Genomic DNA, 548,130 nt, shown 5'->3' on the forward strand with positions numbered 1-548,130 from the left:
AACAGATTTTTGTATAATTGATAAGAAAAGTTGTATTTTGTTGTATGAAGACTTATCAGTCAGCTATAAAAATAGCTCACAATCCGGAGCATCATAAAAGAATGAAGCTTATAGACATAAGATATAATTTTATAAGAGAGAACGTTTCCGACGGCAACATTCAAATTAAATCTTTGAAAACCAATGATCAGATCGCCGATATATTTACAAAAGAATTATTATTATAATTACAATAAGAATAATTTTATTGGTCATTTCATTGAGGGGGTGTGTTGATTGACAATGAAATCAAGCACCTAATGATTTGTATGGCACTGGTTACTTTTGGGCGCTCATTCTGTCTAGGTCTCTGGGTGTATAACTAGTAGTGCATTTTGTATTGTTTATTTGAATAAAAGTAAAATAATATTCAAGTTGAATTATTCATTCACCAGAAGTAAAAACTTTCAACACATTTCAAAGACATTTGAGGATATTGTTAGGTTAGTAGGAATGCATTTGAATCAAAAACCTTCATTCATTGCAGAGAGGTACAAGTTTAGTATGAGTAATGATCTGGAACATGAATCGATAGCTGATTATATTGTAAACTAAAAAGAACTCTCGATAAACTGTGAACTTGAAGATAACTGGTCAGATTGTTTACGAGATCGGTTAGTAAGTGCGGAGTGATACTATTAAGAAGAGTAACCTATTAACCTATGATGCAGCGGTTGAATGAAATTGCTTTGAATTTGAATATGGAGTTGAGAGACAAGGAGGCAGCTACAATGTCACCAGTTCCAGTAGGCCTACAGAGGGATGAGAAGATTGCACAGCTTTAGCGCCATGGAAGAGTAGGTAGCAGTTAGAGTTGGAGGCCAGTGGAGAGTGAAGGACGTGGACAGCAGGGTTCCTGTTACTGTTGTGGCAAGGACGGTAACCACTCTGGAAATTGCAGGTTTAAATATTACAAATGCTACTGTTGTGGCAAGGAAGGTAACCACTCTGGAAATTTCAGGTTTAAATATTACAAATGCTACTGTTGTGGCAAGGACGGTAACCACTCTGGAAATTGCCGGTTTAAATATTACGAATGCAACAATTGTAGAAAAAGTGGACATTTAGCTAAGGTATGCAAAACTAAGGGTGCGTCTCCTTTGAGTTCTTGTTCTAAAATGAATCTTATTAAAATGACCCTTGTAGCTGATATAAGGTGACCATTCGTCCCGATTTTTAGGTTAATGTCCCGCTGTCCTCAGATTTACCCGGACGCTATTATGCCCCGCTTTGGCAGGATAAACAATCGAACGTCCCGTTTTAAATATCATTTAATATTATATGCTAAAATAAAATGTTCTTGACTAACTCTTTCACAATCTATACAATTATCTGCTAATAGAAAAATTGAATCTAAAGGTGACATGGAAACTAAGTTGCCAGTACATTTTTGGAAAAAATACAAAGATCTGTTTGATGGTACTCTATAGGTTGTATTCCTCACAAATATATCATATGCATAAAGGATAAATTCTAGGGCTATTTTAGCAAAATCCCTTTTGCTCAAAGGGAAAGAGTAAAAATTAGATTGGAGTCCGTAGAAGTGATTGAAAAGGTTGATGAGCCTGCAGATTGGGTATGTGCAATTGTCAAAGAAACCTAATAAAGATTTACGAATTTGTTTGGATCCGAAATATTTAAATTAAAACAAGAAAAGGTCACATTATGAAATGCCTGCAATTTATGTATTTTCTACTACAATTGTTAATGCCAAGTATTTTAGTATATTAGATGCTAATGTTGGAATTTAGATGGTTCCTTTAGATAAGCAGAACTTATATTTTATGTACATTCACTACACCTTTGTGGGAGGTACAGATTCTAACTAATGACATTTAGTATTAGATGTGCACCAGAAGCATTCTATAAAATAGTATTACAAACCTTATAATGATTTTCAATTCAATGCTTTATTGCTTGGGGATCTGCATCCGCTGCCAATCAAGACTGACTACTGCGCATACAAAAGAGATCTCTATGAACAATATTAAGAAAGAGTATGCTGGAGCACTGTCAGACCCTGTCTATCAATTGCAACATGCTTAGTGTAGTATCACTGTACATCTTGGAATCAATAACAGCAGCACTATCAACGAGATCCAACTCTAAGATCCGGGCTGCACACACATTATAATACAAGAAACAAAAGGAACATGGACCTGCCACAACATAGACTTCTAAAATACAGTGAATCACCAGGTTATGCAGGAGGTATGAGTTAGGTTGGTTTAGTTTAAATCCGCAAGTTGAGGAGGTCTACCAAAGCCAAAATGATATCACGTATTATAGCCCCCAGTCCGAAACGGCCATTCGGCGACAGACGCCGTCGCGATGCAAGAAAGTGGCCATTCCAATTGTTCCACCCCTGAAGTAGCAGCCTGACCCAAAGCCTATCACCAGGTTATGCAGGAGCTTACTACGTTGGAGCGAATTAGTTGTCCGATGACACTGATGATAGTTCATGTAATGGTGGACCTTTTCATAGAGTTGAAGGTCGGCAAGACAATAATGAGTTGTTACAATTAATTTCTCAATATTTTGTAAAATTAGCAACTATAATTAAACCGACCAATGCAAAGTAAAGCTACTACTAGTCAAGAAAAGAAAGATGCTGCTGAAAAGACCTTAGTTTGCAATGTTTCATCATGGGGAATCAAGCTGTGGGTATTGTGCGACTCGGTATCCAATTACTGCATGTCCATGAAGTGCTACAAGGGAAAAAAGGGACCTCTGAAGAAACTAAGAAGTATGGCTTGGGATATGCAGTTGTTACAGCTCTGTTACATGCATGCAATTATTTCAACAAAGGATTTCATGTCTTCACAGACAATTTTTTTACAAGTGTACCTCTAGTGAAAAAATTGTATGAACTGAAAACGTTTTTCACTGGTACTGTTAGAAAAAACAAGAAGGGATTACCTGATGGAGTGAAACAAAATCTTCAAGTGGGCCAAAGAAAGTACTTCAAACAGGGAAAAGTAGTGGCATTTGCTTATAGGGAGAAGAAGTCACAGAAGAAACCTGTTGTATTATTGTCTAGTAAAACAGAAGTGAAAGATATGGAGTCTGTAAAACGACGTCATGGTAGGGTAACACAAGAGAAAAAACCATCCATTATATTAGATTATAATAAACATATGGGTGGTATTGACTCTTTTGACATGATGCTGTACTCATATCTTGATGAGCGGAGGACTGTAAAGTATTGGAAGAAGGTGGTGTTCAACCTTTTTTCTAGAATGGTGACAAATTCCTACATAATTTACAAAGAAAACTGTAGGAATCATAACAAAAAACAAATAATGTCAAGATATAATTTTGTTGTTGAAATAATACAGGCTATAACTGAAGAATGGATAAGTCATCGTGAGGGACTTGGGGGTCTAGAGCTTCAGGCTGTTGGGAATAAGGCAGGGTTAGAGAAACTTCCGGGCAGAAAAGAAAAGACTTGTTTTGTATGTACACAAAAGGGCCCAAACTTCAAACAGTCAAGGAAAAGGTGACGAACTGTTTGTGTAGTGTGCAAGGAAGGATGCCATGGACCTTGCTTCCCAAAGCACAAATGTAAATAAGACAAAGTGTAAATAGTTAAAAGTGTAAATAGAGTGAATAATTGAGTATTACCTATAAACAATACAGCTCAAAGACTCCATTCTCCAGACTGGTGAGTAGAATTTTGATATAATTTATGAATACTGAGCATGTAAAAATTAATGATTATGCTTGGTATTAGAATCCACCAAAAAGTTAAATTTTGAAAAATCTATGTCAAGAGAAAAAAATTTTATCCTGCTTGATTTTCAACCAATAACTTTCAAAATTTGCATATATCATAAGAAACATTTTTAGAATATAATAAGCATACTTCCCACAGTAAAAATATTTCTTGCTCAACATGTAAAATGAATTTCATGTAGCTTTTCTAATCTTCATGGAAAAAATTATGTACTTTTAGTTTAAAAAAATTTTCCATCCAAATATAAAACATTTTTGCACATTAAGTCTTGTAGGCCTATCTGCATTTAAAACAAGCTTTTTGAGATCAAATTCATTAACATATCTTGTATAGAACTCAAACTATGATTTTTTTAAGAAAATCAAGCAAAACAGTCATTTTAGCCCTGGCACTATTTAACATGAGACCGGTTTTTGGGCGAGGCATTTTTCAAAAAAAGATTTTTTTTCCACTGTGGCACCCAAAGGGTTAATAAAGAATCTATATGCAGAATTTCAAGTGAATAAAAATTCACGTTTAGACGTGATGATGCATGAAACATGATTTTCATAACCCATAAAATGTATAAGCCAATTCTTTCCTCTATAATAACGTTAGTTATAACTAACTTAATAAGTTAGCATAGATAGATGATAGATATTGAATTTCAAAGAAACTGAAGTAACCCTTTAGAATTGGGAATTATTCTCAATTCTGTAGGAATGCAGTCAAGCTTCTTGCTTATAAAGCTCAGAATATATTCAGTTTGTCATTGATTTTCATAATGTTCTACATTTTATTTTTGATCACCACCCATTGATTACAAATTGGGTTCCTGAAAACCTGACCTCGAGCAGAGCATCGATAAAGAAAGAAAATATTAGGAGCTGGTTCCAGAAAAATAAAACGTGCCTCAAAGAAATCCTTCTATTTTAAGTACTATTGGATCCCAAAATAGTGTTTAATGGTAACAAAACCGTGTTTTTCCTGAATCCTAAAGGAACGAATGTTTTAGCTCCTAGAGAAGTCAAAAATGCTCATCTCACAGTGTACAATAATGGAAAAGAGTCTTCTCCTCTATTATAATAAAGGTAGATGATAAATATTGAATTACAAATAAACTGAAGTAACCCTTTAGAATTGACAATTATTCTCAATTCTGTAGGCATGCAGTCAAGCTTCTTGCTTATAAAGTTCAGAATATCATCAGATTGTCATTGATTTTCATAATGTTCTACATTTTATTTTTGATCATCACCCATCGATTACAAATTGGGTTGCTGAGAACCTAATTTCAAGCAGAGCATCAATAAAGAAAGAATATATTAGGAGCTGGTTCCAGAAAAATAAAACGCGCTGCAAAGAACTCTCTTTATTTGAAGTACTATTGGATTGCAAAATAGTGTTCAATGGTGACGAAACCGCGTCTTTCCTGAATTCTAAAGGAAAGAATGTTTTAGCTCCTGAAGGAGTCAAGAATGTTAACCGCGTCTTTCCTGAATTCTAAAGGAAAGAATGTTTTACTCCTAAAGGAGTCAAGAATGTTTATCTCACAGTAAACAATGATGAAAAAGAGTTCTTTCCTCTATTATAGTATAGATGGATGATTATACTGAATTTCAAAGAAACTGAAGTAATCCTTTAGAATTGGGAATTAATCTCAAATCAGTAGGCATGCAGTCAAGCTTCTTGCCTATAAAGTTCAGAATATCATCAGATTGGGACTTCTGGACTCGTTCCTACTGTCCTTTAAAGTTTACATGTTATCCTTATGTCATTGATTTTTATAGAGGTCCAAGGCGCCTCAAGTCAAGAATATACTTGAGACTTGATGAGCAGGAAGAAATAATAAGTGCAAAGGAGTTATGGAGACTCAGATGGTTACAGGGAGAGGTTGGGAACAGAGGTCTTGTGGATGACCCTAATGACATTGTCCCTGGCACCCAGCTGAGACGTAGAGAGTGGTGTGGACTGGTTCAGGATGCAGGTGGGGTGTGCTGAGCTAGCGACAACATGGGGATACCTCTGACACTCTGTACCAACGTGGTCAAATTCAATCAATGAATCACCTGATATCTGAGTGTCCACAACACTCATATCATGGAGGGCTGAAAGTTTATGCTGCTGGAGAAGAGGGTGTCCAGTGGCTCCAGAACTTACTTGAGTCTATTAGTTAGTATTCAACATATTAAGTGTAAAATCATAAATTAACCTTGGCCTATGAGTGCATATGCATATGTATGATATATAATGTTCCACATTTTACTTTTTGGCCCCCTTTTTATTTCATTGATGATTTATCAGTATCTTTGGATGAGAATAACTTTTGAACTTTTTGAGATATTGATGAGTGGTTTTCACCATTCATTTTCTCTTGAAATTCTGTAACGTAATCATGTAGGCCTATCATGTTATAACCTTCCAATTAAAAAAAAATTAAGTTGGATTCAAAATGGCGGTTCCAAGATGGCAGACCAAAATTTTGATGAGACAGAAAATCAGTTATTTTTATTTATAGAACCTGAAAGTAGCCCTTTAGAATTGGGAATTATTCTCAAATCAGTAGCCATGCAGTCAAGCTTCTTGCTTGTAAAGTTCAGAATATCATCAGATTGGGACTTCTGGACTCATTCCTACCGTCCTTTAAAGTTTACATGTTATCCTTATGGGAGAAGATTTGTGATCTGGCCACACACAGAAATAAAATTCAGCTGTTATAACCACTCCATCATACTACAGCCGTCGGTAGATAGTAGACAAAAGTGTGTGCTGCTCCATAATCGCCCATGTATTTTATTCTAAACGCCCCGACTAAAAACAAAATGACTGTTCTGTGTATAACCATCCAGTAGTGCGGCATCAGGTTAATGACATACATGCTCTAAAGACATTGCTTTGTTTCAAATAATGAACTGTCTTCGGTGTTTAGAATTAATTGATTTTTAGTAAATTATTCAGTTACAGTTATCACATATTTTAGTTATTAGCCACATATATTCAGTTACTTATTCAAACTTATTATTAATTGATCTGTTTTTCAATTTTCTTTCTACTGATCCACAACATTTTAATTCTTAATAATGCCACGGTATGAACAATGTCCAATATTCAGTCATAGAACTCGAAATGCTGCAAATTTAGAATATGCATGGGAAAATCAGCAGCAAGGAGATATATCATTAAATTCCCAGTGAGCTGCATTCAACTATAACTCGGCAATCGAGTACAGTTCACTGTCAATTGTTGCTATTGGCACAATGAAAATTGTGTGTCAGTACTGTGGGGCATATAAGTGAGCCTATTGGTATCAAAACATGCAATCTCCACTTTTTATCGAAAATGAGATCTATATGGCATATGATTCTTCATATAATTTTCCATCAGTTTTCATAGTCATTTGGCATCAAAACTTACATTTTACATGTTGTTTTACACTGTAAAGTTTAAGGTTGGTATCAGAGTCAGCATTCTCCATTGCTGTGTTGGGAACATAACCAGCAATATCCAGTTAGCCAATGAGCAACGCTGGTTGAGGTCATGTGACCATGTTTTGTTGAACACATTCCTAACCTATAAAGTTGCTTGTTTGTTAGTATCCGTAAGCCTGCTTCTTGTATTGTAATAGTGACTCAATAATATTATTAACTCAGTTATCAGTTATGAATAATATGAATTATTATTCCTATTAGAATTATTTCAATTCAAAAATGAGTACAGTTGAGTTAAGTGTAACTTCAGAAACGACTCCAAAGAGTCCATCAAAATCAAGGAAAAGAATTCGACAGCCAGAAAAATGGAAATGCAACATTGCAAAAAAGCTGAGGTAAATACTCATATATCAATAATATTTAAGTTAATTAGATGATTCTTTTCAAAGGAATACTGTAAGAATATGCTTTTACAAATGCTGCCCCTGAAAAACTCACTTAGTAGAATAGTAGGATACAAAAGTAAGTACTACTGAATCACAATTTCATTCACAGGTTTTCTCCAAATGGGCCACCCACTTATCCAAGTTGCAAAAATCATCAAAAAGGAGCATTCAATTGTTCTTCATTAACAATGAAGAATGTCATGGATTTTCATTCTCTATTCTATAGTTGCAAGGAGCACACTTTCCAGGACTCTATAATATTGAAATTCATAAAGGTTACACCAGTTAAATGCAAAAGGTCTAAAAACAACAAAACAAAAGGGAAAATGTTTCAAACAAAATTTTTCGGGTGCTTCCTGAAAAATTAGGTAAAGTGGAGATTGCATGTTTTGATACCAATAGGCTCAAGTATAAAAATGAAGCACCCAGATTGTGTTGCACCAGTGGTCAAGTCAAATTGTTACGATTGACTCCATCATCAGAACCACTTCATTCAATAGTTTCCGGGAATGGGGCAGACTCCAAAATTTTTTTTTAATATCCAGCAATACAACAATTGCTTTCAAATGACAAAATTTGGGACAACAAAAATTGTTCAGGATCGATTTATGCCTACTTTCAAAATTCAGGGACAAATTTATCACCGAACTGGTTCCCTATTGCCAACGACAGATAGTGACTACAAATTTTTGCAAATTTATTATATGGGCGATTCAGAAAAACAAGTCAATCAGCATTGTGCACACAACACTTCAGTAAAAAGGCCAATTGTTGAACATCTCCAAATATTTTTCCATCAACACAATGCATCATTCAAGACTGCACTAGACCGCATGCCATCTGATTACCACAAAATTGACATCAGATCTGATAAGACACCTGCCAAACAACACCCAAGACGTTTCAATGCCCCTACAATTGACGAAGTTTGTGTGAGTGCATCTGGTTTGCTGGCTCCTCCCTTGGTGGTGTTCAAATATGAACGTGTTCCAAATGCTTTTGTTGAAATGTGTTCTTTCTGGTTGGGGTTTGGGGAAAACAGAGAGTGGCTGGATGACAAGAGCAATCACATCACATTAAATACATCACAAAATACATCAAATACATTAATCACATTGTGAATACATCACATCTTCATATCTTCCATCCTTGGCTCATCAGAAAACAAATAACTCTACCAGTGATATTATTTGTGGATGGACATACTTCCAAATTGACCCTCCAGTTGCATGAATTCTGCGAGCAAAATGGGATGATTCTAATTGCTCTGCCTCCAAATACTACTCACTTGCAGCCAATGGATGTTGCAGTATTCCGTGGATTGAAAGAAGCATGGAAAAAACGAACTCATGACTGGAGAGTGAGGAATATCGAAAACCCCACCATCAAGAAAGAACATTTTTCTCCTCTCTCAAAACATGTATTGGATGAAAAAATTACTGTGTCCATGGTAAGCAATGGATTCAAAAAGTACGGGTTTGTACCCTGGAGAATTGAAGATTTCTCTTATTTTGAAACTATAACACAAAATCCCTTGACACAAAAAAACTCGAATCAATGAGGCAGATTTAAGAAATACAGAAATTGCACTTTCAGTTATTGAACAGCACATTGAGACAGAAAAGCCTTCGTCTTTCAAAAAGGAGGAGAATTGGAGTGGACCAACAGAGGATACATCACTATTCAATTTTTGGGAAAATTTGACAACTGTAATAGACAAAAATCATACTGGAATTGAAACACCTGTAATTGAGCAAGAGAAAACTATTCATGTCAACTACAAGTGAACCAGATGATGCATCAGTTCAACCTGACGTTAATACAGATCTTCCAGTTCCTGAAACTAACTCCAGATAAAAGCTTCTCTACTAGTGTACTGGATCATTCAGTTGGACACAATGAACCCAAAATAGAGATTCACAACAGAAAACTTACTTTTATCTCTTTCCTGTATAGTTGTGGTGAAACCGCAACTGGTGAAGCTCACCCAGCAGGGCCTGATGAGTGCCTTGACAGGCAATCAACTCAGGGTTTCGCCCGTCAGGTTAATGCCGCCAAGTAGTATCCTGAAGAATAGGGCCAACATACCCACTGTACCCGGGTACTCTCTGTTGGGTCGTCCCCAGATGGGTTTATTTATCTATTTTCTTTATACAAGGTGACACACGGGAGACGGACGGTTTTGAACTGTGTAGTACTGAGAGTGCGGCGGTGGGAGGTGGTTGTGGTGGGGATAGTTCTGCTCGACATAAGACGCCATTTTGTTTACTCAGTCACTATGGAGCAGTGGGACTTACAACGTCGATTGTTTGTCTATGACAGTTTCGTGAAAAGTGGTGAGTCTATTACAGCTACGCAGCGATTGTTTCGTGTGCGGTTTAATGTTGGTCGACATGGAGCTGTTCCAAGTCGTAACACAATCCTCAGATGGGTGAAAAACTTCAGATCGACTGGAAACATACTGGATAAGAAGCATCCTGGCCCGATACGCAGTGTAACAACACCAGAAAATGTTGAAAGGGTAAGGGAAGCAGTAGTCAGAAGCCCAGGACGGTCAGCTAGACGTCATGCTAATGAGCTACGAATTAATCGTGAATCGGTTAGACGAATTTTGCATAAAGAATTAAAATTCCATCCCTACAAAATGCTCATTGTCCAACAACTTAAGGCAACTGATTTTGCTGTACGCGAAGACTTTGCATACAGAATGCAAGTGATTTTGGGATTGAATGAAAATGCAATTTTATTGATGAGCGATGAGGCTCATTTCCATTTAAACGGGACTGTGAATAAGCAAAACCTGCGTTACTGGGCTCCAGAGCATCCACACCTTATCCATCAGCGTCCTCTACACTCAGAAAAAGTAACAGTATGGTGTGCTCTTGGCTCTGTTGGCATTATTGGACCTTATTTTTTCGAAGAGAACGGGGCCACAGTTACTGTTAATTCGGCTCGATACATTCGTATGCTTGAAACTTTCTTTAAACCAGAACTACGAAGACGACGAATCCCCTTAAAACGTGTTTGGTTCCAGCAGGATGGGGCAACATCACACACTGCAAACAATTCAATGACAGTTCTTGCACGCATGTTTCGTGGAAAGATTATCTCACGTTTTGGCAATGTTCCTTGGCCTCCCAGGTCTCCTGACTTATCAGTGTGTGACTTTTTTCTGTGGGGGTACCTTAAGAGCTGTGTCTATAACCACAAACCACGAACTTTGGATGAGTTGAAGAATGCAATCATTCAAGAAATTGCTGCCATCCCTGTAGAGATGTTAGTCCGTGTGATGGAGGATTTTGAGAAGAGACTTGAGTCCTGCATTCGAAATGATGGACATCACCTTGAGGACATTATTTTTCACAAATGACTGAAATTATTCTTATTATTATATTAGACTTGATTGAGTTAGGTTGGGTAAGCTCCATTTTCATTGTGTTGTAATAATACCTTTAGTTAATGTACATTTAGAACATTTTCATCAATTGGAACACTGACTTTTGTTTATGAGTACAAAAAGTAAACTCCTCCATCAAATTAAGCGCACTTCTTATTTTCAAGTTTGCTTTTACACACAAAGCATGCAGAATTTTTATAAAAATTTTTTTTAGTCCCTATAATATTATTCTACATGACTTACTGAACATTTTGATTACCAATTTTATACTCTTAAGGCCATTCTACACATCACGTGGCGTGCATGGCTGGACGCACGCTAGCTACTTTTCAAAACATCGCTTCCCAGCTAATCAAATGAAGCAATTCACATAGCAGCCACGGCCACGCAGCAACGCTCGCTATACTAGGCACGCGTGGCTACCGTGGCTACCGTGTGGCTACCGTTCGCTCTCCGAGCGATCTTTTCAAACGTGTCCGGCCACATTTTGGTCCGAGCATGCGCAGAACGTATACTAGACCACGTGGAAACAGACAGTTCACTTGGAACGGCGGTCCAACACACATGCTTCTCTGTATTCCCGACGAGATAGACCTATTTTTTGCGAGTGCAGCGCAATCTGTCCGAAAACTACTTTGCCGGTTCCAGAACAAGATAAAAGCAGATTTATTGAACAGTATCTGCAGTATTTGAAGAGGAATATGAAATGAACTCTAATTATGCTATTGAGCCTACATCATACACTTCATCTGCAACTACCCCATCTCCAGCTACCAGTATGTTTTCTCAAACTTCTGTTTCGCCTTTGTCACATGAGATATCTCCATCTACTTCCGGAGCTTCACACCTCAGCAAGCACACTGATTCATCCCGTCCTGGAACTGGATATTCATTTAATCCCATTGACCAAACCGTGTGGCAAAATATTTGAAATTTAAACAAAAATTTATTTTGCTGTTCTTTCACTTTCCATTTCCAATTAATTTGGATAATTTTTTACCTCAAACAAATTGCTAGTCGCTCTCTGCTACTAATTGCCTCCCTGTTAGGTGGTATTGGTCTTCCTTATGTCACTATCAACCATCACCAACACTTCATTAAACTGGTCACAACTTAACCTAAAATATGTACAAAATTTATCATTGTCAGCCTCAAGGTCGCGCATTAAATGATGGAATTTGCCATAGGTCTTCCTTTTTTATTGATTGGATGTATCCACTGGTCCCGTGCTGTCACCGAATACAATAAAACCAGCTCATTATCATTACTACTGCTGCTGTTAGAGTCATCAAACCAAGGTAAGCCACAAGAAAATCCAGATTCACACCACGGGACCGTCGGAGTTGACATCTTCCTGCATACTGACGGGAAACGTGGCCGGTATAGCATCGCAACAGTCGTGGCGGTGTGAATTGGCATGTGGCTAGCGTGGCCGGCGTGGCGTGCGTCCAGCTACGCACGCCACGTGCTATGTGGAATGGCCTTTATCTTCGAGTATGTGAAAGCTATGAATTTTTCAATACTAAAAAGTTTATGGCCAATTTCCCGCATATTGCAAATTTGAGCAATGGATTTTCAAAAATTCATATAAAATTCATTTTTTAACGTCAGTGTTGAATTGTTCAGAATTTTGTGCTCTATAAAAAAACAAAAATTCTGAAAATCTGACTTAAGGCATGTTTTCTCAGGCTGCATCACAGATAAAGAATAATCCAACAAAAAAGAGAATGAGGAAGCACATATCTTCATCCTCAGAAAACGAAGAAGAGTGGGGACCAAGTGAGTTAGAGGAATTGAGTGATGGAAATTCATCTCCAGTTGAGGAACCTAATCTTCAAAGCACTGATGGAAATGAAATTTGTGATTCATTTTTCATTAGTCAAATTACAGAGAATGAGGGAGGAGCTTGAGAATCAGGTGGATCAACAACCCTTGATGATGGGATGGAAATGGAGAGCAAAATATTGAAGAACTTGAGAAACAATTGGATGTTATAATGTATGATGACTACAATGCTCAAGAAGAGTTGGGAGAACTACCAGTAGAAGTGTTGGATAATTATGCTGATTTAGGTTTCGTTGTTCTTCCAGAGAATTCACCATTTGCACCACAAACCAACAAGATAAAAATTGATGATCCAGTTGACAGTAACTGCAATGAAATAATAGACGATTTACAATCCTATTTCGCAATTATTCAAATTCAGCGAAAAACTAAGATCATGAGAACAGCATGTGAGATTGTAAGTACTCCTAATAATTATTGTGATGAGTCTACAGCTACAGTGATCCCCTTGATAAACTGTAATAGAATGAAGGATGTCTTTGAATATGGTAAGAGAAAGTTTAATGTGAGAAGATGATTAATTTTAACTAAACTTCCAAAACCTGACATTTTTGGAGAAGGAAAACTTAAATTTCCTCATAGATTGGAAGTAGACTAATTACTTAAAAATAGACTTCGGCTATGTGAACTAAGTCCTATCCACTTTAGATGTTTTGTAAATTTTACTATGACTTCCTGAGATCATAAGACTTTGAACTATCATAGCTTCCTCGTTTGTTGATCGATTTTGCTGGGTTTAAGCTCAGATCAAAGTGGGAATCAGTGTCCTTTTTTGTATCCTCATCATTTTCCATGTAGAATCAACAGCTTCTACAAAAACGTGAGTTGAATGGAACTACCTCGACTTCCTGAGATCATAAGACTTTGAACTATCATAACTCACTCAATTGTTGATCGATTTTGCTGGGTTGAAGCTCAGATTAAAGAGGGAATCGATGTACTTATTTGTATCCTCATCATTTTCCATGTAGAATCAACAGCTTTCACGAAAATTCAAGTTGAATGGAACCACCTCGACTCCCTGAGATCATAAGACTTTGAACTATCATAACTCCCTCGTTTTTTCATAGATTTTGCTGGATTGAAGCTCAGATTACATTATATCTGGTTGAGGAGAAGATTACATTCTATAGAATGTAATTACATTCTATACTCACTGGGTACAGCAGCAGTTCAGATGATGAAGTGTTCGAGTTAATACCTGTGAGAAAATATAGGATTAGGCTTAACACATTTAATTATTTTTCGGACAGTGAATTCATAGCTCGATACAGGTTTAGTAAAGAGACAGTGATCTACATTGATTTCTGAGCCACTTCCCAATTTTGATAATTTGAACAACAGAGGTGAGCCGTTGTCGAAAATAGACCAATTACTTATTTGATCCATAAAAGTACGGTGTGCAGAATAGTGAAAAATGTCTTCTCCAATCCATCATAGAGGGACTTTACAGTTTTCAACTTCCTCAAACCGGTGATTTGAATAGAATTATATTCTTCTCTCACTGCATCCCATGCATTGTTCTTATCTTTTATCGAATATTTATCTGTCTTTTTATTTTCTATTGAATTTTTGTACTTTAGGCAGATCTCTACTAATTGTTATTTTCCAACTTCTGCAAAATTCTTGCCTTGGTCTCGTTCCTCTGCCATAATTATAATAATAACTTAAGAAAAATGTCAGTACCATAGGAAATAACCTTCAACTTGAACTTTACAACAAGCAGCAAGGAATAAACAACCAAGATTTAGTTGGTTACCATGGCTACCATATAAAGTTTGTTTAAGAAAGTGGTTGGTTGTGATTATTGCCGTGCTGCCAGATTCATTGAACAGATGAATTGCTATGGATTCTATAATAATATGTTTAAGGAACCAATAAAAATTTATTGAATCGATAGAGTTATTGAATCAATAGCTATAGCGTTGTTTATTGAACGACTGAAAAACCGGGTGAGAAGGACACAACAAATTGGCGCAGTCGGTAATTCTATGTGCTTAACGAATTAGTTATACCTACAAATTACAGTTTAATTTAATTCTGATGACTTGAGATTTTCGAATAAAGAGGTTATTCAATATTTTACAAAAACCCACCACCGGAAATATGAGAAGGACACAACACCGGGCATTATAGTTTTATATTAGTCAGGAGGATTCATCAATTCATTTTGATCCTCAACTCTCCTAGTTCTCTGGAATTTATAAAGCAACATTATAAATATTGGTAATTTTAAGGTGAACTGAACAATAATCATTATACTGTATATATATTTTGTTACATTTTCAATTTTTGTATAGTCTAAGGCTAGGCTAGGCTTTGAATATCTGTGTGTAATAATTGTATTTAAAAGCTACAATAATTAGAATATTTAATATTTTTGGAATGGTGTTATCATTACCTTTTCTATGAAAATTGATGACTATATAGTAGATTTTAATTATATCTATGAGGTGAATATAAAATTTTAAAATTATTATGTGACTTTGAAATGTATTGACTTGAACCTCAGCATAATGAATAAAGTAGATGCCTACTTTTGGTACATTTCCCTGCCTACTACTAGATTTGAGGTGCTTACTATTGGTGTAAAAACATAACATGAAATTGAAATATTTAAAAATTTACTATAACTCATAGCTTATTAAATATCAAGTGAGATAGCTGAAGAAAGTTTAGACAAATATGACAAAAGCAAAAAATTTAGAACTTTCTAAAAAACAATACATTGATGCCTAATCAAGGCAGAAATTTTTGTTATAGCGCCTTCTACTGGTGCAGTCACCCAAATTGTTGATTTTCATAAAGTTCCACATTATACTTGTGTTTGCCACCCATCAATTACAAGTTGGGTTGCTGAGAATCTGACCTCGTGTCTGCTGATTGAAGCCAATCTGACTGACTCCAACGGGATAAGGATTGATCCAACGGTATCAGAGGAAGCCCTAGGAATGGCTGATGGTCATAAATTGGATGGCATTATGTATGATGTGACCAATAATGATCCCGGTGCCTCTCAATTTGACCCTGCTCCTGGTGGAAGGACCAATATTGGCAGAGTCTGGAGCATGGGTGTGAATGCTGTTATGGAGGTGACTGAGAATGAGGAGATGAATATCAATGGCAACCATCAAGAAGAGTTGGCCATCTGGTGTTAGAGTATTGCCATGGGATCCATTGGAAATGAGGCTGGAGGGATCAGTGAGGAAATGAGAGCGAAGATTAATGAGGCTGATACCATCTTGAAGGCAGTCTTAAGATATGGAAGGTTTGATGCAGATGTCTTTGAGGTATTGATGAGTGGGGTGCATCTGATGCTGGCTGACAGCAGACCCTCCGTAAGAAGTGGTAGGTCTGGGCGACATAATAACCAGGGTGAACAAAAGGGGAAACTGAAGAATAACATTGGCAGAAGAATATTTGCACGAACTCAAGAGCTCTTCAGGAAAAACCCAAGGAAATTAGCGGATTGTGTGGTAGAGAACAATTTTGCACTGCTTCAGGATGATGGGACTGAGAAGGCAAGCCTGCCCATTGCTGATCTACACTGTGCTTATACTGAGCTATGGGGCACTAGCAGTGACTTCGCCTGTGAGGATGATCTGCAGGACATTCATCAATTGCATGATGACCGTCACACCTGGCAGGCTCTCACTCTGCTCAAGCCCAATGAAATTTTTGCGAGGATAAACCATCTGAAAACAAATGGAGCACCTGAACCTGACGGGATAACTAAAAAGAGTTTACTGCAAAACCAAGATGTTGCCTTTCTCCTGGCAAAAATATTTGCAATTGTCCACAATCAAGGCCTACATCCCGGCAGCCTGGAAATAAAATAGGACAATATTCATACCTAAACCTCAAAAGGGCCTGAATAAGGCTGAGTCCTGGCGGCCATAAACAATCGGCTCTCTTATTTATAGGGTAAATGCCAGGATGCTAGAGAAGCAGATCAGAACGTATAGGATACATTCAAAAAGTAAGGTTAGGATTTGAAGTAAAATAGCGTAAATATTAACGAGACCAAGTTGAAAACGAGATCAATCAGGTAGTAGAATTTCTCATTCTATGTCATTAAAAATAGATTTAAATTAGCATTCAATTACACAATATTTTAAATAAGTGAAGTTGAAAGGTCTGATAAACTGGTTTCTGCGACAGGAGTCGTACGATTTGAGTTGAGGTAGTATGAGTAGTGCCTAAGTGTTTTATCCTTACTAACTACTTGATATTTTCATAATATTTTTAGCGAGTAAGAGATGAAGTGGATGATAAATATCCTTTCTATCCAAAAGCCTATCCTAATGTACTCCAGTACCCCTTCCAGCCTATAGCACATGAAATGGACTCTCAAACCTACGAAGTGTTTGAGAAGGATCACGTGAAGTACAGCAAGTATCAAGAGGCTATTTACCAGGCCGTGATGGACCGCGTCTCCGAGGAGGAGGATGCCACTGAAGTGAGTACCCTTTTTAATGGTGTACCGTTTTACCCTTCATAATGATGTGAAACCTACTACAGTATACGGCAGAGGGGGTTTCAACCTGGCCAGGGTTGCCAGATTTATTGTGCAATACTTGATCGAGCGCTGCGTGCTGCAAGGAGCGGGAAGGCATTGTATGGTGCAATTCTTGACCTGATGCTGCTTGAATTGATCCCCAATAATTGGGGAATGAAAACATTGAAAGAGTGATAAACCATATAAATTCTTTGTCTAGATATAAATCCCACTAATTTATGCTCAACTAGTGATTCTGAGTATTTGGCTCCAGACATAACGATTGGAAGTATGTTCGATCTATATAAGGATCAAAATAGTGAAGCAGTCAGTATGTCTACGTATAAAAAAATATTCTACACTAAATTTAATCTTCAAACCAAGTCTTTGAAGAAAGACACATGCAATCTATGTGATTCCTTGAACATTCAAATCGATAATACATCAGATGTCAATGACAAGCTACTGATTGCAAAGAAACGAGATAAACACATTGCTGTGTGGACCAATGCTCGAAAGAAAATGAGAGCAGATTTAAAGTTGGCATCAGATGATGACTATGTGGAATGTTTGACCTTCGATCTTGAGAAAACCCTACCACTCCCACATAACCCAACAAATTGATTTTTTATAAGAGGCGATTGTGGGTGTATAACAGTGTTATAAATACAATGTTAAAATACAATGTTAAGTACATTGATCATGACTTTTTCATGGATTTTACAAAATCCATAATATACAGCACTATAAAACCTTGCATTGGAGCAGGAAACTCATACTTTACAGATATCACTGCTTCAAAGCACACTCCAAACAAAGAGGTGTACTATAAATTGAGTTTCGATGAAGAATGGACATTGCTTACACAAAGAACTTCTAGAAAAAAATGTTATTTTTGAAAACCCAACAAAACTTTACAAATAATCATTAAAGTTCAAGCCACACAAGTATCAGCATTTGCGGGAATTGAAAATCTTGAATCTTATCTAAAAAAGTATCTTCATATCAATATTTTTAACCATTATTACAATGTTCAATTAACTCAATATTAATTTCACTCTAAGAATTTGAATAAACAAGGGTTCGATTCTTGTAAATGTCTTTATAATATAAAAATTATTTTAATCTATTGCACCAGAATCAGAATCCAATTGTCTGGAATCTTGTTGAAAACACAGCTTTGTTTCCCAAAAATATTTTGTGGTGGACCATTTGGGGAAGAATACAACTCATCATGATAGGGCCAAGTCAGAGTATAGAAGAGTTGATAGGCGATGATGCATTCCTACATGAGTACTATTAATGGCTAAGAGGGAAATATAGAAACAATGTTTAGCTAACATAAATGTTTGTTTAAGGAAATCGAAGAAAAAAATAGGAGATTTGATGGCAAAGAATTTGCTGAATGAAATGTTTGTTAATAATTTGATAAATGTTGATCAAGGCTATAGAGTCTGAAAATACTCTATTACTGTACCAGCGCAATCCAAAAGGTTCAGTTAATGACAAAAAAGCATATAAAGCCCCCAGCTCTGACAAGCCGAAATTTCTGGCTGAAAAAATAATAAAAAAATATCGTGTGACCTGGCTGGCTCAGGTCTGGTGTCAAGAGTTTTCAGGTCGCAACTGATCAATTTCAGGGCCTCTGACATGACCTAACGACTGCTTTTCAGGCAGCCGGGACCAATAAAAAATTCACATCCATTCACAAACCACTGATAAGAACTCTCAATTGCTTCATAAAAACCCCAGAAAAGTGAACCAGACCACATAATGCAAGGAATCACATATCTACTAACCAAATACAATAATTATAGAAAAAACCCAGCCAACTACAGACAAATAACCTGTATAGACCCACTTATGTGTGAAGAAAAAGGATTCCACAGTAGCTCGAAAGAATGTAAGGAACAATTATAATAATATTATTGATGCTGAAATCACCTCAAAAGGGAACACAGGAGCTTACCATACACCTACACCAATTATAATAAAGCCTATGACAGCGTCCCACATTCCTGGTTGCTCTATGTATTGCAGATATACCATGTAAATCCACAAGTTATAAAGTTTATCAAAACTGTAATGACAAAATGGACGACAACCCTTAGTATGAATGAAAATGAAACAAAACCAATTAAAATAGCACGAGGAATCTTCCAAGGAGATTCACCAAGTCCTCTATGGTTCTGTTTGCCCTAGACCCTCTTTCTAATCTTCCGGACAAAACGAAATATGGTTACAAATTGAATGGAAATTGCAAAATAACTACACCCTTCCCCACCTCTCTAGGTTCAAACTGTTTGCGTCCAACATATAGAAACTGTATTACCTCCATAAAACTACAGCCATGACATATGCATGTAGTTTAGAATAGAGAAATTAACAGTATTAAATAGAACATATGACCCAGGGTGACAACATACAAATACTATCATCAAGGAGTAAGCACAATACAAGAAGAAATAAAATTAATCTAAAGAACAGATATACCAAACGCCTGAAAACTATTCTCAACACTCAACTATCAGCTAGAAATAAAGTTGAAGCAGAAAACTAGTGAGTACAAAACAATCACACCAACAAACACAGTGAGAAACTACAGTGAAAAACAACTGTAAATAACTAGTACTTCAATACTATGAACTCTCTATGAACTTTAATAGAACACTGATATATTCCAGAGTCGACAAATTACTACTGTTTTTTAGTGATGAATGTATGAATGAATGATATGGACTATTTCTAATAGACAACAAATAATTATTCAATAGTAAAGCGCGCTTACTTGATTTTAGGTCCGCAAGCACTCTAAATACCAACCAGCTGGTTATGAAGGAGCAAACTAGCAAAATTATAATAAAGCCTATGACAGCGTCCCACATTCCTGGTTGCTCTATGTATTGCAGATATACCATGTAAATCCACAAGTTATAAAGTTTATCAAAACTGTAATGACAAAATGGACGACAACCCTTAGTATGAATGAAAATGAAACAAAACCAATTAAAATAGCACGAGGAATCTTCCAAGGAGATTCACCAAGTCCTCTATGGTTCTGTTTGCCCTAGACCCTCTTTCTAATCTTCCGGACAAAACGAAATATGGTTACAAATTGAATGGAAATTGCAAAATAACTACACCCTTCCCCACCTCTTCTAGGTTCAAACTGTTTGCGTCCAACATATAGCAACTGTATTACCTCCTTAAAACTACAGCCATGACATATGCATGTAGTTTAGAATAGAGAAATTAACAGTATTAAATAGAACATATGACCCAGGGTGACAACATACAAATACTATCATCAAGGAGTAAGCACAATACAAGAAGAAATAAAATTTAATCTAAAGAACAGATATACCAAACGCCTGAAAACTATTCTCAACACTCAACTATCAGCTAGAAATAAAGTTGAAGCAGAAAACTAGTGAGTACAAAACAATCACACCAACAAACACAGTGAGAAACTACAGTGAAAAACAACTGTAAATAACTAGTACTTCAATACTATGAACTCTCTATGAACTTTAATAGAACACTGATATATTCCAGAGTCGACAAATTACTACTGTTTTTTAGTGATGAATGTATGAATGAATGATATGGACTATTTCTAATAGACAACGAATAATTATTCAATAGTAAAGCGCGCTTACTTGATTTTAGGTCCGCAAGCACTCTAAATACCAACCAGCTGGTTATGAAGGAGCAAACTAGCAAAATAATAATAATATTAATAGGAGATGCATTACAAGGCGCGTAAATTTTGATGATTTGAGAAAACATATTCTATCTCTAAAAGATGAGCAAAAGCAATTATTTATCATGCACCTTTTGCATAGGTACAAAACCGATAAATTAACGTTCAACATTTTCCTGAGTGGATCTCAGGAAAAAAGCACGGCGATTAGAGCGGTGTATCAATTAATTATAAATTATTTTGATGAAAAGCCTGGATGTTACAAAGATAAGGTGGTTGTTCTGCTGTGTGCACCTTCTGTGCTGTTAAAGCAGCTTTTATTATTAATTGAGTCCACACTCCACACAGAATTTTCTCTTCCAGTAGGTAGCATAATTCTCTGGGAATATGCAACGTCTTTCAAATGACATTGCCAACACCCTAAAAGAGATGTTGATCAATATGAAGCTCTTAGTAATAGATAGACTCGTGAAAGTAGAGAGAAGGCGTCAATGGACATGGAGCAAGAAGATAAGAATAAGTGTCATTCTGAGAAAAGGGAAACATTTCGAGCTATATCATTAGATTTGCAAGCATTGCTAAGTGTACCCTACAGTAATGACAGTCAACTGTACTAAAGGCGCAAATTGAGTGTGTATAATTTCACAATATTTGACTGTCACAACTATGGCTACTGTCTTTCATATGGGACGAATGCAATGGCAGAAAAGGTAGTTCAGAGATAGGTACTTTTATTCTACGATACTTGAGCCAACTATCTCCATCTCCGTCTAATATATCATCATTTTCAGACAATTGTGGGGGTCAAAAACAGCAACAAGTATGTTGTTGGAGCAATGTTGTTTGCAGTCAACAAGCTCGAAAATATGCTCTTAAAATATAAAATAGTCAACCAGCTTCTTAAGTTTGCCTATTTCACAATTTCACAGACTTGCAATTTCAATAAGGTTTGGATTTTTTTTAAATATGGACGTCTTCGCCGCTGGTGGCGACACTGGCAATGAGACGCCGACAGGAAATATTGAAAACCAGTATGTGAAAATATCAATACAATTGATCTTAAATACATGGAATCTGGGCATTCTTATTTGAAGGCAGATTCCATGCATGCAACAATTGAGCGTGCACGAAAAAATATATACGCCACTAGAGAATGGGCTTTTTGTTGATGTCCACTGCCACTGCAATAAAGAAGGCTTACACTGTGGAAACACTTATCCACTCAGACTTCCACGATCTGAAACAACTTTGATATACAATGTTACCCAATATAACACTGAACACAGATAAAGAGAAGATTAAGTTGCTGAAGGTTAAATGGTTGAGATTTGAAAAAAATGGACCATACAGTATCAAGTTCAAGTATGATTTGAATAACACATTCATGGAAATCAACATCCATCATAAGAGAAATTCAGGAAGAAATAAATTATGGGCAGGAGTGAGTTTGGTATCAAAATACCCTCAGTGTCTTCCAGTCAGGAGAGAGAAGAAAGCCAACCTGGAGTCAATAGTAAATAAAGTAAATTCGTATGGCTTTTGTTGGTGGGGAGTCCCTTGCGGGAAGGTCCCACCGCCTGAATATATAATTTGAGCCGTCAATGGGCCTTACGACTGTCATACTTCAGCCGGGACCGACAGTTTAACGTGCCCATCCGATAACACGGGAGTGATCTGGTTAAAAAACTTTTGGTTGTGAGTGGGTTCGAACCCGGGATCTCTATGCTGCTACGCAAGCACTCTATCCACTAGACCACGGATCACTCCGGAGTCAATGATACTACAGAATATACATATGATATATTAACATATGTTCAATAATTAAGTACATAGAATAATTAACATATATTCTAATAACTAATCAAGGCTTTATGGATAACATAATTGTAAATGTATGAGTAGTACTTTTATATAACACACAATTGATTTACTTTCCATTTGATTATATTTCTTAGTATAATACACTTGTATTTAATAAGTTTTTGGAGGCACTTCTTAAGAGTGTAATGTTTTCTAATTATGTGTAGTGGTGTATTATTAACTTCTTTATCATTTATTTGTTTCTTAATATATGAGTTGTAATCGTTATTATCATGGCTGACTCCTCTTACAATTCGATCCATTTTGGGATCCAAACTGAAGTGAAGGCTATGCTCACACAAGCAAGGACATCAGCTAAAGCTACAGTAGCATACTCAAGCCATCATCAAGAACCGGATAACATTGAAATAATTCCTCTTCTTGTAAGAGAAGTTCAATATGACACCCAAAATCCTGCTGAAACAATGGCAATTCAAAAATTGATGGTATGCTTAGGAAAGAACTTGGACAAATGCACTCAAGAGATGGCACTTGAGATATACCTAAACTTCTTCAAGACTTTCCATATCAACATATTTCAACAAATGACAGATGACCTCTCTGAAAATTACATCGATATTGTTCAAACATCTATGGCGGAGTATCTGGAGAGCGCATTAACAGTGATCACAGCTGAAGATTTGAGGAAGTATGATGATTTCAACAATAAGCATGCGGGGAGAATTATTGCTTGCTTCATTGGTAAGTTCTTGGGAGACAAAAATCACAAGCAATGGTACGACAATAGAACAGCTGCTTATTGCACCAGGTGTGGAATCGCAAAGGACGATCCCCTAATAAGAGAGATGTGATTCAGTCTCTCATGCTGTAGTAGGATATATGAGGCTATTTCAACAAAACCAGGATTGCGCAGGAGACTCTTCCATTTCTTTAGAGGAAGAGCCCTTTAGAACAGCGGACTGCTTGGTAACGCTCTGACAGCTACAAAGAGGCGCTGAAATGACTAATTTTGTATACATATTATATTACATTGCAAACTTACATCCCATATTGATTGGATGGAATGAACTGGGGAAGTATTTACCAGCATATCTTGCAGCAGCGGACAAGTATTATAGTCAACCATCAGAGTTAGCTCCTTACCTCAAACTGTAATTGGATCAATCTGAGACAACAGAATTCCGGGCAGAGAAATAGGGGTTCTGTACACCGTTGCTATGGCAATAATCAATTTAAGCAATTTAATTTTATCAATTTAAGCCATCTGAATTCAAAATTTATAGTTTTAATGTTTATTTTGAACCAAAATTTCATAAAAATTGTACACGTGAAATTCTAACCTTATCTTGGACTTTGTCACCTATAAATTTGGAAGAAAAATAGCACAAGGACTACCATTTTATTTTATATTTCAATGTTATTACATTAGTGTCATTTGTATTGTAAATAGAATAAAAATAAATAGCGGAAGTCCAGGGGTCCAAAACAACAGAAAATATCAGAGGGTATCTTGAGATCAATGATCTACCTTGTTAGATTTCGTCTCATATTTTAGCCAGTCTTATGGTCGTCCATCTTGTTTTTGTAGCATTTGAATCTACCGCTGCTACAGTCCGCGGACAACTTTCTCACGTGTCATGCGATCTCTGACGTCACAGTTTCATTGATCGCTTGATCGATAGTAGCGCTAGTTGTCGTCTGCTTCTTTCAATGTTTTCTAGTTTAATATTCGTCTATAAGTATTTTGAATTGTATTTTCATTGTTTTGAACCTCCATTGGTATACTTCAACAGTCACTTCAACCTCAACACCTTCAGTTCGCTTAATATCGATTTTATATTTTCACTTCATTCGTTGAGTTTGTGCTCATGACTGCCGTTCACGTCATGTTTCCGCTTGGGCAGTTCCTGTTTCTTCAACCAGTTTGGCAAGAAGGGTCACTCTCTTTGTACAGTCATACGATGTAACATCTCAGTTTAACGCGTCCATCTTTGGAAAACTTTATCCATTTTCATCATTCATTATGTCTTAGTTTGTGTGCTTATTCGAGAACCATTCAACACATTTTTCATCAGTGAACGTTTTTCAACCATAATTTCTATGAATTTAACTTACCTTTCGGGACTTTTCTACTAAGCGTCCTTTTTGCAAATCACGCCATGCTTTCTGCATACAACGTTTTTCAATTATTCATCATATTAGTATTATGAACTGTAAGTAATTTCAACATGAATTCCACATGAGCTTTCAACAATCCTAAATATGAACTTTTGATTTATTATTTTTCACTTCAATTTTACTGAGCATCAGTACACATTTTTTAGCGGTTACATTCATTCATCTTGTATGCTCATAGGAGATACATTTTTCAACTTGGGAAGTCTTGTGCAAGTGCAGCTTACCTTATTCAATATTTCATCTCGGGAAATTCGCGCAAGTGCAGTTTGCCCTTCATCATCAACCGCTACTCATTTTTAGCTACTCATCATTTATTCATTCATCTTGTATGCTCGTAGGAGATACATTTTATTCAGGGAAGTCTTGTGCAAGTGCAGCTTACCTTATTCAACACTTCAACTCGGGAAATTCGCGCAAGTGCAGTTTGCCCTTCATCGTCAACGCTACTCATTTTTAGCTACTCATCATTTATTCATTCATCTTGTATGCTCGTAGGAGATACATTTTATTCAGGGAAGTCTTGTGCAAGTGCAGCTTACCTTATTCAACACTTCAACTCGGGAAATTCGCGCAAGTGCAGTTTGCCCTTCATCGTCAACCGCTACTCATTTTTAGCTACTCAGTCTTAGCTACTCATCAGTTATTTAGTCGAACTTTGTCAATCTCAATTTTTACTGATGCCAGTGATTTCATTCATCAAGAACATTTTATCTCCTTTTTCAAATATTTATTCACTGCAATTTCATCAACTTTAGGACATAACCTCAAACATTATTCTACTTAACTCATGGTGGAACCTTTTTTCCAATTAACATTCAACCAGTGAAACTCATTCAATTTGTGAAGTGCCCATTCGTCGTTATATTCATTATCAATTTTAATATTGGAACAGTCTCAACTTTCAATATCTCAACGTATTCAAGTCAAGTTCTCTTCCACATCGGTCATCGTTTATCAGGATATAATCAAGATATCTTCATCGTTCAACTTCTATTAGCCCAGCAGCTGTCTGCAACTACAATGTACTTGACAGGAGTCAAGTTCCATCCTCGGATTTTGAGTCACCGTAGGCCTATCACTTCGGCAACACATCATTAATTATTCAGGGAAGTCTTATTCTATTATTCACATTTTTGTACTTACCCTCTCAGAGGCACTGTGTTTACTGGTAGTCTTCATCCCATCAATTTTGTTCCTGATTAACTTTTATTCCTAAATAATAACTATTTAACTACTATCAATCATTCAATTTTTTATCTTCTATTATTATTACTTATGTGTTCTACATATAGTAATATTCCCCATGTAATTTGACATGCGTTAAGCTGTCATTTCCCAGCCCGCTTATGTAATACAATATGCTGAGCTTCGTCTCCTTTCAATATTGTATTTGGTATTTTTCAACCTTTTCTATTTTTAATTATTAATCAAACCTTCAGTTCTGGACAGACTTTCTGCTCCTTCTGCTTACATTATAGCCAAGTTGCTATATTTGTCCTCTTTCAGTGTTACATAGTCAACAGCTTGAAAGCTTCAGGTACGATTGGATTCTACCTAAACTGAATTCCTAGTTTTCATTTTTTGTGAAATTAGGTAATTGTTCATATTCATATAATTTCTGTATTTTCATACCTTTAAGATTACTAAGAATTTTGCAGGACTTTTATCTAGGATTTTTGTCTCTTGACTGATTTTATTAGTCAGGTTAAGATTCTCATATTTACTATCATTTTTCAAGTATTCTAAATTTTATTCTTTTAAACATTGCTAAATTTTGTACGTTCAATTCAATCATTACTCATTGTCATTATTATTCTATTATTAGTTTCAGCATCAATATACTCTTTTGTGTATTTCAACATTAACATTGATATCCCAACTTTATCTTTGTATTACTCAATCTTTTGCGCTCACAGAGGTAACATCATTTTGAAACATTGTATCAGTATTCTTAAACGTACTAGCAAAAAGTCTAGGTACAATAAACATCTTGAGTGCATTCCTAATTCTTTTTATTTTAATTACAACTACATTAATTTTAAGCATTCCAATAGTTACATTCAAATATCAGCTTTACATACGGATAATAAGAAACTTATTATCTATCATTCTTCAATTATTAGTCATCATTATTGCACTACCTTTGTGCATTCTACTTGTGCTCAGACGCACAGTAAACCAGAGGTATTTTTTCGGATCTACACATTCAAGGTTTGTAAATCCGCTCATAGCAAATAATGAAAAGCTGTCAGTGCCTAGATCAGATATAGATCTCATCTACACACTTCCACACAGTCCACTACTTTGCAGATCGGCCTTACAACCCAATCTACTGACAGTCAACATTATTTCTTGGTCCTCTTCCAGGCACGGATCGTCTGGCATCCTGTGGTGATTCGTAACTATTTATTGGATTGCTAATTTTCAAGTTTCTCTTTGGGTACCTTAATTTTTTTCAAGTCCTCTGTAGTTAGTTGAATATACCCAATACAGGTAGAGCAGTCAGCGTCCATGTTTATCAACTGCATTCTAGCATACATTAGTCTTACATCATTCTAATAATACTCGTATATATTTCAGTTATCAAAGGGTGAACCAGCACTGCGGCCAGAAAGGTACACTACGTTGTATCGGCGCAGTGAACCAGCCAACCTGTAAACTGTTCGTGGACCCAGACCTGAGCGAGAGCCGATTCCAAGCACAGAAGCATTCAGAACACTGCTGCACCTCGCATCTTGCCAAGTCTAAAGGCAATTCATCTGGGGACCGAATCAGTCGCTGGCTATTCAATTTGTAAGACCGAACCATTTATCAATTCTGTAAATTCATTTTACTGACATACCTTTTGTAATATCTTTTCTCTGTGAGCGTCATAAATTTTTTAGGATTACTAATCAATTCTTGCTATTTCAAGAGACTTATCTATTCATCAATTTACTTAATATTTTTAAATGCATTGAATTCATGCAAATATTAATACTTACCACGCATTTGGTGCTATCTTGACAAGCAATTTTCATTGTGCAATTATCATTAATTTTTACGCAATTAGTCAACAAACCATTGACGACATTCATTTATTTCAAACAATCAACCGATTAGTTTTCATTGACAATTTCTACAATCAACCATTGTGTACTTATTGCGCTAGTTATTGTGTTACATCGTTTTATTACGTCCATTCAACATTATATTCATATATCTATTCTTATATTACTCAAATATTAATTAATTTTTTTCAAGTCTATATATTTTGTACAATTCAGTATGGAGAATCCAAACGACTCGCTCGTCACCCTTGAAGGTGAAGTTTCTCAAGGTGAGGTCAGACAATGTCCGTCTCCCACCATTCCTAACAATCTTGACACTATCAATCAGCAATTGATTCGATTAATTCAAGATGGTGTTATCAAAGAAATTCAAAATCGTAATGACTATTTTTTTGCTGAAGATCTCAAACAAGAGATGTTAATGCTTAAGAAAAATTTTCATAGTACTACTGAAAATTTTTCCAACAAAGGTTTGCCTGTTGACATTGAATTGTGTCACCAAATTCGCCAGAATTTTGGTACTGTTAATTCTGTACTCTCCAATGCCATATATGAATATGAATTGAAAACTAAAAGAGTAAGTGAAGTCAGCTCCCCATCTCACTCAAATCACGTTGATTCTCCTCACATGGTGAGCGCTCGTCTACCGGACATTCCATTGACAAAATTTGACGGTAGTCTCAGCACTTGGCTCAATTTCAAATCGACCTTTACAAGTCTTGTTATCAATAACCGTAACCTTGATAATACATTGAAATTTCATTACCTGCATCAAGTCCTTTCTGGAGAAGCACTTAATAGAATTTCTAATTCTCCTTCTGGAGATTTTGAGTTAGCTTGGGAACTCTTGACTCAACGTTATGATAATTCATTATTGATTGCCAAAACTCATATTTCAGCCATACTCAACCCTCCTAAACTTGACTGTAGATCATCCCAATCGTGGAGATTATTTATTGACAATCAAAAGACAAATATCTCTGCTCTTGAAGCCCTTGCGCTCAATATCAGTGTGAAAGATCTCATTTTTATTTTTCTCACTGTGTCACGATTTGACAATGCTACGATTAGAGATTGGGAGAGATTTTGTTCTACCAAATCTCAACTTACCATTGATTGCCTTTGGGACTTTTTAGAGTTGCAACATAAAATCGCACAAGCAATGTCGAGCTCATTCAACAACACATCAGTGCAACGCAATACGCCAGCTAATAACCAGCCTAGCACCAGTCCACAACCATCACAGCCCAAAGCCAATATCATGAATTTCAACACTTCAAATTCACCAAATGTTTTCAACAGAGCATCAACTTCTGAGTGTTATTTTTGTCGCAATGGCTCTCACAACATTTTCAATTGTAATCAACTTCTCAAAATTCCAACTTCAGAGCGAACCTCTGCTGTATTGAAAAAATCCTTGTGTGTCAACTGTATTCGGCCATGGGATCGAGCTCACCAATGTCAAGGTTCCTGCAAGACGTGCAATTTACGACATCACACGCTACTTCATGGGTCAAGTCCTGTCCCTAAGAGGTCCAACTATGTCACAACATCGAACCATGCGCGCAATCCAGTGAAAAATCTGTCGCAGAGCATGCCGTACTGTGAGTATAACATACCTCATCAGTCACAACAACAATTAAGGTATGATAATCAATACAACCAGCCATCGCAAATGTCATCAGTGCATCCAGCATCAATGAACTCCAATTCAGCAGTGCCAATGACACACATGGTTTCACCTGCGCCGCAAATATCAACTAGCCTTGTCCAGCAGTTGCCGACTTCTAGTGTTGTTGTCAATTCAATTCCCTCTAGACCTCAGTCATCAAATTCTGAGGGAAGTCGTCAATTTGATTCATCTCAATCCAGTTTGCAGCCTGCCACAAATGTTGTTGAATCTCACAATCAGACAGTCAGCTATGCCCACAGCGCACCACAAATCAAATCCATTGATAGCAGACGCACTTGCATCATGCCTACAGCCCAGCTGATCGTCTTTGACAAGAGTGGTCAAGCTGTAATTTGCCGCGCACTCCTCGACAGTGGCTCTGACAGCTGTTTTATTTCACGTCAATTAGCTACTCAACTTCAATTACCCACTATTTGTACTGGCAGCACAGTTCACACTGTGTCTGGCAGTAATGCTACCTTATTGAATTTGTCATCTTTGAGTATTCACTCACCTGACCGAACTTGGTCAACTCACATTGATTGCATTGTCACAGAGAAAATTGTTCCTAGTGTTCCACCATCTGGACTCAATTTTTCAGATTTCAATATTCCCCCCAATGTTGTTTTAGCCGATCCTACCTTCTTCAGAATTTCAGGAGTGGATATACTCTTAAACGTTGATGTCTACGCCATGCTTCATTTACCTGGTCAAATTCGCCTGTCCGAAAGCTGTATTCTTCAGAATACCAAGTTAGGTTGGATAGTCTGGGGCTCCATTCCTGCTTATAAATCATCTGTCACCCATCAACACATTTCCAATTTCGTTTCTAGCATTGAACATGTGTCCAACGCAGACATCTCTAAGCAATTTGAAAAATTTTGGCGAATTGAAGAAATTGATACTGAATCCAGCACGCCAGCAGAACACACACAAATTGAGCAGCACTACATTGAGAATGTTCAACGTCAAGATGATGGCAGATTTTCTGTAGCCTTGCTGGAAAAAGAAGCTACATGGAATGACATCTCCTGTAATGTCGCAATCATCCATCCTATCTCATCACATGCCACTAGAGTCACAACTTCAGTGTTGAACAATATCATTCATAAATTGTCTGATTATCGCATCATCCGTTCAACAGCATACGTTCGTCGTTTCATCCATAACATCACTCGACGTCATCATCCTGATCAGCGCAGATGTGGTCTACTCACAGTAGAAGAAATTCAAGAGGCAGAAATTGCGATCATCCGCACGGTTCAAGCAGAAGCATTCACAGAAGAGATTCGTCTTCTCCATCAAGGCAGAGAATTGCTTCCGTCTAGTTCCTTGAAAGCGCTATCGCCATTCATTGACAATGACTCATTATTGAGAGTTGGCGGCAGATTGAGTCAATCGGACTTGCCATACGACTACAAGCATCAAATCATCTTGCCTTCTAAGCATCGTTTCACTCGTGCGCTCATCATGTCATATCATCGACGTCTTTCTCATGATGGAGTTCAGAGCACCATGACTTCATTACGTCAGCGTTATTGGATACTATCTACTCGTTGTACAGTCAAATCAGTTTTGAAATCCTGCCATTTATGTTTTCGCTTCGCCAAATTTCGTTCGGAACAAATCATGGGACAACTTCCTCCTGTCAGAATACAGTCTGATTTTCCATTCTATAACTCTGGCATAGATTATGCTGGACCGTTTTCATTACTTGTTGGTTCCAAGAAATCACGCACATATTTGAAAGCTTATTTAGCTATCTTCGTCTGCATGGTCACGAAAGCAGTACACGTAGAAGTCGTCTCAGAGTTGACAACGAAAGCCTTTATTGTGGCACTCATTCGCTTCTCATCACGTCGTGGTATTCCACACTCCATATTTTCGGACAATGCAACCACGTTTGTAGGTGCAAACAATGAACTACAAGATCTACATCAGTTTTTTGAGTCATCTAAAACTCAACAAGATATTCATAACTACACGTCGGTTCTCAATATCAAGTGGCACTTCATTCCACCTCGCGCCCCATCTTTTGGAGGTCTATGGGAGAATGCTGTCAAGAATTTCAAGAAAATTTTCAAAGTCGTCACATTCAATCATATTCTTAATTTTGAAGATATGACTACATTCGCAGCTCAAATTGAAGCTATCCTTAACTCTCGTCCACTCGTACCTCTTACAGAGGACCCTCAAGATCTTCAGTATCTCTCGCCAGGTCACTTCTTAGTTGGTCGCCCATTGACTGCGTTGCCTTTCCATTGCCCACCCACCACCCATGTCGATAACAGGTGTCGTTGGAAACTTCTTCAAAAAATCACTCAAGAACTTTGGGACAGATGGTCTAAGGAGTACTTAGTCACACTTCAACGCAAGCACAAATGGCTTACTGAATCGGACAATCTCACAGTTGACACCATGGTTCTTCTGAAAGATCTCAATTCTGCTCCTTCCACATGGAAGTTAGCTCGCATCATTGAAACCCATCCAGGTGCTGATGGAAAAGTTCGTGTTGTTACAGTGCAGACTGCACATGGTAGGTTCAAGAGAGCCATCTCTAGTCTCGCTCCGCTTCCAGCATTTGAAGATGATTATTTTGGTAGTCTTTCACTACTTGTCCTTTTTGTATTAGCATTTATTCATCTTGTTATCCACCTATTATTCGTATTGCTCGTGTATTTCTATTCGACTCATCTAACATATATGTATTTTTTCGTACTCATCATTTTTTTGCACTCGCTACGTCTTGGTTGACAAGACTTGTTCCTGCATCGAGGGGGGAGCTTTATGTTAGATTTCGTCTCATATTTTAGCCAGTCTTATGGTCGTCCATCTTGTTTTTGTAGCATTTGAATCTACCGCTGCTACAGTCCGCGGACAACTTTCTCACGTGTCATGCGATCTCTGACGTCACAGTTTCATTGATCGCTTGATCGATAGTAGCGCTAGTTGTCGTCTGCTTCTTTCAATGTTTTCTAGTTTAATATTCGTCTATAAGTATTTTGAATTGTATTTTCATTGTTTTTGAACCTCCATTGGTATACTTCAACAGTCACTTCAACCTCAACACCTTCAGTTCGCTTAATATCGATTTTATATTTTCACTTCATTCGTTGAGTTTGTGCTCATGACTGCCGTTCACGTCATGTTTCCGCTTGGGCAGTTCCTGTTTCTTCAACCAGTTTGGCAAGAAGGGTCACTCTCTTTGTACAGTCATACGATGTAACATCTCAGTTTAACGCGTCCATCTTTGGAAAACTTTATCCATTTTCATCATTCATTATGTCTTAGTTTGTGTGCTTATTCGAGAACCATTCAACACATTTTTCATCAGTGAACGTTTTTCAACCATAATTTCTATGAATTTAACTTACCTTTCGGGACTTTTCTACTAAGCGTCCTTTTTGCAAATCACGCCATGCTTTCTGCGTACAACGTTTTTCAATTATTCATCATATTAGTATTATGAACTGTAAGTAATTTCAACATGAATTCCACATGAGCTTTCAACAATCCTCAATATAAACTTTTGATTTATTATTTTTCACTTCAATTTTACTGAGCATCAGTACACATTTTTTAGCGGTTACATTCATTCATCTTGTATGCTCATAGGAGATACATTTTTCAACTTGGGAAGTCTTGTGCAAGTGCAGCTTACCTTATTCAATATTTCATCTCGGGAAATTCGCGCAAGTGCAGTTTGCCCTTCATCATCAACCGCTACTCATTTTTAGCTACTCATCATTTATTCATTCATCTTGTATGCTCGTAGGAGATACATTTTATTCAGGGAAGTCTTGTGCAAGTGCAGCTTACCTTATTCAACACTTCAACTCGGGAAATTCGCGCAAGTGCAGTTTGCCCTTCATCGTCAACCGCTACTCATTTTTAGCTACTCAGTCTTAGCTACTCATCAGTTATTTAGTCGAACTTTGTCAATCTCAATTTTTACTGATGCCAGTGATTTCATTCATCAAGAACATTTTATCTCCTTTTTCAAATATTTATTCACTGCAATTTCATCAACTTTAGGACATAACCTCAAACATTTATTCTACTTAACTCATGGTGGAACCTTTTTTCCAATTAACATTCAACCAGTGAAACTCATTCAATTTGTGAAGTGCCCATTCGTCGTTATATTCATTATCAATTTTAATATTGGAACAGTCTCAACTTTCAATATCTCAACATATTCAAGTCAAGTTCTCTTCCGCATCGGTCATCGTTTATCAGGATATAATCAAGATATCTTCATCGTTCAACTTCTATTAGCCCAGCAGCTGTCTGCAACTACAATGTACTTGACAGGAGTCAAGTTCCATCCTCGGATTTTGAGTCACCGTAGGCCTATCACTTCGGCAACACATCATTAATTATTCAGGGAAGTCTTATTCTATTATTCACATTTTTGTACTTACCCTCTCAGAGGCACTGTGTTTACTGGTAGTCTTCATCCCATCAATTTTTGTTCCTGATTAACTTTTATTCCTAAATAATAACTATTTAACTACTATCAATCATTCAATTTTTTATCTTCTATTATTATTACTTATGTGTTCTACATATAGTAATATTCCCCATGTAATTTGACATGCGTTAAGCTGTCATTTCCCAGCCCGCTTATGTAATACAATATGCTGAGCTTCGTCTCCTTTCAATATTGTATTTGGTATTTTTCAACCTTTTCTATTTTTAATTATTAATCGAACCTTCAGTTCTGGACAGACTTTCTGCTCCTTCTGCTTACATTATAGCCAAGTTGCTATATTTGTCCTCTTTCAGTGTTACATAGTCAACAGCTTGAAAGCTTCAGGTACGATTGGATTCTACCTAAACTGAATTCCTAGTTTTCATTTTTTGTGAAATTAGGTAATTGTTCATATTCATATAATTTCTGTATTTTCATACCTTTAAGATTACTAAGAATTTTGCAGGACTTTTATCTAGGATTTTTGTCTCTCGACTGATTTTATTAGTCAGGTTAAGATTCTCATATTTACTATCATTTTTCAAGTATTCTAAATTTTATTCTTTTTAAACATTGCTAAATTTTGTACGTTCAATTCAATCATTACTCATTGTCATTATTATTCTATTATTAGTTTCAGCATCAATATACTCTTTTGTGTATTTCAACATTAACATTGATATCCCAACTTTATCTTTGTATTACTCAATCTTTTGCGCTCACAGAGGTAACATCATTTTGAAACATTGTATCAGTATTCTTAAACGTACTAGCAAAAAGTCTAGGTACAATAAACATCTTGAGTGCATTCCTAATTCTTTTTATTTTAATTACAACTACATTAATTTTAAGCATTCCAATAGTTACATTCAAATATCAGCTTTACATACGGATAATAAGAAACTTATTATCTATCATTCTTCAATTATTAGTCATCATTATTGCACTACCTTTGTGCATTCTACTTGTGCTCAGACGCACAGTAAACCAGAGGTATTTTTTCGGATCTACACATTCAAGGTTTGTAAATCCGCTCATAGCAAATAATGAAAAGCTGTCAGTGCCTAGATCAGATATAGATCTCATCTACACACTTCCACACAGTCCACTACTTTGCAGATCGGCCTTACAACCCGATCTACTGACAGTCAACAACCTATAGTGAATCAGGCTCTAAATATCGTGAAGACATATGGTGGGTCCAACACGGTCACTACTCAGTCTGTTAGACAGTGGGATTTGGACAGCCTGAGCAACAAGGGTTTAATAGACAAATTGAGTGAAGGAGCAGTCGACATGGAATTCGAAAAGAACCTTGAAATATAAATAAACATAGTATAAATAAAAAGGAATGTAAATTTAAAAGTGTAATTCAAAGCATTAAAATTATTCCCGATGATTATAGACATTTCTATAGTGGAATAAGTTTTGTCCAACATACAGCTGGATGATGAATGAACATCACGTAGAGTGAACACCAATTCAGATTCCTTAAATCGGCGCAAGAAATAATTGTCTGGGTAGTGTTAGCATCAGTCGGGAAAGTCAATAAATACCTTACTCAAATTAGCTTTTTTTTCAAGACAACCCTTATTCCAATTCTAATATTGATAGAATGTAAATTCCAATCATGAAATTCCTAGAAAGTGATCAGTAAAAACATTATGGATTTGAAACAGCTCTTTCTGCACTTTGTGGTTGGTGAAATTTTCAGTGCACAAATGTGGTGAGTATGAGGTATTCATAACAACCCTGGAGAAACAAGCTCTGGTGAGTTTTTTAATATTTCTATAGATTTTATATTGATAATTGTTCTAATTCTGCGATTTGACTCAGTGGTCGCGCTGATAAGCTATCGATTAGATAAGTTAAGAATCATGCACCTGGTACTCCCGTTGGAAGGGTGAGCGCTTGAGCCAGCTCCTCTGAATAATGCATTCTCAAGTTGTAAAATCGCTTCCCGGTGGTCGGAACCCACCTAAACCTGTAGGTTCATTCATCTCTCATTTTCATCTACCTCATTACCTACGCACAAGCCTAGAGCTCTTATGGGCATCACCGTCAGCAAAAAAAAATATTTAGGATATACTGATGATCCACATGATTTGGATGAAAAATTTACATTTTCCAAATGCATTGAACTTTGAAATTTCTCTCCTGTGAAAACAAGAAATAACTACTTGACACATGTATGCATAAATAACCGGTTGCAGAGTCCACACATAACTCCACCCATAGCTATGTAAGACATAAACTAAAATCAAACACATAAACTGTTGGCCGTTGCTCAGTCGTTTTGTAGAGGCCTTTTGCGCTATAGGCGCCTTTAGTAAAACACATAGGTCACACTGCTGCTCTGTTACGAAGCGTGTGACCCAGTTGCCATATGGCACCTAACCCGCTATACGAGGTAAAGTGCAAAAAGGAATAGCTGTGAACAGATCTAAAAGCGCTCACATAAGTTCCTCAAAACAAGATGGCGAACAAAACAAGATTAACTCTTTAAAGTTATAAAGTTTGTTGTGCGTGTGGCTTGGGCTTGTTTCTTGTTTGTGAAGGATTTATTGATCGTATTGTTTCGATTCAAGATTTTCTCCAATATGGGTAAGTTGAAAAACTATAATTATATTATTATACATGATAAATAGGCCTGATAAGCAAAATTATTATTACAGACAATACCGTATTATTTATAAAAACTATTCAATGAAGAAAATGTCTATGCAGAGGCCATCTGATGTATTGTATTATTAGCTGATGGCACTGTTGATGTATATTTTACTTTATTTTTTAAATATACCCAAACCCCCAATAACGTAAAGTAAAACACAGCTCAACAAACAAGTGAAAAGTACAATAATTAAATCCATAAAATGAAACTTTATACTCGCGTCGCTTAAATTCTAACAACACGTATCTAGAAATTTCGTGGTTTTGACATTTTTAAGAGAGTTGGAAGCTCGTGTCATTCTCTACCCGTATCAAGCAACGCGTATTTTCTAAAAACAGGGGAAATTCGTAAAAATCGGAGAAATTTCAACCGTGTATATTAAAGTTGGTCAGCATGAAATTCAACAACATTGTATGATTGTATGTTGGATGTTTGTGCATTAAGAGCATGCGACTGGTCTAAAGTGGCAAATTCAAAGCAGGTAAGTGATTGTTGTTCGAATTATTAGTAATGTTTTATTGATAGAATTTATGCTTATTCATCTGGTAAATTATAAGATATTAATGAATTACTCTGAATCAGTTTCATTCCCATTAAAAATAACAACTAAAGTAGGATATCAAGATATGTGGTTTCAAACTTTATGATTTTATTTTACAGATCTGAGATACGTGGAGTTGGAGATACTGAGATACACAATGAATTATCGAATCATGGATGTGGATGAGCCTGGCAGTGATTCTATTGAGGATTCTATTGATGATGACGATTTTATTGATGACATCTTCAATAAAACAATTCGTTAGTGCCCTAAAAATATATAAGTTATATTCCAGTACCATGTTTCAATTTTTGTTCAATAATCAAGTTAATTATCAACTGTCTTCCCACAAGACCAACGAATTGAATAATTTTTGATTTAGGTATCAATTATTATAGTCTAATAACGAATAATATCTTCTCAAGCCTGATTCAGACACTTCAACAAATTCATCAATTTTGTGTTGGCCAACTAATTGACGTCGTGTTTACAATATATTTAATTATGGATGAGTTATTGATCATCAATTTTACCGAGTTGGCCGACGAAGTTGGCCTACTAAATGGATTTTTTAATCCATGATAGAAAATCGAATAGCGAGATTTGTTGGAGTGTAAGTTTAAAAGTTTTATAAAGTTTTAGTGCTTCATTGTGTAAGGAAGGCTAAGGCCATATCGTTCATTCATAAGAAAAATGTCACAACTCAACATTTTTCAAATTTGTTTTTATTGACTCTACGAACTGAGAATATTTTGAAATGTTTTCAGTGCAAAAACGTCAGAAGTCTAACTGTGCCTGGTTCCGCTAGAATGCATTAGTGTCTCTTTTCTCCCGGAATATTCTAGGCTATGTTGTACTGGAAGAACGACACAACTCAGTACCTCATTAGTGACGGAGCTGTCATTGAGTGAGTTTCTACAAGTTTCCATCAAAAGTGATTTTTTTAGTTGTATCGTTTTTCCTGGAAGACATCCAGTGAGCTGTTCAATTTAATTCGATTGAAAATGACATATTCTGAGTTATGTCATTATTGCCTGGAATATTACAGATAAACTCTTATTGCAGATCCACACAAAAGTGACATTTTGAGTTGTGACGGTTAAGCAGTAAAACTCTAATACAATATTTAGTTTTGTGTCTTTCTTCATTCAAATATTTTGAGTAATGACTGTTTACTAGTAAAACTTTTCATTAGTTTGGTTTGTTGTCACGTTTGTATCAAGAATGAATAATAGAACTGCATTACTTTTGAAGTTAGCTAGAAATTATAAAAATGAGAATCTTAGTGATAGATAGCGTAACTACTACAGATTTAGGCAATGTTTGGAAAGTGATTAGAGAAGAAGAGGTAGCTGAAACTCTTATTGTTGGTCAAGCACCGTTTGAAGTACAGCCAGAACAAGTCGCTCAATGCTGTGATGAATTCCAAGTTACTACCCAAGATGACACTACAGAAAATAATTCAAATGCTATCGTTGACCCAGCACAGTTTGAAGTACAACCAGAACAAGTAACTCACTGCTACGCTGAATTTCAAGTTACTAACCAAGATGACACTCCAAAAAATAATTCAATTGCTATAACAGCTATGGTTCATGACAATATGGAGGCCAAATTTGCAAATTTGGAAGAAAAATCAATCTCACAGAATAATAGTCGGCCAAACCAAAGCAATATTTCAACAAAAGTGATTTATCTAGTGACTTAGAGGAATCTGACTCAGATAGTGATCCAATGTATGCACCTGATGAAGTTGATGATTTAAAAATGCAAAAGAGGAGGAGGCTAAAAGAAGTAATGGCTCAAACAGCTGTTCAAAGAATTGAAAGGCAAGAAGAAAAAGAAAGACATTTTGATGCTATTGAAGTAATGGAGGAAGGCTCAGATGGAGATGACAAAAATGCTGAAAACAATAATATATTTTTGGAAAATGCTGATGGTTCTGTTCAAAAGAAAAAAGTGGAAAACAATCTTTGAATAAAGATAATTGGTCGAAAAACAAATCAAAAAACTTAAGAAACAGTGGAGAAGCTTATGTATCCTCATCAAAGACAAAAAAGGAATTTCCCAAAAAAGAGCTCAAACCACCTTGCAAGGATAACTGTAGGATCGGCTGTAAAACAAAAATAAATGAAAATGAGAGGTTACAGATTTTTAAAAATTACTGGGCACTTGCAGATTTAACTCGTCAAAGAGACTTCTTAGCCTCACACATGCTAGCAATAAAACCAACTTACCAATACAAAAAAGAAGAAAGTAACAGAAAGCTCAACCATGCCTTTTATTTTGAAGTCAATTACAAGAAAATCCGCTTGTTTTACAAGTTTGTAAAGAGGTTTTCAAAAATACATTAGATATTAACGACGGCCCATCGGAACAGTTATTTCTAAAAAAGACACTGCAACAGGGGGTTTAGTATCCAATGATCAAAGAGGGAAGCACAATAAACATCAAACAGACAAAGAGAAATCAATTAATGACGGGATCAGGCGTCACACTGAATCCATTCCTAAGGTAGAAAGCCACTACTTAAGGGCCAATACCAGCAGACATTTTATTGAAGGAGGGAAATCTACATGAAAAAAGGGGTTCTGTTTCATGTGGGACGAAACCAAAGGACAAAGAGGATCTAATGAAATTGCAACGTGTGTGAAGAAAATGATTGAAAAGAAAGTAGAGGAGGGTAAGAAAGAAATGTGTTTTTTCTCCGATAACTGCGGGGGGCAAAATTTAAACAGAAATGTTGTGGTAATGTATTTACATTCAGCCATAAACTACAACATAAAAATTACACATTGCTTTTTAGAAAAAGGGCACACCCAAAATGAAGGTGATAGTGTTCACAGCTCGATAGAGAGGGCATCAAAAAATGTTGCAGTGTATGCCCCAGACCAGTGGTATCTACTGGCAAGGTCTGCCTGCAAAAAATCTCCATATAAAGTGATTGAAATGGATGAGTTCCAAGACTTTGTGGGTTTGAGAAGTTGCACTTGCAATAATATGGACAAAGATGAGTACGGTGAGAAAGTAAAATGGCAAAAGGTAAGAGTTTTGATGGTGGACCCAAATGAGAGCAATTGTGTTTTCATCAAATACAACTACAATGATGAGTTCATTCGAATGAATACTGAGAGCAGAACAAGAAAGAAGCTGTCATCACTATTACACAAAGATATAGAAACAGCTTATGCTAGTGAATTGCCCATAAACACGAAAAAGTTCTTGGATCTGAAATATTTGTGTGATACCTTGCTGATTCCGAAATCCTATCACAATTTCTACAGAAACATAAAACATTGTAGTAGAGTCCAGAACCTTTCAGATGAATCCTAAGTACTTAGTTCTGTTACGCTTTTGCATTTTTCTCTTCAATAATTGTTCTACTCTTTTAATTCTTAACTTTTTGTGAATATTAAAAATTAACATACAGTCATTTAAAATACTAACTTATTGACTTATTCCGATTACTGGGGGATGTTTGAACTTACAAGTCCTGTAACACAGGAGAATCACCAATAAACATTTATATCAAAATAACATGTTCAGTTTCAGTATACTGATTTCACAGTAAAATCATCTTTTCTTGTATTATAAGTGCTTTTAAATCCCATGAAACAGCCTCTGATCACCTGAATTATGAGAATAGTAGGCCTACAATACAATGAATCTATTACAATTTATGCTATTACTTTAATATTGTGATTCTGTTTAAAGAAATATTCTTGAGGGTAGTTTCTATTTTATTTTGATTTGAGAATTAATTTACAAACCATAGTATGTTGTATTTGTTGATTTGTTGTAAATAATATTTTCCTCTCTTCTGATGCTCCTGTATGCAGACATAATTTCTCGTGAAATTATTTGCATACAGAATTATTTTCACTAAGATTTATTGGTGCAATAGCATGTTATGTTATGTCTATATACAGTTTTTCTTTCTTATTATTGGATATATTGTTAATAAATTTAATAATTATTATTGAATGGACATCCACTTTGTTCCTTCATTTTTGTTCATCTGTTATACTAATTTTCTTTTACTTTTGCTATTCTGTTAATTTTGATGTTTATTTTAATAGAGGCTGTTTGTATTTTGAAATAGGTAATGTACGATATAGACATTTAATTTTTATTTTTACTTTTAATTCTATTGCCAACATATTAATTCATTTTCTTTTTCTTTGCATTTTTTGTGATTATTGTTTGTGCTTTCTTTGCGAGAATAAAGTTATTATTATTATTATTATTATTATCAGTATTATCATTATTATTATTTTTATTATTAATCTATGTTGAGTAGATGACTGGGAATGGTCTTTATTGATGTGCTATAGACTTACATTAACAAGAATTTCGTTTCACGAATTTAGATTGAGACCGCTCACAATACTTGTTATTGAAAACAGCTGAGAGCTGAATAATTATTTAAGAATTTCATATTGGTCGAGATGGAAATCCTCATAACTAGGGGTCTGTAAAGACCAGGTAGATGCATCATTCACCATTCTGGGCCAACAGCTTTTAATCACCCCACACGGTTGGTTTGTGGATAATTTCTCACAACAATTGTTTCACTGTCCAAGTGCCCATTAATTTATTTATTATGAATTAAAATTTGGGACTACTATTTTTTATACAGAATAGCTGCTGCGTATAACCCCTCTTTGTAGATCCTTACAACAGCTACTTGTTATTTTGCTGAGTAAAGTGTCTCAACCTACGATCTGAAACGAAAATTACACATTAATGAGAGCATATAGCACAGACTTAAGAGCCAATTACATAATTGAGCCACTTTGTGTGCTTTGCTCAAAATACTCAACATTAATATACAACATTAGATAATTATTATTCAATAGATTGGAAAAGAATATTGGTGCAGAACTATTCGATGTCCAACTTACAATAGTTCTGCATCAATTATGTTTAGTGCAAAACTATCTTAAGTCCTCAAAAAATTGGAAAAACATTTTTTTTCGTAAATAACTTTTAAATTATTGAAGAACATCGATAAAAACCCATAAAAATGTTCTTCACTTTCAATCAAGATATTTTTTATAGATGTCAGATGTTCAAAAGCAACTTTGTTTTTGCTCTCCTGTGAAATTGTGTTTTTGGACTTGAGCTACTTCTGCTCCAGACCAGCGAAATATAAGACTACTTTTGATGAAAATGAACAGTTTGAAGAAGTTTTTATTCAACGGGCTGCTGGACAAAATGAAGAAACTGGAGCTAAGAAGACTCGAAGTGCCAAAAAGTTTAAAAAAGTGTTCAGATGTTCATCTTAAAAAACTTTATAATGCTAGAATAGAACTTCCTACAAACAAAAAGAAAGACTTGAAATACTTGGTTGATAAACATATTATTCCAAGTACTTATGCACAGTTCTACCAGTCCTTGCAATAATGTTTTAATTACTATCGAAACTGGTGAGTTTGTGATACTTTTTCATGAATAAAAATTGTTCAATAACAATACTTGTTTCTCTAAGTCATTTTCACTATCAGAATATAGGGTAGATTTAGGCACAATATAACAAGAAAAGAGACTCAACTCGAAGTATGTTAACAAAAAATAAAAATAGAAAAAAGGGATGGTGATTTTTGCATTTTGTGATATTATAAACAGATGTAAACATGTTTTAAGCCATTATAATTTTAATTATATCAATATATATAATAACCTACTAGGTAAAATAAAGTATTCAAAAAGACCAAATTTTCAACTGGCTCTCCTGAACAATTTACATTTTTTGAGTTGTGACATTTTTCTTATGAAAAATATTACAAGGAGAGTCACTTGGTGCTAAGAGTCAAGTGACTCACATAGTGACTGATCTTAGTGAACAAAAGCATTGCGTACTATTGCAGATGGCCACACTGCAACCGCTTAGTGACTAATGAAGCTCCTACCTTAGCACGTTGCTTGAATTGTGGCCATCTGCAATAGTAAGCAATGCTTTTGTTCACTAAGATCAGTCACTATGCGAGTCACTTGACTCTTAGTAGTGTGGCCTTAGCCTTATTAGCCTATTGAGACATCACCACACATCATTGATTCCACTTGAATTCAAAGTTATTGCAAAAATAAGTCGTTCACAATCAGATGAGTCTGAAATATATAGAACAACAGCAAATTAATGCAATACATTACATGAAGAATAATATCAAAAAATACTGTACAAAGATTAATTGTCTCTTGCACTGCCAACAGAAGATAATCTGAAGCTACTTTTCTACTTTCAAAACACTTTGCTAAAAATTGACTACTCAAATATTATACTGTCATACTTTATCTCTTTCCAGGAATTGAACCAGTTGATTCGAGGCATTTAATCCCCAGGAAGACAGATCAACAAATTGTGACACAGATCTCCAGAATTGAGATGGATTCTTTTGAGCTTTATAAATTTCGCAGATGTACTTTTGGAAGATGGTTTATGTATTAGTGATGTTGTTAATGGAGAAGTGATTTCGGTGGTCGAAAATGATGGACTGTTGAATGCTGAAATTGATGGTAGGCCTACAGTTACTACGGATATTGACAACAACATTCAACTGGATCAAGTTACTTCAAATATTGACAACAAAATTCAACTGCTGGATCAAGCTACTTCAAATATTAACAACAAAATTCAACTGCTGAATCAAGTTACTACGGATTTTGACAACAGCATTCAACTGGATCAAGTTACTACGGATATTGACAACATTCAACTAGATCAAGATTCAAATGAAGAGCTAGATGACTCCAACGACCCAGACTTTGTGTTGACAGAAAGCGTTTCATTGAATGCTAGTATGGAAAGTGCAAATAATAATACATTGAATGATATCTCCAATGAAAACAATGATTGCAGTGATATTGCGGTACGCGAAAAAGGAACAGGAAACCTGATAATTCTGCATGGAATGTTTCACTTCACAAAAAACTACGTATGACTGGAGAAAAGTATGTTGGTTACAAAAAAGTAAAAGAAGATGATAAGTACAAAATAGTGAGAATGAACGTGAAGAAAGAAAGATGGGTCCTGAAAGTCCCATCAAAATCAAAATTATGCAAGGCAAACAAAAAAAGAAAATGCACTGAATTTTCAGAAGAAGATAGAAAAAAATGATCAACTATTTTTGGCCTTTATCCTGGAAAGAGAAGATAGTGTATATCACTGATCATGTGAGAAAATGTGTAATGTATCATAAAACTGTTGAAGATGAAAATAAAAAGAGTCATAGATCGAATTCTTATAAATATTTTTTGAATAATGAAAGCCAATTCAAACCAGTCTGTAAAACTATGTTCTTGAATACTTTTGGATTAAATGAAATACTTTTGGATGGTTCAAAACTGGGTTAAAAATAATGAAGGCACAGAAGATCCTGAGGACAATAGTGAAGATGCTGACCAGATGCTGGAAGATGGTGTTCCAGGAAATTCTAATCAGATGACAAAAGGTAAACATGCACACAGTAAAGAAAACTCTGAAAAAATAAAGTAATTTCCGATTGGCTTGACTCATTGCCAAATGTTTCGTCACATTATTGCAGGGCTTCATCTTCTAAACTGTATTTAGAGCCAATTTGGGATTCAAATCAGGACTTGTACAGAACATACAAGGAGTTTTGCACTATTAATGACAAACCATGGGGATCCATAACAAAATTCATGGACGTTTTCAAAGATAAAAACCTTTCTATTTTTGCCCCTAGAAAAGACCAGTGTGATACATGTTATGCCTTTAAAGCAGGAAATATTACAAAAGAGGTTCATGATAAACACATTCATGAAAAAGATGATGCCAGAAGAGAGAAAGAGAAGGATAAAGAACTTGCCTTGAGAGGTGAGATCTATTGTTTGACTGCAGATGTGCAGGCAGTCAAACTGACCCCAATGACTAAGGCGTCTGCAATGTACTATAAAACTAAGTTATGCTCTCACAGTTACACAGTCTATAATCTAGCTAGCAGGCAAGGTGATCTATCGGCCAATATCTTTGCCTCCTGTTTGTGGGCGTACTTGGAACAACATTGTTGTAACCCATCTCTTCCTATTGTTGTGTACACAGTTGGTTGTACAAACCAAAGTAGGAATCAATTTGTGTCAAACGCATTGCTTCATTTTTCAGTGACAAGAAATGTAGAAATTACTCAGAAATATCTTGGTAAAGGGACATACACAAATGGAAGGCGACTCTCTCCTACTCCAAAATAGAAAATAAAATAAGAGGCAAAGACATTTTCATGCCATATGCAGGCTAGACCGACACCATATCCATATCCATACGAGGCACTTTATCAGAAACATACTTTTCTAAAGGACTTTTCAAAAATGATGTACTATGACTCAATCAGACCAGGTAGGAAGAAGGGTGATCCGTGTGTTGTGGATATAAGATGTTTAAAATTCACTACAAATGGGAAAATTCAATACAAACTTACATTTGAGGACAATTTTGCTGACTTTCCAAGAAGGCCCAACAAGATACAAAAATAGATTGAACCATCGCCTCTCTCCAAGGAAAGTATCAAGCTCCCTTTCAGCAAGTGGAAACACCTACAAGACTTAAAATTTGTGATCCCTGAAGATTATCATAGTTTTTATGATTCTCTGCCCTATCAGAAGTGATTTTCAAGTTTAACTAATTGCTCAAATAGTGATTTTAAATTCCTATTAGTGATTTCAGCAAAAAATTAGTATTATGTCACCTTGACAATGAATATTTCAAGCTAAATATTCAGAACAAAAATGTGCAATTAATTACTGTATTTATATTACATTACAATATAATTGCATCAATCTGCATTATCCCTTCGTTTGGCATGTATCCTTTTGGATACATTGATTTCAAAGATCAAGTGATCCAGTTTGAACCACTTTTATGAGGTTCTGAATGCGCATGTGTCAATTTCGATACATTGTCTGATTGCTAGAACCATCTAGCGGTCACTAAGAGAACTATTCCGACTACAATATCAAAATGGAGGACTGTCCACCCAAACCAGGTGTACATAAGGTGAGTAAATTTCGTATATTTCTCACTTTGTCAACTATGTAGCATTCTAAATTGATAAATAATGTTTTGAACAATTATTTTCAGCATAGATTACTGATATATCAGTAAAAATAACCTCACAACAAGAAGTGCAAATTGAGTGTATCCAAATAGATACATCGCCAAGCCAACTAACTAATTCTGCTTGTTGAAGCTGTATCCATTTGGATACATTGTGAAGTCCTCGCATTGTTATAAAAATTTTAATTCAATCATATATTGATATTTATCATTTTTATTCACATTGCTGTTAATTATCTCTTTTCTTTTCTAGACTTTTATGTTCATTATTATAATTTTTACATGAATCTGTTCTCATTTCAGAGGGAACCACAGTACAGAGGACGCACGCATAAAATCGTCGAACTGGCTCAGCTCACCAATGTGTTCATTCCTGATCCAGCTATTTCCGAAGAGAGTGATGTGGAGGATATTGGAGAATTGCAAAATCAATTCCAGGACCAAGATTCTGACAACAGTTCAGTTCCACCATCATTGACTTCATCTGTACAAGATTCATTGGCTCAGTTGGAAGAAGAGGATCAACAAGGTAATGATTTATTATCCAAACTCAATATTCATGATATTTTGGAAGAGGAACCCTTCGAAATAGTTCCTGACAACGTGCAAGCTTCATCTAATTCCAACCGTAACAGTAACTTTGGAATGAAGCTCAACAAAATAATTGGGCCACATGATAAAATGTCAGCTTCATCCAGTTTCAATATAGGTGACAATAGATCCATCACAAGTGCTTCTACATCCACCTCTTCATCTCTCAAACGAAAAAGGATAAATGGCAAAAAAGCAAAAACATCAGCTAAGAAAGGGACAAAAAAAAGAAAGGTGCCACCAAAACAGCCTTGCAAGAATACTTTTAACTTTACCAAGGATCCATTCACGGGGAATGTTGATAATATTTTAGTAGATAGATTTGATGTGCCACAAAATATTCTCTCAGAGACAGAATATTTTTGTAAAATGTTCTCTGAAGACATATTTGAAGTTATTGTTTTGAGAACAAATCAGCGGTCTGTTCACGAGACTGGAGTTTCAATAAATACGTCAAAAGCAGAGATCAAGGATTTTTTAGCAATTCACTTGTTTATGGGAGTCATTAAATTGCCAGTTTATGTGGATTATTGGAGCAGGGCATTCCGTGTTTCCAAAATTGCAGAAATAATGCCTCTAAGACGTTATCAGAAACTAAGAAAGTATATAAGATTTGTAGACCCTACTGAGACTTCGAATGAAAGGTACTTCAAGATAAAACCAATTCTTGATATAATTAGGCGGAATTGTCACAGTATTGCAAATGAAAAGCACCAGTCGATAGATGAAATGATGGCACCTTTCAAAGGAACACGTGCTGGATCACGAAAACAATACATCAAATCAAAGCCCCATAAATGGCGGTTTAAAATATTTGTTCGATCAGGTGTTTCTGGAATCGTCTATGACTTCATTGTTTAGGGAGAAGAAATTTCATTGCCAGCAATAGAGGAAAACTTTGGACTTGGAGGGAAAGTTGTACTCAAATTATGCAAGACCATCCCTGAGCCTTGCTTGACTGCAATCTATTTTGATAATTTCTTTACTTCTTTGGAACTATTGTACTACCTGAGAGAAACATATGGAATCTTAGCACTTGGCACAATATTAGGAATAATCGACTTCGTGGATGTGAGATTGGCATGAAAGAGAAGAAAGCAGAATGAGGATCTTCTATTGAAGAGGCTGACAATGAGAAGAAAATTGTTATTGTAAAATGGACTGATAATAAAGACGTTCTACTGGCAAGCAATTTTGTTGGGAAACAACCTCTTACTACTGTAAAACGTTTTTCAAAAGCAGAAGGAAGAAAAATCGATGTCTCTTGCCCAAAAATTGTGAAAGAGTACAACAAGCATATGGGTGGGGTTGACTTGTCTGACATGCTTATCTCACTGTATAGGTCAGGCATCAAATCCAAACGTTGGTACTTATCTCTTTTCTCTCATTTATTAGATCTATGTGTGAACAATGCTTGGTTGCTGATGAGGAGAGACTCCACATTGCTAGGAAAATCATGCATCCGATTGAAGGAGTTCAGGGCAAGAGTAGCCGAAAGACTGGCAAAAAAGGACAAGCCTTCTAGAATGACGACTTCACCTCCAGCTCCCAAAACTTTTATCGAGACACCATCTGTACCTCGCCCAGAACCAGAAGTCCGAAATGATGGTCTACATCATTTTCCTGAGCGGGTAAAGAAGGGAAGATGCCGGCTCTGTGTAGGTGGACAAACAAGAACAGCTTGCAACAAGTGCAATATGCACCTCTGCCTCACGTCAAAGAAGAACTGTTTTCACATTTTCCACAATAAAAAATGATTGCTTGAATAACAAAAACATTTATGGAACTTCCATTATATATGTTTTAATGATTTTAAATATTTCATTATTCAGAATATGAACACTTTTCTCACATTTTTATTTTTTTACAAATATTGTAGTTTTTTATTCTCGCTGTGCAATTTTATATTTCTACAATTTTACTTTTTGTAAAAGATATAACTTGAATAATGTATTAAATATTATTATTGGTTTTTATAACCATTGGCAATTGATTTACACTTATTTTTACCTTTTAGTACACTTGAAGAATATAAATTGTATTCAATTGAATACATACTTAGCCGAGACTTTTTTCTAGCAGTATTGGCAATGTATCTATTTGGATACATACTTAGCCGAGACTTGGTAAAGTCCCTCCTTGAACGGCAGTAATTCATTGTCATATAAATGGGATTACATCCTCGTAAGCAAGTGAATTGTGTAGCATCAATATAGCATACAACTACAGTTTGATATCACTTACCCTAAATCATTATTGGAAACGTTTTTCCTTGACGAAATGAAACATTCCAAAATAATTCAAAATAACTGAAACTTTACTCTATTTTCTCTTTTATTTTATTCTGTGTTCAATTTTTACTGTTTTTCGAAATTCAATTTAAATGCGGACAACGACTACGCCCCGTTTCGGAAAGCCAATTTTCTGTTTAAAGTCTACAACTTGACGAAATCCCTAGCTCGGAAACCGACCCTTACTGTTTTATAGTAAAGCTTTCCGGCCCTAAAAGTCTTGATGGTTGGTCTTAATTTGTAGCTAATACTAAACCTATTTTTGCACTTGAACTACACTTGTTTCCGTGTGAGCAGTGGGCTGACAATATCCACTAACTTTCCAGCACTCCATATTATAACACACAAGTATCAAGAATAATACTTCTGGACATTAATTATTTATTATGAAGTCATTGCAATTACCTTTGATCATTGATCAAAACATTGTGACAGTGTAAAAGGGCTTCATAGTGATTTCTTCTTTTTACAGCTGATCAAAAGAGAGAGAGAGGGGAGGAATTTCTCCGAAATCGAATAATCTCAATTAGTGGAAATAGTCTTGAAGTATAAAGATGTCATAGAAAATAAGAGGAGCGATAAAATATCTCTTTCCACAAAATCGGATTATTGGAGTAAAATAACTGCAGAGTTCAATGCCTTGCAATCAACTGGTGTAAGGGCAGCAAGGCATTGAAGGCGTTATATGAGGCATTGAAAGCCAAAGTAAGAAAAGAGAAAACCAACGAAAGAGTAAGTAACTAGAGTACTTGTCATTTTAAAATAATTTCAGATAATATTTTTGTGCAAAGCTATCCAATTTAGCATTTTTCAAATACTGCTATAAACTCATCCAATTCTCTATTCTTTTTCATTATATCATGTAAAATTTACTGGCATTCCAAGACACATTATTATGACATATTTTCACATATAATAATTTATTTTTGAAGAAATGATTGGTACCGTAAATGAGGGCTACTTTGGCCCTGGGGTCCTTCTTTGGCCCAAACTGAGAAATTAATTCAAAGTTCTCTGTTTACCCTAAGAAACCAGTTTCAAACTGATTCCAGTTTTTTTCAGCTAGGGTGCAGTACTAAGAAAGGAATGATGCTTTCCAAATAGTTCAATAGTTCTCCACTTGGCACAGCACTAGTGGTTTTGTCTTCTTTGTTGAACCACATGATTTTTACTTTATTAAACTTTCAGTCCATGTGTCCAATATTTTGGACACTAACTTCTTACTTTTTTTAATCTCTATGCTCCGTCTTCAGTACTAATCCAGACCTTCTGTCCTTTATAATGGACACTGCTGAACGACTACGAATTTTATGAAGGCTGTGGAATACTTTGTTTAATAACAGCTGTATCCAGAACAAACATTGAATGCAAGAAACATGGCTGCTTCACCAGGTTGGTATTTTTCAAAATAGATATTATTGCTAAAATTTTAATATTTTAACTGATATATTAGTAAAATTGAATAGTTTAAATATTAATATATTTGATCTCATGATTACTTTCTTCCTAAAACGAATTAATTTTTGAAAATATTAGCAGGAATCACTTGGATACAATGAAATCACTTGTAAGTTTTTTGAATTTTGTATTCAAATAAACTTTTAGTTTATAAAAACCCAAGTATCTTTTTGGTTCTTGTAAATTAATTGTGGTATTAATATTAGCTTTGTTTTCGTTTTCTGTTATTCAGGGGGCTACTATGCTGATAAGGATGCTGACATGATCCTCTCAATGATTGAAGATGGTAACCTGCCTGAGATTGATCTTGATGAAGACGATGAGGAATATGCTGAAGACATTCCTGGTCCATTAAGTGGAATTCGTGTGGGTGCCTCTACTATGACTGAAGCAGACGAAATTGTGGTAAATAATCATGGTTTCATAGGCTTTCCAGCAGAAGACCAAACTCTTCAAGTTCAAGTTGACAACCAAACAGTAAGTGATGATAACAGTGATGAGTCTCAACTAGATGACTTTTCTAACTACAATTTTATCACCAATCGAAAGGACATTCAGTATCGACGCCGACCATACAATGAAACTGCCATCAATTTTGAAAATAACAATGCCTTGAAAGACTTTTATGATGATGGGCACTATCCCATTGAATATTTCATGAAATATATTACAAATGATGTATTCAATAAATTCCAAGAATTCACTAACCTTTATGCAGTACAGAAAAATGTTTCGAGGTTCAGACCTACAAGTATTGCTGAGATCAAAACCCTGATTGGGTTTCATATTGCTGTGGGTGTGTTCAAATTCCCTCGAGTAAGAATGTATTGGGATTCATTCTCAGGTCTTGATTTGTGCCTACTGAAGAAGAACTGCTTCTTGAAGAAGACCAAGAACTTTCCTTGATTGAAGATTTGATTGATCCAGAAGCAACTAACAACAACTGGATGGAAGTTGACACACAAAAACTTCCAGTAATAATTCCATTCACTGAACAGGAAGTGTACAAATACAATATAGACTATCCACCTGATCCAGACGATTTGACTCCAATCGAAGTTTATCGTAAATTTTTAGACAGTGACATTGTAGAGTTAGTTGTTCATGAAACAAACAGGAATAAGGCTAACTACATACGCGAGGAAAGACGCAAGAAACAAAAACTTTCTTACAGAACAAAACAGTGGTCAGACACCAACAGCGATGAAATTTGGAAGTTTTTTGCTATTGTTCTCTACATGGGAATTGTGAGGCACCCAAAAATTGAGAACTGTTGGGAAAAAAGTGTTTTGTATAATAATTCTCTTGTTCCTACAATAATGAGTAGAAATCGTTTCCAATTATTGTTGAAATTCATACTCTTTGCTAACAATGATTTAGCTGGAGATGATAGGATCCACAAAATCAGAAATTTGTATGCTTTGATGCAAGAAAGATTCCAAACAGAACATGTTCCCGGTAAAGTTATTGTTGTAGATGAGTCCATGGTCCCATTTCAAGGGAGACTGCTCTTCAAGCAGTATATACCAAACAAGTCACATAAGTATGGGGTGAAAGTATTCAAAATTTGCAATAATATAGGGTATACATTACAGTTGTCAATATATGCTGGGAAAAATCAAACTGAGTCAGCAGGTGTAGGGCTAGCAGAACGAGTTGTAATGCAACTTGTAGATAAATATACTGATAAAAGGCGTGTTCTTGTCACTGACAACTTTTATACATCCATCTCTTTAGCCACATCTTTGTTGAAAAAAAAACACCCATCTGATAGGTACATTGCGAAAAAATAGGAGAGACTTGCCAAAAGATACTATGAACAAAAAAATCAAGAAGGGTGAAATAGTAGGCAAACAAAACGAAAAAGGTATTGTTGTTGGCAAGTGGAAGGATAAAAGGGAAGTGTTCTTTCTAACTACAAAGCATGACTTAGGTATGGTAGATACTGGGAAAAAGAATAGGAGAAGGGAAAACATTATCAAGCCAGCTGTAATTATTGAATACAATTCAGGGAAACAGGGGATTGATAAATCTGATCAAATGGCAAGTTACTTCAGCCCTCTGAGAAGAACAATAAAATGGTATCACAAAATGGCTTTCGAGATTTTATTGAACACTGCTGTTGTAAATTCCTGGATTATATTCAATAAACTTACTCAAAGAAAGGTACAAATAATAGATTTCAGGGAGCGATTGATCATGAATATTCTAGGTAGCCTATTCAGAAAAAATATGACACTCCTCCAAGCAAAAGTAGGCCAATCGATCCCATCCCCGAACACTTCTTGGAGGAGACTCAGGATAGGGACACCCGTAACAGACGGATAAAGAGAAGATGCGCCTTATGCTACTCGGAAGCCTCTAGAATTCATGGTCGGCAATATGCCCCAAAAAATGTAATACTTGTAAAAACGATTTGCAATGCTTGTAAAAAGTTCATCTGTTTGAGTTGTTTCTCAAAACATATCCAAGCTTTGGAGAAAAAGAAATGAATGCAACTCTGCAAAGTAGAAATATTTAGTAGATAGGCAATATTATAGTGGAAGTACATTTTGAATTATTATTATTATTATGATACATTACTGCATATTTTTACAATATAAATGAAATATCTTTACTGTTATAATTTCAAGGTTGTAACTGTCGTAGAGAACTGTTGTAACAGTAAATGTTACGAGAAAGTACCATTTGAAAACTAAGTCGAAGCATTTGATGCTTTTTATTCCGGTCAATCAAAAAGCCTTCAAGATGCCTATTTGGCTCGTTCTATTGAAAAGTGTTATGGTCCTAAAAAAAGAACTGTTGAAAACGTAAAAAAACCAAGAGAACATTCGTGGAATTATTCAATTTTTGTTGGGGCACTTAACCTCCTGAGACCTGAAGCTCCATATGATTCTGTTCGATTAGAGACCGAAGTGACTAATACTAGTACATTGGGAAGGTCAGGCTTGAGACCTGACCTTTTTCGTTATCAAACTAGAAGTATGACCGAAGTGCCTAGTATTAGTCAGTCAACTTCAAAATTCAGTATCACACTTAATGTTTGCAAAAGCAAGCACTAGGTAGCACCACTGCATAGCTGGCCATCTACTTTACCGTTCTAGTTTGCTCCATCGCCACTAGAGCACTTTCAATAGGAGACACAGCCACGTTGACATCATGGCGTCAGGTGACAGGGAAGCTTCTTCGCCAATATTGAATTGTAAGTACATTTAAAACTATTCAAATGATAAATTATTTGGTTATATATTGTCTACTGATGTTAGAGCTTGGATTGTATTGATTTATAATAGAAAATAAAATGTAGAGATTAGTGTAAAAATTGAGTACCGTACCTAGTATTAGGCACTTCGGACTCAGTGCCATAACTCTTGTTTTTAATAGTGCCTAATACTAAACACTTCGGACTCAATTACAGTAGAGTCCCTCAAACCCGGACTAAATAGTGACCAGGTTACTGAAAAGTCCAGGTTATCTGGTTTAGGTTATCAGAGTCCGAGTTTTGCAGGACACAAATGTAGGTACTATAAATATTATGTTCACTAATTTTTATTTGTTATGATTTTTTCAGTGACACCAAGAAAACTGAGTTGTATCCTGCAAGAGCTTGATCAATCAGATCTTGAAGAAATAGATGACGACGATGAAAAAGAGCATTTTGCTAACCAAGTTTCCAGAGAAATCGATGGAAATTGGAGTGACAATACGGATATTGACCCCGATTATGTTCCAGAGTCAGAAGAGGTACAGTTACTATTGATACTACGAATATTATTGTCATTCTCACTATTCTCTAAATTGTTCAGACTGGAGCTTCTCCATGCAATCATAACATAAATGCGTCTTGTTCTTTTCCACAGATGGAAATTACTGAGATATTGCAATTATTCAATTGCTAATGAATTAATAATTATTATTAAACGAAAATCCAAATTAAATGCTGTAATTCATCCCGAAGACTTCTGCTACTGCAAATATATTTTTGCAAATTGAATAATTGCAATATCTCAGTAATTTCCATCTGTAGACTGGCTGGCTGCTATGGCTTCGAATAAAGTGAGCGCTGCTATCCAGAGATTGTCAGTTTGGTGTAAGGGTAAGCATACCTGACCGGAGATTAGGAGGTACTGGGTTCGATTCCCGGTCTGACAAATAATTTTTGAATAGTAGCGCTCATCGAATTTCCATCTAGCTGTTTACCCTGTTGTTAATATTTGCAGTAGCAGAAGTCTTCGGGGTGAATTACAGCATTTAATTTGGATTTTCGTTTAATAATAATTATCTTGTTCTTTTGTTAACATTTTCATTAAAAAAAATATGTATGCTTACAAATGAACTGTAGCACATAATTTAACAAACTAACACATAAGTTGGACAAGGAACAGATTTAGAAAACTTATGCTCTTTGTAATTGTTGCAGGCATTTAAGAAGCAAAAAAGGAAGAGCACGAGCAGTACAGAAGAGCAGCCTGGTATGTCAAAGAACAAAAAGTTGAAAAAGGAAAAACCGGTAAATTCTCAATGGACATGAGGTAAATTTTCTCCTGAAACTATCAGCCTACACCAACCTGCTTACATTGTACAGAACTGTAATGATTGGGATTATGACAAATATGTCTCTCAATATTTTGATGATGAGTTTTTATAGACTATTGTGGAAAAAAGTAACCAAAGTTTCTTACAACGAAAAGGAACACTTTTGAATTTAACCTTAAGAGAATTCAAAACTTGGCTAGGAATTAATTTTGTTATGGCGACAATACAGATGCCAAAAATCAGAATGTTTTGGGAAAAGCAATGGCGAGTTTCTGTTATAGCAGATGCAATGGTGAGAGATAGATTTTTTCAACTAAGAAGCAACATTAAAATCGTATATGATGATGATATTTCTAAAGAACAAAGAACAAATGATAGGCTGTGGAAGTTGAGACCTCTTATTGATAGAGTTTTGCAAGGTTGTCAGAAACAAAATAAAAATCAGGAACTTTGCGTTGATGAAATGATGGTTCCATTTACTGGTACATGCAATCTCAAACAATACATTCCAAATAAGCCGAATCCTCTCGGAATTAAGATTTTCGTGCTAGCAAACCCAAATGGAATCATATGTGATTTCATAGTTTATCAAGGAGGAAATACTTTCCATAAAGATCTCACCAAAGATTTCTGGCAATGTGAATGTGCTGTGCTTTATCTCAAACCTTAGTTCCTGGACATGTACTGTATATTGATAGGTACTTTACTACTATAAGACTAGCAGATGAACTTTTGAAACGTGGAATTCGTTGCAGTGGAACATTAATGAAAAGTAGGATTCCTCCAGAAGCTAATGTTCCCGATGACAAAGCATTCAAGAAAAGTGAGAGCAGGGGATCCTCAGTCGTTTCTGTGAGACCGGATGGACGTGTAGGAATAACAAAATGGTTAGATAACAATCCAGTCGCTATGCTATCTACAAATGAGTCAGTAGAACCATTGTGTACGGTGGAGAGGTGGTCAAAAAGAGAAAGAAAATATGTAAGCATCAGCCAACCCCGAGTAATTCACTCATATAACCAGAAAATGGGAGGGGTTGATTTAGCTGACAGGATGCTATCCTACTGCCCCTGCAGAGCCAGAACTAAAGGGCACGCCACACCAAGCTCGCTACCGCGGCGGTAGCGAAGTTTTAAAAATCGCTAGCCATGTATTCAGGTTGATCGCGCCACACCGAGTTCGCTACCGCGGCGGTAGTACGGCGTACTACCACCTACGACCGCCTGCTAGGCGATTCAACAAAAGTTCGCTGAGAGGTAGTACGGCGGACAAAGCGAGCTCAGTGTGGCGCGCTCAACCTGAATACATGGCAGGCGATTCGAAGAGGTAGCGCATGCGCACAGAGTGCGCATGCGCTACTAGACTCACTACTCTGAGACTACCGCTAGCGGACGTTTTTCGGTGTGGCGTGCTCAGCCGAGAAAACTACCACCAGCGGTACTACCTCGGCGGTACTGGCGAGCTTGGTGTGGCGAGGCCTTAAGAAGTGGACTCACAGGTTCATCATGCACCTTTTTGATTTATGCATTAGTAATGCTTGGCTCCAAATGAGACAAGTGAAACAAGAGATGGGTACTCCAGCTAAGAACATACCACAGTTTCGAACCTTCAAATTGGAGTATGGGAAGTTTTTGATAGGAAAAAACTGTATCCAGAGTCAGAGTGACAATGAAGAAGATGACGGAGAAGAGCAACTGGCAGAAGAGTTACAGTTTTTAGATCGGAGGAAATCTCTCGATCCATCTTTGGAAAAAAGGACTCAAGGTGCACTCCATCTTCCAGATGTAACGAAAAAATACCAAAAAAGATGTGCTTTTCCCAAATGTACAAAAAAGTCAACAGTTTATTGTACTCATTGTAAAGTATATCTATGCCTTGTTGATGGAAGAAATTGCTTTATGAAGTACCACACAAAGTAAATCATGTAACATTTACATAACATGTCGATATCAATAATATGTGAAATAATAGAAAGTAACATTTTGATTAATAAATAATATTCTTGAGAAAATCTAGTCTTTCTCTATTAAATGAGACCGAAGTGCCTAGTATTAGAACATCGAAAAAATGCATTGGAAAATATTAGATATTTTTTTGAATATTTTTTCCATCATAAGTAACATGTGGGTAGACACTTCATACCACTTAATCATAGAAATACGCCAAAAAAACTGTCAGGTCTCAAGGCTAGTTTTTGTAAGTGACTATTATTAGGCACTTCGGTCTTAATTCCTAAATATCCACAAAAATTCCAGGTCTCGAGTACTATATTCTGTAGTGACTAGTATCAGGCACTTGGGTCTCAGAAAGTTTTTACTTGTAGAAAGTTTTTACTATATTTGTTCCAAATTTCAGAGAAACGATTACGTATGATACAAGCTAAACTCCTGTCCAATAGTTCTTTTAAAGAAAAGCGTGGTTCTCATCAAAGTAGACCACGTAATGTTCCTGAAAATGTTATTTTGCTAATGGGTGAACATCTGAAATCAATCCCACATGATGAAAGTCATTATTGTAAGGCTAAAAGTAGCTTGTTATACTTTGGCAACTGCATGCTAAACATTAAAACACTATATGATTTGTTCAAGGACTTCCATAAATTGAAAACTAATGTGAATTTAAAAATGACATATAAAACATACTATAACACTATTATAAAACTAAATTTTCTTATGCTGTACAAAAGAAAAAAACCGATGTTTGTGACTTTTGTACTGAATGTAAAAATAATTTGAAAAGTGATCCAAATGATCCTTGCAAACCCTTGCTTGATTTACATCAGAGGAAGGCAATTAGGAGGAAAACCGTGATGATTACATTGCTTAAAGCCAGATGGAAAACTCAAAAGTACTCACTATTGAATTCGATTACTCCAAGAATAATCCAATCCCAAAACTGAATGTGAACAATCAGTTTTATAAAAGGATGTTCTGGCTATATTGCTTTAATATTCATGTGTTTAATGATAATTCAAGCTATTGTTATGCATTTACTGAATGTGATGGAGTAAAAAATCCTAATTCAGTTATTAGGAATTATTCCTCAGCTCAAAAATATACAACAAAGTTCCGGCTAGCATTAGAAGCATAGAGAGAGAGGACAGATTCAAGAGAGCATTCAAGAGCTATCTGTCAGCCAATCCATACCAAGGATGGTATACACTATTCTTGAATCCATACTACTCGGTAGAAGAGTATCTACAGAGTGACGACCACGACGCAGCAGCGTTTCCAGTGGGATAACTACAAGTATCAAGTAAATTTCAATTTATACTGCAGCAAACATGTAGCAAAGGATCAAATACAACTATCCAATCAAGGAGGAATTTGACAGAACCAGAGTTTCAGCCGCGCAATTTTTACAAGTGGATTACTTCTAATAACAAAGAGGCTAACCATTCTGCAGGTAGACAAGCAATTACCGCCCTAGAGCCAGTGGGCAGCCGATCGACGACCCTGTCACAGTGCCTCCTGTAGCTGGGTGGCGCCGTCCCCAGGGGCCCGCGAGGTGGATGGAGGCGGTGGGAAGGCGAAATTAATTTATAATAACTGGGCTGGACGAAATACAAAAGCAAAGCAACCTGGCTCGACAAATTGCGGGTAAGTTATCATTATACTCTATACAATAACATATTTTAGAACAAGAATGTTTTATTAGAACATAGAATACAAGTGGATAGGCCTGGGCGTAATTTTTGGAAAAAATCTAAAATTTTATAATCAGTAGCCTAGAAGGCTGAAACATGATGTTTTTTCAGTCATAATAATAATAATAATATGTATAAAGAAGTAAAGCTTTGGTCAGTAATAGGCTTTGGCAAATTTATTGAGTCATTTTATTCAAAGTAAATCTTATTGAACCTTTAACCCAACCCACGGCTACAATATTCCTATCCCCAAATTTAGTTAATAATTTAGTTAATTTTTGGATCAATGAATAGGCACATTCCTACTATCAATTGGAATACTAGACCTACTAATATATTTTTTTATTTTGTTATGCTTCAGATTCCGCTATAACTGCTTAAAGGGTTTCACAGAAGACAACATGCTGGATAACTTCAATCATCTCCAAACTCAAACTCAAATACCGAACAAGATATCTTCATCCAGTCGCTGATGGAGTTGGAGCCAATTGCAAGAAAGCGGCCAAGATCTGATGGTGAAAAGTCAAAACCAAAGGCTTTTAATGTTAAGTATTTTATTCAACTGAATGGGGTACGTACCAGAGTTTGTAAGAAATCATTTATTCAGACCTACAACTAGGCCTACTCAAAAAATCAACTGGAAAGGCTTTCCCATCTATTACAACAAAATAAAACTGCCAAAGATGAAAGGGGAAAATGTCAAACTGCAAATGCAATACCTGAATAACTGTACAAATAAATGTACTTTTTGTACACTTTATTGCATTCTTATTTACTATGAAAGTTAGGGTTGGTATCTGCAACTTCCAAACTATATTTACACCAGTCGCAACTGGAAGGTGGTATCAATAACTCAAATTTGTAATGATGATCCAAAAACAGTCTGAATATCCATTGACTTCATAGCTAATGTTTCTTTACCATGCATTCCAGTCCAAGACATCTACTACTTTCGGCAGCTTACTGTTAATGTTTTTGGAATACATGATTTCAGCACACAAAAAAATACAGCTTTTGTGTACCATGAAGGAAACGGTGGGAAAGGCTCTAATGATGTTTGTACAATGGTGAAGTGGTACATTGACAATGTAATTAACAGTAAAGTTGAAAATCTCTACATTTTTGGAGATAATTGTTTTGGTCAAAATAAGAACAATACTCTTATTCGATTTGTAATGGCATTGACCGAAATCAAGCGTTTTAAGAAAGTGACTCTTTACTCTCTCCAGAGAGGCCATGCCACACTTTCATGCCGAATGATAGGGATTTTGGAGTTATCAAAAGAAAACTCCGCAAAGTAGAAAGGTACTACACTTTTGATGAAATAATTGAAGCTATAGTCAATGCTTCAAAAAAATGAGAAGTTGACTGTAGTCAAAATGGAGAGTGAAGACTTTTTGAATTTCAGTTCTTGGTGGTCTAAATACTATAAAAGGAGTTGTTTGAGTGTAGATTCTTTAGGTAAAAATGTACCAAAAGAGCAAAAAAGAATGTTTAATTTTAATATTATTCCCAAGTATTTTTTCATTTTAATAATATCCTCTCCCTCTATATTATAGAGGAATTGGATGCAGAATATGGGGACGTATTGTATTTCACTGACGTACGCTGGCTATCACGTGGGAAAATGATGGAGAGATTTTTTCATCTGAAAGATCACATACTAAATTTTTGGCACAAAAAGGCAAGGAAGTACCTGAATTGAAGGATCCTCAATGGTTAAGCGACTTTGCTTTTTTGACTGATATGACTGGTCAGCTCAATGATCTTAACACCTGCCTTCAGGGGAAAAACAATCTAATAACGACACTTGTTCAATACATCCAAGCTTTTGAAAGAGTAAACAGACTTTGGGAAAGTCAGTTGAATTAATGCAATCTATCTCACTTTCCTAAGCTATCAACTGTACATCCAACAAGCATCGGAAGATATAGTACCGCAATAGCTGAACTTAAAGGACAATTTGAAGAACGTCTCCGTGACTCAAGGAGCAAGAAAAATTTATTAATCTCTTTTCAAGTCCATTCACTGCAGTTGTTGATGATTCCCCGCCACCTATGCAGATGGAACTTATTGACTTGCAGTGCAACTCAACACTAAAGGAAAAGTTTGACAGTGCTGGACTCCATGAATTTTATTCTAAATATGTCACAAAGTCGGATTATCCTGCCATCCGTCAACATGCTCTAAATATCATGTCAATGTTCGGTAGCACTTACTTGTGTGAACAATTGTTTTCAAGAATGAAAATTGTGAAGTCAAAATCAAGGAATCGCATGACTGACAGTAATCTGCAAAATAGTTTGCGCATTGTGACTTCTCAGTTATTGAAAATTAGTTACTGAAAAGCAAGGACAATCTTTCCATTGAAAAAAAAAACACAATAAATAGTAGCAGAGAAACGAGACCACGGCAAGAATTTTGCAGAGGTCGAAAAAGATCAATTAGTAGAAATCTGCCTAAAGTACAAAATTGTAATAGAGAATAAAAAACAGATAAATATTCGATAAAAGATAAGAACATGGCATGGGATGCAGTGGGAGAAGAATATAATAATAATTCTATTCAAATCACCGGTTTGAGGGAGGTGAAAACTTTAAAGTCCCTCTAGGATGGATTGAAGATGAAGGCCATTTTGGCACTATTTCGTTCAATAAACAAAGCTATAGCTATTGATTCAATAACTTCCTGTATTCAATAAATTTTTATTGGTTTCTTAACCCTGGATGAGTACTGTGGGGTGCAGGAGCACCCCAGGGAAATTTTGGTTTCCCATATTTCGAAGTTGGTTGCACTGTCATGGCTGACATTCCATGACTTTGTTAGATTTCATAGAGGCTTAGTAGTGAGTCAGTGGAGCATCGGCTGTGCATTGTTGTTTCTCCAGTACATTGACCTTGGGGTGCAGTTGAACCCCACCTTACTCATTCTGTGATTATTTTTAATCAGATTATTTTTCTCAAATTGAGCTATTTCCGTATTTGTGTGAGTGAATATTGTTTTTTTATTTTATTTTTGGTATTATTTCTCTTTTAACAAATACTTTAATAAGTATTATAAACTCTATTACATAATAATATGTCTGAAAAGCTCACTGAGGATGAAATAAGAGCAGTGCTTGATGAAGATTTTGAAGATGGACAAGTTATTAGTGATGAAGAAGATGAACTTTTTTGTGATGATGTAGAAGCTGATGTAAATAGTGCAGAAGATGAATCCTCATCTGAACATCAAATTCAACCAGTGGAAAGTGATGGACAAACCGTTTCAAAAAGACGGAAAAATATTCAAGACATACCTACAGAATCTGAGGAAATCACTGACAATTCACCAGCATTGAACACTCGATTTTTATGTTTTCCCACAACAACCAGACTGAAAGGAAGAAATGGTCATCCATGGTCAAGTAAAGCAGCATCTAGGGCTGGACGTACTCAGCAACGCAACATAATCCCAGACTATTCAGGGAAGGTGAAGTTACCAGCACCAATTTCTGATGGAAGAAATGTATGTAATGAACTTCAGTCTTTTTTTCTATTCATGGATGAAAGTATTATTGAGACAGTACTTGCACATACAAATGTTGAAATTGAGCGACAAAGGGCTTGCTACTCAAATTTAGGCGTTCTGGAAAAGGACGAACTACTGGCTCTTCTTGGCTTATACATATACTTGGGAGCTCATAACTCCAATCACGTGTCAACTGAATTACTATGACACAAACTCAGAGGTCTGCGTAACTCACAAACTGTGATGTCTCAGCGGCGTTTTCGCTTCCTCACAAACTGTTTACGTTTTGAAGATCGCAGCACAAGAAAGGAAAGGATCAGAGAAGATTCTTTCAGTCCTATTCGCGATATTTGGAACAGATTTGTGAAGAATTGTACTATGAACTTCAGTGCAGGTGATAATTGTACAATTGATGAACAATTATTAGCATTTAGAGGGAGATGTCGTTTCTGTATGTATATCCCCAATAAACCGGCAAAGTACGGCCTCAAAATAGTTATGATGTGTGATTCATCCACAGGATGCATGCTGACTGCGATACCATACACTGGGGAAAGTATGAAATCCAATGGTAAACCTCTGGCAGACTTTTTTGTAGAGGAGCTTTCAAAACCAGGACATGGAACTCACCGGAATATAACTGTTGACAACTGGTTCTCAAGTGTTCCTCTCTTCAAGAAGCTACTGATCGAATACAAACTGACAATGGTAGGAACTCTCCGCAAGAACAAACCTCAAATACCACCTCAGCTATTAGATGTGAAAAGGAGGAAAGAAAAACAAGTATGTTTGCTTTTGATAACGAAATGACAATTGTTTCCTATGTTCCAAAGAAAGGAAAGGATGTTCTTCTCCTGTCAACCATGCACACAGGAACAAATGTAGATGAGGAAAGTGGCATCCCAGAGATTATTGAGTATTACAACTCTACAAAAGGTGGTGTAGATACATTCGATCAAATGTCTCACACATACAGCTGCAGTCGTAAAACCCAATGATGGCTAATGTGTATGTTTTATGGCATGCTCAACAGTGCATGCTTGAATGGATTCATCATTCTCCGCTACAATGTGACATCACAAGGAAAGTTCTCAATCCAACGTGATAATTTTCTTCTATCATTAGGAGAAAAACTAATGATTCCATGGATGGAAAAAAGAGTACAGCTGAGGACACTACCACGGAACATCAAAGCAGCATTGGAAGATCAGCTGGGAAGATCACAGCAAACCAACCAGACCGCTGTTGTGCAGGCTCAGAACCCCGGAGCTCAAGGAAGATGCCACCTTTGCCCTAGGAGCAAGGACAGAAAATCTAAAGTTTTTTGTCATAGCTGTTCAAAAGCTGTTTGTCAAGAGCACCAACTGTGCAAAGTAATTCTCTAATTAAGTTCATCATTTTCAAATTAACAACAAAGAAGGTATTGAAAATTTTCATGCCATATTTTTTCTTATAAAGTTTTCTCATATCATGTAATATTTTCTTATTTAGTATTTTGGAATGTATGAATCAAAAATAAACTTGATAAAAAACTATTTTCAAGTTTATAATACATCAATAATTGAATAGTTGCTTTTTCAAAAAACATTTTTCCTTCTCGTCCTTGTGGGGTGCACTGGCACCCCACCGTACTCAATAAGGTACAAAAATTGTACCATACTCATCCAGGGTTTTAAACATATTAGAATTTTTTAACATTTATAGAATCCATAGCTATGGAACGATTTATCTGTTCAATGAATCTGGCAACAATGGTTGAGTTCAAAGCCACTAATCGGTGAGTCAACGATGAGATCGGTGAGTGAACGTGGCTCTGAACGAAGCACTGATCGTTCTAACTCATCAGGAAAAAAAATTACGTCACATCCGGTTCGTTCACTGATCTGTTCATCGCTTTTTTCCACCGATTACTTTTTCTGTTCTTTCTGAACGTAAACAAACATCATGGATGAATTTGAAGTTCTTTATGAATCGAATGGACTCTATTATAATGTTATTGGAACCAGAGAATTACATGATTACTTAAAGTCAAGTAAGTAGTACATTGTTTTTTATCTCTACACAAAATATCTCTATGTTTTTCAGTATCATGTTATTTTTTATGGTTAACAACAATGTACGCCTATAAATGGGGTTAAGTGAGGCTATAGTCTGTTAGACCTATTTTATTATTTTAAAACCCATGGTAAGACATGGACTGTGACCATTAATAACATCTTAATATTAAATAAAACTGTTTTATTTTATTTCAAATAATATTAATTATTATTAATAAATATTAAACTTAAACTCATATAGGTCCTACTATTCTACTTATTTTACAACAAAACTTATGACCAATGTTTTTTGGGTGAAATAATATTTATTATTATTAATAGATATTAAACTTAAACTCATATAGGTCTATATGAGTTCTATTTATTTTACAACACAGCTTATCGCTAATTTATTTACCATGTTTAATCTATGACGATCTTGAATGTTTTTTGGGTGAAATAATATTAATTATTATTAATAAATATTAAACTTATATAGGTTCTATTATTTTATTTCTTTCACAACACAACTTATGGCTATGGGTATAAGAGAAGAAAAGCGCAGTTTCGCGATCCGAAACAGAAGAAAAATAACCTTTGGAGGGACATTGCCGGAGAATTCCATGCTCTTGGGCACACTTCGGTGACCCATGACATGGTCGACAACAAATTTCGGAATTTGAAAACAACTTTTACACAGATAATGGACAATCAAAACAAGACAGGACGAGGTGCGATTAAGTGGGAATTTTTTGACATGTTTCTAGAAATTTTTCACGAGGACAAGTCTGTCAACCTGGATAGGTCTTTAATAATTTCCACATCACCCTTTCTATCTTCCCCTCATGCTGCATCCATAGACCGACAGACTCACCCAACTACATCATCATCATCTAAAACATTCACAGTCCTTACACCATCAACCCCAGCAATTCCCCCCTCAACCTTCATCACCACCTAATAAAAGAGCACACAACAATTTGTCTCAAGAAGATGATGTGCAACCAAAAAGAACAAAATTCCAAAATACACGGCGGGTACGCTTGGAAAGGCAACGAAGAGATGCACTGAAGTTGGAAGAAGAAAGGGTGAATGAGTTAAAGAATCTTACGCTGGCTATTAAAGAAAGCAACAGAATCCAGTCTGAGAGAAATGATTTGTTGAGAGTTTTTAAATAAATTAGGCTGATTTATATTTTATAAGTTGCCTCACTCAGTATAATTTAAACAGAAATCAGCTAATTGGAGTCCAAATCAATGGTACTGGGTACTTCCCTTGCAAACCTGATTGCATCAATAAATTTGTTTTTGATTGAAAATTTACTATTTTAAAACTGTCCTTCCTCTTTGCCGCACCCGTTATCATTGATTTGAACTTCAATTAGCTGATTCAGTTGAAAGTATACGGAGTAAGACGAATCCCCGAGCAATAACAATTTCTAAAATAATTATTTCATCTCAATTCCAGTTTCAAAATTACGCTAATATTTTTCCCCCATTCGACAGTAAAGACTTTCTCTAAAAGCTATCCTGGTTGACAGACTTGTCTTCGTGAAAATTTATAAAACATGTGAAAAATCCCATTTAATTGTCCCACTTGGTATTAAAGAAGATTAAACTTTATAATTTTAACTTTTAAAAAGCATGTAGTATGGAAAATAGCTCGAATAGTTTGACCAGATAAATTCACCAAGGCCCTAAATTGTAGAGTGAGTTAGCAAATTCTTGTTCAAATATTAATTATGAATCATTGTGATAAAGTCTTAGTTTGAGGAATATTAATTGGAATTGCTGTCTAATGATGTAATTTTGAAACAAGTAATTGAATAGGTAACCGGATTGTTTACAGTGAATATTATGAAAAATCCGGCCACATCATCAATTGAATGACTACTGCGATCTTCTAAGCGAGCATGGGCTCAGACTCTGGATTAAGCAAGAGAAACTTCATGCCACAATGCTACCAACTCCAGGGATGATCTTTTTCCAAAAAAAATCAAACTGAAGCAACAAGAAACATGAACCAGTTGACCAGTTGACCAGGAATATACTGGATTATGTGGTCTAGTTCCTGTTATTCGAGTGAAATTTTTTTATTATTTTCTTGAAGAAGTTGAGTCTATTATTTTATTATTTCATATTAATTTATGTGCAATATATCATACAAGATGGTATTGCAGCCTACTATGATACTAGTTTCTTTTTTGATTTTGAAATTTTTTGTAATTGTTCAAGAAAGCAATAAACGGGTTATTTATTTATTTATTTAATGCCCTCCAACAAATTTCAGGCTTCTATGAAAAATAATTAGTTTCAATTATAGATGATTTCACTCAGCTACAACGCACTCATATGACATTAAAATACTAATATCCAAATAGTTTCCATTTCAGTGCAATAGTAAATTTTTGTTTTTGTTTTTTGTTGTTTCAGGATGCAAGCTGTTGAATTGGTGACACCAAAGAAAAATGTTCGCAAACGAATGCCAACTCCTGGGAGCTGGAAGTGCAATAAAAGAAGAAAAGCTCATCAAGCTGGCAAGCTGGTTCCAACTACACAATCCGGAGGGGGAAGGAAGTACCCAAAAAAGTGATAAAAACGGTAAAAAACTGTGTTTTTAATTGCAAGTTTGAGTGCGCCAAAAATGTATCCCAGGATGAAAGAGATGACATTTTTGCATCATACTATTCATTACCTTCTTCTTCTGAAAAAGACACTTTTTGATTTCTACGACGACAGAACGTACAATGACTGCCAGGCCAAAGAGAAGAGGACATGATAGTGAAGCTAGTGATGAAGGAAGTGACTATAGTAATTCAGAAAAAACCGGATCAAGACGAATTTATTCCTATAAATATTTTTTCAATGTAGAAGGAGAAAAATTCCGTGTGAGTAAAACTTTTTACTTGACCACTCTGGCAATTTCCCAAAAACCAATTTACACAGCACATAATACAAAAGATGTGAAAACAATTATGCCTGCACCAGATATGCGTGGTAAGAATGAAGCCAGTAAACGTAAACCCATAGGTGACCCTGACTCGGCAAGAAACCATATCAGATCATTCCCCAAAGTAGAATCTCACTACTGCCGTGCAAACAGCAATAGAGAGTATCTAGAGTCTCATTTGAATTTATCTAAAATGTACGATCTCTACACGGAGCAATGTGGGGATCAAATAGAACCTGTCAATGTACAACCACATTTTTTGTACTGAATTTAATCTAAGTTTTCACTCTCCCAAAAAATATAGGTGTAACGTTTGTGAGAAGTTTCATGTAGCTCATTAAATGTAGTTAATTAAATTAATTTTTTGTAATTTTACCCAGGGGTCCAGTTTATGCAACCTTTTTGAAAATCACAAAAGTGTAAGGTTTTTTTTTTTAAATTTACTCCAATAATTTACATATATATTTGTCATAAGTGAATTACAAATAGTAGATAGCATGATAAAGTAAATATTACATGTGTTTAAAACAGATTTTTTGAATGATTCAGTTATGTTATAATGAAAAAACAAAATGGGGGTCTGGCTTTGGCTACTTTCCTCTACTTATTTAAATAGCCTACTTATCTTTGGCCTTTTTTTATTCACGCTCTCTGCGGCGTTCTTTATTCTATTATATTTTTGTTTATTTCTGATTTTTATTTTATTTTATCGTTTGGCCGCAGCGCCCTTGACCACTTCGGTCCATTAAATAGAATTTCAAAGAAAGATTGTCAGTTTCAAAATGTCAATGTCAGTAAGATCAGACAGAATAAAATGACTAGAGGCGAGTTTGATGAATATACCAGAAATGATAGCAAGTTGGCCTTGGTATTGTGGAAGGATAACAAAGGGATAATCATGGGTTCAACAAGTGATGGAGCACAACCTATTGCCAGTGTGAAACGCTGGGACAAAAAACAGAAGAAATATATAGAGGTACAGTGTCCTTTAGTGGTGAAAAAATATAATGCCAACATGGGTGGGGTGGGTGTACTCGACCAGATGATGGAGTACTGCACATCACGCTCAAGGACAAGATGTACCAAAATGCAACGAGAACCTCTGTTTGTCGAAAAGTTCTAATTGTTTTATCAAATTTCATAAGAATGAATTATAAACATTTCATACATTTTTTTCATTCACAATGAAAGTGATTTTATATCTCATCATATTTCAGCCTCAACTCAACTTATCAACCGTATCTCAACTTATTGATAAACTTTTGACAAAATATGAAATTCATCTTTTTTAATAATTTTTATCATTTGAATATTACTCTATTATGTATAATTATTTTCTTTTTTTATTGTATTGTCATGCAATTTTTCTCATAATAAATCAGCAAACAATGAACTGTCACAATAGTTACACTTTTTTTCTTTGAACCATTCAGACCAATGTCTCACAATTGAGACAGTTCTCACACAAGTGGCTCAAGTGTGGCTCACACAAGAGCCATTACCCACCCTTCCTTCCACCGTTGTAGAACACATTATCTCCACTGACCACACACACCCTCGCATAAATAAATTCATACCTTGAATTAATCCAATTCCCACAAAAACAGAAAATTAGATGTACTGGAACAGTTTCAAATATACAAGTACACCAAACAACAGCCAAACAATATTCTCAATGACCAAATCAACTTTTCCTCCCACCCTGTTAGAAAAAATCATTTAAATCCTCCTCCATCAACCGCCAAAACTCCCCTCCCCCACCCTGACCAAATACTCACCCTCATAACCTTAAATACTTTAGTTTCTGTTTGACTTGAGTATGTGCAACAACAGCACGAAACACGTCGCCACACCAAAGAATGTGAGCGTTTTTTTCACTTTCAAGTTATATAAGAATACAATAATAATAATTCCAGTGAAAACAAGATGGATAACCAACAGCAAAACGTTAACCGCGCATGCCCAGCTATTGGCATTTGGATCGAGGGGAGTCCGGTCCCACTAGACGTCAAACCTGCACCTGAAGACCCAGAATTTATGTATACAACAAGCTATCAACGCGATTACATAACCGTATCATCGCATCGCATTTGAATCGCGCTCGCTGGGCGCCCTACGAACTCGCCAAGCTCTGCACGCGTTCTGTTCTTGCGTGTCCTGTGATCATCTTGCGAACTGCTCGTGTAACACTCATTGTTATCGGTGCAGCGCGTAAGTCTGTATACACCTTTAAAGAGCAACGGGTGTACTTTTGCTGCGTAATTCGACTACGGTCGAACAGACAATTTAGCCCTTGAGTGCGTAATTCGACTTTAGTCCACATCATTGAAAAAACTTCTCCTTTGGCAGCGTTATTCGACTACAGTCCCAAGTGATGAAAATGCATTCATTTCATGCCTGTATCGTGCTGCAACCTAGGGAGATGCTTCCAAAGTAGGAGAAGTCACATGGCTTTGTTTACGTTCTCAAGACAGTTTACAGTGTACAACCGCGGCGTGTTCCGATATATTTCTAACAATTGCTTTGCTCTTTAGTTTCGAAATTTTTCTACCAAGTTTATTGAATTGTAGTGTATAAGTTCCAGTAGTGAAAATAGTGTTTAGTTGATTGTGTAAGGCTTAGTAGTAGTGAATTTAGAAACATTTCAGTAGTAGTGAATGTAGAAACATTTTTGTTAGGTAGGTTATGTAGCCTACAGCATTGTTATTAGGTTATTTTCATTCTAAAAATGACGAGTCCTTTGTTAGAAGATGACATTCTAAACTTTCTTGAGACCAATGACGATTCAGATTTAGATTTTGAACTCTCATCTAATGATGAATCAGACGATTCAGATGATGGAGCAATAATTGAAGAAAATATCCCTGCAGCAGGTACATCGTCTTGTAGTGGTAGTCATAAGGATATTACATGGAGAACTGTGAATGTTTCTGATGGACCTCATTTCAAATTGGACAGCATTGCACAATATTCTGGACAATCTTGTATAAAATTCCAGAAACACCTAACTCCCACCGAAACATTTCATTTATATTTTCCAGAAGAAATTTATGAACATGTTGCTGAACAAAGTAACATTTATGCCTTGCAATGTGTTGATGCTACCTATGACATACCTAAGAGGTCTAGACTCCATAAATTAGAGGAATTCACTGCAAATCAAATTCAAGCTTTTGTTGCAGCTCAAATTGGGATGGGTCTAACAAAAAAACCAGCTGAGGACTCATTTTTTCAAGATAGCTTTTGGTTGACAAAAACCCCTGGTTTCAGTAGAATTTTCAATAGAGACAGCTACCAACTTCTAAAAACATTCCTTCATTTTAATGATAATGCTAAACAAATTCCCAAAGGACAGGTAGGATATGACAAATTGTTCAAGATCAGGCCTCTGCTTGACATTACATCAGAAAAGTATATGGAGAGCTACACTCCTGGTACAGCCATTGCCATCGATGAAAGCATGGTGAAATTCAAAGGCAGGCTTTCATTCAAGCAGTACCTCCCTTCTAAACCCTCTTCCAAATGGGGAATAAAGGTGTGGTCCATGTGTGACTCTTCTAATGGTTTCATGCTGAAATTCAGGATTTATACAGGTAAAGAGACAATAAATACCGATGATAGACTAGGAGCAAGGGTTGTGAAAGACTTGATCTCAGACCTCACATTCAGTGGTAGGACCATTTTTATGGACAATTTTTATAGTAGTGTAGGGTTGTTCAATGACTTAAAGGACTTGGGGCTTGGTGCATGTGGGACAGTAAGGGCTAATAGGAAGCATCTTCCTGCCAGTATGAGATCATTGAAACAAAAAAAAGGGGATTTGCCAGCTATGTGGATAAACGACGATAAATCCATTATTGCATGTACCTGGCAGGACACAGGGAAAGTCAATATGTTGTCCACTGTGGGGGATACAAATGTAACAGCTGTGACCAGTCGCTCAAAAAGTGGGGATAGGAGTCAGAAAACAAAAACAAAACCAAACATTCAAATATTGTACAACAAGAACATGGGTGGGGTGGATCTTTTTGATAAGTTCTGTACTACATATCGTTATGGCCACAAGAGCATGAAGTGGTATCAACCAATATGGCACTTTTTGATTGAAGTTGGATTGGTGAATGGTTGCATAGCCTATAATATGCAAGAGAATATAAAACCACTATCACACAAGCAATTTCGTGAAGCAGTTATTGATGGACTACTTGAAAATCACGAAATGATTACCCCCAAAGTTCGCCGTGGGAGGAGGTTGAGCAATCCACTTGCTATTGAACGGCTTTCTGGTAGAATTCATTTTCTCGATCAATTTTCTGATAAGTCACACAAACCTAATTGTGCAGTGTGTGCTATAATGCCATCATCTTGCAAGATGAAGGGAAAAGGTCTGTGTAAGAGGAAGCAGACAACATACTTTTGCAAGACCTGTGTTGATAATCCTCCTTTGTGCATTGTTCCATGCTTTGAAACATATCACACCAAAAAAGATTACAAAAAAATTTGCAAATGCTAAGAAAGAATACAAAAGATGTAAATATTGTTTTTATAGTTGGAATAAGCAGTTTAGGATAAGGCTATTGATAGGAATTAGACAGTGATTGGGAATAGGAAATTTGGATCAATTTTTAGGGTTAGGGTTAGGGTTGTTTATGATAAAAATAAGTAGAGTAGGTAGATAATAAAAATGTGTTGTCAGCTGAATTAGAAAATAGTGAAACAATGTGATAGTGCTGAAAACAATGTTAGTCAAATCTCCCATCTTGTGATGCGTCCAAAATCTGATACTGTATTGCTGATCTGATGCAATGGTGAGTTATAAAATTTTTGTAAGCATGCAATTACTTTTTTTGTTAGGAAATATACAGTATGAATAATTTATAATACTATTGCTTACATTTCTGAACGATTCCAGAGAAAAACAAAATTTTATAATCGAAAAGGTAAATTTTGAGAAAAAAATAATGAAAATGTCAAAAAACTCATAAAAAAATATATTTTATGCATTTTTTTCACATAATATGATACTCTATGAGGTAGCAATGCATAATAATAAGAGAAAAAAAATAAAAAAATTTAACCCTTCATAATTGCAATTTATGGCAGATAGCTTTAGAAAAATTACGCAGCGAAAAGGTTAATATTGAAACTAAATTCTAAATTAATTTCAGTATAGTAGTTTAGACGTGATGATGCGTCAAACATATTATAATTTTCCCCGACAGAAATCAACAGTGCTTCAAGTGACGTTTCTGGTGAGTTGACATTCAACCGAAGGTGGACTCAAAGCCAGAGTTTAAGTCACAGTCCAATGAGTGTAAAGGTCCATTATCTCAACGACCAAAAATATGTCGATAATCACAATAAAAGGTCCAACAAGATATGAGCTTTGCATAAGATTGCCAAGCTATCAATATTATATGATCATAATGCCAGTAGTACAGTATCTGTTTTTTAGATAGATGTTAGATGTAGATAGATAGAAGAGACAAATCTCCGGTTGTTTCAATGAATGAATTGTGACAATATCTAGCCTTTTTATACATTACTAGCGGGTAACCCGTGCTCCGCAAGGGTCTATTTTAAAACTTGACCGAGTGGAATCTTGAAGAGTTTGAAGTAGGCCTACAACCATCCTCGGTTAATCAAGAATCTATATGCAAAATATTAAGTTAATTTCAGTATAGTAGTTTAGACGTGATGATGCGTCAAACATATTATAATTTTCCTATCCCGTACGTGTTCTTTCCTTTATTATAGTATAGATAAGTTTTTCAACTTGGTACTAATATAATAAAGTAACAGAACTCAAATCTTATTTTGAAACCTTCCTCAACTTAATGTCAACCTGACATAACTGGACTGGTTATTAATTTAGTTACCAATTTTAACCATCTGTTTCGAAGAGGTAGTCTCTCTAGATTATAGCTCTATATTAACATTCATATGGTATGTAAATTTCAATTATAATATATTCATGTCCCATGAATGAAATTTGAACATTAATTCTGAAAAATCTAGAAGGAAAATTGAAATTTGGGCTTCGAGGTGCACGAGATTGATATTTTTATATTTAATTATAATATATTCATGTCCCATGAATGAAATTTGAACATTAATTCTGAAAAATCTAGAAGGAAAATTGAAATTTGGGCTTCGAGGTGCACGAGATTGATATTTTTAGAATCTATATGCACAATTTGGAAATCTAAATCATTCCCGTTTTCCCGGTATGCAATCCACAAGTTGACAAGTTTTGATGCGAACAAACGAACAAACACAACCCTATTCTTTCCAACCACCCTAGGTATTGCAAGCTACTCACCATCAGTTACTTTTTGTTTTTTGACACAGTTGCTGATCCACGATCGTCTCGACTCGTTTATGTTAGAATTTCGCTGGTCCATTGAAGAAACATTCCCAAACATTATTTACGTAGCCTTTTACGTACTAGAGTAATTGAAAAAGGTAAAAGTACTAGGGTGATTCATTTTACGAAACTGAGCTACAATTACTTTTTAATGCAGTTTTTTATAAAACATAATTGTAAAGGGAAATTTTTCCAGTTTGAAATTAGAAGCTGGTTCTAGCTTGGGTAGTGGTATGATATGCTAGACTACATTACATTCAAAAACTCTTTTGGTAAATTATGCTGCTTCATCTTTGATTTGAGATCATCATTAGTTGGGAGCTCTACTATTTCTACTATCTCAACTTTACAACTATTCCCTCCTCTTTTCTTATCTCATAGGTATCTTATAGTATCTACCCTTCATCATCTTATGATCATCTTACGTATCATCTTATCTCATAGTATTTACCCCTTGATGAACTTTCCTCATTCTAACTCATACATTGTCCCTTCCAATCATATTAGTTACTGGAAATTTTTCTGGATGTAGTGGAATGCGTTGTATTTATTTTATGTTTCCCCTTTTCATTATGTAATTTTATGTTACTGGAAATATCAAAAAGGCTCGTAATACGAGGACTTAGTCCACGAGCATTTCTATGTATGTATCGAAAATCGGAATTTTTTTTCCAAATATTGAACTAAAATTACTTTTGCAATTATTTTATGAAATATACTGATTAGAAATGTAGCTTTTCTATGTATCAAATATAGGAAATTTCTGGAAATTGAACTGAAATTGCTGAATTTTGATTAGAAATTAACCTTTTCTATGTAGCTAGAAAAGTAATAAGGGAAACGTAATAAGGGACTTTGTCCACGAGCTCTTCTATCTATATAATATCAAAAATAGGAAATGTTTTCTAAATATTGAACTAAAATTACTTTTGCAGTTGTTTATGAAATATACTGATAAGAAATGTAGCTTTTCTATGTGTCAAATATAGGAAATTTCTAGAAATTGGACTGAAATTGCTGAATTTTGATTAAAAATGTAGCTTTTCTATGTATCAAATATAGTAAATTTCTAAAATTTGAACTGAAATAGCAAACTAATGCAGTTACTTATGATTAGGAAATGTATGGAGTCTAGAAGTTGGTCCTAGCTCGGGCAGCGTTGGCGTCTTCGTGCGCCTTGACGGCGAGCGTGGTCCTGGGTCCGGTGTTCCAGATGTTTCCGTCCTTGTCGAGGACTGCAGCCTCGACCAGCACCTGGTGTTGTCCGCCGCCGGTCAGCGCCAACAGGAACTGCGCCGCGAAAAAGTCCCTGTGCGGCACCACACTTTGTCGCAGCGATATGCTGTTGTCCACCATCTGCAACAATTCAATAACCATTGAATAAAGGCAGCAATTTAAGCACAATAATACATCGCGCCACATCCACTCCATCCCGAATTTCAGTTGATCTCGAATCAGCTGGAGGGTCTCAGTTTGTCGAAATGTCAGTTCGTCAAGTGCCCGTTGCTTTCAGAAAGTTCAGTGGATACAATATCATGATATTCAAATTCAATTTTATTAAGCCAAAACACTTTACAACTGGCCATGTCAACAGGTATTGAAAAATACATTGAATAGATAGAATAACAGAAGCTTACAAAAATATAGCACGTCACTTAAATTATAACATTCTTCTACACTTTACATACAACAAATAACTGTAATTTTACAGTTGAACAAATTATAACACCCTATCATTTAAAAGCTCTTCAACACTATAATATGTCTTGTCAACCAGAAATGCATACAAATCACTCTTAAAATTAGGCCTTATTATTCTAATGATATTTAAAATATTTTTTTAATATCAGATAAAATCTTTCTAATGTGAAATTTTCAGCTTCTATTTACTATTCAATTGAAGCACAATAATCGAGTCACAGTTACTCCATCACGAATTTCAGTTGGCACAATAATACATCGGGTCACAACACTACCACCTAAATTTATGCAAATGTAGGTGGTAGTGGTCACATCCACTCCATCACGAATCTCAGTTGATCACGAATCAGCTGTTTGGTAGGGTCTCAGTTTGTCAAAATCTCAGTTCGTCAAGTGTCCTTACTTTCAGAAAGTCCAGTGGATACAGTATCATAATATTCTAATGATATCACTAATATTTTTCTAAAATTAAAAAAAAAAATATCTTTTGACTGATACCAGCATATTGCCATTGAAAAGCAAAATCCTATTTTGCCCCTAAATCCCATTTTGGGCGTATCTTTGACGTTATTGCAAATTCCTTCTAACACAACATTATTACACTCAAGCTGAGCTTCTGTACTAAATTTCAGCGTTTTCTGTTCATTTGTTCTCGATAAAGCTGAGAAAACGCTAGAAAAAACGCTGGGAAAAAGCAGATTTTGGGCGTATCTTTGGAAATTTTTCCAAATCCGTTCTTAGTGCGCCTCTAAGGGGCCAACTGATCATACCTACCAAATTTAAACGTTTTCGGTCCGGTAGATTTTTAGTTCTGCGAGTGAGTGAGTGAGTCAGTCAGTGAGTGAGTGCCATTTCGCTTTTATATGTATAGATTGTTGCTATGAATGATTACCTTGGCGTCGTGATTGGTGGAGGGTGGCCTGGCAGTCTGCTGTGAGTTGAGGGTGAGGAGGACACCGTGCACTTGGCGGAAGGGCGGCGGGGAGGAGCCATGCACGATTACCCCCTCTACTTTCACGGCAAGCTGAGCTCCACTCGCCACGCTGATCCATTCGCCGTTCACGCGCGGCTGCGGCGAAACTGCCAACTACACAATTCATTAATAAATAAAATGTCAACAATTCATTCATTATTGAATTAATTAACATAATTTACTTCAAATTAATGAAATACAATACAGATTAGAAATTGACAATGATGTATTAATGTTTTCTTAGTAATAAATAGCCTTGTAACAACCTTAAACAACATTACACTTAATATCGGGGGACCGAGCTTCGCTCGTTATTTTTATTTATTGATAAACAGAACACAATTCTCTAAAATGATCGTGTTTATATTTTACAGCTAGCTATAAGTCAGCTTATGAATTTCCGGGATGTGATATTTTTATTTTCCACAGAATCACTCGCTCACTTTTTACTATCCACAGACGACCAAAGTCTCAGCTGTTTCAGCCAAGGATGAATTATCCTTTTAATGTCGTTCAGCGAGTTCCCCCAAGGATGAGACCTAGTGCAATAAAATTTTTATATCATAAACCTACTATGTTCCAAATTTCGTGAAAATCGTTAGAGCCGTTTTCGAGATCCGTTGAACATAAATAACCAGATAAAAAAATAAAAAATATAAACAGATATACAGAAATTGCTCGCTTAATATAATAGGATTCCTATAAATAAGTGGTTCTAGAAAATATAATTGAAGTAGTTTTTTATTCAATGCATAAATATTCACCACAATATCACCTTCTTTACTATATGGAGAGTAGAGCGGCTATGGAACTAAAGCCCAAGACTTCCTTTCCAAGGGAAACTGATTTCTCCTTCCACAGTTTGTAGCATGGACAGAGTAGTGGAGAGGAGCAAGCATGCTACGCACAATTGGATGCTGACACAAAATTAGGGAGAATGATGTTAGGTAGTGGCAGTGATTAGTGAAGGAAAGAGCATCGGGCCTCTCTGTCTTCGAGGGAGAGTCATGTAAAAAGTAATATCTCTCGGACTTTAGTAGCCAAATTAGAGGGTTTACAAGGGCTGTTGAAGAACTACAGCCATGGCTATGAACCTACAGTGAACCTAGCCTTTTTCAATCGACTATAACTTTACATCTGTTAGGCTGGCTTCTAACGACAGAACATGTATGATGAACATTTGTGTACACACATGAACATCATGCACACTAACACATGTTCATCATGCATGTTTTGTTATCAGTGAGAAGCTTTGAACAAAAAACAAAAGCTGTTTGACAGCAGATAAACCACTGGAAAATTACAAGTTATAATTATACAGAGATAATAATTTAACCACGAATAGAGTAGTAGCGAGGAGAAAATAAACAACAAGAAATACAAATTTCAAAGACTTTCGCTGTAATGACACAAAAATAATGTAAGACACGTATGTACACACATGTTCATGATGTATATATTCTGTCGTTAGTGGCCAGCCTTAGACAACCAGTTTCCGGAAGAAATCTTCATCTTTCCAATTAAAGAACGTGATAGAATGAACATCACGTTTTTTTTAATTCACGGTATATAGAAGTTGACGGTAGTGGTCATGAAATGTATACCAATTGATGTCTATAAATAAAAATAAAAATCTAAGTACCCTTTTTAAAATTGTTTACTCACATGTTTCAGCTATATGATGCCATCATTATCAAGTGATAATGATTCTTATAATAATAATAATCAATAATGATTATCAAGTAATGATGATAAAGGCATTATATAGCCGAAACATGTTGTGACTAAATAATTTTAAAAAGGGTACTTGAATTATATTTTTGCTTATATTCAAGAGTAGCCCTAACGGAAAAATCATGTCTTTTCCGAACTGATGTTTCAAACTCCAATTAGCCAGTATTTTGGAGTCGTAATGTAAAACAGATGATCACAGGTTGAATCACCCGCAATTTAGTTCAAACATGCAAGTGGTATATAAAGTCATAAATAAAAGATAGCATGAGAAGGTATCCCATGGGATAGGGTGTTCATGTTCCAAATTTCATTAATCAAGCCGATAGTAGTTATTTTTCGTGAATTTATGAGACGCTGGTAGTCTCTCATAACGTACCGTGCCAAAACAGTAATAAAAGACAGTAGTCGACAGTAATCGGCTTGAAATTTGGATCATAAATTACCTATGTCATGAGATATCTTCTGATAGACAGTCTTCCATTTACTATGGCACCTCTAAATCTTTTCGCATAGCTTATAATAGCTATGATACAGCTTCTATCTATGATACAGTCTTCTATTTACTATGGCTCCTCTAATATTTTTTCATAGCTTAGTGTAAAGCTGCGTACATATATTCGCGCTTCCAACCCGCACCGAGCACGCTCCTCCCTCGTACCGCCCTCGTACCATCATCGAACCACAGTCGCTCCGCCCACGCACCCATCATGAACGTTACGGAAGATGTTAGATCATCATCAATCGCTCTGCTGGAGTGACGTTCGGTTGCGGAGCAGAGCGAAAGTCTGTACGCACCTTAAGATTTACTAATGTAAAGCCATTGGAGATTCACCATATCTCACAGCACAAAGTTTGCTTGAGGAAAAAAAACTCATATTTCTAAAACTAGTCATTACAATATTAGTACTGAATAGAATAGGTTGTTAAATTCGATTGTTTATTTTTGAGCACACATAATCTTGACAATAAACAAAATTGAACCGTAAAGTAGGTAGTTAAAAAAATAACAATAATTGAAGTACCTAGTGGTAATAAAACACTAATAGATTTAATTTAATTAAAATTAATAATATAGACCAATCATTTCATTAGAATATACAATAATTTGGTCTACAATAGGTAGCCAGAGTCAATAAAAAATTATCCAGTCTCTTTGTTCGGCAAATCGCTATTTGATCTTCTGCGAGCAAACCCTTCTACTCTTTTCACACATTGAGGAGTTTTTCACACATTCTTTATAATAAATAAATCAAGTGTCAAGTGTTATGAATATTTTATTGACGTTGCTGATGACACTGTATGGTCCGATAGCAAAAGAATTGAATCTATCTATCTTTGAGTTGAACTGAAAAATGCTGCCATATGAAAACAAAGATACATCTTCGAATACAAAACGATAAAATAGGAAAAAGGAAAAATAAATATGGCAGCATAAGTAAATTATATGGCAGCATAAGAAGCTGCCATGAAAATGAAATAACGGAAAACATCGCAATTAAAAACAAACGTGCACTGTACCTTGACACTAGTGGACTGCAGAACTTGGAAGAAGTAGCGTGGTAGGCACAGAGGACCTTTGATGAGGATTTCGACCTGTTTGGTTAGGACTTCTATGTGATGATGGGTGATGGGCTTCAGACTGGGATCCATTGCTCTCCTAAGGCTGCTCACTGCTTGACAACTGTAGATCATTAGCTGCGTCTCCAAACAGCTCGTGGCTAAGCTGCAATAATCACACAAAACAAATCAATTTATACAAATAGAAAAATTTATTGTCTTTATTTCCGTTAGGGCTACTCTTGAATATAAATAAAAATAGAAATCTAAGTACCCTTTTTAAAATTGCTTACTCACTATTATGTACTAAATATTGTACATTTGTACAATTGTACAATTATAAATTGTACTTTTTAAAATTGCTTACTCACTATTATGTACTAAATTGTGAGTAAGCAATTTTAAAAAGGGTACTTTTATTTATAGAAACTCTATAGTTTGATTTTCAAGATACTAAATAAACATGTAGCGTTCAGCTATAGAGAGAAAGACTAAGGCCCGGTTGCACAAAAGCCGGTTAAATTTCAACCGTGATTAATTTCACGAAAACCAATCAGAGAATACTTTTTTGAAAAGACGTCAGTTGCACAAAAGCTGGTTACATTTCAACCGTGATTAATTTGACGAGAACCAATCGGAGAATACTTTTTTTAAAAGACGTCAGTTGCACAAAAGCCGGTCAAATTAATTTCAAGAGAACCAATCAGAGAAGTCTTTTTTGAAAAGACGGCTTCTCTGATTGGTTCTCGTGGAATAAATCACGATTAAAATTCAACCGGCTTTTGTGCAACCGGCACTAAGGCTAACTAAAAGCCAAGAGTCTTAATTGAAAAAGTCAAATTGTCGATATAATGTATAGCATAAATCCAATATATTTTTCATTGAAGTAGTTTTTATCAGCATTGAATTTTATTAATCATAATGTTTGTTAGACCAAAAGTGAATACAAATTTATTCTTTATCCACCTTCTACCTTGAATCTAAAAGTCCAACTATTGGTCTTGATTCAATTACAATATTACTTTATAATATTGCAATCAAGACGGCTTTTTATACAGCTGCACGTTAAATTGTTGGTCACGGCTGATATATAAAAGTTGTGAGTAGTGGAGCCCGGCTTACATTATATATTCAGGTTATGAGGGACCTACCAGTTAGGGACTCCCCACCAACATGGGAATTTACTTTATTTTAAGACTTTGTTGGTGATAAAAGTATTTTAAACAAAAACCAAACTTGTGATAGGAAAGGAATTCAACTTACTCGATATCCAATGAAGGCTCATCACCTTGATGGTTGGGCTGTGCTACACATTCTATTTGGTAAGCCATCAGCATACACATGTGTTGCAGTCTGATGAAGAGACAAAGTTTCGAGTAAAGGAAATAATTATTTTCGGATGATCAACGTAGGATTAGAAAATAAAATAGAGTTCTTTCAGTAATAAATTAGCAATATTATCTTTTCCAAGGACCAATAAAAAATGTCTATCCAATCACTGAAATTCTTCACTATTGTGTGTCATTTTTAGAAATGCTGTAAATTGAATAGTAAATTTTTTATAACGAGTTAAAATTTCAATGTAAATTTGTGAATAGCTTAATTTCGACATGTAGGCTACCTTACTGTATGATTTATACAACCATAAAATAAATGATAAAGATATGGCAGATCAATTTTACTAACAGTGTTCTATACTTTTTGCTTCAATTGAGTCTGAAAAGGATACATTTGAAGATTCGTCAACGTCGAGGGATCAGCGTCGAATGCAGACTGGTACAGTTTCCAATACATTTCACCGACCGCTCGAAATTCTTTGGCACTTTTTCTCAGCTTCAAAAATAAAATAAAATATACTAATAAGGGAAAAATAAGTAAGAATAACTAACACAAAATACACAAATTGATTGAATTGAATTAAACTGCCAATCTGGAAATGATAGCCTTTAATACAAATTATTGATTTGCAAATCAGTTCTTGGATAATGGTTTAAAAACTCATTCACAACTGAAAAAAACAACAGGCTTTTACCTGGAAGTGTTTTCTACCAAAAATTAGAAAAAGGCTTTTCTATTTATCCGGGAGTGGCCGTAGTCGAGTGGATCAGATGCTGGCTTTATGATTCAGAAGCCTGGGTTCAAATCCCGGCCCGGGCAAGATATTTATCTCGGGCCACTCCCGTGTTTCGGATGGACACGTTAAGCCGTTGGTCCCGGCTGCCTAAAAAGCAGTCGTTAGGTCATGTCAGAGGCCCTGAAATTGATCAGTTGCGACCTGAAAACTCTGACACCAGACCTGAGCCAGCCAGGTCACTCGATATTATTATTATTATTTTTCCCAAAATACTTTCATCAATTGAATCCAAACGCGAGTAGTTCTGTAAAAGCCATGTTATTCACATACTGCTGGAGCCTGCTGTATAGAAGAGGTTTCAGTTTTCAGCTAGAGCACCTTCATGTTCATAATTTATTCCAGAATTATATCCAATATATGAATTTGTTTTGAACTATGAGCTGATATCCACCTCTTTTCAAAATCGTACAGTAGTTGTATGGGTTCAACGCAGACACAACACAACACTTGAAGCACAATATAATTTCAATTTCGAACAAATTTATCTTGGAAATGAATTCGAAAACATTCAACGAACTCAATGAGTTTGTCAGGCCCAAATTATTAGCATTCAACAAGAAGTCTACAATACGTTTCAATTCATTGTCATTCAAGCTAATCGGGATTCAATATGATTTCATTGAACACTTAGAATAAAGTTGAACCTATGCTACAGTTTTTAAATAGCACTCGCGTGCTCATATGCATATGAAGAACATCGTGCATGTTTTATGAAAAAATAGAACAACTGTAAAAACTAGAAATAATATAGGAGAAAATTGTATACAAACTATCGTATGAATTATTTATTGTAAATTGCATGTACGGTATCTCTTATTTTTCTTACTAACTTGCTTAATACGATTGTAAATTGTAGTGAAGACTGTTTTGGACTTAATGCCTGTAGTCTTCTTTGCTCTATAATGGATAAATAAATAAATTATACAGGACGCAGTACTAAGCCCGACTAATACTATGAATATTTAAACTAAAATCTCACATTATTCCTGTTTGACAGAATAATGAAGAGCTATTATGAATAAATAACCGCCCATATCTCTTCTGTGAGCATAATGCCATTTTTTACATAGGAGAGACGTGGAAGGGACAAAATTGCGCATAACATCCCTGCCGACATCCGTTCTATGAATTGGTTCTACGACGTCCATATGTATCTCGTCAAATCATTTCAATCTGAATATATTTCGTAAGGGGCAGAATCGGATGATCATTGGATCTTCTCTTCAAGTACTGACATCAATGAGTGGAATAAAGTTTTATTGAATAATTTCTCAACAACTAACAACATCCATTGGCGAAATAAGTATGATTAGATCATTTACCTGATTAGTGATGTGCCCAAACCTCTGCAGCTCGTCCCTGGTGGCCTGCACAATGGCGGCCGTTATGGCGGGAGGTGGAGCCGTGCTCAGGCTGTTGCAGGCCGACACCAATTGTGCGCATGCTTGCAGCATCTCCCATCGCAGCTCAATGTATTCGGCTTGGAACACTAGTGATGACGTCACTGTACTTGTTGCCTGCAAACAGCCTCATTTTTTATTCCACCATCAAGACAGTATTCCAGCATCAATCAAACTATGATATTGGAGTCAGTGATGATACTTAAGTAGAAAATGATACCTTTCCTTGTTTTTAATGTTTCCTACAGCAATATTATGCAATAACCCTATAGCAATCACTTGTCTTAACTATAGCTTGAAATGAAACAGAAAGATTTTCATACCAATTATAAAATTCTCTCTTACTGCAATTATCAAATTAATATGTAGACTTTCAAATATTTGAATTGCGACATAGCAGTAACTATTTGCACCCCGATGTGCCAAGACTTTAACATGGAGAATTCAAATGGTTTCAACTCAGTATAAATCAGACTGCTATCTTGTAATTCAAGTATGATTTGAAAGTGGTCATTAACAAGCAGTTTGTGTAGTATAGTGTCACGTATATCCCAATGAATACATAAGTCTGCATAAAGTATCATCATTATCAGTAGTATGGAAGCGTGATATCGTTTAGTATTTCATTTGTTTAATATATGATCAAAACAAACATAGCCTATTCAAAGGATTCAAATTGATTAATTATTGTAATATTAGTATGATATAGTTGAGGTACTTAATTTATATTATAGATTCAGCAAATCCTATGTGGAAACACCCACCTTGATAGCAGCCAATGCTTTACTGTAGTGAACAATAGCCTGGCCCAATCTGTCGAGTAGATCAATAGAGGAGAGTAGCACCGCTTCGCCGGTACTGATTTCGACCAGTGTCACCAACCAGAAATGCAGATTCTCTGATGAGACCTGCTCTGAAAGCTGCGACATTATACTTGCGCAAACTCGAAAATGGCCGTATCTGAAACAAAACAATGAGTTTAAAATCCCATTAAGGAAATAATATAAAATATTGCAGAATGGTAATAAAATGTTATTGTTTGCTTTATATACGGTACACTGTTTTTGACATGAGAACGAAGGTCCAAATACATAAAAATCCAAGAAGTTGGGAGTGATTAGCAAAAAAGTATTTCATTAGCTAAAAGTATTTGGGGAGCGGGATTCTAATCTACTATGCCACCAAAGTATTATGACTGATACAACACTGGAATTGAATACTTGACTAGCTAGATTAGATTAGTTTAAGGTTATTTATTTATGTATGTTACAATAGGCCTATATACTGGCTTATACACTAATTAACATTAAATTACACTACTGATAATTATTCAACGAATTTTAAGTATAGAAAATTAATTAATGAGAATAAAGATTGAATGCAATTTGAATAACGATAATATAATATTGTAATGTAACTACATAAATCGGCGGTGTTTCAAAGAATAATAATTGTCGATTCTCTGGAAAGGATATAAAATAATATTCTTCCCATTAACACAACCGGGAATCGAGTAGTGTTACATAGGGTCACAGTGAGTCAAATTAGTAATCACCAACCCAAAAATAACTGAGTTCTGAAAAACGTTAATATAAAATCAGGTTGCTTATTTTTTCATTCTGACCTTATTATTGAAAAATAAATAAAACCTGCTCATACAAGAACAATGAAGTATGTTTTGGCGCAAAACTGCATCACAATTAACTCAATTTCAATTTACAGGCTCACATAATTTTTGCAAAATTTGTTAAATATAGAAATAACATTTACATAGACATAGTGATTACCTTGCTGCAGAACGGCCCAGTCGATAGCTGGCCCAGAGGTTCGTATTTTTGACAACAAGATCGATGGCCTTCTGAGCTTCATCAGTCCACTGCGCTGGAGTCAACGTTTGAAATACCAGTGTACACAACATTACCTACAAAATAAATAACAAGTTTATAGCGCCAAAGAAGGGGTTTATTCAATTAGCATGGATTGCATATTGCATGATAATCAAGGTCAAGATATTCATTTGCTTTAAAATTCATTGCTATGTACAATGTTATTCATTTCACAGCATTTAATTTGGATTTTCGATCAATAATAAGTATTCAATTTGAAATTAATTTATACGAGCTAAAATATCAATGCTTATGACAAATTCAGTGCTAGATTAGAAGTGGGCGTGACTCTTATTATGTATTTATAGGGTCATTTGTTTTCAACCTCCGACTGTCAAAACATACTTTATACACGAATGTATAAAAAATTCACAAAAAGTTACTTACACTTATGATTATTGAATGAAAAAGACTAAGAAATTGTCAAAAAACCACTGATTTATTAATAATTAGAAAGACCGGTTTAAACCAAGTTTATCAGAGATTGACAATGGTGTAATAACCGAAACTGGTCTTTCTAATTATCAATAAATCAGTGGTTTTTTGACAATTTCTTAGTCTTTTTCATTCAATAATGAATAATTACCACAATATCAACTTCTCAACTACACAAAAAAAAACTTATGATTATTCTTCAACATAATAGCCGTGAAGGTTGAGGCATTTGTCATACCAGTGGACCAGCCTACCAAAGCCCTATTTTCATCAAATACTGTCGCCAAATGAGATCAAGTGGGCTATGACGTTAGTTTGAGAGCTCTGCCCTAGAAGTCAGGTTTTGAGTTTGGGGAAAAGGTTTAAGCTAGTAGTAGGTAAGACAGGTTTGTATTGTGGGTGTTATTATCCCATTTGATTTGCTGGAGGAGTCGTTTAATTGCACCGGCACTGTGAGGCTGAGTTGTCACAATGATTCCGGAAGTCATTACAACTTCCGACATGTCTTCCGACACCGGTCCGAGACTCTTTTCCGACACCATTCACGTACAATATAATCACTTATAATGTTTCCTGCGTAAACTTGAATATGGCCTGGTTAATTGTTAGATTTATGCTGAACTTTTGCCTTTTTTCGAATAGCACATGGTGGCAGACTCAAGTGAGGCGGCCATGTTTCAGAGTCCATAGCTCGACAACAATATTGACGATCTGGTCGCACCGATCACAGGGCGTTTGGTGGGGATGAAAAGCTGTTCAGATCTGTGAAAATCATCCATCTACCGCTTGTCAGTATCTCATTATATATGTGATCGGAAGTTGAGAAAAATGACCCCTGTGGTTCTGATTAAATACATTGAAACCTTCATTCAAGTGATTAGTGTGTTAGGCTAGGCGCTCACCAGTTAGTCAAGACAAGACAAGACATGATCAGACACGTTCAGTCACAATACTTCACATAGTTGCTTATGAAGACATGTCTAATTGCAATGACTAATCAATGTGAGTTGCGTCTTAAGCAACAATGTGAAGTATTGTGACTAAACGTGTCTGATCATGTCTTGTCTTGATTAAGTGGTGTGCGGCTAACCTTATGAAAATTTAACACACCTTTGATCTGTATAAATGGAAATTAAGAATTTTGCAATAATTGGCTTGAAAGTAAGCTGTGCCGTAATGAATCAAGAGTTGAAGGTTAAAAATTATTTTATTTTAACGGTTTCATACCTTGGAATGAGCTTGCATTGTATCCGAGAGCTTACTAATTTTGTTGAGAATATCAGGTAGGAACATAAATAAAGCTCTTGGTTCAAGTCCTCCAATAGCCCCCAACGCCTCACATAGCAAAGCATTCGTTGAATCTGTAATATTTAAAAAAAAAAATGTTGCATTATAATAATTATGGAATAGTAAATACCATGAGCCTGTTTTTTCATTCTCAATCATTTTATGGCGTATTTTTATTATTGCTGAATAAATAAATATACACATTGTAAAATACATTTACATGAATGTAATTAAGATCACAGTTCTAAAACTTAAAAAAAAGATTGACTTCATGCACAAATTAGTATAATATAAAGCTCATGAATACAAATAAAAAGGATTGAAATCAATGTTTTTTTCATTTTATTATGAATCAAAACTAAAGGAAAAAGTGTCTATAATTATTACTGTGTAACGTGTCAATACCGTGTCGTATAACCAGTTCTACATAGTGCGTGAAGTTTTGGTTAGAAATTTTCCATTTTTATTCAAAATTCAGGCTTTTTGAATAATTTTTTTACATTCTGTGAATATTAGTTATTAATAATATAAATTTAATTGAAAATTTGTTTCATTTTTTAAGTGTATTGTTATTTCAACAGGTGATAGTAACTTACCCTAGATTTTGATTTGGACTGCAGTATAAATTTGAAAAGGGACATTTTGGGCCTGTTGTACATTATCATATAAGTGTAATAATTGTACATGACTGAATAAATAAATATATTAAACTGTTGTGTATGATAACATTAACAAAACTATTTTTGGATTTTTTCTATCGAAAATATTGGGACAGTTTTGAGCTTTAAGCCTGTTGTTCCTGGTCCAATCATTCATAATTAGTTGAGAATGAGTTAAGAACTATGAATGTATACATAAAAAAAACATACTCTATCAACATCAATAATTGAGTAATTTAAAACGTTATTTTAGAACTAATGTCTAATATAATGACCAGTTATTCCCGTTGAAAAAAATACTCCTTCCACCAGTAGTTCTACTACAGATTATGCTATTTACAGTTGCAACTCACTTGTCGCAGTAGAACCGATGAGACGAGGTGTAATATTTACACCGATGAGGTGTAGTATTTGTTCATATCTGAATAAATACCTTAAACTGGTGTGTATGATAACATATTCTAACAACATTAATTTAATGCGATATTTGGAACTATTTCAAATACGGTTATTTCCGTTGAAAACCTACGGCTACCATCAGTAGTACTACTGAAAATTGTGTTGCATTGCAACTGACTTGTGGCAGTAGAATCGATGAGACAGGAGCCAATGAGGTAGACGAATCTGGGACACAGAGGCCGGTGACACTGGCACAGGCTGACGGCGCATTTGAGACACACCCGCAGCACCGCTTCGCTCGCATCGTCCTCATTGGCCGCAGTCACCGCCAGAAACAGGCTCTCCACCATCACTATGTAGCCGTCCACGTCTTGGATTTGCAGCTTCTCTTTGTAGCTGCCAATCAGAGCATTCGTCACTAATCAACATTGTACCAAATTTCTTCTAAATGCTACAGAGGTGTGTAGAATCTATTTCAAAATACTTCAAAGTATCTAACAAAGTTTTAGACTAGTTGGGATGAATATTAAATAATAGTTTTCTTGAAACAAGCTTTGACGAGATAAATAAAACTTCCAATGCTTTTAAATTATGTTGAATAATACTTGGCTATTTGGAATTGAAGAGAAGCACAGGTCAATGTACGCCTTTAGCAATAAATTTTTCCAACGTTCTTTCACAATGTGAAATAATGACACAGTGTTTGGTGAGATTTAGTGATATTGTGATGATTGACTATTACTTTGTGTTTTCATGTCGAATAATATTTTTTCCTACAGTTACCTTAAAAAGTGACCATTCCTGCACTGATTACAGAACGCAAAGAATCACTTTTCCGCTCTAATGCGCAAAGTATTACTTTGCGTACTCTTAATACTTTGCATCTTGCAGCCATCACAATCAGCTGTTGACAGTGTTGGCGTGTATTTTGAATGCGAATTTGTTCTATCTATATTTTTTTCTGATTTTCAAATAAATAAAAATGAGAACTCATTAAATTATACATTTTGAATATTATTAATTATTTCAAATAATATTTTTTTCAATCATAAATTGATTGGTTGAAAAACATATTTAGAAATTAAGATTTACTCAAAATTATTCAAATTAATTGAATTAATTTAATTTTTAATTTGAATAAATTATCGATTATAAATTTTCAATTGGATTATCAAGTTTAAAATAAATTAAAGTTGTTATTAATAACAAAATTATACAGACAAACATTTGATGGATTTCAGCCATCATTTTACCCATAATCAACCACTTTTCATATTCAATGGTAACTGTAGGAAAAATGTAATGTGAAATACGTGCGCAAAGTTCCTCTGCTGCACTCAAGAAACCATTCCGCCCTCGCCTACGGCTCTTGCGTGAACGATTCTTTCGGTGCAGCAAACTGACACTTTGCGCACTAGTTGCACAAATAACTAATGTGGTTTGAAATTAATTCACAAAAGAAAATATTAAAACATGAGATGTTACCTTGGAAAACTCAACTACTAATAAAAGGAATATGGAAATTTATCAGCATATTTTAAAAATAAATGTTTTACAAGAGAACATGAATGTAATTTCTCAATGGGAATATCTTATTTTTAAAAATTGTAGATGAAACTCATAAATATTTCTCATATAAAAGTCTTTGATAATGTGACTATTAATATGCTTTTCTCATAGATATGTCACAGATAAAGTTTTCACAATTCAGCAGTATTTACTAGACAGATTGACCCAAAATTGTGTTTTGAAATATATTATGAATAATTAGGATAGTTTATAAATTTCTAAATTCCATTCAATTGTCGCAAACATACCAAATGGTGTGAATTAAGATAACTCATAAACGTGAAGTTATTATGGATCTATACTGGTAAGTTATTAAAAATGATGTATTTACCTTATACAGACTAGCTGAGTAACTACTTGAATAGCTTTTGATGCCACCCTCATTTCACCCGAATACGACATCTCTCCACAGAAGTCCATCACAGATGATCCTGTAAGAGTTCAAACATGCAAGGTAAGAAATCTTGAAATTGAGTAGTCCCAATAAAATATTTTCTTTTAATAATTGCCTATACTTAGCAAAACAGTTCATCTACTATTATTTAATGAAAAAGAGTTGATATTATCAAAACCACTGTTTTTTTTAATAATTTGAGATGCTAGTTTCTATTATTACACATTTATCAATCTCTAGTAAACTAGTCTTCTTAGTTTACACATTTATCAATCTCTAGTAAACTAGCCTTCTCAGTTTACTTGACTTTGATAATGATGTAAGAACCGGAACTAGTACATCAAATTGTTTTCATAAATCAGTGGTATTGACAATATCAAATCGTTTTCATTTAATATAGGATATTTCCCACATCACCTTTACAACATCACATAAATTTTTTTTGTCTGTGGTTTTTTGACAATTTCTTAGTCTTTTTCATTCAACACATAAATTCATCCACTATTCATATATACCCAATTGATAGCGAAAAGCTGTATTTCTCAAGCGATTTTCTAAAATCACTATGCTTAGTTGCAACTAGTTTTAGTTGCTCATATGCAACTAAATCATTATTCAACGGCAAATTAATAAGATTATTACAATGGTCTTTCTTTTGACAAATAGCATGCCAAAATTGATCTAATATATTTAAGTTGCACTGGCTATCATGTGTTCCGCGATTCAAGTCTTTCGAATAAGTTTTTCAGGATAAGAACAAAAATGACGAGACTTGAGACACATAGATTTACCTGTTTGAATACATGTATGGCAGACGGAGAACGATTTGGTGAGCTGTATGAGCACGTCTAGGACGCAGAGGACGACTTTCTGGTAGGGTGAGTCTCGAGCCACCTGCACCAGCTGATTGATGCACTGTTCGGGCCAGATCTCCGGTGCCAGTGTTGCCAGCTCGTGCAGGCCGCGCAGTGCTGCCAACTGCACCGCCCAACGCGGGTCCGATGCCAGGTAGGTCAGCAGAAGATCCACCTGTAATCAAAATCACAACAATCAGTTCCAGAGGCAACTAGTTGAACATAATTAAAACACTAGAAAAAATATCAATTACATAACGTGGCAGTGAGGTGGATAATATTATAATTCTAAACATGAAAATGATTTTAAAACAAAGAAATCATTCCAATTATACCGAAGTACACAGGTTAGAGGAATAAAATTTGTAAGTTATGTATCAGGTTGCATGGAACTGGAACGTGAGAGTATAAAACTGGTCAACAGAGTCAAAAGAGCATTGAGGTGTTTCCTTGCATTTTTTATTAAAATTGAATTTTTATTAAACTTTCAATTGATTTATTGTATGAAAACAAACTTATTGTCTTTAAAAAATCTTAAAATTAATTTTAGTGAATTCAACGATTGAATAACATAGAACTAAGTAATAGCAGAATAAACCAAAGTATTTCTTGGTCCGCCTCTACAAGAACAGTAGAAAAAGAGGTGAAGAAAATGTTAAAGAATGAAGAAATTGAAGTAATAAAGGGGTTATAGAGCAGAAAGTCGCGAATCAGAATAAAAAGAGATAAAGTTGGATATGAGAGAAGACAAAAATAGAGAGCAGACGGAAGAAGAAGAAGCTCGTGGAGAAGTGGGAGGAAGAAGCTGGCAGAAAAAATAAGAAAGGAGAGTAGGATTAAAAGGATGAAGGAAGCTGATAAAAGCAGGAGAAATACATAACAAGAACATTAAACAACTACTATAGAAGAATGGATAAGGAGGATTTAAGAATGATGATGGAAAGAAGTAATACCTGATCAGGAATTTCCACGAGAGTAGCCGATGTGAGTCGAGTTAGCGTATTCAAAGTTGTGACAACAAACTCTTGAGCAGGATACTTAGGTAACAAATCTGTACATAGTTGACGAACCTGAAAACGCAGAAGATTCCGTATATAATCACGAAATAATGAAAAGAAAATATTAATTTTCAAAGTAATAATGAAAGTACAAATACAATTTGAAAGCCTTGACATGAAATTTTCATTTTTTTCTATTCAATAAATTTAGTATGATTGTCAGTTAATATGAGCTTGAAGAACCGGATTGTCACCAAGATGATATCGTGTGTGACTTACCATGGCAGCAGTTGATGTGTCATGATGCATATGCTGCAGAATGGGAATGAGCTGCAGTTTCATATGAGCTGGCGTTTCTATACCTTGAATCATGTCTGATATCTTGTTGCACATGCTCAGAGCGAAAGACCTGGAATTGAAAGAAGCTTATTCAAAAAATTTAATAGAGATCTGCAATGCACCTAGAATACAAATGTATCTAGTTACATTGGAAATTTCATGATAGATTGGACACAGCCTAAAAACCAACTTGCTACGTTAAGGGCCTCATTACACAGTCATATGTAGAATCATTCTATCTGGTTCTTATGCTTGTATCTAGCTAACTATATGTACTATCACATGCTAGCTCTTTTATCGACTTGTATCAAGCTTTGATACAAGATAGCAACTACATGTATAATACTACAAATTTTCATTGATTTTACACAGAAATTTTCAAGTGTATCCATAGATCTTGTCTGAGAAAATACCAAGAACAAAATTCGTACTCATACATTTATATTTTAGTTGTTTCTACATTTCAAGAAAATTTCAGAGGCATTACTTCAACTATTCAACCTAAACAACTTCAGTCATAAAAAATATTCTATTAGCTTTTTGTTAGAGAGACTATTTTATGGGAAGGTTCCACCGTAGAGAAACAATAGTATAAGTAGATATCCCATGGTATAGGGCGTTTATGTCGCAACTTTTACTGTTATCTCAAGCTGATAGTTCACGTAGTTCTTTCCTGTGAAGCTTTATGACGCTGGTAGTCTCTCATATTGTGCCATTCATACACTCACCCCAACAAAACAGTAAAAATCGACAGTAATCGGCTTGAGATAACATTAAAAGTTGCTACATAAACGCCCTATACCATGGGATATCTACTTACGCTATTGTTTCTCTATGGTTCCACCTAGCCCTGAATAAGCTGTCAATGGGCCTCACGTTTGTTATACTTCATCCAGGACCGATAGTTCATGGCAGTGTGAGGGATCCTAATGAGGATTTATTGCCAGTTGCACAAAAGTCGGTTACATTTTAATTGTGATTAATTCCACGAGAACCAATCAGAGAAGCCGTCTTTTCAAAAACGCCTTCTCTGACTGGAGCTCGTGAGATTAATTACGATAAAAATTTAAACGACTTTTGTGCAACCGGGCCTTAGACTATGAACTACAAGCGATGATCAAAATGGGCTATTCTGAAACAACTGAAATCGATTTGGAATTGAACATAAAGTAAAAAGCGGCCCATAGACTTGCAATATTATACAATACAGTATCTACTCATCACATCAGGCCACACACAACTGTAAAGGTTCGAACCCACTAGAACGTATCATACCATGACCGTGCCCGTACCGACACATGCAAAAAAATATTCTTTGCATCATTTGATATGTAATGCACCCATTAGACCGTTCCGTCACCGGCCAAGCACGGAGCGTGCCATGCACGTCCAGGTCAACATTTGTCAGCCAGTATATTTTGTCTGTGACGGAACGCTCCTTGCATGGCACGTGACGCCTGCAAACCCCGTTGTAACCGCGTATGCACCGCGTTGCTAACCAGTTCACCGCTACATTCTCTTGCTAACTGACGCGTTCCCAACAACTTCTGACCGGGCATCATACGCGTATCATACGCGTATCATACCCGTATCATACGCGTACCATACGCGTAATGTACTGGCATAGACCGCTGTTGATCCGGTGTAGTGGGCATAGTTGTTATTTTACGTGCCTGGCATGGTCTGACACGGTCCGTGTCTGATACGTTCTAGTGGGTTCGAACCTTAATGCCGCATCCACATGTTGGCCCAATGTCGACCAGTGCCAGTGTGTGGATTGGTGGTTTGCCAGCACTGGTCTTCATTGACCTACGCGGGTTACTAGGCTAGGCCAGTTTAGGTTCAACTCACACGCGACTCAAGTCGAGAAGGGACTGCGACTCTAGTCTCTTCTTGACGCAGCATGTGTTTTCAAATGGCGACACTCAGACCAGTCGATTCTAGTCTCCGCGACCTCACGACTGTGAGACTGAGTCGAGCGTCGACTCGACGTGATGTTGGTCGAGCCTCGACTTGAGTTGCGTAGTACCATGCATTTTTAATGAAAATGAGGTTATGTTGTATGAAAGTGTTGTTTTATCATTTTAGACAATAATAAGAATTAGATAAGACATATATTTATAATAATTATTATAAAATTTGTTACATGCGAAGTAGTGACGAATTGGATCTTATTTTTTTAATAAAGTAAGGTTAGAAATTGAGTAGCATGGAATTGAAGTAGTGACAATGAGCAAAAAAGTTGTAAGGTCGAGAGACTGGAGTATCCTCGACTGGAGTCGCACGATTTGAGTCGAGGTAGTGTGTGTTGAGCCTTACTGGGCAACATGTGGACAAGGCATAGTAAAATTAATAAACAATGCGGCCTGATGTTATAATTAGGTATATAATAATATATATAGATATATATTATTGTACAATAATATTTTGTGCATGATGGATAATACTGTAGTTCACAAACAACATCAAATTTGTGACTTACTTGGACTGAGCGGCAAACTGCATAGCGGCCTGAATGCCGGCCTCCACCTCGACCGAGTCGTGCGAGTCGAGGCTGCGCCGGATGCTGTGGTGCACATGCTGGCGTTCCGGGATGATGCCGGCCATACTGCCCAGGGTGCGCAGGCTCAGCGCCCGTGCCACTGGGTCGTTCGAGTGGATCACGCTGTACACTCGGCGCACAAACTCGTCCACATTCAGGATCTTGTCCAGATGTTTCTCGCTTTGCTGACACACCCGCAGGACCCATAGGCGCAGAAAATTGTTCCTGAGAAATTGAAAGGGACAATACTTGTTAGACACAAGAAAAATGAATACATTTTTTTCTTTGACGACACTAGATAGAGATTTCGTGGAACTATCAGTGGAAATTACCTTCTGATTGAGACAATGTAACAACAATTCACTGTGATTATCTTGTTTTGTGATTTTATATGTATTCTGCAATAGCAAGTGCTTGCTTCACATTGAAATCATTTACTGGTCACTTATTTAGCTAGCACATTCTTCAAGAAGAGTAATGGTTATAGGCTAATTATAATTAGTATGACAACTATTTTTTGAAACCAATACAGTATGTATAATATTGGTGCGTATTAAATATTTTATTGTTCTTATATAGATTAAAATTTAAGCACTAGTTTCCCACTTCCCATAGGTTTTCAACAATTCAACATTTAACAAAAAGCTAATATAATAGCTCTATAGCCATTTGGATTTTTTAAAAATACAAAGATATTGCCAAATTTTGTCTTTTTATTTTACCACAAATCGACTCCACGAGGATGCTAAGTGCCCTACGAGAGTGCTTCGACTGAACTTCAAATCAGCTACCATAACAACGTGTGCAGATAACTAAGGCGATTTCTATGCTGTTAAGCTGTACTAGATAACCTTTCAAAAAACTAATTGGTGTATTACATATCTTTGTGAATCACGTGTTTTTTGTTCAAATAAATAAATATCACCGAATTAAGTGATATTTTACAAAAATGTTATGTTTCCATTATGAAAAAGTATTACTATATTTCGCCTAACATAATTATTATGGATAACTTCAAAACTGGTGTAAGTTTAAATAGGATTTAAGTGCTTCATTTTTCTTATTTTTCATACTTAAAAGAATGTTACTAAACCTACAGTCAGCTAAATTTTTTTGTTGAACATTAGCCACTTTGGAAAAGCTATAGCTACCATTTTTTGAATGTGAATAATATTAGTAACGAGAAAATAATTTTAAAACTATTGTAAAATAAAACCATAGGTTTGGTGAATTAACTATGGTTAGTTATTAGTACCTATAATATTATCTCACAGCATGTATACTGTGCTAGATAGTAGCATACTCACCCTTCTCTGAATACATCCGCTAGCTTCAGGAAGGAAGAATTTATAAGAATTGGGAATGGATACTTTTCAAACAGACGTGGAAAACGAACGATTGCCTCGCACTGCTCGCCAACTCTTCCTGAACGTAAACCTGAAAGAGAAAATACTCATAGTTGAAATATTATTTTGTAGTTCGGAATAAATAAAATTCATTATAGGCCTATTAAAATATATTTAATAAATTATCACAAGGTGAATTTATGTGAAGGAAGAGATTATACAGTGTTTCAGAAGTAGTGTCGAACATTCTAGGGTATTGTTTCTAATTGATAGGAAACTACAAATGTCGTATTTGAAGTGCCCAAAACTCAGCGGTTATCCTTATAGCTACCATTTTGTTTTTTTCACTTAATAATTTTTATCTCAAGAAAGAAATGTTGTATTGATCTGAAATTGGCATGAATGTTTATGATATAAAGACTCAACTTTAAAAAATAAAAAAAAAATTTCTATGTGAATTTTCAAAATGGCGGCCGTTTAAAATATTGTTTATTGCAAATTTCACGAAATCGTTCACTTTACAAAAAATTTACAAAAGACAAAAAAGTTAGCAAATTTTATCAAGATTTCAAGGATACCTCATTTATTGATACTGATCGAAGAGAATATCGAAGAAATTAATTCTTTTCGTACTGCATGCATGACCACTTTTCACTATTTAAACATAAATATTAAATTTTCAATACCAATTATTGTATTTAAGATGATGCTTTGAAACTCGGTATGGCTACATATGGCCATCCAGCTAATTTTACAATGTTTTTCAGATGATCCATGGTCATGGATGCAGTAAGAAAATAATTAATTTCTCTGTTATTCTTTGACCAATCTTAATAAATAAGATATCTTTGAAATCTCTGAACTTTTTTGTCTCTTGTAAATTTTCTGTAAAGTGAACGGTTTTCGTGAAATTTGCAATCAAAAATTCAATATAGCCGCCATTTTGAAAATTCGCATCGAAATTTTTTCTATTTATTTTTTAAAGTTGAGTCTTTTATAGCATAAACATTCATGCCAAATTTCAAAATGGCAGCTATAAGGATAACCACTGAGTTTTGGGCACTTCAAATATGACATTTGTAGTTTCCTATCATCTAGGAACAATACCCTAGAATGTTCGCCACTACTTCTGAAACACTCTGTATATTATCCAATGCCGCTTCCATACTCTTGCTAAGTGCGTACTATTGAGAACGAGTACGAGAGTGTACGATGGCTACTATGTCACAGCTCGCCATCACTCCGCCCGTATAGATGTATATACTATAGTAAGCCGCCTGGCAAGCGACTTGGCGAGAGAGTGGAGCTGGCTTAAGAGGGCGGCTATCTATTGATTTCGGGGTTTTCCTTGACATTAAACAGCATGTATTTACTGACACATACTCATGGTTTGGCAGAATGAATACGAGACGGCAATCGGTTATTGTCCTTTTGCACTGACAGCTCGGAACATTCTAATAAACATGGGAGATAAGCTACAGTGATCCAATATCCAATATCTCAATCAAAGACCAGGCCATTCCAGGATGGATTGCGTCATTCCGTATATTTGTACATGAGAAAAAACACTGGTCACACTTTACTTGATCATGATGGCAGTGTTACAGATTACAAGTATCTTCATTGAAGAAGTCGCTGATATTAAATAGAAACTCTTTTCAATCAGCCACTTAGACAAGGAGGACCTGAAGATGTTCACCGAACGCCCATCACCGGCTCTGGCAAGTGGTTAAACATCCTCATCGCCAGCACGGGGAAACAGTCCTTCACCTTCGACAAACGACAGTGCGGCACATCAAAGTTTGTCCTCCGGGTGTTGTAGGAGTGCACTTGCTCTCTTCGATGTAGCGTTGTGATGTTTCCTCACATATAGCAATGAAGCCAAGTCCACAGACTGTGTGGATGCCCAATCTGCGGAAGATTAGCTGGCAATGTGCATCATACTTGCTATATGTGATGATTCGGAGAGCTGTCTTTTGGAGCAGTAGAATGTCTCTGGCATGTGGCGATCGCACGTGTAGTACAAAGTTCTTACACAATACCATATCATTGCATTTCGCCTTAACTCACCCTAAACCAGCAAAGGAATTGGGACGTTGACATGCTAATTTATCAAACGAAATAAAGTTTACGTTTCAACTCAGCCGCATTTGCTTTCTCTATGTGAATGTTTGTAACGCAGTCTCGGAATTGTTTCATGGAATTTTGTGGCTGTGTTCCTTTGTGAAATTCTTCTTGTGAATGTGTAAGGTTTATTCGTTTTTCATTTCAAGAATAATTATAGGACAGAATTTTTTTTTAACGTTACGGGGCGTCATAGGGCCTGTACACATGACGACGTTAAACGCTGCGTTTAATACATACATAGAAAAAATGGAATTGTACAATCATATGCAAACGCACGCTTTGAAAAAGCGTCGGCAAAACGCGGCGCTTGTAGTTTCCACATCAAGCGCCACGTTTGCAGCGCACATCGAGCTTCTATATTGGGCATTGGAACGTACACATTGAAATGCACTCAGTCGAACGCGCGCTTTTGTAGTGAATATGTCAATAGGTCATGAAATAGGTGATCGTATGTGTCAAACGCAGTGTCTAAAGCCGTCATGTGTACAGGGCCATAGACGCGCTGATTGTTTTATCTTGTCTCTGATGCGGAAAAATATAAGAGCTTCAAGGCGTGCCCCATAAGAGGCCATGTATTCTGAAGACGCACCGAATAAATTCAGTGCGTCTATTACACTCGTAGGCCTATATTATAGGGCTAGGCTATACCATAGCCACCTCTAATACAAGGCCTCATGTTTAACTATGATATTACTAGATTATCTACTAGTAAACATGTGGTTTGACTATAAATATAACAAAATAAATTTTACATACTTCATAGTATCAGATAACGCCAGATAAGATAAAAACATTTCATTTTGGTCCTTTAACTTTGTCAAGCGAGTCACTCTGTCAATCTATGTAGCCTACATGAATGAGCGAAGCGATTTCTATGTTTCAAGTCAATTGGCGTTCGTTTGTACCGCAGTTGTGGTCCGATTTGGATAAAATTTGGTATACGAGTACTTTGAAACGGTGTGCAGAAACGTATATATTTACATTTTTTAACTCATACTCGTTTCAAGATGACGGTCCTTTATTCAGGAGCTTTACCCTAAAAATCAACCTAACTTTTCAATACGGTACTTTATCGGATCAGGTTCAAATTTGCTTATTCTTCTCAGCGGTACTATTCCATGTATCACATGTTCAATTTTTTTTTTAATTTTAGGAATTCGATTTTTTCAAGTCTCAATCCAAGTTCATCAAGTTTATCTTTTCAACCGTGCTTCCGAGCTCAAAAGTATAGAGATCCTTTATTCATTCTTTAGCGCTCCAAGGTGGTCTTCATATATCAAAATTTGATATTCAAAATTTAGAATTACCAATTTCAAGTTTCATATTTTTTATCTCTTGAACCGTGCATCCTAGCTAAAAAATGTAAGAGACTTTTATTTTTTAGCGCTCCAAGGCGGTCTTATTTCATACATCACAAGTTGAAATTTTGATTTTTTTTTATAATTCGATAATTTTTTCAAATCCCACATTTCAAGTTTCAGATTTTTTATCTCTTCAACCGTGCATCTTAGCTCAAAACTGTAAAGAACTTTTATTCCTCGTCCTTCATCGATCCTTTTTGCATAAATGCATATAATATCATCGTACTCTAAATCTAATTTGTATGTGTTTGTGTGTGAATGTGGATAGGCGGGCGTTAGTGCTGTTTGTGTAGCCAATTCTACTGTTTTCCAAACTACTAGTAAGATTAAAATAACTGCGTGAGACCTGCAGTTTACAAAATGACTGATAAACTAACCTTTATCCAATTCTGTAAGGGCAGAGTTAGCATCTTGTTCTGGCTCACCAAGACCGGATTCTCCAAATGAATTTGTACGATTCAACATCATCGGGTAGAATATCTCACATTCACAAGTCCAGTAGTAAGGCTATATCAAACATGAATAGCCTATCACGATTTCTATTGCCGGTTGACAACAAGAAAAATACTCCAAACTGCGGTTCGAGAGAATTGATATTTTAATCCTCTTTATTCATAAAGCAACAATGCAGTTGCAGTCAGTTTCCGGAATCGGAAAGACCAACAAACAAAATGCATGCAACGAACACCGACTTAACCTAAAAATGGTTGGGCTTGGGCGCTTTATGATTTGATTGCGTATTACCAACGTAACTTATCTATTATTCTCTTTTGAATGAGGTGAGATGTTGACAGACCTCGCACCCAAGTAAGACAACCTCTACAAACTACAAGATTGCTCGAAAAAAAGTGAAAGGTTTTTATTTACTCGATAAAAGATCAAACTTCAGTTTGGTTGAAATACATTATTATTCAGTTTGTTATTGAACCTTTCTTGGTAGGAAAATTCGCTGTTTTCTAATAATATGGAGCAACAAAGTTTTTAATTTCATCCCGAATAGCGTAGTCAGCGTAGACATGTAGAGGGGTACAGAAGTTGACCAGAAGGGGTCCAGAAGTTAGTCAAAATCAAAATATGAACTAAGCATGAGACTCTCAATCCTTGTTTATAATGTCAGAGAATGAGAAATGTTGCAAAATAAAATCAGTTGAATAAACCCATTCAAAACCCATGAAATGTTATTATTAAAAAGCAATACTCTACTTTGAGGAAAGGAAATTTTTTTAGAATGTAATCGAGTATTCAATATTTTTAAGTACCTACAGAGATGGTTAAAAGAAAGGTTATACAACATGAAATGTATAAAATGTAGATTGCTTAGGTAATCATGGAATATCAATTAAATTTTAGTATTTAGTTTTCCATAACCAGCACTTGCTGGATAGATTGCATCAAAAATAAAACTTTATAACAAAAACTGAGATCAAAATGGAAGGTCAGTAATAGATCTCAAAAATCATTGCCTCTTCATCCAGGGAGTTGAGTGCTAAGCTTCTCACGAATTGAGAGTGTTTCCCTCCTACTCACGGAAATACATCAGCATCCTGATGCTTGTAAATCTAAAGTGTATAGACAGGGATCTACTCAGTCGGATCGAGTCAGCCTGGCATGAGGCAAATTGTTGTGTTGTGGCTATGTACATGTCCTCTATGCTGGAAGGTATGTTAGCCTCTTCTCAACAGTAACAGCAAACTAAAAAGATGCTGACTATAATATACAGTCTCCTAAAGATTGACGTACAGTGTTCCAGACAAAGAGATGAGGTGATGATACAGAGAACCTTATTTGCAGGAGCAGGATCCTTCTATAGCCGCATGTTTGACCCCAAAGCACTATGCCATAATTGATAGGGCTGTGGAAGAGGCTATAGTATGCTGTAACCACTAACCAGGTACTCCAAAGAAACATGACCTCTCAGCTTGCGCATCAAATATGTGACTCTTAACAGTCATTGATGTTTGATTGATCTTTGCAGATCATGTCAACATGCTTCTCTCATGTCAATGTGGCATCCATCATGTATCCATGGAGATTTAAACTGCAATCCCTGAAGATTGGTGGATTCCGCCTCAAAGTGCAGTAGTGCAGAGTGGATTTTTCTTCAGTACAAGTGGACCTGTGTATTGCCATGTCAACAACTTGTGTCATCTGCAAATAGCAGAGCACTTCCATTCAGCCCGAGGTCATCGATGAAGATGAGAAATAGGAAAGGTCCAGGAATAGAACCCCTCTGGCACGCCACAGCATACATCACGAGCATCCAACTCAGCACCACCAATTGACACCACCTGCCTATGATTAGCCAGATAATCCTTCAGCCACCCAAGGGCCACCCCCTGAACTCCATGTCTCTAAGTTTCTTTAACAATATACAATGAGAAACACAATCAAAGGCCTTGGTCAGGTCACACAGGGATACTGCCACCAAACTACAAACAGCGTCTGTGGTAAAACCTCACCTTCAGAATCCTAATGGATTAGGGGGAAGAGTGAGTTTTCCTCGAAATAGGCACTGAGTTAATTGGGTGTACAAAAGAGCTTCAAAGATTTTGCCAAAGGTATTGGCAAGACAGAGGTTCGGCAACGTTGTTCACCTATCTCTCTCCTTTCCACTACTAATATAACGTGGACCTCACTATATAAACTTTCCTATAAAGCTTATCAAAGAAAAAGATTACTCCTACACATCGTTCAAGCAATTTCAACTTTTTGAAACTAGATTGAATTGGTGCAGCGTAAAGCAATCTACTGACTTTATGTCTTTGTCCAAATTGAAATTGAAATTGCCAACCAAAACCGGAGTTACCAGAGGTCTTTGAAGATGAAAAATAAAAAATGTTTACTTTTCGTTTTCGCTAAAACTATTTAGCGCACCTGTTGCTCTTAATTTTTGTCTTATTTTTTTCATTACAAAATAAATATTATATTATTGGAAAGTCGAGTTAATTTATAGCTTTTCTTAGTTTCTTATTCATGGTACATGGTGAGTATGAATTTTCACGGAATCATTATTAGGTTATTTTTAGGGTTATGTTCATGTTGGCCTGTACTCAAATAATAATTAGAATATTAGAAGATCATCAAACTATATGAAGTTAATATTTATGTTGTAGCCTAAACAAACTAAGGCCCATTTATTAGGTCTGCACAAATACCTTCAACTTTTATTCTGTTTTTCACCAGAAAAATGATAAAGTGTGAAGTCCTGATCTAAACATTAATTGTAGAGATTTTCATACTCAATCTTTTCCACTCAATTTTTTTTGTTTATATTGTATATGAAGCCTGATAATTGGGAATCTAAAATCAAACTTTGCATAGATGGGTCGGAACTCCTGAAATGTTTACAGATATGGGACTTGTGGCAGTTGGTAGAGCTTATCAATGACTATTTCAGGTATAAATTTAATAAATATCGTTGGAACCGTTTTTGAAAAATCGCGTTGTTGTCTTTGACAACATTTTAGCCTCGATCTTGAATTGCATTTGATCGAAATTGTTCGTGTCGGATCCTTCTATTGTAAGGATCTTGAGTTCCAAATTTTAAGTCATTCCGTTTATTGGGAGATGAGATATCGTGTACACAGACGCACATATATACACACACACATACAGACCAATGACCAAAATTACTTTTTTGGACTCAGGGGACCTTGAAACGTATAGAAATTGGGGTACCTTAATTTTTTTCTGAAAGCAATACTTCTCTTACCTATGGTAATAGGGCTATCCCTACGAGACTATCCATCTGTTTGTAATGGGGAACATGTTTTTAATACTTATATACTTCTCTCATCAGTCATGACCAGAGGTTTGGATTGTCTGTCTGGAAGTGAATCTGAGTTGGTGCTTGAGGGATAGGATTGACATATGAGTTATGTCAGAAATAACGTTTATTCACTTAGTCAAACATATTAAACAATTAAAAATAGATAGTTTTGCACGTTTTTCAAGATAACATGTCATTAAAAGTATCACAGGTTCAGATATTGATTTCTTGGCCTCAAAATATTCGTGAACAGCGTAGAATGGTGAATCAACTAACCACTTCTTTATTCGTCTCTTAACCTGATCTCCAGGCTCTTCACTCCTTCAGCCATCAGGTAGAGCGTTGCTCAGTCTTGTCCTTGCTCAGCCTGCAGAATGAAACGTCCAATTTTACTCTTCCTCTTGTGCTATAGGAGCGTTTATCTGCTCTTCTTGTCAGCAAGTGGTGGTTATCTTTTGCATGCAACAAGGAGAGCAAGATATATTGATTAAGCACAGTGAATATTTTCAGCCTGACGATAATGGTCTAGTTAACCTGCTTAGCTCAATATCCTGAGTGCTTTTTTCTGGAGGAGTAATAGGCTACCTCTTTACAGCCAGATGCATGTCCCCACAACTGAAGACAATAATTGATATGACTGTAGATACTTTTTGCATTAGTCTTGCTGCTTTTTGTGTTTTGACGTGTATTTTTGTTCTTGACCTGTCTTATGACAGTTTTTTATGTTCTTGACTTGTTCACTTGTGGCCATACCTATGACCACGCCATGAACAGAAACTCATTATTATTATTATTATTATTATTATTATTATTATTATTATTATTATTATTATTATAGACTGTGTAACATAGCAAAGTATACATCCGTAAGATGCTTCCGGGGGATCAAAGGTATTTCAGTCGTCTGAAAAGAAATATTACCCTGGAGAGTTTCAAGCAGACATGTTGATGTGACTACTCCACTACCAGCTAAGTCAAGTATCTAGAGTAAAACACAAAAGCTTCACTTCTCCAAGGCCACTGAACTGGATCCGCCCAAGACTGCATGTGGTTTCCTGCGTTCTATTCTAATTTAGTATCAGTTCGTTTTGATGAACCTTTGTTTGGCTTCTTCAAGAATATCCGCTGCTACTGTTTTAGACAAATCTGGTGTTCTGTCTCTTGTATTGTTAGTGGAATCGTCAGCAAGCATTTGGATGTTTCCCAGAAATCCTAGGTCGTTTATCAACACCAGGAACAGGAGAGGGCCTATCACTGAACCTTAAGGCACTCCATTGTAAACGAACCTGTATTCACTCCATCAAGAGTGAGTATTTTCTTCCTCTCAGATAGTTAGGATCTGAAAGTGGTGATAAGTGAACCAGTTACTCCATAAGCGGCCAGATTCTTAAGAAGTAGGCCTATATCATGTGATACACACTCAAATGCCTTACTCAAGTCCGCCAATGCAAGAGACACTGAGTCACCTGCCTCAAAGGAGTTCAGATTACCAGCTGGGATACGGCGGTGTTTCTTCATGGATACTTCAAATATCTTAGCCAGAGCTGGAATTATTGAGATTGGCTTATAGCTGCCCATTTCTTCTTGAAAATAGGCACCTTTCTGACATTATTCAGTGCTGTGGGAAAATACCTTGTCTCGAGGCAGGAGTTCAAATCGATGCTGAGGGGGTGTGCTACAGGATCATTGATTTATTTTAATAGCTCAAGTGACATGCGATAGATGTATTGGGTACTTTTATCTTTGTCACTTTTGGACAATATCATTGGCAGTAACTGAGTCCCACTTTTCAAAATTAGTGTTTTGACCTCTCTGTATTTGGACAACCCCAGCAGTTTCATTCTTCTCTGGTATCAAATCCACCATTCTTTCAACCTGTTGGATCAGGAACTGGTTGAATTCATCAGGTCAGGCAGGAACTTTTGGCTCATATATTAGTGACCAGATATTATTTACATATTAGTGACCAGATCCAGAGACACCCTTGACTAGGTCCCAGGCTTCCTTGCACCTGTTACTGGCTTCATTGATCACATTAATATTGGCCTCTTGTTTTGTAATGTTCACTTCTTGCCCGTAGAGTTTTTCACTCTGCTTTTAATATGCTTACACTTCAAAATAATAATGATAATGTTTTACGTTTAACTCAAGACCTTTTAAAACATAGATTCGTCATAATTTTAAGAGTTACCGGTAATACATTATCTATAAACTTGAATAACAATTTATTCACTGAGTAAACTGTAAGTCCAAATGAGTGCGATGTATTAAGAAGTCTTTTGTCTGTTTCATTGTATCATTCTTAAACCAGGAGAGTTTAATAATTTGATATAATCATAGAGTAAACATATCTCAATTATTTGTCTCTGATGGAATTATCACAGAAAAAACAACAACAGAGCAGTTTTATACATGATTAAATCTGGCCAGCCAGATAGCCGAGTTGAGGCGTTGCACCCTCCAGTCTGCTAGTGCTACCTGGTCGCGGGTTCGAATCCCGCCGAATCCCATTGAATAGGCATGGACGTTTGATCATCTCATAATAATTCACCCACGCACAAGCAAAAAGCTCATGTGGGCATCATCCACAATAGAAAAAAAGCAATACCTACCAATTGATAACAACTCATTCCTGGCAGGTCAAACAAAGTAACAATTAATCACAGATGTACATCAGCCAAACATAAATAATAATAGAACCTTGTCTATTATACTTCAATATCACAGCCTTCAGATAAAAATTAATTATTGAATAGAATAGGTTTCTCTAGGCTGGGTTTGTCTAGCCTAGGCCCACATGGCTGAAGCATGGATTCTCTATACGAGAATTCCACTCTTTAGTGGGTGAAGTCATCTAGTGTTGACAGTGGCTAAGCCGGCGTCTCATGCCAATGTCGAGCACCTCCTTTATGGATATAATATACATATGAGGGCGCAAGACAGTGTTGAATGCCCCTGCATGGTTCATTTTCAGTTCAATAATTGTGCGCCCCACACTTAGTTTGCTAACAATTTCTATCTAAATTTGGGAAAGGAACAGTTTTGGGCTTTAAGTCTGTTGTTCTTTTCCCAATCATTCATAGTTGAGAGTGATATTGTATGTATCAATTTATAAAATAAATAAATTATATCTGTGCATAAATTCATTCTCTACTAATACATTTAAGGCTGTGCAAAGGCTAAAAATAAACTTTCTATTGGTGATATATTTCAAAGTTTTTCGATTTGTATATCATCAAGCTATCAAAATAAAAAAGTTTTCTCAGGAAAAATTTTTTTCCGATCATTATTTTTTGAGATATGAGCGCCTAAAGTTGAAATTTTTGGGACAACATTCTTGGTCATTCCAGTTTTGGTCATTTTTAGTAAATTGGATAATTTTATCAAAAATTGATAGTTTCAGAAAATTTTTGTTTTACTAGATCAACAATACCATGAAGAATCAATCCCCTAAATCTCATGGATTTATCTCTTATCGAATTTAAAATGTTCTGTCTCCAAAATTTAAACTTTAGGCGCTCATATCTTGAAAAGTAATGATCAGAAAAAATTGTTTTCCTGAGAAAACTTTTTATTTTGACTGCTTGATGATATACAAATCGAAAAACTTCGAAAAACATTACCAGTAGAAAGTTTAATTTTAGCCTTTGCACAGCCTTAATGTATGGCCCACAGTAAGTATTGATTCTTAGAATTAGTTGTAACTTTCTGTACCAATGACTGAGGATATTGATGGATGAACTAAATATTTATAAATTGTATTTTTACAGATGTTCCAAATATTAATAATAACATCGTTAGTAGCATTGGCGGCTGGAAGCAGCTCCTGTCCTCCGGCATTTAGCAATAAGTGTATTTGTGGAAGACAAGATTACTCTGGAGATCATTACGTGGTCAACTGCTCGTATACGGGATTCACAGATGCTTCCATGCTGCAGAGACTTCCCCCTGAAACTGAGGTATATTTTATCTGATACGTTAATTTAAGTTATATTTTTGTCATTTCCAATTCACGTTTACCGATTGTAATCTATATGGCATATCGACGTTTGAACAATATTATTACTCATGATCTTATAACGTTAAGGACCGGTTTCCGAACTCGGGATTTGACTAAGTTCTAGACTTTAAACAGCTGGAGTCAGAAAATTGACTTTCCTAAACAGGGCGTAGTCGCAGATCACGATTAAATTAAATTTCAAAAATCTGGAAAATTGCACATGAAATAAAATAAAGAGAAAATAGTGTAAAGTTTCAGCTATTTTGGATTACTTTTTGTGTAGTTGAGAAGTTGATATTGTGGTAATTATTCATATTGAATGAAAAAGACTAAGAAATTGTCTCTGAGTTTATCAGAGATTGACAATGGTGTAATAACCGATACCGGTCTTTCTAATTATCAATAAATCAGTGGTTTTTGACAATTTCTTAGTCTTTTTCTTTCAATATTTTGGATTATTTAGGAATGTTTCATTTCGTCAAGGAAAAACGTTTCCAATAATTATAGAAATGAGAAAATGAAGATTATCATAAAAACTGAGACTACTCCCCGTTTCGGAAAGCCAATTTTCTGACTCCAGCTGTTAAAAGTCCAGAACTTGGCTAAATCCCGAGCTCGGAAACCGCCCCTAGGTTATATCTTCCAATAATTTACGTAAGTTCACTAACGGTAGAACATGCATGTACATACACAGTCAACTTACATTGTTGTGTCATCACAGCTGTCATCAGGGAGAGAGGCTCTTAACATAGAATAAACCCTAAATAACGATGAATAAACCACTGGAAAATTACAAATTATAGTTGAAGAAAAATAATTCAACCTCAAATAGAGCAGCGAAGAATAAATAAAAAAAAAGATGGAGATATTAAATCCTCGAAAAATTTTGCTTGAAGCGTTTTACTGTGATGACACAACAATCTAAGTTGACTATGTATGTACATGTATGTACTTGCATGTTCTACCGTTAGTGGACAGCCTGATTAGAATGTATAAATTTGCAACCAAATCTTTATTTAACTGAAGAAATTGATTATTTTTCCATCTTTAATTCTTGCTTTGAGTGGCTTTTTTCTTTGAGTGTCATCTATTCATCGAGATCCCAGTTGATCAAAAGTCAGCCTCGGTACGGTAGGCAACTTCAGTACGTTAAATTCCTGTTGTTTTAAGAAAGTCCAGTGGATACAGTTGGTGACATTCGTTTCATCCAATGTATTTGGAATACATCGGATACATTGGATTGAATTCTAGCTCAGAATACCTGAGAATAAACCTAGGTATAGAAGTTTCCTCTGATTCTAGGTAAATAATTGGTTTCATTCTGTATTCCAGTTCATCCTGATCAGCTGTTTGGTCAGCGTTTTCGTTCTTTTTGATTATTATCTCAAATTATTATTAAAACACTTTGGGCCGTTTGCACAGTCAAAGCTTAAAAAACTGAATTTAATCAGCTGGTGGCTTACACTCAAAATGAACCACAAGAACTCAAAATGAACAGACAAGACTTATTGATTTGATCAGGACCTCCTATATAGGAAGTCCTGATTTAATCCAGTTTAAAATGAAATTTAGTTTAAACTGTCACTGTGCTAACGGAGCTTAAAATAATACAACATATTGCCATTCAAAAGTGAAAACCCAACCTTTCAAACCTTTACTTTTGAAAAATGAATAAACAGAACCTTTTAGATTTTATTTCACCTTCCAGCAGTCGCGCTTTTGTAAAAAGTACAACAGTGTCAGTTTTTTTTTGCTGCACAAAACTATTGAATGGGGTGGTGTCAGTGAATGAGTCACCTATGCATTCCAAAAATTTCCCCCCATCACTCCACTGAGTTGCAGTATCAACCGAGCAATGGTTCAGTCTTTAGGTGCCATTTAGTCGCGACAGTGCATAAGTTGCACTGTGTTTAAGATAGGGAAAGACTGTAAACGAACCAATGACACAGAATTGATGGCTTTGCTTGATGTACCTTATTGGGCTGTGAGATACTAAAATGTTCATCAAAATGTTTATAGGCGTAGAATGATCCAAGAAGATGGAAAAGTAATTATACAATTAATATGTTTTGACAGTAAACAGAGTACGTAACACTTGGAAAATTGAATGTTGTACAAAATACAACAGGCGACTGCTCGTGTGATTGAGAAGGGCGCGACTACCGGAAGGTTAACTATCATGAAGACAGGATGAACTGAAATCCAGAAGAATTAAAACCCTCCGACACAGTATCATATTATATTCAAAAATTATCAAATTATTCCAGAACTTCGCTATTCAGAGGCTTGTAGTCTTGTCTCCCCCTCTCCCCTACAAAAGTGCATATGGGCGTCCGTGCTTCTCATTACCCACGCAATAAAAATCTCAAGAATAGCTCATGATCAAGCAAAAGAAAAGAAGATTGTATTGTCAAATAATGATCTGAATTTGAAATTTTGTTTCAGGTTCTCATATTCAGAGGTAACAATGTATCAGAATTACCAGTGAACATATTTGGGATTCATAATAATACTAAATTGAAGATTGTAGACATGACTGGTAACCATATTAAATTGATAAGAGGGAAAACGTTTCATCATGTGTCGAATGTTCAACGTTTGATATTAAATCACAATGATATTTCCATATCGTCAGACAATCCTACGGAGCACCATCCAAGGTTAGATAACAATTCAAATGAGTTATCGAATTGTTTACATTGAATATTTAACTCTTATTACAGCTTCATATGATGTTAATTATAGAATAGCTATTATTAAATAACCATTCAACATTATTTTTAAGTAGGTACTGGAATGTATATCAAATTCTGGGTATTGAACCCGGTGTATTACAGGGTACAACATTTGGAAATTTTCGCAATTGAAAATGCGTTGATAGTTTTTAATTTTCTTGTAACGATCATCCATCAAAATCAAAAGAATTTTGAGTATATCTCATTTGAACTTAGAAGATGTCTTTGTAATTCTAGTAATTTCTATGGAAACATAAAAAAGTTTAATAACCTCGCCTTTCCCGGACTAATAGGTAAATCTTTAAATTGTACGGTTTCTGGATATTATCTTGTGAAGGGCTGAATTTTCTGTATAAAAATTGTAGATTTTGAATCTACATGGAACAAAAAGAAATGTTGCTGGTCTACCAGCGATTTTCTCTTGATGATTCTCTAGATGTGATCCATCCATCTAGTAAGGGAAAAATTGGATGATTTTAGAGGTATTAGAGAAAAAACGGCATTTTTATTCTAATTTTTTGTAGCTCTTCTCATACAATTTATTTGCGCCAAATTTATATATTCATAGAAATCCTACCCACATAAGAAATCCAATGAGAGAAACGTTCTCCTAAATTTTGCATAGCAATTTCATTTTATACCAACTAACTGGATTAATATTAAAGAACTATGATAGACACTTTTCTAAACATTATTGTTAATTACTATTGTATTTTCAAGTCCCATCTATGTATACTTTATTTTAATCTTGTTTTCTTTACACTGAGTATAGTTTTTTGCCATTTCGAAATAATTGCAATACTAATCTTTCAATTTTCTTAATTTCAGATTATTTTCTAATTTTGAAAATCTGGAAGAGCTCCACCTGACTGATGCTTTTGCTGACAACACTCCAGAAGATCTAGCAGCCGATTTGCATGACATTTTTGTTTCAAGCGAGCTGAAAAAGCTGAAAAAATTGCATTTGGAACAAAATGAAATTTTTCAATTTGATGACGAACAAGTATTCTGTGATTTGCCTAGTCTGGAGGATCTGCATATTGGTGAGCTGGGTCTAATTATTACTTTATATTTGAAAGTTTTATCTCTCTTTCCATTAAACTATTTTAAAAAAGGATAAAATTTTATTGCTTTGAAGAAGTGCTCAACAACAACTACAGTATTAATTGAATTGAACTCATCTTAAGGTCAACTTCTCAACAGTTCTATTGAGGGCTTCTTCTCCACCATCCATCATACTTCTTGTGAAGTGATTATTGTTTTTCTTATATTATATAGAGAGAATAACAACATAGAGAAACAATAGCGTAAGTAGATATTCCATGGTATAGGGCGTTTATGTCGCAACTCTTACTGTTATCTCAAGCCCATTACATGTTCATTTAATTCTTTCCCGTGAAGCTGTGTGACACTGGTAGTCTCTTATATTGTGCCGTTTATACACTCTCACCCCAAAAAAAAACCAGTAAAATTCGACAATAATCAACAGTAATCGGCTTGAGATAACAGTAAAAGTTGCGACATAAACGACCTATACCATGGGATATCTACTTACGCTATTGTTTCTCTATGATAACAATTTATATAGAGTTTTATTTATTTATTTATTCGTGGACACAATATTACAAATCATATAAAATAATATGATTGGGTAGGAACAACAGGCTTAGCCCAAAACTATTCCATTCCAAAATTTTGATAATGTTACATGTCCATAAAAATAGGAGTTGATCTAATTCAATTTGTTTGTTAGATTGTTCAAAAATTTCAATTTGATTGTTTTGTTCACAATATTATTAATTTATTATATCATGTAGAGCAACTATTTATGTAGAGTTGATCTAATTCAATTATTTAAACATTTTTTTTTTGGTGATGTTGATGTGTTGAAATTCGCAATGGGATGAAGAATTTTTACAAAACATATCTAATAATGGCTAATTAACCAGTGGATGAGGCTCTAATGTAGGTTGTTTCAAATAATGCCTTTACCAAATAAGCTACATAACATAATGGTTGGTCAAATTCTATTTTCTCTGTTACATATTCATACTTTTCCACTAATGAAATGAGTGCCATTAGAGTAATTTTGTACAGTGTGATGATGACCCACACCAGGTCGAAACGATCGTCATTACCAATAGTAAGTGCGTTTTCACTTCATTAGTGTCAGTTGCACAACAGCCGATTAAATTTTAACCGTGATTAACTCCACGAGAACCAATCAGAGAAGCCGTCTTTTCAGAAACGCAACGCCTTCTCTGATTGGTTTTCGTGAAATGAATCACGGTTAAAATTTAACCGGCTGTTGTGCAACTGGGCCATAGGTGTTTTTAAAAAATCCAAGTTCTATTTTCTTCTTCAACTTCGATCGCTCATAATATGATGACCCACACCAGGTCGAAACTATCTTCATTACCTATAGTGAGTGCGTTTTCACTTCATTAGTGTCAGTTGCACAACAGCCGATTGAATTTTAACCGTGATTAACTCCACGAGAACCAATCAGAGAAGCCGTCTATTGTTATATATATATATTATAATTTGTTAAGTATATTATACTAGTTAAGACTATTGCGGTTCCAAACTTGCACCAGGGATTCGTATTAATTGACTATAAACATAAAAAAAATGTCAATTTTATTTTCGTTGCAGGCCAAAACAATCTACATGGTGTGAGCTTCAATATAACGTGCATGAAAAATTTACGCTTCATCGATCTGGAAAGCAATTCGATCTACACTTTGACGCCAAAAGAGCGCGCTCGCTTGGACGAAGCGGTAACCAGCCGTCAACATGACCTCGAAATTGACCTCTCCAACAATCCTCTGTCCTGTAACTGTGAGGACATTTACAACTGGTTGAACTCTACCAAAGTCGACGTACGAAACAAGAACAAACTGCACTGTGTACAGAGCAACCAGTACAAACTACCCGAGTGCAATGCCAAATTGATCAAAATGCAGCCGCTGATCATCGATAGCAACAGCTATTTTCTGACCTCTCTATTGTTTTTGTCTCTATGCGCATCGTTAGCTTTGAACATTTACTCGCACAGAAGCCGTATCGAACAAACTCTGGTTCCTGCATTCCATTCAGTCACCAAAAAAGTTCACTACACTTCTATAACAAAAAGCGAATTGCCTGAAATGGATGTTTGAACAATATCAGCATAATATTAGTAGGCAGGAGACTTGAGATGTGTTGTCCTGGAAATGTTTAGAGCTTTACCTTTAGACAACCCCATCCATTGACGGCTTGAATGATATATTCTGGCAAGGTGGAACTTCCGTCAGGAACTCCCCACCAATAAAAGCCTTTCGAATATTATATTATTAGGATAATACTATTCTCTTTCCCGGTTCAATATTTCACTAGATGGTTTCAGACTCATTGTAAGAAGCTGTTTCTATTTGGCAATGGTTCACATTTAGCCATATGTTGCCCTCCACTACTGGAAAAATTGCTCAAAGTGAATCTGAGACCGTTCATCAGGTACACTCTAATAATCTTTAACTTTAGCTCTATTTAAGAGCTCTGCTCCGTGACAACACATCTCTAGTGACAGTATGATGTATCCTTGATACATTTGTGATATATTCTATATACATTGGTATTATCTAACACTACATGGTGTTCAGGACGTCTTTTAAACTGGAATCTATTGATATTATTTGTTTACTCTCTTGCCAACTTACATTGAGAAACTAATGAGTTATGTAGCTCGTACCTTATCATTCTAATTCAAGGATATGTTATTGAATTAGACTCAAGGATACTTTCAGTCGGACTCATCAACTATTTAAGGCTGCTGAATATAGTATTGTGGACTTTTTATTTTTAAAACTTACTAATGACATTAATGATACTAACACTGCATTTATATTGTATTATACTGTGATAAGAGTAAACAATTTATGATGGATTACAGTTTTATTGAACTGTAATTATTCCGTCCTTTAAAAATGATATTGTAATGATTCTATTCCATGTGATTTTACAAATACTTTAAACACTGTTTTAAAAAATGATATTGTAATGATTCTATTCCACATGGTTTTACAAATACTTGAAGCATTATTTTAGCTAGTTCAGTTGTTAATCTATTCTATTATTTCTTCTATTCTTATTACTTGGAAGAATTTGTTGTTATATTAAAATTCATTATAGGTTGTATGAACTGGAGTAGAAGACTCATCTACTTAAGAACTGAAATATTTTTCTAGTATTGAAAAGCAGTTATTGAGAACCATGGTTAATAATTTAAAACAGTTTTATGAACAATTAAAAAAATACAGGGTATTATAATTTTAGTTATGAAGTATTATTCAATTACTACTTATATTAATTTTGTTACTAATTTATAAATATAAAAACTTTCTTCAATTCTACTGCCAAAATGATTTTCTAATAAGTGATCATATTGTTTTGTATAGATCTAAAAAGTCAAAATGGCTTAAATGTTTTTAATATTTTCAGATATGTAGATTTCAAATTTCATATTTTTATATAATTATTAATAACAGTAATATTTTTCACTTTCAATGTTCTTATCATACATAAATTAATTATTAACTTTGTACCGTACTCTAGTTTAGATTAGAATGAATCCTATGTCGTAATGTAAGAATTAATAATATATAATTTCAACTAACATTCAAAGACTTGTCTCACATTGCTTATGCTTACCGTACCCATTATAAATATAATTAGATTAGATACGTATATCAAAATTGTATCTTAAATCAGTGTATAAGATACACTGTGACTTGTGACATGGTTTTTAAACACTGACGAGCTAAGTACAAAAGATGGCCCATTACAAAAGAATCTGATCATTATTTCAAAAGTTATGAGTAGAAAGTTTTTTTTTATTGCGGATGATGCCCACATTAGCTTTTTGCTTGTGCTTGGGTGAAGGGAAGTGCGATGGTGAGTTATGAGATGATCTAACGAACGTCCATGCCCAATCCAGGGGATTCAGCGGGATTCGAACCCACGACCGGTAGCACTAGCATACTGAAGTGTGCAACGCCTTAGTCAACTCGGCTATCTGGCCGGCAAATATAATTAAATGAGATTTTATAATTTAAGTGTCCTTATGCCCTTCCCCACAAGGAAATGCTGAATAAAACTGGTGATTCTAATAGATCATGATTCTAGAAACCTTACAATATATATATCCTACTTACACGAGAACACTATGTAAGGACAATGCAGGGCCGGCCCTAGCAGATGCGGGCTAATCTAATCTTCAGTGCGGACTGCGGGCCCCTTCACTTGTGCTGTGCGATGCACGCACTGGGCCTGAGAGTCTATCTTGACAGCGCGCCCTAATCACCTGTGTTGCGATCAATCATCACTAATCACTCCTTTATACCGTACTGACAAGAATTTATTTTTTGTCACCAGAACCCGCACCACCCTTGCTCAACTGAGATCGGGCTACTCTGTGATTTGAACAGTTATATGTCCAGAATCACTGATGGTGTGCATGATTCATATCCTGACTGTGGCGGCGGACCCCACAGCACAGAGCATCTTTTCAGCTGCCCCTCGAAGCCGACACTACTGACAGCCGCCAGCCACTGGACCGCCCGCTTCCTGGGCCTTGAGACGGAGGAGGAGTGAAAGAACAGGGTTCCCGAAGTTGCTACAACAATTTATTTTTGTCGAACGTGAGGCCTAAGGCCGGCGCCCCGCCCTGAGGACAAAGAAGTTAATGATTGTTAAAGCTGAAAATTCGAGTTTTTTTGGAAATTGAAGAAATTTTTATCAAATATACCTCAAAATCTATTTGAGCCCAGAAGGATTTTGATACAAACATTAAATGGTGACAATCAGATGAAGATATGTTGGTTAAAAACTAAAATCCATCAGAATTGATTTTTCCTAAAATTTTACTGAAACAAAACCCTATGAAATTCTGTGGCTGTGGCAGTGAACTACATAATTAAGTTTTCCTCTCTATAGCAATTTATCTTCTTAAATTTAAACTTTTTTCAATGAACTTCTCTAATAATTTTTGTTTTTAATACGAATTGTATATTAGTCTTTTTGTTATGTTTAGGGAGCATAATTTGGTTTCCAACCAGTTGTTTCCATTATCATATTGTGAATAATAAATAAATTATCATCCTGTTTATTATGGTGATTATGTCTGACACTTCAACAACTTATCGAAGAGTTTAGTACTTCCACTTTCTGATCGAGCAATCGCTTCTTTAAACCAGCCAGTGTGTGCACAAAGGCGTATGTTTAAAAACCTATCCTATAGTATGAATTGATAAAATAAATTACTCAGTAATGATCAATTAATAAAATTATATTTCATTATTGATAATTTGCGTTGCATTTTTGTTATCTGAACATTCAATTGTTATTAATGGTACAGTACCAACATTATAATATTGAAAAATTCTTGTATGCGCGCGCAATTGACATAACAGCCCTTGCCAGGAAAACAGTCTGTCAAATTGTGACGTATTTGCTATTTGTTGCATCCTGCGTTGTGAGTTGAAGAGAAGTTCATTGGACTACTTGTTGATTCAGTTTAGCTTATTTAGCTGTAATTTGAAGAGTTTTCAAATCTGTAAATCTATCTACTTCGTGTGGTGAGAATTATTGGTATTAATTCGACGGTGATACATCGATACTGTTTGTGATTTCGCCTGCATTTTGCAGGTTGGAGTGAGTTTGTGTATTCGGTTTAACCACGCCCTATAAAATAGGTCTTTCCGATACGGCTGTAATGGACATGATGATTGCCAATTTGCAGCATCAAAGACAAATCACCGAACAACTGCGAAGGGAAGCAGCAATTAAACGTATTACTGTTTCCCAGGCTGTGCAGGACATAATGAAGTTCATATCGGAACATGAACAAGAGGACTGCCTACTGGTTGGTTTCAGTTCTCAAAAAGCAAATCCATTCCGAGAAAAGAGCAGTTGCACATTATTATGAGGTTTGCTAATGTTCATCAGGATGATACTTCAACTAATTCATTGTGTGCTCATAAGTTTTGTAACTTGAAGTATGGAACGATTCCGGGACCAATTTAGAACATGAGAATTTGGATGTATCAATTGTAAATTTGTCTGTAGTGATTAGAAAATCATGGGGAAACACCAATAGAAAACTTTTCTGAACAAATACCATGTTTTCATATTATCCTATTTTTTGACGATTCTATCGTATAGCGTATAGTAATAATCGTAATGTAAACTCTTCAAGCTGCTTCAAAGTATCATTTTGCTAATATTTCGATCAGAACACTACTTTAAATTTGTTCAAGCAAGGTTAGGTTTTGAGGTAATTTCAAGTTTTTAAAAGCAGCATTATGACAATTATTGCAAATAAGCATATCCTCGTGATTCTAGTAATTGTTGTTTGTGGTTAGTAAGTTTAGGCAGCTCGTTTGATCAGCTAGAAAGAAGAATAAAAATTAATCTATGCATGCCTTTACAAAAAATGAAAAGTTGGTGAATTTCTGGTTATTAAAATTCAGAGTACCTAGTATATTATGTTATAACAATGTTTATGTAGACTACTTTATTATTGATTATACTTACGATTTGAATGGTAGAAAATTTTAAAACAATTTTTGGACTTGATAGATTACCTTTGGCTTGTATTTCATTAAACCACCAGTGTTTTGCCAAGTGTTCAAGCAAGTCGTAGGGCATTAGCTCTTATTGCGTTCTCTTTCACTAGGGTTGTCATGTTGCCAGAATGCCCGTTTTTAACTTACCAATTATTGTCGGCAGATACTCAGAACTGTCCTCCGATTAGCTGAGAATCAGCTGTTTAGTGAGAAACAGCTAATCAGAGAACAATTCTGAATGCCAATCGGCAAGTGTGAAGAAGGCCAATCCTGGTGTCCCAACGTGCTTTACACTCGGCCACCAATTATGGCTCTCTGGCTAACCACTGGTTGCCAAACACAAAACAAGCCTTACTTCAAAATAATTTATCAGTTCATTTCTATTAACTTTTATTAAAACTTTTTATTTGAATTAAAAATCACTTGTGAGCCAGTCGAACAAATCAAGCTGGAAATTGGCATTTCATACCGGTAACATTTTTCAAGATTCAGCATTGTACTACATTCTTTTTTTGTAACTTTCAAATGAATGTATTAAATTCAATAAATTTACTTACTCATCAAGGTCATAAGACTCATGAAACAACAGTAATGTTGGTAGTTGAAATTAATGATTTTTTCAATAACAGACAACGCATCAATCTAATCTGAGCTCAATAAGAAATCATTCATACATGATAAATTGATTGCATTTAGTTCCAATTCTTCTTATTTTTATCGTTATTTTACTAGACATCACTTCTTTGAGTTATGACAACCTAATGCATTTACATTTTGTTTATCATTCACTTTTGAATTAGCAGTTATCAAAATACAAATCAATTTTGCAATAACATTCTATGTATTAGGCTTCTTTGAATTTTTGTTAGAACTCTTTCAGTAATTTTGCAGGTCAAGTAACTTGATATAATTTGTAGATTTTCAATTCAATTAATTCTAAGATCTCTCCATCTCATTAACTTGATGTAAACACTATTTTTCCCCTCTTCTAATCAATTCATGTAGGCTACTCCATAGTGTCTTACAGAGTTTTATTATAGAGAAACTTAACATTTGTAGTTTTCTGATTAAAGCTTGTATACTTCAGCTTAGAATCAATATCGTAGTACAAACAAGTCATGTTTTGTCTATATACAATTATCTCAGAATAGGTACTGTAGTAGTATTGTATTTAGAATGTGAAAAATTGTAGTAGCCTAGATATTGTGGAAAATATTCGTTTCTCATATAACTGCCATAACTATTACTTCCTGGTCCAAAATTTTTAATTTGATACATTACAAAATACAAGGTGTTGTGCCAATTTATAGACGAAAACACTTGTAGATTTGTTATAGAGTAGTGTGTATTTCAATCTTCAAAGACTGAACGTGATTTTTGAAAGTAATTCTATTTAAAAGTTGAATATTTTATAGTTTTAACTTTGGAACTATGATTCGATCCGTTCCTGTTAACAACCAAAGTATTTTGATATTGCAATATTATTCATGTATGAGTTACATTGAATCTGTATTTTTCTTGGAAGCATATTTCTATAAAGCTGATAAATGTTTGGAATTGTTTTATTAGATTGATGATCTGATTTCAAAGTAAACTATTTCATATCATATTTGAATTATATTAATGTTAATCAATGTCGTAGAGCAATATTTATTACATGAAATGTTCATTCGTTGTGAAACTTGTAAGTGGAATGTCTATATAATAATATTAAATGTACGTTGTAATAATGTCAATTAGTCTTTTCGAATCTGCTTTTAATCTCTTCCCAAATACTAACTTATATTTATGCAATTCATGTGAATGTAATGGAAAGTTTCTATTATACAACTGCTTGCTATAATGTTTGAATATTATTAGCTTGAGCTCGAAACGAATTATAATATTAAAAAAACAAAAATACCAATTAATGTAAAAGTGAAAAACAACACAAATAATCAGCAATATAAATTAAAATTTTGTACATATTTTCTCTGTTTACAAAGATCAAAGTGCTCAATCAATATGAGCAATCTCAAATAGATCTATGAATAATACTTATTTGAAGATTGTATTATAGATTATGACTAGATAACATGAAGGCCTTTTAAATTTTAATCATGATTAAATGCCACGAGAACCAATCAGAGCAGGTTTTTTGAAAGCAAGATTGTTTTCTGTTTTATTTAAACACGGTCAAAATTGAACAGGCTTTTATGCAACCGAGCCTTTGACTCATTCCACTATAAATGCCTTACCAGCATTCTCTTTTGAAAAGTATTCAATCCTTGAAACAAGCTTCATTTTCAAAGGATGGTGCTTCAGAAAAAAACTTCTCTTCAGTAGTGAAAATTATATCAAGAGAAAACAAAACGTGTTCAACTTAAGAAATTTACAGTGGATAAATAAGTTATCTTTAGAGGAATGATAATTATTTGAGTGACACTTGATTCTCAAGTTTGTCTCTATGTCAGACATACTAATGGTGAACACGAGAAACATTTACATTTATTAATTATATTAAAATATTAATTTTCAAAGATAATATTTATTCAACTCGAGTGGAATATTTGTGAGTACCACAATTTACTTAACGTAGAGACCATTATGTCAGGAAGGTGACGTCCTTCTTTCCTGAGACAATTTTCTATTTTGTCCATGAAGCTCTTCAACACTCGTTCCAGTGCATCCTCAGTAATTAACGCCACCTCAATAGCCGCTTTCAAGTCATCTAAAGTATGGGGTCCATGTCGATAAATTTGCTCTCAAATGTCCGACTAATAAGAATCACACATGTTTAGGTCCGGAGATCGAGGAGGCCAGTGCGCATCTCCTACAATCTTGAAATCAGGGAGAGCTTCCTGGAAAGAATAGAAAATTGCCTCAGGGAAGAAGGACGTCACCTTCCTGACCCAATTCTTTTTACGCAAAGTAAATGGCATACTGTCACTACTATTTTACTAAAATCAGATAAATAGTATCTTGAAAATTAATATTGTTTTTTATTTCTAAAATTTAAATGTTTCTCGTGGTCACTCTGTATAATAAATTTAATTATTTTTCACCATTGACCTGATGAAATCAACTGAAGCAGGTCAATCACTGTCCAACTGGTGGTTCAGCAATGTTGGACCAGTAGTAAGACCACTAGCCGTATCTTTCTCCACTTTCGCCCCGATTGGTCGTCCATTCGGACTATATAGACGACCTATAGTGAGGTCCACGTTATAATGGCAGTGTTTGATTAGCAATGGTATTGCTATCATTCAACAGAGCCAGAGCGGATAGCGCTATCTCTCTCGCTTTGCTCTGTTGCCAGATAGGCTTTTAACAATGTAGAATTAATAATTAATTAACAAAAAATTTCATCTTAATTATGAAATTGTTGAAAAATATAGATTCTTGCTTAATAAAATATAATTGATTATTTTAAACGAGAATGAACAGTTAATATTACATCAATAAACCTGTATCAGCTACCGTCTATAGAAGGCATTGACAAGACTGAGGATCGGCAACGTTGTTCTCCTATCTTTCTCCACTGCCATTATAATGTGGACCTCACTATAGTCGGATCTTTCATCTCTTGACTAGGCAGCTGACCTTGGAATATCGGATGTGTTGGATCTCCAGTTGATCCGACTAGACATCCAACATTCGACCCAACATCAACAACCCCATTCAAGGTCCGACGTTGAATCCAACATAATTTTATGTTGGCAAGAAATCGGATAATAAAGAGCCCGCTTGCATCTTATATGCACTTGATTTTCATTCTTTAGTTCAACATGAATACAAAATATGTAGTATAGTTTGAAAGGGTTGGTTAATAAAATGAATTTTTCTCAAGTGAATTTATAATTTCTGCAGATCTACAACATGTGATATTATACAGTATGTTTGAAAACCACGCAGTCAGACGACTGATAAAGATGGCCACTTTATCTGTATTTTTAGTTCAATTTTCCTTCTAGACACAATAACATTTTAAAAAATGATGAAATCTGCACATATAGGAGCGCATAAGAATTGGCCCAATATAAAACGTTCACAGCAGTTATTATTTTTGCTGGTCTAATACAGAATGTAAAGATTCTCTTGCCAATAGATCTTCCACTCCCTCTAAATCGTTATGCTTCTATGGACAGTAATTTACTCAAGACAATAGAGAATCCTCAATAATTATAAAAAATTATGTGCCGGCTGCACAAAAGCCGGTTAAATTTTAACCGTGATTAATTCTACGAGAATCAATCAGAGAACCCGTCTTTTCAAAAACACCTCTGATTGGTTCTAGTAGAATTAATCACGGTTAAAATTCAACCGGCTTTTGTGCAACCGGGCCTATGTTTTCTAAATAATTGTTTTCGTGAAATCGTTCTGTAGAATATAGAGTAGGCTATACCAAACTTTTCTTGGAATCCAAAAAGAAAAGTAACTTGATTGTACACATAATCATCTATTATTTTTACATCATAGTTCATCACTCTAAACTCTAATAAGAAATATTTACAATAGAAAATGAAATTAGAGACATCGTACAAGTTGAGACTCGCTTGAAGAGATGCTCTGTTTTCAACTTCAACTTGATAGGCCGTATCAAAGGAACAAGTCAATGTCTTCCAATTTCATGTCTGTAGTCTGTTGTTAATCTACTTCGTTGCGTTTTCTTTCTAGTTTTCAAACTGAAAGTTTCACTTGATGTAGTTGAACATGTGGATCGGGTCGTTGTTAGTGTCACTATTGAAGTCTCCACATAATCCACAGGTGAAACTACGGAACAGTCCAGGAACGAGAACAACTATTGTAGAGTTATAGTGCTGCAGAACTACTCCATTCTCCAACTCAGCTTCAGTCATGCCATTGTCTTTCACTAAAATTCTGAAAATGAAATTGATCGATTTAATCGGCAGTAGAAATAAAAATGAAAAAGAAGAATTTTGAATATGTATTGAAGCAATCATAAACTGGTTGTACATTATACTCTCAATCCCTATTTTCCCTATCTCCTAAATGATACTATTCAGAAAAATGCAATATAATTATTATACAATTAATTAAAAACCAATAGAAAAATATTATCACTAATATGATAAACGATAGTGATATAGTAAACCATATGATAAACCATATAACACTAATATGATGAAGCAAAATATTATATATGATATAGAAAAATATTAACACTAAAATGATAAACCACAATGCACAATGCCGGTTATAAAAGAAACAATAATACAAACAGAATAATAATATTCTTCTATTATATGCATTACTGAAGAATAAATACCACTACAGTGTTGTAATGTGATGAAATAATGCAAATTTGGTTTAATCTTTGCTGGAATTTTTCCCCATTACAATTTGAGTCACACCTGTCGGAAACTAATTGCCCGCGAATTTACCACCAACCACCAACTAAAGAGCTAAAATAATTAAACTATCGACTTAGCTGTAAAAAGTGGAGTTCATTATGAAGAGTACAACGATTTAATGACTTACAGCAAATCTGTGGTTGAAGAGTTTCCGAAGTTTTGAGTAAACTCATTATCCGAAAGAGGTATTCCATTCAGTACAAATTCAGTTTTCCACTCAATGTCGGTATTATTTCAACGTCTTTTGTGCCAAATAACAGTTTCACCACCTGTAAAAGATGAAAAATATGAATTATAACCATCTTGAATAGACAACTCAAGATTCACCTAGATTAGAGAGTTGGTTACAAAATTTAAATTCTGTGTAGTATGAATAGAACTTAACGTTACAATGGGAGTAGGCTATATTGATTGGAATTTATTCAGGATAATAATGTAGTACTTCAAAAGGTAACGAAGTTTCATCGAAATAGTTAGTATAAGATCTTTCGCATCTGTTATATCAATAAATTATTAAAATCTTTCCTCATAAAATCTTCATAGTCTTCAAAATGTATTAGGTACTGAATACTATGTGAATTTTTGGAACATTCATCGAGGGATCAATTATTCGAAATAAGAGTATGTTAAGGGTCAGGTCGTTCAGATATGTAGTTCTACTACTAGGCCTTTAATCATTGACATAAGTTATTGTATGAATCTCCAATCCATTGGTATTAATGTCTTGATTTGAAATTGATAATTTTCTTGATCATGAAACAACATTTGCTGTGCACTGGTAGAACAGTGGAGAATTTCTCAACTATGGGGCCTGTTCAAAATAAATTGAAAATACTGAAATACGAAAAAAGGCTACCTAAACACTAGACGTGTATCATACAGAAAGCTGAATGATAAGTCAAGAATCAAGAATTTTATTTGCCGTAAAACTTAACAAAAAAGCAATAAGCATCGTCAAACAATGAAACAATTTATAATACAATAACTATAAAACAACCTCTATCGAAGCTACATAGTTGTAACAGTTTACATTTAGATATCATAAAATTTACAAACTCATTATACTTTAGGCTAATAGGAGTAGTTGAAATATGTCATTGTGTGTGTACGGTACGGTACCAAACAAAGATTGCAATAATTTCTTATCAACCCATATCAAATACCTCCCATTGCAAAAACTCTTCCGTTGTAGTGTGTGATCCTTTTTCTTGTATTAGGGGACATTTTTATGAAACAGGCCCTAGTTGTAGAAAATTCTTTACCAATTCACGATGAGCTCAGACATTTATCAGTGCAACGTTATTGATACATTTTTGCTCATTAGTGAAGCCACCTAGTGTGAAATGGTATCTCGATTTCCACACGCGTACGGTATTTATTGTAGATGACCTTTTGTAATACGTACTCTGTGAATATATTAAATTTTCTGACCAATTTGAAAATATAAATAATAGAGTGAATAACTTACCAAAGTGTCGCTTTCAGGTACTTTTTTGGTGAGAATTGCAAATTGCTTGTGAGCTGAGCAGTCAGCAACGGCCAGCGTGTATTCTTCAGGCATAGTAGAGGCGAGAGTTGCATTGTCAAATGTCAAGATGACATTCTTGCTCACTGCACAAAGACCTGCACAAAACCAGTTCATTATTACACAACATTTTCCAATTTCAAGTTTACGGTATACATTGAATTATTGGAATGAATAAGTAAGTAAGTTGATTGAAAAACCATTTTATGATAACACAAATTTCATTTAAATTTCCAAAATCTAAATTATAATTATAGATTAGAATATAAATATCCTGCGACAACAAAAAAATCTAATGATTGCTTGTAAGTTACCTTTCGTATTCCAGGGGAACGGTACAGGACTATTGAATGTGAATGTGGCTGACGTACTCTCAGTTTGAAAATGTTCAGGAAAGACAGCATGTGCAGCTGTTTTAAACCAAACAGGAAGCTGAAACATATAATTGAAAATTCAATTTTATTTCCTATCCTATTATATTAAGCGAGCAATTTCTGTATTTTCATATCTAGTTATTTATGTTCAACGGATCTGGAAAACGGCTCTAACGATTTTCACGAAATTTGGAACATAGTAGGTTTATGATATAAGAATTCGGTTGCACTAGGTCTCATCCTTGGGAAAACTCGCTGAACGACATTAAAAGGATATTTCATCCTTGGCTGAAACAGCTGTGGATAGTAAAAAAGTGAGTGAGCGAGTGAGTATGCGAAAAATCAAAATATCGCATCCCCGAAATTCATAAGATGACAGCCAGCTGTGAAATATGAACACGATCATTTTAGAGAATATTGTCATAGAGAAACGATAGCATAAGTAGATTCCCATGGTATAGTGCGTATGTCGCAACTTTTACTGTTATCTCAAGCCGATAGTCCACGTAGTTCTTTCCCGCAGCTGTGTGACGCTGTAGTCTCTCAAATTGTGCCGTTCATACACTCTCACCTCAACAAAACAGTAAAAATCGACAGTAATCGGCTTGAGATAACAGTAAAAGTTGCAACATAAACGCCCTATACCATGGGATATCTACTTACGCTATTGTTTCTCTATGATATTGTGTTCTGTTCATCAATAAATAAAAATAACGAGCGAAGCTCGGTGCTCCGATATTTATTAATTAATCCTAACATGAGATTAGATTAAAATGATTATTATCATTTGCTTAGGCGAGTTCATGTATTGCAATCAATTGGTAAGATCTACAATATAATGAATTCAAAGGGAATTGTCAAGAAAAATAGGGAGACTGGAAAAATAAAAATTGTTGCTGACAGTCATGGCAGACGTTTGGTGAAGCTGGTGGCTGATGCGTCCGACGGTGCCGTAGAAGGTGTCATCAAACCGGGGGCCACATTCGATCAAGTAGCATCCAGCTGTACCCAGGAGGGTTCATCCCTATCCAACAAGGACCTCATTGTTATCATCGGTGGAACCAACGACATGCATAAGGATCGATCTGGCGACTTTCTATCTTCATTGAGGAATCAGCTGCAGGTTTAATGCACACTAATGTATTGTTAATGAACATTCCATATCGTTATGATCTTCCTAAAATTCTTCTATTAATTGTACTATTAAGAATACCAATCAATCCATTCGTAAGCTTTGCGGTGGTTTTTCAAATGTTAAGGTCTTGAATGTTGAAGACATTGGCCGTCGTTTCCATACCGCCATGGATTGCATTCAGTTTCATGGGAAAGCGCTACATATCGGATTCTATAGCAAAAGCTTATCATAATTTGTCACTGGATCTTGACTCTTCTAGCACTGTAGATTATTATACTATTTCCACTGATAAACTGGCTGATAACGTTGCTGATGGTACACTACACTCACATAGACGCACTTTAAACGGACCGTAAATGACAAGGCTCAAAAGAGAGTTACTTCTCCTAATCAGACTTCTATTCATAAAAATAGATCAGTTTTTGACAAGATTTCTATATTACATCAAAATGTTCAACACCTACCATCACGATTGGAAATGTTGAAAATAAATTTACAGGAGTTGGAGCCAGAGATACTAGCTATTTCAGAGCATAAAATGTCAAGTGCTGAAACAGAAATACTAAATCTACCAAACTATCTGATAAGTTCACAATTTTCTAGACTTAACAGTACTGGGGGGGGGTCATGATTCTAGTGCACAATAAATTTTTCTCAATATGTAAACGTGTAAATCTACCTGCTATTCAGTCAATAACGACTGAAAAAGAGTTTGAATGTTGTTTAACTGAGTTTTCACTTGATAATTTTAATTTTGTCCTGGCTTGCTTATATAGAACACCTCAGCATTGTTATTTAGATCCATTCTTAGAAAAGTTAGAAATACTTCTTGAAATTCTATGTAAAAAATATAAAAAAGTTATCGTTGCAGGTGACATAAATATCAATGTTCTGGAGAAAAAAACACATATAATAAGTTCATGAATGTACTGAAAATGCATAATATGATTTATAAAGTCAATTTCCCTACAAGAATTACTACCACATCTGAAACAGCGATAGAAACTTTATTACCAACATAGCTGATGATAGTTAAAGATATCGGGTATAATCACTCATATCTCGGACCACGATGCGCAGCTGCTCGAGATCCGAGGTATGAGTGTGTTCCGCGATAAGCCAATCAGGAAATTTTGTCGTAGATTTGATGACTGCCACTTAGAAGTGTTCTATAGAGAGTTAGCTCATTTAAATTGGATGGAGGTTTATCAATCACCAGTGGATGAAAAGTACAATGTCTTTATCTCGACTTTTTCACATTATTTTAATATTAATTTTCCAAAAATCCTGAGAACTATGAAAGAAACTGATAGTAGGAACGGGATAAGTCCAGAGGTCACTGATAAAAAAAGAGAATTATTAGAGTTAGAGAATTTACATAGACAAACAAAAAGAGAAGAATTAAAGATTCAAATAAAAAATAATAGAAAAGCTCTTAAACTTATGATTGTAAAGAATAAACAAAAATACTTTGATGGGAAAATTTCTAATTCTAAAAATAAGAATAAAGTAACTTGGAAAATTATAAATGCTGAGGTGGGTAAGAATGGGAAGAACAACTCAAATCTAAGTGTAATAAGCGATGGTATACACTCAACTAATCCTAGTACTGTGAGCAATATATTTAACGATTTTTTGTTTCGGCTGTTGATAGGTTTGTTAAACCAGATATTCCCAATGGTTCTAGACCTGTAACTGTACAAAATCCACGTTGTTGTCAATCTTCATTGAGGTTTAGATTTGAACCTATTACTGAGTGTCAATTACATAAAATAGTGATGTCATTTGAGAACAAACACTCCTCTGGGCCAGATGATATCCCAATAATGGTAGTGAAACGAGTTTTACGAGCTATAATCAAGCCATTAACACACATTATAAATTCATCCCTTATAGCAGGTCAATTTCCTGATAAACTGAAGATAGCTAAAGTTCTTCCAATATTTAAAAAAGGTGACATCAAAGATCCAGGTTGCTACAGACCAATAGCGTTGTTATCAGTTTTCTCAAAAATCATTGAACGTGTGGTATATATTCAATTAATGAAATACCTAGAAGCAAACCATTTATTGGATAAAGAACAGCATGGTTTCCGCTCAAAAAAGTCAACAACTACAGCAATGGTGGATTTCATAGATACCATAATTAATACAATAGATAAAGGTGAGAGAATTATTGGCGTATTTTTAGATATGACACGTGCATTTGATAGTGTGTCTCATAATGTTCTTTTGCGCGCATTAGAGGAATTGGGAGTACATGATAAGGAGAGGAAGTGGTTCTCATCTTATTTGATTGGCAGACAGCAATTTGTTGAAATAGAGCATACTGAGGAGAAAAACAATCATAGTTACAAATACAGTTATCGCTCTAACCTAAGAAGTTTAAAGTATGGTGTCCCTCAAGGGTCCATTTTGGGTCCCTTACTATTCCTATGTTACATCAAGGGTCTGCCTGATGTGGTTCGAGCACATGCCTCTGTGTGTCTCTATGCAGATGATGCTAACATCATATTTTCAGGAAAATCGATTGAGGATGTAGAACTCTCATCTGCTGTAGGCCTGTCCTCTATTAATGAATACCTGAATAGCCGAAATCTCTTGCTGAACTCAAGTAAGTCTATTGTAGTCCCCTTTTCAACAAGGCAGAACAGGAGTGAATTGTGTCCAAGCGTAGCTATGAATAACACCCTTTTGGATTGTAAAGATCAAACTAAATTTCTTGGTCTGTTAATAGATAGTAACCTTTCGTGGGAAAATCATGTTGCCAATGTTGTGAAAAAAATATCCCCAGGTCTATATGCATTGCGTCAAATGTCCAGTTTATGTAGTATACAAATATTAAAATCAATATACCACTCAGTAGTACATGCACATCTATCATATGGTCTCTGCATATATGGTAGTACAAGTAAAAGTAACCTTGATAAAATTCTAAAACAGCAAAAACGAGCAATAAGAATTATGCTGAACCTCAATAGAACTGATTCTGTAAAATTAGCTTTCTCAGACCTGGAAATTTTAACAATATATGGACAATACATATATGATGTTATAGTCTTTTTCAAAAAATTTGGTGACACAAACTTGAGAAATAACACTCACGGTTATAATACAAGGTTTGGTCGTATAACAGAGAGGCACAGATTAGATCTTTTTACGAAAAAAACCATATACAGAGGTAAGAAGTGTTTTGTAAAGTTGCCAAGCAGTCTCCAAATATTAGAAGATCCAACAATGTTTGCAAAGTATCTAAGGGAATATCTGGTAAAATTGTCGCTGTATTCGTTTCAAGAGTTTAACATTGATTTTTGACGAAACGTTTTTGTTTATACTAGGCTAGCCTAGTTATTTATATCTATATATATATATATTTAATCTATTGACACTGTTCCAATGTATTTCTTACATCTGATGAATAAAGACTATTTCTATTCTATTCTATTCTATTCTATTCTATTCTATTCTATTCTATTCTATGCATTAATCTATTTATAGTTATATAGAAAATCTTGATAAATCGTGACGGTAGGCTAAGAAATAGATCAGTAGGCCCACATAACAATGAAACAATTAATGGTACCATAAAGGTGCGTACAGATATACGCGCCGCGAACATGAGCAATTCACATTTAATAAGCTGATGCCAAGCTTTTTATACCTGTATCTTACCGTTTCTGTAAAAATACAGATATAGTCAGCTTATTGAAAGTGAATTGCTCATGTTCGCGGCGCGTATATCTGTACGCACCTTGATATAATCTTGATGACTATAGTCTGAATAAAATAAGTTGAGAGTTGGCCCTTCCCTCGAAGAAATAACAGCGTTTCCAAATTGTGTTAAATTTCGACTTTCTTCAACTTTCAATTCAACCACAGAATTGTAAGTAGAATATCATCCCCGATAAGAATATGATATTCTATTATAAGCGTGTTAATATAAAAAAAATGGAGGGAAATATTGATGGAACTCACATTAAAGTACTGCACATTTGCGACTTTACAAAGCCAGCGGTGCATTGCGCTATATGATGTCATTCTTGTACATTATATGATGAGAATATTCTGTATGATGTAGACATTTTATTTTTACTTTTACTTCTATTATCAACATATTATTTTATTAAATGAAAAAGACTAAGAAATTGTCAAAAAAACCACAGATTCATTGATACTTAGAAATTATTATTTTATTTTTACATTTTCTGTAATTATTGTGTGCGTTTTCTTTTGCGAGAATAAAGTTATTATTACACACAATAATTACAGAAAATGTAAAAATAAAATAATATATGTGAAACAGCTGTGCTAATAGTAAAGTTGTGTTTCTTTTGTGGCTCAAAATTTTGTAAAATTAATCAAACATTTCCAATTTGTAGAGATTCGAGTGAAATATTTTTGTTGTTAATTAGTTTTAAAATATCAAAATTAAAAATTTTTGTTTAGTCATTAGTTTTGAAGTGTAAATTGGACTTTTTGAAGTGAAAAGTGAAATCTAATCTCATTCTTTTTTGAAACTTTTATTTGTAAAAATTCGTGAGAAGACAGTTTTGGGCTATGCCTGTTGTCTTCTCCCAATCATATTTTAATTATTATTTGTAATTGTGAATAAAATAAACAAATAAATAAATGTTGGCAATAGAAGCAAAAGTAAAAATTAAATGTCAAATCATACAGAATATTCTCATCATATAATTTTTAGAAATAGAAATATTTCTATAATGAGATTGTAACTGAGATTGAAGGGACTTACATTGAGGTACTGGACATTGGCAGTTTGCCTGGCGGCGAGATCAGTCAACGCCTGCAGACAGATGGGGTTGAAGTCGGAGCAGAGGGACTGCTGGCTGATGTTGTTCCCCGGCACCACCTTCACGTCCAGCACTGACAGCTTGTCCGAATTGCTTGGCTGCGCGTCGCCCCATGATACAAACGTGTAACTGAAACGATCACATAACACTCAAATTTAACTGAATAAAACGCAAATAAAAGGGTATTTTAGATAATATAGACTTGATAGATATAGATTTTTCATCTGATATAGATTTAATGGTGCATTAGATTTAATAAGTGTCCTAAAAACTTGATATTTATTATCAGATCCCGGTGAAGTGGACTTCAACTTATAATACGAGTTGGAATTGATATGTTTGTGTAATGAAAAAATGAAACGCCCCCTGTGGGTTGGGGGAGCTTTGAGTCGAACATCGTACTCAAGAATTTGTTGAAACCAGAATTTACCCACAGTATCCCTGCTTGTCGTAAGAGGCGACTAAAAGGGACCCCAAGGCAACTCCAGAAGTTGCCTTGCCTTCAAACCCACGGGATCTGCCCCATCAGGGCAGTTTCGGAGGGCCAAAAAGAAAAACCCTAGAGACCAGAGATGGGTGAAACTCCAGGCACAAATGCGGGTTAAGAGGCTGAGTCGAGGGTGGCCAGGTACCCTAGAGGCAATTTGGCGACCCCTCTTTCAGCGGAAGGACCTACAAAAAAGCCATGAGTAGAAGTCACGTAGGTCACGAGTTTGTGGGAGGAGATGCAAAAACTCACCACTGCTCAAAGAAGGGCGGCCATTCAGGCAAAACTTCTTGGGAGAGGTGAGGCTTTAGACCCTGCAGAGTTTCGGAGGGGCAAAAAGAAAAACCCAAAAGACCAGAGGTGGGTGAAACTCCAGGCACAAATGTGGGTCAAGAGTCTGAGTCAAGGGTGGCTGGGCGGCGGGTGCCCTAGAGGCAGTTTAAAGCAGGCAGTTTTAGGCAGGCCTAAAAAACTCCCAAGAGCTTCAGAATGCATACTTTTTGCTGATGACACTACATTAATAATAAATGGAAAAACCCAGGAGGAACTACAGTCACATTATAACACAACAATAGCCTCAACAAAAAAAAACCTTGTTAGAATTAAAATTAAATATAAACAGTTCAAAAAGTACCATAGTAAACTTTCAAACACAGGCAAGGACCATCATGAATGCTGGGAGCCAGTTGAATACTGAGGAGGAGATTTCGGGTTCAGCAAGATTCCTGGGCATAATATTAGATAGAAACTTGACATGGCAGGAGCACATTGAATCACTGTGTAGCAAATTATCCACATCACTCTATGGGATAAGAAGAATAAGGAGTATAGCAGATAAAAGCACTGCAATGATGGCCTATCATTCATTATTCGCTTCACACATCAGTTTTGGCATAATAGCCTGGGGAAGCGCACCGCACACATACATAGAACAAATACTGATATTACAAAAGAAATAAATAAGGATTATGAACTGTTTGCCATATGACGCTCACTGCAGGCCTTATTTCAGGAGGGACAGAATCTTTACAGTAGTATCCCTCTATATCTACAAGACAATTCTATATATAAAAAAGTATGTAACGGTTAGGCCATGTAGACACTATATACATGAATACAATACAAGAGGAAAAAACGATTTCGACCTCCCATACAGTAGACTGCTGAAAACACAGAGACAGCCACATACACAGGGTTTCCGCTTTCATAATTGCCTGCCACACGATATAAAAAGTATAAAAGAGCCTAAACCATTTAAGCAGCTTTTTTTAGACAATCCACTCTATTCACTGAAGGAATTTCCAGTGATGAGTGTAATTCAAAAGTAGCGACTTTCATTCGCTTCCTTGACGTGCCCCTCATCCTTGTGATGTAGGTGGTGAAATAAAAATGAAATGAAATGAAATGAAAAGTTTGGCGGAAATGAAAAGTTCCTCTCTCAGCGGAAGGACCTACAAAAAGACCAGGAGTGGAACTCATGTAGGTCACGGGGACTAATCAGTCTGAAGAGACTGCCAAGCATATTACACTGGATTGCGAAAAGCAATCAGGTGATGAATGGGATGTTAGCATAGGGGAAAACTCCTGGTTCTTGTGAAGGACACAGGTATTGGTTTGCCTAACTAACATACTACTTGGGAACACAATAAGCTTCGGTTGACGTGTGGGGTTTTTTGAACTTTTGGATCCTTGAATCCGTCCCTTCAAAAACAATAAACAATAATGGTGAAATCACCGAAAATTGTAGTCTCTTCAACTCTCACCATCATCCCCCTCCCATATCAACCAGACACAATCCCAGGGCAATGTGGGCATCTCACAGTGGTATTGAGAAATAAATAATTAGAAACTTGCATTCAATGTACAATGATTTCCTTTAGGAATAGAGTTTATTATGACACTCATTTTCCAATAACACTGAACTAAAGTGGTTTTGAATAAAAATACTTTAATTTGTCACAACCACAAATTTAAATAACCATAAAAAACATTAATTTGTGATTTTGATATTTTAAAATCTTTACAAAATACAAAAAATCCGCAAAAAGAAACTTGAAAGGATTATATTGGAAATTTATTTCTCTTTCCAAACATATCCTTAGAATTGTTTTTGACTGATTGTTTTCTAGTTATTGACATTTTACAAAAGTATAGAAAAATCTATATATCTCGAAAACTAAGGTCGATATGAGAAAATGTTACTGGATATTCTTAGTTGCAAATTTAATGTAGAATCTATCTGTTACAAGTTTCGTGAGACAGCGGTTGAATGTGATGCATACCCAGTGATAGGAGCGGGCGGATGAAAGACACCCGACTTGCGCGAGGGAATGATGAAAGCGCCCTCCAGTTGTATGACGCGCCAGAAGCCGCCGGACGACACTGAGACGCTGGGCGCGTGGTACAGCTTGAATGCGGCCTCGCCGTTGCCGTCGTGAAGCTGCTTCATGGCCGCCTGGATCTCCCACAGCAGGCCGTCGCGACGCGTCATCGACAGACTCAGCTTGTTCTTCTCTAATAGCAGCACTGGCTCCACCTGTCACACACACCACACACCAAGCTATAGAATAGAATCAATCTAATTACCAGAGTAATCTCAGTTGACGGTCGTGCCTTACGAACTGACAAGGCTGCAATATTAGATTAATAAACAGTACCTAGTGATCAATGAAAAAAGAGAAATGAACATCATTTCATGTTTCATTTTATCACACACACGAAAGAAGCAATTTGGAAAAGTGGAGGAATGTTTTTAATAAACTCAATGCTGCATGTGATATATACAAACCGTATGTGTTTCTGCAATAATTGCTGTGTTTGCTGTCCTTGTGTTTTTAGAATATTTTAGCATACATTATTATTTCAGCTGTGAATTTCTCTGTCATATACTTTCATGTTCAGGCTTTGAAATTGATGTTGTTGTAACATTATTGTGTTTTTGACGATAAAAATTGCACAATATCCAGTGACTAGAACTTCTATTGGAAACGGGAAAACAGGCATACTAGAATTTTACTGCCTAATAAAATTCTAACATCGAAAATTATTCAAAATTATTCTCCACTTCAACTCACTATAAGAAATTGAAAATTAGCACATATTGATTCACTCCTTGATGAGTATTATAATCAAGACCAAATAATCAATTTAAATAATCCGTGATAATCACTGTCCTCTTACAGCCGTACGCACAGCTTTAAGTATAAACAGAATGGAACAGGAGGTTTAAACAGGTGGTTTAAGCTCGACATAATAATAATTATTGCTATCTACACTGCTGTTGTTCTCTCCCAATCTCATTTTATCTATGATTTGTGTCTCTGGTAATGAATAATAATAAATAATTGATATTTTGAGCGCCTGATAATTCAATTATTGTACAACTTTTATTTGTTGTCCATTACCTGAGTCAAGAGCGGCACAAAAGACAGAAGAACACCACAAGCTCCCCCTGGTGGCTGGAATGCCAACTGATCCTTGAGGGAGAACAGACCAAGAAGGGCAACTCCACCAGGCAACATACTGCAAGCAAAACCAATATTGTTTTATTAGGATAATGTACAACAAGATTTAATCTCATAAGAAATTTTAATTTGATTTGAGGACTTGGGGGGATATGTTTACCTCCTTACTATCCTTAAAAGTAAGAAGTAAGAAGAAGAAAAGACAGGGGAAAACGAGACTGAAGGAGGAGGAGAAAAATTAAAAAGAAAAATTAATTATTAGTGAATTGCGCATTAAAATTATTAGTGAATGATAATGGTAATTGATTGTTCGGTACCCTTCCGAGTCACATTTTCGAACAAATTATTCAACTTACTGATAGTTTTTATTTTTGGCCAAGAAAGCTCTCTTCAGTAAATGCAATGCATTTCCAAATGTTTGTCCAGGGCAGTCGAACACACTAGCGCCAAGTCGAGCTCCTAAATCTTCAGAATCCATTGTCCATTCCTGTAATAAATCCACACTATTAAAGAACAATAGTCAACAGGAACTGATCAGAAGAGTAAAGAGCAAAAACTTAACACAGACAAAAACTTGAGTCCGACAAACAATAATTGAAAATGGTATCCAACATGAACAATCAGTCAAATTTAGGAAGTTGGAGTAACGTTTTAGTCTATTGTCTATACTGATGAAATTCTTTTCTTCTATTTTTGGGTTATTTCCTATACTTCCAGTTAAACAGTTTACTGAACAGTGTATCAAAGCTTGAAAAAGTATATTTCTATATTAGCTAGTTTTTAATCATCAAAGATGATAAGATATACCATAGCCACCTCTAATACAGAGGTGGCTATGGATATACACTCTAAATTATTAATACTTATATTATAGCTTCTCTGAGAGCATTTTCTATAAGATTTGAAAGGGTAATGTAGGTATTTTTCTATGAAGGTATAAAAGTAATAATAAATGCTCAGATATGTCTGTCATTGAGCTGATTTAATGAGGAATGATACAAATACACGACAGACGAAATGGGTGTCGAACCCATAGCCAGTGAAGCAATAACAATAAAATTGACACGCTCCAGACCACTAGGCTATGCTAGTTGCCAGAGAAATAATTAAACTAAAAAAATCTTGAAAGAATCAATAGAGGAAATGTGTACTCACATCAGTTATATTGTGAGGAGGATCTATCGTTGTACTTCCCGAAATAAGTTTTGTAACAGAATGCCATACACCTCCCATCTGTGAACCGGCCATGAAATCTGCGAAAATAAAGAGGCTCATATTGATGAAAGAGATTTCGGTCAGAATGGATGATCAATAATCTAATAGTTATTTTAGATCTATTCACTCTTCAACAACACCTCCTCGCAGTTACATCAACTTTAAATTCAAACAACTAGAAGTGTAGCTGCTTTCAAGCGTTAATTTGAGCTACGATATTTTAGAGATGAAAAGTACCAGAATATTGTCTACTCACTTACATTTCATCAATAAAATCTTCAAGTTTAGAAAGTAAACAATAAATTTAGCTTGAACTAGGAAATCATCCTATGACATTAAGATAATTAAAATAATATACACACCATAAAATAATTTCAGACTTTTCTCAATGACTGACACATTTATACTAGTGAAGGTTGGACTCTAAAGGTTGAGTATCACTAATATTTCAAAGGGGAATTCCTCAAATACCGTACTGTAATTTGATTTCGGATATTTTTCTATTGCTTCCAATAATTGTTGACGGCACTACTCATACTGTTAAGTATGAATGAAGAATAATATTTTTCCTTAGATTTAGATTAGATTTGCACCAGCTGAAAATGTCCAAGGAAGAAGGAGGCCAACGTCATTTCATTTAATAACTACTCAAAAAATGAGATATACCTACTCAAACTCATCATTCATCAATAAAAAAAATACTGGATTTACAATACAAAAAATTTAAAGATTAGATTAGGCTCAACTAACACTTACGCGACTCAGGTCGAGAAGAGACTGCGACTCTAGTCTCTTCACGACGCAGCATGTGTTTTCAAATGGTGACACTCAGACCAGTCGATTCTAGTCTCCGCGACGACACCATTTGAAAACACATGCTGCGTCGAGAAGAGACTAGAGTCGCGTAAGTGTGAGTTGAGCCTTAGTGTGACAACGGACCTGAAGTAGTAGAAAAATACTATAGTCCGAAAGATATTACTTTTAACATGAAGAGGGGAAACCGGTTTCTCCTTCCACAGTTTGTAGTATGGACAGAGAGGTGAGTGGAGAGGAGTAAGCATGCTGCGCACAATTGGATGCTGACACAAAAGTAGGGAGATGCTATTCGGTAGTGGCAGTGATTAGTGAAGGAAAGAGTATCGGGCCTCTCTGTTTTTGAGTGGGAGCCGTGTTAAAAATAATATCTCTCGGACTATAGAAAACTTGCCTCTATGCTTAACAGCGACGATCTTGAGGTGCGATTTGGCAAAGTTGAGCGTGATGTGGGTGGCAAATGGGACTCGAATATGAATACTTCTGCTCCTGTCAGCTCCGTACCAAGTGTTGCTCAGTGGACTGAAAACTCGCAGACTGGTGATGCCATTCCACGAATATCTACAATAACCAGACAAAAAAAAATCAATTCACATCAATAACAACTTCTTGGAAAAGCGTACTTATTTAGATTCATTGAAAGTATCTAACCAAAATTGGTAGAAACGTGAGATTTGGATCATTCAATTGATGTTAAACATGATAATTAATCAATCAAACGGAATTTCACTTTATAAGCTATGGAATACTCTGAACACTTCTGCAATCTGCAACTGAAGATTAGGATAACAGAGAGAATTATTGATTATCTATCCAAAGCAGGAGCCAAAATCAGCTGAGAGTATAAGCTCTCCACCTCCAGCCGTATAAGAATAAGTTGATATAGCAATTTATAATAATAAAATCATTGTTTGTCCAACTGTCACAACGTTGTATTAGGTTTGTGTTTTTGTTGAAATAAATTGAATTGAAATATTTTGTATTTATTCTGTTCTGTGTCTACTTTTACTGTTTTCATTGATTTTTGTTGTACGTTGTAATGCATTTGATGTTCTCTTCTGCTGCTGCAATAAAACATCTGTTGATTTATCATTTACTCCCCTTTAACAAATCCACCCATCCAGTCACGAGTATAATGTACAATCTGTATTTTCTGGTTATGAATGAATATTTTCAATGAAATGGACTCAGTTAAGTTATGAATGACGGCACCTCAAATCCAACTCGGCGTTTCTGGCCGCTCCCTCCTCATCCTGACAGACGCGACCCCTGGCTGACATGAACGACGAGAAGCGCACCTGCGACAGAGCCGTCACCCCGAAGTCGGTCGGCTGGTGCTTCAGCAGGGCCAATGGGAATGTCAGTCTCTGGTAGTTCACACTGAATTCAAAGTATAGCGAACTCAACTTCTTTGCAGCTGAAACAAAAATCAAATGAACGTTATTGAGCAGAATTTTACAAGAGAAAAAATAAAGTAAAGGGACTGTGGATTTATAATTAAATTTAATTAATAGTATGAAATTCGTACATCAGATTACTATATTAATCATGAAGAGGGATAGTACAAGAATAAATTAATGATTCACTCGAAAATGACTTGAACGTTGAAAGATATTGTAAAAATATACAGAGTATTCTGAAAAAAGGTGCCCATAAGTTAGGGCGTGATTCCTCACATCAAAAGAAGAAAAAAGTTCTAATTAACATAGGTCCGAAAATGCTTGGTTACCAAGTTATACAGAGTGAAAGATTTTGTCTGAATTTCAGTTCCTCTGCTGAAACGAAGCCCTACGGGTATTTGTTGCCTGTTAATTGAAAGATGTACTATTTATCGTACTTTATATAAAATGAACTAAAAAATTAAATAAAACAGTTGCCAGACCTGTAGCTACAGTAATTTTTAAGATATGTGACGAAATAAGCGAAACTTGGTCCCGAAAAATAAGTTCCTTTAAGGTTTGAAGCAGATTTACTATGTTAAATGTACAATAAACACAACATATTTTTTTACAGAACTTGTAGAAAATTTAATTTGAAAGAGAAAGATGTAAAATAAGTCTGTAATAGACAAACGGAACACTTGAAAAAATAATCCTTAATTACAAACAAATCGCATGAAAAGAGAGCTGCCCGTAAGTCAGGGCACATTTTTTCAGAACACCCTGCATACGTTAATAAGGGCCAAGCCACACAAAGCGTTTTTAGACGACGAGTCGGCAGGGCAGGAAGCTCTCAGATTGGCTGATTGAGTTGGCGTTCGGGAATCAACTGATAATATAATCAGCCAATCGAAGTGCTTTCTGTCCTGCCGTCTCGTCTGAAAAAACGCTTCGTATGGCTTGGTTCTAAGAGTGATTTGATTTTTTATTTTAATGTGAATACATGTACCCTTAAACAAGAAAGTGGACATTGAAGAATAAACATATAGACTATGAAGAATAGGGAGATCTACTATAAGGGAGAACTGCATAGACTAGTGAACGCTATTTTCAAATGATAAATTAAATTACTTTTTCTTCCTAGGGACTCAAACTTGCCCAATTTAGATAACATGGGTGGTATCTCTATGAACAAATAATGCGTTCATTCGTCTGAGCGTATGCCATTGGAGACTGTCCCACTGCTTTGTAGTTTACTTATAACAATGTTAGAGCAAGCCTTTTGAAGCAAGGGATTATGATGAAAGAAATGTCAAATAATGTAGAAGGAGGAAATATTTTGGGTGTATCAGGGATCTGATGTTCCTTTTATCTCACAAGGAAATAAAGGTAGATCATTATTGTTGAGGATATTATGTAGTAAAAATTACTATAGAATGTAGAAAATGAGGTAACAAACGTTCCCCTCATGGAAATATTGAACATTGGTCCCTAGATGCAAATATGACTATTAGTAACTTACATACTGAACGATGAATAATATTGATTGATATAATCATATATCAACGATATTAAACTGCATAATGTTTTGATTTGCTGTATTGAATAAAGACAATATTCTGTCAACTAACCGGCAGTCAAATTATGAAAGTTGGTTTCATTCATGAAATAAGTCATGACCGTTCGACCATCAGCCTTCAGAATGAACTCGAAATGGATTTTCTCGCCATCCCTGTCGGGTGCTTTCATGTTTTGCAGCACTTCCAGCACTTTCTGCACACTCTTCACCGGCTTACTGGCCACCACGTGTTTCATGGCCTCGCTCAGTCCTTCCAGTTTCAGGTACACCTGCAAAACCACAATGATTGAGTTGAATCTAATGAAAACATAAACAGTTATTATCAAGACAATTGAATAGGGATTGATTACCAGAGTTATGCAGGAATATTTATTTATAAATAAACATTCGTTCAGTGTATTGGAAATTAAAATACTTCAAGATGATTGAATGGAAATTGATTGCCAGAGATATGTAGAAATATATAAAATATAAACATAAACATTCGTATAATCGTACATAAATATTGTATAATCGTTCTATTCAAGTGCAAGGCATTAAGAAGATAACGAGGTTGAAAACTAAATATCCTGATAGATACGCATTTAAACGAATGTTGTAATTAACCGAGATATTGAGAAACTCTCCATTGAATCTCGATACTAGAAAACACAGTACAAAATATTATAAAATTCTGTACTAGTATTGTTATTATGATTAATTTACTTTACTATTGTTTTATAAACTTCGAGAGGCCAAATTCAAGAAACCATTCAAAGATAATCTTGATTGAATTCTATAGAGAGTTAGTTGTGGCCCGGCCATACAAAGAGCGTTCTGCGATCTCTATCTATATCTTAGGTATCTTTATTTGAATCCTCCAGATAAATTCTGCCGCAAATCCTTCAAACGCAGACTTGCGCTATACGAATTACTGATATACTGATATTACCAATATTGATATTGAGCTTGATGTGCCCTTCTCAATTTGCATAAATGATTAGTTTAATAATGTATGATAATATTAATTATTGATATTAATGTGATTTGATGGTTTGACTGACAGCATGTTCGGTGGTGAGTCCGAGCGCATGCTGCTCTGCGACCACCATGATGACATTGGGTAGGCCGGTCCTCTCACTGCCGATGAGCAGCATCTGCAGCAGGCCACCATAGCCGCGGTCGGGCTCCTCGTAGTCGAGGATGTAGTTGCCTGTCGCCCAGCTGTGTGAGCGAGGCTGCACGAACCGAGCCAGCTGAGAAGCCACCACGCCACTACAACAAAAAACCATTCATTAATGGTGTGTGATCGCTCTCTCCTCCAAGAAAATAATATCCGCATCCACATGTTGGCCCAATGTCGACAAGCGCCAGTGTGTGGAGGGGTGGTTTGCCAGTGCTGGCCTTCATTGACCTAGTTGGGTTACCAGGCTGGGCCAGCTTACTGGAACAGCGACTAAGCCAACATGTGGACTAGGCATAAAGGTGTGTATGACTGAAGATATGATCACATTGAATGCGTATACGTGCAAGTGCAAGCTTGGTTATGCATGACAAAGCGTGCAGATGAGAAACAAAATCTGGAAAGAGCAATAGCGACACTCTCACTAAATGCTTGCACTTGCTGGTTGCGTTCAGTGTGAGCAGCGACAGACAAAGTCACAACGTTTTCAAATTTAAAATAGAAATACTTGATTAGCCTATAGATACTACAAAAGTGCAGTGAACCATGTCATATACAAGTAACAATACAGAATATTCAATTTCATTAATACTGGGGGAGCCCCGTGATAAAATAAAACAATGCTTTATGTAACGAATGAACTGACTGGAGAATCAGTAGACTCAATTTTTAAACACTTAAACTACATAGTACTCTAATTTCATGTACTGTGAATGAAAACAAAAACTACTACTCATGAGGTTAAGCACTTTCGGGCGTTACACCCATCTTCAGCACAGTAGTGCGTATAGTCACGGTCTCACAACTTGATCCCTGGACCAGTTTACATCCACAACATCAAGAGCTTACTATGCATAGCAGTAACTTTTGATCAACCAGCTGAGTAGTATCCAGCTATTTGAGTCAACCAGCCTACAAGCCGTAATTCTATAGTTGAGGTTCTCAACAGTCAGGTTCTCAGGTATACAAAGTTAGTTTATTTCAACTTCCTCCCGCCCCGCACCGAAAAAACTAGGGTTATTGTTATTAGACCACATCTGTATTTGTTACAACATAGTTACAGAATATCATACTGATATGTCGTTGAAACTTCTTCAAGGTGATTAATTAACTAGTAGCTCGTAATGGAAACTGAAATTGTAAAATGTCAGTAAATTATTTCACTTTATATTAAATTCAAATCTAAAGTGAACCACACGTAAATAATCAGATGGAAATTGGAACAGAAAAGCACCAATCCCTGCACCCATAAACGTTGCCAATTCGTCAGGTGTATTATAAAAATTTATTTTCATTCATCACGAGCAGTGGACAACGTTGATCAACTCTCATTTGGCAATGTTGTACTCATCTGTTCAAATTTCCATCGGACTATTTTCGTGTGGTTCACTTTAGTTTCGAATTTAACCTTCCGGAAGTCGCCTACTCAATTACACGAGCAGTCGCGTTTTGTAATTTTTACAACATCCAATTTATTATGTGTTATGTACTCTGTTTACTGTCGAAACATATACATTAATTGTATAATTAATATCTCCATCTCATTGGATTATTTTACGCCTATGAACATTTGCATGATTACCTTTTCGTAGCCCAATAAGGTACACCAAGCAAAGCCTACAATTGGTTCTTGGTTCCTTGGCAGTCTCTTTCCCTATCATATGCACTACTTAAGCACTGTCGCGACTAAATGGCACCTAAAGACTGAACAATTGCTCGGTATACTGCAACTCAGTGGAGTGATGTGGAAAGTTTTGGAATGCATAGGTGACTCATTCACTGACACCACCCCATTCAATAGTTTTGTGCAGCAAAAAATAACTCTGTTGTACTTTTTACAACAGCGCGACTGCTGGAAGGTTAATAAAAAGTGAAATAATCTACTGACATTCTACTAATTTTAGTTTCCATTGGTGACCATTTTCGTGCGGTAGGCTGAGTTGTTGATGAGAGAAATGTAATTAGACTCACAGTTGCGTGTAACAAGGATAGGTAGTCTGGGTGAGCGACTGTATGGTTGTGTAGTAGAACTGGTAGAGCTGCTGACTGGGCTCGTTGGCCATGTACCAGAACAGGCTGATCAGCCCGGCCGGCGTAGGCTTGGCCAGAATCAGCAGAGTCAGCGACGCCACTCGCATCTCCAGCGACTCCGTTCTGTTCACAAGCAGTGGCCAGAATATCTCATGAACCTGACAAACAAAAATAACACTGTACAATATAAATTCACATTAATTATACCTAGACATCCCAGTGCAGCGTAGAGCACCGCTCGCTTGCTATGAATACAGTATATACCGGTAATAGTAGAGAGATCGCAAATGATTTTTTTTTTCAATAAATTTGATGAAAAGTTGATACAAAAGATTAGTATTTCAAGAGGAAATGGGTGAAAATGTTTGGTATGAATTATTTTTGTATTTATGAATGTTATATTTATTTATTAATGAATGAATATTAATAATAAAGAATTGAACGTTTTCCGGGAGCTCAAGACAAACAAATAGAACATTTCAAGAAAATAAAATAATACCTACAATTCAATATATTTATTGAGAACTCCCAAATTTGTAGACCTATCTACAAATTTATGTAGAAATAAATACAAATAATGTATTTTCCCAAGAAATATCGTCATGCATTGAACAGAACTCTGTAAAATTCTAAGGTTAATTTATTGCGATATTTTTAGCTTACTCAGAACAGAGAAGCGTTATAAAACGTTAGCAAGAGAAACCCACAGTCATGGTGGGATTTGAACCTCAGTTTTCTGCTTTACAGCACTCAATACTTTCCAATGAGCTACCTGGGTTTTATGGAGACATGCGAATTCTGGAATGCTTGAATAGCCAAGTGAAGTTGCGGACTTTTACCAAGTATTATTATAAGCATATTTGGGGAAACCCATTGTATGCATTGTGAATGAATAGATAAATTGAAAAACAATAACAGCAGCATAATACAAATATTTACAATTTTTTATTTTAGACCCATCTTAATCCATTAAAAAAATAAAATCTGCATTTTAAACATAAATATCGATTTAATTACTTCACAAATGATCAGGAATTTGATATTTGACTACGGTACTATATTGGAATCAAATTAAATGCAATTTAATAATCAACTACTATATTGAAACTAATTGAAATAAGTTTGTTTACCTTAGCAGGGTCGGTGAAGACTGCAGGCATAACAGCCCAAGTGGCAAGGAATCGCAAATGCCGGTCGTTGGAGGTTTTGCCAGCAATGACTGGCGACAGGTAATCGAGTATCTGAGGCAATCCCATGTTACTCAGCGCTTGTAGGTACAGCATTCTGTCTCCATGTAGTGTACTTTCTAGAAAAAAGTGAAGAAGCAGATTGAAATGAGGACTTTGAACAGTTTATTATTATTATTTTATGGCCTTCATTGGACCACTGTAGTCAGTATCTTCCACCTTTACTCCGTCCTCTCTCAGCCCAATATTTCTTCATTCGTTCAGAAATTAATTTCCTTTCCTCGTCCGAAATCACTCTTCCCATTCTGTGTCTGACTTTGATCTGCAGTCTGGTCTGTTTGTCCTTCAGGATTCTGATGTTGTCCGACTTGTTCTTCAAATCTTCGAATGTTATATTCAACTCTCTCACATCCTCCTTGAGTTCGTCAATCCATTTTATATTTGTTTTACTTTTCCACAACTTTTCAATAATTCTTCTGCTTAGTCTGTCCTCCGAAGCTCTAATCAGGTGACCGAAGAAAGATATTCGCTTTTTTTTATTGTACTTGTGACAGGTTCAATTTCTTTGTAAACAGTTTCGTTGGAAGCTAATCTCCAGTGTCCATCTACTTGATAGTTCTTGTTAATACAGGTTCTGATGATTCTTCTTTCGATTTTTAGTAATTTGTCTATTGCGATGGTATTGGTAGTTTTAAAGATGGTTTCACTTGCGTAAGTTATTACCGGTTGAGTGACTGTCTTGTAATGCTTCAATTTTGTGGCTATTGATAGTGATTTCTTGTTGTAAGTGTTCTTTGTGGCATACTGTGCTCTTCTCAACTTATTCAGTCTACTGTCCCACGTTCGATTCTCATTGAGATTGTAGGTTATGATTTCACCTAGATATTTGAAACTGTCTACAATCTTTATTTCTTGATCTCCTATACGGATTTTCTTTGCAAGAGGTGGATCAGTTAGCAGTTTGAACAGTTTATTAGCACTAAGATACACCTGCTATTGAGACACTGATTTCATCTACTGTTAGTGCTTTTTTATTTTTCAAAATATCACTGCTATAGATAGTTAATATTCAAAAAATATTGAGCTGAGGCCTTTGAACAGTTTATAAGCACTAAGACACACCAGTTGTTGGTACACTAATTTCGTCTGGTGATGCTTTTTCATTTTTTCATAATACCACTGCTATAGATACTCTATAGTTAAAATAGTTTCCAATATGTATAATTGTTTAAATTCATTACTCATATTTATAAATTTTTATTAATGTGAAGATTACATTTTTATTACAACCTATCAGAAATAGTTTTTTGGACAGTAGCATTGGTTTCTGCCGTTAATTTTCAACTAAATTAATCATGCGACAATTCTCTGCTATTATTTGGTATGCATGTTTGAAATCACACTTTTCGAATTGACTCCATCAAAAGTATCACTAGTAGAAAGGAAATTATTCGGCTTTCTGTTGCTCAATCTTTTCACTAATAGTTTCAATTCACATTTATAATCTATGATAATAATAAATAAAAGTATGGAAATATACATCGATAAAAGTGATTAGGTAAAACTCCTATGTTTTGAAAAGAGCTTCCTATTTTCAAAATATTATTTATTATATCGAATGTTGAATTTGATAAAAAGCTGCCGTCATTAAAATTATATAAAATTGAAGAATATGATTAAGACTTAGAATGATGGTCTTTTAATCTAGAATGATGGTCTTAAATCTAGAATAATGGTCTTAATCTACTTAATGATGGTCTTTTTTATTGAAAGCTCTTAGTTTCAAATATTCAAGCGAGAGTACCAAATAACCAGGGGAGAATAACCTCCCTTATTGGAAGAGTAATGTGCAATATAGCAGGGCACGGTATTGCTAACACGAATAATTAGGATTTTATATACTATATTTATAAAAGTATGGAATAAAATATACAATAATTGCGATAACTGACCTTTGAACCTGTCCAGGAACAATTTAGTGTACCTGTCCACAGTATCAGGTTTGCAGCTAACAGCACACGTTTTATAGATCATCGTTGCAAAGGATAAGATTGCCGAATTTTTCACTTCTTCTCCAACATCTCCCAGTCGCAGAAGATCCTAATAAAACAGAAAAAGAATTAAAAAAAAAACGAATTCACTCCATCAATAGTATTTCTAAGTTGACCAAACTGTAAATATATTTATTAAACATAGGTCTGTAGTGCCGCAATGAAATGAAGTTGCTATATATGTATTTTTGTACGGTGAATAGGATAGTTAGGTTGTATAAAACAGTAGATTAGGGTGGTCTCATACGGATAGGATACATGTATTACAGCTAATTCTAATCTTAGATAGCAAATTGTGATCTATATAATACACAATATACAGGTGTAAGTGTAAAGTTTGAGAACGGCTTAATATTTCAAATACAAGAGTAATTTGACAAGAGGTGTGATTGAGATTTAAATACTCAAATTTGAAATACCGGTACTACTTTTCTTGGACTTAATTTTGGTTATCTTGAATCCAACTTTTCAAATGTAATTTAATTTTTGGGAAGGTGTTCTTGCGATACATCATTTATCATTTCAATAAAACATATCAAGACAATTGAATGACGATACCTGCACTTAGTCAACCTTTTTCAAGATATTACAATTTAAAAATTCCATTAAATCAAGTAAAAATGAAATAACAAGGTGGCAACATTAAAACTCTGACCTATAAAATGTTATTGTTTGAAGATGTAAGAAGTTTTACAATAAGTGTTATAAGCAATTGAACAATAAGTCGATAAACCTGGATCCCCACATAACAGTGTCAGTGAAACTGCAAATATAATTTCCATGAGTTCTGATTGTGCTATTCACACTCAGCAAGGCCGAGCAAGTATGAATAGTCCCATTGGAACTAGTGGGAATAATATTCTCACTGTACCGGTCATTACTTATACTGACACTGATATGTGGGGATCCAGCTTTATACGGTACTTATAAAGCTGATATACTTATAAATATACTTGATTATATACTTGACTAGCCGTCAGGCTCGCTTCGCTTGCCATATCCGTCTAGCCAGTCTGGACCCCCCGACTAGATCGTCCAAAAATGAGATCAGCGGGCTCGCTTCGGTCGCCAAAAACGCTGTTAAAGACACCTGTTAGTATATCGGAGTATCTTTGGCGAACAAAATTCTTCCACCTCAGCTAAACCTGTGTACTGAACTTTTTCTAATTATTTCCATCAATTATTGAAAAAAGGTGATAAAACGCAGAAAAGCTGAGAAAAAAACGTTGGAATAACGATGATGTTGGGCGTATCTTTGATGAAATATTAAAGTCACCTCATCAAACATTTTTTAGACCCTAGCTAAACCTCTGTACCAAATTTGAACATTTTCTGTCTATTACTTGATAAAAGAACTAAGAAAATGCAAAAAACGCTAATTTTGGGCGTATCATTGGCGTTATTTAAAATTCCTTCTAACACAACACTATTACACCCTAGAATAGCTTCTGTACTAAATTTGAACAATTTCTGTTCATTTGTTCTCGATAAATCTGAGAAAAAGCAAAAAAAAAAAACGCTGGAAAAGCGTTAATTTTGGGCGTATCTTTGACGCTATTGCAAATTCCTTCTAACACAACATTATTACACCCTAGCTGAGCTTCTGTACTAAATTTGAACGTTTTATGTTAATTTGTTCTCGATAAAGCTGAGAAAACGCTGGAAAAACGCAGATTTTGGACGTATCTTTGGAAATTTTTCAAATTCCGTTCTTGGTGCGTCTCTAAAGGGCCAACTGAACATACCTACCAAATTTGAACGTTTTTGGTCCGGTTGACTTTTAGTTCTGCGAGTGAGTGAGTCTGTCAGTCAGTGAGTGAGTGCCATTTCGCTTTTATAAATATAGATATACTTGATATACTCGATTTTTGCTTTATACATATAAAGTCATCACTTATACTGACACTGATATGTGGGGATCCAGCTTCATACTTATAACATAGCTGATGACTATGACTGATAAACTCTACGTTAAGTTCGAACCTCGCATTGATAGAGTAGTTGCTCAGTAGGATTGCGCAGTCGGAAGGGGAGACGTCCAAGCAGGAAGACGGCGTTGAGGCCTTTGACCTGGCTGGAGCGTACCAGATCCTTCACGAACACTGTCGACGCTGCAGATCCCACCTCAGGCACTACTTCCCAGAAGATTTGCCTGGCAAACAAAACACAGAACATTTTATTCACTTTTCCTTACAGGGCTACTACAATAATTATTACAATGTTGTACTACAATCTTTATTCCCACTCGAAAATGGCTACAATTAGTTGAAACATGTTGTGGTGGGTTAATAAAACATAGGAAAAGGGTACTTAGAGATTCTTATTTCATTCTCACAAAACATTATGTACGAAACATCATCTGTAAAAGGATAATCAAGCCTCTAGTAAAACATCCTTATGATAATGATACTTACAATCTTATCTTCTGATAATATTAGTATTAGACCCGGCTTCTATTGGACACTTACGGGATAGGAAATACACAAATGACGCATCATAACATCTGAACTACTGAACTGATTAACTTGAAATTTTGCATAAAGATTCTCAATTTTCTTGACAAAGATTGTTTCAGGCCTATTTTCAGTTCTTCAAGACGTCAAGTTTTCAGTTTTTTCAAAACTGACACTTACGGGATAGGAAATAATACACAAATGACGCATCATCACGTCTGAAATATCGAAGTTTTCAGTTTTTCAAAACTGACACTTACGGGATAGGAAATAATACACAAATGACGCATCATCACGTCTGAAATATCGAAGTTTTCAGTTTTTCAAAACTGACACTTACGGGATAGGAATAATACACAAATGACGCATCATCACGTCTGAAATATCGAAGTTTTCAGTTTTTCAAAACTGACACTTACGGGATAGGAAATAATACACAAATGACGCATCATCACGTCTGAAATATTGAAGTTTTCAGTTTTTCAAAACTGACACTTACGGGATAGGAAATAATACACAAATGACGCATCATCACGTCTGAAATATCGAAGTTTTCAGTTTTTCAAAACTGACACTTACGGGATAGGAAATAATACACAAATGACGCATCATTACGTCTGAAATATCGAAGTTTTCAGTTTTTCAAAACTGACACTTACGGGATAGGAAATAATACACAAATGACGCATTATCACGTCTGAAATACTGAACTGATTAACTAAAATCTTGGATAAAGATTCTTAATTTACAAAGGATCGTTTTAGGCCTATTAGTTCTTCAAGACGTCAATTTTCCAGTTTTTTCAAAACGTCAAGTTTTCAGTTAGTCAAGTTTACAATTCGTAAGGTTTTCAGTTAATGTTTTTTTAGTCCGTCAAGTTTGCATTTCACAACACAAAATTTTCCCCAGTGGAAAGCTGGGTTACCTGCTAGTTAAATATATTTCTACACTGTCAAAAAACGAACTGGCAACGTTGCGAGGCTAGAAAAGGATAGCGGTATATGCTTTGTCAAATGATAGACAAGGATGCAATGATTTGAGCAATGATTGTTTGATTGATTAGCGCTTTATTAATAGTTCATTTTGGTTGTTTTGGTTTGTAGCCGGATGGGATACTTTGTTTTTGGTTTTGCCTTTGAATTTATTATTTGTTTTCTACTAATATTGTTGTTTGTATTTTTATCATTTTGCAAGCAAATTTTTAAAAAATATCGAAGATGAACTCACAGCTAGCGCACAAGTTCGCATAGCTAGCTGTGCCAATTCTATTTATTCATTCGAAATGTATTATTCATTTATATGATTATGTATGTACTGTATATTTCAATTATTATTGTATTAATAATTGGATATATCTCTAGTGATTTTTTATTTTGGAGAAATAAAGATTTCAATTTTTTGATAGCAGCACCAATGTTAATCAAATGGTGCTGCTATTATAACGTGGACCACACTACAGTATTTGTGAGATGTGTGTGGTGGAAAGCAATAGCTTACTGTATGGTTTCCTGTCGATAGCTGGTGCCAAGGGTGACAGTGTTGTAGAGCGTGCGCCAGTCGTCGAGTTCGAGCCACCACATGAGGTCGACCAGCCGGAACAGCGTCTCATTGTGCAGGCCTTGCGCCTTCACCTTCCACCATGACAGACTGTCACTCACCTCGCCAAGCATGTTTTGGATCTGACAACAAATGCATCCAACATTCAAACTGATGAACGAGACAATTATTGAACAAATAACATAAGAATGAATTAACATGGAATAGAGATTCAGACTGATGAACGAGGCAATTATTGAACAACTATCAAAGAAGTAACATAGAATAGACATTCAAACTGATGAAGAAGATAAGATTTGTTGAATACTTATTGATATTGAGGAGTTTTTCCATAAATGAAAGAATATTGTCAAATTCACATTTATTAGATTTGTATATAGGACTGTAGTATCGTGTTGAAACCAACACATCTTCAGCTGTACTGATAGTGATGTATATAGTGATAGTCATGTGTACAAATCTATCTAATAAATGTAAATGTAACAAAAGTACAACTGTGTTTTTTCAATGATGAAGGAAAGTTTTTTCGAATTTGATGAAAACTGCATCCATCATTTGAAACTGATGAAGAGAATAATTGAGAAAATTGCATAAATAAGAATCAATATACAATAAAGATGGATACAGAATGGACGTAGAAAGAGATACAGATATGTCTGCCAGCAAATTAATCTATAAAAAACAGACATTCTCAAACGGATGACCGAGACAATATTTTAAACAACTAACAGTGTATAGAAAACCTTAAACAAAGAATAACGATTTAAAACTGAAGATGGAGAGTTTTGAATATGATGAAAATGACATCATAAATGTAGAGATTGAAACTGATTAAGATAATTATTGAGGAATCAATATACGGAAGAATCAATATAGAATTAGAGGTAAAACTAAATAGAGATATGTCCGACAACAAATGTATCCATTAACAAAGAATAAAGATTGAAAGATATAAGTATTGAACAACTCACATAAGGAGGAATTAGTATGGAATAGAGATTTAAACTGTTGATGGAGAATTTTGAATCTAATTAAAATTACACCCGTTAGGATTGGTAGAATTAACATGGAACCCATTATCATTTAATCATGTCCTTCGTTGACACTGTTGGACAGAGAGAAGCTTACAAGTAGATCATTTATACAACCTATTAGGAAATTATTTTTCAACTATTTAAAAAATAGTATGAATGGCAGAGAGAAGCTTTTAAACTTGTAGATCATATCAAAACACAATACATACTGATAATATTCAGTAGCTCTATAAGAAGAGTGAATATTGAAGTAGATTATATATTATACAGCCTATTGGAAAAATGTTAAACTTTTGTAAAGATAAAATGAATCATTAAAAGGTTTGAATGTTTGTTTCTGACCTCTTTCAAAACGACATCACTTTTATTGGTAGGAGGCTTTCCGTAGGTGGGATCCAGGTTGATTGGTTGCCACAGCAGATTCGTTTCTTCGGCGCTCTCAACCACTTCATACAGCTTATCGATTTTGTCCACTCTCACAAGATTCAACGACTGGCTGGAATTAGAAATAAAAAGGTATTCAAATACATGTAATTTTTTTCTCTGAGAGACATCTGGTACCTTCTCTAAAACTGTTCAATCAATTCAACATCCATATTTTTATTCAAGTCAACACAAAAACACTAGCTTATTAAAAAACACTTATATTTTAGCAGAGTTGAAAAAGCTAGAAAATACTGTGTTTAAAGAGTGGGGAGTTGCACTTGTAAGTATAATATAAAAAAACAAAAATTAATAGTATAGCAATACTATATTAATATTATTTATATTAATATAAATAGTTTAGTTAAAAATAACTGCATCATAACTGGAACTGTTGTCATTAATAATTATTGAAACTGTCATATAAGGATAGCCCTATGGTTTGATTGAAATTAGCACCTGAGTCCTTAGCTGATTGATTTTAATAATCTCAAACTAAACAAACATTTAAATTATATTCCCGAATTATTACATCTCATACAGAATTCTGTAAAATTGAAGGTTCCAGGGAATTTCATTTTTTTCTTCAAGGTCAACAACCAAATTATTTTCATCAGAATGCATCAGAATTTTCATTTGAACGAAATTCACAGATTAAACATAATATTGTACAAACCTTATCAAAGAGTAATGAGCTTCAGCCTGAGATTGGTAGGGCTGTAGTGAAATTTTTCCTTTGCTTGAGATTGACTGGATGAGACTCTTGGAACTTGGATCCAGAATATACGTCCTTTCACTGTGACTAATCACCTCTTTCTGTGGAAGACAAAGTTATTTATTAGTAAAAGAGAATAAAATTGCTAAGTGGATTAATTTGGTGGATTTAATTGGCGGTTAACGGTCCTCGAATTAAATTGAAGATTTAGTAACAGATAAATTGAAAAATCTTTTGTTCCCAAATCTTGAGTGTAAGTTATAATATAATACATCAAAAAATCAAGAATCAAAATACCAAAAACCGCTTCACTTGTTGAAATGTTTTCAAGGTTTAACATTTTTTAAATAAAAATGGTACTACATGTTTTATATTGTTTTTATTAACAAAGTGCCTATATCACAAAATCACAACTACAATATATATTGCAAGCACCAATGTATATAGTGATTGGACTATAGTGTTTTCGACAATCTCCTTGTTTCTCTTGAGTTTTCACCTAATAGGAAAAATCTATTGAAATAAAATATTTGAGCCGTACCAAGCTAGTTCCAAACTTGTTCATCGAAGGCTCATGAATGGTTTTTTAATACTTTTATTTAAAAAATGTTGAACAACAAGCCGGAGAGCCTTGTAGTCCGGAGCATTGCAATTACAGTCTGCTTTCGCTGAGTCTGAACGTGGCTTTAAATCCAGCCAAGCTCTATTCAATTCAAATAAAATATAATATTGAGTTTTATGGACATACATTTTCTATTTATCATCTTTCTAGTTGGTTATTCATTTAATGATCATATATCTCGCACACAAGAAAAAGCTTGTGAGTATATTACAGAGCTAAAAATAAAAAACTAGAACATTTTCGACTAGGATGAAGTTCAACACTGATAAATTTTGTGATGTCTATGCCTATGGACACTTAATGGAAACTCTCGGTTTTAGTAGAATCATAAAAATTACGTTATTTGAAATCAGTTTTTGAATAGACTGATTAATTCAGAAGATGATCGAGCACATACCTATTAGGGGTACCCAGTTATATAAATATCATATACTTACTTGATATTTATTCGGACACATGAAATTCGGAGCACTACTCCATTGATGAGAATCTTGGTTGGTGCCACTCGCACAAGAGTCCATGTCAACTATTTTCTGCACTGTCATCTTTTTATCTCCATTCGTCACAATGTAATGTGTCACACAAGTGCCGTACATGCCACTCTACAAAACAAAACAAAATAGATGGGATAAAATAATAGTTCCTTCGAATCATAAGCAGGATCTTTAGCCAATTATGAGTATGGACTAATGAAAAAACCTCAATAGTCATTCCTTTACATGCACTCCAATTTGTACTACTGGGTAGTTAGAATTTGAAAAAATGTAAATTGAGGGGTTGAAAATTCGGGATAATTGGATTGAGAGATTATGAATATAGGCTTGACATATACAGTATTAGAAAAAATGAATCACGAGAATATGTTTGGCTAGTGAAGAAAACTTTGTTGCTGGTTGCCCTGTCGATTAGTGCAAAACAGATTCCAAGAGAAACAGAGCGCATGCATATTACTCCATTCCCAACTTACGCCGATATAAATATCTAATATTGAGTCGGCACACTACAAGAGAGTCATTGGATAGCATTGAATAGTCTGCAATACAAGGACTTTCTTTTTGAGTGCCAACTATAGCATGGATTATAATAGCATCTACGAAATGAAGTTCTACGCTTCTCATCAAGTTTCAAATGAGAACAGGTCAATAAAGCAAATCAATAGTTTTGACCAATTTTCAGTAAGAATTTAAAATCCTTTCTTAATTATTATTAACAAATATTGAGTTTAGATATAATCAAAGAATCTTGAAAAATGCATCAGTTGAAGAATGTTAATAAATTCGATTATAATAGCTTTATTATGTACTAAAAATGAGAACATAATCTCAATCATCTTGAAAGAACTCACTCTCCACTCAGAGACTCAAGTCTTTGTGGAGAGTATTCACTGTTAAAATGTTCAAATGAATTTTATAAATTTGTTTTATGTTTTTGTGAATAAAAAGCAATTTGATTTGATCACAACTTTTTTATAGGCTCTAACAAATTGGTTGTTAATACCAATACAATAATACAAGGTTGACTTTTCACAGCTTTGACGTTTTTATTACTTAATAATTAATTGCAAAAAATACAAATATTTGTGGAGAAGACTTAACTTTCAATTTAATTTCATAAATGAATACAATTATATGACTTATAAATCCTGTAAAACAGGGAAATCTGCTAAAAAGCTTTTTGAATACTCACCTCAGACGACAGAAAGGCCACCTGACTCATACTAGCCAAGTCCAATTGTAGAAGAGTGACCAGGGCTCTTTTAATATTGACCGACCACTTTTTGTCGGAGTCCTCAGTAATTAGTGCTGTAAGTAGGCCCTTCTCAAAAGTGGCCTTGAAAGGCTGCAGCATGGGCCGTGTTTCAACTGCATTGTTTTCCGAAGTCAATACATCACTTATCTGAAAGCAAAACAAATAAGTTTCAGTCATATTAATACGGAATTTATTCAATCTTATTTGAGAGGTCGAATTGGAACATTTAAATTTGAATCCTTTGGTCAGTATACAGTATTTAGTAAAAAAATATTATTTATTTTGTTCAGTAAAGTATTTATATGGTAAAGTTCAGTATTTATTTTGTCAATATTTGGCAGAATAGTTGGAATATTATGTATTTTACGTGTTATTCTTTACATCATATTCTTATCTCAGTCTTCATGGTATTTTGTTCAGTACACAGTATTTATATGGTTGTTCAGTATTTATTATGTCAATATTTGGCAGAATAGATGGAATATTATATATTTTTACGTGTTATTCTTTACATTATATTCTTATCTCGGTCATCATGGTATTTTGTTCAGTAGCCTACAGTATTTATATATAGTTAAGTTCAGTATTCATTTTGTCAATATTTGGTAGAATAGTTGGAATATTATGGATTGTTACGAGTTATTCTTTACATATATTCTTATCTCGGTCATCATGATATGAAAGACCGGCTAGTGAAATAATATTTTCACAAAAACTCTTTTTATAAGTTCTCAACAAGTAGCCTACAATAATTTACTTCAATGTACTGGTATTCACTTTTGAATACAATAAATAGTCCACGGAACCTGGAATATTTTTATAAGGAAGATGAGAACGTTTCAAGATATTTTATTTGTAATCTCAGGCCCGGTTTCACAACAGCCGGTTAAATTTTAACCGTGATTATTTTCATAAGAACCAATCAGAGAAGGCGTTTTTGAAAAGACGGCTTCTCTGATTGGTTCTTGTGGAATTAATCCCGGTTAAAATTTAACCGGCTGTTGTGAAACCGGCACTTGGTGAGATGAATTTAGTATTTTGAATATACAGTACGTGAATTATGTTTTGTTACAGTCTGTTCCAAGAAAATGGCAAGTTTTCAATTTTTTTTCTTTATCAAGAAGCTCTCCATTGTTTTGTGATGCCTGATTATGTCAACCACTGTCTTTGTGATTATATAATGTTTCAGAGCTCTGAAACATATTAAAAATTATTTATTAAACTATTTGAGAATTAATAAAATGCGCATAGTGTATTCTAAAATTGAATAGGGCCTAATATTGTTGAGTGTAAAACTTTCCTCAATGAACGATACCTAATCAAAATCTTGCAAATTCATGTTTAAAATTAAAGCTCTGCACAAATTATTTTACTAACGTCAGTATTTTTCACCCAAATCAGGCGTCTTTCATTCAAAAGATATGTTTATTAGATAAGCAACGACCCTAGACAGTGATACTATGCATCAATTAAAATCATTCAATTGGCTGCGATAAATAAACTTTCTATTAGTTCCCCCACATTATAAATGAGAAAATAGAGGGGAATAACAGGAAAACAGCTGGAAAATATTTTGAACGCTGTACAAACTCACAGCATTCAAAAATGTATGGTAATAAGAATAAAAGTGTACCGGTCTTGATAGAAAGACCGGTACAAAGACTAAAGCAACAAATACTGAAGCTAGTCTTTAGTCTTTGCAGAGTTCCTTTAACTTACAAGTTTTAAAATGCTCAATATTTTAACAGAGTATTTCCAAGTTATCAGTGATTGTTTAGTGTTATATTGTTATTTAATTTGGTTTCCAACCCATCTAAATTCCTAGTTTATATATATATATATATATATATATATATATATATATATATATATATATATTTTGGACTTAAAATTGGACAATAATTATAAAGTGATAAATATAACCTATTTTTGGAAAATTTCTATCTAAATTTGGGAAAAGAACAGTTTTGGGCTTTAAGCCTGTTGTTCCTTCCCCAATCATTCATAGTTGAGAATTATATTGTAACTATCAATGTATAAATGAATAAATAAATAAAGCTACAAAGACTTGAAGCTACAAAGCTGGTTTATTTACTTCTAAAATAGTGTGTGTTTTCTAAAGCTGTAAATCTAATCAGTAAATTGGAAAAAGCTCAATTTGATGAGGTAGACATATAGAGAGTTATGATATTCTTTTGTTTCTCCTCGTCTCAACTGTTAATTAACGTTACTGATCAATTAAAATATTCTAAAAATATGATAAATGAATGAGAAATTCACCTTGAAAATGGTAGTGTTACTGGTTGTTTGTTGAACATGGATATTTGCAGAGAAATTCCAAGACAAACTGACGGATTGGGGCAGAGCTGCCCCTGTGGTGAGGGTCACATTCCACGCGTATACTGATTCATGCTCGGGCAAGAACAAGTATTCCGCCTCTTGTGAAGCCGTTCCAACAATTAGGAAACCTGTAACCAAAATCGATCAAACTTTTTCACATGAAATTCAATCATTTATCAAAATTCAACCACATTCGATTGGACGAAATTAAGAGTATTTTGCACTGAATTTATAAGTTAGACTATAGAATAAAAATTCAAATTGAATTTTGCTCATTAAAATGTTATTTCATGGTAATTTACATGTCTTTCATGCAGATGATGCCCACAACGGTTTGAATCCCGCCTGGGGCATGGACTTTTGATCATCTCATCAAACTACCCACGCTCAGACTTGGGCCCACCGCAAAGTAGACCAACGCTAATCCACGAAAAGCAACCCACGCCATGGGATGTTTTGTAAACCATTGCTGTAGAATTATTCATAATCAATCAGCTGATAAGTGGATTATTCATTGCATGTATTACACAGATGTCTGGAAGAGCATAGCAATGGTTTACAAAACGTCCTACGGCGTGGGTAGCTTTTCGTGGATTAGCGTTGGTCTACTTTGCGGCGGGCCCAAGTCTGAGCGTGGGTAGTTTGATGAGATGATCAAACGTCCATACCACAGGCGGGATTCAAACCTACAAATCAGGCGGAGCTAGCAGACTGAAGTTTTCGTAACGCTCCTGACCATCAGATCAGCCCGGCCAGCAATTACATAAATAAATATAATAAAGAAGTTTAACATGGATTGTTTTGACTCGATTTCAAAAGTCAACGGTTTCATTACCGCACCTCAACATGTTTCTGATGTTATGATGTAAGTTTACTCAATTTCTCTTTCTAGTGGTAAGAATATATAACTAAACTACGGTTCATGAATTTTTGTAATGTATTCTTTATGGAATCGCTTTAAAATTAAACTTGACAATGAAATAATAAAAATTAAGAACTTAGAAAAGCAAGCTATTATGAGCCAACTAATGGGAAAGGAGTTTTTTGGAAGAATATTACAATAGAAAGATTTTTTTTAATCATGCAGGAGTATTATAATATAGGACAAATAATATGTATCATGTTCTAAAATAAAATATCCTAAGTGTAAGAGTAGAAAACGCACAATTTGAATTTTAAATGGTTCACATATCATCGTTTATGAACAGTAAAATTAATTATTATCAAACCAAAATCCAAATTAAATGCTGTAATTCACCCCGAAGACTTCTGCTACTGCAAATATTGACAACAGGGTAAACAGCTAGATGGAAATTAGATAAGCGCTACTATTCAAAAATTATTTGTTAGCCCGGGAAGGGCTCCATCTGTAAACAGTGAAGTTCCAACGCAATTTAAAACATAAAGTATTCTAATGAATTATCGAATTAATATTGTTAGCTTAATTCTACGCACAATACCTCTCCTGGTTTGCAGAATATATTGGTGGTTCCAGAGTGTAACGGTTGCCCTTCCAACACAAAATCAGAGGTGTACGCAACCATTACTTGCAAAAATCTTATAAAACCAATAGATATTTTTGAAAAATGATTTAGTTTTGTCTTAAAGTTGATTACAGATCAACCAATTGTAAACTACACACGGCAGTAGTAATATGCCGCTTTTAACGCAGTCAAAACGTAATTTTTGTAATTCTTCAAGTTCAATTCACAAGGCTAAATTTGTGTATGAAATAGCAAATAGGAGGAACAAATGATCAAATAAATTAAAATTCATCACTAATCAGAAACTTTTTCGTGATGAGAAATTACTTCTATCAGCTCAGGAAGAGATTGATATTCACATATCTCTCTCATGTTCGTTATGTTAAATGAATTCTACAGTTGGGTTCCAAACAACGGTTTGGATTTTCGTTTAATAATAATAATGATAATTAAATGAATTCATGATTTCTTAAATCACACTCAATTCTTATTATAAATTAATATCTGACACGAAGTAATTTATCAACTATATTAATTGTTCACTAAATTCTGTTTAAATAATGAATGCAACTCATTCAATAAAAATTGATAGTGAAACAAAACAAAACTAGGCCTACACCCTCTACTGGGAAAAGGTTTGATAATAATCATATCAATGACTGCTTCACACTAGAAGTAATTCCGTAACGGTCTGTCAATTATGTAACAGGAACAAATAATGGTGCATCAAATTTACTGTCCTTGTAGCGATTACGTCGGTCTTGTCAATTCATTCATAGATAATCCATTTATCCTTGATCTTCATCAATTGATCATTGATAGTAATACATCTTTATATCAATTACAAATCTGGAGAGCTCAGTACTACACGATATTATTCAAATATATTATGTTGGATCCATACCAATGAGCCCATTATCGCATTCTAGTACCAACCAAATAATCTTACTCCAAGTTCAACAAACCGTACTCTAATGAAAAATCAAGGATTTGATGTACGGTAACGGTAATGACACACTAAGCCGGACACAACACAATTGGAGAAAAAATACCCTGCGCATATAAAAAAATGTCTGGAAGCGTCTATTGTGACATGATCTCATCTACTCAAATGCTAAGGCCTTCCTACTTGGTCGGAGCGGTCATCATGTCCGGGTTGGTGTGATACCACCCTAACGAAACGTATTAAATACGTTTATTTCAATAAATTTAATTTATTATCAATACATCTATTGATAAGGGTAGGCTATTGAGTGATGATTCTATTAAAATGAATGAGGTATACATTTTCTACTATAGTCAGGTCCACGTTATAATGGCAGTGCTTTAATTAGCAATGATATTGCTATCCTTGTCTATCATTCAACGAAGCAAATAGCGCTATCTCTTTTTCGCTTTGCTCTGTTGCCAGATCGTCTTTTAACAATTAACTGAGAAAATATTTCATCTTAATTATGGAAATTCATATGAAATTATAGAAAAATATGATTTCTTGCTTAATAAAATATAATTGATTATTTAAAACGAGAAAGAACAGTTAATATTACATTAATAAACCTGCATCAGCTACCGTCTGTAGAAGGCATTGACAAGTCAGAGGATCGACAACGTTGTTCTCCTATCTTTCTTCACTGCCATTATAACGTGGACTTCACAATAGAGACTCCCTAGAAGGATATGTTTATTCAAGACAATAATGATATATGTCTAACTATGAAAAAATTAAGTTGATAGATATTTACAATAATAAGAATAATAAATTGATTAAAATAAAGATTACTTACCAAGAACAATTATTGTCACAAATCGATCCATCCCTTTGAAAGAATTCCCAATTCAACCAAGAAACATTTCTAAAAATAATTTCCCACTCATGAAAGCACAATAAAGTAGTGGATTATCTGTAGCTTTTTCAGTCACTTTTGTTAAAAACCGACCATCAGTTTCTGTAGACGGGTGAACAAAAATCAATTGAAGAGCATTTTCCAAAATCTGTGCTATTCTAAAAATTTTCCACTCTTGATGTGAGTCAACTTAAAATTAATCGAACACATAACTTGAGAAGTAAACTTTCGAACGTTAGTAGCATTCACTGGAACTGAACTGAAAAATAAATGAATCACTGTTGGATGAATTCGACCTTTGATCCTGCGCCGGGGTTATCGCATACATTCGTCTTCTTATCTTCCTTCGAAGAAAGTGGGGAAGCAGCGAGACCATACACAGAGCAATACACGATATTAGGAGAAAATAGCAGAGAGAAACAGTAGAGAAGGGCAAATGAGAGAGAATGAGTAGACTTGGAGAAATTAGTTCCTCTATCAGTCTGCTGTATTAGTTGATAATAGCATTCAATTTTAATAATTTAAAAATTGGCTGTACACAATGATTGTGACAGGGTGATTGTTTGCCGGTCTCATTGCAACGGGATGCCATCAATTTGAAATTGAAATGAATGACGATTCTGTGAATACCAGCTTAATTCTATCCAGTTGAAATGGAGTAGTCCAGAGATTAGTATTACTTCTTCCCGAATTCGAGCACTAAATCGTAATGTAAAACTGTTGACCTACTCATAATGCAACAACCTTGATTGTTCAATACAAATTAAGAATAGAGTAAACAAAATTCAACGTTTCATTTCATTCAGGGAGCACTCCACACTGTTGAAAAACCGTATATACTTTGGGAACATAGTAGTTCAATGATTTATTATTCTATCTATAAAATATTCCATATAATAGAAATTGAGGAAATGCTCAATCTACTGCCTATCAAGGAAAATGAATGATTCAGAAAATGTTATCAAGATAATATGAAATGTAAATCAAAATCTGGAAAATTTTAAAGATATTTTCTGATTACAGTTATTGTACAAACAGTAAAACTAAATATGTACACACATAGAAGACGTAGTTGTATCCAAGAATAGAATTGCATTACTCATAATGTTTGTTCATCTCTATTAATAGATCTCACTTTATCATTGATTTAGATAATTGATCAATATTTTTGTCATATCAGAGCAAAGAATTTCTAAAAATAGACATTTTAATTTATCTAATTGAATATACTATTTAAATAAGCTGATCAAAATATATTTTATCACATCAATATTTGCTATTTCAATAATAAATAGTGTTTTTTTTGCTATGGTGAAAGTGTTTTTCAAGATATTCATTTTTAAAATGATATCATTAGAGAAGTAAACCTAATTGAGTCTTTTCATTTCGATGATGTACTTATTGTATGAATAAAGAAAGTTGTATTAATATTTTCATGTAATGAAATTTCAATAATGTTTGTTCATCTTTAATAATAGAAGATCGCACTTTTCCATGCAGCTTTTTTATCAAATATTGTATCAAATAAGAACGATCTGTTTCAATAATAGATATAATAATTGAATCGGTCTGAAGAGAAAGGGAACATGTCAAAAATCAGAATTTCTCAGGGGAGAGAAAAAACTGAATACAGATAAAAGTATTGATAATTTCAATATTGTTTTTTGTCATTAGGGTGCAAACTCTTTCAAGACAACAATTTTAATCCAGTATAAGCACTTATATAAGATTCACCCCTTAAAATTGAGTTTTTGTTAATTTCCTATTACTCATGATGATATTGTAAATTATCACTTTTCAACTTTTACAATAAACACCTCAACCGAAAGCAATCTAACCTCAAAGCAACGCGTGAATCAAAGGTAACTCAACAACAGCATAAAAATCACAACTGACAAACAGATCATTTTCGAATGTTCGGCGTTGAAAGGGAACATGTGTGTCATGACTAGTTCCCTTTTACTCCAGTACAGCAAAATTACGATATCTGTTTCTCGTATAAAGAGAATGCTGACATGTTCCCTTTCAACTCCAATCGATGTATCCCACAGTAAAGAACTCATTTCAACCATAAAAAAATGAAAAATTTTGACATGTTCCCTTTCTCCTCAGGCCGATTCAATTATTATTCATCCTTTTTAAATGCCCCTAAATACGCTAATAAAAATATAGTGTCCCAAAAAGAACGCAACATTGGATTGTTAATTTACTTATAATTTTACAATATTTTCCATTACAATGGAAAGTGCATTTTCTACGGTTAATTGTGGAACAAAATATAAGAAAAAAATAATCTTCATGACTTTGGTGACACACTTTGCTTTTTCAACAAAATCTGTGTCTCCCTGGACTCACAGTGATACTTTGTTTGAACACAGCAATGTTCTCGATAAACCGGCCAAGACGAGGGTGTCCTGGAGGTTGAATATTCAAAAGTGAACCTGTTCTTTCGTACAGGTCAATACCATAGAGAAACAATAGCGTAAGTAGATATCCCATGGTATAGGGCGTTTAGGTCGCAACTTTTATTGTTATATCAAGCCGATAGTCCATGTAATTCTTTCCCGTGAAGCTGTGTGACACTGGTAGTCTCTCATAGTGTGCCGTTCATACACTCTCACCCAAAAAAAAAACGGTAAAAATCGACAATAATCAACAGCAATCGGCTTGAGATAACAGTAAGAGTTGCGACATAAACGCCCTATACCATGGGATATCTACTTACGCTATTGTTTCTCTATGTCAATACTTTCAATTAGTATCTCAACTGTTAACTTGTTAAGTGAAATTTGTCGACCGAAAATTCTACTAACTTTTCGACTTAGCGTTCACGTACTTATAATGAGTTTTGAATGTCATAATGCGTTGCTCCTTCGTTTAAATGGAGCGTTACACGACGTCGACTAACCGCAGATGAAACTGATGAAAAAAAAGACAGTAACAGTGCTACCAACCTAGCTTGCCAACCACGGCGTGGAATTATGTTGCGTACTTTATGGGGCATTCTATACATTTTTTCTCCACCAATAATTTCAACCCTCGTTCTATTTGTAGGCCTAATCATGCAACCTTAGACTCAGAGGACACAAAATAACAATAATTCAATCAGCAATGAATAAATTTAATACGCTATTTACAAATTCAAGCAATACGTGTGTATTGGTTATTTTAATTATAATTTTTCCCTTGAACTTAGAAATTTAAATTAGCAGATAAGAGCATTAAATAGAACAATTATGAGCTAACGTTAACTGTAAATTAATTAAAAATTTCAGATACGAATATAAAAAATTGAAATATTTTACAGATTATCAGCAAATTAACTTCACCTTTTAAAAAATCAATATCATTCGGCTAGAATTTTAGAATAAATTCATTTGAGATTTTTAAGAGATTTTGAATATTATAGCTGGCAGATAACTAACCGAATATCAGGAAATTAACATCAAATTTAAAAAATCAATATCATTCGGTACAAATTCAAAATTTTAGAATAAAATTTGAATTAGAGATTTGGAATTATAGTATAACTGGCAGATAACTAACCGAATATCAGGAAATTAACATCAACTTTTTAAAAATCAATATCATTCGGTACAAATTTAAAATTTTAGAATAAATTCATTTGAGATTTTCAAGAGATTTTGAATTATAGTATAACTGGCAGATAACCAACCAAATATCGGGAAATTAACATCAAATTCAAAAAAAAATCAATATCACTCGGTACAAGTAAACAATTTTAGAATAAAGTCATTTGAAATTTTAAAGAGATTTAGAATAGTATAACTGGCAGATGAAATAAAATAATTGTCAAATCTACAGTGATTAATTATTATCATCTACTTTCACTAAAAGAAGATATATTACTTTTTCTGCATTAAATGAAAATTCAAAAATACAATTTTAAAAATAGAATTGGAATAGAATGAACGATTTTATTGTAAACATGAGTATTAGAATTTAACATATAAGTATGAGAAATGAGGATTTTCATTCATTTACCTGGTTTAAGAATAAACTATAATGATGATGTTTTAAACATATAACATAGTTCATAGCAATGGTAGAGAGTCCATTCCAAAACTATTTGTAAACACAACTCACTACTTTGATGAATGTAATCGCAGAAACGTTGCACCACACTTGTTCCTTGATGGTATAAAAATAAAAAGTCACTTACAATAAAAGGGGGTTTCAATGTTCATTGATCAAGTCACTAACCTCAGGAGGCAGCTCAATTTGTCTACAGCGTCTCTGTAAATAATAAAGATTAGACGAAATTAATTCCAGATACATTCATTTCCAATGGGTTATAATCAATAATAGAAAATGGTTATTTCAATAACGCCAAAAACCTCCAATGTAGTCAAATATTAAAATTGGCAAAGATTAGGTGAAATAAAAACGATGTTGTCAGTTCCATATAATTTATTTGAGCCAAACTTAAGTTTCAATGCATTAAGGCAACATCTTTAGTCTTCTTTTTTGTTAGACCAAACAAAACTAAAACCAAGTCTAACCAATGATGCCTTAGTGCATTGAAACTTAAGTTTGGCTCAAATAAATTAAGTGGAACTGACAATATCGTTCTTATTCCACTTTAATAATTATGGAGAAATTCCACAATATCTTTGTTCATAGTAAAAATATTTCTGATTTGAACTCACTTGATCATCTATTCTACGCTATGGGATGGTGTTTTGATGAAAATAATTATTTTTAAATTACAGTCTACTGATTGAAGATGAATCGAAAAATCAGAGGTTGCTCATATATTGGAAATGTCTAATTGTGTTATTGTCCTATTTTTTTACAGAGGGAGAAAATATTTTGATTTGTTGATCAACCACCTATCTTTTTATAATATTCATTATAACAACAAATATTCAATTATTATTCAACGAAAATCCTAAATAAATGCTGTGAATCACCCCGAAGACTTCTGCTACTGCAGACATTGGCAACAGGGTTGACAGCTAGATGGAAATTCGATGAGAACTACTATCCAAAAATTAGTTGCCAGCCCGGGAATCGAACCCGGTACCTCCCAATTGCTAGTCAGGAATCCTTACCCTTACACCAAACTGACAATCTCCGGATAGCAGCGCTCATTTTATACGAAGCCCGGAGGTACCGGGTTCTATTCCCGGGCTGGCAACTAATTTTTGGATAGTAGTTCTCATCGAATTTCCATCTAGCTGTCAACCCTGTTGGCAATGTCTGCAGTAGCAGAAGTCTTCGGGGTGATTCACAGCATTTATTTAGGATTTTCGTTAAATAATCATTATATATTAATTAGCATTTGAATAAATGCATTCTCTATTTAATTCCATCGACAAATAATATTCATCCTCACAAGAGTAATGCTTCCAAAATAGTCTATAAATACGGCCCAAAAAGTATCAGGATGATCTTGACAAATTTCTACCTAATTCTAATACATGTCGAAACGAGATTGGTACATAGTTCTTGACGATTTTTACCTGGCTAGTGGCCTTGTTTGATCCAACTGTTCGGAGATCGTATTTGCCTGATCTATCAGAGATTTCAACTGTTTAGGTGTATTATCCGGTTGGAGCCAAACTTTCGGTAAAGCACTACTGACCTGCAATCAAAATATATTCGTACAATTATTACTCCATCAACAAATAATTTTGTTTTTGCTATGCTGCTTATAGCAATAATGTTTGAATTTGAATGTAATCCATATATAAGGCAAAATGTGTGTCTATTACAGCTATTACCTGTTACTACTGACACTTGTCGGTTGTCGGAGGTATGGACGGCAACTATTACTTTCACAACATTTCAGGAAGGTTGGTAAACTATTAAAATAAATTAGGAATTGAATTATTCAAAGTTTAAACTCAGATAATAAATCAAATATCCAAGAAGATAAAATTAAAATTTCCAAGGACTCAAATCAAAATTCATAGCTCTCACATACTAAGAGTTCACGTCAAGTATTTGGATAAGACAAAAGTTTTTGTTGTGTATTGATGACTTTCATCAAGCACAACTCCCCCAACTATTCTCTACACAAATATTATATCAATTTTTGTTTTCCAGAATTGATGTATCTCATTATTTTTTCTAAAACATTTCAGCAAATGTTTCGCAAAGAATTTTGTTGAATATTAATATTTTATTATCCACTTTTAAATAGCAGAACAGCAACCTGTCCCAGATAGAAGTAGATGAAATGCCTCGTCTCGAGTGACATAGCTGCCGAAGTTTCTGCCCACAATGCAGTGCCAGGTTGGACTGTACTTCTTGTCAAACTCTTTTTTGATGAAAGCTGCAATATCTTTTTCGACATTGAACTTCTCCATGCCTTGCACGGCGCAATCAACTATAACTGAATATCATGTCTTACCATTCATTCATTTTTTTAGACTCAAAATAGTTTGTGAATCAAGTTATCATTTCTACATAACCTCTAGACTGTGTATTCCAAATTAAGGTTTAAAGCAGTTTTGGGCAAATGCCTGTTGTTTTTACCTGGATTGTATTTGTATACGATTACCAAAATTAAATTGTCGTGGTTAGAGTGGCCATTACTGTCCAAACTTCACCACGTCAACAAATAAAAAGGTCATTCTATTCTATTTCAAGTCATTCTATCACCATCCACCCCATTACCAAGGTATAAAGCCTCATGTTCACATGTGGAAGTCACCCACGCCGAATTTCTCCAGTGACCACATCCATATTTATTCGATCAAACACATTACAATATTGGAAATAAAGACCTTCGCTAGTCCAAAACTTCTTCCCTTCCTAAATTTAGTTTATTAAAACTGTCCAAATTAGGGTTATCTTCATCATATGAACAATTTTCACTTTCTGCAAGATTTAATGCAGACCTTATTAAGGCCTGCATTTTATAATTATAATGTTGAATTTTGTTCGGTTGATATAAACGTAAAATAAACCACTGCATTAATACTTTAGACGGGCTACACACTGGTGTCTATAGTGAGGTCCATGTTATAATGGCAGTGTACGATTGACAATACTGTTGCTGTCCTTTTCTATCATACAACAAAAACAGATAGCGCTATCTCTCTCTAGCTTTGCAATGTCAGTTTTCCAGAATATTTTATTTTTACTTTTGACAGTGACTGTACAAAAGTGAACAAAATTCATTATCAGTCGCCATTTTTTTCTTCATTATATCAAAATACTTGAGTACACAAGTCGTATAATTGATTTAATAGTTATTTGTATATCTAGAGTGAAAATTGCTGTTTTTTCTCCCTGAGGGAAAAGTTTGAAGCCCGAGGCGAAGCCGAGGGCAACAATTTTCCTGAGGGAGAAAAAACATTTTTCCTCCACCTACATTTTTATAAAAACTGCAAATAAAATAATTTTTAAAAACGTATGTGACCAATAAATGTGTTACAACATAATCTAAAAAGTAAACAGAAACAGCTGGCTTGTAATGACAGTTCTCCTCCGACAGCACTATCTGTCGGCTAAAGTTGTAACAACAATGACAGCCACAACTACAGCCATGATGAAGTTCCCGTTTCAAATTTGATTAGTTAATAAGTTATATTCGTTGGCTGGTATTTTGCATAACATGGATTAAAAGAAAAAAAATATAAATTTTTTCTAGTATAGTGATAGGAAGTTTGTAATAATAATTTCAGCATACAAACATAAATTTTATATATCGATCAAATGTATGGTTGAGGTATTGAATTTAGTTGGTTTAATGACTACTCTATATGCTTCCTCATCTGAGCTTAGACCTTCTGACCTATTCCAAATGTACGTTTTTAAAATAGAGATGCTTCCCATGTTATTTAAATGGAGTTACTTTTACTCCCTAGGGAGTTTTTCTGTTTTTTAGTACCGAGAGCGAAAAAGTGACACTTTAGTATCATGTTTCAGGGAGTAAAGTAAGTACTTTTGACAGTAGGTGGAGGAAAAATGTATTTTTGAAACAATGAAATAATTTTTAGACATTACCGTTTGAGAAACACAAATTAAAATATCTGAAATGACATTTTAAAAGTTGATAACTAACCATCCTAGACTTCATCCATGCTTCAGTTAGCCTACACGTATAGGTTAGACCTACTCGTACCGGTATAAATAATATTGAAAAGTTATTTCAGAGCTATTGCCATTGAAATTAATTATTTTGAATATGATTTCTATTATTTTTAAAAGAAATTGGAATAGAATACCTACTAAATAACTCAATTTCTGTTGTTTTGAAATTCAGATTGTTGAATCACAGCTTTTTAAATTAGCCGCCATTTCAGGTTTGTATAAAAAAAATCTAATCTCAGTTGTGAAAGCAAATTTTCGAATCAAATTATGGAAAAAAATTTTCTTGATCAATTTGACATTAAATTGATTATTTAATTAAGGAAATGATAATAAATATTATTAGATCAAATTTAATGGGATGAATTGAGTAACAGCTGTGTACACTCAGTGGCAAAATGGAGAGACTTGGCAACGTTTTTCTCCTATCTTTCTTCACTGCCATTATAACGTGGACCTCACTATAGTCATCAAATCTCGTGTCCGAGGCATATGTCGCACGTAGAACCAACATGTGTTGTAAACTATTTTATTGCATGATGAATATTTACGGCAGTGCGATAAAAACAGAGACAAGTACAAAATACATGCATGTCTCATGAAATTTGATCAGACCCAACAAGTGTCTAAGACAAGTGTCACGACACTAGTGTGTAGCCCGCCTTAAAATACTGAAAATCTTAAAAAATCTTTAAATCTTTACGATGATTCACTACCATCAATTGATCAGTTGCGACCTGAAAACTCTGACACCAGACCTGAGCCAGCCAGGTCACTCGATATTATTATATTACTAACATCAATATAAAAAGGAAAGTAAGGACAAGGATTAAGGACCATTAAGGACATCCTCAAGGACATTAATGACAAAATGGTAAGGACCTTGTCCTACCATTAAGGACAAGGAAAGTAAGATACTATGAAAAAAATGATCAAAGTGATTCACAATAAGTTTAAATTTTGGGGTTCGGATTATCAAGACTACAGTACTCTACTTTAATGACTAATTGAATTTGTAATTGTTTTTGAATTTCATCGAAACTATCAAAAGACATTTTGTGATAAAACAGAACAATAACTTTTGATTGGATCAATGGCAAATTCAGGATTAAAATGAAACTCATCAAGAATAATAAGTTGAGTGACGAGAATAACAATAGTACTTTACGTCACAAGTCCGGTAACGGTAGTTTACCGCATAAGTATGATTGTTTCTGCCCGAAACGTAGTTGAGGGCAGAATTATCATACGAATGCGGTAAATACGTTACCATACAAGTTACGTACAATATTTTTTGTCATACTTTTCTCAGAAAGAATAATATTGCTGAGAAACAGTAAACATTACCTTACCTGCTGCTGTTCGAGTTACTGCATTCTATAAACATGACCTAGCCCATAGTTCCTAGGTCATAACAGACCCATCTAGCTCAAATAGAATAATAAAGGCCAATGTTAATAAATGTAAGATGAGTTCTTAAACTTGAAACTTATTAGATGAGTTCAAATAATATTTCAGTTATTCTATTAGTTACTTAGATATTATTAACTCACTCTCTTCTTCTCACTAAAGTTCTCAACAATAAGAAGTTTAAATTATTGTTACCGATACAACAAATGAAGACTATAACGCTAAGACTATAGAGCTATTTGAATCAATTTGAATGTTCCAATTTCGGAAGAGGGAAACATACTCGACTGTAAAGGAAACCATAAATGATCTCTTTACAGTATAGTATGCTGTAATGAAAATCACATGTTTTCTTGTTCTGCAAACAGCTGTTTACCGGCTTGATTTGATGCATGGAAAACAGCTGCAATTGAGTAAGTAGTATGACAAAAAATATGTTGCGATTCAACATGTAATATTAAGATTGAATTTTATATACCAACCATATAACACTTGACGGCAGCCTGGAAAGGCTCACTGATGCGAATGGCCAGCAGCAGATAGCGATTGAGCAGCGAATCGAGCGCCAGTTCGAAAATGATCTCATCGCTGACGATTCCCTGCCACCTGACAATGTTGCTCAGCAGTTTCACTGCCATCGCGAACTGGCGCTGGAAAAAGTAGTTCATGCGCCCCTCCATCATCTGCTTCGGGAAGATCGGAATGAACACGTCGTTCTCAATCGAATTTCTCAGTTTCAACACGATTGTGTTCAGCAGTGTGTTTAGATTCTTGCTTTCGGCGCTCAGTGTCGGGTAGAGCTGGATCAGGTTGGATACTATTTGCACAAGTGATAGCGATTGAGATGTGGATATTGGATCGTAGCTGGCATCTACAAGCTCTGCAACAATACAAACAACACAATTCAACATAAAAATATGCAAAGTATAACACGGAGAAGACTTGGGGCCAGACCCCATATTAAGCGGGGTTACAAGCGTTTTCATACGGAATAAGAATAAGAATCTTTATTGGCCATTAAACAAACATAGATGCAATAGGCGGAGTCGGCAGGGCAGGAAGCTCTCCGATTGGCTGATTGGGTTGGCGCAAGTAAAAACGCTCTATGTGATCTGGTCCTTATCCGATTACATAAAATCGTGACTAAGGGTCATATGAACCATCTACGTTAAGGCTGTGCAAAGGCTAGAAATAAACTATCTACTGATGATATTTTTCAAAGTTTTTCGATTTGTAAATCATCAAGCTATCAAAATGAAAAAGTTTTCTCAGGAAAACATTTTTCCGATCATTACTTTTTGAGATATGAACGCATAAAGTTTACATTTTTGGCACAGATCATTTCAAATTCGGTAAGAGATTAATCCATGAGATTCAGAGATAATTTCTTCATGGTATTGATGATTGATTAAAACAAAAATTTTCTGAAAATATTGATTTTTGAGAAAGTTATTCAATTTACCGAAAATAACTCAAGTTATTACTTGACTCATAACAATAGCTCAAGTTATTTTTGGTAAATTGAACAACTTTCTCAAAAATCAATATTTTCAGAAAATTTTTGTTTTTTATTCAATCAACAATACCATGAAGAATTAATCCTCTGAATCTCATGGATTTATCTCTTACCGAATTTGAAATGTTATCACAAAAATTTAAACTTTAGGCGACTCTTATCTCAAAAATTAATGATCGAAAAAATGTTTTCCTGAGAAAACTTTTTCATTTTGATAGCTTGATGATATACATATCATCGAAATCTTTGAAAAATATCACCAGTGGAAAGTTTATTTTTACTTTCCTTGCCCTACTTCCATAGGTAAGGAAAGTATTGCTTTCCAAAAAAAAATTAAGGTAGGTACCCCAATTTCAAGTTTTCTATACGTTTCAAGGTCCCCTGAGTCCAAAAACATGATTTTTGGGTATTGGTCTGTGTGTGTGTATGTGTGTATGTGTGTATGTCTGTGAGCACGATAACTCCATTCCTAATTAACCGATTGACTTGAAATTTTAAACTTAAGGCCCTTATACTATGAGGACCCGACAATAAGAAATTCAATTCAAGATGGCGGAAAAAATGGCGAATAATTACTAAAAACCATGTTTTTCACGTTTTTCTCGAAAATGGCTTTAACGTTTTTCTTCAAATTTATACCATGGATAGCTATTTATAAGCCCTATCAACTGGCATAAGTCTCATTTCAGGGAAGATTTCAGAAGCTCCGTAATATTCTTGAGAAAAATGGCGGATAATGACTAAAAAACCATGTTTTTCACGGTTTTCTCGAAAACGGCTCCAACGATTTTCTTCAAATTTATACCATGGATAGCAGCTATTCATAAGCCCTATCAACTGACATGAGTCTCATTTCTGAGAAAATTGCAGGAGCTCCGTAATATACTTGAGAAAAATGGCGGATAATTACTAAAAAAACCATGTTTTTCACGATTTTCTCAAAATAACTCGACCGATTTTTTTTTAATTCTTACTCTGTGTAGTTATTTATCAGCTCTATTAACTGGCATGAGTCTCCTTTCTGGGAAACTAATGGGGGGTCCACCCCATCCTTGAGAAATGGACTTTGTAACCTCCTTCTCGTGCATGAGGTAGGTAGGTAGAGCAGTTCATGAAAAGAACACATAGTCGAGATATTTCATCTGTAGAACAGCTGTTTTGACGACTTTAAAAAAATGACGACTAAAAAAATCATCGAATTTCACAATTTACACAAAGGAAAAAGTACTCTGGAAACAATTATGTATACACATATACAAAAGTCTGATTGTAGTTTCAAATATGAGCAAGGAAAGTTGTGTGAGTGTACCACACCAGATTTTTATAAACTGCTCTACCTACCCACGGTATATGGAAGAAGAAGTAAAAACCGTGTACCTACCTACCTCATGCACGAGAGGGAGGTTACAAAGTCCATTTCTCAAGGATTGGGTGGACCCCCATTAGTACCCCAGGAAAAAGACTCATGTCAGTTGATAGAGCTAATAAATAACTATACAGGGTATGGATTTGAAAAAAATCGTTAGGGCCGTTTTTAAGAAAATCGTGAAAAACATGGTTATTTAGTAACTATCTTTTTCTCAAGAATATTACGGAGCTCCTGCAATTTTCTCAGAAATGAGACTCATGTCAGTTGATAGGGCTTATAAATAGCTATACATGGTATGAATTTAAAGAAAATCGTTAGCCGTTTTCGAGAAAACCGTGAATAACATGGTTTTTTAGTGATTATCCGCCATTTTTCACAAGAATATTATGGAGCTCCTGCAATTTTCCCAGAAATGAGACTCATGTCAGTTGATAGGGCTTATAAATGGTATAAATTTGAAGAAAATCGTTAGAGCCGTTTTCGAGAAAACCGTGAAAAACATGGTTTTTTAGTAATTATCCGCCATTTTTCCGCCATTTTAAATTCAATTATAAGGACCTTAAGTTTAAGATTTCAAGTCAATCGGTTGATTAGGAATGGAGTTATCGTGTTCACAGACATACACACACACACATACACACACACACACACACACACACAGACCAACACCCAAAAATCATGTTTTTGGACTCAGGGGACCTTGAAACGTATAGAAAACTTGAAATTGGGGTACCTTAATTTTTTTTGGAAAGCAATACTTTCCTTACCTATGGTAGTAGGGCAAGGAAAGTAAAAAGAACACAGTCATAGTCAAGATATTTCACCTGTAGAACAGCTGTTTTTTGACGAATTTCAAAAAAATCATCGAATTTCATAATTTACATAAAGGAAAAAGTACTCTGAAAACAATTGTATATACACATATACAGTAGTCTGATCGTAGTTGCAAATATGTTGCCGTCAATCGTCATTATGTTATTCCCCTAAACTATTCTCGTTTGATAATGAGGCTTATAGTTCAATGAGCAAGGAAAGTTGTGTGAGTGTACCACACCAGATTTTTAGCCTTTGCACAGCCTTAATGTGATCTGGTTCTTATCCGATTTCATAAAATCATGACTAATAACCGTATGCACCATCTACGTTAAACCACGATTACTTGAACGATTTGCATTCATTCTATTGTGTTACAGTCCGGGTTTAAACCATCAGCTGAATCATCTAACTTAAACTGAGTTTGTGCATATGGGCCTTATCCCATAGCGACAAGCTCAGCTGATTTTTCAAATTTTCCATCATCGTATCTGATATTCCATTTAACAATCAAATCCAAGCAGTTTCAATCATTGTACAATTTTGAGCAGAAATAAATCTGTTCAAAATAAAAATATAACTGCATATAAACCTCAAATTTTCTTTCAGCGAATTCTTCATATTTTGCTTGAAACGTTGTTTTAGTATGATGTTCTGTAGTTGGTATTTTATTGGAATGTTAAGGGTAGAGGGCCGACTGAGCCTGACTACCTAGGCAATAAATGAAGGCAGCCATTTTAAATGATAAACTTTTTGCAATTAAAATCGTATCCTGAATAAGTTCAACTGATGCCCACAATATAACTTGGATGAACAAAGTATAAAATTTTATAATTAAATCCTTTTTGCTCATCAGATCAGCATGAATGAGAAAAATACCATAACACACATAAATGAATTCTATTTATCGTCACTGAAATTTTGTATTGTGATGGAACAGATACTCACGGTTCAGTTTCGGTACAATAATTTTTTCAAATACTCTAGGTATTAATTGCAGGTCGGGATCAGATTTCAGAGAATCTTCTGTTTCCGAATTCTTTATTCCATAGTTCAGTAGGCTCACATACCAAGCTGTTCTTTCCAAATCATTGCCAGCCTAAATTGATAGAATAAGAATTTTATTAAAAAATTGATAACAGAATCTGCAAACATTCACTTTATAATCTAGAAACTACAATTTGAAAATTAAGGGCTATATTATATCTAAATAGCCTGGGTATGAATAATAAGGTTGGAGATAAACTGAGGAAATATTGAAAAAGGTAGAAATACAATTGAAACTAATTTAATCATTTTCCAATCATTTCTTTGCCAGGAATAAAAGAAGTGTTTACGAGATAAAGAATGAATATCAGAAAATTGGAAAAATTGGGAAAAAAAATTATTTAACGAACATCCATATTAAATGCTGTAAATCACCCCGAAGACTTCTGCTACTGCAAATATTGACAAAAGGGTAAACAGCTAGATGGAAATTCGAATCGGGGTGATTTACATAATTTAATTTGGATTTTTGTTCAATAATAATTATTAATTCATTAGCATTTGAATAATTGCAATATCTTAGTATTTCCATCTGTAGAAAATTGGTAACATTTTCCATAAAAATATTGGGTTTGCCAAAAATTGTAAATTCAAAATAAAAATTCATTCAAGGTTGATAATATTCTCTCCTCAATTTTGGGAACAATTAATTAATTATCTTGTTTAATAAGCAGACTTCATTTGAGCTATTTATTATTTATTTAGCGTATGGCAGATACAAAACACATATAAAGCTCATAAGTCTCATTTGAGCTATGTTCAAGTTAAAAACTGTTCTCTTTTCACCAAATATATAAACATAGAGTGAGAGAATACCATTAAAAAATTTAAATGAATAATAAAGTTATCTTTCCTTTTTTTCTTGTCTTTTAAATTTGTTTTTTTTACTCTTTCTTAATTTGCTTTGTTAACTGTAACACTTCTTTTTTATTTTAAGTAGTTTTTTCTGCCCAAACAGGTTTTTGTAGCCTTTGGGATTATTTTCCATTTTTATATTGATTTTTTGTAATGTTCTTCAGGGTATGATTGTGATTTTTTAAGTTATTTGATAATTATTTCAGTAACTATGGTAATTTCATGCTCTGTATTATTGTGAAAATGGAAAATAAATTGATTTGATTGATTGATAATTAAAATCGAATGAATTTCAGTCCATACCTGACTTAAAGGGTTCCACATCAAGATATTCAGCCTGATCAAAGGCCCAAGAACTTTCGGTAAACATAGATTGACATAAGCTTCGGTGTAAGCATCTAAATCAGTTTCCTTCCAGCTTTCAAACCTTTCTAAAATTCCTCCAACTGTGGCAAAATCATCCAGAGCATCTTCAAACACATGTTTAGCATCTTGCTCCACAGTTTCTGGAAAAGAAAGAAGCGAAATGATAAAACAGGTTTGTTGGAAGGATTGTCAGAACTCATTATATATACATAAAAGTTATAATATGTAGCAGGTAGCCCGTGCTCCGCAAGGATCTAATAACACAAATTGACATATTAAAAACTTGTCTTCGTGAAATTTTGAATTATTTAAAATAGGCCTATAACCATCCTCGGTAAATTAAGAAACTATATGCTAAATTTCAAGTTAATCAGTCAAATAGTTCAGACGATGCGTCATTCGTGAATTTCCTATCCCGTAAGTGTATAAGTCAATTCTTTCCTTTATTATAGATTATCAACACATTTCAAATAATACTATATTGTCATTTAAAAGCTGAAACCTAACCTTTCCTTTAAACCCTAATTGAACAGAACCTTTCAGGTTACGGTAGGTTAGGTTAGGTTATAACCATAGCCACCTCTAATGAGGTATTGGAGGTGGCTATGGTTATAACCGAACAGAACCGTAACAGAACCTTTCAGGTTACGTTCATACACTAGACAAATTGAAACTCGCAGTTCTGAGGCACTCCCGACAGAAATACGGCAACAGTGGGCTCCCATTCTCTCAAAAATAACATGACCATACAGCTGCAAAGTAAGGTTTGCACGGGCTAAACGTATTATAGGATAAAATCAATTTGATTCAAAAAGTTAAGCGCGAACCTTTCTGTGTCCTGAAAGCAGCGGCTTCCATTTCGGTGACCTCGTCGTCACTGGACATGCCATCCATGTGCTTGCCACCATTGGTCACTGCCTTCTGTTCGCGCAGGCGCATTCGTCTGATGCGTCTTCCCTCTCTCTCTGCCGCCCGGCGCACCCTCTCTTCATCCCTCATCGAAGGCTCTGCAACAACCCAGTCAAGTGCACTGTTACAATCCACACTAATTCATATATACTATGAGAAACTAAATAACATATTACAAATGGTTCAAAAGTTTAAACAAATGTTAAACGTTTAAAGAGAAATAAGATTTATTAGCTAATAATAATGGATACAAAATTATTTTGGAAAATTTACTAAAATAAATATTCTACTCAATTGGAAGAAAGTTAGTCTCAATCAAATTATAAATGATAGGGACTCAATGCTAGCACACACCTTATTCAGTTTCTTGTTTATAATCGTACGACATATTTTTATGTGTATGCTTGTTCTAATTGTAAACTATACAGAGTTTTATGAAATTTTTGTTCAGAGAAACTGATAATATAGAGAAGAAAATACCTGGCATTCGCAACAGGAAATATTGAAATACATAAAAAAAATACAATATTGAATATTGAATATATTGAAAATTAATATTGAATATTATCAAATAATCTGGCAGAACATATTAAAATAGTTTGAGCAATCAGTTGATTAAAAAATGTGAAAAAGGAGAGAGATAAGATCAATGAAAACCATTGCCTACGTTTGCTGCAGCAATGAAGGGAAAGAAATTCATGTAAAAAAATTATGGGTTTAATTAAAAATTGATGAGAAATAATACAAGAGATTAGACTAGAAAGGTTTCAATCATGGTAGAAAAAGCAATATCTTATACGATTCATGGTGCATAATATCACTAAAAACGAATCAGTTTTACCTGGTGGCACAATGAAAAAACCTTCAAACTATGGTTAGATTGAGAAATCATCACCAATTTAGAGATTACTACTCAATGTTTGATCTCAAGTGTAAGTTTCTCAATTAACTAAATTGAAAGAGAACAATCATTGATCACGAGAAAAACTTTCATGATAAACTGGAAGTGAATGTTATGAGTTATCTAGGCTTAAAACTTGAATATTTAAGTTATATAAATTAATAACTTGAAAATCCTCTCCAATCCTATTGTAGTTTTTATAACTGAATACCAAAAAGTTGAACAAATTCTATGTGAAATATAGAAATTCGCATGTGCAGTGCTAGTCCACTTGGTGGGCCGACTGATACGGTAACGGTTTTTAAGGAGGTGATGAGAAATATGTCATCAACAGTTTTAAGAATGTTACTGAGGTAGAAGTTGAGGCTTATGAGGGATAATCTTAATTTTTACATTTTCAGCGATAGCAGACTAACGTTGGAGCGCTTCAAACTTCCAGCCTACTCCGGGTCACCGAATTATCTTTCGCATCACATTTTTCCAAATTGTTCATATTTTGATAAATAAATCTTTTAAATTATTTGAGACTAGCAAGTAAGTGCTTGAATCTGATATAAATACAACGATCACAATTTTAAGACAGCCGATAAATATTTTTTTCATCCAAAGGTATTCACGAGTCTGAAGGTCTGAGCGATCATATTAATTTTGTAAATTGTTAATTTATGTTTCAAGATATTTTGAACAAGAAAAAAAGGTTCCCAATATCTAAGATTAGGATCTTCATTCAAGGTATTTTGAACAAGAAAAGCAAATAAAAGGTTCCAATATCTAAGATTAGGATCTTCATTCAAGGTATAGCTGAGGTATAGTTATGTTTGAAAATTTAGATTACGATCTTCATTCAAGGAATAGCTGAGGAATAGTTATGTTTGGTCTAGGTGAACCGAGAACTCAACGATCCAAATTTCAAGGATATTCATTAATACTTTGGCTGAGTGAGACCAACAAATTGTGTTGAGTAGAGTTGATGCCACAATTGTTTTATTGCTAGTAAAGACATTCTACTGACTAGAAGCAGAAGTGGCAAGTTCTTCAGCCTGGTCCTTAACATCCTGACGGCGTCTCGCCATTAGATCAGTGCATCGCTTTTTGTATATAGACAGCAGACGCTGTTCCAAAGCCAGCAAAATCACAACCTGCAAGAAGGTTTATTTGTGTCAATAAATGGAAAAACAAGTCAAATCAACAAAATATAACTAAACAAACGTCAATTACAGTATTTTCTAAGATTATTTTGAGAACACGATTTTTAACAAACTTGATTAGGGTTAGTGAACGAATGGACAAATATGGAACATGTATTAAAAATTTAATGAAATTGGAAAACCCAATACAGTATATTAAATGCTAGACGTCCTATTTTCAAATAAAAACACAAACTTAATGCCGGTTGCAAAAAAGCCGGTGAAATTTTAATCGTGATTAATTCCACTAGAACCAATTAGAGAAGCCGTTCTATCAAAAAGGCCTTCTCTGATTGGTTCTCGTGAAATTAATAACGGTTAAAATTTAAAAGGCTTTTGTGCAACCGGGCCTTAGTCAAGAAAGATTCGATTATCAAGCAACCAACAACTAGAATCATTCTGATTGATTCCTGTTATCGGTTGCTAGGCAACATTGCTAGTCCAAATATTGCTTGTCTAAGTATGTTCTCAAACTCGTTAACAAATATGGTTCCTTCTAGATTTTTTTATAAAAAGATAGTAATAGATCAAGCCATAATAATAATAACCATAGAAGATGCAAGAACTATCCGTAAAAAGAAGATATAAAAATACTTTGGAAAACAGGTGACAGCCAGTGTAAATTTTCCGTTGTACTACACTGAACTATGTCAAATGTACAACTCAAACAGTTTTATCAGGAACCATCTTCATTGAGACCCTCAAGGACCTTTAAGACGGGGAGAGTAGAGTCGACAAGTGACGGTCCGTGATTTTCATTACGTCACTTTTCATTAATTTCCATTTAAAAACATCGGTCTAACTCTAGATGGAAAGTGACGTAATAAGGTCTAGCCACCAGTAACTTGACTTGCCATCTCTACTCACTACCTCCGTAAACAAAGCCGTAGTGCAGTCGTGTGACGTCAGCACAGGTAGGGCTCCTACACCAATAAAAATTAGTTGATTTCAGCTGATCTATCTATATCAGATAGTGTTTCTATTGGTGTAGGAGCCCTACCTGTGCTGACGTCACACGAATGCACTACAGCTTTGTTTACGGAGGTAGTGCTCTACTTCACCTGTCTATAAGCCGCTTTAAATTCAACAAGTTCAACTGATTCTAGCAAAATTCAGCAAAAATATTGCACCCACATGAGCACTGGTAGTAGCAAACAAAACTGTTGAAGTTCCTTATCGAATAACATATCATTTTCAACTTTAGGTTTAATGTAACAAATACTATGAATAGTTAAAGCCCCGATATTCATTTTTAAACACCCTGAATTAAGAATTTTGCATGAAAGATGATTATTTCAATTTTTTTTAATATCAACTGAATCATTTTTTCATAACTAAAATCACTCTATTGTATTTGGAATCTTTGTATAAAAATTTTGACATGGTGAGTAGGTTAGTATTTATAAACATTTCAGGAGTGGAATTCCTTTTGATTCCTCAAAATTGATAAGAGGTATAAATTAGATTAATTAAGCATTTTTCAAAAACATCCAGTGCGATTTGAAATAAGAAGAGATTATGGAACAAAGAGCAAGATAAAACAACTGAATTAATATTAATCAGTTGCAAGATCATAAAAGAATAAAGGCAATGGACAACTGATATAAATTTTTCAACCTTTTCAAATTCATTTCATTATTTTTTGTCTACTACGAAGTTGGTCCTTCCCCAATCATTTTAATGATTGTTCCTTGTATCTGAATAAATAAATGAATAATAGAAAAGCTTGAGGTAATTGCTATTCAGTGCAGTGTATTAAGAAAAAATGTTAAAAAAGTATTATCAATTGATAACAATAAAATACAACCAACGATATTGAATTTTCATGTCTCACTTTCATTTAATGAAGAGTCTTGAATAGAAATCAAACAAAATGACGGTAATAACAGGCTGAGGAAACAAATTCGGTAGCATTACAACGAATTAACATTCAAGAAGATAAATCTTGGAGATCTATCCTTGGATAGCAATGGGTCTCATAATAAAAATCGAAGAACAATAGAAAATTTAAGCAATGAAGCCATATAAACGTAAATGAATAAGGTTCTTTATAAATGAAAGGGAGACAATGATATATATATAGCTTTTCGAAATTTTAACTTGTGAGCAACAAGAATGAAATTATAAGTGTGAGGATGATAGAAGGAAATTTTACTTGGAAGTTGACAAAGTGGTATGAAATATTAATGAAAAATAAAGCACGGGTAAGTTCATGAGGAATAATAATGAAAAGGCACAATCTTTCTACTGTCACTGAACATGGATAGCAAAACTAGAACATTATCAGTGGACGCTAAAATGCCATGCATGGATTTCTGAAAAGACTGCAATAAACTAATAGAACAAACAAAACAATACAGAGAAGATCAATAACAGCCCAAGGTTCAACAAGGCCAAAATGCAATGCTTTCATTTTCTCACATATAAAAGTACAGTACTATAAATCATTTTAGCTGAGCAAACTATTAGTTACAAATAATACAAAATTTGTATTTTTTATAAAAAAATAAACTTTTATAATGTAGACTGCTTCAGCTAATCTTTATGTCATCATTTTTTAAAAGTGTAAAAAAATTTCCTGTACAGTTTGGAAAAACATCTGTTTTGAATAATTCATTCTTTTTTGCTACATAAGGCCGGTTGTAGACGAACCACGATCTCCTGTGGGATGTGGGAGCTACTATTTTTCTTCTGTGGTGCCACAAACGCAGCGCATATGGAATGCATTGGCAGGCATGGCAGTGGCACTGATACTACCACATGACATTGCGCGCTGTGGTAGCGATTATTTTCCTTGCGATTGTGGTACCACTGGTTTGAGCACTACGCTTCCCCTAGCTTCTGTAATACAATCGCAGACGCTGTGATAGTGTTCCTCGAATTTTACCTCAAATTTGTAGGTTATGTTAGATAGCTCAGTAGTTAATTAATTGTAATTGGCACTTTATTGTGTACTTCATAATGTCAGAATTTGACACGGATCAATTTATTATTAAAATTCATTCATTCATTTATTATATAAAACACTATAATCATAATACAATAATAATTGTAACATTGGAGGAAAAACTAGGCTGAGCCTGTACTATTTCTCTCCAAAAATTTGGATAAAATTTTAATGTTGTCCAAAAGTTAAGGTTATGTAATCAAACACTGCTTCGTCACTTGATTTCTTTTGATACAAACTATTCCAAGGAAACTGATTAAAATAGAAAAAGATAAGTGTGCTTTAAATAGTGTAAAAAATAAATTAATAAATTGAAGCAAGACCTACATTGTGGGACTTTGAAACTCACTTTAAACATTGAAAAACTATTTGAAATTGTCAAACTCCACTTTTATAAACACAAAGTTTATAATAACAACGTTTATTGCCAAAATTAATACATGTTACAATTCATACTTAGTAGATACAGTAAAAAATCATTCTATCAATTCCTCAGAATAATTCGATAGGGAGATCAAATTTAAAGAAAATTGAAACAAAACAATTTAAATACACTATTGGCATCACCCAGCAAATGAAAAATCCTGTCCGCTGAGTGAGAGCACCAATTCAAAACAAAATCAATCTAACATGGAACGAAAAAGAAACCAAAGGAGTTGATAGTGGAAAAGTAAATTACAATATTTTCTGATGTCAAAGAAAATGTTTTCAACGATCCAGTCTATGACTTCCGTTCCCATCCTTCGCCTGCCCACAGGGAAAAAATATATCAATTCTGTTACCGGGGATGAGATTTATTAGTTTGGTGCTAAGATAACTCGATTGTCTGCGTACTATTGTCTTAAAGTGGAGTTTGACAATTTCAAATAGTTTTTCAAGTATGGAAAAATTCCATAATATCAATGTTGGTTCTGCAAATTTCATCACTATAAAAACACTATAATGGAATCACCTCAACATAACCTACAACCTGAAAGATTGCATAACATTACTGTTTCACTAATGAGCGTTACATTTTCTCAAATGTAGTGTGAAAGACTCTCTGCGTTAGTCGTATTGTTCTGTGGTATGTCGGTCCCACATGCGATTGTGGTTCGTCTGCAACCGCCCTAGGCCCATGACTTGTGAGTAGATAATGTGGTGAGGAATGATACAATAAATGCCAAAAGAAATGGGAATCGAACCCATGAACGGTTCACTGATAGCAAACAGAATTTTCGACCCGCCAAATTATCGCATCAAAGGTTTTAATATTTAAATCTACAAAATAAAATACCTACTGTTATCGGTTTTAATCGACTACTCTGTGGCTTCATTCATAATCATAAATGATATCAATAAATGGAAAATTCATTGTAGTTATGTATACTCGCATATCTTTTTATTAACGACGACAATCTAGAACGTTTTGAAAATGAATGAACGTAATTTGAATTAGTTTGAATGAGCATTGAATGTTGGCCGTGAACGAATGCCCCCCACTAAGGAAGACACAGCTAGTCATGTGATGCGCACCCACCTTCTCATCAAGACACTCTACCAAGTCTGTGACATACCCACGCAAATCTTGGTAAAAGCGGAACTTGTCCGCCAGCCTCGGGCCATCCTCGCGCAGGCGCTCTCGCTCCAAGCTCAGTGCTTCCATCTCTCTGCGCATCGAGTCACAGTCGAGGTAGTGTCGCCGGTGCACCTCTTTCATATCCGCCAATCTACAACATACACATCTATTAGTTCAACACAAAAACTAACTATTTTAATGCTTGTAATTGTAATATGAAGAGAGAAGAATTTCTGCTTTTGAGAAATGGTGCTACAGAATTATGCTGAGGATCAGTTGGAGAGAGAAGGTAACGAATGAAGAGGTGTTTCAAAGAGTTGGAGAGAGAGAGAGAAGTTGTCTACTGAAAGAAATGAAAAGGAGAAGAGCACAACTAGTGGTTATATTCTTCGACATGAGGGACTAACAAAAAGAATAATGTAAGTGGATAGTAATAGTATTGTAAGTGGATAAAAGTAAAAGGACGATGAGTTATGACAGACCTACAGCTGTGTAGGAACATAAGTAAGATGAAATGCTACTTGAAAGTACTAAATAATATTGTATTGTAACTGGATACGAGAAAAAGGACAATAAGATATGAGAGAGCCTGCTTTATGGGAACAGTGGGTTCGGAACCACCGGGAAACGACTATTTGAACAGTTGAATCGTCGCTTCACCAGGAAAATTTTATTTGAATCGATATAATTACAGTTGAGTTCAACTATAAATGAGTTCAATCAAGATGAATTTGATCCCAACATGCATGTGGAAAATACTGAATCCAGTAACAAATTTCCCGCGCAAATTGATCTTGTGTTTTGAATTATGCATAAAATAAGCCTATTGACTTTATGATTTTTCATCACTAATCCTTTTGGAGTGCGTAAACTGGTAATTTAATTCAAATACCGTATTTATACTAGCAATAGACGGTTCATTCGAACTTTCTTAGTCAAGAAAGTCAATCGCTTTGAGCACCTAGAGAATACTAACAGAAAACAATAAAAACTATCCTGGTGGTTTAAATATACTTATCGGTTTTTAATCGTTGTTAACAACGATTTCAGAATCGTTATGAATTCGAAGCAATATACTAACGGAATATTATTCTATTTGAACGAAGTTATAACCTCTGAAAAAAGTTAGAAGGCAAATAAGCCGTAATTTACCCTCAGAATCCTATTCCTGTCAAATTTCAGCGTGGTGCTGCTCATGAATTGGATAACTTTCAAAAAACTTTACCTGTCTTTCATTTTCTTGACAACAGAGGGAGGATCAATGGCAGTGTTGGCATCGGTAGGGGGGTGAGTGGGAAAGGAGGTGGTGGTGATGGTGGTGGGGGGGATTTCCGGTTGCGCAGCCGCCATATTGGATATTGACGACGGTGCTGACGTTTGTTGCATCATAAACTGCTGGTAATAGAAATTCTCCTGTTGTACAGCAACCAACTGGAAATAAAATAGAATAACAAATTATTTATTTAAATCAAAATATAAGTTTGATTTATGAACTGACTTTTATAACTTATTATCTTCATTCTGTATTCATTACTTATACTTAGATTACTTTCAATTACTTATGCTTTCCTCATAATTTTCTTATGTATTTGTAAATTGCATGTACTGTATCTCTTACTTTTTTAGTAACCTGCTTAATACGACTGTAAATTGTAGTGAAGACTGTTTTGGGCCTTATGCCTGTAGTCTTCTTTGTTCTGTAATAAATAAATATAAGAAATTCAATATTTATTTCCAGATTATTCTGGATTATTCCATATTATTGTGGATTATCCCAGATTATTATAATTCATGATTACCAGAAGAATCTTAAACATTTCGAGTTTAATTTATCCGACAGGAAGTTAACAACTAGCAAAATATAGTTCAGTATACAAAATGTACTGATTTTCTACAAGTAATGTAGGTAGCACTACAATTTCGTAATATAAAAATACAGTAAACATAAATATTCTCACCTGTGCTCCTGTGACACCCTTCCTTATCTGTTGCTTTTCCCATTCATCATCTTTGTCAACATCATCATGACCTATAAAAAACAGGAAGAAACAATCAAACAATGTTGTTGAAACATGGATAATCCACGCTGAATCAAATATGCTATAAAAATCTGAGATATGTAGAATAATTCAGTAGCAAATAAAGTTATCACTACACGCAATTAGAATCTTAAAATCAAAATGAGAAATTGAATGTTTTTATGAAACAATAATAATTTAACCTCAAATAGAGTGGTGAAGAAAAAATTAAAAGAAAAAATCGAAGATACAAAAACCTAACCTTAATTTTTTTCAAAGCCATTCCCTGTGATGACACAACAATGCATAACGACATGTGTATACACTTATGTACATCATGCATGTCCTGTCATTAGTGACTAGCCTGAGAATTTACAAATGAATTATGAATCTCTTGACAACACAGTAAATGTTATGTCATATCTGTTGCTGTTATTTTTATAAGACACGTAAACTATGACCAGGGTGATGAATGAAAATTAAATATCTACAAAATGGACAACATCCATATAGAGATCTATAAATCTCATATAGAGACTTTGTTTTTATATAAAACTTTTTTACATGTCACATTCTGCTGAGCAATGCTCTATAATGTAGTGTTTATTGTGATTCAATAAATTCTATTCTATTCATCATTTTGTATTTTCATTATTTATTATAATAAATTGTCTTCCTATTCTATAAGTGATATTTATTAATAAGTTCACACCATCAATTGGTGTTGATTACATAGAAGTAACCATTCAATTTTGACATTGAAATCTTCGTCAAATAATTATTTATTCATTTTACTTTATTCTTTCATCAATACAAAGAAGAACAAAACTGAGAAGAATTAAACATTAGTAGCATTGAATGAATAAAGATACTACCGACAAAATATCCAGATCTATGAAATGAATGAAGATGAAACTGACCTTGCTCATATTGATCGTCCTGCGCTGCGGCGAATGCTTCTCTTCGTCTCTCTTTGTCAGCCACCGCTGAATGCACCGACATTTTGATGATTTTCTCCTCGTCATCACTACCTTCGTCATCCTCTCGCACTAGTCGAGAGTTCGCATTCATCATGTCTGTTTTACTCTCTTTCCTGCAAAAAAGTAATGCTGATTATGATGGGTTTTCTATGACAAGCAAATCAAGTCCACCGTCCACATACTCCCTTGATCGCTGATTTAAAGTAGAACTAATCGTTAAGGTCTCCTCATCAATAGAAGTCATACAAATGCTATGAGACTATATAGCATATAGTCTATAGTCCTATAAAGGACAATTTAGTCCTTTTATGAGGACTAAATTTATTTATTCATTGTCACATAACATCAAGTTTTTGAGTTTCACTCATATGACTGGTGACATTTCAATATTACTAAATCTGAATTATTATATAATTATTACTATACAGTATAGTCAAGTAAAATAATAATAAAAAATGCACGATTATACATAAAATGCCTTAATGTATACAAAATAATTGTTTATATTAAAAGTTCTTTTATGAGGACTAAATTGAAAAAAACTCTTCCTTTTTCTTAATGTAAAATAATTTCCTAAAATGAAATAATTTAAAAGACTGTTCAAAAGTGCTTAAGTTTACATAAATGGTATCAGAAAATGATATAGTATACTATATTCTATAGATAGTGTATTTTGTTCTATTGCTGACGTAAACGATGAATCTTGATTTGATTTTGTTATAGTTTATTACAGTAAAACTCATAGTTCATTATTCAAAAACTCGATAAAAATAAAAGGTTATCCAAAACAAAGTTGTCTTACTACTCAGATGAAGGAAAGAGTTCCTTCCTATGTTCTTTCCTTTGTGCTTAGTACTATTGTACTAAGTAAATATCATAGAGAAACGATAGCATAAGTAGATATCCCATGGTATAGGGCGTTTATGTCGCAACTTTTACTGTTATCCCAAGCCGATGGTTCACGTAGTTCTTTCCTATGCAGCTGTGTGACGCTGGTAGTCTCTCAAATTGTGCCGTTCATACACTATCACCCCAACAAAACAGTAAAAATTGACAATAATCGACAGTAATCAGCTTGAGATAACAGTAAAAGTTGCGACATAAATTCCCTATACCATGGGATATCTACTTACGCTATTGTTTCTCTATAGTAATATTGAGTATATATTTAGTAATATTGAGGTGAAACTTGGTGAATTGAGGAAAAGAGATAAATTGAGGTGAGATTCTGTTATCAGTTCCACATGTTATATCAAAATCTTATTCATTTTAACTTGATATGAATTTGATTAATATTCATTAATTATTAACTCAATTTTTAGTGAAATTTTCAATTGTGATGGAAGTTTTATGTTGAGAAATTAACTGATCTGTAAATTCAAAATTTCAGTGGATACATTTTCTTTTGGGCTCAAAATTGTGCGTGAATTAAGTAATCATCTATAGTTATTATCTACATAAGCTCTAGACTGTGTACTCTAAATTAAGGTTTAAACAGTTTGGGCGAATGCCCTTTTGTTTTTACATGAATTGTATATGTATATGAATAAATGAATAGAACATGAATATTGAAAAATTCCACAACATCTCTGTGTCTAGTGTAAATTGAAAGTACTGTACAAATAATAACTTGAGATGAAAAAATTGTGATTTATTTGTCAAGTGATGTATCTGAGGCCGAGAAAATAAATAAATTCCAATGTAAATTAGGTATAACCATAGAGAAACGATAGCATAAGTAGATATCCCATGGTATAGGGCGTTTATGTCGCAACTTTTACTGTTATCCCAAGCCGATAGTTCACATAGTTCTTTCCTTTGCAGCTGTGTGACGCTGGTAGTCTCTCAAATTGTGCCGTTCATACACTCTCACCCCAACAAAACAGTAAAAATTGACAATAATCGACAGTAATCGGTTTGAGATAACAGTAAAATTTGCAACATAAATTCCCTATAGCATGGGATATCTACTTACGCTATTGTTTCTCTATGGTATAACATAGTGAATTTTAGTATAATATATAAGTAGTAAAGTACAGTATAGTACAGTAAGTGCAATTGAATAATAATGTTACATTTACTGTATTCTACTGCCGAGTTATCGTAATACTCACTCTTGTCCATTATTCTCGTTAAGGGGAATATACTCGACTCCCAATTCTCGAGCTTCCTGTCTCCTTTTTCTGACCGCGTGAATCATAGCAGCGTCTGGGATACAGCCTCCTGTTCAAACAAGTAAAGAGAAACATTGATGAATTAGTGAAAATGTTTCAGAAAGACCAATATAATTCATAAGTTCAACTAGGATAGCTCAGCAGTGCATAATCTTACCTCAAAAACACTTCACCTTTTCCAATTTTATTTGAAAAAGTATCAATTGTATTTGAGAATAGTCACTTGTAATTGAGAGAATTTCAGAAAGACCAATATAACTCAAGTTCAACTAGGATAGCTCACCTTTTCCAATTGTATTTGAGAAAGTATCAAGTTGATTTGAGAAAGTATCAATTGTATTTGAGAATAGTCACTTGTAATTGAGAGAATGTCAGATGTAAATGAGAATAGTCAATTGTATTTGGGAAGTCATCACATGTAATTGAGAGTAGTGAATTGTATTTGAGAATAGTCACTTGTAATTGAGAGAATGTCAGATGTAAATGAGAATAGTCAATTGTATTTGGGAAGTCATCACATGTAATTGAGAGTAGTGAATTGTATTTGAGAATAGTCACTTGTAATTGAGAGAATTTCAGAAAGACCAATATAACTCAAGTTCAACTAGGATAGCTCAGAAGTGCATAGCCTAATCTTACCTCAAAAACACTACACCTTTTCCAATTGTATTTGAGAAAGTATCAATTGTATTTGAGAATAGTCACTTGTAATTGAGAGAATTTCAGAAAGACCAATATAACTCAAGTTCAACTAGGATAGCTCAGCAGTGCATAGCCTAATCTTACCTCAAAAACACTACACCTTTTCCAATTGTATTTGAGAAAGTATCAAGTTAATTTGAGAAAGTATCAATTGTATTTGAGAAATCGTCAAATGTAAATGAGAAGATATCAATTGAAAATGATAAAATTTTCCAATTGACAAGTCGTGGCTCTTCTGTAGCCTACAGTACAGGTTTGAATTGAGCAGGAAAGGATACTGTACTACGTACACAGTATTCCAATATTACTACCATAGGCTTTGCATGGGGGCAAATTAATATTTTCAATGGTGAAATTATTTCCTCTCTACTGTTTACGAATGATTAATGAGTAACATTTCTATGTATGTATTGACAACACGACTTTTGTCTCCAAACATTTTGTGAAATATTGCACTTGATGAGGATCAAATTCTCCATGTTCAAGGCGCAATTGAACTTTATCATCAATCAATTGAATCTCTTGATCAAGCAATATTCGACAAATACGGTATTCAATGGATTTTGGGGCTTGGGAATAATTTTTTATTTAAAAACTAAAAGTTTAAGTTCTATTGGAATATTAAATATATTATATTATTTTTATGATTAAAGTTATGAAAAATATATAATATTATATAATATATAAGAACTGGAAGCACTGTTTTTTAAAACCATTTCCCAATTACAACTGACAACTTCTCGAATGTTCTCAAATTGAAATGATACTTTCTCAAATAAAATTCACTATTCTCAACTACAAGTGATGACTTCTCAAATACAATTGACTATTCTCATTTACATCTGACGTTTTCTCAAATACAATTACAAATACTATTCTCAATTACAATTGATACCTTCTCAAATACAGTTGGAAAAGGTGTAGTGATAGTTATATATCTGCCGGAGCGAACATCGGTCAGTCTCTTTTTGAAGAGAGGATCATCACAGGGACAATTTACGTGTATATGGTACTGTAATAGTATTTCGATAGGATCAATAGGGATGATCAGTAAGATGGGTTCATGACCAAATAAGGATGCTCAAAGGAACTTGACTGAGTTCAATTACTTTTGATGTAAACTGAGGATAATATTTCACCATTCTCATATTATAATTCAATAAGATGTTATCTGTTAATCTAAGGATTACTTTAAGTGATACTTAAATAATAGAATATTTCATTTACATAGTTGTTGGTTTAATAGACAGCAATGCATCAGGGTTTTTTTCATTCAACCAAAAGTTGAACGATATTCTGCATTAGAATACTTTAGTAAATTACATTATATTACATTAAATTAGCACATTAGTAAATTACACACTTCCTTTTTTCGCGCAGGGTGTTGCCCACATGAGCTCTAGGCTTGTGCTTGGGTAATGAGGCGGATGATAATGAAAGATGAATTTTATTATTTTACTGGAATAATAAGTCAACTTACGTCTTAAAAGTTGCTTCATTTGATCCGAATGAGAGAATTTGTGCCTCATTGTACCATGTTTCGTAGCTCCCTCTTCCTCATCTGAGCTTTCACTCAAAGTTGCTAGAGCTTCCCGACCATTCAATACTTTGGGTACATTCTGAAATACATAGATACAACAAGATATTAATAGGATTCTTGATAAGGATTTTCATGTCAATAGGTTTGAGGCTATTTGTTTAGCTGGAAGAATTATTTTTTTAATGTACTTACGATAGGATTCTTTATTTTTATTGTTATTTCATCGTCTACCAATATTTCCTTGACGTTTGTTTTATTGTCTTTCGAGTCATCGGATTTGGCATCTTTTTTCTTTTTCTTCTCTTTATCAAGCTGTTTTCTGATTTTTTTACTGTGAGAGGATTTTTTAACCTGGAAAATCTCTCCATCGTCACCTGAAAAAAGGAATAAAAATGTTTACTCACGACCAATTAAGAGCAAGGATGGAGCCTTCAACTTTCTTTTGTGTAACCAGAAGCTTTGCCTTTATGAAATGCACGTGTATCAACTTTGTATATATTAAGGTACGTACAGATACACTTGCCTCCAACACGCTCCGCACTCGCTCCACGCACGCCCCGCACTCGCTCTGCAATCGTTCCGATCATGAACGTTACGGGAAATGTTAGCTTTTCTCGCGTTCCACTCTTGCTCCCCGGTCGATCATCAATCGATCTGCTTGAGCGACGTTCGATTGCGGAGCAGAGCGAAAGTCTGTACGCACCTTTATACAATATGCAGTGAACCGTTTAGCACCAAGATAAAGGAAATATCGTTACCACATTGCATCAGTTATACTGTACATATTGAGCTAAATAAAATCATTCCACACCTATAGTGAGGTCCACGTTATAATGGCAGTGGAGAAAGATAGTAGAACAACGTTGCCGATCCTCTATAACTTTTATTGAAAAAAAAAAAACAAATAATATAATTTCCAAATCAAAAGGTTTCTTTTTTCCAATCTCTTTTACACTATCAGAACTCCAGAAAATAATATCAAAAGAGTGTGGCAGTCAGTTGTGCGTTCTCCTCGGCGATCGGCTCGCAAACACGCAGCTGCTATGGTAATTTCTGACTCCACTGTTCAATGAATTTTCCATGTAGACCTTCAATTTTATCCCTATAAATTGGATGTTGTACAAGAATTGACTGAAAGCGATTTTGTTGCCCGTCAAAATGCATGTGATATGCTGATTGACAACCTGCCTGAAGACGCGGTCATTTTTTTCAGTGACGAGGCTCATTTCCACATGCGTTTCATCAAAGCGATTTTTTATGGTGTTATTAGAAATCCCTGGTTTATGTCGATCGACCACGGACCATAACACACCTCAAGAACAACATTCGCGACGCGATTGCCAACATACCGATTTATATACTCCAACGAGTAGATATAAACTTCATCAGTGTATGCGCAATGGGGTTCGCCATTGATCTGATATCATTTCCATGACTGCATGAAAACGAAATAAGGATATTATAGGCCTATTCTCATATAAAAAATTAAAACAATAACTTGAGTACTTTTGTTTTTATTGACCTTTCAAATAAGTAAGCTTCTCTGGCGCACCTTGTACTTTGTTTTAGATGTTGAAGTATGTAGCCTATTTCCTAAAAAAACTTTTATTAATTGTGTTTACCATATAAAAACTATAGCCCAGTTGCACAAAAGTCTCTCAAATTTTAATTGAAAGTAAATGTCACGAAAAACATTCTTTACAAAAAAGCCTCTTCTGATTAGTTCTTTTGGTATTCAAACATGATTAAAGTTTAACAGACTTTTGTGCAACCAGCAATGTTTTTATCTTTTACTCAGTTAAAAGTTAAGATTTCAAATCCTCTTTTAGAGTGTCACTAATGTATAGTCCCTACATTGACGTTATAACCAAGTTTCTCTGTATTTTTGTTTCTAGTCTTATATTTTTATTAAATAAACAAAAACAACAAGCAAATGCTACAGAATATTACAAAAATTATACATTGATAGCGTACATCAATAACAAAATATAAGATTGTTTATTTATTATTGGTTCCAGAAACTATTTTACTAACCTTCATCCAATTCCTCACCAAAACTAAGAACTGATGTTTTTGTAAGTTCTTTTTTCAATTTTTTATCTGGTTTTTTGACAAAACTGAATCCATCAGAACTGTTAGATTTATCCTCAGAGTCATTTTCATCTGAAAATCCCAACTCGCCCCGCTTCCGCAAATTTCGTTTGGGTTTCTTGAACGTTGCCATAACAAATTTACAAGTCGACTTGCAAACCTGCAGAAATCAAACCAAGAACAATTGCTACACGTAAAGCTATATAAATACAGTAATTCAACTACTAATTAATTAAAAACTGAGAACAAGAAAAATAAATTCATTGTATTATTCAATGCACTTGCAGAATAAATTGAAATGAACAAATCAAAATTACAAAATTGAACTCAGCTCAGCACTCAGGTCAGCTCAGCTGCTTGTCGCTTTTGAGCATTTTTTTCTGCATGAGACCTTGAAATGCTTCACTATTGCCAACGTAGATACAGCATGAAACAAGATTCAGTAAAAACTGAATGAATATGAAAAACATTATTATTGATATTATATTCCATGTGGGAGTGTTACGTTTTCTCTAGCAAAAGTAAAGCTTGTGATAAGTACTTTGTCAAACTGCGAATAGAAATCTGATAGTAAATTAAGTTTGAAGTGAATCGGATGTGATTGACAAGAGCAAACTTATTCAGGTATTTATCGGCCATTATTATAGTTAAATAATATATAAATTAAAAATCTATTTGAGGTATCATATTTATGTTTTACTAATTTTTTTCAAAGGAAAGATATCAAACTGTTATCTTAATTTCCGGCGTTTTAAATTCCATCTTACACTGGATGCTATGAAATGTCAAATTATCATTGTTATTGAAAGGATGACACTTTCTAACCTAGCATTGTAATATAGTATTATTTCATCGTTACACTATGCTGGAAAGCTATACAATTTATTATTATTGAGTAACTCAAATATATCAAGCTACTTCAGTTTAAATATTGTGATTAAACTGACATATAAGAAACTTTTCCAATTATAAGATTGAATTAGTGATAGCAGTCTACTCAATTTTTGTTTTGAAAAGGTTTTATTATCCAAGCTTCTCCTTTGGAATCGACCTTCAGATAAGCTTGAAGCATTCTTAAGGTCAGTCCTCACACCATGAGCTCAGTCTGCAGGAAACAGTCCAGACTCCAGAGTGCTGTACTTTCTCAGAAAACTGAAGAACCTGTGTATCAAACAAGTCTTATCATGGCTTATCAATCGATATTTCACAGCCCCATTATTTATGCTCTGCTGCTGTGGAGTCACGCACCAGCTGTTCACAGTGTGCTACTACCACAGAAGAAGGCTCTGACCATAATGTTAGTTTCCAGCGTCAAGGATTACTGCAAGCCACTAGGGATTTTGGGATACTCACGGTGCACAGCCACGGTGTTGCCAATATGTGCTCGCTTATGTAAATCAAGAGGAATACATAGCTACAATGTGAGACATGCCACTGGAGTGGATGTACACCAAAGCCGACTGGCATGGAACTACAGTAGCATCAAATGCAATACTATTTTTAAACAATTTTCAATCAATGCTCAGGCATCCTTATAGGCGGCCAATCCAAGAGCTGGGAAATTTATGAGAAACGAGACTCTTGTTACTTGTTTCTATATTTCGGTGAAACTTAAAATCCTGGAGAGGCCTCTCTATTCACTACAAAATTTGTATGAAGAAACTCTTTTTAAAAATCAAGTAGTGAATCAATTTCAGGGAAATTTTCAATATTTTTTTTTTGTTTTTAGAATGGAGGAGGGCCGGATGAGTGTTGACTCGGATGAAGGTGAAATGATAATCAACGAGGTGGATGGCTTGCCGAACATGCATCCCAACTACAGTGACCTGAACCTCACCCGGCAGCAACCCCACACTGACACAGGCACACGCACTATTGACGAATTGATACACGACGAAGATCTGCCCACTTCGATTATAGTTACAAATTTAGATGGCACACTGTTCAAAAATGATGAGCTTAAGGTGAGTTAGTTTCAAACTCAAACAGTATTCAAGGGGGTCGGATATGGGGATGTATGAGATCTACATCAGATCAGCCACAATGTGAATTGGGGCTCCCGGATGCCCCTCCCCCATTGTGGTGTGTATTCCAGAGTTTAGATGCTGTCTACGTCAATGTTTTGACATCCTCCCACCCCGAAATATTTTTCTGGATAGCCTACGCCACTAAACGAAAGAAACCTTTTTTCATATTTTGAAGTGGTTAATCTCAATAAATCGAGATTGACCGTCTTTCAGTGTTCCCGGTTTTTTAATAAACATATTAAAAAAGTAACCTGAAAAGTATTGAATATAACTGATCACTGTATTATATTCATAATAAACTCTCCAATTTCAATGCGCTTTTAATTAAAAACAAAACAAATGCAATATCAATTTCTTGGAAGAAAATAACATTTGGTGATATCATGTTTTCAACAAAATATTCTTCAAATTGTATGTTCATCATAAAATGTGCTTCAAATTCTATGTTCAAACATAATCGGAGCATTTCTTGCAAGTTTTGCATGCCTATGAATGAAATTCTAAGGAACAGGATTGAATGAATCTATACGTGATTCATAACTCCCACTTTCCCTCACATTCTTATAAATCCATTCATTAGAATTACCATTTGATAATAGCGTATACTATGTTCAAACTCTCCACTCTCCTTATAATTTTAACTTTTGAAACTATTACAACCACCTTCAAATTAATATGTTGGGTTTAATGCCGCATCTTCATGTTGGCCCAATGAAGGCTAATAAATGTCGGCCAGCGCCAGAGTGTCGATGGGTGATTTGCCAATTCTGGCTTTCATTGGGCACTGTTCACATTGCAGGCTGGGCCAACATGTAGATGTGGCATTGAATAAGAAATGGTTCTTGTAGCTAAATAACACTATTCTACTGTTGCACTCAAAACACACCACTTGTAAATCATACCTGATCACTGTCCTGCCGACAATAAATTTGAAATTCTCATAGAACTTAGAATAGAATAAGTTTTATTGTAACCGCATTATCTTCGTCACAATATACAGCAAATGTCACACATACAATACAATAATTGAAAAGATACTATTCCAAAAGAAATATAATATCATGAAATATTGTTATCCAATTATGAAAATGTCCAAATAAATAACAAAGAGAGAGATAAAGTTAACACAGTTGAAATTGACAGCCTGCATTGTTTTAATGGTGAACATTGCAACGTATACTTAGGCTCAAATTAACCAAAAACGATTCAACTGGAGTTGCAACAAGCTTTGCAACAAGCCAGATCACTCCCGTGTTATCGGATTGGCACGTTAAACTGTCGGTCCCGGCTGAAGTATGACAGTCGTGAGGCCCATTGACGGCTTAAATTATATATTCAGGCGGTGGGACCTTCCCGAAAGGGACTCCCCAACAAAAGCCATACGAATTTACTTACAATGTATAATTCAATGGAATATACGTTTCTACACTCATGTAAAACTATAATGTTGAAGTAATATTAATGCCACACTATTTTGATAAGTTAATATTTGATATTTCTCTTTTCTGTGCTTTAACCTCAATGTCAATTTATAGTAAAAATTGGCGCCATTTGCTGAAAGCGCATCCCACAATACAGTTTTCTGCAGTTAACTGATGATTGACCGGCCAAAATCGGTGAGTAAGTTTCAAACGAGCCTTGACTGGTCACGTGATCTAGAACGGCTGTGGTGAATTCCGAGTTTTTTGTTGAGTAAGTTTCAACTGACTGTAGAACTAGTTCTATTTTCTTGTGAATACGGGCCTTAGTAAGCATATTTTTTTAATCTCTACGAATTATTGCTTTATTAACTGTTTTCTGTATTTCCTCATTTCATCATTTTCTTGAGTGACGTGTGTCGGTTTTGCTTTGCAGAAACAAATTGAAACGCTATTCAAACAGTACGGTGAACCGGCCTCATTCCAATACTTCCGCAGTTTCAAGCGGATGCGAGTGAACTACAACTGTCCGGCAGCCGCCGCAAAGGCCAGAATCCACCTGCACCAGACTCAATTTCTCGGCACCATTATCAACTGCTATTTCGCTCAGGTACGTACTATATATTCATATTTCAGTTTTGGATTAACGATTTTTTTAAACAATACCTAATATAAGTCACAGAAAATCCCCTCTGTTATTCGAGCGGATTTCTAGATTTGTTATAAATTTGAGAAAATCATTTTTTTCACCCAATTGAAGCATCTGCAAAACATACGAAAATATTATAGAATAAAATATCAAATATTATTGCCTTGATAATATTAAGACATTCACTGCCAAGAAGGTACAAATATGTGATATGCAGTGTTCTTTCAATACACCACACTCAATCTCCAAAATCATTTTCCCCCTGCTAATTTAAGGCTGTGCAAAGGCTAAAAATAAACTTTCTACTGGTGATATTTTTCAAAGATTTTCGATTTGTATATCATCAAGGTATCAAAATGAGAAAGTTTTCTCAGGAAAACATTTTTTTCCGATCATTACTTTTTGAGATATGAGCACCTAAAGTTTAAATTTTTGGGACAGAACATTTCTAATTCGATAAGAGATAAATCCATGAGATTTGAAGGATTGATTCTCCATGGTATTGTTGATCTAGTAAAATGAAACTTTTCTGAAAATATCAATTTTTGAGAAAGTTATTCAATTTACTAAAAATGACCAAAAATAACTTTTTGTTAAGTTATTTTTGGTGAATTTAATAACTTTATGAAAAATTTATATTTTCAGAAAATTCTCGTTTCACTAGATCTACAATACCATGAAGATTCAATCCTACAAATCTCATGGATTTATCTCTTACCGAATTTGAAATGTTCTGTTCCAAAAAATTAAACTTTAGGCGCTCATATCTCAAAAAGTAATATCGGAGAAAAATGTTTTCCTGTGAAAACTTTCTCATTTTGATACCTTGATGATATACAAATCGATAATCTTTGAAAAATATCACCAGTAGAAAGTTTATTTTTAGCCTTTGCACAGCCTTAAATTAGCAGGGGAAAAATTATTTTGGAGATTGAGCGTGGTGTATTGAAAGAACTGCATATCACATATTTGTAACTTCTTGGCAGTAAATGTTTTAATATTATCAAGACAATAATATTCAATATTTTATTCTATAATATTTTCACATATTTTGCAGATCATTTTATGCTGCCATTATAACGTGGACCTCACTATAGATTGAGTGTTTGCATGTTTGTTTTCCAGCTTCTCTGGAAGGGCATGCATCATTATTTTTAGATTATCCTTTTTATGTCTAGTTTAAATAATATATTATGTATATTTTTGAATATTGCAATAAAATTGATTGAATTGTTGCAGCCAGTGACTCCGATAGATGCGGCCGACCAGCACTTGCAGCCGCCGGCGCTGACAAAGCAGTTCCTGATCTCGCCACCGGCGTCGCCACCTGTCGGCTGGGAGTCGCACTCCGAGGCCGAACCACTCGTCAACTACGATCTACTAGCTGCCATTGCCAACCTCACGCCAGGTAGGCCGCTACCCACATCATAAATATTATATCATTATAGTTGTCACATCATCCACAGTCGTCGTCGATGTTACAAAATAATAGTAATATTATCTGGAATTTTTCCATCATTACGAACTGCTATATGTTTCATCAAGTTTCGACACTAAAATGACGACTTGCAGACTATATTATTTGTGAAAAATCTTTAAAAACATTTACTCACTGACTGGAGTATGTTTTCGAATAACATAGGATTCATTGTCAACAGTGTAATATAGTCTGCAAGTCGACATTTTAGGGCCGGTTTCCGAGCTCGGGATTCAGCCAAGTTCTAGAGTTAAGAGCATTGCCTACTTGAGTGTAGTTCTGCTAACAAACAGTAAGTTATGAGCTGCAAAATAACTCGTCGATTCATTCATTATATTGAGGAAAACAGCTGGAGTCAGAGAATTGGTTTTCCGAAATGGGGCGTAGTCGTAGTTTTTATGATAATCTTTATTTTCTCATTTCTATAATTGGAAACGTTTTTCCTTGACGAAATGAAACATTCCTGAATAATTAAAAATAGCTGAAACTTTACACTTTTTTCTGTTTATTTTATTTTGTGATCAATTTTCTAGTTTTTCGAAATTTAAATTAAACGTGGACTACGTCTATGCCACGTTTCGGAAAATCAATTTTCTGACTCCAGCTGTTTAAAGTTTGGAACTTAACTAAATCCCGAGCTCAGAAACCGGCCCTAGTGCTAAAAAGATCCTCATCATAAAACTATTGTATAAACTAGTTTTATCTACGACCAGTTTAAAGTCTAGAACTTTGCTAAATCCCTACCAGCCCTTAAGGCTGATTTACACGGTGCCAGTGGTTGGCATGCCAGTTTGGATATTGATTGGAAGGTCACTGGCAAGCGACGACTGGCATGCCAGCTTAAAAGCGGTACCCTGTTTACACGTTGCCAGCTAATGGAACAAGTCGGATGTGTTGGTGTAGTTCCACGGCGAGCGTGGTTTATGTAAAAGTAGTGCAGATCTTGGTTTTTTAAACAATTGGCAGAAACGCCACACAGAGTTGCCGTTCAAAAATGTGTGCCTGGAATATCTATGGTTTTGTGTGAAGAACTTTTGGAAATATGTACCCACGAGTTATAGCGGAAAGAACGAGAAACGTGGATACGAGAGTGGATGGACAACAAGACTTTGGGGGCATGAGAGACAATTATGAGAGAGCTTCATGCTAAAGACACGCAAGAGTATAAAGCTGTGATGAAGCTGACATTAAGCTGGCGCGCCAGTAAAACAAAAAATATTTGTTCTGCTGGAACTGCCAGCTGCTGGCGCGTCCTTGGCTTGCTGACTTCTTCAGTTACTGGCTTGGGCCGTTTACACAGTGCCAATTGTTGGCATCCAGTGACTGGCAAGCCGACTGGCACCGTGTAAATCAGCCTTAAGGCATGCTAATGACCCGCAAGAGTATAAAGCTGTGATGAAGCTGACATGAAGCTGGCGCGCCAGTAAAACAAAAATATTTGTTCTGCTGGAACTGTCAGCTGCTGGCGCGTCCCAAGCTTGCTGGCTTCTCCAGTTACTGGCTTGAGCCGTTTACACAGTGCCAATAATTGTTGGCATCCAGTGACTGGCTACCTTAACTGGCAAGCCGACTGGCACCGTGTAAATCAGCCTTTAGTGACAAAACTTGATGAGTAATATTATTCTTAATAATACTGAAATTCACAGTTGTGAAATGAAATATTTCTTGATTCAATTAATGTGATTTTGTTATAATGAAGAGCTCTGCTACCGAAATAAATAATAAATAATTTGCAGGAGAAGCACACGAACTTCACGCAGCGTCGGGCAGTCAGCCAGGCATAGTGGTGCACGTGTGTGAGGAGGGCAGTCTAGGCCCAACTGCCACCAGTCAGGCTCCCATCGCATCGAAAGGCCGCATCATCCAGACACGCTGTCCCGATCACAATTAACACAGACTAATCACAGACAAGTTGTATTATTTTTGTTAAATATATTATATACCTAGATGTTAGATGTAAATTTGTTATTTAATTTTAAATGAAGTATTAGTGTATATTATTGTCATTGTTAGGTCAAAAACAACGGATGAATGTCACACTGTAATATATATTTTATAATTGCGTCCATCCTAGATCGGTATACCATATCATTATTATTAAATCATCTGTTGTTTTCTGTAAGTGATAAAGTTGATGAATATTCTCATCAGCTACATATTTTCGTAACAAAATCAAAATATAACATTTTCAAATATTGATATTTGATTGGAATAAAGATAAGATGACGTTGAAGATGGTAAAAGAATATAATGTAACTTTGTCTTTTGTATTGTTCTTGCTTGAAAGGATCGGAAATTGTAATTTTTTGACATACTATATTCAATTTTAAATGGCCTTTTTTCAATTATCATCTCAATCCCCTTTTTTGGGATAGACCTTTGATTGGGCATTAACTTTGACTGTCACTGTTTCTCTTCAACTTTTGACTGTTTTTCGCTTCACTTGTTAACATATTTAATGCTTTGAATGACCAAATTAGTTTTTAATATTAATTTGATCGTTGAATCCTTTGCACATACTGTAGTACATTTCTAAATATTTTGAAAGTTCAGTGATCAGTCGTTGCTAGTTGCATGTAGGGTAAGGTCAGGGGTAAGAACTATTCTCGAGGCTTCTACTTGAAGTCCCAGTGATTACAAGTAGCAATAGTTATCTGTTCAGATTAAACAGAGATAGAACAACTGAGATAGTGGCTGGATGGAAAGAGAATTTGAATTATTCAATTCTGTATTTATGTCAATGTTCTCGATTCTAATGTCTAGAGTTCTTGAAAATCGTGCATGGTTATTTAGTTTCCAGCTTAACAAAATCAGTATTTGTGTTTGGAGAAACATCTTGCTAGTATTATGAACGCTCGATCTAATAAGCTGTATTTCTGTAGTCCAACTTGTTTTCCTAGTTTTATTTTACTATAATTTCTATGAAAATTCCAATTTAAAAATTGAACTTGATTTATTACAGTATAATATTCTCTCATCATACTTTTATGATCACAAGGTCAAATTATTAAAAACGTTTTAAATCAATGATATATTTGAAGAAAATATTTCGATTGTAATTTTTGTTTTCACTATTTTTATTACGGTACCTATCAATTAACTGTAGTTGAAAACATTTCAGTTACGATTTTCATAAATATTTCATTTGTTTTCTATCAACTCGCAGCTTTATTTCGTATCTCTCGTGTTCGATTTCATTAAATCAATGGCTCGAAACTCACCTAAATCTTGACCCAGTTCCTCCCAGATATGATTCCCATATTTCCAACTAATTACAAAAACTCAATCAGAAGAAATACCACAACTAGAATAGTCAATGTAACTTTGGACGTTGATGAAAGTTTGACCTGTGTTATGCTTAGAATTATTGTAAAGATATTGCTTTGAAATTTTGCACTTCTATGTAGAAAATGGCGGGGAATCTGAAAATGCCATCTCCCGAAAAGGGCGTATACCTTTATACGCCCTTCTTACATAGACGTCCTCAATTATCGGTTTTAATTTGAGACTGTGATTGACGAATTAAAACACAATCATTTTTATAAAATGTATCGAAATTGAGTTAGTGATTATTTGTTTAATTTCCAATAAAGTATTCAATAAAAATATTTGCTCAAGTCATCAACTTTAATTATCACTGCTTTAAAACTTATTCTTTTACTAGCTTTAAAAATAAAATTGATTTTATTACGTTTTAATAATTCAATTTTGTTGTTAAAAATATAGCCTACTTATGCTTAAGTTCAAGCTAATTTTATGGATCTAAATAAATTACTCGTTTTTCTGAAATTCCTAAAAAATTAAATGATTTTTCTAAAAAATTACGATTGTTAGAGAAATTCTAATGTAGCATAATTTCCAAGTTTTGCAATCGTTTTAGAAAGAAGCATATTAATGATGTGTTTTTGAAATTCTATATGATATGAGTCAAATAATGTTGATAAAATAAGAAGTTTATTGTCATAAAATCTTATAGTATGTACTGTAACTTGTATTATAACTACTATACCGTAATACTGAACACCATAAAATGTATGAATTTGTAGTAAACAAATTGAATCCATAAATTTTATAAATACCGTATCTACTTAGTTTGAAATTAATTGAGGTGTAAAATTGCTTTGAGTTTCTTCGCAGAAATTGCGTATCGATAATTAAAATTAATATTTAATTCGATGATTTGTTCTGTACAACATAACAATTTGTGTAAGTTTATTATGCTTTTAAAATATGCCTCTTACGTCTTATTTTTATATAGAGCAACTATTGAGAGATGGTAGAAAGAGAGTCAATTATATAATTATTTCAGAACTTACCTTGAGATATAAGGTTACATTTTATTCAGTTAGCCCAAATCATACTCAAATGTGAATATTTTAAAATAATTATAATTGATTGAGTTCTTTATCATAATCACTTGATGGGATCTGTCATGTTATCAGCATAAAATCACTTCAACTCTGCATAAAAAGTATTAGTCCTACAAATATAAATATATCCCTGGATTTTTATTTATCAATCCCAAAAAGTTTTCAATATTTAAATAACGTTTTCATAAACTTGTGTTCAATTTATACAACTGATTTCAGCCATCCATATTATTATGGATTATCTAGTTACAGTTCCTTTGATAAATTAGTCTGTGATGTTTATTATTTAATTGTAAATAGATGGAATCAAATGAACTAACTATGATATTAATGATGTTTTTTATTTGTGTTGATAACCTATAACTTCAATTAGAAATTAATTTCAAAACGAAGAATATAATCAAATAATAGGTAATTGATCAAAAACCCATGAAACGTAATTTAGAGCTACTTGAAAAAGTCAAACTGTCCTATTTTTGAGTTCACTCAATATAGATTTGTAAAATCTAATTTCGAGAAAAATAGTTTTAAAATGAACGAAATTATAATTTTAGAACATAGCCTACTGTAGGGCTTAAGTAAGAACTTGCTGAATAGTTATTTAATTGAGATTAAGTTATATGATTCAAACACAGTTGCTAAGATACTTTTTAATATAAAGATTGATATAGAACAACAGCTTTTACAAAAAGATTTGCTATAAGAATAGATTACTCTAAAGGAAACGCATAATAGTTCTTAGATCAGCAATTAGTAAAGTTTAGGTGTTCAAGAGAGTTGACGCTGAGCTTTTACTGTAAATAAAATCGGCCTACAGAGTTTTCATATTGAATTTAAAATGATTTAATTAAGTGAAGAAATGGCTTATCAGGCTATTTATTAAAATGTATAGAATTAATTTAGTACAAATTGATTGCAATGGTATTTTAAATCACTATTTTTAATTAGTTTTATTTAAAATCTGTCCGTTGTGTACCAATTTCATCATGTTTAAAAATAACTCGAAATAGATTTTTCTTCTTATTGAAATTACTTATTCATAATATACAAGTTATTAGCCTAAAATAATTTCATACAAATGGGCATTAGTTATCATTTGAATATTTAATGACTTTTCACTGTGATTTATCACTATTTTATTGTTATACTTATCTATCTATCTACATTTCACTGTAGCTGAAGATTTGAGTTTTTGAAGTGATGAGTATGTGTTTATGAGTATTTCCAACAATTTAACTGTCAATCAAAACTTATACGAATTATTGATTTTTCCTATATCTTAATGTTACAAGTGTAATCTTCTTCTACACATAACAAATATAAATTGTGATTTACACTGAAAAATGTGAGTATTTCATATTGGCATTATAACTACCTTGAATTACATTAGTACCGTAGTCTATTTCCCATGCAAAACTTTCGAATTTAATCTTTTTCCAAACAATACTAGTGGTATTTAGCTGGAGAATTTATTATTGAGTACCAGCCCGCATTTATCGTGCTGAAGAACTCGCTCAAAATACCGCCGATATTCTGTCTGATGTTCTATTGAAAGCAGTGAAATGAAATAAATCTTTATTAGGTGGAATTACGACTTGAAAGTCCTCTCAACCTCGAAAGTGGAGGGTCAGTGGAGTACTAGTTCAATTACATTGAGTAATTAATTGCGTGAAATTAATTATCCGGCTGGATTCTTATTTTTATGATTTGTGGATGGCCTACTACAAACTATTTTTCTTATGCACTTTCAAGAGATATTGCTAATATGTTGTTCTGTTATATCCTCAAAAAGGCCGAATGAATGTCAACTTCGTTGGCCAACGAACTCGTTCTGTATAATGGTTTTAAGAATGTGTTGAAAATTTGAAATTTTGATTGATGAAAGCATTCGAAAGTAATCGTCGAACATACAAAGGGGCGATGATTCGAGCCTCGAGTAAAAAGTGAGAGCTCACTACGCTCGTTCAACTAAGTGCATCTATGGTGCAAATTTCAGCCACATCTGAGATAGTACCTACTTTTTTCAAATTTCATGATTGAAGTTGCATAACTTACCCTGTATAGTAGCTGGGTGTACCAAATTTTGGCTCCGACATTTCTCAGGTAAAGCTCAATCTATGGTGCAAATTTCAGCCAAATCTGAGTTGGTACTTTTTTTACTGTTTCACGATGGTTTTATTTATTTTTTTGTGAAAGTAAAAATTGCTCAAACTTTGTGACCTTATGCTCTTTGATGCGAGGAATACAAATCTGGAATCCGATTTACAAAATTCCTTACTGTTCATTAGACGGTCTTTGGTATCAATATTTTGTTTTGCAGTCATGATATGCGTGTCCATCGGTATCAATATTCTCACATTTGAAAAAACTAATTTTATAGGTGATTAAAAATGATCAAATGAACTAAATAATGCTGATACAGTAATATAATAGTATTTTTGATTGTAAAAAATTAATTTTCATCAAATGGAGAGATTATCACGGAACTGGATAAATTATATCATACCGTATGGAATACAAATTCAAACGTGAACTGAGTTTGTTAACATTTCAAAGAGGTAATATCAGATACTTGTGGATGAGAAAACTGCGTGAGGTCTACTGTTCACAGAACTACATAGTTAATAATATTTTCCATAAAATTAATAATGGTACAGTACATATCCCGTACGGTACTTATACAACTATTAGGCCTACAGTAGATATTGTGAAATACAAATCTTATCTGTGGTAAAATTATAAAACATTTTTCTAAAAATTTGAATTCAAATAGCAACAATTTTGCGACCCGGGTATCCAGTAATCGGTTTACCAGAGCTCATCAAGCCATTGACAGCGAAAACGCGTCCGCTGTACTCAGTTGGCGGGGATACATCTTGCAGGATCTGGCCTGATGTTACGTAGAGGGTGTCGAGACTTTCTCCACCGAAACACAAATTCGACAGCTCAAGTGCTGGCAAACTTATTCTCTTGAGAAGTGTGCCGCTCTCCGGATCAATTCTGATAATCTGTAAGAAATTGAGAATCGTAGTGAATTTAATTATTTCTCCAGAAACACTCAATACAGAGAAATTGTCGCCTACATAATATAGAACTTACAATAATTAGAGTTATGATCAGATTGATGTTGGGAATAACTCATTGTCACCAGCAAGGCCCAGTTGCACAAAAACCTGTTGAATTTTAACCGTGATTAAAAGTTACAAGAATCAATCAGAGAAGCTTTCTGATTGATTTCAAAAAAGTCTTCTCTGATTGGTTCTTGTGGTATTCATTATAGTTTAACAGCAGCTTTTCTACAACAATAATAATTTCTTCTCAATCGACATAAAATGAAAATCTGAGCAGTTATACAGTTTTTAACTGTATGATATAGATATATAAAATTATTGTACAACTGAGTTATGTAAAGACCAAGAGGGACAAATAATTGGAGAAGAAAATAAAGTATTAGAAACGTGGGAGGAATATTTCAAGGAGCAGCTGAGTATAGAGAGAGATAATGAAGAGTTTGCCGATGAAATAATGACTGCTGAGCCTCTAGTGGAGCCGCCGACCATGCGGGAAGTGCAGGAGGCTATCGACAAGCTGAAGAGTAATAAAGCACCTGGAAGTGATTATATACCTACTGAGGTATATAAGTGTGGGGGACAAAAACTAACAAGATTATGTCATGAACTGATAACTGGAATATGGGTAAGTGAGGAAATGCCGAATGAATGGAAAAGAGGAATAATTTGTCCTATTTTTAAGAAAGGGGACAAACTCATGTGCAATAATTATAGGGGAATAACACTGCTCAACATAGCCTATAAAATCTTCTCCACATTTATTTTTAAGCGAGTGACGTTATATGCAGAGGAAGAACTCAGCGAAGTTCAGTGTGGGTTCAGAAACAACAGAGGGACAACGGACCAAATATTTGTAATGAGGCAGACAATGGAGAAGTGCTATGAGTTTGATGTAGACTTGCACATTGTATTTGTTGACTTCCGGCAGGCGTTCGACAGTGTAGACAGGAAGCAGTTACCTACAGTACTTACCAGGTGTGGTTTACCAAGAAAGTTGGTAAAAATGGCCTTACTCACAATGAAAGGTGCAAGAGCTTGTGTCAGAATAGATAACAAGTTAAGTAAAGAATTTAGAGTGAATAGAGGCGTAAGGCAGGGTGATGCACTCTCGGCAGTTATCTTTAACCTGGCACTTGATGTTATTCTTAAAGCATTGCAGACAAGCGGCAGTATTGTAACTAAGTCCAAGCAAGCATATGCGTACGCAGATGATGTGGTGCTTATATCAAGAAGCAAAGCTGGTGTGGTTGAAATGCCCCAAACTCTAAAAAATGAAGGTAAGAAGTTGGGTTTTGAGATTAATATAGAAAAATCTAAATATCTTATGATGTCAGCAAACGAGAGAAGAAGACATGTTGGTGATCTGGAATGTGGGGGAGGAGTTTGGCTTCAAAATGTGAGGCAGTTCAAGTACTTGGGTTCGCTTCTCAATAGTGAGAACAAGGTACGAGCGGACGTGGAAAGCAGGATTTTAGCTGCAAACAAGGCGTACTTTGTCCACATGAAACTAATGAAGTCAAAGCTCTTATCACGCATGTCTAAGCTGCGGCTCTACAAAACACTGATCAGACCAGTGGCCACCTATGGTGCTGAGACGTGGACGCTGACTAGTAGAGAAGAGCAAGCATTGCGTGTTTTTGAGAGAAAAATTGTAAGGCGTATCATGGGACCAGTCAGGACAGAATATGGGTGGCGTATCAGAAATAATGAAGAGATTGCCAATTTCATGGGACCAGAAGATATTGTACGAGTTATAAAGGCTCAACGTTTGAGATGGTTGGGGCATGTCCAGAGAATGGAGCACTGCAGACTACCGCATAAGTTGTTAAAAAGTAAAATGATTGGTACGCGTAGAAGAGGAAGGCCCAGGAGGAGATGGCTGGAGGATGTGAGTGCCGATTTGCGTGTTTTGGGCATCAGAGGATGAGAGAATGTGGCGGAGAGGAGAGACGATTCGAGGCGAATTGTGCAGGAGGCCAAGGTCCACATCGGACTGTAGCGCCAATGAAAGAAAGAAAGAAAGAATTGTACAACTAAGGTAGCCTACCTTAGCAAAAATTGCACCTTTTTTGTACCGGTATAAACATATATAATTATTATCTCAAGTCGTATTATTAATACAAGTTGCCATTACCGTTCCGTTGAAGAACAGGGTCACCCATAATTTCTCTTCAGAATCCATTGCCAACCCAGAAGGTAAACCATCGATGTCATTCTCTTTTGTGTTGAAAATAACTCTCCTGTCAGCTATAAACAATAAAATAATCCAATGATTTTAACATTTCACCAATGAAATTATTTTAAAAAAGAATTAAAGTCATTGCTACGTTTCAAAAAATGTTTGAAAACATAATTATTTAGTCGAGAGAGCTTTTTAAGAAGATTTTACATTAATATTGAAACATTATTTGCAAGGAAAATTCAATACTGAACACTTTTATGACTAAAAAGATAAATAAAATAATCGATAGAGTGAAGAAATTCACAAATAAATTAAAGTAGTTTAGTTGATAATCTTCCAGTTAGTGATGCTGCAATAAATAGAACGGTCTTCGATTTAAAAGTAAAATTATAAAATACAATCTAATTATATAAAATAATTTCAAAGCTCAAGAAATTCACTGTAATTTTGACTCACAAATGTCACCCGTGGTGTCATCATAATCGTAGGCGACCACTTCGTGTTCCCATGCGTTAGCGAAGAAAAGTTTTGTTTTGTCTGAACTCCAGGCTAGACCGTCAGGTATTGAAACGTTGGCAATTTTCACGGTTACCTCTCCCTCAAGATCTATCATGCTGACTGCACCAGCGTTGTAATCAGGTATTGGAACATTGTTGGAATCTCTCTGGAAAGGACCGAGTGTACCTGGAAAATTTTCATTTCGAGATAACTTACATATCATAAGCTATCATTTCGGGTGAAACTTGATGCATTGTAGGATTGACTCCTTATAGAATTTGATCAACCACTCATCTAGTGTAACTTACCAACTATATTAATATTAGTAGACTACACTCTACAAAAATATCTATAGGATATTTCTGGGCGAAATTCAACACTTCTAATCTGGAACTTTAATTTTTGAACTCTTTCCCGCATTTACGATCATGACTTTAATATTAATACATATTATGTGCGCTAAAATTGACATTTCAATTAAACAAAATTGGTTACAGTACTAAAATAACTCAAACAACAAAATCCATATAATATCTAATTACCAGTTTGTTTTGAAATTTTCATTTGATGAAATTCTAGACTGAATAAACTTCTTCCATTATTTCATTATTAAATTTTTCATCATTTTCATTCCGTATGGCTATAATAAAAATACTGATTTTCCAAGTTGCAACGTAAAATATTAAAAATAATTATTAATTTTATTATTCTCTGACATTGAGTTTTGTAGAATTGAAATGAGGTACTGTTTTCCTCTTTGTTGATCAAATTTAGATATTATTTCGTTATCCGTGTGTAATTGGGCCTATCCCTAAGTTTTAGTCAATAATAAAAAACACTATGAAATTTCATTTACTAACTAATTACCCAGTATGGGCTTTGACTTCCTCCACCAACAAAGCTCAAAGCCTCTCTGTCTTCATCAGTCAATCTTCTCCATCCTCTATAACCCATGACCTTATCCTCTCCCATCTTATTCTTGGTCTGCCCCTTCTCCTTCTTGAGTGAAGTTTCTCTTCAATCACTATTCTTGATATTCTGTTTTCATCACCGGGTACTTATGAAACTTACCTATCCATAAACGGCCCATTGGATCGGCTCTTCCATTGTGGGTGTAAAGTGTTGCATTGTCAGTCACATTTCTGATAAAATCCAGCTTCTCAGGACTATCACTCTCGCCATCCCAAGTCAATTTCCTCACTGTATTTTTCACACTTACAACAAATGTGTTCATCTCATTTTCGAAGGGAATGATTACACTAACTGTAGCATGTTCTGCAAAATAAGTCAGAAATATATTATTATGAGGTAGTCTATTATAGGTATAGAGATTATTGGAAATACTTTGTAAAAATTAACTCTCACGTTTAACAATGGTAGCAAAATGTTTCGTGCTGGGAAAGTAGCCTACATTCTCATTTCTCAAGTCCAGAGTCCCAGAGCTTGACAATCTGCTATAGGCCTAGAGGCCTACTAGCACTCAGTACGAAAAATGTTGCCATTATAAAATGTGAGTATTAATATTGTATTTGAGAGTATTTTTCATGACTTACATGAATTAGTGAAAAAAGGAATAGATAAGTGCTCAGAAATACTCATTATTTGTTGAATATTTTTGTTGGAATTTTAAGAAACAATGAACTTATATAGGTAGGCTACTATTAATCATTTACACTACACTGCCAATCAATATAATATGAATTCGCCAAAATACGCCGAGCTATATTTTTATAATATTATAAATTCATGTGTTTGGAGTACTGGTATCGCAGTTTTTTGCTGTATCACAGGTTTTTTAATTCTTATAGAAGAGGCCTCTAATACTAATAAATAATATCAACTGATGTAACGAAGTTACGGATTTCTTGGTATTTTCCTATACAATCATCACCATCTTCTCATTCACTGATTTCGTATAAATAAATTAACAATAGAAGTTGAAATAATTTGTGTAACATTTATGCAAGTGTGCAAGAATGATTATAAATTGACATATTGATTTATTTCAATATAATACCATATTCAATTATTATGTTCTTCATGATATAATATTTAAATTTGTATATAAATATTTTATTATATATATTCAAGTGTCCCCACACAGGGTATAGCCTATAGGGAACACATATTAGAAATTAGGAAACAATATTGTATTTGCGTTTTGGAATGCATTTGATTGTTTAATTATTTTTTTTAAATAAAGAATATGAATTTAGACTAATTAGGTAGAGAATTAGATAGTTTTAGAGTAAGTTAGTTGAATTTTCTCCAATGAATCTGAAATAGGCGAATGAACTTAAATACTACACCCCCCCCCCCACAACAAAAAAGGAGAATAGACTATAGACAGCCCTATTGACATTTTTGATTGAACTTATCAATGAAATCTCACATTTTTAGTGTGAAATTATGGAATAACTGAGTAGTGAATTTGGAAAAAATGCCTACCTTCATTGACTAATTTAGCTGTGTGAATCTCTTTAGAGGACGGCTTATAGCTGTTCACTGATCCACCAATTATGTCAGTAAAGTACAATGTCTGAGTTGTCTCGTCCCAGAAAGGACAATGAGCCCAGGTGAACTGCTTATCACTGATTGATTCTATCTTGATATCTTTATCGTCGTCAGCATCATCATCATCTCCATCTGCAATAATAAACACATTTTGTGGTTGATATGCCACCCACTTCTAACCATTTTTCAATTCTTGAAGCTTACAAATTGATAAAAATTAGATGAATAAAAGAATGGAAAATAGATATTTTCGACTTTACAAATAATTTTAATTTTCAAAACCTGCCCGCATTATTGATTTTCAAATAACGTGAATATCACGTGCTTATGATGAGCTCTGTTTGTCAATTAATCCTGCTTTGCTGAACAGGAAAATCATAGAGGCTACCATTTTGGTTCTTTAATGATAATCACATGTTTTCTTTCTGCAATGTGTGAATACTCTAATAAGAAACAATGGTTTTTTTTTCTGCCGGACGGAGAAGAAATTCATTGAAGGCAGGGATTTTGTAGTTGTGTCTGAACAAAGACTTTATTTCAAACTGAAATTGGCATTAGAACTACCTATATGCCTACGGTATCTATCTCGCATCCTATCTATCCATCTCAGTACCGTATTAAAAAGTTCCACACCTAATGAATTAAGATAAAAAAAAAATCAATCATGGTTTATGTTTAATGGGATATTATGCATAAATGTATGATATGAATGATAGGCCTACCAAATGTGAGAATAATAATAGAAATGAATATGGCAAAAATACTTACAAACCGAAGTCGATATGAGTAGAATTAAGAATAAAATCTTCTCCACCTGAAACTAATGAAAAAAAAAATTTTTAAATGGCAATGACTTTTTTATCATGCTTGAAACTCAGTTTTCTAGCTCACTAAAGGCTTCTAATGATACTGTAAAATCATTTCTAGAGCACTGTAATATCATTTCTAGAGCACTGTAAAATCATTTCAAATCCAGTCATTACTACGGTACTGGTACAGTAGGCTAATTGCAGGAGAGCCTTGAAAATTGTACCGTATAGATTTAGTTTCCTTATAACCATCAGTATCAACCAATTCTATATCAAATTTATACAATTATATTAGGTATATTATCTTTCATGAGAAACTTTATTGCTTAAGTCAAATTTGTAGAAAAGAATAGTTCTAATCAAGGTATCTAGAATACCTAGAATACTAAGAATACCAAGGTATCTAGAATACTCTGGGTCTAAGGACATATCATTTTTAACGTTATTACTCCCAACTCAAATTATATTGTTTAAACGCCACAATAGCCTTTTTATGGGAAGCTATTATATACCTACGGGTAGTCATTTAATTATGTAGGCTTATCACTCAATAAATAATAAATATTTGTGTTCCATAAATAATACTAGTTGAACCCTAACTCAAATTAAATCAGAATAAGTTGAACAAGAATTAGTTACTCACCATCATAACCACGGCTTTAAAATGTTCAAATGAAGAAAAGAGTTGTAGCCTAAACTGGATTAATATGATAAAATTATGGTGAATTGCAGAAATTTCCACTGGTTTATTTAGCAGATTGACTGAGTTATCTTGACTGTTTATTGGTCAGTCACAATAACATGATTGGACTAGGCCTATATGTCTAGTAAGTTTTCAGTATCAGTATAGTATGCTCGGTGTAAAATTATCATATATAACATTGATAAGTTATGTAGTAACACTGGATAGAGAACAATGCTGTATGACAATGTTATAGCATACAAGGGCAACTAACGTTCTGATAGCTTCAAGTCTTGAAAATGTGTAATGTCACACAACTGTCAAAGATTGCTTTAGTGAAAGTGTTTGAGAGACTAGAAAAAAATTAAAGTGATTACTTCCATATTATTGAAAAATATTGGAATATCCAATAATATTTATTTCTAGTCTTCACATTTTCCCTGAATGCATTCTTCTCAAATTAATATTTTTTATTACTTATATTGGGACTTCCCAACAATTATTTCAAATAAATAAGTTAATAACTTGAAACTTTTCAACAATCCATCTTAATTTTTTGTAATTAGTTCAAATTGGAGGGTTGTTATAATTATTGTTGAGCTTTGTTGCTCATTGTTGATAATTTTTCCAAAAAATGTTGGAATGCTCTTTCTTCTCTCTTTTTGCTTCAAAATGTTAGTTCTAAATTATTGAAAAATTTTTCTTCGGGAAGTGGATTAATTCAAAATTGATAATCCTATAATCATTTTTAGGAAAACATTAATAAAACAATATACAATCTTATAGCACCCTTTATTTGAAAAAAAAACTTTAAAATAAAGAAGGGTGCTATAAGATTTTATATTGTTTTATTAATTTAAAAAGTAGCCCACGTGAATGAATCGTTTTTAGGAAAACATATATTCTACCTACATTTGCAATTTCTCAGCGGTATAATACAGAGTAAAGAATTGCACACTAGAAGCATTTTACAAAGGATTCGACTGTATGGATAAGTTGTGCTATTAATTTTCAGTCAAATAATCGAAAATATAGCAGAAATTAATTTTGAGATGTGAATTTTCTACATATGATTTTACTTTCTTCATCAACATGAAAATTTATTCTTTAAATGAAAATTCTTCAATTCATGAAAATTTATGAATAATTGTTTTATTGTAATATATTGTGAAATGTAATCTAACAGTTTTCATCTAAGCGTTGATACAAGATAGTATTGAAAACCCAAATATTTTATCAAAATTAAGAAACAATTAGGCATAGGTAGTTTCTCCTATCATTATTGGATACTCACATCCACATCATTATGAATAACTTGCTGAATGCTGTCAAATCCATAATAATAGCTAAGTAGAATGGGATAGGGGAAATCGCATTTTTAGAAAATTGATTTAGGATGGGAGATGGAATGCGATATTTGAAGGGTTTTAGATGTGGGAGTTAATGACGATAAATCACTTATAACGAAGTGGTATTGAATATTTCATGGTACTACTACTTTTATTGTTGTAAGAGATTTTTATAATGGCTAAATCGTTAGTTTTTCTTTTTTCTTACTGGGTTCTTATAGTTTAGGAGAAGGACAGTTTTACAGGACACTTATATTAAATCATCTGATTTAATGGCACAAAAAGATTTTATTGCCCAAAAAAATATTATGATTGTTCTATAGAAACCGGGCAAAAACTTCATAAATTATTATTTTTCAGAATGCACATGATAGTAATAATTGAAATGATGACATTAATAATAAATTGTTATCCTACTTGCAAATTAATTTTGAGCATAGTCAATTCAGTAATATATGTTCATAATGTGTAGGTCTATATTATCGCATGACAAATAGCTCATTTACTTAGCAAATGAATTAAATGAACGCGATAAACAGGTTACTGTAGCATATATATGTAATTAGCCATAATAATCCTATAATCAAGTTGTCACTGAGTTGTTACTTGCTGACAGCTCCCCAACAAAACAACAAAGATAAAAGTAGTCAGCAATAATCGCTAAATAATAAAAGTTGATGACAGTACAACAGTAAAAGGCCTACTACCTGCTATCTGCGTTTCCTTAAAATCATACAATTTTTAGTCGGAACAGCATTGAATACTAATAGCAGCAGAGTTTGCTTCAATATCTTCAATCTGCTTAGAAAAAATATAGAAAAGCTAATGCAAGTGGGAGATGAGAATATTTAATAATAAATATTTTCATCCTGGCTGGCAGGATAGCCGAGACTACTAAGCAGCTAGTTGCATATAGAAACAATAGCATAAGTAGATATCCCATATTGTATAGGGCGTTTATGTCGCAACTTTTACTGTTATCTCAAGCCGATAGTCCACGTAGTTCTTTCCCGTGAAGCTGTGTGACGCTTGTAGTCTCTCATATTGTGCCGTTCATACACTCTCACCCCAACAAAACAGAAAAAATCCAAAATAATCGACAGTAATCGGCTTGAGGTAACAGTAAAAGTTGCGACGTAAACGCCCTATAGCATGGGATATCTACTCACGCTATTGTTTCTCTATGCTACTAGCTGCTCAGTTTGCTAGCGCTAGATACCTAACTTGAAAAGGTCGTGGGTTCGAGTCCCGCCGGTAGGCATGGACGTTTTATCAACTCATCTAGTGCTAGATATTTAACTTAAAAAGGTCGTGGGTTCAAATCCCGCCGGTAGGCATGGACATTTATCATCTCATCTAATCACCCTCTCACTCTCCATTACCCACGCACAAACAAAAATCTCATGTGGGCATCATCCGCAATGAAAAAATTGATAATAAATAATTACAAATTGTAAATTGTAAATTATAAATTATAAATTATAAATTATAAATTATAAATATAAATTATAAATTATAAATTATAAATTATAAATTATAAATTATAAATTATAAATTATAAATTATAAATTATAAATTATAAATTATAAATTATAAATTATAAATTATAAATTATAAATTATAAATTATAAATTATAAATTATAAATTATAAATTATAAATTATTAATAATAAACACAATCTTGGAGAAACAAGGCAATAAGAATTTTATTAGTAAAACAAACAATATAAAAATTTGTAATACCCTTTATTTTTTAAAAACTTTAAAATAGTTCAAAAACTAGTTTCGACCCTAACTAAGGTCATTTTCAAGTTGAAATGTAGAAAAAAAATTTTAATTTATAAAATTTCTAATTTTTTTTCTACATTTCAACTTGAAAATTTCTAAAAAAAATTCCACATTTCTTGAAAATGACGTAAGTTAGAGTCGTAACTAGTTGTTGAACTTTTTTAAAGTTTTGAAAAAATAAAAGGTACTACAAGATTTGTATATTGTTTTTATTAATTTGTTAAAAAGTAGCTCATTTGAGTAAAGTGTTTTTATAATCTTGGATCTATCCCTGACTGTCCTGGTGCAAACCCTGGTTCTTTTGAGAGTTGAAAAATTCTTCTCGTAAACTTTCCAATGAATTTCTTACCTGGTGGTCAGAAGAAAAAAAAAAGTTGCTTCTTAGGGAAGTGTTTTCATATTTATAGCAGACTGAAAATATGTGAGTAGGTACTCACGGCAAGAATTTTTTTCTGACCAAGAGAGCACAAATTCATTATAAATATAATATGCTATAGATGGTTCAGTCACTAGATAAAGCTCGGTCAACATGTAAGGCCACCGTAATTTCAACCTTTTTCTCTTGACCAAACACTAGTAGGAAATTTCTGCCAGGAATAATTATAGCACATATAACAAGCAGGTCTTTTATGCATTTATTTATTCCATTGAAAATCAAAAATCATTATTACAATAAAATATGATTGGAGAAGACAACAGGAATAGCCAAAAACTGTCTTTCTCCAAAATTTTGATGAATAAGAGTTTTGAAAAAAAGAATGAGGCTATAATTTCATTTTTTTGCCAATGCAATTATGTTATATTATTATATTTTTATTTTTGCCAATGCAATTATATATAGCTCTTAACCGAAAGAAATACGGAAAGATATAATTTTATTAACTTCAAGGCAGTGTAGGCCTATACAGGCTACCGTTACTATAGGTAAATGTCTGACCAGGGATAAATCAATAATGAGAGATAAAATAAAACTGTCATTTTATTGAATTTACTTCCTCATAAATTATTAACAAAGCAACAAATAATTATTAGCTTTCAACTTAGTCATAATTACAAGGGATGTTAACAAGAAGAATCTTACACAAAGTAGAAGGAATCTTTCTTCTCTGTGAATCTTATCATGTTTTCCTTAATCTTCTCTTAAATCTACTCTGTTGGTTCTGCATCAAATTAAATTGCAACTATTCTTTGTCCAGGGTATCCAGTAACTGGTTTTCCAGAGCTCATCAATCCAGTGATAGCAAAAGTTCGTCCTTCGTATTCATTTAATTGAATATAGCCTTTGTCCAACTGTGAACTAGTAACGTAGAGCACATCCAGATTCTCACCGCCAAATACCAGATTCGTCAACTGTGTGGCTGGAAGTTTCAATGTACGAAGAACTTTTCCAGAATCTGCGTCGATTCGTATCACCTGTCAACAAATTAATACAATTTGGAATATAAAATATTAAAACATTTTATTTTGCAACGCAACCTTTCATTTCAATGGTACGCTTATGGCAAAAGTGTAGCCTATCTATTCAATGCCCTCAATCTCAAAAATAGATTTGTACAAGACAAATAAGCATAACTTGATTCACTTATTGGCTTAATCGCCTTTGATCACTACCGTACCTCCGTAAACAAAGCCATATTGCATTCGTGTGACGTCAGCACAGGTAGGGCTCCTACACCAATAAAAATTCGTTGATTTCAGCTGATCTATATCAGCTAGTGTTTTCATTGGAGTGAGAGCCCTACCTGTGCTGACGTCACACAAATGCTTTGTTTACGGAGGTAGTGCTCTGATGCGCATCAATAGAAACAGAATGATAATTTAAATATATTTTCCAAGCTCATAGGTATATTTCCAACCAGAACCCTTCAAACTGAAAGTTCATTTAATCTAATTTATATGACTAAATTAATGCTGTGTGAAATCAATTATTATTTGCTCTTGCACGCAATAATATAATATGTTAGGCCTATATTTATTTAATTTTACCGTTCCATTGAGGAATTGAGCGACCCATATTTTGCCCTCTGTGTCCATTACCATACCAGCTGCAAGCCCTCCTACGTTTTGTTTCTTCCCATCGAAAATCACCCTCATGTTAGCTGCAACAAAAAATAAATAAGTTCCTGAAAGATGATCAGCTTATTTGATTATGAGGGATAGGAAGTGTTCCATGCTATTTGATTTAATTTATTCTCTTTTTTAAAACTATCATACCTTATTGTAGTACACTCAATTAAAGATAATTATTATTTATGTTGAAAGAAATCTGAATCATTGAATCAATGTTACTGGTACTGTATCTTATGAACAACGATATCCTATCATAAGAGTATTTTAAATCTTTTTTTAAGGTACTCAGTGTGTAATATTACATTTTTTCTCGATTGGAATCGAATCTTCAATTCGAGATCTATAAAACTTTATAGTAAATATCAGAGTAATCGATATACAGACAACTTTTTGACTGAGAATTTATCGTAAATGATTGTGTTGCATGTTCCATGGTGTCACCGAGGCTGAGTTGACAGAATTAACAGATAAATGGATTATTTAAATAGAGATGATATATAAAAATTTAAAATAATAGTTTCAAAATAAAGTTTTATTGAGAACAAATATAAAATGTGAATTCTAAACTTGTAATTTATAAATTTTTGGTGACGTGTCCATGACGTAGACACTGATTTTGAGATGTGGTTTTTGTTCTGACGAGGAGGCTTCCTTCTCTCTAAAAATGATGGCTGGCTGCGTGTGTTCTAATTTTGTGCTCTCTGAATATTTTTCTGTTTAAGTGAATTATTAACGTTTTAAATTGAGTTTTGAACAGTTTATAGTGTTCTATTTTGTCTATAATTAATTGATTTGTGTGTCTACAAGCCTATAGCCATTGTTTTTCAACTATATAAGTGGATAAGTATTTAGCTCGTAATGATTTTAGATGCTTAAGTGTGTAAGATATTGTTCTTTGTGTATTTGTGTAGTATATTGCCAAAATTCTTCTGAAGATTATAAGTTGATTTGCTCTGAAAACTGGATTTCTCATTCATAGGCGATAGATCCATTCATAGTTTATCAAGAATCTATTACGTTGGAGCCGATAACTTTCATTAGGTTAATAGGTGAAAAATGCTATCCAACCGAATTAGGAGAAATTGGTAGCATGGCAAGTGTCACCTCTTCTGTTTCTTATTCTCTATACAATAGTAATTTCTAGTTTTTTTTTTAAATAAATATTGGTATTGGTTCCATATTCAATTACAGTAATTATTCATTGTAGTTTTGAATTTAATTCCAAGATTAGAGCATTATTGTTTATCATCAATTATTGAGGATATAGGATAGCAGGAAAAATATACATAATTACTTATAAGAAAAACAATTTTTTCATGAAAAATTTTTAAATTTATAATTTTCCCACTTATTTCTGGAAAATAATGAATCCATTTGTTATTCATTTATAGTTTATACTCACATATATCTCCAGACTCGTTATCGTAATCATAGAGTTGTATTTTGTTCTCATAACAATTAGCAAAGTACATTAAAGTCTTGTTGGTGCTCCAGACTAGTCCTTCAGGTGCAGTAATATTTGGAATTCTTTCTATCACTTTGCCAGTAGCGGAGAGCATGTACTCTGCTCCCTGGTTCAACGGTATTACATTACCACCGGCTGAATTCTTGTAGAACTGTGCAATAGTACCTGAAATATTATGGAAAAAAATTGTTTATTGTGACAATTACAAGTCAGTATGCATGGTGACATCAAATGATTTTGGAATTTTCAAAGACAGAGTGAATTTAAAACAATATATTCTTCCAGCATGTTTATTATATACAGTATACAATAAAAATTGGAATATCCAATGTAAGCTACCTACAGAACTAAGGACTTCTGCAACTGGAAATATTGACCGAAGATCTAAATTGCAGAAGGTATTTCGTTGAATGAAACTGTTCAAAAATCTCTGTCCAGACCGGGAATCGAACCCGATACCTCTCGGTTGCCGGCCGTGCGACTTGACCTCTCGCCACTCTATATATGAATTGGTTTGTTTTTCAGATTGGTTTCTACATAGATTGCAGGTTTGATGCCTAGTGGGATCGGACTCCCCAACAGTCTTACTCAATAATAATGATAGTCAAACCAGCCTTCCGTATTTCATTCATTGTTATATACCACGTTCTGAAATAGAGTTTTTACAAATTAAAAACATTAGAGGTTTATTTTAATCGTATGCTGTCTGTATCTCTCACGTTTACTCCAGTCTGTCTACGGTACGTGAATTTATCTGAAAACACCTCAATCGTTTTTTAATCAATACGGTAAGATTTTAGATTGCATTCAGCGAGAAAAATCCATCCAGAACTAGATTACGCATGCAGTGACACAAAATGCTCATGTCTTGATGAGGTCATTTTACAATGTAGATCTGTTTCAATTCAAGAATTTGAAATTGTATTAATAAAATTATTAATACGTGTATCGCTGTAACAGATTATCCACTAGAAATCATAAATTCAAAATCATAATTCTTTTTTATGATGATCATGCTCGCAAAAATGCATTACTTCAGCATTGTTAGCTAGCTAGGTATTCTAGATAATGAGTTGAAAAATTTTATATGCCTAGCCTACAGGTACTGGTACAATAAACGTGGGACGTGGTAGGAATCAAACCCTTGAACAGTAGGCTATAGTAATAGCAGACTAATAAAAGTATGAGTGTAGAATATACGGACCTGTATGTGATGAGGGTGTCTGGCGAATAAGAAACAGGAATGAATTATCTGCACTCTATAAAGAGGAGCCCCTGTCTGTATATGTCAGACTGAACCGCTTAAGATGGGCAGGGCATGTGGAGCGGATGCCAGACACTCGGTCTCCCAGAAAAATATATAGGCTATGGGACAACCAGGGGGCAAAAGACCGGTGGGAAAGTCAAGATTGAGATGGGTGGATGGCATCTCAAAGGATGCTGCAGAACTTCTTCGCATCAGGAATTGGAGAATGAAGGCAAGAGATCGTGATGGATGGAGGCTCAGTATTGAGGAGGCCAGGGCTTGATTTGGGCTGTAGCGCCATCGAAGAGGAAGAAGAAGAAGAATAAAAGTAAGAAAATTAATTCCCATTTATAAAGTGGACTGATCCAACACTTGCACATACTGACTCAAGATTCAATTATTAAATTATCACAATGTAGATAATGAGTAAAATTCAAAAGTAAAGATTTTGATTCCATATTTTCAAGACGAAGAAATGGAGTTTGATTGAACACATTTTCAAAAATGCTTTTTGTTACTAAATTGATTTAATGTAGCATCAACCAATTATGTAGAATGTTGTACGAGAAAGAAGCTACCGTATAAGGATAGAGCTCGATAATTAATAAATGACGACCTTACCGATCCAAAGCCGGCCCTTCGGATCAGCTTTGCCAGTGTGGGAGTGAAGTGTCTTGTTGGTGGTGAGCTCTGCAATGACAGATGGTGTGCTGGCTGTATTGCTTCTGCCATCCCATGTTATATTCGCCACACTGCTATTCACACCAACAACAAATTTATCATCCATTCCTTCGTATGGTATTATCAAGCCAGTTGTTGCATTAGCTGTAATACAAAAATCGTATCAGTTTCCAACTAATTCCATTATTATAAATAAAAATAGATATCCAAGTACCCTTTTTGAAATTGTTTAGTCACAACGGTAGCCTACATGTTTCGGCTATTTTTAAATTCATTTTTTATTTATATTCAAGAGTAGCTCTAAAGAAAAAAAGACAATTCAATTCTTATTTATTTATTTTTTATTGCTGTCTTACATTCATAAGTTGAAAATAGACATTAGCCAATGCAAAAACAAGATGAAAATAGATAAATCAATTCCAATAGTTTATTTTAATAACCGTAGGGTCCCAATTGACAGAATCCCAAACGACCGAAACGCTATATTTTCCCAAACGGCCGAAAACTACTTTTCTCCCAATTGGCAGAACGCTTTCTGTCATTTGCGACAAACTAGAGAAACTTTCTGTCGTTTGGGAAACCTATCACTTTCGGTCGTTTGGGACTCTCAACACTTTCGGTCGTTTGGGACTCTCAACACTTTCGGCTCAATGCAACAAACAACGTTTTCTGTCGATTGGGAAAATTCTTAAAAGTTTTCTGTCATTTGGGATTCGGCTGAATGAGAAAGTTCCAGTTTCAATACTTCATTAATTCTGCCAATTGGGAAAAAAGCAGTTTTCGGCCGTTTGGGAAAATATAGCGTTTCGGTCGTTTGGGATTCTGTCAATTGGTATTGTAATATTACATTTTTCTTCTCACATTGGAATCGAATCTTCAATTCGAGATCTATGGAACTTTATAGTAAATGTCAGAGTTATCAATAGACGGATAAACTTTTTGATGGAGAATTTATTATCGTAAATGTTTGTTGCATTGTTCCATAATGTCACCGAGGCAGGGTTAACAAATTATTTTAAAAGATAAATGGTTTATTTAAATCGAGATATGTATAAAAATTTAAAATAACATTTTTAAAATAAAGTTTTATTGAGAACAGATGTAGAATGTGAATTCTAAACTTATAAGTTATAATTTTTTTATGACGTGTCTGTAATGTGGGAGGCGTTGTCTTTCGTGACTGGCAACTTGTGTCTTTTTCCTGTTCGACCTTCTTCTGAAAAATGGCTTGCTACAAGTACTGTTGTCGTAGAGTTTTGCTCTAAATCATTTTCGTTTATTAATGTTGTAGATTGAGTTTTATATAAAATTTTGTGCTGTTTTGGTCAGATTTAGTTGTTAATGTAGTAAAGCCAATAGCCACTGTGTTTCAACTGTAAACTAGATAAGTATTTTTAGTTCGTAATAACTCTGAAATCATTAGGCTTGTAAGTTATAATTGTTCTTTGTATATTTCTGTGTTTTGTCAAAATTTTCATCTGAAGATTATAAGTTAATTTGCTCTGAAAACTGGATTTCTCATTCATAGGCAATAGATCCATTCACAGTTTATCAAGAATCTATTTTATTGGAGCCGACAACTTTCCTTAGGTGATAGGTGTTAAATGCTATTCCAACCGTTTAAGGAAAAATTGATACCACGGCAAATGTTACCCCTGTGGTGGGACCGAATTACAAAATAAATATGTCCCAAATGGTACACCATGAAATCCCTGGTTATAGAAATTATTAGTGGATAGATATCTTGATAGGTTATGAATGGTTTGTTGCTGAGTGGGAAGTCGGTTCAAGAGAGATCAAGTTTTAATGAATCAGTGCATATTACAAAATGGCAAACATTAAAAATGATCTGAATCTTATAGCATTCTTAACACAAAGATTTGATGAGTTAGATGCTAAATTTGATAAGCAAAATGCTAAGTTAGACCAAATGTTTAAAAATCAAAATGCTAGGTTTGATGATATGAAGCAAGAATGTACTAGCATTAGACTAGAGCAGGTTAGTATAAACCTTCTATTGAAAAATGCACATGAAACATTGAAAGATGAAAACAAATTGAAGCAGGATGATAGTAGTGTTAAGTTACAAGATCAACTCATTCAAATTTCTGACAATGTAGGCCTAGTTACTGTTGTTGAAAAAGTCAACCCTAGTGAGACAGTAGAATTGAGTAAAGAAGTAGGTAGGGAGTTGTCTTCACTGAAAGTCAACTATCATGAAAGTAATATTGCTACATTGAAGGTTAGGAAAACTATGAACAAAGTGAATGATTACATGAGACAGGTTTCTGTAGAGGTTAGGAAAAATGTAAACAAAATGAATCTTGCTTTGAGTCAAGTTGATGAGTTCAACTTTCAACTGAGAATTGAAAAGGTGTATGCTATGCATTCTCAAGTGAACATGACCAACTTTTGCAAGCAAAATGGCTTGTTAAAACAAATGAACCCATGGATAATATCATGTTCTTGAAGAAAACAAAACGCAAAGTCTCCATTGATGTATTAGTATTCAAAGGTTGTTTTAAGTTGCTTACTTACAAGATGATGACAATAAATCACATGATGAAAGGGTATTCCCCAACACACAATGATTAGGAATCCTGTGTCATGCCGGGATTCAGAATAGCAATGACCGTAAATACTACGTATGGTAAGAGTCCATAATTGTATCTTTTTCTTTCCTGTAGCCTATTTTTCTTGGCCCTTAATCTTTTCAATTTTCGATTCTTTCCTGTCTTTGTGTAATATTCAGTAAATTTCTTCTATGATGCATATCTTAACCAATCTTGTCCATAGTCATTTAAATTTGTATTTTTTTCTGAAATAATATTAGAAGTTGAAATAGTAGCTTATTTTCCTAATCTTTAATTTGTTGATAAAACTTAACTTTTCTAAAATCTATCCATTGTTGTGTAAAGAATTGTTTGCTTGTGACATATTTTTTCATCATGTATCACTTATGTGAAGTTTATCAATTTTGTGTGTGTTGTTTTAGGGAATTTATTTACCCAGTTTTCTTTTCTCTTGTTTGTATTTTTTAGGGAACTTATTTACCCAGTATTTCATCTTGATCATCTTTGTATCATAATCTTGAAATGTTTATACTTATTATACAGTCTTTAAATTTTAAATTATTTTAAAAAATAATTGGTTAATTTAAAACGTTTTGTTATATTATTATTTGAAATAAGTTTTTGTAATTGATTTTTTTTTTAATTTTAAAACTGTTTGTTCTATAAATTTTGATATGATTGATTATCGTTTGAAATGGATGCTGGAGTGTATGTAGAATTTTTAGTGGGTTTGTTGATTAGAATTTTGCTGGTATGTGATTGTTTTTTGAGATGGAAACCCATTATTGCCTAAAGAAGGAATAACAGAGGTTATGACTTAGAGAGGCAGTAATGAGATAATATTTTTTGTGTTGATTAATAATTTTGATTGCCATAGATGCAAAATAATGATTAATAATGTTGATTGCCATAGATGCAAAATGATGATTACTTATGAATATTGTTTGCCTTTGAAGCAAAATATTATTGATGTTTTGAATGGTTTCTTGTTTAATGTTTGATAGTAAAGTTTTGTCATGAAATGTAGTTTGTGTTTAGAACATTGAAGAGTCGAAATAAACTATAGTATCCAACAAACGATGATTAATAATATTAAATAATTTGCTTTTTATACAATTTTTGAACAAAATTAAAACTAAATAATTTTGAAACCCTGAATGATAAATCATAAATGTGAAATGAACATGCTATAAATGAAATGTTATATTAAATAATAATGAAATGCAAATATATTATGAAATGATTGAATAGAAGACCAAATGTCTGAAATTATTGAAATATGTATTGAAATTAAATTTTTGTTGTGTTGTTATGATGTTTGTTTTTTACAATTTTGATAATGATACAGGGTGTTATGAAATTATATTTCTATTTTGAAGAATGGATTAAAATGTTGATATTTGAACAGTGAATAAATGAATGATTTTTTTTTTAAATTTATCATTGATATGTCCATATTTCACAATTTATGTATTGCTGACTGTATAATAAGATGTTAACAAATTTCCATTTCATAGATACTTAAAATAATTTTTATGTGTATTAGATTGTATTGATAGCCTAATCAAAGTTTTTCTTTTTAGTTTATAAGTATTTTAAGACAACAGGTACAGCACAGACATTAACATTGAAATAGTTATCATGTGAATCTCGAAATCAGTAACAAGTGAACGCCATGAAGAGTGTTAAGAACATTTGTGTGATTTTCGAACTAGTGTGACATATCTACACCAAAATCAATGCTGCGGCCTACACCAATAACTACGCCAATGTCAACACCAATAACTACGCCAAAATCTACGCCGATGCCTGTGCTGATGCCAACGCGAATATCTATGCCGATGCCTGCGCCAAAGCCAATATCTGCGCCAATGCTGATGCCAAAATCTGTGCCAATGCTGATGCCAACACCAAAATCAATGCTGCGGCCTACACCAATAACTACGCCAATGTCAACACCAATAACTACGCCAATGTCAACACCAATAACTACGCCAAAATCTACGCCGATGCCTGTGCTGATGTCAATGCCTGCGCCAATGCCAATAGCTACGTCAATGCCTGCGCCAATGCCAAAATCTGCGCCAATGCTGCACCAATGCCAATAGCTACGCCAATGCCTGCGCCAATGCTGATGCCAACACCAAAATCAACGCCGATGCCTGTGCTGATATCAATGCCTGCGCCAATGCCAAAATCTGCGCCAATGCTGCACCAATGCCAATAGCTACGCCAATGCTGATGCCAACACCAAAATCAATGCCAATGCCTGCGCCAATGCCAATGCCAATATCAACGCCGATGCCAAAGCCGACACCAAAGCATACGCCAATAGCAATGCCAATGCTTATTGCTGACTTTGTATCTCAAACTTCAACACTACTGCATTACCTGGAGGTAATTGCCATCCATGTTCACATTCACAACTTTGAATTCAGAAGAACAGTCACAGTATCATGAAAGAATTGATTCAAAAAATCCTCTCCTAAATTATTCCTGTATGCAGAACTCTAAACCTTGAAAGCTGAAAATATCAAAAAACCAAACCTTACCTAAATTAATCCTCACCTAAATTAATCCTGTATGCAGCGTCTATCTCTTTTCCAAAAAACGAATTACATTGTCATTTCAAGCCTGAAATGTACATTGTATAATTACAAATATGATACAAAATTTATGTGACTCTGTATTGAATTTGGAATGCAGCCGTCTACTACAAACATGAAGCAATGCTAACTGAGATGTCACCTGTATCGAGTTTGATATGCATCAGTCGACTACAAGTATCAGCCCAACACTACGTGCATCCAGATCAGCCCAACACTTAACGTCATCACATTGGAGTCACACTTAACTGAAAATCATTCTCATTTATAAAGTGGACTGATTCTGCAGCACTTGCACATACTGGCTTGAGATCGAATTATTAAATCATCACAATATAAAATGAGTAAAATTTTATTCAAAACGTGAATAATCTTAAAATTGAGAGAATGGGTTTTGATTGAAATCAGTTTCAAAAATGCTTTGTTACTAAATTGAGTTGATTTTGCATCAACCAATTATTTAGGATGTTGTCTTTTTTCTTTAGGGCTACTTTTGAATATAAATCTGAGTACCTACCCTTTTTAAAATTATTTAGTCACATGTTTCATATAGCCGAAACATGTTGTGACTAAATAATTTGGAAAAGGGTATTCAGATTTCTATTTTTATTTATATTTACCGTAGGATGTTGTATGAGAAAGAAGATATAAGGATAGAGCTCGATAATTGATAAATGACGATCTTACCGATCCAAAGCCGGCCCTTCGGATCAGCTTTGCCAGTGTGGGAGTGAAGTGTCTTGTTGGTGGTGAGCTCTGCAATGACAGATGGTGAGCTGGCTGTATTGCTTCTGCCATCCCATGTTATATTCGCCACACTACTATTCACACCAACTACAAATTTATTATCCATTCCTTCGTATGGTATTATCAAGCTAGCTGTTGCATTAGCTGTAATGCAAAAATCGTATTAGTTTCCAACCAATTCCATTATTATAAATAAAAATAGATATCTAAGTACCCTTTTTGAAATTGTTTAGTCACAACGGTAGCCTACATGTTTCGGCTATTTTTAAATTCATTTTTTATTTATATTCAAGAGTAGCTCTAAAGAAAAAAAGACAATTCAATTCTTATTTATTTATTTTTTATTGCTGTCTTACATCCATAAGTTGAAAATAGACATTAGCCAATGCAAAAACAAGATGAAAATAGATAAATCAATTCCAATAGTTTATTTTAATAACCGTAGGGTCCCAATTGACAGAATCCCAAACGACCGAAACGCTATATTTTCCCAAACGGCCGAAAACTGCTTTTTTCCCAATTGGCAGAATTAATGAAGTATTGAAACTGGAACTTTCTCATTCAGCCGAATCCCAAATGACAGAAAACTTTTAAGAATTTTCCCAATCGACAGAAAACGTTGTTTGTTGCATTGAGCCGAAAGTGGTGAGAGTCCCAAACGACCGAAAGTGTTGAGAGTCCCAAACGACCGAAAGTGATAGGTTTCCCAAACGACAGAAAGTTTCTCTAGTTTGTCGCAAATGACAGAAAGCGTTCTGCCAATTGAGAGAAAAGTAGTTTTCGGCCGTTTGGGAAAATATAGCGTTTCGGTCGTTTGGGATTCTGTCAATTGGTATATGCCACCATAATAACTACATACCGGTAGCTATAATACATATATGTAGAAAAAAAGAAAAAATTAAATGAATGAATGTAAGCCCCACGAAAGCAGAGCTTATGTGTGGGAAGATTCGATTACAAAAATCATAATCAATAATGGGTTAAATTAAATAGTTGATAGCATCATAAAATGTGGAAAAGTCTATAGTATTAGATTCAATAAAATTGAAAAATGCATATTTTGTCTAGAATACAAACTTGAGAATGGTTTCATTTTTTAAAGATCAAATAATCTATTTTTGTTTTGATGGATGTTAGTGCATGTGTGATGAGCCACTACCTTCGTAAATATTTACGGAGCTAGTAGATGAGCACGGTATCAACTTGTGCGTGGGTATTGAGATTAGAAGATGAAATGATCTAAAATACATGATCTTGGCGGTATTGCCACGTCTGCTTCAATATCAGTTGATGGTGATATAAAAAATTATCACATTCATTATTATTTATAATTATTATTCATCAACTACCTAACTTGTTATAAATTGTACTACATTTGCAAATATTGTAATAAGGGTGGATATAAGTACAATTGAGATAATAATAGATATTGTTTGGTACCTAATGAAAAAAAGTTCATTGTTCTATAGTGGGGCTATAGGCGTCAGGCAGGTAGAATTTAGTTCATGAAATTTCTAAAAGAAATTCATGATTTCATGAATGAATTTTAAATTCATTACACTATATTTTTACAGAAACGAAAAAATGATTTGACAAATTCTATGTGTTTTAATAATCGATAGAATCATTGTAGTGACAATTCATTTGATTATGATTTTAATAATTATATGCGTACCGTATTTGAAATATTATTTTCAATAAAAAAGTTTTTTTTTTAATTCCATATAACATATGTATCACCTATTATAAGTATGTCCTATTAGCCTTTATATTAATTTTTGAATACCCTGTTAATAACTTCCAAACTGTCTAAAGCCAATACAGGGTTCAGAGCAATAATTGAAATATACGGTACCTACCTACAAGAAATAGTACAAGGTATTCTTAGTTTTTCTCTCCCGATCTGTGCTTCATTGTAAAAACAATTAAGAATAAGAATAGAGAATAAAAATAGGTGTAATTTAAGTTGATAAATCTGCAAACTTTGAGGATACTTTTGATACTCAATATTATTTAATATCAACCCTCTGATCTATGAATTTCGAACTACCAAAATCATATTAACAAAAGGACATCACTATTTTGGAAAAATTTACAATAAAATAAGCGAAATAACTTCAATAAATTATTATCATTCTTCAATGTTGTTCTCCATCACGAACTGCTTATTATTAAATCACTTTTTGCTATTAGAAAAAACATCTAGCAGTCAGATATTTTACAATAAATGAATTAATCACTCACTGTGACAACGAGATCTTTCGGCAGGTCCGCCTAGTCGTTTTTTCTAATAGCAAAATGTGAATTAATATCACTTAGGAGGAATGGATTTTTTACAAAAATGGTGTAAGTGATGATAAGCCACCGTCAACCGGCCTTGATAATAGCATTTACACATGATTACTTCAGATTTCCATCTCACAATTAAAAAATGAGTATGGAAAAATAAATTTGGTAAGTACAGTATTTTGAAATGGATATGAAGGAAAGTATAGTCTATTTCAGGAGCCTTTACTCACGTCCATCCACGATTTTGGCTGTGAACCGTTCCCTGGTGGACGGTTTGTAGCTGATCACTGATCCTCCATAGATATCGACAAAGTACAAAGTTTGACTCTTCACATCCCAGTAAGGCGAATGTCCCCAACCGTACTGTGTTTTACTGATTGATCTCACCTTATAGTCTTCGCTACCTGAAAATGCATTCCACTGTTGAAATATCTCATTTATTTTATCAGGAGTGGCCGCAGTCGAGTGGATCAGATGCTGGCTTTATGATTCAGAGGCGCGGGTTCAAATCCCGGCCTGGGCAAGATATTTATCTCGGGCCACTCCCGTGTTTCGGATGGACACGTTAAGCCGTCGGTCCCGGCTGCCTAAAAAGCAGTCGTTAGGTCATGTCAGAGGCCCTGAAATTGATCAGTAGCGACCTGAAAACTCTGACACCAGACCTGAGCCAGCCAGGTCACTCGATATTATTATTCTTATCTCATTTATTTCATTTTAAAAGGTCACAATTCAAATTTATCATAATCAAATAGATAATAATCACTATTAATAATATAATAATGTATTCGACTGGATAATGTACAAACTGTTTTAGGATGAATGACTGAGTAGGAGAATACATTAACATTTTTCTGAGTCTATTCTAAATATCTGATGAAAATAGCCTAACTTGAATAAATTTTGGAGTATTTTATTCTTCAGTAGCTTACCTATTACAAGATTGGAATAATTTTGAAAATACTGTACGATGAGGATTTCCTATCAAACGCTTAATAATCACTCATCAATTATCTCTAACTTTTAATAAGCTAGATTAAAATAATATTCACTCATGCTTTCAACGGAAATTAGAGTGGCTTTCCAGTAAACCTACTGTCAGTTGAGTATTGCCATAGAGAAACAATAGCATAAGTAGATATCCCATGGTGTAGGGAGTTTATGTCGCAACTTTTACTGTTATCTCAAGTCGATTGCTATAGATTATTGTAGATTTTTACTGTTTTGGCCGGGTGAGAGTGTATGAACAACACAATATGAGAGACTACCAGCGTCACACACCTTTTTGGGAAAGAATTACGTTGACTATCGGCTTGAGATAACAGTAAAAGTTGCGACATAAACGCCCTATACCATGAGATATCTACTCAAGCTATTGTTTCTCTATGGTATTGCCTATTGAACGAATAATATTAACTCAATAATACGGTACCGGTACCTATCTCTAGCTCTTAATAGGCTAGATTGAATATTCACTTATGCTCGTAACATAAATTAGTGTTCCTTTCAGTATACCTATTTCAATATAGCTCTATATGGCTCGTCTATTGGTGGCCGGCTTGTGGCTCACTCGGGTTGCCACAACCCGAACTTTCTAACACACACCCTCCAATGGTTGATCTCTGGCGACTCACTAGTGGCTCAATGTAATACGAGCCTAAATTCCTGAATGATAGGTACCGGGCCTTGAAATTTAAATTAAGGGTTGCGTTTGCATTACGTGTGCGAAGTTGAAACGTTTGTAAGAGACTTGATTGTACAGTGGTTGAGTATTTTGGTAGAGTATTCACGTTAATATATCAGGGTTCTAATATTACTTCACAATAGTAAATGAGCTATAATAAAACATAAACAAATGATAAAAAACTCACAAACTAAGGATGTTATGAAAAGGATAATACAGAGGCACCTCTCCACCTGAAACTGAGAGAAATAATCACAATCAATCAGCTATTGTATTAAAAAGTCCTGAACCAGAAACAAAAAATCCTAATATGATTGATCTCTATTGGAAATCCCTTAATAACTTGGAAACGTTAACCATCAGCAATAGCATAGCCACCTCTATAGAGAGGTCCACGTTATAATGACAGTATTTTATCAACTTTGGTTTTGCTATCCTTGTCTATCATTCAGCAGAGCCGGTGATACAATCCATTTCTAGGTCCACAACGATGCCAATTATGTTTTTGACTGTGTAGTAATATAATTAATTAATTCAGAGAATCGGCATCTCTATTCTCCTATCTTTATCTCCACTGTCATTATAACGTGGACCTATCTACAATACATTAGAGGTGGCTATGGCAATATCTTTCTAGTCTTGGTCAATTAAAACAACGTAAGATCTGGAAGCTAATTTTCTAGAATTTATTTATTTTCAGAAAATAGGAAAATGTTATAATGATAATGAAGATTTCCAACTTTAATGAACATGATATATGTCATTTGATTCGGATTTATTATTCTCTATCTTCCAGGATTTAATATTATTGAATGAGATACTTGAAAAAAAAAACAGAATTTACAAAAAAAACTCTCTAGTAGAAATCTTTGTACGATTCCTCATACTTCAAGTAAAGAAATGATTGATTGTACTTGGGGCAAAATGATCTATATACAATTGTCAGGATGCAATGCACCAACAAGATTTTTAAAATATATAAAAGCAATCTCCTCAAATTGGAGAGTTGAGGAATTTTAGTTTGAAGAACAATCCTCTATAGGAGTGAGAAATATTTGGAATAATATTTAAACCATAATTGTTAATGTGAGTGATATAAAATGAATCAATCACATGCCATGATAGAGAGAAAATAATACAAAAATTTAAGATGAAGAAATGGAGACTTTAACTCCTTCAAATTGGTGAAAGTTCTAGAAATTGTAAAGTGGAATGAATGGGAGAATTGTGCAGAAAATAGTTACGGTACGTTATATTATAATCTATGTAGATGATATTAATCGAAATCTCTCACCAAGTTAATCTTTTTTTTGAATCCTTAAAATTGGTGATGTTCTAGAAATTATAAAGTGAAATAAATGGAAGAATTGTGCAGAAAAAGTTACGTTATACTTTGATTTGATTTAGATTAAATTTTCTCCCTGGAGACTCTTAAAAGAGTATAGGAAATCGTCAAGAATCTATGTACCTAGATGATATCAATCAAAATCACTCACCATGTTAATTTTTTTAAAACTTCGAAATAGGCTACAGAACTTATCCAATATTAACAAGAGAAACTCATGTTCTCTCCTTCTTATATATTTTGACTTACAGTAGGCCTACTACCAACTCCACTTTCCATTTGACCATAATCCTTATTTTTACCCTGTCAAAAATAATGAGCAATTCGATTATTTATTTTATCGGTAGAGAAAACAAATTCCAATGACACGATTATTCCATTAAATAGCCTACTGTCAACGACGATTGTTGTGATACTATAAGAATGTTGATATCTGTGAGCTGTGATAGAATTGTTAGCACAAGGAAAAGGAAGCTTAAAATAATATTATTGATAAGAAAGCTACTAAGGTAATCAAGCAAAAATTATTAAGTATACTGAAGGTCTCAACATTAAAAATTTATTGCTCATAATAAATCACTCCATGTAGAGAATTAATTTTATGGATTTCTGGAAGATCAGATTTCTTTTCTGTATATTTAATGGGATTGTTTCCCAATTGATAATAATTTTATGATACGGTATATTTTACATTTGGTAGGGTCGGAAACTGTTCATACTGAGTCCAGACAGTATTCGACTAGCAGAATTATTTAATAAAAACAATATAAAAATCTTGAAGTATTTAAAAATAAAGAGTAGGCTACTTCAAGATGTTTATATTGCTTTTATTAATTCATTAAAAGTAGCTCATGTGAGTGAAGTGTTTTCAGAATTCTTTGTTCGATTCCTCATACTTTGAGTAAAGAAATGTCTGATTGTAGCCTACATGAATGGGCTAAATTATCTGTATACAAATGATTAGAATGCAATGCTCCAACAAGATTTTCCAAATAAATATATGAAAGCAATCTCAATTCAATTAAGAATGGTCAAAAATTAAAATCACTCAATCTCTAAAAATGATAGTAGGCCTACTTGACGAGAGGAACAATAATATGTCATCAGATTGGCAAAATTCACTCCTATTCTTGATTTATAAGCATTTTTTGAAGATGAGTGATTTTTCTGATCCGAAAATGGAGGAAAGATTTTATATTTCAGTGAATATCTCACCCTGTGAATGAAACGTCACATATTATAGCACAACACTTGTTAGGTCTACCTCTATCCATTGCCCGAATATCAAACAAATCTAGGAGATTTGCATTTATCATGAAGTCCATGAATCTTGAATTTTTGCAAAAATGGTCGAAAATTGAAATCGTTCAAACTCTATCAGGAATGATAATAGTACTACATGACGAATAATATACCGTACATTTAATCGAATTTGCAAAGTTCAACAAAACAAAATTTTATTTTAAATTTGATTAAATCTTTATCATTTCAAGTTTTGCTTGTGGTTTATTCCGAGTTCAAGCTTTGCACTTTACAAAAGAAATTTCATTTTAAACTGGATCAAATCTATATCGAGTCTCATTTTTTATAATGTGGTTCATCAGCAAAAGTAATTCAGGTTAAGCTTTTACTGTGCCAAAGCGTCCCAATAGAACACAAAGTCCCATACTTACCTACGGTACCGTTAGGCTAATGTTAATGAATCTAAATTTAGTAGTATTAAGTACACCAACAAACTTTAATTAATAAGTATGAATATTTTACAATTTGCTTAATTTTGTTTAAGAATAAAGTCATTTTTGTAATTTTGCAGTTTTCTCCCAATTGAATATCTTTTGGTTAAACATTTTCCATTACGGTACCTACTTATTAAAATTCATTTTTGTACTTTTGGAAATGTCTTCTAAGTGGTAGCTGGTAGTGGTACCTTCACCATTTTCTTCACAGCACACTGGGATATGGGAAATAAGATCATCCACTTGCATAAATGTGGAAGTTATTGGCTACCTACCGTACCTTCTTTTGCAGTACCGGTAACTTACCTTCTTTTGACTGCAAATCAAACTTTTTTCACTGGCGTTATTTGCAAGAAGTTGATAGTTTAAAAATGCCATTCTATAATTTATTTATAATATAGGTATTTTTCTCTATTTATAGGCATAGGTATTTATTTTTCATTTGAAATTGATTGCAGTTTAATGACATTATTATTGCATACCACGGTAAGCTGTGGAGATTTGTTACTATTTGAGAACAATAAATTAAAAGCTCACTCCTTTGTGAAGCCATTTCAATTAATAGATGCATGCAAAATTTAACACATGAAAGGAATAGCTGGTTTCAACAATTTATTTTGAATTTGAATTGAACCTTAATGGCAAACTGGACAAAGCTCTCGGCTGTTTGGGTTGGCATTTTGGATTAGCTTCATGTCCAGTCAATCAGAGAGCTTCTTATCTGTCGTGCTGACTGAAAAGATTGCTATTGTGGTTTGGCCCTTAGCCTTCAGCTGGACTGAAGTGGACTAGACCATGAGACCAACACATACCTAAATACTTCTATACCTAGACCAATAGCACGCAGCATGCAGGGGAATTGGTATTGCTACATGAATGCAGAGTTGGACATTTGTGAGCATGGCGTTTCCAGTTCCATATACTCCTGCAACAAAAAGTTGATGCTACTATTGTCCCTGTGTGCAGGCTGATATCATGTCAAATCTCATTTTCACAATAGGCCTACTTGAAGATTGTCAGACCACTCTCAATACGGTACCTCATGTGTTGAGGTGCCTCAAGCCTAGCAGAAATATTGAGTGACTTGTGGTTGGGGAGTCCATTAATATATTAGATAAAGCTTCAAGAAATCCGTCGCTTCCGCTACTCAAAGGGAAGAGATATCCCATAGAGGAAATGTGTTAAAAAGCATACATAAGGCCTATAATACAACGAGAGCTGTTCATCTGTGTATGAGAATTTGTCATCTGAAAAGGCATGCAAGGCTAAATAAGATAGTAGGTACTAGCACGGTATATAATATATATTATATATGATTATATATTATATAATCAAGAAGATTATTGACCGAGCAAAGTGGGGTCTAAGATTCAAGTAGACGATTTGGCATTTCTCTTAATGTTTTAATGTTTATATGTTGCGCGTTTACAGCGAAACGCGGTAATAGATTTTCATAAAATTTACAGGTATTTTCTATTTTTTGATTGCGCGTCGACGTATATACAAGGTTTTTGGAAATTTTGCATTTCAACGATAATATAAAAGGAAAAAGGAGCCTCCTTCATACGCCAATATTAGAGTAAAAATCAGACTATAGAATTATTCATCATAAATCAGCTGACAAGTGATTACACAGATGTGTGGAGAAGCCAGTCGATTGCTGTATTTCCATGAGGTCTGTAGTTTCAATCAGGTACTTGTAGATGAGTATACTGCGTGAGTTCTACTGTTCACAGAACTACTAGTATATTTTCATCTAAATACTGTGGTTACTAGAGTAATTATATAACCATGGTTATATAGTTACTATAGTAGGTACTAGGGTAATGGCAAATATGTCAAAACACACCTGGAATCAATATTAAATATTTATTGTGTTGATAACTGAAATCATCTGTAAGGTTGCACCAGAAACGTTGAACTTTCAAAACCGTTTGAAATGTCAATCCTTGAAAGATGAACTGGATATAGCATATGCCTGTTCATAGCATTTATGAAAGTTAAGATATGATATCTTTTTCCTTTTCCTTTAGTCAGAATAAAACAAGTTGAGACTGACAAATAACCAGACATAACTCAACCTATTCTCAATCATCCTTCAGTTTATAAAACGCTTACTTATAGCTCTGTATGTAAATATGCTTTCAAGAACATAGCTTGACAATCAAACTTCTCAATGGAAAATTTATTAATTCGATTTGCGCTTTGCTAGATTTATGCTCCTGTGAGAAAAGTTCTAACTAACCTCCAGTGCTCATGCTCAAGCTTTTATAGGTTTAATATACAAAAGGCCTTTGCTGGTAGGCAAAATATCGCATCCCTGAAAATACAATGGAGTATAGACAAACTATACAGCACCAACATTTTTTGAGAAACATGCTTTCTGCTTTTAAAAAACATTCTGAATTATATCAGCATATTGTTATTTGAAAGCAATAACTCAAACTTGCAATCATGACCAAATAAAAAATCTTGATTTGATTATGTCCTAGCCTATCTTCTAGGTTATCTTCATAATTACACAGTTTGACTATACGTTAGGCTATAGTTTTTGGAGATGCGATATTATGATTTTCTTCTACCCTGCTGATCGAGTGACCTTGTTATTTTCACAGAGGTGGATCAGCTACAATAGTTGATTCTAGATTGTTATAAATTTCTGCTGTGTAATAACTTAGTTTAAAGGTTTGTATATAATCTATTCTCATGATAAATACCAGTAAATTTAGTATTATATACAGTTGCATGAGTTATATGTTTTGATATTACAGTTATCTACTTTGAGAAGTCTGGAAGATAGCAGATTGCTGACAATAATTTTCTTGATTGCATCAAGTTTCTAAATCCCCTTGTATTTTGTATGCATCAGTTTGTGTATAATATTTGATTTTAAATGTCAAGGATTCTTGCTGATATTACATAATTATACTATCATTGGCAAAGTTGAATACGGTAATTAAAGATTGGGATCTAGTCACAGCAAGGTTATATGCAATGTATCAGCGCCACACTCTCGCCAAGTTCCAAGCGCCTTGCTAAATACGGGTGGAGTGATGGAAAGCGGCGGCACAGTAGTCATCCAAACTCTCGCGCTTGCCGAAATTTATATGCATTTGGTAAGAGTGTAGAAATTGAAGTGCCATTTGCACTAGACGCTATTTCATGATATTTAGTACCTTGTTTTGTAATATGATATCATAACTGGCACTTCGATTGAGCATTACAACTTTCACAGTGATTAGTGATTTATTCAAGTTAGCTATTCTTGATAAATTTGTGATACAGAATTTGGTTCATATTATAATTGTTGTTTTCAGATGTCTGCCAAGGCTATAGCAAAGCCCGTAATGAGGCGGATGCTTTACACTCAAACCAAAAAGGATCTGGTTATTGCCATTGCAGCTTCAGTGGCTACTGGGGTTGCCTACAAATTTTTGGTGGCTGAACCTAGGAAGCAGAGATACGCAGAATTCTACAGGTAACTTGAGATTTTTACTTTCCTTGCCCTATTACCATAGGTAAGGAAGGTATTGCTTTCCGAAAAAAAAATAAGGTACCCAATTTTCAAACTTCTATACGTTTCAAGGTCCCCTGAGTCCAAAAAAGTGGTTTTTGGGTATTGGTCTGTATGTGTGTATGAGTGTATGTGCGTCTGTGTACACAATATCTCATCTCCCAATTAAGGGAATGACTTGAAATTTGGAACTTAAGGTCCTTACAATATAAGGATCCGACACGAACAATTTCGATCAAATGAAATTCAAGATGGCGGCTAAAATGGCGAAAATGTTGTCAAAAACAGGGGTTTTTGCGATTTGATCAAAAACGGCTCTAATGATTTCGATTAAATTCATACCTAAAATAGTTATTGATAAGCTCTATCAACTGCCACAAGTCCCATATCTGTAAAAATTTCAGGAGCTCCGCCCCGTCTTTGCAAAGTTTGATTTTAGAATCCCAATTATCAGGCTTCAGATACAATTTAAACAAAAAAATTCGAGTGGAAAAGATTGACATTACAATTAATGTCCAGTAACATTTTCACCTAAACTTGAAAATAAGCACGAAATTCGAGAAAATGTGATTATTCTTTTGCAAACTGTTGGCAACTGTTGATTCTAATAAATGATTCACTATAAAGAGATAGCAGACCTTGTATGTCTCCAGCGTTATTGTCCTGTCACCAGCTGGCTCAGATATTTGTTTATAAGAGATGCCCGTGAACACTAGCCTCATGTGATGAATTTTTTTAACGGCAAGGAAAAGTCGTGTGAGTGCGCCACACCAGATTGTTATTGTATTGTCACCTTGTCAGTGCCTGTCACCTACATATGCTCAGGCCGGAATGTAATGATTTTTTCCTGACGCCATTGTACATTCCAGAGTAGAGCCGTGATAAAAGATATGTCTATTGACCTTAATACCAATCCAACATAGTTGGACAAGAAATCGGATAGTGAATGGCCCGCTTGAAAAACGTTTTTTTAGCGCATCAGAGTTTAAAACGCAGCGCTTTCTTAAGCGACACAGTGTGACGAGAACCCAACCTTTTTAGATAATGCTATCACGGAAGATGAGTCTTGGATGTTTGAGTACAACCCATTTTTATGGTTCAACACTTCCTAAAAAGTCTGGGACCTCGGCACACTGTGTTGCTCAAAGTTGCGCTGCGGCCGCTTTATTTTGAACTCTCTCGCGAGAGGAACATGCCTGTTGTCACTCTTGGAAATGCCTGTAACAACACTCCGGCAGGGCGGATACAACGTACTGGCTTGCAGGTCGCAGTTGGCCTTAATCCCATGACTCAAACCATAATCATAACAGCCGCAACACTCTGCAATGTGCGTCGGAAAAAATACATTAAGACTACTTTCCGGACATACGCTGTAGAATTTAGGCTAGCTCAGGTCTGGTATCAGAGTTTTAAGGTCGCATCTAATCATTTTCAGGGCCTCTGACATGATCTAACGACTGTTTTTAGGAAGCTGGGACCAACAGATTAACTTATCCATCTGAGACACGAATTGGGCCGAGAGAAATATCTTGGTATAAGATAGGTCTATAATTCATAGATTGATTTGGCACCGTGCTATCGAGTTGTACAATATACCAGCTAAAAAGTAAATTAAAAAAGTAATATAGGTACCAGCTATTTGTATTCTGAAAGTGATTCTTAATTTACCGAGGATTATTAATAATTTCAATAATTGAAACAAATTTATTCATTCTGTGATACAATGTTTAGGTACATAAGATTGAAGCCAAATCAAATTATTATTTTATTGTAAATTATTACAGTTTCAATATCAGCATGGAACTATTCAACTAAACTCAGTCTATTTGTGCTTTAAACAGACCCTTGCGAAGTACGGGTTACCAGCTAGTAAATCATAAATTTGGATGATGTCTAATAAAACATTAAAGCCCGAAGTGTTTATTGAAATGATAGCGAGTGATTGCTAGTTTTTCCAATTAAAAACTTAGCGTTTCTCATTATAATGGTTAGATTCAAGGTTTTATGAAGATGCTTCAGATTCGAAGGTTTTTTTGGTTTTTCCAGGTAGAAGAAATAATATCAATTTTCTAACGGTCAAGCTACTTTTATATAATATATTTTATATCATTCAACAATACATGATTATAAAGTTTTTTGTACGGCGTTAGACAATAGTTTAACACTCAAATGTATTTCAAGTATTAATAGTTGAATGTATTTAAATATTTGAAGTGTATAATTTCCCTTTTTTACAGAAACTACGACCCAAATGCAGCCTACGACAGAATGGAGGCCAAGGGCGTTTTTCAAGACTTGCCTTGAAAGGCTAAATATGTGGTTTATGTAAATTCGAAAAAGTGTTTAGATTGTATGTTCTTTAGATTAAATTCCAATTAAATAAAAACTGATGCTTTAACACTCCTATTCACATGTTTTCTTTTCAATTTTAGCGTGAATTTGGTATTATTTTGTGAATTACATTTTAAATCAAAAGAATAAACCATTTATAAGATGGACATATCATAGACTAGGACATATCGTACTGGTTCTGGAGTAAAAATAGATTTCGCCTAAATTTTTTTAAAAATAAACAAATTTTGCCTACTAAAATGAAGATAATATTTCAATTGCGTAGTTTATTATTCGCAATAGAAACATCAAATTTTATAATCTATCTATCTATATAAATAAAAATTGAGCCTCAAATTTTGAAGTTCAATAACTTTTTTATGAGTGCACCGAATTTTGATGATTTTTTTTAGTTGTTTTCGTTATGTTCAGGACCAGGTTTATGGCCTATCAAAATTTATAATCCGACTTCAGGACTCTTTCCTACGGTCCTTCAAAGTTTGCATGTAATCCTTATGGGAGAAGAATTTGTGAGCTGGCCACACACAGAAATAAAAATCAGCTGTTATAATCATTGCGTCATCCTACAGCCGTCGGTAGATTTGTTTTTCAATTTTCTTCCTACTAATTCACAAAATTTAAATTCTGTAATTATTATGCCGCTATACGAACGACGTCCAAACTTGGGTGTAGATGCTGTAAATTAAGAATATGTAGGCTACGGGAAAATCAGCAGCAAGGAGATATACCATTCAATTCCCAGCAAGCTGCATTCAACTATAACTAAAAATACAAACTGCTACACAACTAACTAAGCACAAAGGAAGTCCATATTGAGATAAAAAGTATAGTATAATACTGAAATAATAATACTTAAAGTATAATACTGATTGTTGGATAATTTTCATAAAAATATAGTGCATAAGATTAAGCTAAGGCTAAGCACACCTGAGGAGGCGCGGCTGGTGATGCAAAGTATTGATCTTTGGAGGTTCCACGCCATGCCCGATTCAGTGTGTGTGAGTTCTTCCATTCAAACCAATAAGCAAGAAGCACCTGGATGCAAAATGCCGCATCGCCCCTCCTCAGGTGTATATCCAGCTAAAGTTTTGTCATGATATGTATTAACTATTTGGCGGTACGAAGTTCGCCGGGCCAGCTGGTAATTTAATAATAAATGGAAGTTGAATTATCAAGCGGTTGCTTAATTTTGCTTGGCAAACAGATTGGTGAAAGTTTGTAGACTTGCAATAATAAATGATTGAGTCAAAAGAAGTCAATAAGTTTTGCATCACTGGTTCGAAACGCGGGACAGCGACGGGAGCGGGACTATCTCAACTATTTAACCACGGCTTAGAACCTCTCCCGTTTCCGTCGCAGTCCAGCGTTTCGCTCCGTTGTGCGCAATGCTTGCAATTCGAGTTTGCAATAGGCCTAACAAATTAAGTGACTTATTTGCTAGGACAGGCTTTTTTGGTTAACTCAAAAAGTATGCATGTTACGGACATGATTATCCTGAACAAAATTGAAGCTTACATAATTTCCTAAAATATTCATCCCACAAATGTTTCTATACCTTTTATAGTTTTGGAGATATCCGCTCTTGGAGGTGTGACATTTTTGCAAAAACACGTTTGCCTCCATTTTTTTCCTATTTTGAAAAATGACAAAGGAATATGAAGGGAATCTTTTAAACACCATTTTTGACTTGGCAGTTTTGTTGTGACCAATTAGGAGGTGAATATCAAAGTCGCCATCCTTACCCTTTGTGCGAAAGGGATGAGGCTAGTTTAAAAGTTGCATTTTTCAATTTAAACGCTTATATCTTAGAAAAATGCATTCAACTGACATGACTAACCATTCAAAAATGAAGCTTGATAAATTCCATGGAAAAATCTATGCTGGTTATGGGATGGATTATAGAGCATTTAATTCTACATTCTCTCTGAAGAGTGTAAAGTTATCAAAATAAGAGGTTTTCATCCAATTGTTCGCTCTTACAAAACTTATAACTCTCCAACAGTGCATCGTAAAAACGAATGCTTATCGTAGGATTGTAAAGAATTTAATTCCCTTTATTTTGATGTATTATTCCACTATTTCATATTTTCCTTTCATTATAGCAGTCTGTTTTATAGCAGCTTCAATGTGGGGGATTAAATTTGAAATTACGCAACTACTGATCATTTGACAAAGAAATTTGAAAGAATTGTCAGGAAATGTTTGTTTAGTGATTTTCTCATATCTTCATAGAAGCAGGACCTCCTATATACTACCTAGGTTTATAGGAAGTACTGATAGAAGCCTAAAAAGATTGAGAACTTTCATAATGATTCAAGATCTTCCATTTCCAGTTGGATACAAATGAACTTGAGAAATCTGTATTCGTTATCTAATTAATGAATTTAAAAAACAAGGAATGTGCATAATTGGAGAAATGGAATGAAATGAATGTATGCAATGGATAGTGTGCATACTTTGAATGAAAAGAGAGACCGCTATCAGATAGATTATAAAATCACTTCACTTGAATGGGCTACTTTTGTACAAATTAATAAAAACAATATAAAAACTTGTAGTACCCTTTAAAACACATTGTTGAAATATTTTAAAGTTTCTAATAATGAAGGGTAGGTACTTCACGTTTTTATATGGTTTTTATTAATCAGCTAAATTATCTATGTCGGGTGAATAATAAGAACATGAACTTCTTAAAAATGTGTCTTTATACAAATTAGACAAAATAAAAGCGAATAATTTTTTGTTTACATATCTTAAATAATAATAATATAAAACCTGGTTTACAATTTTACAATAGAACACTAGTTAATACATATGAAGACTAGGAGTTTATCATAAAGTTGGAACGTTCAGCGCGTTATTTCTTATAAAATACTGTTCTGTAAATTATTATGGACTATCGAAAAGCACAAGGATAAATCTATTCATTCATAAAATTGTGATGTTTTTGTTTATTCTAGTCATTCTTTAATTCACATATTAATCTTGAATAAATTGGTTCAAGAACCATAATATGATTGCATTCTTCCTGATCCTGTGAGCGAAACCAGAAAGATTCTTCAAATGTTATGATTAGATAACTGCATTATTCGCAATGAGTAGTAATATTGTTTTTGATTATGTTTTGATTGTCCTTGTATTTATACCATATCATCTAACAAGCAATTATAAAACCATTTCAGTCAGTTAAAGAGTATTCTCACTATCTCTCCAAATTATATACATTTCAAATAAAAATCATATTGTGAAGGCTGTGTCAAAAGGATAAAAAAACTTTCTACATGTGATATTTTTCAATATTACTTTCCTTGCCCTATTACCATAGGTAAGGAAAGTATTGCTTTCCGAAAAAAATTAAGGTACCCCAATTTCTATACGTTTCAAGGTCCCCTGAGTCCAAAAAAGTGGTTTTTGGGTATTATATGTGTGTGTGTGTGTATGAGTGTATGTGCGTCTGTGTACACGATATCTCATCTCCCAATTAACGGAATGACTTGAAATTTGGAACTTAAGGTCCTTACAGTATATGTATGTGACACGAACAATTTCGATCAAATGCAATACAAGATGGCGGCTAAAATGGCGAAAATGTTGTCAAAAACAGGGTTTTTCGCGATTCTCTCAAAAACGGCTCCAACGATTCTGATTAAATTCATACCTTTAATAGTCATTGATAAGCTCTATCAACTGCCACGAGTCCCATATTTGTAAAAATTTCAGGAGCTCCGCCCCGTCTATGCAAAGTTCGATTTTAGATTTCCAATTATCAGGTCTCAGATATAATTTAAACGAAAAATTTCGAGTGGAAAAGATTTACCATGAAAATCTCTTCAATTAATGTTCAGTAACATTTTCACCTAAAATTGAAAATAAGCTCGAAATTCGAGAAAATGTGATTATCCAATTGCAAACTGTTGGCAACTGTTGATTCTATTTAATCATTCACAATGAAGAGATAGCAGACCTCGTATGTCTCCAGCGTTATTGTCCTGTCACCAGCTGGCTTAGATCTTTGTTTATAAGAAGACTTGAGCTGCGCGGGAACACTAGCATCAGGTGATAAATTTTCATAACGGCTAGGAAAGTTGTGTGAGTGCGCCACACCAGATTTTTTTTCGATTTGTATACTATCAAGCTATTGAAATGGAAAAGTTCTCTAGGAATTTTTTTTTATCATTACTTTTTGAGTTATGAGATAAATTTTCAATTTTTGGGACAGATCATTTAAAATTTGATAAGAGATAAATCCATGAAATTTTGAGGATAAATTCTTCATGATATTGTTGATTGAATGAAACAAAAATTCCCTGAAAATGCCAATTTTTGAGAAGTTATTCAAATTATTAAGAAAACTGATATTTTCAGGAAATTTTCGTTTTATTCAATCAATAATAATGCCATTAAGAAATTATTTTTAGTGTTTCATAAATTTATCTCTTACCAAATTTGAAATGATCTGTCCAAAAAATTTAAACTAGGCGCTCATATCTCAAAAAGTAATGATCGGTAAAAAATGTTTTCCTGAGAAAACTTTTTTCATTTGATAGCTTGATAGTAGACAAATTGGAAAACTTTAAAAAATATCAAAGAGGATAGCACAAGGTTACCTTATTTTTTCTCTGCCTATCATTTTGATGATGTACTTATTGTATCAATCAATAGAGATTCAATCAACAGTAGAAAGTTTTTTTGCCTTCACAAAGCCTTAATGAGAAAAAGGTTTCATATAGGTGATGTTTTTGTGGGTTTGAACATCCATGAGGTACCAGACACTTATAGCTTGAATAATATTTACAACTATTGAAAAATAAATACCTTTTATACCTTTATGGTAAATCTTTTTATAGAGACTATTTGAAATTCAATAACGAGTAGTGATAGTCACTCAGAGACGTATTCTTGAAAATACCATACCGACTACATTTATATGAACAGAATTATCCTGTTCTAAAATCTCAAGAGTGTGATGTACTCTGTGAATTGAGGATTCTAGTTTACAGTCAACATTGGAAAAATTTTATGCTTGGCGAAAGAATTCTATCAAAGTAAACATGTTATTTTACAAGTACCTAGTAAATATAAATCATAGAATTTTTCATTTTTAACTCAGGGGCTTATAGCTCAAAAATTTTATATCCACATTTTTTCAAAGGCATTATTGTCACAACTTTTCTATTAGAATTCTATAATATTTCTTTTATGTATCAAAAAATACAAATTTCATTTGAATAATTATTTCCAATAATAAATAGCCTATATATTTAATCGATGTCATAAAAAATATACAGTAATATTGAGAATCAAAGCTTTAAAAAGAATCCATTGCTAATAATTCAAAATAACATTCTTCAATAACCAAGGTTATCATCTATATATAATACTAAAGTTAGTTCTTTTACACATAAAAAACATCTTACACTTCAAAAAACATTTATACAAGTTCTATGTAGACTCATTAAATATTTATTTGGAATCGCATGTTAAACTGGAGATTCATCTATTAGAACATCATTGGAAAGTAAGATAAACAGAAAACAGTGGACCTTATAATTTTCACTGAGTATTCCAATTTACAAGTGTTTAGAAATTTCTATCATTGATACAATAATGTTTCTTTTCGAAGATGTAGAGATCCAAATAGAATAGAGTGAGATGATTAAAAAACCTAGGTACATGTTTAGTGACTAGGGTCTCAAAGGGAGAATCGAAATATTTTAAGAAAAAATTACTCTACTTTTCAAGATGTCTATTTTTCGACGAGTAATTAGTTTGAAATTTGGAAGTTACTCAAAACTAGCAATACGAGTATATATTTTAAAATTTTGTTTCTAAAAAATAAACGTTTTTTTACATCTCCACAGCTTTGCGTCCATTGTTGGTAAAAGTGTCCAAACAAACTAGTTCTCATAAATTAATATTTCTTGTTTACAGAGAACATACAGTTTATGATAATGGGGCATATTACTCTAGAAAACTAAAGTAAAGAAGGACTGTTTAAGAAGATGGAAAAGATCCATGCAGAACTAAAATAATAATATTGGTTCTCGGTCTTTAAAAGTAGTTTAAAATGTAAATAGTAAAAATAACTTATCAGGCATTTTCTCCACTAGTCAACACAAACCGGAATTTTTGAGAGTTCATATAATAAATTTGATAAGCTAATATTACCTTTCACACATAGCATAGCATCCAAACATGACTGTATCACAGACGTTTTGAACTGACCAACCTCTTTATATTTGGTCTCTAACTATATAACCATTTATTCAAGTTGATTAGTTGCATTTTATTTACAAGGGCTGACTTTAAATGAGGCAGAACTTACACAGATTGGACCACATAACTTAACAAAGCCCTTTAGAGAGAGTACGGTTTTATATTGTGCTTGATTATTGAAAATAGAGGTGTAATATCGAATTATTTGAACATTTATCCTAAACAGTTACCATGAAAAATAAAAGCCCAATTGATGGAAACTTTTATAGTTGAGTATACAAGAGTTTCTTTCAGATTAAAACTCAATTAAACAGTGATAAAGGTCGCCATACAACTAGCTACATGTATGAAGATATTAAGTCTTCGAAAGTCGTATCCGTCCTATCTCCAAATAATGTTGAAAGCTACGCTACGCTGGTGTCAACGGGACAGATTGCGTGGCGTGGATTATTGAAAATAGAGTACTTCTGTGTTGTATTGGGAGAGAGGACGGCTACGTTACCCAAAGACGTATTTTTAGCTACGCGTCGCTAGGTTTGTGATGACTTTGACTATTGTACAGGTTGTCGCAAGGAAACCCTGTTTCAGGTTTTATCTGTGTCAGTCTGTATTTATGCGAATGTATAATGATAATATTGTAAACCGTACTGTCTTACACAACCTCTCAGAGACTTCAAGACGTGGTTGAAAAATTTAAGGCAATTTGTAATTTAAAACTATCAGTATAGTACACTGTGGTATATCAATATTATTATGAAGGTCGGCATGTCAAGTGAAATTACAAGTCAACTTATTAATGGTCTAGGGGCAGTGGCTCACCACTCATGGTTGCTAGTTAGGTTTATGTGGACCGACAAACACTCATAGTTGATTGTTGGGTTTATGTGGACCGAAAAACACTCATGGTTGGTTGTTGGGTTTATGTGGACCGACAAACACTCATGGTTGTTTGTTGGGTTTATGTGGACCAACAAACACTCATAGTTGGTTGTTGGGTTTATGTAGACCAACAAACACTCATGGTTGGTTGTTTGGTTTATGTGGACCGACAAACACTCATGGTTGGTTGTTGGGTTTATGTGAACCGACAAACACTCATGGTTGGTTGTTGGGTTTATGTGGACCGACAAACACTCATGGTTGGTTGTTTGGTTTATGTGGGGCACCAGCGATCACCAGATCCCTACTGATGGGCAGAGCGGCATCAACCAGTTGCTCAGAGCTCGCGCTGTCCCTCACGGCTCGCCTGAAGCTACTCCTCAAAATGGTCGCCACCTCACAGGCGGTCATCTCACTACTAGCCATTTGAGGAGGTGCTGTTTCTGAGGAGGCACCCCCTCCTCCTCCTCCGGCTGAGCTGCTCCTGTTGATCTCGACTAGCACGGCCGAGTATTCGGGAGGGGGAGGCACTGACTGCACCTGTACCCTGTCCAGAGTGGAGGGCGAACTTGTCTCTTCGTTGCTGTTGAATGCGTGTTGTATCCGGCGCATGCTTCTACGAAAGCTCTGTCGGAACAGCTTGGCGATTCTGCAACAGATTAATAGAAAAATAATTTAGTATATGAATGAATTAATAAAAAGTTATAAGATATAAATAAAAATTGAAATCTAAGTCCCCCTTTAAAATTATTTAATAACGACATGTAGCCGAAACATTTCGTGATTAAATAATTTATTTATTTATTTACAATGCAAATAACACTAATGTAATAACATTGAAAGATAAAATAATAAGGTAGTCCTTGTGCTATTTTTCTTCCAAATTTATAGGTGATAAAGTCCAAGATAAGGTTAGAATTTCACGTGTACAATTTTTAAAAAATGTTGGTCCAAAATAAGCATTAAAACTATAAATTTTAAATTTAGATGGCTTAAATTGATAAATTAATTAGAAATATTCCACAAAATTACTACTTTTAACGAATAATATTGAGTTATTTAAGAAATTAGGAACTATTCAAGAAACACAAACTCGTAAACACTAAAGCTCAGCTGAGAATTTGAAAAGGGTACTTGGATTTCAATTTTTATTTATATTCAAAAGTAGCCCTAGAAAAGACAGTTTGATGGTATAAGACAGTTTTATAAGATTCTGCAATACTCTATAACTCTATTATTCTACTTCGTACCAATGGCAATATAGGCTAAATAAGCTGGTTATGACGTATGCATAGCTACCTAATCAGGTTATTCTATTTATCAATTTTTTTTCTGTTGTAATCTGAATAAAAAGAGTTGTAGCTTGAATAATAAATAAATGAATCTATAAAAATATTAAAAGAGGATCAAAGCATTTAGAATACTGTAGAAGGTCAATGCATGACGGACCAACATGTGACGGAGTGTGGAGAGCCAGATTTAATAGTAAGAGATGACCAGGCCATTGGAGCTGGAAATATGGTGCGATTCATAAACGCCAGAAGGATTGAATGGCTTGGACACTTAGCCAGAATGAGTGATGAGAGGGTACCATTAAAACTGCTGGAAGAAAGAATGGTTTTGGAACGAAAAAGAGAGGTCGACCACGGACAAGATGGCGCGATTGGAGACCTCCGTGTGCTGGGCGTGGCAAACTGGCGAATAGAATAGAATGACTGCCTTTATTTTATACCTGGGAGGGCGAAGTTAGGGCGCAGTGAGAGGGCGACAGAGTGCACAGGATAGAGACGAATGGAGGCGCTATGTTGAGGTGGCCAAAGTCCACCCAGGACTGTAGAGCCGGATAAAGTAAAGTAAAGTTGAGGATCAATGCATTCAGAATACTGTTTGAAAAATTATTTGTATGAGTTTAAAATGTGTAGAGTTTTCATTTTTACATAGCATCAATTTGAAGTTATTATCGAAATGAGAGGGAAAAGAAGGTTTGGACTTAGTCTGTCTCTGGGTGTCCTCTTGAATAATGCGTTGATGGACACTATTGTTCGAAAAACAATGAATTATAATGGATATTGATGCATGAATAAACATTATCAGTTTAACTTGCTTCAAGAATATAAAAAACTATTGAAAATTATTAAATACATAATAGGCTACATTACACCAAAATTCAACACAATGGATACATTGTTTCGCTCTTTAATTGATCAGTTTAGTATAAACATAAGAGAAACTTCCTATTCTTCCACTTTGAACCAAATGCTACTCTGTGATTAGATAGGCTACTTGTGATAATTCTAATAGCTAATAGCATTCTATTTTCAACTTTTCAAGTTACCAGCCGGATATGCCACTTGTTAGATTGTGTATAATTTTAACTTTCTCATTCAAGACCATAGAACTGAATTTATTTAATTAATGAAAATTCAAATTTATTTTATTTTGTTGTATTGTATTGTGTTGACTGACCAATATGTCAAATTGTGATATTCTATTGAGGCGAATAAAGATATTCGATTCTATTCTAATTAATTTGACAACATTGCTCGGGTTATCTGATGCAGCGTTGTACATTGGATATATTTCAAGTCAAATCATAATAATTTCAGTCAAAAGAGCTTGCACGAGAAGTTCACAATTTCACACAATCTGGCAACACCGGAGTTGGAAGCTCAAGTATCAAATGTTTCTATTCTGACTTCGTACTATAGTATTTGATGAGAAATAATGCAGCTTTTACCTAGCACCAGTGGCAGTAGAATAAGAGGGAGGTGGAGTGTACTTTGGTGGTGGATCCTGGATGGCGTCTGCGTTCTGATTGGCCGAATCCGGATCAGAGGTGGGCTGCGGCGCCGAAATCTCCACATCACGGAAGTCGGACCCCGTATGCAGCTGAGGACGATACAGCAGTTGGATTCGCTAATCAAAAGTACAAAAATAACCGTTAACATAGTTTAAAATTATTCAATTAATTATACCTTATATTATAGGCCTACTATAGAATGAATAAATCATTGAGAATTACATCCTTGAAAAGTATTCAATAAGTACAAGAATTGATTAAATGTACAAAAATATCCGTTAATGGTACGGTAGATGAAAATTATTCAATTAGTTATGTATATTATAGGCCTACTGTGGAATGAATACCGGTATATCATTCAATGAGAAAAAAGTAATGTTCAATTAAATTGGGCCGAGTTCTTGCTGAAACCGTTAGTCTTTAAAAGTTCATTGAAATATGCTTAAAATATAAATTTCAATTAATAGTTTACATAAAGACTGCTTTTCAATTTTAGATCGACATGAGAAGTGATAATTCGTGTTTGTTGTTGAACTCACTTTATTTTTCAACTTCGAAACATTGAATAGACCCAACAATAATTCAATTTCTGTGATAAATTCCTTGGAAAATTGTGCCAATCCCTCATTCCAATTATTGGAATTATTGTTGGGTATATCTAATTTATTATTAATGGAAGAACAATAACTATGACTTTGATGGTATGGTATACTGATTTATCCAATAGCTACTTACGTATCAAATAGCATGTACTATATTGTTTACTTTTGTTGGCTACAGTTAATAAGTGATGATGCAAGTCATTCCTGAACACAGACTTCGACCCATGCATGGCATTATATTGTATGTTGTTTTTATATAATTGCTGTATCTGTGAAATAGATAAATAAATCCACTCCCTCATTTAAAAAACTACTTTTAGCAATATCAGCAGCAATAGTTTGGCAGAGTATTGCTCTTAAATTTTTGAGAGGAAAATTAAAACACAAATAACTAGAGGCTACCATTAAAAAAATTTAAACTCACATCAAAAATGTCTGGAGGACCTGTTGATAAATATCTGCATGCTTGAATGATGGCGATGAAGGGTATGGTGAATAATGGAATTATTTGAAACATGGCCCCCAGTTGTCTAGCCCAGTCCGGCCAATACTCGTATGTATTTGGTATCGACCACTTGAAAAAGTAACGAAACTGGCCATTCTTGAAGAACGTTATGCACATCACCTGAAAATGGACAAAGAAGAACATAAGATAAATCTGAGCGACTTAATGATGAAGTCGCTTGTAATAACAAAATAATTTTTCTTAATATTATTCTTGCACTGGAATATGATACTACATTAATTTTTAATCTGTTAGTTTCATGCTATAATAATATAATAATAATAATAATAATAATAATAATAATAATAATAATAATAATATAATAATAATAATAATAATAATAATAATAATAATAATAATAATAATAATAATAATAATAATAATAATAATAATATCGTGTGACCTGGCTGGCTCAGGTCTGGTGTCAGAGTTTTCAGGTCGCAACTGATCAATTTCAGGGCCTCTGACATGACCTAACGACTGCTTTTTAGGCAGCCGGGACCGACGGCTTAACTTGTCCATCCGATACACGGGAGTGGCCCGAGATAAATATCTTGCCCGGGCCGGGATTTGAACCCAGGCCTCTGAATCATAAAGCCAGCATCTGATCCACTCGACTACGGCCACTCCTAGTTTCATCCTAATTCTCTTCAACCACTTCCGTACAGAGAGATGATCAAAAGATTGCATGAAGTGTACTTTTATCTCGGAGTAACTCCTCATCAGGTCTACATTTCTAATTACATTCTGAGGACTATTATCTCCTTTTTTTGAGAGAAAGATTCTCTGCAGAATTTTTGGAGGAGTGTTGTTGGATGGAGTGTGGTGCAGAAGAAAGAATCGTGATCTGTACAATATGTATGGTCACACTGATGTGCTGGCTCTTATCCGAGTAGGTAGGCTCAGGTGGGCAGGCCATGTTGCAAGAGCTGATAGTGATTTCCATCTAAAAGGATACGGCTTACAACATGGGAGGTATAAAACCTCCTGGTAGACCAAGGTTGAGGTGAATGGATGCAGTTGCCGGAGATGCAAGAGTTGTTGGGGTCAGGAATTGGAGGTGTACTGCCATGGATAGACTAGAATGGAGGTAAATGTTAGAGGAGGCCAAGATCCGCTTTGAATTATCGAGCCAATGATAATGATTATCTCTTTTTAAAGAGTAAATTCATAATTTAAAACATTAATATTGTAGGATATGAGATTTTAGCGATGGTAATTCTATTTTGACGTATGATATAATATCATCATATGAAAGTAGTCATGTGATTAATTCAAAAAGCAACATCGTTAATAAAATAAATAAAAAAGTTCGTTTTACGAGTAAAGCTCAATGAATAGATTAAGAAAATGTAAAATGTAAATGTGTGGAATTAATAAAAGTTTTATTGATTTGTATCAGGATATTGATTTAAATAATAATATCCTACAATTTATTATCATTTTAATGATTGATATGATTCCGAAGTGGTTCAAATGATTGACTTTTTCACACGAAAACTCCCTTCCACGATTTAAATAAAAATTACAGGAACTCGAGTTTTCAACAGCAAATAATATAATTTATACAGGCAAACGAGTACGGTATGTCAGTTTTCCAAAAACAAAGTACCTACCATAGTTTTTAATCCGGTACATCATATAATGGTGAATTTGTTACATATACCAACTAGATTTTTTTTGAACAGTAAAACTCACACAATTTTCTTAATATAAACCACAGCCTCCTCTAATAAAATGTCATGCGGTGGGGAGAATGGCAACATTATAAAGTAGTTCTCTTAACTACTGGCCAAGAGTTGATAATAGTCAAGAGTTGAAAGAAATAGTTGGAGTTGCATTGAGTTTTTGATTGCATCATTAATTCTATCATGATTAATTCTCTAATTTCATCATGCATCGAATTTGATCGAAAAATAGAAAATTTATCCTTGGAGTAGGCTATTATTCAACCAGTATTTCAGTACACAAAGAAATGACCAATTTCTATATTATATAATGTAGAAGAGTTTTTCAATTTGCCCGTCGATGTAATAAATACATATTTTGAGTGATGATAATGTATGTACTCTACTCTTTAGAGGAATTCAGGACAGTGGTAGGTAGAAAAAATTATTAATGTCAACTATTACATGAAATAGTTAATTATAACGTAGCCCTATTATGGGTGAACTATTGAATGCTATTAATTGATATTGTTGTCTTCACTCTTTTTAAGGATTTTTTATGATGTATTTCGACCTAATTATGATTTTATTATGTATCGTAATTTTATAAAATATTTTGTGACGTAGCCTTATGTACTACTGTATCGCCAGGCTAAATAAATTGATTGATTGATTGATTGATGTGTATGAATTGGATCAGTAGTTTTAGGATTTTATTCTTGACGACACCTAACGTATTCTATTATATATTCAGAGTTATGTATTTCGATAACCCGTTATTATAAAAATTAATTGATCCGATGTAATGACCCTATGTAATTTTCAGCTCTAGATGAATGACTTATTTAGTATTGATATGACAGTGGATAAATCACATAGTAGATGAAGTATATAATTATTCGAATAAGGAAGGAAAAAAGATTTCCCTCAAGGGCCTATATGATCCTTAAGATACAAATTTTCAAAAAAAAATCTTACTGACCAAGAGCAGTGTTGGAAGAATGACGTTCCAGGTGAAAGCGAGAAGTGGCGCCACCCAGCACTGCATGAATGAGCCGGCGCGGGAGAATAGCGTCGCCACGATGGTCTCGCCACTGTATGGGCGACCGCGCACCATGAACACCGCCGTCAGCTCCACCACGTAGAGCAGCATCATCCACCAGCCACCACCCACCACGTAGTCAATGAAGTACACCACGAATATGCCCAACTGAAAAACAAAACATAAAAAAGCTATATTAGTGAACGAGTTTGGATGATATTATTGAAGAGAGAGAAAAGTTTCTGAAATTGATATTTTTGAGAAAAGGTATTCTTTATTAAAAGAGTTTGAATTACATTATTTGAGAGAGAGAGAAAAGTTTCTGAAATTGATATTTTTGAGAAAAGGTATTCTTTATTAAAAGAGTTTGAATGACATTATTTAAGAGAGAGGAAAGTTTCTGGAATTGATAGTTTTAGAAAAGGTATTCTTTATTAAGAGAGTTTTAATGACATTATTGAAGAGAGAAAATTTTCTGAAATTGGTGTTGTTGTATGGGGTTGTTTAGGAAAAGTATTCTTTATTAAAACGGTTCAAATGACATTATTGAAGAGAGAGAAAAGTTACAGAAATTTATGTTGTATGGGGTATCTTTATTGAAAGAGATTAAATGATATTATCGAGAGAGAGAGAGAGAGAGAGAGAGAGAGAGAGAGAGAGAGAGAGAGAGAGAGAGAGATTTCAGAAATTTATGTTATTGAGGAAAAGAAGTCTTGGATTCAGTTAAGAATTAGTCAAGCATCGAATTTGCCTAAATTGAAATGAAAGAGAACAAACCTTGAATGAATTAGAATTAGTTTCAGTATTGATTAATGAATATAATAAGTTGTAGGCTGGATCTAGAATGGTATTTTCAAAAGATAATGTTTTTCAATTGAGTGATTTTGACGGTAATGTTGGGTGTGCAAAGGCATATTACAGTGTAAACGAACTTATGGGTGATAATTTTTATTGAGAGCGTGAGCACTGGATCACTGCCATCTGAACTGTTACAGTTTTTTTTCATGTGTTTTGATTTTTTGGCGCCATAGATCCCACAATTGTGGGTAATGAATGAAGCTGAAGGTATTGAAGGTTGCTCGGAGCGAGACTTTTATATCTAATTCTATTACATGAGAATTTAAAGATCATGATACTTGGAAAATACATACCGGTAACTGCGAAAGATTGTGAAGTAATTTTTGTGAGTGAATAATTTTGTTTTTTCGATTGCATCAATTCAATTAATTAGAATATTGCGCATGTGTTCTATTAATCTCTTGGTACACTCCTCTTTGTAACAGCGAAATACATTTGAATTCAATAAGATGTAGACTACAGTTTGCGCATTTAATCGTGGAGATTAATTGCATTAACAATAGTTTTATACGATAATTGATCTTATAAAAATGTTATCAATAGCTGTGGGAGGTACCTACACGTACACTGAAAGGGTAGGTTAAATAAGGTATCATAATTAAGCCTAATTATTTTAATGAAAATGCGGACTCACCTCAGTTGCCATTGGAAGACCAAGAATGAAACCACAAAGACATGTGAAGAATGTGATTGTCGTTTCCCATAGTTTTAAATATTTCACATTGATCGCCATAATACCAGTGATGAGGCAATGCCATATCGCCAACTGAAAAGTCAAATATTTTAAAATTAGTCTTTTAATATTAATAGCTACTACTTTTATTGATATGGTATAGCATCCCAAAATGTTTTTAACCTCAGATTTAGGTGCCATAGGCCGAGAACATATAACGACTCGTTATATTAGTTGAGTGTCCTTAGTGGAGCAGATACCTGAAATCAACTATGAGCTTAATAATTTTTCCTGGTCCTCCGGAAAACACATGAAATTGTTGGTTTAATCATCTCCCACCATTATTCATTTCATTACCCAGCTATGAACTATGAACAACTCTCGGACACATGTGGGCATCTCTATAATAGTAAAGCTGCGTTTACAACAACGTTATTATTAACGAAATGTTTATTTTTCCGTCCTTATAGATTCTATTAGATTGACCGGAACTTGACAAACACAATAAGTTCATCATGTGTATGATAAGTTATGTCCAATCTAATACAATCTATAAGAACGTAGAAATAAACATTTTGCTAATAACTTTGGCGTGAACGTAGCTTGACTGTTAAGTTTCAAGATGCATATGAGACCCGGTTGCACAAAAACCCTTTATGTTTAGATCATGATTAAATGCCACGAGAACAAATTAGAGATAGATTTTTGAAAAGAATAAGGCTTCTCTAGAAGGTTCTCGTGACATTTAATCACGGCTAAAATCTAATAGGCTTTTGGGCAACCGAGCTCCAGACTAATATTATAGTCCTTTCACTTGTGAATGACATTTTCTAATAGTAAAGTCTCATTTTTTCCATGATAAATATTATCACACATACTAAAACAATTCCAACTTGAACAAAATTCGAAAAGACTACGTCTAAATTAAGTCTCATCAAATTTACTTGTTTCGTAGGCCTATACGAGTAGTATTTTTTAAATAAATTATAACTAATGATGAATAATGAATAATTGTGTATTCATGAATGAATTGTGAATTATACCACATAACTATATAAGAACTAAAACTGTACAAGAAATTCAAAAAAGTTGCATCAATAATGTTTTTTTTAATTAGCCTATTATTGCAGATAATGCCCACATAGGCTAGTTCTCAAAGTTATATTGGTGTATGAGGAATGACAATTGTTTCCCTGAATGATATAATTGTTTTACTTGAGTATAGAATGTTAGTCAAGGGATAAAGGTCTGCTGTCCTTACGCTGCTACAATTTCAACCTTTTTCTAGTGATTTGCCAGTTGTCTTTATTCTTTATTGATTCATTCAATAAGTGCAAATAAGGGAGGGAAAAATAAGGTAACCTTGTGCTATTCCTCTCCCAAATTTAGATAAGGTTACACATAGTCCGAAACAGGTTAAATCTTGTAGTTGTTCACTAATCTGAAGCCGCATCTACATGTTGGCCCAGTAAGCTGGCCCAGCCCGCAATGTGACCAGAGCCCAATGGAGGTCAGCGTTGGCAAACCACCCATCCACACACTGGCGCTGGCCGAAATTGGCCTTCATTGGGCCAACATGTGGATGCGGTATAATAGTTTTCCTAGTACGGTATGCTGGTATTTCTTATTTTAGTGAAAAAATGATTTTTCTATATTTGGTTTTGAAGCATCTGAATTTAAAAATCTACTTTGTAAAAATAATTAAGAACTGCAAATTTTGTGAAGTGAACAACTACAAGACTTAACCTATTTCGGGCTTTATAGAAAAGAATAGCTATTTATGTATTAAGAGCGTGATGCGCGACTTTATCGCTCGCGTGATGATTTTGCAAGAGCGATAAAGAAGTATTACGCGCGAATTACATACAAAGTTTCATCTACAACTGCTCAAACATGTTAAATTACTTATATCTGGCAGAGTTAATAATAACTCATCTTCACTGATATCCATCATGGCTGCAGAGAGCAGAACCGGTACAATTACCGACTTTTTAGGTTAAGGTCTGACCTATTTTTGGCGAGCTGCTTATCATCAGCTGATTACCGAGCGTAAAGAAACTCTTCTGCGCATACGCGAATGATAAGCGGGCGAAAAGAAAATCTAATGCATACGCAGATGGTTAGCGAGCGAAAAAGTAGATTCTCCTCAGAAATAAGCTGTTTTACGAGGAGAATTGAGTATGTAAATTCTTTTTTTACGCGCAGTTGTAAAAAAAAATCTTTATTCATCAGACATGTACAAATACAAATATAAATAAAAATAAAAATCTCAGTACGTAGGTACCCTTTTTGAAATATTTTATCACAACATGTTTCGGACATTGATGCCATTTTCAAGTCAATCAGCTTGAAAGTCAATCAACTTGAAAATGGCATCAATGTCCGAAACATGTTGTGATAAAATATTTCAAAAAGGGTACTGAGATTTTTTTTCTTTATATTTATATTACAAGTAGCCCTATACAGAAAAGAGATAAATGTACAAATACATATAAATAGCGTCAGTTTAAAGTTACAAATAAGTTTTTTGTGTGGTTGAGAAGTTGATATTGTGGTAATTATTCATATTAAATGAAAAATACCAAGAAACCGTCAAAAAAGCACAGATCCACTGATACCCAGAAAGACTCTGTGTAACCTTATCTAAATTTGGGAGAGGAATAGCACAAGGTTACATTATTTTTTCTCTCCCTATCATTTTTAATGATGTACTTATTGTATGAATAAATAAAGTATCATATTTACCTGTTGAGCGATGCCGAATAGTATGAGCACGAAGTAGAAGAGGACGGACCAGAAGGGCGAGAGGCGGTGGGGGCCGACGACGGCGAGCGTAGCGGGCACGAGTTCGGTGGCCAGTCGCAGCACCTGGTAGCCGCTCTGATAGGAGCCGTGCTTGAGCACGCGGTCGCCCACCAGGAAAGGCACGTGCGTCATCCACCGCACCGGGATGCTCGAGTGTGGAGGCTGCGGTTTGATCGGCTGCAGGAAGCCGTAAGTTGACATGCGTTCTGCAATGTCCAACACACACATTAGAATCATTTACAATTACAGCTTCCAGTCTGTTTCAACTGAAAAATTATATACCATTTATTATTCAATAATTCAGACAACAAGTATAGGCCTAAACTGAAATGTTCTATAGCCAGTTTAATCGGCTACAGGAAGCCGTACGTACGTTTACAAGCGTTCTGCAATGCCCAACACATATTCAAATTCAAAATTCAAAATTTATTTATTTCCATCTTCATACAACAAGCACGATACATTATAATAAAATTAACGATTCTAATACACAGCATGAACCATTTAATGAAAATGAAAATTTCCACCAGCAAAAGTAAAACTTGCTCGCTGGTGGGAGTCCATCCTAAAACTTGTAATATTACATTTTTTCTCACATTGGAATCGAATCTTCAATTCGAGATCTATGAAACTTTATAGTAAATATCAGAGTCATCGATAGACGGACAAACTTTTTGACTGAGAATTTTTTATCGTAAATGATTGTTAGTAAGGAGTCAGTTGGAACATTGTTCCATGGTGTCACCGAGGCTGGGTTAACAAAATTAATAGATAAATGGTTTATTTAAATAGAGAATATATATAAAAATTTAAAATAATAGTTTCAAAATAAAGTTTTATTGAGAACAAATATAAAATGTGAATTCTAAACTTGTAATTTATAATTTTTTGGTGACGTGTCTGTAACGTTGAAGTGTCTAGAAGCTTTTGCTCTCTTCCTGACTTGTAGCTTTTCCTGTGGCTTCTTTCTCTCTGAAACATGGCTGGCTGTTGTGTGTTGTAAATTTTTGCTCTCTGAATAATTTTCGTTTAAGTGAATTTATTAATGTTTTAAATTGAGTTTTAAACAGTTTATAGTGTTCTATTTTGTTCGTATATTGCTATTTGTGTATTCAAGCCAATAGCCACTGTTTTTTCAACTATAATCTGGATAAGTACCCTTAGCTCTTTGTGTATTTGTGTATATTACCAAAATTCTTTTGAAGATTATAAGTTCATTTGCTCTGAAAACTGGATTTCTCATTCATAGGCGATAGATCCATTCATAGTTTATCAAGAATCTATTACATTGGAGCCGACAACTATCCTTAGGTTAATAGGTGTTAAATGCTATTCCAACCGATTAAGGAAAAATTGGTAGCACGGCAAACTAAAATGAATAATTATTGAATACTAGGAAAAGGAAAAAAAAGTTCAGGAAAACCTAGAAATACCATATTCAATGCAGACGAAAGAAAAGAGAATACTCATTAGAAATAAAAAAAAACAAAGTTACCCATATATATGGGTAACACACACATTTAAATCAGTCACGATCACAACTTTGAGTCAGTTTGAACAGAGAAATTTTTACTGTGTATTATTTAATAATTCAGTTAACAAGTACATATTGAAATGTTTTAGAGTCGGTTTTGTGACATAACTAGTCGCGTTGGGTGTTTGAAACACCCCAAATAATATACTGTATATTTGCACCTATATCCTCAAAAAATGTATTTTGTAGATCATCAATATTTTTCTAATATTCTTCACTGTTATATTCAAACATTATCATAGAAAAATCATGGTAAAAGACTCTGTTCGTGTTGATAAGAAAGTACCTATATAGAAAAAGTTAACAAATCCTTAGAAAATAAGCATCCTTTTCAAATGTTCGATGAAAATTATATAATGATGCTGAAACCCCTCATTTTCAGTTCAATTACATCATGTACATGTTTATTCAGCTTATAACACTATCATGAATGGGATGCTATTCAAATTCTGGTCACATAAGGAACCAAAAAAATTATAACATTTTTCATATTTATATGTGCAGCTAATTAAGATTCTGGCACAAAATTGATAAAATACTCACTTTTTAATATATATTTCAGAAGGATAGAAATCAAATGTTACTTCCACAAATGAGACGAGAATTATGGAATAATTATTCACTATATTTGCAGTACCTACATTATTATTTTTTATGAGTATATCACCTTCATACTTAGATATGTATAAGTACTCGCCTGGGGTGTTGTGAACACCCCTCCCCAGTTCGACATAGCTGTATAATTCACCAAATCAACAAAATATTATAAAAAACTGGTTAGTCCTAATAAAAATCAATATTTAGTTTGAAGGTACAGAGACAAAGAGCTACTAGCTAGCTAACCACCACATCTCGGAAATGAATAAAATTTTACTGCGATGTTTTTAAGACCCCACGCGACTACACAAGGGTTAATAATCTAATACTTCAACAATTTGCAGATATATATTAACAGTTTATTGCTCATGAATTTTTTTAAGTTTAAGCTTATTGATTTCATTTTCGATTGTATTGTTTCTGTAGTTTATGGAGTCAATAATGGACGCTCTCTGGCGCCCATACTTAGTCCTACCGTTACTTTACAATGGATACATTTAGATAAAAGATAAACCGAAAAACTTCAATAAATAACAACCAATAAAATATTGTGTTAGAATGATGTGTTGTGGACTGACCGAAAGAACTAGGAACATATAGGAAGCCGCGCACGAACAGGAGCTGCGAACACATGTTGGCGAGGAAGGCGGCGAGGAGGAGCACGGCCAGGGTGAGCACTATGACGAGGGCGGTGTCCCGATGCAGCAGGTGCTTGGGGCGGTTGTGCGACGTGATCTGCATGGCTGCCGCTCCCAGCACGCCCCATGTGAAGAAAGCCTCGCTGCTCGCTGCCATCCAGCTCTAAATAAAACACAACACAAACTGTCAATTCATTTTATTTCATATTTTTACTGTTATTCAAGTATTTATATGATATCATATCAGTTGGAAATATTATTATAAGTTTTTGCTAAACTTGTACTAACGTAGTCTTATTGAAATCAAAGTCTATAGATATAGAGGTCCAACTCAGGTCCAATTTTCAGTCCAAACATTTGAAAACAGAAAAGTTATAATTTATATTATATACAAACCAAATTGAATAACAAAATAACACTCACTATAATTACTTGAAACTGTGAAATAATGATTAACTTTGAAAATTATGACATACTCTAATTTAGAATGATATACCATGTCATGTCATCAAATCAGATTATTTTGACCAAGTCGATTAAAATTTCTACATAATATTTGTCGTGTGATAAGCTGATTGATTCAACAGCTGAACATAATTCTGTCTCTCTCCCACGCAGGCACTCCCATCTTCCATTATCAGCAGACATAACGAAATTATCATGTGTTTTTCCAAAGATGAATAATTATTATCCTTTTCATGTCCTTCAGCGAGTTTTCTCAGGGATGAGACCTAGTGCAATCGAATTTTTATATCATAAACCTACTATGTTCCAAATTTCGTGAAAATCGTTAGAGCCGTTCTCAAGATCCGTTGGACATAAATAAATAATCATATAGGTAACCAAAAATAACCAAATACATAGCCAAATATTTGAATAAATACAGAAATTGCTCGCTTAATATAACAGGATATAATACTAGTCTATATTACTTAGCCTATATTAATGACACGTTAGCTGTTCATCAACCCAAGCTAACAGCAAGTAAACAAAATTTCCAACAAACAACAAAATGGCCGCATGTCTTGACCTCTTTCTATAGACCTTGATCGAAATGCGTTATGTAAACAAATAAATGCCACAAAATATCACAAAACTAATAGGTCTACATCATTTTACGAAATAATGAGTAAATGTTCAGTATTTTGACCATGTTATTCATAAGAACATGATTCAATGATGTCAATTGCCCAATAGAAATATGAATTCTTAAAACAAGATGGAAATTATTCATCATGACTTTGTTCCTTCATAAATAAATATTCTTTCTACATTTGGACTGTTGTATAAATTAGAATTGGAACCGTTTTGGGCTTATAAGCCTGTGTTACTTTTCTGTAAGTTGTGTAATTCTGAATGATTGAATGAATAAATAAATGAATAATTTAGAATGAATATTGTTTTGTTTTTTTAATATGTATTTCATCTGATATTATAATGATTATAATTTTATAAAATCATATAATTTTTCAAAAAAAAATTGTAAAAATTGTAAATTGTAAAAAACCTGTAAAGAAAATAAATGATTGTTCCACATAAAACGCATTAAGTATCTTATAACATCATTTAATTTGTTAGATCTTTTAAATCAATAATGATTTTGAATGAATGGAGTTTCTAAAGTTAAGTAAGGAAACGTCATTATCAGAAAACAGAATTATTAAACAGAATTCGTCATTATCATGTCTGTGAGATGGACAAATTAAAGAGTCAGAGGTGGTGAGCAGTGAGAAAATAAAATCATAATGCTTGGGAATATCAAGCAAGTATTTTTCATATCAATTATTATTTCAATAAGAGCCTGAGTAAAGCTCCACAAAATAAAAATTTCTTTATTCCACAAAATTTCATTCCACAATATGAGAGCTACAGTGCACAAAATAACAGGAATCCCACTACAAGACTATATACGCCTATGTGTAGGGGTGACACACAATAAGCTTCGGTTAGCAAGTGAGCCTCTTTGAACCTTTGGATCTTTGAATCCGTCCCTTCAAAACATTAACAAACATGTTAAGGGGTGAGTTTCGGGTAGCCTGAACAGGTATACAATGAATAAAAACAAAATAATCTTGAACAAATAACTTGTGAATTGAGTAATAAATAAAATGTAGTACGATATAAGAGTAGTGTGTGTCTTCTGAATCCCTGAACAGAGACAAGCGGATCACCAACCGACCTCTCATATTGAGGATAATAATAAAAACCTATCAAATTTCAAACATGAAAAAAGTAAAAATATAGGAAGAAGAATTGAATATCAGCCCCAAATGGAGTTTCAACTTGGTATCAATATACCGACCGAAGCAGGCCTTCTGATAATCCCCAGCCCAAGTGGTAGAGCCACCTTTCCACCCTACAGCAATACTGCACACTTTCAAAATATTCCTGATCTCCACTAGCAAATTACCAGGTTGAAAAGTTTATCAATGGTATAATATTTCAGAACAGATCATCTAAATTCGATTGTATTATTTCAAGTACTCACCTTCGTATTTAGGAAAAATTCACTCCAGTCTGTCTGAGGAAACGCTATTTCTAACCTATTGATTGGCATCAGCCCTAATAATTTCGAACATAATACGAACATTCCGAAGACCGGAACTAAGGAGAAAATGTAGACTACTTTCCCGTAGGATTTTAAACCTGAAACAGAGGAAAATTGATCCAATTGAGAATACAATAAAAATTTGAAATGAATAATTTAGGAGAAAGAAGACGACAAGGGAGGCCACGCAATCGATGGAGTGTTGAAGTGAAGGATGATCTCCGGAGAATGGGAGTTGTGGCATGGAGGCGAAAGGCATGTGACCGTGATGTGTGGAGATAAAGTTTTGGATCAGTACCTAATTTTTAATGTACGATGTAGGTTGTAAGTTTACTCAATTTTGTGCATATGGGGACACTCGTGAAAATGAAGTTTTTTCCTTCAAGGGAAAAAATTCCCTGAGATAACAAATCCCTGAGGTAACAAATCACTGAGGCATAAGAAGTACACTCAAGTCCCCTAATGCACACATTTGTCCTTACATCAATAACAAATTAGCTCTATCGTAACAGGTCATCTCCATACAAACCTTGTTTCGAGTATGATTTTACAATAATCGAATAAATTAATTGCTGCCCAGGATAGCCGAGATGATTTAAGGAGTTTTACTCTTAAGTTCACTAGCGCTACCTGGTCGTGGGTTCGAATCCCACCGGTAGGCACGGACGTTTGATCATCTCATCAAAATAGGCCTTGCACTTACCATCACCACACTCTATCGTGAGGTTGACGTTATAATGGTAGTGTTTGATTAGCAATGGTATTGCTATCCTTGTCTATCATCCAAAGCGGATATATCTCTTTCTCGCTTTGCTCTGTTGCCAGATGGTCTTTTAACAATATAGAATTAATAATTAATTGGCAAAATATTTCATCTTAATTATGCCAATTCATTGTGAAATTTATTGAAAAATATAATTGGCTATTTTAAACGAGAATGAACAGTTGATATTACATCAATAAACCTGTATCAGCTACCGTCTATAGAAGGCATTGACAAGACAGAGGATCGGCAACGTTGTTCTCCTATCTTTCTGCACTGCCATTATAAGGTAGACCTCACTATAGAAAAAAAAGCTCAAGTGGGCATCTTCCGCAGGACCAAAAATTATTCATTTTATTTTTATTCAAGTAGTCTATTTCTCCATATAATAAAAAACGCACTATTGATTGAAATAAGAAATAAGATTCTTACCTTTGCTCAAGCAGATGAAAATAATCATCCATATAACAACTAAGTTGAAGGTGACTTGGAACTTCAAGTGGCCCGGCGAGCCAGCTGGAGTTTCCAAGTTCTGTCTTTGAAGCACAACCCCATTGAAATAATCTGGAACTGTCTCTTCCAACTTTATGTTTGTTGAGTTGAAAATTATTGGACGAAAACCTGCAATATAACAAATGATAATAGTATCATTGGTTTGTGAGACTCGAAATTATTTGAAAATGTGTTTTTGTTAGAAAAATAAAAATAATGGCTTGTATGGATGTTAGTGATATTTTTTACTCAACATTTTATATACTTATTGATATTTGAGACTGGAAAAAATGTATTTTATGGAATGAGCCCAGTGGTATCGGATGGGAACGTTAAAATGTCGGTCCCGGCTGAAGTATGACAGTTGTAAGGCCTATTGACGGCTTAATGATATATTCAGGCGGTGGAACCTTCCCGCAAGGGACTCCCCACCAACAGAAGCCATACGAATTTACTTTTTCTACTATATGGAATGAGCGTTATAATTCGGAAAAAGTCTTGCTCTTCAAAGCTATAAAAAGTTACTGAATTAACATAACTACATATGAGTGAATTCTCTTCACATTCATACTGTTTATTATCATGAATGTGTCCATTTTATTCGAATACCCACATTCAAACAATACTGATATGTCTTTTTTTCTTTAGGGCTACTCTTGAATATAAATAAAAATATAAATCTGTACCTTTTTTAAAATTATTTAGTCACAACATGTTTCGGTTATATGATGCCATTATCAAGTCATAATAAAAATACCTAATTAATAAGTATAAGTAATTAAGGTACTTAATTAATAAGTAGTATAATAATACTGATAGGCCAATGCTATAAAAATTCATGGATACAAATATAATATAAATATTACCTGTAACAACGAAGCAATTAACTCACGTGGTATAACGTAAATTTGATGTGTAATTATTGAACAATAGAAGCAACTTTTTAAGAACAACTAAAAAAACGTAGTTTCTATTTTCTGTGGTATAACTGATGAAAATAAGTTACATAAAACCCACATAGAATCGAGAAGTATTTGTATTTCTCATTTACTGTTTGGAATGAGACTCATATATCAATGAAATTGAGACCCACATTTTGAATTTTCAACGAGGTTAAGAAACCTCCGGTTCAGAAACAAAACATTAAAACATGCAATAACAATAACGTATGAAATTTTAGACTATTAATGTTTAAACATACAATTTAATAACGTATTATAATATTGTATGAATTTTCAATTCATTCTTTATTGATTCATACAATAAGTAGGGTACATCAGCGAAATGATAGAAAGAAAAAAAGGTAACCTTGTGCTATTCCTCTCCCAAATTTAGATAAGGTCACACATAGTCCGAAATAGGTCAAGTCTTAAGCTGCGTTTACACCAAAGTTATTAACAAAATGTTAATGACTTAATCCTTATAGATTCTATTATATTGAACATAACTTATCATACACATGATGAGCATAATTATGTGTTTGTCAATTTCCATTCAATCGAATAGAATCTATAAGGATTAAGTAATTTACATTTTGTTAATAACTTTGGTGTAAACCCAGCTTTATAGTTGTTCACTTTACAAAATGTTCAGTCCTTAATTATTTTTACAAAGTAGATTTTTAAATTTAGATGCTTCAAAACCAAACATTGATGTTAATACTGGTTGTTGTGATTGCCCCGAAATTGAAAGAACAAGTCACTTGAAATATTTGGGTGTTATAATGAGCAGGGATTTAAATGGAAGAAACACATAGATTACCTTTGTGATAGATTGAGGTTTGTATCTTATAAATTTTACAAACTAAGATCGATCCTTCGGCTACCAATGCTGAGAATGGTGTACTTCGCTCTGGTGCAATCATTGCTACAATATGGTTTGGTGGTTTGGGGAGGTACGTTCGATACGCATGTAGCTCCTTTATTTAGAGTGCAAAAAATGATAATAAAAACAATATTGAATAAACCAACCATTTATCCCTCAATGAGTGCTTTCAAGGATATTAGAGTCATGGCAGTAAGACAAATGTATGTTTTGAGCGTGATTAAATATTTTTGTAGATACAATTTAATTTTATGCAATTAAATAATGAAAATCATAGGACTAGGTATAATTTGTACAAATTCGCATCATATGTTTCAAACCTAACACTTATTCGTAAGCAATTAATTTATATAGCTCCAAAACTAATAAATTCTATTCCACCCGGCTTATCATAGAACTACCTTCCAAAAGTGTACCAAGGAATATTAAGAAATGGATAACTGAGAGTCATTATTTTGATTTGTATATTGTGTAGATAATTTAATTTACATCCATTGTAATTGTACTACTATTCTGCTAAATTTAAGAGTCTCGATACATTGCTTGATTAATTCTCTTAGAATATAAGTTGTAATTTATTTATGTTATTTTGTATACATCTTTTTTTTTTGTTTTAATTAGATGTGGATGACCGAAGTTTGACAATATGCTACTCCTACTGGCGAACAAGTAATTTTCACTTATGCCAGTGGTTTCATTTCCACCTCTTGTACCTTTATTTTGTTGATAGAATGTAAGTAAACTAGATTAAGGTACATTATCCTAAATTTTGTAATTGTTGAATTTTGTGGAGGAAATAAATTTGATTTGAATTGAATTGAATTGAAACATAGAAGTAATATTTCATACTATTATCACTAAATAAGGAAATATTCACATATTAGAGAAATAATTTTTCAACTATAAATAAATCTACTTACTATCTTTGTAATAGACATGAGGCTCGGCCCATCCATACATGTCTTGTTTTGTGATGAACGAATCACGGAAGTAAACGAACATCCACGAGACTCCAATAATACTATAAATACCTATCAAAGCGTGTGATGTGAGAATAGCTATTCCAATTCCCTGCAATCAAAAATAAGACACATCAAAGAATTTGAGAAGAATGGGAGCAGTGATAGTACAAATTGGTTTATAAATTTGTTGAGAAATTATAAAGCAATAAACTTTTTAGAAAAACATGTAGAAAAGGTGTGTTTAAGATGTTTGAGGAGTTACTGTTGCATATATTTATAAAGAATGGAATTGAAGAATTGCCACAACAATATTATTTTTGAAATTAGTATTATAATAATTATTATTTAAAAAGAATGAGAATCTAGTTTGAGTAGGGGAACGCGCCAAATAAGTTCCCCGACAGTAAAGTTCCTTTTAAAACCACTTTCCAGGGGATCTACTGACGGCGTCAACTGAGCTCGTGAGAGAGGAGCTTTACTGACGGGGAGACTAGTTGTCGTCAGCGACCGAGGAGCTTAGTTGTCGTCTACGGTCCCGACAACTAGTCCCCTCTGAACCAGTAGGGAATTTGCTGTCGGGGAGACTAGTTGACGTTAGCGTGCAAGGAGCTTGGTTTTTGCTAGTATTTTGCGTTGTTCAAGAAAGTTTAAACAATTTGCAGTGACGAAAAATGTAAATCATTGTTACATTTTAAGTTGTAATTTATTTCTCTCATTCTCATTCCTTTACTTCTTTGGATATTTTTCATGCAACATAATTCATATTTAATGCTGATCTACCTTATCTGTAGTTATATGCTATGAATTGAAATAATAATGAATTTGGTTCCACCTATTACATGATTGGCATAAGTTAATTATTAGTTGGAACATTGTCATCTTACCATCTCAGCAATCTTACCCTATTTGATCTTATTTGTCTGTACGATCACGACAACCAGACCCCTCATATCCAGCAGGGGATCTACTGTCGGGGAGCCTAGTTGTCGTGAGCGTGTGAGGAGCTTAGTTGTCGCCGACAACCAAGCTCCTTCGTTCTAGTAGGGGAATAGCTGTCGGGGAGACTAGATGACGGCAATGGTATATTTTGCCAGGGGATTTACTGACGCCTGTGATCAAAATAGCGAGGAGCTTAGTTGTCATCTTAGTTGTCGGGGTGACAGGTTGGCGGCAACCCAGTACTCAAGGGTCGCCGCCAACCGGTCTCCCCGACAACTAAGTTGTTATTAAACAACTATTATCTAAACGTAGTGAACTCAGTTCACTATTCTTGTAATTGAATAGACTTGGAACGTTCACTATTCTTGTACTTGTTCGCCTCAAGCAGATACGGTTGTTATGGATTCAAAGAATTAGGTATAGCTTCAAAATGACAATTTCTGAATTGAGATGATTATAAAAGGGTGACAGATCATTAATTTTTGTTGCATACAAATAAATGATTACCTGGAATATAGGAGAAATTTTCCACATATCCATTGTCCCTGAAGCTAACAGCTGACCTAACGATAAGTGGAAAGTGAATAGAGGAATTCCCAGTAGCAGAGACATCACAATAAATTGGATTATGTAATTAGCTGTGGAAAGAAACACAAGTTCGATGTTATTATCACTATTCCAAGAATTTTTCAATTCAATTTTTATACTCATTAACTTGATTTATTGAGCTTCACTTCAAACTTCATGATATACAGACCTTCATGGAAATTTATAATTGAAAGAATTTTTGACATGATTGTAGAGAGCATGACTGTATTCCAATCTATAAAGCTTCGTTCACATCAAAGTTATTAACAAAATGTTGATAACTCAATCCTTATAGATTCTATTAGATTGAACATAACTTATCATACGCATCATGATGAACATATGTAATTGTCAAGTTCCGTTTAATCTAATAGAATCTATAAGGATTGAATTATTAACATTTTGTTAATAACTTTGGTGTAAACTCAGCTTAACAGTACCAAAAGAATTAGTATAGCTTACCAGTATCAAGTTAATATACACTGGTAAATCTGTATCAAGCATATCACAGAGATGAAGTGCATCTAATGATAAAGATATAGTTGAGTCACGAAATTTTTAACAGCAATTCAATATAGCTGAAACTTTCTGAAACTTTATTTTAAACCAATGCAGAATAGATTTGCACACATGAAATAATAGCCAATTCATTGGTATCAGCAAACTTGAAGCCCAAAGAATAAATTATTCATCATAATAACTGATACTGGTCACTTCTGGACTGAAAAAGTTGTCTATACAAGCCTCAATTGCAATTGGAACATAGACATATAAACTTATAATTTTTTAAAAATCATTGAAGAAAATGAATATTTCATCATTTGATTTTTTCCAATCAAATATATTTTTTTAATCTCTTTATCTATTTTATCTCTATATCAAAGTGTTATTTATCTCTACATCAAAGTGTAGAGAATATTGAATTCACTTTTTGTGTAGTTGAGAAGTTGATATTGTGGTAATTATTCATATTAAATGAAAAAGACTAAGAAATTGTTAAAAAAACACAGATTTATTGATACTTGGAAAGACCGGTTTCGGTTATTACACCATTGTCAACCGGTCTTTCTAAGTACCGGTATCAATAAATCTGTGGGTTTTTGACAATTTCTTAGTCTTTTTCATTCAATTGATACGGGTAATTGAATTGTCTCTACATCGAAATACTCTATTGATAATATTGTATAGAATTATTTGGAAAATTCGGAATTCAGATTTGTTTATTCCGTATTCTAACGAAAACACTTGGAAATGTTTATTCTTATTCATTTATTTATTCATTAAGTTGAAGCATTACAATATTGTCATGAAAAAACAAGTACTATAGCCCAAAACATCTTCTCTCCCTGACTTATAGTTCAATAAGTTGTTTAATTTAGAGTAGGCCTAAATTATAAAATATTAAAAAGAGTAGCCTAAATAGCTTCTTAGAATTTTCATGTCATTTTCTTTTCTCTCATGACTTCTCACCATTGTAAAAATTTTCAAAATCTCCAATGAAGAGACATAAATTGGCGTGAGTATAAGAATGTATACTGTATAAGAATGGCAGTGGGACGATTAATTACCTCCATACTGCATACTATAGATGGCAAATCTGGAGATGTTGAAGAGTCCGAGCGTACAGCCAAGGCAGGCCAGCACCGGACTGAGACCGTGCGACCACTGACCCAGCGGACTCGAAGCATCTTGCGGCATCTCGTACGACCTGCAACACAATATCACAAATAATTATAACGTATGACACCAAATAAAACAGTGGTTCAACACCAGAAAATCAAATAAAACAAGGAATAAAATGAGTAGTAGTTTATGTAGTATACATTCATTGACACATTCACAAATCATATTTAAAAATCTACGTTGTGAAAATAATTAAGGACTGAAAATTCTGTGAAGTGAACAACTACAAGACTAACCTATTTTGGACTATGTGTAAACTTATCTAAATTTGGGAGAGAAATAGCACAAGGTTACGGTACCTTATTTTTTCTTTCCCTATAATTTTGATGATGTACTCATTGTATCAGTCATTATAGAATAGAGAATAATGTTGCTTTGACTGGGACAGAACGACTGGTCCATCCCAAAACTGTTTCAAATTTCGTAAACATCAACATTGACAAAGATAAGTTAAACTTCACTTTCAAGAATTAAAGTCCAATTCCAATGTCCTGTAAGAATTAAAGTCCAATTCTCTGTTCAAAGATGAAGAAACAAGAAATTTTCCAAGTAAATAAAAACTGAACTCTTTTAGATTTAGATCAGAAATACATACTACAGGAAAGATCCTGACAAATCTGATTTTTAAATATTCAAGTATGATTGCACATGATTGTATGAATAAATTATTGCAGCATATAGACTAATCAGAGCTAACTACAAAATGAAGGTTCTATGGCTCATTGTAAAAGCCATGCACATTGTACAGAGGTGTCACGGTGCCTAAACGCCGTTCCAGCACTGGTTTGGTCAAAAACAGAAATTTTAAAATATTTTTTAGAAAATTTCATTTATTGTACAGAAAAAATCCGTAGACATAAAAATGTTGTTCAAAAAAAGAAATATTACACTTTTTAAATGCTTATTAATAGTTTTTAGAGATGGTAGTTTTCCTTAATTTTTCGGGCTTGGAAGGGGGGTCCCCCGGATTATGGGCTAAACCGTATGGTTCCTCTCAATACCTACTATGTGATGAATGGAGATGGAAATCAATGATGATACATCATTTGGGAGATTTTCATAGGTAGTTCCACCTCATTGTACGATCCATTTCAAAGTATGATATCATTTATTATAAACTGGCAACAGAACGGATCATTCCAAGTAATACACATACAAGTTTCATCTATACAAGCATGGTTCTCAGTATTATTATAGATAAACAATAGCGTAAGTAGATATCCCATGGTATAGGGCGTTTATGTCGCAACTTTTACTGTTATCTCAAGCCGATTACTGTCGATTATTGTTGATTTTTACTGTTTTGACCGGGTATAAGAGTGTATGAACGGCACAATATGAGAGATTACAAGCGTCATAAAGCTTCACAGGAAAGAGCTACGTGGACTATCAGCTTGAGATAACAGTAAAAGTTGCGACATAAACGCCCTATACTATGGGATATCTACTTATGTTATTGTTTCTCTATGGTATTATCTACTTCAAAATACTCAGTATCTCAGTAATCTACCTAAGAAAACATTTTTAGCAATGAAATCTCCCTCGTAAGTACTATTTTAAAAATTCAAATAGGTAGTCTAGAGGAATTCCATTGGGCGAGGGACATTGAACTTGTGTGAAACAAAAAGTTGATTTGATAAAAGGTTGTTGAACAAGTTCTCAGAGGTAACCTTGATTTTTTACATCCAGAATATTGAATCATTGACTACGTTTAGTTTTGTCAACTTAATAACAATAATTAACTTTATAACTAGGCCTACATGATGTATTATCAGACAGTGTGACAGAGTAGGTCATTATCTTTAAAATAATTACATATTCATGTCCTCACTCAATGTCATTAACAACCGGTGTGTGAGATAATAATAAATATATGCAACTTGATTCCATTCAAGAGGCTAGATATGTTTTTTACAAGTTGATAAACGGAGCTCAAGTTTCTGTGAACAAGTTGGAATATAGAACTCTGAGTCGAAAAAGTGTTTGTAATGCTTATGTAATCGTTGTATTGGACTCATATTGATTTCAATTTTTTGCACTATGCCTTCATGCCAATGATTTCCGAGATATATTAAAATGATGGGAACCAATATTGCATGGATGCTTTTTATAAATATCTTGAATCTCCAGTTACAAAACCGTTATTTGATATAGGCTAGTCTTTTGAGTCCTGGAAAAGGAATAAATAAAATAAAGTAAAATAAATCATGTAGGATTATCATGATATCATGCTCTTGTTTCTTATATACTGCTAAAAATGCACAAATCCTTACTATACAGTTAGGCTCAACTCACACTCACGCGACTCAAGTCGAGAAGAGACTGTGACTCTAGTGTGTGTTTTAGAATGGTGACACTCAGACCAGTCGATTCTAGTGTCAGCGATCTCGCCATTTGAAAACACACGCTGCGTCGAGAAGAGACTAGAGTCGCAGTCTCTTCTCGACTTGAGTCGCGTAAGTGTGAGTTGAGCCATAAGGGAATTTGGATATGTGAGAATGATTTTCTACATTGAACGACTGACCAAGTTTTAATCGCTGCCAGTATGTTGAAATGATATTCACTGTGAATGCATGAGACTAATTTTAATGTTTCTTCCCATTTAATAGGCTACTTCTATGTTGATTTAAGGCTATTCGGTACACTTTTTTATTTAAATTGGATAATCTTTCTCAATATAATTGTTAAGATCATAATAAGAGTGAGAAAAAATGACAACTGAAATTTTTAAGTGGTCTAATAAGCGAGTTATAGGTTGTTGAAGTGTTGAACTCCGTTTTCTTTCCAGATCATAAACGGTTTCGAATTTTCCATTGGAGTTTTTTTTTAATACATTCAGTACATCATTGGCTTTGTTCTAATATGCGTTTTTGGTGATCCATGCCAAAATAAATAAGTTATCGAATTTACGAAAAATGTTACTTTTTTATTTATGAACGATATGGGGAATAAAATGTTTTACTTTGGAAAGATACATTTTTTGAATTTTTAAGAGAAGTTTTGTTGATATAATGGAAACCGTTTATGATCTGGAAAGGAAACGGAGTTAGCACTTAAACGACCCATAACTCGCTTATTAGACCACTTAAAAATTTCAGTCGCCACTTTTCTCACTCTTATAATGATCCTAACAATTATATTGAAAAAATATCTAATTTAAATATAAAAAAGTGTACCAAACAGCCTTAACTAGGTGATATAAAGAAGAGATTTGGAAAGGTTTCAACTGATTTTGATCTAGCTAAAAAGCATCAAAATATCCTAAAATCAATTTTCAGAGTAGTAGCATAGAGTAAAGATACTGCTTATACTAGAATCAGTTGTCTCTGGTAGTAGGCATTCGAATAAAAGAGCTGATGAATTAGGAGTGGCCTGTGGGAGTCGACTGCCAGATATGAGTGACGTTGAAGTGGAAGACATAAATTGTAGAGGAAGAACTATTTTGAGATATCAATTTTCTCTCGAGCTCTTTGAATTAATGAGTGCTGTGATCTCATTACTTCACTCTGTAACTACAGTAATCAATTAATAAGATCTTAAAGCACTTGGCGTCCTTAAACACAGTCTGAAGAGTCGGTTTCATATCAGCTTCCATGGCTGTGTAAAGCATGGCAGTAGGTACTTAATGCTTAAACATGATGTAGCTTGTAGCTTGTCAAACTTAGCTGAACTTGTAGCTTGTCAATACTGAAGCGGTACGGTATGGTGGGATGGAAGCGTTTCATTGAAGGGTCAAATCTAATCAGACTAAATCAAATCAACGAAACCATGGTCCTGTACCAAATAAAACTGTAGAATTTGTCAATATGTGTGTGTTTTCATTTCAAATCAATGTAATCAAATTCAATAATCGAATCAATTAATCAAACCAAAGTAATCAAATTCAATAATCAAACTAAACTAATCAAACCGATATAAACCAGGACATGCTCTATTAAACTTTTTCTCACTAGATTTATTGTTGGAAAAGCAATTTTCATACTTCCAAAGAGTCAGACAATGCAAAAATCCTTGAAAGTATAGCCCACTTCATAAATTGCAAATCTTAGCCTACACACCTGAACATGAGACTATACTTCGTGTAAATCTTTTTCAGACTTGGAGGAATTTGCGGCGCAGAGAAATGGAGGGAGATCAGCCAATTGACAGATAGATGATATAGATATTTAGAATAATAATTATTGTTTTTTTTTCTAATTGTCACATCCTTGTACTGTCTTTGTGTTTTGGTGAAATAAATTGAATTGAAATTGAATTGAATTGAAATTGCAGTGACGGATTGAGTCATAGGTGGAAGCGTAGTTGTCAATTTGTCTAATAGAGTCAGTCGAGTCTGTGATTGCAGAGAGGAAACTTCCTAAGTTTGACATGAGCGCTTGAATACTCATTGAAAATTGAAGAACGCTGGCCGATACACAACGGCAACATACCCGCCGTTGTATCCCTGCCGCTGCATGTCTTCTCTGCTGCGCATGTCCATCTCAAGTCGGAAGTTAATTTGAACGAAGTATAAATATATGTTTTCTATTTGAAACTATGATCAAGGTTACAAGGGTAATGGAGAATATTCTTGATCCCTGCCTATACACAATCCAACCATTGGTTTCTTCTTATTACTAACTAGCCGTCAGGCTCGCTTCGCTCACCATAACCGTCTAGCCAGGGGGCTCCGCCCCCTGAACCCCCGACTGGATCGTCCAAGAATGAGATCAGCAGGCTCGCTTCGCTCGCCTGAATTTTTCATTAGAGCATTTTTGTCATATGTTAGGACGATCCAGTCGGGGATCCAGACTAAACATCTGGCTAAACGGATATGGCGAGCGAAGCCAGCCGGACGGCTAGTAACATAATATTCCCAGGGATAGCTCTGATTGAAGTAGCAGTGCCCAATCAATTTTTCCGCGATAAATGCATTTCAATCTTCAACTTGGTGCCAACCTAACAAAGTCAACTCAACTTAATGCCAACCTGACAAAATTATTAATTTAGTTACCAGAATAACTGTTTCGAAGAGGTACTCTCTCTAGATTATAGTTCTATATTAACATATGGTATGGACATTTTTCAATTATAATTAAGAGAATAAGAAGAATATACATGCTAAAAGACGAACTTTAAACCCTTAAAAACCACCCTTACAGTTAAAATATTGCCAAAAGATTTCTTAGTGCGCCTCTAAAGGGCCAACTGAACATACCTACCAAATTTATTTATTTATTTATTTATTTATTTATTTATTTATTTATTTATTTATTTATTTATTTATTTATTTATTTATTTATTTATTTATTTATTTATTTATTTATTTATTTTTATTTATTTATTTATTTATCACATTGTGTACAAATACATAACATGAGGAAAGGCACAACAGGCTCATAAACGTTCGAACGTTTTTGGTCCGGTAGATTTTTAGTTCTGAGAGTGAGTGAGTCAGTCAGTGAGTGAGTGCCATTTCGCTTTTATATTTACTAATTACTTTTGGAACTAATATCACCATACAGCTTCATTTAAATACTGTACTGTCATTTTGACACACACTTCCTGCACTCCAATCCAATCTCTTATACCCAAAAAGTCATTTTTTGCAGAGCGTGATGCTCACATAGTTGAAGACTTATGCGGGGGTAATGGGAAGAATGATAATGAAAATAATATGAGTGGACTTTACTTGGATTCCAAACAACTGGGGAGCGATTTCAAAATAAGAATGGTATTTAGCCGAGTCGGTTTCTCATGTAGTAGTCCAAAGGGAATAGCAGGGGCGGTATTCTAGCTAATAAGAGCGATAACATATCAATGCGACCACGGAGCTGACCGCTTCCTCTTATAAAGAGGGTTAGGAGAGTGGATACGTTCAGAGTTCAGTTGTAAGTAATAAGTAAGTCAAGATAGTAAGCTGTAAGAAGTGGAACACATTCGAGGAATGGCTTTCTTAACGGTTTTGTTAATATATTTTTTGATGGAAATAAATTGAATTGAATTGCATTGCTTCTCATTCTCCCAGTAATCATCAATTATCTATAAATTCAGGTCTATAAACAAGGAGCACTTCAGGCCATGTGCCATGAAGTTCATTTTTTTGATGACTAATGATTCTACTCAACGTATTAATTTTTGTGAGCAATAAAATGCAATTATAGACTGAATGAGCACTTAAATATGTGATTATGGGTCTATGTTATTTTAATATAGTTATGTTTAATCCTATTCAATGGTATTTTTCTTTTTTCATTATATATTGTATTTTACTTTTTTCTTTTCTAACCATTTTTGTCATTGTAATTATGTTTTTGGGATAAATAAAGATTTCATTTGATGTTACTATTATTGATGAATAGAGAAATTGAAATAAATAGATAACGGCATTAGAAAGTATCAAACAAATTTACAAGCCTATCCTCTACTGTAGAACGGTTCCCACACTCAAATTTACAATTCACAATTTATTTTGTATGCTGTACATCATTGGACTTGGAAATTGAAAACAACCAACCTTGTTCTAGGTCGCGGTGCCGCGTAAAACGAAAACGATTCCGGGTCCAGCATATTAATCCCAAATTCCGGCGTGTAGTGAGACAAAAATTGCAACAACTATTGTAACACTTGGCGGACATTTGTGGGCAAATATCAATTGATTAGAATAATATCTACAACACAAACACAATTGGAAGATACACTTTTGATGGACGACACCGCGTAAGGAGCATGCATGCCACACGGGCTCATAAGCCGGACTGACACTTCTCGAAATCAAGTCACTACTCAGTCTACATCAACATGCTTTTCCTTGTTATTGCAGTAGAATAGGATAGAATTACATTACAACACATTCATACGGTCTGCTGCCGCCTGCCGGCTATCGGCTAGTTACGTGTCAACGGCGTGAAAAAAAACGACGCGTTAGGAACGCTTCAAACTAGTGAGAGAAAAAATGCATCGTTTCGTCATTGTCTCTATCGGTAAACAATAGCTGCAAAAAATTCTTATTGTAAACCGTTTGTAGTGTGGCCAGAAATGGTGTTGATACAAAATTTCCTGGATATTATGTTGCGTTGCTCAAAAAATGAAGTGGATTGTTGGTTTCTGTTATTTAATTAATTTATTGATTGTATCGGACGTGTATTGGTTTACAATAGTGGTTTCTATAAATGATAAGATTTTGATTGCGAGAGGGGTCATCTGGAGGGGAGAATTAAGAGAGAGATCAAACGCAAGAGTGTGGAAAAGAGAGAGCGATAATCGACTTTTATTTAGAGAACGGCTGATGAGAATAAGTTCAAGAGAAACGAAGAGTCGTCTATCAGGAGAGAGAGATCGAAGAGAACTGATTCTCAAATGCTATTGACAATTTGAAAAATTGAGAGTAAGGGAAGAGTTTGACTAAAAGTAGTAATACAAATAATATTGAAAAAATTTAAACCTCTCTTCAAGTGAAGAACTACTGAACTAATCAAAACTAATCAAAAAAATAACTAATCAAACTAATTTATTAGTTCAAACTAATAAGAATTATGGTAGTCAAAAAAGTACTGAGAACTGTATCTTCAATTTGATTGCAGAAATTGGAATACAGTATTCTTTTCGAATAACCTATAATACGCCTTCTTAGAAAGCCGGCCAAGTTAGCCGAGATGACATAGGCGACCCTCCAGTCTGCTAGCGCTATCTGGTCGTGGGACCGAATCCCGCCGGTAGGCATAGACGTCTCTCATAGGCATAGACGATAATCTCATCAAATCACTCACGTGCAAGCAAAAAGCTCATTTGAGCATCATCAACAATAAATTGAAGATAGTTCAATAAAAAAATAAAAAACCGAATCACCTGGCTGACTCAGGACTGGCGTCAGAGTTCTCAGAACATTTGCAAATAAAGTCATTATTATCAACTCATACAAGTGTGAGATACATAACATGTAAATAATAATAAAATTACTTCCTAGAGTTGTTGATTTGTCAATAAATATGTAAAAACAACAAAAGTTGTTAATTTGTCAATAAATACGTAAAGAAACACCACTTTACCAAGTACTCGAATATTGTGGGCTATTGGAGATTTTTGAAATTGTACAATGTCGAAAAATGTCGAAAAAACAGGCTACTCAACATCTATATCATCCTTCACCTTCCTAGATTAGATTTTATCATAAGCATTTGGATCTCAATGCAACTCCATTCTACTCAAGGTAAATTGGGTTTCTCATAGTTATGAAAATGAGAATTTTATTCATAATAAAACCGAGTAATCAATCAAAGAGAACAACAAGTCCAGCTTTTGATGTTCCAGCTAGCATTTATTGCTTTTAGAATGAAGATCTTCCAATATAAATAGTTTGATTCTATCGACTCATCCAGTATTCTCAGTTTGAATAACATCTCAATGACCCAAAGACCTTACAAGAAGGAAGGTGAAGCTGGCCAGTATTGATTATGTAAATGACTGTGCTGCATGTAATAAATTTCAACGACAAAACAAAGTTTAGCACCTTAGAAAATCATAGAAGGAAAGGGTCCAGAGAGCGAGAAAGAGAGAGTGGGAGAGAGACTACTTCCTTCCAAAACATACAATGCTGAATAAACTCCACTGCTAAAGGTAATAACCAATCACTTTCCTGCTTCAATGAGATTTTGAAAAGTTAATACTTTAATAACATTCAAATTAGTTTTCCAAACAAGAAGACATTAGTTTTGTAATTTTCACAAACTATAATTATACCAACACCACATAGAACATGTTGTTGAACTCGAAAAATTACACAAAACCGCAATTAACGATAAGATAGAGAGAAAACATTGTACCCCTTATAAGAAATAGTCCAAATATTTACTCAATGTTCAGTCTTGTTGCTACGTTCTCGGGCTGTCTACTAAATATTAATTTGAAATCGTGTTATTTTAGAACGTGGCTATTCTAGTTTTCAATCAATTTGCCAATACCAATGCCATTTCTCCTTGTCATCATTGTCTTTGAAAAATATTGAAGGTAGAGTCAATATTCCCAGAATTTTAAAATGCTCATCACACTATGCTCGCTTAGAAAGCCCACAAATGTTTATACTATACTATAATGTACTTATACTTATAGAATTCCGGCCAAGTTAGCCGAGATGACATAGGCGACCCCCCTCCAGTCTGCTAGCGCTATCTGGTCGTGGGACCGAATCCCGCCGGTAGGCATAGGCTAGTTACATACACATCGATTTTTGGTCGTACGATATTTTACCGTCCTTATAAATTCTATTAGATTGAACAGATGATTTCAAACATATGATGTTTGCCAAGTTCCGTTTAATCTCATAGAATTCATAGTGACGACAAAATATCGTACGACCAAAAATCGATGTGTGTGTAACTAGCCTTAGACGTTTCTCATAGGCATAGACGATAATCTCATCAAATCACTCACGTGCAAGCAAAAAGCTCATTTGCGTATCATCAACAATAAATTAAAGATAGTTCAATAAAAAAATGAAATACCGAATGACCTGGCTAGCTCAGGACTGGTGTCAGAGTTCTCAGTTCGAGTAAATAAAATCATTATTATCGATTCAAACACGTGTGAGATACATAACATGAAAATAATAATAAAATTACTTCCTAAAGTTGTTGATTTGTCAATAAATATGTAAAAAACAACAAAAGTTTTTAATTTGCCAATAAATAAGTTTACGTAAAGAAACACCACTTTACCACTTCTTTACCAAGTATTCGAATATTGTGGGCTATTGGAGATTTTTGAAATTGAACAATGTTGTAAAATGTTAACAGGCTACTTAAGATCTTTATTATCCTTCACCTTCCTAGATTGATAGATTTTATCATAAGCATTTGTATCTCAATGCAACTCCATTCTACTCAAGGTAAATTGGGTTTCTCATAGTTATGAAAATGAGAATTTTATTCATAATAAAATCGAATATAATCAATCAGAGAACAACAAGTCCAGCTTTTGATGTTCCAGCTAGCATTTATTGCTTTTAGAATGAAGATCTTCCAATATAAATAGTTTGATTCTATCGACTCATCCAGTATTTTCAGTTTGAATAAAATCTCAATGACCCAAAGACCTTACAAGAAGGAAGGTGAAGCTGGCCAGTATTGATTATGTAAATGACTGTGCTGCATGTAATAAATTTCAACGACAAAACAAAGTTTAGCACCTTAGAAAATCATAGAAGGAAAGGGTCCAGAGAGCGAGAAAGAGAGAGTGGGAGAGAGAGTACTTCCTTCCAAAACATACAATGCTGAAATTAGCTCCACTGCAAAAGGTAGTATAACCACTCACTTTGCTGCTTCAATGAGATTTTGAAAAGTTAATACTTTAATAACATTTAACTTAGTTTTCCAAACAAGAAAACATTAGTTTTGTAATTTTCACAAACTATAATTATACCAACACCACATAGAACATGATGTTGAGCTCGAGAAATTACACAAAACTGCAATTAACGATAAGATAGAGAGAAAACATTGCACCCCCTTTGAAGAAAAAGTCCAAATATTTATTCAATGTACAGTCTTGTTGCTACGTTCTCGGGCTGTCTACTAGATATGAATTTGAAATCGTGTTAATTTAGAACGTGGCTATTCTAGTTTTCAATCAATTTGCCAATACCAATGCCATTGCTCCTTGTCATCATTGTCTTTGGAGAATATAGTTAGCTCTGTTCTTCCCTTCGTTACCCACACTAATTTGTTTTAATAATTTTTCATATCATTATCTCATGGTTTTTAAGAATTTATTATATTTCATAAAATAGGATCTGATAATTAGATTTACTTTCAAGCTTGACCGTTTTTTTCGCACAGATTGGATAAGCGCCGTGCTCTCAGTTTCCGTTTGAAGGAAGAGCTCTGTTCTCTGCTAACCAATAGGCCTTCTGCCATTCTTGCCAATATTCTTTCTATTAGGCCTAGTCTAGGCCTAACGCACTAGACTATATAGTCTAGGGCTGGAGGGCCCTAGAACGACTCAATCTTGCGCTACCTTAGAAGCTGTTTTTGGTAGACTTGAAATGTTTCAGAATTCTTTAACACAGAGAATGATCCACTTTCAATTCTTCCATCGATTAATGAAGAAGTGGGATGACCTCCAAAAGTTTCTGAATTCTAAGGTGTAATCATCGTTTAGATTTCATCACGTAATTGATAAGCTGTCAAGACTTGGAATACATACAGGAAATAAATAAACTGGAGCATTTCATAAATGATGTTGAAGAACCTCTCTACCGGAGAGATATAAGTAGAGATCATTAGGCTATTGGTAAGCAAGGCTAGCCTATTGGCCTTGTTCACACTAGCTACGTGGATTGATTGTGGAATCAACTGGTGACCAGATTTGGCTGAACACGTCAGGGCCTTCATAATACTAGTGTCTGTTCTCTGTTGCATAAAGTTCAATATCATGATCACCACGCGGCGAACAAGAGTATCTCATAACCAATGAACTCTATGAATAAGGTTCATTCGAACATTCAAGTTTGGAGGACACTCCAGCTTGAAAAGTGACTCCTCCATACCTCGGCGTTCAAAATTTTTCTCACATCAATTTTGAATGATTTTGCATATAATGTACATTTGATGGGCCTATCATTATTCGAAACTCGTTCTAAATTGAGAATACTGGAAATATAACTCGGTTGAAGCCAACGGTCTGGACCTAAGGCACCACTCAATTAATATCATTATTCAAAATTCGTTCATATAAATCTAAATTGAGAATACTGGAAATATAACTCGGTTGAACCCAACGGTCTGGACCTAAGCCACCACTCAATTAATATAATTATTCAAAACTCGTTCATATCAATCTAAATTGAGAATACTGGAAATATAACTCGGTTGAAGCCAATGGTATGAACCTAAGCCACCACTGAAATGCATCTCTTTCATACCCTCTACCAGCCTATTACAGGGAACACCATAGTTGGCAAGGTATTTTTCCTCCTTTCATTCTATTCAGCACACCTCACCATGATGCCTGTTTTTTTTTGTATTTTCAGTTGAAATGTGTATTTTGATTGTAATGTTTTATATTTTTACTTTTATTGTCTGTTGATTGATCTTGAATTGAATTGTTTTCCAGTGAAAGAAGTAGATTTATCGCAGTTGTATACATGAAATGAAATTTCAATTTATTTGTGAGATTCAATTTCTTTGAATTATTTTTTTAGCCTCAAATTTACTGGGATCCAATTTGGCTGAAATCTCATGGATTAAAATAAACATTTTTATCCTCTGCAGTGTGGAGTATTATTTATGATACTCGAGTGAAAACTCGAGTTTCTGATGAGCAGATTGAAAATGAAAATGAAAATGAAAAAATTCTTTATTAGGCGGAGTTAGGACTTTTAAGTCCTCTCTACCACTTTGATTTTGTATAATCAGAAATTCTAGTCCTTGGATAACAAGAAAGAGCACGAGTAAATTGAGCATAGAATCTGATTTTTCAAATTTTTTTTGTGTTATCCCAATACATGTTCCTCTCTCAATTTTCCAGTTCCGAGCTCTTGTCTCATTAAAGTTCAGGTAAAGAGAGGTATTCAAGTCCTACTATCTACCTCCCTCATAAGCTGGAGTTAAAACCAACTCCGCTCACCGCTTTCAGTATGAAATAACCAATAATTGGCTATTTTTTTCACGTCTCCTACGAGCAGTAATCCATTTTTATATCCATTCCCCAAGGAAAATCCCCTCCATTTCCCATAAGCATTCACAGCATTAATTTCTCTCACACCGTTCAGGACACGCAGCTGAAAGGTGACAAAGAAAAGGCCTTGAGATAGAGCCAGCAACAGGAGAGAATGGACCTTGCTTTGTCATGTGACAAGCCATTTTACTATCGTTTAGTAAACTACACTTTCATTGGCCTTATTGATTGTCAGTGAACTGCAGCGGACACAAAGAACACGGTTCAGCCTACAGCAGGAAGTGACAGTGAAAGATTAATAGATTAATACAGTAGGCATTCGTCTACATTATACTCAATTGAGCTTAACAAACGGTAGGCCTGAATTAGGAGGAACTGCGGCTATAAATGAAGCTTTATGGATGTGGGGCTTTGATCTTAGGAAATGGAAGGACAGTTTCTCAGGATATGCAGTCACTACAGAGCTATTGTAACTATAAATGGTAGAAAACAAATAAATTCAATCTTAAGCTAGCAATCCAAACAGAATTCTACTATTTATCCCACACAGTTTCCGGAACTTTTAAGAAGCAATATCTAGTCATTCACAGTTTTCAGAACTCTGAAAAGCAGTACTTAGTCATTCACACTTTCTCCAATTCTATAGAAATCTATGAAAAAGATACTACGAACTTTAAGAAACAATCAATACCTAGTCATTCCAGTGGTGGCTGGTGTAAATATAGTTTGGAGGTTGCAGATATCAACCCTAACTTACATAGTAACTAAGAAAGCAATAAATAGGGATTATTAAATCGTCATTACATAGAACTTGAATTATATTTTTTCTCTCAACATAATTTCAAGTCACTGTAAGAGATAATAAGAAAGTGAATAAGTTACAAGATTCAAACAATCCAATAGAAACAGAAAACCCGAAACTGTTTTACATCTATCAGTCTCAATTATTAGCCTGAAAATACAATAGTATTTATATATTTTTAAACTGCCGCTTGTACTTACGCGCTCACGCAAACCCAATTTTACAGCTTGTGTGGAATTTTCAAGATTTGGAGGTCTTCCAAACTTCCCAAGTTCAATTTCATTCTCATTTGCTATTAAACTAAATAAATCATCCAATACATTTTGAATAGAATAAAAATAGCTTTAAAGATCAACATCACTTATACAATCCTCAAATCAAAAGTCAAAACACAAAACTTTTCATGTGGTCTGTCGTTTGTAGTGTGATACCATCGACTATCGATACAAAGGCATCCCATATTATCCCATGTTATTCTCCAATATAAGGGACGCGTCATAGGGGGTTGCAAATGCTATGTGTTCCTTCTTCGGACCGCGCAAGTCCAAAATGTTGAACTATCTGTTCTGCCTTCCTGCTGAATGAATTTAGTCGGAATTGAAGGGAAAATAATTTTCAATAATATGACTATCAAATTGAAGTATTATTAAGACGTTTTAAAAAAGGAAAATCTCTTTCTATTGTCTGATTTGTTGAGGGTTGTGCAACCTTGTAACCTTAAGAGGAGCCGCCACTGAGTCATTCACAGTTTTCGAAATAACTTTTAGAAGTACCGTACCTCTATAGTGAGGTCCATGTTATAATGGCAGTGAAGAAAGATAGGAGAAAAACGTTGCCGAACCTCACTGTCTAGTCAATGCCTTCTATAGACGGTAGCTGATACAGGTTTATTGATGTAACTATTAACTGTTCATTCTCATTTAAAATAATCAATTTTATTTTATTAAGCAAGAAATTATATATTTCATAATGAATTTTCATAAATCAGATGAAATATTTTGTTAATTATTTATTATACATTGTTGAAAGACGATCTGGCAACAGAGCAAAGCGATAAAGAGATAGCGCTATTCGCTTTGTTGAATGATAGACAAGGATAGCAATACCATTGCTAAACAAACACTGCCATTATAACGTGGACCTCACTATAGTCATTCACAGTCTTCAGAACTTTGAGAAGCAGTACTGAGTCATTCACAATTTCTCCAGTTCAATGAAATTCTATAGATACTAGGAACTTGAAGAAGCAATCACAGTTTTCGAAACTTTTGGAAGTACCGTACCTAGTCATTCACACTTCTTCAATTCTATCGAATAAATACTATTGCAGTATATATTTATTTTGAATTTGCTATGGAGGAACAATAATGTCAAACAGAAAGTAAGCCGCATTAGTTGAGAAAACTGTAGAATATTTGTATGCCCTCTTGTTTATTTTATTCATTTATTCATTCATTCATTTATTTATTTATTGCATTCCACAATTGTTGTTGGGAAGTCCCTTACGGGAAGGTCCCACCAAGCCTGAATATAATTTATTATTACGGTATAATTTGAGTTGTGAATGGTCCTAAATCTTGTATCACTCTAGTCCTCTAATATAGCGACTTTTATATGAAAATTGAGAATTTAATTTGGACAACAGAAATAGAGTTTTGTCGAACAACCAACTCCATGATGTTCCTTTGTTGTCTGAGTGAACTGAAAGTTTGTAAATCGAATGGTTAACAATCACGTTCTGAACTTCATGACCTAATTGTTTCTGCATTGCGGAAACCTCCTAGTCCGACCAAACCTACTGTTCTAGAAGTTGAACAAGGCTCGAAATTTCACGACTGAAAGTATTGGTGATGATTCTATCGCAATTTCAGAATGCACGGATACAATCAATTGATAAGACTGATTTTCGCCACTCGAAGCTTGAATTCCTCGGAAAATAGTGTTACAAAATAATGTATTTTGCTCGAATAATATTTGAAACAACTCATTCTGATTTCAATAATTGAGTACGGTACTGTACAAGAGTAAAGTAGCATGTAGCAACAGTTCTTGAAAAAGCTAGCTATTTCAATGTGAAGTTTATTGGAACTATAAACAAAACGGCTATGAATGAATATGACGATAACTAATGAAAGGAAAGTGAATTTCATTGTTTGGTGTGAGCATGTGAGGAATACCAAATTGTTCAGCTCTATTATTATCATAGTCTTTTCAACTGAAGCACATGTTTACCTAACTTTCTGGATGCATTGACAAATAATAATCTAAACAATATAGTATCACATTTATCTCATCTACATTCTGAAATCCGTGTTTAAATTATTGTTTCAGGGATTCATAAATGGATAACAACGTCTGATACATGTTCGAATTTAAAGTTTTTTCGGTATTCTACTTAAAATAGAATTATATATTCTAATTATAGAATTATAGAATCAATTTATATCCATTTTTATTGATTTGAATTCAAATTCATTGAAATAATGACTTGATAATATATGATAAAATAATATAAATTAACTTATATAAATAAAAAAAACTCAAATAATATTTGATAATACAATATAATTTCCCTTGTATAATGCACCAATGTACAAGTGTCCAATCACAGTGTCTAAATGTCCAGTGTCATGTTTAATTTGTCTAGACTAAAATGTAGATATTGCGAGAAATATCAATAATAAGAGATAAAATACTTGTTATTTTCTAAGGCCCGTATATTACGTTAGGATACGAAGCTAATACATCAGTGACTCACATGGTTTCAATGTGTGAAGCAAGCTAGGACACCAGACACCAGTGAGACACTAACATGGTGTCCCAGCGGTTTCTAGGCTGGTGTTCCAAGTGAAACACCAACCAGCAAAAACATATTTGCGGTTGGTGTCCCCAAAATGACAAAATTTTGGTGTCCACATAATGTTGGTGTCCGCATCAGGACACCAAAATGAACTGTCATTCCAGAAAATGTGGTGTAACGGCCGGTACTGGTATCCCTGTGTAAAGAGTGCAATGAGAACTAATGCCCTGCAACACTCTTGGACAGTTGGTGTTCTGCTGGTGTCGTACGATTCAATACTGGCCAAGGATTAATTATTTTCTACTTAAATAAAACTCAATTAGATCAAACTCTAGTCTAGGTGAAGGTCAAATTTACGAGGCATTTATTTTTCATACGTACTACTAATCTCACGTTTGGATTGTAGTAGAATCTCAGATTCTAATCTCACAAATTGGATTAGAGTGCAAACCAGTGAGTGAAAAGACTTTGAGAGACAATTTTCTTCATTGCGTCAACCTACAAATAAATCAAGGCTCATCTATAATAGAGCCCAGTGTACCCAATACAGCACGTTTCTAATCCAAGAATAACGACTGACTTCGGATAAGGGCATCTAGCACATGTTCCTTCATTGTACGATTATAAAATTCTATCAACCCACCTACAATATTATTCGAATATAAAGGAGACATTCTTTTTTCCATTGGTCTCCGAGGTCTTTTAAAAGGCCTGCTCACCCGGGCTTTTGTTAGTGGAGCTGAATACATCAATAGACATGTGCGTGTCCTGCTACAAGAAGAAAGTACTTCAATACGAAATAGAAAAGAAGAAGAAGAAGAAGAAGAAGAAGAAGAAGAAGAAGAAGAAGAAGAAGAAGAAGAAGAGTGAGTACAGTATTTGAAAGATGTTTGGTCATTGTTTTGAGGTGGGAGGAAAGTAGGACATAGAGACTGGCTTGCTTTGGCTCTGGCACATGTTTTAGCCTACTGGGAGTCCCATCTGTACCGTTAGCACCCATTCATTCATTCATCACAACAGCTGACCTTCGATAATTCCGATCTGATCTGAGCCGATTACCGAGCGAGAGTCATCCATTCCATTCCTTCGGGACTCGGGAAGTCTTGGGGCCACGAATTTCTGGCAAAGGTCACCACGCCCAATCTCCAAGTAACACTTCCGGGACTCGGAATCGCCAATTGTTCAGATCACGCTGCAATTTCAATTGTTTACCTCCCACAGTCCTCCGGAGAAAAATAGTTGATTTAATAATATCGCGAACTCGTTCAAGCTGTAATATACCGTACCAGCAAGGCATAATATTATTTGTATCAGTTTCTACATTACCCTTTATACCTTCTACCCCATATACCTTTCTACCTTACCCAAGCATTTCCGTTTAACTTTTATAAATTTCAGAAGACACTGTCAGATAAGTGGTATTAAAAATGATACCTCATAATCCTTTAAAAATTGAGAGGTAATTCTCAATTATTCTTTTTACTCAATAATTCTCAATACTATTTTTTATATAGTATTTGAATACTCGTTGGAAAAGCTCTTTTCATTATTTAGATGCCTAAAATTCCATCCATTGAAGCTACTAATGCCCAATTATTGAAAAAACAAATTTTCCAAAAGATGTTATAGTTGCTGTTTGTTGTATTCGTAATTTGATAATATGTTCTCCTCTAATTTATTTATATGAATAACTTGATTTTATCAGGCATTTCCAATCTACATGATTGATCATACTATCAATTCCAATTTCTTCAACAAAACAAAATAATGAAAATTTGTTGAATGAAAAGCCTGCCATATAACAATGCATGAGGAAATTATGTGCTTTTTTCCCGCCAATCTTAAGGTGCGTACAGATATACGCGCACTGAACGCGCTAATCTGTGCGCACCTTAAGAATCAATACAGTGAAACCCAGATAATGGTCCATCAATACCCATTAATTAACTCGAATGTACTATTTGAAAGTAGTTCCTACACTGACAGTGAAAATACCAAGATTCAATAATGAACACTCTTAAGATCCTCAGATACTCACATACAAGATACAATATTGACCTTTGAGATTTTTACGAGAGGTTTGGGATTTGACTGTACTTGAACATTGCTTCTCCAGTCAGGTAATTGTGATTTGTCAGAAATACAGTACAGATGGAAAGTACTGAGATATTGCAATTATTCTAATGCTAATGAATTAATAATTATTGTTAAATGAAAATCCAAATTAAATGCTGTAATTCACCCCGAAGACTTCGGGGTCTCCCTGAAGACTCGATTCCCGGGCTGACAAATAATTTTTGAATAATAGCGCTCATCGAATTTTCATCTAGCTGTTTACCCTGTTGTCAATATTTGCAGTAAAAAGCTTTATTTTCAATTTATCTTTTGCAAATAGATGAAATTCAATTCAGTTTATTCAGTCTTATATCGAAATTGTATCAGAGAGAAGTCGATGGTACCACAAATAATGTGGTCTATCTGATTTGAATTGGCAATGGGTTGCTAGGAAACGGTGACCACGCGCTGATCAAGATTGTATTTGTGTGGTCAAGAAAGACACACAAGTCACGCAATTAGGCACCCTGACCACTATCTATATACTGGCTCCACATAGATATAGATATGTTGGCAGGGGCAGTGTCTGCACCCCGCCACACAAGCGGCTCGATAAGCCACGGCATGTTTGTAGGTTCTCCACTACCAATATTGACCTCACTGACCCATATATTGCGGAACTTCTAGCCTCTAACTCATATCCTGTGGCCTGATTCAGGAAAAGTGCTCTTTTGAAGGAAGAAGATTCTAGAGAAAGAAGGGTTCTAGATGATGATCGTTCCATTTATTGAAGTGGTATCTTCTGTTATGAAGTAATATCTTCTGTTATTGATAGTGATACAATAGAAATACCATTTCTTTTCTGATATTTTCTCTCTGCTACAACAAGGAATTCTGTCTCAGAGTGTATCATTATGAGACGGATATTGGAAGTGGATTTGTAGCATTCTGAAAACTATATTGGTTTTCTCTTCAATACAGCAAGGTCTATAAATACAGGTCATGACACAATCACGTGATGCATTGCAAAATCGCCATTTTATGGGGTTCTAGTTCACCAATTTTAAAATTTATCTGCTGTTATCATTATAGATTGAACAGCATGATGTGTTATTTTGTTATATTGTTCAACGATTTGAATTGTAAAATAAATTCTTCCCACAGAATAGTCTGATATTTAGATTCCAACTAGGAGCTGAATTGTTGATTTTTAGATTGGGAATCACAAACTCTTCTTTTGAGGTTTGCATTTTGTCCCAATGCCTTATGAATCATAACAAGTTTCAAGAATAAGAACAATTTCTAATAATAAAAAAATGAATTATTGAACCATTTATTATTTAAATTTCATTATTAAGAAATTGAAAACCTGAATTTACAAATCATCTGAACCAGAATATTGTTTTTAAAAAGCAAAATGCATGATTTTGTTATGAGCAGATTGGAATATTTCAAATGTACCGCCATAAAGACCCCACATAATGGCCGCTCCATAAGGAACACGAGTGTCATGACCTGTATTAATTTATAGACCTTCCAATACAGAAAAATTAAGTTAATATGAAGTTTAGAATGAATGGATCAAATGGATGTTGTAACCCCAATCTCATGAGAAATCTCAGAGTTTTTCCAAATTAGCGAATTAATCAATGTATGTTTCTTGATTAGAAAAATAATTGATGCCTTTGAAGCAAATTAATGAGTCAAAGAGTACGTATTTTCTCATATTCCTTGTGTGATAACTCATAAATGTATGTTACATGATGAAAAACAAATGATTGATGCTCATGTATCCCATATTCGAAGTGAGCCTCAAAGTGATTGCCTTTGAAGCAAATTAATGAGTCAAAGAGTACGTATTTTCCCATATTCCTAGTGTGATAACTCATAAATATATGTTACAAGATGAAAAACAAATCATTGATGTTCATGTATCTTATATTCAAAGTGAGCCTCAACGTGGGTGCGTTTGAAGCAAATTTGTGAGTCAAAAAGTACGTATTTTCTCATATTCCTGGTGTAATAACTCATTATGTGAGCTCATCAATCATCCTCATTATGTATAGTTTCTGTGAGAAAACTAGTCACCCTAGTTCTCTCACTTCTTAAAGCAGAATAGTTTTCAATAATCGCAAAAACTTTCTTATGACACGAACAGAATCTGTATGTATATTAGATTTATTAGGTTCAACAAAGTAGGAGATGGACTGCAAATACAGTACCTACTAGACAAATTCTATTTTTGTAGAGCACTGCGGTTAAAATGCGGTGCCATGTTATCAATCTCTCTCTCCTTTTCAACTGTTACTTCATGTTCCTTCTTTTTCCATTTCTATTAGTTATGATCATTCTGTCTCTTGCATTTTTCATTCCATTCCACTTCACCTCTCTCCATTTCGATGTGATTTTTTTCTCTCCATTCATTTTTTTCTCCGATTTCTCGATAATTCTTCATCCCTCTTTCTCACTCCATTCATTTTTTTCTCCGATTTCTCGATAATTCTTTATTCCTCTTTCGTGTGATAATTCTCAATCTATTTCTACTCCTCTAAATTTTTTTCTCCGATCTCTCGATAATTATCCATCCCTCTTTCGTGTGATAATTCTCCATCTATTTCTACTCCTCTAAGCATTCCATCCCTTCCTTTTGCACCCCTTTGCGCAATTTCAAGGTCACAGATTCCACTTAGCGCCACGAAACGTTGCAACCGGAAACTTGGGAACAGTTTCGTTGATTTAACTACTTTAGTCACTCGTCAATACAGTAGTGCGATTTTGCACTCAAGGACTCAACGTCTACCTTCCGCATCGTCTGGAAATTCTAGTTTCAAGGGTCGATCGATACTGGAAGGTGTTCGTCCATCGTTGTCGTAATTGCAGTAATAAGTCGCCAACAAAATTTGTGTTCATTCCATCACTATATTAAAGAAATATATATTACTTCAATTTGTCTTTTTTCTTTAGGGTTACTTTTGAAATATGTCGTGACTAAATAATTTTAAAAAGGGTACTGAGATTTATATTTTTATTTATATATTACTTCACTGTATTATACTTTACTTTACTATATTTATTTTTACTTTATCTATATTACTATATTGCTTATATTCAGCAATTGATCACTCTTGACAGAACCATTGACTCTCAGAAAGTGATGGAATTGGTTTATTCTCTTTAAAATTAATTTGATAATTAAGTAGTATCATTCAGAGGTTTCCGAATTAATTGATATTTTTTTGCTCTTGAATTACCTTAGGCAAATTAGAAATGTTATCGGATGGACACGTTAAATTGTCGGTCCCGGCTGAAGTATGACAGTCGTAAGGCCCATTGACGGCTCAAATGATATATTCAGGCGAGGTGGAACTTCCGTCAGGAATATAAGCCATACGAATATTATTATTATTATTAGAAATGTATTTCATCCACTTTATAAGAGCAACCATCTTTCAACATTTATCCAAGAAATTTAATCTTTCAAACCGATTTCTTATAAAAATTGAACATTTTAATGAAAATTGATAATTAATTATAACTTAATTCTAATCACATTTTGTTGCTGATAAATCATCATATATTCTATTAACAAAATATCCACTGAGCTTTAAAACACATATTGAGTACATCCACTATAGTCTACATCTACACTATTGAATAACTTCAATATTCCACTATTCAAGTCTATTCTACACTATTCAATACTTCACTATTGAATGACTGCAGTATTCCAGGTGTAGAAATCAACCACTATGAAAAGAAAGAGTTTGACTATTTGAATTGATAAAGTATTAATTTAATAAAGGGTACCTCTTGTAAAAGAAATAGTTATTTTATGAATTTGAAAGTTTTGGAGATATGGTAATACTTCAACTTATCTATCTTATCTATAGTATTTTTTCTAGGAGTGGGCTCTTAATAAATATTATTATATTTTTTTACTAGCAGGTAACCCGTGCTCCGCAAGGGTCTATTTTAAAATTAACAAACTGAGAACTTGACGTAATGAAATCTTGGAAAACTGAAGATAGGCCTGTAATCATCCTTGGTTAATTAAGAATCTTTATGCAAAATTTCAAGTTAATCAGAACAGTAGTTCAGACGTGATGATGTGTCAAACATAATTTTCCTATCCCGTACGTGTATAAGCCAGTTCTTTCCTTTATATAGTCCAGATAAATGAATATAATAGTTACGGTATAATCTAATACACAACTATCAATCCACGAAACATTTTGGAATCGCGGTCCTGGCTGAAATATAAGTCGTGAGACCATACCAAGGCTGAATTGACATATATAAGATGAGATGAGCTTCTCATCAGAAACTCTCCACCAATAAAAGCCCCATTAATTCTATTCTAATCCACACTGCTTATTATTAATATTATGTACTATAAATTACTATTAATATCCCCCTGATACAGCGAAATTTCACACTACAAAGGCCAGAGTTTCAGAAATTCAATCATCATCATCATCATCATCATCATCATCTCATCATCATCATCATCTCATCATCATCATCATCATCATCATCTCATCATCATCATCATCATCATCTCATCATCATCATCATCATCATCATCATCATCATCATCATCATCTCATCATCATCATCATCATCTCATCATCATCATCATCTCATCATCATCATCATCATCATCTCATCATCATCATCATCTCATCATCATCATCATCTCATCATCATCATCATCATCTCATCATCATCATCATCTCATCATCATCATCATCATCTCATCATCATCATCATCATCTCATCATCATCATCATCATCATCATCATCTCATCATCATCATCATCATCATCATCTCATCATCATCATCATCATCATCTCATCATCATCATCATCATCATCATCATCATCTCATCATCATCATCATCATCATCATCATCATCATCATCATCATCTCATCATCATCATCATCTCATCATCATCATCATCTCATCATCATCATCATCATCATCATCATCATCATCTCATCATCATCATCATCATCATCATCTCATCATCATCATCATCATCATCATCTCATCATCATCATCATCATCATCATCTCATCATCATCATCATCATCATCATCTCATCATCATCATCATCATCATCTCATCATCATCATCATCATCTCATCATCATCATCATCATCATCTCATCATCATCATCATCATCTCATCATCATCATCATCATCATCATCATCATCATCTCATCATCATCATCATCATCATCATCTCATCATCATCATCATCATCATCATCATCATCATCATCATCATCATCATCATCATCATCATCATCTCATCATCATCATCATCATCATCATCATCTCATCATCATCATCATCTCATCATCATCATCATCATCATCATCATCATCATCTCATCATCATCATCATCATCATCATCATCATCATCATCATCATCATCATCATCTCATCATCATCATCATCATCATCATCATCATCATCATCATCATCATCTCATCATCATCATCATCTCATCATCATCATCATCATCTCATCATCATCATCATCTCATCATCATCATCATCTCATCATCATCATCATCTCATCATCATCATCATCATCATCATCTCATCATCATCATCATCATCATCTCATCATCATCATCATCATCTCATCATCATCATCATCTCATCATCATCATCATCATCATCATCATCATCTCATCATCATCATCATCTCATCATCATCATCATCATCATCATCATCATCATCTCATCATCATCATCATCATCATCATCTCATCATCATCATCATCATCATCATCATCATCATCATCTCATCATCATCATCATCATCTCATCATCATCATCATCATCTCATCATCATCATCATCATCATCTCATCATCATCATCATCATCATCTCATCATCATCATCATCTCATCATCATCATCATCTCATCATCATCATCATCTCATCATCATCATCATCATCATCATCATCATCTCATCATCATCATCATCATCATCATCTCATCATCATCATCATCTCATCATCATCATCATCATCATCATCATCATCATCATCATCATCATCATCATCATCATCTCATCATCATCATCATCATCTCATCATCATCATCATCTCATCATCATCATCATCTCATCATCATCATCATCATCATCATCATCATCTCATCATCATCATCATCATCATCATCATCATCATCATCATCATCTCATCATCATCATCATCATCTCATCATCATCATCATCATCTCATCATCATCATCATCATCATCATCATCATCATCATCATCATCTCATCATCATCATCATCTCATCATCATCATCATCATCTCATCATCATCATCATCATCATCTCATCATCATCATCATCATCTCATCATCATCATCATCTCATCATCATCATCATCTCATCATCATCATCATCTCATCATCATCATCATCATCATCATCATCATCATCATCATCATCATCATCATCTCATCATCATCATCATCTCATCATCATCATCATCATCATCTCATCATCATCATCATCATCATCATCTCATCATCATCATCATCATCATCATCATCATCATCTCATCATCATCATCATCATCTCATCATCATCATCATCATCATCTCATCATCATCATCATCTCATCATCATCATCATCATCATCTCATCATCATCATCATCATCTCATCATCATCATCATCATCATCATCATCATCATCATCTCATCATCATCATCATCATCATCATCATCATCATCTCATCATCATCATCATCATCTCATCATCATCATCATCATCATCATCATCATCATCTTCTTCTTCTTCTTTTTCTTCTTCTTCTTCTTCTTCCAAACCATAAAATTCATGGTTTCAAACTATCCACTTCATTTACACCTCATCAATAATTTATAATGGAACCTACTATTGTCTAATATCGAGATTTTTGTAAAAAATACATAAACTTGATGAAATTCATGAAATGATCGAAGCAGTATGTGTGTAGTACCTGAAGTTCATCTCTTATTCGATTGCACTGAATTGAATTCTGAGCCAATAATGGCACAATCCTTTCAATCCCTGAACAATTAATTGATTGTTATCCAAATCGTCTAATATCGAGATTGTTATATGAAATAGGTAAACTTGATAAAATTTATGAATTGTTCGAAGCACTTTGCTTGCAGCATCTAAAGTTCTTCTCTCAATTAAATGCACTGAATTGAATTCTGAATAATTGCACAATCCTCTCAATCCCTGAAGAATTTATTGATTGTTATCCAAATTCCTCTCAAAATATTGAACTCCATCAAATTCTGACACAATCTCCAATCCAATCCAAATACCTCTTCTACACGGTAATCTCCATCAACACGGTACCTCGAATTACAAATTGTATACTCTCTGATCTCAACAAGCTGTGAAATTCTCCGCAGCTGAAAACTCACGAAAGCCAATATTCAGGAATAATTCCAGTCGAGCTGAGTGACAAGCGACTCCGGTACAATGCTGACTAAAATCAGTGAAAGTAGTTGTAGGCTATTTTCAGAGAATAACGGTCCCTCTATTGACGTTATGACGCATCAAAATTCACGCTCATCTCATCTGGTCGCCTGTGCAAATAAAGGCAACCAGTCATCACTCAAATGAAAAAGAAAGTGATTTGCATCAACTAGAAAAGTTTCCCAACACAATAATAATGTAACATCAGAATTTATTGAACAGGATTTTTCACCGGATTGTGGAAAGAGTTTGAACCGGTTTTTGAAGCGTGCTGCAAGTTTGCTTCTAGCTATAAGATGCAAATTATCTTGAATTTTTTTGTGTATTTTGCAATAAAATTATTGTAAATTTATTTGTATATTTTATAGGTTTCATTGATTTATATCCAGACCTTTTTTATTCAAACTGGAGAGTTACAAATCTAAAAAAAAAATAGAAATCATACAATTGAATGAATGCTTTTATACGATAATTTCATGATAAAAATCTAGATAGTTGGTTAGTCAATAGCTATTTTTTTGTGTAGTTGAGAAGTTGATTTTGTGGTAATTGTTCATATAAAATAAATAGACTGAGAAATTGTCAAAAACCACAGATTTTATTTATAGTTATTGATAAACTCAGAGATTGACAATGGTGTAACAAAAGATACCGGTCTTTCCATCTGTGGCTTTTGACAATTTCTTAGTCTTTTTATTTAATTAATCAGCTATTGTACTCAGTAGCTTTCAATTAATCAGTATCTTTTTATTTGTAATGATTTTTCAAGAAATTGGAACAATTTTCATAAAATTCAAATTCTTGTAACGTTGGTCATAGAGTAACCTATTTTGATTAGGTCTTGGTAATCATTGATAATTGAGCTACAATAAAAAATATTAGCTTTAGTAATAAAATATAAGCTGGGTAGGTCAATAGCAAACAAATGTGTTACAGGTTACTATAATGAAGACTCAACGTTGGAAATAAATCGGGGAAAAAATACAAATTATCCATGCACCCAAAAAAGAGAGATTACTATCAGAGGATAAATTTTTCTTAACCTGCGCTTTGAAACTGTTTTGGATAATACAAATGAAGGATCAATTTTTCCTATCCTGCTTCCTGAATCTATGTTGGATAATATGAATTAATTCATCTGAAAACATGCATGGATAAGAACAGTCAATTTCTAGGAACATCATGGAGTGAACAGTCAATTTCTAATACTGTATAGTTTTGTAATAATGTATGCAGATATCCTTACAGAGGCACAGGTGCCGCTCATACTATTCTGAGTAACCAATTGGTAATCCCCAACCTGTCATTGCCAGATAAGGAAAAGCTGAGCAAAAATCTTAACAGCTCAAATAAAACGATAGTTGTTTCTAATTGGTAATCTATACGCCAATTACACTGTTGGATCAATAAATTGATCGGATGGATACATTGCTGCTACAGAATTAAAATTGCCGAATTTTCTTTTTATCCATTCACGGCCGTAGTGGAGCGTGCGCCAAAATGGCGAATCCTGTTTATAATATGCGAATTTAGTGGATTTAGACTGGGATTATGGGGCTTTTTTTGCAAAGAATTTGAAAGTAAAAAGAATAATAATTCTCGTATGGCAAGTTTCAAGTAGTTTCAAAAAATAAAAGTAAGTGTCTACAATCATTTATCAACGCTACTCAATAGCATTTTTGGTATACAAAAACTGGAAACCAAAATTTATCGGTATATTGGAAGGTATGGTGGGTTGTAAAAAATACCTTAAGTACACGTTATATCTTTAGCTGCTTCGTAAATGATTTCCTTGAAGTTTCTTGTTCTTATATACTTGTTCCTTTTCACTTCAGTTGCGTATCTTTTTTAGTTCTCTCTTTCAAGCATATATGTTTTTATTTATTGTATTCGACGTTAGAACTGAATTCGCAATATTCTCTTTACAATTCCACTTCTCAAGATTAGATCCGAATAATTACTCTCAGTTCTTTTAAATTATTTCTATTTGGGTTATTTTTCAAGCTCATTTTGTTATGTTTCTTCGTCGAATACCTTCTATCTTGATGACTGTTTCTTTAATTTTCCTCTCGTTTGTTACCTCTATCTCACTGGCTCTTCAAAGTTCTGACTTGGTTCAATTCGAAACCATTGTGATGATACCATGATGAAACCATTGTCCCTTTGAAGAGACTGGCTCTTCAAAGTTCTAACTTAGTTTAATACGAAACCATTGTGATTTGTTTTCGGTCAATCAATGATTTCATTCATTCAAATTGATAGTCAATAAGAATAATTTGTTCTAGATTATTTATTTATCTATATTGGATAGAGTAAACAATACAGTATTCGGAAAAGAAAAAACAGGCTATTGCCCAAAACTTTTTCAATTTCCTAATTTTCTAGTTATAGTTGTACTACTAGAATGCCAGGGTTGGTGATTACAACGAAAATAATACTATCAGATCGACACCGACTCTGGTGATTTGTTTCTGAAATAACCCACTCCCATTGTTTTTGGCTGTTATGCCAGGCACATTCTGCCCGATAATTTCATATTTTCACAATAATTGGTTGCATAAAATTCAGTCGAGAGTGAAATGAAATTGTTTAGTCGACAGTGAAATTTCTTCTATAATAACAGCACCGTTTTCTACATCTTCCGGTAAAGCAAAGTTGGCTTATTTCGATAGTTTTAATTGCTTGGATTTATGTTCTAAACAATGCTGTCTGTGTAATGAGTTCATTAGAGACAGCTTCGTCGCAGAAAGGGGAAACCTGGATTACAAAATACATCAAACAATAACACTTTCTCTGTTTCTTGATTCTCCTTGTTTCGAATCAATCGTGACTTGACTTGTCACGAACTTTGCGAACTCTGTTTCGCGTCAGAAACACTCAACTGATTTGATTGTAATCTACTTGTTTCAAATATAAATTCAACTTGATGATGAATTTTATATTTGCACTAAATTCACTCTTCTATGAAACATCAAATGAGATGGTCTGTGATGAAGAAGTCGGAACTCCAGAAAAAACAGGTAAATTTCAAGGAAAAAAAATTTTTTTTCCTGAGATTTATGGTTTTTCGACTGACTCCAGGAAAAACATGAATTTCAAAGAATCGATTTTGTTTTCCTTGCTGACATATTTTCCCTATATTCTCATAATAATATCAAAATAGAGCGTTTGAGATTGTTTAGCTCATTGATTGACATTTTAGAGTTTGGGAGGTGACACATAAACACTCAACAAAATAATGTTTTATTTTATACTAATTTTTACTGCTCTCATAATTTGAGAACTACTTGGGGCATCAATGGATGAACTGAAGTTATATAGTTTTTTAGTGTAAAATTTATAGTGAAATGAGAAGTAATGGTTAGTCTCTGAGACTAGGTTTAATGACAAACAACATAGAAAAAACTTCTGAGTTCCAGCTACCGTTTTATGTTTATCAAATTATTCAGAAAATAAAGAAGGGAAGCATTATTACTAAAAGTAAGTGATTTCGACTTCTCTATGTCAAAAAGTTTCTATATACATTTTATTGCTTCAAGCTCTTAATAGATAAGCACGTCATTGAAGAGAGAGTTCATCTATAATGTACTGTGACAAGATTGATCACTTCAATATCACAATAGATGAAGGGAGGATCAAGCAGTTGGCTGTGCGAAGGGGAGCGACGTTTGACATAGTGTCATCATGAGTGATAATAATGGAACTTTGGTGACTCAAAATACAAGAAGTGAACGTAGCTGTAGTTAACCGGAGGGGAAGAACCGTCAAACCTCATCTGGAGCTTGTAATAGTTTCCAAAATATGCATCTAATATACATTGGAATGAGTAACTGATAATGAAATCTGAATCAGAAAACAGTTAACAGTAGAAGATAGTGCTTATTCAGCGAGCAAGTTAAGTTTATTCAGAACTATAGAATGGAAGTAAATTTGCTCACTATTCAAAGGAAATAAACTTGAATCAGGTAATTTTTATAGCTCAATTATCGTTTTATGAACTATTATATGATGCAACAAATATAAGATGATTTTCCTTTTTGGAATCAAATACATTAAAAGATTCAACTTGTTCGATTTCATGGTTTAGAAAGTTAAAATCGACAAGGTAACAATAAAAACAGATTAATTAAATTGACATTTTTAGTACTACTTCACCCTATCAATTATACTCCAGCCTTCAGGTTTTATTGTGCAATAAAACTTGTATCAATCTGTGATCCCTCTCATGAATCATGCTCCGAAACTCATATTCTAAATGCGACTGAGTTTTCAAGTGACTATTTTCGGATTACAAAAAATAAATAAACAATACAGGTGATAAGAAGTGTCACTTTTTCATTATTAGGTACTCTGGTAGTCATTTGTGTTTTATGACAGCGGTCTAGATTATGAGAGGTAGCAACTTTGTGTTTTTATATTCACTCTTCACTCTCAATGGCGATGGAAGATAGAAGCCGGTATCAAACAGATTTTTATACTCAAAAACTGTTACAATCAAGACAGATAACAATGAGCGTTGCACTTTCAAGAGCCACTTGGACTAATTTTTACGTTTCTATTAAGATAGTCATTGAATATCATGTACCGGTATTTAAAACAAGTTCAAATAAATACATCAACATTTTTATAGACATTGAAGCACAAATGAAAAGTTATAATTTCATTCGATTCAACTGTGACACAAATTTTAATTTCAAATTTTGAACATTTTAAAATTGAAAATAATATTGTAGGGTTCATTGATACAAATTGAGACATTCATCTTAGTATAGAGCATGACGGTTGAATCATGTAGCATGGATAGAAACTACCAATCAATTTCATTTGGTTTTTTGAAAGAAATTGAAATGCGAATAGAATTATTTAAAATCTGGAAAAAATTCGCTTTGAGTTCTGGCTACTCAAAATAGATAACTGTTTCATACCAATGAATAATACACATTTTGAAAATAATTATTGCAAGGTGTCATTATTAGTCTCTCCCTTCATCTGTATTACAAATGTTATGGAAATGAATAAACAACAATCTTCTAGTTTTACAACTATTTTGAATCGTGAATTTCTCCGTGATCACTTGAAATCTGATAGATTAACTACAGTTTACTTAAAAACTGAAATAAAAACCATGAAAATTACCTGAGAAAATTATGTTGAAAAACTAAAGCCCTCGACAATCCTCACCAAACGATTAGCACTATGCTTCTGAGGCATTTTGCCGTCAACTCAAACGCCTTTCTCTACCCAAATCACTCGAAAGTATTTCCAACACAAGTTTCAAACACACACAAAAATTGCTCAAAACTGATGATAACAAAAGTAGACAGAATGTAAGAAAAATAATGTTGTATATCAAAAACGTAGATAACTGAATAAATCACTCCTAGTTGACTTCGTACTCACTGACCGATCACTATTTGTATACACTATATCGATTGGAGTGCGAGGAGGTCTACCACGTATATAAACATAAAGTTGACTGAAATGACTAAAATCTTGTTGAATTTGAAATAATTTTTTGTCTAAATATGTTGTTGGATTAAAACTCAACCCTATCAAACAATATCGATCAAACACTGATCTACCCAAATATGAGCACAATATTAACAGTAGATAAATAGGTTTATAATATTAATTGAAAACACTGAGTCAGCCAGGTCACACGAAGTTATTATAACTTGACACAGCTACCTACAAACGCACACTAAATAATTACTGGATGCGGTAAAAAGCCGACTGAACTTGGCCGTCATTGGTTTACGGTACCAGGGACTACGACCGGTATCGGAGACCGGGAGAGAGGAGACGCGCGCGCGAACGGAACAAGAGTTGAACCAGAAATGAGCAACTGGTGGATGTATCGGAGGGAACAAGTCTCCCAGTTCACTCAATGAACAGTTACAGCGATTGTCAGCTGACGGTGGTCTCTCGACTCGAGGGGCTTACACCATCCACTTAGCTGTCGCTTTGATAATATTCTACGTGCATATTGTAAGCGCAAGCTACAAATCTGAGCCGTGATGCTGTCTGTGTGTACTTGCTGTGACGAAACGTCTGCATAATAATTGATGTTGCTTGATATCATTAGACGCAATGACTGCTTTCATAACTTCAAAGTTTGAACATTACTTTATTTAAAAAGCCCTTGAAGAATTTCAAGTAATTCGGATATAAGATATCCCCGAAACGTAACATACGGGTAGATTGCTTTCTTCAAGAACCTGCACACCAGAGATGTCTAAATCTCGTTTCTAGATGAATTAGATTTTGTTTCTCTATTGAAGAATTTCAAGTGATTCGGATATCCTGAAATGCCCCAGAAACGTTACATATGGGTGCTTTCTTCAAGGACCTTCCCATGATCTCCTGTTTTTGTTCCATAAAAAATCCTTCCATCTAATTGGTCCTATCATATTCCTTCAAGGACCGTTTGCACAGTGGAGGTTTATTATAAATAAAACTCTTATCTCCTACAGTAGAAAATTGGTTTAAAAAAGTGTGTCAAAATTTTCCGAATCAAATTATAAAACTCACCATTTGTTTTGCAATGTGAAACATTGTGGACAAGCATCTTACCTATAACAGAGAAAACAATAATAATACATTATTGTAAATCATATATTAATGTTACATATTATAAATCATATATTAATATTACAATCAGTGTACAGAAAAAAATATAATTTACATTAACTTTATCATTGTTGCATTGATTCAATAGAAACAATGTTTTGTCCAAAATTGTCGGTAACAAAGATTGAATTTGTAAAGTGACAGTGAGAGAGAATCAAGTACAATTTTGTTATGATTTTATTCCTAACTATTGTAACACAGGTCCAAAATTTTAGTTAACAAACCTTGAATTTGTAAAATCTAATAAGTACAATTTTGTTATGAGGTAAAATTGTAAAATTGTAGGTAACAATTTTGTTAAACATTTTTTTAGCTAACATTTTTGTTTAATTGTAGGCAACAAACCTTGAATTTTTCAAGTACAATTTTGAGTTCATACGTAACTATTGTAACACAGGCTACACGGGGTTTATTCTCACCCATCGGAATGAAAACTTTCATATTTAATACAATTTTTGTAACAATCCAAATTTTCAATCAAGTAAGCTCATCATGAGAATCACTACCAGTAATAATCACTGACTTGTCTACTAATACTCAATTGAGGTGATTATGAAACCATCTTGGAACAAGATTGATCTTCAATTTTCGAAGTGTAACATGATGACATACATGCGACAAATATTATTCAAATTATTATTGCTGAGAAATCATGCTTAAGACGAACACTCTCATTCTATGCAAAGATGTTCTGCCTCACGTCCTTCAACATTAATTGAACGTGATCGTCCATTTATGAGGTGTGACAGTAGGCTACAGCACATGACATCTTCGTGTGACGACAAATTCGCCTCTTCAATTCGTAGATCTCATAAATGGATCTTTAAATTTATGATTTTTCCATATTGCTGCTGGATAATAACTTAAATTTAATTATCCAAAATGTATTGAGTATCTAAATGATATTTTCTTTATCCAATATTGTGTCACCTATTCGCTGTGGACCCTCTTGTATGGTATGTGGTGTATGTTATATCAGTTACTTTCTCTTCGAACATATTTCTTTAAAAACTTCGAAGACAATTGACAATTACTATTCATATCTTCGTCATTAAAAATATCAATGAAATATTATTATTATTAGACGAAAATCCAAATGAATGCTGTAATTCACCCCGAAGACTTCTGCTACTACAAGTATTGACAACATGGTAAACAGCTAGATGGAAATTCGATGAGCGCTACTATTCAAAAATTATTTGTCAGCCCGGGAAATAGTTCAAATACCATACAGGGATGCAGTATTAATTTCAAAGAAATTATTCATTGGTTTTTGACCGGATCTTTATGAATTAATATTGATGATCTATGTACAACGTTGAAGTCAACAAAAAAAAACCAACTGATTCCCGCGAAAGTCCGGAAAAAGAAAAACAATGATCAATGACCTAGAATATTTACGTGATCAATCGCCGACCAAATGACAATGCTCCACTTTTATATTTGTATCTCTGTTGAACAACGTGCCTAAAAAATAGAAAAAGTTCCACTCTGCTAACAAATTATTACTAATAGTTTTCTATTTGGAGATTGCTGGTACAAATGTTTACTGATATGTTACCAAATGAATATTGTATCACTTCCTGGCCACCTGTGACTGTAAAACGTGTCTTCCTGTTCAAGATAAATAGTTATCAACTTCAAGGTTTTTGTTATAAGTTTCTTGTAATAAGATTGTATGATTTAAGGTATCTCTGAGATGTTTGATATTATTAACAGATTTAATAAAAACAATATGGAAACTTGAAGTACCCTTTATTATTTAAAATATTACAACTAGTTTCGACATTTCAAGTTGAAATGTCAAAGTTGTTAATTTGTAAAAGTAGCCCATTCAAGTGAAGTGTTTTTATTAACAGAATGTATGAATCTTATCATGATCTCATGATATATGAATCTCATGTATGTCACTGATTTAATGGGGCTCAAAGATGGACAAAAGGCATTTAATTGAGAGTAGAAAAGTGGGTATTAAAAAAAGATGTCCATTTCTAGTGACTGTGAATGTTCTACATAAAAATAGAAAATAATGCTACATGATCTTTTGGAAAGGAAAGTGTTGGAGTTTGGAAAGGGTTGAGAATCCATACAGGTACATAAATCGCTTCCATTACTAGAAATTTGCTCAATTTATTGGACATTATTGATTGAATTATAGGCCTATCTACATGAATTAATGAAATTATATACTTACAACTTTGAAGTCCATATGCTTGATATGAACCATCTCTACAATATCTTTATCATTAAAAAACTATCTATTGCATAATATTCCACATTGTGAATTGAAAATACGTGAGCGCTACTAAGTTTCAGCAAGACTTTGAAAGTAACGACAAAATTGAAGATGAAGCATGAAATCAACATTGCCCTTGGCATTTCACACGGATCGTGATTCTTGACGACTCTGAAAATATCAAAGCTGTTTCAAAAAACGACCTAACTATGACCTAATGTAGACTGCATCGATTTGGCGATCAATATTTCCTGCAAACTTTTCAATTATTTTTTGGTAGGCCTGTTGAAGAGATTGGTGTTCTCAATTAATTTGAAAACTCAAGGACGGAATAGCCATGAATTATTAAGTACTTGATTTTTTCAATTGAAATTGATCTTAAATGTTTTCAGTCATCTGAAACTAAAATAGAAAAGGAGTTATGATGTAGATGACAGAGAGAATAGATAAAAAAATAAATATATACTTATTTATGAAAAATAATCACCATAACCACTACTACTACTATCTACTATTCAGTAGAATCCAGATGAAGCAAACCATCATGCGGAAAATCCTGATAAAACGAATTCCATGTTATGACACTGTACCGTACCTATTTTGAAGACTCTTGTACTCCTACATGAAACAATTATATTTCGAATAAACCCCGTTATTGTGAGAACATTGAAACAACGAATTTTTCGCGAAAAACCAACGAAAAACCTATGCTACAAATACCTTTACCATAAAACCATACTATACAATTTAAACAGATGGCTATATCCTATACCTTTGCTTTATTCATTTACCCCATAGTTGAGTAGGTTAATTTCCAATAGAATTAAATTCCATATTTTTTTCATAGACCTATTGTATTGTATTTTAGATATTTTGTACTTTTTATGTTTTAATTGCTTGTTTGTATTTCTTAGAGGATTTTTTTTGCTATCATAGATCAATCAGCTAGAACCATTATAAAAAAATCTGGTGTGGTGCACTCACACAACTTTCCTTGCCGTTATGAAAATTTATCAACTGACGCTAGTGTTCCCGCGCATCTCAAGTCTACTTTTCTAAGATCTTAGCCAGCTGGTGACAGGACAATAGCGCTGCAGACACACGAGGTCTGCTATCTCTTCATAGTGAATCATTCAATAGAATCAACAGTTGCCAACAGTTTGCAATTGGATAATCACATTTTCTCGAATTTCGAGCTTATTTTTAATTTTAGGTGAAAATGGTCCTAAACATTAATTGTAGAGATTCTCATGCTCAAAATGTTTTGTTTAAATTGTATCTGAAGCCTGATAATTGAGAATCTAAAATCAAACTTTGCATAGATGGGGCGGAGTTCCTGAAATTTTTACAGATATGGGACTTGTGGCAGTTGATAGAGCTTATTGATGACTATTTCAGGTATAACTTTAATCAAAATCGTTGGAGCCGTTTCCGGGAAAATCGCGAAAAACCCTGTTTTTGACAACATTTTCGCCATTTTAGCCGCCATCTTGAATCGCATTTGATCAAAATTGTTCGTGTCGGATCCTTATATTGTAAGGACCCTTAGTTCCAAATTTCAAGTCATCCCGTTAATTGGGAGATGAGATATCGTGTACACAGACGCACATACACTCATAGGCCTACACACACACACACACACACATACAAGACCAATACCCAAAAACCACTTTTTTGGACTCAGGGGAACTTGAAACGTATAGAAATTTACAAATTGGGGTACCTTAATTTTTTTCGGAAAGCAATACTTTCCTTACCTATGGTAATAGGGCAAGGAAAGTAGAAATTGAATCCGACCTCTAAAATTTCATCAATCTGTAGAACAGTCGAACAGCAATTATTCAGACCATAAAACCAAGAGATCCGACTCGACAGTTGACTGATCACCACAAATGTGCGTAGTCACAATATTACTCACAAAAAATATTAACAATATTCAAAATTGGCACGCACCAAACGTTGCGTGAACTTGAACTACAAACAGACGTCTTGCTAAATTGCAATTATTGTCCATGCTTCCTGTGTGGAGTGGAAGCGTGAATTGGCCAATAAGAAGACGACGAACTCTCCACGACTGAAGAGTCATCTTTTGTCGGTGACGTTTATTCCAGTCCACGACGCCTAACATGTTTTCGTCGTTCTTAAATTGCTTGCAAATTCTGAATTCTTGTAGATGTTATGGTAAATCATTACTAATTATTTATTCAACAATAAGAGATATTCTTCACAATTTTAGATTCAAATCAACTCTTTTCAATTAAATTCGATGGACAATATAAATCATTTGATACTACTAAGCATTTACTCTCTTTCCCTGAACGAAATTTGAAAAATTACTAGTTTTCAAGATCAATCTAATCACTTTTATTCGTATTATTGGGATACTGTTCATCACTCTATAAGAATGTATTCACAATAGTGCAACAGAAGTAATAGAAAAAGGCTAATGATAAAACGATGCAATGATAAAAAACTTGAAATTTCGAAATACAATGATTGATCATTTTTAGTATCAGTATAATAGCCATCTTTCTGATTTTATCGATAAGATTTGTTGATGTATTTATATTTTATAATATTGTTCAGTGAAAAATTGTATAATTTCATAGACTGCTTACATACAGAGAGCAAATGGTGTCAGTATCGCGAACGAAACTCTGGCAACTCCATAAGTTCTATCGCAATAATATAGTCTTGTTTCCATCACCTCATCTTTGTTTTTATCCTTTGTTCTTATCCTATGTTTTGAAAGAGCAATTCGTGTTCCCCTCTCTTCGCTCCTTGTGTAAGCAGCCATATGCTTATGGAAATAAACGTGAATCTATTCCTCAGAAACCATTAAATTTTTCATGTTTAGGAATCCTGGTTGTCATCAAAGTTAGTAGACAGAAACGTTTGTCTACTAACGTTGGGGTGTCATAGTAGTCTTTGTCCTGAGCGTTAAATTACTTAGCTTCCCTTGGCTGATGCTGATAACTGAAACCCTTTCCTAAAACTATCAGTTCATAACTCTCGTAGTTAAACATTATGATTTAACCTGTTTGTTTTATTAGTAACAATGTTTATATTCTCTTTTACTACATTTCGACTGTTTGACAGCCGAATTAATCTAGCTTATTGTTTTATATTCGACAATATTCCTATCAACCTTTGGTTATTTTCATCAGAGCTTTGAATATGACTCTTCTACTTCAATGCTCAATGCCTGAATGATAACTGGTTCATATAGCTATCACAGATCATACTATTAGCTATCATAGAATCAGAACTGATTTATAGAGTCCTTTCAATAGGGAAATGATACTGATACTGACTGACCTACGAATTAACCTATTCAATTCGAATTGCGGACTCCGTTAGTATTTGAAAGCCATAATTGACTTCCATGATTTGATGTCTAGTTCAAATGTCGTTTTAAATTGATCTGATGATTTAGAGCGTGAACTATCGTGATTGCTTCATTCATGATCAGTTTCAATCACTGTCTCATAAAGTTGATAACTGTATTCCATATTTAGTAATAAAACAGAGATTTAAAACAGATATTTCAGACTACGTGTAACATTATCTAAATTTGGGAGAGGAATAGAACAGGGTTACCATATTTTTCTCTCTCCTTATCATTTTTATGATGAACTTATTGTATGAATCAATAAAGAATAAAGAAAGATAAGCGTGAAAACCCACACATTTTCCAATTCAATAGCTATTATAGAAAGTCGAGTAGGGTCTACCCTCCCAATAACTCCTCATTGTAATAACTAGGCTATAACACTTCAAATAGTAGAATCAATTCTTATCTTCTCATCGTTTCCCCTATTCATGCATATGTCTAGGAGTAATTCCGGTGCATCAAACTAGTGAGAAAACTCTTTTGAAGATGGGAATGTTTGTGCAATCTGGCTACATATTGATTGTCTGCTCACAAATGAGAACTCTTGAGAATTTTATGTTTTTAAAAATGGCATTTAAACATGAATGATTGTTTCATCTATCTATAGTGAGATCCACGTTATATTTGCTTGTATCTCTTTTTCTATGTTATTTTTTTGCATTTTTCTAATGTTGTATTGTCATATATATTTTATATAGTATTCATATATTTGCTGGTATCTGTTTTTCTATGTTATTTTTATGTAAAATTGGTGTTGTACCGTTCGAAGTTGAATAAATAAATAATGGCAGTGTTTGATTAGCAATGGTATTGCTATCATTTAACAAAGCGGATAGCGCTATCTCTTTCTCGCTTTGCTCTGTTGCCAGATCGTCTTTGAACAATGTAGAAATATAATTAATTAACAAAATATTCAATTTTGATTATGTAAATTCATTATGAAATTATTGAAAAATTAAATGTCTTGCTTAATAAAATATAATTGATTATTCTAAACGAGGTATTACTATCCTTGTTTATCATTCAACAAAGCGGATAGCGCTATCTCTTTCTCGCTTTGCTCTGTTGCCAAATCGTCTTTTAACAAAAAAATTAACAAAATTTATTCATCTTAATTATGTAAATTCATTATAAGATTATTGAAAAATATATTTCTTGTTTAATAAATTAATATAATTGATTATTTTAAACGAGAATGAACAGCTAATATTACATTAATAAACCTGTATCAGTTACCCTCCATAGAAGGCATTGACAAGACAAGGGTTCGGCAACATTGTTCTCGTATCTTTCTCCACTGCCATTATAACGTGCACCTCACTATAGGAATAATTCCGGTGCATCAAACTGATGAGAAAATTGAAATGAATTAAATGATTACAAATGAGTACCTATTGATTTTTTTTTAAATTGAAAGATTGTTTCATCTATCTAGACCGAATATGCTTCAAATCATTTGCAGGAAATCAGATAATTGATCAGGAACTAGTGTCAGGAATGGTCAGTTGATGACATACAAGCATTGTGTCACACTCAATAACACTAGTAATAGTAAACAATGGTAAGGTAGGTCAGGAGTCACTGTCACAGTCAAGGATGCTGACTCGGCAATTGATGAATTTATGATTGTTCATCATGAGTTCAAACTATTCTTAATTAATTAAATGAAAACACACATATATTGTCAAATTCTACAGTTCTATTTGGTATAGGACCATGGTTCCGTGACCACACAGGACAAACTAAAACTGTAGAATTTGACAATATCTGTGTGTTTTTATTCCATTATGGAACGGTTCTACAACATCGACAGTGACTCAGTCGAATTCTTTATTACAATATTGCTGAGAATTGTTTTTTCTGGCTACAATTCTGTGTAACAGGAACTGCTAAAATAATAGGTAGCATTTCCTCCTATAGCCCCTCACTGGATTCAGGATTTCTTCATTATTATTGATTGGATATTAATATAATCAACATCCGAGATTCTCAGTGCATATTATTGCATTACCGAAATTCTTCAACTAAACAACACTTAATCATTGATATCTAATGTTGCATTGTTCCACATTACAAGTATAGTGAGGTCCATGTTATAATAACAGAGGAGAAAGATAAGAGATCAACGTTGCCGATCCTCTGTCTTGTCAATTCCTTCTATAGACGGTAGCTGATATGGGTTTATTGATCTAATATTAACTGTTCATTCTCGTTTAAAATAATCAATTATATTTTATTAAACAAGAAATTATATTTTTCCATAATTTCATAACGAATTTTCATAATCAAGATTAAATATTTTGTTAATTAATTATTAATTCTACATTGTTGAAAGACGATCTGGCTACAGAGCAAAGCGAGAAAGAGATAGCGCTATCCGCTTTGTTGAATGATAGCAATACCATTGCTAATCAAACACTGCCATTATTTATTTATTTATTCAACTTCCAACGGTACAACACCGTTGTACACGAAAGAGATAGCGCTATCCGCTTTGTTGAATGATAAACAAGGATAGCAAAACCATTGCAAATCAAACACTGCCATTATTTATTTACAATACAAATGACACTAATGTGATAACATTGGTAGATAAAATAATAAGGTGGATAAAATAATTAAGGTGCTTAAGCTATTTTTCTTCCAAATTTATAGGCTACAAAGTTTAAGATAAGGTTAGAATTTCACGTGTACAATTTTTATGAAATTTTAGTCCAAAATAAACATTAAAACATTATAACGTGGACCTCACTACAGCTCCTCTCTGGATTCAGGATTTCTTCGTTGGTATTGATTGGATATTGATAAAATCAAAGTCCGAATTTTTTAGTGTATACTATTACATTATTATTCTTTAACTAAACAATACTTGAACTTATAAATTGTTTTATTGTTCCACATTACAAGTATATTGTTGGAATGTATTATGTGTTATAATGTATTATATGTGCTATAATGTATTATAGTTGAACTTCGATAAAGGAATAACACAATTCACCCGTATGTACACTAAACTCCAGAAAACCCATTAAAAAATAATACGACTGATATTGAATATAGCCAGTGTAATAACATAGTGAGTAATATGTATTTGTAACTGGCGGCAATTGAAGCCACCTATGATAATAGCCTGCGTTTCTCTATACTTTTGAAGAATTAAATCTCCAGCATCGAGAGAAAGGAGTACATACCACGACCTTGATATTAGAAGTTCTGCCGATGTAACTTCCGCAATAATTATTCTTACTGTTATTTTGCTAGAAGTTATATTGTAACCGTTATTGTTGCAAGTCGAAGTGTGCCATTATCTCTGTGGGCCAAAATCGTGTAATCTCGTGATAGTGAAGTTCTAATTTGTTCAACGTGCTTTTCCTTCAAGTGGGTTAGCTAGAACAAGTTTCCATGAGGCTTGTGCAACTGATTTGAAAATTGTTAAGAAGTTTTGATTCAGAACAATCAAAGTTGTAGAATTGAAAATGAGGGAATTTAAAACGTCAAAGTGCGTACAGATATACGCGCCACCAACACGCTCCTATCATGAACGTTGCACAAGATGATACGCGAGAGGTTCGCAATATGTTCGCCCTAGGAACTTGCCAAGCTCGCGTTCTGTTCTTGCGCGACCTGCGATCATCTTGCGATCTGCTCGTGTAACGTTCGTATGCGGAGCAGCACGTAAAGCTGGGTTTACACCAAAGTTATTAACAAAAAGTTAATAGCTTAATCCTTATAGATTCTATTTGATTGAACGGAACTTAACAAACACATTATGTTCATCATGTGAATGATAAGTTATGTTCAATCTGATAGAATCTATCAGGATTAAGTTATTAACATTTTGTTAATAACTTTGGTGTAAACACAGCTTTAGTCTGTACGCACATTCAGAAGTAGAGATTCGTGTGTTAAAATGGATATTCCCTATCCAAATCTTAATCATGTGAGATAGAAATGCAATGTTTTTTTTTCAAAGATTTCCCTCTCTTTAATCAAATCTCGATAACATGACATTCCAGATTATTACATAATCCAAACATTGATAATACCATGAATAGATGAAATCACATCATAATGTTGATTACGATTGTTACAGGAACATAGATCCTAATAAAAAATTAAAGTTACTACATGAAATGGAAAGAGAACAATTCTTCTTCTTTTCATCTTGAGAAGCTCTGGAACTTATGACCTGGAACTGCATAACACTTGAAACGTCACGTTACTTGGCTTCAGAGAGAACTTGAACGACTCTATTCAATGTTAACGGGATTGAGTCTTCAATAATATTATGAAGTGCAACAATTAGTGACAAGAAAAACTGCCTCAGATGCATCCTTAACACTCTATCATAGGATGATAGATATCTCCCCTATCTTGATAGATATATAGATAGATATCTCTATCATAGGATGATAGAATGCTAGTTTAGTTACAGTTATGGTGTAAGATTTATGGTTATGATCATTATATTCGCCTATTAATGATATTATTACAGTTATTGATAGAGTTAGAATTAAGTTACGAACAAAATTATTGAAGCTACAGCTGTCTGTTTCATAAACCTTCAAGTCGATATATTTACAACTATCTTATAAGCATTATCTTCAGACTTCAGAATATTGTAACATAGTGTGGTCCACGTTCTAATGACAGTGTTTGATTGGCAATGGTATTGCTATCCTTGTCTATCATTCAACAAAGCGGATAGCGCTATCTCTTTCTCGCTTTGCTCAGTTGCCAGATCGTCTTCGAACAATGTAGAACTAATAATTTATCAACAAAATATTTAATTTTAATTGACCGAGCGAAGTGAGGTCTAAGATTCAAATCGACGGTTTGGCATTTCTCTTAATGTTTAAATGTTTGAATGTTTGAATGTTTGAATGTTTGAATGTTTGAATGTTTGAATGTTTGAATGTTTGAATGTTTATATGTTTATATGTTTATATGTTTTTATGTTGTGCATTTACGACGAACCGCGGTAATAGATTTTCATGAAATTTGACAGGTATGTTCCTTTTTTAATTGCGTGTCGACGTATATACAAGGTTTTTGGAAATTTTACATTACAAGGATAATATAAAAGGAAAAAGGCGCCTCCTTCATACGCCAATATTGAAGTGAAAATCAGACTATATAATTATTCATCATAAATCAGCTGACAAGTGATTACACAGATGTGTGGAGAAGCCAGTCTATTGCTGTATTTCCATAAGGTATATAGTTTAAATCAGGTACTTGTGGATGAGAATATTGCGTGAGGTCTACTGTTCACAGAACTACTAATTATAAAAAATCATGAAATTATTGGAAAATATAATTTCTTGCTTAATAAAATATAATTGATATGAGAATGGACAGTTAATATTACATCAATAATCTGAATCAGCAGATTATATCGTCTATAGAAGGCATTGACAAGACAGAGGATCGGCAACGTTGATCTCCTATCTTTCTCCACTGCCATTATAACGTGGACCTCACTATAGCGTCAGTTACCTTCCTTGCTCGTTCAAGAAAAGCTTGAAAAGCTAGAAGTTAATACAAATTAAATCATCCCAGAAGATAACTTTCAAGAATTTGATGTAAATTTTCGAGTTTCCATTTAATTTTCTTCTGGAGAACTTTTTGTTTCGGATAGAAGTATTGTGTACGATTTCGATCTCTAATTCGAATACAATGTTAATTATTGAGCTTTTAGACGAGAAATTAAAACGACTATCTTAAAACTTTCCATAATTCACCAAACAGCCTGATATTCTATTTGGAAAATTTGGGAGCCTTCGATGAGCTTAGATATCACCTTTAATTGATTTAGTCTACACACATATCCTTTCCTTATTCATTTAAAATCATGAACACTGAGAAAGCCATTATCAAAAATCAATCATATGATATCGATGTTGACGTTGATTGATTGTGTAGTGTATTATGAAGTATAGATAACTCCAACAAGTGAAATATAACTTGACTGAGGAAAATTGGAATATTGGAAGACCAGTCAAATGGACAGTTGGGAAATAATTGGTGCCATATAAATATAATACCATAGATAAAGGATAAGCGTAAGCCTATATTTCTTGTCTCTGATAATACATAACACGGCTAATGAGGTGTCATAAGGGAAGGAATTTTGATATTCGTGATTATTACAAGATCGTTTGATATGACAGCCTGTGATATTTCAGTATTCATGTGTATCTATTTCTGGATGTTTTCTCTTGTAAGCGAAGAGAATCTCCTGCGATGTATAAATTCCCAAGCCTATCAGATAATGATCTACACCGATTTCACTAGGATGAATGGGCTTCAATTATCATACAGTTCGATTTATGGGGAAAGATTGGATGTGATACGAGTCAGAGAAAGTAGGGTATCTATTATTGTGTACACTAAATTTACTATTTCACTAGTCGCTTGGCCATTTCCTGTTGAATTTGATTTTCAAGTATCAACTTGTTTTCAAATTCTTCTCTCCTCTTATCAAATTCAAATTTGATTTTCTGTTCTAATTTTAAATGATCTTTCAATCTTACTTTTAATCATTCCTGGAAGCTCAACAATTCTTTTCAAATTATTTTTTTTCTACATCTCTTATCGTACTTAAATCCTTAGTTGAATTAATGAAATTAACGTTTTGGTAGAGAGTTAGTGGGAAGGATACTTCGAATATTCTTTCCGAAGAATGGACATTGATATGTCCAAAGCTCCGCCAGTTTATGTAGATGCATAACAATATCATCTATTTTATCTATAGTTATTACAAATTGCTTATTTTCATATCATATACAGCTCAAAAATTATTTTATTAATTTATATTTTGTAAATTCATCCATAATTTTGCTGTATTGTAAGCTATTGTATATATAAGTGTATAAGCCAGTATATATTGTAATCTACATAAATAAAGTACTCAATCAATCAATCAATCGTATGTCTACATATACATCCACTTTTTATAATGTTTTACACATAAAAATCCAAAATCCAAACAACAAAAAGTATCTAAAAGAAATGGCCTTGCAAACAGTAGTTAGAGCAGAAATCTCGAGACATACGTCGATATGGAAGAAAAAGTTATTGTAGGTCCAGGTTTTTATTTCTATAGTTTAGTTTTTCTTCCAATCTTAGAGTCTATGACTAAAATCAGTAGAAAAGGTTTCTTAAATTTCAAGTATGCTTGTAAAATTGTTGATATACGGTAAATAGTGGAGCGATAACAAAACATGAATGAATGAATAATTTCTGCATATTTTCAAGATTCTCTATTGTATGGAATAATGGAATATTATTATTGCTATTCTTGAATATTATTCATCCTTGCTTGAGACATAACATAGAAATTTTTTTTTCTTTAGGGCTATACTCTTAAAAAATATAAATACAATTAGAAATTTGAAAGGGCACTTGAATTTCTAATTTTATTTACATGGAAAATCTATTTCTATATGTTCCATTTCAAGTGTTTAAAACAGTCGTCGTTAAAAATCATGTCACAGGCACTAAAATTGATTAAATATGACATGAAAACTCCGACATCATGCTTGAGCAAGCAAAATAATTATTCAATACTAGCAGGAAACCCGTGCTCCGCAAGGGTCTATTTTAAAACATGATGAACTGAAAACTTGACGTAATGAGGTCTTGAAGAATTGAAAATAGGCCTATAACCATCCTCGGTAAATTAAGAATCTATATGCAAAATTGCAAGTTAATCAGTCCAGTAGTTCAAACGTGATGATGCGTCAAACATAATTTTCCTATCCTGTACGTGTAGGCCTATAAGACAGTTCTTTACTTTATTATAGTATAGATTATTCTCATCCACTCCCAATACTGCCTTGTAAAATCTTGTAGTGTCATGTGTAATTAATCATTATAGTATTTTTATCAAAATTCCACTTTCAAATATGTAGCCCAAATGTTCCAATGATGAATTTTGAAATTGTCTTATTAGTTGAGTCATTATCATTCTACATGCCACTCAATACCCATCCATTATTACAATAGATTACAAACTTTCTTTCTCAAGTTAATGCTGGCGAATACAATGACTTCCACTGTTCTATAATGGTGAGGTCAATTAGTGGACCCGCATACATCCGTCATCTCACACTTTCATTTGAGCCAGTCCAATCTACCACTTGACGGTAGTCAATATTTATTTATTTATTTATTCATACACAAATACAATCCAGGTAAAGACAATTGATCGTTGTATTCCTTCGTCATTCATATTTTGGAGAATATAAATAGAAATACACTTTAGTTAGGCCTACTAATACTCAAGAAGCCTAGATAGTTTGATTGAACACGAGAGATTAAGATACGAAACAAGGTTTCATATATGCAAGTGCTACTGACGCTATTTTGAATTCTATTCTTATAGAAGTTCATTGTACACAATATTGGTCAGGAAGACGTACCGTAAGTAATAACTTACTTTCCTATAATTTTAGAGTATCTGCTTCATGAGAGCCGCATACGCTGATTAACCCGGAAAAAATCTTCAAAGTTTAACATTGATGTTTTGTAATTGAAACCCAGAGCTTGATAATCTAATTTGAAGGCAAGACACAGTATTTGAAGGACCTGGAGATTATTATATGAGTATTCAAAACTATCCAGCTTCCACAGTAGTCTCTGGAGCATTGTACAACGAACTAAATGTTTCGTGGTTCTTTCATAAGAATTATTAAGAAGAATTATGGAGAGTACGTAGAGATAAGAGTCATGAAAACCTCACAAATACTATATTTTTTTATTCTTTTTTGATTCATACAATAAGTAGTCTATATCATCAAGAATGATAGGGGGAGAAAAAATAAGGTAACCTTGTGCTATTCCTCTCCCAAATTTAGATAAGGTTACACATAGTCCGAAATAGGGTGTCTTGTAGTTTTTTTTTCAAATTCATCATATCAACACATAACAGCATACCATACATTAACAAACAATATAGGACTGTTGTATTGAATTTAGGACATTGGAATTCAACTCATTTTTATCATTGAAATTTGTGTTAAACTTTATTTTGCTGTAATTTTTAAAGGTTTGAAATATAACCTTTCAAGTAATTTTTTTCTCAAATAGCCAATAGATTGTCAAGCCAAATACCAAAGACATGATAGACAGTCTCCAAGTCAGAGACAGAGTAACAGACCAGCTGTATAGAGTGGTCATAAAAAAAAATCATCCCTTTTACTAAAAGAAAATTTAATTTTACCTAGAAAATAATTACAAAGGTGTATATATTTTGATATAATGTATAATATTCATTACTTTGATTACTTTAGTTATTGCCACCCAATTATTTAGGAGCTCTAGACTACTAAGATTAGGTTAAGAATGTTTCTGTATCCTCATTCCTCAGTACAGCTGATGATGCGTTGGTTAACTACGTGAAACCATGGTTCTGCTTTAAAGTTTTTAATAAATTTTTAGTGAAATTTGACAATATCTTTGTTTCTTATTATATTTCACAACATCACCATCAATTCTACTAATTTTATTAACAAACAAATAGGTACATCCCAAAAAGCAATTACAATTGTTTTCTACTTATTTCTGATTCGTGTTCCCTATAGACTACCCTGACTGCCTTTACATTGCTCTCATGTTTTATACGTTTCAAAAAAATTTTAATAAGGAATATATTATTATTAAACGAAAATCCCAACTGAATGCTGTAAATCACCCCGAAGACTTCTGCTACTGCAAATATTGACAACAGGGTAATCAGCTAGATGGAAATTCGATGAGCATTACTATACAAAAATTGCCCTCTTGTCAATATTTGCAGTAGCAGAAGTCTTCGGGGTGATTTACAGCATTTAATTAGGATTTTCTTTTGATAATAATTATTCATTAATTAGTATTTGAGCAATTACAACTGCCAATTCAATTCCATTTGCAGACTTAATTAGGGACATAATGTCCAGAGAAATGATGTGAGGTGTTCTCTATTATCTACTGCTATATCAAGCTACATTATTTGCAACATATTCCTACATAGAGGATTTTGTTAAACAATATTGGCTAACTCAAATTGCAGTCGGAATGTCCGATTTCACTCTTGAGTTCCGGTTCACAAGCGAACAGCTGTAGTTCACTGCTGAAAGGGGCATTTCCTTGATTCGACAACAATTCAGAGGTCCGCAACAACAAAAAACGACGCGCACGCAAAGAAAAACGAAAGCGCGCCTTGTCTTTTTAGAGGAGGCGTGCGAAGAGCGAGCATCTAAAAAGCCGAGCATTGTTTTGTTTGTAAGTCTCGTAAGTGTGCCAAGGTATAGTGTGTCTGCTCTGTTACATTAGACTAGTAAAGAGGCCAATGTCAATAGAAACGGACGCTGCACTCTCATAGAAGAGTCACAAACTGGTTAAATTGCACCGGACTAGACTGCTTATGGGCTTCTTATAAAATCCCAAACTATATACATCAACTAGATCTACATATATATCCGATTAGATTACTTCTTACCCGGGTGTTTATAGTTAGCCTCCACTTAGTTAGCCCTCGGACTCTATGACACATTGTCATAAATTGTACCACTCACTTTTGTTGCAAATTACAGGGCTCTCTGTCTCAATATAAATGGTAATAGGTAGGCCTCAGCTGACTTGACCACACCCTCCAGCTTACGTAATCGTATGAGTGTGATCAGTACGAGCAATATTATTTCTGTATGCGGAAGTTGAGATTCCAAATTGATTCCGGAAAGGGCAATATTATTAGTCATGGGCTTCAAGTTTGATAGAATCGAGATTAAAGTATAAAATACTTGATTTTTTCTCAATCGCGATTAGAAGTATATGATACTTGAATTTTTTCACAATATTTTTTTTCAGTAACCTACTTATTCCCTTAGTATAATATAATACTTCAAATTTTTCTCAGTAACTCACTTATTCCCTTCGAGGCTCCATTTTAAATTACTCTCAATTTTTATCTATGAAATGAGTACTATGTACCATTCAAGGAAAATATTCTGCACTAGTTTATTCAAAATAAACTGGCTTGAACCTTGCATCAGTTTTAAATTCAGCACTAAGATTTATTGGGAATAGATGTTTCTGAGCAGTGATTGTTAGCTACTTAGATAACTGGGAAATAATATAGAAAAGTTTGTTAAAAAGTATACTTTTGTTGAAAGTTATACTTTCATCTATACTATGATGTATACTTTACTATGAGTATACTTTTGATCTATGATGAGAGTGCATCCAAAACATTTTCTGTCATCCAGAACTACCAGATCTTCTCTGGCAGGAATTTCCATCCCTGGACTAGGAGGCATACGTGTTGAAAATAAGTCTAGAAACTCAGTTGTTGGGAGGCAATTCGAATCAAGCGTATTACCTCTTTCACAATATAATACATGGTTTCAGAGAACGTTGTTTCTCTTTTCTGTCATAGTACATACAAATGGTTATTGAAATTAGATTTCAAAAAATTGCTATTTGAATTATTCAAATTTAAACCATCTTAAACAGACTCACAGGTATTGAAACCACGCTAGAGTTAAGTATTTGCCAGTAGGGAAGGGGGGATACAACCCCCCCCCCCTAATTGCCCCCAAAAAAGGCCCAAAAATCCAAGAACCTCCCCCCCGCTCATGCAACGCTATTGGTATTTGCTCCGCCATTGAGCATTCAGTTATTCAGTATTAGAAAGATTTAGAGAGTTGGACGTTTTAAAATCTATATGAGTATCGACCAAAAGAGTTTACCAATATGTTGGGAAAGTATGTGTTTGAATTTGACGAATAACGGGGGCGTATTCATGAAGAACAGTCTGAGCCACTCCTCCAAGTGATGATATTTCAAGGCCAACCGAACCAATCATTTCATCAATGGATCTGAGTGTCAAAATGTTACACCCATGTCCACATGTGTATAGAAAATCATACAAATTCATGACAAATTTTCACATACAATATTATTTTTTACTTCTTCATATATTGTCATCTGAGATCTGAGTTGTTAATGTGATTTCGTTTGGCTCAAGTTGCTTTGCCAATCGAAGATATTAAGTGTTTCAATAAATCTCCTCCGCAAAGCCACAGAGAATGAAAGATCAATTCCTTCTACTTTGTGGCAAAGAATAAGGAGCTACTATTGAATGAGAAGTTCAATGCCACAGTCCCACGCATTTAACAGACAAGAAATTATCTTGAATCTGATACCAGACGCGTTTTTAAAACAAGGTTTGACTTTTTTAGCAATCACTACTTTGGCGCGACGCAGATAAAACTTCAAAAATAAGTTCTAAGTAATCTTGTATACTTGAAAATCAACATCACGATTACGTCAAGTCCTTCCACTTCTAAAAGTAACTTGGCTAATTATTCTGACATTGCTGGTGAATAGTAATCAAGTTCATGAAGTTCAAGATGATAACTTTGAAAGTTAATTTATATGGAGATGACACGGTAAAGGTTAAAATTGTTAGCCGACACAATAGCATTGACAATACATAAATAGTAGTCTCTGAAAAGTAACCCATTCACGGCCTTTGTAGCCCAAGCTGGTTCCTTAATTAATTTTATTAAGTGGATGAGATGACCTACAAAAAAAGATTGTCTACTAATTATGAGAATGTTTGCTGATTAACGCCATTATATTTTGTTTATTTGAACCACAGATAATGGAGGATTGTGATGAAATCCTCAATTTGTGTTGGAGTCTAATTCAGTATCCAAGAAATACAGCACCAAACCCAGAAATATTTGACATGATATTTATAGCTAATAGTTTCCCAGATACAATAAATCGTTTCTAACAATAGGACAATGGAGAACGCGCAGTAACATATATAACATAATGTGAAAACTGATCCAAATTTTCAACTAAACTACCTATTTTCCAGTGCCTGATAAACCTTGATTAGAGAGTACGGTATTTCAGTTACGAGTGATAATCTCTATCGAATGCGTTTTCTTCTAGATTGTTTGTTATCTTCTTCAGCCGCTCTCTCTATACACATTCATCTTTCCGCTTCGTTAGTCAATATTTCTCTATAAATATTATTAAATATAATAATAATGAGGGTGATGCCCACATAAGCTCTTAGGCTTGTGCGTGGTAATGAGTGAGAGGGATGATGATGAGAGATGACGACTACTTTTTAGGTAGTCGGGACCGACGACTTATAGTTTCCTCTGAAAGACAATAAGTCAATATAATTTAAAAAGTAATGAAACCCCTACTAAGATTTCCTCTATTGTGAAGAAAAAAATCAGAAATTGAGGAATTTATAGTGATTTTTTTATTTTTAAGTTCACACATAATAATGAATCACTGAACTTATGAGAAAATATTAATAACACTAGTAGTTCTGTGAACAGAAGACCTCACGCAGTATTCTCATCAACAAGTACCTGATTGAAACTATAGACCTTATGGAAATACAGCAATAGACTAGCTTCTCCACACATCTGTATAATCACTTGTCAGCTGATTTATGATGAATAATTCTTTAGTCTGATTTTTACTCTAATATTGGCGTATGAAGGAGGCTCCTTTTCCCTTTTATATTATCCTTGAAATGCGAAATTTCCAAAAACCTTGTATATACGTCGACGCGCAATTAAAAAAGAGTGGATTAAAAAAGATTTGACATACCTGTCAAATTTCATGAAAATCTATTACCGCGTTTCGCCGTAAATGCGCAACATATAAACATTTAAACATTAAGAGAAATGCCAAAACGTCGACTTGAATCTAAGACCTCACTTCGCTCGGTCAATTACTAAATATTTTCATCAATATTGGTATCTATAAATTTATCAAGTTCGAGTACTTGAGCGATAAGCACGATTATTCATTAAAAAAGTAAATTTGATTGATAGTTAAGTAATTCAGGAACCGCTAATTCAAGTATCTCTACTTTCTGGTTACAAATTTTTATTTTTCCCAAGTACATAAGATCCATAATAATGTATTGACTCGAATGTCTCCAATAATAAGCTCTAATAAAATGTAAGATTTCCAAATAAGATCCAAAGAGAATCACTTCATGAAAAAGGGAATTTCATATTCCAATTGAATCAGAGATTGAACTCTCTGGATAAATCATTCATTTATACAACATTTTCGCAATGGAAACACGAATCATCATGATTATCCACTCTTTTTCTCATGATTATCCACTCTTTTTTCTAATGTCTCCCACCGTAATCCCAAACTGTAAACATCTCCAGGTCATCCCAGCTTCATTCCCTTTTTGAAACTTGTTTGACCTAGCCAAGCGGCAAACCATTCAAACGAGGTGCTAAGGTGGGAAGAGGTGACTCACCGATAATGTCAAGATAAAAGAGAGAAATAGTGACGAATTTAGGGCACGCCAGTCCGCGTTATGGATTTGACCCAATTGAAAAGAAAGAAGCGAACACGTGCTATACTATGCCTATGCTGCAAGAAACGGAACATAATCATGCCGATCGACTACATACAGTACAGCGAACACAATCATCAGCTATATGCAGTACAGTACTCAGATTTCAACAATGAGAACAAACCGTCTACTCGGAGTTAACGGAATCTGTAAAATAAGCGTTCCTGGATTGTTTTAGTTTGGTGTGCCACTTCTTTTCAACTCCCACACAGTGTAAAGCTACTAGTTAACATACACAATCACATTGTGAGACCAAAATGGTTTAAAGAGTGTTATTTGTGTTGTTCTACACAAGGATAGAATATAGCTATATACTACGTTCCACGGACCATTTCTGTTGAGGAAACTATTTGGGCTCGTTATGATAATGGAGCAATTGACGTATTATTCTGGGTGCAGAAAGGAAATAAGTATGCAGAAGTCAAATATGAATGATATTTTCGCTTTGATCTAGATTTGATATGACACATCGACCTAGTGTGGAACACTTTCTTTTGCAAGCTCGTTGTTTGGGAATAAGATACTAGGCGAATTACTCTGAAACTATTTGGCCTTTCGAGGTTGGATCTCAATGTCTAGCCATTAAATAGGCCTACTGTAAATTTTGTAATATGAATAGCCTAGCACTTTCTAGAGTTAAAAAGTCTATTATACTTCTTTATTTAAACTTTGAAGAATACTTGATTCTTTTTTTCACTTTTTGTGTAGTTATTGTGGTAATTATTCATATTAAATAAAAAGACAAAGAAATTGTCAAAAAGCACAGATTTAATAAAAAGTTTCAAACTTTCTAACTTCCAATAAAATCTGTGGTTTTTCACAATTTCTTAGACCTTGAAATCGAATATTGAATACTTGATTATTGAATACTGAACCTGATTTTTCGACCTTCAACTGATTAACTCCAAAATCGATACCCTAACAAAAAATAAATATCATCGTAGTACAAACATTCAAAAAATAGTTTTGAGAAGATTGTATTCGAATGGCTCCTAGGGAATCAATTAAAATAAAAACAAGAATGAATAAATACGATTGATTACAGCTTGAAGTTCAAATAATAATTTGAATAAATGTGATCTATTCATTAATAGAACATTCTGATTAAAATTTGAGCTGGACAGGTCTATTAATTTTTTTACAATATATTGTACGGTAATTTACACAATGTGCAACATTCCATATTCTTTGATAGGCCTCATAAATAAGCTCGGATGGCAATCTAAGTTTCAGGCAATCTAAAAAGCTATGATTGGAAAAAAAATAAAGCAAGATAATTATCAAAATTAATTCAATGCCAAATTATTACACAATTCATTGATTTTCTCAGTCTGATAGAGAATTTCTAATGAGTAATTTGATTTTTAAATCATTCAGTGATTGACGCTTTTATAGCTTTTAACTTCTGCATAGCGTAATATGAGAATTGGTCATCACTATAATTTCCATCCTTTATATCTGATATGAGCATTTGTCAAAAGATTGAATATTTCTAATAACTGTGAAATGCAGTCATTCGATCAGCAAAAATTATATTCAACTATTACTCGTTATTAATTAATACTTATTGAACATTCTGATGAACTGGTAGATTGCTTATATAAGCTACATTGTCACAAAAAAAGAATAATATGAGATATTGGTATGATCAATGGATTATTTTGAATCATAGGTTTATCCTCGTTCTATAAATTACAGTCACAGTTCCAGTGACTTTTCCTGAATTCTATCATGGCTTCTGATGGTGTACAAGTGAAATTCTATTAACTCCAGGAGTGCCCTTCAAAGAGAAGTTGGCTTTTATGAGGCTTCCCCAGATCCCAGCTCAGCTATCCGGCTAATCACGTCTCACATTTCATTCAGAGCTCAAAGTCCCACAACGAGCATTCAATGAAAGTCACGGCTGAATCAAATTCAAGAATCCAGAAGACCTAAAATAATATGCTAGGGAACGAAAAATGTTGAAGGACAGAAATAAAATACACAGGCTTCATGCAGAATAAGAACAATTTGTTCAAAATAAAATAAACGTGATATTTTAAAGCTCAAAATTCAAGTGGTTTTATTCTTTATTTTGTGAATTTAAAGTTTGTTTCATGTTTTTACAAAAGTTTTATTATCAATCTATCCAAATTTAAAACTGTTTGTTTTATTCTTATTTAAATGTCAGATGATTTGGTGTATAAATTGAAATGGACATAACCTATGTATAATATTTGGACAATTTGAAACTAAATAAGGAAATTGAAGAAGTTTTGGGCTATAGCCTGTTTTTTCTTTTCGATCTTTGTATTGTTTGTGCTGACCTAATAGATAAATAAATTACTTCTAAACTTTTGATCAGCCCAAAAAAGTTCAATTCCAAAAATTAGGATATATTTGAAGGAAAGAGTTCAATTTCTTTGCAGAATAATTACTTCCTTTTACACAACACTGATAAAAAACTTATATATATTAATCAATGTGAAAATATCCTGTTGTTCTAGTACATTCATGATTTTTACAAGTAGAAATAGGTAGTAACGAATTTGAGATTATAGTATTGTAAAAATCTACTTATGATGCTGTTTGATCTTTGATGATAGAAGATTTTTTAAAGAATCGTCGATACTTCATCAAACATTTTTGAATCATGTAGAGGACATCAGCAATAATAAATTAATATAAAGGAGGATGGATACACTTGAAATGCCGGGGAGGAACTTAAGGGAGGTCTGTTTTGAAATAAAGCCATTGTTCACACTATCCAAATTCGTCTAATTGAAACAGTCTAACTCTGTACTGTTACACTATGATTTTTCTCCAAGTTTCACTAGTTCCAATTCAATATTTACTATCAATTATGGCCATCACAAACTGAGCCTTTCTATTAGCATAACAGCTATTCGATATTTGAAATTATGGAAAAGATGTTCTAATTGGTTTTGATGACCGGTAATAAGTTCTTAAATACCTACCCCATCAAGCAATATTCTGACTGTATGCTACATCCAGATTTTTTCAGGATAGATAATAGAAAATTAGATAATGTTTAAAATAGATAATTCATAATAGAGAATGTTTGATAATAAAAATTACAAAATAATCAACCACTTTGCCGTGATAATCCTTCAATGTATTATAGAATACCTTCCGTATCTAATATTTCGTTTTCTGCGCTTAATAATTATTCGAGTTGTAGCTCATCATTATGAAGACAGTGATATTGTTCGAACCGCGTTCACATATCGTTATCATACTCAATTTGAGACAAATTAAGGAGATTGGAGAAGTTTTGAGCAATAGCCTGTTTTTTCTTTTCAGACTATAGTATTGTTTGCTCTAATAAATAAATAAATTATGGATATTGTATGGTATGGCAATAGGTATAATAATAATCCCTCGAGAGCTCACATGATCACACAGTGGTGTGGAACTAGTCACTAGAGGCGTTAGGTGAGAAAATTCATGTATTTTCAAGTTGTCACCCTGCCGTGGTCTGATGAGCATTGAAGTTTGTCGTAGAAAGTTTCTAATTAGCTTTTTGTACGCAGTTTGGCTTGACACCTCAAGGCAAGAGTTCTCACTACAACAATATTTAAATTAGTTCATTGAGCTATGTCACTTGTTTGCATTTCAGTGATTGTTTGAAACTAGGGAGACCATTCTGTCCCACTTGGTACACTAACACAAAATACTTTATTCTTCATTGATTCATACAATAAGATATTTCGATTATATTAAGATTATCCTTTAATTGATACATCATCAAAATGATAGGGAGAGAAAAATAAGGGGAACTTGTGCTATTCCTCTCCCAAATTTAGATAAGGTTACACATAGTCCAGAATAGGTTTGGTATTATATTTCTTTAAAATATAATGAAAGATGAATTCATTCCACAAAAAAAACAGGGCGAGCAAACAGCATTTAGTATAGAATACTTTTCCATTGATAACGTCAAAATGGGTCTACGGAGCTTAGCAAGCTGAGCCAACCATATTATATGGCATTTAGGAATGTCTAGTCCTGTGTTGAGAGCCCAGCCATGTAGGAGGTGTTCGACATTGTCGTGCGTCCCTGGCATAGCCAACACTCTAAACACTGGGTAGACGTATTCATGCCTACTAAACTACCTAGTGTTCCCAAGTGTTCCCAGACTACAAACCTCACACTGAGAAGCTGCTTCAGTCTACTCATGGTATACATCATCTGGAGTACAGATGGTCTGCATCCTCCCACATTCATGAGCCAGTATGGAGAAGAAGTGTGTGTCCTCTCCCCATAAAGCTGCACATCAGGCTACTGGAAACCTTCCAAAGCTCCTCAATCCAGACACTACTATACTCTGTACAAAATTACTTCTTACTTGGGATGGTCATGCGCAGCAGAGAAAGCATATAGCGGGAGGGATACAGAGGCGCGATGTTGCCGTTTTGAAGCGGCCAGCGTTCTCCAACTTCTAGTGACTGTTCATGTTCTCATGCTACACATGCGAAGTTTCCTGTCTGAACGCAGTCAGACGACTGACAAATTATTGGCAACTGCGATTTTGCCTATGAATATATTAATCACTGTAATTGGCTGATCTGCCTCCATTTCTCTGCGCCGCATATTCCTCCAAGTCAGAAGTAATTTTGTATGGACTATAAACTATCATTAAAACAATATAAATCCCTTCCACCCTTTAGAGAATGAGCATCCAAAGCCGAATTCTTCGAATTGAGCCACCCCAGAATTGATAAGAATGAGGGGTATAGAAATACAAACTGTTAAGGCTTATCAAACAGGGCAAAATTAGAAGCAAGAGGTTTGTAGGACATGGAGGACTGTTCTGGCTATGTAATTAGGTTACCTTAATTTTTTCTCACCCTATCATACTGTTAAGGCTTATCTTACATGGCAAAATTAGAAGCAAGAGATTTTTAGGACGTGGAGGACTGTTCTGGCTATGTAATTAGGTTACCTTATTTTTTCTCTCCCTATCATTTTGATGATGTATACTTATTATATGAATAAATAAAGAATAATTTGAGAGATTGGTATGATTACACTCAAAAGAACTCTTCCAGGCTGCAATTGGTAAAGTGAGAATCGCTGTGATGAGAAGCTGTAGCTTCCAACCTTCGATAGGAGAAGGAACCAAAAGAAGAAGATAAAGAAAACGAATCTGTAGAAAAGAAATTCAAGAAATTCCAAAACATAAAAATAATGGAAGAATATCGATACTAGTAAAACTCATTCCATTTCTAAAAAATACCAGATTTTAGTTATTAAGAGTCAATATCGGTCACCGAGCTTCGCTCTGGAGTACAAAAGCATAAAACATTATTACGAAAGAAGAAATAATAATATTCATACAGAAATGTTCTATCTAATCGCAGTAAATTGAGATTAATTCCCAGAGGAATGCAAAAATTTCCCTCACAATGGCCCGGTTGCACAAAAGCCGGTTAAATTTTAATCCTGATTAACTTCACGTGAACCAAATCAGAGAAGACCATTTCAAAAAGATGGATCTATTGGAAGTAATCAGGATTGAAAATAACCCGGCTTTTTTGCAACCGGCACTAAGTACCTGATAACAAAAGTACAACAGCTGAGTCATAATTTTGACACAGTCCCACACACATGAACTCGCTCACTTACTTCCATCACCAACAGACGACGAAATGATTATCAGCTGTTTTTCCAAGGATAAATAATAATTATCCTTTTAATGTCATTCAGCGAGTTTTCCCAGGGATGAGACCTAGTGCAATTGAATCTTTATATTATAGACTCACTATGTTCTGAATTTCGTGAGAATCGTTAGAGCAGTTTTCGAGATCCGGTGAAATACAAACATCTAAACATCCAAACATCTAAACATAAAAACAGAAGTTGCTCGTTTAATATTATAGGATTATTCGAAGCCAGAAAAATTCTTTTCAAAGCCGACACCCCGCAAATCAAGCATTGAATACTATAAAATCTCCATGGTAGGTAGGGTCGATGCAATGCATTCATTATTAGAAGAGCTGTAAAAATCATAGCATCACGCAAAGTGGACATTCCTACTACAATACTGTTTTTCAATATTACAATTCCTACAGTATGCATTCACGCAGGCTACTCACGATTTCATTTTTTATGTAACACGGTGACATTTCACTAATGGAATTAGTTCATTTTTCTACAAACATAAAAGCCAAATCGAATAAAATATATTATCTACCTAGAGCTTACCAGGTATCAATGGAATAGTTCATCAATATAATTTATAAATATCATACAATCCCTGACATGGATCCAATTCAGATTTATTGACTGATTAACAAAGAGTTAAGACAAGTTTCAGACTGTGATTAACAAAGAACTGGAGGTGGAAAATTATTTTAATCAATTTCCGAAATATAATCAAGACTTATTAGATGATGATTAGATTCATTTGTGAAATGAATGTATCTTGTAGCTCGTTTGAGTCATGAAATGTTAGGAGCTCTGGCTGAAACTCTTTTTGTTTTCTTTATGTAGTAGTAGTAAAAATGTCTTCATTTACAACCAACAACACTTAACAAAAAAATGACATTAATACTAAACCCAATATGAAACAAAATAAAAATTTACCATATTTCGACATTATTATAAATCAGAAAATAAACTAAGACATTACAAATGGCAAAACCTGGAAGGTTGTCTGCCAGGAGTCGGTTTTAATATTTGAATTCCAAGATAAGCTCATTTCTCAAATTCAAAGCCGATCTTAAAAAGGCCGTCAATTTTCTCCAATTCTTCCCATTTAGCCACTCGATTATTTCTACTTCCGTGAGTCTGTACTTCCCCAGCCACATTTTGCGGACACCCCCCAATATCGGGCAAACCCCCATGAAGTGATGCATGTCCTCTCTCTCGCCCATATTACATAATGAGCATCGCCATTGCCTTTCCTCTCTATCTGGTGAAAAGTTCAGGTGAAAAACAGATCCCCGAGCTTTAGCTATCAGACTTATCTTCTTCCTATCAAAATTAGAATAGAGATAAGCTCTACTATCATTTTGCCGCTCCAACTGTCTATATAATTCATGAAACTGTGATTCATTCGCTCTTCGTAGCCATTCAAATCTAATTTTCTCTTTCATTCTCTCACACATACAGTGTAATTCATTCTTCCATTCACTATTCTCATTCAAACATCTAACTAAATTACACCCAAATTCCTCGTCCCATTTCCTCCATTCCTTACACCACGATATATTATATCTAAGCATTTTTTCTGCTAATACTCTAGGCAGTCTCTCCCGCGGCAATCTCATAATTTTAAATATATAATCTACATGCAATTTTACAACAAACAAAAAATTGGCTCAATATCCAGCTCCAAGTGGATTATATAATTTGGCGACAACTGTGGTAGCATTAAGAGTTTTTTTTGCAAAAAAATCTTGGCGGATCAGAAATAAATAAATTGAATCGAATTTGGATGAGGTTAATGATGTTGAACGCATCACAAATCAAATACTTGGAATTATCAAGGACAGCATGAATGTGCAGCGTGAGAGTGGTAGAAGGAATGGTAAATTCAGACAGGTATGGTACGATTGGGAGTGTGAGAGGGCGAGAGTAAGGTGTTTCAGAATGTTGAGTTTATTCAGGAGAAGCAATTCGGAAATTACTAGAAGTACTTATTTGGAATTGAGATATAAATATAAAATCTTGTGCAATAATAAAAAGAAACATTATTATCATGATGCGGCAATGAAATTAGCTAACGTGAGAGACTCCAAAAACTTTGTTTTCTTTATCTTTATTATTATTTCAATTTTTGATTTACTTTTTATCTTATTTTCTTCTATAATTTTTTCCATAATATTTTCCATGTTTTAAGTTTTCTTTATTATGTAGTATGGTTATCTATTAATTGTGTAGAAAAGGCTCTTCATGGTATTGTCTGTGAGTCTTTATTATGTATATGTATATCAATAAATGTAAATGAATGTTGAAAGCTTTGGTGTTAGGAACATCATTTAGAGGTCGAATAAATGGAAAGGGATAATTAACAAAAGAAAGTGAAAGGAGTGTAGGAAGACACCTATTAAGAAACGGACAAATATATTATGAATAATTCATAAAATGACGTTAACTCCGTATGAGACCTAGTTTGAAAAGTAAATGTGAATTACAAACCTATATAGACTTAAATCCGCATTTGTCATAATTTGTCCGTTTGGTATCAGTCTAAAAGCACATGAAATGGAGGATCGATAAGTGATGAATTATTAAACACATCAAATAGTGAAGTGATCGATTCTGACTTCAAGTGGGAGTAACCATCCATTAGTTCTTTAATGCACCAAATCGTTGATATTGCATCAAAATAATAGCCTACTGACCAATAATTGAAAAACTCTAATGGTTTCGCACCAAAAAACTATAGGGTTGCTGAATAATTGTTCAATTATTATTGTAGATAAGGGAATCCTGGAAGCCGTTCGAGTATAGACGATAACGGGGTGCTTTCTGGAAAGTGTTTACCCGCTGGTCAAGCCACTTCATGGGGAACTTCTAATTAATAACTCGGAATTTTTTAGTTTGAATGTTTAAAGGACTACCTTCCCTCCTTGATTGGTCGGTAGGTTGAGAGTTAACCGATCATAGGGAACTTCTAGTTAATAGCTCAGAATTTGTTGGTTTGAATGATAAAAGAACTACCTTGATTGATCCCTACCTTGATTTTACCCTTGATTGATCCTTAGGTTGGGAGTTAACCGATCAAATTTAAAAATAATAGACGTAACGCATCGTGCACTTTGTACTGTTTCAAACATTCATACACTCCTTATTTTTGTTCAGATATATTTTCAAAAGATGAGAACTTTTGGGGCCGGTTCTGAACGTTCAATTCATTTTATTCCACTACCTACATCGCGAGTACGAGGGGCACGTTATTTGGGAGGAATATACATATTTAAATTGAATTGAATTTATTGTTTCACGAAAAATTCAGATTTATAAAGCATCAGTAAATGTACTAAATTAGAGAAGATTATATCTAAGTTTAAACTATTTCACAAAATGATTGAAACTGTTCCCACATGGACCTGTCGGTCTGTTCGTGAGTAAGAGAAATATCCGTGAACACTCCAGAAATCCAATGAATTCAGTGGATCATCCAGGAGATACTTTATTTAAAGAATGTTTGAATAGTTTTAAATGTTTCTACCTTTTTAATTTTCTCTGGAATCTCTCAATTGTGTAAAATCCGTGACTAAAGCTGCGTTTACACCTAAGTTATCAACAAAGTGTTAATACCGGTAACTTAATCCTTGAATATTCTATTATTTTGAACGGTACTTGATAAACATATAATTATATTCATCATGTGCATGATAAGTTATGTCCAATCTAATATAAGGATTAAGTTATTTATGCACAAACATTTTGCTAATAACTTTGGTGTAAACGCAGCTTAACTGAGTTCTCACTTGTCTTCCACATGGGAGATCAAAGAGACAAAGATATATTTATTATTCTTGAGTTATGGTTCATTTCGTCCACGAGTTTATGTAGTATAGCCTGCAGTATAGTTTTGTATAAAAAATAGAGATAAGTTACTGACGTTAAAATCCTGTATAGATTTTATGAGGCCTGCAGTAAGCATAATATATGGCGGACCTTTCATAATTCTCATCGATTTCTTTTGTTAGGATTTCCTTTGTTTTTGTCCCCATCACACGGTCAAATATTCGGCCAAAGATCACCGATCAACTCTTATCAAAGATTTGACTGCCTATTGGACCTGTAGTCCTATATTGGTTTACCTGGTATCACAAAGTTCGGTCAAGATATGTGAATATGATCATCCGGGTTCACTTTACAAGAGTGCACTAGATTTATTGATAGTAACTATCGCCGTAGAAATTGAAAATCATAATTTTGATTTAGTGCATTTGTAACCGTAACTGATTTGACCATATTCAAATGTCTTAACCGCGCTTGGTGAAACCGGGCATCAGACTATCAATTTTTTTTTTTAATTTTTTTTAATATATGACCTGCTATTACACCATCAAAGATCTTTTCAACAATGATTTGAGCACATTATATATGGGGCTCAAAGATGCTTAGATAAGTATCTATTCATCAATATGTACCCATATTTGGGGAGCACTTCCCAGGCTATATTGAACTTTTCCCAGGCTAAATATTATACTCCATTATATAAATAATATTAATTATTATACACCAGCACTTCCCAGGCTAAATATTATACTTCCATAGTTACGGACATCTCATAATTTTCATCGATTTCCTTCTTGTGAGGGTTCAAATATTTGGTGAAAGATCATCATCAATCAGCTCTTATCAAAGATTTGACTTCCCATTGGGCCTGTAGTCCTGTAGTGTTATACCGGGTTTCACAAAGCTCGTTCAAGAGATTTGATCATGGTCAATTCAGTGTACCAAGCTTAGTGCACTGGAACATATGATCCTATAGTGAGTTCCACGTTATAATGGCATTGGATGAAGATAGAAGAATAGCGATGCCGATTCTCTGCATTAATTATTTATATTTCTACACTGTCAAAAACATAATTGTCATCGTTTCGGACCTGAAAAAGGATAGTACCACCGGCTTTGTCGGATAATAGACAAGGATAGCAGAGCAATACCAAAGTTGATCAAATACTGTCATTATAACGTGGACCCCACTATATGACGATAGTTACTATAGATAATAATTCCAGTGCACACTTGTGAATCGAACCTGACATAACCAAGTTCAAATGTGTTGACCGAGCTTGGTGAAACCCGGTATAACACTGTAGGACTACATGCCCAATGGGAAGTCAAATATTTGATAAGAGCTGATTGAAGATCTTTGACCAAATATTTGACCGTGTATTGGAGCCTTCACAAAAAGGAAATCGATGAAAATTATGAAATGTCCGCCATGATTTATTTAATCATTCAGAATTACACAACTTATGAAATGTGCGCCATGATTTATTTAATCATTCAGAATTACACAACTTACAGAAAAGTACCACAGACTTATAAGCCCAAAACGGTTCCAATTCTAATTTATACAACAGTCCAAATGTATCTAGGTTATGTGTCCATATGATGCTTACTGAGGCCTCATAAAATCTATACAGGACTTTAACGGCAGTAACTTATGTCTATTATTTATACAAAACTATACTGTAGGCTATACTACATCATAAACACGTGAACGAAATTAACCATAACTCACGAAGAATAAATAATATGTCTTTGTCTCTTTGATCACCCATGTGGAAGACAGGCGAATTCTCAGTCACGGATTTCACACAATTGAGAGATTCCACAGAAAATTAAAAAGGTAGAAACATCAAAAGCTATTCAAACATCCTTCAAAAAAAGTATCTTCTGGGCGATCCACTTTTGAATTCATTGAATTTCTGGAGTGTTGACGGATATGTAGATTTCTCCCAAATAACGTGCCCCTCGTACACGCAATGTAGGTAATAGAATAAAATGAACCGGCCCCAAAAGTTCTCATTTTATAGAATCATATCTGAACAAAAATAAGGAGAGTATGAGCGTTTAAAACAGTACAAAGTGTACGACGCGTTACGTCTATTATTTTAAAATTTGATCGGTTAACTCCCAACCGAAATGTTCACTGCAGGCCTCATAAAATAAACCGGGCACTAAACTCAAGTGAGAGGCAAAAAGTAAGTGATATACAGTGCAATAGAGAAAAGATAGCATAAGATGGATAGAGTCGGCAACAGATAGCTTATGTCATCTTTTCTCCATGAATCGATGGAAATATTATCGATGGAATAAATTGGAAGTTGCATTTGTTCAAATGCTAATTAATAAATGATAATTATTAAACGAAACGAAATGCTGGGATTTTCGTTTAATAATAATTATTTATTGATTAGCATTTGAACAAATGCAACTCCCAATTTATTTCCATCTGTAGACTGACTGGCCGCTATGGCTTTGTATAAAATGAGCGCTGCTATCCAGAGATTGTCAGTTTGGTGTAAGGGCAAGCATTCCTGACCGGCAATTAGGGGAGGAACTGGGTTCGATTCCCGGACTGACAAATAATTTTTGTATAGAAGTGCTCATCGAATTTCCATCTAGATGTTTACCTTGTTGTCAATATTTTCAGTAGCAGAAGTCTTCGGGGTGATTTACAGCATTTAATTGGGATTTTCGTTTAATAATAATTAGATATACTATCATATACTTACCTTTATTTTGAGTACCGTACCTATTCCTCTGTTTTCTTCCTTCCCCCCATTTCTCCCTTCCCTTTTTTCCTCATTACTTCTCTTCTCTTCTTTGCCTGACTATTACATGGGAAACCATAGTTGGCTAGGTATCTTCCTCTCTTTTTTTTTCTTCTCCAACACACCCAACCACAAAGCCCATGGTTTTTTATATTTGTAACATTTTATTGTGTTTTATTTGTTTCGTAATTCTTTGTAATTTTGTTTTGTCTTGTTTTGTGTGTTTTTAATAAATTGAAATTGAAATTAAAGTGCTCCTTCTAATGCCATCTTCTCTCTATGGATATACGCTCATTGCAGAGTTTTTATCTGTTCTAAAATCTATGAATAGAATTGATGTGCGTACCTGACAGTGCTGTGGTGTGCAGAGAGTGGCGGGGTAGCGGCGGGAGGCGGCAGACTCTCGGTGTCGCTGGTGTCGGAGCTGAGGTGGTGCTGTTGCCAGTTGTGCTGATGGTTCACCTCGGGCGACGAAGGAGTGATGTGGATGGCGGGCGCCTGGTGGGCCGGCCGATGCTGGGGCGTCGAGTTGGCGCTGTTATGGGGACGGCGCAGCGCGGCTCGGCCCACCTGGCGTGGCCGGTCCATAGGCGCCGACGAGGGGCGCACGTCTTCCACAGACTCACAGTCCTGGAGGGAAACAATTAGAAAACCACCTTGAGTGAGGGAATTGAGTTTGAACAAAATTAAATACTAATCGAAAAACTAGTCTTTACTAATCATCAATATGATAGATATTCAAAAGATAACCAGATTGTTACTATAAATCCTGCACAATTTTCAATTTCATCTTATTTCATTCAAAATACAATTTCAATAAAATATATACATATATTTAATCCCTCTAGCTATTAACAAAAGATAACCAGATTGTTACTATAAATCTTGCACAATTTTCAATTTCATCTTATTTAATTCAAAATACAATTTCAATAAAATATATACATATATTTAATCCCTCTAGCTATTAACAATTGAGGGAAAGATGAGGCACAGATTGGAGGAAAAACATATTAAGTAGGGAAATTGAGGATGAACTGAATTACATCAATATTAATCGTAAGATAGCTGGATTGTTACTTCAAATCCTGAACAGATTTGAAGAAAACCCATAGTGAGTGAGAGGATTGAGGTTGAACTTGTCACGTTATTCTTTATATTTAAATAACGATTAGCCTCCTGCTTGGCATCAGTCGGTAGAGCATGAAAATTTGATATAATTATATAATTAGGTCGTGGTTTTTTAATAGGATTCAGTCTCATAAAAATCTTTCTAGGCCTAGGTATGGGCTTCCCCTATAACTCTTGTAATTCATTAAAAATAAATATATATAAATATGATACTTATACTATAGTGTTGAGGAATTAAAATAAATTGCACACCATAAACATTTTGATACATATATTAAACAAATAATGCAAAAAATAGATCGAGGCAAAAATATATAAAGAGCGATAAAAATAATATAAATAAAAATAGAACAATAATTTAAATCAGTAAAATATCACAGGCTAAACTTTATATTCTAGATTTATGGCACGAATCATTACCATGTGCCTTTATCTTAAAATCATATACATCCTTTTGCATGTAGCTGCGATATGCGCTTGCTAATACTTGTCGATTTGGACAATTCAATTAAAAATAGGTTCTTTAAGATCAACTAGATAAATTAGCCACTAATAATCCAAATATATATATATTAAATTCTCTAATACTTAGTAGATTTCTTTGTATTGAATATATATTTTATCTCAGGGTGCAAGATTCGGCACCTGACGGAATAGGTAGAGCAATTCATCTAGTGAATTAGAGCTATAACAAACTATCGCAAATTATATTGCAAAAATTAAAGATCATATGAATGTGTTTTGATAGCCTAGATTTTATACTTCTTTGATCCAATGGAATTTTCTGAAATGTATTGATCTATTTTTTCCTTCAATAAAATACCTTTAATACTAATTTTACTTGCGCAAGTATTTTTCTTATTAAATTCTTAATTTATAATAAAAACCCTTTCGACGAGCTAGCTTTGATCATTAGATAGATTCGAAGCACTAGGGCGCCCATCACTAATTCAATATTTATCACTCACGTGTCGAAAATCTTCTTATAAGCCGCCGATGTCGATCCAACTCCTGGTGGTCCTGGAATATGGTAGCCGGAATCGTCTCTTCCAAGGGGTTACAAAATTATTTGAAATTGAAAATGACTTCTGCTTTACAAGAGCATCACAAAGTCCTTTAAGAAATTTAATAATTTGATCTAACTTTAACTTTTACAATTTATTAGCAAGGTATTACGCTCTAAAATATTTAGGGTCCTCTCATGGTGGCATTTGGCTGGCGAGTGCTGGTTCTCCATTCTCAATTTTACAAATCTTACTTCCGACTTTCAAATTAACATAAAATTTGAATATCTTAGTCCTCCGCCATTTAGGTTCACATAGATCGTACAAAAAATATCAAATTATTACTTAGGTTGTGCGTTTAATAATTTCTTTGCCTTCGAGCCATATCGATAACATAGACTATACAATATTTTAACATAAATCCAGAACATTTATATAAATATATAGAAATATTTTTGAATTGGCCTACAGTTGCCGCCTATTAACTGCCGTTGTGCTATTGGTGCATGCAAATTTGATTCAGTATTCATGCGCCTGGTACCTCCTATTTCCTGAATACACTTAATTATTTTTATTAGGTTTTTTACTTAATATGCTCTCTACATGCTAGCTAATATTCTATACACTAATATTTGTTTCATGCTACCTAATAGTTAGCCACGTGATCATGTGTTCTTTCACATTGCATACTGTTTTGTTGCAATAGAGCTCTGCCAAGGGGTTTTGGTCAGATTCTACGTTGCTCGATTTGATCGATCTCTAGGTCGCCGATCCCTGAATGCATATACCTAACCTCAATCTTCAAAATATTTTATATAATAATATATTTACTAGCAACAAATTCCTTCAAATCCTTTTTAGGTTTTTGTACCGTTTAGCCAGAACAAGCTGATGCTATCTAATCTTAATTATTATCTATTTGGCGATATTAGCCAGTTACTTTATTTCAGACCTATTACTATTTCGGTTAGGGATTTTTATCTACCCAGATTCCGATATTTTACACGCGCCCCTGGATTTGAATTCAAAATATTTGAGAATCACAATGTTTTTAATGAAAATCCACCCTTCAATACATCGATATATACCATACTTTATTTATAAATTATACTCTCAGACTTTTATCACAATTCACAGACCTATCTGCTGCATCTCCTTTAGACCTCTATCAAATACAATAACAAATTCTCCTCCTCAACACACATAAAATATCATAAATATAATCTTCTAAACGCATTCCTCCTTACAACACTTAAACATAGTAATTTTAAATTCGCCACTCGCAGGGCCGCCAACCTAACTACACACATTTCATGATTCTCATAATTGATTCTTTTCAGACAATAATTTCGATGTACAAAACTTCTGGGCTTATATTTTACAGTTCTTCTTAGGTCTTAATGTAAATAATTTTCTATACATCAGGTACAATACTTTTCTTTTGCTAATGGCTCTTTGGTTTTGGGTAGCTAGCATTCACTTTAGGTTTTTTCAGGGTACAAACATGGCATAACTAAAGGTAATAAATATAAAACATATAAATAAATATACTAACATTGATAAATATAATAAATAACAATAATAAATAACATTTTTTGGGGTTACAATACTTTTTTATAATCATATGTTGAGCGCTACATTCGATTCGGGTGGCTTTGGCCAGCTGACTGCTTGTTCTACGTTTCACATTGCTTATGTCAGAACTGGTTGTCGAAACTTGTAATTAACCTAACTGCTATATTTTTCCTTTTAAAGGTAATTAACAAATTTTAATTATTCTATCCCCGCTTGTGTCCTTTTTTATTTGATGTAACTAATTTAATTACATATTCAAAAATTACTCCCTTGCTTGTTGCAGGTTTTGATAGTTGGAAGGAAACGAAAAATCTGATTTGTTGACACGAGGTGGCCTCATCAATATTAAATTTATTAAGAAAGGTTAGTAATTGGCTTGATAGTGGTGTTTTCTTTGATTACTTATCGTATTTATTTCAAATTCTGTGATATGGTTTAATATTGGCTACATTTTCCCACCAAACAATGTGCGTATTCTCATTCTCTTGTAACTGGACTGTGTTATGCTGCGATATGGCTACGATAGTGAATGGCCCTGAATAAATTAAAAAGAATTTGCGAGTTACTTTCTCCAAAGCATTTGATAACCTGTGGCTCTTTACTAAAACTTCATCTCCAACGTTATATGAAAATATTTTATATGCTCGGTCGTGAAATCTCTTTCTGCTATTTGCCTTCTGCTCTAGCTTTAACCTTACTAGATGATGGATATTAGGGTTTGTTAATTTGTTCACTTCTGAGCTTGGAAAATCAATTAATTTTTCGATAAATGTATTGTTCCTTTTACCGAATATGATTTCGTAAGGCGTACGACCGGTGCTTTCATTTAGGCTATTATTATAACATTCTTCTAAAAATGGTATATATCTAACCCATTGTTGGTGTTTTTCATTACAGTACGTCCGCATAAAACGAGAGATCTCTGCCATACGTCGCTCTACCGGATTAGCGCTGGGGCTGTAAAGAGATGTCCTCGACCATTTAATATTAGCCAGGTGAAGTATTTCTTTCCACTGCTTGCTACAAAAATAGGTTGCGTTGTCGGATAGGATTCGTTTGGGCTTTCCTACTTCACTTGTCCATCTTTCCGTTATGCATCGGGCCAAAACTTCTCCGGTCAATTTACCTATGGGAAATAGCATGGTATATTTTGAAAAAACACATGTAAGCACGAATATGTATTTTTTTCCGTATTGTGCCATGGGCAATGGACCATATATATCCGCTGATATCAATTCCAATGGTGCACTGGGGAGAATGGGATTCATTTCACCCCTGATATGGTATCGCGGGTATTTGGCTTTCTGGCATATATCGCAAGCTTTTACTATTTTGGCCACTTTTTTATGCATGCTTTTAAAATAACAGCTTTCTTTTAGTAGGTGGAGGGTCTTCGTAGTTCCAAAATGTCCAATGCGTTCGTGAGCTTCTTTTATCAAATCTGTTTCCATATTAGCGGGGATGATTAGGCGCCAGTCGTAAGTATTTTTAGCCGGTCGGTGGAACATAAATCCTTTGTAGCGGGTATACTGTCGCAGGTAATCGGGCGGTTCGGCAGCTCCTTCTTCCATCAATTCGCGGATCCGGGACAGTCTTGGGTCTTCATATTGGGCGATACGGATTCTTTCGGGGGTTAACACGGCAGTATGAATTCGTGGTTGGATGTTGGGAGGATATGGTATGCTTTCTCCACTCTTTACGGCGAAACATCTCAGGTTGGTATCTTGACAATATGTAGCGTCTATTTCCCTGGATAGAAAGTCGGCGGTCTGATTTTTCTTTCCTGGCAGATGGGTCAATTCGATATCGTATTCTTGAAGCGCAAGAAACCATCTAGATAAGCGGTTGTGATTCAATTTGGCTGTTTTGAAAAATGTTAAGGCTTTGTGGTCGGTATTGATAAATATCTTATTGCCGAGCAACAATGTCCGGTACTTAATACATACTTCCACAATACTCAACAACTCTTTTTCGGTCACAGAATAACGACGCTGGGCTGGGTTGAGTGTCTTACTAAAAAATGCTAGCACTCCTTTCTCTCCTTGATCATCTTCTTGGAAAATCTCTGCGCCTATCGCGTAATCTGAGGCATCGACATTCAAGAAAAAAGGTTTCTTCAGGTTAGGGTGTTTCAACACGACGGAATTTAGGAAGGCTTCTTTTAGTTGCTGGAATATGATCTCTTCTTTGTTAGTCCAAATCCAAGGCTTGGTACTAGACAATATATGACTGAGTTGAGCAGTGTAGTGTGACATTTGTTTATTGAAACGGCGGTAGAATTGTAAAAATCCAATAAACTTTTGTAATTGTTTACGGTTGGTTGGTGATGGAAATTGTCTGATGGCTAATAATTTGTCCGGGTCCTGTGATATGCCAGTAGGTGTGATTATGTGTCCTAGATATTTCACTTCTCTCGCAAAAAATTCACACTTCGATAGTTTGAGTTTCAATCCGCAATTTATCAATCTATCAAATACTATATCTAAATGCTGGCAATGTTCACGTATATTCTGTGAGGCTATTAATCCATCGTCCACGTATAATGTACAGTAGTCTCTGATATCGTCTCCTAGCGCCTGTCTCAAACATCGTATGAATATAGCCATAGCATTTCTTAATCCAAACGCTAAACGAGTGAACCTATAATTGCGTCCATTAAACAGGAAGGATAAATAATCGCGCGATTCCGGTGCTACTTGGACTTGCCAATATCCTGCGCTCAAATCTACCGTTGAATATATGGTCTTGCCATGGAAAGTTTGCATAACTTGTTCAATTTGGTCTGGTCCTTCTCGGTCATCATCCAATATGCGGTTCAAGGCGCGAGCATCCAGACATAGTCTTACTGTTCCATCCTTTTTTGCTACACACACAATCGGCAAACTATAGGGTGCTGTGGATTCTTCTATAATTCCTAGTTGTTCCATGCGAGATATTTCTGCTATGGCGGCGGATCGATAGGTGAAAGGTATGGGGTATGATTTGCGGTAATACGTGTCGTGTGGCTTAACATTGAGTGAACATTCGAAGTGAGTAGCTAGACCAGGTTGTTCGGAAAAAACGTCTGCATTTTTACGGAATACTTGAATTATTTCCTGTCTGATGTCAGGGTGCCAATCGGTACGTTGATGGATTCTGTTTATCAGTATCTCTAACAATTCTTCGGTACTAGAATCGGCTCTTGACGGTGTTCGGTCCTTCGTTGTTAGGCTTAATACCTCCATATACTCCATAGCATTTTCCATTCCGTGGATACCCCACTTCCTCGGCGCGCCTTCCATGTAGTGAGCGAAATGTACCTCAGCAATTCCTTCAGTGCGTTTCTTCAGATCAAGGGGTACTATAACTTCGTATGCTTCGGTTTCGGTAAATGCATGAAATTTCGAGGTTTGGAAATTTAAACAGGCCTGGAAGTGTTGTAGAAAATCTGTACCTATTATTATGTGCGGACCGGAAACAGGTAATACAAGAAATGTATATGCGAATCGTTGTTGTTGAAGATTTATTTCCAGTAAGCATTGAGTAGTTATATGTATTCGCCGTCCTGGACTGATACCTGATACATATACGTTGGTTAATGGTAGAGTAGCTAATTTTGTTTTTTCTTTCAGACGTTGAAATATGTCTGTTTGTATGAGGCTACATTGTGAACCACTATCTACTAATGCTTGAACCCTCATTCCATATATTTCGATATCGATATACGCTTGCATTTGGATATCCGGTAGCCTGCTTTCCTTTTCCGTTTCTTCTAAAAAAGTCTCCGGTAAATAATTTCTGAATGTGGTGTATGACGTTGAAATATCCTGCTTTTCTTGGTTTGTTTCATTTGAGCTTGTGCTTGCTATATCGGGGGTATCATATAGTCATGGTTTATTAGCTGTAGTTTTCTGTATATCTGGTGGCGGGTCGTTGGGTGCTGGGTTCCGGGTTTTTTGTTGATTCAATCCTATTGCATGCGCTAATGTATAATTTGTGCTTACTTGTTGAGGTGGCGGTTTATAATTTCTGTTGTAATTGTTCTGAGTGTGATTATTATTTGAGTTTAATCGATCACGGCCATCATAGTGATTCCTACGGTTGCTCTGCTGGGTATAGTGGTTGGTTGTGCGATTTTGAAATTTTTCATTATTCCAGTTACCATTTTGCTTGTGCTCATAGCGGCGTTCAAATTGAGGGGCAGATCGGTAGCGATCATATGATACCGGTTCATAATTTTGGCTGTTATACTGATTAATTTTTGAGTTATGTTGATTTTGTGTGTATCTCTGGTCTGAACGGTGGTTTGATATTGCCATCACAGACTGTATGCCATATAAATGATTTATCAGCTGTTTGCAATCAGTAATGGGTTGTGTGGCGAGTGCCATTCTAACTTGATACGGTAGCTTCTTTAAAATAATACTTGCTAATGCCGATTCATTAATGGGCTCGCTCAATTGAGAATTTTTAAACTGTAGGGCAGTGACGAAAGTGGTACATGCACCGTCTAAGTTAGGGTTGAAATCGCATGATATAATGTCCGCTAGCACGTCCAACTGTTTACTTCTGCTCCAATACTGTTCCAGGAAGACAGCTACAAACTCATCCAATGATGTAAATTCATGGGCTCTACTCCGAAAGAACATCAGGGGTTCGCCAATCAATAAACTAGTCAAACGAAGACGCCACATGCTCCAAGAGGTAGGTGCAAGAGTTTGTACTAATTTTATCTGATCAATGAATGGTTGAGGTTGCAAATGGCGATCAGTATTATCAAATTTGCCCAGTCCTTGTAATATACTATGTGAGTTGAGGTTATCTGTTTGAATCCCTTGAGGTCGTTGTTGAATATGATTTTCTAATGCTGTTATTTTTTCCTGTGTCATCTGCCATTGACTATTATGTGTAATTTTATTAGCGTTTATTTCTTGATTTAATTGAGTCAGAGTGGATTTTTGAATTAGTAGAGTTCCGTTTAAAGCTTTACAGGTTTCTGTATTTTGATTGATGCTACCTTGCAGTTGGTTCATTTTTGTGGACATATTAATCTGTTTATTTTGTATTTCTTTAATACTGTTAATATTTTTGTCAACTGTAGTTGTTAAATTTTGATTGGCAACGGTAATTTGTTTGTGGATTTCTTGATGGCAATCGGTCTTAATGTTATTTGTTATATCCTGAATGGGTGTAGTGATTTGTGTGGTTAGGTTATCTATCCTTTCGTTGAGTTCACAGGTAACCGTATCCAACCTTTCCGATAATCCTGCCGTAACTTTATCCTGACTTTCTTTCTGTAGAGTTATCATTGCTTTCAGTTCTTCCCTATGATTCTCTACTTTAGTCTCAATCTTATCCAACCGTTGTTCTACTGATTTTATAGCGCCTGCTGTCTCTTTCATGCCCTGTTCCACTGTTTGTTTATTTGCCTCTTTTATTGCAGCATTCTCTTTTTTAATCTCCTGCATCATATTATCCATTGTGTTTTGTAACATAATATTGAACATACTGCTAGTTTGTTCCATTATTACCTTTTGAAACGGATCTAGCTCTGTGACTGAAAATATACTTTGTTTGCCCAGGTGTGACTTGGCCTCTGGCAATGCGGGTTCTGCAGGCTGCTCCTCGCCCCCTTCAAAGTTGATCTCTGCTATCCGTTGATTCAATGGTGTGTCAGCGGCGTCGATTCGAGTGGATGATAGAGGTTGCAGACCTTGTGGATCGAAGACTATTGACCCGACACTTCCTGGTTCCCTTTCTCATGGCGTATTGGCATCTACCATGGTGGGGTTTGATGTGCTTGGAGTCGACAAAGTGGGATCTGTGCAACCGCCATACATATATGAAACTTCAGAGTTTGCGGGAGTGTGATTCATTGTGTCAAATATGATAAATGCTAATTAAAAAAGTGATAAAATAATAAGCGAAAATGCTTAAAAAAGAGACACAAACCGGGACTTACAGTGAAACAGTGATGTGCAAAGTGTTTGGATACTCAAAGACAAGGTATTTATACTTAAGTTTTTTATAATGCTCTAGCGCCCCCAATGTTTAGTTTTAATTCTTGACTAGTTTACAGACTGTGACTTATTTTCCAACCGGCTTAAATACATAATATATTCTTGACTAGAAAGTAATAGCAGTTTAGGCTTATAAAATATAATCTCTCTCTATAAACATATATTTTTTACAGTAACGATAATATAAAATTTTCTTTAAAACATATAATTTCTCTTTATTTAAAGCTATTGATTCCCCAAAAGTAATACAAATTTTACTTCGCCTGTTTTCCTCAATACTCGTATAAGTTATCTATAATTTTCAATATGATTATTGACTTAATTTCAAATAATTATTCAATGAGCTCGGCTCTCATCATCAGTCCACGTTGGTACAGCATGTTTTATGTCACGTTATTCTTTATATTTAAATAACGATTAGCCTCCTGCTTGGCATCAGTCGGTAGAGCATGAAAATTTGATATAATTATATAATTAGGTCGTGGTTTTTTAATAGGATTCAGTCTCATAAAAATCTTTCTAGGCCTAGGTATGGGCTTCCCCTATAACTCTTGTAATTCATTAAAAATAAATATATATAAATATGATACTTATACTATAGTGTTGAGGAATTAAAATAAATTGCACACCATAAACATTTTGATACATATATTAAACAAATAATGCAAAAAATAGATCGAGGCAAAAATATATAAAGAGCGATAAAAATAATATAAATAAAAATAGAACAATAATTTAAATCAGTAAAATATCACAGGCTAAACTTTATATTCTAGATTTATGGCACGAATCATTACCATGTGCCTTTATCTTAAAATCATATACATCCTTTTGCATGTAGCTGCGATATGCACTTGCTAATACTTGTCGATTTGGACAATTCAATTAAAAATAGGTTCTTTAAGATCAACTAGATAAATTAGCCACTAATAATCCAAATATATATATTAAATTCTCTAATACTTAGTAGATTTCTTTGTATTGAATATATATTCTATCTCAGGGTGCAAGATTCGGCACCTGACGGAATAGGTAGAGCAATTCATCTAGTGAATTAGAGCTATAACAAACTATCGCAAATTATATTGCAAAAATTAAAGATCATATGAATGTGTTTTGATAGCCTAGATTTTATACTTCTTTGATCCAATGGAAATTTTCTGAAATGTATTGATCTATTTTTTCCTTCAATAAAATACCTTTAATACTAATTTTACTTGCGCAAGTATTTTTCTTATTAAATTCTTAATTTATAATAAAAACCCTTTCGACGAGCTAGCTTTAATCATTAGATAGATTCGAAGCACTAGGGCGCCCATCACTAATTCAATATTTATCACTCACGTGTCGAAAATCTTCTTATAAGCCGCCGATGTCGATCCAACTCCTGGTGGTCCTGGAATATGGTAGCCGGAATCGTCTCTTCCAAGGGGTACAAAATTATTTGAAATTGAAAATGACTTCTGCTTTACAAGAGCATCACAAAGTCCTTTAAGAAATTTAATAATTTGATCTAACTTTAACTTTTACAATTTATTAGCAAGGTATTACGCTCTAAAATATTTAGGGTCCTCTCATGGTGGCATTTGACTGGCGAGTGCTGGTTCTCCTTTCTCAATTTTACAAATCTTACTTCCGACTTTCAAATTAACATAAAATTTGAATATCTTAGTCCTCCGCCATTTAGGTTCACATAGATCGTACAAAAAATATCAAATTATTACTTAGGTTGTGCGTTTAATAATTTCTTTGCCTTCGAGCCATATCGATAACATAGACTATACAATATTTTAACATAAATCCAGAACATTTATATAAATATATAGAAATATTTTTGAATTGGCCTACAGTTGCCGCCTATTAACTGCCGTTGTGCTATTGGTGCATGCAAATTTGATTCAGTATTCATGCGCCTGGTACCTCCTATTTCCTGAATACACTTAATTATTTTTATTAGGTTTTTTACTTATGCTCTCTACATGCTAGCTAATATTCTATACACTAATATTTGTTTCATGCTACCTAATAGTTAGCCACGTGATCATGTGTTCTTTCACATTGCATACTGTTTTGTTGCAATAGAGCTCTGCCAAGGGGTTTTGGTCAGATTCTACGTTGCTCGATTTGATCGATCTCTAGGTCGCCGATCCCTGAATGCATATACCTAACCTCAATCTTCAAAATATTTTATATAATAATATATTTACTAGCAACAAATTCCTTCAAATCCTTTTTAGGTTTTTGTACCGTTTAGCCAGAACAAGCTGATGCTATCTAATCTTAATTATTATCTATTTGGCGATATTAGCCAGTTACTTTATTTCAGACCTATTACTATTTCGGTTAGGGATTTTTATCTACCCAGATTCCGATATTTTACAAACTTAATTACATCAAAATTAATCGAAAGATAACAAGATTGTTATTATAAATGCAATGATAAACACACTATTTTGTCATTTGAACATCGTCATGAACTGAATTATCTGATAGAATAAACTATTTTGTTCACCCACTGACTGTAGTATCTACTTTCGGTTTTTCTTGACAAAATAATGTGGCAATACATTCGGAATAAATCAAGAAACTATCATCTGCAATAATAAATATGATAGCAAAATAATTATGAGTAGTTGTTGCTGAATAACAATCAAGTCCAAAACTACTGTACATATTTTGAGTGAACTGATATAATTTGGGTAGAAGAGAAATTTCAATTATTGATGAATATATCTTGTTTTATAAGCCCACAGCGTTATGCACTGTTTGGTTTGTTCATATTATTTGTCACTGCCTTATTTAATACTCTATAGCCTACATAGCAATCAACTTCATCAGTAATATGTTTTAAGATTGAAGCAATAAATGATTATGAGATCAAATGTGATACAGTAAATACAATAGGCTACCTGATACATGTATTTTTTATTTTGAGTGAATGGATTTTGGCAATAGAATTTGAAAAAGTTCAATATAAAAAAAACATTATCCTATTTATGTTAGAGACATTAAATTACTATCAAGTGTGAACTAAATTATTGGAATTACAAAAAAATTCAAATAATCATAGTATCTATTATTGAATGATACAGTAATAAGCTCCAAAAGAGTTATGAAATTGTATCAAGTAAATGTATAGTAAAGAAAAGTAAAACAAAAATGGTGTTTATGAAGATGTTTATCAAGTGTTTATGGTGTTTATCAAGTATTGATAATAATTTCTATATTTATCTAAATTATCTCTTGTATTTCATTGCAAAAACAACTATGCTATCTGAAAATATTAAGTACCCATTCATTTAGTCATTAGAACATGATCCTTGACATACATAATGCCTATTATGTTTTGGAAAATAATTTTGTTTCATCATGTATAATGAGGATGGGATAGTTCATGGGAGATTCATAGGTCTCATAAATTTACAAATTCATGATTAATTGATTTCTGAAAGCTAATATTATTTTAGATATAAGTTTACACACTCATTCAAATCATATCCCTTATCCAGTTATTATACTGTGTTTTGTACAATGTGTTATATTTTATTACAAAGTAGATTAATTATTTTTTTAGATGTTCAAGTATTGATAATAATTTCTATATTTATCTAAATTATCTCTTGTATTTCATTGCAAAAACAACTATGCTATCTGAAAATATTAAGTACCCATTCATTTAGTCATTAGAACATGATCCTTGACATACATAATGCCTATTATGTTTTGGAAAATAATTTTGTTTCATCATGTATAATGAGGATGGGATAGTTCATGGGAGATTCATAGGTCTCATAAATTTACAAATTCATGATTAATTGATTTCTGAAAGCTAATATTATTTTAGATATAAGTTTACACACTCATTCAAATCATATCCCTTATCCAGTTATTATACTGTGTTTTGTACAATGTGTTATATTTTATTACAAAGTAGATTAATTATTTTTTTAGATGTTCAAGTATTGATAATAATTTCTATATTATCTAAATTATCTCTTGTATTTCATTGCAAAAACAACTATGCTATCTGAAAATATTAAGTACCCATTCATTTAGTCATTAGAACATGATCCTTGACATACATAATGCCTATTATGTTTTGGAAAATAATTTTGTTTCATCATGTATAATGAGGATGGATAGTTCATGGGAGATTCATAGGTCTCATAAATTTACAAATTCATGATTAATTGATTTCTGAAAGCTAATATTATTTTAGATATAAGTTTACACACTCATTCAAATCATATCCCTTATCCAGTTATTATACTGTGTTTTGTACAATGTGTTATATTTTATTACAAAGTAGATTAATTATTTTTTTAGATGTTCAAGTATTGATAATAATTTCTATATTTATCTAAATTATCTCTTGTATTTCATTGCAAAAACAACTATGCCATCTGAAAATATTAAGTACCCATTCATTTAATCATTAGAACATGATCCTTGACATACAGAATGAAAGAACATAGTTCCTATCACCTTTGAAATATTTACTCAATGTACAAGTACCATGCAATATGTGATGGCTTGAACTGAATTCAACCCACATAATCAGGATATGGGTACCCTTATTCCATCGAGTTGGAAATTAGGACTTCATCAGAGAGGATGGAATCTTGATTGAGCTACAGGAATTGAGAGCAATGTTTTTAATGAGTATTCGTTTGTTTAAAATGTTCGACAGGGAAATATCTTCTACTCAATTATTAGAAGAATAATGGGACATGATTTGAAGTCATAGCTTAGTTGTCAACCTCTGCTTCTCAAGTATTACGAGTACCTATTTGTTTAACAATACATTGGGTACAGTAATTTATAATAACAATCTTCTGCGAATTATCAAATTATAATTGATTTTTTTTCAATAATGAGCATATCTAGAAGAAGGAATAAACAATGGAAGAGCTTTCAATGTTGAAACATTGAAACATTCAACAAAATTGAGTTTTTGAAATTTAGAAATTCATATTGTGCAGCCTTCTCTTCATGATAAATCATTTTTTCCATTTCCATCAACAAGAATAGAGTTTTACAATGCAATCTGGAGAAGAAACTAATAGAATAGCGTTTTATAGCATGAAGAAGTGCCACTCACTCTTAATTGCTCGCTGGTGAGTTTTTGAATTAAATAACATATAAATTTTATATATATTATATATATATATATATATATATATATATATACTACTGTTGCTAGTAAAAGTTAGAATTTTTACTGCAAAGCTTAATAAATAAAGAAATTCAGATATACCTAAAGGTGGAATAATAAAGACAATATAAAAATCTTGAAGTACCCTTTATTTTTTAAAAAACTTTAAAATAGTTCAACAACTAGTTTCGACCCTAACTTAGGTCATTTTCAAGTTGAAATGACATTTCAATTTATTTTTAAATAAAGAGTACTTCAAGATTTTTTTTATTCATTTAGAAAGTAGGCCATGTGAGTCAAGTGTTTTTACCTAAAGGTGAATTGACAGTTTTCTTTGCTTGTTGTTCCGCTTGCTGAATGGGTTCTGCCTGTCGTATTTATAATCATCATCTCTGAATAAATATTTGCTATTTATATTGTCATTCATTCAATAAATTTGATGCAATTATGTAGTAAATTATATATTTTGTAGTATTTTCTGTGGTAAATGGAATTATTTTTTTCTGGAAGACGAATTTAATTAAAAAAAAACACTTTTTTATCATAGTAAATTCTGTACCACAGTTTCCTGACATTATTCTACGCAAATCCTGTTCCATGACATAGCCAGATACAGATAGACGGCAAGTTATTTGAAACTATGATTGGAAAGGTTCTGTGATTTAGCAATAATATATTGAGAAATTGAATTGTTCAAATGCTAATGAATATAAAAATAGCATAGTTCGCTATCTCTTGATCATATTCTTGATCGGATGAAACGTTTTCCAATTCACCAAAATACACTACAGTCACTGCACTATAGCTTCGCCACAACACAGAGAGCCAAGTGAATACAAACTTGTGAGTAGTACCAATAATTAATTGTACTATAATTTTTAATATTTTTTTTTAGCTAGCTATAAACACAGAATACAAATATAGCAGATCTATATATTATAGAAGATTTCTATGCTATAAGGCTGTGCAAAGGCTAAAAATAAGCTTTCTACTGGTGATATTTTTCAAAGTTTTTCGATTTGTATATTGCATCATGCTATCAAAATGGGAAAGTTTTTTTCAGAAAAACCTTTTTTTCCTATCATTACTTTTTGAGATATGAGCGCCCAAAGTTTAAATTTTTGGAACAGAGCATCTAAAATTCGGTAAGAGATTTTTGAGGATACATTTTTCATGGTATTGTTGATTGAATAAAGCAAAAATTTTCTAAAAATACCAATTTTTGAGAAAGTTATTCAATTTACTGAAAATGACCAAAAATAACTCAACTAAATTTTTTTCCCTGACAAAACATTTCTTTTTGATAGCTTGATGATATACAAATCGAAAAACTTTGAAAAATATCACCAGTAGAAAGTTTATTTTTAGCCTTTGCACAGCCTTAAGTCGGCTCCTCTTAACTCCCCTTATTAAACTATCGCCCGGCTAGTAGGGCCTCGAAGTTATAATTCAAGAACTTGAAGATGCGGATCATTCATGTGAAAATAGTTTACAGTAACCCAAATATCAAGGGCTACTGTTAGTGATAAAAATGAAACTGATATACATAGTAACTCTTTTTAAAATACAACCCTGTTCATCAAATTATTATTGTGTATCTCAATTTCAAAACTTTTCATAATCTATTCAAAGAAATGTGTTGTGTTTCAAAAAATGAAATATGTTTTTGAAAAGGGTACTATATATTAGTTTCATTTTTATTACTGAAAGTAGTCCTTTATATTTGTATTAATGTATGTCACATGAATGGTCAGCATCTTCAACTAGTCCAATATTATTCACTTCGATTCGAGAGTTCACTAGCCGGACAATAGTTATTTACTAAGGGAAGTTTAGGGGAGCAGACCAGAACAGCTAGCTAGTAGGCTACCATAGGTAGTACCGTAGACTAACTAAACAGATAGATCTGTGGTAGATCTATAGTGAGGTCCACGTTATACTGGCAGTGTTTGATTAGCAATGGTATTGCTATCCTTGTCTATCATTCAACAAAGCGGATAGCGCTATCTATTTCTCGCTTTGCTGTGTTGCCAGATCTTCTGTTAACAATGTAGAAATAATAATTATTCAACAAAATATTTCATCTTAATTATGAAATTATTGAATTTTCTTGCTCAATAAAATATAATTGATTAGTTTAAACGAGAATTAACAGTCAATATCACATCAATAAACCTGTCTCAGCTACCGTCTATAGAAGACATTGACAAGACAGAGGATCGGCAACGTTGTTCTATCTTTCTCCACTGCCATTATAACGTGGACCTCACTATGGTTGGATCTGTGGACCTATGGTTATAGGTACTGGATGTTACTCACTTGGCCCTCTGCTGTGTTGTATTATGAACAATAATACAGTATAATATACTAGTAATAGAAAATTTTGTGTTGATACTAATTGAATATTTATTGACAAATCTACAAATGTTGTTGTAGTTGTTGTTGACTGACCATCGGCGGCGCAGACGGCTGGTGAGGATCCAGCAGCCGAAAATGACGGACGCGTCGCATCGACACACGCAGCCAATCGGCGGTCGGACTAGAGCTGCGAACTGCATCGGGCACCGCAGCTGCATCCAACACTGCAGCCGCATCCTGCGAAGATGCACTCGGACTGCACTTGGCCGCTGCATCGCTCATCACGGCGGTCGCGCTCGCACTGGAAGACCGTCTTCTGGAGGCGCTTTCTGCCACCCCCACTGCCGCCTCCATGCTCGCACTGCGCCTGTGCACGCCTCCCACCGCCCCCGGCGGCTCGTCGTTTGTCACTGCGGCTGTGACGTCATTACGGCCTTCCTGACACCTGCAAATTCATGACATTTGATACATCAGTTTGCGGGCAAATTGTGTTTTCACAACAAACATTGTTATAGTCGAAGTTTTGTTGAATGGATAATTTTAGCAGTAGTCCTCTACACCTCTAAACGCTACTGATTGATTCAAAAACTTCGAATGAAATCATTCACATTATTTTGTTGTGGGCAGAAGCTTACTGATTATTGTTAGCTATTATCAATTTTATATGTTTATTATTGTTAATTAAAGAATATACAACTTTGATTGCATTATTATAGAAGCTATTAAACTTTTTGTGTAGTTGAGAAGTTGTTATTGTGGTAATTATTCATATTGAATGAAAAAGACTAAGAAATTGTCAAAAACCACAGATTTATTAATACTTAGAAAGACCGGTTTCGGTTATTACACCATTGTCAATCTCTGGTAAACTGGTTATCAGAGATTGACAATGGTGTAATAACCGAAACCGGGGTTTCTAAGTATCAATAAATCTGTGGTTTTTCATAATTTCTTAGTCTTTTTCATTCAATATGAAGCTATTGAAATTTAAAAGCACAATAATAATTTAGAAAAGTATTTTGTGATTTTTAAGAAAGTTATTATATACCTTCAATGCTCTTTACATGCTGTCAATCATTTGAATTTATTTATTACTGAATTTTGTTTATTTAATATTTTTATACAGTGACCTCCTGAGAAAGGAGTATAAGGATACGTCAAATCGTTACTAAAATTTAGTTTCTTCAATTTAACTAATGAATAGCTAGAATTGGAGTTGATTGTCTTAACTTGTGAAGAATTTCATTACTCTTTCAAATTCAAATTTATCAAAAAACACACAAAATAACAACAACATACAACGATCAAAGTATGAACAAAGTACAAAAATATCAAGCACAAAGTAATAGGCTTCGTGGTAGGGTGAGCTTAAACAGAGGAGGATTTTTAGCGCTTCCAACAATAATTATACTAGGAAATTTTTCTATCCTTGAGAGTATAATGGAATGAATCAGGGAACGTGGAGGAAATTTAGGTATGCCAGGATGGGGTGAAAGTATTATTGAATGGGAAAAACCATAGAACCAGAACTTTATTTATATGTTTTGCTGAAAAGAATCAAAGTACGGGTACATAGTAATAATGATCTATCATCAATGCAAAATAATTATTGAAATATCTTGAAAATATAATTTATCTTAATCCATTTCTAACAACACAAGATATAGGCCTAAAAGCAAATTATCTGGTTGAAACAAAATAATTATGTACAGTATAATGTGATCTTGAGAGCTTAATTCAATAGGAGAAGAGAGAATTATTGAAAAATACTGTGAATTTACTATACTAAGAATGATGCAAGAACTCAAGAGTGGAGAAATTGATGCAAGGACTCTTGAAGCTCACGATCCAATGGTATGTCAGTGACTTTTAGCAAGAAGGAGAGTACGTCGTAAGATGAATTATGAATGAACGAAGGTTATCAATCCTGAAGGAATATCTGAAGAATGAATGACTTGATTGTACCATTGTAGCCTGTATTTTTTTTTGTATAATATTAAGTATTTAATATATAAATTGTAATATAAGATAATATGTATTATTGTAACATAAAATAATATATAAATATTATTGTAAAATATTTTGTATAATTATATTTATTGAGAATAAATATCTGAAAAAGAATGACTTGATTGTTGACTGTATTCTTTTGTATAATATTCAATTGCGATCAAAGAGACAAATCAGATTTTACTCATTGCCCAAGTTTCTTCTCAATGCATCTCATGATGCATAAAGCTCTCCTTATAACTTCTCAGCATAGAATACGGAGTATTTTGTTTTATCAGCAATTGGTTTCGACAATATAAAACAGTACTGTATTCTCTGATTTTGCATGTTCAATACACAGACAGTTTTTGCAGTAAGTGAAATATCTCACTTACTGAAGAAACACTGTATTGAAACCAATAAGACTATAATCAGTGCAAGTATTATCTATCTATTATTTCTACTTTCAACTAACTTACATGTTTTCAATTTTTAATCTCAATAAAAAAAACATTTAAATGTTCTTTCTTCGACAATATGACCGTACAAGTTATTGGAACCATATTTTCACATCATAGAGCCTTGCATATGGGTAAGCCTATGTCCCTATGTGCCAACAGAATATTAGGCTAAAGTACAGCAACCCAGAATGCATACTTACTTTTTTTAATGAATCCCTATAATTTCATAACGTTTCCTAGACATTAAGTTCAGTATAATCAGATCTCTTGAAGTTTGAGCTATTAAAAGAATACTTTATATTGAAGGTTACTTCACTATAAGGAATTATAGCATCACCAGAAAGATGCCCGACATGCTTTCACGCCATCAAAATAAATTGATTACATTACCCACACAGAACATCATCTTATATTTGACCTTAATCACGTTATAAATGACAGAGTCTAAGCTTACAGTTGTGTAGTGTGTGATGTTGAGGTACTTTTCCATAATGAAAACACAAATTGAGTATAAGCTCTTTCAAAAATTCGGGGTAACATAGATATGATGCATTTACTGTTACACAGCTTCTAAGTTGGTCGAGCATTCGTATACTCTTATAAACATTATCAAAGCACAAACGGGTTTGTAATTTTTTGTAATACTTGTTTTCTGTTATCCAACTTTTGTGATGCAAATTGTGAAAATTCAAATAACAATAAATTGAGCAACACTTTGAACATGGAAATATAAAATAGAAATAATAAAAAAAACTTTGAATAAGGTAATTATTTGAATCAAACATTCGAGGTAACTTCTAGATAATCTTATTCCTAAATCAGGCACAATTATTCGCTTATTCACTGATACCCATTGTTTGAAGATTAAAAAAAAATTTATCCGAAAATGGCATTCTTATCATACGCGATATACGGCATAAATTATTTCTTATTATCGTCATCTTCGTTCTTCAGATTATTTACTATAGAATATCGAACATGAGCATAATATCTTTCATTCGACATCCGATCAGGGGAAGCGGCAGAAGCTACCAAAGAAGGTAAAATCAGAGCTGTAAATTACTTTAGTCTGTGTGAAATAAGTTGGGACTTGGCCCTCCATCCGAAGAAATTACAGGGTTGCCAAATCGTGTAAAATTATAACTTTCTCAAATTTCCAATTCAACGTCAGAATTGGATGTAGAATATCATTCCCGATATCCTATTAGTGCTAGAAAAGATCCAGGGTTGAAGGATTAAAAGGAGATTAAAGTTTTGTGATAAAATTGGAAACATCGCGTAGATTTGTTTTTCTTTTGAATATCACTTCTCTCAGAATCATCGAATATCACTTCTCTCAGAATCATTTGAACGTCGTAGCCTACAAACAAATCTACGCGATGTTTCAATTTTATCATAGAAGTTAAATTTCCTTTTAATCCTCCACCCCTGAAACTTTTTTTGCACTACTAAGATATCGGGTATTATAATCTACATCCAATTCTGACGTTGAATTGGAAATTTGAGAAAGTTGCAATTTCACACGAATTGGCAACCTTGTAATTTCTTTGGATGGAGGACCACGTCTCAACTTATTTTACACAGACTATAAATGTTATAATTTTTTCAATAACATTATTTCAATGAAGATTTTGTTTGGGACAATGAAGACTTAGGCTTATTCCAGTGTTCTCAATTTTCATAACGAAGATTTTGGAGTTGAACTTGTTGGCAGATGAATTTATCTCGAAAGGCTATCAAAACATTGTGTTGTCTCGAAACAACAGAAAACTATAATAATTATGAAGGGAAGTAAAGAGGAATGAACCAAGGGTTGATCAGCGGGAGGTTCCTCTAGCGGAGCCTACAGCCGAATTTTACACGTTATTAGTCACACCAGTTCATTTCCTGTGTATTTTTTCCGGAAATGACAGCTTCATAAAGCATGAAATGCAATATGGCTCCGTAGAGTAACAGATTGTTCCTTTGTGCCGCACACTCTCTTTGTTCTATTGTGGAATAGTAATCTGGAGACAGCTGAAGGGGTTATTTAAAGCACGTTCATTATTTCAGAGAAGCATGCTCTTGTCAACACACAAAAAAATATATTCCTTCTCAGAACTGTTCCAGTTCCAGACCAAGCTTTCTTCTGTTATTCTTGAATGAATCTCAAAATAATATTATAAGTGATCGAAAATGGATATGTCAAGATTGTTTTTGAGAAAAAAAGACCTACATAGGTCCAAAATACGATCAAAGCATTAGGGCACCGAAATCCCGCACCAATTATTTCAAGTCGTATTACTCTCCTATTTTTATCCTTTTCCTTCTAACTTGAAATCCCATGTTTTTTCCACTCCTTTCCTGATACGACATCCAGTTTGACGGATGTTGAAAGAGATTTCTAGCTCTGCTTTTCGTTATTTTACTTTACGTTTTTCTACTCCAAATGTTCTATCTGAAGGTTACGGTTCCTTTTGAAGTTTGATGTTTTTATCGGAAGATGGAGGAAATTCATACTTTGGTTGTCCTCTTTGACAACGCATTTCAAGATTAAAAAAGCCAGTGTGACTTTTTCTGCAAAAGTCATTACGTCTAGTAATCATAATTTTCTTTGCTTCCCAGTTTTCCTGAATACTGGGTAGGTCACATCGAAATTATTCTTTGAAACTGCAGTATGATTGGTTAATCTCAGTTCTAATAACGATTGACTTCTATATCCTTACTAGCGATAGATAACCTACATAAATAATCAAGGTCACAAACTATTACATATTATCTTCTCATTATTTAAATCTATGTATTTTCATGTCTGTCAAGAAGCAAGAATAATGCTGCCATGCAGATTTAAATGTATGAAGAATAAATTGTTAATGAACAATTAAAGTAATACCCTTCAAACTAAGCTAATAAAATAAGAAAATTTTGAATTTTAGGTCTACTAATTCACATACGACTTGCCACTATTTCTTTACAATAATTATTGGAACCATGGAGGCAGTGGCTATTCAAAGCCAGAATACCTACTTATTGAAATATTAATATTGGAGAGTTCTGAACCAGTAGCTTGAATTTACTAACGCAAGTATTTAAATACAAAGAATGAGCAAATATTTCTAGAAAGGTATTCAGGTGGAGTCTTGTCACCCCTTACGGAAAGGGTGGGGAAAGGCTCCAACACCTTTTTGTGAGTGTGGCGCTGTGCAAACATAAGACACATTGTAGAAGAGTGCACAAGAACAGCTTATGAGGGCAGGCTGGATGACTTCCCGGTAGCTACACCAGATGCAGTGGCATATTTAAAATCGACTAGATATATGTTTATAAATTTTTAAATTTTCTTTATAATTTTGGATCCACATTTTTTTTTAAACTTGTGACTGAGATGACTTCATTGTTTATATGTGTGACTTATGTTAGATAACATAAAGATTTGTGTCGTAGAGCCATATGCAAAATAAATAAATAACCCCTCACGGACGTATTTTGAGGAGTTAAAAACGAATAGAATACCGTACAAGAGTCAAGATGAATGTATACTCGAAGGGAATATTAGACCATGTTGGTCATTCTCCTATTGCAAATGATCTTTCTCACGCCATATTTAAGTTTTAGAATCACAAGAAAAACATTTTCGAAGACGTGAAAATTAGGATAATTATGTGTTTTTACAAACATGGATTACGAACACCACCGACCAGACAGCAATCAATGAATCATGTTTCAAAAAAACATAGAATAATGAAAGACAGATCATAAACATGGATTTGATAAATTACTGTTCAAAGTCAAGGTTTAATGTTGGAATCATTCTCCACAGCGTCTAGAATAGGAATGACTAAGCAATGGGTATAGCTCTCTTTGTCTGATTCCTTATTGATTGTTCAGATAGTTCACTAAAATTGGAGTTCAAAATGTTTCCCTTGTAAATAAACAGGAAACATACAAATAACTAGCAACTGGAAAACCAGGTAATTTCGTGTTTAGAACTGAATTTACTCAGTGTCTTTTCGATTCCTGTAGAGTAAAACCTGTTACTTGTTGCTTAGATCAGACTTCATTTCTATTTCTTTAATATTTCTAGTTCAGTGGTACCGAAAAATTACAAGGTCATAATTTTCATACTCATTTGTCAACTGAGAACCTGTCCCATGTTTGATGAAAGAAGTAACGTACGTCCTTGTACCTTGAAAGTAGTTTACTTCCGTTAAAGATTTTCATTTTTCACACACTTTTCTGTCTCAATTCAGAATGAATGGGAATCTTTGTCCAAAACAAAACAATGTATGTTTAACCGTATACGTTCTCTGGTTCTATTCAACTCTTATTTAACTGTACAATTCTATTGTTAGAGTCCATTTGTTCCACAAAATATCCGTTTTTCACTTTCATTTTTTGGCATCTAGATTTTCTCAGGATGTAACTACTTTATCTTCAGTAGATGTAGCAATAATTACGAAGAAAGCTCATTGCTACAGCCACAAGGCAACCTACTACAGTTTAATTGATGTTTTTCCAGCTATTCATTTTTTATTTCATCGACAGTGTAATTAAACAACGTTATAGCCCGTAATCAAATTGCTGTAAAATTGTAGTTGAGGTAATTTCATTGCTGTAGTAGTTGAAGCGAGGTGGAGAAATGGAGCGAGAAAGGAAATAGGAGATAAAGAGTGCTGAGAAGAAAGATTGGAAGTAACTCATCTGACAAGTAGTACAGTAGTACTGTAATTGCATTCCTTTAAGAAGATAATTGTTCGGAATGGTTATTAGAGCTTTTCAGTTCACCAACATGGGTCAGGAGTTCAAATCTAGGCTATATTCTGTACAGAACAGTAAGTGGCACTTCCTGAGAAGAAAGATCTTAGGCCGGCCATACACGTTGCGGTATACCTGCGCAGGTATTCCTCTCCGGTATACCGCAACGTGTATGGCCGGCCTTAGTTGAATACAGTATCAATATTGTATGAGCATAGATAATATGGAATATTATATGTTATTACAATAATCTTGCTATTGAACAAGCTGCATTAAATCAAGGAATAAAATCTTCACAAGAAAACGTGTCACTTTTGGTTTTGAGGCTGTGCAAAGGCTAAAAACAATCTTTTTACTCGAGATATTTTTCAAAGTTTTTGATTGTATATCATCAAGCTATCAAAATGAAACATTTTTCTCAGGAATAATTTTTTTTCTGATCATTAATTTTTGAGATATGAGCGCCTAAAGTTTAAATTTTTGGGACAGAACATTTCAAATTCGGTACGTCATAAATCCATGAGATTTGGAGGATAGATTCTTCATGGTATTGTTGATCTAGTGAAACAAAAATTTTCTAAAAATATCAATTTTTAAGATAGTTATTCAATTTACTAGAAATTGAATTGAACTCTTGGTTGAGTTATTTTTGGTAAATTGAATAACTTTTCCAAAAATTGATTTTTTCAGAAAATTTTTGTTTTGCTAGATCAACAATACCATGAAGAATCCTTCCTCCAAATCTCATGGATTTATGACGTACCGAATTTGAAATGTTCTGTCCCAAAAATTCAAACTTCAGTCGCTCATATCTCAAAAAGTAATGATCGGAAAAAAAATTTCCTTGGAAAAATTTTTCATTTTGATAGCTTGATGATATACAAATCGAAAAACTTGGAAAAAAATCATGAGTAGAAAGTTTATTTTTAGCCTTTGCACAGCCTTAATCCAAGTTTCCAAGAGTGGCGTTTTTGAAAATCATTCGAAAACATATTCTATGTGACTCGTTCAATGAAATCCAGTGCTCAAAACATGAAAAGAATATATATTTAGCATTTATAATGGTTTGGCAGTTCAGGAGAATATTTCAAATTATTTTCTCTACATTTTTAGTTGTGGAACATCTTTCATTCTTTGCAGTAACATTTTCTGAAATGTATATATCATAAACTGAAAACTCCGACCAATCTCAAATTCCCAACAAATAGTATTTGCCATTTTGTTCACTATCATATAAGCCACTTTATGTATCGACCAAAAAATTGGTTGCTGATTTAATGAATTAGATATTAATGTATGTGTTGAGAGACCCTTGTTAGGGGTGTATTTCGATTAGCCCAGTAGTTCGATTACACCAGGTCCTGTGTCTCGATTAGACCAGGTTTCGTTTATACAACCTGGTACAATCGAACTAATGGGTTAATCGAAGCATTCCGTCTCGATTAGCCCAGTAGTTCGATTGTACCAGGTTTTGGAGCTTATTTGTAGAATAGGACCTGGTATAATCGAACTACTGGGCTAATCGAGACACTCCCCTTGTTAGCCTATATATTGTACAGTGATTGGAGGGTCAGGAGTAGGAATGAGATTTTTTGAGAGAGGTGATAACTAATTTCATAAGAGAATGAGTAGAAACTTAATCATTATTATTGCTTCTGTAAATTGAGTAGCCGAATGCCTAATAGCCACCATATAATATATATATAAAGAATTTATTACTGGACTTGCTAAATTCAGTACAATAGACATGCTACGAAACTACGAGTGTATTAAACATAATACAGTAGCACCTGTCTATCATTCTTACTCATTTCAAGGCTGAATCCATAATACTTTAATGCAAATTTTTGTATGATCAGGATCAGGCACAGTAAGTTCCACTTGAATTACAACAGATTACGTCTTAAGATGAACATTGCTTCTTCCTGGAAAGATAATTCAATCAACTTAATGACTCACTTCCACTTCTTTTTTAAGGAGATGTTCCTGGCTTTCCGTCTTCAAATTCTCTCTCCTTATTTTTTCTTCCTCTCGTATTAACTTATCCTTCCTCTTTTCTTACGTCCTCCTCTTCTTATTCCTCTTCACCATTCTCCTTCTCTCCTATACTTCACCTCATCCATTTCCTTGTGTCTCCTCCCCTACCGATTTATCATCGTATTTGACCTTCTTCCTTCTCTTCTCGATTTTTTTAATTAAGATGTTTTCTTGAATATTCTTTTACAAATTTTCCTTTTCCTTTTTTTTTTCCGTAAGTGTGCTAACTAATTCATGAGAGAATGAGTAGAAACTTAATCATTATTCTATTCAGCTCGTTTCTTCTTCAAAAATCTGTATATCTTCTTCCTTGACATTCCTTTTGTTTTTAACACTCATATTGTCTTCTCCTTTACCATTCAAGTTTAATTTTCCTAGCATTTTCTTTCACTTGAACCATTTCTCCCTTTTTCTCTAATCATTTCCTCCTTCTTTTTCCTTTTTCACCTCCTATTTTCTTCTTTCTATCTTTTTCCATTCATCCTCCTCTTTTCCATTACCGACCTCTTCTTCCATTATTGACCTCTTCCTCCACTTTCCTACCATATTTCATAATCCTTTCATATTTTCCCTCTTTTTTACTTTTTCAAATCCTATTCTCTTCTTTCTATCTTTTTCAATTCATCCTCCTCTTTTCCATCATCGACATCCTCTTCCTCCACTTTCATTTGTACCTCCTCCCCCAACCACTCCTCGTTTTCTACTGTTCTCTTCTCCCGTCTAATCTGATTCTCATTTTTTATCCTCCTTCTCATCCGCCTCTCCCCTCTCCTAATCCTCCGTCTTTTTCCTTATCATCCTCTTCACAGATTTGTCAATTTTCCTCCTCTTCTCCCACTTCTAAAAATCTGACTTCAACTCCCTGTTTCAAGGAGTAACTAGTTCTAGTTTCTAAAGAGGCAGGAAAATTTCAGAGCTCCATTAGATCATACCATGGTTTTCCTCCTCTTCTCCCATTTCTTACAGCCTCACTACAACTCCCTGTTTCCCATAGAAACAATTTCCGAGCTTCTTTACATCAAACACCAACTGACCCTTCCTTCCCGCTGTTGAAAGATGCTGGACATCTCTGTAATGTAATGCTAATTAGAACCAATCATCTTCCTTCTTCCTCCAACTGGAAGCGGTGGGAACTGGAAACCAGACTGTGAACAACAAAGAGATGCCAGTGATGAAGGAAGAGACTAATCCTGTGAGCAGTAGTAAATTGTTTGCCAGTTGCACCAATTAATGGACAGAGACCGGAAATTGAATATATGATCGGGCGATTAGGCTAATGCAAAGTATGTGGGTAGATTAGGCCTAACGTGGACGTGCACAGCTGCTCTTCTGATGAGGGGTGATGAAATAGAAGCTACATTTACATTTACTATGAAGAGTTTGTAGAGTCACATCCAATTTGACCTAAATTGAATGAGTTTGAATGTTCTTTGTCGGTCAATATTACCATAGAATAAACATACAGAGATGTATGAGTATTCAATTCAATTCAATCCGTCTATTTCCACTTGGCATACAATACATGTACATATTTATATTTGATGTTCAACAAAATAAGAATCACATTTTTACAAAAACAGTAGAAAGAACATATTGAGTGGAATTCCCCCAGTAAGACTATGCGTCTGAGATTGGGGGACAGTTCCTGCAAGCAGTATTATTCAATAAGTAGTTATATGGTATTATATTTACTATAAATTACAATATGTTTAATTAAAATTACACAACTAAGATTCAGATAACAGTAGGTGAATTATAAGTGATAACATAATAATATAGTGTTGGGTGTAGCTTGATATCTAGAGTGGAGAGCAAGAGGACCCAAAAACCGGAGGTAATTTATTGTTTTATAAGCCTCTATTATGTTTTGAAACTCTAAATACTTGAACGTAAGGTATGAGTGTATAAATGAATTTAGCATTTCGAAATATTAATGTATAAAGTTATTCCCCAATGCATTTACTCTTGCTAGGTGTAAGGTGAGTGAATGAGCCTCTTAGCTCCAATCCAGCCTATGCTGAAGAGCCATTTCTTCAACGAGCTTTTAAACATCACATTGCTGCTGCTCTCGGCCTCCCTCACATTATCTGGGACATTCCTGTATAAAATCTGAGCTAAATAGTATGGTGATTGAGTTCAGTTCCGTGTATCAATCTAGGTATATAATATCCATGGTTGTTCCTATGTCGTGTTTGATAATTATGTTCGATATTGATAAATAGATCTGCTTTATGTTTCCTAATATAACTGAGTAATGTTTTGATGTATAGTTGTCTGATGTTGAGCACAGATGTATGCTTTCTATATGATATTGCCATAGAGAAACAATAGCGTAAGTAGATATCCCATGGCATAGGGCGTTTATATAGCAACCTTTACTGTTAACTGAAGTCGATTACTGTCGATTATTGTCGATTTTTACTGTTTTGGCCGGGTGAGAGTGTATGAACGGCACAATATGAGAGACTACTAGCGTCACACATCTTCACGGGAAAGAATTACGTGGACTATCGGCTTGAGATAACAGTAAAAGTTGCGACATAAACGCCCTATACCATGAGATATCTACTTAAGCTATTGTTTCTCTATGATATTACTCAGCAGACTAGCTTGTTGTGATTGAAATGTAGGTAATATTGGTGATAGTCCAATATTGTAATGGAATATGGAGAGCAAATAAAGAGTACTAGAAATAGAGCACTAGAATAGAGTAGTAGAAACAGAAATAGAGCTCTAGTGATAGAGCAATTGAAGAGTAATAGTAGACCAAGTGAATATGAAGATCATGATAAAATTATTCTTGAAGCTTTAATTTGCGCTAAGACCCTTTATGATTCCAGGACTGAAAGTTTTCAAGTCTTGTTATGGAAAAACATGTAGAAGAGAATAGGTGAGTTTGCATCAATTGGTTGCTCGTAAATAGTCAAGGGAAGTCCTTGTTTTGACCAGTCATAGTACCTAGGTACATGTACCTAGTCTCGATTCACTTTATTATCTACCCTCTTGATCATTTCCGACTACTCATCAATAACGGAAAATTTTCAACCCCTCACTCCTTCTAATCCTATAAATATTTTATAATTGACTCTATCCACTACCTATAGTAAGATCCACGTTATAATGGCAGTGGAGAAAGATAGGAGAAAAACGTTGCTGATCCTCTGTCTTGTCAATGCCTTCTATAGACGGTAGCTGATACAGCTTTGTTTATTAATCATTTACAATCAAAATAAGGACAAGGAAACGGACTACAGTCCAAAACTTCTTTTCATCCCAATTTAATAAAATAAATTGTCCAAATAAAGGTTATGTGCGACTTTCCAATTCTTCACTAATTTCCACATTGAAACAAAACACAAACACTTGAAACAATTAATTTTGAATTTAGAAAGATTAAGATCCGAATTGATAACAAAATTCTTTCTACTCAGTACTCAAAACTGTAAAATAAAATAATATTAATTTAAAATATTTTGTTCCGAAAATTAAAACAATCTTCTCCACTAGAAGCATTATTTAATGAGAGCTTATTAATAGTCTTTATTGGTGTAATATAAACGGTTCATTCTCTTTTAAAATAATCACTTATATTTTTTATTTCAAGCAAGAAATCATATTTTTCAATAATTTCATCATAAATTTTCATAATTAAGATAAAATATTTTGTTGATTAATTATTAATTCTACATTGTTAAAAGACGATCTGGCAACGAAGCAAAACGAGAAAGAGATAGCACTATCCGCTTTGTTAAATGATAGACAAGGATAGCAATACCATTGCTAATAAAACCTCACTAAAGTCATGTTTGAGCAAATGAAATAATAGTCACATCAACCACTCTTATCAATTTCTGTATACTTTTCCTCGGACTCGCCTTTCATCTTTGTTCAGCAACACAATGGCTTCCAATGTGACATGTGAACAGAAATTTTAACTTTTCAAACTTTCACATGCAGCCACCGTGAAGAAGATATGATAATATTCCAGAATACATTACTGGCGTTGGATATGTTCAATATACATAACAATGCACACACATTGTTGATTGTTAGAAGTTGAGTCCTGGCCGTGTGCATGGTTTCTCATATATCTATGAATGAGAAGTAGTAAACTTATATTGAAGCAGGTTTCCATAGTGGATATAAAAGTAACGTAATCGTGACCTTTTTCATTCGCGACCAACCAGTTACTATAGTGATGTCCACGTTATAATGACAGTGGAGAAAGATACGAGAACAATGTTGCCGATCCTCTGTCTTGTTAATGCCTTCTATAGATGGTAGCTGATACAGGTTTATTGATGTAATATTAACTGTTCATTCTTGTTTAAAATAATCAATTATTAATATAATTATCAATAATTATTAGTTCTACATTGTTAAGAGACGATCTGGCGACAAAGCAAAGCTATAAAGAGATAGCGTTATCCACTTTGTTGAATGATAGACAAGGATAGCAATAGAATGCTAATCCAACACTGCCATTATAACGTGGACCTCACTGTAGTCCTGTCCAGGTGTTACATGCGACTCATAGTGATATCAAAAAGTATTCTTCAAGCCACGTTTCTAGATGTTCTTTCTTTGTTCAAATCCAGTGAGTATGGAATAACTAGATATATATAGGTATACTCAGGTATGATGTTTCGGTATATGCATTGTTTGGGTTAAGCCTTCATAACATTCATCTCTCTCCTGCTCATAAAAAAGGCATCTGAGTCATCCTTCTTCTCTTTCAAATTCTTTTGTCCTTTCAAACGCGAGTGCTCTATCTTGTGCACGCTTTATTTAATTGTCATTTCTGCATTGTTCTTCCAGTAACGAGTACTCTCGTTCCAGTAACGTTGTTACATTCGTCACACTCTCGTGAAACTCGGCAGTGACTCATTGGTTTGGTCATATTCACTTTATGAAAGGAATTCAAAGAATGATTGGGTTGGGAAATTTATTAGAGCCTAAGGAATTTCCGTTAATGAGGAGGTGATTTCTGAGGCTAATGAAGATCACAGATGTGTGGTAAGCTTTGTGTAGATTGTTCAGGAGTTTGCGAAGAATTTAAGCTTTGTGTAGAAGAATCAGGAGTGTGTGTTGAGAAATAAACCGTTACGAATAATAAACCACCCCGTTATCCAAGTTCAATATTATATATACAGTATATCATCTTATATTGTATAAGATTCAGTGGATTTGATTCCATTAAGTTATTTTTTCTGAGGTTGATAAAACATACTTTAGCGGTATGGGATTTGAGATGTATTAGATGTTAATTGATTGACAGTTTTATACCACCTTCAATGATTGAAAATTTTGGTTTGGCCAATGGCATTTTCGTCTATCATGCACCAAACGCTAGGCTTATAATCTGATCTGGTTGACTTGCTAACGCCTAGGCCTATAATGTACAGAATCCTGTGCCTATTTTAGAATAGTCAATAGATAAATCAATGACTATTTTAGTATAGTCATTGAAGAGTGTACAGTATTCTCATATATTTGAGCCAATGTTTTCATAAAAGTTCAAGGCTGTGCAGAAGGCTTAAAACAAATATTTCTACTGGAGATATTTTCAAGATTTTCCAATTTGTATATATTATCAAGCTATCAAAATAAAAACTTTTCTCAGGAAATTTTTCCCCGATCATTACTTTTCGAGATATGAGCGTCTAAAGTTAAATTTTTGGAACAGATAATTTCAAATTCGGTAAAATAAATCCATGAGAATTGTAACAATACCATGGAAAATTTATACTCTAAAAATCATGGATTTATTTCTTACCGAATTTGGAATGTTCTGTCCCAAAAATTTAAACTTTAGGCGCTCATATCTCAAAAATTAATTATCGGGAAAAAAATGTTTCCTTGAGCAAAATTTTTGATTTTAATAGCTTGATAGTATACAAATTGAAAAACTTTGAAGAATTTCACCAGTAAAAAGTTTTTTTAGCCTTTTGCACAGCCTTGATGAGAAAGCAGATCTTGTACTTCTTAAGCCATTATAATTATAACTTTAAATAACAAACTTTTCTCATTTGTTAGTCAACTTATATGGATATATTCTTTCTGATTTATTGGTTAATATATATTTTCAACTTATAAATGAATGTGAGACAGCAATAAAGAATAAATAAAACTGATAGATCAAGTTCTTCCTCCCTCGAGGATTAGGCCCAAGCATAAGCCCACCCATGTTCCGAATGTTCTCAAACAATCTTACTGCCATCTCTTTTAAGGCCTCCAATACTTTGTTCTCCCTCTGGCTTGTGAACAATAACTGCTCTGAAAACCCTATCAATATCCATCCTTGATCCTTCCAAAAAGCTCTCTACAGCACTGTAGATATTCTTCAAATTTTTCTGGTATGGAAAACTCTATAGATAGAGTTTCATGAATGAATTGAGAGATCAGTAGAGTCAATAACTTCAGATATTGAGATCAATTCAACTTTGGAACAGAACCAAGCGATCTGTAAGATGAATCTTCAATACAATTCGTTACAAAAGAAAAACATTAAAAAGAGATTCAATCATTTATGGTGACATGATCTCTGTTCACCATTCAAAACCAAAATGTCGACCAAAATCGTTCGTGCGTGAGACTCTGCCTAACTAAATCCTAGACTGTTTACGAATTTCCTTCTCGATTTCTCGATGCTAATAGCAGAAAGAACGATAGAGGACTGAGGAGGATAAAAAGAGAAGATCGCTTCAGGTGAGGCGGAGCGTGAGAATAGAAAAACAGATCGTATACATGCGAAAGATCTTTCTCCAATCGGAATATCACTGGATTAACTCTCAGTCTGAATTTCACTGCGATTTCTTATATAGTACAAGGATTTCTTTTTCACAGTAACGCTATAATAGATAATATCAAGTGATAAGTGATGATTATTATGTTGAGGACAGTAACTCAAAACTAATTTTTTGATCTGAATATAAAGGTAAGACACAGTCCTACAACGAGAGTTCTACAACCTATTTCGGACTAAGTGGAACCTTATCTAAATTTGGGAGAAGAATAGCACAAGATTACCTTATTTTTTCTCTCCCTATCATTGATGTACTTATTGTATGAATCAACCAATAAAGGAGACTGGAAAATTTCATTATCCAGCATTTGAATCTTCTATCAGTCAGATGAGATGAATGCTCTATCAAGAAAACGATGAATATTGTATAATCTGCATGTTATAACTGTTCAAACTTCAATCTAAGTATTAAAATGAATCCTCTTATCTCTTAAATCCAAGATGTAATCTCTTCAGACATGAGTATCAATATACTTCACAATAGAACGTTTTATTATTCTATACATCTTGATTCTCAACTTCTATTATGCTTGACCTTTGTTTTTATTTGTTTAACTGAAGTGATTCTATATTTCTATTTTCCTTGTAAAAAACATCAATTCCATGTATCACAATAATTATTATTGAAGTATCACACCTCATATAGGAAAAGATCACATACATTTCAGAAGGACACATCAGTGATGAACCAAGAACAACTACACACATTTCATCAGATTACAGTGACTTCAAATAATATAGCCTCTGTGAATCAAATAGTACTCATGGTTGAGCATTACAATATCTACCAAAACATTCCACTACATCAGAACATTCAATGTAGATCTACTACATTACTACACACATACCAAGAACTACACGCATTTTATCAAATCACAGTGACTAAATAATACAGCCTCTGTGAATCAAATAGTATTCAAACACAACCTACATGGTTAAGCATTACAATATCGTTCTAATACATTCTACTACATTGAAAAATCTAATGTAGATCTACTTACTACATTTCAACTCAGGGATAGTCAACTCACATACTCATACAAGGTGGTGGTCTAAGCTCATATCTGTGCCTAAATGCATTCTGCTGTGCTTTATAGAGAAGATAATACTCACGATGCACTTATACCGATGGCGCAATCATGCACATCAAGATCAGAAGGCAACTCTATGGGCAGCGACAAAAAGTTATCTTCGAATCCGGGCAATGAGGTGTCCTGTAAACAGGACTCGAAATCTGGACAGTCTGTTTCGTCAAGGGCGTAGGTGATGTCAGTCTGCATACTTTGGTCCACCAGCTCCTGGATGCTGTCATCCTCCTCCTCTCGGAAGGTCACCTCCTCAACTCCTCCTCCCGGCGACGGGGAGGAGGGAGAGGCGCACTCCAGCATCCCCGTGAGGATGGCGTCGATAAGGTTGACATCGTCGCCGAGTGCCGTCAGAGGAGGCGGCTCTCCCAGGTCTATCAGGTCCACTAGATTTCTGTCCATCCTGAAAAAAGAAATAGTTGTCATTTTTCAAAGCTATTTTTATTTTAACAAATTTTACACACTATTGAAACGATTGGGAGTGATTACATTGTACAATACAGTATCTGAATTACAATTTTATGTGCCGTAATAGCCGTTTTCACACTAAACGATTATCGGCCGACACTCAGAACTGATCTCTGATTCACACTCAGAATTGTTCTCTGATTCATACTTGCCGATTGTCGACCAGCATTTATTGGCTGACACTCAGGATTGTTCTCTGATTCACACTTGCCGATTGTCGACCAGCATTTATCAGCCGACACTCAGAACTATTTGATTCACACTTGCCGATGATTGTTGACCAGCATTTATATAGGCCGACTCTCAGGATTGTTCTCTAATTGACTTAGTGCCAGTTGCACAAAAGCCGGTTAAATTTTAACCGTGATTAATTCCACGTGAATCAATCGGAGAAGCCGTCTTTTCAAAATCGCCTTCTCTGATTGGTCCTCGTGGAATTAATCATGGTTAAAATTCAACCGGCTTTTGTGCAACTGGGCCTAATTCTCACAATCACCAACAGCTAATTCTCAGCCTAACGGAGGACAATTCTGAATGTGACCGATATACATGTCAGCCGAGAATAGGTAAGTATGAAAATGGTTAATAACTTAGAATTCTCCTTAGCAAATAACAGGCTACTAAAAATTTTAAATCTGATTTCCAGTGTGAACACAAAGGCTGATGTATCTTTCTTCAATTTTACTTGTGACGATTCAAATTCATTTATTCTTTTTTCATTTATACAATAAGTACATTATCAAAATGATAGAGAGAGGAAAAATAAGGTAGCTTTGAGCTATTCCTCTCCCAAATTTAGATAACACATAGTCCGAAATAGGTAGTAGTAGTTCTTCAAATTTTTATCGAATGTTGGGTAAGCCCCTAAACAGCTACCTAGTACCAGAGACAACTTATACAAGTAAACTTACGCTATCTGTTCTGTAAGCTAGTACCGAAGAGATAGCATAACTGTAAGCCGGCCCTGGCCAGGAACAAAACAATAACTATGAGTACAGGCTCATATACTCTACTGTTAAAACTGTTATCTTATTCAAAAATAAATATAACCATAGACAAAGGAGCTTGATATTAATTTTTATAGACCTATACTTAGACATTATCAATTCTCTTCACAGATTTTTTATATAGGCTATCATTAATCTCAGGTGAACTAAATCAATCTACCCAGAAAATTATGCTCATAAAAAATAGATGTGATAGCTATCAGGATGACCAAATTCTGCTCTCTTGACAATATCACCGATTTTTTCAGACTCTACTCATTACATAATTTGAATTCGGATCCTAACAAGGTGAGCTGATGAGATTATATAATAAGTCTAGACTCTAATCAATAGCAGAACTAGTTTGAGTGCATGACTGCAGTCACCACAAGTCAAGTCAAGTTGGGCGTGTAAAGGCAATTGAAATCAAGGTCTCTATGTAAAAGTCATGTACAAGTAATTATTGCAAACGAATTACTCACTCAAATAGACTATAAAAAGTTTTCATGATCGATGGCATCTGGGATCGAAGAGCAGTAAGAAAAACTGGCATGTTATGTTCTCTTACTGATCTACACAGATTTTAATTTATTCGATTATATTATTCTAGATTCCAAAAAAAATTTCAACACATCAAGTTGATATGTCCACTAGTTCTTTTTCTTTCTCATTATTCATTTTTTAGAAGTACTTTTTCTAGTAATAATCATCATATTTATTGATTGAACTTGATGCACAATATCTTCTTTCATATTATCTTCTTTATTTATAAAATAGAATATTATAGTACCCTTTAAAATTAATAGAATAATGAAACAAGAATAAAAATTGTATTTTTACTTTTTGTGTAGTTGAGAAGTTGATATTGTGGTTTCAATTCATAATGAAGTTTTTCATTCAATTGTATTTTTATCTTGTTTTATTATTTTATTAATTTTGAAGGGTACTATAATTCTATTTTATAAATATAAGGAAGTAGTCCTGAATTCATATATATATATATATATATATATTATATATATATATATATATATTTATGTTTGGAAATTTTATCTGCCTTCAATTTATAGACTACAGTACTAAATAATATCATTTAACGGCCTGATATTTTTGATTTCTAGATCAGCTCTTACTACAAATCAATTCTATTGTGTCACTGACACATTGATTTGATAGGAATTATCGATTTCTATAATTTGTATAAAATTTCACCTATTCATTGAGTTGACATTGGATGAATAAATTATGCAAATATATTCGAAATCACATTTTGAATGGTTCCCATCAAAACCCAGTCACATCATTTTCCAACTATACATCGGCTTTATAGTTTGAAAAAGTCATAATATATCGTAATTATACAGTTTGTATTATGTCATTTTTTTCATTTGAAAACTTCAATTTTTCCAATTCAAAATTTAATTTATTTCGCACAACATAATGCATTAGTACAACCATTTAAAAATGGTAGATCTTTATTCTAGATAAAAATGTATTATTTATTTATTCTTTTGGCTTCTATCGGCAGAGAGATCCTTTCGGATGATCTGCCTTGCCGTATTACCCAATGTCATTTCCTATCAATACTCAAGTTAATAGGTTATGTATTCGGATCTTCATGTTTTCTCACTAGAAATTTGCACTAACATAAGAAATGCTCTAGCATATTGACAAACATGCATTTAGCAGTATTGCATTTAATTTCATCAAGTGACAAATAGATTACTCAAAATGGACTCAAAAATGATTCTTCTATCGGTTATTGGATGCTTCAAATAGCTATTATGCTATTTAGATACAACTGGACATTGCTTCAAATCTATAGAAATAAATGATTCAATAATATGGTGTTCAAGCTGATAGTGATTGAGATCATAGAGTACCTATACTACAGGTATGTTTTGAGGTTGTGATGTTGTGTTTGAACTCCTTATTATTATGAGCTGATTCAGGCTACGCGGAAAACAACTGAAACCAGTTTTACAAACGGCTGGAGCATCTCCAGAATTTGAATGAAGCACGGATGAGAAAACGACTGTCAAGATTTTATCCAAGACAAAACTGAAGACTAGAATACCTTTGCTTTGCCTTTGCGTGAGTACCAATATAAACACATGTTTTGCTATACTTGCTTCGTTGCTTGGATGTTTGATTGTGTATCCCCTGTATTATCTCAAATCAGATTTCACCCTCGGGCCAGACTTCTAACTATTCTTGACACAATTTCAACATGAGTATTTCGTGATGAATATGAGAGATGCTGCATAACAATTTTTTATTATAGTTCTGTTTTGACCATTCAGTTTCTGTATCTGTAATTTTTCATAAAGTGATTAATAATGTGATATTTATCATGCATCATAGTACAGATAGTTCTTCTAAAGCAGCCTTAGTGACAAAGATCAAGATTAGAGTAGCCTGACTAAGATTTGATTATTAACTAGTAGTTCTGTGAACAGTAGACCTCACGCAGTTTTCTCATCCACAAGTATCTGATGTCACCTGTTCTAGTTGATTCAGTTGAATCACAATTTTCACAGTTGAATCATAATTTACTCTTAAAAAAATTATTAGTTTTCTCCAAGATCGAAAACTCACTTATGTTAATAAACTCAGTTTACGTTTGAATTGTATCCCATATGATGGATGATTTATACAGTTTCGTGATAATCTTTCCATCTGATAAAAATATTTCTCAAAAATTATTTTTTTTCAATCAAGAATATTATAATTTCTTCGACATTATTCAGTTCATTTAATCATTTTTTATTTTATTTTCAATCACCTATTAAATTTGTTTAATGTGAGAATATTGATACGGATGGGCACGCATCATACAAAATATTGAAACCCTACCTTATAGAAATAGACAAGGAGAGACATATGTGTAATGCATGCAATGAATAATCCACTTGTCAGCTGATCGATTATGAATAATTCTATAGTCTGATTGATCCTATCTTCAAAGTATGATATTATAGTGATATCAGAGTATGGAGTAAAAATGCAAAATTTAAAAACCTTAAAATGCAAAATTTAAAAAAACCTTGTGTATACAACTAACTATACATCGACGCGCATCAAATCTCATCGAATTCTATCAACGCGTTTGGCCGTAATCGCGTTACATACAGACGACAGACAAAAGCAAATCGAGTTGAAACATACCGTAGACCTCACTACGTTCGGTCAACTAAAAATACTGTAGTCATTTCTTCCAATGAATTTCTATACTGTGCTGGACAGGATAACAATACCATATTATGTTCTTATGAGAGTGTTCATACATTGGCAGGCTAAAAAGTTTTGAGCACTCTAAAAGTAACCGATTTTATTATATTTCTGCCTATCGGAGCACTAATTCATTGAAGGGCTTGCTGAAATTTTATGAAACTGGAGGACCTCAGTCCTGTTTACCCAATCAACTGATCATCTATCATCTGATGATATTCCTTTATAAAATAATACTTTCAGCACACTCCACCATATTTTATTAGGTGTAGAATAATATAGGTTGTTTGTCAATATAGTAGGATCGCTATAGTTCGAATTCTTCAAATCTTTATATTTACTTAAACACTATAGGACAAATAAAGCTTATTGCCATATTGCTTTACAACATGTTTTTGATATACATAAAATTAAGTATACAGGAATAAGCTCGACCAAGCATAACACTCAAATGTTTTAAAAACAAAATTCCTCCTAATTAGCGTTGATAAAAAGGATTAGCATTTGACACTGATAACTGTCAACTTCCTCATCTCTCAAATACGCCCTTGAATAATTAATCCATAGTAAAAGATCAACAACTCATTAATATCAATAAGAAATTTGAAAATATTTCTGCTCGATACATGATAGCAATTTCCTTTTTAGTACAACGGTGAACTAATGTGGTGTGTGACAGTATAAAAAGTTGCTATTTGTAGAGTCATAGTCACAATATCAATATTACGGTTCTTTAGTTCCTCACGTACATTAATTTGCTAAAAATTTCGACAGATTTGGATATAGTTCAAAATAAAACCAAGATTGGCAATTCAAATATATCATCCTTTCATAAGACCAAACCGAGACATTGTCAGGTTCTTTCAATGACCACAAGAAATCTAGTTTTCAATGTCACCCGTATAATATCCAAACTGAAATCATATTTTCCGGTATTCAAGTCAATCCACATCTGTCAGTAGGCTACTCATACTTGATTTTCATAACGTTATGGAATTATAAGCATCTACAAACTCATAGGGAAGCAAATATACTTGATTTTCATAATGATATGGAATCATATACATTATTTACAAACTCACAGGGAAGCAAAAATATACTTGATTTTCATATGGAATCATAATATACATTATTTACAAACTCATAGGGAAGCAAATATACTTGATTTTCATATGGAATCATATACATTATTTACAAACTCATATATTATAGGGAAGCAAAGATAGATTTCGAAAGCACGATCATCATGAATAGGTTTTAAATATGGACTTTTAATAATAATGACTTTTAATTAAGGATAAGCGTTGATATTGTACATAATTATAATTAGTTATCTACTAGTAGTTCTGTGAACAGTAGACCTCACGCAGTATTCTCATCCACAAGTACCTGATTGAGACCTTATGGAAATACAGTGGCTTCTCCACACATCTGTGTAATCACTTGTCAGCTGATTTATGATGAATAATAATTCTATAGTCTGATTTTACTTGCCTTGCCCTATTACTCGTACAATAGGTAAGGAAAGTATTGCTTTCCGAGAAAAATTAAGGTACCCCAATTTCTAAGTTTCTATACGTTTCAAGATCCCCCCTCAGTCCAAAAAAGTGGTTTTTGGGTATTGGTCTGTATGTGTGTGTGTGTATGAGTGTATATGCGTCTGTGTACACGATATCTCATCTCCCAATTAACGGAATGACTTGAAATTTGGAACGTAAGGTCCTTACAATATAAGGATCCGACACGAACAAGTTCGATCAAATGCGATTCAAGATGGCGGATAAAATGGCGAAAATGTTGTCAAAAACAGGGGTTTTTCACGATTTTCTCGAAAACGACTTCAATGATTTTGATCAAATTAATACCTGAAATAGCCATTGATAAGCTCTATCAACTTCAACAAGTCCTATATCTGTAAAATTTCAGGAGCTACGCCCATCTATGCAAAGTTTTATTTTAGATTCTCAATTATCAGGCTTCAGATACAATTTAAACAAAAAATATCGAGTGGAAAAGATTCAGCATGAGAATCTCTACAACTAATGTCCAGTAACATTTACACCTAAAATTGAAAATAAGCTCGAAATTCGATAAAATGTGATTATCCATTTGCAAACTGTTGGCAACTGTTGATTCTATTAAATGATTCACTATGAAGAGATAGCACACCTCGTGTGTCTTCAGCGTTATTGCCCTGTTACCAGCTAGCTCAAATCTTTGAATAGTAGATTTGAGATGCGCGGGAACACTAGCGTCAGGTGATCAATTTTCATAACGGCAAGGAAAGTTGTGTGGGTGCGCACACCAGATTTTTACTCTAATATAGGCGTATGAAGGAGGCTCCTTTTTCCTTTTATATTATCCTTGAAATGCAAAATTTCCAAAAACCTTGTATATACGTCGACGCGCAATTAAGAAAGGAACATACCTGTCAAATTTCACGAAAATCTATTACCGCGTTTCACCGTAAATGCGCAACATATAAACATTTAAACATTAAGAGAAATGCCAAACCGTCGACTTGAATCTTAGATCTCACTTCTCTCGGTCAACAAATAACTATTAATATATATTATTATTATTATATTGATATAACTATTAATCAGTTATATTAGTGTAGGATATTATTCTATAAATCAATATCCTGTTACAAATCAATAAAACTTTTATTAATTTCACACATTTACATTTTACATTTTCATGATCTATACATTGAGCTTTTCATGTAAAAACTAGCTAACTTGTTTATTTATTTTATTAACGATCTTGATTTTTGAATTAATCACATGATTACTTTCATATGATGATAACATCATACGTCAAAATAGAATTACCATCGCTACAATCACATATCCTGCATTAGTTTTAGTATCACCTTTACTACTAGCTACAACAAAGAAAGTGGAGAAGTAAAGTTGACAAATATTTTGAAGATCGATGGATTTCTAGAAAATGCATGTAAATGTAGTAACAACCTCTTCATTTTCCTCTACAAACTCATCTATCCCAATAATTCCGATTCAATCGGAAATATTTCACATTACTACATTACTATGAAACAGAGATGAAATATTACTATACGTATAATATTATAAAGTACTCTTTCCTCCATGCTATGATGAACGATTTATTTTCCCCAATTGGACTGACCTGTTGAGCGAGTGTCAGTAGTGATGTTAGTAGTGGGAATCAATAACACTCATAATCGCATTATAATATTTACTTATTATTTAATCAAGTATTACAATGAATCAAAGAGAAAATGGGTGTTAGCCTTGATAAATATTGACAGACAGGCAATAGATTTTTTTTTTTTTAAATGCACTTTACAAGGAAATAATCTTATGTACTCATTTTCAATATAAAACAACAACAAAGAATAAAAACAACCCCATGAATACACTTTATAAATAAATCTTTAGAAAATGGTCTGCATGGGCAAACCATTCTAATTGTACAGATGGAAATTACTGAGATATTGTATTTATTCAAATGCTGATGAATTAATAATTATTATTTAACGAAAATCCAAATTGAATTATTTCCATCTAGCTGTCAACCCTGTTGTCAATATTTGAAGTAGCAGCAATTCTCGGGGTGATTTACAGCATTTAATTTGGATTTTCGTTCAATAATAATGTGTGATTAGATAGAACATTTCTGTATGAATGTTATGATAATTTCTTCATTCGTAATAATTTTTTTTTAATTAATAATTTTTTTTCGTTCGTAATATTTTTTTTTAATTAATAATCTCATTATCTAAATATGATCGTATAAGCAATACCTACTATCACTTACGAAGTAATAGTAGGTATTGGTATAAGTCGTCCAACAGTAAGTTAAATTACTAAGAACAAATTAGTTCAGTTCTCGTCCCCGTTTTATTCGTTAATATCGGGGACCGAGCTTCGCTCTGGAGTACAAAAGCATAAAAAAAATTATTACGAATGAAGAAATTATCATAACATTCATACAGAAATGTTCTATCTCATCACAGTAAATTGAGATTATTTACCAGAGGATTGCAAAAATTTCCCTCACAAAGGCCCAGTTGCACAAAAGCCGGTTAAATTTTAACCCTGATTAACTTCACGTGAAACAAATCAGAAAATACCATTTCAAAGAGATTTATCTACTGGAATTAATCAGAATTGAAAATAACCCGCCTTTTTTGCAACCGGCACTAAATACCTGATTGAATGATTACAAAAGTTCAACAGCTGAGTCATAATTTTGACACAGTCCCACACACATGAACTCGCTCACTCACTTCCATCACCAACAGACGACGAAATAATTATTATCATCTGTTTTTCCAAGGATGAATAATAATTATCCTTTTAATGTCGTTCAGCGAGTTTTCCCAGGGATGAGACCTAGTGCAATCGAATCTTTTATATTATAAACCTACTATGTTCTGAATTTCGTGAGAATCGTTAGAGCCGTTTTCGAGATCCGGTAAAATACAAACATATAAACATATAAACATCTAAACATCTACACATCCAAACATCTAAATATATAAACAGAAGTTGCTCGTTTAATAGTATAGGATAAATCCAGCAGTCTACAATGTCTATCATCAATATTGCTAAATATCAAACTCTTTTCAATGAGAAACTAATATTGGCAGTTCTTCGACCCTTCAACTCTCTTCAATGACAATTATTTGTGTCGATGATATCACAAGTATTACTTTACACTTACACCATTACTCTACAATTGATTGTAGAGGAGGACATGACTGAAGCGAATAATAGGAGGCTGTGGGATCTGAGTTTGAGTTCTTTGAAGACGTGGAACTTCTTCATGGTCAAAAAGAGTTGTTCATTCGTTCCTCCGTTCTTTCTTAACTCGTTTGGCCGGGAGTTCAGGTCGAGTGGCCGCTCTGCTACGGAGAGCACAACGCCCTGCAGTTTCTCAGTCTCACTTCCACGCTTGCATGTTGGGGACTTGTGAAGGTGGAGACATGATTGCGAAATTTGGAGCACTGGTGAAGAAGGAGTTTCCTCGATGTTCGCAAACTGTTATAAGTGATCGAAGTGGTAGAGTGGAAATCACTGTTGAGAATTCGCCACTCACCTAATAAAAAACCTTTCAATTCATTCAAAAAACTAATGAAATAAACCTTCCAATTCATTCCAATATTCCTTTAAAACCTGAGAGTCCACAGATTTAAAAATGAATGAAATCGGTTCGTTACAATTTTTCGTTACAAACCTGCGAATTTACAGATCCAATAATAAATTTGAATAATTTGATGAAAAACTGAGATTCCCCAGATTCAATAATAACTAAAGGTATTAATAATAGAGTAATAGAGTAAAGAGTATAATAACCAACTAATAACAATAATAACTAAAGCTACCTAACCAAAGAGTATTCACAATGGATTTTTAAACTTCTGAAACTGAATCATTGTAATTTTTAACAGATACTGAAGGGAGCAGGATTGATTGACTTGTCTTTTATTTACAGAACTCTTTATTGTTAACAAATTTAATAGGTAGAATTTAATATAATAGAATTGTTCTATCAATTAAGAGAATCATAATCTTAATTCTCATTTTCTTAATAAGAGGAAAATTGTATTAATCTCCACTATGAGATAAATCATGATATGAGATAAATTAAACTATGAGATAAATTATGATATCGAATTTATATATGAGAATCTTTTGTTGATTTTCCTGTTTCAATAAGGTTTGATCTTGAAGTGCCGTTTCAAATTCATCAATCTTCGCCTGGAGAGACTCTAACAATGAATGTTTTTTCTCCAACTCTATCTGTAAGCTCATAGAATGTCCAATTAAGTCGTCTCTTTCTGATTCAATCAGAATATTAGAAATGTTCAATAAGATTCCCTGAATAGGCTAACAAACATTTTTTTCAAAAAGGAAACTGAAGAGAGGAGAATGAGGAAAATTCAGTACTTTCTATTCTCACTCTCCATGCACAAAAGTCTAGAGCTTATGAAACAGTTTCCATTACTTTTATCAAAAGCCATGTTGAATCTAATCATGGAATATTAGTCATTCAATAACCATACCATATTATTTACACCTTGATACCTTCATATTCATAGATTAGCGATAGCCAATTGCTTTAAAATTTGCAAAAAACTTTAGCGATTGCGAATTGCTTTTTATTGCTTGAAAAAATAGAGTAATCAGATTTCAAACTCTGACTGGGGAAGTGGGGATAGAATCATGAATCATTGAAAATTCAGCCTGTGAAATAGGACTGTATAATAATCTTATAATTATTATTATTAAACGAAAATCCAAATTAAATGTTGTAAATCACCCCGAAGACCCCTGCTACTGTCAAATATTGACAACAGGGTAAACAGCTAGATGGAAAATCAATGAGCGCAGTAGCAGAAGTCTTCAGGGTGAATCACAGCATTAATTTGGATTTTCGTTTAATAATAATAATTAATTAATTAGCATTTGAATAATTGCAATATCTCAGTAATTTCCATCTTTAGATAATCTTATAACATAGACCAAAAGGGAAGTGCCATCAGAAATGCTTGAATTGGATAAGCTTGAAGTCTATTAATTTCACTATGAATCTGCCTATGAATTTCTACACTAATTTCTCTTGCATTCAAGTTCTTCAATCACTCTTGATTCGGAATAAAGACGCATCAATAAAGCTGCAGTTATGTGAGATCATACCGTGTCGACTCCAGGAATAATTAATAAAGTTTTTCGCTTAATTTTTCATCTTTTTTATTCGCACAATTAAAGCTGTTAATTGGCTCATCAGACAGAGGGGTCAGTGACATTAAATCCAATTCACAGCTGCATTGAGCTCAAAAGGTCATCGAGTAATTTATACTACTCATGAAACAAAGCGATGATTTGTGCCTTCATTACTAACTTGTTAAATGGTCAATTCACTTAAATGAAATAGATCATTTAGTCCAGGCAACGAATGCTCAAAAAAATGTATAGAGGGAAAAGTTTGGAACACAATTTTCAACTCCACAGCTCTTTTAAAGATAGTAAGAGGATTGACATATCAAAATTCCTCACCCCTACCCCCTGTGCTAAAGGGGTGGTGGTGGTTTGAAAGTACCATTTTGTAATTTTTCGCATATATCTCGGAAACTATTAATCTTATGAACATTTGTATTTTGTGCAAAATTGAAGCTTACAAAATTACCAAAAAGTCTTGCCCCTAACATTTTTCCCATTTATCTCATAGTTTCTGAGATATCCGCTCTTGAAGGTGAGACATTTTTTGAAAAAAACACTTCTGCTTCCAATTTTTTCATCTTTTCGGCCTTATATTTTTGAACGATTGATAAAAAACTCTGTGCTGATTATGAGCTGATAGAGCATCAAATTATCTTCAATTTGATGTACATTTTGACTATTTTACGCATTTCCCTACAACTGTTGCAGCAGTTTTAGTGTTGAGAGTGAAATTTTCTGTTCAGCAACAATAGTTGACAATGAAATTTGGAGGGAATGCTTGGAACACGATTTTCGACTTTGCAGCTTTGTTGAGACTAGTTTGGAGGTGAGCATATCAGATTATAAAATCCCAACCCCTATATTATGGGCTGAAGGGATTAGGGATATAACTGCTGCAACAGTCGTAGGGAAATGCGTAAAATAGTGAAAATATACACCAAATTGAAGATAATTTGATGCTCTATCAGCTCATAATCAGCACGGAGTTTTTTCACCAACCGTTCAAAAATTATAAGGCCAAAAAGATGAAAAAATTGGAGGCAGAAAAGTTTCTTCAAAAAATGTCTCACCTTCAAGAGCGGATATCTCAGAAACTATGAGAGAAATGGGAAAAATCCAAAGGACAAGACTGCACTAAGTACAAAATTTTCATAAGATCCATAGTTTCCGAGATATATGCGAAAAATGAAAAAATGGTACTTTCAAACCACCTTCTCTTGGACTTTTGATATGTTCACCTCCTTACTACCCTAAACAGAACTGCGGGGTCAAAAATTGTCTTCCCAACTTTTCCCTCTATAAACTTTCCTTGACTGGACTAATAGATCATCATTATGAAGAGAAACTATGATAGGTTCACATCGTCTTGATCCGAATTTACTTTCATAAAGGTGGAAAACGTGAATTGTGAATTACTAACAAAAAATTGAGTTTTTATTCGACTGCGATGAAGATAGAAAATGTTGAGGGGAGATAAGAATAGATAGCTTGGAGATGTTTGTAATGTGAACTACACTAAAATGTTTCTAAAATGTATATGAATTCGGAATGAAACCAAGAACAGACTAATATAGTGATTGGAGAAATAAACAAAATTGAGGAGTTTGTGAAGAGGGACTACTCATGTTTGGAAAACAAATTTGATGGATTCCAAAACACGTAATTGACCGAACGTAGTGAGGTCTATGTTTTAACTCGGATTTTCTTTTTTCTGTCTGTATTTAACGCGATTACGGCCAAACGCGTTGATAGAATTCGATGATATTTGGCAGGAATATTTCTTTTTCAACTGCGCTTCGATGTATATACAAGGTTTTTTTCATTTTAAGGATAATATTGAAAGAAAAGGAATTCCTCCACACTCTGATATCACTATTATCATCTACTTTGAAGATAGGATTAATCAGACTATAGAATTATTCATAATCAATCAGCTGACAAGAGTGGGTTATTCATTGCATGCATTACACATCTGTCTAGCCGTGTCTATTTCTATAAGGTAGGGTTTTAATATTTTTTATGATGCGTGCCCATCAGTATCAATATTCTCACATTAAAAAAAAATTTAATAGGTGATTGAAAATCAAATAGAAAATGATTAAATGAACTACATAATGCTGAAGAAATTATAATATTCTCGATTGTAAGAAAAAAAATTTAAAATAGTTGAGAAATATTTTTATCAGATGGAAAGATTATCACGGAACTGGATAAATTATCATACGGGATACAAATTCAAACGTGAACTGAGTTTATTAACATAAGTGGATTTTTGATCTTGGAGAAAACAAAAACCGTTTTTAAGAGTAAATTATGATTCAACTGTGAATAATTGTGATTCAACTGAATCAACTAGAACAGGTGACATCAGATACTTGTGGATGAGATAACTGCGTGAGGTCTACTTTTCACATAACTACTAGTTTAACTGTATACTGTAATATCCAAAAAACTCAAGGAAACAAGGAGTATTGAGTTTTTCTAGTATTAGTATAAAAGTTAGCACATTATTTACTTTGAGAATGACAAACAGTTCCTATAGACTAAATATATAACTACAAACAAATAATTTCAGTTTTCAGGTCTTGCAATTGCATCCTGATTATTCTCCTGTCATTAATGCAACACCTAATATTTATTTTTACCATAATTAGTTTGAAAGAACTATGAGTGTGATGAGACACGTTAAAAACTTGCTAAATACCCGGAAGATCGTGGTACAGAATGGGAAACAACGAACAAGTGAGTACATAATAATTGGAGACAACCTTCACGTGTTAGATAGTTAAGAATATAATACCTGTTATCATTACAATACTAGTATTAAGACTAGAGTTGAAGCAGTCCTTGAAGTTTCAAAAGAAGTCAGTTATCAGTACAACAGGGTGGAGAACAGGTTTATGAGTATATTTGTTGTGAAATTGAATTATTGAGATAGAATGACATAATATTGAGAGGTTGGTCTACGTTTGAATAAGGAATATGAGTAAAATACATAAGTGTAGTATTGGATAAGGTTTAATGTCTAAAAATAACTGCACCGGTACTTAAATAACATTGAACTCATAATCAACTTCTGGTTGAATGATTCTTTGATGTTAATCTGAGAGTAATATCAATAGTAAAATTGCTAAGTCATTATTTGTTCAACGTGATTCTCTACTGATATATCTACACAATCTATTAGCTTAGTATCCTTTGTAGCAGTGTATAAAGAAGGAAATGATATCTGTCTTCCTTAGTTATACTATCATAATAATATAACCCAATTGTAATAATATCTATCTTCCTTAATTATACAATCATAATATAACCTAATTGTAATATTATACGCTTATATACCCTATCATTGTAACTTAATATAAGATACTCATACAAGCAATTCTATTTATCTCTTTTCTGTATAGGGCTACTTGTAATACAAATATAAAGAAAATAAAAATCTCAGTACCCTTTCTTTGAAATATTTTATCACAACATGTTTCGGTCCGAAACATGTTGTGATAAAATATTTCAAAAAAAGGGTACTGAGATTTTTATTTTCTTTATATTTATAAGCAATTCTATGTCCCTTGAGATTGAGAGAGTTATATATTCGAATTATTTCAATCATCATATTTGTTATAACGCTACCGCATTGAATTCAAAACTATTTGATCTGAATTGCAAAGAAGTAGTAATCCAATCAATCAAAGTATTTTCTGTCCTAGATTCGCAGATTATAAAACACTTGATGTAGCTGCTAGAATGAAGTGAGTTCATAGGGAAAAGATAGCAGAGCTTCTCACGCTATATCTTTTCTTCATCGTTAAAATTACAGGAGAACTGGAAGAGCCAGTGTGTAGTGGTTAATATAGTGACTACAACATGTAGGCATAAAGGAAGTAAATCAATAAGTAAAGATTACTTATTTAATCTATGATGTAGGTAAAGAAAAGTAGCTGAAGTTACTACAAAGCTCGAAAGTGGAATCCGACAGAATTAAAAGTAACTGTTAAATTCTGTAACACAGCAGATAAAACAAGGCCAATGAGCATGCGTGTTTTTAAGAAGAGGAAATGCAGTACTGTATATCGGCCATTGGGCATCAAAAAGTGTTTCCCAATTTATTTATTTTTTCGCTTCTCAGGTGCAAGCAGACAAAGGACGTACACTGGGAGTGTGCAATTCACAATTAACGATTCTCTCACTCACTTTTCAAGAAAAAATTATATGAAATGCAATCAGCACGAGCTAAAAAACCAATTAAGACATACTACTGTACTAATTGATTTTATGGTAGTGTACTAATCAACGTAAATGAGCGTGCACTATTTTTAATTGACTGGATTTTCAGATAAGGGTAATACTGATATACTCAGTCTTGAAAAATTAGATGCGATTTCCATCCAGGATAAGAATAGATAACTACAGAAACTAGTTAGAATAAAGATAAATAACATTATTATGACTGAATTGGAAATATTTTGGTAAATATAATAGATTCTTCAAGACTTCATTCCCCATAATCTGAGAAATAGCAACATTATATATCCTCTTGAGAAATTAGTTATCCGATTTGAATGTAATTTTGACAGAAAAAGGTGCTAGGTGCAGAAAAAATGAATTCCATTATCAAGGATTATATTCTTGGTTTTGAATCAAGCATTGGATTTGTTGTGTTTGATATTGAAATCTTTCCTGAACAAATAGTTGAGAAAGAGACGGAGGAAAAGATGCAAGACGAGGAAGAGGAAGTGGAGGAGGAGGAGGAGGAGAAGGAGGAGGAGGTGGAGGAGGATGAAGAGGAGGAAGAGGAGGATGAGGAGGAGGAGGAGGAGGAGGAGGAGGAGGATGAGGAGGAGGAAGAGGAGGAGGCGGAGGAGGATGAGGAGGAGAAGGATGAGGAGGAGAAGGATGAGGAGGAGGAGGAGAAGGAGGAGGAGGAGGAGGAGGATGATGATGATAAGGAGGATGAGGAGGAGGAGGAGGAGGAGTTGAAGGAGAAAGGAAGTTGAAGGAAAATAAAGAAGAGGTGATGAAAAAGATGAATTGCATTAAGAAGCAAAGGAGTCGAAGAAGGTACAAAGAAAAGGCGAATTGAAATAGAAGAGGAAAAGAATGAGTGAAGGGAGCAGGAGGGAGATGTTTTGGGCTTGAACATAAAAAGTTATTACTTTCGCAATTGTTCTAAATGTAACGATAATGTTATGATTATAATAAATGTAACAAATAATTGATTGAATATACAAAATATGTATAATTGAAGAACATGAGGAATAAGAAACATTTGTCATAAAACAATTGTGTGCCGTGAGAGAATAGAATCTTGAAAGAAAGAAAGAAGTACAATAATGATGAAGAATTACGTGAGGAAAAGTTGTTTAAAATTCCAAATCGGTTTTGGCACTAAATCAAAAAGGTGGAAAAAATAATACGGTCACGTCAGATGACATAAGGATTGGCGTTAAAAAAGTTGTCAGGCATGCAAGTTGATTGGCTCTAAACAGTTAGATCTCTACGTTCTAATTCAAAATATTCAAAAATTCTGCTCTCCAATTTGGTTCAAATGGTAGAAAATGTTTGCAATAATATTTCATTTCGAGGAGAACATTTTGCTAGCTTCAAATATACATATAAATTGTATAAGCTATATTCGGGCTAAATTCTCTTTCTCACAAGTCCAAAATTATATACTACTTCATTTAAATATGCTAACCTTATTCAAACTTCGAACCTTACCCATTCAAGATACCTTCGATTAATGATAGATAACCTTGAATACTAACTTCTTCATTTTTCAAAAGAATAATGTACTGTTATATTATATATTAATCATCATTCATAGTATCTTAAGTCACAAGGATGGGAAGAGGCCTTTAGCAGGCGAGAATGATGTTTCTAGTCGAGGCGTTAGCCGAGACTAGAATTTCATTCGAGCACTGCAAAAGACATTCACGTCCAAGTAACTTACATTATATTACCAGTTTTTTTTGGGAGATTGTGACATTGATAATGGTGTACTTAGTGACCTGAGAATAAGAGTTTTATGTAATTCATGGAAGGGTTTTTTGGGAGGAAATTCGAATACTCCAAAAACGTTGATACTCTGTAGCGTTCCATTAGCATTTGCGCTCTAATTATAATATTTCTGATAAGTGAATCTAAAAATCGGTCTTCCTGTAGTAGATGCAGTTCACATTGAAACGAAGTGACACGCTACTGATAATTAATACGCCGTACATCTTACATGCAATACTGTCCGTTCGAAAGTAACATTTGGCAGGCAAGAGAGAAAAAATGGAATATTGAACGCAAGAGGTGCAAATTTATGAAGAAAGAATTGAATATATTTTCAAGACTGACTCGTGAAGAACATCACATGATCTTTAGGCTTAAAGAACCGCATTTCAAACAAATTAACTTCGCTAATCATGGATGACATTTTTCTGTTTTTGATAAGATTGTAATGTATTTCGATTTGATAAAATCTTATTGTTATTTTGATATTTAGTCTTAGGAAAACTATTTCTTAACTAACTCAATATTATTCGTTACATGTGGTAATTGAGTGGAATATTTCTACTAATCAATTTATTAATTCAAGCCATCTAAATTCAAAATTTATAGTTTCAATGTTTGTTTTGGACTAAAATTTTACACATGAAATTCTAAAGCTGCGTTTACACCAAAGTTATTAACAAAATGTTAATAACTTAATCTTCATAGATTCTATTAGATTGAAGGGAACTTGACCTTATATCTTGGACTTTGTCAACTATAAATTTGGAAGAAAAATAGCACAAGGACTACCTTATTATTTTATCTACCAATGTTATAACATTAGTGTCATTTGCATTGTAAATAAATAAATAAATCTACAGAAGTCTGATACGTCCCATAATGGGTTAAGCATCTTAGGAAATACCTTATAGATTATTTTTCATTTCTTGATACTTGCAAGACCAATATTATTGACATCGCTTTCTACTAAAATGGAATGAAATCTACCAAGATGATTAACTTGAACATGTTTTACAGTTGCTTTTTGCAGTTTCTTTGATCAGTATCACCGGCAGAAGTCAAAAACATTCTCACAATTTGGAAATATTTAAATTTGAAACATATTATGCAAATATATAATGAATTCCAATAAAATATCTTCACTTAAATGGGCTACTTTATTCAAATTGATAAAAACAATATAACACTTGTAGTTCCCTTTTATTAAAACATTTTATAAACTTTAAAATATTTAAAATGGCAAAAGTAGGTCGAAACTAGTCGTTAAAATGTTTTAATAAAAGAGTGTTACAAGTGTTATATTTATTTTATTAATTCCAATTCCAATAGTATATTACAAATATATACTATAAAAGGTTGCAATATTGCAACCGGGTTCGGTTCCCGGGCTGACAAATCAATTTTTAATAGTAGCGCTCATCGAATTTCCATCTAGCTGTTTACCCTGTTGTCAATATTTGCAGTAGCAGAAGTCTTCGGGGTGAATTACAGCATTTGATTTTGATTTTTGTTTGATAATAATAATGAAAATATTTTATTGAAATAAAATTAGGATCCCCAAGTACCCTTTATGTTTTATTAACTCACAATATGTTTCAACAAATTACAGCCATTTTCAACTGCAAGTCACTTATGATTTTCAAGTGGCTGATAAAACAGTGAGATGTGACAGTCAAGAGAAATGGAGTTGATAAAACATAAAAGTGATCTGAGATGTGATATGGAAATGATAAAACATAAAAAGGGTACTTGGGGATTCTTATTCTACTGAGATAAAATACAGTAAATTGAAAGAAGAAGTACCGTACTAAGCTGTAAATAACTGACATTAGTTGTGAAATAATTGTCTCATTTGTTATTTTTATTTTTATCTTGTTCGATGTAAATCTGAATGCAATTGCGATGGAAAACTCACAATCTAATACTAAGAAAAATCTCCATTTTACAATAAAGAATCAAGAACCTAGTCATTCTTGATCCAGGATGAATAAAAAATATTTCTACGATCGTCTCTAATCTGCCGAAAAATGCGATTCTAATCAGAATCCTTGACACTAGCCGTTCAAGGTCATGCTGATTCTCCACAGTAGCCATCAACTTCCATCCGGTTCTTCTGTGAAAGGATGGATGAATGAGTCACACTGATGATGTCTTTGAACTCAACATCATTTGGAGCAGCTACTCTGAACTCTCAGTTCACGGAAGCCACAAAACCGACCAGTCATCTGCAAGACGAGTTCTACATTACACAGTCGAACCCTGATATAACATAACTGAGAGACCAAGAGAGGAAATCGTTTTATGGGCCTTTTAAGATTTTTCCATTTCCGGTTTGATGAGTTTTCCATTTTATGATTTCATGGAAAATCTTCGGTTAAATCAAAACCAGCCTTGAACTACGAGTCTCTAAATGTTGTGTATGAAATTATGTCAAATTATAAATTGAATTGAAAAGCAGTTCACTAAGAGATACAGTATAGTGACAGTAATTGTTTACTCACTCATAATAGTTCATTCTCCTGCAAAGAAGACTCCTGAACCAAAGTTCATTACAGGTGTGAAACGTAGATAATGAAGCGTGAGAACTACTTCAAGCAAGAGAAAAATACAATGAGGAGAAAATACATACAATAAAATCGTATTTGTCATATAGGAATTCCATATAGGGGTTCTGATCTTCGAATATATTTGTTAAGGGAGTATTATCTTTTTGTAGTAATTATCTTTTTGTAGTAATTATCTTTTATCGTTAGGGCTTACTCTTGAATAGAAATAAAAATCTAAGTAAAAATTTTCATCTTTTTAAAATTGTTAAAAAATTTCAAATTGTTCCCCTTTTCAAAATATTGTTTTAAAATTGAACAATTAAAAAATCTGGTGTGGCGCACTCACACAACTTTCCTTGCCGTTATGAAAATTTATCAACTGACGCTAGTGTTCACGCGCATCTCAAGTCTACTATTCAACAATTGTCTACAATCAACACTTGCCAACAGTCTGCAAATTGAATAATCTTATTTTCTCGAACTTCGAGCTTATTTTCAATTTTAGGTGAAAATGTTACTGGACATTAATTGTAGAGATTTTTATGCTCAATCTTTTCCACTCGAATTTGTTTGTTTAAATTGTATCTGAAACCTGATAATTCGGAATCTAAAATCAAACTTTGCATAGATGAGGCGGAGCTCCTGAAATTTTTACAGATATTGGACTGGTGGCAGTTAATAGAGCTTATCAATGACTATTTTAGGTAAAAAATTGATCAAAATCGTTGGAGCCGTTTTCGAGAAAAACCCTGTTTTTGACAACATTTTCGTCATTTCAGCCGCCATATTGAATCAAAATTGGATCGAAATTGTTTGTGTTGGATCCTTAAGGACCTTAAGTTCCGAATTTCAAGTCATTCCGTTAATTGGGAGATGAGATATCGTGTACACAGACGCACATACACCCATACACACACACACACACACACACACACACACACACACACACACACACACACCACATACAGACCAATACCCAAAAACCACTTTTTTGGACTCAGGGGACCTTGAAAAGTATAGAAATATAGAAATTTGGGTACCTTAATTTTTTCGGAAAGCAATACTTTCCTTACCTATGGTAATAGGGCAAAGAGAGTAAAAAGGGTACTTGGATTTTTCATTTCTATTCGGTAGTATTGAACTTTGAGATTGAAAAATTACCACTATCAGGATTCGAATTCCAGTTCAGCCAAAATAATCAGTAAATTTGTGAGTTTCAAATTGACTGTTATGTATGTTTTTGTTTTGAATGAAAAATTTTTTTCATATGTTTTTTCATTCAATATGAATAATTACCACAATATCAACTTCTCAACTACACAAAAAATATGTTTTTGTTATTGAAAAGAAATAAGGAGCGAAAATAATATTACAAGAAGCAAAATATGCATCGAGTTTCATGTTCAATATAGGTACCAAGGTTTCACTGCAGACAGTTTAGTCTATAAATTCACACTATTGGGGATCGAACACCAGTTAACCAAAATTCTACTCAATACAGTGATAATTTTCACATTGACTTATCTTTGTGACAATCTTTGTGATTGGAAATAAATAATACATAATAAGAAGCGCAATTTTCATTGGAGTATGTTCAATATAATTCAAGGTTCCACTAATAGCCATTAATGTTGAGTCTATACTAGCCAGCGATACCCTAAAGACAAGGCGGTTGAACGTTTTTAGTTCCTTTTTCATCATTTGAGGCGCTCAAATACGAATTGAACCAGCCGGATAAGCTGATTGAACTCCAGTCTATAGTGCGCCGTTTTTTGTACGTTTTCCTTCTCAGATTTTGTTCTTCTCTTTTTAGGTCTATTTTGAACAGCATCTGAGACGAAACAGTGAGTCGTCCGTTACAGTCTACAGTCTACAGTCACGGTCGTCGGGTGATGAGACCGTTTGAGACAAAGACTGCACAAGACTGAGGATTCGATGGCAAGGTGAAGAGAGAAAAAAAGGAATGAAAGAATGAGAAAGAAGGAATAAGGAATAAAGAGAAGAGGGAGTGAAAGGGAGAAGAATGAGCAAAAAAGGATACATATTATGTACTTTAAATACTTACATTCAGAAATGAAGAGTAAAGAATGTGAAAAACGTGAGTGGAGGAGGAGGAGGAGGAGAAAAAGGAATGAGTGAATGAGAAAGAAGGAATAAGGAATAAAATAAAAAGAGAGTGAAAGGGAGAAGAATGAGCAATACCAAAGGATACATATGTACTTTAAACACTTACATTCAGAAATGAAGAGAGAAGAATATAAAAAGACGTGAGAGGAGGAGGAGGAGGAGGAGGAGGAGGAGGAGGAGAAAGACAACAAGAAGAAGAAGAAGAAGAAGAAGAAGAAGAAGAAGAAGAAGAAGAAGAAGAGGAGGAGGAGGGGAGGAGTGGGAGGGGGAGGGGGAGGAAGAAGAAGAAGAAAAGAAGAAGAAGAAGAAGAAGAGAAGAAGAAGAAGAAGAAGAGAAGAAGAGAAGAAGAAGAAGAAGAGGAGGAGGAGGAGGAGGAGGAGGAGTGGGAGTAGGAGGAGGGGGAGGAGTGGGAGGGGGAGGGGGAGGAAGAAGAAGAAGAAGAGAAAGAAGAAAAAATAAAAAGATCGAAGAAAAATAAATGTGTTATGGTGAGAAACTACCGGAGGAAGAAGAAACTCAGGTACGAAGAAGAGAGGCGGGGGAATTGACGGAGGTACAAAAAGATGGACAAAGAAAGATGAAAAATGTTGAAGAAAAAGGAGGAAGGAGAGAAAATCGAGGAGAAGACAGGGCAGGAGTGAAGGAGGGTGAAGAAGGAGGAGCAGGAGAAGAAGAGAAAGAAAAAGAATATGGAGGAGAAGCGGAAAAAATATCGGGATAAAAAATTGAATCGGAGAATGAAAGAATAACAATATGGAGAAGAACGGAAAGAGAAGATTGAGAAGTGAAGAAGATAGTGAAACAAAGAGAGATGAAAAATAAATGGATGTGGAAGAAGAATAGAGAGGAAAGAAGAGGAAAAAATAGAGGAGAATGAAAAATAAAAAGGGCATTGTTGAACAAAGGAGTCTGATCTTGTGGTAGAAGTAGATGTGGTTACCATGTATATTCATTAGAATTGGGGAATGTTCGATTGCGCGACCTTGACAGATAAAGTTGACTCTGCAAATGAACAAGCAAACCAATTCCAGCATGTTTCCTCCACTTATTTATCTTGAATGAAGCGAGAGTTTACGCACTTTTAACTATTCTTTTTTGATTTTCGATTTCCTTCAAGGTTTTGAGTAGCCCACTTCTATGAACAGTAAGTAGCTCAACTTCATTCTCAGTCTTATTTTTTTATTGTGCAAAATACTACAATCATAATATAATTATGACATTGGAGGAAAAAATAGGCTGAGCCTGTGCTCCAAATTTATCTTCAAAAATTTTGATAAAAGTCTTATGATACGGTGCTAAGTCGGAGGGAATCATAGAAAAGGATGAAAGCTTTATTATGAGTTTCGGAACAGGGAGCAGGCATAGGTTTCCAAGCACTGAAGAAGATGATGCAATATATTTTTGACTGATAATGAAATATTGAAAAGTTGATCATGATTCTAAAAATGTTATGTTTTCTGTGGTGGGAATGCTCTGTGTTGCTTCGTCGTTATCTAAAGACTCAGGTGCTGGTTACAATACAAACTTGCAAAATTATCTTTTATTGCAAAAATTTATTAGAGCATTTGATGATTGAGTGAGATTAAATAATTAAATATATTATGTGGAGTGATCCTTGGTCTAGTGGAAAAAGTGCTTGTGTCCCGGGTTCAAACCCAGATATGAGAGAAACTTTATGGCCAGGTCACTCCCGTGCGTTTTACCAGGTGTTAAACTGTAAATCCCAGCTAATATATTATTTATTAACTTATTTATACATTACACATACAATACTAGTAGTTCTGTGAACAGTAGACCTCACACAGTTTTCTCATCCACAAGTATCTGGTGTCACCTGTTCACCGGCTGCTCTCCAGACATCTGTGTAATGCATGCAATGAATAATCCACTTGTCAGCTGATAATTCTATAGTCTGATTAATCCTGTCTTCAGAGTAGATGATATACAGGGTGATTCATAATTATGGTAAAATAATTTAATACGTGATAGTAGAGGTAAAAATAAGAAAAAAGTTCTTATAAACATATATATCCATAAACGCTTCATTAACGAGCTATACAGAGTGAAAGATTTCGCCCGGAATTCAGTTCCTCTGGTGAAATACACCGATGCTGAATTGTTTGGGGACTAGTTTTTGAAAAACTTATGCTGGATTCATATGGAAAAATATCTGAAAAAATGGATAAAACTAGTCTGCAAGCTGTAGTGTGAGTAGTTTTTGAGGGAAAAGTTGAAATATGCAAAAAATCTAAGTAGAAAAACACAGACTTCTACGTTCGATGCCCAATAACTTTCTTTAATGACCAGTAAACAAATAATTTTTCGCAATGAAAATTGTAGAGAATTTAATTCTGAAAAGAATGATGTGAGCTAGTTTTATTCAATTTTTCAGATATATTTACATATGAATCCAGCATAAGTTTTTTCAAAAACTAGTCCCCAAACAATTCAGCATCGGTGTATTCCACCAGAGGAACTGAATTCCGGGCGAAATCTTTCACTCTGTATAGCTCGCTAATGAAGCGTTTATGGATATATGTTTATAAGAACTTTTTTCTTATTTTTACCTCTACTATCACGTATTAAATTATTTTACCATAATTATGAATCACCCTGTATACTGCACTAGCCGTCAGGCTCGCTTCGCTCGCCATATCCGTCATACCCCCGACTGGATCGTCCAAAAAGAAGATCAGCGGGCTCGCTTCGATCGCCTGCATGTAGACCTCAGTGGAACTCTGTACCGAATTTGAACGTATTATGTCAATTTGATCTCGAAAAACACCTGTTACTATATCGGCGTATCTTTGGCGAACAAATTTCTTCCACCTCAGCTAAACCTGTGTACTGAATTTTTTTTAATATATTTCCATCAATTATTGAAAAAGGTGAGGAAACGCAGAAAAGCTGAGAAAACGCTAGTTTTGGCTAATTGGATAAATTGGTATTTAGGAGATCCTGGATGAATGCATTTCAATCTTCAACTTGGTGCCAACCTAACAAAGTCAACTCAACTTAATGCCAATCTGACAAAATTTCTAATTTAGTTACCAGAACAACTGTTTCGAAGAGGTACTCTCTCTAGATTATAGTTCTATATTAACATATGGCCTGACCATTTAGAATCCTTATTTAATGTTATTTCGTAGTTTAAATGTAATTTTGGTGGCTGGCAATAAGAATTAGTAAGATGTTATTGGAAAGTGTGCAAGGTGAGTGAATGTGAGAGTGAATGGTTGCTAGTCTTTTCTTTCTCTTTTCTTTTTCTTTCTCCTTTTATTCATGCATTTAAAATTAGTTGAAGTGATATTCATTCCTGCTTGCAAACGTGGAGTATTGTATACTTCCAGCAGGTAGTATTTTTTATTCCAATTCACAAATTTACCGTATTTCTAATAAAACATACCAGTATTTATTTTATTAATCTTCCATTAATTATTTTTTATCTTACTGAGCTGAGAATTTTGTTTTTCTTATTGATTCTGAATGTGAATATTGTGAGTTTGAATGAATAAAATTTGAATTTGGTATGGACATTTCAATAATAATTTTAAGATTTTGGAATAAGAAGTTTTTTAACATGCTAAAAGAAATTTAAACCCTTAAAAACCACCCTTAGAGTTAAAATGTCGCCAAAAGATTTCTTAGTGCGCCTCTAAAGGGCAAACTGAACATACCTACCAAACGTTTTTGGTCCGGTAGATTTTTAGTTTTGCGAGTGAGTGAGTCACTGCTATAAAGCTTTTTCGCTTTTATATATATAGAAGATAGTGATATCGGAGTATGGAGGAATTCCTTTCCTTTCCATATTATCCTCAACATGCAAATTTCATAAAACCTTGTGTATACACCGTCGCGCAGTTGCAAAAGGAATATTCCTGCCAAATCTCATAGAATTGTATCAACGCGTTTGGCCGTGAATGCGTTCCATACCTACAGACAAAAGAAAATCCGAGTTAAAACATAGATCTCACTATGTTCGGTCAATCATTCTCAACTATGAATGATTGGAAAAGGAACAACAGGCTTAAAGCCAAAAACTGTTCCCTTCCCAAATTTAGATAGAAATTGTCCAAAAATGGGTTATGTTTACTCTTCATGATTTTTGTCCAATTTTGAGTCCAAAATACTCATAACAGTCGTGAGGCCCATTGACTGCTATTGATATATTCAGGCTAGGTGGGAGATCCCCACAAAGGAGTCCCCACCAACAAAAATCAATACGGATTTACTTTTTGTTGAATCCTTTAACTTAGCCTTTTTAAAGCCTTGAGTGAAAATTATCCTGATTTCCCATACTTCAATTTATGTTGCTTATCAAGAAATATTTAATATTGAGGAAAATAGAAGAAATTCTCAACAATGAACAAAGTCTAATAACCCACGTCTACTACTTCAACACTTATATTACTGACCTACTTCAATAGCAGTTCACAAACCTCAATTTTAGGCAAATACTCGTTAATCGCAGTAAAACATGCAAAACTGCAAGGAAAGAAAACCATCAATACACATGGAAGTGTTAATTTGCATGAACAACCAGGAAGTAAACGGGTGCAACTATAGTATAGGTGATATAATGTATTCGCTCATCAAAGAACAGTAAGCTTGGCTACTACAGAACTTGCAACTACTTGGATATTTTCTCACAATCTTCAGGTGCAACAATTAAAAACGGAGCATCTAAGCGTGATACTATCTACCTGGTAGCGTACATCCGGTGCTACAACGGATCTTAGTTTGACCTGTGAGATCTGTATCGTTTTCAGAAGAAACGGTAATGAGTTTTGCAACAAATTTATACAGAAACGGGGTTTTTTATGAATTTCTCAGAAGCATACCAACATTCCAGAGAAAGATGGGTTCAACTAAACGAAAGAAGAAAATACTAGTGTTTTATGTTTTTGTTTAGCAGGATTGTTCTCTTGTGACTCATTCCAACAAGTCACTGTACTAAGATTTGAAGAAAAGGGGTACACTCAATCAACATTGAGAATTATTCTGATTGTTATTTAGGACGTAAATTAGTGGTTTGTTGTTTTTTTTTACATGTTTACTTTCCTTGCCCTATTACCATAGGTAAGGAAAGTATTGCTTTCCGAAAAAAATTAAGGTACCCCAATTTAAGAATTTCTATACGTTTCAAGGTCCCCTGAGTCCAAAAAACTGGTTTTGGGTATTGGTCTGTATATGTGTGTGTGTGTGGTGTGTGTGTGTGTGTGGTGTGTGTGTGTGTGTGTGTGTGTGTGTGTGTGTGGTGTGGTGTGTGTGTGTGTGTGGTGTGTTGTGTGTGTGTGTGGTGTGTGTGTGTGGTGTGTGTGTGTGTGGTGTGTGTGTGTGTGTGTGTGTGGTGTGTGTGTGTGTGTGTGTGTGTGTGTGTGTGGTGTGTGTGTGGTGTGGTGTGTGTGTGTGTGTGTGTGTGTGGTTGTGTGTGTGTGTGTGTGTGTGTGTGTGTGTGTGTGTGTGTGTGTGTGTGTGTGTGTGTGTGTGTGTGTGTGTGTGTGTGTTGTGTGTGTGTGTGTGTGTGTTGTGTGTGTGTGTGTGTTGTGTGTGTGTGTGGTGTGTGTGTGTTGTGTGGTGTGTGTGTGTGTGTGTGTGTGTGTGTGTGTGTGTGTGTGTGTGTGTGTGTGTGTGGTGTGTGTTGTGGTGTGTGTGTGTTGTGTGTGTGTATGAGTCTATGTGCGTCTGTGTACACGATATCTCATCTCCCAATTAACGGAATGACTTGAAATTTGGAACTTAAGGTCCTTTCACTATAAGGATCCGACAGGAACAATTTCGATCAAATGCAATTCAAGATGGCGGCTAAAATGGCGAAAATGTTGTCAAAAACAGGGTTTTTCGTGATTTTCTCGGAAACGGCTCCAACGATTTTGATCAAATTCATACCTAAAATAGTCATCGATAAGCTCTATCAATTGCCACAAGTCCCATATCTGTAAAAATTTCAGTAGCTCCGCCCCATCAATGCAGATAGATTCCCAATTATCAGGCTTCAGATACAATTGAAACAGAAAAAAATCAATTGGAGTAGATTGAGCATGAAAATCTCTACAATTAATGTTCAGTAACATTTTCACCTAAAATTGAAAATAAGCTTTAAATTCGAGAAAATGTAAATATTCAATTGCAAATATATTATTGTTGATTCTTTTAAATCATTCACTATGAAGAGATAGCAGACCTCATGTGTGACTCCAGCGTTATTGCCCTGTCACCAGCTGGCTCAAATCTTGAGATGCGCGGGAACACTAGCGTCAGGTGATCAATTTTCATAACGGCAAGGAAAGTTGTGTGAGTGCGCCACACCAGACTTTTTATGTTAGCAAGAATGTTTTTTACTCTTTCCAACAAGCCACTGTACTAAGATTCGTAAGATTCGAAGGAAAGAGGTACAATAATTTATTAATCAACATTGAGAAACACTATTCTGATTGTTATTTCGGACGTACATTAGTGTTTTGTTTACTGTACATTTTTTATGTTAGCATGAGTGTTCTCTTGTGACTCATTCCAACGAGTCGTCACTGTACTAAAATTCGAAGGAAAGGGATGCAATAATTAATCAGCATTGAGAAACATTTCTGTTTTCAATTTTATAAGTTACAGTAGTTACTCCATTTCATTACTAGGTGTGCCGCTGTTGATTGATTAGAAGTTGGTGCTTTAAGCAACTTAACCTTTATAAGGTTACCTTATTTTTCCTCTCCCTATCATTTTGATAATGTAGGTACTTATTGTATAAATGAATGAATAATAATTATATTTTATTTATATGTTGAGTAGCAACGAAGCAAGATTACTTTTATACCGAATCAGCGCAACGCTTCGTAGGATCGGCTAAATTCTTAATAAATTCAAGGTAAATTCCAGCTAAATTCAAGACAGTTGATCCTGATAGTTCTTCACAGGTTAATTCTCATTCCACTTTGGCCTTTAATATCACCCCTCACAATATTAGCCTCCTCCATGCTAAAGTTTAATGTGGAAATTTTTATTTATTTATTCTTTTTTACAATGAAGCACAGATCGGGAGAGAAAAACTAAGAATACCTTGTACTAGTTCTCTCCCAAATTTAGGTAACATTGAAAGTCTGAAATGAGATTATCCGCTAAATTGGAGGGAAAATAATGTAATATCAAGAGCATTTTTCATCAATGGGCTCTAATTTAACTCGAAGGTATCGATACTGGATGAAAAATTCCACAAATTGAATTTCAAAAATATTCCCTATATCCTTTCCAGCTACCTGTGATTTGATTCTGCTATCATGATCTAAAACACTTTCTTTGTTTCTCCTCAATACGTCTTCTCCGTTTCAAATCGTTGTTCCTTGTTTGCTTGGATTCAATTCACAACTGTCCATTTATGATGTTGACAAGCCATTGATAGATTTTACAATGGCAATAGAGTATTGGACGAACGTCCAAGTCAACAAAGAGCAAGTGAAAGTGACTAGAATGAACCAAGGTGGAACAAAACGGAATATGAATCTTCTTATAAACTTGTCGGCGCTAGGCCTCTCTTGTTTAGGCTTCATAGCCTACTGTGAGCTTCACCTACTATAGGCTTCAGTTGATGAATGCTACAGCAGCAAACCGGGCGTATGCTCTGATTATTCGATCTAGATTTTACGGTCTCTAATTAATAGATATACTATCTGAGGTGGAGAACATCACCCCAACTTAGCATATAATCAAATGCTGTTTTCATTTCACGCTTTTGAAGATTACTTTCTTGCAGAAAGCAAAGTATTTAAGAAACTTCTAAACCACGGTGTCTGCTTTATCTAAAAAAATGCATGAAAATTAACAGAGGATGGAGAGAGAGTGAAGTGATACCGATGATTTGAATTATAATGGAATGAAATTATTGTAGCTCTTTTGATTAGTTATTACTACAAGACAAAAGAGAAAAACCTCAAATATTTTCTCAAATGAAAATAATTCAATTCATTCTCAAACAAATAGAGCTCTTATAGAGAATGTAAATTTGTATGTGCTGTTGAAGAGTACACTAACACTACGTTTAACGCTAAACCACGTTTACTTGTTGATAAGGTTGCATTTAGTATACTGTTTTTCTTATGCGGTTTAAACTAACAGATTACATTTCTCCGTTTACCGAATATCTGCAAACGGGCCTTAGAAAATTAGGTTAAAATTGGGAAATTTGGGTTGTTCATTAGCAAGCAATACGTGAATTTTGCTGGAATTATCTGAATCTGGACAACGAAGAATTGAAAATCTGAACCGAAAAAATTTGAACTAATGAAATTCATGAGTAACACATGGAATATCTCATCATCTGATCAATATTGAATGATTGATTTTAGTTTATTTCCTCATCAAATGTAAAAAAACGTAGAGTTTTCAAACTAGATTTCAGATTTCCAGAGGCTCCATTTGAACGAGGATGAATTTCCACCAATTATTCTAATAGAAATGAATACTTGTATGAATTTGTTCTCGAAATATAAAACTAAAAATACTTGTATGAATTTGGTCTCGAAACTAAAAGTAAGCTGAAACTAAACTAAACTGAAAGCAAGATTCCAGTTTTTTATATGTTGAAAACTAAATTCTGCAGCACTCAGGCAATTTTCTGATTTTTCTGAACAACCGAAAGGTACAATACTGAAATATACTACTGAATACTATTTCAATCCTACTGAAAACTAATATCAATACTACTGAAATATTCATTTTATTCCAGACCTATGGACATTGACTGTGGTTGGAGGGGGGGAAATAATCATTACATGGTTGTCTCATGCAAATCAGTTACCTATGTTTGTAGTAGCCAGTGAATTTTCGATCCACGTAGCTCAACCTAATAGCGGAAACTCAAGTGCCCAGTATTTTGTCCACTCGGGCATGACTATTCAACTACAGGCTAGATAGCACTATTGTCTATTATTATCACCCCTACACTATAGCAAAGCTTTTTTCAAAATATTACAGATGAAACTGTTTCAGCTATTTTTACTTTCCTTGCCCTATTACCATAGGTGAAGAAAGTAATGCTTTCCGAAAAAATTAAGGTACCCCAATTTCTAAATTTCTATACGTTTCAAGGTCCCCTGAGTCCAAAAAAGTTATTTTTGGGTATTGGTCTGTAAGTATCCTTAAGATATAAAGAATCCGACACGAACAATTTCGATCAAATGCAATTCAAGATGGCGGCTCAAATGGCAAAAATGTTGTCAAAAACAGGGTTTTTCGCAATTATCTCGAAAATGGCTCCAACCATTTCTATCAAATTTATACCTTAAATAATCATTGATAAGCTCTATAAACTGCCACAAGTCTCATATCTGTAAAAATTTCAGGAGCTCCACCCCATCTATGCAAAGTTTGATTTTAGATTCCCAATTATCAGGTTTCAGATACAATTTAAACAAAAAACTTCAAGTGGAAAATATTGAGCATGAAAGTCTCTACAATTAATGTTCTGTAGCATTTTCAGCTAAAATTGAATATAAGCTCAAAATTTGAGAAAATGTGATAATTCATTTGCAAACTGTTGGCAACTGTTGATTCTATTAAATCATTCACTATGAAGAGATAGCAGACCTCGTGTGTCTCCAGTGTTATTGTCCTGTCACCAGCTGGCTCAGATCTTTGAATAGAAGACTTGAGATGCGCGTGAACACTACCGTCAGGTGATCAATTTTCATAGCGGCGAGGAAAGTTGTGTGAGTGCGACACACCAGATTCTTCTTAATTTATTTCACAACTTTTGTTTGACCTATCCAACTAAATTTTATTAGCAGAGCATTCCTGAACAATCAATAAAACATAGATCAATCAATATAACAATAAATGAACGATCGTAAACAATGATATTTAGGGGTTTCCGTGATCATATTGAGGAATGCTGAGACAGACATATTTTTTCATAATGAACAGTCATGTCATTAATTTATTTCTTAAGGCTACAAAATGCCTCTATTAAGACTGTATTCCATCATTAAATCAGCATAAATGTCAAGCATAAACTATAGAGAAAACATAGCTAATATCATAGAGAAACAATAGCGTGAGTTGATATCCCATGGTATAGGGCGTTTATGTCGCAACTTTTACTGTTATCTCAAGCCGATTACTGTTGATTATTGTCTAATTTTACTGTTTTGTTGGGGTGAGAGTGTATGAACGACACAATATGAGAGACTACCAGTGTCACACAGCTTTACTGGAAAGAATTACATGAACTATCGGTTTGAGGTAACTGTAAAAGTTGCGACATAAACACCCTATACCATGGGATATCTACTTATGCTAGGTATTGTTTCTCTATGCTAATATTCTTACTTTTTCGCTATTCTTATTCTATGCATAGACATAGCCAATGAAAATGAGAATTATTGACGTTGAACATAAAGTTTTCCAAGATTAAAAAATTGATGGTTGTAGCAAAAATTATGATAATAAATCGCGTTGAAGAGGTTGTAAGAAAAACTACTGCTGTCTGTATACAGGCAATATAGCCACTTGAAATGATAACCATTATTGCGTTGGTAATAATAATATTCGTATGGCTTTTATTGGTGGGGAGTTCTGACGGAGGTTCCACCTCGCCTGAATATATCATTTGAGCCGTCAATGGGCCTTAAGACTGCCATACTTCTAATGATTCCTAAGAAACCTGGATTATTTTGAGTGATAATCTATGAACCAGAGAGACCTCATATTATCACCATTTTGGCAAACAATCTATGAATTTTGTCAAATCCTATCAAAACTGTATTTTCCCTAAGAATAGTATATAGCTCACGAAGCGAAATATTTTTGGGTTTGCTAGTATTTTAGTTTCATAATAAGTAGGTAGTCTTTTTCCAAATTTATTTATTATTATTATCAAACGAAAAATCCAAATTAAAAGCTGTAATTCACCCCGAAGACTTCTGCTACTGCAAATATTGACAACAGGGTAAACAGCTAGATGGAAATTCGATGAGCTCTACTATTCAAAAATTATTTGTCAGCCCGGGAATCGAACCCAGTACCTCCTAATTGCCTTATTATTTTATCGAACCCAGTACCCTTATTATTTAATTTACAATCTTATACAAATCAAGGAAGAAGATAGTTGTTATTGAGAATTGTATGAAATACATTCATTTTGAAAAGTGGGTATGATTTGTAGCCTGTTACCAACTTGCCCAACGTTACGATGACGATGAGGATAGATACTTGACAAATTAATTATTCAAGTGGCCAGCCGTGTAATTTATCAAGATTTATCAAACGATACTACCATAGAGACAGGCCTTCACTTGAATGCATAATGGAACCGCAAGATTATCAATATTCTGAACATATTTGAGGACAACACTGAAGGTCAGGTCATAAGCCTCGAGCTCTATCATGTTGGACATAAACATATCCAAATACCTACAAGTAATTTTGACAAATGATATTGAAAACAAATGGAGAGAAATGCATTGAAAAACAACACGAATTGGGATAGGTTACAGTTACTATATAAAGAGTAACTTTATACAGTAAGGCCCGGTTGCACAAAAGCCGATAAAATTTTAACCGTGATTAATTTCACGAGAACCAATAAAAGAAGGCCTTTTTGATAAGACGGCTTCTCTGATTAGTTCTCGTGAAATTAATCACGATTAAAATTTTATCGGCTTTTGTGCAACCGGCATTAAGTGTACGATAGGCTCACTGTTCTATAGATGGTTTTGGGTTAGATCATTTTATAGAGAAAATGAGCTAAACTATTAAATTAATAGTATAGTTCCTCAGACCAATAAATTTGTTCAACTATAGAGTGATCAGTTTTAGTGTTCAGTGGTTACTTGAAGACGCCCGCAAAAAAAGCGTTGAGATTTGAATAGAGATGACTGTAGTAGTATACTAGCTCAACCATAGTATCGCATAATATCGTTAAGTAAGACCATAGATGAAGGAAGGATAAGTAAGGTTTTATTATTCTATATTATTCTTGTCTCTGGTAAGACAGAACTGTATATGGATGCAATACAATTACAACAAAGAATAAAAGCAAACGATGATAAAGAGACAGGAAAATGTGAAGGAGTATCGAGTAATAAATTCATGAGATTGAATCATTCCTTAAATTAGAAATACATTATTGCATTTATGCAGAGACAATTTTCAAGGTTGCATCAACTGCAAAACGATTTTGCAGTTAAAGAGTTTTTGGTGAATTAACCAATTTTTTACTTTGATTGGATACTGATGACTTAGCCTATTATATAATTAGTTCACTGGAGTACAAATTTAGCTTTTCTACTGGTTCATTGCTCATTGATCGAAGGAATCTGTAGGCCTATAGAAAGTAGAGATAAGTGAAGAAAGAAATAGAATTTGCAGAAAATGGAGAATAGATTGTCTGTAAATATTCACAATTTCTTCACCTCAGTGAAACAGTTTTCGGTTTGAGAATGATGGAGTAAGATAAACATCAACAAAATCATCTAACAAAAATATGTTATTTTTCATCATAATTATTCATTTTTTAATTTATAATGCATTCATCTATTTATGAAAGAAATAATTCAGTTTTCCAATATTCTTTCTCACTAGTTCTTCCTGTGAAAAGATTACAACTCAGGAGTCTTGGAAGATGAATGATTATAATTACAGTAACTCATAAGATAGTCACAAACTACTAGCAGAACCATGACAAAACTCGGGCTTGTTTTGATTTACTTTTGCAATTATTGTTCAACAGTAAACATCATTCGTAAAGCAACTTTATTATGAAGAATTTCGTAGCAATACGACTGTGTATTTCTATAACGGTAATAATTGACCGACTTTCACTGCTAGGAGTCCTCGTTACAATACAAATACATCCATTCAACCTTCTCAGAAATTTTTAAGCTTTAATCTCTGTATCTAGAATCTGGTTCAAATCACAATTGAGAAAGATATTTTGAAGGCAAGTGATAGGAATCTTGACAATCCACTGGCAATTTTCATTGATGACTGGAGTCTGGAGAAATCGTCCAGTATGGATGAAATTGTCTACAAATCACACGAAACGCACCTCAAATCTACGAAAACGTATCAGTAGCCTATTATTTGTCCCGAAGATAATTTCACAAAAATATCGTCAGTATTCATGATCAAATTTTCATGAACCTGTAACACAAGTTATTCTTTTCACAAACAGTTTCCTAGAATCTAGAGAATCCTTCCAGGTCTACGAAATTGATCTTATTAGTCACAATCAATACTAAAAGATTCTACAAAACTAGAAAGGTATCCTCATGAATAGAAATCGAACTTATAGAAGATTTCAAAGCAAAGATTGCAAAGTTATCCTTAGAATTTACGAGAAGACTTTACAAAATCTACGAAAATGTTCTCTCCTTGATTACAATCAAACTGAAGACAACTTCCTAAGAAATCAGGACCGTTATTTGGATCAAAATGCAGCCCGATTTGGAGCTACTAACAGTTAGTCTTTCTGGTTTTATTCCTGTAAATAATTTATAAGACATTGCAACATTCGAGAAGTTGGTCACCGGTGTTGATACCCAATGGCTGATGATGGTTGCCTGATGACCCACAATTAATCATTCTTGAGGAAAAGTGCAGCCTCTAATCCACAAATACAGGTTTGCTTCTCAATTCTCAACTGATGTACATCGCAGATCACAGATCAGAAAGCAAACTGCTAGAATGTGTATTCAATATTATTTCATTCATGTGTGATTCTCGCACACATGTAGATAGGGTCTATTCTGATTTCTGTAGAACATTGCATTCTGTGTAAAAAGAGGCGAAGGAATATCGAATTCTACCGTTGTTCGTCAGTGTGTCTAGTTTACACTTAGCATAGCATGAGAATATGAGAGTGAAATTGATTGACGCTTTCCATGTCACGTACATGTTTCGTTATTACTGATTACTGTCTCATATTTTCACTTTTATCTTCCACGTATTATTCAGATTTCTATGATAATGATATTTCTGTATGTTGAATTTCTAACAAGCTTTGTAATTTCGATGAACCTACAGTACAAAACTGAATAGAATGGAGAGTGAATTTTACCAGGACTCTTTTCTATATTTCTAATTTTGCAACTAATTGTATCGAATCTACTCTCCTTGAAAGTCTTTTATACAAAAACTGAATGTTACAGTCTAAGAGAATACTAAATCAGAATTTGTTTTATAGGAAGATGAGTCTGTTTCTTTTCAGTAATGTTTGTTCCAATTTCTGAAACAGTTTTGTTGGTTTTTTTTGTTACTGTTACCTGACAGATCCAATCTAGAAAGGAAGCAATTTGAACCATTTAACTACAGGTGATAAAAACTGAGTGTTGTCAATTAGAATATGATGAGTATTGATCTCTATCTAATCTGTGATAACAATATCCTATTTGAGAACACTATTTTTGTCAACATTGCATCTTGCTCAGCGATTTATCACAAATATTTTTCTTTCTAATTGGTGAATTTGAATTTTACACATTTTAGCTCAATAAATGCAAATGAACCTTTCTTTCTAAAAGCCAACATACATAACAGTAAAACTTCTAAGTAACAAAATACTCTAAGGTACGTGAAGAATTTTGTTACATGACATTTTAGCATTTTTCCTGACTTTTATCTCTATATAAATATTACGAATTCCTCTATAACATTTTTTTGTTAGGATAATCTTCAACTTTATAACACTGTGGTTCAACAGTATTTGATAATTGATTCATGTTCTTTGTACCGAAGTCTGGATGACAGAAGATAATCAGCTCATCGTTCATGGATTAGATGTTTCTAGAAGGCATTTCAAGATTTTACAAACTTCTACGAAATACTCTTACCGATATGAAGCATTTTGAATCCTCTTTCGAATTAAAATAAATCCATACCTCATAAAGCCAATAATGAAGGACATTTTCATTTCTTTCTGTTTATATGTGGCAATACCCGGAAAAATTAAGAACAGAATTACCGGTACCGTACTTTGGGGAATAATCTCTTATCGGCAAATCCTACCCTCAAATAGTTTATCAAACAGCTTTTAAATAGATGGAATTAAATAGAGAATGCATTTATTCAAATGCTAATTAATATATAATTATTATTTAACGAAAATCCTAAATAAATGCTGCAAATCACCACGAAGACCTCTGCTACTGCAGACATTGACAACAGGGTTAACAGCTAGATGGAAATTCGATGAGAACTACTATCCCGAGGTCTTCGGGGTGATTTGCAGCATTTATTTAGGATTTTCGTTAAATAATAATTAGCTTTTAAATACTCTAAATACATATTATGTTTTAAGAACCTCTTAATTCCAGTATAAATCGGAGTTTACTACAGTATTTACTCTCTTATAGGTACTTTAGATCCTTGATTCCTTGCAATACTAATTATATTATTGATCGGAGTTTACCCATTATACTATTCACTCTCGTATAGGTACTTTAGATCCTTGATTCATTAATTACCCTATATCATTGAAACGGATTGAACCCATTCTCTCTGCTTGCTCCTTGCTGTTGCAGTTCTGGTCATCTGTTTGACTCTCGTTACGTCTGGATTTTTTATGGTAAAGGCTATTTTTCACTCATAAGCCACTCACTGAGAAGCAGAATTTGCTTTTACCAACTATTAATATCACACTATCACATACAAAATTTGTATAGCTCATCACAAGTAAATTCTGAAGTAATATTGAACTAACAATGCAATAAAAACACACATATATTGTTAAATTCTACAGTTTTATTTGGTACAGTTTGAAAATATGACCTGTGTGGTCACGAAACCATGGTCCTGTACCAAATAAAACTGTAGAATTTGACGATATATGGGTGTTTTTATTTCATTATGGAACGGTTCTACAACATTGAGGCCCGGTTGCACAACAGCCGGTTAAATTTTAACCGTAATTAATTTCACGAGAACCAATCAGAGAAGGCGTTTTTGAAAAGACAGCATCTCTGATTGGTTCTCGTAGAATTAATCACGGTTAAAATTTAACCGGCTGTTGTGCAACCGGCACAAACAGTAACTTAAGTCGAATTGAACAAACAATTTGACTGAACTATCCAAGAAAAATGTCAATGTGAAATGAAATCTAACAGCCTGACATGTCTGATTTGTCAGAAAAAAGTTTTTAAAATGTTAAAGTCTTCAAAAATATCTATAACTCAGGAATCAATCCAAGAAAAATGTTAATCAATGTAAAATGAAATCTTTCAGTCTGATTTGTCAGCAAAAAGTTTTAAAAATGTTAAAAGTCACCAAAAATATCTCTAACTCAGGAGTCAATTAAAAACAAATGAACAAACAATCTTAGATATCTGTCAGCACTCAGCACTAAATCATTGACTAAACAACTAATCATCAACCAATTTTAGAACAATTTAACAAATTGAACTGACCTGTCAGCAGGGTAGAAACAGGTTAATCAACATAGCAGGAGCGGCTGTGGAACTTATCAGCTGGTGCCAGGACAAAGAACGGCAAACACACACAACAGCCACATGAACGAACACGTCGAAGCTAAAATCCAACAGAACTCACTCACTAAACGCGTCCTGATTTGATTCTACCAACTAAACTTTCATCAAACGGCAGCGTTGTTTACAATCTATTGTTTGAAACAAATTGTACAAAACATTCGCGGACGCTCTCCGTGATAAGCGACTAGCTACGAAGCTGTCCAATGAGCGACTGATTTTTTGAGATTAGGAGGCGAACGACAGCGATGCATGTGGATAGGATAGGTGGCGGGTGGAGGGGGTGCCGCAAAAGACCAGTGAACGTCTGTACCAGCCGGCCTGAAACTAACCGACACGTCTGCGATGTTGCCAAGTCTACCCTTGGTACCATACTCACACACACACCAATGTATCCTACACTCTACCATTGAGGGTATCATTTTGCCAGTACCCGTTCCCGTTCATCCTGTAATCCTTCTCCATAAACTCTTCTTCACCTGCTTCTCCTTCATCAACTTGTATTTCTCAGCTTCTTTGCCTTCCTTTCCTCCCTTGTTTACGAATTCTACAACTACAAAATTATCCTACAATGTCTTCTCATCCTTATTCTTCTCCTTCTCTTACTCATCCAACTCTCACATAGCCTTCTCCTACTCCTAATTCTCGTTCCTCTTATTTTCCCCGTCTCATATACTTCACTCTTTGCCTTCCTTTCCTCGTATCTTTACGGATTCTACAACTACAACTTTTATTGTAAAATGTCGTCTTTATTCTTCTCTTTCTCCGCCTCATCCAACTCCCATATAGATCTCTCCTTTTTCGTCTCTTCCTCTTCTTTTCCCCGTCTCCATACCACACTCTTTCTCTCTGCCTTTTCAATTCCCATTTTCTACCGCTTCGAAAAGTTTTTCTCATCCTTTTAAAACTTGAAATAAACTGCTTCTCACGATTTCTGCAGCTTCTTCTCCTGCCCTCTCAACTCCTCCTCTTCACCTTTCATTTCTCACCCATCACCCATTTCTGTATTCTCCTATTTCCAATTCTCTCTTATCTCCGCTTTCACCAACATCCACCGTCACCACCAAATTAATCGGCCTCCTCCTTCTCCTCCTCCTACTCTTCATTCTCATCTTCACATTCATCTTATTTATCCACCTTCTTATTTTTCCAACTTTATCGTCTCCTCCACCTCTATTTTTTCCGCTTCTCCTCCTTATTCCTTTTCTTTCTCTCCTTCTCCTGCTTCTTCTTCTTCACCCTGCCATCTACCTTTGTCTTCTCCTCGATTTTCTCTCCTTCCTCCTTTTCCTTCAACAATTTTCACCTTTCTTCTTCCATCTTTTTGTACCTTCGTTTCGTCATTTCCCCCGCCTCTCTTCTTCGTTCCTGAGTTTCTTCCTCCTCCGGTATTTTTTCCCAGTAACATCATCTTAAATTTCCTCTTTCTTCGATCTACTTTTTCTTCTCCTCCTCCTTCTTCTTTACCTCATCTTCTTCCTCCTCCTCCACTTTATCATTCTCCTCCTCCTCCTCTTCCTCCTCCTCTTCCTCCTCCTCCTCTTACTACTTCTCCTCATCATCTTTCTCATCCTCCTCCTCCTTCTCCACCTCCTCCTTCTCCCCCTCCTCCTCCTCTTCCTCCTTCTCTTCCTGCTCCTCCACCTACTCCTCCTCCTCTCACCCTACTCTTCCTCCTCCTCCTCCTCCTCAACTACTCCACCTCCTCCTCTTCCTCTTTATCCTTCTCCTCCTCCTACTCCACCTCCTCCTGCTCCTCCTACTACTACTACTACTCCTACTCCTCTTCCTCTTACTACTCCTCCTGCTAGTACTACTCCTCCTCCTCCTCCCACTCCTTTTCCTCCTCCTCTTCCTCTCCCTTTTTCCCAACTTCTATTCCTAAATTCTATAATCCCTTTCCCTAAAATCTTCTTCTTAATTTCTATCACCTTCTCCTCTACCTCGTTTGTCGCTGATTGCTATCACTATCATTGTGCATACCTATAGTAGAATAAATCTATAGTAGGTAATAAAAATCTATAGTAGGTAATATTATTAAGTTTGGCCGACAAGACACAGTCATTCATAGGAGTTGAGATGCTGTGCTGAAGCAAACAGTGGCAACAAAGCGACCAGTCTGCAGGCTGCAGCCACTCCCAGGTTACCCGAGTAACCCCACGTAGCCTACCCTGCAAGCCTGCAACTTATGACATATGCCCGACCCACAACAGTTTATGACATATGGTCAGCTTTACTGACCTAATGGGGCCGTTTGCCATGATAACCACCGTTGAACTTCTCTGTATAACACACCTCCAAACAACGACGTCCTCCATGTGGCGAATTTTCACTTTGTTCGACAATATTTAAGAGTTCTTCTTCTTTTTCTTCCTTCATTCAAGGTTTAGGCTCTTGCCTTTTCCGACTCACAACAGTATAATTGTATATCTATCTATTACAGTATTACAGTACGGTAATCTAAAATTAAAATAATCATTAAATCAGTTATTCATCTTTTACATTTTATAGCCATCTTTTCCTAGGTCTACCTACCTATATCTCTTTTTCTATTCAAGAGTTTTTACAGCTTATTTACCTGTAACGAATTTTGGACATTTCAAAACAATAGAGCTTTCTGTTCACTTGAGAACTCACGAAATGTAGTGTGTACAAGAAAACCATATAGAATCATTACGTTCTCGATATTGTACTGTAGCCACTGAGTTGCGGCCCCAACAAGTACTGAATAGTGATATTGTATATTGATTTAATTACCATTTACCACCTGCAATATATTTGAAGATCTTCAGAATTAGGTAGCAGAGTTTGACACAAATAACCTCTCAATAACGAATAACTTCCTGCAGCGATTTTTTGTGAGGATAATCGACTAGGTTATGCTGAATTTCAACCTAATTTAGTCATATTTTTCAAATTGTATGAATTCAGGGCTTTAACTAAACTGGTAGTTACGTTACAATTTCTATTCTTGTTTTATTAGTTTATTAATTTTAAAGGGTACTATAAGTCTATTTTATAAATAATTTAGTCATCTTTTCGATACCGTACCGCGTACCGTATTGAAGGATAAGTTATACGACGTTTATATCCTTTTGCAAGAGTGGAACTATAGCCTTTACGTCAAACTTGTCTCCTTTATGCAGGCAAGAGATAACGCAATATTGTACTATCATAATTCAAATAGCATTTCATATTCATATTTCAGTGGTTGCCAGTTAATTTTTGTATACAGCTCAACATTTCGTCTTATTCCTCCTTTTTCTTCTCCTTCCTGATTCTTATTTAGGAAGACAACAGGGGCTAGGCGTGACCCCAGACCATTATATTTTCTGTAACGGTATTACCTTGACTACAGTAAACTTGTAGATCTGGGATTTATTGTGGGGTGATCTCTAACTAGTCTATCAACTTCCTGCACAGGTGGCTTAGAAGCTGCAAGTTGGTCAGAAGTGGGTGAAAAGAGATCCCTTGGATTTACGCATAAACCCCTGTTGACTTTAGTGTATAGTTGATTCATTTGGGCTTTGCTCGAAAATTTTGCTTATTTTGCTATATTTGATAGCCTTTTATTTATATTAATCCCGTTATAAAATTTGAAAAATCACATGAGAGACATTGAAAGTTAATACTTGAAAGTTTAATCATGAAAACAGTGTAAAAATGGATTTGGCAGAAATTTTAAGATATTTTCAAGTTGGGGTTAAGCTTATGTTGTTTTCAATCGTTGCTTGTTTTGTGTTGTATTTCTAGGGCTATAGTTTCTCCTCCTCCATGAACTGCCCCTTACCAGTCAGTAATAATCCTACTCCTCTGCCTCCTTATCTATTTCATGTTCCTTAGCCTTCCGGCAGTCGCGCTGTTGTAAAAAGTACAACAGTGTCAGTTTTTTTGCTGCACAAAACTATTGAATGGGGTGGTGTTAGTTAATGAGTCACCTATGCATTCCAAAACTTCCCCTCATCACTCGACTAAGTTGCAGTTTCAACCGAGCAATGGTTCAGTCTTTAAGTGCCATTTAGTCGCGACAGTGCATAAGTCGCACTGTGCATAAGATAAAGAAAAACTGTATACGGGGACTGTAAACGAACTAATAACACAGAATTGATGGCTTTGCTTGATGTACCTTATTGGGCTATGAAATGGTAATCATCCAAATGTTCATAGGCGTAAAATAATCCAAGATGGAAAAAGTAATTATACAATTAATTAATAGGTTTTAACAGTAAACAGAGTGCATAACACTTGGAAAATTGGATGTTGTACAAAATACAACACGCGACTGCTCGTGTGATTGAGTAGGGCGCGACTACCGGAAGGTTAGTTCTTAGAGTATAAAATGCATGAACTCGACAATATTATTGACAGAATTGATAATGTGAAATGTGTTCAATAATCTAAGGAGAAATTCTACTCGCGTATATTCAGTTGAGGAATGGGCTGCAAATATTTTCCTAGATGAATGATACTATCTTATAATAAATAAACTCTGAATAACATTTATCTGTTGACCAGAAGCTCTTTTATTCTCCAGTAGATATAGCCTTTTATTATCACCGTACCTGTCTTAATGAACAATATTTGGATATTCCTATTTCTTTTGTATGGTATGTAGTATCTACGGTACGGTACTCTATATTTGAAATTTGATTTGATCTGAGTAGAAGAGTGAAACTGGAGCATTTTAGTACTAAAATAGGTAAAAAGTAACAGCAGTCACTCTAATAGCTATACTAACATCCAGTGACACACAAATGTAGTAAATAGCAGAACATTCAAGTGTGACATAAGATCAGTGGGACAAATGAAGACATTCATTCAATTCTTTTCACTGTGCAACTGTAATTTGAATATTTGCATACTTCCCATGAATTATGTGAGAATTGTGTGAACCTGTAGGCCATTGACTTCAATGTTATCTTCCCACACAAGGAAAAAAGCGCTATGAACCCGAATTAAACTAGATTTAGTGTTCTTCATGACCGACTAAAAGCTCGAAAAATAATTGTAGGATGAGATTCGTCAAATAGTTACCTAGTCTTTTTATATACCGGTCCTCAATATAATAATAGAGATGCATTCTCTCGAATAATATTAAGGTCTAGAAAGGAGTAGGTACCGTTTTCTGAAAAATGAACATCATAAGTCTATATATTTTGTTCACAAATACTTTAAATCATAGGATAATTCAATGAGGCCTAGAAAGAAGTAGGAACCCTTTTCTGAAAATGAGCACCATAAGTCCATATTTTGTTCACAAATACTTTAAATCAATTTATTAATCTATATGTACAATATTTCAAGGAAAAATTCCCTCTAAATTGGACATTCTAGTTTTGTTTGTACTTTCTGCTTTGATGAATATTCAATATTGATAGCCTATTATTACCTGTCTTAAATGAACAATATATTCATATTTCTTTTGTATGGTATGTAGTAGGGCTACGGTACTCAATATCTGTAATATCAACCATATAATATCAGCCTAGAGATGAACCATGTCCTCTCGTGTCAATAAGAAAAAGAAAGAAAAAAGTCGGCTACTATCAAGTGTTCAATTTTACAAGACGAATGAATAATTGATGTTGCTTTCCATGACGAAACACTATATAATAACTTCTTTGTAGTTCAGACACTGTATTACTTGTAATTATTCATATATCTACTCCAGACAGAATTGAACACTATAAAATATCTCGCACAAAATAATGGCTACCGGTACTCATACAATGTAATAGACAAAATACATCAAAAGATAAAAAACAGAAACCCCCAAATCCCAACCAATACATCACACTTACCTATTTGACTATTTTCAATCAAAAATCTCAATCCATAGCAAACATATTTAAAAGATCAGACTACAAAACAGCATTCAGAACCAACAACAACTTGAAAACTATGGAAAATGGACAGCTCAAAATTTAAAAACTATGAAAAAACGGGGATTCATAAACTTAAATGCAATACATGCCCAAAATTCTATATTGGACAGACCGGTGGTAGCTTCAAAGTAGGATACAATGAACACATAAAAGCATTGTAAAATCTGACAAAGCATCTATTGGAACGGTTCCACTTGTTATTCGTTCCGCTACTACATAGACATCATGTCGTCATCATGTCTGTCTGTCTGCGCGCTGTGTCTTTTGTGCATCTGCGCTGACCAGTGACGTCACAGTCGCGGTTCTTTGCCACTGCTCTAGTCAGCTGGTTTTCTATACTTCTATTCGTACCTTTTTCGTCGGATTGTTTGCCGTTACAATTTTAATATTTGTGCTATTCAATTTTTTTGGAATTTAATCTTGTCTTTAGGCATCTTACCTTTTAGATATTTGCCACTTTTTCACCAAACGTTTGTGGACGTTTCACATACGTGGCTGACATTTCCGCCTTCCCTCTTTGTTACTAGCGTCTTTTGCCTTTTGCTGTTTGTCTTTTCATGGAGGTCGGCGAGTGTGCTTCCTGCGCTCGGTCTAAACCTTTCATCTGAATTCATCGGACTTACAAAACGTTTTTAAGGTGTGAATTATTCTTCAAATTAATTCGTTTGTTCTATTCTTCAGTGTGATTCAATTATTCATTGAGTTCTTCACTCAGTTACTCTGTTAAAATTGGATAAACTTTGTCAAAAATTACAACCTCGTGTAAGCTTCAGTTGCCATTTTTCTACAATTGGCTTCACCTCGTGAAACTCAAACTTTCAAGTGCATCATCTCTACCATTTGGAAATCAATCCAAAAACTCCACAACTTGAAGATCGGATTATTCGTTTGGAATTCTACTTGCTCCAGCCTACATTTCCATTGGGTGATTCGCCTGCTGTAGTGGACGTTTCCATGCTTGTCATCGCATGGCCAGATCACTTCATCGCTTGCTGATGTCCTGTTCCTGTTGGTATTGCGGAGTCATTGCCTGTCTGCCTGGCCGCATCTCCTCTTCAAAATTTTATTCAGGTTATGTAAATCGTTCTTTTCAATTTTCATTTACGTATGCATCATTATTGTTTTATTAATGTCTATCTTGACATTCAATTCACTGAGGCTACCGACGCCTACTTATTGATTTATTAATGTCTATCTTGACATTCTATTCACTGAGGCTACCGACGCCTACCTATTGTTTAGTTAATGTCTATCTTGACATTCATTTCACTGAGGCCATCGACGCCTATTTATTTATTGGATTTGACAGCTACCCTTGGCTTTACAAGTGATTTTCTGGACACTGATGCCTACTAATTGATTTATTAATTTCTATCTTGACATTCATTTCACTGAGGCCATTGACGCCTATTTATTTATTGGATTTGACAGCTACCCTTGGCTTTACAAGTGATTTTCTGGCCACTGACGCCTACTAATTGTTTTATTAATGTCTATCTTGACATTCATTTCACTGAGGCTACCGACGCCTACCTATTGTTTAGTTAATGTCTATCTTGACATTCATTTCACTGAGGCCATCGACACCTATTTATTTATTGGATTTGACAGCTACCCTTGGCTTTACAAGTGATTTTCTGGCCACTGACGCCTACTAATTGATTTATTAATGTCTATCTTGACATTCATTTCACTGAGGCTACCGACGCCTACCTATTGTTTAGTTAATGTCTATCTTGACATCATTTCACTGAGGCCATCGACGCCTATTTATTTATTGGATTTGACAGCTACCCTTGGCTTTACAAGTGATTTTCTGGCCACTGACGCCTACTAATTGATTTATTAATGTCTATCTTGACATTCATTTCACTGAGGCCACCGACGCCTATTTGTTTATTGGATTTGACAGCTACCCTTGGCTTTACAAGTGATTCATTGAAGGCCACTGTCGCCTATTACTCGTTCTAATTGATGTCTGTCTTGACATTCAATTCATTGAAGGCCCATGTCGCCTATATTTACCTGGATAATCTTCATTATATTTATTAGCTACCCTTAGCTTTTAAGTGTTATTCTAAGGCCAGTGACGCCTATTAATTATTTGGTCGAAGTCTATCTTGACATTCAAATCACTGAAGGCCTATGCCGCATATATTTTTATACGTTACTTGCTGAGCATTTTTTTACAGCTTATTGTCATTTTTAATCATTATTATTGTACCTTAGTAATAACTTTCATTATAGCACTCAATTTATATTCATTTCAGGTATCATTATTACTACCTTTGCATTTATTGTCAGACTTCAATGGTCATTAATGTCATTGACCTAATTTCATTTAAATTTTGTAGTTCTCTACATTATTTCACATGTTGTAATTTTCCCAAGATTTGACTCATTGTTTTTGTATGTGGCCATCTGCCTATTATTATTTAAAGATTCAAAGACTTAACCTACTTACAATTGCTTTTGTATGTGGCCATCTGCCTATTATTATTTTATTGATCTCAAGATATTTGATTCAATGTTTTTTGTATGTGGCCACCTGCCTATCATTATTTTATTGATCCCAAGAAATTTGACACAATTGTTTTTGTATGTGGCCATCTGCCTATTATTATTTAAAGATTCAAAGACTTAACCTACTTACAATTGCTTTTGTATGTGGCCATCTGCCTATTATTATTTTATTGATCTCAGATATTTGATTCAATGTTTTTTGTATGTGGCCACCTGCCTATCATTATTTTATTGATCCCAAGAAATTTGACACAATTGTTTTTGTATGTGGCCATCTGCCTACTATTATCATCTTATTATTATTAAATCTTATATTGTTGATTCATTTAGTCTTTTATTGGCGTACTTACCACACTTCAAGCTATCAGTATTTTTATGCACAGAATTCAAAGATTTATTTGTAGGTATTTATACCAACTATCATCCACAGTCCACTGCCCTGCCCTTGGATTCTGTCATAAAAATTGGTCCTCCGGGCCGGATTTTTTGACCCAGTGTCTACCTAGGATATTGTTAATTGGGGGCCAATTGGATAAAAATTGGTCCTCCTGCCCGTCATCTTTGACCCAGTTTGCCTAGGATAATTGTTAATTTTTATTACCCATTTCTTGGTCCATTGAACCTTAGGGTTTCAGTGACCGTGTGCCTAATAGTCTAGCTTGACGCCAATGATTAGGTCCCGCTCTAGAGTATATTTTATTTCATTGTACCTTTGTATGTTTATATTGTTTAATATTAAGCATTCACACACTTGTTTCAAATTTTCAGTACTGGCTGCAACTCAAAGCACGCTGCGACGTGTATGCACCAGCTATCAACTATCTTGTACCCTGAGAGACTGAACCGCACTGAACTGGTCACAGACGGCTATTGCGCATTGAGAAAGCAACACACGGCAAACTACACCGTCTTGCGAGCTCGCTACTTGACTCGCCGCACAGCAAGCTTGATACAACTTGCCTCAAACGCACAGGCGTGCCTCTCTGCGTACTGGACCAGCGCCCAAGGTTGCTTATTGGCGCAGCAATCGCATTGCTACAGTGCACTATCGTGTCATTCACTCAGGTTTTTCTGTTAATTTTTAAGCATGTCTGATCATGAGGAAGATTCACTTCCTGAGCCTTCTGCTCTTTTCAATGCAAGAGACAATTTACACCAGGAAATAGATTGGTTCATAACCAGCTATAACGATTATGTTGTGGACACTGAAGCCACTTATTATCAATTATTGACTGTAAAAAACGAACTAGGTTCACTTAGACACTTAGAATTAAGTATAATAAGATACATCAACAACTATGGAATTCAGAGTTGCAAGCGCAGGACACTTCAACTCATTTTGAGATACTCAATAAGTTTATCTCCATTACCTCTAAGGCAAAAGCTGCATTAACTGCTTTTGAAAGCAGACAACGCATCAATGAGGCCACTGCTGGTGCTTCCCAGCGGCCAACATCTCAAAACGCACCTTTGGCAAATTTTCAGTTGCCTCAGATACCGCTTCCACGCTTCAATGGGGAGCTTTCAAAATGGCAAGCATTCTCAAGTGCTTTTACTAATATTATTGGTAATCAAGATAACATTAATGATTCATTGAAATTTTTCTATCTTCGTCAATCACTCAGTGGTGAAGCTCTTGCTAGAGTGGAACACATTGAAGCTGACGAAAATGGTTTTCAGCTTGCATGGAACCTCTTAAGGGAGAGGTATGACAACAAGAGATTAATTGCTGCCAGGCACGTCACGGCAATTGAATCTCCGCCTACCATAAAGCGTAACTGTCCTCAATCATTACGGGCATTCATTGACTTTTGCAAGTCCCACATTACCGCGCTCAAAGCGCTTCAACTTGGAGTCCAAATCAAGGACTTGTTGTATATGCACAAAATGTTGTTGCAGTTGGATACTGCTACTGTTCGAGAATGGGAAAAGAGTGTTGGTATACATGACATTCCCACCATTGATAAATTTGGAATTTTTTGGAATCACAATGCAAAATCATGGAAGCTGTTGCTTCAAGCTCAGCTAACCATCATCAAGGAAATGTACAGCAAAGTACATCCAACTCGGTTGGTGCTCATAGCAAGCCGAAGTTCAACCAAAATCAATCAAATGTTCAAGCTAGGATGCAGGTTACTACCTCTTCTATGTCACCTTGTAGTTTTTGTAATTCTGTTGGTCATTTTCCAAATCGTTGTAATGAATTATTGAAGTTGCAGGTTACTGATCGTTGGAATGCTGTCTGTGACAAAAGGTTATGTTATAATTGCCTCAAGCCTTTCGCACCCAATCATGTTTGTTCGGACAAATCGTGTACACTTTGTGGCAAGAGTCACCACACTGTTCTTCACAGGTCGTATCCTCAATCACGGGACACTCAGCCTACTTCTAAGGATAAGGTAACTTCAAATCTTATTCATTCTCAATCTTTTGCTCCCTCCAAGGGTAAGAATGCTGTTTTGAATTCCGTCATGGTTCAGAATGCGGAAACAACTAAGCAAGCTGTTTCTCATGCAGAACAGCCTCAGAAGAACTCTCATGTCACGATGAGCTCTACTTCGTCACTGTGTTTGCAACAGCAATCAACTGTCGCCTTGTTACCTACTGCTGAAGTTTTGGTTCAAACTTCTTGTGGGGAATTTATAAAAGCAACCGCGCTTTTAGACTCTTGCTCTGATTGTAATTTGATGTCAACTAGGTTGGCTGAAAAATTGTCACTTGTTACCTTGTATTCTGACACTTTGATTCATAGTGTAGGTGAGAATAAGACCAAATCATCTATTTCTCATTCGGTTTGCTTGTCTTCATCTGATCGTTCGTGGTCGGTTGAAGAAAATTGTATTGTAGTTGATAGCATATCATCTAATGTTCCTAGTGTGAACATCGATCTTTCCAAAATTTCAATTCCCGTTGAACTCAAATTAGCGGATCCATTGTTTGATCAGCCTAAGCCTGTAGATCTGTTACTTGGTGCTGGCATATTTGCATCTGTTCTTCAGCCTGGTAAATTATATCTAGCTCAAAACGCTCCCATCCTTCAGAAAACCAGTCTAGGTTGGGTCATATTTGGTTCTTGTAAAGCTATTCGTCCTATTGCAGCACCTCGTTCGTGCCTCCCCGCTTCGCCTGTGGCTGCTCCCCTTAGGGTCATGTCAAATTTTCTAACTTCAAATGATGTCTCTCATCAGTTAGAGAAATCAGTTCAGAAATCAGTTCAGGAAAACAGTTCTCAATCAGTTCAGGTATTAACTACTACTTCTTCTCATAATGATGTTATCTCAGGCATAATCAATAGTTGCTCAACTCATCACAAAATTGTTCGTACAACGGCATATGTTCTACGGTTCATTCATAATTGTAAAAAACAAAATTCAGTCACTCCGCGTTTTGGTCAATTAACTATCTCTGAAATTTCAGAAGCTGAAAATTGTATCTTCAAATCTATTCAAGAAGAAGCTTTCTCTGCCGAACTTAAAGCATTGCATCAAAATCAGGAGCTATTGCCTAATAGTTCTATTAAAGCCTTGTCACCATTCGTTCATTCAGATTCTCTGCTCAGAGTTGGTGGATGTTTGCAAAATGCAAATGCTTCATTTGATTACAAACATCAAATATTGTTGCCCAGCAATCACAAATTCACTCATGCATTGATTGTTGCTCACCATCGTCGTATAAGTCATGCTGGGGTGCAGGCCACCATGGCCAGTGTAAGACAACGATTTTGGTTTCCCTCCACCCGTCGCACCATCAAAAGTGTATTGCGGCATTGCATATTGTGTTTTTGCTTTTCGGCTCTTCGCTCTGAGCAAATCATGGGTAGTTTACCAGCGGCCCGCGTTCAGGCTAACTTTCCCTTTTATAATTGTGGTTTGGATTACGCCGGTCCTATTTCCATCCGTGTAGGCGGCCCCAAATCTCGTACTTTTTCTAAGGCATACTTGTCGCTGTTTGTGTGTATGGTAACTCGTGCCGTTCATATTGAAACTGTCTCGGAACTTACTTCCAAGGCATTTATTGCCGCTCTGATTCGTTTTTCTGCTCATCATGGCATCCCGCATTCCATTTTTTCGGACAACGCCACAACTTTCGTTGGTGCCAACAATGAGCTACGTGAGCTCCACGAATTTTTGTCCTCTGATCGTCTCAAATCAGATATTCATGACACTATGTCTGTACTCAACATCCAATGGCACTTCATTCCCCCTCGGGCTCCACACTTCGGTGGACTCTGGGAGAATGCGGTAACTTTCAACAAGGTATTTAACTTTGAAGAAACCTGTACTCTTGCTGCTCAGGTCGAGGCCATCTTGAATTCGCGCCCTCTTGTTCCCTTGTCGGAAGATCCACATGATCTTGCCTACTTATCTCCAGGTCATTTTTTGATTGGACGTCCACTTACGTCATTACCCTTCTTGCCGCCTAACACCAAACACATTGACCATCGTTCACGTTGGTATCAACTTGCTGTTTCTATCCAGGAGCTTTGGGATAGGTGGTCTCGTGAATATTTAACCACTCTTCAGAAAAAAGGCAAATGGTTAAACAGTTGTGAAAATTTGAAGGTCGGTACGGTTGTCATCTTGAAGGATCCTGGTTCCGCGCAGTCCACTTGGAAGCTGGCGCGCATTACTGAAGTTCATCCCGGTAAGGACGACAAGGTTCGAGTTGTCACTGTTCTCACTCCCTATGGCACCTTTAAGAGGGCTATTTCGAGTTTAGCACCTCTTCCCATTGATGAGGATTCTAGTTAATCCCCTTGCCCTTATGGTTCATGTTGTATTTTTAGGTTTCATTGTTTTTTTCCCCCTGGTTCTCACATGGGGCCCAGTTTTCAATTTCCAATTGCCTTGCCAGATTTTACATATTTCTTACTTTTTCTTATTGTGCCATACCCCCGTATGACACAAGGTTGCCCAGTTTATGTAAAATCTGACAAAGCATCTATTGGAACGGTTCCACTTGTTATTCGTTCCGCTACTATGTAGACATCATGTCGTCATCATGTCTGTCTGTCTGCACACTGTGTCTTTTGTGCGTCTGTGCTGACCAGTGACGTCACAGTCGCGGTTCTTTTGCCACTGCTCTAGTCAGCTGGTTTTCTATACTTCTATTCGTACCTTTTTCATCGGATTGTTTGCCGTTGCAATTTTAATATTTGTGCTATTCAATTTTTTTGAATTTAATCTTGTCTTTAGGCATCTTACCTTTTAGATATTTGCCACTTTTTCACCAAACGTTTGTGGACGTTTCACATATGTGGCTGACATTTCCGCCTTCCCTTTTTGTTACTAGCGTCTTTTGCCTTTTGCTGTTTGTCTTTTCATGGAGGTCGGCGAGTGTGCTTCCTGCGCTCGGTCTAAACCTTTCATCTGAATTCATCGGACTTACAAAACGTTTTTTAAGGTGTGAATTATTCTTCAAATTAATTCGTTTGTTCTATTCTTCAGTGTGATTCAATTATTCATCGAGTTCTTCACTCAGTTACTCTGTTAAAATTGGATAAACTTTGTCAAAAATTACAACCTCGTGTAAGCTTCAGTTGCCATTTTTCTACAATTGGCTTCACCTCGTGAAACTCAAACTTTCAAGTGCATCATCTCTACCGTTTGGAAATCAATCCAAAAACTCCACAACTTGAAGATCGGATTATTCGTTTGGAATTCTACTTGCTCCAGCCTACATTTCCATTGGGGGATTCGCCTGCTGTAGTGGACGTTTCCATGCTTGTCATCGCATGGCCAGATCACTTCATCGCTTGCTGATGTCCTGTTCCTGTTGGTATTGCGGAGTCATTGCCTGTCTGCCTGGCCGCATCTCCTCTTCAAAATTTTATTCAGGTTATGTAAATTGTTCTTTTCAATTTTCATTTACGTATGCATCATTATTGTTTTATTAATGTCTATCTTGACATTCAATTCACTGAGGCTACCGACGCCTACTTATTGATTTATTAATGTCTATCTTGACATTCTATTCACTGAGGCTACCGACGCCTACCTATTGTTTAGTTAATGTCTATCTTGACATTCATTTCACTGAGGCCATCGACGCCTATTTATTTATTTGATTTGATCTGAGTAGAAGAGTGAAACTGGAGCATTTTAGTACTAAAATAGGTAAAAAGTAACAGCAGTCACTCTAATAGCTATACTAACATCCAGTGACACACAAATGTAGTAAATAGCAGAACATTCAAGTGTGACATAAGATCAGTGGGACAAATGAAGACATTCATTCAATTCTTTTCACTGTGCAACTGTAATTTGAATATTTGCATACTTCCCATGAATTATGTGAGAATTGTGTGAACCTGTAGGCCATTGACTTCAATGTTATCTTCCCACACAAGGAAAAAAGCGCCATGAACACAAATTAAACTAGATTTAGTGTTCTTCATGACCGACTAAAAGCTCGAAAAATAATTGTAGGATGAGATTCGTCAAATATGAGATTAGTCTCTCTATACCGGTCCTCAATATAATAATAGAGATGCATTCTCTCGAATAATTTTATGAGGCCTAGAAAGAAGTAGGTACCGTTTTCTGAAAAATGAACATCATAAGTCCATATTTTGTTCACAAATACTTTAAATCATAGTATAATTTAATGAGGCCTAGAAAGAAGTAGGTACCGTTTTCTGAAAAATGAGCATCATAGGTCCATATTTTATTCACAAATACTTTAAATCAATTTATTAATGTATATATGTACAATATTTCAAGAAAGAATCCACTCTAAATTGGACATTCTAGTTTTGTTTTTACTTTCTGCTTTGATGAAAGGTCGAATGTCGATTCAATATTGATAGCCTCTATTATTACCTGTCTTAAATGAACAATAAGTTCCTATTTCTTCTGTATGGTACGTAGTAGGGCTACGGTACTCAATATCTGCAATATCAACCGCATAATATCAGCCTATAGTGATGAACCATGTCTTCTCGTGTAAATAAAAAAAAAGAGAGAAAAGAGTAGGCCTACTATCAAGTGAAATGAAATGAAATGAAATGAAATTTATTGATTCCTTTCACAAAAAACATAACAAATTACAATTTAAAAAAGTAGGAACTAAGTTGACCACTCTAACCAGTATTCGTGGTCAACATACAGAAAAAAAAATTAATCATCATTACAAAAAATTACATAATGATTATAACTTGATTTGAAATTATAAAATTCATTGATTTTTGAGTCCAGCATCAATTAAAAATCTCTTGCACTCCGTAACGTCTGCAAACCAATGTGAACAAAAATATACAACCAGTACAATTTATCTTGAATATTCAAAAAATATAGTCTATCATTAATATTTTATATGAATGTATTAAAAAACCATTACTTCTCTACAATATATTTCTCACGATTCTAATTATCGAAAAGAGAAAAAAATGTATATAATGTTTAATATGTATATTATTAGAACCTGCTTTTTTATAAACATATTCATACTTATGTCAGTGTTGCATCAAGAAAAACTAATTCTTGGAAAGACATTAGCCAAGCTCTTAAAAGTTTTAAAAAGACTTAATATTTTCAGATGATTTGATTTCGTATGGTAATTGATTAAAATATTTTGGAGCTACATATTGGAACGATTGCTTGAAAATTTATTTATTGACTTTTGGTAAACGAAACATTCTTTGTGTGATTCTTCTTGTATTGTAATATAAATTCTCTGTACCAGTATTGCCAGCTCTGACATAGAATAGCTTTAAGACTTTATATAAAAAATATGTTGTAGAGGTAATGCTCTTATGAAGGAAAATAATGGAAAAGAACTTTCTCTTCTAGTACTGTTGCACATTAAACGAATTTTATATTATTCTGAGATACTCTCAGCTTTTCAAGGTAATTCTTACAAGCACCCCCCCCCCCAGCTCCCAGCTGAGAACCATTGTACTAGTGCAAAATATAATATTCTTAAGAGATTAAGATCACAAAAAATTTTCAAGAGATAAAACGTTCTCACCGATGATTTAATGCTCTTATGCAAGCTTTGAATGTGGAAGTTCCAATTCAAATTTTGATCAAAGTTAACACCCAAATATTTAAACGTACGTAGTAGTTCTTTCTATCATTTCACATTTGCAATTTATTCTGTTACACTGCAAATCATGGAAAAACAGTGGTGATGGAAAATCAAAACTGTTTGTTACACTAAAATTCACATACTTTGTTTTATTTATGCTTATCTTCATTTTATTATTATCATACCATTGTCTCAGTCTTGTCAGGTCGTCATTAATATTTGCCCATATCTCTTCTTTATTTCTGTGGAAGTAGAAAAGTGCCACATCATCTGCAAAAGCGCTCACATGCCCATGTAAGGGTGACTCTAGTAAATCATTGATAAAGATCAGGAACAAAGTGGCTGATAACACTGATCCCTGAGGGACACCTGTTCTGATAACGAGTGGTGAACTAAACTGATCCTTAACTTTGAATTTCTGTATTCTGTTGCTAAGAAAACTATTGAACCACTTGTTTTCCAATAAACATCAATCAAATCGAAATATTGATTTGATCAGTTAGGAAGGCCTCGGAAGTTATAACAATAAAAAAATGAAACGTACGAATCTCTCTACGAACGGTACGTATTTATCTCTACAAAAATATTTAATTGAAAATCATTCACTTCACACAAATGAGAAGATTCTGTTCTACAATATTCAAGACCAAGTATCATTTTTTATCATAACGGGTTACTGGAATACACAGCTTTGAATATAGAAATTTGCCATTTTTTGTGTTTGGAAATATGGTTTCAAGTACACTCAAAAATAAATTTTCATCAAATTACACTACTTATAATACATGATTTTGCCGCCTTGATGAGCTGAGAAGAATGAGCTGTGGTATGACAAGATCCAGAGTTATGAGTTTTTGACATTTTTATCCTTGATGTGTCCTAAATGCGTCCCCATGCTGAAATTCTGAGATTGAATACATCTAATAGGTGATTCTAATGAACATCAATAAAATCAAAAATATTGATTTGATCAGTTAGGAAGGCCTCGAAAGTTATAACAATAAAAAATTTGTATTTTAGCTTTAGGGCATGGTTCTCCATTTTTGCTAGTACTCCCCTCCCCCCTATACTAAATTTTAAAATTTCTGTGGAATCTTGTTCTTAAAATACATTTGAAACTGGTTAAGATATTATAAGAATTATTGTAATTCAGTGTTATAGTTCTTTGAAATTTGAAACAGGATAATTTGAAGAACTTAATAAACATCAATATCCAACCCTCTCAAGTATGAATCGGCTTGAAAAATGTAGAAAAAAGCAATTTAAATCAATGAAAATCTTGAGAAAAATGAATGTAACTTGAGGGGGATATTCCAAGACTCTCAATACAACATTTTTGTACCTAAACTGAGCCTGTGTATCAAGTTTGAAAATTTTTTGCCAATTAGTTCTTGAAAAAGCTAAGAAAACGCATTGAGTGAGTGAGTGATTGAATCAATCAATGCCATTTCGCTTTTATAAAAGACTGAAGCAGTTGGCAAAATCCTCACGTGCAGCTCTGTATGTGTAGCTATGCTTTCAAACACATTTTACAACGAACAAGTTTACAACGTAGAAGTTTTCGTTTCATTTTATCGATTCCGATTCATAAATTGATTTCATACTCAGATTTAGATTTATCCATTTCGAGAGATTGGAATAAATCTTGAATTACAACTTCTCATTCAAAAATCTGGTTTATTCAATTTTTATATTATTTCAGTGCATACTTGATTTTGTTATTATTTTTTATCTTTGACCTTGTGCTCGTGGCTCGTGACAAATCAGCTGACTCTTGAAATAGAGTGGGTGTGTGTGATTTTACCATTGGCCAAGAAAGATAAGCAAGCAAAAGAGAAGAGCTTTTTGTACTTGTTTCCCTTGTTATGTCTAATTTTATTTGGTGTGTAAATGTAATGTGCTTATTTTATCCTAAATTTAATTATACTTATAAATGGAAGTTAAAGTAACTGGTGAAGCAGATAGTTATAACAACAAATGAGATTGAGAAGTTCAAAATGCTCATATTTTGGAAAGTTTAGCCTAGAAATTTTTATAAATCTACAAGAGGTTATCGCCGGCGGGCTCTTGAGTTATGGTTTCTGTGGTCTCGGATAAGTGTCTATTAAACATTGGCCTTTTGATTCTAAATATTATTCATTATCTGTACTCAGTATATGCATTTATCAACTCAGTTATTATCGATTTTTCTCTAAGAACTAGAACACTTTGCATTTGGCTAGGGTTATTTCCAAAACAAAACTATTATTTGTCCAGTGCTAAATACATTTCATCATTGAGAAAAATTCCAAGACATTTAGTTATAATAATAGGCTGTGAAAGTGTTGTATATAACGATTTAGTAAAAATAGTGTTGTGGTGTAATCAACTAGGTATAAAGCATATTAGCTTCTATGAGCAAAATGATGGTAAGTTTTTTTGTAAATTCCATGATATTATAATTATGATTTATATATCAAAAGGTTTTCTGACCTTTCATCAATTAATGTGATTCAAATAGCTTGATCCAATACCATATAACTTCTACTAATCGAGTCTCTTGATGTAATTATTTAATAAAGTCTTCATACATTTTTCATAACAATTCCAAAAAAACTATTCTTATCATAATTTTAACTCTAATATAAGGTAACCTACATGTTTGAAATGGCATTTTCATTGTTTAATCTTGCATACGAGTATGTAATTTACATTTTTACTAGCATATTTTGATCTTTTTACCTAATCAATGGATATACAAAACTTTTAATCGAATATATTCCAATTTATTCAAAACTTTCTTGTAGAATGTTGTATGATTCATCTTCAATCGCCCTAATAGGTATCAAACCAACCTTCATTAATCAATTTTGAGCTATTTGTTAGACTACTTTAATTCAAATTACGGTGGCATTATTTACAATCTGTTTCACATCAAGAAATGAATCATCACCATTGGAAATTTAGAAAATTAACTAAAGCTTTCCAAGTATTGTGTTTCAGCTACCAAATTAAAAACATTTAAATAGGGTATCAGTGTATAATTCCAATTTTTGATAATCAGACCCTATTATGATTCAAATTCAGTGCCAGGAATTTGATTGTATATATGGTCCCAAATTTACTGGTGCGCCAGACGCGCTGGAAGAAGCAGTTCCTTAGCGGCGTTTCTAATAGACGCGTGGTTAGAGCAGCTGCGGCTTGAGCTCATAACCTATAAATTAATTAGATTCGATGATTTATTAGATATGAATATTATAGAGCAATAAACAGTAGTTAGGCAACACTTCTCATTCATGTACCTAGAGACAAATAACAAGTAAGTAAGTACCGCCATAATGTTCATACAACATAAAAATCCAATTAGTCATCGAATGTAATGAATTTATAGGTTAGTCGAAGCGGCTCTAACCACGCGTCTAGTAAATATGGAATTGCACATTGTCTCTATTGTGATAAACTATACGAGCAAAATAGACGCTCCTGCACTAATTCTGACGACTTCTGCGAAAAAAATTCAACGCGTCAGTTGCCTCTTTAGTTGGGGTCCAACATGGCAGAACACAAGTCCACAAGGGATAGCTTGTGCTTTGCACGCTACCAATTTATATGGGTAGTCCTATTACTGTTCATAAATCGAATCGATTAAATTAGAATACGCCAATATTCTGTCTTGATTTTTAAATCCTTTTTACGACACAATTTCATTTTTGTTTTTATTCATTTTTTTCAGATATCGAACCACTAAAGCTGTATGAAGCAATATGTAGACAGAATAAGGAAAATCTGAAAATAATCAAATGGGGAAGATCCTTCGACCTCGTAAGAGAAAAGGCTAAGCGGGATATTAATGGTAAGTCTAAGTTACATAGACATTGTTCATAATATTAAACTATTTAATATCTGATATTTAATTCTAATTGAAATTTTATTACAGGAATAAGCGCAATATAAATTGAAAACTGTTAACTTATTTCTACCATACGCAAACTGCGTACGTCCTGCGTGAAATAGAAATAGATTATTGAATTGTCACAACCTGTAGTTGGTCACAACCCAAGGTAGGGCTACTGTTGACATATAAACTATTGAGTATTACTCCCAAAATAATCCAAAACAAATAGCTGAAATACTGAACTAATATCATAGATAGATAGATAGAATAAATAACATTCACTGCCCACCTAAAACAGGGGGATCAGGAGATTGTCAAAAAATCTAAATGGTCGAACAAAAAAGACACAGCCCACAGTAACAAATACAAGACACAGGAAAATAAAGCATTATATCATTCATGTGGAGTAATGTTGAATGTACTCTTCATTTGAGTAGAAAACACTCTTGGAGGAATTTACACGACATTCACAAAACTTGGCAATCATTGAATTGATTTTAGTAAATAATATTGGAAATTATTTCGCTTCTTTATCAAAATCACGTTCATAATCGTCATTACAGTTAACGATATATGGAAGTTACAAAGGTCCAATGATTAAGAGTTCATTAAACTTGCCAGATTTTTAATGTGAGGTACCTTACACCTTATACCTTCTTCATCCATTACCAACACCTGCAGGATCGATGGCGTCATGTCATGAATAAAATACAAAACTGACAACACCAATTTATCAAGATTACAGTGATCCAATTCAAATCGAAAATTGATTATGATTCAAGGCCTTGCTCTCTATCTTCAACTTGAAAGCATTTTAGCCAGATATGATTTGATTCAGAAATTCCTGGACACTTTAATAGCCCTGGAAAGCTTATAAGCTAATAAGTTGTCAGGGAACAGGTCACAACTCTCTCGAACACACTGAGGTCTAACTGCTTTACTCGTGCATGCAGCCTGTTGAAGTAGCTTAGTGTTGAACTCCTATAGCATACCCGCGATCTCTGGAAGCGCACCCTTCTTCTTCTTCTTGTATGCCGCTACAGCCCATGGTGAGCCTTGGCCTCCGCAACTATCTACCTCCATGCATCTCTATCGTTGACTGCCACTCCATTCCCTCATTCCCAAACTCATAAAATCATTCAGGATCTCATCCAGATATCTTTTCCTGGGTCTGCCTCTGTGTCTCGTATTGTTAAGTCTTTCCCGCATCACAATTTTAGGGATTCTGCCCGCAGTCATCCTTTCCACATGACCCAACCACCTGATTCTTTGAGCCTTTATAAATCGAACCATGGTCTGTCCTTCCCTCAGGTCTTCCAATCCCTTGTTGGAACGGATTCGCCATTCCAACCCCTGTCGTACTGGGTCATAAATTTTCCGCAGTACTCTTCTTTCAAAGGCATGGAGTTTGTTTCTATCTTTCTCTGTCATTATCCATGTGTCCGAGTCGTAGGTCACTGGAGGGCGTACTAAGCTGAGTGGCGCACCCGGGGGACGTGAAACAGCTCTCGATGCCTAGTGTTGTGGTGATGCACATCAGTCCAAGGTAGCACATTTTGTTGATTCTTCTATGCGTACATATGGCACAAAAGGAGGAAGTGGCTTATTACTATTTCCTAACAAAAATGGGCTTGCAATGATCAAGATGTTCGCTTGCAGTAATGATCCAGGCAGGTTGATCAATAATCCTTCAAGAAAAAATCTAGCGGGACAGTTAAAAAATCCGAATACAAGGCGCATCAATATTTCAGGATCCATTCTGTGTGATATAGTATTTTCGATCATTCCCTTCTTCAAAATTCACAAATTTCCGATCAAAGAAACAACTCTTATCTTTCCTCTCATAGGTATTTAAAATATCTAAGGCTCAACTCACACTTACGCAACTCAGGTCGAGAAGGGACTCGACTCTAGTCGAGAGCATGTGTTTCCAAATGGTGACACTCAGACTAGTCGATTCTATTCTCCGCGACGTCACCATTTGAAAACACATGCTCTCGACTAGAGTCGAGTCTCTTCTCGACCTGAGTCGCGTAAGTGTGAGTTGAGCCTTAGGGTTTAAATGTTCATGTTTTTGAAGGGACGGATTCAAAGATTTAAAGGTTCAAAGAACCTCACACGTCACTCGAAGCTTATTGTGTGTCCCAAAGTTTGTTAGTTAGGCAACCCAACTCCTGTGTCCTTTACAAGGTCCAGGAGTTCCTCCCCTATACCAACATCCCATTCCTCACCTGGTTGCTTACAGCCAAACAGAGCCCTTTTTCTAGCGCCAAGTCTTTCGCAATCCAGTATGATATGCTTGGCAGTCTCTTCAGATTGATTGCAAAGCCTACACATCTGGCTTTCATTTCTGAGTCCAATTGTGTGGAGATGTTTCCTGAAGTGGCCATGTCCAGTTATCAGGGCAATCAACTGCTTGACCTGACCTTTACCCAACCTCACCAGCCAGCTGGTGAAGCGAGGGCTTGCGTCTGCCAGCAGCCTTTTGCCAAGTGCTTGACCATGGTGACCCTGTTATTGCTGGTGATGTAAGTCCCTGTACCATTTTCTTATTGTGTGGAAGGCAGTTGTTTTGCTTATGACACAGCCTGGCTCTGGGCCAAAGAATGGCATACTAGAACCTATATAATACATATAGGGTTAAGGAAATTATTTTCAAGTTTCAACCTTTCTATTGCATTCTAATTTTTTTCTTATTGTTAGCTTGAATTCTTATTCAGACTGATAGAAGATTCTATCAATACTTGAATAAAAACATATTTTGTCTATAGTCAAGTTTTGAATAAACGAAAATCCAATCCCATTCCGCCAACTGCTGTTCACAAGTCTACTTATTTAAAAGATAGTTAATGAAATATAATATTGTCTTCTATCTTTCGACCAAAGCTTTACTGTATCTTGATGGATGAACGCAAGATTTATGAGTATCAATCGATACGTAAACCGACGCGAGACGATTTTATAATGAAATCCCGCCACCTTCTCCTGCACTCTTCCGACATCGGTGTACGCTAAGCTTGATCAATATAAATTTCTATGCATGATCTGATACTCACTTGTTCAACATTTCATACCGCACTTTTGTAAATCTAATAATTGGACACCTAAATCTTGCTTGAACTTATTCTTGAATCAATTTTGATTTAATCATCACAAATTTTACTAATACATGCAAGTTCAATGTTACTATATTGATGTTGAAAGGTTGCCTGTGTCTGCGAAGGCGTGTAGATAAAAATAGGCCTAGAAGGAAGGTTAAAGGTCATTCTGTTATATCGTTCAAGCTTGATTATAAATTAATGTGTCAGCTCAATTAATGGAAAGTGTTTCTAGATTCTTAATTATTCATTCACGTGCATTCTAAAAGATAATCTTGAATCAAATTATGCAATAAATTATTGGGCAACTCAAATGCATGTAAACCCTTTTGAGGCATTCATAAAAAATTTTTCACTTAATAAATTGAAAATGTGATATCAGAATGTCTCTGATTGCAATATGAAGAAATATATAATTATTAGAATAAATCAGTTTATCTGATCAGTCTTGGAACTGATCAATCTTTATCAGTTTCTGATCGAATTACAATCTTTGAAGTTTTTTTTTTAATAGTCTGTATCGCAGAGCTCGAAGAATATAATTCATTCACAAATGAATTACAGAAGTAGCCAACTAGTTATCTGTGGAAGAAACTATAGATATTGCATTTAATCGGTCAGTGATTTTTGCTAATAGATAAGTAATATGAATTGAACAAAATTCCAAATAAATGTTTTTAAATACTCTGAACACTCCTGCACATAGCAAACATTGGGTAAAGAGGAAATAGCTATAGATATAGGAAACTCGTGGAACGATACTGCACACAAATTAAACATGTCCTGGGAATCGACTCCAGGATCTCTTAGTTTCCGGCGTGTGCTGACTATTTTTGAACTAATCTAACCGGCCAGATAGATAGAAACTAGATATATTACGTAAAATCAATGCTGATTGCTATTGGAATAAGAGTTATTACTTAATACAGCAGTATCCAGTTAACCTCTATGTTACTTCTATCACTAACTTACGCTGATCTCTCGTCTAATGTCTTATCTATATTAAATTTCTGATAATGAACACCATTTTTTAATAATAATAGAGAAATAAAACGTTGGTTATAATCACCCAACATTTTTTGTTATGCATTCTGTACAACTAATAATAAATAGAGTAAACTTGAATAAACTAATAACCTTCTGTGAATAGATTATGTATTTGACAATTCACCAGTTAAATAATGGGTAATATTCGAATGTTCTGTAATGTGACAATTTATCAAATAAATAAATTCTGTCAATTCATAACTATAAGTAATTAATAATATTTCATAATTGCGTATTTTGGGTTATATAGTTCCGGGGAGGAGCAGGACCGACGTATCTTTTTTATATAGTTAGAACTCAAATGTCAATTTGTGGTAGCACTTTTACCTGTATAGTGATATTCACGTTATAAAGTTAGCACCTGATTCACATTGGTTTGCTATCATTGTCTCTCATTAGACAAAACAGATAGCTCTATCATTTTCTATCTCTTCAACGGTGTCTAATTGTATGTTAGCTATGAACAAATGTGATTAACCACCAAAATATGTTATCTAAATTATGATAATTTATTAATAAATTAAGGAAAAATATATTTTATTGCCGAATGAAATGTAATTTATCATTATTAACGACAATCAACAATGAATATTCTATCAGATATACCAGGGTGACTTGAATCATACTATCTACTCTAGAAGACGGCGGAAATCTGAGGCTTCGCAACCCTATAATTTCCACTGACCATAAAACATGAATATCACTATAAGTGTTGTATTTTATTATCCTACATCCTATAACATATATTATAAATTATCCTATAAAACATGAATCTCACTATAAGTCTTGTATTTTATTATCCTACATTCTATAACATGATGTATTATAAAGTATCCTACATTATATAATTTTTCACATCACACATATAATTTTGCTAATTTTTCCATTAATTATTTCATAACTCCATTATTAATAACATCACTAATCATATTTCATTACTAATTAGTTTATAAAATTACTAGCCGTCAGGCTCGCTTCGCTCGCCATATCCGTCAAGCCAGGGGGCTCCGCCCCATGGACCCCCGACTGGATCGTCCAAGAGTGAGATCAGCAGGCTCGCTTCGTTCGCCTGCATTTTTCATTTGAGCATTTTTATCATATGTTAGGACGATCCAGTCGGGGGTCCAGACTAAACGTCTGGCTAAACGCGAAGTGAGCCTGACGGCTAGTAATATAATATTCCCAGGAATAGCTCTGATTGAAGTAGCAGTTCCCAATCAATTTTTCCGCGATAAATGCATTTCAATCTTCAACTTGGTGCCAACCTAACAAAGTCAACTCAACTTAATGCCAACCTGACAAAATTATTAATTTAGTTACCAGTTAACAACTGTTTCGAAGAGGTACTCTCTCTAGATTATAGTTCTATATTAACATATGGTATGGCCTTTTTTCAATTATATAATTAAGAGAATAAGAATATACATGCTAAAAGACGAACTTTAAACCCTTAAAAACCACCCTTAGAGTTAAAATATTGCCAAAAGATTTCTTAGTGCGCCTCTAAAGGGCCAACTGAACATACCTACCAAATTTGAACGTTTTTGGTCTGGTAGATTTTTAGTTCTGCGAGTGAGTGAGTGAGCCAGTCAGTCAGTGAGTGCGTGCCATTTCGCTTTTATATATATAGATTTCGTGGTTAAGTGGTAGAGTGGAAACTTGTCTATACTTCTCCAAGTCAACAAATAAAAAAAGTCATTCTATTCTATAATATTATTTATTCTATTGTTATCAATTCGATTATAAATTATAATTTTATCTGTTCACAATCTATTATTACAATTTATTCGAGGTTGAGTGGTAGAGAGGACTTCAGAGTCCTAACTCCGCCTAATAAAGATTTTTTTCATTTTCATTTATTACTGGAGATGTCTTCATAGTGGTTATGTTAAGTAATTTTCGTAAGGATAAACTCATCGTAAACTTCTACTCAAGAAACTGTATGTTTCTTGCATTGAAGATTCACAGCTTTCTAATATCATACTGTATTTAGTTTTATAATAATTGCATAATTCATTGGCTTTTGAAATAGAGGATTTCAATGCAAATTTGGGAAAGGAACCGTTTTGGGCTTTAAGCCTGTTGTTCCTTTCCCAATCATTCATAGTTGAGAATGATAATATGATTTTCAATTATAAAATAGTAAGTTTTTTTATTTTATTTGTAAAAATTTGGAAGAAGACAACTTCATGTTTCTTGCATTGAAGCTATGCTTGTTCTATAGCTTGTTTGAAGCTATGTTCTGGGCTATGCTTGTTGTCTTCTCTCAATCATATTATATATTATAATTATGATTTGTGATTGTCAATGAAATAAATAAATTCAGCTAGTATACAGTTTCATGTACGCATGCACACTGAAGAACCTCGGTTTTGCGACGGAGACATGTGATTTAGTTGTGGTTTCGGTTGCAGGCTACATCTGGAGGCCAGAGTTGCAAGTGGACGTGTTCAGAATAGCGGACGGCCATTGGCTGGTGGCGGAGCTGAGCGCTGCACTGAGCCGCAGCCGAGAGGTGACCGCCTCCCAGGTCACGCAGCCCTTCCTCGAGCGGGAGATGAGTCAGCTGATAGAGGCTCCCGACCCTGACCTCGCCATAGTGTGTGGCCCTGCCTGCTCCACCTTCGGGTTCCCGCCCTGGCAGCTGCGTGTCACCGAGTTCCAGTGAGTTCCAGACTATTTTACCTGTTTTTCAAACTGTACCGAGTTCCAGCCTGCTTCAGACTATTTTTACGTGTTTTTCACACTGTACCGAGTTCCAGTCAGCTCCAGACTATATACACCTTTCACACTGTTCCGACTTCCAGTCACTTTCATACCTATTTTACCTGTTTTTCACACGGTATTCATGTTTTTATGGTGTTGCCCACTAAAATTTGGGCATCACGCTTTTAGAAACTAGCCAGTTTCAGCTTGTTTTCGCCGATTTCTATGAATGTTTTGCTGGTGTTTCCCTTTGAAGTTTGTGCATCACGCTTTTAGAAACTTTTATTTGGTAATTTTTTTCAAGATTTTCGATTTGACTTTTTGTGTAGTTGAGAAGTTGATATTGTGGTAATTATTCATATTAAATGAAAAAGACTAAGAAATCGTCAGGAGTTTATATCTCAACCAGTTTCGGTTATTACACCGTTGTCAATCTCTGATAAACCATAAGGAAATTATATCTCAACCAGTCTTGGTTATCACACTATTGTCAATCTCTGATACACCATAAGGAGTTTAATCTCAACCGGTTTCGGTTATTACACCATTGCCAATCTCTGATAAACCATCAGGAGTTTATCAGAGATTGACAATGGTATAATAACCGAAACCGGTCTTTCTAAGTATCAATAAATCTGTGGTTTTTTGACAATATCTTAGTCTTTTTCATTTTATATTTTTCGATTTGGATACTTTTATTTCACCAAAATCGATCAATTACTAAAGATCATATTTTTTCATCATTTTGAGATATTAGCTCCTAAAGCTGGGTTTTCGTTTGTGTGTAAATGCCGTCGTCAACCACGACAAGGAGAGAATCTCAGATTGGGTAGATTTCAATTTGTCTACATAACCTAAAAGATTATGTTTTAATGGGGCAGGTTGAGCTTATACTTGTTCATACTTTTAAATTGCAATATGTTGATATTATTGTAAATCTTTAATTATTTAATAATAAAGACAAATAATGAAAAGTTATTTGATCAGCTGTTTTAGCACACTTGAAATTTTGACAATATGAATGTCAACAATGCTTGTCGTCGTCGACTGCGGAAATTTACGCACAAACGAAAATGCACCTCGAGGGTGTGATCACATTGAATGCAAGTGCACATCAGATCTTGCATATGTCGAAAAACAAAACTTGAAAAGTGCCATTGAAACACGTTGTGAATTGCATGTAGCTGCGCACACTGAACGCAACCAGCAAGTGCAAGCGTTCAGAGTGAGTGTTTCTATAATTGATCTTTACAGATTATGTTTCTCATCTGCACGCTTGGTCTTATGCACTTCCACATATACGCATTCAAAATGTGATCACACCCTAATGTTGTAATCTTTGGGGTGGTTATTTCGAAATTGGTAGCAAATAAAACAGATGGAAATAAATTGGAAGTTGCATTTAATTAGGATTTAGGATAATAATAATTATGCAAATAAAACAATTAAATCTTGAGGATTAATTTATCAAAGTATTGTTTATCGAATGACATATCAGAATATCAGTTTGTAGAGAAATTTATCTTGATATTCATATTATTTTATTACATCATTTAGGTATATAAGGAAATATTCTAAAAGATTTTCATATTTGTTTGATTCATATTAGAATAGAACACTATGCAATTTGATTTCGTTTCGCTGCTGCATAGATACAGTAATTGTGAACAAAGGTTTGGTAAATAGCAACTATGCCCATTCCATTCAGCCATAAATTACCTTCCAGATAAAACTGGAACATTTTTTCTTAAATACTGTAACTTATTACATTTATATGATTGTATATAATGTACAATACAATAATTAATCTACTGTAAATTATAAATATTTTTATGTGAATGGTGGTCAGTCGTCTATCCGTTTGATACAAACTACTGTAGAACGAATTAGTAAATACCTACTGTTGAAGATCAACAATGTAAAACATCTTCCATGAATAAATTTTTACACATTTTTATTCATTTGTTTGAGTTGAGCCTTTCTTCCACAATAGAAATGAGTTGAGCCCAGTTAAATATATAATTTCAATCTAAATCACAGACTGTATACTTTCTTTGAGCGTTAGAAATAATATTATGAAATATTTTTATTCCATAAATTTTATAAAATGGCATTGAATTTTACAGTTCATTGCACTGAGATTGTGTAAGTTACAGAGGATTATATAATTTACAGTAAATTTTTTTGAAAATTAAGTTCCTTCAAGATTATAATTATTTAATGTGTCAATGTTTCTCTATGTTCCAGGCACTTACAGACACATCACAAAATCAAATTCAGAAATTTCGTTTCGCTGCTGCATAGATACAGTAATTGTGAACAAAGGTTTGGTAAATAGCAACTATGCCCATTCCATTCAGCCATAAATTACCTTCCAGATAAAACTGGAACATTTTTTCTTAAATACTGTAACTTATTACATTTATATGATTGTATATAATGTACAATACAATAATTAATCTACTGTAAATTATAAATATTTTTATGTGAATGGTGGTCAGTCGTCTATCCGTTTGATACAAACTACTGTAGAACGAATTAGTAAATACCTACTGTTGAAGATCAACAATGTAAAACATCTTCCATGAATAAATTTTTACACATTTTTATTCATTTGTTTGAGTTGAGCCTTTCTTCCACAATAGAAATGAGTTGAGCCCAGTTAAATATATAATTTCAATCTAAATCACAGACTGTATACTTTCTTTGAGCGTTAGAAATAATATTATGAAATATTTTTATTCCATAAATTTTATAAAATGGCATTGAATTTTACAGTTCATTGCACTGAGATTGTGTAAGTTACAGAGGATTATATAATTTACAGTAAATTTTTTTGAAAACTCAGTGCTTTCTACTATAGTGAGGTCCACGTTATAATGGCAGTGTTAGGTTAGACAGTATTGCTATCCTTGTCTATCATTCAACAAAGCAGATAGCGCTATCTTTTTCTCGCTTTGCTTAGTTTCCTGATCGTCTTTCAACAATGTAGAATAAATAATAAATTGACAAAATATTTCATCCTAATTATGAAATCATTGAAAAATATAATTTCTTGGTTAATAAAATATAATTGATTATTTTAAACGAGAATGAACCGTTAATATTACATCAATCAACCTGTATCAGCTACCGTCTATAGAAAGTATTGACATGACAGAGGATCGGCAACGTTGTTCTCCTATCTTTCTACCCTGCCATTACAACGAGGACCTCACTATAGCGATTATTGTATATTCTATGGACAAAGTTGCGTTTTTCACAATAGTTCTGTTACATATCCTATTTTACGAACTACGAACAAAATTAATTTTGTCTTGAATTTTTGTATACGCAAGATATTATTTATAATAATAAATCACTGACAATGCCACTTCACAATAACAATCTTGTGTTAAGTTCTAGTAGTGCAGTTTCAATGTCACTAAAGTTTTTAATATCAGTTTATTTCTAATTACAATGTTGTTTTACATTGAACATGACTTGAATTATCGTAGTTCCCTTTGTTTCTATTAAAGATAAAATAGATTTTTAATGTATATTTTAGTAGCCTAGATTTATTTCGGAATGTGGTGAATGTACTGTTACAATAAAATAAATGTGATATGGTAAGCTTGTTTTCCCCACTAGCTTGTAAGTTGGAGTGTTAGTGTTTCATTGTCAGTCTTTAGGGTGTATGTTGAATAAAGGAAATGTTTATAGAATTGAGTTGATGATATTAATTTCACGGCTTTTTATTACCTGATAAAATTGAGTTAATGGCTTTTTTATTAACTTCAATCTTTATCGCGACTGACGGCTGTTACCGTATGTTCTATTTCCCCTGTCCAAACTCTACTATGAAAACTATTGGATTGATGGAGTGGAACTAAAGGAGCTTGAAAGTTAGAACACTGACGCCCAGTTGCACAAAACCTGCTTAAATTTCAACCGTAATTTATTTCACGAGAACCAATCAGAGAAGGCCTTTTAGAAAAGACGGGTTCTCTGATTGGTTCTCGTGAAATTAGGTTTATAATATCACGTTTAAAATATATTCGTTTATAAATATAATCACGTTTGAAATTTGACCGGCATTTGTGCAACCGGGCCTCATTCAACGTATAAGGGGGTATTTAATACTGGCACTAGATGTGGATTAGGAATTAGGACATAAGGAATTTATAGGAACCGGGTGAACATGATGAGTCTAATTTCAGCTCAACTTAGAATGACACAATATCAACGCATGAAAGAAAGTAGACAATGCAAGGAATCTATATGTTGGATTCTTCGACATAATTATTCACAATGAAAAATATGAATTAATTGCATTAATTATTATCAGGGAATGTTTTCAGCCGTTGTAGGCCTACTTTATTTACTAGTCAAACTATTTACTTTAGAAACTATTCAAAACCATACACCGTATATGTTTTTTATTTTATTGTATGTCGTACGTCCTTCCATTCAATATAACTTTAACATTAATACTGAGTGCCGGTTGGGCAACAGCCGGTTAAAGTTTAACCGTGATTAATTCCACGAGAACTAATCAGAGAAGCCGTCTTATCAAAAAGGCCATCTCTGATTGGCTCTCGTAATCACGGTTAAAATTCAACCGGCTTTTGTGCAACCGGCACTCAATTTTTTATTTTTTCTCCATGGTTGTTATATAATGTATAAACTGTGAATATTGTTATATACTCTTGTTCCTAGTTTTGAATTATTCATATTTTGACTAGTAAATATTGTTTAAGACAACACTTCCAATGTGACTGCAGCCTCAGAATAAAATCTAATTCAAATCAATCAGTTAATGTGGGATTGAATTGTGGGATTTATTATTTATACAGTATTTTATTTCTTCAGTGCGTTTAGAAACCATCCAGTCTAAATTAATAATTTTGTTACATTTTGTTCAATACCCGTAGTATGCGGTATCAAATAATGGAATTTTATGATACTATTAGAGCCGGCTTTCTAGCTCGGGATTTAGCTAAGTTCTAGACTTTGAGTCAGAAAATTTGCTTTCCGAAACTACGTAGTCGCAGTCCACGTTTAAATTAAATCTCGAACAACTAGAAAATTGAACACAAAACAAAGAGAAAATAGTGTTAAGTTTCAGCTATTTTGAATTATTTATGAATGTTTCATTTTGTCAAGGAACAACGTTTCCAATATTATAGAAATGATAAATTAAAGATTATCATAAAAACTACGACTACGCCACGTTTCGGAAAGCCAATTTTCTGACTCCAGCTGTTTAAAGTATAGAACTTAGAATAGAATCCCTCAGTATAGAAGTATAGAATCCCGAGCTTGGAAACCGGCTCTGATAGTACCATAGAATTCCATTATTTGATACATTCTAGAACTTAGCTAAATCCCGAGATCGGAAACCGGCTCTGATAGTACCATAAAATTCCATTATTTGATACATTCGAGAACTTAGCTAAATCCCGAGATCGGAAACCGGCTCTGATAGTAGGCCTACCATAAAATTCCATTATTTGATACATTCGAGAACTTAGCTAAATCCCGAGATCGGAAGCCGGCCATTAAGCTGCGTTTACACCAAAGTTATTAACAAAATGTTTATTTTCCGTCCTTATAGATTCTATTAGATTGAACATAACTTATTATACACATGATATGCATATTTGTTTATCAAGCTCCGTTTAATCTAATAGAATCTATAAGGGTGGAAAAATAAACATTTTGTTAATAACTTTGGTGTATAAACGCAGCTTTAATGTTGGTTCCATTGATATTAAAATAAGATTATGATGCTATTCAATCATTACTTTGTTGTAACTCAATTTAATCATCGTAATAATAATCGATTTTGTTGATGGTGATAGATAATAGAATAGAGTTGACGATGATTTTATAACAATACTCTGTGATAATAGTGATAAATAATACAAATATTATATACAATTTTATGACTATTCTGGTGTCATAAAATGAAATTGAAACTGTAACATTTGAAAACATTTATTCATAAAACATTTGAAACTGTAACCTTTCTTATTCCTCCTTCACATTCTCATCTCATTGATGAACCCTTTCAGTCAAGCAACACTACTTACAAGTTTGGCAATGATTTAAATGTAGCACCTACATGCGAGGATAAGCTGCACCAAGTTTATACATGCTTGACATGTTCAAGTTTCCAGAAGGGTGTGAGTTAAGTTTCAACACATTATTGTAATTGATGCCCCATCATTGGCTGTTGTCGGTCTGGTGGTGGGGGAAGTCGGTCTTTGCGAGCTAAATCGCTGCTGGAAGTTTATTCTCACATCTCGGCAATCACGAAAATTGTTGCTTCATTCACATTGACTACAGATTTACAGTCAGTCATACTTGATCGTCATTTCAGTGGTGAGTTGATTATTTATTACTTTTTTCAAATAAATATTATTTTTTCACTTTTGATTACAAATAATTGTCATGGATGTTTGGTTTTTTTAAATTACAGTATTAGTTCCGACAAATGATGTCTATTTTTCGCCTTCATTGACTGGGCTATATCCAGAATTGTCATGGAATGGAACGGATGCAATAATTGTAATTTAATTACTTCATGATATTTTCCATAGTACTACATTTACCGTATTAAATTTTATTTTATAAAAACCGCCATTAATAATAATTTCACTTGGATATCATTATTTTCTCCACTTTATGTGGAGTTTTCTGTGGTTCCATATTTCTTCACTTAATATTTCTTACTAATAAGATATTTAACTAACTAATAATTAACTCTTACTAATAATATTTCTTCACTAATATTTCTACTAATAAGATTATTACTCATTAAAAGTGAATGAATAATAGTTTGGTAATATTCTTAGTTAAATTTTTTATAATTTACTGAAAAATACTGTATTTGAATTTCGAATATTTGTTATATATATAGCACATTATTATATTTTTTGAGGGAAAATTGATAATTTTTGGATTCAAATTATAGGCCACCTAAAATCTCAGGATGAATCCGTTATTCGATTAACCATTTCATGTGAAAACGTATCAACTTTTATTCGAAAAAATACAGTGACTCTTGATTTATTAATTCATTCCATCAAATAAGATCCTATTTGAAATGGAAATATTTCAAACAGAGATACTGTAGTGTTTATGGAGGTAGTGTTTGATCCCAGCCCAGTATTTTTCATGCTCTGGAATTTTGAAAACAATTTTCCATTATTCAAGTCCACTTTTATGAGGAGATAATCTATATAGGTATAATGAATTTGTAGTGTAAGGCCGGTTACAGAGCTCGACCGACCGTCAGTGCGTATGTACAATCCTGACCGTACGCATCGATGAATCAGTTTTACTCATTCAGAGCTCGACCGACCGTCAGTGCGTATGCTCCATCCTGATCATACGCATCCATACATCAGTTTTTCTGACTCACAAAATGGACGCCTTTACAGATTGTTTGATTGCTGCTTATTATCTTCGTAAACAAATGATTAAAAGACGTAGATATCAAGTTCACCCGATGGTAGCCCAAAGAGCATTTCAAAGGGAATTTAGTAGCTATCATCATATACATCATTGCTTGGGGTGAAGATACATTTTTTAAATACCTCAGAATGTCCATCAGAAATTTTGATGAGTTATTTCGAGCTTGTATCACCATTGGAAATACTTGCAGTCACTTTAAGCTACGGATCAAATAAATGTAGATAATATTAATAATATATGATTTTTTTATAAAAAAAATTTAGAAATGATTGAAGAAATTTATAGAAAAACTCTGAATTCAAATATGACACTATTAATTGAATTCACTCATTATGTTATTCAGTTCAATATCAGCTGATTGTCGGGCAGAGGTGTCAGCACATTGGTTATGTTGCGATCGGGCTACTGATCAGTACAGCTCTGAAAGCTTCTATTTGTTTCAACAGCGCGTCAGTCGACCGATGGAACGGATGCGCACGAGCTCGACCGATGGTCTTCGTACGCAGTATAAAACGCATGGTCCTGACCGTACGCATGCGTGCCGTCAGTCCTGCTCTGTACGGATACATGGAATATCTATGAAAAAGACAAGCGGGACTGACGTAAGCACTGACGGTCGGTCAAGCTCAGTAACCGGCCTAAGCTGAAACATTTTGTAGAATGTCACATCGCATGTGACAGCTGTGAGTTTAACCTGGTACAGTAGTTGTAGTTTGACGTTGAGCAATTAGGAAGCATTACCAGTTACTGCTTCGCTTTTTATTAACGAGAGAGCCTTGACGAGGCACAAACTAAATATGTATAGACACTGATAATTTCACAGAAAATAACATAGAAAATTATTCGCAGATGTACATGTCAAACAAGAGCAAGGGCGAGTTGGAATACGAAAAATATTTAAAATTCAACACCCCCAGTTACTAAAGAGGGTGTGTTATGCAGCTTCAAACATCAAGTTTGCAAATTTTCAAACGGCCATATCCAATAAACGGTAGCAAATTTTGCAAATCTGATTCCAGATTCGTGTTCCTCGCATCAAAGAGCATAAGGTCACGAAGTTTGAACGATTTTTATTTTTCATTAAAAAATGAGAAAAACCATTGGCAAGTTTGATCGATTTTTATTTTTCTCAAAAAAAATAAGAAAAACCATGGACTAACCATCGTGCGTTTTCAAACAGTAGAAAAAAGTATCTCAGATTTGGTTCAAATTCACACCATAGATGAAGCTTTACCTGAGAGATGTGGGAGCCAAATTTAGCACCCTCAGCTACTAAACAGGGTCAAAATACATTGACATTCATAAGATATCCCATGATATAACTTATGCGTAAATGCGTTTCTGGTCTTTCTGGTCTCTGGCGTTTATGGTCAAAATTTCACTGTTAACTCAAACCGATAGTCCTAGTAGTTCTTTTTCGTGAAGCTTATAGGCCTATAATGTGCTCTACCTCCGTAAACGAAGCCATAGTGCATTACGGTGGTTGATGGTAACGTCAGCACAGGTAGGGCTCCTACACCAATAAAAACACTAGCTGATATAGATCAGTTGAAATCCACAAATAAAGTTTATTGGTGTAGGAGCACTACCTTTGTTGACGTCACCAGAATGCACTATGGCTTTGTTTACGGAGGTAGTGATATGTGACGCTAGTAGTCTGGTTGAGAGTTGAAAAACGGCACTCATACTGAGCCGTTCTTACACTCACAAATGGCCAAAACAGAATCGACAGTAATCGGCTTGAGATAACAAAAACCTGCTTGTAATTTGGAACATAAACGACATAAATGACCTTATAGGATATCTTCTTATGCTATATTTTTGCTATGATACTTATCAGTTTGCCAAATACATATAAATAATTCAAAAATACATGAAAAACAAAATTCAGTTTCTTACACTTGAAATTCACTAACAAAATTACAAAAGCCTTCATTGAAACAACTACTTTTTTGAAAGTGTTTTCTAAATTTTTTGTTTCATACAGTAACGTTTTTTTTCTTTTTTTCCCCAATTGGAGTGCTTAATTAAGCTGGGTTTACACCAAAGTTATTAACAAAATGTGAATAACTTAATCCTTATAGATTCTATTAGATTGAACGGAACTTGACAAACACAAATGTTCATCATGTATGTGATAAGATATGTTCAATCTAATAGAATCTCTACGTAAGGATCAAGTTTTTAACATTTTGTTATCAACTTTTATGTAAACACAGCTTAACTGGATGCTCGTTGTTAGCGCACAAACTATGTTTTGCTGGCAACGCCAATATTACCGTATATATTAGATAATTATTTAGTTTCAATGAAAGCTTTTGTAATTTTGTTAATAAACTTCCAATGTAAGAAACTGAATTTTGTTTTTCATGTATTTGTGAATTATTTATATGAATTTGGCAAAACTGATAAGTATCATAACGAAAATATAGCATAAGAAACTGAATCTTGTTTTTCATGTACTTGTGAATTTAGTTTCTTTTAGTTCCATGGATAAGTTGACAATAAATTGTTTTTCATTTTGCAGACGAAATGCACAACACCCATCTCATTGTGATGGTGCTGGTAATTTGGGCATCGTTTGATAGCTGTTTGTTGGCGGTGGAGGGGATGGATTACCTGGAGTTCCGGTGCCAGGCGATTTGTCAGACGACAGACACCGACCATCAGTGCAACCATTGCCGGTCCCGGCTGCCGATCCGGTTCGGCAAACGCAACACCATTCAGTTCCAGCTGAGGACGCAGCAGCCGGCACCTTGCTGCAGTGAGGTGCCGCGGCTGCTCACCCTACTGCTGCAGCATGCTAGCAGCTTGGTGCAGAAGTCGTTTCCCAATAACGACCGACAGGATGGACTACAGTTTCAGCTCGAGTACAAATAAAAACAGTGACTAGTGTTGGGGAGGTTGCAGCTGTAGTGAGGTCCAAGTTATAATGGCAGTATTTAATTAACATTTGTGTTTAATTATTAATTCTAGGGTAGCAACACTATAGATTTCTCTGGCTTTAAATTTATCATGTTTTTTAATATTTTCCAATGTATTAATGCATTTTCAACAGTAATAATTTATTGCTTCACCTTTCTAATTAACACATATACAAAATGCTGTTTAGTATACTGTATATTTTAAATGTAAATTTGATATGACAACCTCATTTAGACTATTTTTATCGAAATTAGGGGAGAAACAGTTTTGGGTTTACAAAATCAAATTAATGATTGGGAGGGAATCAACAGGATAAACTAAAACTGTTTCTTTTGATTATTTTATCAAAATTAGGGAGAGAAACAGTTTTGGGTTTACAACATCAAATTAATGATTGGGAGGGAATCAACAGGATAAACTAGAACTGTTTCTCTCTCTAAACTGTTTCTTTTGATAAAAAAGTCTAAATAAGGTTCCGGTTATGTCATATAAAATGTAGGTACATTCAAAATATACTGTAGGCTATACTAAAAATGTTGTATCTGTGGTAATTAGAAAGGTGAAGTAATACATTGAAAATTGAAAATGCATTAATAAATTGGAAAATATTAAAAACATGATAAATTTAAAGCCAGAGAAATCTAGTGTTGCTACCCTATTCTATCATTCGACAAAGCAGATAGCGGATCCTTTTCTCTACCTAAACAACGTTTCCAGATCGTGTTTTAACAATGCAAAAATATATTTAAATAAAATATTATCTAATCTCAATTATGAACATTCATTTATTCAATCATCGATAAATATTTTTTCTTGGCGCATAATAATATAATAATTGATTAGATTATTAAAAAAAAACTGTTAATATTGCATCAAATATACCAGTATCAGCTACATGTTCATGGTTTAAGTGGTAGAGTGGACATTATAGCACAAACTTCGCCACGTCAACGAATTGAATTCTATTCTATTAATTCTATGTTCTATAAAAGGCAGAAAATCGGAAACTCTGTTCTCCTATATTTCTCCACTTTCATTACAACGTGGACCTCACTATAAGATAGGAGTGGGCTAAATGTGAAAAAGTTACACAGTGCTCTAGTTTTGTTGTCTATATCAACTTATTCATTTAATTTAAATAGTAATATACATGGTGGGGTGGCCCAAAAGTAGCGTGATTCATAAGGTTACGTAAGCTAAACGGAAAGCATGCTGCTACACACAGAGACATTGGTAGCGTGAACTGTAGGGTCTACAGCTACTATGGGAAAGCGGAATTGAAAACGTCATGTGTACGTTTCACTTCCGGACATTTCCAATTCCGTATTCCCTTTGTTGCTATAGTGAGGTCCACGTTATAATGACAGTATTTGATCAACTTCGGTTTTGCTATCCTTGTCTATCATTTGACAAAGCCGGTGGTACTATCCTTTTCTAGGTCCACAACGATGACAATTATGTTTTCGACAGTGTAGAAATATAATTAATGCAGAGAATCGGCATCACTATTCTTCTATCTTTTTCCACTGCCATTATAACGTGGACTACACTATATCATTCAACAAAGTCGATAGCGCTATCTCTTTCTTGCTTTGCTCTGTTGCCAGATCGTCTTTTAACAATGTAGAATATTAATAATTAACAAAATATTTCATCTTAATTATGAAAAATAAAATTTCTTGCATATATAATTTCTTAAATTATAATTATTTTAAACGAGGATGATCAGTTAATATTACAAATGGAAATTACTGAGATATTGCAATTATTCAAATGCTAATGAATTAATTATTATTATTAAACGAAAGTCCAAATTAAATGCTGTAATTCACCCCGAAGACTTCTGCTACTGCAAATATTGACAACAGGGTAAACAGCTAGATGGAAATTCAATTAATTTTAGAATAGTAGCGCTCATTTAATTTCCATCTAGCTGTTTACCCTGTTGTCAATATTTGCAGTAGCAGAAGTCTTCGGGGTGAATTACAGCATTTAATTTGGATTTTTGTTTAATAATAATAGATAATATTACATCAATAAACCTGTATCAGCTACCGTCTATAGAAGGCATTGAAAAAACAGAGGTTCGGCAACGTTTTTCTTCTATCTTTCTCCTCTGCCATTATAACGTGAACCTCACTATAGAAGCCGCTACTATAGTGAGTTCCACGTTATAATGGCAGTGTAGGAAGATGGGAGAAAAGGGTTGCCAGATCTCAGCTTTGCCACCCAAACAGCTGATACTGGTATATCTGATTAATTTTACTGTTCATTATTGTTGAAAATAGTTGATCATATTTTATTTGTCAAGGAATTATATTTTCTCAATTAATATTTAGAAATTATATTAGACAGTCAGAATTCAATACAATTCGGCTTTAATTCAAGCCGGTTTAAGGTAGGCGCACACAGATCGTCATCGGACGATTATATGATTTGAAGCATTGCTTTAAACTGGAGTGCGCATACCTATCCGCATCGTATTGGTATGCGCACTCCTATTGAAAACAATGCATCAAATCTAATCGTCTGATGCGTGCCGTCCGTCCGATGACGGCATGATCTGTGTGCGCCTAACTTTAGAGTCAGAATTGAATAAAATTCAGCTTCAATTCAAGTACCGGTATAGAGTAAAAGTGGAATGTGATTTCTACAGTTCTGTAATCATTCATTAGTGATCGAGTCAACATTTTATAATATACAAATTCAATTATAGAGTGAGGTCACAGAATAGGTACAGAATGGAAACTGTAATCAAACGCCTATCTAACCAATGCTTTTTACATGACGCAAATAGTAGACACATCACGTAACCTTGGGAAGTTCCAATCCTGGTCTTCTGATTGGCTCGTGGCAGTGAACGAGATCAATTGATCCGGATCATTAAAGTGATCCGAACCTACCATCAATACTATTACAATGCAGCGCTTCCTAACAAGATGGCGGATTTTTGCGTCAGGGTACTAGCCAAGTTTCCATACTATAAGTATACTGTGGTGAGGTGTCCATTAAACGGTCAAATATCTTCGTTCAAGTTCTGTCAGATGTATGAAATAGTATACAAAATGCAGATTTCTATTAGTGACAATTGCCAAATAATATTGAATTATTTCCCCAGGTATCTATCACAGTAACTTTGAAGCTCTAAAACAGTTTAAAAAATGCCTCCTCTCTTGACTGTGGAAGAACGAGCTGAAATAGCAGCTCTTTCTGAGTTCTGGGGATCTGTGGTGCGAGTACAAAGATTGTGGAGGGCTAAACGAGAGATCAATGGAACACTGGATGCAAAAACATTGAGATCTTTTTTAAGAATCGTTGCAACATAGCAACGTGAAAGACCACTCTCACGAGATCCTTGATACAGTGATTTCTTAGGGCTCCTCATAAACATTTCACGAACTCTGTCAACATTCACTGCTGCCCTTGACGTTGATGGTCTTCCTGATCGTCTCCTATCTGCGACACTCCCTGTTGTTAGTAATTGGAATGGCAATTTTTAACAGTTTTTGCTTCCAGTGTTGCATGGATCCCTCGTTCCGCCCTCCACCATCTTTGTACTCGCACCACAGATCCTCAGACTTCATAACGAGCATCTATTTCGGCTCGTTCTTCCACAGTCAAGAGGGGGCATTTTTAAACTGAAACAAATGAAAATTGGTGTTAAACACAACCTCAAGGAGTGCTCTATCTAACAAAAATGTAGTTTTAACAAAATTGGTTCATAAATAAATTATAGCTCTATAAAAATGGGGAGTGACTTATCAGACACACTGTACAATGCAAATTGGGTGAATTGATTTCCACACATGGATATAAATGAGAAATAACTTTATTCAAATCTTTACCATCTAAAATACAAAAGTCTCACATAAATGAATATTCATTTACAAGACGTGGAACATAGTTTAAGTTTATTAAACTATAATAAAATTAATAATCTGCAACTCAGAGGTTAACTTTAAAAATAAACTGTCATTTTTCGTTGAGATTTTTTTTTTGGTTTTGGTAAAACAATTTTTAAATAACGTAATATCCACTAAAACTATAATAAATAAATGTAGCTTTGTATCGTTTTATGAATACGGTTGAGGGATATGAATCAATGAATGACCCAGCGGTTAGCATCAATCTCATGAGATATGCCTCAATAGCAGTTGTGTTTTAGAACCAACGTAGAAACTCAAGTCCTTCAACTTCCATGATCATCCCACAAATTACCCACGAACAAACCTAGCACTTCATAATAAACAAAACTAATGATCCAATAAGTTTTGATCAACTTGAAATTAAGCGTTAATTCACTCCGGAATGCCCTATCCACAAATGAAGTTATGTATTGAAATTAAGCGTTAATTCACTTCGTAATGACCTATCCACAAATGGAGTTATGCACGGTTGAGTTAATAACAGCCAAAACATTGCTTTTGTTCATGAAAAAAATAAAATAACAAAATCAAGGTTAATTTATTAATAAAGGTTAATGAATAGATTTGTTGATATTCATTGATAGGTGAAATTTCTGATCCAATACAATATCGGATAATATTGATAGTTTTTAGATAACTTGACAGCTCATGGTAGAACAACAGAATAGGTACAGAATGGAAACTGTCAATAAAACGCCTATCTACCGCGCAAATACCAGACAGACAGTATCTGGCGCAAATACCAGACACGTCACGTGACCTTGGGAAGTTCCAATCCTGGTCTTCTGATTGGCTCGTGGCAGTGAACAAGATCAATTGATCCGGATCATTAAAGTGATCCGAACCTACCATCGATACTATTACAATGCGGCACTTCCTAACAAGATGGCGGATTTTTGCGACAGGGTACTAGCCAAGTTTCCATACTGTATGTATACTGTGGTTGAACGTTGTGTAAAAGAAGGAGGTGAACATTAGAACGTTTCTAACAAAATATATGCATAACTCATGTATCAATTCATAATGAATATTTGGGATTATTCCACATTTTTATCAAATAAATTTTCTTGTCTAATGCAAAGCAAACGTACGGTTGAAAGAAATGAGCATTACAATATACATAATATTATTCACATTATTAATGAACGGTTCACTCATTCCTATTACAGGTATTGGACTAAAAAGCTTGAAAATAAACATATTTTAATAAATAAATGAAGGGCTCAGAGAAATAATACACATAGTCACAAAAAGCAAATTTTACAGGAGAATTTTTGAAGAAAATGCTACATGGACTCTGTTAATTTTTCCTCTGATCTTGTTCGTTATTACATGTCAAGCCATGGACTTTGTGCGTTACTACTCTGTATGCTATTACCGTACTTCTTCTGCTTATATCTAGGACTATGTTCAATATATCTCTGTATTATTTCGCATGGCAATAGTACAGAATGATAGCCAACTGTTGCAATGAAAATCTCAATTTTGAAAATTTTGGACTATGTGCGTTATTCCTCTGAGCCCTTAAATATGTTTTAAAAATAAAACATAAAATATTTTAACAGAATATCGTGATTAAAAATGTACTAAACACCCAACTAATATCAATCAATTTCAAGATGCGTCAACGCTTGAGAGGAGAGTGCCAAAAGTTCATCGGCTGACAACCAGTTATTATTGGGTTTACAATCAAGAAAGGACAGGACTAAAAATGATGAAATTAAACAAAAATAGACATAAATATTGAGAAAATATATGATGACACTAGGCTTCTTTCGTATGAATATCGTTCGAGCTAGCTGATAAACGTTTGATACATTCCTCTCACAGCGATTAGCACCTTTGAGAAAATTTAAATTAAAATCTAGAAGGAAAATGTTATAATTTCAATTAATAGCTTTATTATAATATCATGGAATATCATTTCATAGAGCAGCAACAAGGCCTATCACGTTCGATGGAAGAGAATTCAAGAACGGCAAGTTGTGTATAATTCAATCTAGCTACACAGTTGATAAATATTTCAAAGATAAATGATCAGCGTTCAACAAATTATTCAAACAAGAGAAACAGCTATCACAGCATTTGGGGATAACTATTTTTTACAGACGGATAAAATATTATTTAGGAGCAATTGTTACATATTGCTGAAAAGGTGATCAGATTCTAGATACTAAGAGCTAAACCTAACATCACTGTGGGGGAATTCGGATATAAATGAGTTGTGTTTGTAACGTCTCCAATGATTGCAAATCGATTTGAATGAAGCCAGCAATGATCAATATGGTACTCAGCTACATTCTGAAAAAATCAAAGGAAATATAATTAAACAGAATCCTATTAGATAATCCTATCACAACATTGATATACTATTAAAACTGTACTGCAATTCAAAAATAATAGCACTAGATATTATGTACTCTCAGGTCCGGTTGCACAAAAGCCAGTTAAATTTTAATCGTGATAAATTTCAGGAGAACCAATCAGAGAAGGCCTTTTTGATAAGACGGTTTCTCTTATTGGTTCTCGTGGAATTAATTACGGTTGAAATTCAACTGGTTTTTGTGCAACCGGTAGTCAGAATATTACAATAGCCTACATTATTGACCAACAGGATATTATTTGGTCACCTCTTGATAATTCCCTCCTTGAGTGGGATAGAAATGGAAACCCAACTATAGTGAGGTCCACGTTATAATGACAGTATTTGATCAACTTTGGTTTTGCTATCCTTGTCTATCATTCGACAAAGCTGGTGGTACTATCCTTTTCTAGGTCCACAATGATGACGATTATGTTTTTGACAGTGTAGAAATATAATTAATCAAAGCAAGAGAATCGGCATCGCTATTCTTCTATCTTTATCCACTGCCATTATAAGGTGGCCCACACTATAGTTCATAAAATAATAAACTGTTAGAAGGAAAATATGAAGGAGCAATATGAAAGTTTTTTTAATTTAAAATTTTAGGTCTACTTAATCAATTCTGAGTCAATAATTTTTTATAATAATAACATTGAGAGTAACAGAAGTATACAATATAGCAATCAGATCGGGAAGATGGAATATGCATTCGAGTGAAACATTATCCTTTTATATATTGAAAGACTTCTGTGAAACTAGTAACAGTAACTGATCACGTGAAATCAGGTTAATTTGAATTTAGGTATATTTGCGCCGTGAGGGTTAAGGCAAGTTGACTTTAAATTTTACATAAACTAAAATAATTTGATTTATGTGAGAGAACTTTCCAGCACCTGCCGTGGTTTTTCACGCCTTGGTTTGAAGCGCATTTTCGGAGCACTTAATTTAAAAAAAATTGTGTTGATGGGAAAACCAATGAGATCCATATCAATGTATTCAAAATAAACAAAGTGCAGAACTGATTCAGGGTAGTCACCAAATGCACACTATTGTTTTTCAAGCTTTCTAAATAAACTATCAACTGTCTAAAGGTGCGTACAGATTTACGCGCCGCGAACATGAGCAATTCACTTTTAATCAGCTGATGCCAAGCTTTTTATATCTATATCTTATACCGTTTCTGTAAAAATACAGATATAGTCAGCTGATTAAAAGTGAATTACTCATGTTCGCGGCGCTTATATCTGTACGCACCTATAGACTGTCTGCCATAGACTTTTCAACGAAACAGCAGGCCAAACCACAGTGTTTATAATTATTATCTATATTATAGAAAAGGAAAGAACTGGCTTATTATAGACGTACGGGATAGGAGATTCACGAATGATGCATCATCACGCACTACCATCACACTCCGTTGTGCGGAGGTAGTGCATCACGTCAGACCTACTGGACCGATTAACTTGAAATTTTGCATATAGAATCTTAATTAACCGAGGATAGTTCTAGGCCTATTTTCAATTCTTCAAGATTTCATTACTTCAAGTTTTCAGTTTGTCAAGTTTTAAAATAGACCCTTGCGGAGCACGAGTTACCTGCTAGTCAATGATAATTGAAAGCTTAGCAGACGAATAAATCATTGAATAAAAATGTAATCTAATGAAATAATGTACCTAAGTATTATATTCCAAGTCAAATCATTTTTCCAATTTTGGATTAAAGGGCTCGAATTTGTCACACCACTTACTTATTGAAACACAGTAATAAAAAATTATTGATTACCAGTCAATAGTTTTCTAAAATCAGCTTGCAAGTAGTTAAATAGAACTGTATAACAACCAAAACTAGTTTCTCCTTATTATAAGAGATAGAAGGTACAATCTCAGGTGCCGCATAGTATAAATTATATTTCAACTCTGTTGCATATCCATACTTTTTCAAATAAATTTCTCCTCCCACCCACTCTTTGACAGAATAGTCCACAATTCAAAATTACCGCCCTACTAACGCATCCATCATCCGCATCTATTCCTCCACCTTTATCCTTTACCACAAAAATAACCTTGACATTAGAGTAATTAATTTTCTACAGTCTGATGATGTTCCACACCAGGTCGAAACGATCGTCACTACCAATAGTAAGTGCATTTTCACTTCGTAACTTTTTTTAAAAATTCAAGTTATATTTTTAATTCAACATGGATATAAAGAGTGTTCTGAAAAAAGGTGCCCATAAGTCAGGGCGTGATTCCTCTCTTAAAAAGAAAAAAGTTCTTATCAACATAGAACCGAAAATGCTTGGTTACCAAGTTATACAGGGTGGAAGATTTCGTCTGAATTTCTGTGCCCCTGCTGAAACAAAGACCTACGGGTATTTTTTGGCTGTTAATTAAGATGAACAATTTAGAGTAATTTATGTAAAATGAACTGATAAATTGAATGAAACAGTTTCCAGACCTGTAGCTACAGTGATTTTCAAGATTTATGTGACGAAATACGCGAAACTTGGTCCCGAAAAACAAGTACCTTTAAGGTTTGAAGCCGATTTACTACGTTAAATGTACAATAAACACAAACTATTTTTCTACAGAACTTGTAGAAAATTCAATTTAGAAGAGAAAGATGTAGAATAAGTCTATGACAGACAAACGCAACATTAAAAAAATAATCCTTAATTACATACAAAACGCATGAAAAATAGAGAGCTTAACAGATTTTGTCGGGACCAAGTTTCGTGTATTTCGTCACATATCTTGAAAATTACTGTAGCTACAGGTCTGGAAACTGTTCCATTCAATTTATCAGTTCATTTTACAAGTACGCTAAATTGTACATCTTAATTAACAGCCAGCAAATACCTGTAGGGCTTCGTTTCGACAGGGGAACTGAAATTCAGACGAAATCTTACATCCTGTATAACTTGGTAACTAAGCATTTTCGGATCTATGTTAATTAGAACATTTTTCTTCTTTTGATGAGAGGAATCACGCCCTGACTTATGTGCACCTTTCTTCAGAGCACCCTGTATATAACAACAACAGTTTATTACTAGACAGAGAACAAATAAGAATAGTTTAGCAAAAGTACTCACAATTCAATCTCTAGTCCGGTAACTGGATCGACTGGCACGCCCCGATCCCCCCGACGAACTACTCGAATGGCGGCGCTTTCGAGATGAGGATGAAGACGAATAATAAGAAGACTTTTTATGTTTCGGAGGCGTCCGACTTCGCTTGCTACGATAATTCCTGTGATACCTATCTCTATCGCGCTCACTCTCCCTACTCACAGATCTCCTACGATCTCGTCTGTCTCTTTCTCTGTACGACTCTCTACTTCTTTCCCTACTTCTATCTCTATCTCTACTTCTTTCCCTACTTCTATCTCTATCCCTACTTCTTTCCCTACTTCTAATTCTTTCTCTACTCCGCTCCCTACTTCTATCCCTTTCCCTACTTCTCGACTTCTTCTTCCTCTTCTTCTTCTCTTTACTCCGGCTACGCTTTCGTTTCTTTTTACGGTCCTTTTTCTTTTTGCTGTCGTGTTTCTTTCGGCGCCGACTCGATCGACTTGATCGACTGCTCGAGCTGCTAGAAGATGAAGACGAACTGGAACTGCTGCTAGCATCGTCATCATCATCATCATCATCATCAGAAACCACCACCGCTGAAGACTTGGAAGCCTTCTTGCTGTGCCTATCGTTATTTGTGCTTGCACCATCCTTCTTCGCTTCCGCACCGTCATATTCTGCGAAAAAAACAGAAAACAAAATGATAGAACAAAAACGTTCAACTCAAACTTAAAACTAGATTCTTCACAATTGAAATCAATCTGAGACAAATCACCAATCCTTTACTTCACTCAATTCACGTAAAGGAGAACATCCTTCAACAGGTTTGTTAGAGAAGCGGTTTGACTCAGTGGTCGCGCTGGTAAGCTATCTCTAAGGGCCAGACCATATCTTAAGGTGCATTTTTGTTTGTGCGTAAATTTCCGCAGTCGACGACGACAAGCATTGTTGATATTCATATTGTCCAAATTTCAAGTGTGCTAAAACAGCTGATAAAATAACTTTTTATTATCAAAGAATTAAACATTTCTAAGAAAAAACGCTCAATGTGGTCTGACCCTAAAGGTGCAAATCCTTAGCGACGACTCGAACCGTGTGGCTAGAGGTGGAGCAAATAATCTAAAAATTCATTACATTGGATATAAATCGTAAAATCAACATGGTAGCCAACACTTCCAGTTCATCTGCCGCCATAACGTTCATACAGCAAAAAAATCCAATGAATCATCGAATCTAATGAATTTATAGGTTATGTGCTCTAGCCGTGGAGGTTCTAACCACGCGAATCTAGCTTCACGTCTCAAGTCGTCGCTAAGGCTGACCACTAACGGTAGGACATGCATAATAAACATGTATGTACATGCATGATTTGTCATCAGCGAGAGGCTTCTAATATAAAATAAACTAGCAATATAATAACAATAGTTAAACATTGGAAAATTACAGATCATAATGAAAGAAAAATAATTCAAGCTCAAATAGAGCAGCGAAGAAAAAGTATCAAAAAATCGGAGATACAAAGCATACCCTCAAAAATTTTGCTCCAAGTCTTTTGTTGTGATGACACAAAAATGTACGACGACATGTGTGTCATGCATGTCCTACTGTTAGTGGCCAGCCTAGAGAATTGCACCTTAAGATAAGTTAAGAATCATGCGCCTGCTACTCTCCTTGGAAGGGTGACCACTTGATCCAACTCCTCTGAATATGATTCATGAGTTGAAAAATCGCTTTCCGGTGGTTCCGCACCCACCTGACACTGTAGGTCCACTCATTTCTAATTATCATTCGTCCCATTACCCACGCACAAGCCTAAAGTTCATGTGGGAGTCACCCTCAACAAAAACAAAATTGATGAACAGATGATGGCTAAATAAGCTGAATTAATGATTGTAGATAATGCAGTAATAGAGAGCTATGTCAAGTCGATAGCATTTCGTATGCATATGACAATTCGCTGCTGCTGTGCATAGGCATTGTTAACTTGCCCACACATCCGTGTTTAAGTGAAGATTATTTCCTTCCGAGAGTGAAGAGTAGAGGTAGGCGCACACAGATCGTCATCGGACAGACGGCACGCATCGGACGATTAGATTTGATGCATCGTTTTCAGTTGGAGGGCACATGCCTATTCGATGTGGATAGGTATGCGCACTCCATTTGAAAACAATGCATCAAATCTAATCGTCCGATGCGTGCCGTCTGTCCGATGACGATCTGTGTGCGCCTAGCTTAAAACACTGCTACCAAGTCAATCCCATCCAAGTGCTTCACGCATTGCAACCAATATTTTTTGGGCTATAATGTATTTCCGATCGACGTACACATTTAGCTTTGCTTCAAGTCATTGAAAATGTTAATTTGTTCGATTCATTCAATCGTTCAAATTATTCACTTGAACAAACATTTTCCCTGTAAAACCCATGTATTGGTAAGGCTAGGCGCACACCGGTTAGTCAAGACAAGACAAGACATGATCAGACACGTTTAGTCACAATACTTCACATAGCTGCTTGTGACGCAACTCAAACTGATTAGTCATTGCAATTAGACATGTCTTCATGAGTAACTATGTGAAGTATTGTGACTAAACGTGTTTGATCTTGTCTTGTCTTGATTAACTGGTGTGTGCTTAGCTTTGGTGCACCAAAGGAGATCAGTATTTTAATTAAGTATCAGCACAATGATAGATATGATCAGATGATACTCAATTCAAGATTGTTCATCCCGTTTGATGCAATCCTACACAAACATACCAAGTGCTGAAAATTCAAATACTGTATAACATTAGCAAGAATCCATGACAAAATTCACTCGTATTTGAAACACTTGGTATATCCTATTATGTTAAGCGAGCAATTTCTTCATATCTGTTTATATTTTTATATCTGGTTATCTATGTTCAACGGATCTCGAAAACGGCTCTAACGACTTTCACGAAATTTGGAACATAGTAGGTTTATGATATAAAAATTCGATTGCACTAGGTCTCATCCTTGGGAAAACTCGCTGAACGACATTAAAAGGATAATTCATCCTTGGCTGAAACAGCTGAGGCTTCGTCGTCTGTGGATGGTAAAAAGTGAGCGAGTGTTTCTGTGGAAAATCAAAATATCACATCCCCGAAATTCATAAGCTGACGTATAGCCAGGTGTAAAATATAAACACGATCATTTTAGAGAATTGTGTTCTGTTTATCAATAAATAAAAATAACGAGCAAAGCTCGGTGCCCCGATATTACTCTATAACATTAGCAAGAGTCCGTGATACAATTCACTCGTATTTGCAACACTTGGTATATCTTGGTATAAACAACACATTGAATCGAATTGTTCAGCTTCAACAGTGTCGTGATGTAATTAATTGATATTTCACAGCTTTAGAAAGATTCAGACTGGTGCATTCAATTCAATCCAAGATTAAAATTAGAATAATAGTTATTTGGAAGAGAATAATAACAGAACAGCGACCAACTGTTTTCAAAATTCAAATTTTGCGCTCACCTGATTCGAGATTTGCGTCTACCTGTGGAACGTTCTTTCGCTTCTCGCCCGTCACAATCTCCACTCTCAGCTTCGGCCTGGTCTCACTCCCTCCTTTCCTCTCCAACGATTTGCCACGCTTCTCCTCTCTCCTACGACTACTCTTCTCCTCTCCTTCATCCTCCTCATCATCATCTGTCTCTTCTTCTTCATTATCATCATCCTGCTCCAATTGTTCTCTTTCGCGTTCTTCTTGCTCCTCGATTTGCGACAGAATCTTTTTCTCTATGTTTGCAAACGCTTTCTTACGTTTGTTTATCCTTTCCTGAAATAATATTACAATTGGCAATTGAAACGCTATATGGTATTTGAAAGAATTCGTAAACATTATAACAATATTTTCATGAATGCATGGCATCATCCAGTCACTTGAAAGTCGATACTGGGTTTCTCATTATAATTGACAATTGTAAAAATCATTCCAAAAATAATTATTTCACTTGGCTAACCTGGCTGGCGTCTATTCAATTGGAATTATTGTAATTGATTCACGCTCCAAACTAACCAACAAGTATGTGATGCATTCAGCTTTCCTACATGTCTAGCGGGTTTTTAATCAATCAATCATCTTCTTTATTCCATAATACAGAAATTACAAAAATGATAAATAATATAAAATACAAATAATTAAGTACTAGCATTAGGGTTTCATATTATACAGAGTGTCTGATAAGTCACTCCCTATTTTTATACAGCTATAATTTCTTTATTTATGAACCAATTTTGTTAGAACTAAATTTGTTAGAAAGAGCACTCCTTGAGGTTGTGTTCAACACAAATTTTTATTCGTCTCAGTTTAAAAATGCCCCCTCTCTTGACTGTGAAAGAACGAGCCGAAATAGCAGCTCTTTATGAGGTCTGAGGATCTGTGGTGCGAGCATAAAGATGGTGGAGGGCTGAACGAGGGATCAATGCGACACTGGATGCAAAAACTGTTGAAAATTGCCATTCCAAATTACTAACAACAGGGAGTGTCGCAGATGCAAGATGTTCAGGAATACCATCAACGTCAAGGACAGCAGAGAATCTTGAGAGTTCGTGAAATGCTCATGAGGAGCACTAAGAAATCACTGCGTCAAGGATCTCGTGAAAGTGACATTTCATGTTACTCTGTTGCAACGATTCTTAAGAAAGATCTCAATGTTTTTCATCCAGTGTCGCATGCATCCCTCGTTCAGCCCTCCACTATCTTTGTACTTGCACCACAGATCCACAGTAACGTGGATAGCACAGTAACCACAATCCTCAGACCTCATAAAGAGCTGCTTTTTCGGCTCGTTCTTCCACAGTCAAGAGAGGGGGCATTTTTAAACTGAAACGAATGAAAATTGGTGTTAAACCCAACCTCAAGGAGTGCTGTAACAAATGTAGTAAGTTCTAACAAAATTTCTTAATAAATAAAGAAATTATAGCTGTATAAAAATAGGGAGTGATTTATCAGACACTCTGTATAATATGAAACCCTAATTCAAGTACTTAATTATTTGTATTTTATATTATTTATCATTTTTGTAATTTTTATATTATGGAATAAAGAAGATTCTTGATTGATTGATTAAAAAACCGCTACACATGTAGGAAAGCTCTGAATGCATCACATACTTGTTGGTTGGTTTGGCACTATGGCCTGACGTAGACACGAGTTGGGATTTCAATAAGTTGAGCTGATAATCTATATAATTACACACAGTGACAAGAACAAAAAACTCACCCACCCCAACCTTTCCTTTTACCTTTAAAACATAATCAAGCAGAACATTTTAGGTTATGTTCTTCAACTAATTTTTTATTTAGAATCTATACAAGACTATTTGGAATCTGGTCGATCTGAGGACCTCCCACCCTTTTAACTCAAAAAATGCAATTAAAATTATCTAATATATGGGTAAAACATGATATTGATACCTATTAAATTATTTGTATTCCCTTATTACTATAAAATGGTTGTAAAGAAGTTTCGAGAAATTGCGGTTGTTAAATTTTTCCTGAAGCCCATACATGTAGGGTAACCTTCCACTGAAACCGTATTCAACCGATCCGTTCGGCCGTTGGATCGGACGAATCTGCCGGCCGTTAATTCGGCCGAATATGGTCATCCATTGGAACCGTTTACGTCAGTCTAGTTGCCAATTATTAGTTGCTAATAATCAACTACTATCATAGCCACCAAAATTTTTCATAAACAATGATTATATTGAGATTTCGAAAATTGAATAAACAAATAACCACTAAATTAGTTATTTATTATCAAGCAATCTTTGTTCACAGATTCCTTTAAACATCACAACGATGATATGTTTTGTCTCGCATATCCCACAATGGAACATGCTCTTGAACCAAACTTATCAACTTTTCATTGTCCATAGTTACAACTTTATAAAACAGAACAACTTCAAAAAACAAAAAAGACTGTAAAACAATTTCAAGTTAGGATCACTTTGTTGTCTCAGCTCGACTAGTTAGTTCGGCCGGATAGAGCCGGAAAATCCCATTCAATTCTGATCGAAAAATTGATCGGCCGGAGACGGCCTTATGAACCAGTTGCAATGGACGAGCAGCAACTATTCCTCTCTTTGGGATCTTTCGGTCGCGTTCGGTAGTTGTCGGCCGATGCTAGTTCGGACGAAATCGGTTCCAGTAGACGGTCCACCGTAAAGCCGATTTTTAGAAGTCCAATTTTTCGTCATCTTCAAGAATTCTATTAGATTGAACATAGCTTGGCAAAGAAATTATATGTATCTGCACATGTATCATATCTTTGCCAAGTTCCGTTCAATCTGGTCGAATTCATAAGGAAGGCAGAAAATCGAACGTCCAGAAATCGATGGGTCTGTAACTGGCTCAACTTGCAAAAAATGAAAAAGATAGCTTACCCTGAGTTCTTGATCGGAGTCCTGTTTCTCCTTGTCACTATTCTCGTCCTCTTCACCACTCTGAGACGCCTCCGAGTCGCTGCTGTAGATCCCCAGTCCTGCATCAAGTTATCACTACAATCTTGTATTCTAACTAAGCTGCTAAAGACTTATTCGACTAATGCATTTTTCAACATATAAAAACACTAGACTCTACACGTATTCAGAAAATGACATTGATGGACGTTCGGGAATGGACGTAAACCATCCATTTCAGGTTCAGAAAATTTCAATCAAGAGTTGTACATCAATTTAAATGACGTCAATTGATAAAATCTATCTAGAAACGTAATTCAATATGATTTCAACATATTCATGATCAGAATCTGGTAACTTCAACTGAAGTGCATACTATAAATCCGAATGGTTTTAGTTGAATCATTTGTTTTTTATCAACTCAGTGTTCCGAATGGGAGGACAGTATTTTATTGAGCATTTTACATAATTTTTTACTCATATAATTAGTCGTCAAGCTAGTATTGTAAGGTTCTAGAAAACTGCATACACTTCAAGTTAGTATGTAGGGTTCTCGAACACTATATACTCTTCAAGTTGGCAATACAAAATAAGTACAACATACTTATTCGAAATGCAAGATTATACCAACATTATTAAAGTTTTCTTACAAAATTTAACTGCAATGTGCAAAAAAACATTAATTAATCACAACCTTGTAAATAAATATCTAGTTAATATTACTGTATATTTGAATAAATAATAATGAATTATTAAAAAGCTTCTAAGATTTTTCAGAGCTTGAAACGACTAAGGATAAAAAACAAACGAAATTGGTAGAAATTGATGTTTGTTCCTGGTTTAACATAGATCTCAAATCAATTAATTTATAGAAACTTGTTATATTCAAGGCGCTTGATAGGGAATATCTATTTTACTCAACGTGAAATATATTCAGTACGGAGAATAATAGTGTACTTGTTGATTGAATATCATAGAGCTGGAAGTCCTTCAGTTTTATAATATTTAAAAATTGGTGACGTCATATCATGATATCTACTTGGCATAGAGTATGAAAAGTCTGAGAGAGCTGTACAGTACACACTGAGCACTGTATTAATTTACGAACAAATCTCACGATCGACTAATAGATCCATTATATTATTTCGATTCTATAAGATAAAATAAGATCGATCAATAGTTGATAACAACATTTTGCCTTGCAGCCAAGTACAACTAGAACAGTACTGATTAGTTGCTAAGCAAAGCATTTGTTCTCAGCTAAGTTCTTTCTCAAGAATCGTTCATGAATGCGGCCGTGAATATCTACGTCCTGGGCAAAATGATATCGTTACATCTTTGAAAGCCTAAACAGTATCAAGTAATACAATAAATATTTCAGTGGTGATGAAAATATAGAAAAAAAAAATCTTCATTAATGCTTACCAAGTTTTCCAGTTAAAGAAGTGAAAGCGGGCGTCTTCTGGAGCTGAGTTGCTGGAGCTTTGTGATAAATAGATATTATTTAGTAATCAGCAACAGAATGTGAGTAGGTAAGAATGATAACTGATCACCTCTGTTTACACTCCGATAAATACTGCTAATCATTGCATATAAAATAGAAAAAATGCACACAAAATTAGCGATAATATATTGCATTTAAAACAATATGAATAGCTTATTGAGAGTGGAAATAATTATACTATAAATTAGCACCGATTTAAAATGTAACTGAAGTTTACCTGCACTACAGAAACATACTACTGTAAATTGCCAATAAATCTGCATTTGAATAACGTTTGACTTTTGGACGGAGTTTCAAGATGTGGGATTTCATTGTACTGTGAAGAAAGTTCAACTCAGACCTGAACGACATACAAATCACATGAATTCGGTTCATATGTTATAAAAATTGTATGTGCTACCTGAATGCTACAGGAGAATCATAGTTAACCCGAAATAATGCAGAAATATCATTGGGTAGACATGGTAGCTTGATAATGAAGGATAGGATGACGCATATGAAGGTTGGATTGTATGAGGAAGAGATTGAAAATTGTATTCAAAAAAGTGGAAAGATTATTTGGCAATGGAAAAATTGTAGGAGAAGGAATTTGAAAACTATTTAAAATGGTTAGTATACTGAAACGATAATAAATTAAAGGGATTCATATGAAATGTTAAAGGAGAGAAATTTTCACTAAATACTTGATTCAACTCAAAATGGTATAAAATGAAACTTACAACAATATTGTTCTATACTACTTGTTATTGAGAAATATTGATTCACAAACTTTTAGCCTACTTCTTATAAATAGAGTTTGGGTTCAACAAGAAGTTTATCATAACTTTCATTGATTTTAAATGGCGTTCGGTTATACCATTACATAAAAGGACAGTTTATTATTCAATGAGTCCTTATCTGTTCAGTCTTTTCGTATCATAGAATGATTTACCTGTTACACGATGCTTCAATATGAAGCAATAATATTTGCATGAAAAGTGTTCGAAAATTGAATCAGTTCAGATAAAAGCTGATTTCAAAACCCATGGAACAATAGCTTTGTTTGAATGGAAGGTCTAATCAGTAAAGTACCTTTGGCGCGCATATTTGCATACTCTTCATTTACCACAGTCCTTATCTCTTGTGTCGTCACAGACATCAGAATCTCAGTCAAGATTTTACGCACTTTCAGCATCTGCAACAAAATAGATAGAATTGTCTCAGTTGGCAGTAATTTATCTAATCTTTCAAATGTGTAAGCAATATGAGATAAATATATGATTCATATATATGTCCCATATGACCAGGTGACAAATAGTTATTTGGGCATCTATAGTGAGGTCCATGTTATAATGGCAGTGGAGAAAGGTAGGAGAACAACGTTGCCGATCCTCAGTCTTGTCAATGCCTTTTATAGACGGTAGCTGATGCAGGTTTATTGATGTTTACTGTTCATTCTCGTTTAAAATAATCAATTATATTTTACTAGTAGTTCTGTGAACAGAAGACCTCACGCTCAGTAAGTTACATTGACCTGTTGTTATGTTTTCTCAAAAATTAATAAATGATTTATCAATTTAAAATGGCTAGAAAAAATCCTAAATAAACATAGAGCTTTCTGTCCAATCGTACCGTGACGTGTCGTCCCGGAGTGTGAGTGCTTTTATCAGATCTGGCTGCAACTGTCTACAACGTTGATGGAAAGATACAATTTTCAAGATGTTCGATGTTTTTGAACGGGTAGTATTATAGCATAGCCACCTCTAATACAAGGCCCCGGCCTACGGTATTGCAACGTCGCAGCATAGGCCTAGAATCCACGGTATATAGAAGAAGACGGTAGGTGTCACGCGCATATTTGTGCTAAATTTCCGGTCTAGCTGACGTCATTTTATATCCAATCATCTGTTTCTAACAAATACGTTTCATAAATTGCCAATAAGTGTTAATAACGTCGGTTGGTGGCGATGACGCAATCTAGCTGGCTGGCCACTGCGCACACATTTCATGACCCCTACCGTTTTTATCTAAATACCGTGCTAGAATCTAATACATAATTAGTAAAAAATACCAGCTGATCTTTTTCACCAATCATGTATTAGATTCTAGGCCTACGACGCTGCGACGTTGCAATATCGTAGGCCGGGGCCTTGTATTAGAGGTGGCTATGATTATAGTCAACTGTCTACTAACGTTGATGGAAAGATACATTTTCAAGATGTTCGATGTTTTTGAACGGGTAGTATTATAGTACACTAGACAGCTGATTTATGATGAATAATTCTAGTCTGATTTTTACGGTAATATTGGCGTTCAAAGGAGACTCCTTTTCCTTTTATATTATCCTTGAAATGCAAAATTTCCAAAAACCTTGTACATACGTCGAGGCGCAATTTAAAAAGGAACATACCTGTCAAATTTCATGAAAATCTATTACCACATTTCGCCGTAAATGCACAACATATAAACATTTAAACATTAAGAGAAAGGCCAAACCGTAGACTTGAATCTTAGACCTCACTTCGCTCGGTCAATTAAGCAAGAAATTATATTTTTCAATGATTTCGTGATGAATTTTCATAATTAAGATGAAATATTTTGCTAACTAACTATTAATTCTCCATTTATAAAAGACGTTCAGGCAACAGGTCAAAGCGAGAAAGAGATAGCGTTATCCGCTTTGTTGAATGATAGACAAGGACAGCAATTAATACCATTGCTAAACAAACACTGCCATTATAACGTGGACCTAGGGAAGATTTGCAATATTTCTTCACTCGCGAGGGCGCCTGTTTCCCTCAGAAATTTCCTGAAGAAAAATAACTATAGTCTCGTGAAGAGCACAAGATTCCTCCATTTAACCTTATTCCTCCATTTATATAAACGTTTATGATGGAATTGGTCTGGTTTTTTCATAGATGTTCAAGTTGATAATTATTTTTATAACAATGATAATAATAGGACTAATTCCAGGTTCAAGACACACTAACCAACAAACATTTATGTTTCAAAATTAAGAATATTACACAAAACACATGTTATCCTTCGTGATGATTTTATACGAAGGTCACTCCAGTTTCCAAAACACTACCCTAATATTCAAATATTCCAATACTCAAGTTATTCATTTTAATAGAAAATGGTTTTCAATTCTTATATTCTTTTGAATTTTATCCTGTGCCATTGTATTTTCAAGCGGAGCTCGATTTCCCAATATTGTTCATAGTATAAAAATAAAACTACGTTAAGACATGGATTGCCACAATTAGTTTAGTTCCTATTTGGTTATTTTTACTTCAAGTACAGTATTTTTACTTATGACTCTCTCCAACACCAATGTAAATCAGGTGCTGGATTCACAACGTGGACCTCACTATAGGTTTGAACGGAAGTTGGATCTGGTGAGATATAATAATAATAATATTTTGTCAAATAATATTTTTGTACGATGGGAAGATGAGATAAGGGATGATTTGATAAGGATGGGTTATAGAGGATGGAGAGGATTTATAATGGATAGAAACGTTTGGAGGAATGTTGTGGAGGAGGCCAAAGCCCACAATGGGCTGTAGAGCTATAGAAAAAAAATATTTTGTCAAGTTTTCGTTTGGTGAGTTCTGGTCTAAGCGTTGTTTACTCACAGTCTCCTGCATGATCTGCTCCTTGGTGAGGGGCGGCGCAGGTGGGGGTGGCTGAGGGGCAGGGGTGACTGGGGTTTTGGCCACCGCCGTTCGTTGGTCGAACCTCGATCGCCGCGGAGTCTGCTGATCCGCCTCACTGCCGTCTTCCTTCCCAGATTCCTCAGAGTCCGAATCCTGATTTCAACATTTCAACAATCACCAGTCACCAGCTTCGATTTTATTCGACAACATACAGTAAAAATATCGTAAACTCTACAAACCTTGGTTGTCATTGAATTAAAGAAATAGAATTGAAATCTAAAAAAATGAAAAATAGGTTTTGAATAATACCTTAAATTGATTGTATATAAATCGAAAAACTTGAAAAAATGTCACCAGTAGAGAGTTTAAACTTTGCACAGCCTTAAGAATAAATGGTAAAAAAGCTCATTTCTACAATTACAAAGTAATGCTAATCAAACATGCCAATTACAATTTTTGTTATTAACCTTTACTAAATTTATAAAGTGTCAGCTAATAATAGAAATTACTTACAAATTTGCTGCGTGGTATTTTTCCCTCTCGTAGAGCTTGTTCCTCCATCTCTTTTCTCCTTTCCATCTCCATCTGTTTTTCTTTCAACAGTCGTTCTTGCTCTTGTTTCTTCTGTTTTTCTTTCTCCATTTTTTCTAGGCCCTCCCTTATCCAAGCCGGGAGTGTTTTTCTTTTAGCCGCATCTAGAAACACAAAAAATGCATCAACTTATAGTAAGTGGTCCTAATGCAACTTCGAACTTTAAAACAGTGGAACTTAATAAAAGGAGGTACGCAAAAGTATCTGGAAGGATGGAAGAATAGAGTGGAGGTTAATGTGACCTGATCAAGATTTGGAAGCAAAAGAAATAAAGCAATAGCTCAACGTCATCAAAGAAGCGACTCAACACCAAAATGACAACGAGAGTTCGATATTATTGAAAGCATCTTTAAAAACTAAAAAATCTATCAAAGTAATGATTCACTGTAACAGTGTTCCCTTCTATTTACATCGTTATAAACCATTATTGTATTGTTTATATCAATATAATAGTTCTATTGAATAAAAGCTAGCAATTGTATTTTCATTGTACGAAATTTAGCATTTACATCATACTAAGAAAATTGTAGAACATCTATAAAACAATAATAATTCTGTGGCTTGGTGCAAAAACTACTAATGTCAATTTTCTTCAAAAATGAGTTTAATACATCACTAATATCGATTATTTTCAGTTCCAGAAGTGCCAATGTCCTATCTCAAAGCAATAAAAAGTTATAAAGTTTATTTAATTTCATTTATTTACAATGCAAATGAGACTTATGTAATAACATTGGTAGATAAAATAATAAGGTTGTCCTTGTGCTATTTTTCTTCCAAATTTGTAGGTGACACAGTCCAAGATGAGGTTAGAATTATACTACCAATGTCATGATTTAGTAACTAAATTATAAATGACTGTTATTCCTCTCTCAAAATGCGAAAACTACCAATGAAGACATAAGTTTTTATATTGTCATTCATACTTCGTGCCAGAACTACCAATGTCGACTTCTGCACTTCTAGCACTCGCAATTCCGTATTGAAATGCCGTAGTTCGAAAATACAAGGTGAGCTTTCAAGCTGATTTGTGAGAAAGTTGATATTTTGACATAGGTAGTTTTTGCACCAACCACTGATAATTATTATCAGTCCAATATTGCTATACGGTGCTGAGACATGGATGTTAGATAGAAAGGAGGAAAGGAAATTGATTGTATTTGAGAACAAAATCCTTAGGAAAATCTATGGACCTATAAATGAGGGAGGAGAGTGGAGGAAGAGACACAACAGAGAACTTTGAGACTTTATTGGGAGCCAGATGTAGTATGCGAGTTCAAATGTAGAAGGATCAGATGGGCTGGGCATGTTTTGAGAACAAAAGATGAGCAATCTCAATCAAGTGTTGAAAAGAAATCCGGAAGGACGACGACCGAGAGGAAGACCACGACGTAAATGGTGGAGTCAAGTGGAGGCCGATATGGAGAGAATTGGAGCAATCGAGGAGGACGCGGGGAATCGAGAGAGATGGAGGGGCGGCTTGTTGGTGCGGCTAAATATTTACTTGGATATGTATGACCATGGCAGTACGTAAGAAAGTAATTGCATTTTCAAGCAAATGCTAGGATTTGAGTCAGCTGTATAAAGCTATCAGAATAGCTAGAACTAATGATTAATCACTAGATTATAGCTTTTATTCAATAGGCTCAATGTTTATTATTAAAAATATTGTTTACATGTCATCATAATTTTTTCTAGAATTTTGTCAAATGAAGTTTGTGGTTTTCATTCTTATGCCGAATTGAATATCCCAGGATAAACTATTTTGGATTAGCCAATCGAATCTACTCAATATTGTGCTGATCCCTGATGAGGATTGACGTCCCTTGACATAACACAAGTTCACGTTTTGTAACGATTTTTAGAACCCGATCAAACGGGTTTACAAATTGAACATAGTCTTCATCAAAACATTCATTACAAGATATTAATAGCTATATTTATAAATTGAATGATTTATTATTATTTAATTCATATTATTTATAAGTGTTATTGAAAACATAGAAGCTTGAGTAGAGCTGCAGCTTGACTTACCGATAACCGGAGCCATTTCTTCCTCTTCGTCAGACTTGGCGTCGTGTGCGCGACTGCCTCTGAGCGACTTGTCGCCACGCCAACCTGCTTTGTGTCGCACATAGGGCGTCGATGTATCGCCAACCCAATAGCCATGCTACAAAAAACATAAAAATACATGAAATACATTTCTTGAACCCAACATCCATGCTACAAAAAAGAAATAATAAAAAATCCATATACATATGATAGGTATGCATTCTTGACTATAATTTATTCATTCATATAGGTTTACATAGGTTCAAATTATTGAATTTTCTCCCCGTTCTAAACCTGTATAGTCTCGGCTAAATCTCTCAGCTATTAACAGGCTTCATTCTCAGCTGCATGGAATGGAAAAAATTGTAATAGAATTGGACTCAACACGAGCTTTATTCGACATTAAATATGTGTCTTAGTAACAGAGATAACAGATTATAAATATTACAGCTGTTTTATCATCACAATCTTCCCCCTTAATATCAATCGGCACTCGTGGGGTATGGGGCGAGCTGGCGAAGTGAGACTGTCGATTCTCTGCCGTCGTTGTGGCGAACAAACGCATATTCAGGGTTACTCTCGATTAATTCAACTTTTTCAACTTGCGATTCTTGTTTTGAGTTTTTTGTCATCTTCTTCAACCATACTGGTCCAGGTGTCAATAGCCAGGTTGGTAATGGTTTTCCATTACTTGAGTTTCTTGCATGTAAAAACATCCGCTCATGTGGTGTGCAGTTGGTGCTTGTGCATAATAGGGAACGAATAGAGTTAAGGGCATCGGGGAGAACTTGTTCCCAGTGACTGTTGTTCAAACCTCTCGATTTTAGGGCTAGCATCACACTTTTCCATATAACTCCATTGTACCGTTCGACTTGCCCATTACCGGCTGGATTATAGGGCGATGTTCTGCTGCTGGCAATTCCTTTTGATAGTAGGAAATTTTTCAAAGCTGATGACATAAACGATGTTCCTCTATCGGAATGTATGTAAGACGGTACACCAAAAAGAGAGAATAGTGATGTAAGGTGTTTTATTACTGTATTAGTAGTCATGTCAGGACAGGGGAAGGCAAATGGGAATCTGGAATATTCGTCTATAAGAACTAAAATATACTTGTTCCTTGAACTTGATTGTAGTGGGCCTTTGAAATCCATATTAAGACGTTCAAATGGTCGAGTTGCTTTGATAAGGCGGCCAGTTCCTTTGGCATAGCGTGGTTTCATTTCAGAACATGTAATACATTTGGAACATACTTCTTTTACATCATCTATTGAATATGGTAAGTTCTTTGTTTTGGTCCAATGATGGAGTCGAGTAACTCCTGGATGACACAGGTCCTCATGAATTTTTATCAGTTTCTTTATATCTGTATGGCATCCAACAGTGGCACAGACTCTTGATAGTGTATCTGCTGGTATATTCTCTTTTCCAACTCTATAAATTATATTGAACTTATATTCTGACAATTCAAGGCGCCATCGTTGGATTTTGTCATTCTTAATCTTGCTGGTTTGTTTATTACTAAACATGAATGAAACTGATTTCTGGTCTGTGATAAGTGTAAATTCTCGTCCAAGTAAGTAATGTCGCCATTTCCTGATTGATTCCACAATGGCATAAGCTTCTTTTTCCACTGCAGAGTGCCTAGTTTCAGATGTGGAAAGAGTTCTTGAGAAAAACGCCACTGGTCTCTCATTCTGTGTTAATACTGCTCCAATAGCGTAATCTGAGGCATCAGTTTCCAAAGTGAACGGGACTTTTTCATCAATGTGCACTAGAACTGCAGATCCTATTTCTTTCTTTAATGATTCAAATATATTTCTGCATTCTTCATTCAACGGGAAGTGAGTATTATGCACAAGTGGATGGATCTTTTTTGAAAATTCTTTTATCCATTTGGAGTAGTGTGCAAGCATTCCAAGGACACGCTTCAATTCTTTCTGATTTTTTGGAGCTGGTAAGTCAAGGAGTGGTTTCAATCGATCTGGATCGGGCTTAATCATACCCTGACCAATTTCGAATCCCAGAAAGGTTAAATTCTCCATAGATATTTTACACTTTTCTTCATTAATCGTGAGGCCATATTTTTCTGTTGCTCTCCAGAAATTTTCTAAATTTTCATCATGTTCTTCTTGGGTCCTTCCGCATACAATAATATCATCTAAATAGGCATAACATGATGTCAAATTTTCTTGTTCTATGATTTGATCAATCACTTTCTGGAAAGCAGCTACTCCATTCGTGACTCCGAACGGAATTCTTTTGAATTGATACAGTTTGTGTCCAACTTCAAATGCGGTGAAATGCCTTTCCTCAGGCAAGATTGGTATCTGGTGATAGGCAGATTTCAGGTCAATAGATGAGAATATTTTATATTGCGCTACCTTATTGACTAATTCTTCCATTAGTGGTAGTGGATAGGCATCCAAATTCGTGAATTTGTTGATGGTCTGTGAATAGTCAATCACCATACGTTTCTTTTGGTTCTCTCTTGAAGTAACAAATGCTTGAGCTCTCCAAGAAGAATGACTATTTTCTATAATATCAGCATCTTTAAGCCGTTTGACTTCATTCATCATAAACAAGTAATCCTCTTCTGAATGTCGTCTCGATTTAGTTATTATAGGCCGACAGTCCGGTTGAAGATCACGAAACAATGAGACAGGTTCTACTGTAGCTTGGGCTAGAGCACACTTTTTAATTTCATAAGTAGGCCTTCTTGCGTCATTGTCTTCATTCAGTTGTAGTGCTGCTTTAGATCCACCGAAATCAAAAGTGATGGATGAAAAGTTCTTGAGAAAAACGCCACTGGTCTCTCATTCTGTGTTAATACTGCTCCAATAGCGTAATCTGAGGCATCAGTTTCCAAAGTGAACGGGACTTTTTCATCAATGTGCACTAGAACTGCAGATCCTATTTCTTTCTTTAATGATTCAAATATATTTCTGCATTCTTCATTCAACGGGAAGTGAGTATTATGCACAAGTGGATGGATCTTTTTTGAAAATTCTTTTATCCATTTGGAGTAGTGTGCAAGCATTCCAAGGACACGCTTCAATTCTTTCTGATTTTTTGGAGCTGGTAAGTCAAGGAGTGGTTTCAATCGATCTGGATCGGGCTTAATCATACCCTGACCAATTTCGAATCCCAGAAAGGTTAAATTCTCCATAGATATTTTACACTTTTCTTCATTAATCGTGAGGCCATATTTTTCTGTTGCTCTCCAGAAATTTTCTAAATTTTCATCATGTTCTTCTTGGGTCCTTCCGCATACAATAATATCATCTAAATAGGCATAACATGATGTCAAATTTTCTTGTTCTATGATTTGATCAATCACTTTCTGGAAAGCAGCTACTCCATTCGTGACTCCGAACGGAATTCTTTTGAATTGATACAGTTTGTGTCCAACTTCAAATGCGGTGAAATGCCTTTCCTCAGGCAAGATTGGTATCTGGTGATAGGCAGATTTCAGGTCAATAGATGAGAATATTTTATATTGCGCTACCTTATTGACTAATTCTTCCATTAGTGGTAGTGGATAGGCATCCAAATTCGTGAATTTGTTGATGGTCTGTGAATAGTCAATCACCATACGTTTCTTTTGGTTCTCTCTTGAAGTAACAAATGCTTGAGCTCTCCAAGAAGAATGACTATTTTCTATAATATCAGCATCTTTAAGCCGTTTGACTTCATTCATCATAAACAAGTAATCCTCTTCTGAATGTCGTCTCGATTTAGTTATTATAGGCCGACAGTCCGGTTGAAGATCACGAAACAATGAGACAGGTTCTACTGTAGCTTGGGCTAGAGCACACTTTTTAATTTCATAAGTAGGCCTTCTTGCGTCATTGTCTTCATTCAGTTGTAGTGCTGCTTTAGATCCACCGAAATCAAAAGTGATGGATGAAAAGTTCTTTAGAAAATCGTGTCCCAAAATTACACTAGCGCAACATTTGTTCAATACGATCAAAGGAAAATCATTATATTCTTCGTTCTGGAAATATATTTCACTCAAAGCGCACTCAGTTGTTTTAGTGTTGCAGGCACTTGAAGCAAATGTAATCAAATTGGAATATGGCATAGTTTTCATCTTCGATTGTACTACTAGTTTCTTATCTATAAAACTTGCTGTGCTCCCAGTGTCTAATAGTGCCAATGTATCTATTCCATTAACACGTATAGGAACAAGACATTTTGAGAGGTCAGTGCTGGTATTTGCTGCTGAAATTACTGTGGCAGATACCATTTGGTTTTTTTTATCGTTTCGTGCTCTGCATACTTTTGAAAAATGGCCTATTCGATTACAAGTTAGGCATGGTTGTCCTTTTGCTGGGCATTGGCTATTATCAGTATGATTATTATAGCCACAAAATCTGCATTGAATCTTCTTTTGGTAAGAATTACGGACTAAAGTCGTTTTCTCGGTATTTTTATTCTCGTTTGCTAGGACTGTGTTAACATATTCTGAACTGGTTTCGTATTCTTTAGCAATGTTTTCAGCATTCTCTAACATTCGTGCTTGTGAGATAGCGTCTTGCAAAGTTAGCGATTTCATTTCGAAAAGATGTTGTCTGATTTTCGATGATTCTAATCCGGAGATGAACGCGTCTCGGATATATTCACTTTTGTTATCGTCAGCCGTGACTGCTTGAAAGTTACATGGTAAACTTAGCCGTTTTAGTTTATTATAGAATTGATCAATTGATTCTCCATGGGTTTGTTTTGCTTTAGATAAGCAGTAACGTGCATGTACTACATTTTGAGGTTTTATAAAGCTTTCTTCAAGAGTTGTTATAGCTTCTTCAAATGATATACAATTGCAAATACTTTCAAAAATATTCGGTGACACATAATTGATCAAAACATTCAATTCATCCTTTTTCGGGATTGAACTGTTTTTTAAGAAGTTTAAAAATGTTACCTTCCAATGTCTCCACGTTTTCGGTGCTTCATCTGAATCTTGGTCAATCGATAAAACTGTTGGTTTCAGTATTTTTCCAAGCATTTGGTTTTGCGAATCGTTTTCTCCTTCACTGACTAAATCTTGACGTTTACTCGTTTTTCTTTTCGGACCCATTTATTTTATATTTAATGTCGAATAAATTGTAATAGAATTGGACTCAACACGAGCTTTATTCGACATTAAATATGTGTCTTAGTAACAGAGATAACAGATTATAAATATTACAGCTGTTTTATCATCACACCTTTCACCTTTTGAAACATTGACAGACATTACCTTTTACGATAAAACATTAAAATGAATGCAATAATCATAATATTTATTATAAATTTATTATATAAGCATAATGTATTATTAGACTACCCAGCAATCCCCTCCTGGTCATATTTTATTTAGTTTTTCACCCGATCAGCTGGATTGAACGTTTCACATTTGTGAGGTTAGGTTGTAGCGAAGTCAACAATAAGAAAAGAGCGGAGCGATCATCCTTCGAACATATTTCGAGCCTCTAGCAATCCCTTGCGTAACATCTCGCGTAACGTTCATGATCGGAGCGAGTGCGGAGGGTGTTCGAGGCGCGTATATCTGTACACACCTTTAAAAGGACAATTTATAAGGATTTATAATTCCTTATAAATCATTATAATGTATAGTTTGGTTTAGTTTATACTAAACTGAATTGGCGTTCTATTAAAAAAATTATTTTATGTTATGGTTTCAAATTGTGAGTGCAACATTCTCTGTGTGCCAGTAGGCTAACAGTAATATCGGGGTCATTCACTAACTGTTTGTTAGCTTCACTCCTTTCTCATTCATTCACGTGGATCATTCTTCTCACAAAACCCATATTCTGTTCCATAAGCCATAACTTTTGGGAATGATGACTTTATTTATCACATTGTGTTCAAATACTTAACATGAGGAAAGGCACAACAGGCTCATGCCCAAAACTGTCCCATTTCCAATTTATACTATACTGTCCAAATCAAAATGTTAGTTATGTCACTTTCACTTTTATAAATACAATTTACACTGATGAAATGACTTTGGCTGATGAAATGAGTCACACCAATCAATTTTTTCAGTATTATGAATGCACAAATTTTATAGAGTAGCTTTGATTTATTTACATTTAAAACATGTATATTGTGCAATTCATCTAGGCATATGATCACTATTCAATATAGTAGAAATAGTACTTTAATAGCATGTAAACATTTCAAGAAATCTTATATTACTATAGTATCTATAGTAATATAGATAATATAGTAATACAGCCTGCTCCTCAACCGCAAGCATTTGCCTATGTAAGGAACCTTCTTTAAGACTGTGCAAAGGCTAAAAATAAACTTTCTACTGGTGATATTTTTCCAAGTTTTTCGATTTGTATATCATCAAGCTATTAAAATGAAAAAGTTTTCTCAGGAAAACATTTTTTTTCGATCATTACTTTTTGAGATATGAGCGCCTGAAGTTTGAATTTTTGGGACAGAACATTTCGATAAGATATAAATCCATGAGATTTATTGGATGGATTCTTCATGGTATTGTTGATCTAGTAAAATAAAAATTTTCTGAAAATATCAATTTTTGAAAAAGTTATTCAATTTACCAAAAATAACTCAACTAAAAGTTATTTTTAGTAAATTGAATAACTATCTTAAAAATTGACATTTTCAGAAAATTTTTGTTCTACTAGATCAACAGTACCATGAAGAATCTATCCTCTCAATCTCATGGATTTATCTCTTACCGAATTTGAAATGTTCTGTGCCAAAAATTCAATCTTTAGGCGCTCATATATCAAAAAGTAATGATCGAAAAAAAATGTTTTCCTGAGAAAACTTTTTCATTTTGATAGCTTGATGATATACAAATCGAAAAAATTTGGAAAATATCACGTGTAAAAGTTCATTTTTAGCCTTTGCACAGCTTTAAATTATGTAAGTACAAGAACTTTAGTTGCGCATTGTACGAAGAAATATAATTCTAATTTCAATATCAACATATTAGCCGGTCTTTCATTCATTAATTTATTACCCATCCATACACTCAAGTTTCAATCTAGCAGCCAATTCATTACAACACTTTCCATGTGAGGTACAAAATGGGTCGATTAAATGAAAACAAGAATCTATTGAATAGCAACTAGTCATTGGTTCTCAAAGTTAGTAGACACACGTTGATTGGTTCTAGCTATACAAATAAGATTGTACAGCTGACTAGAATCCTAGAATTTACTTTGAAAATTACTTTGAACCAGCAATCGCTAGCTTTTATTCAATTAACCTAATGGATTTTCAGCATGCCTTCAAGCTCACCTGGTTGAACTGTTCGGTGGGTTGCACTGCAGCGTGATTGTAGCCAAGGAGGGGGCGGGAGGCACATGCATGTCGGCCCCCAAGGCGTCGCCTGCGGCCGATATGTGAGGCGCAGCGGGTGCTGTCATGTTGGCGCCGGCCGTGTTGTACACAAACGGCGCCCCCTTGTCGTCCGCCGCCCCAGGTGTCGCCGTCGCCCCTGCCCCAGCCGCCTGCCAGTTCCATCCCCACTGCTGCCAATTGTTCCACGAGTTCCAAGAGGCACCATCTGTCAAAATATTTTTCAAATGTGAAATGTCTCCACAAATATAAAAATTGTATTTCTAGTTTTGAACTTGCAGCAGGGGCTCATGTTTTTCCTTGCCGGCTGTGACAACAAGAATAATATTTATTTCATTTTATTGAATCGTAAAAAACTCATTTGATATAATTATTGTAAGTTTTCTTATTTTGTTATGTTATTTATAGCAAATTATTATCAAGGCTCAACTCACACTTACGCTACTCAGGTCGAGAAGAGACTCGTATCTAGTCTGTGTTTTCGAGCATGTGTTTTGAAATGGTGACGTCGCGGAGACTAGAATCGACTGGTCTGAGTGTCACCATTTGGAAACACATGCTCTCGACTAGAGTCGAGACTCTTCTCGACCTGAGTCACGTAAGTGTAAGTTGAGCCTAACTAATTCAAAGTTTGGTCTTCTTCCTAATAAATAATGATGAAGGGAGATGAGGCATCTCATCTCACATGACGGGTTAAGTGGAGGAGGAGGATGCTCTTATTGCCTTAGCTTTGCCCAGAAAACTCTAAAATTTTAAAGGGTAAAAATGTAGTTATCTATTCATCAATACGATCACTAACCATAATAAATAGATATGACTGGGCAAGAGCAACAACAGGCCTGACTCAAAACTGCTCAATTCCAAAATAAAAAATAGTACATTTCCAAAAGATAGGTTATATTTACACTGCTAAGAATTTGAGTCCGATTCTATGTCCGAAATGAAGGAAACTAGAAATTTAAATGTATAATAATGAAGCACTAAATTAGAAAATGAAGGCATTAAAATTGTTCATTCAATATTTTTTTTTCAATTTTTTTTTTCTTTTTCTAATCTATTGGACAGGTTCTTAGGACATAATCTATGCAATTGAAATATTTTTATCAGCTTCTGTTAGCTAACAATAGCGCTTCAAAAGTCACTTTTTTGAGGCAGATGGTACACATACCCTACAAAAACCTCCGGTCAGAAAAATTTGATAAAAATATTCAAGTCTCCTCTTCAATATAGCAAAAATTACGTCAACTTTGTTTTTGAAAATCTGAAAAAATTTCATTTTTATGCATTTTAAACTCCTTTTTCACATTCAATGTTCGTTCTATAGACTTCAAATTCATAGCAACTTGTAGCGCTGTTCTTGATGAATAAAGTTGATGCTTAAACTTCTTTTATAGACACAATAATAGCCGCTGGTATGTGTACCTTTAAAGCACTGTTTTACGCTTGCTATGCTCGGGCAGCGAGTGAATAGTACAGCTGGAGCGATCTAGCGGAATTAGTTTGTCCCTAGAACTAAGCGCTCGACGTTAATCTATCTATCAATCATCAATGATGATGAGAGATGAAGTAGTGGAACTACAGCTCAAGGCAGGTTCTGAACCCCAGGAAACAATTCTTCAACTCATAAATAACATTTAGAGGAGTCGACTAATACATTTTAATCATTTTTATCAGTTTATTTTAAAGGCTGATTTATTTTGTGAGACGATGACTACATAAACCGGGGCTTAAGCGTGGGTAATAGCAGGAATGATAATGATAATGAAAGGTTATGCAAATTATGCGCCCGAGATGCCCACATTTGGGGCATTCGCAGGGGTCAACCAAGCAGCAGTGCAATGACAAGGCCTCGCCCTGGGGGAACCGCCTTCTTGATCACGGTAACCCCCACGCCAGGTAAGTATTTTACCTTGTCAAAATAATGATGTTCGAGACTTTAAAAAAGGTAATTGTACACGACCCCTTATTTTCGCCTTCTTCCTCCTCTTAATTAGTTGAATTTACAATTTTTTGAATAAAATATATTTATAATATACAGAGTGTTTAGGAACTCCCTACCAATGCTCTAGGGCATTGTTCCTGGGTAAAAAACATACCTAAATATCATATTTAAATTGCCTGGAAGTCTTCAGTTACTCACACAGCGGCAATTTTGCTTTTTTCACTTATTTTTTTCCAAGTAATGGTTTAACATACAAAATTGAAACTTTTGCACCATCATTTATAACAACTAGACAAAGCTACAAAACAAATATGTTTTTCAAATTCATAAAACAAAATGGCGGCCATTTGGAATTTTGTTTCTTAAATAACTCAGAAAACGATGGTTAAAAAAAAACATTACAAGAATGAAACTTTTGCACGATCATTTATAACAACTAGACAAAGCTACAAAACAATTATGTTTTTCAAATTCATAAAACAAAATGACGGCCATTCGAAATTTTGTTTCTATAACTCAGAAAACGTTGGTTAAAAAAAAAACATTACAAAAATAACTTTTTATAGTAAATTTAATTACCTATCGATTGATACCTGATTTTTTAAGATTGGACCAGTATTAACTGAGATATGACAGTCTTAGTGAAAGGTGACCACTAAAAGTTGGTTGCAGTGCAAACCATGCTGATAGAGTCGCCTCAATGATGCAACAATCTCTATTTGCATTGCATGTTAATTGTAAGCGATTTTAGGTCATTTCAAACAATAAAATAACGTTACATAACCCTCTGAAGGTGAGTGTCCAACCACTAAAGCTGCCATATCTCAGTTAATATTGGTCCAATCTTGAAAAATGTGGTTGTTATAAATGATCGTGCATATTTCAATTCGGTATGTTTAACCATTATTTAGAATAGAAAAAAGCAAAAAAGAAGTGGAAAAAGCAAAAAGACCGCTGTGTAAGTAACTGAAGACTTCCGGACAATTTTAATAATGATATTTAGATATGTTTTTTACCCAGGAACAATGCCCTAGAGCAGTGGTTCTCAAACTTTTGACTTTGAGTCCCCCTGCATAATTCACCTGTAAGCCGGGCCCCCCTACATATCACAACAAATTCTATACAAACAATTATAATTTATTCATGTACTGTAGCTACTATAGTACATAGTTGTTACTTTTGTTTATCATAGCAATTAACAATAAAAAGAACTTCAGTGTGAATGATGAGCTTGATTTTTTTCGCACAGAGTTTGTTGAAAAGAGGTGTCAGCTCTGATAACGCTACTCTAAGCTCCTGGGTCACATCCAGTCTTGATATAAATTTATTTTTCATGGCAGCTAGAGAAGAAAACCCAGTTTCACACGAATAAGTTGTCGCAATGGAGTCAATATCTTTAATGCCTTTTCACTCAAAATTTTGTGTTCTTTGTGCACATCAATCCAAAAGGATGTGAGGGAATATTCTTCAAACTTCATTTTAAGCGCATAGTCACAATGGAGATCAATGAGGTTTTATTTTACTATAATGTTGAGGTAGCACTCATTGATTGAGAATTAGAATGGGTTTTGAATCCATGACAAGCCATTCAAGTTCTCATTAAAATATTTTTAAAAAGAATTTTAAAGATTGCTTATCGTAATTATTTTAGAAGTAAATTCAAATAATTTTCCAACCAAGCTTTGCGGCCCCCCTGAGCATTAATTGCGCCCCCCTTGGGGGTCGCGCCCCACACTTTGAGAATCACTGCCTCAGAGTATTGGTAGAGAGTTCGTAAACACCCTGTATAAGTTATTGGAATAGATTGATGTATATTAATTCAAAATTTTAAATTTTTTGATTATCTGAAATTTTTGATAATTTTAAATTTCATTTTGAATAGATCTACAAAAGTAACAAATCAGAAACCAAACTGAAGCTATAATTTTATCATCATACCATGGGAGACATTGGGTGGCGGAGGTGCTTGAATGATGGTGCCCTCATCATCTTTGGTGTCCATGTCCATAGGTGCCTCCCCACCCTCCACGTCTGCGCTGTCCCCCGGTTTTATTGGGGGAGGGGGCGGAGCCGGCGGAACGTGCTCTGGTGGAAACGTCTCCTTCATTTTTATCCATTGTTGAGCTAGTTGTGCCCAATCAACTGTTCAAAACAAAACAAGACAGCATTGTTTTAGTCACCTATTTCAAAAAAAAATTGTAGAAATAAACTTACTCTTTTTGAACATGAAGAATTTTGTGATCTATTCAAGATTTGGGATTTTATTTTTTTAATACTAGTAGTACAAACCAAGTTTTTGACTGAGCAAAGTGAGGTCTAAGGCTCAACTCACACTTATACAACTCAGGTCGAGAAGAGACTCGACTCTAGTCGAGAGCATGTGTTTTCAAATGGTGACAATCGCGGAGACTAGAATCGACTAATCTGAGTGTCACACAATTTGGAAACACATGCTATCGACTAGAGTCGAGTCTCTTCTCGACCTGAGTCGCGTAAATGTGAGTTGAGCCTTAGATTCAAGTCGACGGTTTAGCATTTCTCTTTATGTTTATAATATCACTCGTTTTTATGACGAAACGCGGCAATAGCTTTTCATGAAATTTGACAGGCATGTTCCTGCCTACATTTTTTTCTTATCAGTGAGATAGACCAAAGACCTTGAAGAGGTATAGACTCACATTGCCTATGACTTCCCAATGCTAGCTCTTACTTGAAATTGAAAGCTGCCATTGAGGTATTTTAACGCGAGATATTATATAATATACAGAGTGTTTCAGAAATAGTGTCGAACATTTTAGGATATTGTTCCTGGATGATAGGAGACTACAAATGTCGTATTTGAAGTGTCCAAAACTCAGCGGTTATCCGTATAGCTGCCATTTTTTTCACTTAGAGATTCTTATCTCAAGAAGAGATGTTGTATTAATCTGAAATTTGGCCTGAATATTTATGCTACTCAACTTTGAAAAATAAATTGAAAAAATTTTCGATGAAAATAAAAAATAAAATAGAAAATTTTAGGTGTGAATTTTCAAAATGGCAGCTATTTTAAATTGTTGATTGCAAATTTCACGAAAACCGTTCACTTTACAGAAAATTTACAAAAGACAAAAAGTTAGCAAATTTTATCAAAATTTCAAGGTTACCTCATTTATTAAGATTTGTCAAAGAATAACAGAGAAATTTATTATTTTTGTATTGCATGTATGACCACTTTTCACAATTTAAACATCAATATTACATTTTTAATTCCAAATGTATTTAAGATGAAGCTTTGAAACTCGGTATGGATCCATATGGCTATTCAACTGATTTATAATGTTTTTCAAATGATCTTTTTTGTTCGATATCATGCATGCTGTACGAAAATAATATATTTCTCTGTTATTCTCTGACCAATCTTAATAAATGAGGTATCCTTGAAATCTTGATAAAATTTTTGTCTCCTGTAAATTTTTTGTTAAGTAAATTGAGTCTTTATAGGATAAATATTCATGCCAAAATTCAGATAAATACATTTCTTCTTGAGATAAGAATTTCTAAGTGAAAAAAAAACAAAATGGCAGCTATATGGATAACCGCTGAGTTTTGGACACTTCAAATACGACATTTGTCCCATTTCTTCCTATCATCCAGGAACAATATCCTAAAATGTTCGACACTACTTCTGAAACACCCTGTATATATTTGTAATAATATAGATTACAAGAATCTTCAAAGTCTTTGGTATGTAATAATCTTTCAGGTTGTACCCTCAATGACCGATTTAAATTCCAAGTACACTAGCGCTGCATGTGAGTCTATGCATCTTTAAGGTCTGATAAAAAATCAGACTATAGAATTGTTCATCATAAATAAACTGTCAAATGGATCATTAATTCCATGCAATGACGCATACAATTTATAGGTATATCTAAATGTAACTTAGTAAAAATCAGCTGAAGTATATATATATAGACTATTGATTTCATGCAATTAATAACTGAAAATAAGATAGTATTTTCTCACAACCTTTCTCTCAACTTTCTCTGCTTTTAACTCGGGCTGACCTGTTGCCAGTATGTCTTGAAGGAGATTAGCTTTTAATGTTAGCATTTTTGATACTCCAACCCCACCATTCATTAGCCGTTTACACAACGATATCACGCCGACACGACATACAGACAGGATTTACTCTTTACCCTGCGTAAGGTCTACTGTTCAAAGAACTACTAGTTTATAATGGTTGATGAAAAGAAAAATTACCTTCATCATTGGACATATTCTGGTAGGCCGATGGATTCAACGCCCATTGGGTGGAATACCCACCACCGCCATCACTCGGCCACATCGTACAAGTTGTTATTGTATCAGAAGGACCTTGAGAATAAAAACATTCTGAAAAATAGAACAATCAAATAAGTTACAGTACCTACTATATTCAATATTCAAGAAAGTCTAATTACTATTCTAATCAGTTATGGGCTTGTCAACAATACATCGAACAAGAGAGATAAACCACCTGAAGTACTAGCTAAAGAGTTGAAACAATTACCAAGGATTATAATTCAAGTTTTATTAATAATTTAATATAGATTAAGGCACATGTAGATTTTTTAATAGGTACTAATCAATACAGTAGCCTACGCTATACATATCTATTGCTATACTACAGTATCCTATAAGCTATATATTAATACATATCACACAATTGACATTCTAAGTGATAGTAGCTTACTGATAATTCTAATCACATCAATCGAGCAAACATGAAAAATAATTTTCTAAATAGGTAAAGAAAATTGAAATACGTCAATAGGCTACCCCAAATAGAAACGCGGTTATGGCATTATTAGAAAGAAAAGTTATATATTATTCAATTTGATAAATTGAGTTTTTAATAAGAAGCTAATACAGGTTAGTAAGATTAGTTCCAGTTGGACAAAACAAAGCAAGAAATCAATGTAATAAGGAATGGATTGTTAGATAAATATTGTTATGGTATTTTTATTTTCAAGTAAAATATTAGCAGACAAATACATTATTTAATATTGCATGAAAACATATCAGAATGCCGGTCGATACACTTCTTGCTGAGGGGTAACAATGTGAATCCTGTCACAGAAAAGCTAAGAATAGTAATGAAATTATAACAAAAATAAATTGAGCAAGTGTTAAATTAAAGGCCTTACCTTCAGAACTTGATAAAAAATATTTAAATGAGCTCAAAAGCCAAGTAATTAATTAGTATCCTTCAATTTATACAGAAATATACAACCAAAGGAAAGACGCCATCACGGAGTAACTTATCTTCTGCTGTCTGAATATTTTCGCTTTACTTAACCTAACTTATCAACATGCCACACGGAAAGATTAAAAATAATGTTTATTTAATTCGAAATCAACTCAATTAAACTTATAAATTTATCATAGTATGTCAAAATTATCAATTGGGGATATAATAGGATCTTCATAAAATTAAACTGTTATTCGGAATTTTTCTTTGTATATCCTGTCTGGACACACCCTTCTCAAAATTGCTCAATTAAAGATAAAACGATGATCAGTAGTTTGAAAAGAGTACCAAAAGTGTGAATATCATCATAATAGTAATGTTATTTAGTAGCACATGCACGTAGTATTTCTCATGCAATTTTGAGTTTCTCATTAATCTTATATAAGTAGCAGGTAACCCGTGCTTTGCACCGGGTAAACTTATAAGTTGCAATATACAATGTCCAGAAAACATGAAAAAAAGAATGATAGTTTGACACCTTGTGAGACCGGACTCCCCATGATTACCATAATTATTATTTTGTCAAATTAGGTGGATAATCTTAATCATAACAGAATTCGAACCAGTTCAATTATGGATATATCAATTTAAATATAATAAAAAGGTACCTAAAACAAATAAGTCTTTTAGAAATGGGTTTTCCAATTTGAAGTTTTTAGACAACAGAATTACAGGATGCAACAGGTACGGTACTCTACCTTGTACTATACATTCCATTCCCTATTAATTTATTATTACTAAGTTATATAAACCTTGAAGTAAATGAATAAATTACAGTTTCATTAATGCTATTTTAAAATAGAATCATCCTTCTAATGTTTCATATTATTAATAATAATAATGAGGGTGATGCCCACATAAGCTCATAGGCTTGTGCGTGGGCGATGAGAAAATAGGTACTTTAACACTAAAAAGATCATATTAATAAATACAAATTCGCTATATAAGTCACCACAGCCAGTCCCCCACACAGCCGCACTGAACTGGGATCTCCGCTCGATTGTCCTCACACCCACAGCAAGTTCCATAGTCGGCAGGCAGTCACATGAAAATACACCCAGTACGATGCCTTAGCACAATCAACGCAGAAAAATTATTTCGTGTACAACCTCTCCCTAAATCTAAAATTAATGCTCAATAATATTCAGGGCTCTTAGTTCAAATAAAAATATTAACATGAGGATGGAGTAGGATCAAAACCTTTTGAAGCTGAGAATGTTAGTAGGGTTTCACACCAAAGCTGGGCCGAACCGAGCGGAATCCGCGTGCGCGCTAACTATGCAGGATTTAGTCGGGATCATTCAAATCAACACTGGGCCGAGCGGATTTGTGCAGTCGGCTTGACGCCCAAAACTGATTCAAGTATGGTGTGTACTGTGTTCATCTCGATCTGGATTGTAAACAAATATCTAGCAGTAATTTTAAACTCTCTGAAGCCTATCAGACAGTGCCACAGTCATGTCATGTGTAGTGTGTTACAATAGAGGTGAAAAATCATTTCATTCATGAATAACAACACATTATTTTTTCAATATCGTACATTCAATGAAGGTAGAAAATAAGTCGACAAAAATTATGAATGGATAATTTAATACATTAATAACTGCAATCACATCAAGCGAGACCTTTTCCGGTAACTATTCCTCTCGTATAAACAATACAAAAATAATTTGTAGATATTTTTCATTGGCAAATAATTTTTATATAACATTGAAGAATTATACTATAATAATTACATAATTTTACAATTCGCATATAAAACTTCAAAATGAGCCAATTAATATATTGTATGCTCGTGATGGACAATAAGATGTATGGTATATCAATTAGAAACTGTGAGCTATACCACAGTACCAATAAATTTGAAACTACGTCAGTTAGTTGGAATACATAATAATTCCCACTATATCGGTTAGTTGGAATACATAATAATTCCCACTTTGTCATACCTCATGTTCCAAATGTTATTGTATTGCTATAAGATAAATTATTTATTATTACAATTATTGTTATAGAAAAATGCTAGAATTAGCTAAATACTTTTCATGAAAAAGAAGGCAATTTCGTTTCATCTGTACTGATAATTTACATTTAAGGCCAGCTTTGATTATTATATTTACAAATTGGAGCATTTAAATAGTATGGATTATAATAGCATACAATAGTCTTAATTAATTAGAATAATATAACAATATTATAAGAAGAAAACGTATATCCATATATTTAATAATACCAATGCAATTTGATAAGCATATCAATTAAGTTCATATGAATTGATTGGAGTCAGTTGAAAATTTAAACTATTGAATTATTTAATGGAATATTATATGAATATAAAGTTTAAATGGACAAGATTCAAAGGTTCATTTTTTTATTTATTTTTTTGGCTTTTGAAGAGGGCAGTGATGTTAAAAGGTGGGAAGGATCAAGAACTAAAAACGCTAAGTAAACTACTTTTCTCAATGTATCAGAATTATACTTTCGAACTCAGATATATTAAAAACTATGAATTTAAGTATTCTATATTATTGTGAAATGCATGAAAAGTCAACCATATAAATTAACATACTCTAGGTTGGATCTGTGATATCCAAGAAATCAAGTTTTTAAAATAAATATCCATTTTCAATAATACAATAAATTATTGAATTTAACATTTCAACTCAAATACATCACAATAATTTTTATAATAAGAATAAAATTTATTTTTAATTTATTAAATTTATTTTAATCTAGACTATTCATTTAAGGGTTAAGTGATGTATTATTGAATAGATGGAGAAGCATCTAGGAGGTTTTGATCCTTCTAATAGAATATTAAATAAGTAGAAACATGCAAGTGAAATAGAAAAAAAAAAAAACAGTGAAGCGATATGAAGGCTGTAAATGAATGATATCAAATGAATTATCATTGAATAAAATAGTTTTTCACAAAGAGAGAAAAATATAAATTATTAACACATTCGTTCAATACTCTGTAGTGATGCATATTGACTTTCTATAAGAAGTACTAGTATTATAATAATCTCAAAAAACAGGCATAAAATACTTCCTCTACAAATAATGACAATTTAATAAAAACAGAAGTTGAGTCATAACATTTAAAATAACATATTCTGAAAAATAAAAGATATCACAAACAGTGATTCAATGATTGAAGAATTTTTTCGATTCGTAACCCAATATAATTTATCACAATTTTAAAAGTACACAAAAAAGATTAGTAAATACTTTAGTTATCGAGAATATATGTGTTTTTTCTAAACGTGCATCAATTTCATAACTATTTTAGAAGTTGAAACAATGATAATATTCCATAATTAAAACACTAAAACAATTAAAAAATAATAACAACATTACTAGTGTCTTATTCTATCGAAATATCACAATATTCATACCAAACATAATCTCAAAAGGCACACATTATTATTTATTAGTTGTATAGTGATTCGATAGTAGTGAAAGTGATGTAATGATTATGATAATAATTGAGTAAAATTTATGTGTCTAGTTTTCCTAGATTAAAATAGGTGGTGAGTTTTTCAATTCACTATGATAAACAAGAATAACTTAGAATTAATCATTTGATTAATATGATTAACACACTAATATATTATGGGTTTATGATGTGATGAATAAGTATGTATCTAGGCCTACCAATCCATGATAAGTGAAATATATTATATTATTGACTTTAATAGGAGATATAATAATATATATGATGAATGCAAAGGCCTAATATATTAGAAACAGGACATACAGCAGTAAGTGTTAAATTTATAAGATGCGATAGATGATTATTACTACATTAAGCCATGATAATTGAGGACACTTCAAGGATTAAGTTTTCAAAATATAAATAATGAATAAATTAAATATAATATGACAAGTGCAATAAGATTACTTATTAATAATTTATGGCATGAATTATTTTCCAATGATACTCATATTGAAAACTTATTTTATTTCCTAGGCTCGTTCCATTACTTGTAGAATTGATAACACTAAATTTTTAGGTGAATTGAAAACACGCATTAAAATATTGATTTGGAATATAATTGCAGTGCTTTAATTGAAAGAAAAAGAACAAATGAATGGGAAAGTCATTACCATTGTTCAATTCAAGTACACAAACATAATTTCAACATAGAATTTGAGTTGGTTGAATAAATAAAATCAAATCTGAGCATACTCATTTTCAAAATAAATTAGAGATTCAATATTCAAATCTACATTCAGTGAGAGAAAATATTTTGAAGATTTCTAATTAAGACTATGAAAGAGATTCAATACTAAAATCTTTATAAAGTAAGATCAGAGATTTTGAATATTTCTAAAGCCGTGTCCACACTGAACAAATGTTCGACATACATGTTCGGCAAACATGTTTGTTGAGGAGCTCAGAGACAATCATTTTAAAAAGTTTGGACAATCATTGTTTGTTAAACAAAAAATACTGTTTTCCAAACATTTTCAGTTTGACAGCTGTAAAACATAAAACCTGTTCTTCCCACTCACAAATACTTTGTTTGGTGACGCGTCCACACTGGCCATGGGCAAACTTTGTTTGTCAAACATAATAAAATTTTCACAAACTTTTTCAACAAACATGTTTGTCGAACATTTTTTCAGTGTGGACACGGCTTAATTATAACAATGAAATAACCATAGAAAAAATAAGAGTAGACAAACTGGAGAGTGGAGATAGAATACAAGTTTTAGAAACATACACAAATTAATAATATTTAAGAATTCAGGATACATGAAAATTAAGAGGATAAGAGATAATAAAGAGAAGAAGGGTGAAATAAGGACGGATGTGAAGGACGGACTAAATATGGCAGAAGATAAGGTGATGAGGAGAGGAAACATGGAATACATACAAGAAATATAAGCTATGTTGGGACAGACTTTTTCAAAAAGCGAGTGAAAATAGCAAATTTAATTAGTTTTAAAAAAATATTGAATGGATGATTCGCGTTATTTTGTTTAAAAAGTCAAAAATTAATACAATTATGGGAGGAAAGCTTTATGCATGTAATGCTGCATCCACATGTTTGCCCAACGAAGGCCAATGACGACCAGCGTCAGTGTGAGCAAGGCCTTACTGGCCTTCATTTGCTTACGTTGGGTTAACAGGCTGGGCCAGCTTACTAGGACTATAGTGAGGTCCACGTTTTAATAGCAGTGGATAAAGATAGAAGACCAGCGTTACCGATTGTCTGCCTTGATTAATTATATTTCTACATTGTTTAAAACGGATTTGGCGACGTTGCGGAGCTGTAGAAAAATAGCGCTGTCTGTTTTGTCGCATGATAGACAAGGATAGCAACATCAATGTTAATCAAATATTGCCATTATAACGTGGACCTCACTATAGGCATAATAGAGATGACACATCAACTCCCTGACGCTAGAGGTCACTTTACAACGCTATAATAATTCCCACATGATACAATGATATTAGCTGTTTTTGAAATTGGTGAGGGTGATTTCAGTGTTGCTCAGTGATTAGAAACTCAGAATTAACAAATGTACAATTCTTAACTATTTCCAAATTGCTAGAATTTCATAGGAACTACATGGAAGACACTCTTGTTTCAATTAAAATGATAGGCCACCTTGTATGGTTTGTATATTATAGCAACAATATATTGTTTACCAGTAATAAAACACCGTTATTGCCAGCAGCAAAGTAACTAGTTCCATCCGAAAAATATGAGTTAGGTAGCTTAGGCTCAACTCACACTTACACGACTCAGGTCAAGAAGAGATTCGACTCTAGTCGAGAGCATGTGTTTCCAAATGGTGTGACACTCAGATTAGTCGATTCTAGTCTCCGCGACTGTCACCATTTGAAAACACATGCTCTCGACTAGAGTTGAGTCTCTTCTCGACCTGAGTCGCGTAAGAGTGAGTTGAGCCTAAAAGTACTGTTTTTAGCTAGCAACAGAATGTTTTGGCTAAAAAAAACAAATGTTACACCTTATCCACATGTTGGCCAAATGTAGGCCAATGACGACCAGCAACAATGTGTGGATGGGTGGTTTGTGAGCGCTAGCCTAGATGTAGACTAGGCATTATCAGGCTGGGCCAGCTCACTGGGCAATCGACTAGACCAACATTTGGACTAGGTATAAGCCAGCAACAATGGCTAGTCTGTGGCTAAAAAAAACATGTTGTTACGGCAAATCCAAATTTGTTTTTCTTTTGTATCAGCAAACAACGTACTATTCGTAACCAGTTGAAACTTATTTTTCTAGCAACCAATAAGGTTTTGCTTATAGCCTTTAGCAACATACAAAATTGTTGTATTTGAAAATATAATGCAGATTTTCAGACAAATTAATGTACAATGTACTCTCATTAGCCAAAACAAACCTTCTCTGTTGCCAGCAATAAGTATTTTTCAATAAACTCCTAGGAAATACTGTTTTCATAAGTGGAATGTGCTAGTTGGTACAACATTTGGAACTGTTGCGCTGGGAAAGTCGTGACAGGTTGACGGTGTCGGCCACATAGTTGTTGGATTTGTCGAGGGCCTCCTCTAGCCTCTTCCAGCTGTCGACACCCAGGGCGAAGGCAGTGTCCACGTTGGTCGCATCCTTAGAGCTCGTCTCGATGTAAGGCACGTTGTCGTTCACTTCACACCAGCACTTGATTTCAGATTCACTCACTTCTCGTTTTTCAGCACTTATATCAGCCTGCAAATCAAATTATTCATCAACTCACAGTTTGATACTAGAAAATTATTAAATACTACTAAACATTATAAGAAATTTATTATACACTTTCTATGGTTAACAGCCATTGGGCTGGTTGGCAGCAGCTCTCCATGCCTCTCTGTCATCCGCCATCCTATGAGGTCACTGTACAGGGTGTCTGATAAGTCACTCCCTATTTTTATACAGCTATAATTTATTTATTTATGAACCAATTTTGTTAGAACTACATTTGTTAGATAGAGCACTCCTTGAGGTTGTGTTTTACACCAATTTTCATTTGTTTCAGTTTAGAAATGCCCCCTCTCTTGACTATGGAAGAACGAACCAAAATAGCAGCTCGTTATAAGGTCTGGGGATCTGTGGTGCGAGTACAATGGTGGTGGAGGGCTGAACGAGGGATCCATGCAACATTGGATGCAAAAACTGTTAAAAATTGCCATTCCAAATTACTAACAACAGAGAGTGTCGCAGATGCGAGACGATCAGGAAGACCATCAACGTCAAGGACAGCAGAGAATGTTGACAGTTTTCGTGAAATGTTCATGAGGAGCACTAAGAAATCACTGCATCAAGGATCCCGTGAAAGTGGTATATCACGTTACTCTGTTGCAACGATTCTTAAGAAAGATCTCAGTTTTAAACCATGGAAGGCACGAGATCCTTGATGCAGTGATTTCTTAGGGCTTCTCATGAACATTTCACGAACTCTGTCAACATTCTCTGCTGTCCTTGACGTTGATAGTCTTCCTGATCGTCTTGCATCTGCGACACTCCCTATTGTTAGTCATTTGGAATGACAATTTTCAACAGTTTTTGCATCCAGTGTTGCATGGATCCCTCTTTCAGCCCTCCACCACCTTTGTACTCGCACCACAGATCCCCACACCTCATAACGAACTGCTATTTTGGCTCGTTCTTCCACAATCAAGAGAGGGAGCATTTCTAAACTGAAACAAATGAAAATTGGTGTTAAACACAACTTCAAGGAGTGCTCTATCTAACAAATGTAGTTCTTACAAAATTGGTTCATAAATAAAGAAATTATAGCTGTATAAAAATAGGGAGTGACTTATCAGACACCCTGTATTTGGCACATCTCAGATCCTTCTTCAGTTATTTTATTTTGGGAAATACTCTGAGGGAAATTATACACTTCTGAACGCTAAAATCATTCCATATAAAGTAGAGGAAGTAAATTAATGTGAGTAGTTGCGCAAGTGGGACAAATGGAGATTCAGCAGGCTTTGCTTCTAAGTTGAAAGGTTTAATGTTATGCATAAAATTAAGAATGCAATATCATAAAAGGATTTTGCACAAAAAACATCAGCAGACATGGGTGTTCTTCTTGACCAATTAACTTATTCACTTGCGATTTGCTGCAAAACAAATGTTAGCGGGTTATATGACTTATAGGTGCATGATGTATTTTTTTTTAAATACGCTGCTTGAGTCAAAATTAAAATAACTAAACAAATTGTAAACTTATATCCAGTAATATACTAGGATGGCTTTTAGCCTGTACTAAAATAGCTACAGAACCAAGTACAATATTTAATTATTTATTTAGTGGAGCGAAGAAGGAAAGAAAATAGGCCTGGATATTAATACAAAAAAATCCTCAAAATGACGGCAGAAGATAGACGCAGACAGAAAACTGACATTACAAGTCTGGGTCAACAGCTAAATGGTGAGAGGGAATTTAAATATCTAGGCACTATAATCAATAATGAGAATAGGATACAAGAGGATATTCATAGCAGAATCTTAGCTGGAAATAGAGCGTATTTCGCCAACTTAAGACTAATGAAGTCTAAGATCCTTTCTCGAGGAACGAAATTGAAAATCTACAAAATCCTTATTAGACCAGTAGTGACCTACGGCGCAGAGGCATGGACATTAAATGTTAAAGAGTGTTGGGACCAGTGAGAACAGCGGAAGGTTGGCGAACAAGGAGTAACGCAGAGGTGAACGTGTTCCTGAATGGAGAAGATATTGTGCGTTTCATCAAAGCGCAAAGAATAAGGTGGCATGGTCACGTGACAAGAATGGGAATAGACAGGTTATCCAACAACTTGATGAACGCACAAATGATGGGGATTAGAAAGCGTGGAAGACCAAGGAAGAGGTGGCTACGGGATGTGGAGGAGGACTTGCATATCATGCGGTCGTGGAAGAGAAAGGCAGAAGACAGAGAAGCATGGAGGCAAATCGTGAGGGAGGCCAAGGTCCACACCGGACTGTAGAGCCAGCGAAAGTAAAGTAAAGTAAGTAAGTATTTAGTGAATAGAGTAAACAATACAGTAGTCGGAAAAGAAAAACCAGGCTATTGCCTAAAACTTCTTCAATTTCCTAATTTTGTCTTAAATATTGTCCAAATATTATAGGTATTAATAGAGGTCATATATAGAGGCATCTGAAGTCAATATTTTAAAACAAGATTTTCGAATAATTTTTTGTGTATCAAATAATGTTATATTTAAAAAAATCGTCATCTGAAACGAAAAAATCATTGAAAGATCGAAATTTTCTGTTGAAGATCGATTTTGGATTCACACATCGGAGGTGACTACATTTTGACGATTCCCACAGTCTTGGAACTGCTGGTGAGGACCGAGGACGCAAAAAGTTAGTAATGGAGTTGGAATACCTTGCATTGTTTTGCTATGATTTTAGAATATCAAAAAACAAAAATTTTGTATACCTAAAAATAAATGCCAAGTGGTCTGACTAGCTCACTAAAATTTGTACTAGATAAACAAATGGTGACGAGTAAGTTAAATGATAGAGTTGATCAAATATTAAAATATTTCATTATTAAAACTAGCACCAGCAAAATCAATTAATTTTAAGAGAGCAAGCGACAATTTTATCGGTACGGTGTCATACCAGTGAAATGCTTTGTATTATCACAATTCATATTAAGTTTCGAAACTACAGATTCATAAGTTTCAAAATTCACAACTCTTTAGTTTTATTACACAGTTATATGTATTTGATTGCACTCCATTTAACGCATATGAACCGGACGACTAGACCCTTCAGAACAGTGGCGTAACGTTTCCTAACCGGACCCCCCCCCCGCAAAAAAAATTCGGGCCCCTCTTCTAAAATCGTACCACCTTTCTCCAGCCCCCTTCTCCCTTAATCCCAAGCATTAAACTCTATTGTGAGCGTACATCTTTCATGAGTGAATGACATAGCTTTGTTGAAAAAATAAAACTTGTCCTCGATTGAATTCTACAATTCAAGTCAGGAATTATGTTTTACTATTATATAGTATTTATATTTACGGCGCCCCTGCCACACTATATGGTATATATGTTCAGGAATTCAATGGGAAAATAATCTCTTTCCTCCAATTCTCACTTATAGATAGTAAAGATAACGATGTAATTTAGAACCATTCTGACAATCTTTGTTTGAATCAGAGAGAAAAGAAGTAAATCTTATCTAACCTATAAGTAAGTGGTTTGAATAGTCTGAGTCTGGATTGTCTCACCGGATGTATAAATTTTAATGATTTGTAAACAAACAACATTCCTAATTTTTCAATAAGCTCACTACCAGCACACAATTATTGAAGCTCTGTCAATGGAACTATAATTATTATTAAGTGTAAATTTGAACAATGATTGTTTTTCTTTCTTGCCTTATTCATTATTTTCTACTTGTATTCTCTTGATATCAATTCATAACCAGACTGATAACATTGTTCTATTGCATATTTCTTCTTACACAATGAATGAAACCTGTCATTTCCCACAATAAAACTTCATTTTTATCAAAAGTTACTTCCATGATTATTTAATTTTTCTTTTTAAAGTATGCAATATATAATTATCATTTTGGGCTCTAACCCGGGCCCCCTACACCGCGTAATTTTATTTTCTCAGAAAACCTATATTAGCCTACATATTATCCGGGCCCTAGCCCAGGCCCCCCCGAGCCGCGTGGGCAGCGGGGGTGTACGTTACACCACTGCTACAGAATTTGAAACAGGCCTACTTATAAAAAAGTACGTAGGACACAATTTCTTAAATCTACAACATAGAAAGCCCTCATCAAAAAGTAGACTCCAAATAGTTACAATAGACTCGATTCTAGTATCTTCACTTTTGAACATATTGAATTAGGGTGTGGTTAAAGAAGAGGGTAGATCTGTACGGGTAGCTCCCCTATCTGATTGAAGCATGCCATGAAAGTAGATTGAATCCCGTACTTCTGTGGACAAGGCTAAACAAGAAACCAGCATTTTTGGTGTTTTCATTTCAATTAAGCAATCTTACAAATATCTCACTTTTCAAAGCACTTATTTAGAGTTGACTAAATCCAGACAGATATAAATGAATAAATAATACAAGATAAAAATGAGTATCGGCTTTAAGGTTTTCTGAGTATTTTCATATTTAACGTTTTTCATTGCTATTTGAAGTAGGCCCTAATAGAATCAATTAGGCCTATTATAGAATCAATTGAAACTTATTCGACTTGGCTACAGCAGGATTCAAAGGCACTGATACAGTAAGACCTTTAATAAGTAAACCTATTTACTTTCTTGAAAGACAATGTAGATTAAATCCAACATTTTATCATGCCTATATTTTGTACTGTAGTAAATAGGCGGTAAAAATAGATTCTATTATAAAATTACTCTTGGTGCTTGCAGATGTGAAGAGAAATGTGGACTAAAATCCACAAACTTACCTTACTGGCCACGACAATGAATGGGAATGTTGAGGCATCTTTGATATTGGCGTAATGGAGAAATTCATTCTTCCACATTGTCAGGTTCTTGAAACTTGTTCTATCGTCAACTGCAAACGTCAGCATACAAATGTCTGTCCCTCTATAAAATGGCGTTCTAAGGCTTTTGAATCTTTCTTGGCCTGCAGTGTCCCAGATCTGGAATGGAAAAAATAAAATATTAGAATTGATATCGTACAATGGCAAGACATTGATCTATGAAGATAGATTTTATAAGCTTTAGGCTATATTATTCAATAAAAAATTTCGAGTACCGATCCTTTTTTAGTATGAACAGAATTAATTTTATCATAAGATGAGATCTAGAACATTATCAAAACAATGTTACAAGACATTAGTCTTGTCACGTACAAGTTTTATTATCAATATAGAATAGGCCTACATTCACTAAAATTAAAAAAATGCAAGTTTCATGTTGAGATGGATTACCTTATGCAAAACCTCGTCAAAACGGAATAAAGTAAAATAAGATTCAATATTTGTAAGGTAACTTTCAAATATATTATTATCAATTGTATTGCTTAGAAAAATTGAATCAATTTTAAACCAAAATATCCTTATGAAACTGAATATTATTCACTTTACCTGCATTGTGTACGTTTCATCATTTATCTTCACGTCTTTGTTTAGAAATTCAACACCAATAGTATGGAAAGAATTGTCATTGAACTGATTATTAACATATCTGTTCATCAAACAAGATTTTCCAACACCACCATCACCAAGAATTACTATTTTTAACAGTACGTTTCTGTTTGGAGGACGAGGTCCGCCTAGCGCGTGTGAAGCCATTACTGATTCACTTTTAAGTTATGCAAAACTCAAATTCTTTATTGTATTATAAGTGCAGGTAATTAGTTTAACGTTGTCATTTCGTAACGAATTTAGCTATCTCATTTTTAAATTTACGAAGTCAGAAGATAAACTATGTTCTTTAAACGAGTAACTGTTCATCACTTAATAAAACATCACGACTTAAGAAAAAACACTATAATCTAACTTAAATCCTTCATCAAACGTCATAATATTGTTCTTAATGACAATAGTTTACTATCAATACTATCACTGATACTGTTGAAGTTGAAGTTTGTTGTGGTTGTCATATTTTCATTTCAAGATCTCAAGGCTGAAGCTGGTGAAGGCTCAAGAACACGTACCAGCTGATTACGACGTATTCTATCTGCTTTCAGCTGTTATCAGTTTCAAGATTAAAGAAAATGCAATTTTGAATACACAATATTGTTATAGAAATTTTGTCATAGAAAAATTCAAACATACTAAACTTCTTTAGGAAGCAAATTTCAATAGAAAGGGATTGAACTGTATCCTTTCATAAAAATTATAGACGAAAGAAACTTTCAAAAATTATTAGTTGGTACCCATGTTTACGGTAAGCGGGAAATTTTAAATGTTATATAGAGCGTTCTATACCAGGTCATTTTGGCCATGTAGGCTATTTTGTAGATAGCATATCACAGAAATATGCAAATAGGTAACGATAAGCAAGCAATGGATAGAGTTACAATACTTGAGAGAAATAATCAGAAAACTACATTTTTCAGTTTTGCACTTTTGTACGGTAACTTATAAAGGCATAAGAAATTAAGTTTGTAATTAGTTTTTTTAAATAGCACAAAAATATTTTTAAATTGTGATTTTGTGCAAAATTTTTCGCCAAGCGTTTTATAAGACGACATTCAATTTCACTACATATTGAAACGACTCCAAGCACTCTTTCAATACGTTGAAATAAAGATTTGAGTAATAAAATTCATTGATTTACAAACAAATGAGTGAAAAACAGTACGCTCTCTTCTATACCTATGTGAGAGGACTGTGGTATACTGGTTTTTAACAATGACTTCCATCCTACCGGGCAGAAGCAGAGAGAATGATCTAATGGTTTCGGAATTTTAAAATGTGCACAAATATTATTATGAGAGAAACTTCTTCCATTGGAAGGGTGACAAGGTGACTAATTTAACCAGCTCTACCTCTAACTTCGACTCCGTTCAGGAAATCGTCTGAAACTGTAGCCTGTGATTCGATTTATTTCACACCATCAATCTTCCCAAAAACTACAAACATTAGGGTTCTAGATAGCGCATCATTCTAAGCAATACATTTCAATGTAAATACGCGCTATTCAACACTAGTAAAGGATGAAGACTAATCATAATATGTAAATTTATGATTAATCTCCATGACAATCGAGACCATTGAATTCTAACTCAACTTCAACAGAGAAGGTGGTGATGAAGTTTTTCTTGCAAAGATATTGCAGGAAAAATTTCAAGGTGGGTAAGAAATAAGAGAAATTATGACAAAATTCATTAATTTTTATTGTATTGTCAACAAATTGTGGCATGGCTGAGTAACTGCGAATATTACAACTGTATTTTTAACATTATAAGGAGCACAATAGAATATTCTTCTCTGATTTTGATACAATATTTTCATATAAAATTATGAATATATAAAATGATTCAAACAATATTCATTTCGAAACTACACTGAACAGTAAGCACATTTACACCATTATAATTGTAAGCAAGCAAATATGCTTGGCATTGAGGAAAAGAATTTCTCAATTTGGATTTGTACACTGTAGATAGAAAATTATCATCTTTCTTAAAAGCATATAATATGTATATATTATCTGAACACTCTCAAAATATATAATATGTATATATTTTAGAAAAAAAAACGTAAGAAATTTTATTCAGTAATAAGCACTTTATACACTGCTGACTAGGAAATAGGCACTGCTATAATGTAGATGAAGTGAATAGAATTTTTTAAAAAATTGAAATTAAGGAGGAAAACACGCAATGAGAACTAATAACAATAGAATCCCAATAATGTACATAATTAAAAAAGTAGTGATTCATTATTTACAAAGTTATGACAAATTTATCCTTAAAATAACTCAATAGTGTTTATATTTCAGTTTATCAACCACAACAATTGATAGTAGTTCTATGTATAAAAGATGAGTTTTAGTTTTGAAGAAATTCAACGATTATTTCATTAAATGAAATTTTTACAGTAAGATAAAAGCTACAAGCATTTGGAATTTGTGTGTAGACTGAATACGATAAACTAATATTCATGAAAGCCTTACAAGTAAACAATTTAGAGGATTTTACGAGATTATTACAAGTATATTGGTATTTGAAAGATACGTTACTCCAAAAAACGTTTATAATTCAAACTATACAGTCAGTTAATATTAGAATTTAAATTTTATGGAGAAAAAAATTTGATTTCATTTCAATCATTTATTTATTGTACAAAATACTAAAATCATAATAAAATTATGACATTGAAGGAAAAACTAGGCTGAGCCTGTACTATTTCTCTCCAAAAATGTTGATAAAAAGTTAAATGTTGTGATTTATTTATTCTCAGCTAAAACCAACAGTATATTAATGATAAATTTTAATTTCATAGATAAATTATTATTCATATCGTAAGTCGAAATGATGAATTGAAACTCTGGTTTGAACATATTTCTCATTATTCTCTGATTATTCAGTTTTAGATTCAATTATCTAACTGCACTTGAAACAATTTTAGGCACTTTTATTAAGAGAATAGGCAAAAATATCGGTTTTCATACTCCTTGAACGTTAATTTATGTGAATATTTATCTGAACTTGCATTATCGTACGGTATTACATCAATATGACTTATCGTGGAATAATAGGAGACAAGAATTAACTCATAGGAGATAAGAATTAACTGAGAATGAAATTACTACATACTACCAAAGTATTTTTGCTTTCATAAGTAAGCAAAAAGACTAAATACGGATTAAGCATTCAAATTGAACAAATATTTAAATTGAAACTGATCACAATAAAATATCTAATAAATGAGAATTTGAATATTTCAGAAGCATAATTGAGTAAGCTTTGTTAGCAATAGACATAGGTATTTGGTATTTAGACATAGATCTTCAGATATAATGTAGAGGCAGCATGGATTACACCCTATTGAATTTTTACATTTAAAAAGTTTATAAAAATGTATAAATAGCCATCATTTGGAAAATATGGTAGCATAAAGCATATGAACAAGTTTTGAAAGCTAATTACATATTTTTACATAAAGAATATTGAAACAGTGGTTCATATTTCACAGGTTAGGCTATAATAGAACAAATGAAATACGGTAATTGTAAATACAACCTACAGTTCAAGTCTATATTTTTGGTTTAGAATTTTTCACAAGGTTATTGAGGGAAAAATTGTATTACAAGTAATTATTAAGATCAACTTAATAACATTTAATTGACTGATCATTCAATTAAATAATTGGTAATTAATCAACTCAAAAATTAATTTTATTCTTCTAATGAAAAATACAAATGAATGAAGAATTCAAAATAGGGAGAAAGTTGAGCAAACATGATGAATGACATTGTTGACAAGTTTGTTCTTTGATAAGATTTTTATAGAATGAAAGTAAAACAATATTGAATACAGCATTAGGAAATAGAACAACACATGCAATGAATGACACATGAAATTATATCGGAAAGTTATCAGATTCCACATTCCTAATACTACTTTACTTAAAACCTGTGTGGTGTTGCATTTATTAATTTATATTTTCCTATTGATGCAATTTAGCGCATTCAACAGCTGAAATATTTTTATTCTACTACTAAAATATACCAGAAGTGTCCAGTACAACCTATTCACACTTATTGTTAGTAAAATATTAGTATTATTACATGATCTCTCAAGAGCTCAGCTCAGAGTTATAAAATTTTCGTTACGGCTTAAGCAAATATAAATCAAAGACAAACGTTAATGGGGATAATCCATAAGTAACTAGGACAAGGAAAGTAAAAAGAGGTCTAGTCAAATATCAAACCTTTTTCTGTAGTTGAGAAGTTGATATTGTGGTGATTCATATTAAATTAAAAAGACTAAGAAATTGTCAAAAATCCACTTTAATTTATCTTTAAATAATCTTTAGTTTACCAGAGATTGACAATGGTGTAATAACCGAAACTGGTCTTTCTAAGTATCAATAAAACTGTGGGTTTTGACAATTTTTTAGTCTTTTTCATTTAAATATCAAACCAACAAAATACTAAAGATTGCTTGATAAATTATTGATTATTTCTTATTAGCACAATAACCTTACTGATAGTACAAAATGAATAGAATATTAATATTTTCAAACAAACTGGTAACCTGGTTTTACTCGTACATAGATACTGATTTTGGAATAGTAGAGCTATGATTAATATTACTATCTGGAAAAGATATTCATAACAGAAATTGTCGAAGAACAAAATCAAAGATGTTTTTTGCATATGACTAGTTGGCTCAAACACAACCAATAAAAATTAAGAAAACTAATTCTGGAGTATTTGAGATTTGAATAATCGAAATACTATTTAAGATTACCAGAAGTAAAATAAATAATATCGAGTTTGAAAGGCAATTATTGATGTGGACCAAACAACAAAAGTGTTATTATGAAAATATTGATCCAATTTTGGATTGGATTCCGACGTTGAATGACGTGAATATTCAACAATGATTTTATATAAATCCCTGTAAAACAGGTTAGATGACCAACACATTTGTTTAAAAAAGCTGAATTATTAAAAATATTAATACAATACATTGATCTCAGTGACTGAATTAAACAAGAAATTTATAGATATAATGTCAGGTTGTTAAAATTCATTCATTTTTTAATGTTTTAACTTATGACAGAGACGTGAAAATGGAAGAATAAAAGTAGAGTTGCAATTGCTTCTATAGTTTCAGGCGATGGAAGCAAAATTTAATCGTAGAGTAAAAATTCGTGCTATAGTTTCAAGCGATGAAAATAAAAACAACATTTGATCGATTTTCTTCAGCAATTTCACTTTCTTCTTTGATAATATGTATCAAGATTCATTTGTTAAAAAAAAACTTCTAGCATCAAACCTTAGACCAGTTATAGAATAGACACGGCTCATTGTATTTTCATACTGAAAGTCGATGAAGCCAACATCTACTGCCAAATCCACCCATCTTGACATCACAACAGTGACGTCACGCATCGTAAAGAAATTATTACATAGTGAGGTCCACGTTATAATGACAGTATTTGATCTACTTTGGTTTTGCTATCATTTGACAAAGCCGGTGGTACTATCCTTTTCTAGGTCCACAACGATGTCAATTATGTTTTTCACAGTGTAGAAATATAACTAATTCATGCAGAGAATCGGCATCGCTATTCTTCTATCTTTATCCACTGCCATCATAACGTGGACCTCACTATAGAAAACTTTTTTGAGTTTGTGGTGTTTAACTTACATTGTTGTTATTCAATGCATTGTTGTTAGCTTGGTTGTGACGTCAAGATGGGTGGATTTGGCAGTAGATGTTGGCTTCAGAGGCTAGACTTTACAGCGTGTCTATTCTATAACTGGTCTAAGCATCAAACAATGGGTTACAATTACAAACAAAAAATTCTAAACCAGAACATCTTAAAAACAGTATTGCATCATAAAAATTTGCCATTGCAAAGAAATGGGGGAACCACCGAATCAGTTCTATTATTTGGTAAGGAACAGCTTTGGTAAAAAGTACTGCATAGCACATACTATAATAGACCCGCACAAACATATTAATTACACAACCAGTAATTGAAATCATACAGATTATTTTACACATAACTATCTGTTTCTACATTAATTCTCTTTACAATGAAATATAACTCATTTACACACTCTATTAAAATCGATTAGAATACTCGATTATATTGTAGATTCAGACCCTGAGTTTTGAATATTGTCAGAATTTAGATTAGAATCCGAGTCATTGCCATGTGGATTTGAGTAGTTGGCAGCCTCTTGTAGCCTCATCAACATGTTCAACTGGGAAAAAATCAATTCATTAATTAGAATAATTAGAATGAGATCAATAGATCAATTAGAATAAGAGGGCATAGCTACTGGGCACTACCTCCGTAAATAAAGTCATAGTGCATGATAGGTGATTGATGGTGACGTCAGCACAGGTAGGTCTCCTAAACTAATAAAAGCACTAGATATAGATCAGTTGAAATCAACAAATTTTTATCGGTGTAAGAGCCCTACCTGTGCTGACGTCCCCAGAATGCACTATATCTATTGTTTATCTATTTATTTGAGATACATATGAGAGCACAATAATATGGGATAATATCCCATAATTGCTCTCTTAACACATACTATGAAATGAAATAAAAATGAACTTTATTCTGCCTTTGAATAATACAACAGTTAAATACAATAATCGTTTCAGAATTATACTAGCAGCAATTTTTCATAGACGATGCCAGTTTACATTCATTCTATATATAAATTTCATAATATAGAGGTAAGAGTTGCTAAATAAAATAAATAACAATTGTTATCTGCGGCCATCGCGGTACAATGATAAGAATTTTATAAGAAAAATGCTGTTTACAGAGAACTTGTTACTACAAGTAAAACAATTGAAAATGCAATATTTTATACAAAATTGAAAGAAATGAAAAGTTTTTACAAAAAGTCTATCTGAAAAATATACATTACAGAAAATTTAAACATAATTAACACAATTTTAGATAGCAGGAAAAATAAACACTGCTAATAATAAAATGAAAATATGAAAATAGCTTTGTTTACGGAGGTAGTAGGTAGTGTGCTGGGATGGTTGTTAAAGGAAAATTACTATAAATTAAATTACAACAAAGTTAGCCAAATATTTAGTCGTTGAAACGATGAAATCCAGAAATGTAAATTTTTAACAATTCCTTCTGATATTTGAAGCTAATAATGTTGAAAAAATGTACGGGATTAAGGTTAACACTTTTTATAATAGTATTTTTAAAAGCTTCTAATTTGAAAATGTTCAATTCCGACATTTCTTTATCATTATTATCAAGCAAGAATCTCAAGACTTGAAGAATAAAAGAAAAAAGTACAAATTGAAAAAAAAGAAGATAGTTACCAAGGGATCTCCATCATTGTCGCTTTGCGTGGAGCTCATCGACTTGACACTGCTGGCCCCCCCGGCTCCCGGTGTCACCCCTCCTCCCACTGCTTGCAAATCGTACCCCACATCCTCGGGTCTCAATCTAAAAACAAACATTCATAAATTAGTTGAACTGTTTCAATAGTTGAGTGTATATTATTATCTTTAGTGTTTTCTTATTTGCCTGAGAATAATTTTGTGAATAACAAATACATTTTTTTTTTAAAGAAATGGAAATTATTTGATAGATATTATGTAGCTTACTAGCAGGTAACCCATGCTCCGCAAGGGTCTAATTAAAAACTTGACAAACTGGAAACTTGACCTTCTGAAATCTAGAAGAATCTAAATAGGCCTATAACCATCCTCGGTAAATTAAGAATCTTATTATGTATGATCAGACTATATAGCATGCTGTTTCCTATATTTATGAAAGTTGAAAAACTTTAAATCTACTTCTAGAAGTAATAGCTATTTATAGATAATATTTAAAATGCCAATAAATTTTTTTAGATGGAGATAAATTGGAAATTGCATTTGTTTGCAGTAGCAGAAGTCTTCGGGGTGACTTTCAGCATTTAATTGGGATTTTCGTTTAATAATAATTATTTTAAAATGTTATTGTTTCGTAATAAATTGATTGGCCGAAGTCGAGTGGTTTAGACGTTGGCTTTATAAACAAGAGGCCGGAGTTCGAATTTCGGCCCGGGCAAATTATTTATGTCGGGTCACTACCGTGTTTCGGATGGACACGTTACGTTGTCGGTCCCGGCAGCCTAAAAAGCAGTCATGTCAGAGGCCTTGAAATTTATCTGGAGCGACCTGAGAGCTCTGACAAGAGACCTGATCCAGCTAGGTCACTCGGCATTATTATAATAGCCAAAACTTACATAGTTGATCAATAAGTCTTGAAATGTATCTCCTTCTATTTATCAACCTTGGCGTAGAATAGCTGGCCTCTAATATTTATTCATTTAATCATGCATTGATAGATAGAATATCATTCTCAACTATGAATGATTGGGAAAGTAACAACAGGTTTGAAGCCCAAAACTGTTCCTTTCCCAAATTTAGATATAAATTGTCCAAAAATAGGTTATGTTACACTTCATGACTTTTGTCCAATTTTAAATCCAATATATTTATAAACTGGGAATTTAGAAAAGTTGAAAACCAAATTAAATAAGAGTTTTTCACTAAAGCAACACTGAAAACTGAAAAATACTAGAATAAAAATAATATAATCTTGTATAGCATCTTTAATGGCTCTAGAATAGCAATTCTTTTTGAAAATCTAAAGCATGAAAAAAAATTATTAAAAAATCAACATAAATTCTGACAACCAACCAGATAAACTTCTGCTTCTGCTATTTTCTTCGTGGTGGTTAAAAGCATTATTTTAATATTATAGTTTTATATATTTATTCAAACAAATAGCCAACAATCTCTAATTTTTTTCATCATCTGTATCATCAGAAAACGAGAACGTTTCTGATCTGAATGAGATATTTGATGGAGATATATTATATGGATTGGGGTCATACCTTATGAGTGATTATTAATTAACATTTGAACACATGCAATCTCTCATTTCTTCATCTGTAGCATCAAAAGCTAGCACTGCGATCTGAATGGGATATTTGATGTAGATGCATATTATGGATGAGTACCTGATGAGTGAATCAGCGCCGCCATGCACGGGCTCCTGGGTCCAGGGGTAGGTGTTGATGATGAACTGTGTGGGGTCCTCCCAGGGCGCGCGGCGGCCGTACAATTGCAGGCCCTCCCGCACCGCCTCCAGCAGGTAGGGCACCAGCGAGTAGTTCCACAGGTCGGTCAACCACACCTGCGACCCGTCCACGTCCATCGGGCACGACAGAAACAGGCGCGGACCTACAACAAATCACTAATTAATCAATAAATATGATAATAAAATTAAAAATAATAAATTATTATTAAATAGACAATCTATAAAATTATTATATACATTGATAAATATATTATTTACTAGCTGGTAACACGCAATCTCCTCAAGTCCAGGAAACCCATCTATGCAAAGTTTGATTTTGGATTCCCAATTATAAGGCTTCAGATACAATTTAAACTAGAAATTTCAAGTAGAAAAGATTGAGCATCAAAATCTCTACAATTGATGTCCAGTAACATTCACCTAAAATTGAAAATAAGCTCGAAATTCGAGAAAATGTGATTATGAATGAGAGAGGCAACTGTTAATTCGAATGTACCTAGAATGTATGAAAATAAGCTCGATATTCGAGAAAATGTGATTATTTAAATGCAAACTTAATGAGATAGGCAACTGTTGATTCGAATGTACCTGGAAAGTACGAGAATAAGCTCGAAATTCGAGGAAATGTGATTATTTGAATGCAAACTTAATGAGATTGGCAACTGTTGATTCGAATGTACCTGGAAAGTACGAGAATAAGCTCGAAATTCGAGGAAATGTGATTATTTGAATGCAAACTTAATGAGATTGGCAACTGTTGATTCGAATGTACCTATAGTGAGGTTCACGTTATAATGACAGTATTTGATTAACTTTGGTTTTGCTATCCTTGTCTATCATTCGACAAAGCCGGTGGTACTATCCTTTTCTAGGTCCAAAACGATGCCAATTTTGTTTTTGGCAGTGTAGAAATATAATTAATTAATGCAGAGAATCGGCATCGCTATTCTTCTATCTATATCCACTGCCATTATAAGGTGGACCACACTATAGAATGTATTCCAGGTAACTTGATTGATTCCATTAAACCATTCACAGGAGAGAAATAGCAGATAAGCTATTGATCTCGTCAGCTGATTGATTTTAAATTATAATGGAAATTTTCATAACGGCAAGGAAAGATGTGTGAGTGCGCCACACCCGATTTTTTTGAAGTGCAATTGCACATAAATAAGTTATCGATTTGAATAAATAAGTTACCTATGGTGACATCGGATGAGCTGTGGGCCTCTAGGAACTGATTGAGGTGGTTCCAGACTCGCGGGATCCAGTCGACGATGCGAGCGAGGTCATTGTTGCGTTGGCCAGACTGACACTCGGCCTCAGTCAGCCGCCGGCGCAGGTAGCGACCCAAGAAGCCCTTCACCGGCTCCATGTGGTTCGCGCACAACACCCACCTGGACAGAGTCAAAAGCACCAATTATTGTTTGCCATTCCAAAGTCGAAGTGAAGATGATTTGAAAAAGAATATTGTAAATAAGGATTGTGGGGTGAAGTTGAAGATAACGCTGAAGATACCAGCTGTTCTTTTAGAATTAAGTTTTTTTTGGTCCTTCAGAATGATTTTTTCAATATGTGAATATTTTCTACATTAGTAATAATAATGTGAAATATTTCTTTTATGTTTGGTTTTGAAGCAGTTAAATTTAAAAATCTACTCTGTAAAAATAATATGCATATGTAAAAACAATGTATTATGCATATGTGTATTCTCATTTGAACTATGGGACTATGTTTTGGGGGATCTCTGCAGATGCTTATAAGGTTTTTATTATTCAGAAAATGATTTTAAGGATCATCTGTGGATTAAGAGCTAGAGATTCTTGTAGAGCACACTTTAAACAACTAGGGCTTCTAAAACTTTCAGCTAATTATATAAATCAATTATTAGTTAATGTAAAAATGAATTATAACAAGTTTCAATTATGTAATGACAACCACGAATACAACACTCGTAATAGAAACATAATTGCCTTCCCAATTCATCGCCGCACAGCATTTGAGAGAACTCCTTTTTATTCAGGGATGAGATATTTCAATAAACTTCCAGCAGAAATAAGAAACATAGAGTCAGTGCAACTATTAAAAAAAAAAACAGTTAGGAAAATATGAATTGAGAATAATATTTACAGTGCTACCGAATTTCAATTTTATCGATTAATGACAAATTTTCTGATTGATTTTATCAATTTAGACTAATCTACTAATATGTAATACGTTAGTACACATTGATATATAGGTTTAATTAGAGTGTAGATTTTTTTACTTTGTAAATAGATGAGTCTTATCTACAATATTTAGTTATAGGATAGCTATAGGAATAATTTAATATGAGATTATACTGACATGTCACCTGTCATTTGAGTGAAACTCAAATTTTGACGTTCTTGTGATAATTGTGAATAAATAAATAAAATAATGACTGAAAATTTTGTGAAGTGAACAACATCAAGACTATTTCGGACTATGTGTAACCTTATCCAAATTTGGGAGAGGAATAGCACAAGGTCACCTAATTTCTTCTCTCCCTATCATTTTGATGATGAACTTATTGTATGAATCAATAAAGAATAAATATAAGAAAAGAAAGGATAGGACATGAGAAAAAACAAGCTGGCGAATATTTTTCCAGTAATGCAGAATGCAGTATTAAATTCAATATTTAGGATTTGAATAAATAAAAATCTTTATTGACACTAGAGATGCACAGTGACTGCCAAGGCAGATCCTTGTCATATTTTACAATTACAATTTCAAGCCGATTTTTGCTAACTCAAGCCGATTATTGTTGATTATTACCGTTTTGGCCGGGTCAGACTGTAAGGACGACACAGTATGAGAGACTACCAGCGTCACGAAAAAGAACTACTAGGACTATCGGCTGTGAAATTTGAAACTTAAACACCCTATGAGAACTTAAACGCGATATTACGAGATATCTTCTTTTAATTCATACCGCTCGTAATGTATAATTCATTGATATTGTATTAATTTGGCAGCAAAAATACTGATAAATGACTTATCTAAGAGGATGAATTTATGTTTTGTAACGATTGACTTACTAAACAAATTAATAATACGCAAAAAAACAAAACAAACAAAACCTACTCTAGAACATGGTACGCCATAGTGGAGTAGGTCAATTTCCACACAGAAAAAACTAAACAAGTAGAGGACACATTATAAATTTTTTTTGTAACTTACTATTGTATGTAATTGTAGTTTATCTAATATTTTGTGTAATTGATGTTGTAGTTTTAGTTCTTTTGGGAAATATACATTTATTTATTTTGTAACGATTTGAAAAATAAGTCTATTAATTTCTGCCAAGATTGAATTTTTCTGAGTCAATATTTCAAGAAAATGCTGTTACCTGAAATTATGATGAAGCTGTAGGTTGGTGGTAGAGCAGGTGGCCTGATTCATGGTTCCGATGATGTAGGGACACTTGGCGTACTTGGAGCTGAGGAATCCGTTGAAGACGTCAGCCAGCGACGCGGCGTTGTGCAGGTTGTCGAGGATGATTACCAGAGGCAGATCCGACGCCGACGTCTCACACTGTTCCGCCACATTCGACAAATACTGGCGCAGCTCTTTGCTGCTCTTGTGGTCGACACTGAAATCACACCACGCAATACATTAATAAATAAATAAAAATATATATCTGAGTACCCTTTTTAAAATTATATTGTCACGACATATTTCGGCTATATAATGCCATTATTATATATATTTAAAAATAGCCCTAAAGAAAAAAGACAATTAATTAATAAACTATACAGAGTGTGTCTCAAGGAAGGTGTAACAGTCGAAGACCATAGATTCTACATGAAATCTGCAACAAAGCATGTCCAGTAGAGCTTTCTTATATCGTACTTAGTTTTTGAGATATATAGATTTTTCTATTTTTTTGAAAAACGTCATAACTATAGTGAGGTCCATGTTATAATGGCAGTGGAGAAAGCTAGGAGAACAACGTTGCCGATCCTCAGTCTTGTCAATGCCTTCTATAGACGGTAGCTGATACAGGATTATTGGTGTAATTATTATTAACGGATTATTCTCGTTTAAAATAATCAAATTTTATTAAGCAAGAAATTATATTTTTCAATAATTTCAAAATTAATTTTCATAATTAAGATGAAATATTTTGTTAATTAATTATTAATATCGGGGCACCGAGCTTCGCTCGTTATTTTTATTTATTGATAAACAGAGCACAATATTTTATTCTCTAAAATGATCGTGTTTATATTTACAGCTGGCTTTACGTCAGCTTATGAATTTCGGGGATGCGATATTTTGATTTTCCACAGAATCACTTGCTCACTTTTTACTATCCACAGACGACAAAAGTTTCAGCTGTTTCAGCCAAGGATGAATTATCTTTTTAATGTCGTTCAACGAGGTTTCCCAAGGATGAGACCTAGTGCAATCTAATTTTTATATCATAAACCTACTATGTTCCGTATGTAATCGTTAGATCCGTTTTCGAGATCCGTGAACATAAATGACCAGATATAAAAATATAAACAGATATACAGATATTGCTCGCAATAGGATTTCTACATTATTTAAAGACGATCTGGCAACAGAGCAAAGCGAGAAAGAGTTAGCGCTATCCGCGTTGTTGAATGATAGACAAGGATAGCAATACCATTGCTAATCTAACACTGCCATTATAACGTGGAACTCACTATAGAGAACTATCATTCAAAATCGAATTCTGAGGATATGGCTGAAAAGAGGGGGACATTTTCAATACGATTCATCCAGTGCTTGACGTTTTAAATTTTTTTATGAGAGCTCAAAGTTGAAAAAAGTACATTGCTCGGGTTCAAAGCCAAATTTCAAACAGTTTGAACACTTTGAAATGTCACTTTGAAATTGTGAAATCAAAATTATAGTTTCTAATAGAAGAAACTGCAGTATAAAGAGTACTTGGTTCAAAAATTGATAGAATAGAGTCAAAGTAGGAGATGCAAATCATTGTACTGTCATTAATCGATTAAAACTTCACTACATTCACTAAATGTTCTCTTGGAAGTGGTAAAACTCAAAATTATTGATTTTTACATGAAAACGCAATGCCCTTTATTGACTGAATATTCTGGACTAATACAGTAGCATTATTGACATTTGATAGAACTGATATTTTGCTAAAACCCTAATTTCTTGATAGGGAGACAGGGAGGCAATAACAGAATTCCTGGTAATACAAGGCTACCAAATCACAATGACACACCAACGTGATATATGATGAATTAAATTATTTGCTATAAAAGCTAGAATCAATAATCAACAATTTTATTTGCCGTAAAACTTTGCACAAAAGCAATAAGCATCGTCAAACAATGAAACAATTTATAATAAAATAATTATAATACAACCTCTGTCACAGGTTACATAGTTGTTGAAACAGTTTACATTTGGATATCATACGATTTACAAATTCATTATACTTAAATAGGCTAATAGGGGTAGTTGAAATACGGTATGTCATTGTATATCAGTACCAAAACAAGATTGCAATAATTTCTCATAAACCCATGCCAGATACCTCGCATTGCAAAAACTCTTCAGTTGAGTAGAACACTGGTTTTCAGCCAGTTTCCTAAAACTCTACTGATTTTTTTCGATGGTAATTTTCTCACACTGCTTGGTAATTTATTACAGAGAAGAATCTGCTAATACCTATGACTTTTAATTAATTAATTAACTAAACACTAACTAATTAATAATACGCACAAAAAACTAACAAAACCTACTCTAGAACATGGTACGCCATAGTGGAGTAGGTCCATTTCCACACAGAAAAAACTAAACAAGTAGAGGACACATTAAAAGAATTTGTTGTGACTAACTATTGTATGTAATATTGTAATTTATCTAATATTTTGTGAAATTGATGTTGTAGTTTTAGTTTTTTTGGGAAATAAACATTTATTTATTTTAATGGATTTGTGCAGTCTTCAGTCTAACCCTAGGTCTCATAAGTGCTAATAGGTGCTAACTATAAAACTGTAAGTACGGTGGGTAATGATAAATGTGGAGTTGGATTAAAAAGAATGAAAAAACAAAGATCTTTAAAAATGACAACTTACTTGAATGTAGCTATGGATTCGGCAGTGGCGTCCTTCCCCGCTCTTAGAACAAGGAATTCGGCCAACTTATTGGCTAGATACGATTTGCCAGTTCCACTGGGTCCGCACAGAATAATACGTCGGTGCTCCGACAATAATGATACATATCTGGAATCACAAGACGAAGCCAATCAATTAATTTAGTCTTTTATCAAAATATATAGTTTCGTTACTATTTCGTGGCAATCGCTGTAATCATCCAATAAATATTTATTTTTCTTTGTAAAATTGGTGTTCTAACGTCGGAAGTTGGATAAATAAATAAATAAATATCTAGCTTGATAACAATGCTATGATAACAACGATATACACAATAGCTAGTAACAAGTAACAGAACAGAGTAAGGGTGAGGCAATATGAGGCGTTTTCAGACGAGTCAGCAGGGCAGGGAGCACTCTGGTTGGCTGATTATTATTGATACTGATTATTATTGATTATTATGATACATTTATTTGATACCCGAGAGCCAATCCAATCAGCCTAATTCAATTTCTGTCCTGCCCACTCATCTGAAAACGCTTGAAAAATCTCCTAGTATGATCTAGATCTAAGTAACAAAGAGGCAAGTTGTCACTTTAACCCGATTTTTTCAAGTAATCCATTTCTTCCAAAGCTCAACATATTTTGTATGGAGACTACTGTATTTCTAATGCAGACAACAGGTTCAAGGCCCGCCGCAAAGTAGACCCATGCTAATCCACGAAAAGCAACCCACGCCGTGGGATGTTTTGTAAACCATTGCTAGGCTTTTCCAGACATCTGTGTAATACATGCAATGAATAATCCACTTGTCAGCTGATTGATTATGAATAATTCTATAGCAATGGTTTACAAAACATCCCACTGCGTGGGTTGCTTTTCGTGGATTAACGTGGGTCTACTTTGCGGTGGGCCTAAAGCACTATGAGAATTTGTGAGGATTGATTCACCTTTATAGCGTAAAATATACTCCCTATTTTCTCATTCAAACGCCGACATGCAGTCATTTATTTGATGTTATAAACGATTTCCTCATTACAGACAGTACTGTACGGTCCATTTACAAAACATTCAACATTACTGTTTATAACGGTTGGATATGAGTTGATAAAACTCGAATGTTCACCAGTGAAGTCCTTCAAGTTTCATGAACTTATTTTCAACTGTTACTGTATGGAAAGGTTGAAAATGTTTCAATGGTACAGTCTGTAAATGAACAAACAGTTTATCACATCAAATAAATGACTGCATGTCGGTGTTTAAATGACAAAAAGTGTGTTAATACATCACAGTTTGGAATGGATCAAGAAACCATCATCTTTAAAATATACATAACTAGTAGTTCTGTGAACAGTAGACCTCACGCAGTATTCTCATCTACAAGTACCTGATTGAAACTATAGACCTTATGGAAATACAGCAATAGACTGGCGTCTCCACACATCTGTGTAATCACTTGTCAGCTGATTTATGATGAATAATTCTATAGTCTGATTTTTACTCTAATATTGGCGTATGAAGGAGGCTCCTTTTTCCTTTTATATATCCTTGAGATGCAAAATTTCCAAAACCTTGTATATACGTCGACGCGCAATTAAAAAAGGAACATACCTGTCAAATTTCATGGAGATCTATTACCGCATTTCGCCGTAAATGCGCAACGTATAAACATATAAACATTTAAACATTTAAACATTAAGAGAAATGCCAAACCGTCGACTTGAATCTTAGACCTCACTTCGCTCGGTCAACAATCATTTGTAATTTGGTGCATTCATGAAGATTTTCAATGAACTATACTATATCAAGCTAGTTACAAACAAATCGATTATTGGACGTTCGAGTTTTTGCCATTCATATGAAAGCCATCAGATTTAAACGGAATTTGACAAACACATCATCTGTTTGCCAAGTTATGTTTAACCTTATAGAAATTACTAACTGATAGCATACTAACTAAGCATAACTAACTGATTGCAACTCTCACCAGCGGGCAAGGCTTAATTCCTTTTGCTGGTGATGCCAAATTACACATGAAAAGTATCTAATAATTATGATTTTGGTATTATTTATGCTTAATTTTCATTTTATACTTTTGATTATAAAATTATGTATTTTCTTTTATTATGTTTTGAACATGTATTTATTGCATGGCAAATAAATTATTTGATTTGCATTATAAGTTCGTTAAAAATCGTACGTCCAGAATCAATATGTGTGTAACTAGACTTACTTGTTTCACAAATTAATAGAAACGATGAAGGGATAATATTACCTTTGTACTATGGGCTTTGGTATGAGTGTGGTGAATGTGAGCGCATCCATGCTGGGGGTGCCCTTCAGGCAGATGGATATGGAGGCGGAGGCGGCGCCCACCAGGTAGCCACAGGGCAGCAGCTCGGGAGGCGGTTGACTGCCGCTCCCGGGTCCCCCCCGCACCACCTCCCCCACCTGGTAGCTGGCAACGCTGTCCGCGCACAGGCCGAGGCTCGCGTCGATCCTCTCAACGTACTCCTGCGTTCACAACAAACATATTCAAGAATTAACAAAACTGAAATCAAAATTTTTGAAATATAAATTATCTTTATTCTTCTTCTTAGAAAGTATCCATTGTTGAAAGTAATGGCTATTATCACGTGTTTTCAATGTATATTCATTGTTGAAAATAATTATTGTTTTATCACGTGTTTTCAATGTTTATTCATTTTTGAAAGTAATGGCTATCATCTGACAAACAGTGTACTGAGGAATAATCCTATAGGAAGGAGACCAGCTGGAAGGCCAAAAACTAGATGGTGGGACCAGGTCCTGAAAGATATGAGGAGGATGGGCCTAAAAGAGGAGGACGCGGGTGACCGAAATTTTTGGAGAGGCTTAGTTGATGAGGCCAAGTACCGACTGGGGTACGAGTGGCCACCGCAGTAAGTAAGTAAGTAAGTAATGGCTATTATCGCGTGTTTTCAATGTTTATTCATTGTTGAAAATAATGGTTTTATCACGAGTTTCCAATGTTCATTGAACGTTGAGAATATGGTTGAAAGGGCAGACATTTTCTCAAGTTTTCAACGTTAGATTTACACGGTTATTCAACGTAATTCAACGTAAAAGTATCACGTGTTTGAAACCGTTTTTCAACGTTCTTGTGCTACCGGGGATATCATGTTTTTTGTTAATAATTATTATTAAACGAAAATCCAAATTAAATGCTTTAAAAATGTTATTTGAATAAATACAATATATCAGTAATTTCTATCTATGTATTTGTTGTCAGAAGATCTGCAATGAGCGTATTGCCGAATCATCGCGGAGAACTACCCCAACAAAACCCCAATCAGACTAAAAAATGCCCGAAAATTATATACTCAGAAAATTGTCATGTCTGTTTACCTTGAAGGCCCTCCTGACAATGGAATCGAGCATGTCCCACTTGGTTTTGGTGGAGACGGAAATGATACCGATAGGAACTGTGGTTGAGTCATCGACGTATTTGTGGTAGCTGCCATGCGAGCCGAGGTACACTGACAGGCACACTCTCTTGCCGTCTGGATCACACGCGAACAGTTCGGTTCTGTGATCTGAAAACAAGAATTCAGCACAAATTTAGACTTAAAATTCTAAAATGTGTTGAACTTAATGTGTGTTAGCATATCTGCTGATAGATAAGACAAAATTAACTAAATAATGGCCCGCTTGCACAAAAGTATGCTAAATTTCATCAGGGATTTAATGCCACAAGAACCTATAAGAGAAGGCTTCTTTGAAAAAAAATTCTGATTAGTTCTCGTGGCATTTGATCACCATTAGATCAGGTAATAAGTTTATCTAGTATGGCACAAACACATGAAATTTATTATCTTTGAAGGTTTAGTTTTCTATCAATGTCTTGTTACATCTTATTTGTAACAAACTCCAATTTGAGAAAATCTTCAGAGAAATCTAGGACAAAAGTTACATAAAAACGAGCAGACAGATTTTCAACCGAGCCAATGCATTATTCGTTTAATGCTGGTGGAAGATCACAATGAAAAGTTGAAAAATTTGCACAATTTTTGTCGAAATGTGGGCTTATACATTTACAGAAAACTATACAATATTCAAGAGAGAAAATACTCCTCGTGAATTTAAAACTTGGTATCTGAAATAATGTTTTTCTAATATAATATTCTAATAGGGCTACTTATTTAATTAGGGAATTTTAATAGGTACTAGCCGTCAGGCTCGCTTCGCTCGCCATATCCGTCTAGCCAGGGGGCTCCGCCCCCCGGACCCCCGTAAAAAATTAGATCAGCGGGCTCGCCTCGCTCGCCATATCAGGCGATATAATATTCCCAGTAATAGCTCTGATTGAAGTAGCAGTGCCCAATCAATTTTTCTGCGATAAATTCATTTCAATCTTCAACTTGGTGCCAACCTAACAAAGTCAACTCAACTTAATGCCAACCTGACAAAATTATTAATTTAGTTACCAGTTAATAACTGTTTCGAAGAGGTACTCTCTCTATAGTTCTATATTAACATATGGTATGGACATTTTTCAATTATAATTAAGAGATTGGAATAAGAAGAATATACATGCTAAAAGACGAACTTTAAACCCTTAAAACCACCCTTAGAGTTAAAATATTGCCAAAAGATTTCTTAGTGCGCCTCTAAAGGGCCAACTGAACATACCTACCAAATTTGAACGTTTTTGGTCCGGTAGATTTTTAGTTCTGTGAGTGAGTGAGTGAGTCAGTCAGTCAGTGAGTGAGTGAGTGAGTGCCATTTCGCTTTTATATATATAGATTGTGATACTTGTGATAGGGATTTTTTTTATTAACATAGAAATAACTACATAGTACCCTTTTTTAAAACTTTTTATATAAACACACATAAATACTTCTAGTTTCAGCTTTCAAGCCATTTTCAAGTGTGTTTTATGTGGAGATAACTTTTTTGAGAAAGGACACTTGAAAATGGCTTGAAAACTGAAACTAGTAGTGTTTATATAAGTTTAAAAAAGGGTAGGTACTATGCTATTATTTCTATATTAATTATTTTCCCCTATTTCGATGTTTGAATTGCAATTTACTCAATGACAGGTAGTTTTCAAAAGTGAATTGTTTTGCCAATTTGTATGCACAAGTTAGATTTAGAACAAACCTGTAGAAACGGCGTCGGTCATACTGAACCTCCTTTCTAACGAGTCATTAAGAGGCAGTGAGCTCTGCGAGGAGGTCAGCGACTTACTTGTCACTATCCTTTGCAACCTCTCATTGTCCTGCTTCAGGTTCAACATTTCATTCTGAAAATCAAGAAACACATATATGTTTGACAGAAGCATATAGCACATAGGATTAACAGAAGCATATAGCACATAGGATTAACAGAAGCATATAGCACATAGGATTAACAGAAGCATATAGCACATAGGATTAACAGAAGCATATAGCACATAGGATTAACAGAAGCATATAGCACATAGGATAACAGAAGCATATAGCACATAGGATTAACAGAAGCATATAGCACATAGGATTAACAGAAGCATATAGCACATAGGATTAACAGAAGCATATAGCACATAGGATTAACAGAAGCATATAGCACATAGGATTAACAGAAGCATATAGCACATAGGATTAACAGAAGCATATAGCACATAGGATTAACAGAAGCATATAGCACATAGGATTAACAGAAGCATAACACTTGAATCCTGCTGTAAATCAGCTCGACCTATCCAAGTTTCATAGATTGAAAATCAAGCTACAGTATGAAGACCACAGAATACAAATATTATGCCGTATTTATATTCTGTGATGAAGACGTAAGAACGTCTGAACAGTGAGAAATTTAATCAACAAGAAAGGATGAAGTTTGATTTCCAAACTCATTTGAATTTGATTATTATTTCACTAATTTCATTATGATTTCTACGATATATTCCAGTCTTCAATGTCATGATTTTGTTTCATGATGAAGTTGAACTAACAAATCCTTAAAAGTAACTCACCCTCATTTTGATGACAGTGTCTTTGAGAGATTCTAGCTGATGTGCTGAGCTGAGTGCTTCTAATCTAATATCCGTCAACACCAGGTCTTTTTCTCGTAGCTGTTTCCGTAGCTCTTCCACGACTTCAGGGCCTGATTCTCGCTCGTAAATCCTGTCAAAATTAGACAATTAAAATAATGAATTCTTCATCCAAATTGAAAAAGCTGACATTTGGAATGGAGAAATGATAAATGAAAAATGTCTACTTACATAATATACATGCGTGAATTTTTAATTAATCAAAGCGGAAAGGATGGAAGTTGATTTGAAATGTTATTTTGTAAATTGGGCGCAATTTTGATGGGAACAGTGACACGAATGTGAACGTGAGATATTCAGTACCGCATATTATTTTATTATGATATATTTAATGTTATATTAGAATTGATTCTTCCTACCTGCATTCTGAAATTAACATATACATAAATATAAAATATACACAATTACTCGACGATTACTCGACGGTCCATCATTCCGTGATTAGTGCTTGTTTTTAAATTATCCTCATATATGTGGTAGTAAATTACTTAAACATTCATATCTCTTGTATTAAATAAACTAGTGATTATTATATTTTACTAACGCATTATTGTACATTGGTTTATTATTGTGCATTTTACATATTTAATTCAGTTACTGTATTTTTATAATTTTAAATATTATTGTATATTTCTTCTTTTTTCAACTTCTTTTTATTGAAAATTGTAGTTTGTTAAGAATTATTGTATTGTGTAAAGGAGGCAAAATGGGTTTCTACCTTTTGTCTTCATTAATAAATAAATCAATTTAATTAATAAATATTCTATATATGTTGCATATCCATACTTTTTCACTGTTAAAATTAAACTTTAATAAAAAAAAAACACTTTTGGTTTGAAATGCACTTAGTTTGGTAATGACGATCGTTTCGACCTGTTGTTGGTCATCATCAATCAGACTGTCGTGTTGATGCCCAACAACAGGTCGAAACGATCGTCACTACCAAAGTAAGTGCATTTCACTCCAAAAGTGTTTTTTTTTTTTTATTCAAGTTCTATATTATTTACTTACGCGGACGACGATTGGCTAGCCTTGATGGACTGGCCATTGGGGGTGGCTGCCATTGGCGATCCATTGGAGTCGGTGGTGCGGCCATTCATGTGGTGCGGCGAGTTGAGCAGCGGTGACGAGGGGGCGGACACGTCCGAATTGCCACCCTTGGCGTCGCCCTCCGCGTCCGACAGTCCTCCACCACCACCGGCGCCGTTCTTCGTCTTTTTCGACCGCGAGAACGCCTTGTTGAACGAACTTCGAAGCTGCAACAAAACATTTATTATTGGAGGATTTAATTATATGGAAATGGTGGTATTTAATCAAAGTAATAGTATATTATTATCGATAATAAATGTATTATTAGAAAATGTAAAGATGGGAAAAAATGGCAGTGGAGTAGTCAAAGACTACTGTAATCATTTTGATAGTAATTTGGAAATCTAAGACACAAAGACAAATACTCGATGACAATTTGACAGTCATTTGGAAACCTAAAACACGAAGACAAATACTCCATGAATATTTGTGAATCCACTACTTTCTCAGTACAAACACACGTACACAAAACAAAACAAAAAATATCTGTTTTGCCCTCAGCAAAACTGCCAAGTCCCCTGTAGGCTTTACTGAGAAGCGTCAATTCGTTTTTCAATAACAGTCATCGTTTTCCGTCCGTGAATTAATCAATATAAAGCATTTCTCTTGGAATGTTCAGATGAACAATTTACGAAAAAAACTGACGAGTTTGTAGAAATAATTGAAATATAAAAATTATCCTGAAACATTATTCTTCTTCTTGGATGAGTATCATATTTATTTTGAGGGATGATTCAGTTCTTCCAAATAATTAAATGAAAAAGACTAAGAAATTGTCAAAAAACCACAGATTTATTGATACTTAGAAAGACCGGTTTCGGTTATTACACCATTGTCAATCTTTGATAAACTGAGTCTAAGTATCAATAAATCTGTGGTTTTTTGACAATTTCTTAGTCTTTTTCATTTAATATGAATAATTACCACAATATCAACTTCTCAACTACACAAAAAGTCTTCCAAATAATATAGACACTGTCCTTCCAGTAATTTTGAAGCAAATTTAATAATTGAAAAGATTCAATAATTCATTTTCTTTCATATTTTCAGTTCTTATTACAATTTTTAAGAGTAGAATGTCAAGACAGATGGTATCAAACTTTCAAATTTACCGCTGCCGCAAAGAATATGATCGATGTTTGTTAAGATCATTGAGCCGAGCATCGATACGCTTCTGTGGCCCCTATTCCAATCCAATTGAAAATAGGTTGTGTACCTATTTGAGGTTTTTATTCAGAGCCCCCACTGATTAAAATATGAATTTAAAATGATGTCCAGTGTCTTAATTAACTAAAATAGTATCATAAAATCAATAATTTGAAAAAAATACTTGAATTAATAAATCAGGAATGGGTGCCAAGCCACAGAAGCAGAACAGCTTTGAAAAATCAAGGAGCTTCGATTTCATTAAAAAGTAAATAAGCTGTTCATGCTACAGTAGAACTCCAATTATCCGAATCTATGGGGAACGGGACCCATTCGGATAATCAAATATTCGGATAATCGGAGTTTAAAAAAAAAGCTACGTTTTGATATTGCACTATTTTTTTATTGAATTGAATGAAAGAAACATGATATTTTCACATGTTTTAAATATAAATAAAATGTACTTATGTACAAGGGAAGGACAATAGTGAGCGAATGCGCAAACACTGGCATCGCAGGGGGAAGAATTATAGCGCACTTGGACTTTTTTTGGACAATTTTTTTTTCTGAAAGTGATTCGGATAATCGGCGATTCGGATAATTGGAGTTCGGATAATTTGAGTTCTACTGTATTTTGAATGATTCATGAAGATTAAAGATTTGTTAATACATTATAAATGTTTAGTAGTGGAAAATTATGGCTCAAATCAGTGTTGCAGAAGTGGATTCACTACGACACTACACAATGTTCGTACAATTTCCCTTGTTGTGCTTCGGTCACTACTGCAAATCTATAAACATACTTCCGATACGAGGGTTGGTCAGATTGTATCTTCTTTTCCGGACTCGACGTAAACGCATAATAACTAAAAAACAATTTAGTGAAGTACAGCACTACCTCCGTAAACAAAACCGTAATGCATTCGTGTGACGTCAGCTAAGGTAGGGCTCCTACACCAATAAAAATTCGTTGATTTCAGCTGATCTATATCAGCAAGTGTTTTATTGGTGTAGGAGCCCTACCTTTGCTGACGTCACACGAATGCACTACGACTTTCTTTACGGAGGTAGTGGAGTATAGTCAGCTACTCACCCAGCCTCTTTTCTTCTTCTTATCTCCACCAGAATCATTGTGAGCCGTGCTTGACAGACTGCATGCCGACGACAATGACGTCAAACTCGACACCGAATCAGTCGATAGCTGGCGAGATATATTGCTACCTGCACATTTACAAAATAATCATAGTTTACTTTCAAAATCAAGTTCTGAAGTTAGACATTCATTACTCTTAAAAAGTTCAAAGTTAATGAATTTTATTACTCTTAAAAAGTTTAAAAGAGAATGTATGAGCGTATGTATGATCAGTAGTTATAGTAAATAATTATTCATTTATTATAAAATCATTACAAAAATAGAAACACATAATGATAAGTGTTGGGTGGATTGAAAATTCAAAATAAGGCTAATCTAAAAGCAGGACTTATGAATAATTTTTTTCAGGATGCATTTCTATTAATAAAAATATGTAAAGCTATCACAAAGATTTTCGTTTTTACTTGAAAATCCGAATGGAATCCTATTTGCACGACAATATTCAATCATAATTACATTAGATTGGATAGAAACAATAGGCTTAGAGTAACTGTAATTGAATTTGAGAGTTCTTTGATATATTAAGATAAATAATCCAGAGGGGATCCAAAAAATGTATACGCTCTTTGACAATAAATATTTTTGTAACGCACTTGCAATTATTTCAGTTTGTACTCATGTCACACTACCTGTTGACAAGATATCAAAATTAAGGCTCAAATCACACTTACGCGACTCAAGTCGAGAAGAGACTCGACTCTAGTCGACAGCATGTGTTTTCAAATGGTGACAGTCGCGGAGACTAGAGTCGACTGATCTGAGTGTCACCGTTTGGAAACACATGCTCTCGACTAGAGTCGAGTCTCTTCTCGACCTGAGTCGCGAATGGGGATTTGAGCCTGAAGGTCTAATTCACACAGAACGGACGCCCAGCAGGTCGTGGCGCGAGCGGTCATTTTCTCGCCCGCGCCAAGTCTCTTTGCCGTATCTCGTGGCGGAACAGATCACTTGCTTTGAATGAGAACGGACAAAAAAATGTTGAATTGTATAAAATGGAATAAAAATGCCACTATCTCGCCCGTCAGGTGTGAATTGCATACGCCACATATATGCCTGAAGTCTGTGAATTAGGCCTTACTTTTGAAATTGTAGCCTTTTGAAATTGATGTCTCGTCAACAACTGTAACAACTGCCAGTACGTCCAAGATATTCACAGTTGAAGAGTGTATACATTTTTTTATTATAAAATTGTATGTAGAATTGATCGCATTAAAACTTTCAACTGAGTTGAAACTTGAATTAGGAGAATACATAACCTAGATTCCAGAGCTGAACTCTTTCTAGTAGAGAATAATGTACTGTAGTAAATAAATGAAAAATAATTCAAGAGTAATTCAACATGGCATGAATTAATTACTCACCATTTGCTGTCTCTGGTGTATTGATGGTATGCCTCCTTGCCAGCGAAGGAGAGCCACAACCCGTCAGTCCAGCTTCCTGGCTTTGTTTTCTTAGCAAATCGATTGTCTGTCGCAATTCCTTCAGTTCAGAGTCCTAAAATGAGAGAATCATCGATAAGTATGATTGAAATAGTTATTGAATACTATTATTGAAATAGGAAAATTACGGTTTATGCACCATCAAATATTGTACATTACTGAACAGCAGATTGGTATTTTTCTATGAATTACTTTTAGAAGTAAGAAAATACAGATACAGCTATCTTCGAAGTAAATGTTGTAGTTGTAAGAAAAGAGAATTGACTAGTAACTCAACTCCTATTAATATATAATAAGAGATTACATTTTTACCGCTCATTTTTTAGTTTATATCTGTTAACGAAGTGAAGTACTTTGATATGGGGAATTTCTGAAAGGTCTGAAATCTCATCGGCTAATTAATTCTCCTATTTGGTTCTTTGACAGTCTACAGATCTACACCAATACAAATATCGATTATTACAAAGTTCAGAAATGGGGGAGGAGGAGGAGGATATACTCGAAGTTATCTTTCCAAAGATAGAAATTTCCTATTATGCTGAACCTGCACTTTTTCAATCCTTTGATTTTAGAAATTATGCTATTTTTAATGAAACGATGTAGTTGATGAGAAACCTTGCATAAAGGAACAATAGTAGCATCCAATAGTAGCTAACAGACAACATCACCCAGGGATTTTAACAACTTCCAATTTACAGTAACCACTACTAATGACCAGGTGAAATAAACACCACTATTGTTCCTGTGTGCTAGGGGCTTTTAAGGCTGTGCAAAGGCTAAAATAAACTTTCTACTGGTGATATTTTTCAAAGTTTTTTGATTTGTATACTTATCGAGCTATCAAAATGCAAAAGTTCACTCAGGAAATTTACATTTTGAGATATGAGCGCATAAAGTTTAGATTTTTGGGACAGATCATTTCAAATTTGTGCTTACTTTTTTCTCAGCGGTGGCAGTTAATTGCTGAAGCCTTTGAGTCATATTCGACAGGGACTGTTCGAATGCAGATACAACATGGGCCTGAAACAAAGGAAAAAAAGAAATTAGAATACTTGATTGAATAATTAAGTCAGGCAGTACATATATTAAGAAAGTGGATTCAGTAGAAGTATATAAATGTAAGAAGAGAAAATCATCGAATGGAAATGAATCACATTTCTCATAGGCAAAGGGTGTCTACAGGGGGGGGGCGAGGACGCAGGCTGCGTACTCGAAATTCTTGGGGTGGAGGGAGGGGTTCAAAAACAATTTTCTTTGAGGGGAGGGGTCCAAAAAAGTTCAGCAGTGTTTAAAATAGCGACTGACGACCTTTTATTGTGTGAGGTTGCTTTATTTGTGGGGGTAGGCACCACTGTCATTGGATGAAATATTTTTCAAAATACAATCTGAATAATAAATGAGGCGATAAACAAATATTCAAAATTAATATTATTCATTCAACTACAAAACTGAATCTCTATTACACAAATACATCTGTCGATAAAGTATTGATTTAATAAGGTTGAAGACAAATAATATTTTTCTATGAGTTGTCATCGACTATTATTAGAAAACTTGAAAATTGAGAAATATTTTTAGAAATATAAACATGTTATGCGGCAGGTACAACCACACCTGCACGAACAAGTGTTCATTCAATTGTTTGCAAAATCAAGTTTGGAATTATAATTAGGTAAAAAATAATAACGAAAACAGCAATTTAATGATGCATCGATGATGTAATTGAATAAGGTAAGATGAGGTGGAGGCAGGAGGAGGTTTGTCTTTCAAGTATACCGATAATTCCTCGATTGCTGTATAGGATGATGCAGTAAATATATGAAACTAGCAATTACTGTCCGCCCCAACATAAACAAAAAGAAATAAATAAAGAGCTAGAATGCCATAAATTGCTACGTCTTTCTCAAGATTATAGGAAAGGATAAATAATAAAGGATTGCATTCACTGTGAAAAGATGTTTTATCGAAAGGAGTATATTATTGAATATATAATTTTCAATACTTAAAATTGATTGACAATAGTTAAAATTTTTGTAACTTGATACAGATTCTTCTTCTCCAAAAACCATTTGAATATGATCTAATTTAAACTGGAAAGAGATTACACACCAAAAAATTTTGGTGTTACCAAAATTTTGTTCTCGTGGGCTCTGAATTACATGAATTTTCAGAACGGTCACCAGACAACCAAGTTGCATTATTAAATGAAAAAGACCAAGAAATTGTCAAAAATAGCACAGATTTATTGATACTTAGAAAGAAAGTTTATCAGAGATTGACAATGGTGTAATAATCGAAACCGGTCTTTCTAAGTATCAATAAATCTGTGGTTTTTTGACAATTTCTTAGTCTTTTTCATTCAATATGAATTGTTACCACAATATCAACTTCACAACAAGTTACATTACATGAATTTAAAATAAAAACCATTCAGAACGTTGTTCACAAATTCATTCTTTCAACAGAATCATGTCTTTAGTGAGGTCCACGTTATAATGGTAGTGTTTGATCAGCAATGGTATTGCTATCCTTGTCTATCATTCAACAAAGCGAATAGCGCTATCTCGTTCTCGCTTTGCTCTGTTGCCAGATCGTCTTTTAACAATGTAGAAGTAATAAACAAAATATTTCATCTTAATTATGAAATCATTGAAAAATATAATTTCTTGCTTAATAAAATATAATTGTTTCTTTTAAACGAGAATGAACCGTTAATATGACATCAATAAGCCTGTATCAGCTACTGTCTATAGAAAAGGGATTGAATTGAATTGAATGACTGCCTTTATTTTGACCTAGGAAGGCGAAGTTAGGGCGCAGTCGGCCCTCTCTTACACTTCACCCTCATTGACAAGACAGAGGATCGGTAACGTTTTTCTCCTATCTTTCTCCACTGCCATTATAACGTGGACCTCACTATAGTTTAATGCAGTTTTCATAGATACTGGAGGAATATATTATTATGTCTTGCTAATAATTGTTGCTGAAATTGATAAATCAATTATATGACAGTGAAGATAGAATGTAACATTCAATACATTCAATACTCACTGATATCTGATACTCGTTAAATAATTTGAATCAGCAATTGAATCTAAAACTCATCAAATATTTCTCAACAATGGAAGGAATATTTACATAATTTCCCCTATTCCCCTAGCTCTATGTATAGTTGAAACGGCTTAAAAGAACAATATACAAAAATACGAAGGTAGTCTACATCGATTTTTTAATAGTACCGTTTATGAATCCCATTAATGAATTCAATAAGAATCTATTATGAGAGTGGCTAATCAGCAGCTTGATCAAATCCAAGACAATAGTTAAAAATAGAGGAGTCATCGATCTTGTTATGAGGTTCAAGCGTGAAGGAGAGAAAATATTGCTGTAAGGAGAGTGCAAAGGAGAGAACATCTTCAAGACTGTTGTTGTCTTTTTTGGGGAACGGACAGTAACTTGCATGCATGTAGAGGAAGGCTTGTAACATGTGAATGCAGGACATTGATAAACAGATTATAGAAGAAAACACCGACAAAGAGAGGACCAAAAACTGAGGCCAAAAATAAAGTACATCGTCTCGTGGGTGGGACCAAACACCGTTGAAGGATTCCAACTTGTTACTGGGCCTTATTATGTCTAATACTTTATCTCAATCAATCTCTCGCTCACTCTTTCAAATTACTCGGGCTCTCATCTCTCTCTATCTAACTCCACTGTTGAAGCCCAGCTATGTCTCCTCTACTTCCATTGGAGATAGCATCTTGGAAATATTCTTCTCTTCAAAAAGCATTTAACAAGTAATTTTTTAAAGAAAAAAATTCAATAATATTTGTTAAGGGCTTCCTGAAGAATGTATTTCATCAACTGCGTAGATTCTCATAACATGCCAGGGAATCTCTAACAATAAATCTAAAGGTGCGTACAGATATACGCGCCGCGAACATGAGCAATTCACTTCTAATCAGCTGACTATATCTGTATTTTTACAGAAACGGTAAGATACAGATATAAAAAGCTTGGCATCAGCTGATTAAAAGTGAATTGCTCATGTTCGCGGCGCGTACATCTGTACGCACCTTAAGAAGTATCATACTTTGAATGAATCTGTATGGATGTGGTAGATTCTTATAACATTCCAGGGAATCTCTTACAATAGATCTGAATTGAATGAATCTGAATGAATGTGGTTCACGATTTCCTATAACGAGAGACATGAGGGGCTCCTTGAAAAATAAAGCTATTAGCAGTTCTTAGTTTTTATGAATTTTGTACAGTTCATTGTACAGTATTTATCTCTTAAAAATGACAAGTCATCGATTTTTCTGTCTATTTTGTAAATTTTTAATTTTGTAACAATGAATCGCTCGAATAATTTATTAATGACAAGCAATTCAATTGATATTTATAGTCAATGCGATCAATGATTTATTAATACACATAAAGTGCATTTTGTAAATGACTTCATGAATATCTTTCATTGTTACGTTACGATGGGTCAATAGTTAATTGATTTAAAATGAACTTTTCAAGTTGTGGTTTAAGAAGTTGGTTTCACACTTATTGAAGGAGTTTTTCAATTCGAATTTTCTCAATTTATATTGTAATTAAGAGCTTGAAATGGAAAAACAATAAGGTCTATTTTAGCTATCAAACTGAAAATATCTCCCAAAATATGGATAAATGTATTTTCTTCAAAAAAAAGAAGCCTTGAGATATTCGGAGCTTGGAGAAGAGAATATTTTGTTACCAAGATTGGAAGAAGTTTTAGCGTTATGAATGATTCGACTTGGTGATGGATTTTGTTTTTGGTTTACTATTAGTTTTTATGCTTCACGTAACAGTATACCGCAGAAGTAATATTGAAGCTAGCTATTTTCTAAGCTTCTAAACGTATTAATGCGACATTACTTATGCTTGTTTGTTCCGAAATGGAAATTCTTCCACAAGAATGGCTCAGAAACATTCTTTTTCTAATCAGGCTAACAAGTTTGGACCTGGACGAGAACTTTCCGTGTCGTAAACTTAGTTTGAATGGAGGCAGATAGTACGCAGACTTCTATCGTAACATGAATGAATAGAACTCAAAGTAGGTAGAAGAGTGTATGCAGACTGACAGACTCTTATCGTAACATGAGTAAATTATTCTGTTTGTAATGCATAAAATTATAACTCAAAATTCATCGCTAGTCGAAGAGGAGTGAGGGATATCAAACAGTGAGTATAGAATGTAACATTCTTTACTCAAATGTTACGATCTATACTCTAATGTTACATTCTATACTCAAATGTTACGATCTATACTCTAATGTTACATTCTATACTCAAATGTTACGATCTATACTCTAATGTTACATTCTATACTCAAATGTTACGATCTATACTCTAATGTTACATTCTATACTCAAATGTTACGATCTATACTCTAATGTTACATTCTATACTCAAATGTTACGATCTATACTCTAATGTTACATTCTATACTCAAATGTTACGATCTATACTCTAATGTTACATTCTATACTCAAATGTTACGATCTATACTCTAATGTTACATTCTATACTCAAATGTTACGATCTATACTCTAATGTTACATTCTATACTCAAATGTTACGATCTATACTCTAATGTTACATTCTATACTCAAATGTTACGATCTATACTCTAATGTTACATTCTATACTCACTGATATCAAACGGCTAGGTGTTTTTATAAGTGAATTTACTTGTGTTCTGTCAGTAGTCTGCGGAGGATCTATCCGTTATGCACGCATCCTTTCCAGTTCGATTTTATTGTCGCTTGGCTTGTTTGATTAAAAATTATACAGATGACCCGAACACACGCAATTCCCAAATCGCGTGACGCTTTTGTTGGTGTTTTGTATTTTTTCTAAATTCTAGTGTCTTGTCTGCTGGCGAAGAGGGAAGAATTGACAAGAAAAACACCGAAAAGAACAAAGAAATCGGGCAGGAACCAAAATTGGAAGATTGTAGGTTGAGCTAACCAGTGGTCAACATCTGATAAGCCGGAAAAAAGCTGATGTTGTCGCGAAATAAACTGACCAAAACGACAAAGTATCAATTTCGTGGTTGGTTGAGAGGAGCTTGTGATACTAATTGTGGAATTAGTACCTAATTAACTTGATTGTGGCTGGACTACAGTATTCAGGCTGTTGTGATCCTATTAATGTAAAACGACACATCGTATCAAGATAAGCTCTTGGGTGGTCGAGAATTGAGAATATCGTACGTATTTTTTGCGAGAAGCGTAAAATCACAGTTAAAAATCCTACTATATTAAGCGAGCAATTTCTGTATATCTGTTTACATTTTTATATTTTTAAAACTGGTTATCTGGTTATTTATGTTCAACGGATCTCAAAAACAGCTCTAACGATTTTCACGAAATTTGGAATATAATTTTGGTTTATGATATCAAAATTCGATTGCAGTAGGTCTCATCCCTGGAAAAACTTGCTGAAGGACATGAAAAGGATAATTATTATTCATCCTTGGAGAAACAGCTGATAATAATTATTTCTTCGTCTGTTGATGATGGAAAGTGAGTGAGCGAGTTTATGTGTGTGGGACTGTGTCAAAATTATTATGACTCAGCTGTTGAACTATTGTAATCATTCAGTCAGGTACTTTGGTATCCTTGGAAAAACAGATGATGATTTCGTCGTCTGTCGATAACAGAAGGTGTGTGTGCCTGTGTGGGAGATCATCTGTGTAATCAATTAGTTTACCGTATCTCGCGAGAAATCTAGAAATTTTAATTGACTCGATCAAAATGCAGTAATAATCTGATTTGTTGACGTGAGATGGTATATATTATCGTAGTATTTAAAGTTAATCATTATTTTACAGTTTTAAGTGATTAGTGAGTGTTATTTTGTTATTCAATTAGGTATGTAAACAATCTAAATTAGAACTTTTATGTTTTCAAATATCTGGAATGAAAATTTCACCTGAATTCAAGTGTATGGAACATAACCTACTTTTTGGAATATTTATAGTGTATAAATCAAAATTCGGGGAAGAAACACTTTTGGGCTGTGCCTGTTAGTCCTTCCCAATCATTTTAAAGAATTGAGTTCTGTTTATCAATAAATAAATAACGAGCAAAGCTCGGTGCCCCGATATTAGATTATTAGATTGGAAGCTTCAATCATAGAATAGAGAAGCACTACACTAGAGAAGCACTTCAATCACAGAGTAGAGAATCACTGGTATATTTATTCCGTGATTCAATATAATTAAAATAATACATTACTGAAATACACAACGATAAAATGTTATTCGCGAAAGGTGGCACAGAAAAGTTGAAGAAAAACATTCACTAAAAACCATCACGATCTCTCAACTTTTTGACTAAATAATTTATTGACCAATAACATAATGTTCTACAATAACATACATTAATAACATTAACAATAACATACTGATTCTACGTGAGTACTTTCTGTAATGATTCGACGTATGTATTTTCTGTGGTAATTAAACAAAAATGAGTACTTGTTTTCTACTTGAATTTTTAAATGCAACGATCAACGGCTATTCAAGTTTCTAATCAACGTATCAATTATCATACGAAATAACTGCACTTGTCGCTTTGTCGGTATATTGATTCCACACAAAATTACTACACTCAGCTTACTATAATTACAACATCATTCATGTCCACATAATATATAATTATTGTAACTTGAATAAATTACATAATAGCAATTAAAAAGCTTCGTCACCCTACGCAGGTTATATCTCAATTTCAACCACTTTCTGTACAATTTTTTATTGTTCTAACCACATTTAAGTAATAATTTCGGTTTCCTTTTAAGGCGAGGTTATGTCAATACTAGTAATATCATTGAATACAGAGCGGTTTTACACTTTCTCAACTTGTGGCTGATAGAGGCTATTTTAAAACTGATCTATATCTCTATTTACATGTTGTTAATAAATCAAGCAACACTGGGTTTGAAAGTGAATCTTTCAGGTCAGGAATTGAACATTGAGAATGTGGCTAGTTTTCAAGGAAAATTGATCAAGTGAAAGGAGTGCTATGAAGTTATAATTGTTTACATTGGAAGATCTCTATTAAGATCTATATCGATTCATAATTTATGTTGAATGATTATACGTTGGAACATAATAATTACATGTTTGAATACCTAATTAAGGTGGAAACATGAAATTAAGTAAAACTCACATATCGATTTTTCTCAGAATGCAAATTTTAAAATTTCAGAGAGAATCGAAGAAATGTTAGTTCCTGGTCTGTATTTTCAGGAGTAAAAAAATAAATAGAAAAATCAAGATAAGGAGTTCAATTTATAACAAACGATTTTACAACTAACAAGAGCTACAAATAGAGTTGCTACATCAAAAAGTTCAATCTATAATATCCTCTAATGGCGGATAGAACTACCACAAGACTCAGCGTACCTTAATTGAATGAGATTTCATAAATGAAAACGTGTAATAGTTTCTTTTTTAAATCACTGAATATCTTGTTTTACGATTTGTGCTGATTTCGTTCAGGATGTGTGAAGTTTCATTCTCTACTTTTTCTTCAATTGCTTTCTTCTATCCATAAATAGTGTGTATAATATTCATCCAATCCCCTTCTTTATTCAGAGGACTGGAGGAGATAGAATTGAAAACTTTAGGGAAATTCTATGTATATAAGGGCAATATAACGTCACTCAGAACAGAGGTGACACGTTTAACTAAACTACGATATACATAATACATTAGCCTATTTGAAATCAGTTCAAGTTGAATGAAATAAAGCTATTCATTGAATAATTGACAGGACAAATAAAGACTGAATAAAAAATCTGTTAATGTTTTTGCCAAATCAATTGAGTTAAACTGCAAAGAACAAATTGAATTCTATTTTCAAACTAACACTATCCGCCTACACTAGCAAATATGAGTTGAATATGGGACTTTCTATTGTTACATTTTTCGATGTTATATGTATTCTAAGAATAATATTGTTTACTCATAGTTTCTCTTATTGCAATATTTTCCTCTCGTTTAGCCCGAAGCAAAACATTTTCTCTGCAACTGACAAGGTATTATTGCCCAATAACACACAATCCAAAGCAACACCCATTCTACAATCCATAGCCTTGAGAAAAATAATTAATATTCCTAATGGACTGATTGAATAACTCTATAGAATACTAGAAACATTCCTAAGCCTCGAGATACGTGAAACCAAAGCATAATACGCCGACACAAAATTGTGTGGAACGACCATCGGTTCTTTCACCTTCCACTGCAAAGCTATGATTAAATATTTCAGATTAAGCCTGGGACTTGCATTAATAACATAGAAACAGTGTGAATTTAGAAAGTCTGCTCCAGGGTAGTTAAGCCAACTATCAAGTAAATTATTAGAATGTCGGTTCAACTGAATCTAATGAGCTATTTGTCCAGTGCATATTCTGCGACTTATCCACTTGATTTTACATGCTTCTTACCACATTTGTAAACTACAGTATCTCCACATGTGGATTTAGAAACCGAACAGTTTCTATGTTCTGCATCGGTGAATTTAATATTGTGGAAGAACATATATCAATATACAATAAAAATACGTATTCATACGATGCCTTTTTACTTTTTCATAGAATTTGATGTACTGCATTAAAGGACAGAATAGCTGTTGTTTTGGGAGTAAGTTTGAGTTCCTTTTCAAGTTTTAAAATTTGCAATTATTAATACAGTATTTTTCAGTTATCAGTGATGATTTAGTGAAGTATTCTTATTGAATTTTGTTTTCAACTTTTCTAAATTCTAAATTCCTAGTTTATATATGTATATTTTGAACTCGAAATTGGACAAAATTCATAAAGTGTAAACATAATCTATTTTCGGACAATTTCTATCCAAATTTGGCAAAGGTACAGTTTTTTTAGGCTTTAAGCCTGTTGTTCCTCCCAATCATTCATAATAGTTGAGAATGGTAGTGTATCTGTCAATGTATAAATAAATAAATAATATACCCTAGATATTATATATTATTCAATAGAATCACTTCACTTATATAGGCTACTTTATTCAAACTAATAAAAACAATATAAAAACTTGTAGTAGGTAACCCTGCTATTAAAAACTTTAAAATATTTTAAATGATATTTTCACTTGAAAATGACCAATGGTCGAGACTAGTCGTTGAAATATTTCAAAGTTTTTAATAAAAGGGTACTACAACTTTTGATATTGATTTTATTAATTATTCAATATATATATTGAATATTATGTATATTCCATGACTTGCGCAAAAAAGGATGAAAATTGAGTGGAATTTTTGAAAAGATATTGGATTGATTCCAAGAATATGAATTTTACACTTAATAATCATTGGATCTATCGGCAGGACAACAAAGATTAAAACCTATGCTTAGAGAAGACTTCTATAATGCTGAATTCTAAAATCCTATTATATTAAGTGAGCAATTTCTGTATTTTTATATCTGGTTATTTATATTTTTATCTGGTTATTTATGTTCAACGGATCTCAAAAACGGCTCTAACGATTTTCACGAAATTTGGAACATAGTAGATTTATGATATAAAAATTCGATTGCACTAGGTCTCATCCATGGGAAAACTCGCTGAACGACATTTAAAGGATGATTCATCCTTGGCTGAAACAGCTGTGGATAGTAAAAAATATCGCATCCCCGATATAAGATGACATATAGCCAGCTGTGAAATATAAAAAACACGATCATTTTAGAGAATTGTGTTCTGTTTATCAATAAATAAAAATAACGAGCGAAGCTCGGTGCCCGATATTAACTCTAATAAAGCTGTAAACTGTACTATGATCGGGACTTAATTTTTCCACTTCAGGAGAAGAAATCAAGTAGGAATAGTGCACCAAATTGAAATAGAGTTCCATCAAAAGCACAAGTAAAAAAGGTGAAACGCTCGTGATCATCATCACGATAAAACGAAGAAAGAGATTCAAAACTTCATCATTTCAATAGCAAGCAATTAGCTGGATGTTTGGAAAGTAGATCCTAGTTTCTCTCTTCTAATAGATAAGCGCCACGGCCAGCATTGAACGGGTTTCTTCAAACCGCACAAAAGAAAGAATTTAATAACGAAAGTCAAAAGAGTTCAAACGGCCAGGGCACCAGCGAAGAGATAGGGGGAAGATAGGAAAAAGAGTGATAGTTGAGGAGAGACGGGTAGCAGGAATCCAGAAGAATGAACGAACTGTCATTGTCATCAAATAATTCGTCAGTGATTAAAGGGAGGCGTCCTTCTCTCAAATCAACAGCCGTGAACTGGTTGATAAAGCAAAGGCACGACCATTTAAAATAGAGCGGACGTTATTTGAAAATAGGATGATTGTGAAGGAGATGAAGGATAGAGATAGGTGCAATACAAAAGGAAAGGAAGAAAGGTCCGATGCAATTTGGTTTCTCATTCAAATTCAACCTATATAGGAATGCAGTTTGTTTAAATTAGTTTTGAACTAATCGGCTAGTTGCAAGGTTCAATTCAGAGTTCAGTTGGGAATTCATTTCCAGCATGAGGTGTTGAATATACTAACAATCCTAGTCACGATGAATGCCATGAAGAAAATTCAATAGTTTTATGAATAACTTGTGAATTATCAAGGATCATTTCATGAAAATCTTGTGAATTAACAAGGATCATTTCATGGAAAAGTTGTGAACTACTTAGGATCATTTCATGAAAAATTTGTGAATTACTAAGGATAATTTCATGAAAAACTTGTGAATTACTAAGGATCATTTCATGAAAAACATGTGAATTACTAAGGATAATTTCATGAAAAACTTGTGAATTACTAAGGATCATTTGATGAAGAGCTTGTCAACTGCTAAGGAACATTTCATGAAGAACTTGTGAACTACTGAAGATCATTTCATGAAACACTTGTGAATTATCAAGGATCATTTCATGGAGAACTTGTGAACTATCAAGGATCATTTCATGAGAAAGGATCAACTATAAAAACCAGTCGGATAACCATGGAACCATCATTCAGCAAAACAGACTGTCTTCAATACACTACCATTACCATACCATTTTTTAAAATAAATAAAAATATAAATCTTGAAAATGGCATGAGTGTCCGAAACATGTGACAAAATAATTCAAAAGGGTACTGATATTTATATTTTTATTTACTACCATACTTATTATACTATTGAGAGCATTCACTCGCATGAGCACACTTCACGAATGTGAGTTTATGACAAAACTGTACCCACTGTTGAGAAAGTATGATAGCTACAAGATCAAACTATGAAATTTCATAAGTCACAAATAGCAGTTGATTCAACAAACTTCCATCAAAATTGAATCCCAACGACAGATAAAAGCTGATAGAAGATCAAGCTCTGATAGATCCTTATTATAAACATAATCATACAACAACGAACAGGGTAGAGATAGTTAGATAAATAAAAATATAAATCTCAGTACCCTTTTAAATTATTTTGTCACAACATGTTTCACGGACATTTATAACATGTTCCAGATAACATTTATTTTGTCACGGACATTAATGTCCGAAACATGCTGTGACAAAATAATTTAAAAGGGTACCGAGATTTATATTTTTATTTATATTAAAAGTAGCCCTAAAGAAAAAAAGACAATATAGATAGTAAGATATGTGGAGATAAACTACTTTTAAAAAATCCAAATATGAGTTTGAAGTGTGAAGCTGTACTTAGAACAAGTACAATGTACTATAGATGCATGTGAATGTCCTGTACTGTTGTACATTTGTACTGTGCAAGGTATAGTTGACTACAGAGTCTTGCTTCTAGTAAAAGATGATTCTCTTGTCTAATTTAAGGTCTCATTATGTCCAATCGTAGAAACTAGTATGTAATTCAGGCTATTACAATGGGACTCCATCAAGTGCCACTTGTCTTCCTTCCTTCATTGAAGCTAATAAAATTTAACACGTTCTCAGTTCAACACTGAGAAAGAAAGACGAACGATAATAATTTTAAAGAGAAAGAGAGAAGAAGATAATTGTGTTATGGTGCATGATTCTTAGCATCCTACTAATACTCTTCAATTCAAGCACTCTTCTTCCATCCTTTCTTAGTGCCATCCTTTTTTATAATCCATTGTTGTGTTTCATATTTTCTTCTGCAACTACTGTTTTTCATCCCTGAAGACAACTTCTTGTAAATGGTGGAGTTTATGCTTGGGTTTAACAGTAAAATAATGACTTTTTGTATTCTTTCAAGGATATAGTTAAGATTTCGAAGACGTTTCAAGGATGGAAAGATGCTGAAGACAATAATTTGTTACAGCTTGGGCAGTTTGTAGAGAATTGACTATGTACTACATCTGGACCAGACTGCTGCCAAGAAATTGTAGAATAATTTTTTCAACATTAAACTAGAATAATAAGTAATAAAACTAGACCATTAGTAGAATTGATGGTGATGTTGTGAAATCTCTCAATAATAAGAAAACAAAGATATTGTCAAATTTCACTAAAAATTTATTAAAACTTTAAAACAGAACCATGGTTTCACGTAGTTAACCAACACAGCTGATGATGCGTTGGTTAACTACGTGAAACCATGGTTCTGTTTTAATAAATTTTTAGTGAAATTTGACAATATCTTTGTTTTCTTATTAAAACTAGACTAGTATCGTTTAATGAGGAGTTGGAAGTGAAATTTCTGGAAAGATTCTACTTTCAAACAGTTTTTGTGATCCAGATCAGACGCAGTTTAAATTAAAAATTTTTGAAGCGTGACAATTTCTTCTATAGTGAGGTCCACGTTATAATGGCAGTGAATAAAGATAGAAGAATAGCGATGCCGATTCTCTTCATTGATTAATGATATTTCTACACTTTCGAAAGCATAATTGGCATCGTTGTGGACCTAGAAAAGGATAGTACCACCGGCTTTGTCGAATGATAGACAAGGATAGCAAAACCAAAGTTGATCAAATACTGTCATTATAACGTGGACCTCATTATAGCCGTCGAGATTTTCGGACTAGATGGTAGAATTTATTTTGTTGTTAACTGTTCCACGAGATTGTAACCCAAGAAAAAACGATAGGAAAATAGAAATTAAAGTGGAAATAAAGCTTCTTAATTATTTGCAATGCAATTTTCTGAACTGTGATTTTATATTTTCCAGAAGTAATATTACAGAGTGCCCACTGAATCAGGCTCAGAAAATTCCCGTACATTTTCCGTATATTTCTCGTTTTTCCAGTTTTCCTCGCTGGTTTAAACACATGATTAATATGTAAAAATATTGGTGGGGGGGTTATGGAGTTACTCAGAAGGGGGGTCAATTTGGAAAAATATAATATCCTTATTACATTCTCAGTCGTGGTAAGGCTGCTAGTCGATAATCTAGACATGACTTGTCCTTGTATGGATGAAAAATATCTAATTTTATTCCATCAGGAATACAAATTATTGGTAATAGGCCTGAGTAAAGTATACAAATCGTAAAAGCCTGACGTACTAGATTATCTTAACGCTGTTTGCTTGCAAGAATAGTGTATAGGTTAAGTAATAGTTATAGTGGATAGCTATATACTATCCTTGGTTTGCTTGAGATAGGGGCTTCTTAAAATCAGATTAAATAAAATTTTTAAATCAGATAGATCTTTGGTTATAACTAAATAGGCTATCAGTTGATAACGTTTTTTTAGTTTGTTCACTTTCAATGATACCTACTCATTTCATTAGATAAGGTCTTTCATTCTTGATATACGTCTTCTAAAAGTTGGTTGTTATTCATCTCAATCAGTTTAAATTAATGTTATCAAATAATGTGTAGAAGAGTTGTTTTTTTTTTTGTTGCTCATATTAGGTATTCAGAAGATAATTCAACATTATATGCGGTAATTTTATAATTTAAAATTATGCGGTGTTATTGAATCAAGAGTTATTCGAGATATTCACGCAGAATAATCACCAATCAAGAATAGGATAGGGGTTCTATTTATGAATCATCACGTCATCTATAATCAACTAGTAATATCTGATCTCTATCTAATATAGATACACAATTGCACATAGTCCAGTTGAATGGTAGCAGAATATGTAGCGGATTCCTTATCTTAATCTTATCATCTGATCTTATTATCTTGATCTTCCATAATAATATAGTAACAGCACCTGGTCTGGTACACTTTCTTAACTGTACTATGTATACTAAGAATCTACTAATTATATACTAAGAATTTAAGCTACCCAAGAAAACCAAGGGAAAACTAAGGTACAGTAGGCCTACAAAGAAACCTTCGATATTGTAACGTGAATAAAAGATATTCAAATCCTGAAAAACAAATCTTGAATTTTATTTAGAAACTCCCTTTGAATTCAATTTCAACACATCCAGAAAAACTTCAACATTGATTCGAAATCCAACATTGATACATAAGACAAATGTAAATTATAATAGATCTTTGGCACAGCCAACAAAGACAGACTTGTGCGCTAGTTGTGAGTTCGTAAAGAAAATAGTACATTGGAATGCCAAAATATGTATATTAATTTTTATTTACGATACGATACAAATGGCACTGATGTAATAGCATTGGTAGATAAAATAATAAGGTAGTCCTTGTGATATTTTTCTTCCAAATTTATAGGTGATGACAGAGTCCAAGTTAAGGTTAGAATTTCAAGTGTACAATTTCTATACAATTTTAGTCCAAATAAACATGGAGACTATAAATATGGAATGATTATTATTATTATTAAACGAAAATTCCAATTGAATGTTGTAAATCACCTTGGAAACTTCTGCTACTGCGAATATTGACAACGGGGTAAAAAGCTAGAAGGAAATTCGATGAGCGCTACTATACAAAAATTATTTGTCAGCACAGGAATCGAACCCAGTACCTCCTAATCAGGATTTGAACACATGCAACTTCCAATTTATTTCCATCAATAAATATCGAATAATTATTATTAAATGAATTTCCAATTAAATGCTGTAAATCACCCCGAAGACTTCTGCTACTGCAAATATTGGCAACAGGGTAAACAGCTAGATGGAAGGAAATTCGATGAGCGCTACCATACAAAAATGAAAAAATGATTTTTTTTTGTATCGAATTTTCATCTAGCTGTTTACCCTGTTGTCAATATTTGCAGTAGCAGAAGTCTTCGGGGTGATTTACAGCATTTAATTGGAAAGTCATTTAATAATAATTATTCATTAATTAGAATTTGAATAAATGCAATTTCCAATTTATTTCCATCTGTAGAATAAATATTTAATTTAGATAGAAGTCATTTAATTCAAATAAATGGAATCGCTAATTTACGAAAGATGCGTAGATGTAGTTCTTAATGGAGAAGCTTAATCAAGGACAGGATTATGAATTATATCTGCCATTTTAAGCCTTATTCATTACGAGACCCGTTTAGTTTCTATCCTACTGGCACAGAAAAGAAACTGTCTTACAATAGGTGCGCTCCTGGCACCACATAATAGCTAACAATACTCGGTCTCAATCTGAATAATGATGGCCGGTGACTACTGGAGGACTGCAGCTGAAAGTCGAACACATCTGAAAGCAAAATGCGCGACGTGCTTTGTCTTCAAACGCTTTGACACGAAGATTAACGTGGATTAAATGGGTCGGTCATCCTATTCGTCTTCTTATCTGGGTTTCTTGTTGTGGTCAAATCAATTGTAAGTAAATGGACTGTTCCTCTTTTCTACTTCTCCAGGTCAGGCAAAAGAAAAAGGCATTTTTCATTGACATTCGTCAAGTTCAGGGTGAAGTGACAAATAAATCTGAATTATCAATGTCAATTTTAACGTAAACATTTCTATGAATTGTTTATAGAAAAAGAACCTAGGCTAGCTACACACACACATTGATTTTGGTTCGTACGATTTTTACCGTCCTTATTCGATGAGCGCTACTATACAAAAATTATTTGTCAGCCCAGGAATCGAACCCAGTACCTCCTAATCAGGATTTGAACAAATGCAACTTCCAATTTATTTCCATCAATAAATATCGAATAATTATTATTAAATGAATTTCCAATTAAATGCTGTAAATCACCCCGAAGACTTCTGCTACTGCAAATATTGACAACAGGGTAAACAGCTAGATGGAAATTCGATGAGCGCTACCATACAAAAATGAAAAAATGAATTTTTTTTTGTATCGAATTTCCATCTAGCTGTTTACCCTGTTGTCAATATTTGCTGTAGCAGAAGTCTTCGGGGTGATTTACAGCATTTAATTGGAAATTCATTTAATAATAATTATTCATTAATTAGAATTTGAATAAATGCAATTTCCTATTTATTTCCATCTGTAGAATAAATATTTAATTTAGATAGAAGTAATTTAATTCAAATAAATGGAATCGCTACTTTACGAAAGTTGTTAGATGTAGTGCTTATAGGATAAACTTCATCAAGATCAATATTATGAATTATATCTGCCATTTTAAGCCTTATTCATTACGAGACCCGTTTAGTTTCTATGCTACTGGCACAGAAAAGAAACTGTCTTACAATAGGTGCGCTCCTGGCACCATATAATAGCTAACAATACTCGGTCTCAATCTGAATAATGATGGCCGGCGACTACTGCAGGACTGCAGCTGAAAGTCGAACACATCTGAAAGCAAAATGCGCGACGTGCTTTGTCTTCAAACGCTTTGACACGAAGATTAACGTGGATTAAATAGGTCGGTCATCCTATTCGTCTTCTTATCTGGGTTTCTTGTTGTGGTCAAATCAATTGTAAGTGAATGGACTGTTCCTCTTTTCTACTTCTCCAGGTCAGGCAAAAGAAAAAGGCATTTTTCATTGACATTCGTCAAGTTCAGGGTGAAGTGACAAATAAATCTGAATTATCAATGTCAATTTTAACGTAAACTTTTCTATGAATTGTTTATAGAAAAAGAACCTAGGCTAGCTACACACACACATTGATTTTGGTTCGTACGATTTTTACCGTCCTTATTCTATTAGAATAACGTGTTTCTATTAGAATAATGTGTTTGTCAAGTTCCATTAAATCCGGTAGCATTCATAAAGCCCTGCACAAACACATAGATTTTTGTTCGTACGATATTTTGCCGTCCGTATGAATCCTATCAGATTAAATGGAACTTGACAAACATCATCTGTTTGAAATCATCTGTTTAATCAAATAGAATTTATAAGGACGGCAAAATATCGTACGAACAAAAATCGATGTGTGTGTAGCTAGCCTTAGATAAACAGATGATGTTTGGCAAGTTTCCTATAGCATTCATAAGGACGGCAGAAAATTATAGAAACAGAAAATGGAGTGTGTGTAACAAGCCTGATTTGATTGATTGGAAAAAGGAAGGTTCTTTTAAGGACCTATGGAAAAAGTATGAGTCCTTTACTTATCCAATGTCTTGTTACAGTTTATCATTATATTTTTCTCATTAATAAATTAGCTAAAACAAAAACCATTTATCTTCCCATTTTGAACTTAGCTGCCTATATTCCAGGTGATGAGTATCGATTTGGTTGTTAAAGGATCCGGTGCAGGCACATCGTTCGATCTTCTATCAAACCATTCAACACTTCTTGAAGATCTAAACGTTTCAATGCAGAGGAAAGATGTACCTATGTCGCTGATAAACTATAGTAAGATATAGGCTTCCAGTTTTACAATATTATTATTTAATACAATATAGATCTAAACGATTCAATGAATGCAAAGGAAAAATGTACTTATGTAGCAGATAAACTATGGTGAGGTCCACGTTATAATGGCAGTGTTTGATTAGCAATTGTATTGCTATCCTTGTCTATCATTCAACAAAGCGGATAGCGCTATCTCTTTCTTGCTTTGCTCTGTTTCCAGATCGTCTTTTAACAATATAGAATTAATTAACAAGATATTTAATCTTGATTATGCAAATTCATTATGGAATCATTGACAAATATAACTTCTTGCTTGATAAAATATGATTGATTATTTTTAACGAGAATGGATAGTTGATATTACATCGATTAACCGGTATCAGTTACCCTCCATAGAAGGCATTGACAAAGGATAGAAGGAAGACGTTGTAATCGGCAATGTTGTTCTCCTATTTTTCTCCACTGCCATTATAACGTGGACCTCATTATAGATTATTCAATTAATGAAAAAAATGTACACTCGCATGTAACTGATAAACTAGTTATAATATTAATGAAATACTTTAAAAATGTTCAATTATATATGTTGTGATATGTGATTTTATGGTGTTCTATAGTCTTGATCTTGTTCAGTGTTTCAATCTTATCAACTACAAATAATATTCTTCATAATTCTTATTCAATACTAACATACCAGAAACAACATTCACCAGCAGTAATTAACAAAGTGTGAACGAACCCTCTAGTGTAAATGAGAAATAACGAGCCACCCTTGGACAATTCCAACAACTGAAGGCTGGGCAAAATTTACAAAAAGAAGACATGATTGATTATAACGAACTGAGCGAGACCATAGAACTAAGTTGGGTGGGAGAGAGGAGGAACGATGGTGCGTGAAGAGAGAGGATAGGAATAGTGTACATAATAACGTGTCGGTAATAGCACGGTAATAGGCGGAAGCTGGGGGTTACTCTATGCCTATGGGGACCGAAAAGCATGCAATGGGAAAGAAAGTAGAAGGAGAAATTGAGAATGGAGGACGTAATATGGGAAAAGGAGAAACTGTGAAAGAAAGGAGTATGAAATGGGAGAATGTGATTAAAAAAAAGAAGGCGATAAAAAAGACGGAGAAATTGAGAATGACGAGTGATATAGGAAGAGGAGAAACTGTAAAAGAAAGGAGTGCATAATGAGAGAATGTGATTAGAAGAGAGAAGGCGATAAAAAAGAAGGAGAAATTGAGAATGATGAACGTAATATAGGAAGAGGAGAAAATGTAAAAGAAAGGAGTACGGAATGGGAGAATGTGATTAAAAAAGAGAAGGCGATAAAAAAGACGGAGAAATTGAGAATGAAGAGTGATATAGGAAGAGGAGAAACTGTAAAAGAAAGGAGTGCATAATGAGAGAATGTGATTAGAAGAGAGAAGGCGATAAAAAAGAAGGAGAAATTGAGAATGAAGAACTTAATATAGGAAGAAGATAAACTGTAAAAGAAAGGAATGCGAAATGGGAGAATGTGATTAAAAAGAGAAGGCGATAGAAAAGACATGAAATAAAACATAACAAAAAACATGAGACAAAACTGAAACATAGAAAACAATGCGATGTCGAATCAAAACAGAATTAAGTGAGAAAACACGTGCCGATAAAGGAACTGAACAAAGAGAAGTAAATGTGATAAGTGCTAGGAAATTAGGTGGGAGAAGATGATAATAAATGATGGACAAATAAATGAAAAAAGAGCAATCAATGAATCTGGAGAAAACACAAAGTAGAATGAATTAGAGCATATGAAGATGGAAGAAAATGTTGGAACAAATGAACAGGATAGAGAAGAAATCAGTGAGAAATGGGGAAATATCAGATAGAAAAGCGATGGGAAAACATGGAATGAAAACGAAAACACTATGGAAAACATAAGTAGCGTGATAGAGATGAAGATACTTAAATACAATGGAAAACTGGAATAATAGACGTAGAAAGAGATTAAAAAAGAAGTGAAAATGAGAGTTGAAGAGAAGGCGATGATAAATTGAGTGAAAAATGAAATGGAGAAGAAAATGAGATGCTGTATGAAGAAAAAGCTAACGGAAAAATAAGACAAAATGACATATAAATGCAGAGTGATAGAAATGAAGATACTGAAATACAATGGAAAACTGAAATACTAGAAGTAGAAAGCGATCAAAGAAGAGAAAATAAAGAGAAATGAAGAGAAGGCGATGATAAACTGAGTGAAAACTGAAATTGAGAAGAAAATGAGATACTGTATGAAGAAAAAGCTAACGGAAAATATGACATAATAAAAGATAAGTAAGAGAAAATTGGATAGGAGGAGGGAAAAGCAACATAAACCAAAGAGAAAAACAGAGAAAAATAGAGGACCGCACCCACCAATCGCGTGTTTGCTTGTGAAAGACCCCAAGTTTGAAAGAGTATACGAGGCAGCACTGCTGGGGCGGTCACCCTCGATTTCATGTAAGCCCAATGCCCCTTGGATTTCACTTGTCCAATTTTAGTTGGCTGGGAGGTCTCCAAGTACCGAATTACAAAGATAAGCAATCTCACTGAAAGTTGATAGCTCGATTTGTGCTGAGGGATTTTTTTAATTACATCGTATCGAATGGAGTTTACTTGTAGAATGTGGGGAGTTCACTCACTAACTTGATTATTGGTTCTATTTCGATCGATTTTCAGGGATATCAAGTCAACAAGTTACGAAGTTCAAGTGAAATTTTTAAACTACAAGTTGTCATTTTATGTAATACCTATGTAAAACTGGGTTTTCGTTTGTGCGTAAATGCCGTCGTCGACCACGACAGGGAGAGAATCTCAGATTGGTTAGATTTCAATTTGTCTACATAACCTAAAAGATTATGTTCAATTATGTTTCAATGGGGCAGGTTGAGCTTATACTTTTTTATACTTTTACATGACAATATGTTGATATTATTGGAAATGTTCAATTCTTTAGACAAATAATGAAAAGTTATTTGATCAGCTGTTTTAGCACACTTGAAATTTGGACAATATGAATGTCAACAATGCTTGTCCAATAAGTTGATATTATTAGAAATGTTCAATTCTTTAATAATGAAGACAAATAATGAAAAATTATTTGATCAGCTGTTTTACGACAGGGAGAGAATCTCAGATTGGGTGGATTTCAATTGTCTACATAACCTAAAAGATTATGTTCAATTATGTTTTAATGGGGCAGGTTGAACTTATACTTTTAAATAGCAATATGTTGATATTAGAAATGTTTAATTCTTTAATAATGAAGACAAATAATGAAAAGTTATTTGATCAGCTGTTTTAGCACACTTGGAATTTGGACAATATGAATGTCAACAATGCTTGTCCAATAATTATGTTGATATTATTAGAAATGTTTAATTCTTGAATAATAAACACAAATAATGAAAAGTTATTTGATCAGCTGTTTTAGCACACTTGAAATTTGGACAATATGAATGTCAACAATGCTTGTCGTACCTTCACGGTGAATTTTCGTTTGTGCGTAAATTTCCGCAGTCGACGACGACAAGCATTATTGACATTCATATTGTCCAAATTTCAAGTGTGCTAAAACAGCTGATAAGATAATTTTACATTATTTGTCTTCATTATTAAAGAATTAAACATTTCTAATAATATCAACATATTGGACAAGCATTGTTGACATTCATATATTGTCTAAATTTTAAGTGTGCAAAAACAGCTGATCAAATAACTTTTCATTATTTGTCTTCATTATTAAAGAATTAAACATTTCCAATATCAACATATTGCTATTTAAAAGTATAAGTTCAACCTGCCCCATTAAAAAATAATTGAACATAATCTTTTAGCTTATTTTGACAAATTGAAATCTAACCAATCTGAGATTCTCACCCTCATCACCACCCGGTCGACGACTGCATTTACGCACAAACGGAAACCTAGTTTAAGGATATATAATTTCTAACCCTTGTCAAGTTAAATAGTAAAATAGGATAAAAGCAAGCAGAAACAAAAACCAATGAAATTTAAATATAAGATCAATAATTGCAGTTTTTCAATTCAAAGTCATTGGAATAGTTTCATTCATAAAAGATGAAAGATACTTGAAATTAAAAAAACTTGATATTTTGCCTCTTCGATTTTAGATTTTTGGGAGAAATAGAAAAATAGAAACAACTGTTCGATCTACGTCATGCTAAATGTCTAACTTCGTATAGAAGCAATTACTGTGTTATCCATACTTATCTTTTATCTTTAGTTTCATTCATTTAATTGCAAGTTTTCAATTCAAAGTCATTGGAATAGTATCATTCATAACATATAAATTCGAAAACTTGATATTTAGCCTCTTTTATTTTAAATTGTTGGTGAGAATATTAATGATGAGAGAAATAGATGAATAGAAACAATAATTGTTCAATCTATGTGAGGCTAAATGTCTAACTTCGTATAGAAGTAATTACTATGTTATCCATATGTGTGACATGTCCCAGATAAAAAATACAGCCACTAGGTTGCAATGAAGAGTTGATAAGGCTCATTAGACACAAACTAAAAATACAGCCCAAGAAGAGAATGCCACACTAAGCTAATGATAACATAATAAGCACTTTGTAATTATTGTCACTGCCTATCCGTAGGTTTTAACAGCTCATAAAATGAACGACTACATTAAAAATACGGGCGATGTAAAGCGAAGTAGTCTTTACTGCTTTTGAAACAATCATTTACTAAAATTGAATTACAATACGTACAGTATTTAGTTTCGCTACTGATTATTACTTTCCTTGCCCCTATTACCATAGGTAACCTAAGGAAAGTATTGCTTTCCGAAAAAAATTAAGGTACCCCAATTTCTAAATTTTTATACGTTTCAAGGTCCCCTGAGTCCAAAAAAGTGGTTTTTGGTGGTCTGTATGTGTGTGTGTTGGGTGTGTGTGTGTGTGTGTGTGTGTGTGTGTGGTGTGTGTGTGTGTGTGTGTGTGTGTGTGTATATGAGTGTATGTGCGTCTGTGTACACGATATCTCATCTCCCAATTGACGGAATGACTCGAAATTTGGAACTGAAGGTCCTTACAATATAAGGATCCGACACGAACAATTTCGATCTAATGCAATTCAAGATGGCGGATAAAATTGCGAAAATGTAGTAAAAACAGGGTTTTTTCGCGATTTTCTCGGAAACGGCTCCAACGATTTTGATCAAATTCATACCTAAAATAGTCATTGATAAGCTCTATCAACTGCGACAAGTTATATATCTGTAAAAATTTCAGGAGCTCCACCCCATCTATGCAAAGTTTGATTTTAGATTCCCAATTATCAGGCTTCAGATACAATTGAAACAAAAGCTTTCAAGTGGAAAAGATTAAGCATGAAATTATCTCTACAATTAATGTTCAGTAACATTTTCACCTTAAATTAAAAATAAGCTCGAAATTCGAGAAAGTGTTATTATTTCAATTGCAAACTGTTGGCAACTGTTGATTCTATTGAATCATTCACTATGAAAAAATAGCAGACTTCGTGTGTTTCCAACGTTATTGTACTGTCACCAGCTGGCTTAGATCTTAGAATAGTAGACTTGAGATGCGCGTTAACACTAGCGTCAGGTGATACAATTTCATAACGGCAAGGAAAGTTGTGTGAGTGCGCCACACCAGATTTTTTTTCTTCAACTAGACACTTCCCAAAACACATAATTTGTTCCAGAAGCTACACATCATTATAAAACACCTCACAAGAGAGGAATATAACAATAATATAGACTATCCAACATGTGCACATTAGCAATTAGCTACGCTACACAACGATGTTACGAAAAGCATTACATGAAAATTGTTATAGAGCATTATTATTTGGCAGAACGGGCCTTTTTAAAAGCGGGGACAATTTCGCGTGTCATACATTGATAGGTCATTGACGCTAAGAAGGAATATGGTACATTAAAGACCATCAAAACTAAAGCTTTATTGACCGAGCGAAGTGAGGTCTAAGATTCAAGTGTACGGTTTGGCATTTCTCTTTTAATGTTTAAATGTTAAAATGTTTAAATGTTTAAATGTTTAAATGTTTAAATGTTTAAATGTTTAAATGTTTAAATGTTTAAATGTTTAAATGTTTAAATGTTTAATGTTTAAATGTTTAAATGTTTAAATGTTTAAATGTTTAAATGTTTAAATGTTTAAATGTTTAAATGTTTAAATATTTAAATGTTTAATGTTTAAATGTTTAAATGTTTAAATGTTTAAATGTTTAAATGTTAAATGTTTAAATGTTTAAATGTTTAAATGTTTAAATGTTTAAATGTTTAAATGTTTAAATGTTTAATGTTTAAATGTTTAAATGTTTAAATGTTTAAATGTTTAAATGTTTAAATGTTTAAATGTTTAAATGTTTAAATGTTAAATGTTTAAATGTTTAAATGTTTAAATATTTATATGCTTATATGTTGCGCATATACGGCGGAATGCGGTGATAGATTTTCATGAAATTTGACAGGTATGTTCCTTTTTAAATTGCGCGTCAACGTATATACAAGGTTTTTGGAAATTTTGCATTTCAAGGATAATATAAAAGGAAAGAGGAGCCTCCTTCATACGCCAATATTAGAGTAAAACTCAGACTATAGAATTATTCATCATAAATCAGCTGACAAGTAATTACACAGATGTGTGGAGAAGCCAGTTTATTGCTGTATTTCTATAAGGTCTATAGTTTCAATCAAGTACTTGTGGATGAGAATACTGCGTGTGGTCTACTGTTCACAGAACTACTAGTACCTATAATATCTACTGCAAGGTAATCCTTTAAATAGGAACAAGTACAGTACAATATCTGTGGGTAGTTGTCCTATAAATGTATAAGCATTTTCCTGCTCTATATTTTTACACCTTTGAGCAGGTGAATTATATCTATAGTGAGGTCCACGTTATAATGGCAGTGGAGAAAGATAGGAGAAAAACGTTGCCGGTCCTCTGTCTTGTCAATGCCTTCTATACACGGTAGCTGATACAGGTTTATTGATGTAATATTAACTGTTCATTCTTGTTTAAAATGATAAATTATATTTTATGAAGCATAAAATTACATTTTTCAATAATGAATTTTTATGATTAAGATTAGATATCTTGTTAATTAATAATTAATTCCATATTGTTGAAAGACGATCTAG

The 548,130-nt window shown here is 34.2% G+C and overlaps 19 protein-coding genes and 1 pseudogene across 27 annotated transcripts in view; 10 read left to right on the forward strand and 10 right to left on the reverse strand.

The window, feature by feature from the left end:
• The first annotated feature begins 31,565 nt into the window (after nt 1-31,565).
• LOC120352222 lies at nt 31,566-37,743 on the forward strand. The gene is made up of 2 exons (XM_039431971.1): nt 31,566-32,328; nt 37,598-37,743. The coding sequence occupies exons 1-2, from the start codon at nt 31,566-31,568 to the stop codon at nt 37,741-37,743; spliced, it is 909 nt and encodes a 302-aa protein (XP_039287905.1).
• Nucleotides 37,744-46,060: 8,317 nt separating this feature from the next.
• On the forward strand, nt 46,061-48,000 carry LOC120352223. The gene is made up of 3 exons (XM_039431972.1): nt 46,061-46,488; nt 46,852-47,231; nt 47,835-48,000. The coding sequence occupies exons 1-3, from the start codon at nt 46,453-46,455 to the stop codon at nt 47,998-48,000; spliced, it is 582 nt and encodes a 193-aa protein (XP_039287906.1). The 5' UTR covers nt 46,061-46,452.
• A 2,733-nt stretch (nt 48,001-50,733) lies between these two features.
• Nucleotides 50,734-51,794, forward strand: LOC120352224. Its single transcript, XM_039431973.1, has 2 exons — nt 50,734-50,822; nt 51,121-51,794. Exons 1-2 carry the CDS (start codon nt 50,807-50,809, stop codon nt 51,792-51,794), a joined length of 690 nt encoding a protein of 229 aa, XP_039287907.1. The 5' UTR covers nt 50,734-50,806.
• A 1,452-nt stretch (nt 51,795-53,246) lies between these two features.
• On the forward strand, nt 53,247-56,073 carry LOC111057400. 2 transcript variants are annotated; one of them, XM_039433152.1, is made up of 3 exons: nt 53,247-54,090; nt 54,460-54,632; nt 55,309-56,073. In XM_039433152.1, exons 1-3 carry the CDS (start codon nt 54,048-54,050, stop codon nt 55,417-55,419), a joined length of 327 nt encoding a protein of 108 aa, XP_039289086.1. In that variant the 5' UTR covers nt 53,247-54,047; the 3' UTR covers nt 55,420-56,073. The 2 variants fall into 2 exon arrangements, 1 of the variants encoding a protein (XP_039289086.1); XR_005571855.1 differs by lacking the exon at nt 54,460-54,632.
• A 17,979-nt stretch (nt 56,074-74,052) lies between these two features.
• LOC111051651 (integrator complex subunit 7) lies at nt 74,053-100,358 on the reverse strand. The gene is made up of 17 exons (XM_039433154.1): nt 100,005-100,358; nt 96,101-96,230; nt 94,734-95,018; nt 92,192-92,321; nt 91,868-91,984; nt 90,852-91,089; nt 89,998-90,097; nt 88,276-88,493; nt 86,980-87,113; nt 85,219-85,352; nt 84,196-84,391; nt 83,354-83,548; nt 81,627-81,730; nt 81,161-81,250; nt 79,859-80,063; nt 76,526-76,720; nt 74,053-75,288 (listed from the first exon to the last, which is right to left on the reverse strand). The coding sequence occupies exons 1-17, from the start codon at nt 100,093-100,095 to the stop codon at nt 75,064-75,066; spliced, it is 2,787 nt and encodes a 928-aa protein (XP_039289088.1). The 5' UTR covers nt 100,096-100,358; the 3' UTR covers nt 74,053-75,063.
• A 2,035-nt stretch (nt 100,359-102,393) lies between these two features.
• LOC111051652 (leucine-rich repeat transmembrane neuronal protein 2) lies at nt 102,394-114,216 on the forward strand. Its single transcript, XM_039433155.1, has 5 exons — nt 102,394-102,610; nt 107,167-107,355; nt 109,842-110,056; nt 110,960-111,174; nt 112,787-114,216. The coding sequence occupies exons 1-5, from the start codon at nt 102,608-102,610 to the stop codon at nt 113,290-113,292; spliced, it is 1,128 nt and encodes a 375-aa protein (XP_039289089.1). The 5' UTR covers nt 102,394-102,607; the 3' UTR covers nt 113,293-114,216.
• A 2,523-nt stretch (nt 114,217-116,739) lies between these two features.
• Nucleotides 116,740-117,330, forward strand: LOC111051653 (guanine nucleotide-binding protein subunit gamma-1-like). Its single transcript, XM_039433156.1, has one exon. It carries the CDS (start codon nt 116,883-116,885, stop codon nt 117,093-117,095), a length of 213 nt encoding a protein of 70 aa, XP_039289090.1. The 5' UTR covers nt 116,740-116,882; the 3' UTR covers nt 117,096-117,330.
• A 4,223-nt stretch (nt 117,331-121,553) lies between these two features.
• On the reverse strand, nt 121,554-160,963 carry LOC111051654. The gene is given in 25 exon segments (XM_039433153.1): nt 121,554-122,595; nt 123,217-123,295; nt 123,298-123,358; nt 124,558-124,712; nt 124,929-125,046; nt 130,876-131,062; nt 133,703-133,956; nt 134,825-134,942; nt 135,241-135,371; nt 136,040-136,137; nt 137,307-137,473; nt 138,125-138,329; nt 139,923-140,139; nt 140,914-141,124; nt 143,004-143,221; nt 144,194-144,369; nt 146,203-146,350; nt 148,285-148,453; nt 150,252-150,433; nt 151,688-151,841; nt 152,445-152,584; nt 153,543-153,707; nt 154,792-155,001; nt 157,135-157,322; nt 160,463-160,963. Coding segments are annotated over 25 exon segments (3,969 nt in total). The 5' UTR covers nt 160,494-160,963; the 3' UTR covers nt 121,554-122,408.
• Nucleotides 160,964-163,620: 2,657 nt separating this feature from the next.
• Nucleotides 163,621-193,336, reverse strand: LOC111051655 (PAX3- and PAX7-binding protein 1). The gene is made up of 15 exons (XM_022338201.2): nt 192,913-193,336; nt 191,071-191,252; nt 190,819-190,957; nt 188,577-188,685; nt 186,403-186,575; nt 185,423-185,493; nt 184,690-184,895; nt 183,426-183,615; nt 178,785-178,911; nt 176,790-176,969; nt 175,900-176,102; nt 174,643-174,793; nt 170,479-170,876; nt 166,009-166,130; nt 163,621-164,779 (listed from the first exon to the last, which is right to left on the reverse strand). The coding sequence occupies exons 1-15, from the start codon at nt 193,100-193,102 to the stop codon at nt 164,734-164,736; spliced, it is 2,487 nt and encodes an 828-aa protein (XP_022193893.2). The 5' UTR covers nt 193,103-193,336; the 3' UTR covers nt 163,621-164,733.
• Nucleotides 166,166-167,110, reverse strand: LOC120352468 (dynein light chain 2, cytoplasmic-like). Its single transcript, XM_039433157.1, is given in 2 exon segments — nt 166,166-166,740; nt 166,742-167,110. Coding segments are annotated over 2 exon segments (183 nt in total). The 5' UTR covers nt 166,858-167,110; the 3' UTR covers nt 166,166-166,673.
• Nucleotides 193,337-193,439: 103 nt separating the features above from the next.
• Nucleotides 193,440-204,250, forward strand: LOC111051656 (protein sarah). The gene is made up of 5 exons (XM_022338202.2): nt 193,440-193,593; nt 194,699-194,933; nt 196,851-197,024; nt 198,303-198,471; nt 200,277-204,250. Exons 2-5 carry the CDS (start codon nt 194,700-194,702, stop codon nt 200,429-200,431), a joined length of 732 nt encoding a protein of 243 aa, XP_022193894.1. The 5' UTR covers nt 193,440-193,593; nt 194,699; the 3' UTR covers nt 200,432-204,250.
• Nucleotides 204,251-205,509: 1,259 nt separating this feature from the next.
• Nucleotides 205,510-232,899, reverse strand: LOC111051657. The gene is made up of 14 exons (XM_039431975.1): nt 232,658-232,899; nt 231,349-231,400; nt 229,711-229,884; nt 221,206-221,409; nt 219,276-219,503; nt 217,790-217,902; nt 216,977-217,216; nt 212,628-212,768; nt 211,944-211,995; nt 211,110-211,307; nt 209,733-209,936; nt 208,620-208,847; nt 208,116-208,228; nt 205,510-205,918 (listed from the first exon to the last, which is right to left on the reverse strand). Exons 1-14 carry the CDS (start codon nt 232,658-232,660, stop codon nt 205,676-205,678), a joined length of 2,193 nt encoding a protein of 730 aa, XP_039287909.1. The 5' UTR covers nt 232,661-232,899; the 3' UTR covers nt 205,510-205,675.
• Nucleotides 232,900-236,531: 3,632 nt separating this feature from the next.
• On the forward strand, nt 236,532-240,162 carry LOC111051659 (cytochrome c oxidase subunit 6C). Its single transcript, XM_022338205.2, has 3 exons — nt 236,532-236,927; nt 237,560-237,720; nt 239,994-240,162. Exons 2-3 carry the CDS (start codon nt 237,560-237,562, stop codon nt 240,058-240,060), a joined length of 228 nt encoding a protein of 75 aa, XP_022193897.1. The 5' UTR covers nt 236,532-236,927; the 3' UTR covers nt 240,061-240,162.
• A 5,796-nt stretch (nt 240,163-245,958) lies between these two features.
• Nucleotides 245,959-408,620, reverse strand: LOC111054698 (sodium- and chloride-dependent glycine transporter 1). 2 transcript variants are annotated; one of them, XR_005571856.1, is made up of 17 exons: nt 408,241-408,620; nt 369,806-370,180; nt 352,760-353,111; nt 335,791-336,074; nt 270,609-270,748; nt 268,960-269,090; nt 267,472-267,622; nt 264,668-264,856; nt 263,413-263,570; nt 260,865-261,087; nt 258,096-258,361; nt 255,312-255,443; nt 253,760-253,987; nt 251,030-251,230; nt 249,941-250,119; nt 247,365-247,852; nt 245,959-247,169 (listed from the first exon to the last, which is right to left on the reverse strand). XR_005571856.1 is itself a non-coding variant. In XM_039433158.1 (16 exons), the coding sequence occupies exons 2-16, from the start codon at nt 370,177-370,179 to the stop codon at nt 247,459-247,461; spliced, it is 3,402 nt and encodes a 1,133-aa protein (XP_039289092.1). In that variant the 5' UTR covers nt 370,180; nt 408,241-408,620; the 3' UTR covers nt 245,959-247,458. The 2 variants fall into 2 exon arrangements, 1 of the variants encoding a protein (XP_039289092.1); XM_039433158.1 differs by having other exon boundaries at nt 245,959-247,852.
• Nucleotides 408,621-426,528: 17,908 nt separating this feature from the next.
• On the forward strand, nt 426,529-439,187 carry LOC111045940 (dehydrodolichyl diphosphate synthase complex subunit nus1). The gene is made up of 4 exons (XM_039433159.1): nt 426,529-427,162; nt 428,467-428,586; nt 435,188-435,437; nt 437,727-439,187. The coding sequence occupies exons 1-4, from the start codon at nt 426,829-426,831 to the stop codon at nt 437,815-437,817; spliced, it is 795 nt and encodes a 264-aa protein (XP_039289093.1). The 5' UTR covers nt 426,529-426,828; the 3' UTR covers nt 437,818-439,187.
• Nucleotides 439,188-441,553: 2,366 nt separating this feature from the next.
• LOC111045933 lies at nt 441,554-446,190 on the forward strand. Its single transcript, XM_039433160.1, has 2 exons — nt 441,554-441,845; nt 445,468-446,190. The coding sequence occupies exon 2, from the start codon at nt 445,473-445,475 to the stop codon at nt 445,818-445,820; it is 348 nt and encodes a 115-aa protein (XP_039289094.1). The 5' UTR covers nt 441,554-441,845; nt 445,468-445,472; the 3' UTR covers nt 445,821-446,190.
• A 3,663-nt stretch (nt 446,191-449,853) lies between these two features.
• LOC111045938 (arginine/serine-rich protein PNISR) lies at nt 449,854-484,063 on the reverse strand. Its single transcript, XM_022331416.2, is given in 14 exon segments — nt 449,854-452,092; nt 455,248-455,903; nt 458,731-459,034; nt 461,643-461,740; nt 463,083-463,139; nt 464,233-464,335; nt 466,782-466,955; nt 467,316-467,489; nt 467,492-467,497; nt 469,428-469,563; nt 476,733-477,000; nt 480,673-480,876; nt 482,980-483,111; nt 483,906-484,063. Coding segments are annotated over 12 exon segments (2,262 nt in total). The 5' UTR covers nt 483,065-483,111; nt 483,906-484,063; the 3' UTR covers nt 449,854-452,092; nt 455,248-455,250.
• LOC120352560 lies at nt 478,566-478,696 on the reverse strand (annotated as a pseudogene).
• Nucleotides 484,064-485,582: 1,519 nt separating the features above from the next.
• Nucleotides 485,583-496,626, reverse strand: LOC111045935 (ras-related protein Rab-9A). The gene is made up of 3 exons (XM_039433168.1): nt 496,084-496,626; nt 495,439-495,636; nt 485,583-490,713 (listed from the first exon to the last, which is right to left on the reverse strand). The coding sequence occupies exons 1-3, from the start codon at nt 496,288-496,290 to the stop codon at nt 490,462-490,464; spliced, it is 657 nt and encodes a 218-aa protein (XP_039289102.1). The 5' UTR covers nt 496,291-496,626; the 3' UTR covers nt 485,583-490,461.
• Nucleotides 496,627-497,816: 1,190 nt separating this feature from the next.
• The window catches only part of LOC111045932 (protein sickie), a 512,310-nt gene continuing 461,996 nt past the window's right edge, over nt 497,817-548,130 (reverse strand). For all 7 annotated transcript variants that reach the window (XM_039433162.1, XM_039433161.1, XM_039433165.1 and 4 more), the window contains 14 exons: nt 523,225-523,308; nt 522,211-522,343; nt 520,790-520,917; nt 518,473-518,717; nt 517,384-517,534; nt 516,531-516,672; nt 514,776-514,963; nt 513,664-513,902; nt 511,371-511,517; nt 508,640-508,882; nt 506,467-506,663; nt 505,187-505,409; nt 503,493-503,619; nt 497,817-502,393 (listed from right to left, as the gene is read on the reverse strand). In XM_039433162.1, coding sequence (XP_039289096.1) covers nt 502,274-502,393; nt 503,493-503,619; nt 505,187-505,409; nt 506,467-506,663; nt 508,640-508,882; nt 511,371-511,517; nt 513,664-513,902; nt 514,776-514,963; nt 516,531-516,672; nt 517,384-517,534; nt 518,473-518,717; nt 520,790-520,917; nt 522,211-522,343; nt 523,225-523,308 — 2,367 coding nt within the window. In that variant the 3' untranslated portion in view covers nt 497,817-502,273. The remainder of the gene's footprint in view (nt 502,394-503,492; nt 503,620-505,186; nt 505,410-506,466; nt 506,664-508,639; nt 508,883-511,370; nt 511,518-513,663; nt 513,903-514,775; nt 514,964-516,530; nt 516,673-517,383; nt 517,535-518,472; nt 518,718-520,789; nt 520,918-522,210; nt 522,344-523,224; nt 523,309-548,130) is intronic.

Source organism: Nilaparvata lugens, chromosome 7 (assembly GCF_014356525.2).
Source record: "Nilaparvata lugens isolate BPH chromosome 7, ASM1435652v1, whole genome shotgun sequence".
Lineage (NCBI taxonomy): Eukaryota > Metazoa > Arthropoda > Insecta > Hemiptera > Delphacidae > Nilaparvata > Nilaparvata lugens.

Bases quoted from the DNA above. Each gene is read 5' to 3' on its own strand.
- LOC111051653 (XM_039433156.1), top strand. From the start codon at position 116,883: ATGGACATGATGATTGCCAATTTGCAGCATCAAAGACAAATCACCGAA.
- LOC120352222 (XM_039431971.1), top strand. From the start codon at position 31,566: ATGGTCACGAAAGCAGTACACGTAGAAGTCGTCTCAGAGTTGACAACG. The intron at 32,329-37,597 runs GTAGGTTCAAGA...TTTATTTTACAG, and splicing joins TACAGTGCAGACTGCACATG to ATCTGAGATACGTGGAGTTG.
- LOC111051651 (XM_039433154.1), bottom strand. From the start codon at position 100,095: ATGATGTTGAATCGTACAAATTCATTTGGAGAATCCGGTCTTGGTGAG. The intron at 88,494-89,997 runs GTAAATACATCA...TCTGATTGGCAG, and splicing joins ACTCAGCTAGTCTGTATAAG to CTACAAAGAGAAGCTGCAAA. The intron at 80,064-81,160 runs GTAAGTTGAATT...TGATTATTGCAG, and splicing joins GAGCCTTCATTGGATATCGA to CTTAGCCACGAGCTGTTTGG.
- LOC111054698 (XM_039433158.1), bottom strand. From the start codon at position 370,179: ATGGACAGAAATCTAGTGGACCTGATAGACCTGGGAGAGCCGCCTCCT. The intron at 267,623-268,959 runs GTAATCATTTAT...TTTTGATTGCAG, and splicing joins AAATTTCTCCTATATTCCAG to GGAATTGGAATAGCTATTCT. The intron at 258,362-260,864 runs GTCAGTCCACAA...TGGACATTGCAG, and splicing joins ATATGTTCCTAGTTCTTTCG to AACGCATGTCAACTTACGGC.
- LOC111051652 (XM_039433155.1), top strand. The intron at 110,057-110,959 runs GTTAGATAACAA...TCTTAATTTCAG, and splicing joins CCTACGGAGCACCATCCAAG to ATTATTTTCTAATTTTGAAA. The intron at 111,175-112,786 runs GTGAGCTGGGTC...TTTTCGTTGCAG, and splicing joins TCTGGAGGATCTGCATATTG to GCCAAAACAATCTACATGGT.
- LOC111057400 (XM_039433152.1), top strand. From the start codon at position 54,048: ATGGCGTCAGGTGACAGGGAAGCTTCTTCGCCAATATTGAATT. The intron at 54,091-54,459 runs GTAAGTACATTT...TGATTTTTTCAG, and splicing joins TTCTTCGCCAATATTGAATT to TGACACCAAGAAAACTGAGT. The intron at 54,633-55,308 runs GTACAGTTACTA...TAATTGTTGCAG, and splicing joins ATGTTCCAGAGTCAGAAGAG to GCATTTAAGAAGCAAAAAAG.
- LOC111051657 (XM_039431975.1), bottom strand. The intron at 229,885-231,348 runs GTGAGTTTTTTA...ATGCATTTTCAG, and splicing joins TTTCATAACATCCTTAGTTT to GTAGCGAAGACTATAAGGTG. The intron at 217,903-219,275 runs GTGAGTATAAAC...TTTTTGTTGCAG, and splicing joins TAACGAGTCTGGAGATATAT to CTAACATGAGGGTGATTTTC.
- LOC111051655 (XM_022338201.2), bottom strand. From the start codon at position 193,102: ATGGCAACGTTCAAGAAACCCAAACGAAATTTGCGGAAGCGGGGCGAG. The intron at 185,494-186,402 runs GTCAGTTTCATC...TGTTTTTTATAG, and splicing joins GGACGATCAATATGAGCAAG to GTCATGATGATGTTGACAAA. The intron at 178,912-183,425 runs GTGGGTGCGCAT...ACCTTCTTGCAG, and splicing joins TAGAGTGTCTTGATGAGAAG to GTTGTGATTTTGCTGGCTTT.
- LOC111051656 (XM_022338202.2), top strand. From the start codon at position 194,700: ATGGAGGAGGGCCGGATGAGTGTTGACTCGGATGAAGGTGAAATGATA. The intron at 197,025-198,302 runs GTACGTACTATA...GAATTGTTGCAG, and splicing joins TCAACTGCTATTTCGCTCAG to CCAGTGACTCCGATAGATGC. The intron at 198,472-200,276 runs GTAGGCCGCTAC...AATAATTTGCAG, and splicing joins CATTGCCAACCTCACGCCAG to GAGAAGCACACGAACTTCAC.
- LOC111045933 (XM_039433160.1), top strand. From the start codon at position 445,473: ATGCACAACACCCATCTCATTGTGATGGTGCTGGTAATTTGGGCATCG.
- LOC111051659 (XM_022338205.2), top strand. From the start codon at position 237,560: ATGTCTGCCAAGGCTATAGCAAAGCCCGTAATGAGGCGGATGCTTTAC. The intron at 237,721-239,993 runs GTAACTTGAGAT...CCTTTTTTACAG, and splicing joins AGATACGCAGAATTCTACAG to AAACTACGACCCAAATGCAG.
- LOC120352223 (XM_039431972.1), top strand. From the start codon at position 46,453: ATGGAGGACTGTCCACCCAAACCAGGTGTACATAAG. The intron at 46,489-46,851 runs GTGAGTAAATTT...TTCTCATTTCAG, and splicing joins CCAAACCAGGTGTACATAAG to AGGGAACCACAGTACAGAGG. The intron at 47,232-47,834 runs GTCAGCTTCATC...GAATTGTCACAG, and splicing joins ATTGGGCCACATGATAAAAT to TATTGCAAATGAAAAGCACC.
- LOC111045935 (XM_039433168.1), bottom strand. From the start codon at position 496,290: ATGGCTTCACACGCGCTAGGCGGACCTCGTCCTCCAAACAGAAACGTA. The intron at 495,637-496,083 runs GTAAAGTGAATA...TTTCCATTCCAG, and splicing joins ATGAAACGTACACAATGCAG to ATCTGGGACACTGCAGGCCA. The intron at 490,714-495,438 runs GTAAGTTTGTGG...TTTGATTTGCAG, and splicing joins TCATTGTCGTGGCCAGTAAG to GCTGATATAAGTGCTGAAAA.
- LOC111045940 (XM_039433159.1), top strand. From the start codon at position 426,829: ATGGTTTCTGTGGTCTCGGATAAGTGTCTATTAAACATTGGCCTTTTG. The intron at 427,163-428,466 runs GTAAGTTTTTTT...CATTTTTTTCAG, and splicing joins CTTCTATGAGCAAAATGATG to ATATCGAACCACTAAAGCTG. The intron at 428,587-435,187 runs GTAAGTCTAAGT...TTTCGGTTGCAG, and splicing joins GGCTAAGCGGGATATTAATG to GCTACATCTGGAGGCCAGAG.